General features: G+C 40.0%; 23 protein-coding genes across 35 annotated transcripts in view; 11 read left to right on the top strand and 12 right to left on the bottom strand.

Moving 5' to 3' along the window:
• The first annotated feature begins 24,739 nt into the window (after positions 1 to 24,739).
• znf536 (zinc finger protein 536) lies at positions 24,740 to 313,302 on the top strand. 3 transcript variants are annotated; one of them, XM_077520264.1, is made up of 9 exons: positions 24,740 to 24,789; positions 29,810 to 29,904; positions 96,022 to 96,081; positions 115,542 to 115,592; positions 152,920 to 153,002; positions 190,912 to 193,199; positions 244,782 to 244,952; positions 258,865 to 260,499; positions 312,264 to 313,302. In XM_077520264.1, the coding sequence occupies exons 6-9, from the start codon at positions 190,913 to 190,915 to the stop codon at positions 312,401 to 312,403; spliced, it is 4,233 nt and encodes a 1,410-aa protein (XP_077376390.1). In that variant the 5' UTR covers positions 24,740 to 24,789; positions 29,810 to 29,904; positions 96,022 to 96,081; positions 115,542 to 115,592; positions 152,920 to 153,002; position 190,912; the 3' UTR covers positions 312,404 to 313,302. The 3 variants fall into 3 exon arrangements, with proteins under 3 accessions (XP_077376390.1, XP_077376389.1, XP_077376388.1); XM_077520263.1 differs by lacking the exons at positions 24,740 to 24,789; positions 29,810 to 29,904 and adding an exon at positions 69,368 to 69,545; XM_077520262.1 differs by lacking the exons at positions 24,740 to 24,789; positions 29,810 to 29,904 and adding an exon at positions 69,956 to 70,080.
• Positions 313,303 to 319,504: 6,202 nt separating this feature from the next.
• On the bottom strand, positions 319,505 to 322,458 carry LOC144018111 (uncharacterized). The gene is made up of 4 exons (XM_077520261.1): positions 322,152 to 322,458; positions 321,174 to 321,304; positions 320,919 to 321,087; positions 319,505 to 319,946 (listed from the first exon to the last, which is right to left on the bottom strand). The coding sequence occupies exons 2-4, from the start codon at positions 321,289 to 321,291 to the stop codon at positions 319,697 to 319,699; spliced, it is 537 nt and encodes a 178-aa protein (XP_077376387.1). The 5' UTR covers positions 321,292 to 321,304; positions 322,152 to 322,458; the 3' UTR covers positions 319,505 to 319,696.
• Positions 322,459 to 322,581: 123 nt separating this feature from the next.
• On the top strand, positions 322,582 to 326,425 carry LOC144018110 (protein C19orf12 homolog). Its single transcript, XM_077520260.1, has 4 exons — positions 322,582 to 322,799; positions 322,915 to 323,034; positions 324,226 to 324,395; positions 326,058 to 326,425. Exons 1-4 carry the CDS (start codon positions 322,738 to 322,740, stop codon positions 326,321 to 326,323), a joined length of 618 nt encoding a protein of 205 aa, XP_077376386.1. The 5' UTR covers positions 322,582 to 322,737; the 3' UTR covers positions 326,324 to 326,425.
• Positions 326,426 to 327,152: 727 nt separating this feature from the next.
• Positions 327,153 to 345,283, bottom strand: LOC144018109 (AP-2 complex subunit alpha-2-like). 2 transcript variants are annotated; one of them, XM_077520259.1, is made up of 23 exons: positions 345,035 to 345,283; positions 344,016 to 344,084; positions 343,763 to 343,905; positions 342,452 to 342,645; positions 342,178 to 342,307; positions 341,048 to 341,149; positions 340,865 to 340,973; positions 339,676 to 339,826; positions 338,491 to 338,659; positions 338,086 to 338,223; positions 336,897 to 337,079; positions 336,734 to 336,831; positions 335,046 to 335,277; positions 333,920 to 334,105; positions 333,734 to 333,820; positions 331,376 to 331,539; positions 331,165 to 331,247; positions 330,983 to 331,071; positions 330,049 to 330,173; positions 328,922 to 329,038; positions 328,764 to 328,833; positions 328,280 to 328,414; positions 327,153 to 327,716 (listed from the first exon to the last, which is right to left on the bottom strand). In XM_077520259.1, exons 1-23 carry the CDS (start codon positions 345,099 to 345,101, stop codon positions 327,639 to 327,641), a joined length of 2,919 nt encoding a protein of 972 aa, XP_077376385.1. In that variant the 5' UTR covers positions 345,102 to 345,283; the 3' UTR covers positions 327,153 to 327,638. The 2 variants fall into 2 exon arrangements, with proteins under 2 accessions (XP_077376385.1, XP_077376384.1); XM_077520258.1 differs by lacking the exon at positions 333,734 to 333,820.
• Positions 345,284 to 345,906: 623 nt separating this feature from the next.
• Positions 345,907 to 349,190, bottom strand: LOC144018104 (uncharacterized). Of its 2 annotated transcripts, none has more exons than XM_077520251.1 (3): positions 349,178 to 349,190; positions 348,511 to 348,720; positions 345,907 to 347,797 (listed from the first exon to the last, which is right to left on the bottom strand). In XM_077520251.1, exons 2-3 carry the CDS (start codon positions 348,635 to 348,637, stop codon positions 346,326 to 346,328), a joined length of 1,599 nt encoding a protein of 532 aa, XP_077376377.1. In that variant the 5' UTR covers positions 348,638 to 348,720; positions 349,178 to 349,190; the 3' UTR covers positions 345,907 to 346,325. The 2 variants fall into 2 exon arrangements, with proteins under 2 accessions (XP_077376377.1, XP_077376376.1); XM_077520250.1 differs by lacking the exon at positions 349,178 to 349,190 and adding an exon at positions 349,064 to 349,067.
• A 563-nt stretch (positions 349,191 to 349,753) lies between these two features.
• LOC144018106 (uncharacterized) lies at positions 349,754 to 352,906 on the bottom strand. 4 transcript variants are annotated; one of them, XM_077520253.1, is made up of 3 exons: positions 352,528 to 352,906; positions 352,326 to 352,385; positions 349,754 to 352,003 (listed from the first exon to the last, which is right to left on the bottom strand). In XM_077520253.1, exons 1-3 carry the CDS (start codon positions 352,652 to 352,654, stop codon positions 350,631 to 350,633), a joined length of 1,560 nt encoding a protein of 519 aa, XP_077376379.1. In that variant the 5' UTR covers positions 352,655 to 352,906; the 3' UTR covers positions 349,754 to 350,630. The 4 variants fall into 4 exon arrangements, with proteins under 4 accessions (XP_077376379.1, XP_077376380.1, XP_077376381.1 ...); XM_077520254.1 differs by having other exon boundaries at positions 352,564 to 352,906; XM_077520255.1 differs by lacking the exon at positions 352,326 to 352,385.
• A 440-nt stretch (positions 352,907 to 353,346) lies between these two features.
• Positions 353,347 to 356,627, bottom strand: LOC144018105 (uncharacterized). The gene is made up of 3 exons (XM_077520252.1): positions 356,236 to 356,627; positions 356,011 to 356,079; positions 353,347 to 355,167 (listed from the first exon to the last, which is right to left on the bottom strand). The coding sequence occupies exons 1-3, from the start codon at positions 356,360 to 356,362 to the stop codon at positions 353,804 to 353,806; spliced, it is 1,560 nt and encodes a 519-aa protein (XP_077376378.1). The 5' UTR covers positions 356,363 to 356,627; the 3' UTR covers positions 353,347 to 353,803.
• A 291-nt stretch (positions 356,628 to 356,918) lies between these two features.
• LOC144018108 (uncharacterized) lies at positions 356,919 to 360,458 on the bottom strand. Its single transcript, XM_077520257.1, has 2 exons — positions 359,966 to 360,458; positions 356,919 to 359,358 (listed from the first exon to the last, which is right to left on the bottom strand). Exons 1-2 carry the CDS (start codon positions 360,099 to 360,101, stop codon positions 358,538 to 358,540), a joined length of 957 nt encoding a protein of 318 aa, XP_077376383.1. The 5' UTR covers positions 360,102 to 360,458; the 3' UTR covers positions 356,919 to 358,537.
• A 1,033-nt stretch (positions 360,459 to 361,491) lies between these two features.
• Positions 361,492 to 368,375, bottom strand: LOC144018103 (uncharacterized). 2 transcript variants are annotated; one of them, XM_077520249.1, is made up of 3 exons: positions 367,947 to 368,375; positions 367,050 to 367,370; positions 361,492 to 364,019 (listed from the first exon to the last, which is right to left on the bottom strand). In XM_077520249.1, the coding sequence occupies exons 1-3, from the start codon at positions 368,068 to 368,070 to the stop codon at positions 362,188 to 362,190; spliced, it is 2,277 nt and encodes a 758-aa protein (XP_077376375.1). In that variant the 5' UTR covers positions 368,071 to 368,375; the 3' UTR covers positions 361,492 to 362,187. The 2 variants fall into 2 exon arrangements, with proteins under 2 accessions (XP_077376375.1, XP_077376374.1); XM_077520248.1 differs by lacking the exons at positions 367,050 to 367,370; positions 367,947 to 368,375 and adding an exon at positions 364,585 to 364,955.
• A 598-nt stretch (positions 368,376 to 368,973) lies between these two features.
• LOC144017171 (uncharacterized) lies at positions 368,974 to 375,241 on the top strand. The gene is made up of 4 exons (XM_077518469.1): positions 368,974 to 369,378; positions 370,163 to 371,589; positions 372,908 to 373,127; positions 373,493 to 375,241. The coding sequence occupies exons 1-4, from the start codon at positions 369,255 to 369,257 to the stop codon at positions 374,479 to 374,481; spliced, it is 2,760 nt and encodes a 919-aa protein (XP_077374595.1). The 5' UTR covers positions 368,974 to 369,254; the 3' UTR covers positions 374,482 to 375,241.
• A 591-nt stretch (positions 375,242 to 375,832) lies between these two features.
• Positions 375,833 to 382,998, top strand: LOC144018097 (uncharacterized). Of its 2 annotated transcripts, XM_077520241.1 has the most exons (3): positions 375,833 to 376,271; positions 377,674 to 377,934; positions 381,299 to 382,998. In XM_077520241.1, the coding sequence occupies exons 1-3, from the start codon at positions 376,148 to 376,150 to the stop codon at positions 382,486 to 382,488; spliced, it is 1,575 nt and encodes a 524-aa protein (XP_077376367.1). In that variant the 5' UTR covers positions 375,833 to 376,147; the 3' UTR covers positions 382,489 to 382,998. The 2 variants fall into 2 exon arrangements, with proteins under 2 accessions (XP_077376367.1, XP_077376368.1); XM_077520242.1 differs by lacking the exons at positions 375,833 to 376,271; positions 377,674 to 377,934 and adding an exon at positions 379,701 to 380,499.
• Positions 382,999 to 383,377: 379 nt separating this feature from the next.
• LOC144018101 (uncharacterized) lies at positions 383,378 to 386,651 on the top strand. The gene is made up of 2 exons (XM_077520246.1): positions 383,378 to 383,825; positions 385,207 to 386,651. The coding sequence occupies exons 1-2, from the start codon at positions 383,702 to 383,704 to the stop codon at positions 386,442 to 386,444; spliced, it is 1,362 nt and encodes a 453-aa protein (XP_077376372.1). The 5' UTR covers positions 383,378 to 383,701; the 3' UTR covers positions 386,445 to 386,651.
• A 515-nt stretch (positions 386,652 to 387,166) lies between these two features.
• Positions 387,167 to 390,709, top strand: LOC144018098 (uncharacterized). The gene is made up of 2 exons (XM_077520243.1): positions 387,167 to 387,667; positions 388,808 to 390,709. Exons 1-2 carry the CDS (start codon positions 387,544 to 387,546, stop codon positions 390,232 to 390,234), a joined length of 1,551 nt encoding a protein of 516 aa, XP_077376369.1. The 5' UTR covers positions 387,167 to 387,543; the 3' UTR covers positions 390,235 to 390,709.
• A 709-nt stretch (positions 390,710 to 391,418) lies between these two features.
• On the top strand, positions 391,419 to 394,002 carry LOC144018095 (uncharacterized). Of its 2 annotated transcripts, none has more exons than XM_077520239.1 (2): positions 391,419 to 391,790; positions 392,196 to 394,002. In XM_077520239.1, exons 1-2 carry the CDS (start codon positions 391,700 to 391,702, stop codon positions 393,782 to 393,784), a joined length of 1,680 nt encoding a protein of 559 aa, XP_077376365.1. In that variant the 5' UTR covers positions 391,419 to 391,699; the 3' UTR covers positions 393,785 to 394,002. The 2 variants fall into 2 exon arrangements, with proteins under 2 accessions (XP_077376365.1, XP_077376364.1); XM_077520238.1 differs by having other exon boundaries at positions 391,419 to 391,823.
• Positions 394,003 to 395,434: 1,432 nt separating this feature from the next.
• LOC144018096 (uncharacterized) lies at positions 395,435 to 400,064 on the bottom strand. Its single transcript, XM_077520240.1, has 3 exons — positions 399,668 to 400,064; positions 398,328 to 398,435; positions 395,435 to 397,755 (listed from the first exon to the last, which is right to left on the bottom strand). The coding sequence occupies exons 1-3, from the start codon at positions 399,786 to 399,788 to the stop codon at positions 396,368 to 396,370; spliced, it is 1,617 nt and encodes a 538-aa protein (XP_077376366.1). The 5' UTR covers positions 399,789 to 400,064; the 3' UTR covers positions 395,435 to 396,367.
• Positions 400,065 to 400,206: 142 nt separating this feature from the next.
• On the bottom strand, positions 400,207 to 403,332 carry LOC144018102 (uncharacterized). Its single transcript, XM_077520247.1, has 2 exons — positions 402,870 to 403,332; positions 400,207 to 401,845 (listed from the first exon to the last, which is right to left on the bottom strand). The coding sequence occupies exons 1-2, from the start codon at positions 402,994 to 402,996 to the stop codon at positions 401,094 to 401,096; spliced, it is 879 nt and encodes a 292-aa protein (XP_077376373.1). The 5' UTR covers positions 402,997 to 403,332; the 3' UTR covers positions 400,207 to 401,093.
• Positions 403,333 to 403,608: 276 nt separating this feature from the next.
• On the top strand, positions 403,609 to 406,711 carry LOC144018094 (uncharacterized). The gene is made up of 3 exons (XM_077520237.1): positions 403,609 to 403,738; positions 404,324 to 404,536; positions 404,672 to 406,711. Exons 2-3 carry the CDS (start codon positions 404,410 to 404,412, stop codon positions 406,417 to 406,419), a joined length of 1,875 nt encoding a protein of 624 aa, XP_077376363.1. The 5' UTR covers positions 403,609 to 403,738; positions 404,324 to 404,409; the 3' UTR covers positions 406,420 to 406,711.
• A 699-nt stretch (positions 406,712 to 407,410) lies between these two features.
• LOC144017170 (uncharacterized) lies at positions 407,411 to 423,039 on the top strand. The gene is made up of 9 exons (XM_077518467.1): positions 407,411 to 407,826; positions 408,327 to 409,902; positions 409,976 to 409,997; positions 411,811 to 412,003; positions 412,923 to 413,705; positions 417,008 to 417,097; positions 418,650 to 418,814; positions 419,056 to 420,048; positions 422,009 to 423,039. The coding sequence occupies exons 1-9, from the start codon at positions 407,736 to 407,738 to the stop codon at positions 422,941 to 422,943; spliced, it is 4,848 nt and encodes a 1,615-aa protein (XP_077374593.1). The 5' UTR covers positions 407,411 to 407,735; the 3' UTR covers positions 422,944 to 423,039.
• Positions 414,854 to 419,475, bottom strand: LOC144018099 (uncharacterized). 2 transcript variants are annotated; one of them, XM_077520244.1, is made up of 4 exons: positions 419,031 to 419,475; positions 417,661 to 418,459; positions 416,916 to 417,062; positions 414,854 to 416,805 (listed from the first exon to the last, which is right to left on the bottom strand). In XM_077520244.1, the coding sequence occupies exons 2-4, from the start codon at positions 417,782 to 417,784 to the stop codon at positions 415,565 to 415,567; spliced, it is 1,512 nt and encodes a 503-aa protein (XP_077376370.1). In that variant the 5' UTR covers positions 417,785 to 418,459; positions 419,031 to 419,475; the 3' UTR covers positions 414,854 to 415,564. The 2 variants fall into 2 exon arrangements, with proteins under 2 accessions (XP_077376370.1, XP_077376371.1); XM_077520245.1 differs by lacking the exon at positions 419,031 to 419,475 and having other exon boundaries at positions 417,661 to 418,596.
• A 383-nt stretch (positions 423,040 to 423,422) lies between the features above and the next one.
• Positions 423,423 to 441,168, bottom strand: LOC144018093 (uncharacterized). Its single transcript, XM_077520236.1, has 5 exons — positions 440,814 to 441,168; positions 429,612 to 429,757; positions 429,445 to 429,493; positions 426,512 to 429,321; positions 423,423 to 426,348 (listed from the first exon to the last, which is right to left on the bottom strand). Exons 1-5 carry the CDS (start codon positions 441,061 to 441,063, stop codon positions 424,102 to 424,104), a joined length of 5,502 nt encoding a protein of 1,833 aa, XP_077376362.1. The 5' UTR covers positions 441,064 to 441,168; the 3' UTR covers positions 423,423 to 424,101.
• A 6,081-nt stretch (positions 441,169 to 447,249) lies between these two features.
• LOC144018092 (uncharacterized) lies at positions 447,250 to 456,214 on the bottom strand. Its single transcript, XM_077520235.1, has 5 exons — positions 456,115 to 456,214; positions 454,497 to 455,392; positions 450,865 to 451,039; positions 448,060 to 448,229; positions 447,250 to 447,847 (listed from the first exon to the last, which is right to left on the bottom strand). The coding sequence occupies exons 1-5, from the start codon at positions 456,212 to 456,214 to the stop codon at positions 447,701 to 447,703; spliced, it is 1,488 nt and encodes a 495-aa protein (XP_077376361.1). The 3' UTR covers positions 447,250 to 447,700.
• A 795-nt stretch (positions 456,215 to 457,009) lies between these two features.
• LOC144018090 (semaphorin-7A-like) lies at positions 457,010 to 476,762 on the top strand. Of its 2 annotated transcripts, none has more exons than XM_077520234.1 (14): positions 457,010 to 457,196; positions 459,267 to 459,397; positions 459,864 to 459,923; positions 460,002 to 460,100; positions 460,174 to 460,279; positions 463,022 to 463,135; positions 464,430 to 464,572; positions 465,303 to 465,481; positions 466,960 to 467,062; positions 468,491 to 468,677; positions 471,771 to 471,886; positions 471,951 to 472,096; positions 474,121 to 474,203; positions 475,824 to 476,762. In XM_077520234.1, exons 1-14 carry the CDS (start codon positions 457,016 to 457,018, stop codon positions 476,153 to 476,155), a joined length of 1,980 nt encoding a protein of 659 aa, XP_077376360.1. In that variant the 5' UTR covers positions 457,010 to 457,015; the 3' UTR covers positions 476,156 to 476,762. The 2 variants fall into 2 exon arrangements, with proteins under 2 accessions (XP_077376360.1, XP_077376359.1); XM_077520233.1 differs by having other exon boundaries at positions 457,011 to 457,196; positions 460,171 to 460,279.
• Positions 476,763 to 484,716: 7,954 nt separating this feature from the next.
• The window catches only part of LOC144017088 (prepronociceptin-like), a 12,071-nt gene continuing 6,558 nt past the window's right edge, over positions 484,717 to 490,229 (top strand). Inside the window, exon 1 of the mRNA XM_077518334.1 lies at positions 484,717 to 484,803. The gene's annotated coding sequence lies outside the window, so the exon portion shown is untranslated. The remainder of the gene's footprint in view (positions 484,804 to 490,229) is intronic.

The following is a 490,229-nucleotide window of genomic DNA, read 5'->3' as shown; positions in this document are numbered from 1 at the left end:
ACGTGACAGAACTGGACTCGACTTGACAGAACTGGACTCGACTTGACAGAACTGGACTCGACTCGAATTGACAGAAGAGGACTTGACATGGCAAAACTAGACTTGACATGACAGAACAGGACTCAACTTGACAGAACTGGACTCGACTTGACAGAACAGGACTTGACTCGACTTGACAGAACTGGACTTGACGAGACAGAACTGGACTCGATGTGATCGGACTGGACTTTCTCACTTGGGAGAAAAAGCCGAGCGTACCTGAATGCGACTCATTCGGGAGCCGAGCTAACTCGAATGCTTCCTCCGTAGCACATTCGTGTTCAAAGTTCGTTCGGAGCAGACCTGTTCATTGTTATTTACGCAAATCTGTTTGGTTTTTTTTAGTTTTGCATCGTGTATTAGCCCCTAATCATGGGTCCAAAGAAAGCAAGTGCATTTTGTTTTTGTTTTTTTCATCATTTTAGATATCTTCTATAAAAATAAAACAGTGTCTATTTCTACCCTGTTCTATTTATGGTAAACAGTATACAGTGCAGTTTAAGGTGTAAAATAGTAAAAAAAAAACAAAAAAAAAAAAAAAAAAAAACTTTTTTTTTTAGACTTGGAACGGATTAAATTTATTAATATTAATTAATTAATTAATTAATGCCGTTCATTTTAAAATATCTACTTGCATAGTTCCATATTTAAATGGTTGATGAGTATGTACATGATTTCTCGGCGTTTCTTCCCGCCATCTTGTCGTGGACGTGTTCCTGCGGCGAGTGAGAAAGATGGAGAATTAAACAAAACAAAAAAACAGAGCAAACAAAGGAACGATAAGACACAGCATATACGCGATAAACAGATTGACGAATGATAAATTAGCGAGAGCCGGCCTTGTTTACGGCGCTCATTTTCCCACCTGCACCTGCTCATATCCCGCTGGCCTGGAGCGCGGATCCCCCCTCGCTCGCAACCTTCCCTCCCTCCATTTCTCTCCTTGACGCACATTTCTTTCTCCTCCCTAATACCTCACAGTGTATACTGTACTGTAAAATAATACTGGTATCAATAGAAGAGCACACAATAGCGCTAGAGAGGTACTAGTTAGTCCAAGTGCAGTGAGTAGCAATAGCTATTACTGCTTTTTGTAATACTACTGTTTAGCAGTAGTCGTAGTAGAAGCACGAGTACTTATAGTACTATAGTACTTGTATTTGATTTAGTTTAAATATAGTGAGTGACGTTGTAGAGGTAAAAGTAGTAGTACTAGTGAGCAGAAGTATTTTATAGTACTGCTAGTTTAGTGAAGTTAGTTGTACTCATGAATAGGGATGTAACGATAACCAAACATCACAATACGATATTATCACGATATGATAATTATCACGATATTTAAAATAGATCACAATATTGTAAGAAAAAAAAAAAAAAAAAAGCACAATATTGTGCTTTTGTACATAACAGCAATGCATATAAACCACCGACAATCTCTAATAACAATATGGAGGCACCTACTTGCTAATGCAAGCACACATTGATCGCTTCACAAAAAAAGCAAATTCGGTTCCCCTTCATCTGAAAATTAGCATAGATTTAAAACATTGAAGACCAAAACATCCCTCATGAAAATTAAATTCCACTAATAAAATAGCCACTAGAGGGTGCTAGAACTGCACAAATGGAAATCAACCAGACTTTTTTTTTTTTAACAGATGTGTTCCTTTTAAATTTTGTGAGCATGACGACGACAATATTGTGGCAGTTTTAATGTCACGATATTGCCCTTATCGTCACGTCCCAACTCATGAAGAGTTGCATCATTAGTATTAATGTTATTAGTAATGTAGTAGTAATAGTACAAATGAGTAGAAGTAGCTCTATAGCAGTACAAGCTAGTAGCATTGCGTCTCGCTATTCGACATTCAACAAGGAAACGGTGAGTCATTCTGCGAGAACAGAATTTATTGCCGCGTCCATTCGTCCACGTTAGGTTCGTTTGTTAGCGGTCGGCGCGAGCTTCCTGGCTTTGTCACAGCTGCATACAATGTTGCTGCTGTGATTGGTCCGAACGAACGGCGGTCATCTGCGGGAGCGGTGTGTTTGTGAACTCACAAATACCGCCAGAATTCATCTTGCGAGAGCAAGATTAACAAATAGTACGAGAGAGCAAAAGTACTTGTAGTAGTAGTTAATTAGTAGAGTAATTAGTAAGTAGTGGCAATAGTAGTACATAGTGAGAAGTAGTAATACTCAGGAGATGGTATAGTAGTAGTAGTAGTAGTAGTAAGAGTAGCAGTGGTACAAAGTAGTTGTGATTATTGCAGTAGTAGTAGTAGGAGCACAAATGAGTAGAATAGTAGCAGCACTGCAGTCGTTCCAGTAGTACTAATAGTACGTGCATTTACTAGAGAGGAAATGTAGGAGTAAATGTTATTACATTAGTAGTAATAAATAATGCGTGGTACACCGTGGACTCCCGCGTACTCCTTTGGTAGATGTAATAGTCGGCGGTAGTTGTGATCGTTTAGCGTTACTCTTTATTTTCCCCACTGATCTGCTTTGTTTCTCCCGACCGTCCCCTCAACTGTCTCTTCCTCGTGTTCCCTCCAGCGACGTTGTGCTGTTCACGTGATCAGGACTCCCAATAAAAGAGCTCATTTGAATATTAATTGCAATCCCGGAAGTGATTGGACAATGGTCAAAGTGCTCTGAGGGTGCCGCCCATCAATACGTGACGACGTAGGGGGGGGGGACTTTGAAGGTGGTGGTGTGGGGGCCCTCGGGGGTCGCCTGCACTGTACGAGTGTTTACACGGCAAATGATACGAATATAGAGACAGCGTGTCTGCTTAATAAGTGCTAATCACTTGCTCGCATTTCATTGGGTTGCTCTGGTAAACAAGTGACACTTGAGGCTCAAGTGCACAAACACACACACACGACCGCTGCACACGCGTACACAAACACAAGTAACATTCACACACACACATAACCGAGCATATTTACATGTACATGTTCATTGATATACATCGTCCCATTTAGAACAAACGCATACAATTTAAACATATACGGTAAATAAATACTAAATGAACATAGTGCTCCATTGTGTGATCTGTTGTAATTTTTTCGAAACTCGCTGATCAGAAAGGTCCTGATTGTGCCTCACATGCACACGCAAACATCTCTTACATACACACGCACACACCCCTTGTCCCGGGGTAGGTTCCTAGTTCGGTTCCAAACTTCTTAGTTTCAGGGTAAAGTACCTCATTCATTGGTAAAGTAATCCAACTGAGTTGTTGTCGTGAGTATCAGCATTAGTGAAAGCACATCATCATAGCAGTAGCAACAGTCCTAATAGTAGTGTTAGAGTTATTGTGTATATATTATTCTATATTTTCTCTTATTACATAGTTAATTGCCAACTATGTATTCAGTATTTCACTATGGGTTTGGAGCTGCTGCATGTTTATTCAACCTGAGGACATCTGGAATGTGGGAATGAAGAACTACAGCCTTCAAGGATTAGTAGTCGTGACGATTTAAAGGATGTCCTCTGTATTTTACGACTGCTGGAGTTGCTTATCACATTGCTGCCAGTACTCCCATTTTCCTCAGAGGCAAGTGTGTAGCCTATTGTGTATGTTAGGGAATCCGAAATAAAAGAGGAGAAGTAGGGAGTTGTGTCAGAAGGGGCTGGGAGCTTGTGATCTGCGCACAACTCTCTGTCAGCTTCTCCTCGCGAGTAATCAAATCCTTGTGTCTTCTCATTCTTTCTTCTGTGTATTTTAAATGTTGCAGGTGTTGACTTGACATTAACTTGGTCCTTTCGAGCCGGATCCCAGGACGCCTAAAGGATTCCAGTTGCAGAGTCGACCTCCAGGAAGACCGTGGCCACGGCAAATACTACCCTTTTCTGGGACTGGATTTTCGTCTCTGTGACTGGGATCTGGAAGGCTGACGGGAATCCAAAGGACGAGAAGACATCTGGGTGAGAAAAAATTTACTTTCCGGGGGAAAGTGTGAAGTGAATGTCGACGTAAAATCTGCGCGAAGGTACTGTCGCAGCCTGCACGAAGGTACTGTGTGGGAGGAAAAACCTTGTGAATACTAGTCAATGGCAAGTAAAGGGAACGGAGCCCAGTAACGTCCGTGTAAAGAGACGATGCCGGAGTCGTGTACGTACTTAAATTCCGTGAAACGCAGAAAATAAAAGGGCCTTGTGTGAGTGTGTGAAGTGAATGGAAGTGTAGTGTCATTTGATACTTACTTCATTTTAAACAAACAGGATTGTAAGTGACAACTCATTGTGGAAGCAAAGGCAAGAATTCTCCGCCCTATTGGGTAGAAGCTTGAGAATTACCACAGTGAGAAATTTATTGTCACCCTGTTATTTGAACCTATCAGTCCCTAGGAAACTCTAGGTTCACGGACTGTACCAAATTCATATAAAATGGGGGAAAATAAACAGTAAAAGGTGAGCTATAAGATGAACTATCCAGTAAGGATTGGATGTTCATAGAAAAATTAGATCCATCTAAAATATAGCATTGAAATACGTGGATTACAAGATATACTTTTGCTGGCCAGCTTAATTTACAATAGTAAAAATAATAACAATAATAATGGTAATCCACTACAATATTAAATAAGGAATAAAATGAAATGGAAAGTTGGAGCTTTAACAGCCTAATGATATCGAGGCATAAGTGTATTGTCTGTAAAAGTGTATGTGTGTGGCTTCTCACTGTGTTTGTCTCTGTGAGCTCTTGTATGTGTCTGTGTGTCATATTGTCTAAAGACGACGGCTTAAAAGGGTTTAAATTGTGTATAAGGGGTTGTTAGATCGTGTCTAACATAACTATGTTAAAAACGGTGAAATTGAGAAATTTTGGTCTGTATCAAATATGAGGTGCGTGGACCAAAAAGTGGTCCCAGAAAGGGTCATCACCCGGTCCTCAGGTGAAAATTGTGTATTTTGTTTTTGGATGGTAAAGCTAATTGTTTGAGAGTGAGTTAAGTAGGTGATTGATGACAAGTTGTTGGACTTCTGACAAAAAAAAAAAAAAAAAAAAATCCTTTTTGTTGGACTGTTTTGAGCATGGGAAATGATAAAAGTAAGAGAGAAACGTGAAAGTAGAATTGATTATGGTAGAATTAGAACAACTGGATAAAGAGAAGATGAATTAGTGGATGATTTTAAAGTGGGATTTGTGAAGTGTTTAGAACAAGTTGTGGTGGTGTAGATGATGATAAGACAGGAAGGTGTAACGTTAGAGGACACTGAGTTAAGAAATTACCCTCAAAAGTATAAAATAGATAGTTTAAAATGATATAGATTATTTGATAAATAATGCTAATCTAGTCTACTAAATACTAGTTTAAAGAAATTTGAAACTTTGAATTAAGTAAGTAATGATGGTTTTCAGCTATGACTATATTGTAAAGTGTGTAATGGCACCATTTGTCAAATTGCCAAATGGGGAAGGCCTTGATATCACACTGATAGTAGAAGCTTCTATATGGAAATGCAATGATTTCATGACTTTTTAACAGGTAGTAATTTAAACCTTATTGACTGACTTGAAAATACTTACTAGGAGTTAAATGTTCTAAAAATTCATTACTGTGGTGTTTATATTTACTAATAGATTTGGTGTGACTCATGCAGATCCAGATTAGAGAACAACATAAAATTGTAAGAAAGAGCCTTTACAATGTCGTTTTGAATATAGTCCTGAAGTTTGTATAAAAGATTAGTTACACGGAGGAATGTTTTCCTAATTGAATTCTGATTTAGCTCCTGCTGTGATTGACTGTGGAATTTAACAAATTCTCCCTCACCAGAACCTGATAAGTAAAATAGGCATTGAAGGGAAAAGATTATTAAAATGGTTTAGAAGGCAAACCTTTTATTAGTGGTGAGTTATTTAAAATAAATAAATAGCTGAGATTTGAATTTGATGAAGAAGAAAAAAATGGCATTTATAATTGAATTTGAATGTTCTCAAAGGAGCACAATTATTAATAGTTGCTTTTCCACCAACAAGCCCAGGATCTTTGAGTTCTGGGTAAAGTGAGTTTTTGGTTGCAAAAGTTCAGCAGGGAATTTAGAATTGTGTTTTTACAGTGTCTTAGAGTTCTCTGTAATTAATTTAAATGAGTTTGATTGAGACGAGCTGCTGTAAAAATACTGACCCCTCAAAGTAACCACCTTAGGTTAGTGAGACCCTGCTGCCGAGATAGTACTTGGATGCCCCATGAGGAATTTTTATTGCCCTGGTAATTGTTGTTGGTGGAAAAACGGCCATTTATTTGAACAAGGTGAACATAAAAAACAAAGATGAAACGAAACCAGTAAGCAGAATTATATTACATTGGATTAGACCTAGTCTTGGTGTCTACATTAGATGGCAACATGGTAATAAAAAGATAAGCTGAGTAGAAAAAGGGATATCGCTATGTGAAAGGTGTAGGATCTTTGCATTTTTACGACGTAGTCTATATCCTAAATAAATTCTTAAATGGTAGCTGACGCCTTACTACAAAAAGTGAGGGAACTGATTGTAAAGAAGGGAGATGATAAGCTATGTCACTCTGAGCATAAATGTGAGAACGAAAACAATGCCACACCTACGAGTGTCACAGTTGACTGACTACCTGTAAACTGATGATGAGTTTGATACAGTGACACTGCATATAACAATTATGGCAGAACAAATGGAGATGACAGAACTTTTGTTTTTCTTTAAAACTAAATAGGAAGAACTGTTTAACCTGCTTCCTTATGAATTCATCATTCATTCATTCTGATGTTGGGTTTCTTGACAACATGTAAGTAAGTGGAAATCAGAGCAAACAGACCAGATATCATCTATGCTAAAGATGATTTATTTGAGTAAAATGCTGAATTGGAGATAAATTAGACTAGTGATTAAGGACTCGCAAAGGGCAGAAGTGCTGATTGAAAATACTAAACTTACTAACTGGAAATATATTATTAGATAATTTGGATTCTTGATGAAAATTTGAGGAATGAATAAGTACTATAACAGTACACCCAAATTGTATATTCTGGTCTAAATTTGCACTGGAAGGGAAATATACATACATATATATATTATTACTACAAGGATATTGTGAATGTCCCACAATACCCTCTCAAGCAATTCGAAATTGTTTGGGTACATTTGGGAAGTCAGATTTTGACTTGCATGGACAAAATTCTTCTATGGCATGAAAGAAAATTGAGCTGTGAAATGAAAACCAGCAACAACTTAAAAGAAAGAAGAAATTGGAGAATGATGTAAATAAAGGTGTATTACACTTTTGTGCAACAAGGGTGTAATATTGAGATTGTTTTGATTGTAAAGTGGTTATGATGGAGACCCAACGATAAAACGAAGTAATTTTGTCGGCCCTAAGATTTGAAACAAATTACAAAATGATATCTTAAATTCCTGAGTGAAATTGTGACCTGTTATGAACTTTTGATGTTTGTGATTATACATATATAATTATACATGAATTGGGTGGATAATTATGCTAACAATTCTACTACTGAAATTGAATTGAGATACTGATAACAACGACAATGTTTGACAAATTTTAATAGATAGATGAATGTGAAAAATGCAGTTTGTGATTTAAATTGAACAATGATAGTGGTGGCTTTACGAAGATATTGGAAGGCCATTTGAACAGACAATTGATTGCTGACATGGTTATGAGTTTTGTTTAGAATGCATGAAGTAGAATTTAAGCCAGTATTTTATATTAATTGTGTGCAAGATGATTGATATTCATGGTGGCTTTATTATTAACTACATATGGCTTTGGGAAAGATGTGTTACATTTAAACTTGATTATATGGTTGTAAACAATACAAGATGTAGTATGATACAATTAGTTTTGAAGAAATGCCAGACTACTACTATGCTATGGGTAGACTATAAAATTCTATCCGTCCAAGACATGTAAACTACAGTGTTCTTTCGCAAATTAGGGCCAGAGCGGTGAAGGCTACAGGGTCCCAATTGTTTTAAATTCCATAGTTGTTTAAAAAAAAAAAAGAAAAGAAAAAAAGTGCTGATTTTGTGGATTTTTGTACAGCTGTGTAATTTTTTGGAAGAGGAAAATGACTGTATGAAGGTTAACCCACTGATATACGAGGGAACACTGTAGTGGAAAAGAAAAAAAAGGAAAAATGAAAACCTTTTGTAAATATTGTGAAATTATTTTAAATTGCATGCAGCATAAGATTTATATGAAGTGGCTTGGATAATGATTTTGAGTTGTGAGCCATAAAAATGTCTCAAAAGGGGGGAGTTGGTAACAATACGGCAATACCGCATGTAAATTTTATATTTTTAATTTTTTAAGTTTTTATGTTTTTGGAATTTTGTTTTAGAATTTTGTTATACATGGAATTGATGTTTCTAATATTTTACAATTTTTGTTAGTGGCTATGGATTTTATGGAATTGAACAAAAAGTAAGACAATGTCAATATTAACAAGTACTGATTGATGGTCTTAAAAAATGTAACAATGAGTTGAAATTGTTCCAGAAAAACAACTGGATGTTATTATTATGGCAGAAGCATTGTGTGAACAGATCATGTCTCTATATGACGTACTAGTTATTTGGAGTAATGAATGAAAGTCACTTTATATGTTACATTGTTTAAGGGAAAAACAGAAAAGCGAGAAAAATACATGATCAAAGCATGGAGATAAGATAATTGATGATTAAGTGATTTGGGAAATTGTAAAAGGAACAAGACAGTTAAGCTCGTTTGAAATTTCGTGTGGTGGACCATTTAAATTTGCCTATTGTAATAACCTGTTAAGCCGTACAGATGAAAGAAATTTATTCAAGTGACTATATGAGAAGATTGTTTAAATGATAAGGAAGTGAAAATGTTTAATCAAATGCCAGATGACTCTCTATCTCAGCAGGAAGGCAAGCCTCCCATCAAGGGTAGTGACTGACTTTGATTAAAGGTCCAGCCTAAGGTGGGAAGGCCCTTGTAAGTGTTGTTGGCCCCGAAGGTTGTGAAGATCGCTGAACGACTCTCCTGGATTCACCTATCACATGGCACAAAACAGGTACCATTGACTAACAGCTTGCCAGGTTGCGGAACGAAGCCTGACTGAAGTGAGGTCAGAGGAGAAACAAGCAGCTTGACTCGCTGTGAAAAGTCTGACCAAGTAAGTCAGTGAAGACTTTGGGAGCACATTGTTTGCTACCCTCAAAGTTCCCCCAACCGCTGTGAAGTCCAGGACCTGTCTCACTGTGCAGGATGTGTCAGAAGGGACAACTCAAGGAGACGAGTCCCTTTCCTGAATCAAATGGAGCGTAAGATGCGATCAGACGCAGTTGGGGCTGTCTTTTTGATTTTGATTTTTGGGGCCATCATGAAGAGGAAGAGAGACAGCTGGTTGAATTATTAATGCTGAGAATTACATACAGAAACATTGGATAATGTACATTATGATATGCTTGAATTATTTTCAGATCCAGCCGACTATGACTAAAGATTAACATTGCCTGAGTGTAAATGTATTTGTTTTCGTAAATATGATCCTGCAGTTGAAAATCTAATTGAAGTAACTCATAGGTGATCTGAGACTTTGAGCAAATATATAATAAACAGGGGGGAATGTTAGAGTTATTGTGTATATATTATTCTATATTTTCTCTTATTACATAGTTAATTGCCAACTATGTATTCAGTATTTCACTATGGGTTTGGAGCTGCTGCATGTTTATTCAACCTGAGGACATCTGGAATGTGGGAATGAAGAACTACAGCCTTCAAGGATTAGTAGTCGTGACGATTTAAAGGATGTCCTCTGTATTTTACGACTGCTGGAGTTGCTTATCACATTGCTGCCAGTACTCCCATTTTCCTCAGAGGCAAGTGTGTAGCCTATTGTGTATGTTAGGGAATCCGAAATAAAAGAGGAGAAGTAGGGAGTTGTGTCAGAAGGGGCTGGGAGCTTGTGATCTGCGCACAACTCTCTGTCAGCTTCTCCTCGCGAGTAATCAAATCCTTGTGTCTTCTCATTCTTTCTTCTGTGTATTTTAAATGTTGCAGGTGTTGACTTGACAAGTAGTTGTACTACTCAATAGTTGTAGCTCGACAAAGTGAAATTTCTGCAGAAAGTCCGCGAGAATGCTGAAAGCTGAATGCTAATAAAATATTTCCCAAGCGAGATTTGAACCGACGCACGTGCATGTCTCCGTAACGCCAGGCAAGTATTTAACATGTGAGCCAACTTGGCTTGTTGAAAAAAATGTAAAAGTGTTATCTGAACGTACCCTCCATTCATTTAGATGGAAAAATGGAACTAATGATATCCAATGGAAAAACGCCAAAAAATAAATAAAATTCACGCAATAGCGCCCCCTAGACATGCAGTACCTGCCATTCATTTAGATGGAAAAGTGGAACTAAGATAGTTGGTATATTTTGTAATCACGTATCATAATTGCCATGGATACATTTGCAATGTACAGTCGGAGGTGGGATTCGAACCCGTGACCTCCTGTGCAATGCATTTTACCAGGTGCGCCAGTGAGCTGGTAATGATAAGAAGTTGTATGTATGGAAGTGGGCGTGGAAAGTGGAACCTTGAAAAAGTCCATTGCCAGTCCCATTGAAAAATAATGTGGAAAAGTTTATATTTAACATTCAATTGTGCAATTACTTTAAGTACTGTGAAATCATTCGATACATTCCCAAGATGGCGTGAATATTTTTAAGCAAGTTGAAATTTGAACGGTGTAAATCGGAAGTATCATGTGGGAGTTATTACACGGCAAATAAAAGTGTGGAGAATCAAAATACTTTCAGCATTCCCACAATGATATTAGTGATTAGCGGTGTTGTTAGCATTAGCATGAAACGAGTTGCCAATGTTTCTGTTTTGACTTGGGGAGCGTGTATTAATGACACCATTGAGAGACTTTGCATATTTCCAGCTGACACGGGAAAAAAAAGTCAATAAAAGACATTTCTGCGCTCATTTGCATATTGATAGAAGTCAATATTCTGTCGACGCCACATGACCCGGAAGCCCCACCCCCCACCCACAAATAAAAGCACCCCGTTCACAAAAAGAGCACGCGGTGATTGAGGTTAGCGTTAGCGCCGAAGGACACAAAGAGCGTTATACGGCTGCATTACCACTGCATTTGTGCGCTATATATAAAATATGTAAATGTGACAGTCACACGCCAGGATGGAAGATGACAGCTGAATTATAGCCGCCGCCGCCGCAATCCATCAGGCTCTTTTTTGTTTTTTACCGCCGCCGCCGCGTCTTTAAGAGGCGACAAAGGCCTTTAATCACAGTCTCAAGGTTGTTGGCGTTAGCATTGTATTCCTTTAATAGTTTCCGTGCCGCCATTAATGACACATTCCTATGTAAATACCCGCTCGTCCCCCTCCCGACCAACATTAAAATATTTTAGGGGCCAGTGGATACGCACACGCTTGGATTTGTTTTACTCGGTGGGCAAAGTTACTGTTTGAATTATTAGGTTAAGGCACAGTTCCTAGTCCCAAAGTTTCAAAATATCATTCCGCAATAAAGTTCCTCGACACAGTTCCGAGTTCTGGGGTAAAGTGGTAAAGTTACTAGTTCTTGGGTAAAATTAATAAAGGTAAAGGTCAGAGAAATAAAAAGTTGCTAGTTTCTTTTTTTCTTTTTTTTTTTTTTCTTTTTTTTTTTTTTTTTTTACTTTTTTTTTTGTTTTAATATTGCCATACTATACATGGTAATTTAAGAAAAACACCTTACGATACACAGCTACAAAAAAAAAAAAAAAAAAAAAAAAAAAAAAAAAAAAAAGTTGCTCGTTTCAACACAAAAGTTCAAGGTAAAGTTTGTTGGTAAAGATTGTAGTTCAAAGTCGAAGGTAATAGGTTGTAAATAAAGTTACGAGTTCTAAGATTAGGTTCCAAGATAAAGCTCCTACTTTAGGTATAGTTTCTCAACTCAACTTTACTTATTGAGAGCTTTTCCTCACATTTATTTTATACTTATTGGTACAACCTTATGCCACACTGTCAATTTTTGCCGTAGAGGAAGAAAATAACGTGAAAAGTACACAACAGAAAAGTCAACGTATTCAATTTACTGTCGGTGTGGCAGTGCAAGATGGCGCACGGACTTCCATACTTTATGCAAGTCAGTGGATGAGCGGCACTCGGCGGAAATTAGCTTTTTGGGATCAGAACATGCGTTGTCAAGTGTACCGGAACGCTTACAGTAAGTTCTTTGCACGTTGAGAAGTACCCGAAGGCTCAAGAGAGATTTTTAGAAGTGCCGGAGCTCCATCCCGGTGCGTTCCGGCCCACTTAAAAACACTGGTTCTTGGGAAAAGTTGCTAGTCCTGTGGTAAAGGGGTTAAAAGTTTAGTTTCCTGTAAAAGTTCAAATGTAAATGTACAGTTCCTATCCATCCATTTACTACCGCTTATCCGGGGCAGCGGCTTTAGGAGGGAAGCCCAGGACTTCCCTCTCCCCAGCCACTTCAACCAGCTCATCCGGAAGGATCCCCAACGCCTTCCCAGACCACCCGAGAGACATCCTGCCGGTGGAACACTTCCTAATTCCAGATAAAAGTTACTAATTCCACGGCGAAGTTTCTAGTTCTGGGTTTAAGTTCCCAGGTTCAGTTCTTACTTCTAGAGTAGAATTCCAATGTAGTAAGTGGTCCTGTTCCTAGTTCTCGGGTAAAGTTCCTGTTTCTGAGGTGAAAGTTACTGTCAACAGGATGAAGACACTTTGGCCCGATTCACACGGAATCAAAGCCGTTTTCGTTCCTCAAACAAATCTTGCACAGACCGAAACATTTCAAGACATGCGAGTGTCCAAAAAGAAGACGCTGAGGACGTTTAACGGCTGTAATATACATGCCAAGCCTGGAGTGGCGCTGTAGCGTAGCCGCAGGGCGTTAACGGGAAGTGTAGAAGAAGAATTAGCGAAAGAAGACGCACCACCGATCTGATCCAATAATTTGGGCCGGCATGTTACTCCTCCCAAAGAAACGATTCTCGGAATACGATCGGCAACATTTACAGTATCGAAATTGGAGAACATTTGAGACGGTACTTAGTAGTAAATTTATGATGTTTCCAAGAGGAATCTGGCTATATTTTTTTTAATTAAAGAATTCTAACTGTAATTCAACAAAAGATGACTCTGCCAAATCTAATATTGTGGTCTAGGAACTGCGCAATAAAAGAAAAAAGGGCTCTTCAAAGTAGTTTATACAGTCGTCTGCTCGCGAGATGGGAGGAGTAAGATGGCCGCCCTGCGGATACATTGAAACGGGCTTTCGTGTGGAGTCGTGAAGTATCTTCGTCCAGATTTTACTTCCTCCCTAATGTCGTCATTTGCATTTGTTCTAACATACAATCGAATTTCTTCTCTTTGAAGCGGTAAATAGTAAAAATTAGTCAGTGATTGTATGATTAGTAGTCGTCGTATCAACATTTTGAAGCTCCTTTATTCCTTTACTTGTCTGAATGGCACATTGGCATGTAAACACGACAGCGCTCCCTCCCTCCCTCCCGGCGGCCATCAAAACATTTTAAGGTCCAATGAATCCTCCACACACACACACACACACACGCACACACGTCTTTTTATTTTTTACTCGCGCTGATGCAATAAAAAGCGATTGATTAATGGAGACTTTAAGGAAGTGATGCGAGGCGCCGATACAAATAACTCACACGCACACACGAGCGGGCCTTTGGCATCCATTCATCAGATGCCATTTAAAGAAAATGAAAGTGCATATTTTCATCCGGCACGCGCTAGCACATTAGCATCGGAGGCCGGCGTATCTTTAAGTACACGCCGCCGCCGCCGCCAAATTGCTTCATCAACGAGAAATGTTGAAAATACAGCAAAAGTGCAAGATACCGCTTTTTTTTTTTTTTTTTGCGTATCGAGCATCGAATGTCATTGTAGCGTTGAAAATCAATTATGTTCTTATTTTGGAACGGGACATTCGTCTTTGATCAGAATCTGGAAGGTTAGCAAACAGTCCTACTTTTTGTGTACTGTTTGTTGACTATTCTCTTAACATTACCATTATAATGAAACAAATTTATTAACTTAACACGAAGACCATTTTGTATGAATTTTATGACCTTTGAGCAGGGCTGGACTGGCACCAAAAAAAAAAAATAGTCGTAGTAGTCACCTGTTTTCTGGGTTTGGTCAGTAAACTGAGCCGTGATTGGTCGCTGCCTACTTCCTGAGCACAGGTGATGTCATCATCAGTCGACAGCAAGTAGAAAAATGACTTTTTAAAGGTATTAATTGTACGTGAAAAATAATGAAGTTAGCACATTCGTTATAGACAAAATATTCACTTTTTACTGCTGAAAATGTCTCAATGAGTCAAGGATCCCTTTAAAATGTCTTGCGCGTTAAACCACAGTTACATATAGGTGTGTTATAATTTTCTGTATTAAAGTTGAAATGCATGCTGAAGGAAAATATCGATCAAACTGTCAATTTAGACGACTAAAATTGCTCCTTTTCGGCGAGTAAAATTTAAAAAAAATTCCATTAAAACTAAAATAACATCAGATGACTAAATTATGACTAAAACTTTCATTAATTTTAGTCAAAAGACTATAAAACTAAATTAAGAATTTCTTGTCAAAATTAACACCGTGTGCAGCAGTGGAAAAAACATTTTGAGTATGACAGTCATTCGACTTTTGTATGATTCCTCTCGAGGTGAAAAGGAAGTACATTGTATTGTTCTAAAATTTAAGAAAAAAAAATATAGTCAAATAAAAAAAATAAAAAAATCCTTCAAGTAAGCAAAATTACTGCCAACAGAACAAGAAAAAAATTACTTAAATGTACCTGTAAGATTTAAATAATATTATTCCCATATCATCTACTGAGGTCTTGAAAATAGTATTTTAATACAAAAAACAAGTTCTATTGACTTTTTCCAAGCTGTAATAAATAGAACTATTTTCTTAAAATACATTTTGTATTTTTTTTACCCTTGGATAACTTTGCCTGAGTGTCAAGCAGGGAAGTAACAGCTGACATTTTGAATTGTCTTTGGTGTGACCCAGGCCGGGATTGAACCCACAACCGTCAAGTGTGACGGTAGGCACTCGACCACTACACCACTGAATTTGCATATCGAAATATTGGAAAGTTGAAAAATTAGCTTAGTGAATAAAACGAAGCCACAAACGTGCACTTTTGTCCGATCGTTTTCATCCTTTTTCCATTTTTCTCATTTCTAGATTATGCAAAATCCTAAAATAAGAAAATTCATCCTATAAAACTGGATGTTAACAATTAATAAGATAATTAAGTCAAACGCATCTAAAAATAAGCACGGTAATCTCGTCTGACAATTTCATTTGAAGTAAAAATAACTTGTCAGGGTAAAATAAGCAAATTTAGGTTACATTTAGGAAATGATATCTTAGTGAATATTTCGATTTTTGTAGTGCGAGTGACTTTGCGAACTCTCGTTAAATAGTACTGAACAGCATGTAAGGCGACGACTAGAAAGCGTCGGGATTTGCGGCTGACATTTCGCCGCGAACGGAAGACGCTCAGCCGGGTGGCCTTTTTGTCGCTTCTTCTTTGCCGGCTTCAACTTTTGAAGTGGAAATCTTCCCGTCCGGTGGTCCCTTTGCGCGCGTCAAGCAGGCCGGCCCGGATGCAACGCCGTCCAACTTGGGCGGTGGCCCCGGGCCACATGGCGGAGGGGAGCGGCGCTCCTTTCCAACGCCGTCTCTTCTCTTATCGGCGCCGCCAGCCCCGGTAAGCTCGGATTAACATCTCCGCATCGGGCCGGACGCGCCGCCGCGATAGGGCGGATCCGCGGCGGACGTAACATTTACTTCCTGGGGAGCGGGGGGGAAAAAAAAAAAATTTTTGGTGGTCCGGTGAGGAGAACCTCAAGAAAGACGACGGCGTTTTTTTTTTGTTTTTTTTTTGGATCGGGTCGCTTTGCGATCGGACTTGCTCCTTTTGAAGGAAGCCAGGCGGTCCCGTCGGTGGCGGGATCAGATTCTATTGACGTTTCCGGCTGCCAGCGACACAGGCGACGCCGGCCAAGTGCACAAAAGAAGATCCACATTGGAAAATCCGGCTAATCCCTGATTGAAAGTTCATGCGTTGGCTCGGGTCTTTAAGCTTTGGCACGTTTTTTTTTTTTGTTTGTTTGTTTTTTTCCCCGGTCCAGGGGAAAAAAACGCAGGCGACGACCAGCGTCGGGATCTTTTTCCCGCCCCTATCGCCGACGTGCGTTCAGGTGAGCCGACGATCGCGATCCAAAGGTGGAGAAGAGCTCGTCCTCGTCTTCTGGGTTCCTCCTTCCTCGCGCTTGTACCAGGGGAGCGCCGTGGATGGCGGCGGCGGCGGCAGATGGCAGATGGCGGGCCAGCTTGCCTTCCGGGGGAAGAGCTCCTCCGCAGCTTAAAGTTCAGCTCCGCGCTCGCCGCCGTCCTCCCCGCTCAAACTTTTGGCCGCAACTTTTCCCGCCTGGCGAGCGGTTATCAGTCATGCAGCATGCGAGGGGCCTGGCGGGGGGAAGGGGAGGGAGGCTGGGAGGAGATCTTGGCGAACACGGGGGATGTCGGGCTAAGGTTAAAACGCCCGACCTGTCTTTCACCACTAGGGACCTTTGGTCGAAATATCAGTCCAGTATCGTCAGTGTCAGAACGAGAGCGTGTTTTGATTTGTGTCCACGAGTTACGTCCGAGTTCCGTTGCTACTAGACCAGGCGTGTCCAAACTACGGCCCGGGGGCCATTTGCGGCCCGCCATCCATTTTTTTTAGTAGCCCGCGACATATGCTAAATATTTGACTCGGTTCAAATCAAATAAAAACAAAAATGGTCAAAGTGTCAAAAACCAAGGGGCGCTATGAAAGTTTATTTTAGTTAACTAAAACTAACAAAAAAAACTACAATTCAAAGCGACAATTTCGTTAACGAAATAAGATTAAAACGAAGATGCTTTTTAAAAAAAGAAAATTAACTGAAACTACATTTTATGTTTACAAAACTAACTAAAAATAAAAAATGTCCTTCGTTTTAGTCTTTGGTAATTAATTTAATGCATGAGCCTTTGGGGATGATTTGAAATGTGATTTTTAGTAGATGTATTTAGATATAAACCAGAATAATAACGTTGCACCCATGGTGTTTTTGAAATATTGTGCACAAGTAATACACATTAAAAAAAATAAATAAACTAAAAACTAATACTAATAGTGAAACTAACTAAACTAAAACTAAGCATTTATTAAAGAACTAAAACTAATAAAAAAAACTAACAGAACCACCCTGAAAATTCAATAAAACTAAATTTAAAAACAAAACACAACTCAAAACAAAATAGAAACTAAAAAGAAAAATTCCAAAACTACAATAACGCTCTTGCCATATTACAAATAAATTGGTTTATATAATGTACCATTTTTATAAACATGCAAAAGCACAAATTAATTATTTGTACAATTTTTCGGACTAAACACATTTTCTCTTCATAACATGATGTGGCCCTTGCGTCCTTCTGATTTTCTGGATGTGGCCCTTAAATGAAAAAGTTTGGACACCCAAGACTCGACTAAAACCCTCATTTATAAACAATGTGACTAAATCAGGACGCATTTTTGTCGGCGAATGAAGATGAGTCAAAAATGTACTTCACTTAATAAAAACTGGACTAAAATTTATGGACATTTTAATTCATGAACAAAAGCGAGATGAATATGACGTGATTTTGGAAAGTTTTGTCTGCTAATCTGACTGTCATGTGACACACCCCCTTTCAAATCTGCAGCTAGCGAGTGCAACATGTACAAACTAGGGGTGTGGCAAAAAATCGATTCATAAAAGAATCGAGATTCTCATTTATTAATCGAATCGAATCAATATTAATATCCAAAAATCGATTTCATTTAAATTAGAAATGAAGAAGGGGGAAAAGCAGTTGGAGCCCATATGCTGTTTTTGTGGAAAAAAGGCACTTACAATACAAAATTAATAAAATATATATAATTTTTTTTTTAATATTTAAAAAAAAAAAAATTCTCCCAGAAAAATACATTTAAAAAAAACAAAACAAAATATGAAACAGAAATGTTTTTTCAGTCGTGTCTCATTATCATCAGCACTAAGTAGCGTACCATCAGCATCATCAAAATCCATAACGAGTCCTCCGTATTGGAGTATTTCAAGTATCTGTAAAATATTATCAATATCAATTGAGTGTTTTCTATATCAGCAAATATTGGTCAATTTTATCCGTATCAGAGCATTGTCAATATCAATAGAATACAAACTGGACCGAGTATTATTCTTGGTGTCAGTAGTTTGCCGAGCATGAGTGTCAAGTGTCATCTGTTTCACTTGAGTATCGTTTTCAGTATCAACACTATGTCAAGTGTAACTATAAAGTGTCATCGGCAATTCCGTATCAGGAGGTGATCGTCAGCATCCGTCGTATTGCTGAGTGCGATTGTGTTGGAGTCCACTTGAGTTTTGCAAAACGGCTCCTTCAATTCTCCAAAAAGTCCAAAGCAATTATTGGCACTTAGCCAGGGCGAATGTTTTGGATGGATGTCTTGCGGGGGGGGGACGACCCCGACGGCGGCCGAGTGGGCGTCAACAACGTGGCAGCTAATGGCCGCCGCCATCAGCGCCGCTCTTGTCGGAGACCTCTTCACGGGAGAACGGCCCCGCGCACTTGACCCACTTGAACCCTGGCGAGTCATCGCACGATCGCCGCGTTGCAGACGGCTCCCTTCTCCTTCCGCTCTCTTTTCCTGACATCACCGATGTAATTAGGCGCCAAGTTTTGCGTGAAGGTTTGTTTTACGGCCTGGCGACCAGTCAGTTGTTTGTCAGGTGACCAGTTGGGATGTAACAAAAAAGTCAATATCGTGATGTTGTGATATTAGAAAAAAAAAAAAAAATTGGTTTGTGCAGTTCTAGCACCCTCTGGTGGCTATATTTTGGAGTGCAATTTAATTTTCACACGGCTTGTTTTGGCCCTTCTAATATTTAAAATCCACGCAAATTGTCAGATGAAGGGGAGCATAATTTGCTTGTGAATATGTCAGTCAATATTGTCAATATTAGGAACTCAATGTGTGCTTGTGTATTATATTTATAGAATATTTATAATATATTTTTGTAATTGCTGTAATGTACAAGAGCACAATATTGTTTGTATTTTTTTAGTATGAGCTTATTCCACTATTGTGATTTTTTTTTTTTTTTTGTATCGCCATCCTCCCCACAATATCGTGATAATTATCATATCGTACCTTCATATGGTGATATCGTATCATGATATTTGGATATTGTTACATCCCTACTAGTGATGCAACTTTGTCAGGTAGGAAGTGTAACCAGCATTTTCTTCCACGTCTTTAAATGCGTGGATGTTTACACTGTATTCATGTAATTAATTACAGTGTTAGCATTTCTTATTGATAATTCCAGATATGTTGTATTAATTAACTCATTTGCTCCCAGCCATTTTCACTGAAACAACTCCCTTCATTCCCAGCTGTTTTACTGGATTTGACTGATTTTGAAAAAAAGTGCATTTCAATTTCTATCCGTTTTGCAGCAATTAGCGTTAGAATATAGCTAAGTTTCATCATTATTCACAAATCTGTTTAAAACAGTGTGGAAATTAGCTTGTTGCAACATGGCCATGGTTGATCTCTTATACTCTGCTGCCACCTGCTGGCCGTTTTTGTAATTACTAACATTGCGTCCACCGTTATCTTCTGTATGCTCTAGCATAAAAAAAAACCCAACACAAAACAAAAATACGTCTTCGGGACAGTAGTAATATATATATATATATATATATATATATATATATATATATATATATATATATATATATATCCATCCATCCATCCATTTTCTTGACCGCTTATTCCTCACAAGGGTCGCGGGGGCTGCTGGCGCCTATCTCAGCTGGCTCTGGGCAGTAGGCGGGGGACATATATATATAATATTTACTATATACGATTTTTGGAGCAAATGAGTTAATAAATAAATTAAAAAAAACAACACAAAACAAAAATATGTCTTCGGGACAGTAGTAATATTAAACAAAACAAAAAAATGTATTTACTATATATGATTTTAGGAGCAAATGAGTTAATGACCTGCATTTTGACAATCTCCAAATAAAAGTGACTATTACAACTATTACACTATTATTGTTTTTGTTTACATTACTTAATTCATAATTTAATAAAGTCCATCAACGCCTTTAACATACATTATTTTGTTCTTCACCGCAGGGTGAAAGTGGGGACAAAATCCCTTTAAGCAGATTGTGTTGCCTAAGTCTCTCTCTTTTTTTTTTTTTCCTGAATAATATGAATAATAATGATAATAAAAGTATATTTGAGCTGTTTTCCTGAATGCAAACGTTTGTCATTGTGGCGAGCAAGAGAATTAACACTCACCTTGACCTGCGCCTCACACTCTCAATTACGCATCAAATTCTAATTATATGGAGAGATTATAAGGTTTTTAAATATGATTGCAGCATTTAATACACTTTAAAAGTTGTACGCTAGACTACACTCGACGCGTGTGTGCGTGCGCGCGTTTTTTTTTTTTTTTTTTTAAATGGCGTTCCTAATTAAAGCTTAGGGAGGATTTGTCCTCATGTCCTCATACTCATTTTCATAAAACATGTGTGAAATATTCATACGTTTAACACGTGCTGTCACTTTTCTTTGACTGCTTTCAACTTCGTGTCAGACGCTCGCACAGTCAGGCGTCAATGATCAATCATGCGCAGACAATATGTAAAAAAAAAAGCAAAAAACAACTAATAAAGCGAAGGATGAGCGTAAAGTGTAAATTTCAAGATCACACCTGCTGTGTTATTTTTATTTTTATTTTCCTTTCCGCTAAATATTTTATGGGGCGTTTATTGTTAGACATTTTTTTTTAATTGTTTTTTTGTTTTTCCTCCCCCCCCAGTATTTGTAGATCATGAGAGTATCATCAATATCAGTAGTGCATCAAGAATATCAATAGGATATCATCCCTTTTAGCAGCGTATCAATCAGGGTTATTATTATAGTTTTGGAATTTTTCATTTTAGTTAGTTTTGATTTCTTTTTAAGTTTTTTTTTTTTTAATTTAGTTAGTTTTAATTAGTTTTCAGGGTGGTTCTGTTAGTTTTTATTTGTTTTAGTTCTTTAATAAATGCTTAGTTTTAGTTAGTTTCAGTATTAGTTTTAGTTTTTTTTTTAAAAATATGTGTATTACTTCTGCGCAATATTTTGAAAAAAAAAAAAAAAAAAAACACCATTAGAGCCTTCTGTATGACACACTTTCAAAAGTCATTATTCCGGTTTATATCAAAATAAATCTACTAAAAATCACATTTTAAAATCATCCCCAAAGGCATGAAAGTCACTCATTTACTCCCCAAAACGTATAAATACGTTCTATTTTAATAAATATTGCCATGCTCCCAAAGATGTATTTAAACGTTTTGGCTTTGATGCAACCTCTGAACTGAAGAGAATGCTTGAAGCAATGGTAGTGATTACAAAAACGGCCAGCAGATGGCAGCAGAGTGTAAGAGACCAAAACGCTCTATTCCCCACTATTTTTTTTTTTTTACATTTGTGAAAAATGATGAAACCTAGCCATAATCTAATGTTAATTGCTACAAAATGGAAACAAATAGAAATATACTTTTTTTTTCCTGATGAAAAAAGAGACCCTAATCTTTCTTTTGGTAGGTTCCATGTTTTTATAGCAATAGGACACAATATTCTATGGGCCTTGCAAAATCATTCAAAATCCAGTCAAACAGCGAAAATGTCCTGGGAGTGAATGAGTTAATTACCAAAGACTAAAACAAAGGACAATTTTGCTCTAATTATAGTTAGTTTTAGTTAGTTTTGTAAACATAAAATATAGTTTGTTAGTTTTTGTTTTTTAAAAAACATTTGTTTTTATTTTATTTTGTGAACGAAATTGTTTTTGGAATTTTAGTTTTTTTCCTTAGTTTTAATAACCTTGGTAACAATAGAGTATAACGAGCGCCTGTAGCATATCATCAGCATCAGTAATGTAACAATATAAGATGTGGCTCATCGGTAGAGCAATATCATCACTAGTTGAAGTATTAACCGAACATCACCGGTATCGCCAAATATCAAAGAAAAATCATCAGCATATACAGCGTATCGAAGAGTATCATCAGTTTCACAACGTTACATTTGAATTCAACTCAGATAAAAGATCCTCCTTGTTTGGTTGGTGCTGCTGTTTTGATTAGCACCCACGTTCAACCGAGATAAACAATTACCTCTTTTATCGTGCGGACATGAACAATAGCAGCCGTGAATTGACGTAATCGTGCGTGAGTTCATTTTTTCCCCCCCTTATGGCAAAGAGTGAGGCTTATTTGAGGGAGGCGCGCACACACGGGGAGTTAATTCCTGCCGTTTCTCCGTCGCCGATCATCTTTCGCTGCCATCAAAGGAAATGGCTTTGGCTGAATTTGACGCTGCTGCCTCTTTCTGGTGCCAAGCTGATTTGACCATAGCAGAAGAACAGGGCTGAACCCACAAATGCTCTTTTTGATGCACGTTGGCACATGGGCGCCAGGCACCGCCCTCACCCTCACCCTCGCCCTCGCCCTCGCCCTCGTCGTCCTCCTCTTCCTCATCCCGAGTATTGCCAGGCGTGGCGGCGGCAGGAGGAGAGGAACGCAGCTCAGAGGAGATCTTCTCCGCCGTAAATTCCGACGAGAAGGCTCTTGATGTGAACTTCTGCGTGTGTATGTGCCAGGAGGATGTGCGCCAACATACACAAAAACATCGTTCGCTTTCAACTTTGCCATCCTTCCATCTTGACAGACATCCACACACACACCGTTGGCACGTTTCTTTTTGAAGTACATTGTGTATTTTTGACCTCTAAATGTTTAGCAATAGAATATCTGTTGAAAGCGACCAATCGGATGTCATATTTTGGATTTGAGTCACATAGTCGTCATTGGTTCGAATCAAGTTGGCCATATCCTTTTTTATGTTCAGTACTTACATGAAGGAGTCTCTCCAATACCAGGTAAATTACAAGCTGATACCAAGACTGACAAAAAAATAACTGATTGACTGACTAACTTTTTAACCGACCGACTGGCTGAACCAAGCTAAAACTTACTGACATTGATTGAGTTTTTAGCTGGCTAGCTAACTGACTGACTGACTAACTGACTGACACGATAATTCATCAGCGAACAGACTGGATTACATACCAATTAAATAACTGACTGATTAAACAACAAATTAAATAATTAATGAACAGACTTATTGGCTAGCTAACTAGCAAACTGACTGACTGGTAAGCTAGCTAGCTTACCATACGCTAGCCAGCTAGCGTATGAAGCAACTAGCTAACTAAGTGGCTAAATGACTGACTGATGAACTAGAAAACTGACTGACACAATAACTAACGTACGAGCAAACCAACTAACTAAGTGACTGACTAGCTAACTACCTCTTAATCTACCTATTGGCTGTCTGACAAGCTGAATGCCAAACTAATCGACCAAATAACAAATGAGCTAAATGACTGAATACTAAACAATTAATGAACAGACTAACTAGCTAGCTAACTAGCAAACTGACTGACTGGTAAGATAGCTAGCTAGCTAGCTAGCTAGCATATGAAGCAACTTGGGATATATCGCAAAAATGTGGTATCCATCTGACACCAAGCAGATGCAGGGCCAGTATCGCTCATACCAATAAGATAATAAATAAGGTTGATGCTTTATCAAATTGTGAAATTTTTCTATCAGTAGGTTAGTATTGTCATTATTGATCCACCCGTCACCAGAAGTATCAGCAGGCTAGTTCACGTGAAGTTTTATAAAATATGCCAAGTGGGTGATCAAATAAATAAATTGGTTTATTATTATTATTATTATTTTGATATTGTGTTAATGGTGTAAAATGTCCTGCACGCTTGTCCTTGTGTCCCAAATGAATTCAATCATCAGTCAGAGGAAATCTCATGCAAAGATTCCCAAGTGCAAAGTGCATTCCTCTTCACTATCTGACCCCCCCAATACAACCTGCACGGCATGTGTCATAATCATATTGAAAATATGAAATATAATATAGGAGTAATTGTTTGAGGTCACTGTAGGGGAAGGCTGTTGTTTGAAAATCTCCCACTCACAGCTTTATAACACACAATTATGTCCCATTATGTCATTATGATATATTTGTATGGTTCAGATATGAGGCTCTGACAGTACAACTGTAGTTAGCTTTTCATTTGATATGACCACATGTTCAAATACTCAAAATTGACAATATAAATTTGTAAATGTAAAACAAACACAACTCAGTCCCAGCAATAATGCATTTTATGGTCAAAATTCAATGCAAAAGTTAAAAATGCCTTCTAACTGGTCAAACCTTAAACATGCTGCCAACGCGGAATTTTGATTTACATTGTACCACTGTAAATTAAACAAAGCATTTCTGTAAAAGCTGAAACGAGGTCTAATATTTTATTTTTGATGCTCAATGAGAAAGCTTTTATTTTGCAACGTAGTTATCCTCAGGCAGGAAGTGAGGGGGCGTGGCTACCAAGGTGCTAAATGGAGGTAATGTGAGACGGCAAGAAGTGGAGCTTTTGTCCTCTGCACAACAGTGAGACACAAACATAATGTTTTGGTGGAATATAGATTAAATATTGATTATACACCTGGTGAGTAAGATTTATTTATTTATTTATTTTTTCGTGTGGTTCTTTTTCCAACATATAAACAATATTCAGATGTCTTTGGGAGGATATGAGACCATGTTTGCCCCCCTTTTTTGTTGCCATCACGTGGAATTAAAGTATTTATCAATTGTTATTTAGTTTACAACCGACTATAAATTGATTGAATACCTTTAAGAAAGTAAAGAGAGAAAGTTTAGCAAGTTTGCTAGCTTACAGAAGCTAACAGGTGCCCTCCATTTTGTATTCCATGCCCCCAACAAACATACTGTATATAGATTTGGCAACTATATAGGCTATTGTAGTAGCCGAAGAGCAGAGTTGGTGAACTGGCAATAATATTTCCCAGGTAAAACAACATTTGGGGCTTCCCCCCCACCCCTAATTGTTCTGCCTTATCACACATTTAGCGCTAACTGAAAAGTCAATCTCAGGGAAATTGGTTGAAAAACAAGTAAGTACGTTTTAATTTAAATGTAATTTCTCGCCTCTGAAGTGAACGTTGTCCCCCCCAACATGGCCGCCACGTAGTCACGTTGGTTGGTGTATCAAGAGTTATTAATATATGTGCTTGTAGCATCCATCCATCTAGCTAGTTACACGAAGCCACGGTTGTTGGACTTGAAATGAGCACAATAAAGCTCAAATCACCTAAATACTTCAAAATAAACTCTTCAGTTCCATCTATGTATTATTCTAATGAGTCTATTTCAATCTGTCTAGCTTTCTAGATTGGTATTTAGATGGCTACGTGAAGCCATGATTGTTTGGGCCTTGGAATACAAAATGGAGGACATCTGTTAGCCAACAAGCTAACGCAATTACACACAAAATCTTGCTAGATAATTATCCAAATGTCTGCCTGTCTAGATAGATAGTTAAAAGAATCTTTAGGAAACGTGAGTAAATGTCATTTTGTCGTTTTGCGTATTTGTTTCAGCCCTAACTAGCTCAATACCTTATCTAGCTAAATATATTACAGTTCATATATTGTACATGTACAGCTTTCTAGCTACAGTTAGCTACATAGTAACTTGAGTGAATTGATTGAAAACATTGAAAAACTTGAATAAGGGTGATTGGCCCATCGCGAGATGCTGTGACTATCGCGTGACCGGTAGCGAGACTGGGAAAATCTAACATGGCGGCGCTCTGCTGCTAAAATAGAATTAGCTTTATATTTCTAATTAAACCCGAATTTAATGATTAGATAAATTCGATTTTTTTCTTTTCTAAGGGTGATTGTAGCTTGTTTGCTAATCTATTTGTGGTCATGTATCGCTAGATAGGTAGGCACAGTATCCAACTAGCTCGATGGATATCCATTTTACTGGCAAGCTAGTTAGGTGGCTATGTAATTAGAAGTGATGGGTTTGATTGGAAACCTTTACAAACTTTAGCGAGTGCGATCTTTGTTTTGTTTGCTAATTTGTTGGTGGTACGATCCAGCCGGAATGTAGCGAGCTCGCTAGGACAAAAGAGTGTTCATATAGCACATCGCGATGTCGACTTTCTAATGACTTGTTGATGAGTTGCTCATCAAGGCACATCAAGGACATTTTCTGAGAATTCAAAAGTGCACTTTGACAACTGCACAAGTGGAAAAAGTGATGTTTTTTTTTTTTCTTTTCTTTTCTTGCGTCCGACCTCAGGAAGAAGACTGACTGACGAGTGAACGCATGCGAGGAGGAGCTCTCATTAATATTACACAGACTCTTCTTTGACTTGATTTCCTTTCTCCGTCTGAGCGTCGCAGGCGGCGCGAATTAAGGTGTGCAAATCACATTTTAGGCTTCAGTGTACAAAGAAGCACAGAATTGTTTTAACCTTCCCTCCTCCTCCTCTCTCCTCGGCTGCATATGAATATGGGCGCGCATAAATATATGTATATGTACACAGGCCTTTTATCTGGATGAATTATTTCAGGAGTTGACGTTGTTTGTGCAAAAAAGATTCAGTTCAATAATTTAAAAGTTGATTCATTGCGTGCTGCCGCCACTTTTGCAATCGGTAAAAACTCACATATATTAGCATGTTAGCAACTTAGCTCACCTCTTCTTGAGGGACAGCACAGGCGTAATATGGTAGTTTTTATTCAGCATATCAAGTATTTTTGCATGTGAAATACTACTTTATCATGTGTTGCTGTTGTTGTAAATAATTATACTTTGCCATAAAATATTGAAATTTTGTTCTCATAAACCTACCAGAGCCCCCTTCTGTATTTATGGTTTTATTCTCAGAAAATTACAGATTTATTTCTGGTAAAATATGGCTCTTCTCATAAGATTTTGATTGGGGAAAATATTCAGATTTTATTCACAAATTATATTTTGGGAAAATTGTTGTGACTGTTGACATAAAACTAGAAAGTTTTTTTTTTCTTGTAAATTATTCTGACTATTCTGACAAAAAAAGAAAAAGTAAATGGACCAGTTTTTCTCTAATACAAATGTATTTTCATGACAATTATGATTAAAACAATTTATTATTATTAGGACTATTATTACTACTATTATTATTTTAAATATATATGTTTTATTTTATTTATTTTAAATATATATATATATATATATATTTTTAAATGGTATCATTTGATTTTCATGAAACTATGATCCATTTCTGGTAAAATATAACTATTAAGCTAAAAGCACAATTTTTGTCTCAAAAATTTTGTTTTCTGGTAGACTTTATTCAAATTTTTGCCCCCAAAAACTTTTTCATGTGAATATATATATATATATATATATATATATTTATTTTAATGGAAAAATACTGTCATGGCTTAAAATTCAATTTAGGAGTTAAACTTTGTCATAATTACCTTTTTAATATGGTAAAATATGAACTATTCCCCTTTTTTTTTCCCTGGTAAAATATGAATCAAAATCTGAATATTTAAAACATGTCCAAATGCGAGTTTACTTAATTATAATTTTCCCTGAATATAAATACTGTATTCCCATCTTTATTCTGTAAAACGACAGATTTATTCATAATGATTTTTTTCCCCCCTTTTGGTAAATGTGCAACTTTTTATTTATTTATTTATGTATTTATTAAGAGCCTAAGTTCGGCCACCTTTTTTCCAAAAAAGAATTACACACTATGTATTTATTAATGCTAACATACTATAGGAAATGTCATCCATTCATCTTTTTTTTTTTTTTTTTTCCCCCCCCGAACCGCTTATCATAAGAGTTGCAGGCATGCTGGACGTAATATTATGTTTGAAGCGACAGAAATGAAACCGCAAATGGTGCATCAACATTCAACACGTGCACAAACACTTACTGGCATATATTCTTTATCCTCTGTGAAGACAACTAACATTACAGGGGCTTACCAAGCAGTTGTGACCGTCTCCATGTTTTGTTTTGTTTTTTCTTCCCTTGATGGACTTGCGTGCAAGCGTGTAAAAGGTGTTTAAAGGCTTTTATTTATCGCAGGCTTTAATTTAGTCTTTAGAGGAGAGTGTGTATATCAGCAGCGTGGTCAGCGGCCCTTGCATGAAATATTCATGAAAGATATGCACAATTTATGAAAGCTTATTATTGTAAAATTGCTGATCCACTGCTGGGACGCAGCTACAGGCAAACAATGATGCTTTTTTTTTTTTTTTCTCCCTTCGTCTTATGATGATGATGATGATGATGATGATGATGATGATGATGCAGAGGGAAAACAGTAAGCTGGGTGTGTGTTGGGGGGGGGGATTCCTGCATATTTTAATGTTAATATCATAACGTGGAAGGTTATTATTATGTATGGAAAAAGAGCAACGCTTCAAATGGAAAATGGTAAATTTGAGGGATGCTTAAATGACCTGTAGAAATATAAAAGTATAATAATATTCGATATGACTATTATACATATACTGTATGTAAACAGTGTGTGTGTGTGTGTCATCTTTTAGTGCTTATGGAATGGATACATTTTCTCATAATATTCCCACTTTATATTGTCTTAATCTTAAAATGGTGTTGTTTTGTTTGTAATGCAAAACAATTTTTGATCGTTCAACATAATTAAGATTAAAATATTATTATTATTATTATTATTATTATTATTATTATTATATTATTGTATTATAAAACATTATATTAGAACAATTTTCACTGTATTTTTTAAAGATATTTTTTTTTCTCATTAGGATTGCCTTACATTATTGTTGACGAGGGTCGGGCCGACTTTTTATATATTTTTGTAATTTGTCAAATTTCTATGACTTAAAGCAGACAAAATAAAATAAAAGAAAATTAGATACCTTTATGTTTCCCATAATAAAAGACATGAGGATGGAAATCAAGCAGAATATGGATTTTGTTTTTTTTTGTCTTGACTTTTCATTTTTTTCTGATACAATGAAGACTTAATTCTCTTACAATTATGATTTTATTTCTCATATTACAACTGCATATTTTAATGTTAATGCCATAACATGGAAGTTGATTATTATGCATGGAAAAAAGAGCTTCAAATGGAGGGCAGAGTCAAATTTGAAGATGATGGTTAAATGGCCTGTAGAAATGTGTATATGTATTAATATCTAGAGCTGTATATTGATATATGTGTGTGTGCGTGCGTGCGAGGGAGCTCTTGGTGTTTATGGGATGGAACTAATGTCGTTGGGGGTGGGATATTCCGCCTTCTCCGCGGGAAATCTCCTTCCATCCCATCGGGGCCCGCGTGCGCGACGAGCTGGGTCGCTGATGGGGTTGGGGGTCAAGGGTTAAGAGCCGGTTATTTTTAAGACGGACACGACTGGGGTGTGGACACTGATTGCCTGGCCGAGCGGCGTAATTAGCAATTAGCGGCTAAATACGCCGTTCGGCGCGAGGCCCATTTAGCCGCTAATGCTCATCATTTAGGCCGAGGTGGCGGGAGAAGATGAAGATGGCTCCGTGTCACATTGTTTCCCCATCAAAGACACACGCGCACACATTACGCCGTTTCTTCTTAGGCCTACTTACTGCAACTTTCTTCTTTTTTTTTTCCCATTTAGGAAGAGATCGGCTTCCATGTGCTAGCTGCTTTGTAGGAAGCTAGCAACATGCTAACAGCAACAACCATGAGGGATGTTTGTGGCAACACTGTCAGGTAAGAGTTTGTCTTAATCATGAACACGCTTTCAAAACCTGACCCTGGCTTTCAACCCAACCCTTCAAAGGCCAAATCTTGTTGGGAAAAACTCTTAGCCTACTTTGAAACCCTGCTTTGAAATTCTAACGCCCAATTCACACTGACTGCGGAACGGACGCGGTGCGTTTTCCGCACGGCTTCCGCGTTTGTTGCGTGTCCGGAAAGCTGCACCCGTCAGACCGCAAGATCACGTAGGGGTTCACATTGGAGAGTTGAGTTCACGTGATATCAACCGTGTATATAGACTCGTATTTTGTAAACAATAGCCACGCTTGCCTGTTGTCACATCGATATGCTTTTTGTACATTATTTGGCTCTTCTACCATGGGTAAGTACGTTTTGTGTTTAAATATTATTTTGTCATGTTTAATTTATTCTGCGCTCATTCTTTGTCTTAAATGTCCAACAACTCATGTCATGCTATGTAGCTAGCTAGCTTGCCTCCCAAAAAACAAGTTTGCAAACAGTTTCATTTTGAAATATACCGGATTTACCTTGATGCGAGATGCCCAACTTCCTGTCTGGCTCGTTTAATTTCTTCAGCTTCATGAAATTCCGCATGCAGCGTCCGGAAAAATGTGAATTGAAAAATGCTAATTTGAAAAAGGCTAATTTACTAGCTCATAGCATGGAGCCATAGTAGCCACTTGTTGACATACTGTATTTGTGTGGGAAGTTGTTTTCATCAAAAAGATGAGAAAAAAAATCATGTGAAATAGTTCTAGATTCAAAATGTTCAACATTATCTGTTGACAAAAAAAAAAAAACAGGGGTAAAATGATTGCCCTGACTAAAACTCGACTAAAACATTGGCAGTTTTTGTGGACAAATACTAGACAAATAAAATGTTTTCTTGGACTAAATAAAAATGGGATGAGGTTGACTATAACTATGATTAAAAAATAACAAACGTGATTGTAACTGGACTACAACTAAGACTAAATTTAAAAATGGTGAATAAAATGAACACTATTGGAATGTCACAATGTGATCATTAACATCTGCTTCGCATCACTGGAGCAAAAGGTGGCTACCCTGACAGGTGTATGGTGTACGCAAAACAACAAGAAAAAAAAAATCAAAAATATAAATAAGAGCAAAAAGAAGAAAGAAGCCAGTAAACAGCGGGAATGTTTGTCCCGGCCGCGATTTCCTGACATGGAAGCGATTGGAACGCGCTGTGACAAGTCGTGAGTGGCCAGACGACATTCACCAAATGACACCGCGGCGCTCGCGTCTCATCAATAAGTCAGACACAAAAAACAAAACAAAAAGCAGTGTCACAAATATCATTCTGTGTCTGCATGTGTGTGCGTGCTTTTGTCTACTTTTGGGACTAATGAGTTGTCGTTTTGCTGCTTTTCGCCTTTCTTGCAATTTCTTTGCTCTTCAAACCTAACAAATAAATTCAGCCAGCATACAGAAAAGTATGCATGAATGGAGGAGCTGCTAACGCTAACTAAGTCTTCAGAAATGCTAATACGTCCTTACTAGTGTTAATTTTAGCCGCCAATTTTTTTTTTTTAATTTAGTCTGTTTTAGTACAGTTTCAATCACGCCTGTTCGTTTATATCATAGTTAGTCAACATCATCCCGTTTTTATTTAGTCCATTTTAGTCAACTATAAATCAAGCATTTTAGTCATTATTTAAGTCCAAGAAAACATCATTTTATTCGTCTAGTCTTAATCGACAAAAACTGCCAACGTTTTAGTCAGGACAATCATTTAACCACTCTTATTTCTTCTGTTTTTGTTTTTTTTTCAGAACATTATGTTGAACATTTTGAATCTCAAACTATTCACATAAAATTTTCTCTCATCTTTTTGATGAAAAACAACTTCATACAAAATTACAGTGGCTACTCTGGCTCCATGCTACAAGCTAGCAAGTTAGCCAGCATTAGTTAGCGGTCAGATTAATATTATTGTTGGATCGTTATAGCCATTGGATTAATGTTATGTTATAACTATAATTTACTTAATATAATATAATTAATAATAATACTTAATATAATAATATACTTTTTTGAAAAAAACTTTTTTAACCTCCTGTCTGTCCCATGTGTTAGCACGTTGCGCTCGCTAGCTGCAGATTTGAAAGGGGGCGTGTCACTGAGTGTCACATGACCGTGTCACCGTGACAGATTAGCAGAGACAAGATTTTACAAAATCGTATCATTTTGATTCAGATTTAGTCCCAATTATTGTTTATTAATGAAGGTTTTAGTCCAGTCTAGTTTTAGTCCAGTGAAAAATGTGTTGACATTTTTTGTTTAGTTTTTGTTGACGACATTAATAGTTCTAACTCCAATGATTCCTCAACGAAAAGAATCCCGCCTTCCATATATGCATTTGAGTCAGCAAACGTCCGTGAAAATCCAAACATAATTGTACGTATGAGCCGCGTGTTTGCAAAGTCATGTCCACGGCGTCCGCTTGAAAAGGATTAGCTTCGCGTCTCCCTCGCGGGAACACTTTGCTTAGCGCAAATCCTGGGAAGCCCTCGAGGGGGGGGGGGGATCCGTGTTGTAACGTTACTGATAGCTGGGGGTGATCCTCACCCAGAACCCCCCCTTGCCCCTTGCCGTGCGTCGGGATGCCAGGATATTTTCAAGCGTTTGACACTCGGCTTCCTGTCATCTCTCGCCAAAGCACTTTATGCGCGTTTGTGCTGGATTTTGGCTGCTTTTGGAATATTAAGCAGAGACAAAACGATAGCAATGAAATGATTTTGATGGGGGGGAACAATTGAGATGAAATGATAGGGGGGGGGGAAATAGTGAAGAATCAATCGATAGTGCTGGAACAATAGGTATGAAACGATATCGCCAAAAGCATAAGAAAATGATGGTGACAAAAGAATATTACGAAGTGTTGAATGGCCAATATGGAGTACGGGTACATTTGTTTTTATTGATTTGATTGGAACCTTGGTATAAAATCTGTCACAGGAATGTAAATGTCGTGTTTTTGACACGTTATTTACATAGCGCTGCGGTTGTCATTGATTTCAATTATTTACGATTTTGATTAGGTCATGTTAAAAAAACAAAAAAAACAACAACATATGATTCATGTCATTGTATTGGATTCAATTCTAAACGTAAAATTCCCATTTTTACGAATGCACCAAGTAAGAGAAAGAAGTTTCTGCTATTTTGTAGGGATGTAACGATATCCAAACATCACAATACGATATTATCACAATATGAAGGTCGCGATATGGTAATTATCACGATATTTGGCGATACAAAAAAAGGTCACAATATTGTAAAAAAAATGAGCTCATACTAAGAAAACAAAATAAAAAGAAAAAAACATATTGCTTATGTACAATACAGCAATGAAAAATATTATAAAATTCTAAATATTACGTATAAAAAATATATAAATACAATATATATATATATAAATATATACATATATATATATATATATATATATATATATATATATATATATAAATATATATATATATATATATATATATATATATATATATATATATATATATATATATATATATATATATATATATATTGAGGCACTTACTATTGTAAGCACACATTGCGTTCCTCCACATATTGACTCAGTTCACTTCATCAGACCAATAGCGTGGATTTTAAACATAGAAGGGCCAAAAGATGCCTTGTGAAAATTAAACTGCACTAAAAAAAACTAGCCACCAGAGGGTGCTAGAATGGCACAAATGGAAATCAACCCGACTTTTTTTTTTTTTTTTTAACATATGTGCTGCTTTTAATATCGTGACATGACGATGATGATATGTTGTGTGTTTTAATATCGCGATATCATGATGTTGCCGTTATTGTTACATCCCTACAATTTTTTTGTTTTGCAGCATTGGGACTTCTGAGAATGTCTTCCATGTAAAGGCAAAATTGGTGCTGCATGAAATCCTTGACTGAATTGACAATCAATGTGAATCGTGAATCGACTCAGGCCCTTCTAAATCGATTTGAAGCGATACCGGGCCCGAATCACGGACATAACGGGCCCGACGATATACGCCACAGCTGAATTAGCGCTAGGAAACGAAGGCGGCCAAAAGAATAGCGACGGCGCGACGGCATAGAGCTGGGGGTTCTCCCCCGGCAGCCTCGAGCGCGCGTGGGGTTGCCAGAACGTTTTTTTTTTGTGTTTTTTTCCAGCGTTTGTCTTTTCCCTCTCATCCGGCGCCAAAGCACTTTTAGCCGCCGCAGCATTGTGGCTCGTCTTCGTGGCCACGGGCTGCTACCCGCCCGCCTTTCTTTATGCACAAACAATACCTGCCTCGTCGCCTTCTCCCGCCGCAGCACTTTTTTGATTCTCTTTTTTTTTTTTTTTTGCCGTCTCTTTATTTCACGTCGGAGGCGTCATCACTTTTGTCGTCGCTGGTATTGAATAGTTAATGCCACCGCCGCCTTAACCCCCCCCGACTCTCCCGTGACTTTTTAGTAGTATTTTTACATCTGCACGATGCCTTGAACGCCACGTGACGTCGCCCCCTCGGGACCGGGGAACGACACTGCGGGGCGTCTTTGGCGTTTTTATAGCCGGATGCTTTGCTTTAAACGTTGCACTTTAATGTCTTTTTTTTTTTTTTTTTTTAATCTGTCTTTTATTGCAGCGAAGCGTCTCACGTGCAGCTCGATGAACAGTTTGCTTTAAGGAAGGACAATCAGAAAACAAAAACAAAGCTTTTATTAAGAGTCAACAATGGATAAGGGAGCTTCCATATTTGAGCTGTTTAAAATTCTTGACAAGGCTTTTTTTTCCCCTTCCTTGATTACGTTGTCAGCGCAGCTCACATTAAATGTTGTCCACTCCAGTAGTTTCACTCCTCAAAACATTTTTTTTTTTTTTTTTTTTTTTTTTTGCATTATGATTAATATAAATTTAAGAAAGATTTATAAGGCACCATGTTGCTGAAAAAGCTCGAAATGATATTCATGTGGAGAGAAATGTACTTTATCAAATGCACAATTCTGCCCAGCTTGATTAAAACAAGATTAGTTCATAACTAATTCATAATTATTCATTTTTGTGTGTGTTTGTTTTACTGGAATGTATATTTGGCTATGTCGGAGTGAATACCTTTTTAATGGGATCTTTTTAATAGTTATGTATTCATTTAAAAGGTAAATATTCACATGTATTTTAAATAAGTTTAAAATGGAGTTCTTGTTCACATCATTATAGTCAAATTTAAAGTATGAACATACATTTTTTAAAGTTTGTTTTATTTTTAATTGATATTTTTTATTACAATTATTGTTTTAAATACATTCTTTAAATCTAAGAATGTTTTGAATAAAATGTGTTTGTATAACTTAATAGCAAAAGTACAGTATAAAAAAAGCACAAACTTTTCAAAGGAATTGAAATTAAATGAAATTAAATATTTGGAATTTTTGGTTTGTTTAATTTTGCATTTTTGTCTTCTGATAAAATAATCTTTCAATTAATGTATGAATTAATGCAAAACAAGAATTAAATAGGAATTCATGTAAAATAAATTTAAAATATATAAAATCAATAAAAACTGAAATAATTTATTATATTTGAATTATGTTTTTGTTGTACTGTTTTTTTTGTTTTTTTTAAATAAATGAATAACCTTTAAATGTATACATTACAATATTGTAAAACAACACATATTAAATGATAAATTGTTATTTATGATGATTACATTTGATTGATACTATAAATTTGATTTTGATAAACTATATATAGCTGCCACGGACTAAGTACGAAACCATTATACAATTTGGTGCTGATCCATATAAATATGCAAATGTCCTTCTCTTCATTCTCAGTGAATAATGCATGAGTCATAGTCACAAGACACACGCACGCACACACAATAAACGTGTGTGTCAAACTCCAGCAAAAAAAATACTCTTTACCCTTTGAAGAAGCCCGAGAACTTCTTCCAGTGCTTGCGCTTGTCATTTTCACGCTAGCTCTTAGCCGCTACATGCTATTCATGTTAGCATCTTCTTTTGGAAAACGAAGTTGTCAACGAAATGGCGAACTCAGCAAAGAGCCGCACACGCACACGTTGAGGACGGACCAAAAACTGCCAAAATGCAAAAATAAATACATAAATCATTGACGAAAAGTGAAAATAAAAATGGGTATAAAAAAAATAACATTCGAAAATTATATCCAAAATATAAATGGTAATAAAAAGAGAGAGAGGGAGAGAGAGAAAAAATAATAATATATATATATATATATATATATATATATATATATATATATATATATATATATATATATATATATATATATATATATATATATATAATGAATACATTTGTATTTCAATTTTGAATCACATATTTTATGTTATTTTCATTTTCACAGTCAAAAACTGCCAAAATTCAAATTAAATGACTAAAAGTGAAAATAAAAATGGATATAAAAAAATCTAATTTGAAAATAAATATAAATGGTAATAAAAAGAGCAAAAAAAATGTGGGTGTATATATATATTTTTTTATATCTGCTTTTTTCCTTTTCAAAGTCAAAAACTGCCAAAATTCAAATTAAATAAATGACTAAATAAATAAATAAATGACTGAAAATAAGAATGGATATAAAAAAAAATATAATCCCCAAATTATATCCAAAAAATAAATATAAATGGTAATAAAAAGAGCAATAAAGAAATAAATACATAAATGACTAAATAAATAAGACTAAAAATTAAAATTAAAATGGCTAGAAAAAATCTAATTCAAAAATTCAAAAATTGTATGTGTATACATATATATATATATATATATATATATATATATATAAATTGAACTTTTTATTTCATTTCTATTTATTTTTTGGCTCTAATTTTTTAATTCTATATTTTTTATATCCATTTTTATTTTCACTTTTAGTTATGTATTTATTTAGTCATGTATTTATTTTGAATTTTGGCAATTTTGGTCCTCCATCCACGCGCACTCTTCTGCCAAGCGTCCAGAAGTTGGAGGCCGTCTGGATCGGAGCGCTCCAAGAGCTTAGCAGGGAGTCCGCAAACTGCTCAAAGCTGACATTTGCGCTTGCGGGAGGTACAAACGTGCATAGGCAGGCAGACAGACAGACAGACAGACAAGACAAGATTGGCCATTTCTTTAAGCCCTCACCCCCCAATAAACACTCATCTTCATCTCATTTAACTGTTTCCATCATCAGAGATGTTGTACATTGAAGACAGAGCTGACTCTACACATACACGCGTGTGCGTGCGTGCGTGTGATATTTAATGATCTCAGCTTGTTGTTAAATCACACACACTGATTGCTTTTATGTTCCAGCGCGCTGACTTTTATTTTTTTATTTTTATTTTTTTTCACCTAGGCTGCTGCAGCAGCCGTCGTCGTGGAAAGATTACAGGAATACGAGCGCGTGAATATTAAAAACATTGCGCTGGGTAAAATCTCATCAAGGCTTTACATTCTTCTCTTCCTTCCCTTTGAACGGCAAACAAGCGCAAAGGTGACAGCCACGTATAAAAGTCACTTGGAGAAGGATACTCAATTTAGTGCGAATAGCAAATCAATTTTCCTCATTGAAATGAATTGCGATGTTGAATCTTAATGAAAACGTTTTGGACGGCGGCTGTCGTCTTGTGTATGATGCGCCTTTAAAGGAACACAAGACTTATGAAAAACTAACCAGCTGTTCTGTGAAATTGTTATTTTCAACTCTTCCCTTAAAAGAAAATGCTAATTTATGTTGCGCAATTATGATTTTACAGCACTTTTTATGAATATTTTTGCATTAAGTACTGTGTCGGCCATTTTGGACAGGACACGCCAAAGATGAGTTTCCAACCGAAAGCCGCATGTAACTGGCAGACCCGGCGAGTCGAAACGGGTGGTAAACATCCGGGTGACTTGGACTCTGCGAGGCTAAGCTACATGTCGTGTGCTAAGCGCGCTTTAGCCCACATTAGGAGAGGCCACACCCACAAAGGGATGACATGAAACCGGACGTGCTGAGGATTTTACTCTGAACGGTATTTGGCGCAATATTTGGGATCGAAGACGGTCTTTTTTTGTGCCCATGACGTCAGGAAATTCCCATTGAAAACGTCATCACGATCACATGACCAGGTACATGGCGTTCACTTGGGGTGTGAATTTCCTAGTACCTGACGATTCGATTCGTATCACGATTCACAGGTCACGATTCGATTCGATACCGATTAATCCCGATACGAATTTATAAGTCGATTGTTGCGATTTTTTTTCATTCAAATTTAGAAAATACTAATCAGTAAGCTTGTAGAGTGTAAGATTTATATGAAAATGTATTATTTATTTATCTGAAATTTCAGTCTTATAGAGGTTGTAATCTGTTTCATGTTTGAACAGCATTAAAATAAAATATTAAGGCTTAATGTTCCGTTCATATAACATTCTTCCATGCTCAAGGTGTGAATCCTAACCCGAAGTCAGACGTTTTGTTGAATATTTTTCCATTAAAAATGGAAGTTTAAAAATCGATTCACACACACACAAAAAAAAAAAAAAAAGGCAATGATGATAAGACGTTGAATCGGTAAGACTACCGAATGAACAATTCTGAGCTCTTTAAAAAAAATAAAATAAAATAAAAAAATAAAAAAAATCGATTTTTTTTTTTATTGAATCGATTCGAGAATCGCGCGATGTAGTATCGCGATATATCGCCGAATCGATTTTTTTTAACACCCCTAGCGTTCACCATGGTATGTTCGAATTCTGATACTTAATCGGTTTCAAATAAAATTCAGGGAATAAGATGCCAAAGATATTTGCACTTTTATTCATTGTACAAAATGCATAATCCAATACTGGAAAATAACTAATAAGTTGTTAGGTTTACACACCAAATCATATAAGAACGACAACACAAGACTTATTTGTTTTTACAAGCAGCAAGGAGAGCAGAGTTGCCAGGTAGGGGTGTGCCAAAAAATCGAGATTCTCATTTATTAATCGAATAGAATCGATATTAATATCCAAAAATCGATTTTATTTAAATTAGAAATGAAGAAGTTGTAGCCCACATGCTGTTTTTGTGGAAAAAGGCACTTACAATACAAAATTAATAAATGTTTAAACAAAAAAAAAACAAAAAAAGACAGTATAATGTCTCTTTTTGTCATTTTGTCTTGCAAAGCAGACTGGAGTAGATCATGACAATGTTGTGCATATCTGTAAATTGAAGCAGAAATCATTTGTCAATCAAATAATTTTGAATTGAAAATCGTTTGAATCGAGAATCGATTCTGAATCGAATCGTAGACCTAAAAATCGTAATCAAATCGAATCGTGAGACTGTCAAAGATGCTCTGGCAAATCTCCGCTCTTTTTTATTGGGGATTATTTCCTGTCTGCTTATAAAAAAATAGCGTTGCACTGCTAAAGGGGTGTGGAAAGCGCATGAGACGACTTTTCTGCTGCCGAAGCGTCGCGCGTTTTGTAAACTGAGCAGCAGCTCCAAACAGATAGTGAAATACTGAATACATGCTTTACAATTAACAATCAAATATGAAACAATATATACAAAATAACTCTAACAGCATGTATCATTTTACTTTGCCTACACTTTAACATGTGTGAGTTTAGTGACTGAAATGACTTTTAATGTGTATACTGAATTCATTTATTTATTAAAAAAAAAAACAACAACAACCAGTGTTTACATGTCATGTTTCATGCAACATGAAAAGTTGGATATGTTGAGTGGTAAATTGTAACTAGTAGAAAAAAAAAAAAGATTTTAAAAGGCTTTATTTGCCTTTATCTTAAGATCCTGTAATATATGATAGCTATGAAATTGTTTATTATAATAAACTTTTTGTTGGGTAAAAAAATAAATAAATAAATAAATAAATAAATAATCGCACATGATATCGCAATCGCCATTTTTATGGGGGGGAAAAAAATCGCAATTAGATTATTTTCCATAATTGTTCAGCCCTAATAATAACCCTCGTCACACACAAGAATCACATACTCGGTAAATACAAGTCTTGTATGGACATTGTCATGCTAGGCGCCCGTTAGCTTAGCTTCACTGCAAACGTCAAAACAACAACAACAACAAAATGGAGAGAAACGTCAATCCAAATGCAAAGTTGTGTTAAAAGTGCTCACTGGAGCTCTCGCACAAAGCTCATTTACTTTACGAGTCGAGCGTGTTTTCTTTGAATATTTATCACGCCGCCGCCGTTTGATGATGCGCGTCGACGCCACGCCTGAAAGACGTTGGACGGGATAAAAATATCTGGGGTGTGCGCAAATTACCTGGGGAGCCGCGACGAGCCAAATATTCTCCTTTTTCCGCGCCGTGTTGTTTAAACAGTTCACGTCCAGATGTGGGACATGCTCGGGCGGGAAAAGCAGCAGCTAGCGACAGAGCAGGTTGGAAAGCAGAAAACGGCGAGATGAATAAAAAAAAAAAAAAAAAAAAAATGGCTGCAAAAGCTTTCGCGTGGCTGACGTGTTTACTTCTCGTCCTCGGCTTGTTTAAAGCTCGGCAAACAAAAATGTTTTGCACTCGGCGGTCATCTGCATTTTTTCATTGGACACCAAAAGTCTTTTGTCATCCACACAATCGGCAAGGGGATATTTTATACAGTATGACTTGACATGTGTGTTTTGTTTAACGGAAAAACATGGCAGACCCCGCCCCAATGCCAAACAATTGGAAATTGCATCACTTTCAACAATGCACTCATAATCTGTCTGAATTTTGCCCTAACCATAAATCTAACACAGCACTTTCCCTAACATTAACTCATTCGCTCGCCTCCATTTTCACATTTCGCAATCCCGTTCGCTCCCGACCGTTTTACTGACTGATTTTGCAAGGCCCACAGAATATTGTGTTCTATTACTATAAAAACCTATCAAAAGAAAGATTAAAGTCTCTTCTTTCATCAGGAAAAAAAAAAGTATGTTTCTATCTGTTTCCGTTTTGCAGCAATTAGCATTAGAAGTGAGCTAAGTTTCATCAGTTTTCACAAATCGATTTAAAATTGGAAGTAATTGAGATTTTTTTCTACATAGCCCTGGTTGATCTCCTTGAGCTCTGCTGCCACCTGCTGGCCGTTTGTGTAATTACTAGCATTTCTGCAACCGTTCTTTGCAGTTGAGAGGCTGCATCAAAGCCTTCTGTATGCTCTAGCATAAAAAAAAAAACGCATATAAATACGTCTTTGGGACACTTAGAACATTTAAAAAAAACGTATTTATACGTTATTGGGAGTAAATGAGTTAATGAATCGATTTTTTTGGCACACCCCTAAAAAACTGATCTATCTTTGTTGTGTACTGAGAGTTTTGGATCCCAAAGGCGCAGACATAAATAAGATTTTATCAATTTATTCGCATCGAGAAGCGGAAACTCAGAGACGCTGTACACAGGACAGGTGGACGAATAATCCGGCAAAGCACGCGCACGATTCTCAGACTGCACCTACAGACAGTGAATCGTAAAGGGTTGGGTTTAGGGTGGTTAGGATTCGCGAAGTTGCTTCATGATTGGGTTCGGTTAAGAGTCGTGTCGGAGTTCGGGTTTTAGTCTTTGGGTTCGTGTTGGGTCAATGTTTTACTTTTAATGAAAAGCACATGTGCACGAAAAAAACATGCGTCCGATAGTTCAAACAACAGTCAGTAAATGTGCGCCGCAATCAAATCAAAAGGCAGCTCACTTAAATATTTGTCAGGGCGAATGTTTGCACTATGAGAAATGTTTAAAAAACACACACACATGCACACAGCCAACATCGCTGTTGAACGCTCCTCATTGTTTATTATTGTAAAGAGTCGGCGGGTTAGCATGTTGAAAACGGTGTTTCTCTTTGCATTCCTCTGCTAATACTGCAGCTTATGTTTTTATCATCCCCGATTTGTTTTTCCTGGAGGGCGAATCAAATATAAAGTGTGCTTCTTTAATTCCCCCCTCTTAGGTGGAATGCGTGTGCGTCGCTTCCACTCAGGGCGCTTTGTGTTGATTGCTGGCTGTGAGCATGAGAAGCACGCGGCGCCGCAAATAATTGTTCTTTTCATGCTAAGAAAGGCCATATCAATTAAGGCTGAATAGTCTCCTTAGTTATTAGAGTACAGCTCAGTGGTTTGCCGTCGCTCTCTTCCCGCCGCGCGCGCGTGCGTGCGATGTCGTTACGGCGACATGAAAAATCCCCGCCGATATTTGTGAGTCAGCGAGTCGCGGCAAAAAAAAAAAAAAAAAAAGAAAAGAGAAAAAAAGACGGCAATTAAAGGAAGAGCTCAAAGACACGCTTCATGTCGGCCTTTAAAACAGCTCGTTGGTGGATGCTTTAAGCCGTTACACATGCTGCTCTTCTGCTTCTTCTCTTTTGCTGCTCGATTATGTAGCGCTGCCTCGGGACGAATCGGCTTTTATTGAAAATGAATAGTGCGTTTTTTGGAAGTTCTACAAGTAAGTGTCACAGTGGGTAGCGCTGTTGTTGAGCATATTAGTTAGTAGGGATTAGGGGTGTTAAAAAAAATCGATAATACATCGCGCGATTCTCGAATTTTTTTTTTTTTTTTTTTTTTTTTTTTTTTTTTTTTTTTTTTAGGATTCACACCTTAAGCATGGAAGAATGTTATATGAACGGAACATTAAGCCTTAATATTTTATTTTAATGCTGTTCAAACGTGAAACAGATTACAACCTCTATAAGACTGAAATTTCAGAGAAATAAATAATACATTTTCATATAAATCTTACACTCTACAAGCTTACTGATTAGTATTTTCTAAATTTGAATGAAAAAAAATCGCAACAATCGACTTATAAATTTGTATCGGGATTAATCGGTATCGAATCGAATCGTGACCTGTGAATCGGTATCGAATCGAATCGTCAGGTACTAGGCAATTCACACCCCTAGTAGGGATGAAACGATATCCAAACATCACAGTACGATATTATCACGATTATGAAGGTGTCGGAATAATTGCAAATAATAAGTTAGCACACATTTGCTGCAATGAAGAATGCTTTGCTCTGCTCCCACTCACATTCACATATCCTGGCTATTCCACAACATCTGACGAAGCCGAATGGTTCGAGCCAGTCTGCTGAGGTCGCCTGTTTTCTGTGAAGAAATGATTGCAAACTTGACCACACGTGTACTCGGCAATCTTCCGCTCACATGCACAACACGGACAAGCAAGTACACTGTGTTCCAACTATGTCTTGCGTTTGCCATTTTAGCGTCGGAACACCCGTGTAACTCGGGGCGTGGAAAACCAAATGAATAGAGAGGGTGAGGAGCGGAATCTTCAGAGAGTGCAGGAGTGAGTTGTGTCGGTCAGTTCCTCTCCTCGCTCCTCACGAGCCCTGACCTGAGCGCCGTCTCTCCTTTTTGTGTCGTGTTCAATAGATGTCAAACAGGGAACCCTTACAGAAGGTCACAATACGATAATTATCATAAATCTTGTGGGGAGGTTGGAGATATAAATTTATAGTAAAAAAAAAAAAAGACACACAATGTTTTGCTTTTGTATTACAGCAACGCATATGATCAACCTACAATCGCTAATAACGCTTAATAATGAGACATTTACTTGCTAATGCAAGCACACATTGAGCTCCTCCACATATTGGCTCGATTCACAAGCAAATTACGTGTCCCTTCATCGGACAACGAACGTGGATTCGAAACATATAAAGGTCAAAACATGCCTTGTGAAAATTAAACTGCACAAAAAAAACAAAAAAAACTATCCACCAGAGGGTGCTAAAACTGAACAAATGGAGATCAACCTGACATTTTTTTTTTTTTTTTTTTTTTTTTTTTACAGATGTGCTGTTTTAATATCGTGACATGATGACGACGATATATTGTGGCAGTTTTAATATCGGGATATCACGATATTGCAGCTGTCATTACATCCCTATTAGTTATAAGTCAAATAATAGTAATAACAATAATAATAATAATAATAAATTTACTTGTAATACACTTTTCAACAGCATGATCTCAAAGTGCTACAGGGAAAATAATAAAATAAAATAACATAAAAAGAAAATAAAAAATGAAATAGATAGTCAGGACATCACATACTGGTCACATACGGCTCAGTTACACGTTAGTGCAGAACAGCGTCAACAGATGCTGCATTTAACGGACCGTAATATTGGTTGCACCTTCAACCATAACTGCAATGTATTCTAGTAACTTTCAGAAAAAAGTACTGAACTATAGTGTCATATAGTGTCAAATTTCAAATAAATTGTCACATCTTCCAGACAACTTCCAAGTATTTTCAACAACATATTTTCCTTAATAACTCAACAGTAACGTGTTTACAAATATATTTTTTTTTACTGCATATTCAGTTCACCGAAACGATGTGTGTCTTTTCCCCGTCAATTGACTCGCTGTGTGTGCGTGCGTGTGCGTGCGTGTTATGGCGACATGCAAAATTCAGCCGATATTTGTGAGTCAGCGAGTCGCGGCGGCGTTCAAACTGCAATTAAAAGAAGAGTTAAAAGAGACGCCTCATGTCGGCCTTTAAAGCGGCTCACTGGTGGATGCTTTAAGTCATTATTATTATTATTATTATTATTATTATTATTATTATTATTATTATTATTATTATTCTTCTTCTTCTTCTTCTTCTTCTTCTTCTTCTTCTTCTTTTTCTTCTTCTTCTTCTTCTTTTTCTTCTTTTTCTTCTTCTTCTTCTTCTTCTTCTTCTTCTTCTTCTTTTTCTTCTTCTTCTTCTTCTTCTTCTTTTTCTTCTTCTTCTTCTTCTTCTTCTGCTTCTTCTTCTTCTTCTTCTTCTTTTTCTTTTTCTTCTTTTTCTTCTTTTTCTTCTTTTTCTTCTTCTTCTTCTTCTTCTTCTTCTTCTTCTTCTTCTTTTTCTTCTTCTTCTTCTTCTTCTTCTTCTTCTTCTGCTTTTTCTTCTTCTTCTTCTTCTTTTTCTTTTTCTTCTTTTTCTTCTTTTTCTTCTTTTTCTTCTTTTTCTTCTTCTTCTTCTTCTTCTTTTTCTTCTTCTTCTTCTTTTTCTTCTTCTTCTTCTTCTTCTTTTTCTTCTTCTTCTTCTTCTTCTTCTTCTTCTTTTTCTTCTTCTTTTTCTTCTTCTTCTTCTTCTTTTTCTTCTTCTTCTTCTTCTTCTTCTTCTTTTTCTTCTTCTTTTTCTTCTTCTTTTTCTTCTTCTTTTTCTTCTTCTTTTTCTTCTTTTTCTTCTTCTTCTTCTTCTTCTTTTTCTTCTTCTTCTTCTTCTTTTTCTTCTTCTTCTTCTTTTTCTTCTTCTTCTTCTTCTTCTTCTTTTTCTTCTTCTTCTTCTTCTTCTTCTTCTTCTTCTTTTTCTTCTTTTTCTTCTTTTTCTTCTTCTTCTTCTTCTTCTTCTTCTTCTTCTTCTTCTTCTTCGGCGCTCGATCATGTAGCGCTGCCTCGGGGCTCGGATTCCCAAGGCGCCGGTTTGTCTTTTATTGGAAAAAAACGGTGCCTTTGAAATATCCACAAGTACGTGTCAGAAATAGACTCCAGCGGAGTCGCGAGCAAAAAATAATAATAAAAAAAATAGATGCCGCGCGATACGCCGCTGTTCGTAGTGAGCGTGAAATTAAGCATACAATACGACACAACGCAGCAAATAATCCCGTTAAGGCATGTTAAGGTTTTCATGTTCACTGAAATGCTGTCAGCCAAATAAAAACACAAACCACAACCTACATTAGTTTAAGGCTCAACGTTGCTCCAATTTTCTCTGTCATGTGTGCTTAATTGTGGCACGAAATGATGTCACAGGATTGCAAATAATCCAAACAACTCAATCTTGGGTCGTCGTCGTATGCAGATTTGTGAAGATAAATCATATTTAAAAAAAATAATAATAAATAACATTGGCAGGCTAGCTAGTGCTGCGAACATAGCAAATAATTCAAAAATAACCATTTTAAAGTAAACATATAACAATAATTCAAAACCTAATCGGAAGGCAAAAGTTATGTTATTACAAATGCAAATAATACAAACTCCTGCAGATTAGCAGGCTAGCTAGTGCTGCGGAACCATGACAACAAATCATTTCCATGTATTTCATTTTGGAATGAATGAATGAATGAAACGGTGTGAAGAAAACTTTTCCTCCTTCCTTCATTTCCTTGGCAGAAATAAACATGATGACGATTTAATAATAATTTGTTTCTTATGATCTCATGTGCCATTGAGACAGTCGGCACTGATTTCATCTGGACTTGAAGAAGCAAAACATTTTATTATTGCGTTAAAATAGAACATTTAATCTTTTAACTGGCACCCTCTTTATGATCTTTTAACTGCTGCCGCTGTTTTACGCTTTGTGCGCTTTTATGACGCGCCTGCTTTATTTACTTTTATGTTCCCCTATGGCCATTTTAGTTGAAGATAAAATCAAATACATCACAGTGGAAACTGCAAAATGATTAACTTTTGCAATGTTTTTTTTTTTTTTTTTTTTTTTTTGGTCCCCCATTCCAAATTGGATATTCTACTAGTGCGCTGAACTAGTCTGCTACTAGTTCCACTTGTGATGTTATCAAATTCAATCATCCAGCGCATTACGTGCAGTATGAGTGGCTTTTTTTTGAAAAATGGAAAAGTAAATCTTTAACTCATTCACTCCCAGCCATTTTCACCGAAGCAACCACTTTCGCTCCCTTTCGTTTTCCTGGATTTTGACTGATTAAAACATGGACAAAAAAAATGTATATTTCTGTCTGTTTCCGTTTTGCAGCAATTAGCATTAGAATATAGCTAAGGTTCATCATTATTCACAAATCTGCTTAGAAATGTGAACTTGTTTTCATCATGGCACTGGTTGATCTCTTATACTCTGCTGCCACCTAATGGACGTTTATGTAATTACTAAAAAAAAACATTTTCACCCGTTCTCAGCAGTTGAGAGGCTGCATCAAAATCTTCTGTATGCTCTAGCGTACTTAAAAAAAAAAAAAAAAAAAAAAAAAAAAAAGTATAAATACGTCTTTGGGCAACACAGAGACCACACTAATCCATTATTTATATAACTAAAAAATCATGTTTAAAGCCCATCATGAAATTTGACCAGTTAATTTACAAATGAAATAAAAAAAGTTTATGTTTATGAAACAATCTGGATTGTAAAACAAAATCATCTCATTCCATCCGTATTTTTAAAAACTTGACAAAAGCTCAATTACTGGACATACATATACATATAGCAATACATATAGCATGAGGACATGCTGCTGAATTATTTTATAGGATTGTTATATTGAAAGCATCTTGACCGCTCGCTGTCATTTATTCTGTGTTGATTATTTGTTGTTGTTGTTGATCAGGGGCAGATTAGTTTTACTTCTTTATGTCAATTTTCATTTCTCTTTTTAATGGAATGAAATAAATTCACTTAAATTGAATTGAAAATGTCACGTTAAAATATGAAAGTTATCTAGCTAGAACGGGAAAAGTAGCACGTGAAATTTATTACATTTATGACGTGAAACTCGTTATAATGTCAAATGGAGCAATTTTTCCTTTTCTGGTATGGCAGCAATAAACTTCCACGTTTTAAAGTTCCGGAAGCAGAAAACGAGCCAAAGTAAACATTGGCAAAGGCTGACGACACGCACCGATTCCCAGCAGTGGCCGTCAGCGTCGGAAGACATCTTGTTTCCGTGTGACAACGCGGCCGCCATCAAAAGCGGCGTTAGCTACGGGAGGCGTGAATTAGGCGGCGTCTAATGAGACCATTTTTTTTTTACGTTTGTTGAGGTTTTCTCAGCTTTTTGCTCGCTTTTGTTGCTTTGTTTTTTGTTGTTGTTTTTTTTATGACAAATGTTGGTTTGATAGCGGGGCCTGTTGAATCTCCTCATCGTCAAACGCGTGTCAAGCTGAAATGAATATTCCTCACCTGTCGGCTGCTGTTGACTCGCCTTGTTTGGATTTCCCAGCGGGGGAGGGAAAACTAAAGGCGCGTATTTACTTTTAATTGAAAGGAAATTAAAGATGCATGTGACAAAGCCGAGCGGGCCATGATGGCTTTTGTTTAAGACGGCTCTCATAAAGAAACCCCCCTGCCGATAATGACGGCGTGGAAAAGAAAAAAAAGAAAAAAAAAGAAGAGAAAGAATCTTGGACATTTCTCCAAATACAATTACCTCGCCGTCACCTGATCCAATCAGCGGCATTTGCATTCTGTTTGCGCGCAGCCTTCCGTGAACCGGTAAACAAGGCGGGCGGCGAAGAAATCTGATGTGTTTTCATGCTTTACGCCGCCTCCTCTGTTTGCTACACTTTACTGGGGAATATTTGAATTCCTATGAATTGATAAGTCAACCGCTCGAGAAGGCGGCGAGACGGGAATATTAGCGTTATGTGTTTGGAGACAGCTGTTGTTTGAATATTTGACGGGCTGTGATGTGTACTTAAGGACGTATCAAAGAAGCGCCGGCACTTTAGGGGGGCCGCGGGGCGGGGGGGGGCGTCGTGGCTGGCGCCGTGACAACAAAGCATCAGACGAGCTCGGATAGTCGCCGGGAATGTTGCCTTCTAATCCCTGACCCTCTTTCTGCCGGCATGCTTGACACCGGACTCATGCGGCGTTGGCAGAGACTCGCTTATAAATGACACTTAGTACTGAAATGTGCTCCGTTTTTATGGCTAAATGAATAATATGGTGAGCAAAAGTGTAAACGCGACACTTTGTTTTGCTTCTGGAACTTGAATTGTGGGGATGCGGAATACCATTTTTTTGTTTTTTGTTTTGTTTCGGCAACTAACTACTGCCACATTTTTCATTCAGTTCAAACGGTTTCAACTGCAAAATATGTAAAAAATGTACAGCATCCAGGCTATCACTTTTCTCATGATTATTTTTACATTTCACACAAATTCCACATTTTTCACCCCTAAATCCTCATTCATTTCCAAAGAGACATTAAAAATAGTTTGTCATGGCCATTCCAAATATTTAGCTTGTTCAATTCACTTTGGGAACCCATCCATCCATTTTCTTAACTGCTTCTTCCTCACAAGGGTCGCGGGGGGTGCTGGAGCCTATCCCAGCTGGCTCCGGGTTTATTCTTTAATTTTAATTCAAATTATATGATTAAATATGAAATTAAGAATGTCCATATTTGGGTTGATAGTGCTTTAAAAAAACAAAAACATTTAATTAAGAATTTAAATAAATACCTTTACTCTGAATGTTTGAGCTGCGTGCTATTTAATTTTTTTTCAGCCATGAATATGAAAATTAAATTAAGCATTTGAATTAAAAATACTGCAAAATGTCTCATCAGATGTTGTTGTTCATACATGTATATAATTTTTTCATTTAAAGTAAACGTTAAAATATAAAATGTAAATTCTTGAGAGGATGGATGAATTATTAAATTTGACCAACAAATTTGATGAAACCGAACATTGGCGTGAATGTTGATAGTGTGCTTTAGTGCATTTCATTTTGGTAGTTTTTGATTAATTCATTTGAACGTGTGCGACGACGTTTTGTTTGATATTATGTTGTTTGTGAGGCATTTTGGAAGCGCTCCTCTAATTAGCATCTAATTAGCATCCGTCGTCACGCTCTTGGCGTGGACGCCGTTCGTCGGGATCCAAGTGCAGGCTGGACAGCTGAGGAGGGTTCAAAGTTCGCAACTATCGCCATCATGCCTCATCATCATCATCATCATCCTTTAGCCCAAGTAATAAAATAGTAACAATGAGTTTGAAGGATAAACAAATATGAAGAAGAAATCGAAGACATTTCATATGAGGATGATCAGATTAAAAGGCTTGTCAAAAGAATTTGCAATCACCATGTTGGCTCTATTTTGATCAAAACAAACTAGCAGCCAACTGTTTGGTTGTAGCCCCTTTCACGCTGCCCGTCAAAAAGTCCGATTTTCCTTGTGTGAATGTGTGAAAGGTCCAGTCAAGGTAGCAATTGTGTGAATGCATTCACAGCTCTTCTGCTTTTTGCGACAATCTCATGTTACGACTCTGATGCGGCAATTTTCCGGCAAACTCTTCAACTTTTGCACACATAACGTCGAAATGGGGTGAGGCCATCCCGAGTTCCGTCCGCGTTCGGTTTAGAAGAGGCCAAGCAAACTTTGATAATCACGAGAAGCAAGTCGGAGTCACGCGGACATGAGGCAGGAAATCTTCTAATTACTGTTTCCTGTCTTTAAAACTTGTCCTATGGCCAACGCCCCCCCCCCCCCCCACCCCTTCTTATTCCCGTGTGAGTGCATGTCCTGCTCTCATTGAGGCCAAATAACTGACGCATGTTGTGTAACGTGGAAGAAGCCTGTCAACCAATCAGTGGGCAGCAGTGTGTGTGTCAGCTCCACTAGCCACAAGACAACTCAAGTGGACCACTGTTAACCAGCAATCTTCAAAAGTAGAAAAATTTGGGTTTCGGGAGCTACGGCAGAAGAGTATCGAATCGTGGAAACAAACTACCGTATTTTCCGCACTATAAGGCGCACTACATTATAAGGCGCACCTTCAATGAATGACATATTTTAAAACTTTTTCCATATATACGGCTGGGGTTACGTTATGCATCCATTAGATGGTGTTGCGCTAAAGGGAATGTCAACAAAACAGTCAGATAGGTCAGTCAAACTTTAATAGATTACAAAGCAGCTTTCTGACAACTCCATTCACTCCCAAAATGAATTAAACAGCTGTTTTTATTATTTTCTCTGAGGTAAAGTATTAGTATTAGCTAGCGATCCAAGATGGCGGGTCACCGATAGCGTCTTGACAGCGAGACCTGTTGCGGCTCAATATTGATCCATATATAAGGCGCACTGGATTATAAGGCGCATGGTCAGCTTTTGAAAAAAAATGGAAGGCTTTTAGGTGCGCCTTATAGTGCGGAAAATACGGTAATTAACCAACTAATTAATGTATTTTGTAAAGAACTGTCTTCAATCAAAGCAATGCTCTCGCTTGGGCGTGATAGAACAAAGCAAACAAACCAACCAAAGCCAAGTCAAATCAACCTAAACCAAACTCACACCCCCCACACACACACACAAAAAGACCCAACCACCAACCAGACCAAACTAAACGATAAAAAAAAACAAATCCAACAAATCGACAACTGCAACCTCGATCAGACCAACCCAGAAACACCCCAAACTACACCACACCAAACCCAATGAAAACCAAACCAAATCAGCCCACACGAAAAAAGTAAACCCAAACTCGAATAAAGCAAGATCTAAGTCGAAGACATCAAATTAAACCGGAGAACATGAAACCAAAACCAAATCAGAGAAAACAACATAACAAATAAGGAGGTCTGATCCAAACCAAACCACCCAGGTTGGACTGCACCAAACCAAATCAAAGAAGGAATATAACCCAGACCAGACCAAAGCCAACAAAACCAACCATACAATCCAGAAACAGGTAAAACTACATCACCTCAAATCCTCCTCAAACCAACCCAGACCAGAAAAATCCTGAATCAGGCCAAACCAAGACAAAATGTAAACCCAACCAGAAGACACCAAATCCAAACAGAACACATCAAACCAAACCCAAAAAGGAAGATGACCGAGCAGACCGCATTCTGACCTAAACCAACCTGACCAAACCAGACGCAGGCCAAATTACGCCACACCAAAACCACCTCAAACCAAAAACAGCCAAGATCACTACAAAACCAGAACCAACCAAACCAACCCAAAGCCAACCAAATGAAATCAAACCAAACCAAACTAGACCAGACCAAAACAAACAAACAAACCAAAAACCAAAAAACCTGACCAGACCCATTTGGTGCAAACTAAACAGTCTGTCCCCATGTGTGATTAGAGGCAAAATTGTGCGTCCAATCAATGTCACTTCCCTCTTTTACTCTTTTTATTTATTTATTTATTTTTGCTCTGTGCTGTCTGTCTGTCTGTCTGTCTGTTGATGGGTTGTTGTAAAAATACGTATTGCCACTCGGGATAATGTTTTTTTTTTTTCCCTCCCCCACGGAGGTCTCATGCAAAATGAATACGGGTGGCACATTTTATTGAAGTATGATTTAAAGAAGGGGGGATGGGGGGGGGGGGGGTGAAAATGATGAAAATGCAGGACAGGCAGTGAAGAGGAGGAGGAGGAGGAGGAGGAAGAGGGCGTTTAGAGGAAGAGATCTTGTCATAAATTATTTTAGTCATACGCGGCCCTGCCGATGTATGTTGCGTGTGTGAATAATGCATCGGCCCGACGCATAATTAGGACAACAACGCTATTCTCTTCTTCCTCCTCCTCCTCCTCCTCCTCGTGTGCGTAATGGATGAAGAGGCCACCTGATTGATCTGTGAAGAAGCTCTCTAAATGGCCTTCAAGTGCGCCCGCTCTTCCCTCCTCCTCCTCCTCCTCTTCTTCTTTGTCATATCACGGCTAAATGATCGCGGCTATCATTCCGACAGCCGCGATCATTTAGACGGCAAATAAGCGGAAGGTAACGTGTGGCAGGAACCAAACCAGGACGTACCAACCCTCCCATACAAAAATAAACAAACCAAAATCAAGTCAAATCAGCTTAAAACCAGTCCAAACAACTGAAACGAAATGAACCGGGTCAAATCAAATCAGACTCAACCCAAAGACACCAAATCAACCGAAATCAGACCAATGCAAACCCACACAAAACCTGACAAAACAAACTAAACTAACCAAGCCAAAACCACCCAACGAGGTTGAACCAAATCAAACCCAAAGAAACCTAACCAACCTAAGATGCAACTAAACATACCGAACTGAACTAATTTCAACAAACCAAAGCTTAAAAAAAAAAAAAATCAAAAGTAAAGCAAGCCTTAATCAAAACAACCCAAGCTAAACCCAAAAAGCACACCAACTTAAACGGAACCAGACCAAACTATCCAACAAAATCAACCCAACCAAAACAAGACAAACCAAACTCAACCTAATTAATCCAAATAATAAATCCAAGCATACTAAACACAAACTAAGCGCAGCACAACCAAAGTTAAACAAATCAAATAAACCAAAAACACACCAAACTAATGAAAAAGAACCAAATGAAATACAATCAAATTAACCCACACAAACCCAACCCAAACTAGAGAAACCAAACCCAATGCAACCAAGGTCATAAAAAGCAAATCCAAGCAAACCACATGAATGCAAACAAATCAAACCAACCAACCAAACCACCCAAACTGAACCAAGCCAACTTAAAGCAGAAACATCCAACCCAACCAAACTCATTTATACAAACCAAACTAACCAAGTAAACCCAAACATACTAAACACAAACCAAGTGCAGCACAATCAAAGTAAAGCAAACCAGATAAACCAAAACAAACACAAAACCAAATCCAAACAAACCCATCAAAACTAACCCAAAATGACCAAATCAACTTCAACTCAAACTAACCCAAACAAACCCGACCCAAACTTGGCAAACCAAATCCAACCCAACCAAACTCAACCAGACTAACCAAGTAAACTCAAACATACTAAACACAAACCAAGTGCAGCATAATCAAAGTAAAGTAAACCAAAACAAACACAAACCAAACCCATCAAAACTACCGTAATCCAAACCCACCAAATCAACTTCAACTCAAACTAACCCAAACAAACCCAACCCAAACCAGACAAAGCAAATCCAACCCGTTTGGTGGGGTGCTTTGATTGGCCAACCCAACTTAAACCAGACAAAACACAAACTGAAACTTAACCCAACCAAACTAATTCAAACAAACTAAACTCAACCAAACAAACCAAGTAAACCCAAACATACTAAACACAGACCAAGTGCAGCATAATCAAAGTGAAGTAAACCAAAACAAAACCAAACCAAACCCATCAAAACTAATCCAAACGCACCAAATCAACTTCAACTCAAACCAACCCAAACAAACCCGACTCAAACCAGACCAACCAAATCCAACCCGTTTGGTCGGGTGCTTTGACTGGCCAACCAAAACTTAAACCAGACAAATGAAACTTAACCCAACCAAACTAATTCAAACAAAAATAACTCAACCAAACAAACCCAAGCAACCAATCCAGAGGAAATCAAGCCAGCCCATCTGAGCAAAACAAACCAAAGCAGAAAACCAAAACACTGACATCCTTCTCCTTTGTGTGTGATTCGATGAAGAAGATCTGTAAATGGCCTTCAAGTATTGCGCTCCTTCCTCCTCCTCCTCCTCTTCTTTGTCATACCGAAATGATCTTGGCCATCATTCCAGCGCTCATCATCATTTAGACGGCAAATAAGCAAAAGGTAATGTGCGGCAGAAAAGGCGGGAGGCTAATGCTAATGTGTGCTAGCGCCGCACATTCATTATGGGGCATTTTTTTTTCTTTTTCTCCCTGCTAGCTACCATCCATCCTAACGCAAAGTGACACCAAGACACAGCAAAGTAGAGGAGCTTATTATTTAATGTGTGTGTGTTTGCAGATAACACTTTTTCTTTTTTTTTTCTTTTTTTTTTCTTTTAAGGAGGAATTGCCTTGACGCATTATCCCCTCGACAGGCTACATGGCTAATCTAGCGCTTTGAGCCATTACACTACATTTATCTGTGACCCCTCTCCCGCTTCATCATTGCACTTTAAAGTCCATAAAAGTGTGTTTAGACAAAGATGAAGGCATTACCTGCTCGATACTTAGCCCGCACACACACACACACACACACACACACACCGGGATATTAAATATCCTTTATCTCAAACTGGGGGGGGTGTAAGCCGATATCTCCGCGGGCCCGCGGCTGATAGCGCACACTCAGGTGTCATAAATACACACTCTCAAAAAGCATGATCTTATTTATTTGCTAAGGACAGATAGAGTTACAAAGTCACAGCGGGCAAGAGCGAGCGGGGAGATTTAGCGGACAGACCTCACGCGGGAGCGAAAAACAAAAAAAAAGGATCCAAAGGGGCCATCTTAAAAATCCGACCGGAGCGATCCGAACCAGAAGCGAACTGACTCAAGCTAACCCATCCAAAACCAGACGGAACAAACCACAACAACTTAAGCTAACAAGATCAAATCAAACCAAACCAAAGCCAAGTTTAGCTAATTCAGTATCGGGTACTGACAGTATGCTAACTTTGAGCAAAAATGACACCATTTCATTGTATTGAATTACAGCTTCAGTGTATTGTGTCGATATGTTTGGGTATTTGAGATGCAGTACTACTGTATAGTTGGCGTCTGTATGATATCTATCCTTGGTGTCATTGGCACCATCTCTTGTTATCATGATTATCACCAAGATCGCTAGCAGAGTGAAAAGTCATCGTAGTTATCAGGATTATTATAGTTTCGGAAGGTTTCATTTTAGTTGAGTTTTGATTTCCTTTTGAGTTTTGTTTTTTTAAATTTGGTTAGTTTCTATTAGTTTTAGTTATTTAATAAATGCTTCGTATTAGTTAGTTTCAGTTTTAGTTTTAGTTTTTCAAAAATGTGTATGGTGCGCAATATTTAAAAAACAAAACAAAACACCATGACGTCATCTGAAGGTGCTTTTCTTTTTAAAAAAAAAAAAAAGAAAAGAAATTTAAAGAAAAAAAAAATGAAGGTGCTTTTCTATTGGCTGCTGCTAGATGATGTCACTTCTGTCACTTCATCGTCCATATTCCGGTTAATATCAAAATAAATCACATTTAAAATCGCCTCCAAAAGATCATGCATTAATTACCAAAGACTAAAACAAAAGACATTTTTGCGATGATTATAGTTATAGTTTTAGTTAGTTTGGTAAACATAACATGAAGTTTCAGTTTGTTTTCGTTATTTAAAAAGCATTTTCGTTTTTATTTTATTCCGTTAACGAAATTGTTTTTTGAATTTTAGTTCAATATTTTCGTTAGTTTTAGTTAACTAAAATAATGTTCATCGGGGTTAACCATATAATCAGTATCATCAGCATCCTCCTCATCGGTATCAAATAGTCCTTCAAATCACTAGTATCATCAATATCACCTCCATCCATATCAATGATATCATTGGTATCATCAGCAAAGTATCACCAGTGTCAGTAGTTGTCCTATCATGATCCGTATCAGCCCTATAGTCAGTGTCAAAATAGTATCATCAACGTGATTCCTGCCATCATTATCGTCGATATCATGAGTAACATTATCATCTGAATTGTTGGTATCAGTCCCATCTGCATCATTGCTTTTACAAGTTATCATTTGCAGAGTCTCGCGTATCATCAATATCAACAATTGAATCAGTATCAACAATGTCATAGATACCTTTCATGGGATATCAATCAGTATCATCCGTATCAGAGTCTGACTACTGTAAAAAAAAAAAATAAAAAAAAATAAAAATAAAAATGAGGTTAGCACAGGAGACCCACTTTTCTCCAGGTTCCCCGTCGCTCGTGGAAACCCCGCCTCCCCCCACACCACCACACCTCCCCGGCAATCGGTATCCGCCCCCTCCTGGGGTCGCCTCCCGTCACCTCCCCAGCTTTCATTACCTCTCGGAGGGCAGGCGGAGCTCGGCGGCTGGGGAAGACGGACGGGCTCGCGGCTCGGCGCCCGCCGTCCCCCGAGCGGCGCTGGGGTCAATCAGATTAACCTATGGCGCCTTTCTTCCTTCATTACGCTCTCCAAATTACACCTACTTTACACACACGGGGCCCCCCCCCCCCCACGCTTCATATATGGGCTGATATCTATTTAAAATCTAATCCCTTTGGGTGGATTTCCATTTCTCTTCCGTTGCTGCCTATTGCCTGGAGGAAGGTGCGACAACCTGTACAAATGAACTTGACGTTTTATCACTCCAGACGCTCGCTCGTCTGATGGAACACTCGAAGCGGAGGTGGAGGACTTCAGTCAAGTCGCATGACTGGAGTCAGATTTATGTTGGTCATTTTTAGGACTTGGGTAACTTGGGACTGGCTTGACTCAAACTTGTGGAAAAAGACTCGACATTGACTTGGTATTCATGAGACCTGACCAAGGTTATTTTCGTTCACTAAAACTAACCAAAAAACTGAAACTTAAATTCAATAAAAACTATTCAGTTAACGAAATGAAATAAAAAACGAAAATGCTTTTTAAAAAACGAAAAATAACTGAAACTAAGTTGTTTACCAAACTATAATTATTGCAAAAAAAATAAAAAAATGTCTTTGGTAATTAATTTAATGCATGCCTTTGGACCTGCAGATGACGTCACTCCCATGGTGTTTTTTTTTTTTTTTTTTTTTTTTGCAATATTGCACACATTAAAAAAAATAAAAATACTAAAACTAAGCATTTATTAAATAAAACTAAGAACAGAACTTCCCCGTAAACTAATTCAAACTAACTAAATTAAAAAAAAAAAAAAAGAAAAAAAGAAAAGAAAAGGAAAGAAAAGCTAACTAAAATTAACAATGCATGAACATTTGGAGGTGATTTTAAATGTGATTTTAAGTCAATTTATTTTGATATGAACCAGAATCAGAATCAGTTTGAAAGTGTGTCACACAGAAATGACGTCATCTAAAAAAAAAAAAAATGGTGTCCCATTTTTCTAAATATGCAAAAGCATAAATAAATTATTTAATACAATTTTTAGGACTAAACACAATTCCTATTCATAACTTCATGTGGCCCTTGCGTCCTTCTGATTTTCTGTATGTGGCCCTCAAATGAAAAAGTTTGGATACCCCCAGTCTAATGTATTGAGGGTGCAGCTACTTTGGGATTCATATTCTTCTATCTTTTAAGTGTGGAAACACTCAGTGGCACCTTCACATAGATTTTGTATTATTTATTTATTTTGCTTGTCTCCGCCAGGCTTCAATCTGCACTTTACACGCTGTAAGAAAAAAAATGATCGCTTTGCTATTATGAAAGTGCAAATACGGTATCCATGTTGTAAACAAATACTGAGTTTGACACTTTGAGATCAACAAACGATTGCTTGGAACAAGAGCAACTCTGTCCTCCAAGCGGGAAAACATTCCAGGGATCAAAAGTTGTTTAGAAAAAAAAAAAAAAAATCATTTGTCTTTTCCCCCAAAGTTTATATATTTTGAGATTTATGATTTTCCACGAGCCAGAATGTACTCATGCTGCCATTTTGTTTGCCGTTTGACATCAGAGTGAAGCGCGACCCTTTTCAATGCTAACATTAGCACGTGACGCTACACGGGCGGCATAGAGAGGCCACTTCCTGGTTATGAATAGCTCCCCCCGTTGAAAGGTCAGCGCCATGACAACCGCGTGATGGATGTCAGCCACGGCCAATTAAAGGACGGCGCTCGTTTGCACGCCCGCTCGGCCCACTTTTTTTTTTTCTTTCTTTTTTTCCCCTCAATTATTCACCTTTGCGATGAGGGCGCTCGTTAGCAAGACGGGCTAAGGTCAACGCGCACAAACGTGAGCGACTTTAGCGTGCTCACAACAACACAAACGACAACGCGCGCGCACACTCGACGACGCCTTGAAGAAAGTGGGACAGTCGGGGACATGAATTAGAGGAAGCACGTTTTTATTTGTGTATTATTTGACCCTTTGAAAGTTCCAGCACATGCGCACGCACACACATGCAGTCCGCTGAGTTTCCTTCCTGGCCCGCTCTCACTTTTTAAGGCCACCTTTGGTTGAACTTGCTTCTTTCTCTCTCTCTTTTTTTGTTCATCTTGTGTATCCAGTCCGGAATTATAGATGAGGATAATAATAATAATGTCATTTTGTAGCGGAATCCTAGTCATTACCTGCAGTTAAAGTGCTTCTAATTGATACCAGCAGAGAGATAATGATTACAATGCCCTCCAGGAACATATTATTGCAATATTAACCTTTGTATATACTTTTATGCAGAGGACTGGGGCACATTAAGGGGACGTGTAAATCTTACTTGCGCGGCGTAATGCCATTAGAAAGCGATGGAGACGGGGGAGGTGTGCCCTTTCCTTGATTAAGTGCGTCCGAGGCTCTGCGGCCATCTGCGGGAAAAATGGATGACGCGCGAGTGCAATTGCGCTCGTGCTCGCTCGTGCTCGCTTCCCTCCGCTCGCGTTTATGCCTTATGGACTTTTTTTGCGTGCGCGCTGCAAATGAACACTAATTAATTTCCAGTTAAAAAAAAAAATCAAGTGGTCCGCCGAAAGGGGCGGAGACATCAACATACCGAGAATGTTTGTAAGATACCGTTTCAACCCGGGCTGCGTCGATTATAGGCGATATTTTGAAGACTTTTCAAATGTGTTTTCGATATACATTTAACATGTTTGAAGATCAATGCTGGAAACATGCCAATAATTATGTCGGTGACGTTGGACAGATTTTCAACAGTTCAAAAATGTATTTGAGCACCTTCATTCATTATTTGTGTCATTTGTTTTCAAATTATTTCTGATATAGGATTTTTTTTTTTTCAGTTTTTGTGGTTATTATTTATTTTACTTTTTATTTATTTTCATTTTAGTATTTATTATTTATTTATTTATTTATTTATTTATTTTTTACTTAATGGTTGAATTGTACTTTCTGTTTTTCATTTTTAAATGTTATTGTTTAAAAATATTCATTTAATATTGGTTTTATTCATTCATATGTGTTTGTCATTTTTGTTTAAATTTTATTTATTTAATTACTTTAATTTGATCACTATTTTGTTTTTGTTTTTTCACTTATATTTAATCTGTTTATTCTTATTCTTAATGTTTTGTTACAGGTATATTGATTTTAAAATAATTCATATTAACTTTACTATGTTATTTTTTCAAAAATTGTAAAGTTTAGTTTGAGTTGATACTTTTCCTTTTTTTTTTTTTACTCTCGTGTTGCATATTTTTTCATTGGTTTTAGTTTTCACATTTGAACTTAGTATATTTTCTCTTTTTCGACTTTTCAACATTCATGTTTAAGTCTTCTCCTTTTCCCCGTTTAAAAAAATAAAATGCTTTTATTTACTTTTTTTACTCTAGTGTTGCATATTCTTTCATTGGTTTTAGATTTTTGAGTTTTAAATGTTATTTTTTTTAAATATTAATTTAATATTGCTTTGATTCATTCATATTTGTCATTTTTGTTTAAATTTTATTTGTTTAATTACTTTGATTTGATCGCTATTTTATTTTTGTTTTTCTTTTTTCACTTATTTAATCTGTTTATTGTTATTCTTAATGTTTTGTTACAGGTATATTGATTTTAAAATAACTAATATTAAATTGACTGTTATTTTTTCAAAAATGTTAACATTTAGTTTTAGTTGATACTTTTTTTTTTTTTTAACTCTCGTGTAGCATATTTTTTCATTGGTTTTAGTTTTCACATTTGAACTTAGTATATTTTCTCTTTTTCGACTTTTCAACATTCATGTTTAAGTCTTCTCCTTTTCCCCGTTTAAAAAAATAAAATGCTAATACAGTAAAAAAAATGACTGGGAATGTTTATGAAGTATGTGGCCGACGTGGCCAGTCGCAGCTGTAATCAAATTTTGTAAATGAATATCCTCCTTGCACTGAAGATTTTTAAATGTTTTATTTTGCACGCGTCCTCCATAAAGAGACGAATCTCAAAGTCGGTCTTCCCGGCAGGGAGTCGATGTAATCCCGCGGGAAGCGGCGAACGCGGCCACGCGGGAAGGCGCGGACGCAAGGAAGTGGCGCAGGAAGCAAGCCAGGAGCGATCGCGTGCGTCCGGCGGAGGTCGGCGCGGGTCTCCAGGTTGTAATTATGCGCTAATAGCCACCGAGGAGGTCATTTGCCGCCATTAGGCAGCGCCTGTAGGTCGTTAGCGGCCCACAGCATCAGCCGGCCTCCTTAATGCTCCCCGCGAGGCCGTTAGCGCGCTGTCGCCGGCCAGCTAGCTGCCTTGTTAGCGCCATTAGCAAGCAATTGATAGCTAATAGTAAAATATGATGGCAACGTGGACTCGGCTTGGAAAGAGGAGGAGGCGGCGGCACCCGGCTGGATCACCGCTGCGGATCTTGCCAGGAATAAACAGATCAAAAAGTCAACGTTTCGGGTGACATGGTCAGCTCGTAGGCTGGCGTCACCAGACTCCCATGTTGTCCTGTGAACAAAACAAATACTTTTATGTATTTTTTGTTGAAAATGAGGTTGAGACAAAATTTGACAACTAGTGGCCTGGCGCGCACACTAACTGATGAAGTCCAAATCGTACAAATTAGTCTTCAGAAGCTGACTGAATAACCTGATTTTCAAAAAAAAAAAAATGCTTTTGAAGACTTAAACCTCAAACATTTGAAAAGATGCTTGCACTGCAAAGTGTTGAATGCCGACTAGTTGCCTGGCATGAATATTAACTCATTTGCTCCCCAAAACGTATAAATACGTTCTATTTTAAATGTTTTAAGTGTCCCAAAGATGTATTTAGATTTTTTTATTTTTTTTGCTAGAGCATACAGAAGGCATACAGAAGGCTTTGATGCAGCCTCTCTACTGCAGTCAACAGTTGAATGGTAGTTATTACAAAAACGGCCAGCAGGTGGCAGCAGAGTATAAGAGATCAACCAGGGCCATGTTAAAAAAAAGCTGATTCCCACATGTTATTATTATTATTATTATTATTATTATTATTAATATATTTTTTCCTGATGAAAGAAGAAACTTTTTTTTTGGGGGGTCGGTTCCATGTTTTTACAGCAATAGAACACAATATTCTGTGGGCCTTGCAAAATCAGTCAAAATCTAGGAAAACTCTATGTTGCTCCAGTGAAAATGGCTGCTTTCAACTAAAACAACCCATCAAAAAAAAAAAAAAACTAAAAGTTTTATTTTGTTTATACAATAGCTTTACAATGAAAAACTTTTAAAACCTAAAAATATCAAACCTTTTTTTCTTCTTCTTTTTCTACAAATTGGCGCCGCCAACTAGTGGTGTAGTGTGAACATTACAGTGTTTTTTTTTTTGGGGGGGGGGGGGGTGGCAAAATTGTTTAATTTATTTAATTTTTAATTTTTTTGTTTATCTATCTATTTATTTATTTATTTATTTATTTATTTATTTATTCTTTTATTTTCAATGTTCAAAGGTTTTTATGCTCAGTCTGTGTCAAGTAATTTTTTATTTGATGATACAAATGTGCCTTGTTTGTTTGTGTATAATTGCTCAACAAAAAGAGAACAAAAAAACAAGTATTGTTCATCTTGATTTGCCTTGACGGGTGGAAAGAGTTTGGAATGTTCATTACTGCCTCCCTCAGGACTGGAGTGTAATCGCAATAATATGAGTTTGCGTTGACGTTGTCGGAGGAAATCAACTCGTATCATGTAAATTTTGGATTTTAAACCAACAAATAAAAAAAGATGCCGTGCATTCCCAGCAGAAGCGGATGACTTGCGACGTTTGTTTGCTTAGCAAAAAAAAGATGGAGCGCGCCGTCAAAGTGACTTTCCGCCCGACTTGATGCCAAACGCATGATTGACACGTCGACGTATAAAACACAAGAAACGAGCTCACTCGTACGTGTCATCCGGCTGAGTTCAAAGTTCAGCTTTGGGCAAACATTTTGACTTTGTTTCAAGTTACTTACCTCGCCTGAAGTTACACCAGCTCGGCTGCCGTGTTTATAATCATAAGCGCTCGCTCATGACCGGATCGTAAAAAAAAAATATACACAAGGAGTCTCTGCTGGAAACAGGAAATGAACAAGTTCTTCCCCTTTCTTCTAATGCCGCCTAATAATTGCGATGCTTCGAATAGCCACTAGGGCACAATCATCATATTATCTGAAAATTGAACAACTATGTTTTTATTTCTTTTCATTTTTTTTGCCTTAAAAGCAATGTAAGATCAGCACACAGCCTTGCAAAAATCCAAAAATAATTTGTAATTACCTATAGATGCCACAAAATGGCGACAAAGCTCTTAAACGCTTGTTTATTGTAAACAAATTGCCACTAGATGGCACCAAGGCAATATTTTTATTAGTGATAAAACCATTATCGACCGGGCATATTGTGGCATATGGTGGCGATATTTGTCAAAATGCCAAATATCGGCCATTTTGGGAATGTGAAGGCTCATAAAGCTCACTTAGCGGTGAATACTTGTAGCAAATTTGTGGTTTTGATCAGAAATTGTAAGACTTTTGACTTGTCGTAAACACATTTGGAACATATTCAGACAATTTTTCACTGCCAAGATCTTTTGAAACGTTTTGCGAAGCCGAACAAAAACCCCAAAATGAGCGACATTCGCATGCATTTGTCACTCAGTCAGATGCAGGAATTTTTTTTTATTTATGGATCTGTCACTGTTTTGCTCCGCCCACATGCAATGACAAAAAAAAATGGAACACCTTCACAATTTCGCGTCCTTGATCTGTTTTGTACGGTGTGCTTCCAATTTTCGTAGCCAAAATGTCAGACATGGCTTCTTGAGACTTTTTTTTTTTTTTTGTTGTTGGTCTACGTACGATAAATGTAACACCAAATTTCACGTGCCGAAGACAAACTGCAGTTCAGCGTCTGAATTTTTGGACGTTGAAAAGTTAAGCTTTCTTTGTGTGTGAGAAAGAGACACCATTGATGAATTTGGTGTGTGTGTGCGTGTGTGTGTGTGTGTGTGTGTGTGTGCAATGGCGTGGCCATTGATTTGATGTACAAATAAAAAAAAGTAATCCAATCATAATCCCAAAGCGGATCGTCTAGACCTCCCGTGCGCAACATTTGTTTCGACAATTGGAGTCATCTGTTTCCTTTTAGACTTTCTATCTTCTTCTTCTTCTTCTCTTTCTGGCCACATGGATGCGAATCCTTGTGATTCTTGTGATTTGTATTAAAAAGCTCTTATTATCGTGGGATACTTTTTTGTTACACCAGCTGTGTGTCCTTAGAAGAAGACGCTGAGAGTTGATGGGGCTGGGACGCAGTCGGTAGTCTGTCCTGAGAAGGGGAAAAAAAGAAAAAAAAAAAGTTTTTGAAAAGACTGGACAGGACATAAGAGAACTCGTCGCAAGAACTGACCGGGCAAAGGGGAAGCAGGTTGACATGATGGGACGGGATGAGAGAGGACTGGTCGCCACCACTGGACTGAGTGATAGAGGATTGGTCGCCATGACTGTGTGATAAACGACTGGTCGCCATGACTGGACTGAGTGATAGAGGATTTTGGTCGCCATGACTGTGTGATAAACGACTGGTCGCCATGACTGGACTGAGTGATAGAGGATTTTGGTCGCCATGACTGTGTGATAAACGACTGGTCGCCATGACTGGACCGATCGAGTGAGGATCGATCGACGTGACTGGACTGAGCACGAGATGATGATAAAAGGAACATGATTTAAAAATAAAAATAAAAAGTCAGGTTGATTTCCATTTGCGCAGTTCTAGCACCTTCTGGTGGCTATTTTGTTTAGTGCAATTTAATTTTCATTGGGGATGTTTTGGCCCTTCTATGTTTAAAATCTACACTAATTGTCAGATAAAGGGGAATATGCCTGTGAAGCAAGTCAATATGTGGAGGAACTCAATGTGAGTGTGCATTAACAACATAATAATAACAATAATAATAAAAACATAGCTGTTATGTTCATGTATGTTTTTTGCGTATGAGCTAATTTCTTTTATTGTTTTACAATATTGTGACCTTTTTTTAAATATCGCCAACCCTCGTGCTCGATATCGTGATAGTTATATCGTGATAATATCATATTCTGAGCATTGTTATCGCCCAGAGGTTCCCGCCCCTATTTGTGACGGAAAGACAATATATTCCGTAGCTCTTGGAACATCCGTCAAACATTCAACAGTAATGACATTGTGAGTCATTGCGTCTGTTTGTTGCGATCAGGTTTTTTTTTTGTTTTTTTTGTTTTTTTGTGTGTGTCACGTTTCCTTCTCGGACCTTGCATTCCTACGGAAGCGTAGAGCTGCCAATATGGAGTAAACATTTTTGGCTGGGGACTATGTTCGAACATACTCGCAAATATGTTCGAACATACTCGCAAATATGTTTGAACATACTCACAAATATGTTCGAACATACTCGCAAATACGTTCGAACATACTTGCAAATATATTCAAACATACTCGCAAATACGTTCAAACATACTCGCAAATACGTTCGAACATACTCGCAAATATGTTCGAACATACTCGCAAATATGTTTGAACATACTTGCAAATATGTTCGAACATACTCGCAAATACGTTCGAACATACTCGCAAATATGTTCGAACATACTCGCAAATATGTTTGACATACTCGCAAATATGTTTGAACTTACTCGCAAATATGTTTGAACATACTCGCAAATATGTTTGAACATACTCGCAAATACGTTCAAACATACTCGCAAATACGTTCGAACATACTTGCAAATATATTCAAACATACTCGCAAATACGTTCAAACATACTCGCAAATACGTTCAAACATACTTGCAAATACGTTCGAACATACTCGCAAATACGTTCGAACATACTTGCAAATACGTTCGAACATACTTGCAAATACGTTCAAACATACTCACAAATATGTTCGAACATACTCGCAAATATGTTCGAACATACTCGCAAATACGTTCGAACATACTCGCAAATATGTTCGAACATACTTGCAAATACGTTCGAACATACTCGCAAATATGTTCGAACATACTCGCAAATATGTTTGAACATACTCGCAAATATGTTTGAACATACTCACAAATATGTTCGAACATACTCGCAAATACGTTCGAACATACTTGCAAATATATTCAAACATACTCGCAAATACGTTCAAACATACTCGCAAATACGTTCAAACATACTCGCAAATATGTTCGAACATACTCGCAAATATGTTTGAACATACTTGCAAATATGTTCGAACATACTCGCAAATACGTTCGAACATACTCGCAAATATGTTCGAACATACTCGCAAATATGTTTGACATACTCGCAAATATGTTTGAACTTACTCGCAAATATGTTTGAACATACTCGCAAATATGTTTGAACATACTCGCAAATACGTTCAAACATACTCGCAAATACGTTCGAACATACTTGCAAATATATTCAAACATACTCGCAAATACGTTCAAACATACTCGCAAATACGTTCAAACATACTCGCAAATACGTTCAAACATACTTGCAAATACGTTCGAACATACTCGCAAATACGTTCGAACATACTTGCAAATACGTTCGAACATACTTGCAAATACGTTCAAACATACTCACAAATATGTTCGAACATACTCGCAAATACGTTCAAACATACTCACAAATATGTTCGAACATACTCGCAAATACGTTCGAACATACTCGCAAATATGTTCGAACATACTTGCAAATACGTTCGAACATACTCGCAAATATGTTCGAACATACTCGCAAATATGTTTGAACATACTCGCAAATATGTTTGAACATACTCACAAATATGTTCGAACATACTCGCAAATACGTTCGAACATACTTGCAAATATATTCAAACATACTCGCAAATACGTTCAAACATACTCGCAAATACGTTCGAACATACTCGCAAATATGTTCGAACATACTCGCAAATATGTTTGAACATACTTGCAAATATGTTCGAACATACTCGCAAATACGTTCGAACATACTCGCAAATATGTTCGAACATACTCGCAAATATGTTTGACATACTCGCAAATATGTTTGAACTTACTCGCAAATATGTTTGAACATACTCGCAAATATGTTTGAACATACTCGCAAATACGTTCAAACATACTCGCAAATACGTTCGAACATACTTGCAAATATATTCAAACATACTCGCAAATACGTTCAAACATACTCGCAAATACGTTCAAACATACTTGCAAATACGTTCGAATGTACATACAGGCTACATGCTCCAATGTTAGCATACTTAATGCTACAGGGTATTATTTGCGCATGCGTGAGTGAAAACAAAAAAAAACATTTTTTTGAGGCATTTGGCCCACATTACCAATTCATTAGAAAAATAAGTAGACAAAAAACAATTTGCAAAAAACATATTTGCGAGTATATTCGAACATATTTCAATACGTTGGAACATATTTGCGAGTATGTTCGAACATATTTCAATACATTGGAACATATTTGCGAGTATGTTCGAACATACTCGCCATACAAAAATGTTTACTCTACATTGGCAGCTCTGCGTACGTTCCTCATCGGCCGGCGCTTTTGTGCGACCTGTCATCCGCTCAAGCAAAATCTTTGGTGGGGCGCTTCAAAAGGAGGCGAGAAGGCGCCGCTCATCCATGGAGAATCGGCCAAAAGGGGAGCCCCCCCCCCCAACCACCTCACTATCGGCTCCATAGGCGTACTCCATTGCTGTTATTGATGCTCGCTCTTTCACACTCGCTCGCTCCACTGGGAGAAAAAAAAAAAAAAGGAAGTTCAGAGCCATCCCATGGAATTCACCGATCAGCCGTTTCAAAGCACAGCATGGAAGGTTTCTTTAGGTCGTTTGTCATGTTTGTCACACGCACACACAAAGTTTGCGCCACTTGCATTTTTGTCATTTTCTCAAAAAATGCGATTCGGGAAAAGTGCTTCTCCTTTTCAGAGGCGGCAAAAGTGCCCACTCAATATTTTAAGATTTCACTTATTTAGCCCGTTATAGCAATAAAAAGTGAATTTTTCGTCTGTGATTAATTTGATGCTTTCATTATTTTTTCATGTACAATTAGTACCTTTCAAAACACATTTTGCAACTTGCTGGCGACTGAAAATGACGTCACAAGGCGCTCAGGTAACCAATCACAGATCACCTGTTTTCTAGATTTGGTCACGTGACATTCACAAGCTGACCTGTGATTGGTTACCTGAGCCCTTGTGATGTCATTTTCAGTCGACAGCAAGTTGCAAAATGTGTTTTTAAAAGGTCATAATTGTACATGAAAAATAATGAAAATATCACTTTTTTTTTTTATAGGCAAAATATTCATGTTTGGCTGCCAAAAATTGCTAAATAAGTCAAGTATCCCTTTAAGTATAAAAACTCTGATAATTGGGTAAAAACAAAACCGAAACAAAAACGGAGTGATCAGCTCCTGTACTGCTTTGTAATTAAATAGAAAAAAACAAAACAGACGAGCCACACACTGGCCACTTTATTAGGTACACCGTCTCAACTCGTCAACATGAAAAGAACAAGAAAAGTTGACACGGATTTATTGATTGACACTTGTACAGCTGTTTCCAATCGGCTTGCTCGTTCCCCCGTTTGGCTCCCAACCCACGTGGTCAAAATATTAGGAACAGCTGCACGACACAATAACAAACTTTGAGGGCGGCAAAGAAACACAAAACAAAACAAAAATAATAAAAAGTTATTTGAAGTTCTTCTCAAATTACAATTTCACCCTCAAAGAAGGCACACACAAAAAAAGCAAAAAACACATAAAACCGATGATTGAGGGTTTGTCAAGTTAGCTAGATATATAATTATATTAATTTACTTGCACGAGTGAATATGCAATATCATAAAAAAAAATAAAAAAATAAAAATCACCAGTCTTTCATTACATGATTTGATCTCACTGATAATATAATAAAACACACATTGGTGTGGGAAAAAAACAACTTGAAAGCATCCGCTTCAAATATTTTTTTTTTTTTTATGATTTCATATTTGTAAGTTGCTTGTTAATAAGGAAAAACGATGCCACATATTGCGCAAAACATTTATCAGGGTCATAATAAGTCATTTCCATTTCCACTATTATATAAGTGTCATTGGCCATTCATATATAGTCATTGTTTGCCCCCCCCCCTCCCCCATTGTGGAGGGAGGGGGGGGGGGGGGCTTATGAATATGACCCCCCCCCCCCCCTTTTTTTTCCCCTCTCCTATTATGCGCGACCACTTCCGAGTGCAATCCGATCGACATTTTGACTCTTGTGCATGCGCGCGCAGCCGTGTGAACCCGGCGTGCACGCGCACCGGGGACCGTGCGTGCGTTTGATGAAAAATGATATTGTTGTGTGTGCGAAGACAGAGAGAGAGAGAGAGAGAGAGGTCGTCGTTATAGGCGCCCACCATCATCATCATCATCATCATCATCATCATCATCATGATATCATCCCTCCACAAAGCCCCCCATTCATCCATTCATTCATTCCCGGCCCGGCGCGTGCACGTCTGCATAATTGCATTATTCAGCTTGGAAGCTGCGCGCGTGCACGTGTAGTTTTTTTTTTTTTTCCTCTCTTTAATAAAACAAAAAAAAGTTGCTTCCAAAAAGTGTTGTTTAGAGATTAAAATCTCAATTTGACTTTTTAAAGTAGTGGAATAATTGTAAATATAGCCACGTCATATTCGACTTTAATTACGATGATTATTATGATTATTATTAATGTGCGAGAAGGTGGAGACGTCAGAGGGGAGGAGCGTGTGTTTGTGTGTGTGTGTGTGAGCGCGTGCACGTATCGGCGAGGGCGGCTTTATTGACATGAAATATATACGCCACAAGGTGATATACAGTCGCACACACGCACGCGCGCGCGCACGCACGCATACGTACGCTCGTCATCTGCGGAGCGCTCGGGACTTGTTTAAGTGCACGCTAAAAAAAAAACAAAAAAAACGCGCCGCGCGCACGCGTTCGACCTCCGGACTCTTCTTCTTTTTCTTCTTCAGGAGCGCCAAAGGTAAGAAATTCCACTTTTCCGTCATCTTGTTGTTGTTGTTGTTGTTGTTGTTGTTTTCGTCAAAAGGGAATTTTTGCTGTCTCGATCGCGTGCATGCGAACAAGCAGAACGCGAGAGGCGCGTGCACGAGCGCCTGCACACATTTGGAATTAGTGCTCAATTGTGACCAAAATAAAAAGAAAAAAAGAAAAGACAGCAGGAAGGTCAAAATAAAGAAAGTGGATTTGTTTCTGGTTTGGTGCACGCGGATGCTTTCCCGGCTGCCGACGGAGGATCCGCGGGACGCGCGCGCATGCATGCAGCGAGGAAGGAGAGAGAGAGAGAGAGAGAGAGAGAGAAAGAGAGGGAGGGACGGACGGAGGGAGTGGAGAGAGAGTGGAGGGGGGGTTCACAAGGACAAGATTCCCACGTCAGGTCGGGATGCGCGCGTGGAGCGTGGAAGCTCTTTAACAGGTCCCACGCGCACTTTTTTTTTTTATTCATCCGTCTGCGTGCACGCGGAAGGATTTTTTATAAAAAAAAAAAAAACAAACAGGTAAGTGAACACACTCTTTGGATTCTTTTTTTTGTTTTGTTTGTTTTTGTTTTGAAGCGTTCAGGTGAGCCTCGTGAAATGAAATCACCGCAGCAATTAGAGCGCAATATAACGCAAAGTGGATTTTGTCTTTCGCACGCGCACATTTAACGTGCGTGTGGACTCGTTCGCTTTTTCTTTTTTTCTTTTTTCTTTGCCAACTTGAGCGCGCGCGATCGTCTCAACGTTTTTGGTGCAAGAAAGTTGGGGGGGGAAAAAAAAAAAGATGACATGACAAGGATCGAGAAAAGCGCGTCGGAGAATTATTGGATGACAAGTCTGCCATTTTGTAGCGGCCGGGGGCTCGTTTGACATGTTCCGCGTTGAGGGTGGGGGGGGTCTTCCGCGGAGGTTTGAAAGTTATCCAAACGTGCGGAAGGGAGGACACCCCGCTCGAGTTTGCTTGTCTTCTGTCTCGTTTGTGCACTTTTTCGGATGACACTTGATGTGGGGAGGAAAAAAAAAAAAAGGGGAGCAACACGGCAGCTTTTGTAATCCCCGTTACACGTGAACCCCAGGTCATGTGACTTGAACCTGCCACTGAGGGGGTCTGTCAATTGTGTGTGTGGGGGGGGCTTCTAAATGATGATGATGATGATGATGATGATTGGCGGCCATGTTGTGTCAAATGCCTCCAGTGTGAATGTCAGCTCATCGATGAGGCCTCGCCGTCGCCATTTCATCAAATTAGGGTTGAAAAAGTAGATTGAGGGCGTCGTTATTTGTTGATTTGTAGCCCCCCACCCCCCCTCCCCCTCCCTCTCCCCAATTGGGATTACAGGAAGTGAGCTTTTGAGCCGCCTGTCAATCACCGGCGTGAGACGCCGCCGTTCGTTCGTTCGTCGTTCTGCTGCCGCACAAAGTGGCTCCCGCACGGCGAGTCGATTTGTTGTGACGTGGATAGAGTGACCCCCCCCCCCCCCCCAACCCCCCCCCCCCAAACCCGATCAATGGGGGAGGGGGCGTTAATTAACCGTCACAACAGCCTCGTACCTGCCCAACGTTGACAGCAGACAGTCAGTGAGCATGTGGCGTGTTACAGAACCCCCCCCCCCCCTTTCCATAACCCCCCCCCCCCCCCCCAACCTCTCCGTCAAACGGCAACCGTCGTACCCCAGCGGCAACTCTTAACGCTCCACCGTGACCTCAGCCGTGTGGCGGCCGTGACCTCAAACTCGCTCTCAATTTAGCACACACAATTAAGCAACTAAATGAAGTCCGAGTAACAAGAGTCGATATGTCGAATATTTAATAGTTTGTCGTCGGCACCCAAGTTCGACATGTAACACGCTCGAACCAAACACAATTCAACACACAATTGAACACCAAATTAGTCTTGCTGTGGTTAAGGTGGAATTGACTTTTTTTTTTTTTTTTTTTTTACCAAGCTCAACAAATACACAAAAAAATGAAAAATGCCAACTGACAATATTTGCTGATTTAGTTGCAGTTTCGTGTCATCTAGTTTGCAGTATTCAACACTTGAAAGAAACACAATGAAATGTAACAAGGAGTCACGATTTGATGTGATACTTGAAGCAAAATTTGTTTTCCACCAAGGTCAACGTGTCACGATTCCATTGGAACGAAAGAGTCCCGTGACGTCTCATTTTGCCGTTTTCCGTCACGCACACCCGAATGAAGCGCACCAAGAAAATCCAGCATCATTTCATCTTTTTTTTTTTTTTTTGCACCATGCTGGAGTTGAGCAGACGCGGACGGAGCTGCAATAAATAGGAAAGTAACAATTTGTCACGTCGTACAAACTGACAAATAAGAAGAAAGAGGACAGGTCGCCCGTATGTGTCATGCAACAAATTTGGAAATTATGTATGCGATCAACCAAGAGTGCAATTGATCATGTGCCGCCGTTGCTCATATATTCCTGTGAGGGGGAAAATAAACCTTCCGTGCAGTCAAAATTCGGGCCGGCTTGCTTCTGGATCGTCGTCGTCGTTGGTGCGTGTTGGCGTGTGTGTGTGTGTGTTTAACGAGTGAGTGTCACATTAATGACGATGATGATGATGATGAGGGTGATGAAGAGCAGCAGAATGCACGATGATGTCGTCATGTCTCCGAACGGTGTAAATGTGTCACTCTGGATTGTGTGTGTGTGTGTACATGTTGGGGCGTGATACTGGGTAGGGGGGGGGGGGGGGCTTGGGGGGGTCCTCAGGGAGCTGCTTCGGACAGCAAATTTGATGCCTGTGTGAAAAACGCAATTTATAGCGTATTTAGCATTTTTTAGCAGATGAGGATTGAGAGGCAGGAAGTGCAGTCGAAACCTGACTCAACTTCCAATAACAATTATATGATATGATATGATATGATATGATATGATATGATATTCGGTTTGCTGTTATGTTCCATTTTATGATATTCTGTAACATATTTTAGTATTGACGATTTTGTTGCTTGTGTGTCATATTCTGTTCGGCTACATCGTATTATAACGGCAGCAGATTTTGTCATGTCCAAGAAGTGTGTTGCGTAACGGGGGTCCTAATTTGGGGGTCAAATTGATGCCTGAATTAAAAAAAAGTGACTTGGCTCTTGTGCTGGGGATGAAAGTGGTTGTTTGGGGGGTCATTTTTAAGAAGGGGGTTCAGGATGAGTGGAGTACTTTTTACTTGTTTGTTTTTTGCTTTTTTTTTTTCTTGTGCACGTTTTTTGGGGGTGGTGTCAAGGAGGCAGATGGGGGTTCCTAATGTGTGTCTGAATGGTGCTCGTCAAAGTTGATGCCTGAATTAAAAGTGTGGAGAAAAAGCCGTGGAGAGGGTGCAGGCTTGTTGGGATGTCAAATCTGATTCCTAAATAAAAAAAAAAAAAAAGTGCGGGACAGAAACAGGCAAATTTGGAAGTGTGTGTGTGTGCGTGCCTTTGTCTTTGCTACATTGTGGGGCCCACACGCATGTGTTTTCCCAGGTTTAACTAACTTGATATTGTGTGGACATTTTGCTGGTCCCCACAAGTTCAGACCACTTTTTTTTTTTTTTTTTTTTTTTTTTTTTTTTTTTTTTTTGAGGGTCAAGACCTGGTTTTAGTGTCAATGAGAAGTCCCCACAATCATACAAAACAAACGTGTGTGTGTGTGTGTGTTAAGATAGGAGCGTGTTTGAGGGGCGTTCAAGTCACATTTGTTGACGAAATGACAAGAAAAAAACAATTGAAAGAAAGCGACTAGATTCTGTTGCTGAATGTTTATTGACGTGGGCGCAAGATGGTGGTGGTGGTGGTTGGAGGTGGGGGGGGGGGGGGGGGATTAAGGTTAACTCACATCACATTTTTGCTTCAATTAAAAATTTGCCAATACAGGATACACATTTGATCATGTTTTGAGTCTCGAATTAATATTATTATTATTATTAGGGATGTTCGATACCACTTTTTTTCAGACCGATGCCGATACCCAGACCCTCAATACTCACCGATACCAACTGCCGATACCAGTAGTACATTTTGACAAATTCAAAAAAAAAATCACAAAAAGACATTTTTAAACAAATATATTTCCTTTCATTTTGACAAAAAAACAAAACAAAACAGCACAGTCACTCTTCAATAGTCTGAACGCTCAAAATAAAACACAAAAATGCTCTTTTAGTTTGAGATTGACAATTTTGAAGTATTTCCAAACAGGTGACGTTTTGGTGAAAAACTGCTGCAAGCTATAGCGCCACTTACAGGCAAGGAGGACTCACTTATGCCGTCGCTCGCTTGTACTCGTCTGCGTCACGAGTACTCGAGTACTTGAAAAAGGGCTGGTATCGGCCTGATACCGATACCTGGTATCGGTACTCGCCCATCCCGAATTATTATTATTATTATTATTATTATTGTCATTCATCCATTTTGTATTGCGCTTTAAGCCACTCGCGTGTGTTCTGTGCGAGCGTGTGTTGTGTCTTTGATAAGGAGTGTTCAAAACTTTCTCGCGGCGTGCGGCAGGTGTGCGGGAGCGCGTGTGCCAAGTTGCGGCCTTGACACGAGCGTGACCGTGCGTGCGTGCGCTCAAGCGAGCATCCAGAAAAAGAGAGAATTGTTGTTCATCTTTTTTCTTCTCTCAGCTTCACTTCTCTTTTCCTTCTTCTCCTGTTTGTTGTTGTTCTTTTTTTTTTCTCCCCCCCAAAGTTCATTTGGGATTTCGGGATGTCAAGAACCCCCCTCGTACAACCCCCACCCCGCTAATACCCCCCCCTGCTTTGATGTGCCTGTTTTCCGCCATGTCATTCCCGGAGACAACAGCTTAGCGGCCGTCAATCATGGCAGCTCCTGTTTAGCATCCGCGCGCTCTCACCAGGAGCGAGTGTGCGTACGTGCGTGTGCGTACGTGCGTGCGCGTGTCAGGGTCGAGGGTCGTATCCATTACACAATTCACACGGCGTCGCCGAGCGGATCAGGAGACGCACGCACGCACGAACGCGCGAACGCGCGGTCCGCCGTCTGCCTGGCGACGTAACGCCAACGAGTGGCAGTCAAACAAGATGGAGGACGAGGAGGCGCATTCATAACGATAACGAGCGCCTCCTCCTCCACCTGCTGCTCGGCCTCTGAGGGGTGTTCGTCGTCGTCGTCGTCGTCGTCGTCGTCCTCAGAGGCTGAGGGAGGCGAGGAGCTCCGGTTTTGAATATGATGATGAGCACCTCCTCGTCTTCCTGCTCCTCATTCCCTCCTCCATTTTCCTGTTCCTGCTTATTCTACTCATCATCGTCTTTCCTCCTCCATCTTCCACTTGTTCTGCTTGCTTCACCTCATCTGTGTTCTCCTCCTCATTCCTCCTTCTCCTCCCTTCTTCCTCCTCCTTTTCCTCATCCTTGTCCCGAGGAAGAGGAGGCCCACCTTTAATGCCAACGAGTGGCCGTCAAACAAGATGAGGAGCATGCATAACGATCACGAGCACCTCCTCCTCAGAGGAGACGAGGGAGCTGCGGTTTTGAATATGATGATGAGCACCTCCTCGTCTTCCTCCTCCTCATTCCTCCTCCATTTTCCTTTACCTGCTTATTCTCGTCTTTCCTCCTCCATCTTCCACTTGTTCTTCTTGCTTCACTACGTCCGTCTCATCTGTGTTCTCCTCCTCATCCTCCTTCTCCTCCCTTCTTCCTCCTCCTTCCTTTTATTTTTCCTCCTCCTTTCCCTCATGGCCCTCATACTTGTCCTGAGGAAGAGGAGGCACACCTTTAAACTGTATGATGAAGAGCGTCAACTGTTCCTCCTCCTTCCACCTCCATCTCCGTTTTTCTCCTCCTCGTTCTTCTTCTCCTCCTTCCACCTCCATTGTCTCTTTCCTCCTCAGCCTCTACAACGGAGGACGTTGGAAAGACAAAATTTCTTTCCTGTCAGTCCACCTCCATCTTGCTCCCCTCCTCCTTGTTATTCGTCTCCTTCTCCTTCTTGTCTTCGTTTTTTTTTTCCACTCGTGTCAGCCTTGTCCTGTTCCTCCTTCTCTGTGTCTCCCTCATGGACACATTCCTCCTTCTTGCCCTCATCCTCTTCCACCTCGTCATCCTCATCCATGTCCTCCTCTTTCCTCTCTTGCTCCTCTACCTCTTTTGTGTGCTTGTTGTCCTCCTCCTCTGCCTTCTGCTTTCCCTTCTCCTCATGAACACTCACCTCCTCCTCCAATGTCATCCTCATTCTCCTCTTTCTCAGCCTCCTCATCCTCCTGTTGCTTCTCCTCATGAATACCATCGTCTCTTGCTCCTCTACTTCCTTTCCGTCCTCCTCCTGCTCCTCATCCCGCTCATTCATTTTCGCCACTTCCTTCTGCTCTCCCTTCTCCTCATGAACACTCACCTCCTCCTCCTTTGTCATTCTCATTCCTCCTCTTCCTTGTCTTGATGTATACCCAGCTTCTCTCGCTCCTCCCCAGAGGACGAGGAGGTTTTTTTTGTTTTTTGTTTTTACTGCACACCTCCACCTCCTCTCCCCTCATCGTGATCCTCCTCCTCCTCACTTTTCTCCTGAAACTCCGCATCCACCCCAACCCCTCCTCCTCTTCCTTTTCCTCTTGCACACCCACTCATCTCCTCTTCCTGCTCCTCTTTCTCAGCCTCCTCATCCTCCTGTTGCTTCTCCTCGTGAAAACCATCTTCTCTTGCTCCTCGTCAGAGACGGAGGAGGAGGAGGAGGGGCACTTTAAATGATGGTAAAGTAGCCGTTCACCTCCTCTCGCCTCCTTTTTTCCTCCTCCTCCTCGGCTCTCTGATCGCGCACGCGAGGGTACGGCGTCATTGTGCGTATTCAACGGCTCCTCATTTGCATAATTGGATCTTTAATGAAAGTTTGCCTGATGGAACGAGTACAACAAAAATAAATAAAAATAAAAGTGTGAAACTATGAATAAACGTTAAATCTCAATTTAAAAATAAAAATAAAAATATGCAGGCAGGAAAACACAAAAAGTGGTTCAGGCTTGAAACCCTACCATATCTTGACACCCAAAGTCAGGTTTAAAACCTTGACCCTGACCTGTAACCTTGTTTTGAAAGCGCCATTTGAACCCTGATTACTAGCCAGAGTCAGGTATTCAAAATGAAGATGTCCAGCCAGGGTTAGGGTCTCAAATAAGGGTTTCCTGTTAAGTGTTTCAAACAAATGTTGGGCTTTCAAAGCAGGATAGGCGCTTCAAATTAGGGTTTTTAAAATGTAGGTTTGTAGTCAGGGTTGGGGTTTCAAAGAAGGGTGTCCAACAGGGCTTTTAAATAATTCTTTCAACTCTTGATTGGGGTGTTAAATGAGGATTTGTAGGTTGGAGATATAATATGAAATCAGACCTTCAAGCCTTAATGAGGGTTACAGGCAACTTTTAAAACTTGTTAAAGTCAGGTTTCTAGCTTGTGTCAGGAATTTAGTAAGCGATCCCTTTTAATGGAGACCTCAACAAAGGCTTGAAACCCTAATTTTAACTCTAACCCTGCTTGAAAATCTTACTTGAACGTTGAAACTGTCATTTGAAAACGTCAGCATTCGTGGAAAGCCAAACCCTGATTTGAAACCTTAATTTGACTTAATTTGAAACCTTTTCCCTTAAAAAAATAAAAACTTCTTCAAAACCTTTAACAACTCCTGAATTCCTCATTTGAAACCCGAACCCTATCTTGAAACCTAATCCCGAGCTTGAAACCCTACCCTGCTACTACCCAAAGTCAAGCCCTTAATTGAGACCCTAATCAAGGCTTGAAAGTCCAAATTGAAAACTTTCTTTGAAACTATAAAAACCGGGTTCGCCAATTCCAGTCCTCGAGGTTCGGAGTCCTGCAGCTTTTAGATATTTCAGACCACCTGATTCATATAATCAGCTCATCAAGCATATACCTGATAACGATCCTGATCTTTAATTTCAGGTGTATTAGTAGGTGGAAACAATCTAAAACCTGCAGGATTCCGGACCTCGAAACCTTAATTTGAAACTGTAACACAAATGTCTGTTCAGTCTCGTCAACATGATCCATGTTTGAAACCCTTCTACAAACCCTAAACTCGGTTTCTAATACCTACTTTGAAACCCCAACCTGACCATTGAAACCTTAACCCTGCCTCAGAACCCAAACGCTCGATTGAAAGCTACACTTGGCTTCAAACTCTTTCTTGACACTCCCAATTGAAATCCTGTTTGTCCCACGCCTTTGCTTCAAACCTTACTTTTTGGAACCCTATTTTGAAAAGGTAAAAAAAAAAAAAAAAAAAAATCAAAGCCAGCGTCTGGCGCGCGCTCATCGGAGCTTACAAATGCGATGTGAAAGCGTTTACATTCCGCGGCAGGTCTGCCGGGTTAAAAGCACAATAGCGGGATATTCTCCCGCCCGGGGGTGCGCGCTCGTTTGTGTGCGACTCGTTACGGCGCTCATCCGGCACAAAATCTATTTGCTTGCGCGCTAGCCTTGATCGGAATTTTTCTCCGGCATTTTGGGGGTTTTGGGGAGGAGGGATTGTTGCTTCGTCTTCTTGTCTTTGCGCTCGCACTTTTCTCGTTCAGAGAGTTAAAAAAAAAGAAAAAAAAAAAGCTCCAGCCCAGCTAATTGATTGATTCAACTGCTCTGCATGAATGAAAGTGTTACGACACTAAAAGTATAGCATGAGCCCTTCGTCCCTGACAATGACACACGGAAAGTGGATTTTAATCGTTTACGATCAACAATTTTCTTAATTAATCCAAACCGTAGTAAATATTTGGAGCAGCGGTTAATGCGTCGTTAAAAAAAAAAAAAAAAGAGAGAGAGGCAAAAATGAGCTAAAAGGAGACCTCAGCCAAGGTTGAACCCTAAAAAAGGAAAAATGTGTGACGTCATGATCAAATATGAACTCATTCATCACCAGGAGTTCCGGCAGACAAAGGACTTTTTTTTTTTGTTTTTTTGTTTTTTTTTATGACCCCCCCCCCCCCCCGCCACATCTTACAATTTGGTGACAAAGAGTAGATTAGATGAAACCAGGTCTATATTGTGGCGCAGGTGGTGTAACGTAATTTTCAAGGATTTCATCGCAGACAGTTTGTGTGTGCCGCTGATATTATTTTTAGGGATGCTCGATATCACTTTTTTTTTTTTTTTTTTTTTTTTTCTGACCCCCCCGCCACATCTAACAATTTGGTGACAGAGAGTAGACTAGATGAAACTAGGTAATTTTTTTTTTTTTTATGACTCCCCGCCACATCTTACAATTTGGTGACAAAGAGTAGATTAGATGAAACCAGGTCTATATTGTGGCGCAGGTGGTGTAACGTAATTTTCAAGGATTTCATCGCAGACAGTTTGTGTGTGCCGCTGATATTATTTTTAGGGATGCTCGATATCACTTTTTTTTTTTTTTTTTTTTTTTTTCTTTTTTTTTTTTTTTTTAAAGGCCTGTAACTCTTAAATAGGCACCAATACCTGGTATCGGTACTCACCCATCCCTAATTATTTATTTCATTCGAGAATGTATGATTTAATAAAACGAGCATACATCAAACCATCGGAATCATTGTAGAAATTTGCGTCCAATTCCCTCGCCACTCTTATGAGGCGCTGCCCCCTAGTGGGCAGCCAAGTAATTGCTCAATAAGTCAGGAACAATGGAGCCGTTAACGTGGCTGTATATCAACTACAAATATCGCGATACTTGCGTCGGCGTATCACTATCACGATCGGGAGACAAAGTATCACGATTTATTGCGATATCGATATATATCGTCACACTCTTACCTCAAACTATTAAGACAACAAAAACAAGACTGCTTACGATGTGCAAAATCATCAACCGCCACCTTGTGCATATTCCACCACTTTTCATTTCACTTCAGCTCTTTGGCATTCCCATTCAATTTGCACGGAAAGTTAGCTTATTGTTGCCAATCGAAAAGGTGGAAAACCGTTAATCGCGCTGCGTTCGAGTGTGGCGCGTGCGTGAGAGCGTCACTTTGGCCGGGCGCGCGTGCGGGTCTGCGTGGGAGTGTATCGCGTGTCAGAGTGGATCTCAGGTGACGCTTAGCGGGTCAGCTCGGCTTCCAGAAGAGCTCAAGTGAGCGCCGGCCCCTCTTAGCCCCTCCCCCCACCCACACCAGTCTTGCTAAGAGGACCCTTGGCCAAGCGTAATCCTCATCCATCCATCCGCACGTCCTCCCGCCATCCAATGTAAAAAAAGAAAAAAGAAAAAAATAATTAGACATTAACGCAATCAATAGTAGAGTTGGACTTAAATGGAAAATATACCAACGGGGTAATTTTACAAATAAAACAATATTCAATCTCATATTTTCAATTCATTTTTTTTTTTATGATTAATTGACCAATTATTTCTTCAATAAAATGTAAATGTCAGAAAGTAATATTTGTGTGTAAAATATATAAAATAATTCATTCTAAATTAAAACAAATTCAAGTTTTAATCGTTTTGTCATTTGTTTGCTAATTAACCAGTAATTTGTATTTTTTTTTTTTAATTAACCAGTAATTTAATAAAATGAATAAACGTATATTTATAAAAAGTTAATTCAATAATAGAAATATTGTTATTGTATTATTTAAACTGATTTATTAAATATTTACGATGAAAAAAGTTTTAAATATAAATGCATTTCATTTTTAATTTTTTTATTCAAATTAATAGCAATTTAACGAGGAATGAAAAATGAATGCAAACATTTTAAAGGGAAGAAATGTCATAATATTGCAAACAAATATTGGTACTCTTGGTAATGTAAATGTGCTTTAGTGAGGTGAGATTATGGAATTTTTATTACATGACAAATAAAACATTAAATTAAATTAACGGATTATTTAATACAATGAATTAAAAAGTTTTCAATTTTGTACAATTAATTAATAAACAAATGAGTAAACCAATTTGTAATTAAAAAATTAAAATTTAATGAGATGAATGAATTTAAAAAAATAAAATATGTATTAATAACCAATTTTAGGGGGATAAAAACAAACGAAATCCAAATGAATTAGTGCTGTCAAAGTTAAAGCATTAACTAACTAATTAATTAATCACAAAAAAAAATCATTGCATGAATCGTGTATTACCACAGATTAATCACACGATTAGTTTTGACCGCAGATGATCCTTTACCTGACAGCGGATGGTTCCATTAAAGGTAGCACAGGTTTGTGTTTGAGCAATAAACATAACTACATGCATTAAAGTAAATAATTTCATAAATGTTTGTATATGACATTCAGAATAATTTTTTCATATCAAACTATCGAGGTCATTTTTTTTTTCTCCTCGTTTTAAATCCTGCAAGTAATTAACTGATTGGAAAAAGAGGAGGATGAAATGGATCAAAAGATGTTGACATCCTCATAACATTAAAATGACGAAACAATTAAAACACAGAACAGGTGCTCTTAAACTTGTTCCAACCCAAAAACGTGTAAATATGTTTTTGGGAGTGAAGGACAAAGCATTAAAAACGTATTTACACGTTTTTGGGTTGAAATGAGTTAAATTTGGCAGGCAAAAAAAAAATGATCAAAAAGTCTTTTTTTTTTTTATCAATCGTGATTCATCAAAATTCTAAGATGTGGTTAATTTGATTTAAAAGATGTAATCGTTTGACAGCTCGAAAATGAATGCAGCAAATGTTGCAGCACTTTTATTTTATTTTTTTACTTTAAAGAGTGACATAAAAATAAAATTGAAATTGAAAATGAAATTGAAATGCCCCACAAACTCAATTGCAGCCCCACCAAATGTGAAAATTTCACGAGATGAATGAATTTAAAAAATGGGGGGGAAAAAAAAAAAATAAATATGCACCAAATTTTCGCGGGTGAAAAACATCAAACTGAATGCAACAAATGTTGCCGGACTTTTGGTAATTTTTTTTTTTTCTTTTTTTTTTAGCGACTTTTGACTCGTAATTGCGAGGAGTTGACGCGTGAATAATGAAGACTTTTGAGCACACTTGAGGTGTTCCTCTTCTTCTTGTCGCACTAATTGTTGTCAAACATGGCCGCCGGCGAGCAGACGAATGCGCAATGACAGGAAGAAGAAGAAGAAGAATGCAGGCGGAATCGTCGAGGAGGGATGATGTACTTAACGCTATCTGGAGGTTTTGCCTCTCAACGAGCGTCTCGCGCAGATCGGCGGCGCCGTCGATAAATTGGCTTTGATAAAAAAGTGGTGCCAAATGCGCCTCTATTAAAGCGCCGCCGCATTTGTCGGCGCGCGGCGCGAGTCAAGCGAAGGGTTTTAATGTCACACGGGCGTGAATTAAAGACTCAATCCGAAGCGCTGGCAGCTTTTTTTTTTTTTTTTTTTTTTTGTATTATTCCTCTGAGCCAGCAGCAGCGGGAGGAAGTCGCGAGTCATTCAACTACAACAGAGCCACTATCGCAAACTTTTTTTTCCTGACACATGCCAAGTCATGTGACTTGAGCCACCTGCTGCTTTGGTGAACTGCCAACCATTCACACTATTTGCGTACTTCTTCCTGTAAAGTCAGAACGAGTCTTTGGTTGCAGGTGAGAGGGTTTGTTTGAAATTGATTATTTGTCAGTTGTAGTGTTAAATTTGTCTGCCATTTTGAAACAGAGTCTCAGTTTTAGTCCAATTTCAATCACGCTTGTGAGTCAAACTCATCCCGTTTTTATTTAGTCCATTTTAGTGGACTATAAATCTAGTATTTTATTTTAGTCTAAGAAAACGTCATTTTATTCGTCTCGTTTTAGTCAACAAAAACTGTCAGCGTTTTAGTCTAGTTTTAGTCAGGACAACCGTTTTGCTCGTGTATATTTTTTTTGTCAGCAGTTTATATTGGAACCTTTTTGGATCGAAAACTATTTCACATAATATTTTCTCATCTTTTTTGATGAAAAACAACTTCACACACAATTACATCATATCATTTTGGTCTCGTTTTTTTTTCATGAACTAAAATGTCCAGTTTTTATTAAGCGAAGGACGTTTTCGTCTCGTCTTCATTAGTCGACGAAAATGCAGACTGATTTAGTCCCACTTATTGTTTATTAATTAATGAGGGTTTTATTCTAGTCTAGTCTAGTTTTAGTCCGGTGAAAAATGTGTTGACGAAATTATTTTTGTTTAGTTTTCGAAATTATCACTCGTCAGTCGGTCAGTTAGAAAGTACAATTTCTACGATATATTTGCCTGGAAATGGTTCGAAAACGTGGCGTTGATTCAAAAATTCAGCCCGCGTAGCAATTTACTACCAGCAACATCAAATTTTGTAGCCATATCTATTATGAGGAGACCCACAAAAAAAGTCTCAAGAAGCTATACTTGAAAAGGTACAGAAAGTCGGCCATCTTGGTTTGAAGCAGACCATTTTCATGCAAGATGAAGTTTAACACAAAAAAAAAAAGATAACCCATTACCCAGTTTCAATAATCAAAATGATAATTTGTTTTGATGCAGACATCTTGGGCTCATTTTGTTCATTTTTTTTTTTGTGGCTAAATTGGCATTAAAAAAAAAATCATTAAAATGGTATTTTGGGGCAATATCTGAATTTTCACCAGCTAATCGATATTTTATTTATGTATTTATGTATTTTGCTGAGAACTTACTGCTACTCAAGTATCTCCTCTATTTGGAGGACTACTTTTTGCTTGAGTCACATTATTGTACAGTGACAGTACTCTTGAATATAATTTTTGGCAATTCTAAGCACCTCTGCTCCTTTTTTTGGGGGGGGGATCTTCAGCATGTGCAAGTCAGTGGCCTGAATGTCTAAAAACGAAGAAAGAAAGCAGTCGAAGGTCCCGGGAGAAGGCGCGCTTAGCTTAATTCCACATTAGCGTTGGACGTTTATGCAAAAGTCAACAAGAAAAGGTCCCGGAAGGCAAACGGAGCGAACACACGAGCGTCTGTGAACGCCTCGTGTCAAAAGCGCCACTTACACAGCTAGGAAAACTGTCTTGTTTATTTTTGGAGATATTTTTGTTTTATTCCAGGTAAATATGCGTTTGTTGATTTCTGACCACTTGGATGAGACTTCCGCAAATACGTCTGCTGCTTTTAACCCTAAAAAAAAAAACATCGTTTGTCCGGCTTTCCGTGCTCTTTCTTTAACATGTTGTTTACCAAATATATCATTTGAATATTATTTTTAAACTCATCGCACCAGCAGTGTTGCTACTGCTTAGCTTCATGTACTAATATTTCAGTTTGTGGTCCCAAATGATCAATTCTACAAAAAGCAACAAAGCAATATTAATATTAATACCAACAATATAGTATAGTTAGTTAGCTGCTATATATATAGCAAGTTAGCAACAAAAACACCGGTAACAAAACACTGCGAGGTAACATTAGCTCAAATGCTAACATATGTATATAGCAAGTTAGCAACGAAAACACCGGTAACAAAACACTGCAAACCAATATTTGTAAAACTTGCTAGTTTAGCTTTGATGCTAACATATCTGCTACACATTTAACGTAGCATAAATTGAGGTAATATTAGCTCAAATGCTAACATCGCTGCTGCTATGTATGTATCAAATGAGCAACGAAACCACCAGTAACAAAACAATGCCAACTAATATTTGTAAAACTTGCTAGTTTAGTTTTGATGCTAACATCTCTGCTATTCCATGTAACGTAGGGTAAATTGTGGTAACATTAGCTCAAATGCTAACATCGCTGCTGCTATATATGTATCAAATGAGCAACGAAACCACCAGTAACAAAACAATGCAAACCATATATTTGTAAAACTTGTTAGTTTAGCTTTGATGCTACATCTCGGCTATGCATGTAAGGTAGCATAATGATTACCAAAACACCGCATAAAAAAAAACAAAGAAAAAACTGCCAATAGATGAAACAGCGGGTACCATAACATCGTTGTTATGTGTCTAACATAAATTTTCATTCCAAACAATCAGCGAAGCCCTGCAACAAAGCTAGTTACAATGGCTAACGCTGGTTAGCTTAGCTTCCTGTGCTAGAACATCGAACAATCAACTCTGGGGAAAAAAAATGAAATCAATTATTTGCTGGGGAATAAATATTGCATCAGAATGGATGCTGAAATGATAAAAAAAAAAAAAGGTGAAAAAAAGAAAACTAGCTAGTTAGCTTAGCATCAGTGCACTGTTGTTGCCTTTGTGTTTTTTGGCGTTTCACAGTTTGTTTTCACTGTGGTTTACGCTGTGTGTGTATGTGTACTATGTGACCGCAGGGTGCTGTAGTGGGGTGGGGGGGGGGGTTGTTCTCTGGTTGTTGCGCTTCCCTGGCGGAGGTCACTCTCCTCCACGGCGTTGTCCTTTTTTCCTTCCAATTTTGGTGTCTGCAGGCGGCCGCTCGCACGCTTTTGTCGCCGGAGGTAATCTGCCAAGTGATCTTAATTATGGAGGTTCCGCACCCCCCCATCCCCTCCACCTCGGTAAACCGCAACCCCCCCCACCATCCCCCCCCATCCCCAGTCCCCATTTCCTCGCCTTGCTTTTTTTTTATACGTTGCACACAATTTTAATCAAACGCTGTCGCTATTTGGTAATGCGGGTAAAGACAGACGCCAGGACCTCCGCCAGGAAAATAAATAATAAAAAATGTCATCCTATTTTACTTAGCTTTTTTTTTTTTTTTTTTTTTTTTTTTTTTTACATTTTTAACTTAATTTTGGAACTTTAGGATGGTCAATTTGTAAAAAGAAAGTGTAACTGCAATCCCACTTGTGTCGCTGCTTTCAATATATTTCATTAAAAATAGGAAATAAGAAAAAAATTGTAATGTTAATCTATTAACAATATAGCGTCTGGAGGTCTAAACGACGAAAAAGAAAATAAATAAATCAAATAATGTCAGTCAAAGGGCAGAAATCTTTTAATAAAGTTTTTCTTTAAAAAAAAAAAAAAAGTCTTAGATTTTCTAAATTGAATTTTCCTTTTTTTTTTTGAAAAAAAAATGCTTGATGCTTAAACTTGCCGTTTAAAGGTCTTAAAAAGACACTTTGTTGTAAATAGAAACGTCAAAGGCAATATTTCATCTTGTTGCTTGCAAGATGAGGTCCATTCATGTGGATTGTGGGACAAAATGCTGCTAAACATGATTCAATTTTATATTTCACTCTCTTCTCTCTCTCTCTCTCTCTCTTCATACATATATATATATATATATATATATATATATATATAGAAAACAGAAATTTTTATCCGAAATATTTATAGAAAGTGTGATGATGTCATGTCAAGGCCACACAAGTGGTCATATTTAATGAAGGAGAGGCTGGAGTTTGTGCGCTTGCACATGTGTGTGTGTGTGTGTGTGTGTGTGTATGTGAGAACATAAGGGCGAAAGGGGGGCGGGGCGTGTCTTGTCCAAGATGGGCTCCATTACACAGAAAGAGGCGAGGCATTGACGAGATGATCCGATGAGGATTAGACTCACAATCCTGATGGACACTGAAAAGGTGACCACAGTGCGTGTGTGCGTGTCTGGGTGCAGTGTGTATTTCTCCTCTCATTAACCCCCCCCTCTCCCACCCTTCCAAAAGAGCCATTTCCGGGTCATACCGAGGTTAAACATGAAGGCAGCCCACCCCCTTAAAAAAACAAAAAACAAAAAACATCTATAATATATATAGCATTAACTGAAATGCTAACGTCACTGCTCTGTATGTAGCATCTGTTAGCAAAGTTCATGAGACGAAATCTAAACTTTACTTGGAAAAAAAATAGCAAATTTAACACTTGTACAGTGTTGAGCTTAGCATAAGATCAAATGCTAACCTCGCTGACGTGGATGTAGCACAAGTTAGCATTTTTTTTTTTTTTTACTAGATGAAATCTCCCGAAAAGGCAAACAGAACATCTCAAGTGACTGTAGCATTAGCTTGAAGGCTAATGTATCGGCTTTGTGGCTATCACTAGTTAGCATAGCAGCCTGTTTCTTAGTAGAATCTTTCGAAGTCGCTACACACAGCAGGCTAACTGCCGCGCCAGCATGACGGCCATATTGGCAGGGGAAACTTTCACGTTAAAGCGAATGCACGGACATTGAAAATAAGTTGATATTTTGTTTTCGGTTGTCTCGGCATCCACAAAAATGACGTTTGACGACTTTGCCCCTCCTAGCTTAGCGCCGCCGTAGGCATGCAGCTCAAAGGGGAGTGTTGTGTCTTTACGTCTATGTTGCTTGTCCATATTGAGGTTCTAATGCTGCATTCGAGAATGGTCGGAAGTCGGATATATCCCAGTTGGTTTTTCACAGTTCCGACCTGAAAGCATTCGAGGTGAAAGTAAACAACCAAAATGGCGCATATTTGGTTCTTATACTGATTTTTGACCTCCAGCAAAAACTTACATTCTCGCAATTTTGATTCATTTATTGTTTTTATCTTATTTAATAAGCATCTGATACAGTTTAGTAGTTGCACTGTATAATTTCAAGCAGGGAGATAGCGGCATATTGTCACGTATGTTGTGTTATGAGAAGTTATGTTTAATATTCATGAATGAAGAAAGCTATCTCGTTTTATACTCGAGTAAATTGTGTTTTACCACTCATGGTCTTTGTTTCCAAAGAGGAAACCATTTTAGAGTGACGTCACATTGTAGTCCGTCGGTGAAGTTGGGGTCCTTTTTTTCCGACTTCGTTCCCGTACACACTTCCTGGTTTGAACTCGGAAAAATCCCACTTCCGAACATCCTCGAATGCAGCATAAATTAAGAGCTTTAAAAAAAAAAAAAAAAAAAAATCAACAAAACAAAACGTGAATGAATTTAGCATTATCTCAAATGCTAACAGCTCTGCTATGCACGTTATGCTAGTAGGAGAGCCACATTGTGAACCAATGGATATGCTAAATGGTCACTGCTAGTTAGCTTAGCCTAGCTTAAGATTTAAGTTTTGTTTTGTTTTTCCCTCGACAATTGTTGTTATTGTTGTAGATTTGGTCCAAGGTAGCGCTTACCTTTTAGCTTAGCATCGCCGCTAGTGGTCCAAATGGGAATTTCTTGTGACATTTTGTGTGATAGGATGGGCCACCGCCACTGGGGTTAAACGGTGTGACTGGCATTTGGGGAAGTCTTTGGGGGGCGGGATTGTGTGTGTGCGTGTGCTTATATTATTAAAGGTTGCCTGGGTGCTGAAGTGCGACAAAGCAGATGGCCTTTACATAAAACATGCTAAGAAGATGATTAGCATCCTCCTCCTCCTTTTTCCTTCTTCGCTAACAGTAAAAGTAGCACACGTTGTTTCTATAACGACGCCACACAAGTCTTTTTTTTTTTTTTTTTTTAAACTAAATCCTTTACAGTCATAACATCAAACAAGTGGGAATTTAACACAAATACTCAGGGAACCAATTTTTAATTTGAACCATTGTCAAACGTGAGCACATCCGAGCTCGCTTCAAATGACGCTTTTTACGTCTTTTTAAAAACTTATGTCATTTAATGAAAATTTTATATATATATAAAGTCATAATATTTGGCCTAAATGTGTAAGCATGAAGTCATATTACAAGAAAAATACGAATAAATTTGATAATTAATTATTTAAGCTAATTTTATTTGTTATTAATTATCATGAAATTTTGTCAAAAACAATTACAATTTAATGGCATAAAGTATGAATGTTTTACTAATTTGATTAGAATAAAATATTATTTTACTAGGAAACAAGGTATTTTATAATGAAGTGTATATATATGGTGCCATATAAAATTTTTCTAATAGCAATTTTGGAATATCACTTAAAACATAAAAAATAATAACATAATATCACCTGAATAAACACACAATTTTATTATTTATATTCCAATTTAAAATGAAATTAAGCTAACTTCTAGATTTTTTTTTTATGAATAAGTTATCATATCTTACTGAAAACAATTTAGTTTGCCAAAATGAAGTCTCAATAATTTCCCCAAAAGAAAGCGATATTTATGAGTAAAAAGTCTTATTTTACTAGGAGATAAATTATTGTTCACTAGTCAAAAATGGCACTTTTTATGCAAAATATATAATGTTACCATATGAAAAAAAACATGGTAACTAATATAGTTTCCCATTAAAATGAAAATGTTATGAGGACAACCTCATAATATTCAGAAAAAAATAAAAATAAAAAAAAAACTAGCCTGAATATTTCCTGCTGGACTGTACATGACAACACTTGTTTTAAAATGGGAGCGCTTGATTTGTGCACCCTGTCACACCACACTTGCAGTCTCCTGGGTGAGTATTGAGTGAGTGCGCGTGTGTCGTGCTTACTCGCCTCCTCAAGTTTTTTTTTTTTTTTTTTATCAGCAATCTGTCATGCACGAGCACGGAGCACACTCCTTGTGCACCACCCAATTACGCGTGCGCGCGCGTCTTCAAATTCTTCTTCCTCCTCCTCCTCCTCATCCTCATCTCGTCTTCCTCGTCCGCCGCCTCTCACAACAAAGCGTGTTTGTTGTTGTGTGCCGCATGCTTTTGCACTCTCACAATTAACAAGAATTCAAATGAAGTCGCTTTTTGTTTGAAGAGACTTTTTTTTTGTTTGTTTGTTTGTTATAACGTTTAAAAAGTCTGGTCCGCGTTCGTTTGTTGTCGCCACCTCCTCCGGTTCAAGCACTTCCTGTTTAGCGTTTGGGCGACTGATGAAAGTTTGGCGCACCTCTCGCTGTTAAAACGCTCTTTAATTGGGCAGAAAAAAAAAACAAAAACAACAACAACACAAACGCTTTGTCGTCGCTTTAAAGAGCAAAATAACTTCACACGTGCGACTGAAAAACAACAACAAAAACACTTTTAATTCTGCTTTTTTTTTTTTTTTTTGGTACAAAATCATCTGTACAAAACAATAAAAAGCTTTAGATCCTCCTTGACGCGCACACACTAATGCTGCAAGCAAGATGAAAAGATTCAAAAAGGAAATGTGACATTCCTCGCTGGCCTCTTCAACTTGCGATATTGTTGTGTGACGCGCACGCGCACGCGCACGCGCACGCCTACGATGCGGCGCGCGTGTGTGTGCGCGTGCGCGTGCGCGGTGGTCTTTCGCGGCGAATAAAAACGCATCAGAACCCATCTGGCGCTGGCCTCGGCGCTCCGGCCGGCTTCTTAATGACCGGCACGTATTCTCAAATGGGTCTTGGCAGATTATTTGCAGGTACTTGACTTGCATCTGTTTGCAATTTTTGCAAACGCACACGCAACCACTTGAACCCGTCCAAAAAGGAGCGAGAAGAATAGGAAGGAGAAGAGAAAGTGAGAGAGGGGAAAAAAAAAAAAAGAGAGAAAGGGGAGGCTATTTTTAATCCCGGAGATGACGACAGCTGTCACAAAGACGGTCGACACTGGTGGTCCCCACCTGGACTCAAATTAACGCACTTTGCACACAATCAGGATTTGGGATTATTTTTTACCCCCTAAAGGAAATCCTGGAAATATGTTTTAACTCACATTTCAATATTCTTAACTCATTCACTCGCCGCCATTTTCACTGAAGCAACCCGCTTCACTCCCGGCTTTTTTACTGGATTTTGACAGATTTTGCAAGGCCCACAAAATATTGTGTTCTATTGCAATAAAAATATGGAACCTACCAAAAGAAAGATTAGATTCTCTTCTTTCATCAGGAAATAAAAAGTATGTTTGCATCTGATTCCATTTTGCAGCAATTAGCATTAGAATACAGATAAGTTTCATCATTATTCACAAACCTGTTGAAAACAGTGGGGAAAAGAGCTACTTGCAACATGGCTCTGGTTGATCTCTTATACTCTGCTGCCACCCTATGGCCGTGTTTGTAATAACTACCATTGCTTTCAGCCACCTCTTCATGTTTAAAATAGAACAGATTTATACGTTTTTGGGAACAAATGAGTTAAATGGGAAACCAAAATATTTTTGCTTGCAGTTATTATGCTGTCAGAATCACAACATTAAAGTGGCGGACATTTTGAAACATAATTTTCTATATTTGATTTATTTTTGTCTCAGTTTCGGCCAAAATTGCTGACCGACTTAAATCTCATTTTTGCAAGGTGGAACGTGGCGCCACAGCGCGTTCTTGTGGCTGGAGTGCGACCGATTGATAAGCCCCTCCCCCATGATGACCTCACCGTGACATCACATCTCCATGTTTCCGTGTGCATTTTCTTCCCAGCTCCAGTGTGACTTCACCGCTTGTTATTTCGAGCATGTGGCGAGCAGCTGACCGGCTTAAACCCCTCCCCCCAGCCCCCCCCCCATTGAATAATAAGGTGGCCTATTGTCCCAGCCGGCGAGCCCACCCTGGCTGCGGTAATTGCGGAGGAGGTGGTTACAATTACATTAATGACATATTTCATCAAGTGTGTTTATGCAGCGTCAAGAAGAGGCCCAACTTTTTGTTTTCGCATTTCCACCCTGCCCCCCCCCCCCCCCAGTGAGGAAACACCCCCCCCCCCCATCCCCTCAACCCCCCCTCCCCAAAACCCGCCTGTAACGCTCTTTGTGCTGCTTTTATTAGCGACGAGGGAAAAGGGGCGGTGCCCCGAGGAGGAATTATGGCCAAAGTGTGTGCCTTGCAACTTTTTTTTTTTTTACCCTCACCCCCACCGTAACCTCCCCCACCCCACCCCACCCCACCCCCTCCCTGCTGCAAATGTTTATTTGAACAGTAAGCTCGTGATTTGAATATTTGTAATCCGTGCTTAAATTTACAGGCCAGATGAACTTTTTGGCACCGAGTGGCAACCATAAGCGGGATTTTCTCGAAAAAAAAAAAAAAAAAAAAGCTCGACAAAATTTTAAGCCATGTGCCAGCCTTATATAATTTTACACCTCGCCACCAAGGGAGGTGGGGGGGGGGCAAACAAACTGACATCCTTCTTATTTACTTTAGCCGCCGTGCTAATGCTAGCACGTGCCAGGCGTCCCGAGCAGACATCTTGTTTGGCAGGCAGGAAGGACGGAAGGAAAGAGTGAAAGATGGTGGAAAGAAATTAGGAAGAAGCATGAAGGCGGGTTGAAAAAGAAAAGGGAAAATGAAGGACAGACGGAAGTAAAAAAAAAAAAAAAAAGTGGGGAAAGGAGGGGGCACAAACAAACTGACATCCTTCTGATTTACTTTAGCCGCCGTGCTAATGCTAGACGTCCCGAGCAGACATCTTGTTTGGCAGGCAGGAAGGACGGAAGGATTGAAAGAAGGTGGAGTAAGAAACATGAAGGCGGGTTGAAAAAGAAGCGGGAAAGATGGAGGACAGAAGGAAGTTTAAAAAAAAAAAAAAAAAAGGTGGTAAGGAGAAAGTCAAGAGGAAGAAAAAGATGAGCAAAGCAGGATGCACCAAATGAAGATGGAGTGAACGAAGGAAGGATGAAATTTGTACGGTAGGAAGGAATGAGGAAGGAAACTAATGAAGATGGCATGAAGTAACGGAAAGAAGGTAGTTCCGAAGGAAATAAGCAAGGAAGCGATGGAGGACAGAAGCCACAAATTGATTCTTTCAGGTGTCGGCTTCCTCACCGTGCGTGCGTGCGTGCGCGCGCGCTAACATATTGCGAGTGTGTCGGGGTGTGTGGAGGAGGTGTGCGTGTGCGTGCGGGTGTGTGTGTGCGTGCGTGTGTGGAAAGCAGTTGGGTGAACAGATGAATGAGTCGTTGGCCTCCGTCGCGGTTGGCACTTAGCGGCGTGAAAAAGCTTCTCTTGGAGGCCATTAAAATATACATTAACAAACACACAAACACGCGCACCAACAAACAAAGTGTTCACATGTCACTGTTCAGTGTGAAAGGTTCTGACACGGAAGGGGGGTGGACCAGTTTCGCACAAAGGTGATATATATATATATATATATATATATATATATATATATATATATATATATATATATATATATATATATATATATATATTAGGGTTGTACAATATAGGAATATCATGCGACATGCGATATAGTTGCTGAATATAGCGATATCGATATTATTGCGATATTTAAGGTGTACCAAAGGAAATGATATTTTTATTATCTAATGAAAGAATTACCTTTTTTCATGCATCAAAATGAGCAAACTAAATATAATATTAGTTAATTAATTGCAATTACCTCTCGATGACATTCAACTATAGGATGGCAGTGCGAACTTTAGTTAGCGGCTGACTGGTCAAATTCAGATAAAAGCATAAAATTCCATATGGAACTTATTGCATGGCTTTATATATATATATATATATATATATATATATATATATATATATATATTAGAGCTGTCAAACAATTGCATTTTAATTAATCAGATTAATCGTTTTTTTTCCCGCCTAATTTGAAGAGCACCAATAATGTGTTCATTCTTTCTACATTTCATCTTATGAGGATGTCTTCCACATTTTTTTGATTCATTGCATGCTCTCATCCTTTTCTAAGAAATGTACTTGCATAATTTAAAATGAAAAAAAATAATCTTTACTTGCTTTTTAATTTTTATTTATTTTATTTATTTTTTAATTTAGCCTAACACAATTTTTCTTATCAAATCTGTCAACAAAGTTTAAAAGAAAAAGTTTTTTTTTTTTTTTTTTTCTCCCCCCTATTTTGCTGCAAATGAATATCGGCTTGAAATATCGGTTATCGGCCTCCTTGACTATTAATAATCTGTATCGGTATCGGCCTTGAAAAAAATATATTGCTCTATCACTGATAGATGGACGGACGGACGGATGAACGGACGGACGGATGGATGGATGGATAGATAGATAGATTTATTAGGAGCACTTGGAATGGTAAATTTGAGTGAGTCGTGTACAAAACGAGTGTATTAAAGGTACACTAACACGTGCACACAAACACGCTCACACAAGTGTGCGGCAGGAAAGACGAACGTGAAGGCATCCGACTTTAAAGCAGTCAAGTAATAAGACGAGAGCAGTCAAGTGTTGTTGATTCTACAAAAGATGCGGGGGGGGGGGGGGGGCACACACACACACATCAAAAGAGAGAACACACACATTGAGAGCACAATACGCACACGCGCAAAGTGTATAATCCAGAGCGGGCTCGTGTGTCTGGCAAGCGGCTTTTTTTCGAGCTGGTGTGTGCGTGTGTTGCCGGGATGTAATTCATTTTCCATCTCTGTTCATTAATCATTGTTAAAATTAGTGATCCATTTCTTCCACTCTGCCATCTGCACTCAGCCTCCTCACAAACATGAACGCCGGCCTCCTAATCACAAGTGACAAGGCCTCCAAATAGCTTCTTTTTTTTTTTTTTTTTTTTCCTTTCCTTCCGTCACACTCGAGCCGACCGACCGACCGACCGACCGAGCGACGGCGCCGTCCAAAAAAAGACGGCAGATGTGCTACTCGAAAAGAACTCGTTTTTAACATTAACTGGTGCGCCGGACGCCAGATCTGCTTTTTGCCAGCAGAAAAAGCCAAAAAAAAAAAAAAAAAGGATCCAATATCTTGGTTTTGTTGATTTGCATGTCGACGATCCCTCCAAAAGTTTTGTCGCGCGCATTCAAATGTGCCTCGTTGTCTTGTTGTTGTTGTTGTTGTTGTTCCTCCGCTTGACGCAAAGATCAGCTGTCAATCAAGCGCTATCTCTTAAAAGTCGTCCCGCTAACGACTTCCTCGTGGGGGGGGGGGGGGCGATTGCGCAGATGTGGTGGGCGGTCTGCACGAGGGCCACCCGCATACCACGCACGTGTACAAAGCCATCATGTTGCCTTAAGTCACAATCTAAATTGGCTCCCAGGGGCCTCCGACTACCTTGTTCACCAAAGGCGTTGTGCGCGTTTCCTGAGTACTGAGCGCATATGCTACTGTAACCTGAGACCCCCCCCCCCCACCTAAATCCACACAAATACACAAGTAGAATGGCACACAATGCTATCGGGAGTTAGCGGCTGCTGTTTTTGCAAGTGTTCATCCGTCATTACCGTCAAAATAGTTTGCTTCTACCTTTATAAAACGACACAGACACACACATTCTCGTGAAATGAGCAATTTTATAAACGGAAATAAACCTCATAAACATTTGACTTAGCCCGCCAGCTGTTAGCATTTTACCACTTTTCATTTGAAATCGCACCGAAAAGTGAATACAATTTGGTTGGATTTGATGCACTAGCATCTTGTTTTAAAAGATGCTACTGCGTCAAATCTTTTTTTTTTTAACACCCCTAATACATAGTTTACGGCAAAAATAGAAATGTTATTTTACTCTTGTCGCACTTACAAACCCTAACCCTACCTTAGAAATTTTTGAGTGCAAAACGTGTTATGGAGCTATATGTTAGCTATATGTGACTGTTAGCATGTTAGCATTTGATCAGTTTTCATATGAAGTGGCACTGATCAGTAGTGATTTTTTTTTAACTTTTTGAAATCTTGTTTGTGCTTCATAAACTCAAAGGTTTCTAAGTTTTTATATGTCAGCTCATGAAATACTAGCATGTTAGCATTTCATTGATTTAAGCGCAAAATGTCGCCCGTTTAGCACTTTATGTTGTCAAGTTGCTACCTTGCTATATGTAAGCACGCCAACTGTTAGCATGTTAGCATTTTATCGATGTAAGCTCAAAATGTCGCCTGTTGTAGCACTTGATGTTGTCAAGTTGCTACCTTGCTATTTGTAATTAGCATGTTAGCATTTTATCGATGTAAGCGCAAATTGTCGCCTGTTTTAGCGCTTGATGTTCTCAAGTTGCTACCTTGCTAATGTAAGCACGCCAACTGCTAGCATGTTTGCATTTTATCGATTTAAGCACAAAATGTCGCCCGTTTAGCACTTTATGTTCTCAAGTTGCTACCTTGCTATATGTAAGCACGCCAACTGCTAGCATGTTAGCATTTTATCGATGTAAGCGCAAAATGTCGCCTGTTGTAGCACTTGATGTTGTCAAGTTGCTACCTTGCTATTTGTAATTAGCATGTTAGCATTTTATCGATGTAAGCGCAAATTGTCGCCTGTTTTAGCGCTTTATGTTCTCAAGTTGCTAGCTTGCTATATGTAAGCACGCCAACTGCTAGCATGTTAGCATTTTATCGATTTAAGCGCAAAATGTCGCCCGTTTAGCACTTTATGTTCTCAAGTTGCTGCTTTGCTATAAAAGGCACACCAACTGTTAGCATGTTAGCATTTTATTGATTTAAGCGCAAAATGTCGCCTGTTTAGCACTTGATGTTTTCAAGTTGCTGCCTTGCTATATATGTTAGCGCACCAACTGTTAGCATTTTATCGATTTAAGCGAAAAATGTTGCCTGTTTAGCACTTTGTTCTCAACTTACTACCTTGCTATATGTAAGCACAGCAACTGTTAGCATGTTAGCATTTTCACCCTTCTCCATTTCAAATATTACCTGACGACAGGGAAAAACATCAAATCATTTCTGATCGACACACTCCCTCTCGCCGGGATGCTATGCTGCTATAAGTTAGCATACCAACCAGCGAGAGTGCTGGCATTTAGCGCTGTAGCTAGCTTGTCAGGCTTTCAAATGAGTTGACTGTAAATCTACTTTGTTTTGCAGCCTGGTGTTGGCCGTCCGTCTCCTTCCTGCCACACGGCGATCGGTGTCCATCATCAACAGGTACGATGGAAAATGTCCGGCATCACGCAAATCGATTTTATTCATTTTGTGTTTGACCTGATAAGCTGGAGACAACAATGTTGTCAATATTAGATCAGTAAGTAACACTGTTGCTTTTAAATTCCGTTTGACGGATTGTTCCGGGACGATGAAATGAGAGCTCGACTGATTTGGAATGATTTCCGTATTTGACGAGTCACAATTTTCACGTTTCATGTTGGCTTTGGAGTCGTGTGACGACGACAGCTCCGTTGATTTTCACCCTTTGTCACAGTTCTCTGCCGATCTTATTGGAGTCTTCAGAGATGATGTGTTCTATGTTTGAGCAAGAATGGTTTTGAATTCATCTTGTTAGGGTTTGACGTCATTTCCTGTGTGGGGAAGACAATCTTTCAGTGCGATAAGTCGCACACAATTACTGCCGGACCCTCGCCACTGTTGGTGTGTGTGTGTGTGTGTGTGTGTGTGTGTGGGGGTGTGTGTGTGTGTGTGTGTGTGTGTGTGTGTGTGTAATCAATCTGCTATCATCATCATCGTCAGACGGCCATTTTCTTTTTATTTGATAGATGCATAAACAATTTGTCAAACACGCGGCGAAAACGTGGCTTCCGGTAACAGACGTTGCGTAGTAATATGAATATGAACATGTAAATATGAGGCCTACCAGTTGTCGATGAGTGAATGAGTGAGTGCGAAGATGCATTGCATTGTGGGATTGTTATTGTGCTTCTTTCATTGGCTCTTTGACAGAACAAAATGTTCCGCATTGTGGTGTGATTTTTGTATCATCAAGTTTAGCTTTTGGAAATTTACCACTACTTATTATGATTATTATTGCTATTATTATTATTATTATTATTATTATTATTATTATTATTGATCAATAATGTAAAATCTAATTCACAATATACACAATAGATTTACAGCAAACAATATTTTACTTCACTGCTGTTGAAGTAAAAATATATATCTGAGCATGTAAATTAAGACAGATTTGTTATTTATTCAGAAATTTGTTTTTGATTTAATCGTTGCGAGTGCATCAAACTGAATTGAATAATTGCACTTTAAAATATATGACACCCTATATATCAAATTTTGCTTTTTATTTACGGTATGCACAGTACGCATAATTTGAAACCCGATCCTAGTTTGGAACCCCACTTATCGATATTTTTCATATTCTAATAACACAACAATTTATAAATCACAACCCAAATGTATCTCAATTATCTTAATTGTCATGACTTTTCAACACTTTTTACATCTTATTTCTGTTTAATACTCATTTTTGCAAATTTCTTTCTTCATCTTACAGTATTTTTTGCTATTGCCATTGTTCTTGTTGAAAATATGTTGCGCCTGTGGCATTTTGGAATAGTAATTCATTTTGTTCTGTGACTCATCTCATATGTCCATGCTGGAATTTTGTATGAGTCATGTTACAAATATAAATATAATACGCATGATTGTAAAGAGAGAAAGGATGGGTTCATTGGGGGGGGGGGGGGGTATTCGCAAGAGGGGTGTGCGCGGTGGGTTCAAGGCAGTTTGTGAAAATTGATCTGCGCTAAATTCCAAATCAATGCAACCCTTTTTTTTTTCTCTGGGAAACTCATGATGGATCCTTCCTCATTGCAAAGCAGACAGACCGACCTTAAAACATGTTTAAAAACGTGTTTATTCAACTAAAACAACTACAAAAGAGAAAAAGAAATAAATTAACGAAAGAAAATAAACATTTGTAGCAGACCCTGCCCACTTCCGGTCCGCTCTCCAAATATGGTCAATGTTGTGAACAGAGCCCACACAGCGACCTTTTCATTTTGAACGTTCCCAAAAATGACATCATCGGGACGCCAATCTTAGTTGGGGCATGATGCCTGGTCCATTTTCTTTCTTTTTTTTTTTTTATTTCTATGCGTCCTTAGCATCTCGGGGGTTCAGTTAGCAGTTAGCGGTTCAGCTACTCGGTGGGTATAAATAAGACGTGATTGGCATCCCGGCGGAAGTCTCTTCAACGTCTTCATCTGACAGCCTTCATTTGCGGGACGAGTGTCACACTTGGCGGGAGTTAATGATGATAATTATTAGCCTTTTTTCTTTTTTTTTTTTTAACATGGCAGGATAATTATTTAAGAGCTTTTGTGCGTGTAGTCCTAATCAGTACACGCAGATTACGGCAAAGTAGCATGGCGACAGATGACACTCGGATGCTTCCTGCTGCAGCCACGTAGCAGATAACAATGTTGCAGATTGTGTCTTCCGGAGGCTAGCGGGCACCTTTGGTAGCTAAGCTAACTGATGTGTTTTGCTGGTCCAACAACGTCATCTGCAATGTGATTGGTTCAAGAAACATTGATAGCTTGATTTAAGGGTGCCCCAACTTAGTTTTTGGTCATTTTATTTGAATTGTGTTGCGATCCAAAAATGTTGTTACGAGCGATGTTCAGATATGTAAGCGAGGTGAAAAATTATGGGCACTTAACTCATTCACACGCCACCATTTTCACTGAAGCAACCCCATTAGCTCCCGGCTGTTTGACTGTATTTTGCAAGACCCACAGAATATTGTGTTCTATTGCTTTAAAAAAAACATTTGTATCTGTTTTTGTTTTTCAGCAATTAGTATTAGAGTATAGCTAAGTTTCATCATGATTCATAAACCTGTTGAAAACACTGGGACAAAGAGCTTGTTGCAACATGGCTATGGTTGATCTCTTATACTCTGCCTCCACCTGCTGGCCGTTTTTTTTTTTTTTTTTTTTTAAATATCTACCATTGCTTTAAGTGACCTTTCATGTCAGAAGCTGCATGAAAGCCTTCTGAATGCGCTAGCATAAAAAAAAAAAATCCATAAAAAAACCCCGTAGAAATACTTTTTGGGGACCGTTGTATTATATAAAATAGAACGTTTTTATACGTTTTTGGGAGCAAATGAGAAGTACTGCAATGCCCTGACTTGTGGGCAAGGAGAGCCACAGTAGCCGATGCACTTTTGGTGAACGCCACAACCAATGGAAGACACAAATGTAAAATGTAAACGCTCACAAGGCGCATGGAGCAGAGGCTAACGTGAACGGTGTGATTGCAGCTACTTACACACAACATGCTTATGTACTGTAAACTTTATGAATACAGTTCATTTCTTGACATTTTCTTTTCTGATGTTTGAAAGGTCAGTACATTGTCTGATGTTAGCATGTTTGCACAATGGCAGACTCTAGCATGCTATCAGTCATGTTGTTTCTCGAGCATATGTAGCTAGCTTGTATGTCTCAATGCAAACGGGTGTTTTGTCTTGCTAGTCGCTACACACTAAGTTTCAAAGTTAGCACGCTAATTGCGTAGCTAGCCGAGGTGATTAGTAGGCAACGTGCGTGCTGCGTATATCCGCCATGGCCTAGCACAGGGAACGTCTTAATTACAAAACAATTTGGCCTTCGTCATCAACCACTTTGCGTTAGCAAAACAAAGAGGGAAGAGACTGGGGGCAACATTGTTAATAGACTTTTGAGGCATGCTGGGAGAAAAGACCTAAGTGACCCGCCACGTCATCTATTAGAGCCGCCGCCGCGTAGCCTGAGGATGACGCACCTCCTGAGGGGGACGGGGCAGCGGGCGGAGGGGCGGCGGGGGGTGTGTGTGCCACTTTTGCTGTAAATGAATTGACTTCCTGTTTAGAGAAGCTAACTAGAAAGCGAGTGAGGGAACTTGTTATCCAGGGTCCGCTGGCCTACATTCCTGACTAATTGTATAATTGCTAAAGCTCTCCAAATGAGCAAAGCCCACCCGCCAAAAGCCCCCCCCCCCAGTCTCCTCGATCCCCCTTCACCCCTCCCTCCCCCTTCCCAAACCTCCAAAGCCCCCAACGCCGAGCATCCAAAACGCTCGCTCGCTTCAAAGCAAAAGCACTAAAGAGCATTTTGGGACCAATAATTATTTCAATAAATGGATATTGTTCACCGACTCTCGCTGGTTAGCAAGTCGCCGCTAGTCAGATTAGCATGCAGCAGCAAGTGAGTGAAAGGTTCATGTAACCTGAATGTTGAATCTTGCTCTTCACAGTGTAGTACGAATGTAGCCAGTCGTAGCTACACTCATTAGAACTCGAGTTAGTCTAAATCGTAAATAGCAGAAAACTAGTTGGCTGACAGTTGCTACAATTGCTAGCAACTAAACATATAGTAAATTCAATAATGAGCAAGAATATAAGCTTGTTTAGTTGGCTTACATCAATGGCAACCAACGTTAGCACGAAAGCACATCTAAATTAGCAACCAGAATTGGCTTATTCATTTAGCTGACATCAGTAGCTTGAATAGTTAGCAAGTGAGCATGTAACAAATAGAAACTTAGCTAAAACTAATCAGCAAATAGTAGCTAATTTAGTGAATTGACATCAGTGGCTAATAGTTTGGCACAAACGTAGCAGAGGTTTGAGTGCATCTAATTAGCAAATTAGCGCTAGCTGATATCATAACTGCAGAAGTTAGCATAAAAAGCGTGCTAGTAATAGCAGAATCTCACCTAGTTTGCTGGTATCATTAGCAAATAGAATAGATATTGAAGGACAATTGAAAGGAGGAATTAAGAAGAAGATTTAGTGTGGTTGTCTGTCATTTTGCTTTTATTGTTATTATTTTATATTATTTACAGCACTTTGGTACAGACCTTACCTAACCCCTAACTTTAATACACCTAATTAGCAGTTAGCATAAACACATCTCTGTTTCTCAGAAAGTAGCATTTAGCAATCGGAATAGTTAGCACAGAAGAGTCAACATCTACCGTGCTAATTAGCAAAATTAAAAAGCAGAAACTTGGTTTGTTAGCTGACAATAATACATACTGTACAATAGTTTGCGCATTCGAGCTGTGTGGAGATGGGTGATAGTGTACATTTGCAATAAAGTGTGTAGTCATAAATAAATATAGCGCGTGGGGGACGTTTTGCCGCTCATGTTTTACTGCTGGCTGGCTCAGGGTCAAATTGAATTCTAGGAATTTACGTGCGTGCTCGGCGCCATGGCGACGCACATCATCCGTGAGGTTAGCGGCGGCTAACGGGATAGCGGATGCGGGATAAAATGAAGCCGTTAATGAAGGTCATCGATCGGCAAAAATGTGATTTGCATACCGGCCCGGTGATCAATGCATTAACCGATTTCTTCAAGCCCCCCGTCGGCCCTCCGGACCCTCGCTTCCCCCCCCCCCCCCCCCGTTGAAATGTGATTTCCTGAGTTTCAAAGTGAGCAAGAGAGTTGAAGCTAATGCCCATCGATCCGGCTGCCTTCACACGCGAATACAAAGCGTTTGATTAGCCGATGATGCTGTGCGCATACGCGCTCGCACGTACACAACCACCCGCCCTAACTTTTTTTTTTTTTTTTTATCTTTTTTTTTTTGCTTTGTATGTTGCACTGGTTAATATTTGTATTTTTTTTTATTTCATTTTATTTTAAAATCATCAATATTATTATTATTATTGTTATTATTGTAGTTACACTTTCCATTTCCGATTGTTTTTGAAAGAATTCTGAGCGTTGAAGTGGCTATTTTTTTTTTTTCTTCCCTCAAAGTCTGTCGTGTGTTAGCGTGTTAAGTGTTAGCGCACGCGGTAAGCAAGGTGACATCTCTGCAGGGCCTCATTCCGAAACGGTTGGTGGAGAGAAAAGAAAAAAAAAAAAAAAAAAAAAAAAGGAAGACGGGAAAAAAAGCACCAGGCGAGATAAAAAACAACAAGAGGTGTTATAAAGAGCAATATGTTGTTGTTTTTTTTATCCACCTCCTCTCTTGTTGTGCGCTTCTTATTATAGCGTATTGATTCATCACCATCACACTGTCCAAGTCAAGGGCAGGATGGGAGGGGGCGGGTCCAAGGGTGCAGGAGTGGGGCACTGTGGTAGGTGGTCATGCTCTTTGAAATTGTATTTATTTATTCCCAAGTTGCCTGTTGTCTTCATTTCGTTTTTTTTTTTTTGTCCAATTAGATTTCAGCCTTCATGTGTTGCCTAATGTGCCTTCAAAATCAGATGTCCTGGCCCAGCAGTTGGATTTCAGCTTAGTCCTCAATGCCCCCGATGATGTCACAGTTTTCCCTTTCTCTGATTGGTTGGTCAGACAAAGTCATGTTTGATTCCAAATGTATGTAGCAATCTACAGATTACATTTTTATTTAATAATAATAATAATTTATTTAATATTTTATTTTATTTAATAACATTTTTACTTTTCATTTTATTATTATTATTATTATTATTAATTCAATCTCTGGTGTAATAACCTTATTTATTGATTGGTCTAATTATTTTTTATTTTATTATCTGTTCTCATTACTGCTGGACATGTAAATTTCCCAGAGGGATCAATAAAGTCAAATCTAAGTCTTAAGTCTAAAACAATTAAGTCATTCAGCTGCAGAAGTTTTCAAAACCGTTTCCAATATTACCCACTTTTTTTTTTTGCAAACTTCTACCAAAATATTGACCTGGCTTGACCTGCTCCAGATGATGTTTGTGGGCACAAGCGTTTTTCATCAATTTTTTTGACGAGCTAGTTATGGATTAAAGCCGCGTAAATCGGCGCAGGTACCAAAACGTACGCCGCCGTCCCAAACGGCATCCGGAGACGAGCGCAAAGTGGAGACGCGAGGCGGTACGGGCGGCGCTAACGGGCGGCGTGCTCCACAAAAGGCTAATTGTTTTAGCCCAGATGTTGCGGCGGCGGCGGTGGCGGCGGCACAACAAGCAGGATACAATGTTCCTACTGAGCTGATGAGCCCAATCAGTGAAATGATTAAAAATTGATTTTGTCCCTGTAATTACAGTATGTAAACTACTTAGCCGCCATTGCAAAGGAAGTGATTTTCTAATTACGTATATACTCTGGTGTCTAATGATTGCTTTTTTCAAGTAATGAAGAGAGGGTCCTAACGACTCCGCTGTGTTGTGTTGTTCAACGGAGAGGGAAGGGAGGAGGGAGGAAGGGAACGATGCGGGAGGGTATGGGAGGTGGGGGATACAGGGAGGGGGGCAGCATGGTTAGGGCATGAAGACAGCAGCAGAAACAGAAGTGGATACAAAAGACTCGGGTGGGAATTGAAGGTTTGCCGGCGACTGCTAACGCACTAAATGGGGGTCCGACACTCACCTAGTTAGCTGACATCAATAGCTCGGGTTCGAGTTCACCCATCTAAACCGGAAAATCCCCAAACTTAACCAAACCTAACACATGGAGGGCATATAAAAAGTCTATGCATCCCTGTTCAAGTGATTCCATTACAGAGACGTGCTAACACTGACTAGTACTGACAGATAAACCCAACATACTAACTTTAACAAGCCTAAAACCCCAATCCTAATCTGAAACCCGAACCAACTGCAAACCTGAGCAAACAATTACATGCAAAGACAAGCAGCCAGCGCCCATCGGGTCAGCTGACGTTAGTCTCAAACCCTAACAGCCCCTAAAACCTCAAAAACCTCAAACTGTAACCCCAATTAACTCATTTGTTCCCAAAAACGGATACATACGTTCTATTTTAAACGTTCTAAGCGTCCCAAAGACGTATTTATACGTCTTTTGTGTTTTTTGTTTTTTTGTTTTTTTTTATGCTAGAACATGCAGAAGGCTTTGAGTCAGCCTCTCAACTGCAAAGAACGACTGAAGAAATGGTAGTTATTACACAAACGGCCAGCAGGTGGCAACAGAGTATAAGAGATCAACAAGGGCCAGCCATGTTGAAAAAAAGCTCAATTAAATTACTCACAATTGAAAATAGATTTGTGAATAATGATGAAACTTAGCTATGTTCTAATGCCAATTGCTGCAAAACGGAAACAATTTTTTTTTCTTTCATGATGAAAGAAGAGACTTTAATCATTCTTTTGGGTATGTTCCATGTTTTTATGGCAATAGAACACAATATTCTTTGGGCCTTGCAAAATCAGTAAAAAATCCAGTAAAACAGCCGGGAGTGAAGGGGATTGTTTCTGTAAAAATGGGTGGGAGGAGTCAATGAGTTAACTCTCAACCCTAACTAACTGTAACCTGGCATGCTCAGACTGGGAGCCAGCCCCCAACTAGTTAGCCATAACCAGCATTTAGGGGTACCAGGCAAAGGACCTAACCCACGCACGAACATTGCTGAGCCCTTTGGAACTTCTGTTGCTAACCAAAACAGCAGTACAGAGGCACATAAGCAATCTCTTACATGAATGAACGTGAATCTTGTGGAGTACACGGCGGTCACCCTAAAACCTGACCTTGACCCCTAACCCACACAGACAACACATGATCCCATTTGAACTCTGTTGCTAACCAAAACAGCAGCACCTAGCGAGGCAGCTAAACAGCCTTTCACATAAGGGACGACGTGAAAGGGAGAAGCTGCAGCGTTGGTAGGGCAGCAGCAGGCGGGAATTAAAAAAAAAAAAAAAAAAAGACACGGATGGAAATTGAGCGTTTGCCAGACGCTGCTAGCACGCTAACACGCTAACAGGCGGGGACGGGGGTGGGCGGGGCGGGGGGTCGCTCGTTTGCACGGGATCAGGAAGCTAAATGGAGGCTGTGACTCCTCATGGGGGCTCGACCGGTTCTGACAGGCCCCGACCGGCCCCCGCAATCTGGTCCCTGCCAGGGAAGAGCCTCGCTCGGGATGTTACACATGTCGCACGCGCGCGCTCGCACGCGCTCGCACGCGCGCACGCACGCACGCACGCGCTCGCACGCGCTCGCACGCGGACACTGCAGGCAGCTCTCTGGGATTAAGACTTGTTTTTTGGATATCTTGTGTGTTTTTAACCCCCTAACTACTTTGGAATAGGAAGATAATCCTTTTACACGACATCTTATTTCGTCTTCCTTGGCGGAGGCCTTCCGAGGGGCATCGAATTGCTTCCCAAAATGGACGCTACATGCAAAAAGAACCACGTTGCAAACTCACAAGTACCATGAGGTGGTCTTATTGGGGGTATGGTCCGTAAAAAGGGTAAGAAAAAATATTTTCAAAAAAACATACTTTGATACGGAGGGGAATCACCAAATAAGAAGTTCTAGCTGAATCCAAATGACAAATTTCAAATTACTCCATTGAAGTCCTAGATAAGGAAAAAAAAAAAATATCAAGATAAGAAATTCTATTCATGAAACTTGAGACCAGTCCATGGTGTAAACGACCTGTCGCCTGCTCGCGACCCTGATAGGATTCAGCGGCATTCAAAACAAAAAAAAAAAAAAATCCAGATATAAAATTCTGAATGCAAAATTCAAGACAGACAGAAAATTGCAGACAATTTAAGGTACATTCTTCCAAATGCAAAATAATAAATAAATAAAAAAATAAATAAATTATTATTATTATTATTATTATTATTATTATTATTATTATTTTCAAGGTATGAAATTCCATATACAAAATTTCACGTATGACTGTTTTATGACCCTGGAACAGACTCTTCATATTTCCATTATGTTTTATTTTATTACATTTTTATTTCCTATAATTTTTGTTTTTATTATTCTATTTGGGAAAATTTGTTCCTTTAGATGTTCCAACTTAAATCCAAAATTTGTCCTATTGAATAAATCAATAAGCAAAATAAATTTTTGAAGTAATTTTCCAAATGGTGTTTAGACAATTAAATAATCGTTAAAATTCCATCAAATCCACCTAAAATGCAAAAAAATTCAACTGAATTTGACCTTTCGTCTCCATCATTTCTCATATGTTCCGTCAATCAAATATAAGAATAATTGATGAGGAATTCCAGATTCCAAACACAAAAATTCTAGATTCATTCCAAAATTCGCCTCTGAAGTCACACGACACGAAGAAGAAGAAGAAGAAGAAGAAGAAGAAGAAGAAGGTCGTCCCGAACGGCTCCCAGGACGAATTGTCAATTTGACAATCTTACAAAAAGATCATTAAAATTCCATCAAAACGACTTTGAAAAGCTAAATTAAAAATGAACTTCCTCTTCAATTTCCATCATTTCACATCCTTTGCCGTCAATCACTCTCCGATAACGCTCCACCTTTGACCTGCTGGAATAATTCCCGCCTGTGCAGCAGGTGCGGGTGTAGGTGGGGAGGTTTGGGGGGGCGTCGCTATCATGGCGGGCGCACGGCGATAACGCGTGGAGGTCAGAGTGCGCGTGGAGAGCACATGAATCACTCCTCACAAAAGCCTCCTCGCTCCTTATCTCGCCGCTTAATATTCACGCTTTGATTCCTCCGCTCACTCACTCGTTGTGTTCGTTTTTTTTTTTTTTTGGGGGGGGGGTCCCCCCCCACGCGTCCCCCTTCACACACACATTTCCCGCGGAACACGAGTAACTGACAGGCCGCCAGATTAGGAACGCCGGCGCGCAGCTGCGGAGGCTTTGAAAACGCCGCCAGCCCATCGGAGGAGACGTCCCCTTTTTTTTTTAAGGATTCATCACCGCTCGCCTGTGATCTTTTCGTTTTGTACCTTTTGACACGGAACGCCGCTTCAATGCCGCCTCTCTGATATGTGTATTTAAAAAGTGACACGTCGACGCGCGAGCGAGCGGGAGTGAGACGACGTTGCCGCCGCCGCCGCCGTCGCCGCCGCCGACATCGACACGGTTGGAATCCCGCGGGCGCTCGTGGATGGGAACCCCGCGCGCGCGATACAGCTGGCTGGGGGAGTAGATTAGACGTGGCAGAGGAAGGATTTCCCGGCAAGGCGGGAGAAGGCCGACACGTCCGCGCGGCACTTTTTGGAAGCTTTTCCAGCTGCTCGATGTTATTATTGTGGGAATGCGAGCATTCCCACATATCCATCCATCCATCCACGTCCGTCCGTCCATCCATCCATCCGTCCATCCACATCTATCTATCCGTCAATCCGTCCATTCATCCATCCATCCACATCCATCCATCCATCCACATCCATCCATCCATCCACATCTATCCATCCGTCCATCCGTCCATTCATCCATCCGTCCATCCGTCCGTCCGTCCATCTATCATCCGTCCATCCATCCATCCATCCATCCACATCCATCCGTCCGTCCGTCCATCCATCCATCCATCCATCCATCCATCCATCCATCCACATCTATCCATCCGTCCATCCGTCCATTCATCCATCCATCCATCCGTCCGTCCATCCGTCCGTCCGTCCATCTATCATCCATCCATCCATCCATCCACATCCATCCATCCATCCACATCCATCCATCCATCCATCCACATCCATCCATCCATCCATCCACATCCATCCATCCATCCATCCATCCATCCACATCCATCCATCCATCCACATCCATCCATCCATCCATCCATCCACAATTCACAAAATATTGCCTCTCACTGAGATGTGGATGGCAGTCAGATCTCTTTCCCACTAACGAAAAAGTCCTCCAGGCCACTTTTGTCCTGTCTGGAGGAAATCAAAGCCTGGTTGACACACAATTTCTTCCATTTCAGTGACAAGAAAGACCCTTGTACATCCCACCCGGTTGACTTGGGGGCCCCATGATGTCTTGTGTCCAACTTGGGTGTTAAATTGGACAGTGACTTGGCATTTTTTTGTGTTATGTTCTGAGGTTGGATCCCATAGCGCAGACACAAATAAGAGTTTTAACACTTTATTTGCATAACATCAAAAGACGTGAAACTAACTTGACTTGACCAGAATCAACGAGAATGCATCGAGAATCACGAGACGCCAAAGCCCCCATGGGCTGTGGAGATGCACAGAGGAACAGAGGCAATAATCCGACAAACACACACTTCTCGGTATGTCTTAAATAGACAGTGAATTGGTCGGATTGGCTGTGGCTAGACATGTGGGTAACAGGACTGACATGGAATGATCTTATTGGCTGTTGACCAAGTAAAGAGATTAAAGATTTTTGACATCACATCGCATTTTTCCAGTTGAAACCAGATGATGGTTACCTCAGGTCAAACCAGACACTTGACCTCACGATCATGACCCAAACATAACCCCTGCATGACTCAAATTTAACCCTGGCATGACCCAGTCATGACATTTTTTCGTGTTTTCATCGTATTTACTGGCTTAATATTCCTCATTTACGTTTTTTTGCCGTCTTTTTATATGTCTGATTTTTACTTTATGGATGTCAAAATCGATTTGATGTGCGCGCGCGTGTGTGTGTGGCCCCAGCAGCCATCTTGTGTCTGAAAGGCGAATGAAGTATTTTAAGGGGCCAATGAATTTGACTGCGGCGAATAGGATGTTGCCACATGTTTTACTAAAGGAAATATAATGGCGCACTATTATTAGATCACATTAATCACGCGCGTGCCAAAGGCAGTGACAGGCGCGCTGAAAAGGATTGAAAACGCTGGTAATGGATATAAATTACCCATTGTGTGATAAAAGGATTCCCCCCCTCCCTCGCTCCTCTATACACACACACACGCACGCACTCCCATAGCCCCCCCCCCCCCCCCCCAATTCTGAAAAGGTAAAGAGGAATAAAACACTAAACGTGAGCTGGACATGTTTTTATGTGTGTCTATGTAATAAAAAAAAAAAAAAGGTTATCAGCTCAGGATTAAAATTTGAAAGAAATCAGATAGTGACAGCGAGGAGGAGAGGAACGGATTAAAAACAGATTAAATTGGTTCGTCGTGATGGAGATGAAAGGTAGCGGAGGGAGGGGCTACGTAAAAGGGGGGGGCGGGGGGGTGATCATGTTTTGACGGAGGTCTGTCTTGTCTTTTCCGCCTCGAGTCCAATCAAGAGTTTCAGCTCAAGATTCTCATTCAGCCGCAATCGATCATCAGCGTCAATAGCTGATATCGATATTTGGTTTGCACACATGACGCGTTCGTTCGTGTTTCTTTATGTTTGGTAAAGGTACAATCTATACAATCAATATTCAGGTTTAAAAAAAAAAAAGAAACAAACCCTAATTTCTGCCTTGGTATCCTCGTCCAGTTGAATCAAACGCACTTGAAGATTCGGACTGTTTCGGATTAATTGTAAATATAAGTTATCATACATTTGCTGCAATGACGAAATGATAGACACACTTTCTAGACACACATAGACAAACAAGTACACTGTGTTCCCAACTATGTTTTTTGCATTTGCATTATTAGGGTTGGAACACTTATGGAACTAGGGGCGTGGAAATCAAATAAAAAGAGAGGGTGAGGAGGGGATTTTTTTTTTCAGAGAGTGAAGTAGTGAATTGTATCAATCAGTTCCTCTCCTCCCTCCTCGTGAGCTTTGAACTGAGCGTCTTCTCGTCAAACAGGTAAACCTGACAGAAACAAAACAAAAAACAGCTGTCACATAACCGGTATCAATATCAATATTATTGTGTTGCGTTTTGTATATCGAGCCTCATTTAACTCATTCACTCGCAGCCATTTTCACATTTCGCAATCCTGTTCGCTCCCGGCTGTTTTACTGGATTTTGACTGATTTTGCAAGGCCCACAGAATATTGTGTTCTATTGCTATAAAAACATGGAACTTACCAAAAGAAAGATTAAAGTCTCTTCTTTCATCAAGAAAAAAAAAGTATGTTTCTATCTGTTTCCATTTTGCAGCAATTAGCATTAGAAGAGAGCTACGTTTCATCAGTTTTCACAAATCTATTTAAAATTGTAAGTAATTGAGCTTTTTTCTACATGGCCCTGGTTGATCTCCTTTGCTTTGCTGCCACCTGCTGGCCGTTTGTGTAATATCTACCATTTCTGCAACCGTTGCCTTCTGTATGCTCTAGCATAAAAAAAACAAAAACGTATAAATATGTCTTTGGGACACTTAGAACATTAAAAAAAAAACGTATTTACACGTTATTGGGAGCAAATGAGTTAATTTTCGCGCCGTCAAAAAACTCCTGTTTCCGCCTTGGCGACATCATTTGTCATGGTGTCGATTGGAAATTTTATATGTAAAGTTGGAGTTTATGTATCAAACGTAGCTTGTGGTATTCGTACTCGCTATTGGTGCTTTTCAGGCCACCGTGTGCGTGCCAGGTGCGCTTCATTTATATAACCTCGATTTAGTTGGCCCCACGACAGAAACTCGTTTTCACATCTGCATCCGTCTCGAGTTGAAAATCAGGCGCACCTGAAGATTTTCTTCCCGCTTACGTTCATATTGATCAAACATTGACGTTATCGATTGTCTACATTGCACATTTGCGGCCGTTATGTTCCATCTTATAAAAAAACAAAACGTTTAAACAGCTTCTAAATTGCTTTGCAGTGATGGCGATGAAAAGAAGCTGCCGAGCGAGGGGAGGTGCGTCGAGGTACGAGGGTGGGGGCTGTTTTGACGGAGGTCTGTCGGGCTTTTTGGCACGGCGATAATGAGTCACATCTCCCGTGCGCCCGTTATTTATGGCCGACTTGGCTGGCAAACAAAAGATCAATAATTTTGAGCAAATCTAATGTTGTCCCCGCCGCTAATGCGCTCGTCCATCACGTCTGTCTGCCGCGCCAGGAGATGGACTCATTCCCTGTTTATTTGCACATCAAATGCAATTAGATCACATGGCTCTAATAAACGTGCGCGCCGGCGCCCGCGTCGGCCGCCGCCGCCGCCGCCGCGCACGTGCGACGTGCGGCCGCGCGCCGCTCGCGCATACGGACGCGCCCCAAATGATTATATATGGATCGGAAGGGCGTCGGCTTTTGCGCATCAATCTTCATTTCTTGCTCAGACCTCCTGTTTGAAATATGACGGGTGTCACCGGTGCGCCGCCCCCGCCGCACGGGAGACGCTCACACATCCGTCACAATGGCTGGCGACGTGTTGGCCTGCAGCGCGGCGGCGGCGGCGACAAGGCAAGACAGAAGATCCTTCACTGACAACTAGCCCTGGGTGAGACACTTCCTGCCACCTCGACTCAATCAGGCGCGCAACCCCCCCCCCCCCCCCCTTTGCAGCCGGCCAGGTGCGCTTGATTTATACTCACCTCGTTTAGACGCGAGCTGGATGGCAAAAGCGTTTGTATCCGTTTCCAGTTAGCTTCAAGCGCAAGGTCTCTCACCGGTGTCGATATTGACGTAAAAACCACCAAAAGTAGACTTACCCATCTCAGGACATTTTAGTATCCGGCACGTCTTCAAAAGCAGAACAGCCATGGACGATACGCCGAAGATTTGTTTCCAAACGAAAGCCGGATAAAAACTGGCAGATTCAGCCGCCGGCGAGTCGAAGTGGACGGTAAAACATCCGGGTGACTTGTGCTCTGCTAGGCTAAGCTACAATGTCGTGTGCTAAGCACGCTTTAGCCCACATTAGGAGCGGCTACCAAACACTGCCCCACCCCCACGTGGAATAACATGAAACCGGACGTATTGAGAACTTTACTCTGAACAGAATTGGGATCGAAGACGTCTTTTTCTTGCCCATTACGTCCGCAAATTCCCACTGAAATGAGCGAAGGCGGCTTCCGTTTTACGCACGTGATACCTCATCACGATCACGTGACCAGGAACATACTGTTCCATACGATATGTTTATATTTTGACACTTAATCGGTTTAAAATAAAATTCAGGGGCTTAGATGCCAGAGATATTTGCTTACTTTTATTCTTTGTACACAATGAATTTGACATAAATAAATCGCTTTACACCACTATCAATATTGCTGTTCGTATTTGGATCAGTCAGTCCCTTTTAGTGCACCGTGCAACAGGTGAGCTTGATTTTAGCTAGCTTGATATCAAGCTAGCCGGCCTTAAAAAAAAAGTTGCCATGACACTGCGAATCAAGCGCACCTTGACATTTTGACAAAAACGAAAGTATCTTAATGCATTGGTCATATTATCGAGGTGCGTTTGATTTATCTAACCTCATTCACGGACTTCAAAAACTCACGTTTTCACTTTAAGTCAAATCAAGCGCACCTTAAGATTTGATCTTGTTAATATCACTATATTTTATCGATATTTGGATCATTTAGATGCACCCGATTCATCTAACCTCGTTTTGAAGGCCTGATTTTGTTTCTGCCTTCGCATCCACCTCAAGTCAAATCAAGCTGTATTGATCGGTATTGATATTTGAACTTTCCACATCAAATGTCAGTCAAATTTTCCTCTTCTGACATTGTGACACATCGTACAGCTCACGATAACGCCACAGTCAGATACGGATAGCGCCACTGTCCGATTCAGCTGGGTGCACTTGATTTACCCGACCTCATCTCGCAGGCCCCGCATCGAAAAGTTCTCGTTTCCGCCTTCGCATGCGTCCCAAGTCCAATCAAGCTGCCCCCCCCCCCCCTCTCAAGCCAAGCTCCCCGCTCGGTGGCAGCTGTAAGGCGCTAAGCTCCTTCCCGTTCGCCCCGGGCGAGGTGTGAGGCGGCACAATGACACACAAAGGTCACCTGGCCGGACAACACTCCACCCGCCGGGGCCGTGCCCTGCCCAACGCACCCCCCCCTCAGGCTCCAGATTAGGAAGTTAGCGTGAAGTAAGTGGACGCCGTCCAAACAGATAAGAAAAGTGTGGCGGTGCGAAAGTACTTTGGGGCCAACAAAAGTCATCGGACACTTTGTAAACAAAAGACTTCCAAGTACGTTTGTCCACAAAAAAGAATGGGACACGATTCTGGCTGGTCCCCACAAATGAGAGAAGACAAAAATTGTGTGTGTGGCGATGGTGGGGGTGAGGGGGGGTCAAGCAGCAGGTTGTGCCCCCCCCTTCTCCCTCCAGCCTGTGCCAGTCTGCCACTCCTGGGGCACACTTCAGACGGGGCATACGCACGCACACACAATTCTGGCTCCCTCCTACAAAGTGTTAACCCTTTAGTGGGCTGCAAGTGGTTGTATCCAGGATGAACAGGTGGTCTGACAAAACATGGCCATCAATTTCCTTTTGACTTAACCCAGCGAGACTGTGTGTGTGTGTGTGTGTGTGCGTGTGTGCGTGCGCACGTGTCAGGAAAATGAGGCATAAAGAAGGGAGGGGCTAATCAATGCGCTGTTGAAGAAAGACGCACGCTATGCGCAGATCATTATTGATGATGTCATCACGAGGCCAGCTTCCGTTCGGCATCTTCACTTTTGTTTACAAAAAAAAAATGCTAGTACGTTTGTCAACAAGACTGCAGTGCTGTCCAAATATTTTTGTCCACCATATATATATATATATATATATTATTTTTTTTTTTGTACTTTTGTCCCCAAACGTTGCACTGAAAACTGGTGGTGTGTCAAAGTAGCTTTGTCCACAAAAAAAATCAATATGAAGAAGGCGTCCGTGCATCTTTGTTGACAAAAAAAGTAAGTCCGACAACTGGTGGTGGTGATTTCGTAGTAAACGCAAGAGAACGACTTTGGTGGTGTCGAGTACGTTTGACAACAAAATGCAAGCAGGCGATTGTGAAGAGTAATTTAGTCCACAAAAAGTCAAATGAGTAAGTTTTGTCCACAAAAAGCAAGCTGAAGATTGCAATAAATGTCATTGGGTTCCTTACAAGTACCTTTTTTTACCCCCTTGAAAGTAAATTGACACTTTGTAAACAAAATTCTGTCGTCGTGTCATTTTGTACATTTAACATAATCTGGGCCATTGTAAATAAAACAAAAAAAAAATGTTGCTCTACTACTACTACTACTACTAAACTACTAAACTACTACAACTACTTTTTAAGTGGGTAAAAAGACTCCAAAATGATTTTCTTCGCCAAATGGGCACTTTGTAAACAAAAAAAACAAAAAAATGTATTACACTCCAAGTACTTTTTAGTTTTCCCTGTTAAATGTAGATGAGCGCTTTGTAAACAACATTCTGTAGTCGTGTCATTTTGTACATTGAACGTAATCGGAGCCATTTAAAAAAAAAAAAAAAATAAATGTGGGTGTGCTCAGTCACATGTTGAGTCAAGATTGTCACGTTAGCTTCTGGTGCTAACTAGCCGCTAGCTTTTTGTGAGCCATCTGAATCAGCAAACCTTCCGGGAGATTCTTACGTGAGTCAGGTGAACCTTTCCAGACATTTTTTATTTATTTTTTTTGTCTGTGTAAGCAGCAATGTCTGATTAAACGAGGCTGGAAGTCGTAAAGAAAAAAAAAAAAAGAAGAAGAAAAGTGTCAAAATGTTGTTTAATGGCCGTGAGATGTACAGCATAAAACATGCACGCCGGGTCATGTGACTCGGATGCTGCAGGCGGCAATAAAAAACGACGCTGCTGCTGTCTGTTCTTTTTTTTTTTTTTTTCCTTTATTGCGACTCCGATTATGATTGACGCTCCAAATCAAAATGTCACTCAGCAGACTAAAAGGCGACATTTGCATTCGCTGGACACTTGATTAGGTGCACAATCAAAAATTACATCGAGAGATTTAGAGTTAGTAATATATCATTATTATTTTTTTTAAACAGTTTTTAATTTTATATGTTACATAAATTCAATTAAATTACAATTATAATTAGTTCACATTTTTGGTTGGCTGTATTTATTTTTGTAATTTTTAATTCTTAATTGTTCTTTTTTTTATTTTAGTTAACATCTGAATTATATATCCAGGATTGTCTTGAATATTGTGATATTATTTATTATTATTTATTATTTTCTGTAATGCAATTAAATAACATTCTGGATTCATTACAAATCAACTGAAATATTGCAAGCCTTTTATTGTTTTAATATTGCTGATTATGGCTTCTTTTTTTCTTTTTTTACTTGGTCTGAGGAAATATTCTAATATTTTCAGATAGGATATTTGAGTTTTCTTAAGCTGTAAGCCATAATCAGCAATATTAAAATAATAAAAGGCTTGTAATATTTCAGTTGATTTGTAATGAATGCAGAATTTCTGACATTTTTGCTTATTTAATTTGCATTATAAAAAATAATGGACTTTATCACAATATTCTAATTTTCTGAGACAGTCCTGTATTAACTTTGCAGTAGAAATTTTCAAGTTTATTAATACTTTTTTTATTGCGTTTACTTTATGCATTAAATTCTGTATTGTATAATACAAATTCAAATTATTTTAATCCTTTTTATTTAAAAAAAAAATGTTAGCATTTAAATGATTTTAATTTGAATTTGACTGTTCCTTAATTGTTTTTGATTTAATGTGTCCAGTTTCAAGTCAATATTTTATTTTTTTTTGTCATTTAATTTTTTTGAATGCACTTTGTATTGCTGATGTTATCATTTCTGATGAATCAATAACTTCAATGTGGCTGTGTCGAGCGAATCGGAAACGTTTCCATGCAGTCCATTGAGCCGCTGTACCTAATCGAGTGTCCCTTAAGGACGATTTCTCTGCTTGCGTCATCGAAAGGCGTTCGTTGGAAATGCTTCATATCGGAGGAGGAGAGGACGAGTGTTTTTCTCTCGAAAAGTAGGAAGGCCCTCTTGGCTGAGGAGTGTGTGGGTGCGGGTGGGGGCGGGGCTAAGTAGTGGGACGCAGGGGGGGAGCTGACGTCGACTGCGAAAGTTTCTCATCTTCTCTCGTTGCTTGTCTGTCGCAGGATTCAGCGGCGAGTACGAGAGGAGCTGACGCCGACCCCGGCTTAACCAGGGTAAGTCGGGTCATGTGACCGCAAAGTCCCCCCCACTCTCCTTCTTTGTAAGAGGTGACTCAAGGGATTCTCGGGAGCGAGGGAGGTCAGACCAGGTGAGGGAAATGAAGGAACAGGTGTGTGTGTGCGTGTGTCTGGACTGATCAAGATTTGTTTTTTGTTCTTTTTCCCCTCATAAACTAAAAGCTAAAGAAAAAGAAAAATGTTCTACTTCTAAAATAAAGTCAAACTAAGGGTAAAATAACAATCACTAGTAAATCTAGGATGTAATAAAAAAATAACTAAAGAAAATGTAAAAAAAAATAAAAATAAAGGGAATATACTGCAACAAAAAAAAGAAAAATTACTCCAAACTGAAGTTAACCCTAAAATGAAAAAAAAAACCAAACGAAAGTAAAATAAAGTACAACTACTACAGTAAAAAGAAAAAAAAACCACTACCAATATAAATTAAATACTAGTAAAATAAAGAAATCTGAAATAAAATAAAATGACTACAAAATAAGATGAAATTGCTAAAATATGTAAAATTAAACTAATTAAAACCACCACAAAATAACATAGACATTACTACTTAAGTAGAGTAAAAATAGTATAAATAAATAAATAAATAAATAAGGGCACATACTGCAACAGAAAAAAAAAGCAAAACTGCTTCAAAATGAAGTTAACCTATTACTAAAATGAAGTAAACAAAGGTCAAATAAAGTATGACCACTACAGTAAAAAAATAAATAAAATAAAATAAAAATAACCACTACTTACATGAAAAAAAATACTAGTAAAATAAATAAATCTGAAATAAAATAAAATGACGACAAAATAAAATAAAATTGCTGAAATGTGTAAAATTAAGCCAATTAAAACCACCACAAAATAAAGTTGAAACTTCTAATTATGTATAGTAAAAATAAATAAATAAATAAATAAATAAATAAATAAATACACAAAAATAAAGACAACTTCTTAACTAGAATGTAGTAAAACCACGTCTAAAATTATTCCTAAAATAAAGGAAACAATTATATACAAAAAAAAAGAGGGAGGACTACTCAAGTACCGTTAGGGGAAAAAAAAAAAAAAAGAGTAAAACTACTACTAAAATGAAGCAAATAAAGAAAAGTTCAATTAGTTGAAAAATCGGTTGAAACTACTACAAGATAAAGTAAAAGTACTCTGAAAATGTAATAAAAGTAGTTGAAAAGTAAAGCGAAAGTAATGAGGCTCCAAAGATGGAAAGGTGAAAGGTCGTGAACCATCCTGCTGCATTTCCAGCTGTGTCGTTGTCGTCGTCATGACGACTGGTTCCACTTTGGAGTTTGAAACGTATCGGTCGCTAATTCCCGGCTAATCTTGTTAGCTTGTTAGCTGCTGCTGCTGCAAGGGTTCAACCATCCGTCCGTCCGTCTGCCCGCCTGTAAGCCGTCCAGACACTTATGTAACGCAGGTGTGTGTGTGTGTTGGTTGTCCAGACATGCTAAGGAAAGAGATCGAGTGTGTGTGTGTGTGTGTGTGCGCGGTCATTCCGGAAAATTCTCACCGAGTTGCGGATGAGCAGCTCGCGTTCATGTGCGGAACGCCGTCACCTCCGCTACAATATTTACACAGCGAATATTAATTCTGTGTGCAACTTGAAATCTGAACGCAGACTTAGAAGTTGTGGAATCCATATTCCTGGCTTGAAACCCTACTTTTTGTTTTGTTTTTAGCCCTAACCCAATTTTGAAAGCAGGACCAAGTCATGCAACCCGAATCCTGATTTCAACTCTACAGTGAGACTCTAACCATGTACCCTGTCTTAAAAAAGGGAATTTGAAACCCTAATCCTAACTTTAACATCCTAATAGTTTTCATTTCGTCAAGGAAAACCGACCAGCCATCCATTTTCTGTACTGCATACTCCTCACAGGGGTCGCAGCGGTTGCTGGAGCCTATCCCAGCTGGCTTCAGTAGGCAGTAGGCGGGGTACACGCCAGCCAATCGCAGGGCACACAGAGACGAACAACCATCCACACTTACAAGCACACCTCGGGACAATTCCAGCACCCAATGAACCTGCCATGCAAGTCTTTGGAATGTGGGAGGAGCCCGGAGTACCCGCAGAAGAGCCACGCGGGCACGGGGAGAACATGCAAACTCCACCCAGGAAGGCCGGAGCCCGGACTCGAACCCGAGTCCTCAGAACTGGGAGGCGGACGTGCTAACCACTCGCCTCACCGTGTCGCCCCAAGGAAAAATAAACCAAAATATTTTCGTCAACGCACATTTTTCACAGGACTAAAAGTTGACTAAACTAGACTAAAACCGTCATTAATAAACAATATCTGGGACTTAATATGGATGCATTTTCTTCGACTAATGAAGATGAGATGAAAATGTTCACTTATAATAAAAACTGGACTAAAATCTTTGGACATTTTAGTTCATGAACACAAAGATATGATTTTGTCAAATATTGTCTCTATTGCTAATCTGTCACTGTGACACGGTCATGCTATCAAATCTGCAGCTAGCGAGTGCTAATGTACAAAAAATATGGGATACACAGGAGGTGGAATCGCGGTGAAAGGTTAAAAAAGGTCAATTATAGTTATAACGTAACGTTAAACCAACGGGTATAACATTCCAACAATAATATTAATCCGACCGCTAATTAATGCTGGCTAACTTACTAGCTCATTGCATGGAGCTATCGCCAAGTTGTTCTTCATCATAAAGATGAGAGCAAATTTTGTGTGAAATACTTTCAGATCCAAAATATTCTACATAATCTGCTGACAAAAAAAGAATTTTATTTTTTTTTAAATTAAGGGGTTAAATGGTTGTCCTGACGAAAACTAGATTAAACCATTGATAAAGTTTGTTGACCAAATGATGTTTTCTTGGACTAAAATAAAGACTAAAATGCGAGATTTACAGTCGACTAAATAAAAACGGGATGAGGTTGACAAACTATAATAAAAACGAACAAGCATGATTGAAACTGGACTTAAACTCAGATGAAATTTAAAAAACATCCTAACCCTAATTTGAAACCCCGCCCTTGAAACCCTATTTTGAAACCTCATTTGAAAGAAATCCGGTTTTGCAACCCTATCCATAATTTTCAACCCTACTTTTCCATCCCAGCGAGCGAGCGAGCGAGCGTCTGGACGTGTCGGTGCGACGTCGCCGCCGAGGACGTGAATCACAAACGCTTCATATTTTATTGACGTGTGAAAAGTGCGGCGGAGGAAGAAGGGGGTGGGGTGAGGTCGGGTATGGGAGGAGCTGTGATGGGGAGGGGAGAGGGATGGCCGCCATGTCACCTGATCCCTGGATGATGATGATGATGATGATGATGTCACTCTTCCACACGCTCCCCCGGGAAGGAGGCGGAAGGCGTTCCCATTGATTTGTCTAAGAAAGGAAACCATTTTGTTGTTTGTGAACGTCGGGCGTCGGCCAATCAGAGCGTGACTTTCCTTGACAGACATTTTCCCTGACAAGTTGAAACACTTTTTTTTTTTTTTAAGGAGAAACCCTAGACTGAAAACTGAATTGCAAAACATCTTTGAAACCCTAACTTCACATTTGCATATTGAAACCATCATGTGATTTGAAACCGTACCTGTGGCAGTAAATGCCACCATGAAGTCCTACTTTGAAACACGAAACTTGGTTTGAAGGATGAATTTGAAACCCTAACCCGATTTTGAAGTTATAATTTGAAGCCCTAACCATACTTCAAAGCCTTTTTTTTTTTTTTTTTTAAAGCTTAACCCTGACTTGAGACCCTATCTTGAAATGCTCACCATGGCTTGAAACCCTACTGTGAAACTCTGACATTGGCTTAACTCCCTAACCTTGGCTCGAAACATTAATTTGAAAACCTAACCCTAACCTTGAAACCCTAACTGTGGCACATAACTCCAACTCTGACTTGAAACCCTACTTGGAGACTCTAATCTTGACTTGAATCCTTACCCCAGACTCAAAACCCTAACTTCGAGACCCCAATTCTGGCTTGAATCCTTATCCCTGACTTGAAACCCTACTTTGAAATTCTAACCTTGAATTGAAACCCTACTTTGAGACCCTAATCATGGCTTGAATCTCAATCCTCGGCTTAAAACTTGACTATGAGACGCCAACCCTTATTTGAAACCTTAACCTTACTTTGACAAGCTAACTGTGGCATAAAATTCCAACTCTGTCTTGGAACCGTACTTTGCTTGTAACCTTTACTCGAAATCCTGACTTCGCAATCCTTCACCCTGCTTGGAAACCTTTCGTTGAAGCCTTAACATTAACTTGACTCGCTAACCTTAACCCTGACTTGAAACCCTACTTTAAAACCTACAACCTCCATCCTCTGTCATAAATGTGTTAACGTTAATAACCGTTAGCATCCGTTAGCGTTACCGTTAGCATGCGACCCCCTTCAGGGGCTCGGCGGACTTTCCCCCGCTTTGGTGTGGCGACAGCCAAATTAAAAAGCCGTTAAGGACGAGCGGGAGAGCGAAGGAAAAAAAAAGAAAAAAGAAAAGCATCCGTCAGCCGTAAAGGGAGCGTCGAAGCATCGATCGCGAGCGGCGCGACAAAATGGCAGCTGTAAATCAATTTGATCTGCTGTGTTTTGTAATGAGGTTAATGCCACGTAATGGCCGAATGCCTTCATGCTTAAACGTGCCCTCCAGGAGGAGGAGAAGAAGAGCGGGAGGAGGAGGAGGAGGAGGAGGAGCGTCTTGTCTTTTGTCTTCATTTGTCACCCGTTTTCATTCACGAGCTTCTCGGCGCCTCATTGAGCTTCACTCGACTGAAATGTCCGTTTTGCTGCTGTAAATGTATTTATTTTCACGTGATACGTTTTATCCTGATAGATGCTTCTTGACCCCCCCCCCCCATTATTTGTTTCATTCACTTGACCAAACTACACGTTAAGTGTATTGCTGCCACAACAGAAAAGACAAAAAGAGTTCACATTTTGACGTGATCGGTTTCATCTTTTGTAATTTTGTCGCGTTTTAGCGTCATCAGTTTCACACGTTGTGATCATTTTCACCTTTTAAGGATTTTCATCTTTTAACTTGACGACTTTCACATTTTACCATCATTATCGCCACGTTTTACTGTGGTGTCGCATTTCGGCGTCATTCTCACATCACGTGATCATCGCCATCTAGTGGAAGAAAAAGGACCTCAACACAAATCAACATCACACTCGTTTTTTTTTTTATTATTTTTATTTTAACTCAATTTTATGACTTGTTATGAAATTACTGTATCTGACTAAAAGATGCAGCCATATTTCTATTAACATTTTTTTTCTCCACTTTTACGTTAACAAGAGTGAAAATTTAGAAAAAAAATAGTTTCTTTTACATTTATAACAGATAACAGAGTTAACTATTGAAGTCATGCGATTAATTATGATTAAAAATTTGAAACGCCTGACACCCCTAATTTAAGTACATTGAAACGTACGTGTATATATATATATATATATATATATATATATATATATATATATATATATATGTATATATGTACATATGTATATGTATATATAATATTATTAATTAATATAATTAATTAATATTAATGTAACTAAATTTTATGAATTATTATGAAATTACTGTATCTGACTAAAAGATGCAGCCATATTTCTATTATTATTTTTTTTTAACAAGAGTATGAAAATTCAGTAGCAAATATTTTATAGTACATTGAGAACCGATATAAAATTTGCAATTAATTGTGAGTTAACTATTGAAGTCATGCAATTAATTACAATGAAAATTTTTAATCGCCTGACATATTATTTTACTCATGTAACCGCTGTCAGATCATACTGGCTGTGGTAAAAAAATAAATATAAAAAAAAAAAAAAAAAAAAAAAAGACCAAAAGTGTTTTACTTGGAAAATAGCAAACGGGTGCGTGCGTGTGTTTGTGTGTGTATTTACGGTTTAGTCAATCAGGCGGTTGTTGGCAGTCACATGGACGATGATGATGATGATGATGACGACGATGATGATGATGATGATGATGATGAAGGTATGATTTTTGCCTGCCTGACTTGTTGGACACAAAGAAGCGCGCGCACACGAGGGGTGTTTCTCAAGCAGGGATGTCAACACTTGAAAAATCAATCACCATCTGGGCTCATTTGCTACTCGGGGGTGAGGGTGCGCGGGGGGGGTGCGCTTATGCTTCAATACGTACGCGCACGTGCGTCTCTCCCCTCCTCAGCTTTTTTTTTTTTTTTCCTATTTTTAAGCTGGCAGCTCTTGGCCACCCTCGCCATCCAAGCAGGTGCGCCCTCCTGGCACGCTTGGCGAGGCCTAGCAGGGGGTACACGGGGAGGATTTTTGAATTCATTTTTTTGCCTGCTGCCTTTCACGCACAAGCCGGCGAAGCGGGATGTTGCCGCGATGGCTACGCGCTTTTACGCAGCGGCACGGCATCACGATTGATGCCGAGAGTGTAAAAGAAAAAGTCACGATCATGTTATGCCAATAAAAGTTTATTTTATTTATTTTTTATTTTTTTTGGCAGTGTAGGAAGAGCTTATGCCGATGATTCATGTTAACTCATTTGCTCCCAAAAACGTATAAATACATTCTATTTTTAATGTTTTAAGTGGACCAAAGACGTATTTATACGTTTTTTATGTTTTTTTTTTTCTTTTATGCTAGAGCATACAGAAGGCTTTGATGCAGCCTCTCACCTGAACAGTTGAAGCGATGGTAGTTGTTACAAAAACGGCCAGCAGGTGGCATCAGAGTATAAGAGATCAAGTAGGGCCATGTTGAATAAAGCTGTTTTCCCCACAATTTTAAACAGATTTGTGAATAATGATGAAACTTAGCTTGCAAAACGGAAACAGGTAGATAAATCCTTTTTTTTTCCTGATGAAAGAAGAGACTAATCTGTCTTTTGGTAGGTTCCATGTTTTTATAGCAATAGAACACAATATTCTGTGGGCCTTGCAAAATCCAGTCAAACAGCTGGGAGTGATTGTACATGAAAAATAATGACATTACCAAATTCATTCTGGACAAAATATTAACTTTTCACTGCTGAAAATTGTTCAATGTGTCAAGTATCCATTAAAACAAACAAACAAAAAACTTTGTGTTACAGTTTGTACATTGCATGCCAGTCCATGGTGTACCTAATAAAGTGTCCGAAGCATATATTTTAATTAAGTCGACTTGCTACTCGTTAGCCGAGCATTTGGAACTTTTTTTTTTGACGCTATTAGCCGCATTTATGTGACACCTAATTATAGCCTGTGAGATACGGCTTACTTAAGGCAAAAAAAAAACATCCACGTTCGTTAGCCGCCGCATTGCTCCACCGTGAAAGACTTTTTTTTTTTTTTTTTGTATTTGTTACAAAAAGTGAAGCTGATGCGTGCGCGTATGCCGAGTATGTAGGTCACATGGCAGCGCCGTGCGATGATTGGACGTGGGCTTAGCTCGCTGTTTGTCGACTATTAAGCCAAATGTGCCGACTCAGCGCTCCTTTTTTTCACACAGCTGTGCCACTGAAAGGAGTGGGGGGGTGGGGGGGGTCACCTCACACACGCACACTCATAGAGCAAACTCTTTCACACTATTTCACACATCTTCCTATGTCAACCTGTTAGCGTAAAACGTCCGCGTTTCCTGGATAGAGACGCCGGCTGCGTTCCGGACGTCAACTCGATGACCTGACCTGACCTGACCTGACCTGACCTGACCTGACCTGCGGCGAGTGACGACAAATTTGGGTTGATCAGTTATGATGTGGAAATAACTGAAAAATGAAATGAAAAAAAAAAAAATTGATGGTTTACCGTGTTTATAAAAAGTTGAATCATATACCGGCGCAAACACGCCCACAAAAACTGACAGCTTGGAGCAAACTTGCACCTGATTTACCACACGTGGCAAATGGATTTGCGCCAACAACATGGATGACATCATCAGAAAGCGACGTTGGGCCGAGAGTAAGCGTTTAGAGCGCCATTAAGCTGTACAGTGTAATCAATACGAGACGCTGACCAATCAGTCATCAACAAGTTTTACCCCAGCTTCGAATGCCAGAAGAATTTTGTGAGAAAATCAACAAAATTGCGCTTGAATGCCAAAAAAAAAAAAAAAAAAAAAAAACTCCCATGAATCGTTCCCGTATTTGCAAGTTAACAGCAATCGAGACGTGCGTGTGCGTGTGTTTAACTAAAGTTTTGCATTGATCGCTGGGGCCCTAAAGCTATTATCATGATCTAATTAGCTTGAACATACGTCTGTGTCACGGCCCGGTGCAAGGCTGACTCGTCCCCGATTCCACGCTGTCACTGCCTAAGTGCTAAAGATAGCGCACACGCGCACACACACACACAGCGTTTGGACATTCACATGTCGTGAAAAGAGAAGAAAGTGTGACGTTTGGTCATAAGTATTGGGACATCAATGGGAAAAATTGGGACACTTACAACCGCAGAGACGGCGAGGAAAAAAAAATAATGTGGAGTTTGGACAAAAGTATTGAGACATCAACAGCAAGTGAAAATTGAAGACAATTTGAAGGTTCGACAAAAGTATTGGGACACCTACCGTAAGGTATAAATATATATTTTATATTATGTTATATTTTAAATATTTTAAGTGTCCCAAAGACGTATTCATACTTTTTTTTTTAAATGTAGCATATTGCATTCACTTGAAAAAGAAGAAGAAGAAAAAAAACAAAAACTCTATTTTTTGGGGGGAGCTTTTTTGTTTTTGTTTTTTTTTTTCTGTTTTTTTTAATATATTTGTTTCTCCTGTTTTTCTGATTATTTTTTCTACCTGTTTTCTGAATATTTTTCCCCGTTTTTTTTTAATCATTTTTTTCTGACAGAAAAAAAATATTCAGTAAAACAGAAAAAAATTCAAAACAACATTTTTCTTATTTTTACCTATTTTTTATATATATATATATATATATATATTTGTTTTATGACAGAAAAAATCAGTAAAACAGAAAAAATATTACAAAAGAAAAAAAATACTTTTTTAAAAAATATTTTTTCTCCTGTTTTTCTGATTATTTTTTCTTCTTGTTTTCTGAATATTTTTCCCTGTATTTTTAATCATTTTTTTCTGACAGAAAAAAATATTCAGTAAAACAGAAAAAAATTCAAAAAAACATTTTTCTTATTTTTACCTATTTTTTTTTATATATTTGTTTTATGACAGAAAAAATCAGTAAAACAGAAAAAAATATTACAAAAGAAAAAAATACTAGTTTTTTTTTTTAAATATTTTTTCTCCTGTTTTTCTGATTATTTTTTCTTCCTGTTTTCTGAATATTTTTCCCTATTTTTTTAATCATTTTTTCTATGACAGAAAAAAATATTTAGTAAAACAAAACAAAATCCCAAAAACATTTTTCTTAATATTTTTACCTATCTTTTTAAGTTGTTTTATGACAGAAAACAAATCAGTAAAACAGAAAAAATATTATGAAAGAAAAAAAAATACTCAAAAAAAAACAAAAACAAAGCTCCCCCAAAAAATGACTCCGAAAAACAGGATTTTTTTGTTTTTTTTCCCTTCAAGTGAATGCAATGCGCTTCGGTAAAAGTCTAAGCTTAAAAAAAGACCTTCAGTGCGCGTCGTCCATTAGCATTGATGCTAAATTTAACACACCTCATTGATTACGTGCTCCTTATCTGGGCTGCCCGCTCGAGTCTGTATTATTTCCCAGCATGATTAGCGATGGCGTGCTAGGCCAGCACAGTGGGTGGCGCACACACCCCATCACGCACACACACACACACACACACATGCGCACGGGCTGATTAGAACTTCACCTGCACGCTTTCCGTATTTCCTTGTGTGGAAAAAGCGGGAAGGAAAGCACCGAGTTGGTTCCCTCGCTCGGCCCCGCCCACCCCGCTTTTGATTGATATGTGAAATCCGTCTCCCTCGGCGGTCGCTGTGTGTGCGTGTGAAAGGTGCTCATTGTGAAGTGGAGACCACTTTGTCAGGAAACAATCGTGGAAAGCCTTAAAAAAAAAAGATACAGCCTCTTCATTGTGCCGGAACTTTAATTTTGCGTGTGAGGTCATTTTAATCCTGATGAATTTTCATAGCGGCGGCGGCGGCGGCGGCTAAGAGTTCAATGGGCCGCCCCCACGAAAGGACGCGGAAGAATGGGGAAAGCCACCCACGGGCCCCGGCGACAAGGCCCGCCGCACTTAAGAGCGGAGGGCCGGGAAGCGACGTTCCTTTTGTCCCGCTTAAATGCGTCGCCACAAAAGACGATTCCTCCTCAATGAAGCCCCGAGTCGGCTTTTTTTCAAAACCGACCGCCGCCCGTCCACCAGATCGTCGGCCAGGATAAACATCATCCAAATCTCCAACACAACTTTTTTTTTTTTTTTTTCCATCCATATCGAGTTTATGATACGCAGCTTGTATCGAACTGTTGAATGTGGGAAGTGTAAAAAAATAAAAAAAAAAGAAATATTAAGCTTACCATAACATATGACCTGCGATTGACTGGCGAGCAGTTCAGGGTGTACCCCGCCTACTGGCCAAAGCCAGCTGGGATAGGCTCCAGCACCCCCCGTGTCACTTGTGAGGAGTAAGCGGTCAAGAAAATGGATGGATGGATAACGTGACATTATTCTTGTATCTACGGAATGCATTCATTTTATTGACAACAGAAAAGAAATATTTATTTTGTTTTTTAATCTTCACATCAACTCATTTGCTCCCAGAAACATTTAAATACGTTCTATTTTACATGTTTTAGGTGTCCAAAGACAACGGTTGAAAAAAAATAAAAAAAAATAAAAAGAGGTAGTTATTCCAAAAACGGCCAGCAGATGGCAGCTGAGTATAAGAGATCAACCAGGGCCATGTTGGGTAAAAAAAAAAAGCTAAAATACTCACAATTCTAATTAGATTTGTGAATAACGATGAATCTCAGCTATATTCGAATGCTAATTGCTGCAAAATAGAAATGTACTTTCTTTTTTTTCCCTGATGAAAGAAGAGACTTTAATCTTTATTTCGTAGGTGCCATGTTTTAATAGCAATAGAACACAATATTCTGTGGGCCTTGCGAAAATCAGTCAAAATCCAGTAAAACAGTCGGGAGTGAAGGTGATTTTCTTTTGTGAGTTCATTTAATTTTATATTTATAAATATAGTATGTTTATCGTGTCACTTTTTCAGACTATTTTCATATTATTTAGAACTTTATTCTCATGTAATCAGGGTTTGTAAATAACTAAATGTCTAATAGTTAAAAAAAAAATCATTAGCTTTACTTCAATTAATTTTGTTAGCTACACTAGCATAATAAGTTGATGCAACTTTTTAAACATGTTTTATAAGTAGTTGTTGTACTTGGCTATCAAAATGAAAGTAGTAGAACTGCTAACATAAGAATATTGAGTGAAGTCAACTTTAGCGCTAGCGGATCAGCTAACATAGCTTGTTTATTTGTCCCCAAATAGTGTCGAGTTGATTATTTGTTTTCCCCGCCGATTCCGCATATTCGAAACTTGAGCAAGTTTTCCAGATTGTTGGTCAGTTTTGGGGCAAACATGTTTTCTGGCGTCTCATTAGCATCGGGGGCTAAATGTGAAGCGCGTGGTCTCGTTTTGGGACCGCGGCGGGGTGCGAGCGTGATTGATAATGCTTATTTATGTAGCATGTAGCTGAGAGCAGCGGGGGGTCCTGGCTGGCTTGCCATCCTTCACGAGAGCGTCGTCGTTTTTTCTCATGAGGATTTTTCTCCCGCCCCTCTTTGCGCTTACGGTGAAAATAAACGTGTTGTTTTTGATCATGCCCCCAAAAAATAACGACGTCGGAGTCGGCGGCCACGAGATGGAGCGTGGCACTTTCTGGTTCGCCGGCCATTCTGCTCGCCAGCCAAACGATAAATAAAAACAAACCGTTTTCTTCATCCACTTCCTGTTTTTTTTCCTGCAAATGTAAGCGGTTTTAATCCTAACATGAAGATATTAAAAAATAATATTTAAGAGCTGTTTTGCCAAATAAAAAGAAAAAGTTTTTGCTATCATGATAATGTAGAATAAAATTAAAATAATGTGGATTTATCTTGAGTTAAAATATGAAACGGTACAAATATATTTTAAAGGTGATTTTTTTTTTTTCAAATTACTTTAGCAAAATATAGTAGTGAAAACTAAAAAAAAATGAATTTGTATTGTAAGTTATTCACTTATCTCTAGCTAGTTAGAAAAATGTGTTCATGTAAATTATAATAATCTGGATTTACTGTATCTTGTGAGTTAAAATTAAAATATAAAATAATCAAAGTACATTTTAAAATATTTTTTTTATCTAATTAATCAAATCCAGCAAACTGTAGTCATGAAACTAAAAGATGAATTTGTCTTCAGTTCTCGTCACTAATTAAAATGTTTTTTTTACTTCTTAATAAAATAATGAAAAATGCATTCTAAAATTAAAACAGAAAATTTGAATTGTAAAATGTAGACAGTAATACAAATAAAATAGATTTTCTTTGTCATGTAGTAGTTCAGTCTATCATGTATCTTGAGTAATAAAATCAATATTTAAAAAAGTTCCAAAACTTGTAAAAATAACTAAATAAAACCATTCATTACTTTTAAATTTGACGAAGTTATAATAAAAATGGAACCTTGTACATAATCTGAATGTATTGCTGCAGATACCTCAAGTGAGTTCAGGCTGTACATACATACATATTTATTTATGTTCATATGTTATGTTGACATGTTCAATAAACTTCAAACTACATACAGAACATGTCGTATCTCCATCATGTAATGCTTCATATCAGGATAAATAGTGTCAAATTGTCCTCAGTGTGTGAGTGCGATGTGTGTTAAATGAAGGCCGGCGGGGTGGGGGGGTTTCGGGGGCGTGTTCATCTTAAATTGACCTTGTGAACCGTGGAGGTCGACCGTAGCGACGGCGACGGCGGCTGGCGAACTGGCCGTGAGGCTCCACGTTTGCGTGACTAAAGACGCACAATTAAGGCGGGCGTCTCGCTCCACGCTTTGTTGTCGCCGCTTCGAGTGCGCCGCTAATAGCCGGCCGGGAGGGCGGGGGGGTTTGGGGAGGGGGGTGCCTGTTAGCGCTGGTGGCTAAAAAGCATCATTAGGATTCTCTTCCTCCTCTGTATGGAACTCTGGTATATTTAGTCGTTGTCCGTTTTCAATTCTGAATTTCAATTTAATCACGTTTCTTTTTAACCATTCAAATCCAGGGGAGCCCTTTAGTTAAAGACATACAATTATGAAATGTGACATTTTCCGTCCTCATAATCCATGTAACAAAACATCTTCCAACCCAAAAGCTGTGCTGATCTCAATAACAAAACGATGCAACACTGCCATCTACAGGGAACTATGAGCCAATGCAGCAGGTTTACAAACTTGAGTTAGCAAGGCGTACGAAGGTCGCATACAGCAAAACCTCACACACGGGCCTGTATATATGACTGGATAGCCGATAGGCGCCAGTTCAAGCCGTTGACGTCACAGGGCGGCCATCTTGCTACTCCCACCTCGCGAGCAGACTATTTTATAAACTGGTATACGGTATACGACGTACAGATGAGACATATACAGCTCGTAGGCAGTTAGTATAAGGCCGGGGACGGGGACGGGGACAGGGGGGATTGTGACGGTGGTCACTATTTTTAACAAATTAAAAAAAAATAAAAAATTAACAAGTGCACGGACAGTATGTGACCTGCTTTTTCTTTTATCGCTCAGTCTGAAGTCCTCTTGTTTATGTTTAATAAATTTAAAACACCATGAATCATGCTTTTTCTACTAAGTACTGTCCCAAATATTCTCCAATTTCGATACTGCAAATGTATGTATCGGATCGTATGCCGAGAAACGTTTCTTGCGAGGAGCAATATGGCGGCCTTGAGACCTCAAAAGTCCAGTCACGTATATCTCGAGATCAGTGACCTCACATCACCTTCCCTGCCTCTTCTTCTCGCCAATAATTCAGCTTCTTCTGCATCCGGTCAGCTCAGTGCTGCCAGACATGTTTGTGGCATAATGTGGTACTACACCCAAGTTGCGCAATTTGAAATTCGAACTTGTCTGTATACTACAAACTGCCACAGGATAATTGGTGATATCATGCAGGTTCACTGTAACTGGAACTGTTCATCCTCATTTCATTTTTTTTTTTTCTGATTATTTACGTATCGCGTGCAAACGTCGTCTTCTATCTTTTATTCTGCTGGGCGGGTGTCCCTCGCCAGCGCAATCAGCCGCTTTGTGGAGGATGACGCACACTTATTTTTTTATTTTTTTTTCACCATTGTGACCGGTTGTCAATGGGACCCTCTCTCTAAGCACCACCACCCGCCCTTACCCCCCTTTGCCGCACCGCTTAATGCTAGCGCTAAATGCATCATTAGACAGCTAGGCTGCTGTGAAAGTGGTGGGACAATGGTGGGGTAAACAAACCAACAGGAAGTAACACACACACACACTCAAAATGGCTTCGCCATGGCGTGTGGAGATCTTCCGTGCGGCGTGATGGCGTGGAAAAAAGTTTATTACCTCCCACAAGGACGCCGTTGTTGTTGTTGTTGTCGTCTATTTGCAGAAATCAAAGGTCTCTCTGTTAGCTCACCCCCCGTTGCCCCCCTTAACCGCCATCACCCCCACTCACCCTTTTGTTTGATTCCTTTCTCTCTTTTTTTTTCCGTTTTTGCATACGTGACACCGCCACACACGCAACCGCTTTGTCTTTCCACAAAGTGCACCAAAGGTTGATTATTTGTTTTAACCTTTCACAAGCAACAGTGGCGAACTTGTTTTTACGCTCGTCTGACAGCTAACAATGTTAGCATACGGACGCACCTTCACATGACCTCGAGACTGACTGTTTTTTTTAATTGTATACTATATTTGATTTGAACCGATGTTCGTCCCCAAATGACAATGACATCGTTATTTATTGATCCTCATGATCAAACAAAGTTTCAAACCATCAACCTCTATTAAAATAATACAATTATTTTTATTGACAGATATTGGGTAGATATCGATGGATGGGTGGATGGATGGATGGATGGTAGACAAACATGGATGGTTGGATGGAGGGATGGACGGACAGACAATCATGGATGGACAAGATGGATGGATGGACAGACAGACAATCATGGATGGACAAGATGGACGGAGGGCTAGACAAACATGGATAGATGGATGAACAGACAGACAATCGGATGGCTGGATGGACTGACAGATAATCATGGATGGATGGATGGATGGATGGATGGACAATCATGGATGGATGGACGGACAGAGGGCTAAACAAACATGGATGGATGGACGGACGGATAGACACTCATGGATGAATGGACAATCATGGATGGATGGACGGATGGACGGACGGACAATCATGGATGGATGGACGGATGGACGGACAGACAATCATGGATGGATGGATGGATGGATGGACTATCATGGATGGATGGATGGATGGATGGACGGGTGGACAATCATGGATGGATGGACGGACGGATAGACACTCATGGATGAAGGATGGATGAATGGACAATCATGGATGGATGGACGGACGGAGAGCTAAACAATCATGGATGGATGGATGGATGGACGAACAATTATGGAGGGATGGATGGACGGACGGACAGACACTCATGGATGGATGGATGGATGGATGGACGGACAATCATGGATGGATGGATGGATGGATGGACGGGTGGACAATCATGGATGGATGGACGGATGGACGGACGGACAATCATGGATGGATGGACGGACAGACAATCATGGATGGATGGATGGATGGATGGATGGATGGACTATCATGGATGGATGGATGGATGGATGGATGGATGGATGGATGGACTATCATGGATGGATGGACGGACAGAGGGCTAAACAAACATGGATGGATGGATGGATGGACGGACGGATAGACATTCATGGATGAAGGATGGATGAATGGACAATCATGGATGGATGGACGGACGGAGAGCTAAACAATCATGGATGGATGGACGAACAATTATGGATGGATGGATGGACGGACGGACATACACTCATGGATGGATGGATGGACGGACAATCATGGATGGATGGATGGATGGATGGAACATGCCCTGTGCATTTGGTTCCTATAGGTTTTCTGATGATGTCATTGTAATCCTCACCAGACTACAATACTTGCATTTGTTGTTATGGTACAGTGTGGTTGTTTTTTATTATTTATTTTAATGGGGGGGCCTGCAAGGTGGGTTGTGCCCCTAACAGCCGGGCTAAATGGATCTTATTTCGCCAGGCGTCAACACGCGTACGAGGCTGCACGCGTCATTACTTTGCACTCAAACGTGTTGATGGATGGCGAGTCCGGCGGAGGTGCGCGCGCGGACCCTCGCCGAACACGCCGCTTGAGTTACACCCAAAACCTCCTCGCAGACGTCCGCCCCAAACAACAAAACTAGCGCTTTGGTTCTGCAAATAATGGACAAAAAAACGTTCTATTTCACATTCTTTCCTCTACGAATTGACTGCGTTGAAATCTCGCAAGGTTCGATGAAGTCTCGCAAGATTTTTATTTTTTTTTTGGTCAACATCAAAGACAATTTTTGTCTTCAGTCAACCGAGTGTACAATTTTGTAAAAAAATCACAGACAATAGTGTCTTTCTTTGTTATTCAATCAATGGTTGAAGCAATGTAGGAGTTTTTGTGTAATGATTTATTTGTATCGTTATTTTTTTTATTCATTATAATTTGTTTTTTTCTACTGTGTATTTTCAGTGAATATTTTGTGTAATATTTTAATATTTTTGCCATTTTTTTTTAGCATATAATGTATGTTTTTGTCTGATTTTGTTTCTCCTATTTTTGTCTTTTTTTTTCCGGCCTAATGTATTTGTATTTTTGACCGATTTGTGTTTTTATATATATATTTTGTTAGACAAGTTTTGAATTATTGGAGTTTTGAACAACTGGGCCCTGTTTTTTTTGTTTTTTTTTGTTTTTTGATGTGGCAGCGCTATAACAAATATGAAATATGTAAATAACGGCGGCTGTAACCCGGCTTGTCAATGATCACACCTCGTAGCAGATCACATTACGGACGCCATTTTGTCACTCTTTGCTTTGGATCGCTCGTGATGGTGGCGGGCGTGTGCACACGTGCGCGCGCGCGCGTGCGTTAAATTGCGTTTGGACTCAGGTCTCCCTCCGCCGCCGCCGCCGCCGCCGCCGCCGTCGTGCGTTTTGGACAGGAAGGCGACGTTGATTGGCTTTGTTCAGTCTTCCTGGCAGCCGACAACCAGCTGACATCTGTTCCCTCCTAACCACTCAGACTTATCTCCATCGGGGAACGCGTGCGCGCACGCACGCACGCACATGCTGTCGCACACACAGTGGATATAAAGCATGACATTCGCATTGTTTTTTTTTTGGGGGGGGGGGCAGATTTTGTGTAGCTGGAAGGAAGCTTGGCGGCGTGATTGTGCCAAAAAGCTTATTGCATTGCTAATTAAAACATTACTATCACAATGATAAGAATAATAAGAATACTGATAATCACGATGATGACGATGATGATGATGATGATACAGTTGATGTTGATGAACTTGTACAGGCAACAACAACATTTCCGGTTCAAACAGACAGCTTGAATGGGCCAACTCCATTTTTGGTCATTTTGGAGGCGTGTCATTTCAAGTTTTCAGACCTGCAATAAAACCTGGTGGGATTTGTTTATTAGGGGTGTCACGATAACGGCAACATCGTGATTAGGACTGTGATGATACATCGATATCGCGATAAATCGTGATACTTTGTCTCCCGATAGATTATCGATACGCTTACGCAAGTATCGCGATATTTGATGTTAATGTACAGCCACTATAACGGCTCCACTTATTGAGCAATTACTTGGCGGGCCACTAGGGGGAGCGCCTCAGAAGAGTGGCAGGTAAATGGACAGAAGTCTTCAGGCAAAGAAGACTCAAGACTCAAGAGATTAGTTTTATATTAGCATATATACACACATATATATATATATATATATATATATATATATATATATATATATATATATATATATATATATTTTATTATTATTATTATTATCATTATCGTTGATTACCTGAGCAATATATTGCTAATCACGGTATCGTCATATCGCAAGCTAATTGTTATCGTGAGCAAATCGTATCGTATCGTGAGGTACCTCAGACGTTCCCGCCCCTAATCGTGATATCGCGATATTAAAACTGCCACAATATATCGTCTTCATCATTTCATGATAGTAAAAGCAGCACATCTGTTCAAAAAGTTGCGTTGATTTCCATTGGTGCAGTCTGCACCTCTGGTGGCTAGTTTTTTTGTTTTTGTTTTTTTTTTTGTTTTTTTTAGTGCAGTTTAATTTTCACAAGGCATGTTTTGGCCCTTCTATGTTTAAAATCCACGCTAAGTTCACGAGTTTTCATGCTTTTGTTAACATAAAAGTGGGAAAAAATGTTAAACGAAAAGAAAGATTGCTGCATCTATTAGTCATTGATGCAGTAATTTCAGAATTCATAAAATTGTGTTAAATTATGGTCTCAGTTTTGCACTAATGAACTCACCAAAGTGCTGAGTGGAGTAATGGACGGCCCTCTATAGGCAAAATTGGATTGAAAACTTTTTGCTGTAGGCAAGTAACTTCATTATTAATTTAAACATTTCTGCTCTTCTGATTGACATGTTTTTTTTTTTTGTTAAACCTTGCTTTTAATGGTATCACTTCTCCTTGCAAAGAGTGAACGCAACGTCAGGTATGACTTGACGACTTTGGACGCTTTTCACCAAAATTCAGACTTCAAGGGCATGGGAATTTTTGAGGTTCCACTGTATTAATAAGACTGCGTGTGCGTGCGTTTAGTGCAGACGTGTGGAATGTGAAGGGAGAGTGGCATCGACGCACGTGTTTTTTGCCTCACTTCAAAAATACTGGGCAAGAAGACAGTGGCAAAAAAAAAAAAAAAAGTTTAAATTGGCGCGAAATTAATAAAATGTCAAATTGAAATAAAAGGGAAATTGTAGTTCAAATTAATTAAATACAAATAATTATAAAAAACAAAAACAACATATGAATAAAATAGATTAAAATAACGTTTGAATGACAATAAATGGGAAAATATAAATTATGATAACCTGCAAAATAGACAAAATTATATTAAAAATATAAACACATGCATATACATAATATAAATACATAAAAAATGTAAACTACATGCAAATGATCCTAAGGATACAATAAAAATAAAGGTCAATTTTAAAAAATAAGATATTATTTACAACAATTTACAACAGAAATTAAAGTAATATTTAAATAAAGAAATAAATTACTGATGAAATAAAATAAATATAATAGTCAAATTTAAAAATAAAGTTAATAATAATAATAATTATTATAATAATTATATATATATATATATATATATATATATATATATATATATATATATATATATATATATATTAATATAAAATAGGTTACATATTCTGATATATATAAATTTAGATAACGAAATTGAATATCTAATCGTGTGTATGTAATGTAATTAATAACAATCTAAATAAAGTAATAAAAAGAAAAACTAAATAGAAATGAAATAACTAGATAGAAATGATATGAACATAATTGCAAAATAAAAACTAAAACGTGAATTAAAAACATTTAAATAACATTTAAATAAAAAACTAGACAATATAAAATAATTAAAATCTAAATAATAAATATTAAAGGAATACCCACAATCACGCATGAACGTATGTGAGAAACGCTTGTAAGAAATGAGCTTCGGCTGTGGTTGCTGAGAAATGAACATTTTTTTTGCTTGTCTTTTTTTTGTTGCAATTACCCACAAAACACCAGATTAAGTCTGTGTGTGTGTGCGCGCGCGCACATATGGGCACAAGCGTGCATGCGTGCGTGCACACGAGGCGAGCAGGTGGCGGCCATATTTGAAGACGACAGTAGGGGTCTGACCCATGCCAGGCCCAATAAAGCGGCCTTGTGATGGAGCTTATGTGACACACCGTCCCCGGGGCCGGCGGGTCCCTCGCTCCCCCGCGCGCGCACATGTCTCACACGCACACGTCACACATGACGCCGCCTCGGCGTTGGCGATCTCCGCCCACCTCTTTTGTCAAACGTCCGATGATGGCAGCGTACGTTTGTGTGTGCGCGCCACACTTGACAATGTTACTCAATGTGCTGAAAATTAATACATCCAACTTAATGAGCCAATGGAACAGGAAGTGAGCCTTACGTGAAAACAAACGCCGTTGTCGCGGAATGTGTAAAAAAAAATAAAAAAAAAATTAAAAAAAATGCCATTTTGTTCCCTCATTAGCAAATGAAGCGTGTGTGCTAGCCAATGTTAGCATTAGCTGTGTCTTAGCATTAGCGGCATTGTAGCCTGTTTTGTGTATGTATAGTGGATAGAAAATGTCTACATACATGTGAAAAGCACACTGGAACAATTTTGAGCATTTTAGGTTTGTTACCGGCTATACTGTCACCATATTTGGCCTGTGGTAGCCTCTATATGTATCAACACGGTAACTACTGTTCGAATGTTAGCTGTGATTTAGCCTCCATTATCTGTCCATTTCTGGTGCAGGAGGATGTTGACGTTTTAGCTTTCTTTTACGCTATGCTGTTGCTGTGTTAGCACTAGCAGTGCGGTAGCTTCTGTTGCGTATGTCCACAAGCAATGTGGGAGTCAGAGTTAGCTTGTTAGCCGCATTTTCGCCGCAACGGCTACATCGAGTAGAACGGCAGTTAGCGCAATGCAGCACTTGTGAACATTCCTCAAACAAAATCTGACTGACTCTCATCTTATTTTTATATATTATATAAATGTCATTGTTTATCTACATTTTCAACATTTATTAATAAATATAAATTATAGATATGTTAATTTTATTTTAGTAAATTGCTCGTGTTTTACTTAATATTTTGTGTATTTTACAATATTTATAATTATTTTATTTTATATTTTATATCCATATTCACATAAATTGGATATCTTAACATGTTAACAAATTTATTTATTCATCAAAATGTATGCATTTTTAAATGTATTATTACGCCGTCACGTGAAGTTCAATTAGTGATGAAACAAAAGAATGAATAAAAATGTTAAAAAACAACAACAAAAACACAAATGACCTTACTAACCAACAAACAAACAACTGTAAATAATGGCATGTTTATAACGTCCACTTGCTTACAACTATCGCGCGTGCGTGTTTGTCTTCACGAAACAAGAAGCAGCAAAGCAGAAAAAAAATAATAATAATGCAAATTCCAGCGTTCTTAGCGGCCCTCTCGCTTGCGAAAGAAGAGAAAGAACACCCACAGAGGAAAAAGATGCTTTATCTGCCTTGCCCCAATTTGATTACACATTGCATTTTTCCACCCCTCCTTATTTTTTTTTTATTTTACATTTGCATAAATGTCCTGCTCAGCATGTTTAAAGTTGTTTTATTAACGCCTCTTGAGACTTTTTTTTTTTTTTTTTTTTTTTTTTCTTCTGTTCCCCCGCCTTTACACGTCGGCCTCGCTAATTGCTCCGTGATCTTTCGCCGCTCAGCCTCGGCGCTGTGCAAACATCATAAAAATAACTTGCAAAGAAAAAAATAAAATAAAATGTGATCAAGTACAAACTTGCTCTGTAGTCATTATTTTATGTTTTATTTTTTTCATATGGTAGCCGCAGTTGTGTTATGTGGAAGTATTGTGGTTTAGCCTCTGCTATGCTAGCACTTTAGCTGCATCTTCTTTTTTTCTTTTTTCTTTTTTTTTTAAAAAGTGTGCAGGCCCTGTATTAGCATGTTGCGCTGTTTGCCTGTTTTTTTGTTTGTTTGTCAGCCATATTTTAGCCACTGCTATTTGTCCCTGAACATTGTTGCCGTCTCTATTAGCATGATAGCAGTGTTGTAACCACTCTTTGTTAGCATTTTTTCGTTGCGTTTTAACATCTGTCACGTAGCATTGTGGTTGCCCATGTTAGCTTTGTGTTAGCCTCTGTTATCTCATCTTAGCCATGTGGTAACCCTAAATCATTTTTAGCATCTGGTTGTGGGTTCCTTAGCAGTGTGGTCGTGCCTATAAGCATTTAAGTCGTGGTTTAGACGGGTATGTGTTTGTTAGCAAAGTGGTATGATTCCTGTCCCGTAGCAGTGTAATATGTTTGTTAGCAACATGGAGTCCTTTGCTAGCAATGTTTTAGATTCTGTGCCATAGCAGTGTGGTAGTTTGGCCTCTGTAATCCGGTTGTTAGTTCTTTGCTAGATCTGCTTTAGCGTTAGCTGTCTGTCCTTTAATACATTAGCTTTATTTTACCGTCTCTTTTTTTTTTTCCTGTATCTTAAATACATTAACTTTGTTTACTGTTTTTAGAAGTGTAGTAGCCAGACTTTCCATGTTCGATGCGTTTTAGCCCCTGTTACTTGTCTCGCTGTGTTGGGTTAGCGCGTGTTAGCGCATCTTCCTCGAGTTATTAGACTGTTAATTTAATCATTTCTTCTTTGTTCGTTGCCATGACAGTAGACAAACAGTGGCAGGGCATTTTCATTTTACATTTTCACTTGAAAAATTGAAAGAAAAGATGATAGTACGATGATAAACACAATATCGTGAGCTAGCGCATTAGCATGCTAGCGGACTACAAAGAAGAGGACTGTGTCCCTGTGATGAAATCCCCTCTCTACCCCCCCCCCCCCCTTTTCTTCTTCTCCTTCTTCTTCATAAACAATGAAAAGTTAATGAAGAGGTAACTTAATGATGTAATGAATATGGACGCTCAAGGTCGAAGCGGGCTGCAGTCTGGGCGCAAGACGGCCGCCACACGGCGTTTATGTGTCACACACGCACGCGCGCGCGCACGCGTACACACGAATAAGTGCCATCTGTAGTGAAAGTGTGTGTGCGCGTGTGTGTGCGTGCCTGCACGTGTGCGCGGTGATTAAATATTGAAAAGGTTCAAATGGTACAGTCGAGATTTGGGCCTTTGAGTCAAGTGGATCGATGGAGCTCGGCCGCTACTTGTTGAGTGTGTGCTTGTGTGTATGTGTGTGCGTGCTTAAAAATACACATAAAGTATAGATAGACATCGATGCGTATCTTATTGCACAATACGGCACCATATGTTTATCTTACGGTATGGTGTCATTTACAGTAGTAGCTTGTCATACTGCCGTTATTTGTTACGACCTGATATATCAAATTATACTGTACCATGCTATGTCGTGCCATAACGTTTCTTATTTTAACGTATTGTATTGTTAAACTGTATTACAATTTATTTTAGCTCATTTTGTCATACCTTGCAGTTTTTTTTTACCGTTTATTTTCGCCTGAGCTTGCGGTGTCATGTTGTCTTAACTTTAGCATGTTAGCTTAACTTAGCATGAAAATCAATGGTAAAATATGTGATTTTGATTTATCAGATCATATTGTACACCACCAATTTTATATTATCATTTCATACAGTACCACGCTGAAGGATTACTGTACTTGTACTGTACTGTACTTTATTTTGTCTTATTTTACAATGCAATACAATACGTGTATATTTGTTTATGTAAATATTTATGCGCTATATGATATATGTACATAATGATCACACCATGCTCGTTGTGCATCTTATTTTGCCGTGCTGAACCCTCCCGTATGTCATTGCATGTTAGAGGTTGAAATACAGTAACCGTAATGCTGTATTATACCTCGACTTATTTTGCCTTGCCTTTTCCTGACCGCACCTTCTCTCATCTTACAGTATCATATCTTATTCTATGACACCTTTTTTCTCACTTATTCTCACATGCAGTATCACATCTTGTCTTACCGTCTCTGATCTTACTTACTGTATGTTATCATGGTGCTATAATATCAGGGGTGCCCAAACTACGGCCCGGGGGCCGTTTGCGGCCCGCCGTCCATTTTTCACTGGCCCGCGACATATGCTAAAAATGGCATTTGACTCAGTTCAAATGTTTATAATACGTTTAATTTTAATACAAGTGCTATTAAAGGTTATTTTAGTTAACAAAAACTAACGAAATAACTAAAACTAAAATTCAAAACAACACCTTCCTTAATGAAATAAATAAACGAAAATGCTTTTTAAAAAATGAAAACGAACTGAAATTACATTTTATGTTTACAAAACTAACTCTAACTATAATTACAGCAAAAAATTCCTTCGTTTTAGTCTGTGGTAATTAATTTTGACTTTGCGGATGACTTTAAATGTAATTTTTAGTAGATTTATTTTTATCTAAACCAGAAAAATGACATTTGAAAGTATGTAACAAAGAAGTGACATCATCTAGTAGCAACTAATAGAAAAGCACCTTCAGATGACGTCGCTCCCATGGTGTTTTTTAAATATTGCGCACAAGTAATACGCATTCAAAAACAAACAAAACAAAAAAAACTAATACTAAAACTAAGCATGATTAAAGAACTAAAACTAATAAAAACTAACAGAACCACTCTGAAAACTAATTAAACCTAATTGAATTTAAAAAACAAAACTCAAAACAAAATAAAAACTAAAATAAAAAAATCCAAAACTATAATAACCCTACTGCCATATTACAAATAAATTAGTTTATGTACTGTAGCATTTTTTTAAATATGCAAAAGCACAAATGAACTATTTGTACAAGTTTTTGTTGTTGTTTTTTTTTAGGACTAAACACAATTTCTCTTCATAACATTATGTGGCCCTTGCATCATTCTGATTTTCTGTATGTGGCCCTCAAATGAAAAAAATTGGAAACCCCTGTACTATATGAAACAATATATCATACAGTATTATACCATACCTTAATGTACAGTATCTTATCATGCCATTCTGTGTTGAACCCTATTAACTAAACTTATTTTATTTATTTTAACTGTATCATATCATACTGTACAATGCTTTATCATATTTTTAACACATTTTATCTCATCTCATATATCTTATAGTTTTGTGCAGTATCTTTCTTTAGCTTACTACACTGTAATATTTATAACTTATTTCAATGCTAATGTGCTAGCGTGAGCACGTCGCATCTTCCTCAAAATGACGTTTTGGATGAGAGTCACGCTGTCCCACAATGCAACAGTTTGCGAGTAGCAGCTGCACGCGTTAGCCTTCAAAAGAGGCCCGTTTAGCTCGTCCATATTGCAAAGCGTCTCCCACCAAAAAAAAAAAATGCTAATCTGGAACATCGGGGGCTTGTGTAAACACCTTCAGACGTCCTCGCTGATCTATTTTAAAAAGACTCTCATTGTAATCAAAAACAATAAGCGCTCCAAAGTCCTCCCCAGCCCCGCTTTTTTTTTTTTTCTCCCGCCCTAGAGTATGAAATAATATTCCGTGTGTGGGCTCCTCGGCCTCGCCGCCGCCGCCGCTGGGAACGCAAACATTTCACAATAAACTTGTTTAACTCCAGGCCCTTGGCCAGATACAGGACATGCTGCGTTAATTAGCGCGGCCCGTTAAAATAAACCAGAATAAAATATGACCCTCTTTTTCTTCACCGCCGCCACAATCAGCCATTCCAAGGGATTTAAAGATGTTAAAAAAAAAATAAAAAGGCGTACACCTCACATGTGCTGTTTGGAGAGTAAACACAACAGCCGATCTGCATATAAACATGCCAGAAAAAAATACATTAGAGATAAATACACAGATTGAAATGCAATATGATAAGCTCTGATCTGAAAGGTAATATATATGTGTATATTTATATATACATATAAGTACTAGTCCTAAAGTAGGACACCGTATGGTGCGGTAAAGTTTTGTACGATGCTATAAAACTAGTCGGCAAGACATGGCTGACGTGATCCAACAGAAAACACAAGCCGTTATATGATGATGTGATTAATATCTATAAAAAAATCTAAGATAAGATACTATTCGACACAATACGATACGGTCGACATGACGATGCTGTATGGTAAGGTCTGATACGATACGGTGAGGTACGGTAAGATTTATACGTGTCATGATTGAATGTGCGTACAATATGCAAAAGTATAACATTGATGTGATGATTTAACTCATTTGCTCCCAATAACGTATAAATATGTTTTTTTAATGTTCTAAGTGTCCCAAAGACGTATTTATACGTTTTTTTTGTTTTTGTTTTGTTTTTTTATGCTAGAGCATACAGGAGGCTTTGATGCAGCCTCTCAACTGCAAAGAACGGTTGCAGAAATGGTAGTTATTACACAAACGGCCAGCAGGTGGCAGCAGAGCAAAGGAGATCAACCAGGGCCATGTAGAAAAAAAGCTCAATTACTAACAATTTTAAATAAATTTGTGAAAACTGATGAAACTTAGCGCTCTTCTAACGCTAATTGCTGCAAATCGGAAACAGATAGAAACATACTTTTTTTTTCGTGATGAAAGAAGAGACTTTAATCTTTCTTTTTATAGGTTCCATGCTTTTATAGCAATTGAACACAATATTCTGTGGGCCTTGCAAAATCAGTCAAAATCCAGTAAAACAGCCGGGAGCAAACGGGATTGCTTCTGTCAAAATGGCGGCGAGTGAATGAATGAGTTAATATTGTTATGGTATGATACAATGTGGTTAATTTGTGTAAGCCACAATATGATGATGCAATAGGAAAAGGTACAATATCATAAAACAAAGCTATATCCCAAGGTACGCAAATTGTAACCGAAATGTCGTTTTGTTTGGCCACCATTTTCACCCGAGGGGGGTGTGCTCACTTTTGTTGCCAGCGGTAAACACATTGCAACCGTAGTTCAACTTTAAAATAACAAAAATGAACACAAAATTCCGAAAAGTAGCGGTGCCGCGATATGCCGGGCGATTACTGTCCAAACATGGCCGAGATAAGGCAAAAAAAAAAAAAAAAAAAAAACAAACACCCCCAAAAAGTCAACACAGATGCCGTGTTTGCGTTTCACCCATATTTCCCGCCGCCGCTCCCGCTTCACGGCGAGAGAAGAGAGCCCCCGTTAAGCGGCGCGTTTATGATTCTTCAAAGTCTTGTCTGAAAGTAATATGCTTTAAAGGCACGCTGGTGACCTCGCTCACCCTCCGCTGTGTCTACTTCAGCTTCAGCCCTTCATGTGTGTGCGTGCGTGTGGATTCTTTGAGTTCAGTTGCTGCTGGGTGGCCCCCGCGCCGCTTTCACTCTGTTAACATAAGAATGGAGGCGGCAGAGGAGGAAGGACGGCAACGGGGGCGGGGGGTTGAAATAGTTTGAGCGTAGCGGGGGCCGCTGTTATCCACTTACCACATCAAGACCCTTTGTTAGCCTCGCTCTGTTTTGAACACCTGATGGCGCCGCAGCCGAACTGCACCTGGGGAAGAACTTCACAATCCCGTTGAATCGTCGTGGCTCCGTTTACTCGCGTTATAGGACGTTAATGTCGAGGGTAACGAAGCCGTTGGAATGTCTCGACGAGGACTTTTCGGGGGGCGTTTGTATACATCGGCGACGCGGCATGGGAACATCTGGATGCGATGAAGCGTCGTTTGTGTAAACGAGGAGGGTCTCGGCAAAACCACCCAACGAGACGGCGTTATTGACAAATATTTCGGCGCCTCCAGAGAGATGGACGCTCGCTCGTGTTAATACGCTGAAAGGGGAGGAACATGACTTGAGATGAATCTAACCAAGATGTGTTCCAGTTAACTATATACAGTGTGTATATATAATAAACAAATATATAATGGGATGTGATATGTGATGGTACATTTTAAAAATGGAAAGATTCCGTGTGATTACGATTCGGTTTCAAGCAGTACGGCTCAGTTCAAGAGATGGTATTTGTAGCTTTTGTAACAATATGAAGTAGCTCTCGAAAGCTCAAAGTCTTCAAGGTAATTATATTCAAATAAAGCGCATATCAGTAACATCAAACCGATTGAGACTACCGTATTTTCCACACTATAAGGTGCACCGCATTATAAGGCGCACCTTCAACGAATGACGTATTTTAAAGCTTTTTCCATATAAAGCGCAACAATTGAGGCTGGGGTTACGTTATGCATCCATTAGATGGTGCTGCGCTAAAGGGAATGTCAACAAAACAGTAAGATTGGTCAGTCAAACTTTATTAATAGATTACAAAGCAGCTTTCTGACAACTCCATTTGCTCCCAAAATGAATAAACAGCTGTTTGATTATTTTCTCTGAGGTAAAGTATTAGTATTAGCTAGCGATCCGAGATGGCGGGTCACCGCTAGCGTCTTGACAGCGAGACCTGTTGCGGCTCAATATTGATCCATATATAAGGCGCACCGGATTATAAGGCGCATGGTCAGCTTTTGAAAAAATTGAAGGCTTTTAGGTGCGCCGTGAAAATACGGTAATTTATAACTTAGTGATCGGGCTATCAGCTGGTCCAAGTGATATTGAGACGTATCGTGTCACATCGTTGTTGTGTCACGTGTTTATTGTGGCATGTCGGCCGTGTGTTTTGTTTTTACACCGTACTCTAATATCTTACTTGTACTTTACCCGTAAGGCACCTTACAGGTACCTTAACTTGTATCGCATCACATCACGTCGCATCTTACTGTGCCGTTATCGCAGAATTTGGAATCCTGTTGTATCTTATCTGAACATCTCACGTAAGCCACCCAACGTTATTGACAAATCTTTCATGGTGGCGTCCTCGAGAGATCGACTCTGATGTTTACACACTGGCGGCGGCGGCCCACTTGACGCCGCTTTTAAGAGATCTTCAGATGATAAATAAAAGCCAGGAAAAAAAAAAAATCATCTAAACACTCACATTTAACGCTCATTTGACTACTTTGGATGGATTCGACTTTGTAGCTCCCAAAAAAGAAATTCAGTTTATCCGCATAAAAGAGATTTAGGGGTTGTTTGCTCTGCTTAAGAGTACCCGAAATGCAGGTCTTGAACCTAAAAAGGCCAATAAATGCCAGGTTTGGTCATCATCCCGTCAAAGGTTAGGCCTTCAAAATAAAAGCATGCCATAACCAAACAGTTCCAGCATTTATTTATTGATTTTTTTAATGGCTATATGTTGAATTATTTACTTAGCACCCTAGCACAAACTATTGCCATTATGTGGCTCGAGAAAATGTGGTGGAACTGAATACCTTTATTTTGAAGGTCAAATTTTTGACAGGAAGTGAGATGTAAATGTCGCCTCCTCTTGTGACAGAGGAGAGCAAGAGAGTCATTGTGCCGATGCTGAAGCATTTTTATTCTCTACTCTTTTTTTGCTGCGTAACAACTCCCACATAATACTTCCAATTTACACTGTTCAAATTTCATCCAGCTTCAAAAATTCACGCCATCCATGGTATATATCGCCTGATTCCACATTACTTACAGTATTTGCACAATTTAACTTGTAATATCAACTTTGAACTACATTGAACATTTTCTAAGGATCACTTTCCACGCCCACTTCCATACATATAACTTATCATCATTACCAGGTGTTTGATACTGCTCGTTGGCACAGCTGGTAAAGTGCATTGCCCAGTAACCAGGACGTCATAATTTCATAATTTATCTCTCAATTTACTTATTTATTTTCATAAGCATTCCACATGCATTCAAATCTTAGCATTCAGCTTTCAGCATTCCCACGCAATTTATCCAGAAATTGCACTTAGTCTAGTTGCTTTAGTGCTTTAGCACATCCACTGCTGGGAAATTAATGGCAAAGTCATGTTTGTTTGTTTGTTTGTTTGTTTGTTTGTTTGTTTGTTTCAGCGGCTGTAAGAAAATTTTGACCAAGAAACATAAACAAAAATGAAACCATATGAAAATTAGGGCATATGAAAACAAGAGATACAGATAAGTCCAAAATGAGAGTTGCAGTACCATGTTGTGCCACAAGTAGCGCTGCTTTCTACTGGAAGGAATGTGGCATAGTAGAAGAAGAACAGCAAGCAAGAAGAAAGTCGTCTTTTTGAAGGTTTCGAAATAACATAACATTGAGGCTAATATATGTTAGCACATTTTTGAATCGCATGTTAGCATTGGGCTAACGGACTTTGATGAGACAAAATGATGTGCTTAGCTGGAGTATTTTGGAGTGTAAATATTCCGTGATCTTCTCCAGTCGATCTGGGCAGTATCCCCCCCCCCCCCATGATGAACAAGGGTTCCTTATAGCTCCGCCTCTTTTGGGGTATACCCAACAATGTGTTTACTAGCCCAACGCGTGAGTCACGGCAGCGCTGTTGGCACTTTTATAAGGTGGTTCGGTTCGGGTCAGTTGCGTGTCCTTGGGCGGGTGATTGTTACCATGGCAACAAAGGCCATGACGAGCGCGTGAATGACGTGTTGGAATGGACACGCGTTGGTGTGCTTTTTTTTTTTTTTTTTAAACCGTTTTGATTTTAACGACGCAACTGAAGGCGAGCTGTCTTTCCCGACGTGCTCGTAAACAAACGCCGGTGACCGTGTAATGGCGGCCGTGTGTGTGTGTGTGTGTGTGTGTGTGTTTGTGTGCGAGAGGGGCAGGCAGACATGAGCGGGATAATAAGCCTCATGGCATCTAATCAGATTTCTAAGAGGAATTGATTGTTGTGCGGCAGGCTGCGCTTGACAATAAGCCAGCATTTAAGTGTTAATTTTTATGCTAATGCAGGATGCGGCTCGGTCCCCGCAGCTCGCCCCCCAACCCCCCCCAACACCCGCCACCGATAGGAAGATTGTCCCGTACACAAAATCACAAAATGTCAGCTTGGGCAGCCGGTGTGAAGGCTTGTAATTTATGAGCTATGTTTCTATTAGTGTGTGTCACGCTTGTTAGCGAGCCGCATCGTGATGTCAACTTTTCACCACAGCTGACATTTTGCTTCATTTTCTAGCTATTAAGATTTTTTTTTAATTTTTTTTTTATTATGTGGATTTTTATTGTGAAATTTTCAGTATTTTTCTTCCTGTTTTTGCTATTTTTTTTCCCCCAATTTTTATTAATTTTCTATTTTTTTATTTAGAAATTTTATTGCAATAATTTTTTTTCCTTAAATCAATGAAATTTTCTGGGAAAATTAGTTAAAAATTGTAAAAACAAACAAGAACATAATAATAAATCAAATATTCTGCTAGTTTTTTCTCACATTTTTTCCCCCCTTAAATTTTCAGTCTATCTTTATTTTTGTTTTGTTTTGTTTCTTTAAAAAAATAAAATAAAATAACTTTTTTTATTTATTTTTTTATTATTATTATTATTATTATTTTTGTCCATTGGCACTGCCACTCATTTTGGTCAAATTTTCATGTGTTTCATCAAAATTTTCACCAGTTTTTTGTTTTTATTTTGCTGGGAATTTTGAACATGTATCATATTTCTTATTACAGTTTCATGACTTGATACTTTTTTTTGGACTATTTTCACTATTGTCATTTTCACAATTTGCTGGCAATTTTCTTCCTAATTATGCTCATTTATTTTCTTTCATTTTTTTTTTATATTTAAATAAATTTCCTACTAAATTATCAGTTTTTTTTGACAGATTATCACTCCGTTTTCACAATTCACATTACTTTTGAGTCCATTTCTCTTTCATTTTTTTTTTTCATTTGGTCATTTCCATGCAATTTTGTTCACTTTTTTTCCCTGCACTCATTTCGTCCCTTTCGCTTATTTAAAAGAAAAAAAAAGAAAAAATCATTTTACTCATTTCATTGCTAATTTGACTCATTTCTCCCCCCGTTTTGTCTCCTTATTTGACAGCATGTGGAAGCGGTTTTGCAGCAGGTATAAAATGTCATCTCGGCAGCCGGCTTGTGTCATTTCTGTTTCTATTCGTGTGTGTTCCACCGCGTGCGCTTCTACTGTGCCGCCTTTCGCCAGCTTCTTTCGCGAGCGTGCGCGTTGTCGGTCGGACGGTTTCAGATCAGTGGCTGCTACAACCGAGGCCTTCGTGTATTATCGTATATCGGGTGGTCCGTGCCCCCCCGGACAAAAGGCAATTTAATACGATTTAATGACAGTGCCAAGAAATGTGTATGTGTGTGTATGGGGGGGGGGGGGATACAGGCGAGGAAGAAGAGGAGGATGAATATAACGTCTGTGTCACCTTCGATCGGTCGCTTCCTACTCAAACAGATTGTGATGACGTTTATTATTTTCTATTTTTAGGAAAGTAGTCAACATTTCGACTCATTTTAGACTTTTTTTTTTTTTTTTTTGCCACATTTTCACTGATTTTTATTATTCGTTCGCAAGTTTTCAGATTGTTTTAATTATCATTTTCCCATCAAATTTCACTCATTTTCTTTTTTACGTTTCACAATTTTCAATCTTTTTTTTTTTTGGCTATTTATATTCATATAAAAACTCTTAACTAATGATTTTATACTTTGACAATTTTTCACATCTTTTAATAATTTCACTTTCAATTTCAAATAAAATTTTCACAGCGACAGAATGACAGATCATGATGACGTTTATTATGTTCTATTTTTAGGAAAGTAGTCAACATTTCGACTCATTTTGGACTTTTGCTGATTTTTATCGTTCGCAAGTTTTCAGATTGTTTTAATTATCATTTTCCCATTAAATTTCACTCATTTTTTTTTTAGTTTTTTTTTTTTTTGCCATTTCTCCTCCTTCTATAAAAACTGTTAACTGATTCATAATTTTCACCCTTTTTAAACAAATTTTACTTTCAATTTCAATTTCTAATCAAATTTTCGCAGCGACAGAACGACAGGTCATGATGACGTTTATTATGTTCTATTTTTAGGAAAGTAGTCAACATTTCGACTCATTTTGGCCATTTTTTTTTTCCACATTTGCGCTGATTTTTAACATTTTCTTGCAAGTTTTCAGATTGTTTTAATTATTTTCTTGTCAAATTTCACTTCTTTTTTTTTTAAGTTTCACAGTTTTCATTCTTTTTTTTTTCTTTTTTTTGGTTACTTTTAGTCCTATAAAAACCGTTAAATCATGATTCATTCTTTGACAATTTTTCACCCTTTTTAAACAAATTTCAATTTGAATTTCTAATCAAATTTTCACTGTGTTTTTGTGGCCATTTTCACTCAGCTTCTCATTTTTGGACACATTTTCCACTATTTTGATGAAGTTTTCACCTGTTTTGTGCAATTTTCACACATTTTGTGACCGACTTGCTCATTTGACTCATTTTTTTCCCCGCAAGTTTTTATTTATTTATTTTGCTAATTTCTGCCAATTTTCACTCATTCTTGACCTTTTTGTCACCATTTTTTGGGGGCAATATGTCCCATCTTGGAGCCCTTTCTTGACAACATAAAAATTGTTCGCCGTGACAGTTTTGCGCGTACCTCGCGTGTGCGTTTTTAACTGGCGGCGTGGCGTTGAAATGGCGCCGGCGCCGGCGTGCCACTAGAACGCCAAAGCGTCCAAAACTGCACTCGGCGGGCCCCGGCAAGCACACTGAAAGGTTTGGATCCAATTCACATATAGGTCAATTAAATGCACCAACATCTGCTCTCTCCCCACTATTTGCATATAGCATTCATATGTTAATCATGGCCCTTGTTTTTTTTTTTTTTCCCTCTCTCTCTCTCTTCCTGTGTGTGCGTGCGTTTCCTCCTCCTGTACTTCCTCCCCTCCTCCCAGCCTCTTTTGTATGGCCAAACAAAAAGAGATGCCGAACATTTTTGGATTCCCTTTTTCCCGTCCTATTTCCACTTCCTCCCTGCGTTAAAGGGGAGGTGATACGAACCCCCCCCCCCCCCCCCCCCCCAACCCTCCCCCAAGCCGACGGCGGCGAGGAGCCCCTTTAAAAAAAAAAAAAGAAAGCGGAACCCGGTCTCCTCCCCGAGCAGCTTAATGCCTTATAAATCAATGATGACACAGATGGACCAGCGATAATCTATTTAGAATGCCTCACAGCAAATATTGTTGTGCAGATGATTAGCCAGACACTCATTTTAACCCCCAAACGCCTTCCGACGCTCACACGTTTTTGCTTATTTCAAACACATTTAAGCGGGCGCAGAAGCGACGGCGCTTTCGGTTTTGTCGCCGTTTTTGCTTTTGAGGACTCGTCAAACGTGGCCTCAGATTTGATGTGGCGTTAAAAATAAAAGCCTGAAAACATTCCAGTCTCGTACACTGTACGTCAAGGGGTGTCAAACATAAGGCCCGGGGGCCGGGTCAGGCCCGCAAAGGGGTTTAATCTGGCCCGAAAAAAAAAAATAAAAATGTAATATTGGACCAATTAATCAGCCAGCCACAAACAAATATATAAATGTGTTATTTCACAAGCAGGAATAATTGTAAATATAAGTTATCAATCATTTGCTGCAATGAAGAGTTGCTTCTGCTTGCAATGAAGAATTCTTTGCTCTGCTCCACACTCACATTCACATAGCCTAGCTATATGTTATCTTACCAGAAGACGACTCAACAAGCACAAGAACCAGAACATCTAACGCAGCAGAATGGTTAGAGGCAGTCTGCTGAGGCCGCCGGTTTTCTGTTAAGAAATCGCTGCAAACTTGACTACAACATTTACTCTTCCACTCACATGCACACACACATAGACAAACAAGTACACCGTGTTCGAACTATGTTTTGCATTACTGGGATTGGAACCCCTGTGGAACTAGGGGCGTGGAAACCAAATAAAAAGAGAGGGTGAGGAGGGGATTTTTTTTTCAGAGAGTGCAGAGGGGAATTCTTCAGTAAGTTCATCTCCTCTCTCCACGCGAGCTTTGAAACTGAGTGTCTTCTCTCCTTTAGTTGCGTTTAATAAATGTCAAACCTGACATTTAATTGGTGCATTGGGCGGGAATTGAACCCGGTCCTCCCTCACGGCAGACAAAAATTCTACCACTGAACCACGATTGCAATGTAAACCCGGCAAACTGACAAACATACCACAAATGGTCACTTGCAATCAAATTTTTTTTTTGCAGCTCTAGTTATTATAGACATGCCTATCAAATATCATGTCGCTAACGGGACCTGGTTTTGGATCCTGTATTTTCAAAACACCTAGCATTGACAAAAATGATCCTAAAATGGTTGCTTAGAGCCAAAATGGCAGACCTGTGTCTTTTTGAGACTTTTTTTTTTTAAGGGTCTACTGATAGTAGACTACCAAATGACTCAAGTAGAAGTTTGTACAACTGTTTTTTGGTTTTGTTTTGGTTTTTGCAGCTCTAGTTATTATAGACATGCCTTTTAAATATCATGTTGCTAACGGGAACCTGGCTTTGGATCCTGTATTTTCAAAACACCTAGCATTGACAAAAATGATCCTAAAATGGCTGCTTAGAGCCAAAATGGCAGACCTGTGTCTTTTTTGAGACTTTTTTTTTTTAAGGGTCTACTGATAATAGACTACCAAATTACTCAAGTAGAAGTTTGTACAACTGGTTGGTTTTTTTTCGTTTTAGTTGTTTTTCCAATACCAAACTTACCATCAGGAAGAAGCCAACCGTAAACCGGAGTGTTTGAATGGTGGAGGTATTTGGTGGTGGGTTGTGGTCCATCCAGGTGGACGAGGCAGCGCGGAGGAATGGTAGGACGAGGACGGCGACGTTAAGGAGTGCGAGGATGAAGTGCAAGCTTGTCAGAGGTGGCAGCTGGCGCGAGCGCGAACCGCCGATAAATATAAGCTGCTATCGACCGCGTGAAAATGAAAGATCCCCGAGTGGCGTGCAGTATTTGGCTTCAGCGCGGTGGCCTCGCGTTTTTTTTTTGTTTTTTTTTGCCCGCCGGGGAGGGATGGATTTCCAAAACGTGCCTCCGGGCGCACGATTTGATTTCATCTGTACCGTCGGGGGGGTCAAATTTGACCCGTTTTGACATTTGACAGCAATAAAAAAAAACGCTAAATGTCATTGCTTCACCCTGAAATTTGATGACTGCGACAAGGTTTGAGTCAATGAATTGGACGGAATTGATTTTTACATTTACCAGTCGATGTTAAATTTAAGAAAGTGGTGAGCATGATATTCATCTTCAAAACTGTGATACATGCTACGAATGTGTATGTTGTTTCATGAGGGAAGGTATGGAGGACCAAAACTGCCAAAATTCATAATAAATAAATGACTAAATAAATAAATAAATAAATAAATGACTAAAAGTGAAAATAAAAGCAGATATAAAAGAATATAATTCAAAAATGATAACCCTAAAAAATAAATAAACTGGTCAAATTCAGATAAAACCATAAAATTCCATATGAAACTTATCTTAACTTGTCTTTGCGATATGCAAATTGCATAGACCAATATCGCGATATCAATATTTTTTCGGCCCTAATATATATATATACATAAATAACTGCAATTGGCTGGCAACCAGTTCATGGTGTACCCCGTCTACTAACCGAACCCAACTGGGATAGGCTCCAGCACCCCTCGCGAACCTTGTGAGGAGTAAGCGGTTAAGAAAATGGATGGATGGATATCCAATAAATATATACATTTGTATTTAATTTTCGAATTATCATTTTTTTATTTCCATTTTTATTTTCACTTTTAGTCATGTATTTATTTAGTCATGTATTTATTTAGTCATTTATTTATTTAATTATTTAGCCATTTATTTATTGATTGATTGATTTCGTCATTGATTTAGAATTTTGACCGTTTTGGTCAAGACAGCCGTCCATCGCCGGAGCTCCCCGTCGCAAGCCGGCGACACTTCCTCGTTCGCCGAGCTGCTCTCTCGACCAATCTCGACAGGCAGTTCGCAACGGGGCGGAGTCCAACCCAAGACACGCTTTAGGACCGCCCCCCCCTCATTTCAATAACATTTCCACTTTGCAGAATGGACCAAAACTGCCAAATTCAAAATATTCAAAATAATAAAAATTCAAAATAAATGACTAAATCAATAAATAAAGGGCTAAATAAATCAATCAATAAATAAATGACTAAATACGGAAACAACTGACTAAAAGTGAAAATAAAAATAGACATAATATATAATTCAAAATTAAATACAAATGTATTTATTTATGTTTATTTATATTTTTGTTCTTTTTATTTCCATTTATATTTATTTTTTTCATATAATTTTTGAATTATATATTTTTTTTATTTTCACAGTTATTTATTTATTTATTTATTGAGTCATTTATTTATTTTGAATTTTGGCAGTTGTATGTAATCCACCACGTTCTCACAGGTCATGCATCAATAGCACGTAATCCAAAGCAATATTTCCAAAATCAATCATGGAAAAATGGATGATGATCGTTTTTCGGGCACCGTGTTGCCAGGGGGAGTTGAAAACATCCCGCCGAAGCGCCGTTGGCTAATGATGACCTCCGCTGTGTGTTCAGGTGGCGTTCCCGCCAGCAGTGCCAGCCACAGGCGGCTCCATCCGACACCGAGGTTCACTCCAGTATGCTGTTGGTGTGCTAAGGTAAGCAAAGCTGCAATGTCGTTTTCGCCAAATGGGCTCAGTTGCCGTGGGAGTTTATTCATATGTTTTGTTTGCTTTTAATTGAACACAATTTGACACTTGAAGCTTCAACATGCATTGTTTTACTCAATTTTTTTTATTTTTTTTATTTTAAAAATAAATATTTGTAAAATTAAACACATCATTTTAATTATTTTTAAATCACGTTTTTAATATTTTCTTTTTCTTTTAAATTTAATTACATTTTTTAACAAATCATTTCATCCGTTTGTTTTGAAAATATTGCAAAGTTCAACAAATGATGAACGGCAACAGTCTAATTTTCTGCTTGTAATTCACATTATGGGACCAAAAAAAAAAAAGTTATATTATTCATTATGCATATATTTTTTAAATAATTGTCCGATTAATCGGTTATCAGATTTTGTTTGTTTTTAACACAATTTGACACTTGAAGTGTCAACATGCATTGTTTTACTCATTTTCTTCTTTTTTTTTATATTTTAAAAATAAATATTTGTAAAGTTAAACACATAATTTTAATTATTTTTAAACATGGTTTTGATATTATCTTTTTTGTTTTCAATTAAATTACATTTTGTATTAAATCTTTTTTTTTTACTATCCTGAACAGTATAATTTTCTGCTTGTAATTCACATTATGGGACCAAAATAAAAAAATAAAATAAAAAAATGAATAAAATTAAATAAAAATTAATAAATAATAAAAACATTGTAAATAATGGTCCGATTAATTGGTTATCAGATTTTATTCTACCAAATATTGTAATTTGCATTGACTTTTTAAAACATCCATATTAGTATGTAATATTTGTGTTCTTATTATTTGACCTTTGATCTTAAATGTGTCAACAAGCAGAAGAATAATTTTGCACTTTTAAATATAAGCTTTAGTTTTTTTTTTTTTTTTTTTCTTCCGGCATTTTATTAATTTTATTATTTAGTCATTTCATTCACTTTTGTGGCAAACTTTTTTTGCCTTTCTTACATATTCTTACATTTAATTTAATTGTATGTCGTGTACCTAAAGAAGTAGTCAAGTAATCGATTACGATTTTTTTTTTTTTCCCCGCTTTGCGCCCGCCATTAAACTTTTATCGCGCTCGCCGCGCGATGATAAAGAACATCTCGTGCGCGCGCGCCAACTGTTCATCGCTCGCTCGCCAGTTCGACTTATCCCCAAAGGCGTTGTGTCGTTTTAAGCGCAGACACGCGCGCAGACACGCGCGCACACACTCCACTTGTAACAATCTGGATTGTGATAATCTGCCATAATCATCCGCCACATGCCGCCTTAAAAACACACTCGGGTGGCATTCCGCCGCGCCGCCTCCGCGCGACAATGTCACTACCTTCGCCGTCAATGTCACAACAACCGTGCGTGTGCGCGTGCGTGTGCGTGTGCGTGTGTGGGGGCGAGAGGGAGGCGGGACTTGCTGAGCAATTTTATGTTTGGCATTAGTCTAATTGAATCGTAACTCGAAGGTGCTTGAAATGCCGAACCCAAACACGAAGAAATGTCGCAAATCGGTTTGACCGCAATTTGATAATTTGTGATACGATACGACATGCGACACAAGGCTCACGATAACGATTATCTCAAGATATGACAATACCGCGATTATCGGTATATTGCTCAGGTAATAAATCCACGATAATCTACGATAAAACTAATCCTAAAATAATAATAATAATGTGACTTCAAGCCATAGTTACAGTTTGAAATAAGAGTCAGGGTGTCAAATTAGGAGTTTAAACAAGGGTTAAAGTTTCAAAGTAGGGTTTCATAACAACGTTCAGGTTTTGAATTAGGGTGTTGAGCCTGGGTTCGGGTTTTAATGAAGGATTTCAAATTTGCGTTTAAACCAGTTAAGGTTAAATTCGGGTCTGAGCCTGGGTTGGGATTTAAAACACGGATTACGGTTTTAAAGTTGGGTTTCAAAGAAGGGTTAAAGTTTTATGACATTGCGGCAGGGTTAGGGTTTCAAGCAAACAAGAGTTGGGGTTTCAAAACAAGGCTTATGATTCCAAATGAGGTTTTCAAGACATAGTTAAGGTTTGAAATAAGGTCCAGGGTTTCAAATTCGGGTTTTAAAGCAAGAGTTGACAATGTTCAGGTTTTGAATTGGGGTGTTGAGCCTGGGTTTGTGTTTCAATGAAGCATTAAGGTTTCAAATTTGCATTGCAAACCAGTTAAGGTTAAATTAGGGTTCGAGCCTGGGTTGGGATTTAAAACAAGGATTATGGTTTTATAAACAAGGGTTAAAGTTTTACGACATTGCGACAGGGTTAGGGTTTCAAGCAAACAAGAGTTGGGGTTTCAAAACAAGGGTTATGATTCCAAAGTTAGGTTTTCAAGGCAGCGTTAACGTTTGAAATAAGGTTCAGGGTTTCAAATTCGGGTTTTAAAGCAAGAGTTGAAGTAGCGCTTCAATGTAAGGTTTAAAACAAGTTTGGGTTTCAAAAAATTAGGGTTTTAAACTGATTGGGGTTTCAAATTAGGGCTCTGATTTCAAATTTGGGTTTTATTAGAGTTTCAAGCCAGGATTTGGATTTGGAGTTAGGCTTTCAAATTAGGGTTTAAAGGTCTAAGGGGAATTTCAGATTATGGTTTCAAGATATCGTAGATTGAAATTAGCTTTTAAAGCTATCAAGCAAGAGTTAGGGCTTCAAATGAGATCTTTCTTTGGTCTAATTTTGCTTGAATGAAGTCGTATATTCCTTATGACATGATTTTTTTTTATTTTTTTTTGTAGTCCAGTTTTTGCAAAAAAAAAAAAAAGTGGCGTCTCCCTCCCTCCCTCCTTCCGCGGTTAACCGTGGCCGCGCCTCCGCCCGCCCGCCTCCGCCTCCTCCGGCGCGACGGATGATAAATTCCGGGCGGGCGTCGTCGGCAACAGCTGTCGGCAGACAGGCCTGATATGAGAATAGCAGCATAGGATGAGCGGGCATTAAAAATTAATATGCTATTTAGCCTCGGTGTATTTTAGGTATTTGACATTTTCATGTCCGGACAGCCGCAATTTATTCATAGTGCACCCGAGACGGACGAGGGAAAAAAAAAAAAAAAAAAAAAAACGGCGTAAAAAGGGCGATGGCCGGCTTGTTGGGTGGCGCCGCCTCACCTTGTGAGGTCACGCCGTCGCGGCCCGCTTTTAGGACGACCCCCAGTCAAGCGGGACTTTTCATTCATTTATGGCTCCTTTTCACAAATATGAGTTGATTTTGCGATGCTTTCGATTGCGCGTTGGATGTGAGCGCATCCGACGTTGACGGCGACATTTGACAAGGCGGCTGTCGTGCGCGCGTTTGCCGTTTTTTGGCTTCGGGGCCGTTTTGGAAATGTCGACACTCGCCACGTCCATGCTCGCGTTGAAAAAAATTAAAATAAAATAATCATAAAAATATTTCGCTTCAGCTTCACGTCCTGTCGCGTGTTACGTCCACGTTCGCTTCGACGTGGACGTTCGTACCCGCGAAGGCAAAAAAGAAAAAGTTAGTCGAGAGAGGACCTTGTCTGCTGTTTGGCTCAAATCTGCTTACAGTCAGGTTATAGCGCCACCTGTTGTTTTGCTGTGTACTTGACAGCCTGTGAATGGATCCTTGTCTCAGATTAAAAAAAAAAAAAGCCATTAACTCATTTGCTCCCAAAAACGTATAAATACGTTATATTTTAAATGTTTTTTTAAGTGTCCCAAAGACGTATTTATACATTTTTTTTGTTTTGGTTTTTATGTTGTTGTTTTTTTTATGCTAGAGCATACAAATGCTTTGATGCAGCCTCCATACTAAGAGAACAGTTGAAGCAATGGTACTTCTTCCAAAAACGGCCAGCAGGTGGCAGCAGAGTATAAGAGATCAACCAGGGTTACGGTTTCAAGACAGGGTAGATAGGGTTTCAAATGCATGTTATAGGGTTCAAATAGGTGTTTGAAGTCGGAGTTAGGGTTTTTAATGAGCCAGGGTTAATGCAGTGCCCTCCTTTGGACATTTTCACTTAGAAGTGGGCAGTGTTTCCTTGTTTATTTACGGGTGTTACGTTCCAAAAACCCTCCGCGAGAATGGACATCCACATTATTATTATTATTATGATTTTTATTTATTTATTTATTTTTTTGCCACGGAGTTTAGTAATAAACTCATGTGAATTACAAGGCTGAATGTTGTAACCTGTTTAGCGCCTTAACCCCGGTCACGGCGACGATGCAAATGCGAGCGCGGTCGGCGAGAGAAGGAAGAAGCGGGAAGGCGTCTCCGGCGCTTCCCACCTGTTAACGCGCGTTCGGCTGCGGCTTGCCGCGCTCGCTACAAAGCCGGCGACGAATCAAAGCCCCCCCGAGAGCCGCGCGCGCTATATGAAAGAAAAAAATGTCTTAACAAGCGTCGTCTTTTTCTCCTCTTAAGTGGAAAACGTTTGACTCGCTGCCTCCGTAAAGAAAAAAAAATCTTTCAACATCACACGAACATTACAAGTAAGAGTAAAAAACAAAAAAACAAAAAAACAAGCTTCGACGTCAAGTTGTATTTTTCCTGGCGGAGGCCAACGTGACTTTGAGTCGGCGGCCTCCTGTCGCTCGCCATCACTCAAGTGTCCTCATTAGCATATTGAAGACTTCCAATAGCGCCCCCTCCCTTTTGCTCGTTGACACTCGGGAGGGGGGGGGGGGCACCATCATCGGCATCCGCCAGCTGACGCCGTGTCACTCATTTTAACCACACTTGACTTCCGTAAGCTGCTGACGACGGAAGACACCTGTGCCGCTCTTGCACCAAAGGTTGTAAGTCAGGGTTAGGGTTTCAAATTGGGTTTTAGTCCAGGATGAAGCTTCTGATGTAGAGTTTGGGTGTCAATGTCAAGTTTTAAGTAGAGATAGTCGAGTATCGAGTTTAGGTATCAATACGCTGCATCTGTGAGTAAAAAAGTGGTTTTGGACATTCCTTTAAACCAGCTTTTGCGTTTTTTATTAGTGTTGTTCCGACACCGTTTTTTGGCCGCCGATACCGATTCCGATACCCAGCTTTGCAGTATCGGCCGATGCCGATACCATACCGATACCTAAGGTGTTTTGTTTTTTTCCTCAACATGAAAAAGCTGTCCTGCCATTGGTTCAGAGTAGGGATGTTCGATACCACTTTTTTCCAGACCGATACCGATACTCAGACCCTCAGTACTCACCAATACCGATACCAACTGCCGATACCAGTAGTAGCTGCCTCAATTCAAATTTTTTATTGACTTTGTGACAGTTTTTTTCAAAACTGACTTGGACAGTTATGCTACTATGCTAACGATATCCAAAGATGCAAAGAAACTAAAATAGCAACACATTTCTCCCCATTAAAGTGAATTAAGTTTTGTTTTTCTTTCCATTTTCTGATACTTTTTTTTAAAAACTCATTTGCTCCCCAAAACGTATAAACACGTTCTATTTTAAATGTTTTTTTCCATGTTTTTTTTTAATGCTAGAGCATACAGATGGCTTTGATACAGCCTCTGAACTGCAGAGAATGGTTGAAGCAATTGTAGTTCGTACAAAAACGGCCAGCAGGTAGCAGCAGAGTATAAGAGATCAACCAGGGCCATGTTGCAAACGAGCTCTTTTCCCCTGTGTTTGTGAATAATGATGAAATGTGCTTTTTTTCCTGATGAAAGAAGAGACTAAACCTTGGGTAAGTTCCATGTTTTTATAGCAATAGAACAGAATATTCTGTGGGCCTTGCAAAATCAGTCAAAATTCAGTAAAACAGTCGGGAGTGAAGAGGATTGCGAAATGTGAAAATGGTTGGGAGTGAATGAGTTAATGAATGATCCTAAAAAATGTCAGCTTCCTACAGATTTCAGAACAGGAAGTCAGCCATCTTGTTCCGAATTGAATGGGTTCCGGTCATCGAAACTCGATTATCATTCATCGCCGCTCACGGCATTCAATCAGTTTGAGCCGTTTTTGTCATGTTGTTTCCATTTTTGTTGATAATTGTCGTGAAAGTGTTGTGCCGCCATTGTCCAAACGCTTCCACGAGGGACCTCCCCGCCTGCCGATCCGGCTCACTCGCCTCTTTCTCTTTTCCTTTGTGGCGGCCGGGGCGCTCGTTGACTCGCCGCGTCGAGCTTCCTGAATGAAAGCGTCGGCTTCCTGTTCTTTTGATATGCACGGCCACATCTGGGGCCGCCGCTCGCCGGGCCGCGCCGCTTAATAACAATCACCTTCCCTTTCACTGGGCCCTGATTGTTTCTAATTGGCCCTGACAGATAGTAGCTGACAGGCCGCCGCCGCCGCCCCTCCCCGCGTGACCCGCGCTCGCTCGCCGCACTTATAAGGCCTGTCATTTTTAATATTTGATTTTCGCTTCGTAAAAAGTTATGTGTTTTAGAGCTGTCGCCCTCCCTTCCCCCTCAATCATGTGATGAAATCAGTTTTTAAGTGAGGCGGCGGCGGCGGCGGCGGACGTCCGTCCCTCGCCTGTTGGCCCTCGTCTGCCTTTTTAAAGCCCCCCTCCCGCAACACCCCCCCCCCCACCCTTTTGCTTAATTGTCCCGCCGCCTTCATCATTCCCGGCCCTCGCCGCTTCCTCCTGTCGCCTCCGTTCAGCCTCACGCCGATTGCGCGGCGGCGGGATCGGGCATCAAATATTCACGCGTGCGGCGGGAGCGCTTTGGACAAATGGCGTCCACATCTGAGCACGCCCGGAGTGTTATTTGCGTGCCATTGATTCCCGTTAAAGGTGCGCGGCGCGGCGCGTGAAGGCACATCAGGCCGGGGCCGGCGGATCATTAAATGAAAAGACGGATTCATCGACAGCTTGACGGATGACATTTTGCGGCGCGATCCATATTGGCCTTCAATAAAAACACAATTTGGAGCTTAAGACAAAGAGGATGGCGATGGGGGGGGGCGCTCGAAAGGAGAACACGGTATCGTCACCGCCTGATGTCCAGCACAAACGCAGGAAATGCCATCTTTTAAATATTTGCAAATCCGCACGTTGGTTTACGCTTGGAGGAGCGCGCGGCCGTTGATTGACAGGCTGAATTCGCGTGCAATCGTTAAGGGTCATCTGGAGCGGTTCTGCTTCTGGTTTCCTTTGTGTGTTTGCGCACAAGCGCGTGTTTAGATTACGACGGCGTGTCTGAGAAAGAGCACATTGTGTTGACGGGACACACGTGTGAGCAGGGTGGACAGGATGCTCTTTCCCGGTTTTTATTGTCAACCAAAGATGCAAACAGAGTCTTAAACAAGTCCTAAAAACTCAACTGCAAAACAAAGTCCTCTACCAGAGACTCAAGAGCCAAGAGATTCACTTGTAGATGACACGTGCCCCGAGGACAGTCCCAATCAGAGACTCAACAAGAGGACCAAAAAAACTAAACAGACTCTTCATTGAAGACAAAACTGACCAACCCAGCCGGGATCCCAATTAGAGATTCAATGAAATAATACAATACATAAATAGACGCAACTGTAGTCAAAATCGGTAACCCAAAAAGAGTCCTAAGCAGAGACTTGACAAGAGAGAGGCAGAAACCGGGTCCGGGCTCCGGCATTCCTGGGTGGAGTTTGCATGTTCTCCCCGTGCCCGCGTGGGTCTTCTCCGGGTACTCCGGTCTCCTCCCACATTCCAAAGACATGCATGGCAGGTTGATTGGGTGCTCCGAGTTGTTTGTGAGTGTGGATGGTTGTTCGTCTCTGTGTGCCCTGCGATTGGCTGGCGACCGGTCCGGGGTGTCCCCCGCCTACTGCCCAGAGCCAACTGAGATAGGCGCCAGCACCCTCCGCGACCCTTGTGAGGAATAAGCGGTCGAGAAAATGGATAGATGGATAAATTGATTTCGGGTAGAGTTTAGGGGGTTTGCAATGTGGTTTCTTAGGGTTCATATTAGGTTGCAAGTTAGTTGAAGGTGTCTGGGTTACCAAGATGACTTGACTTGACTTGACTTGACTTGACTTGACTTGACTTGACTTGACTTGACTTGACGTGACTTGATGTGACTTGACGTGACTTGACGTGACTTGACGTGACTTGACGTGACTTGACTACTCTTAGGTTGGGTTTCTGATCCACAAGTTTGATTAGAGTCAAGCTTAGCTCCAGAACTTTGGAGGCGGTGTTCAAGTTAAAGTAGTTTTAAGTTGGGAGCTAGAGTTCAATGGTTAGTTAGGATTAATTATTGTCAGTATTTGTTCGGATGGTCGATTCGGTGTTTAGACTGCAGCTTGGAGTCACTTTTGGCTTCTGTTAGTTACCGGCTGACAGAGAAGCAAAGCCTCCTCTTCAAGTGTTTAACCCCGCACACTTGCGCACCCCTAACGCCGCCAGTCCTCCATTCACTCACCCTCCGCCGCCGCACTCTTCTCCCATTTCCGGGACCCTCAGGTGCCCCCGGGCGCGCCCAGTACCCAACGCCACGCTGCGCCTTTCAGCCGACGACAACTAATTGGAGTCGGGCTGCGTGTTTTCACTAAAGGCGCTCTTTAATTACATGGGAGCCGGGAATGAGTATTTTGGGAACGCGTGTGTGCGTGTGTGTGTGGCTTCAAACAAATGGAGCGCACCAAAAGCAATATTTGTTTTGCCGTGATTAACAAACGGGCCGGGGCAATTTGTACGTTAAAAAAAAAAAAAAAAAAATGCGGACGATACTTCCGACCCTTAATGAACTTTTGCTCCCGGCCTAGACGGGGTTACACCCCCCCCCCCCCCCCCCCCCATTTTGCTTATCCCGTCTTGTGCCGGTCGTGCTCATAAGAGCTTTATTAATAAGCGCCTGAATAATGTAAAGAGTATTGTTTTCTCCCAGCTTTGTATTAATAAACATGAATGAATTTATTGGCTATTCGGCAAAGCGTGATTAACGCACATTAATGTCGGGATATTGCTCAGCGTGCCCTGCAACGCCGGGGCGCTCGTCCCGCCCCCGCCTCCGTAAAACAACCCACAACAACCACCACCAAAAAAAAAAAAAAAAAGCATGAAATATTTATTGCGGGATATGAATGCTTTTGTAAAAGAAAATAGCAAGTTATTAATCCTCTGATTAACAACTGATTAACCTTTTTTATTAAAGACGTGATCCGTGCACCATCGACTCCGGGATACGTCGTCTTGACTGCGCGGCGGAATAATTATTTTTGTGTCTTTTCTAATTGCAAAAAAAAAAACGCATGGCTGAACTATATGCGTGTGTGTGTGTCTTAAGGCAACACACACGCACACACGCACACGCGCGCATGAATAAGATGGAGGATAAAGCCCAAGTGCAAAACATAATGAAGAAAATTCCGGCGCGCTGGAGGAGAACAAGAGCCTAAATTTAGCCGGCGATCTGCTTAAAACAATGGCGTTTAATTCACATATCCGTTTATTCGGCGCGGGGCGGGAACGCGAGCGGCAAAGGCGGGATAAAAACAACACAAAAAAAAAGAAACAAGAGTATTGAAGGACAAAACATGCGCTGGCAAGGCTCATCTCGCCGCTATTGTCTGCGTATTTTTAGTCGCCGTCGAGCCCAAAGACAATTATGACTTCCGCACTCGGCAAATCCGCCCGCCCTTCTTTCTCATGTTTGGACTTAGTTATTTATTTGCCGCCATTGTTTGACACGAGCTCAAGTACACTGGAGTTGATCGCAATCGTCGACTTCAATTTGACTGCCACAAAAAAAGCAGCGGCAGAAATTAGGACGCGCTCTCGTCGTCCGGGTGTTCCGATATACACGGCGGGAAGAATGAGACTTTTGTGGACTCTAGACCAGGGGTGTACAAACCACGGCCCGGGGGCCATTTAGCGGCCCGCCGTCCATTTTTCAGTGGCCCGCGACATATGCTAAAAATGGCATTTGGCTTGGTTCAAATAAAATAAAAACAAAAAAAATGTTTGGAGATGGTCAAAGTAATTATTGCCGCGCGGAATAAATGAGCCATCTGCGTGGCTATATTTTTTTTGTCATTGAAGGAATTGTTTTTGGGGGCGCTGGGACGGATTAATGGCTTTTCCATTCATTTCAATGGGGGAAAAGGATTTAAGATAGTTACAAGTTACCTATGGGCATTTTTGACCGTGTGGATTATTTCTGGTGTTTCATTTCTATTGTGCAAGGATGATGGTCATGCTCCATTTTGTTTACACGAGCGTGCCAAACGTGTATTTAAACTACATGGGGAAGGCGGGGTCAACATCCTGACAATAATTATTAGACTTTGCACAAGTCGTCACTTGGACCCCTCGCATGCATTCCTTCACATGAAAATACATTTCCACGTTTTTCCCTTTCCCCATCTCCGTCCTCACAATTTTTTCCCCATTTTTTTTTTCTTACATGACATTTTTGCGCCATCATCACAATGAATTAGTCTGATCCGCAAATATGTCGAAGGACATATGCCTTGGCCCACTTTCTGGGAAGTGGCGGGTTCACATTCTGGTCATTTGCTGTGCGGACGCGCGTGTGCGCGCGGGCGCGCGCGCGCGTGTATTGTGTGATTTTGTGGGGGAGCCGTTTGGGACTTAGCAAGTATTTTTAGCAAGGTGGACTCTGCAGTAATTAAGAGAGGAGTAGAAAGGTGCTTAATTCCACTTTCCTGATCATTTTTTTGTCTTTTGTTTTAAGCATGCGATGTGGCACACGCACACGCACGCGCACGCAGGTTTGCTTGGCAGGCAGGTACATGAGCGCTAAGCTTCTTATTAGCGTCGGCGGTGCACATGGTTGCGTCAGGAGGTCCAGGTCCGCTTTCGGCCTTCCTTCAACGAGTCCTGATTAGACTTTTACCTGCTGGATGGGATTAGCCACAAAACGAGGACTCTAGCACACAAGTAAACACGTGATTCCTTCCATATTTTAAAACCCTATAAAGCCTGAACCATGAAATATAAGACAAAATTCTGCTTCTTTGTAAACAGAGTTGCTCCTTTTGAACAAACAATTTTTTTAAATCATCTTCCACATATGACTTTTGAATTGTGTCATATTTGATACATCCGGTCACAAAGCTTTAAATTCATACATTTATAATAGATATTGGAAAAACATGCGATATGCAATATAGTTGTTGAATATCGCGATATCGATATTGCGATATTTAACATGCACCTAAATAAATAAAATTTTTATGATCAAATGAAAGAATAACATTTTTTTCCATGTGGTAAAATAAGAAAGTTCGATCTTCGTTAATTAATTGTAATTACCCTCGATGATGTTCAACTATTGGATCGTGATGCACGTTTAAAGTTTGTGTCTGATTGGTCAAATTCAGGTAAAAGCAAAAAATTCCATATGAAAATTATTGCATATCTTTGCGATATACATATTGCATGGGCCAATATCGCGATATCGATTTTTTTTCCGACATATTGCCCAGCCCTACTTTATAACTGTCAAAAGTATAATAATATATGGACATATTTCAAACATATTAGTATTTCCAAAAATCCGAAAGAACATTTCCCACAATTAATAAGTGTAGCAGTCTCTCCTTTCTCGATTCTTGGCGATCTTGCACGGGCGCTGGAAAAGCCGTCAGCTGGGTGATACTGCCCTCTAATGGGTTATCTGCGCAATGCATGTGTCAGATCATATACGTCAGGATTCAAAATGTCTTGTATTTAATATGATACATTGGGTGTTACAGGGTTAAAAATATATGATTTATTATATTATATTTTTGTACAGTCTTACGAGCACCTAGCAAGGCTTTTTTTGTAATATGACTTTGTGGTACTAAGTTTGTGTTTTTCGAACCTTAATGCATACTTAAAAAAAAAGAAAAGAAAAAAAAGAAGGATATTTTGTGCTTCTTATATTGAGTGTTTGCACGTTTCAAACCAAGCCGTCAAAACGTTGACGTAAGTGGGAGGAAGTCGTTTTGTCGTCCCGGCAAGCTTCTTGGCTGGTCCCGTCGCCGCGCAGTCTCGGTGACAAGTCGCTGAAGGCGGCTTTTGTTTTCCCCCAAATCGTCTCACTCGCCTCTAATGAGCCATTACCGCGTCCTTTTGTTTTGTGTGTTTTTTTTTTTTTGCCGGGACGGCGGCGGCGCGTCTTCAAAGCTCCTCGCCATCAAAGCGTGTAATCGGAGAAGTTAACGTAAACTTTGATTCGATTTCTTTTGCCGCCGTTGGATGAGCCTGCCGCTGAGCTCGTTCGTCAAGTTCCTGTCAAGCGAAAATTATGTCGGAAATTTTGGGCGTCATCGTAACAACACCGACAAGTTTGAATGAGTCACTAAAAAAATTGTCAAATAATATCAAATGAGGCTTCAGAATTCTTGCGTCATGTTTTTCTGTTTCACTTTCTAGTTGTGATCGGAAATATTCTCTAGTTTGTTTGTTTTTGTTTGTTTTGTTTTGTCGCGGAATGGAAGTTTGATGACTTCCTGTTTGAGACGAGGAAAGGTGTCTCGTGATGACTTGACAAAAGACTCCGAGTAGACTTTTTCTTCTTCATCATCGCAAGGATTGTCGCCGCCACGGGGCCACTTTTTCGCCCTCCATATTCATCACACTCGGTCGACAGCGAGCGAAGGCCCGAGGGTGCGACGCGCTGTTACGCTGTGCGCGTTAAAGGAAATGTAACAACATTACGGAGCGTTGAGCATAGTCGGGCCTGGAGGTAGTCGGCGCAGGGACGGGGTCTCCGCTAATGCTAGTTAGCTCGCTTACTTCTTGGGCTTGACGTCAGAGGGCGCTTGGAAAGGGTGTTGGCATTATTCTTAAAAAAAGGAAAAAAAAAAAACAAGAAAAAAAAAACGATAACCCGCCCCACTACCTGACTAGTATTTTGGAAGATTTTCTTTTCATTTAATTAAATTGATTATTTATTTATTTTTCATTATGGGTTCATATTGATTTTTGTGTCTTTTTAAAAAGATTGAAATGTTACATGTTTTCTTGTAATATATTAACAAATATTAATGTATTCTGTTTAATAATTATTAATTGTATGTGTTAGAATCGCTAAACTTTATTTGGTTATTATATTTATCCTAATGTCCATCAACATTTTTAGGAGCTCATTAATTTTGTACATATATATATATATATACATAAAATGAGCGCATTTTTTGATCCAATTATAGTTCATTTAAGGTGATGATTTTTACTTGGATTTACAAGGTATTTTTTTATTATTTTTTTTTTTTACTCAGAAATGTGTATTAAATAGACATAAATCTATTTTATTTAATAGGTTTTAGATATTTATACAAATTATTTTTTTATGGAACATTTTCAGATATTTTGATGACTTTGTAACGTTAACATGTTTACATCAATTTACATAATCGTTATATCCAGGTGTATACACACATATAGAACGTATTTTTTTCATTGATTAGGCTAGCAAGTTTTGTTTCTCTAAACAGTACAAATTGAGTTTTAGTATATTTGTTGTTGTGGTAGAAAAGTTTCATTGACTGACTTGATCACGTTGCGCCACTTTTGTCGTCTTCCCATTGAGTCGAGCACAATACAAGTCGAGGAAATAGCGACTCCGCCGGACGTCTTCACGACTTGTTTGTCTTGTTTGTCTCGGTCGCTTTTTGGTTATTCCCGAAGGCGGCAGAGTTGGACGAGAAGTGTCGAGCGTGCGGACGGGCTTCCTTTTTTGTCCGCTACTCCACAGCGGCCTCGCTTGAGCATCGCCTCTTAGCATAAATCTCCATTTCAGAGCCTTTGTGCCGCTCTTTTACCTGTTCGAGCTGGAGAGTCACTTATCAAGTCATCGGCAAAGTAGTAACACTCCTCAAAGTGGTCTTTCATCGAAAAAAGCGACGTTTCATAGCCGCAATGGATATTTTAGTTAAGCGGTTGTAGCGGTCATAGCAAAAATCTTCTTGAAACGATTGAACGCACCTTGCGCCGATGCACATTTAAGCAGAAGTGTCAGTTACAACTACTGCTGCGTTTGCAAGAGAGGAAAACAACTTCATAGTATTAGAAGTAGTGGTGGTTAAACACATTTTTTTTTTTAAATTGGCATTTTACAGAGCCTAAAAAGCAACTTGTGTTGCTACCCGTCTAAGCGGCGCAGTCATTTGCAACTGTCACCTTAAATTTTCAGGAGAGAGGAAAAAAAAAAAAAAAAAAAAAGTAGTCGTGGTCATAAACTTCTTTTTCCCTCTCTGAGTGTCATTTATATATTTAATTTCACAGGAGTGGTATTAATTCTGAAAATCCACATTACATAGTTGCACCCCCACCTCCGCTACCCGTTTAAGCAGTCGTGTCGTCAAAAATTTATAGTGATCTTAATTTGGTTTTTAAAACGTCAGCATTTCACCAATACATTTAAAAAAAAAAATAAAAAAAACTTCACTTGCCTCACTTAGAGCCTTGCAACTCCGCTACCCGTCTAAGCGACGGATTGAGCTGCGCTTGGTTTTGTGGGGGGGGGAACTCAACTTTATTTATAAAGCACTTTAAAAGAAGCATTGCTGTAAACAAAGTGCTGTGCATGAAACAGAAATCGATCATGCAGTAAAGATTAAGATCAGAAAAACAAACATTTTAAGTGAGTATACATTTTTTTGTATACAAGTAAATACATTTTAAATCAGTAAATTAATGCCAAGAAGTATGTGAGTAACTAAATAAATAAATACATAGATAAATAAATAGAATAAACATCAGATTCACGGCACAAAACACCACAAACAATGTAAAGTCTCGTGGTGTGCCGAAAGCCAAAGAATACAGACGGGTTTTAAGACGGGTTTTAAAAGTAGATAAAGAGGAGGCTTGCCTAATATTTTGTGGAAGGTCGTTGCAAAGGGAGGGAGCGGCAACTGCAAACGCTCGATCTTTGCCCTCGGGAACCTCCAATTGAGTCCGGTCTGCTCACCTGAGGCACTGGGCAGGTGCGTAGAGGAGGGTGCAAGAGCTCAGCGAGGTAAGGTGGGGCAAGACCGCTTCGAGATTGAAAAACAAATAAATCAATAAAAAACATCTTAAAATGGACTCTAAATGTTACGGGCAGCCAATGAAGAGAGGCCAGGATAATGGGGTTACGTGCTCCCTCTTACGGGCACCAGTTAGGAGACGAGCAGCAGCATTTTGGACAAGCTGGAAACGAGGACTGGCTGATTCCAAAGTAAAGTGCGTTCCAGTAATCCAGCCGAGATGTAACAAAGGCATGGATTACCCTTTCTAAGTTCTGCTGAGATTTTTTTTTGTACCTAAGCCAGTTGCCCTCAGATGCAAAAAGCTGGATTTGACAACAGCAGCAATTTGCTGGTCCAGTTTATAATCACTGTCCGTCTTGACACCCAAGTTTGAGATTGCCGGCTTAAGATGGTGCGCCAGAGGACCCAAGTCGGCAGGATGAGAAGGGCCACTGGGACCAAAAACAAATACATTAGAAATAGAAACATTTATATAGTGGTCATAATTCGACAAAGTGATCCGCCTTCAAAGCATCACTTGTCTCGTCTAGCCTCCCACTTCCGCTACCCGTTTGAGCAGTGGAGTTATTCGCAACTGGTGGCCCCACATTAAAAAAACAAAAAAACACCTTAGCCACCTCGCATCTGTGGAGTCGGACGGCGGATTTAAGCGGAGATGCCGAAAAAACGGGAATGTTTTTTTTTTTTTTTTTTTTGCCGATGTATTATTCATGCAGGCTAATGCATTGTTTCTGTTTCTTTTTGTTGTCGGGCGGAAAGGTTGGCAGCTCGGCGTCGGCGCTTGAAATGAGAAGTTTGAAAGACGCGGCGCTATCTCTCTATTTTGTATTTATACGGCTTATATATGTGCGTGCGTGCGCGCGCGTGCGAGCGTGCGCGCGAGCGCTTTGAGAACGGCGCCTTAAATGTTAAATGGGGGTTGAAGCCTGCCTGAACTAATTTGTAGAGCTTTGCACCGTGTTGACATTTAAATGCGATAAGAATAGCAAAGTGTAGCAGTCGACCTATTTTGAAGATGCCTTCCCGACGCGTCGGCATCAGGCGCCGGCCTATAATTAATAAAAAAAGACAGGCCTCCCTCGCTGAAGATTTGATTATAATACCGGCTCATAAACAGGCCGAGGAAGAGGAGGATGGAGAGGAAGAAAAAGGGGGGGGTGAAGAAGAAGACGAGAAGGAGAGGAGGAATGACGAGGGAGGTGTGGGGGGGGTGCGCACCTGCTCTTTGAGGCACATTGTGTTGTGTTGGCTGGCTGCTGTGCGATCACATTACTCTGATCCTGCCTGGCTTGTTTGAGAGGAGGGCGGGGGTCTTGGGGGGGGGGGTCGTGGAGGCGGGAGGAAGGGCTGCGACGGGATCTGCGAAATCAGCATGCAAATAACAGCACATTGTTAACTTAATCAGATGCAGGGGGCGGCGGGGGGGTGAAGAAAAAGACTGTTTTCGGTGGCGTGATGAGGGCACAAGCAACATCGCCGATGGCGAGGGGGGGGGGGGGGGGGGGGCGGGGCAAGACGGCTATTTGGCGTGGCGCAAAATTTCATGACGGCACAAAACTGCAGTAATCATCGGCGTAGTGTTCATTTTGTCTGCCTTTTTTAAATTTAGTCTCAGTTTTAGTCCAATTGTTCATTTTTTAATCACAGTTAGTCAACCGCATCCCATTTTTATTTAGTCCATTTTTAGTCGACTATAAATTGAGCATTTCAGTCTTTATTTCAGTCCAAGAAAACGTCAGTTTATTGGTCTAGTTTTAGTCAACAAAAACTGTCAATGGGGTCATGCCAGGGTTAAATGTCACGGTTCCGGTGCGGGGTGGGGACCCAAATGCAGAAAAACAAAAGGAATGAGTTGGCAAAGTTTTATTGCAATAGTGGACGGCCAGAAAGTGGTTGCAGTCCGTTGGGTGCTGGGGGCTGGTTCTGGTAGGCGAGGCGTGTGTCAAGGTCAGGGTCTGCGGGCAGGACGACAGGCTGAAAAGGAGGACAGAAATGCGAGTCAGGAAAGGTAAGTAAAAGTTGATTTCAAGGTCTAGCTGGATGTACAAACTCGTTCAGGAGTTGTGACGATCTGGCGGTGTGGTGGAGTCAGAGGCTGGCTTAAGTAGGCTGCTGATTAACTGGACACACCTGCTGCTTTGACTCCAATGCACCACACCTGGAAGACACACGCACACTCAGCGGGCTGGGCCCGCAGGCCTGACAGTACCCCCTCCCCCACGAGCACCACCAGGTGCAGAACGGCCCAGGCGACCAGGATGGGCACGATGGAAGTCGCGGATCAGCGACTTGCACAGGACCTGGCGAGCAGGGATCCAGCTGCGCTCCTCTGGTCCGTAACCCTCCCAGTCTACTAAATACTGGAGGCCGCGACCGCGGCGACGAACGTCCAGGAGGCGGCGTACCGTGTAGGCGGGATGTCCATCAATCATGAGAGGAGCTGGCGGTGGCGGCACAGGTGGGGACAGAGGGCTAGATGAAACAGGTTTTATCTGAGAGACATGAAAAGTGGGGTGAACACGGAGAGAGGTTGGGATCTTGAGACGCACAGCACAGGGATTGATCACAGCCGCAATCTCAAAGGGGCCGATGAAACGAGGGGACAGCTTCTTGGATTCCGCCTTTAGCGGGAGGTTCCTCGTACTGAGCCACACCTTCTGGCCGACAGCATAGGAAGGTGCAGGAATGCGGCGACGGTTGGCGTGAACCTGTGTCCTGGCAGATGACCGGAGTAAGGTGAAGCGGGCTTGCCTCCAGACCCTGGAGCATAGGCGCATGTGGCTTTGCACAGATGGAACGGAGAGGTCAGGGACCTGAGAGGGAAACAGTGGTGGTTGGTAGCCCAGAGAACACTGAAAAGGGGACATACCTGAGGAGGCGTTGGGTAGGGAATTATGGGCGTACTCTACCCAAGCGAGCTGAGTGCTCCATGAAGCGGGATGGGACTGTGAGATGCAGCGGAGGGTGGTCTCCAGTTGCTGATTGGTACGTTCACATTGACCATTAGTTTGTGGATGGTAACCGGACGAGAGGCTCAGGCCAATGCCTAATGCAGCACAAAAGGCCCTCCAGACCTGTGAAGTGAACTGGGGCCCCCTGTCCGACACAATGTCAGAAGGGATGCCATGTAGACGGAAGACATGTTGGACTAACTGGTCAGCGGTTTCCTTGGCAGTTGGGAGCTTGGGAAGAGCAAGAAAGTGGGCTGCTTTGGAAAACCTGTCAACAATGGTGAGAACTACTGTGTTACCTCTTGACGGCGGAAGTCCGGTAACAAAGTCCAGGGCAATGTGGGACCACGGGCGTTTGGGAATAGGAAGCGGGTGGAGCAGGCCAGAGCTAGGTTTGGAGGAGGTTTTGTTCTGGGCACATACCGTGCATGCCGAGACGAACGAGCGGGTGTCCTCCTCCATCGTGGGCCACCAAAAATTTTGGCGGAGGAAGGTCAGCGTCCTGCGGATTCCCGGGTGGCAGGTAAGTCGCGAGGAGTGAGCCCACTGTAGAACCTGGGAACGGACAGGGTCAGGGACAAACAGGCGGTTCTGCGGAGCCCGGGGGGGTATAGTCAGTCCAACCTGGGCCCTCCTCACCAGGGCTTCAATTTCAAAAGTGACAGACCCAACAAAACAGGTGGAAGGCAGGATAGGGCCGGGATCTGACCTGGTGCCCTCTGCTGCAAACTGGCGGGATAGGGCATCCGGTTTTGTATTCTGAGACCCTGGGCGGTAGGACAGGGTGAATGCGAACCGATCAAAGAATAAGGCCCACCTGGCTTGACGTGAGCTTAGTCTCTTGGCAGAGCGGATGTACTCCAGGTTTTTGTGGTCTGTCCATACAACAAACGGCTGCTCGGCCCCTTCCAGGAGGTGTCTCCATTCCTCCAATGCCGCCTTCACCGCCAGGAGTTCCCGGTCACCAATTCCATAGTTCCTCTCGGCTGGAGAGAGCCTGCGGGAATAGAAGGCACACGGGTGGACCTTACCATCCTCCAGAGACCGCTGGGACAAAACCGCTCCGACCCCCACCTCCGAGGCATCCACCTCAACTATGAATTGCCTCTGCGGATCTGGATGGACAAGCACAGGAGCAGTGGTGAACATATGTTTGAGCCTGCTAAAGGCCAGGTCAGCCTCCTCAGACCACTTGAAGGGCACCACTGTGGACGTAAGGGCGGTAAGAGGAGCTGCGGCACGACTGTAGTCTTTGATGAATCGGCGATAGAAATTGGAAAAACCAAGGAAGCGTTGCAGCTCCTTCCTGGATGTGGGTCTGGGCCAATTGGTGACTGCAGTAGTTTTGGCAGGGTCCATTTGGAGCTGTCCCTCAGCAATTACGTAGCCCAAAAAGGTGGTTTTGGTTACATGGAACTCACACTTCTCAGCTTTCACAAAAAGCTTGTTTTCAAGGAGTCTCTGGAGTACATGGCGTACATGTCTTTTATGTTCAGAGTCCGAACTTGAGAAAATCAAGATGTCATCAAGGTACACAAAGACGAACTTCCCAATCATGTCACGCAAAACATCGTTGACCAGGGCCTGGAAGACAGCGGGGGCGTTCGTTAAGCCAAAAGGCATGACAAGATATTCGTAGTGCCCCCTATGTGTGTTGAATGCGGTCTTCCATTCATCACCCTGCCGAATTCGGACAAGATGGTAGGCCTGGCGCAAGTCCAACTTGGTAAAGATGGTGGCTCCATGAAGAGGTGAGAACGCTGAGTCCATCAGGGGTAGGGGATATTTGTTCTTTATGGTGATTTCATTCAGACCACGATAGTCAACACAAGGGCGGAGTGTCTTGTCCTTTTTGTCCACAAAGAAAAAACCAGCTCCCACTGGTGACGAGGAAGGCCGGATGATACCTGCTGCCAGTGATTCATTGATGTAAGAATCTGCTGCTTCTCTTTCCGGCCGTGAGATGTTGTAAAGCCGACTTCGTGGAAGTGGCGCTCCGGGCTGGAGGTCAATGGCGCAGTCGTATGGTCGGTGAGGGGGCAGAGAAGCAGCATGGTGTTTGCTGAACACCCGGGCAAGGTCATGGTACTCGGGAGGGACGCAGGACAGGTCGGGCAGTTCTTGTTTGTTTTGGCCACTGGGTGGCACAACGGCAGACAGTAAGCAATTCTTATGGCAATAATTGCTCCAGGAAATGATGTTGGGCACAGTCCAGTCAATGTGTGGGTTGTGCTGTTTGAGCCATGGCATGCCCAACACTATGGGAACTTGGAGGGAGTCAAATACATGTAGACTGATTACCTCTTGGTGATTACTCGAGAGCTTGAGTACAACTGGTACTGTTTGTTGTCTGACATGGGAGATCAGTGCACCGTTTAGGGCTGTGGCATCCAAAGGAGTGGTCAAGGTTTGCAGGTCTATAGCCATTTGTTCTACCAGTCGGTGATCAATTAGGTTCTCATCGGCTCCGGAGTCTACAAGGGCTGACACGGGCAGAGACATATTACCCCAGCAGAGGGTGGCAGAGAGCATAAAACGGTTAGAAGCAGGGGAACTCATAACGGGACTCACCAATACGTTCCCCATTACTGGTGAGTCAGTCCTTTTGGCCGGGAGGGGCACTGAGCGATGTAGTGGCCGCTGGCTCCACAGTACAGGCACAGGTTAGAGGAGCGTCTGCGCGCCCTCTCAAAGTCCGACAGACGAGCACGTCCCAGCTGCATAGGGACACTGCCAGTGTCTGGGGGCGGGTCAGAGGCGGAAACTGGAGCCAGTGGCATGGGAGATGGATCCGACAGTGATGGCCCAGCAGTGGGCGGAGTCTGCACTTTGGCACTGCGCTCTCTCTTGCGCTCCCGGAGGCGACAATCCAGCCTTATGGCCAAGTCAATGAGCAAGTCAAGACAGCTCGGATCATCCCTCGAGGCCAATTCATCCTTAATGTTTTCGTTTAATGCTGCCCGGAAGACCTCCTGGAGTGCCTCATCGTTAAAGTTGCTCTCAGCGGCGAGAGTCCTGAAAGACACCGAGAACTCTGCCACGCTACGAGCACCCTGTCGTAGCGACATGAGATGTCTTGCAGCCTCCCTCCCATGGACCGGGTGGTCGAAGACCTTCCTCATTTCCTGGGTAAAGCTGGAAAAGGAAGCGCAAGCAGGAGACTGTTTGTCCCACTCAGCAGTGGCCCATGCGAGAGCCGCGCCGCGGAGGCAGCCTATGAGGTAAGCAATTTTAGCGTGGTCAGAAGCATAGGACAGTGACTGCTGACTGAAGACTAGGGAACACTGGACTAGAAAAGGACGGCAAGCTCCTAAATCACCATCATAAGGGGCAGGCGTGGGCACGTACGGTTCTTTAACGATCTGGGGAGGAGGTGCAGTGGGCGGGGCAGGTGTAGCAGCGGATGATCCTTGTGTTTGAAAGGCCGCATGTTGCTGCTGGAGGGTCCTGAGGGCTTGCGAAAATTCACGTACCTGTCCAATCAAGAAGTTCAGGGCATTGTCATGTTGGTCCAAAAGCACACCTTGTCCGGTCAGGGTCTGACGAATGGAATTGTTCCCTGCTGGGTCCATAGCTGGCCAGATCGTGCTGTCACGGTTCCGGTGCGGGGTGGGGACCCAAATGCAGAAAAACAAAAGGAATGAGTTGGCAAAGTTTTATTGCAATAGTGGACGGCCAGAAAGTGGTTGCAGTCCGTTGGGTGCTGGGGGCTGGTTCTGGTAGGCGAGGCGTGTGTCAAGGTCAGGGTCTGCGGGCAGGACGACAGGCTGAAAAGGAGGACAGAAATGCGAGTCAGGAAAGGTAAGTAAAAGTTGATTTCAAGGTCTAGCTGGATGTACAAACTCGTTCAGGAGTTGTGACGATCTGGCGGTGTGGTGGAGTCAGAGGCTGGCTTAAGTAGGCTGCTGATTAACTGGACACACCTGCTGCTTTGACTCCAATGCACCACACCTGGAAGACACACGCACACTCAGCGGGCTGGGCCCGCAGGCCTGACATTAAATTTGTGTTCATGACCTTGAGTTCAAGTGTCTGTTATGTACTGATGTAACCAGAATCTAGTTTCGACTGGTTTTAGGCTATGTGATGTTATGTGATGCCAAGAATCTTTAATCCCTTTACCTGGTTAACAGCCAATCAGATAATCCCATGTCAGTCCTGTTACTCACATGCCTAGCCACAACCAATCAGATTAATTATTATTAATTATAATAATTATTATCAATTAATTATTGTTCCTGCTTGAGCGGAAGAGTGTGTGCGTGTGTGTCGCAAGCCTGCCCGTGGCCGGCGGTCACTCGCGCTCAGCAGTCGGCCAGACGGCCTTGCTTGTAAATGTCAAAACGTTCGAGCGGGCGTTTTCCCAGAAGGCCGCTGTGCCCAATTGAAATAAAACATTGCCACCGTTTAGTACCTCATCAGATGCAAAAAAAACAAAAAAATGCAGCCGCTCTTTCCCACTTTACACACGTGTTTGTTTTACATTTTTCATGCACTGAAGTCACATCGGGAGGCCGAGGGGGGGGGGGGACACGCTGGGGGGGGGGGGGGGGTCGTTCATTCTGTGTGTGTGCGTGTAGCCTTGGTGTCGGGAGATAAGTGTCAGATGATAGTGAAGGTCACTCAGGGTGGGAAAGAAATGCGAGATATGAAAAGCGTTGGATGCGCGGCGCTGGCGGAGCAGGAATGTCGGGATGCCGCGCACAAGTCGCCTTTTGTTAGCGTTTACAGATTAAAAAAAAAAGAAAAAAAAAAGCACAACTTCATTAGCTCCGTCCTGACCTCTGACAAGCACCAGCATAGGTTAACTTTTTCTTTTTTTAGGAGGGTTATAACAAACAAACAAAGTGCTGTTGCTCCAACCGTGGAAGACGTTTTGACATTTTGGCACAGTCCATTTGCATTGCTAGTTTGTTAGTAGCCATTTGTGGTCTAATGAGTCGGTTAGTGAGTCGGCTTGGTTAATAGCGGCCTAAGGGGGAAAAAAACAAAACATAAAATGGCAGCTTGAGTTGTCTTCTTCACATTTGGCCATTGAGCTATTGTTAGTCAGTTGATTAGTTCTTTTGTCACTTATTCAATTAGTTAGGCGGTGCATTTTACAGTTAGTTAGTTAGTTAGTTAGTTAGTTAGTTTGTTTGTTTGTTTGTTAGTTAGTAATCAGTTTAACTTGTCAGCTAGCATTTGTTAATTGTTTGCGTTTATCACTTATTCAATTAGCCAATACATTTTACAGTCAGTTAGTTAGTTAGTTAGTTAGTAAAGCAATTAGTTTAACTTGTCAGCTACAATTTGTTAATGGTTTGCGCTTGGCAGTTATTCAATTAGTCAATGCATTTAACAGTTAGTTAGTTAGTTAGTTAGTTAGTTAGTTAGTTAGTTAGTTAGTTAGTAAGCGATTATTTTAACTTGTCAGCTAGCTAGTGCATTTGTTAATTGTTTTCATTTGTCAATTATTCAATTGGTCAATGCATTTTACAGTTAGTTAGTTAGTTAGTTAATAAAGTGATTAGTATACCTTGTCAGCTAGCTAGTACATTTGATAATTGTTTAATTCATGACTTGGTTCTTTCTTTAATGGGTTGGTCAGCTTTTCAATTAGTTTTGTTGTTAGTTTGTCAGTTGTTAAGTTCATCAGGTATTTCATTAGTTCATTCCATCAGTCAACCAGTTTTTACATCACTTAGGTTTTCTTTTTTTTCCTTTTGTCAGTTTGTTAGTTCCTCGGTTTTGGTTTATCACTTCAGCTGTTAGTTTGTAAGTTGATTTGTCAATCCGTTAGTCAGTCAGTTAGCTCCAAGTCAGTGTTAGCATCTGCTTGCGTTTTGAGGCAGTGCCGCACCAGATTCACGCACATGCGGGCATGTCGCTCTGAAGTGGAGTCTGTGGAGTCTAGCATGCTAAGTTAACGTTAACATTGAAATATCTTCCTCATTTAACTTGGTTGGTTTGGTTGGTGCGCTGCCGTGGGTTTCATCCCACTTCTTTTATTTTTTTTCCACGCTTGCACGGCGCCAACGTTGGCACTACGGCAAGCGCGCCGCGCTGGCGCGTTTCTTCCCGCCGTGTGGTTTTATGTCCCCCGTGGAAACGTTTTCAATCAAGCGTCATCAAAGCGACGCGTGATCTTAAGAGCGGTCGCCAGCCATCCACTCTGATCAACTGCGATAGGACAACAGGCTCGCGCGTGTCCCCGCCGAGACCACGCCCCTCTCAAGCACTTCCTGCGCCCGAGCAGATAGTGCTCGCCGCATTAGTTGCTGGAGCATCTCACAGGACGCCGCCGCTGTGATTTTTATTGGATAAAAGGCGGCAAAGACGACTAAAGAGAAGCGCTTCCTGATGGATGACTCGATAAGAGGAAGATAAATGTGATTTCTTAAACAGGAAGTGTCTCACTTCTACACATTCCTACGGCAACTCTTCAGAGGAGACACAGGAAGTGGGGGCAGGGTTGGCTTTACGATCCTGATGGAAGATCGGAGAATAATAATTTCAGGTGTTACTGCCACCCACTGCACTGGAGGGGAACTGATACTCATCTTTTTTTTGTTGTTGTTGTTGTTGTCAGATTTTGTATGTTTGCATGTTCATCAGTTAATTACTTCATATAGTTTGTCAGTGGTTAAGTCTGCTCATTTATTAGCTAGCGAGTTGACTTTAGTTTGGCAGCTACTCGGTGTGTTTGGCCTTGCGTTTAGCCGTTACTTCACCTCTTAGCGCTAATCCAATTAGCTAGTTAGCTCGTTAGACAGACAGTACAACAGCTTGCAATTTCATCCGATAGTTTCTTGTCTTGCCAGTTAGTAAATGTGTTGGTCAATTACTGGTTCATCTGTTAGTTCCTTGGTGGTTAGTCAATTATTTAGTGAGTAAGTTCCTTTGTTTGTTTTGTCAGTTGGTTAGTTAGCCTGTCAGTCAGTACGTTAGTTACTCGCTATGCCATGTGCACATGTTTAGTTTGTCTGTCTCTTAATTCCTAATTTAGTTGTTTCGGCGGTTGGTTGGTTGTTTGGTTGGTTGGTCAGTTAGCCAGTCAGTAAGTAAGTTAGCTACTTTGCTAGGTCATGTATTAGATTAGTTCATCTGTTAAATTTCTTAGTTCCTATTTTTCTGGTTTTAGGCAGTGAGTCAAATAACGTTGAGGGATGTGTCGTGTGTTCATCCATATCTTAGTTCCTAATGTTTGTTTGTTTGTTTGTTTGTTTGTTGTTTGTTAAGTTAGCGGCTTAGTTAATCAGTTAACTAGCATGGTTGTCAGTGAAATTGTAGTGCTTCATTGTTAGTTGAACAATCTGTCAGTTCATCAGTTTGGTTGGTCAGTTACTATTAGTTTGTTTGTTAGTTCCTAACCTAGTTGTTTAATTAGTTATTTGGTTAGTAAGTATTTGCAGTTAGTTAGCTGTGAACAAGGACAAAGCCATTCCATCTTGGTGCCGATCCCGATAAAGCCGTCTTTTTACCGTTACAGTGGAGACGAGTTTGCTCTCTTAAAACAGGAAGTGTGGCAATTCTTGAGACTTCTATGGTAACTCCTCAGACGCAGGAAGTCGAGGTGAGCCTTATCAAAGACGTAAAGATTGAAGACGCCGGCATTAAAGACGGACTTTGGACGATTGAAGAATCGCGTTTGCTTTGTGGTTGAAGAGCATATGGAGCCTCCCGCTACCTGTGTCTTATCTACTCAAAGAGGAGGAAGAGGAGGAGGGAGACGCGGAGACATTGAAGAATCATTCAATTACCCCAAAATAATTACCTGACTGGCTTCCTGTAAGCGGCGCCGCTAATTAGCCGCTGACGTTTGTTTTAACGGATAAAAGCGGCGCGAGAGGAAGTCCCAAATCTCCCGGCGAGGACGACGACGAGGCGCCGCCGCCGCGACGGACGCGCTGACGGACACGCTGACGGACACGTTGCTCCCCGCCGCCGTGACGCTAATTAGTCGTGCCGCAATTTAAACGTCTCCTCTTAGCAAATTAAAACCTCCGCGTGGCGTGGAGGCACCTGTCACAACAACACCTCCCACTTTAACACCGGCGCCATTATGTGAAACACCGCCTGCCGTGAGCGGAAATGCAATTCGTTCTGACGTTTTCAAAATAATTCCCGCAGACCAAACGACAACAACGAAATGATTACACAAAAAGGACGCATGACATTACCGCCACCTACAGGACTGGAGGGGATCATTGTCACCTAAGTCAGTCCGATGGGCACCCATCACCTCACCGTCACAAGCCATCATCCAGAAATGTGTTTGGCTTTACTTAGTTAGTTAGTTAGTTGTCTAACTCATAGTTTGCCAGTTTTTTTTTTAGATATACCATTCAGTTCAATTAATTTCATTCCTTGAAAAAATTAGAAATTAAAATGGACAAAAAGAAGTAAAACTTATGTTATCTGCCCCTAATCAACAACAACAACAACAAAAAATAATCAACACAAAATAAATGACAGCGAGCGGTCAAGACACTTTCAATATGACAATTCTATATAATAATTAAGCAACGTGTCATTGTGCTATATGTATTTTTCCAGTAACTGAGCTTTTGTCAAGTTTTTGAAGTTACAGGCAGACTGAGATGATTTTGTTTTACAATCCAGATTGTTCCATAAACTGACACCCTGAGTTGAAATGCATCATTCTTTTTGTTTTGTTATATATTATTTTGTTTTGGAGAAAATATCTGTTCCTTATAATTCATAATCACTTTCCCTTTTTTTTTTTTTTTTTTTTTTTTAATTTGTATATTAACTGGTAAACTTTCATGATGGGCTTTAAACATCATTTTGAGACGGTTGAACTCCATCAATTCATTACATTTTAAAGTTTTTAGTTGTATAAATCATGAATTAGTGTGGTCTCTGTATCCGCAAGCGCAAACGACACAGATTGCACGTTACTGGAAAAATAAAAATGGCGCCCGGCGTGAGCAGACAACGCAATTATTTCTGATATTTGAAAGAAACCGAAGCGCCGTCGCCGTCGCTCGCCTCGGTTCACGTGACGTTTGTTTGTGCGTGTTAACTCGCTCGGCCTTCGCATGCGACACTGATGTCAGCGAGCGCGGACACACTGCGGCCATTGTCTCCTTAATGGCTGCCGTGTTTGTTGTGTGCTTGTTTTCTGAATGATTTGACAGGAAGAAGAGTGTCGCGCAAAAGCGCGCGCACACAATGGGAAGGCCGCACAAGAGCATCAGCTATTTTTTTATTTTTATTTTTTAATGTGCGCTGATGACCGACATCAAAATACACGTCTTTAAACGGCATCAACTGTAAAAACACAAAACTTAACATAAAATTCACTTTTTACTTTTAAAGATTTAAACTTACAATATAAGTGACATCAAAAACACATAACTTAAAGATTCAAACGGACAAGAGGATGAAGAGAGGAAGATCAATACATAAATACATGTGTGACTTAAACATACTATTCATGTTTTTTTTTGTGTATGTTTGTTTATTTTAAATTTTTAGACACTTATTTGAGACACTCACAAATTAAAGATGGCGATGTCATAGACACGACTTTTAAAGATTTGAACATCAAATGGCCGACGTCGACGATAATTGTGATTTTCAAAGATTTAAATTGACAAAGTCACACGTCAAAGACACTTTTGACTAACATTTTTGAAGGTTCAAGCATACTAGATAACCAGAAAAGAAAAAAAAAAACATCAAAGAGACTAATAAATCAAGATGCGGATTGTCAAAGACTCATCAGACTTTGAATTTAAAGCATCTAAGACACTTGTGAGAGTTTGTAAACATCTAAGGTGGCCGAGATTAAAGACACCTGTTGCATTTTAAGATTACAACGTACACGTTGGCTGACATGCAAGCGTGACTTTACATATCCGATGTCATACATCAAAGAGACTTGTCCAAAGACACTTGAACTTTTTAAAAAAATATAAGTTACATTTTTCGGCATCCACATGGTGAGGTGGAATTAAAAAAAAAAAAAAAAAAAAAAAGGAAATATGAAGAAAGCAAAAAGTCATGTTTCTCATTCTCCGACATTTGCTTTCAATTTCCTTATTGGAAATTATGATTTCCATCTGCGACTTCCTGGTAAGAAAAAAAAAAGTGACGACTAAAGACTTCAACACGCTCAACTTGTGGTGTTGCTACATGAAACATATTTCTCTTATTAATCACACGCCATTAAGTAGTTGTGTGTGATTTTTGTTTTTTTTCAAAATAGAATTAATTGTGTACACATTGTGTGGAAATATGTTTTTATTCGGGTCTTTATTCAAAAAGTGCACGATATGATCATTTAGGTTTACTATCAAAGTACTAATACTGTTTTTTGTTTTTTTTTTGCAATAAAATAGGACCAATTTGTTTGATTTTGACACGGCAAAATGTGGTTTCGTTTATGATTGAGTGTGCATGGTATGCCATGTGTTGACTATTTATTTCTTGTATCGCCCATATTTAATGTGAAAATGGATTTGGTTTATTTTGAGCCAAAAGTGTGTGTTGCAAATGCAAATATCACTTGTAAAGCGGCCAAAATGTGTCATGGTATGCGGTGCGTTGACAATTCTCAACTTGTGCACATATTACTAGTGAAGTTTCCTATTCTATTTATATTTATTCATTTATTTTAAATACATTTTCATTTACTCCCAAAAACGTATAAATACGTTCTATTTTAAATATTACCATGCTCCCAAAGATGTAATTATACGTTTTGGCTTTGATGCAACCTCTGAACTGAAGAGAATGCTTGAAGCAATGGTAGTTATTACAAAAGCGGCCAGAAGATGGCCACAGAGTATAAGAGATCAAAATGCTCTTTTCCCCACTATTTTAAACAGATTTGTGACTAATGATGAAACTTAGCCATGTTCTAATGCTAATTGATGCAAAATGGAAACAGCAAGAAATACACTTTATTTTCCTGATGAAAGAAGAGACTTTAATCTTTTTTTTGGTAGGTTCCATGTTTTTATAGCAATAGGACACAATATTCTGTGGGCCTTGCAAAATCAATCAAAATTCAGTAAAACAGTGAAAATGTCCTGGGAGTGAATGAGTTAAGATAAATTGTATTTATTTAAAGACAGACAAAAAAAAAAAAAAAAGTCTTCATTTTAAGAAGGTGCATGAGATGCTGCTTGCTTTTCTGGTTATAATTAACCTGCAATAATTGTACTATCAAATCGTATTCATTTTGTTTATTTTAACACACAACAAAAACAATATGTCTATAATAATTACAATATAATAAAAAAATATATATATATCAGGACCACTATGCTCTATTCAAGGCAGTGCATGATATGCTATTTGTCGAATGTATTATAAACCTATGTATACAGTGTTAATGTATTTTCTGCATCTATTTCTCTATTTCTCAGTATGAAATTACTTAGGGTTTTGTTTTTTTTTTTTTTTTTTTTTTTGTCTATAAAATGGTATTAGTTTTTGTTTATTTCAAGCCAAAATGTTGATTCAACATGTCGTCAAGGATGGTAGCGAGCTTGATGGCTATTCTACAGTTGTGCATTTTCTTCTTTACTACTTTGTGGAATTAATCATCATTTTAGCGGATGAAGTCACATCGGGTTCAAGGTTGTCGTTTATTTATTTACACTCGCCAAAGAAATGCTGCTTATTGTGGCTGTGTTTCGCTGACACGCACGCACGCACGCACGCACGCACGCACGCACGCGTACGTAGCAGCGATGCTTATCAAGAAGGGAAGCTTTGAGCTGGCGGCCGTCTTGGGAAGAGGATTTGGCCGGCGAGGAACAATGAACTGTGGGAATCCGTTTGTCCCGCATTGATCTTCCTCCTGTGGCGCCCCCCCAACAACTCCCCGCCCTCGACACGCACGCTCACGCACACGCACAGGTTTATCTGTTCTCCCCGCGGTGTGTATGTGAGCCAGGATGAGCTGAGAGTGGAAGTACCTGTTGACAAGTGCTCTCCGTCCGTCCTCAATGGTCCAGTGTGCTACAGCGGTGATGAATAGGAGGACGGTCGGGTGATGGCGGGGGGGGGGGGGGGGGGGGGGGGGGGGCTACTCTTCGTCATTGTACTTCTTCAACCTGCAAGAGCAACAGCATCTTCATGTCCTATTTTTGTTTAGGATGTTTGGGATAGCATAAAATCCAGCATTAGTGGTTTAAATTTTTTATTATTATTATTATTAGTTCATCTTTGAAGGACTCCTGTAAATGGACCAAAATGGCAGCTTTGTAGCAAAATGGCAGACTTATCAGATGATACCGTGTCGGGCATGTCTTCTTAAGACTTTGTTGTTTTGTGGATATACTCACGATGGAAATGCCTACGAATTTTACATTCAGTGAAATTCCTTTGGAGGCTGAATATTCAAAAATGCTGCCAAGCTCAGCCCACACTCATGGATGGAAACTCACTTTTCACTGTTGTTTGTTGAATCTGTCTAGTGTACGTGATTTAAAATCTGGTAGCAATCATAATAAATCACTGCCAGTCATTATAGAAATTTTTTACATTTCCAATATTCACGTGATATTACATTCAATAATTATATATGAACCAAATCTACCAAATAACAGAATAGACTCCCTACTTTTTGTCCCGTCCCGTTCTTTTATAATTGACAGCAGAAAAATGTAGGTTTGCCAAAATACAGCCATTTCTCCCATGGACTCTGAAACTGTGTTTATTTCCTATAAAATGGGGCAATGATGTCATCTACCGGTGGTTGGGCATCAGTAAAGTTGTTTCCAAGTTTGATATTTACAGTGGAGCATGCTCAGATTCGCCCCCATTTAGCACCGCTCTAAAAAATACAATTGACAAGTATACTTGTCAAAGGCAGTGAATGAGTTAAGAAGTTTGGAAGACACTTAAAAATGACCAAAATGACCCTAAAATGGCTGCTATAAACCAGAATGGCAGACTTCCTGTTCATTTTCTGGTTTGGATTCTTGAGACTTTTTTGTGAGTCTACTTATGATTGACATGTCTACCAAATTTCACGTTGCTAAGACAAACCAGTTTTGGGGGCTGAATTTTCAAAATGCCTGGAATTGACAACATGATGCTAAAATGCCTCCTGGACGCCTCCCTGGGGAGGTGTTCCGGGCATGTCCCACCGGTGGGAGGCCCCGGGGACGACCCAGGACACGCTGGAGAGACTATGTCTCTCGGCTGGCCTGGGAACGCCTTGGGATCCCACCGGAGGAGCTGGTTGAAGTGGCTGGGGAGAGGGAAGTCTGGGTTTCCCTCCTGAAGCTGCTGCCCCCGCGACCCGACCCCGGATAAGCGGAAGAAGATGGATGGATGGATGGATGGATGCTAAAATGGCTGCGACAAACCAGAATGGCAGACTTCCTGTTCATTTTCGGGTTTAGCTTCTTGAGAGTTTTTTGTGAGTCTACTTATGATGGACATGTCTACCAAATTTCACGTTGCTAAGTGAAACCGGTTTTGAGGGCTGAATTTTCAAAATGCCTGAAATTGACAACATGATGCTAAAATGGCCATTACAAACCAAAATGGCAGACTTCCTGTACATTTTCTGGTTTGGCTTCTTGAGACTTTTTTGTGAGTCTACTTATGATTGACATGTCTACCAAATTTCACGTTGCTAAGACAAACCGGTTTTGGGGGCTGAATTTTCAAAATGCCTGGAATTGACAACATGATGCTAAAATGGCTGCGACAAACCAGAATGGCAGACTTCCTGTTCATTTTCTGGTTTAGCTTCTTGAGAGTTTTTTGTGAGTCTACTTATGATGGACATGTCTACCAAATTTCACGTTGCTAAGTGAAACCGGTTTTGAGGGCTGAATTTTCAAAATGCCTTAACTTGACAACAGGATGCTAAAATGGCTGTTACAAACCAAAATGGCAGGCTTCCTGTACATTTTCTGGTTTTGCTTCTTGAGACTTTTTTGTGAGTCTACTTATGATGGACATGTCTGCCAAATTTCGGGTTGCTAAGTGAAACCGGTTTTGAGGGCTGAATTTTCAAAATGCCTGAACTTGACAACAGGATGCTAAAATGGCCATTACAAACCAAAATGGCAGAACTTTTTTCTCTTTTTAGACATGGATTCTTGACTCTTTTTTTTTTTTTTTTTTTTTTTTTTTTTAAATAAGTCCACTTATGATGATGGACATGTCTCCGAAATCTCATGTTGCAAAGTCAAGCTGTCTTTTAGTTTAGCGTTTAGCGTTGTTAGCTTACTAACACAGCCCATCTGCAACTCACATTATGTCAACATTTATTGTGGGATGGCATCAAACAGTACACGCATGAAGCATGTGCACATGTCCAAATATGACGGCCATATGCACATGGTGAATGAAAATTGATTAGTTTCCCAGCAGCAGCCTTGCATTAGGCTTGAACGATCTATCGCTTTGTGATCAGTCGATGGCCTCTCTTTGATGCATGACACAAAAATTCAAAGAAAAAAAAAAGAAAAAAAAATAGAAGCCACTAATAGCTTTTCCATCGACTCAACAACTCTCCAAAGTTTGACGCCGACACAGAAGCTTTATATTCCGAAACTGTTTATTTCCGTATGAATTTATAATGAGCCTTTCTAATAGCTATCCCCACTATTGCCTTTGCTTCAATAATTGATATGGTTACAATTAGAGTGAAGCACATATAAATCCCTCATGCATTTGTGATGCCTGCTAATATTGATAAGACCGAATTGAACTGTGAGACACACACACGCATGCAAAGTGCATGACGCGTGTGCGTGTCCCACCACCACCTGTCTGCACCTGAACATGATGGCGGTGTGTGTGTGTTTTTTGTGTTGTTGTTGTTTGTTTTTAATGAGCGTTTCACCAAAGTGCGTTCGGGTGTCCTGTTGTCAGGCCCGTTGCAGCGTTTTTGAGTCGCTAAACATGCGCCGTGTCTTTTTAGAGGACATCCGCATATTGATTTGTTGTGTGTGTGAGCAAAGGAGGAGGTGTGTGAGGGCTGGTGTGGGTTTGGGGGTTGTCACATAAGAAATGTCCTTTTTAATCAGGGGGAAAAATATAAAATGAGTCGGGAGCAAGGCGCGCATATGAATGCAGCTCATTTGCATACGCTCGTCAGCCAGGATGCGTTGGTTAAAAAAAAAAAAAAAAAAAAAAAAAACACACACACACACGCAGCCGCACGCACACACACACAAAAGTGGATTCGTCAGTTCATTTCACATGATTCCATTGTCTATGTGCCTTTTGTTGTATGTTGAGAGATAAAGGCGGGCATCAAATTGGAGAAAAGGGCACGGCTGCCGCTATCTCCGCAAATGAGCAACAGCTCATCAGGCGACTTGAAATCACAGATTTTGATTCCAAAAGGGTTTTTTTTGTGTGTGTGCCGTGCGTGTGCGTGTCATTCAAATCACTTCTCCTTCCGCGTGAGCACGCGCGCCGAATGATGGAGGCTGCCTGTCACATACACACGCACGCACGCACGGAAAAGTTATACGCATGCGCTCTACTAATAATAATAATGGAAGTAATAATATTCTCTCAGTAAATTGACTCGGGTGATACGTCAAATTGTTTCTGCTGCACTTTTAAACGGATCTGTCAGCACCCTGTGAGGATTGTAGGAACAAAAGATTGCTTTTTTTTTTTTGACTGCCTTTGTTTTGCTGTTTAGTGTTTTTAAATCATAGCGCATGAACGATGATGATTGTTTGTGAAAAGCAAACATGACAAAGGAAACTTCAGGAATCTTGCAACAAGATAGCAATTTTACTTACGGTATCTACAGAATAGCTTTGATTCCTTTTCTTGATATTTCATTCATTGTGGGAATGCTCAACTTTTTTTTTTGGGCCGAAAAACAACTCCCATTTCCGATTTACACCGTTCAAATTTCAACTTGCTTCAAAAAAATTCACGCATTCCGGGGTATACATCGTCTGAGTCCACGTTACTGACAGTATCTCACAATTTGATGTTAAACATCAACTTCTCCCCATTCATTTTCTATGGGACTGACATTGAACTTTTCCCAAATCTCACTTTCCACGCCCACGACGAGCTCTGTCATACCGCAAAGTTCTTTTTTTATTAACGCATCTTTCAAGTTCAATTAAAGCTTTGTAATGTTCACATAATTTATCTTTCAATTTACTTCATAAGCATTCAGTTATTGGCATTCAACTTTCAGCATTCCCACGCAATTTCTCCAGAAATTGCACTTAGATGAAGTTGTATTTCCTCTTTATTATTTATTCACTTAATTATTTTTGCATTTTTCTCATTTTAGCGCTCGCAAAGTGAGCTCAATTTTCTGCTTCTTTTCAACTCCAATGTCGCGCCAGTGTTACTCTTTTATTGAACGAAACTAATTATTTGAGTAACAAGTCTTTGAAAATAACAGGAGTGAGTTTTTCCACAAACATTTGAGAGAGGGTCACATAGCATTGAGCTAGTAGCATGTTGGCACTAACTACATGACAGAGAACCAAATGTGTTTTAAAAATAAACGAAAAAAATAAATAAGGCATCCATATTTTCTGCACCTCGTTAGTTGAAATGTCATCAAAAATGCTTGAGCGTCCCAACTTAGCTCAGGGAAGGATTTTGTGAGGAAAAAAAACAAAACAAAACATAAACTAACATTTTTAAAGGACTTCGTTTTATTTCATGGTAAAGTCTTAATTTTAGGAACCATAAAGTGGGCAAGCAATGTTTTTTTTTTATTTTTATTTTTTTATTTACTGTTATTGAAAATGAACAGTGGAGTTTTATTTCATTCCTTAAGAAAAAGAGAAATGAAAAGTAACAGAAAGAAGTAAAACTTGTGTTATCTGCCCCTTATCAAAAAAACAAAAAAAGACGCTTTCAATATAATAAATCTAGAAAATAATGAAGCAGTATGTCCTTGTTCTATATGTATTTATCCAGTAATTGAGCTTTTGTCAAGTTTTAAAAGATACAGATAGACTGAGATGATTTTGTTTTACAATCCGGATTGTTCCATAAGCTGACACCGTGAGTTGAAATACAGCGTTCTTTTGTTTTGTTCTATATTTTGTTTTGGAGGAAATATCGGTTCCTCTTAATTTATATTCACTTTCCTTTTTTTTTATTTTTTTTTTATTTAATTTGTATCTTAATTGGTAAACTTTCAAGATGGGCTTTAAACATTATTTTGAGACGGTTAAACTACATCAATTAATTAAATTTTAAAATTTCCAATTTCCAATTTAATGGATTAGTGTGGTCTCTGCATCCGCAGCTGCAAACGACACGAATTGCACGTTTCTGTGAAAGAAAGATGGAATCGATGTCGGTTTTGGCTGCACGTGCCCACACTTAAAGGATTTAAAGGATTATTTTCAGTTGTGTTTATTAGACACTTAACAGATTAACATGAATGATAAAATCATCAATTGCTTATAGTAAATGTTATTGTGCATTTCTACATTATATTTTCCCGGGACTTAAAAAATGGCCCCGATTTGATGGAATGTCCTATCAAGTATTGATTTCAAAAAGTAGTAAAGTTGCTGTTTTAGGTGGCTTTATCCCACTCGAAACAGAATCCAGTGACAATCTTGGAGAGGGCCAAAGTTGACAATGGAGCATTCGTCAGCTGACATGTTGGCGCTTGCGAGATCAAGTGGGGAGAATGTCGAGGAGGGTCGTGACATTCCTCCGAAAACAACAGAGCCAGATTCATGTTTGCGTCCTGGAAGGAAGAGCAACAAACGCTCGGCTCTGATGTCCGAGCAGCTCCCACTGACTCACCAACATCATTTGGCGTCCGCCGCCTCTTCCTCCTCCTCCTCCTCCTCCTTCTCCTCCTCCTCCTCCTGGACGCCGTCTTTTATTTTTTTTGATGATTGCGCCACTGTTACCAGGCAGCGCCGCTAATCAGCTTAATGAGACATTATACAATATTTTGTCGAGCAAAGCAAAAAGTGTGCTTATTGTTGGGCGGCTTTGACCCCGCCGGCAGCCGGGGGGGGGGCGCTCGCCGACGTGTTTATACCTCTCCATCTGGAGAGCAGATGGATGTGCATTTAAGGCTTTTATTTTTATTGTGTCAACAAATATTCTTCACTTTGATTATGACTCTCCCTTGCATCCGCATTTCTCAACCTTCAAACATCATTCCGGACATCCTGGCAACTCTTTCACCTTTCTCATATTTCCAGTTTTTCCGTGAAAATAATTTCCATTGAAATGAATGGAGCCACTTGTCAGATTGATCCCACCTTTCCACTTCCTACTACCTTCAAATCATTCTAACATCGGGTTCAGCTACTTTGGGGCATTTTAGACAATTCCCACATTTGTCACTATTCAACATTTTTCATGTCAATATTACTACAACCACATATGAACCGATTCCAAGCATTCGTACTTCCACATTTATCAAACGATACAAAACTTTTAACGCTGCTACGTATTCACATCATTCCAGACATCTTGGAAACAAATGAGCATTTTCCCAAAGTAGCGCAACAAAATTCTCAAGCTAGGCGATATTTTCCATATTTACCTCCTACTTTTGTATGTTTTAATTAGTGCTGTCAAAGTTAAAGCGTTAACTAATTAATTAATCACAAAAAATGATCGCATTAATCATGTATTAAGGCAGATTAATCGCACTATTAATTTTGACTGCAAATGATTTAGCTTGACAGCGGACGGCTACGTTAAAGGTAGCACAGGTTGTGTTTGAACAATAAACATAACATGCATTAAAGTGAAGCATTTAATAAATGTTTGCCTGTGACATTCAGAATATTTGTTCATGTCAAACTATCGGGGTCATTTTTTTTCCCCCTTTAAATTATGCAAGTAATTAACTGATTGGAAATAGAGGAGGATGAGACGTTCTCTTAACATTAAATGCCCAAAAAATTAACACATAAGAGGTGCATTTCAAATTTGGTGGGCAAAAAATTTTGATAAAAAGCCTTTTTAATGAAGCGATTAATCGTGATTAATCCAAATTTTAAGGCGTGATTAATCTGATTAAAAAAAGGTAATCGTTTGACAGCTCTAGTTTTAATGTTTCAAACCATTCTAACTTCAAACTGTTCAGCTCGTTCAGAACGCATGCGGAACTGTTCGTCACATTCCCCAAAATTGTGGCATGACATCACAAACTGCCAAATTTAGAGAGAGCCTGTTTGACACAATGACCTCGTCCATTGTTCCGCATTTCGGACCCAATTCCAACCATTCCGACTTCAGAGTGTTTCTCCGTTTACCGCATTTTCCGCCACATCAATTCACAAATAAATGCTGAATTCTTAACTGATTTGAAATCTTCCAAGTTTGACATTCACTTCAGCGTTTTAACATTTTGATGTTACTCGACAGAATTTCAATTCAGCATCAGTTAGTCATCATTCACACACACGCAGTTTCCACAGAAATTCCATTGTTTCTTTTCATTCTCGTCCCTGAATTACACAGAAAGAAAAATAGATATAGTGAGTCACACTGTTGTTGTCGGTTTAAAGCGCTATTTACTGCCGGCGTCCTAATTGTGGTCTCACAATGGCATCGCCGCGTTCCATTAGGGCGCGTAATTGGCGCAATTCCGATAGGATGGGCACAAGTAGCCTAATTAAGCGCCGCTAGCTCCGTGGCGACAAGACTAATTATTAGGGCCAAAATGGTGGCTCGCTCTCTCTTTTTTTTTTTTTTTTGAGAAGCGCAGCATTTCTGCAGTCCCTCGACGTCTTGGACACTTCATTAGGTACACATGCTCACTAGATCAGCACGACTATTTAAGATCATAATTTTCCTCTTTGTATTGTAAGAAAACAATTGTGAGGATTTAAACTTGAGGCAAAAATTAAAACTGATGGCAAGAAAAGTGAGACTAAACCAATAAGCAGAAAAAAAGGCAGGATACCAGACGTCGTGATCATATGTCAGATAATGCTAACGACAAAGTAGTAGTATATTTCTCTGGTGTATGCTAGTTTGAATTAAGCCAGTCAAAACAGCCGCGAAAGGATGCTACACAATTTCATCTGAATTACGCTAACCCCTTTGTTGTTGTTGTTGTTGTTGTTGTTCCAGGATGGAGGACTCGAGTTTGTGCCTTGGTATGTCATCAGCGGTGCCCGACACCGAAGCCCACCTGAGCAACGCGGTGCTCAACGGCCGCTACCCAATCAGCCAGAAGCTCCACCAGCTCACCGCCCAGCTGGGACACGCCTTCCCCGACCTGCACCGCCCGCCGCAGATCCCCGAGGAGAAAGCGGCGGCACCACTGGACGAGAAGAGCCACCATGCCGCCCTGGCCAGTCAACCCATCAGCAGCCAGATGGCGCTGTTGGCCAACCAGCTCAACCGCGACATCGACGCCGGCGCGCTGAGCGGCCTGAACGGACGCGTTGACTTGCAGCAGTTCCTCAACGGCCAGAACTTGGGCATCATCTCTCAGATGAACGACATCGAAGACGACGCCCGCAAGAACAGGAAGTACCCGTGCCCGCTGTGCGGCAAGCGCTTCCGCTTCAACAGTATCTTGTCGCTGCACATGCGCACCCACACGGGCGAGAAGCCCTTCAAATGTCCCTACTGTGACCACCGGGCGGCTCAGAAGGGCAACCTGAAGATCCACCTTCGCACCCACAAACTGGGCAACCTCGGCAAAGGTCGCGGCCGAGTCCGCGAGGAGAACCGGCTGCTCCACGAGCTGGAAGAGCGAGCCATCCTGAGGGACAAGCAGATGCGAGGCGGCGGCGGGCTCCTGCAGGCGGCCGCGCGCGAGCCCCACGTGGGTCTCAACAGCAGCGCCAACGCCCTCCAGCAGCAGCTGGGTTCGGCCTGCGGCCTGCCGCCTCCCCCGGGCCTCGCCACGACGGAAACGGCCTCCCAGCCGTCTTCCTCGCCCAAGCCGGCCGCTGCCCAGGACGAGCAGTCCCTCAACCCGGCTGCGGGGTTCCGTTGCACCTTCTGCAAAGGAAAATTTAAGAAGCGCGAGGAGCTGGACCGCCACATCCGCATCCTCCACAAGCCGTACAAATGTACGCTGTGTGAGTTCGCCGCCGCCCACGAGGAGGAGCTGATCAGCCACGTGGAGAAAGCCCACATAACTGCGGAGAACACGCAGGGTCAGGGTGGCGGCGCAGCAGGAGGCGTGCAAATGGCCACCGAATTCCGCTGCGACGTGTGCGGCCAGGTGTTCAGCCAAGCCTGGTTCCTCAAGGGCCACATGCGTAAACACAAGGACTCCTTTGAGCACTGCTGCCAAATATGTGGCCGCCGCTTCAAGGAACCCTGGTTCCTCAAGAACCACATGAAGGTCCATCTCAACAAGCTGGCCATCAAGAGCAAGCCGCCACAGCCTAGCGAGCAGGACATGGCGTCCGTCAACAGCATGAGCAGCCTGGCACAAGAAGCCCACGCCAGCCTGTACTCCCGTTACATCTCCTGCCTTCAGGGAGGCTTCCTATCCCCGGACAAGCAGGGTCTGAGCGAGCAGCACCAAATGCTGGCAAAGGCCGGGATCGCCATGAAGGAGAAAGAAATGCTCGGCAAGCTCCTGGGCCCGATGGCAGCGGGAATTGGCCACGGGCTGGGCGAGAACGAGAAGCGCTCCCTCTTAGGGTGCCTCAACCTTGTACCGCCGCTGAAGTCGAGCTGCATGGAGCGTCTGCAGGCTGCCGCCAAGGTGGCCGAGATGGATTCCCTCAACAGCTACCAAGCATGGCAGATCATGGCTCGTGGCATCGCTATGGACCGTGCCTTCATGCCCAAGGAGCAGCAGCAGCACCACCACCACCACCACACCACCCCCGGGAAGGAAGACGACATGGCGGGAGCCGGTGCCGTGGCGTCCTTCTCCAAGGAGAAACAAGACTTTGCCCTCTTGGCTTCCACGGAAGGCTCCAAGAAACAGCTCTCCGAGGCCTTGCAGGGCTCCAAGGCCGCGAGTGCCGCCATGATGTCCATGAAGGATGACGCAAGGGGCTTTGACTTGATGTCACACCACATCGGTGCCGAGACTCCTGGCAGTCTGTCCGGCTTGGGAAGCCCCAACATGGACTATGGTCTCTCGAACCTGAAAGACAAGCCTTCAGAATGTCCCGACTGCGGCCGGGTTTTCAGAACCTATCACCAGATGGTCGTGCACTCCCGCGTCCATGCCAAGGACCGGCGGGGCACGGAGGAAGCGCTCCAGCAGCAAGGCGTGACGGACGAACGCCGCGGCTCGGCCAGCGATCCTGAGTCCCAGTCCATCAGCCGCTCTACGACCCCCGGGTCCTCCAACGTAACCGAGGAGAGCGGAGCCGGAGGTGGACACTCACAGACTGGAAGTGTCCAGGATGACAGCCCTCATCCCTCGTCACCTTCCTCAGGTAAGACGCTCAACTTTTTTTCCGGAAGGATCTCTGACCTATCCCGTGAGATAGACAATGTGAAGCGCTCCATTTAAACTTTAAAGTTTCCGGTGACCGCAGAACATTTCCTTGCAATGAATGAACAGTGGCCTGGCGCACATATTACAGCTTTTGCATTGGTTTTCGCAAGTCTGTACGAGGGTCGATTTCTACAATGCAGCCAGAACGTTGATGCATATGGTGGTGCATTGCAGGTCTACCACTGGACCACCAATATCGTCTAGTTAAGAGTAGAAGCTTCGGCTAGTTTTAGGGTACAAACAAAACAAAACCATTCTAGCAGGGTTATCCTTACCATTCATGACGGTTACAATTACCATTAGGTTAACATTAACCTTTATCGTCAGGGTTGGATACAAGCGTGGGAGGCTAAGTGTTTATCCTTCATCTATTGTCTTCTGCGGTTTGATAATTGCTTCAGTGTGAGCACTTGTGCCTTTAACAGCGATGGAAAAACGGCAAAAGCCCCGTCAAAGCGGGCACATTCTTCTCATAGCTCAAATACTTAACACGGCGTAATGTGACGGCGTCCGTCTTAAGTGCACGTTTATCGGGATTAAGCGTAGCTCGGCGCGGGGCGATTACGCGACTTTTTAAAGGTAACTTTGCCGAGCTCCTCGGGGCAGCCGAGGAAACGCGAGCGCGGTAATTAGGTCACGACTGCACGATAATCAGTCAGTTTAAGCTAAACAAGACACTAATTAAAGATATACATATAAAGCAGGTCAAAAAAAAAAACAAACGTTGAAGTTAATTTGCCAAAGCCGGCATGTGCTTTTAAGTCTTTGGAGAGAAATATAAATATAAATATAAATGAGAGCGTCTTAGCTTAAGGCTGTAAGCAACTTAATTCCACCAGTGGAGATGAAATTGTTTATTTATTCACAGAGGCATGAAGTCCTTATCACACGCGTGTAGTGTGATGGGTTTGTACACGGGATGGGCGATGTTTATTTTAATCTAAGAAATAATAACACACACATCCCCTTACACCCCCCCCCCCCCACCACCACCCCAATTAGGAATTAATGAAAATGAGCACGAGATAAAAAGCTATTTTCTTTATAGAGACTATTAAACACAACACTTTCTCAACAGGCTGGGGGTGTCGCCGACGTAATTAGCTGCTGAATTTTAATGCGCTGGCTTTGACTCCTTTTCTCGTGTTGTGTTAGCTAGCGTCCGTCGCTAAAAAAAAATAAATAAAATAAAGCACTCGGCACAAAAGGAGCTTAGGTCTGCCCCTTCTGTGCCGCATTTGAATGTTGGATTAAAACACACGAGCGTAAATACATTGTCATCACTGGATCAAAAAAAAAAAAAAAAAAGAGTACGGCTTTGACAATGGCGTCGCATGCAAAAATGTGCGACTGTGGCTAACCATTTCGCTCGTAACGATAAAAACTTTGTCATTATTCAGCTTCTGACCTCTTAGTTGTGCATGAGCTAAAAATAGCCTTTTAAAATTTATTTGCATTACTGTTTCACGAATTGTGTCATTTATGTTAAAAAGTGCTAATGTTGCCAACCTAGCTGCTAACGAGCCAACAAACAGTAACAAATAGCATCATCGTATCCATCTGATGACTTGATAGTTTTGCTAGCATGAGCTAATTACTGCCCTTTACCAGTTTGACATTTACGTTAACTTGTCTAAAATGTTGTCCTTCATGTAAAACTTGCGAAATGTGCTAACTTTTCGGGTGCCGCGATCTTTCTGATGTGGTTTATATTTCATTTCGCTAAGTTTCAAGCTGCTAACAAAAACAAGAACCAAAACTGTGATGAGTTAATGCTAAGCTTTCTCCTATCGAGTGCTTGTGTGCTAGCTGTGCTAACATGAGCTAATGATGCCTTTCCACTAAGCATTGTCGAATGCAGTTTGTGACTTGACGCTTGTGCTAACATAAACGGTGAACTCACTCATGCTATGCTATCACATTCACATGAAATGTTGTTTGTTTTTCCAAATGCTGCTAACTGTTGTAAGCTGAGCTAACAAACACAAGAACGAAAAACTGATTGGTTAACGCTAAGTTTTGCAAATGCTGAAGACAGTCTTGCTGCTAATGAGCTCACAAACACCAAATTGAAGTCGCGGATTGGTTCAGATCAACATAGTCAGCAAGTGTTATTAGTGATTCAGTGCTAAATGCTATCTGTGCTAACATAAACTAATGATGCTGTTGCTAATGTTGAATTTAACCTATCTTTTAATAAAATGTGTCAATTATGCAAACAACAACAACAAAACAAACATAAAAACACGACTCTGATAGTTTGACAAGCCTCATTTTGCCTCGCTTTGCGTGCTAGCGTGCTAACATTGTACTCAATAATGCTGTATTCCGGATTTTGGGAACTAGCTCACTTGGAGTTCATCAGATCTGACATTGAAGTGTTCCAAAACAAAAATTTGTATCTGATGACCATGCTAAGCTATTGTTTTTTTAATATCAAGCAAATGATTTGTAAGATTACTTCCTGTTTCACAATTTAAAAGATGGAAAAAAAAAACGTGATTTGTAGCTGAAGGGACTCTCGATTTAGAAACGTCAGTATGTGAGAAGAAAACCTGGAAAGGTGTTGCTCCTCCTGTGTGTGCAAACGTGCACGCATGTGCGCGTGATTTCCCCTCAAACTCATCACTAATGGTTGAAAAGATGAATTACAGTAATCAACAATAACATGTCGAGTGTGAACGAAGGTCACGGCATTTAAAATGAAGGTTGGATGACCTCCGGCGCGCATTTCATTCAATAAAAGTTTTCTTTTGCAAGTTTTGCGCCGATCAAAGTTTTTGGTGAGCGCAAGATGGCGCAAGACAAACCCCCCAAAAAAAGTTCAATTGGTGGTCGGTATACGCGTCTGGCACATTATCCACCTTGTAGAACCGGTAACGTCTTGTCTACAAGCCCCTCCCACCCTGCCCGTGTCGCCCGCATTGAAAATAGCGGCGGTGGCGCGGCAAACATGGCGGCGGGCGCAGATTAACGGCGGCATCCCGCCGTCTTTAGCGCGGCTCAGACAAACAAGACGAGCGCTCGCAAATTGAAATGTGACTCGGCGCCCGAGGTTGTGAAGGCGGCAGAATATTCAGCGTTACACACTCGCGCGCACACTAAGTGTCGCCGTGTAATTAATACGTCATTAACAGGCCACTGGAGTGGATTGAGAGTACGTCATGACTATGCATGACGACTTCGCTCAAGAGAAAACACACCTCATGCAAACATGCGTGAATGGATAAAAAGACCAGTTAAAATTCAAAATGTGCCTCACATTAATCGATACGGATGAGTAAATTCTTTATGTTCTTTATGGAATATAATATAATATATATATATATATATATATATATATATATATATTAGGGGTGCACAATATATCGAAAAAATATCGATATCGCGATATTGGCCCTTGCAATATGCATATCGCAAAGGCACGCAATAAGTTTTATATGGAATTTTATGCTTTTTATATGAATTTGACCAGTCCGATGCTAACTAAAATGTGCATCGCCGATTCGCCATTCACAGTCATGGCTTGACTTTTTCGAACCGCTGAGGAGGGAGATGAGATTGGTGGAAAAGATCGGTTCATTTTTTTAAGGGATCGGCCGATCACCGATCTCCCAAAAATTAAGGAAATTGGGGCAGATAAATCGGCCGATCGATCCGTGCACCCCTAATATATATATATATAATTTTACATATGTTTGTGTATATGACTTTGCTTAAGAAAGAATATTTTGCTCTTTAAAGGGTTGATGTGACGGCGTGTGTATTCGTGCGTGTTTGTGAGTGTGCGCTGAAATGACTTTTTTCTTCTTTGTTGACTTGCTGCTGTGAAGTTGTCGAGTGTCAGCAGAGTGCATTGTGTCATTTTTTTTTATGTGTTTGAGTGTGCTCGTTTTGTATCATTTTATGTGCGCGACGAGGTCAGGACGCTGCTTGCGTCTCCGCCGGCTGATAATAAAGTTGTATTGAATCGTGTTAATTGTCACTTGTGTCGCTCTGATTGACGCCTGGCGGATAAAAAGCCGACTTGTCTTTTTTTTTTTCTTTTTTTTTTTTCGGTGTATTTTGGTATGAAAGGCGCATTTCTTCTTCAGTTCATTTGATTTCCCGCTTCTGTCTTTTCTCCGCTTTGCCTGCTCTCTCTTGTGCACTTTGTAAATGTTGCCCGTGCTGGGAATTAGGCCAGTCCTTTTTAGATCCTGTAAAATTCCGATTGTATTCCGACAGCGTGCGTTTGATGGAGGCCAAACGTTCCCGCCAGCAGCAGCCCGCGCTGGCCCGGTCGGTCGCTCGTCCTTATGAAACATTTATCAGCTCGTTTTATGTCCTAATGATGGCGTTAGCGGTCCCCGCTGGCTTGTGAAGCCGGGATGGGCCGGAATGGGATGAGGGGGTTGGGAATGGTGACACCGTGTCACGTGACACCAAAACATAGCTTCCTACTTTACTTTTGGAACAGCACACACACACACGCACACACCGCGGCTTCCATCTTAATGCTTTGTATGATTAAAAGAAAATATTTATCTCGGGGCCGAAAGAAAACAACACCATATATGATCAAATCTTGAAGGTTATATGAAAGAACTTGAGGTAGCTTATGAAGACATGAGAAAATGTCAATTAAAAACACCAAAAACTATGAGAAGAGAGAGAGAAGATTAGTTTTGTTTAGTTAAATGGGGATTTTGCACTTTTAAAACTGCAAGTAAAGTCGCGTGCCATGATTCTCAAACGTCGCCATTCATAATGGCGTCAGGTGATCAAGTGCATGATGAATAATCAGGTAAAAAAAAAAAGCAGTTAGCAATGCTGAGCTAGCAATAGCATTGTAAAGAAGTTGACATTAGCCACAGCTGCTAGATATATAGCATATATATGAAATTGGACTGTAATATGTATTTTATCTTAATTCATCTAATCATTTATTTCTTAAATGTTATTTTAATTTCTCTCATTTTAAATCAGGTTTTAATTTTTCAAATCGATTTTCATTTTATTGTAACTTTTGTTGCATTTTTTGTTTAGTTTACATTTTTATTTTAATATTTTATTATGTATATATATTATTGTGGTGTATATACATGTATTTATATTTTTAATATCACTTTGTCTATTTTTTTATTTTATCATAATTTGTATTTCTTTTTATTCAAATGTTATTTTAATTTTATTTTATTCATGTTTTAATTTTATTTTAACTTTTAGTTGTACTTAATTTGAACTACAATTTAAATTTTATTTCCATTTGACATTTTATTAATTTCCCAAAATATGTCAATTACAAATACAAAACAGATGATAAACTTACCTGTTTTTTTTTGTTTTTTTTGTTTTTTTTTTGTTTTTTGTTTTTTTTTTACTAATATGCTGCCACCAGGTTTATACTAAAAATCTTAACGACTCTGACATTTTTTTTTTTTAATCTGACAACTCCTTTAATATACGAAAAGGTGAAATGGAAAAAGTAAAATGAGAGCATGGAAGTTAATATGAGATATGTTGAGCATGGAAAAAAAAAAAAAGACAATATAGAATGTAAGAAGTGAATGAGAACTTCATTCGAAAATCAACATATTTTGTCGAATGGGAAAATCTCAAAGGCACTTTAGTATCTCAATTAATGGAATTTAAATTCAGTACAAAAAAAGGGGGCCAATTGATTTGAAATACATGAAAATTGAGTTCCCAGCTTGGTCACAGAATTTGACTGGTAACCGCTGTGCTTCTTCAGACCGCAGTTCATGTGGGGGGAAAAAAAAAAAAAAAAAAAAACATGCATTCACACGTCTGTTTTGTGTTTTTTATAATTAAAACACAATATTTATCTTGGGGCAGCAGCAGGCTAAGGTAGCCGCTTTGCATATTAATGTCGCTCACGCGGCGTCAACGGCGCTATCGCGACGCTTGACATTTGTGGAGCGAAGGTGACTCGGTGAAGACGCCGACGACGTTTGCGCGGGAAGTGGAGCCGCTTGGCGAGGGAAAAGTTGGGAAAAAAAAAACACACACACAAATGGGACACATAAATTAGCAACGCAGTCGCGCAAGTGTTGGAGAGCGTCGGCGCCACATGGACGCGCGCACATCGAGGAGTCATAATGTGCACTTAAAAAGTCCCGGCGTGGAATATTCTCGTCTTTGAGACCAATGAAAAGAAAATGAAAGAAAAAAAAAAGAAGCTAATCAACATATTTGATTTGCACCCATCTCATGTTGTCATGAGCTCAACTTTTCCTTTTTGCATGTGAAAATGAAAATCTTCCACAGAAGTTGGCATGGAAAAGCGCACATGAAAATGCAACGTACACCTGACAAAACAGTCGGTTGGACTCGAAACGAGGAGAAAAGTGCCCTCGCGTGTGTCACGTAGGACTTCTTGAATGGGAATCGTCTTCATCTTGTTGGAATGATGATGATGATGACCGAGATATGATTATAGAAAAGGCACAAGAATGAGATCGAAGATAAGACATACTGTAGTCATCTGCGATATGAGAACGATCAGTTTTGATGAGACGAGATGAGATGAACGATAAGAAAATATGCGATAATAACAAAAAGTATATACATCACAGGAGGAGCTGATGTGAAAATGTAAGCTGAGAAGAGATCAGATGAATAGAAGGTCACTGAGGAGACAGTTAGGCCCAAAAATATTTGGACAGTGATACAAGTTTTGTTATTTTAGCTGTTGACAAAAACTTATTAACTCATTCACTCGCCGCCATTTTCACATTGCGCAATCCCGTTCGCTCCCGGCTGTTTTACTGGATTTTGACTGAATTTGCAAGGCCCACAGAGAACCTATCAAAAGAAAGATTAAAGTCTCTTCTTTCATCAGGGAAAAAAAAAAGTATGTTTCTATCTGTTTCCGTTTTGCAGCAATTAGCATTAGAAGAGAGCTAAGTTTCAGCAGTTTCCACAAATCTATTTAAAATTCTAAGTAATTTAGCTGTTTTTCTACATGGCTCTGGTTGATCTCCTTTGTTCTGCTGCCACCTGCTGGCCGTCTGTGTAATAACTACCATTTCTGCTACCGTTCTTTGAAGTTGAGAGGCTGTATCAAAGCCTTCTGTATGCTCTAGCATTAAAAAAAAACAAAAAAAAAAAAAAAACGTATAAATACGTCTTTGGGACACTTACAACATTAAAAAAATATATATTTACACGTTATTGGGAGCCAATGAGTTAAAGATACAATCATATAATCAATATGGAATTAAAGTACAGACTCTCTGCTTTAATTTGAGAGTATTGAATTATTTAGGAATTACAGCTCTTTAAAAATGTAGCTTGTGTCTTTTTCAGGGCACCAAAAGTAATTGCAAAAAATAAAAAATACAAACATGGGCCCTTCACTCATTAACAAATCAAATACGCCATTAAAAGGTCTGGAGTTGACTCTCGGTGTGGCGTTTGCATTTGGAAGCTGTTGCTGTGAAGACAACAACATGCTGTCAAAAGAGCTCTCAATTGGGGTGAAACAGCCCATCCTGAGGCTGGCAAAAAAAAAAAAAAGACAAAAAACCATAAAAGAGAGAGCAGAAATGTTAAGCTCGCTCGCCCGTTCGTTCAAATTAGCGGTGAGAGGAAATTTGAAATTACACATTTTACTTTACTTTACTTGGGTAAACTAGTTCTGATTTCTCTTTGAAATATCACCAAACTTTTGGACATTTATTGCTATGTAGCCTGCAGAAACATGCGGGAAAAATGATCACCGCATGTTTTATGAGCCCCCACCAGTCTGAACACGTTTTTCAGATTCATATTTCGTTTGTGGTTATAAGAATGAAGCAGGCTAACCCATCCATTTTCATCCGTCCATCTCGTGGCGTCGCCATTTTGTCCTGTGCTCCACCTCGAGCTCGCGTTGCGAACGTCACAGTGTTCAACCTGTTTGGTCGTGTGACGTCCGCAATGCGAGCCCGAGGGACATATTTTTGGACGTCAACTTTATTTGACAACAGCAGCACAAAATGGTAGCGTCCTGAAACTAAACAAAAAAAATGGTGCTAACTGTGAGACGGCAAAAAAGGGAAGCGTGATACGAAGTTTGAAGTTTATTAAACATGTAAACATAACATATAAACATAAACAAATAGCAAGTAAAAATTAAGAGAAAAAAAAGAAAGAATAAAAAAAATAAAAAAAATAAAAAAATAATAATAATAATAACAAAAATAAAATAAAAATAAAATAAAATAAAAAATAAAAAATAAAATAATAATAATAATAATAAAATAATAATATAAATTAAATTAAATTAAATTAAATTAAAATAAAATAAAGTAAATTAATAATAATAATAAAAAATAAAAATAAAAAAAAGAAAAAGAAAAAAAAGAAAGAATAAAAATAAAAATAAAAAATCATAACAATCATTAGAAATTGTTTACATGTCCAAAAGATATGCTGAGGGATGAATGAATTGGGAATGTGTGTGTGTATTCTGGTGATTCCTGAACGATTTGAGGTCAGGCTAACTGGATGGTAGCCTGGTAGCGGGGGGGTTACGGTGGGGGTCTACGTTGGGCCCGGGTTTGTATGAACAAGTGAACTTGGGCGTGAGGCTGGTGAAGCAGTGGGAGCATATGTTGACCTTTCCCTCATTAAAAATGGAGAAGCTGACATGTGACACCGCCACTGAGGAATCTCTCGCTCGCTCTCTTTCTCGCTCTCTCTCCTTCGTCTTCCTCCTCCTCCTCCTCTTCCTCTTGAGGCCTTTGACAGGTCACATAAAAGTCTTTTGTGTCAACATCAGGGCGCTGACATGACAAATGTGACATGAGAAATGTGCTCGCTCGCCGCTATCTCCTCATCACAAAAAAAGACGAGAACGAAAGAGAAAGCGAGCGAGCGAGGGGGGGGGGAATTAAGTCCAGGGATTAAGATCTCGGAGCTTTCTTCACCCTCCCCCTCATCCAACCCCCCCCTCCTGCCACATTCCAATTGTTCTTAAAATATTTGGCAATGTCAATTAGTAAGTGAGCAGAGCCTCGCTGATGAACACAATTTTCCAGGCGGCTGAGCGCACTATTGTTGTGGAGCGAGCGCCACATTTCCGAGGTCATTATCATTCCCCGTTAGCCGTGCCCAGCTGCTCGCCCCGCGCTCCAGCCAAACGCTCCTCTTCCTCACCCCCCCCCCATCCCATCCATCCTCTTCACGCTCGCCGGTCCACCAGCCCGTTCACTGCTTTGCTCGACAGCAGGCGGCAACGGGGGAGCGAGGGAAGATGGAGGGAAGACGGGAAAGGTCCGAAAAGGTTGGAGGGCGGGTTCAACTCAAGTCAGCGAGTACGTTTGACTCCGATAAACACAAATTGCCGTCGAGTAGCTCGCAAAAGTGAGCACACGCTCACAATTTTGTATGATTTTTGCTGCAATGTAAAGTGCGTTTGAACGATTTGGGGAAATTTATCTATAATTGCATTTTTCACCCTCAATATTGCAATTGCAATTTTATGGGAAGTGTCGAAATGCCAAGGTGGACTAAACATTTTTTTTTTTTTTTTTTACTGGCAAATACGTACGAATCAAGGTTATTTTAGTTTAAAAAAAAAAACTATTTTGTGAACAAAACAAAATAAAAACAAAAATGCTTTTTAAAAAACGAAAACTAACTAAAACTAACTATAATTATAACAAAAATGTTCTTCGTTTTAGTCTTTATTAATTAATTTAATGCACGAGCTTTTGGGGATGATTTTAAATATGATTTTAAGTAGATTTATTTTGATATAAACCGGAACAAAATAATAACATTTGAAAGTATGCCACACAGAAGTGATGTCATCGAGCAGCAGCCAATAGAAAAGCATTTTCAGATGACGTCGCTCCCGTGGTGTTTGTTTTTTTTTAAATATTGCGCACAAGTAATTCACATTTAAAAACTTAAAATAAATAAATAAAACTAATACTGAAACTAAAACTAAACTAAAACAAAGCATTTATTAAATAATAAAAACTAGCAGAACCACCCTGAAAACGAATTAAAACAAACTACATTTAAAAAAAAAAAAAAACACGCATAGCAACAATTGAGTTCAAGTCTAAATGACCGACAACAACAAAAATGAGCACACCGCTTTGTGAAAATGTGCATATTGTGTGGCCCATAAGCACGTAGTTGACTCGTTTATTTTTGAGCTGCTGGACGTGACCTTGTGTTCGGACGTCTTCAGATTGGGTTCGGCCCGCAGATGCCTGATAGGGTTTCGGTCTGGAGACATGCAGGACATGGACAGAGTCATCCATCCATCTTTAGTCTGCTTGTCTTCAGCAAACTGTCGTGCGGACGTTCCTGTGACGAGGCCATCTTGATTTTCAGCAACAATTCGTCTCTTTTTTTTTTTTCAGTACTCAAAGAGTTCCTTGAACTTCCAGTGAGCAGTACGAGAGTCTGAGAGTGATAACACCAAATTTAACACTTACTGCTCCCCGTTCACACCTGAGAACTTGCAACACTAACGAGTCACGAATAATGACACTTATGGAGGGGAAACGGCTAATTGAGCACGATTTTCACATTATTTTGCAGAACAATATTTACTCGTATGAAACGTAATTTTGCATTTTGTGGAAACAAGCGACTCTTTCATGTACACGCAAAACCTTTTTCATGGCCACAATTTTTATAACTGCGGCTCTGAACGATCCAGTCCGGTTCTGTTCTAACGCCGACTTACAGCGGTGCGGGAAGGGTGCTCATGGGAAATGTAGTCCTCACGCCAATTAGGACGCTCCTCCTCCATTTTCGACAGCAACGAATGGAAACTTTTCACACGCTCGCTTGCTGCCCTTTTCGCCTCCTGCCCGACCCGAACAAAGTTCGGTCAATGTGTGTGCGGCTGCGTGTGCGCGCGCGTGTCCATGTGTGTGCACGTGTTCAGGGGTCCAAACTTTTTCATTTGAGGGCCACAAACAGAAAATCAGAAGGACGCAAGGGCCACATAATGTGATGAAGAGAAATTGTGTTTAGTCCTAAAAATTGTACAAATAATTTATTTGTGCTTTTGCATATTTCGAAAAATGCTACAGTATATAAACCAATTTATTTGTAATAATGCAGTAGGGTTATTATAGTTTTGGAATTTTTCATTTTAGTTAGTTTTTATTAATTTTCAGGGTAGTTAGTTTGTTAGTTTTTATTAGTTTAGTTATTGAAAAAATGCTTAGTTTTAGTTTATTTTGTTAGTTTTAGTATTAGTATTTTTTTATTTTTTATTTTTTTAAATGTGTATTACTTGTGCGCAATATTTAAAAAACAACATGGGAGCGACGTCATCTTTTGGTGCTTTTCTATTGGCTGCTGCTAGATGGCGTCACTTCTGTGTGACATACTTTCAAACATCATTATTCCGCTTTATATCAAAATAAATAAATCAATCAATCACATTTAAAATCATCCCCAAAGGCTCCTGCATTAAATTAATTACCAACGACTACAACGAAGGACATGTTTGCTATAATTATAGCTAGTTTTAGCTAGTTTTGTAAACACAAAATGTAGTTTCAGTTAGTTTTCGTTTTTATTTTATTTCGGTAACAATATTGTTTTTTGAATTTTAGTTGTAGTTTTTTTCATTAGTTTTAGTGGACTAAAATAACCTTTAATGGCAGCTGTTTTTCGACACCCTCCATTCTTATTTTGACCATCTCCAAACATGTTTATTTGATTTGAACCGAGTCAAATGTGTGCCACTGAAAAATGGACGGCGGGCCGCAAATGGCCCCCGGGGCCATAGTTTGGACTCCTCTGGTCTAGAGCGTCTGCGTGCGTGTCCGATTGTGTGTGTATATGTGCCTGTCCAATTTTGTGTATATTTGTGTGTTTGAGAGAGAGAGAGAGAGCGAGAAGGGCGAGCGGCATCAAAGCTCTCCAGCTGCCAAGCCTCCTCGTCCCCAGTTAGCAGGCATCCAGCTGTCGGAGGCGGCAAGGGGGGTGAAAATCTCCCGGCAGCCATATGGTGACGGCTGCTGCGTGAGACGCGGGCAAATGGCAAACTCGTATATCTCATCAACGGCGCTAATATGCAGACCTCCGACCTCAGACCGCATCGCCGCCTTTCCCGCCGCAAGATGCTGTTTTTTTTCCGGAAGCAACACCTCGCCCGTGACTTGATACCGGCAGCGAGCAGGACAAAAACGTTCGATTCAGCCAAGACATCCAGTCCAGTTCTACAATTGTTTGCATATTGTAGAATATAAAGCTCAATTTGGATTGAGACTGGAACGTTCCGCTGTTAAACCGGTTGTGGTGCTTCAGATCGTTCTTCGAGTCAGTTCTTGACTGGTTATTCAGCCAATACCTGGCTGGTTTTTGACTTGCGTATTACTGCGGTCCTTGATTTGGTTCTTTACCAGTTCTTAGATTGCTTATGGACTTGGATCTTGGCATTATACTAAAGTGGTTCTTGACTCACTTCTTTACTCGGTTCTTGGCATAATTTGTCAACTTGGTTTTGACTGGTTCTTGACTTGTTTCTTGACTAAGAATTAAGAAAATAAGCCCCCAAATTTTTTTGGACTGATTCTTGTTTCTCTACTTTATTCCTGTCGTGCAAATTTATACTCATTAATTCACCTAAAACCCAATAAAAATCCCCCATTACCCTTCACCTTAACCGGATGTCTCGCCAGAGTCGTGAAATTCAGAAGATCAGGAGACCAGAGGAAAGGTTAAAGGAAAGGAAGATGAAGCAAAGTGAAATCCAGCATCACCTAAAAAACACCCCCTGCCACCCACCTGGTTACAAAACCAGAATCTTACGCCAACCCCAGGAAACCTCTAAATTCCAACAGATTAGGGAGATCTCAAGAGACCAGAGGAAAAACTAAAGAGAGGAAGGCAGGAAGGCAAGATGACGGAGGTTGAGGTCCACTGACACTGTCTCCATTTTCAACTCATTGTTTGACCTGGTCTTGATTGTTTCTTGACACCATTTTTGTCTGAAGATTGACTAAGTCTAAAGTTGAGCAACAGTCAATAATCAATAATGTGATAAACCTGTGATAGTTTTTGACTGATTCGTGAGTGTTATTCAACATTATTCTTGACTTAACTTTTTTCGAGGCCTTGTTGGTTTATTGGTTCTTGACCCTTTTCTTGACTGATCTTTGACCGTTTTCAAGTTTGGTCCAAAGTCAAGAATCGGTCAAAAAACATGGCCTTTTTTTTTTTTTTTTTTTTTAAATGTTACTGATTCTGACTCTTTCACAACTTTATTCTCACTTTTTTTTGACTTGCCTCTAGATGTAGTGCAGTTTTTTTTTCTCCACTGACTGGAGAATTACATCTCGACTAGTCATAATAATAACATAGTAAATTGCGATATAATATCATAAAATGTATTTATTTTTCAATTGCAAATAGTAATCACAACAGATACTATGCACCGATCATCTGTATAGTTTCTTGCTGATTGTTATGGTATGAAACTATCGGCGGCGTTTGGGACAAATGTTGTACGACATGTTGTCAAAAAGTTTGTTTGTTGATCTCCTGGGGATGAAGACGATGAGTTTGATGCCCGATGACGATTGTGACGGCTCTCCAAGAAAAGTCCTTGGGCAAACAAAGGGAGGAAATGAGCAGAAGGAAAAGTAGTCGAGGGTTTTGCGACAGACATCCTCATTTGCAACTTCCCTGCGAATAAAAACGGAGGTTCTACGTTGTCATCCCCCCGCTGTTGAAATATGAGTTTGACCTGACAGAGGGAATTAAAAGTCTGCTAATGTCACGTCGTTTGATGCCTCATCTCAACATCGGCTGTCACGCTCGCTCTTTGCAGATTTTTATCAACTGGAAGGTTATTACATTTCAACAATGTGACAATTAAAAATCCCTCCGTCAACTTGAAAGATGAAAACACGTGCGGACCACCCGCGTGTGTTTCTGAAAAGGAAGTTTGGCGTAAGCCTCGCAAACATAATCAGCTTTCTCCCTGAAAGCCACTTTCTTCTCCTTGGGAAAAAAAAAAAAAAAGTGCTAACAGGAATAACTTATTCCAAGTGCAACTACAACCGAAGATCCTTAACCCCTTTCACACAGCCTTTCCGACAAATTTCCAACTCAGAAGATCCAGAAATAATTCAATTTTGTCTTTTGACACAACTCCGTAACGACACACAGCCTTCACTCAATCATAACCAGCGTGACATATTTAATAGGGATGTAACGATAATGGCAATATCGTGATATCGTGATATTAAAACTGCCACAATATCGTCGCCGTCATATTTAAAAGCTACACATCTGTTAAAAAAAAAAAAAAAGTCAGGTTGATTTCCATGTGTGCAGTTCTAGCACCCTCTGGTGGCTAGTTGTTGTTTTTTTAGTGCAGTTTAATTTTCATTATGGATGTTTTGGCCCTTCTATGTTTAAAATCACTAATTGTCAGATGAATGGGATTGTAACATGCTTGTGAAGTGAGTCAATATGTGGAGGAACTCAATGTGTGCTTGCATTAGGTGAGTAAGAATGTTAATATTAAACGTTATTAGCGATTGGAGGTTGTTTATATGTATTGCTGTTATGTGCAAAAGCACAATATTGTGTTTTTTTGTTGTTGTTTTTTTATTATGAGCTAATTTTTTTTACAATATTGTGACCTTTTTTAAATATCGCCAACCTCCCCACAATATCGTGATAATTATCGTATCGTGAGCTTCATATCGTGATAATATCGTATCGTGATATTTGGATATCGTTACATCCCTAATATTTAATACCTTTGTTGCTTTCAACACAACAGGGCGGCAGAAATGGATGTCAAGTGTTAAACTTAACACCTCACCCCAACATTACAGAATACCCTCACCTACTGTACGGTAATGTTAATTTCGTTAACAAAAACTAAGGAAAATTTATTTCGTCAACACACATTTTTCTAAAACTAGACTAGACTAAACTAAAGCCCACATTATTAAACAATAATGGGACTAAATCAGTATTGCATTTTCGTCAACTAATGAAGACGAGACGAAAATGTACTTCACTTGATAAAAACTGAACTAAAATCTAGACATATTTGTTCATGAACAAAAACCAGACGAAAATATGATTTTGTAAAATGTTTTCTTTGCTGATCTGTCATGTGACACTGTCATGTGACGCAAAGTGACACACCCCCTTTCAAATCGGGAGCTAACGAATGCAATAAAACGAGTGCAAAAAAAACAAAAACAATTATAGTTATAACGTAACATTAATACAACGGATATAACGTTCCAACAAAAATATTAATCTAACCGCTAACTAATTGTGGCTAACTTACTAGCTTGTAGCCATAGTAGCCACTTGGTGATATATTGCCATTGTGTGTCAAGTTGTGTTTTTATCAAAACGATGAGAGAAAATCTTATGTGAAATAATGTTTAACATTTCCGATCTAAAACTATCTTCTGACAAACGATGGGTGAAACGATTGTCCTGATTAAAACTAGACTAAAACGTTGACATTTTTTGTTGACTAAAATCAGATGAGTACATTTATGTTTTCTTCGACTAAAATAAAGACTAAAATGTCAGATTTATCGTCGACTAAAAACGGACTAAATAAAAACGGGATGAGGTTGACGAACAGGCGTGATTGAAACTGGCCTAAGCCTGAGTGTTCTGTTTGTGATTTAAAGTTAGTAATTAAGGTAGACTAAAATAACGTTACTAATTCTACAAATAGTTAAGTATGTTATTTTACTATAGAACGCTTTATTTCAGAAAAAAAAAAAAAAAAGAGAGACCGGTAGATCGAAACAGGAAGTGACATCATCAAACCGGAAACTCGTCGACGAAAACAGGAAGTATAGGCGCTAGATCGTCAGTGACAGAAACGTGACAAACAGTCCAATCCAGTACAATCCACACACATCTAACGCCTTTGGTAGCATCGTTGGTATGTACAACTTTGTAGTGTTGTTTATCCACATTTCTGTGGCATTATTATTTGAAAGGATGTTTATTTGATGACGTTTATGAATACGTTTTGCTAGCACTCCCTATTAGTGTTAGCCTAACACCATTATTGTAGTGATTGAGGTAATTTTTGTGTAGTGCATTTGTTTATAAGTAATTAATTTACAGTAGTCTGTACATTTAAGGTGTTTTTATTTTCACATCTACTTGGAAGTGAAAAGTGATATTGTTTTATACTGTTGTTACAGTTTCACCTTCTTTACCATCATTATACCTGTGGACCAGAGCAGCGTCTTCAGAGTTGTGATATTTAAAATGAGTTTAGCTGACTGTCCGAACAAGGCTGAGGCAGCACACTGAGACTAAATTTAAATATGGCTGATAAAATTAACACGGGTAGCGTATTAGCTCTGTTTTGCTTCCAGTACCACCTCGCCACAAAATCTCAGAATAATTAGAAAACGTCTGAGCCAGCGTCTGGCGTCACGTAAAAATATTTAAAAAAATATCCTGACATAGTGGAATAAACGTACACACAGAAAGCGTCCCGCCTCTATTTTGGCTGTGATGCCGCCAAAGCTAGAAAATAGTCAGTTTCCCTTCACCCCCTGTTCCGTTTTAGTGCCGTTTATGCATAGCAGCATCGCTTAAGAACGGCAGAAAGCAGTCAGCTTTGAGCGGTGCTGTGAAAGGTTCTGAAAGTCCAACCCTGCTGATAGTTTGCGGGCTCAGGAAGCGTAAAGATTCGAAACGTGTAAATCTAATTGTGCCAACGAGGCAAAGTGCTTCAATCGCTCTTAAATGCGTCACGAATCGACCCGAGCGGAGCATCTGACGGCCAAACTTTTGGTCCTGACGTTGATTGGCCGGGATAACTCGATCAGGATTAATTGATCAGTGGGCGGCGCTTTCCGGACGCTTCTGATCTGGTTTTAATCTGACGGGTTGCCGTGGCGACACGACGGAGCTGAAGTTGGTCCAAAAGTCAAAACCCGACCCCGCCACCCCCCCCCCCCGTTTCACCGGCTTCATGCTTCCCCGTCGCCTCCGAGGATCTACAGAGGAGAAAAAGATTTAAAAGGGCTGTGATGGGAGGGGTTTGTGGGGGGGAGCTCAATTGTTTATTGATTTTATAATAGGCTTAGTGCAAGGAATAAAGTGGGGGCTGACGGGGTTGGGGGGGGGGGGGGGGTGCGACGTTGTCGTGGCGAGGCAGCGGCGTGACAAACAACAGGTAACGGGCTCCGGCGCAAATGCCGGGTTATTGCCTTGAGCCCTGCTTGTGTTTCTGCGGGGGCATTGTTATCCCGCTCTTAAACCACTACCGACATAATCGCTGCGCTCGCAGGCGGGGCACGGCCTGGGAAAATGGCTCAGCCAGGGAGCGCGTTTATGTCGAGGAAGTTGTACAGCGAAGGACGAGACAATGATGTGCGGTCCGTATACGCGTGTACGGTGTGTTTTTGGGCATCCAAATATGGTCGAACTGTGGTAGTGGGCCACAAGCTAGAGCATGGGAGTCCACAAAAATGGTTTGCAATAAATTATTTTGGATTACATGAGCGTAGCATTCCACGTCATTTCTTGCCTTTTAATTAACTCATTTACTCCCAATAACGTATAAATATGTTTTTTTATGTTCTAAGTGTCCCAAAGACGTATTTATGTTTTTTTGTTTTGTTTTTTTGTTGTTGTTTTTATGCTAGAGCATACAGAAGGCTTTGATGCAGCCTCTCAACTGCAAAGAACGGTTGCAGAAATGGTAGTCATTACACAAATGCCCAACAGGTGGCAGCAGAGCAAAGGAGATCAACCAGGGCCATCTAGAAAAAAAGCTCAATTACTTTTTAAATCTGAATTTTAAATCGATTTGTGAAAACTGATGAAACTTAGCTCTCTTCTAATGCTAATTGCTGCAAAATGGAAACAGATAGAAACATACTTTTTTTTTCTGACGAAAGAAGAGACTTTAATCTTTCTTTTGATAGGTTCCATGCTTTTATAGCAATAGAACACAATATTCTGTGGGGCTTGCAAAATCAGTCAAGATCCAGTAAAACAGCCATGAGCGAACGGGATTGCGAAATGTGAAAATGGCTGAGTGAATGAGTTAACAACGTAGCTTCAGCTGAGTTGGTAGAGTGCTTTCATCAAGGGATTGGAGGTTAGATTCCCGGTTTATGGTGTCCGTTGTTGATATGTCTTTAGACAAAGAACAAAGTGCTGGACATTTTTACCAATATGATTATACATAACCTGCGATTGGCTGGCGTCCAGTTCAGGGTGGACACTGCGTACTGCCCGAAGACAGCTGGGATAGGCTCCAGCACCCCCGCGACCCTTGTGAGGAATAAGCGGTCAAGAAAATGGATGGATGGATGGATGGATGCACACTGTAAAAAACAAACAAACAAACCTGGAAAAGGTTCGCTTAAAAATCTGATAGAGCGTAGAAGCTAACCATGAACTGTGATAATGCCGTGTATATGATATCTACGGTGTTGGGTGTGATATATAGATGCTAACACTAATTAGCTCATTTTGTTTGGGGCACAGCGCTCATTAAAAAACCCAGTAGGGCCATTAAAGTTAGCGTCCCCTCCCCAAACCGCCGGCGCTGCCTCGCGTTTAATAGCCGCCGCTGCAGGTTGTTGATTTGTGAGACTTGTGTCACTCGCCGTCAACCGCCGCAATCCATCGCTCTTCCTCACATCGCCACTGACACGTTTGCCCGAAAGGAAGACGAGGAAGAGGAGGGGTAGGTGGGTGCTGAGCCCCCCCCCCCCCCCCCCCCCCCCCTTGCCCCCCTCCGCTTGTTCCTGAGCTTTGCACGCCGGCGTCGCCGTAATGCCGACAAACCCGCGATTGAGCGCGGCTCGCCGAGCCATAAGGCGGCGTCGGAGACGCCAGGCCTGCCAGGATTAGAAGAGCAGGTGTAGCCTGGGCGCTAACAGATAGAGCACAAAGCCGAGTTGTCTCGTTCTCTCTCGGGGGGGTGGCTAGCCGCGCAGAATCTTCCACTCTGCTAGCGCGGGAGCGTTCAAGTGTGCAAACAAGACGACTGTCATCATGTTTCAGTCTGCTGTCTGCCGCTAGCTTCTCGTGGGCCACGCGCAGCATGATAAATGCATCACAAGTACTCAGGTGCCACTTTGGAAAGAAATCAATTCAGGATCAATCTAATCAATCGTGGTATCATCTCACATGCCCCCAAATGTTGTTCCGATAGCAACCATCGTGGACTGTGTGGGAAAGAGAGTTTGTTTATATTTCTACATATCCTTCTAAACACAGTTGACTCGTCACAAACAAAAAAAACAAATGTTTTTTGGGGGTGAGGAGTGGGGTTATCCTTTCCCAGTTTTGCTATTTGAGACAAGACAAGACATCTAACCTGCTCAAATGTGTTATATTTTTTGTGATATGCTCCAGTGCGGCTCTTATTATTATATATAATGACAAGTTAGCCGATGGGGACATGATTCCTTTAAATCTGAATTTACACTGATTGCACTTTAACCGTATTCCCGATTCACCGCATTATGCACAGCGACGGGTATTCATGATGCACAGCGGGCGCTCCACGGTTCAAGTCCAATTGGCTTCTCCTGGAACATTCTGTGCCGCTAAAAGGGTTCAAGAACCTTCCCTTGAAGGACAGATGATCGGGAAGGTTCTGGCGTCATCCAGCATGCGACCGTTCGGCGACTGCAGCAGATTGCAGCAAGCTGTTGATTGTGTCATCTTGGACGTCCAGCCTGGTTCGCTATTGGCTGACCCGCCAGGTTAGCCCGAGCTTTGATTGGCTGGCCTCTTGATTGGATGACTTGAAGATCTCTGGAAAGCTTTCTTGAGGGTGGTCCGAGGTGTTGTTGGTTGGTTCCTCCCCCCCAGACCCCAACTTGGCTCCTGCGAGGGCGTTTGTGTGTCAGGTGGCTTGGTTGGTCATTCCACCAGACGGAGGCCTACATCATCCCCCGTCCAACTTGCCCTATTGACAGTCGCCATGGACCCGGCTTGAAAGGTCCACGTGCTGGATGCTGTCAAATACACCCCCCACCCACCCACCACAAAATGACTCTGTTGCCAAGCGACATGCTGAACATTCTGGCACTTGTTTTGTTGCAGGTTCACAAGTCCTCCTGGAATTCTGATTCTTTCCCTGTCTAATATGGGCTTCATATCCCCCGAGTGGGTACAAATCATCTTGCGTCTGAGCTTCCGCCCGCTTTCTTGGCATGTTTTCTGGCCGTTTGTGGACATTTCAAAACTTTTGGCAGGCTCCGATGCATAGGATTAGGTGTTAGGGGAAGGGATGGTTATGGTAGGGTGGAGTTAGTATTTGAGTGTTAGAGGTTCATGGGAGGCGTTCGTGCAAGGTTTTTAGGGTAGTTGTACGATACGGTAGCGTTAAGATTAGGGGATTGGAAAGATAAGGGTAGAGTTGTGTATGGTTAGGAAGTTCTGGTTAGGGTATTTTATTAACTCATCCACTCCCAGCCATTTTCACTGAAGCAACCACCGTCACTCCCGGTGGTTTTACTGGATTTTCACTGATTTTGCAAGGCTCACAGAATATTGTGTTCTACTGCTATAAAAACATGGAACCTACCAAAAGAAAGATTAGAGTCTCTTCTTTCATCAGTAAAAAAAAAAATTTGTATTTCCATCTGTTTTCATTTTGCAGCAATTAGCATGAGAATATAGCTAAGTTTCATCATTATTCATGAATCTGTGAACTGTGGGGAAATCAGCTGTTTGCAACATGGCCCTGATTGATCTCTTATACTCTGCTGCCACCTTTTGGCCGTTTTTGTAGTAACTAACATTGCTTCAACCGTTCTCTGCCGTTCAGAGGCTGCATCAAAGCCATCTGTATGCTCTAGCATAAAAAACAACAACATAAAAACGTATAAATACGTCTTTGTGGCATTTAAAACATCTAAAATAAACGTATTTTTACGTTTTGGGGAGCAAATGAGTTAAGGGATTAACAGGGTTAGAGCAGGTGAGAGTTAAAGTTGGGGTAGGAGATTGCCTTTTGGAGTTAGTAGGAGAGATTAGAGGAGTGTCAGGTTCGATTTATAGTGTAGAGGTTTATTTTAGCTTGTTGGTTATAAGGGGTTAGGGTACATCTAAAATAGCATTGGGGCAGAGAGGTTAAAGGGGCGTGTTAATCTTAAAGTTAGTAGGTTTAGGTTAGGTGGTTGGAGTTTAAGAGTGTTGGTGAGTTCCCAGGGACCATCGCACATCTCCTTGAGTGTTCAACCGGGTGTGACTTGCAGACCTTTTTCACCCACGTCGCTCAAAATGTCCGCGTGTCGGAGGCTGTCAGATGCTTCGCCCTGCTGACACTGTTGCCAAGCGACTGGGACGCATTCTGCTCAATGTCCGCGCGTCCTCCTGGAATTCTGATCCTTCCTTGTCAAATATGGACTCGATATTCCCCGTGCTGGCACCAGATCATCTCACGTCTGAGCTTGCTCCCGCTCTCCCGCCATGTTGTGCTCTTTATTTCCACCGGGAGCGACACTGACCTCATTTGTGAGGACAATGACCCCCTTGACTTTGGGGATTAAGACATGAAACCTTTGTGGATTAATTAGCTCCCGAACTGAATTCATTTGCAAGCGCCGGACGGAGGATGTGTCATTGTTTTCCCCAGATAGATGTATTAAATACAAATGTTAAAGCCGGCGTCGCGAGCGGCGCGGCGGCCAGCTTATCGCGACTTAAACACCAGCGCCGAGTCCAACGCGTGGCAGACGAGCGCCGGCTTAAAAGCGGCTGGCAAGGTGGCGCGTGCAGAATGTGCTTTTGCCGGACTATCTTCAATCCGCGACGGCTGCGGGGCTGAGTCTGCTCGTTCCCGCCTCCAGATCTGCTCTTAAGCCGCTCACGCACAGGATGGAGTCGGTCCAGACAGCGCGGCGCCAATCGCGTTGTCTCAGTTGACGCGGTGACAAAACTAAGTGTTTGTTTTGCACGATGCGCCGCAATTGCGATTTCGACGCTTTACACCTTTTGTGTGTGTTTCTATTTTTTTTTTTTTTTTATTTAATCTTTTGCCTTTATTTTGCATCGGGGGGAGCGTGCGGTGCTGCTGATTGGCCAACGAGGGCGGCGGATGTTTTTGTGCAAATTAGACAAGGTGTTTGCTTTCAGGAACGAAAAGATGTTTTAATGTACTCGTCATACTTTTGTTTTTGTCCTCTGTTGTAGCTGACAGTTTTCAAATAAGGATTATTATTAGGATAGGTACTTTGAGACGATCTTAAAATCAAAACGCCATTAGAAGTATTTTGATTCATTTTCATGTGTTGTGGTACAAATGTGTCTAATTAATGGGTTGCAGGGTGAATGTTGTCTTGAATCCGATCTTGGGAAACTAAAATGGTGCGGAACTTTCACATGATGTTTAAGCTGCTGATCAAGCCTCTCAGTCATCCTGGGCTAGGATTAGTCGTGACATTCCTGCACATACATGGACATCCTTCACCGGCCTTCCACTTTTAGACCAAGGGTCTGCTTTTCCATGAAAAAGACACCCCGTTGGCCTCAAAGAACTTCAAAGTCCATTTCTTTCCCCTCTTTCAGCCAGTTAGTAAGACAGAAACATTTGCTCTGGTGTCCTTGCTGGCTGTTTGCATGAAGGTGCTTCACTGATAAGCCAAAGCCTTTGTCCCTCTTCTCGGTTCAACCTTCCGGGCTTCCATCCAGCGATCTCCTTTTCCTCCTGAGGACTTGAGCTTTATCCCTAAGAGTCTCCACGCTCGTCCCTAGCGGTGCTCCTCATTCCTGCCTTCCTTCGTCTTAAGAAATAGGCTTGCGGTCGTCCAAATGCCACCTCCCCTGGCACGGCTTGCAGGTGAGGTGTAATCGGGCCGGTGCAGGGCCGTAAGCAGAAGGTATTCCCTATTGGACACAGGGATGAGGATGAGGATGAGGAGAGATGTCTTGGTCAATCCTCAAGTCCTGATCCTCAATCCCACCTGTTTTGCTGCGTCTTGACAACGCGGGATTTGTTGTCGTTGTTTTTTTCTTTGTCTTTTCTCCCGTTGGCTCCTTCCCTTTCCCTTGCTTGGAGAGAAGGGCAAAGAGAGGATGAGGGAAAGTTTTGCGTCGGGGAAGTTTTTGGAGGACGTTTCTGGATTACGTTCACCAGGCTGCAAGCTGCTCACAGTTGGGAACGTGGCAAGTTGTCAATGGGATCTATTTCCATGATCATTATTTTTGTACGAGGCGCAATAAGGCGGGAGGGAGAAAAAGTCCATCCATCCGTGTTCTGTACGTTTGTCTGTATGGAGCCTTGCCCAACTGACTTGGGGGCGAGAGGTGGGTTACACACTTGCCTGGTTGCCGCTTAACTCTTTCACCGCCAAAAACGTTGAATGACGTGTTCTGAAATCCGAATGAATGCTGCAAAAAACGTTAATTTACGTTTATTACGTTTTTTTTTTTTTTTTTGTTTTCCTCTCATTGGGCCGCGCAACGTCTTGTGCAGTGCTGCCTTGTCACAAAACAAAGAATATTAGTGTCAAAGTCACTGTTGTGCAAATAAATGTATCTTTTCACAAAAAGCTTGTTTTTCTCTGAATATTTTTGTATTTTCGCTTATGTCAATCAAATGGTGATTACTAAAGAACGGAATAAGGTAGAAACATACTTTTTTTTCTCATGAAAGAATGGAGTCCAATCTTTCATATGGTATCCACCATATTTATATCGTCATACCGTACAATATTCTGTTTGCTTTGAAAGATGAGTCAAAATGCTTCAAATCGGCTGACACCGTTGGGGTTCTTTGGATAACGTTTGGCAGTCAAAGAGTTAATCACAGGGCACATTCACACAATTTAGAGCTTTCAATGAATCTAAAATGCATGTTTTTGGAATGTGAAAGACGGAGAACCTGGAGAAAAACAGACATAAAACGCAAACTCCCCACGGAAAGGCCCGAACTGAGATTCAAATCCTCAACTCCGAATTGTTAGGTTGTAATCACCAACCTGCTGCCTTGTAGAGAAAAAAAAAAAAAAGTCCTCCTTGTAATTTGCGCCCTCTTAGAAGATGATGGCATGTAAACGGCGAGAATCTCACCTGTCACGCACGTCCGGCGTCAAACTCGGTCCTCGGCTCTCCTTGTTCAGCGTTGCGGCAAACGCGCCAGCTGATGCCTCGGCGAGACGCGGCATGTTGGACAGGTGAAGACGGAGACGGCGACGTGTCATCCTCCGCCGCCATCTGCAAACCTTCGTCTCGAGTCACTCAAGTTTCGGGGAGCGTGCCACAAAAGAACATTTGCCCAGATTTGGAATTCAACGCCATTATTCAGTGTCGGCGCTCGGGAACGCCGGCTGCTGATTGCAACTTCTTATCGCCTCTCATTCGTGGCTTCTGCTCGTCCTTTTAAAAACAAAACAATGGCCGTATTATATCTTATCTTAAGACTTCTTAACATATCTCATTGTCTTGTCTCATAGTGGATCGGATTGTATCTTCTTGCAGTGTTTCAACCTTTGTGGCTACGGCACATACTGCACAATAAAAAAATCTTACGGCAAACTAATAAACAAAATGTTCCAAAAAGTATCTAAACATAGAAACAATGATGACAAGTTTACTCAAAAACGGACTTAGTGTGAAATCTGGGCCTGTGCTGTCTCATATTTTACCGTACATTCGCTTCCAATTGTAACATAATTACGATACTTATTTATACTATCTGATTATACAGCTTAATGTTTGTTTTGGTACTGTCATGTACTTTTTGTACCTTATCATTTTGTCTCATATCATAGCTTACTTGTACATTTATCTTAACTTTACGATCAGTCTACGTTCAAAAAGTGAAACCGGCATTTCCATATAGCCAGTGTGACCCCCCACGTAAGCGCATCTCGTCATACAAGCCACTTTTCCTTCCATGGTGCCCGTCTTGTCTTCCCGCGCACTCAGCAGGCTCTTGGAGTGTTTTCCGAGAGACAGAAGGCCTCAGCGAGCGCCAGGCATCTTGATGATTTTCTTCTTCTTTTTTTTTTCCCCTCGTCTTTCCTTTTTTTTTTTTTTTTTTTTTTTTCTCGGGGTGCATGAGCATCTCTCGCCGAATGCCAAGCGTGCACCAAGGCCGTGCCTTTCGCCAGAGAGGTGCGAGGGGGTGCGTGGGATGGGCGGGCCAAGCCACCCGCTGCCACTTCGTGTTGCGGATAAAAGACGGGATGGCGGCAAGCAAGATGTTTTCGAATTAGGGATTAAAAAAAAAAAAAGGTTCATTAAATGTTCAGCTTTTTTTTTTTTTTTTTTTGAAACTAAGAAAACTTCATTGCCCAAAATACATGCTGCCAGTTATCTTCTACAAAATAAAATTGTATCTTATTGCCTTGTACTTTATAATAACATTACAAAGAAATGTGAGTATTGTGTTCTCTGATATATGCACCATACCTACCAAAAGAAAGAGAGGACTTCTTTAACACCAAAAAAAAAAACATTTTCTACTTTCTGTTCTTCGGTAATCAGCAGTAGTATATGTGTGCTGGTTTCACTAAAAAAACACTTCACAAAAAGTGAAGGCTTTTTTTTTTTTTTAACTTTAGATGTGACAAGCCGAGATTCACTGCCGAATCTTTTCCAAAACATACTTGACAAACATATATACTGTAAGTCGGTAGCAGTAAACGGTTGGATTCCGGCTGACGAATATAAACGTCCATGGCAGCGAATGAGTTCATTTATCTTCACATATCTTTTAACGTTTCTCATCATCGCACCTCATAATGTATTTGTGCTGTATCCTATCGTAGCGTACCGTATCTTATCGTCTTGTACATCTTCTTTTAATAATTGTATCTTAATGTCACATATGAAACATCATATCGTAATCTTCGGTGTCTACAATGGTTTATTCCCTGCCATATATGTTATCCATCCTGAGGGAAATTCAAGAAACCTTGTTTAATTCTGTGATCTAATTCCAATCCGAGAGGATGAATTTCAGTATTCCTGCTAATTGTTTTATTTAAGTCTGTGCCGGTGACGCCTCTGATTGGTCTGCGTGCTAATGTTCTTCCTTCGTGCCTCCATCACATCACATCACATGACTGTGTTTGTCTTCCAGGATGGAGGGAGGAGGGTGAAGGGGGGGGGGGGGGGGGGGGGTGATGATGGTGGTGGTGGTGGTGGGGGATTTGGACTGAATCCGAGGTATCACATATCTGACCATATTTCAATCCTAAATGAAGCATGTCACGCCACAAAAAAAAAAGAAAAAAAGAGCCAAACCCCTTTTCGCTTTAAAGGTCAGACATTAGTGCTGGTAAAAATTGATCTGTGGACTTATGAATTTAGCCCCGTTGCGCCGGCTCCTTTGTAACGGAAGATGCGGCGGCGGGGAAGCTTAACACGGCATTGTTTTGCTTTGACAGCGCCGCCACAAGAGCCCGTGCAGCTGTTCCCCTCGCGCACAATGGCAGATTAATTAACACAATCATGTGGCGCTGGCTGCGGCTCAACCGCCAGGTCTGCGGCGAGATAGATAGGTAAATCCCCATACGTGGCGCTCCAGAACGCCACGGCGACCGGCCGCGCCGAGATGCGAGATGCGCCCGGACCCTGGTCAGCTGGAGCCGTGAAATGAAGCTTGAATGAGGAGGGGGGGGGGGGGGGGGGCTCTAATTGCACTGATGTTGGAATGCCTGAGAATGTGCGCGCGTGTGCTCGGGATCAGAATATGAAGACGGATATAGAAAAGTGTGCAGCTGCAGTAACACAATAGTGCGAAAGGGTCCCGTAAACAAATTGTTTCATTTCATTTCATTGTTCCAACATGCTAACAACATTTAAAGCCTAAATTTGGTCAATAAAAACACTTTTCCTCTTCCCTAAAAAGTGCTTGCACTGAGGGAAGCCATTTTCTTTCTTGATGCAATCAAAGGTAGCAAAGCCCCACCCCTACATATTTGCTATCATTGGAAAGCTCCGAATGTTGTCTGTAGAGCACATAATGAGTTAATTCAATTGTATGCACTGGGCGGGAGATATTCATGTTTAAAAAGGTCCACTACAGAGGACAAATTTGAATTGCTGGTAGTCAGGAGGTTAAGAATGAATGAAAACACGATGACATCCACCACACACACAAGCGGAGCGCAGAATCTGTCTTGCCTGCGCCTTGAACAAATTCACCAAAATGGTGTGAAACCACCTGTGCCACAACTAAGCCCAGTTTTTCGCTGGTCTAAATTCTAGTCTACTTACTGTCGACAAATCGTCAGGCGCACCAGACGTGCGTTTAAGAAAATGCCCTCAATCCGCCCGGAACGCCCGGCATGGTGCAGCGCAGTCTGCCAAATTCCTTCAACCAGTCTTGCGCCGGCACGCCGATCAACCTGCAGCAGTTTTTCGGTCTACGAAAATAGAACGGAAAAAATATTTTCAGTCTGCAGCCAAAATAGAGAAAATGACCCACCTCGCTGTTCTGCTACTTAGGCAGGGGAGTGTGGATAATAATAGTGTTGCACAATATCCTCATGTGGAGTACATTTGTGTGTGCGTGCGTGCATGTGTGAGATTCGAGGAAAGCCATCAAATGCGCCGTTAAAAGACTTTCACCACCGGCGACGTGTCACCAAAATGTCCTCTTGTACATTTGCGAGCGCATTCAAATGAGCCCATTTGTGTGTGTGTGTGTGTGTGTGTTCATATCAGCCCGCCGCGTGCACACACAAGCATGCACGTCGGCGTGCACGTGCAGGTGCCAGACGGCGGTCCAGGAAGTCTAATTAAGATTCCGCCGGTCAAGCCGTCTCTCTTACTTACTCTGCGTGCTGACATTTGAAAGTGTCTATTATGCCGGGCCGCCTTTCAGGTGCAATGCTGTGTAAATGGCAAGTGGTGCCACATTATGTATCTTTGACACACTCGTGTCCATCATTGGACTAGGGAGGGGGAGGGGGGGGGGGTGAAATTATTAGCGGCGGTGACCATCTTTTCCCCATTGATCATATCGCCTTGCGTCCTCGCTGTCGCTCCATTAGCCTCCCCCTCTCCATCTCCTTGCTTTTATTTTGAGTGTTTCACCCCCCCCAACCACGCAAACGTGACCGCACTTTGTCAATACTTTACCCTTGCCCCCCTCCCCCGGTGTTGATATAATGATCACTTAACAGTCAAGAGTAAGGCGAGGAGGAAATTAGGGCGTCGGCGAGCGGTGGCGGAGAGGACAACAACAGCCAAGCAATTATGTTTTCTTTCAGGGCCCACCTTCTCACGTTAATGAAATCCCTTATCGGCGGGGCGGCGAGGAAGGGGTGCGACGAGTGTGGGGGTTGAGGGGGGTGTACAGGTGCAACAAACGTTCCTCCTTCATTTATCTTATTCTGGGAAAAAGAACAAAAGCAGCAGTGAGGGGAAAGGAAGGCAGAGATAATAAAAAAGGCGGGCAACAAGTGGGCAGTCGGCGCTAATAAGACACAAAAATACACAACAAAGGGAAGTCCGCCATTTGCATTTTTTGCAAAAAACATTTGGTCAGTTTCAGCAAATATCTTTGATGTTGACAAAAAGATGTTTGTTGATGCAGTTTGTCAAGTCAGTTTGTATATTAGGTCCTTTTAACTCGTCCAGAACATCCCAAACACTCCAAAATTGGTCTTTGATGTTTATGAAAATTTTACTGTTCATTAAAAAAAAAAAAAAAAAAAAAAAAAAGCTAACCTGGCAATAGATGGAGATGTATTACATTTCCATCTGGTACCTCTCCACAGTAATTTCGTTAGGAAAAGGCGGGACATTTTGGACAATAATTCGAGCTGATTGGACGAGGCGTCATTCTACATGTTTGTTTTAACCAATCACGGCCACGGGTGAAAATTTCGTCTTCGTTCTTGTCGAAGCGGAGTCGAAGCTTGTTGAAGAGCGCGAACATTTTACCAGCTAGAAATGCACCAAGCGCCTCTCGCTGTTCAACAAGGAAACGGTGAGTCATTCTGCGAGAACAAAGTTACCGTATTTTCCGCACGATAAGGCGCACCTAAAAGCCTTCAATTTTTTCAAAAGCTGACCTTATAATCCAGTGCGCCTTATATATGGATCAATATTGAGCCGCAACAGGTCTCGCTGTCAAGACGCTATCGGTGACCCTGCACGATCGGTGACGCGCGTGCGCAGAAGATCCCGCCATCTTGGATCGCTAATACTAGCTAATACTAATACTTTATCTCAGAGAAAATAATAAAACAGCTGTTTATTCATTTTGGGAGTGAATGGAGTTGTCAGAAAGCTGCTTTGTAATCTATTAATAAAGTTTGACTGACCTATCTGACTGTTTTGTTGACATTCCCTTTAGCGCAGCACCATCTAATGGTGTGTGAGTGTGCGCGTGCATGCGTATGTGTGCGTGTTCTTTCGCATCTGGCGAAAGGACAAATCGAAGATTGTGTGCAGCCTAACATTTGAATTATTTGCTTTTGTAGCAAACGTCTGCCCTTTTGTGGCTCAGTGGAAAAAAAGTCACAGAGACGAAGAAACCTCCCGAAACTCGTTGCCATCGTTTTGTCTGCACCGTTTGGTCAGCCCGAGACCACATTTTATATTGAAATATATTTCATATTCATCTTTTCTTTTGCTTAAGAAGTGTGCTTCTCATATGTTTAAGACTGTCAATAGAAGAAATCACAAGACAAACACAAGTGAATCAAAGATTCTGAATTGTCTGATGAGTTTACTGGTTGTTGAAAAACTCAAAATTCAGATAAGCTTCCAAAAAGATTGATGAACTTGACTCCAAATTTTCATCAATGTTTAAAAACACACGTCAGGTTCTTCAAAGACTCAAAACTTTGCGTTGAATTCTCAAATTTATCTTTTATGTTTACTACAAATGTACACATTACGTTTTTTGAAAGGCTCATGAATGGCCGCGATACTAAAAAAAAAAGTATGTTGAAAACGGAAAATCTGGAAAATTTTGTTTGTTGAAAACTTCGAAATTTACCCGAAACGTTCATTGAATTCTGAGAACTGGAATTGATTTATTAAAATCATATACTGCTTTAGGTGACATTTTAAATTACATTATTAAAATATTTACTAAAAAATTGCATGCTGGTTTTTCATTTTTTCTGAAATCTGAAAATTAGCTTTCCTAAAAAAACACAAAAAACAAAAAATATCCGTGAGGTTAACTGAATATTCTGGGTTTGAATGAAACTGAAGTTTACTCTAAACTTAAATATAAAATTGTCTATGATGTTTGCTAAAGTCGAATTAGCTCAATTGCAAATTGATCATCTTTAATATAAATTTGTAGGAAATTTCCTAATTCTCGTTGTTTTTCACAGACTTTTGTTGAAAACCGAACATTGTCTTAGATATTTTTTGTAAAAATCTACACTGGGTTCATTGAAATTTGAAACTGGCTTTGTAGCTGACAAAAAATATCTTCTTTTATGTGTTTCTCGACACATCTAAGACTTAACGTGCGTTTGTGATTTTGCTCTCGTATGTCATGGGACTGAAAGGTTGTCAAACGCCGGATGGAACAGGTGCTCGAACGATCCAGGGGGCGCCCTTTCGCAAAAATTAAAAGCAAGTCGTCGTCGTCATGTGGGGTTCCTTGTTAGCCGTCGCCGCCGCTATTGGACGCGCGATGCGGGAGCTGCGCTAATGTCCGTCGCTCATGTAAGAGAAGTCTGCGTCTGATTGGAAACACATCCACGCCACCGTGGGGAGGGTGGAGCGGGGGGCGTAAGGTGGGGGGGGGGGGGGGGGGGCGATGGTGAGGGGGGATGGGGGATTGGCTGGCCCCAGTTAGTGGTGTTTAATGACCCATTTCCTCTGCCGCCGCGTGCCACCGGCAGTTAAACCTCCGTCAAGGTGCCCAGAGGTGGAGTGGGGGGGGGGGGGGGTGTAAGTAGGAAAGGATAGGAGGGGTGCGCGCACACATCCTGTGCAGACACACTGAGTAATAGATAGCGACGTAGCTCGGCTAGCAGGCAGCAAATCAAAGCTGATTTTCCCAGCAGGAAGCTAAGCGGTGGTCCGAGAACACACACACACGCAAGAGACAGAAACCAGGTTAAAGTATCAATCGAGCAGGTGGATCAATTAGCTTTATAGGTCAAGTAACTGAAGTGGACCCTGAACGCCTCACCTGACAAGCATGTGATTGGCTTCTCCCGGCCAATCAGCAGTGACAAACAAACACAGTTCGGGTCATGAGAGCATTCATTCAACAACAACAGTAAAATGAATATTACATTTACAAAATTATGAAATGGTCATTAGTTCGTCTCAAAAACCATTGAAAAGTCAAAATTGTCTTGAAATCTTTTCCTGCCAAGAACGTTAATTCACGTTAACGGAAAGCCCAACGAGTACCGCCAATAACGTTCATTGACGTCAACTATGTTTTGTTTGTTTGTTTTTTCCCCCAATTGGCAGTGTGACATCTTGTGCATCTCTGTTTTCATGAATGATTTAGAAAAATAAATAAAAATAAACACCCAATATGGCGTGTAGATGGCAGCATTGTATCGCTTTTTAATGGGATCCTGTGGATCAAATTACATTAGTGCTGTCACTCACGACTTTTTAAAAAATCAACTTGCCTATCAATTATTCCAACGATTAATCGACTAATAAAAATAAATAAAAAAAAAAAAACATTTCCACAACAAAAACTTCTACATTTTTTTTTTTCCCTTTAAGTCCGCTATGGTTGAACCTGAGTTGAATGTAGTAGATATGAATACTCATTGTTCCTTATCTTCTCTGCACACATGCACATATTACAAAAACACCAACAAAATTAGCCTATGCTAAATGATTAACAATCACGATTAGCATTAGCCTTGAATAAACTCCAATCACTTACTTAGTGTACTTTTCCTGACAATCACTTCATTGCCCAACATAATGAAAAATCCAATTTGATCACAATATTAATGGCGCTTCATCTTCATCATATGTTGGCTAAGCCTGACGTATTCGCTTGTCTTGTGTTTTATTTTTAGCGTTAACACTATTGGAGAGTGACCATGCTGTTTTTTTTTGGTCAAAATTAAAGGAAGTATTTTTGTTAAAAATATTTTTAGTGATGTTTTTTTTTTTTTTTTTTTTATCAAATGTACTACTGGTACTGAGGGTCTGAGTATCGGTATCGTATCGGTCTGAAAAAAAAGTGGTATCGAACATCCCTAATAAAAAGTGCATCAAGGTTGAACGAGTCAAGAAAATTGGCAGTTGCAAACGTGCATTGTCGTTGATATTTACGGAAAATGTCCCGGCTAGAACGCTCCCTGAGCTCGAGGGTCAACGGCGCCCCCTGCAGGAGTGACCCAGAACGAGCGTCAAAGCGGCGGCTTTGAAAAAGTCAAGCGCCGTGGTCCGCGGTCGCTATCGGGGCCAACCGTCAATTATTCATCGGCGCAATCGGCCGTCGTGATGTCATCGCTCGGATCGGACGATCAGGCAATTACGGCCCGACGGCTCTTTCGGCTTTTGTGCGTGCGCGCGCGTGCGTCGTCTTTCCGCTCTCGCCGCAGATATCCGCGCGCAGATTAATTTGTAATTAGTCTTGAGTTGTTGAGCCTGGCGCAGATAAAGGCGTCCGACAAACGCTGACGATCACTTGAAAAAAAAAATAGAAAAGAACAAATGTGGGATAAAAATAAGAGCTTAAGCCCCGAGACTTGTTTGTTTGCTCGGGGTGACACTAAATGAGTTTCTTCGCCCATAAAAAGCTCGCCATTGTTGTTGTCTTTCTTGTTTTGTTTTGTTTTTTTACTACCAGCGGAAAAATGGGCTTCATCCGAATCAGTCAAAAGTGACAGACAAAACTAAACAAACGTGCACACGCACACCCCCTTCTGGTCATGTGGCTTAACTGCGCATGAAATAACAGCGACGAGATGGTTTCACATGAGATTGTTTTTATGTGCGCGTTTGTGAAACGAAAAAAAATTATTTTCTGTTGACTAAAAAAAAATAAAAACATTGTTTGTTTGGAAAACTTTAATTTATTTAATTCAGTCTCCAGTGTAATAACCTTATTTATTGATTGATTGAATTTTTTATTTTATTTTTCTTATTATTATTATTATTATTATTATTATTATTATTATTATTATTATTATTATTATTATTATTATTATTTCAATCTCTGGTGTAATACCCTTATTTATTGATTGATTGAATTCTTAATTTTTCATTTTATTGTTATTATTATTATTATTGTTATTATTAATTCAATCTCTGGTGTAATAACCTTATTGATTGATTGAATTTTTATTTTATTTTTCTTATTCTTATTATTATTATTATTAATTCAGTCTCTGGTGTAATAAGCTTATTTATTGATTGATTGAATTCTTAATTTTCATTTTATTATTATGATTATTATTATGATTATTATTGTTATTGTAAATTCAATCTCTGGTGTAATAACCTTATTTATTGATTGATTGAATTATTTTTTATTTTATTATCTGTTCTCATTGCTGCTGGACATGTAAATTTCCCAAAGGGATCAATAAAGTCTAAGTCTAAGTCTACAAAAAAAAATACTTTTTGTTGTTCTTGTTTATGCCAGTAGGGGAAAAAAAATTGGTAAATTCAATGAGGTGACAAACTAATAAACACACCCTGCAGGTCGTCTGGTTTAACTGCAGAAGAAGTAACCGCGTCACGATTATTTAAGATGTGAGCGTGCGTGCGCGCGCGTGCGTGGGTGGGAAAGAGGAAAAATAAGGTTAATGGTTTCTAATTATTTAAGAGGACAGCGTGTGTTGGGCGGGCAGCGGGTAAGGAAGGGGGCAGTCTATTAATAGTTGAGTCATCAGCGTCTCGCAATGTTCAGAAATGGCAAATTGTGAGATCCCCAATGGTGATTATTACTTGCTGTCAATGACCTTCATAACAAATTAAAATGATGCGAGTGGGACACGGCGTGCTCTTTAATGGGCACGCGTGTGCGTGTGTGTGCGTGTTGTGCATGCATGCATGCGTGTGCGTGTTGCACAATGGCCAGAGGCTGAAGACGGGCCTTGCGGGGTTCAACCATTTTCCTCAGCATCGCCAACAACACGTTTTTGTTTTTGTTTTGTTGTTGTTGATGGAATCAATTCATCAATTGTGGCTTTAAAAAAAAAAAAAAAAAAAAGTAGGTGGGGAGGGGGGGGTGGACTGATGGGAAAATGGCTGCTGTCCTTTGTTGCGTTAAGACAATGACGGCACACAAACGCATTGTAGGAAACGAGTGTCATTGTTGATTGTCTTTGTTGTTTTTACAAAAAACACATCATTATAAAACGTTATTAGTTAGTGGACGCTAAATTTTCTTCAGTGTTTACTAGGAATGTCATAATAAGGGCAATATCGTGATATCGTGATATTAAAACTGCCACAATATCGTCGTCGTCATGTTCACAATATTTAAAAGGAGCACACATGTTTAAAAAAAAAAAAAAGTCAGGTTGATTTCCATTTGTGCAGTTCTAGCACCCTCTAGTGGCTAGTTTATTAGTAATTTAATTTTCATTCAGGATGTTTTGGCCTTCTATGTTTAAAATCTATGATAATTGTCAGGTGAAGGGGAATCTAATTAGCTTTGTCGAAGAATAAATTATATTTGATATTTTCTAAATCTTCAATGAAGACTTGGAGTTGTCTTTGATGTTTCCAAAATCTTGTACAATTTTTTTGGTAAAGTTTGTTTATATTGTCTTTGAGGTTTTTTCGTGGAAAACCCACTTGTGCTTCCTCGAAAATGAAATCACATTTGATATTTTGTGTGTTAGGCTCTTTGAGGATTCTTGAATTGTCGTTTATTTGCACAAAAATACGATATTATCTTTGATATTCCCTACATCTTTAGCTATACGTTCACTGAAGATTGGAATGCGTCTTTGATGTTTGTCAAAACTCGGACAATAGCGCCATTTCTCAATCACCTTTGATATTTCTTAAATCTTACGCAGTATTCTTATTAAAGACTCTAAATGACATTAAACACTGGAAATCATTTTTTGATATTTCCAAAAATCAGGAAACTGACACATTTCGTTGCTGACCTTGCCTTGGCGGAGGTCGCAATGACTTTGCCCCTCGTCCTCCTCCTGCGTTCACGCACACGCACACACAAAACAACTGGCTCTATTTCTTGTTGTCTTGTCAACATGCGCACACACCCGAGGTGTCCATTTTGAGTGTGCCCGCGTGTCTGTTTGCTGTATAAATCTTTTGATTTCATTTTCCGAGACATTGGACAAGTTCATAGAAGCGACGCGTCCTTGCTCCTTGGATTTACTGCCTGGCTACGCGCACACGGTACACACGGTACACACGAGCCTCCCCCGTCGGCATGCGGCCATGTTGAAAGTGCACGTGACGTCTTGATCGATCCCTGCTCGTTATTAACGTGCGCTAACGATCGGGGGGGCTTAATTGTGTCACGCGGCGTGCGTACGGGCGTTGTGTAGCCGCGTTGTGTAGCCGCGTTTAGTGTTAGTGTAGCCGGGCCGTGCTGAGCGGCGCCGCTGGCTGATTGGCCCATTGTGCGCGCTGTTGATTTAACATCGAGCTGCCGTGAAGAGAAAATCAATGCGTTCTCATGGAGGACTTGTGATGACGTCATCCGGAATGGAACAACACCCATGTACATTGCGTGTCACGCGCGATGCGTTCGGCGTAACCTTGACGTGAACATGTGCGTCCGTGTATGTATTTGTTTACCTCTTACTTCTTATTAACCCATTCACTCGCCGCCATTTTCACATTGCGCAATCCCGTTCGCTCCCGACTGTTTTACTGGATTTTGACTGATTTTTGCACGGCCCACAGAATATTTTGTTCTAATGCTATGAAAACACGGAACCTATCAAAAGAAAGATTAAAGTCTCTTCTTTCATCAGGAAATAAAAGTATGTTTCTATCTGTTTCCGTTTTGCAGCAATTAGCATTAGAAGAGAGCCAAGTTTCATCAGTTTTCACAAATCTATTTAAAATTGTAAGTAATTCAGCTTTTTTTCTACATGGCCCTGGTTGATCTCCTTTGCTCTGCTGCCACCTGCTGGCCGTTTGTGTATAACTACCATTTCTGCAACCGTTCTTTGCAGTTTAGAGGCTGCATCAAAGCCTTCTGTATGCTCTAGCATAAAAAAACAAAAAAACAACAAAAAAGCGTATAAATGCGTCTTTGGGACACTTAGAACATTAAAAAAAACGTATTTATACGTTATTGGGAGCAAATGAGTTAATTTATTGATGTACATTTAATTTACTTGTATACTTAGAATGTCAAAATGTACTACTGGTATCGGCAGTTGGTGTCGGTATCGGTCTGAAAAAAAGTGGTATCGTACAGACTTACATAATTAGTATTTGCTTGCTCGTTGAAGACGTTTATTGGTACGTTTGCATTTGTACAGTCGTGGAACCAATTGAACTCGTATCTCAAGGCACTGCCGTCTTCGCCTTTCGTCCGTTTCCCGTTTTCTTGCCTCTTCCGTTCTGTCATCCTTTTTTTTTTTTTTCCCCCCCATTTCCCATCGCGTCGACTTCCTGTTCCTTTTCCTTCCTTTTCCTTCCTCGCATGCACATCGCAGCCAAAGGGAGACACCTAGTCATCCTTCACTAATGGTAACCACACAACTTGCTGCCAACACAGACCGAGAGGGCGGCGTGATGAATGCGCGCACGCACGCATGCATGCACGCGCCGAATAAAGTGTGTGTGTGTGTGTAGACAAACACATTAGCAATTGATCTTGCCTTGACGTCCTCAAAGAGACACACTTCTGTCCCCATCTGCCTCCGCACGCGTGCATGCATTGGTGGACACGCACACGCACGCCCCGGCACGCTCTCAAGCATCATCCGCAGCATCTCCACAGGGCCGCACATCATCCTGCTCCACTGATAAAGTTAGCGAGAAGTCAGGTTGGTGCGTGTGCGTGCGTGTATGTGTGTTCTTTGAAGCCTGAAACTGTGTATCGGCAAAAGGCTGTTGGAGGTGGGGGGGGAACAAAGGTGGGTCGGTGCCAGGGAGAAACTTATGGCAGCGTTCCTCTTCTTCCTCGCTGTCGCCGGTCCAGGCGGGCGGGCGGGTAGAGCCACCTTCTGTCGGGGAGGGGGGGTGCGAGGGGGTCCAAACTCATCCAATGGAAGGGAAGAGGAGGGGGAAATGTGAAATGAAATATGAGACTTGTTGTGATGATAATGATGATGATGATTTAGAATATTTGATGGACTTTGCAGATTTTTTTTTTTCCATGAGATTTACATTTGTTGCTTTTTTTTTAATGCATGTATTTCTTTTAGCAAATTTAAAATATTATGATATAATACTGCAGTTTTTTATGTGCCTTTCACTGATAAATACTGTGTAGTAATATTCAATTTTTTATGTAATGCATATATTACTATTTTTTAATTACTATTTGTAATACCTTTTATATTTTATAATTTTATTTGAATTAAATTTAATTCCTTAGTGTTATGATTAATTACTACATGAAAATATTGTTATATATTATTACCGGTACGTTAATGTCATTTTTAATTTATTTAGCTGTTATCATTTAATTCATGCTTTGTCTTTTAATTTAAAAAAAAAAATGTTGTTATATAATACTGCAGTTTTTTGTGTGCCTTTCACTGATAAATACTGTGTAATAATATTCAATGACATTTTACCTAATTGATATATTACTATTTTTTTAATTATTACTATTTAGAATACCTTTTATATTTTATAATTTCATTTGAATTAAATGTAATTCCTTAGTATTATCATTAATTACTACATGAAAATATTATATATTATTATGTTAATGTCATTTTTAATGTATTTAGCTGTTATAATTTAATTCATGCTTTTTCTTTTAATCAACAAATTTAAAATATATATGCTGCAGTTTTTTATGTGCCTTTATACACATAAATACATAAATACCGTATAGTAATATTTAATAATATTTTATGTAATTCAGTTATGACAAATTTTTAATTGCTATTTGTAAAATCTTTTATTTGAATTAAATTTAATTAATTAGTATTATCATTGATTACTATATGAAAATATTGTTAACTATATATTATTCTGCCAATGTCAATTTTAATGTATTTAGCTGTTATAATTTAATTCATGCGAGATATGTTGCTAATTATATAATATTTAACATACTACACATTTTCCTCTTAATATTAATTTTCTATATTTTTTTAGTGTTATTGATTTACTATTGAAAAAATGAATACACGTAATACTTTAAGTGAATGTATTTGTCATGAAATGACAAAACAAAAATTTGTGCCTCACACGTCCCACTTTCATGCCATAAGGATAAAAATAAGTGAACCTACACCTTCATTTAAAAAAATTCACAGACCACAAGTGTGTGTTTCATCAACCATTTTTTTCCCCCTACAAAAAAAAAAAAAAAAAAAAAAAGTCTTTAAATGTGCTTTTGTGCTCCCATTCTTCTTGTTGTGCTGTTGCGGCTGTTGGCTAATAAATATAAATGTTTGTGATTAGCATCTCGGCGGCACAGGTGCGCGTTTGTCGTCGGGCGAGGGCTCCTTCATTAATTTCCCGCCTTGGAAAAAGTGCCGGCGTGCCACGCAGGCCACAGTGTCCAAGTTGCTGACAAATGAACGCGCAGATTGTTAATGTACTTATGGGCACCACCGAGGTAGAAAAACACACTGGAAAGCCAAAAAAAAAAAAAAAAAGGGTGGGGGTTGGGGGTGGTTTTAGGATTTATGGTCATGAAGTGGCCCTTAAGAGCTCCTTTTCGTTTGTGGTGTTCAAGCAAAATTTTGCACAACTGACGCAGTAAACCGAAGTAAAACTATTATTATATCATTTTTATGAACAGTTCCAAAACAACCCACAGTATAAAAAAAAGAAAAAGAAAAAAAAGAAGAACCAAGTCAAGAAAGCCCACTAGAACAGCTGAACTTTATTTAGTGCTAATCAGATGCACTTTAACTCATTGACTGGCAGCCATTTTCACATTGCGCAACCCCCTTCACTCCCTTCACTGTTTTACTGGATTTTGACTGATTTTGCAAGGCCCACAGAATATTGTGATTGATTGCTATAAAAACATGGAACTTATCAAAAGAAAAATTAAAGTCTCTTCTTTCATCAGGAAGTATATTTCTATTTGTTTCTGTTTTGCAGCAAGTAGCAGTAGAACATAGCTAAGTTTGATTATTATTCACAAATCTGCTTAGAACTGTGGGAAAATCAAGTTTGTTTTAACATAGCCCTGGTTGATCTCTTATACTCTGTTTTTGTAATAACAACCGTTCTTCAACCGTTTTTTGTTCAAGCGTATAAAAAAGAAAAAAAAAACTCAAAATACGCATAAATACGTCTTTGGCACACCTAAAACGTTTAAAATAGAACGTATTTATATGTTTTTGGGAGCAAATGAGTTAACATGAGCATTCACAAGATTACTTAATTCTGAACGCATCCACATAGCCACTTTTCAGAGGGTGTGCACACTTATGCAACCACATTACGGCAGCCGTTTGTTTACCTTCCCACTTGAAAATCTTAAAACAAATTTGTGTTATACGGTTGTAGGTCGTATTAAAACAAACCAGGCATACGAACGGGGGTGTGTAGACTTATGTAAGAAGGAGTCGCTCCACTTTTTGAAGTGGCTATTTGCCGGAATGTGGCAATTTTTGGTTTTATACGTTTAAAATTGTCGCGTTGACGTCAAGGCGGCGCCGGTGGCGTTTGCGTGTTTGTAGATTGCGAGCGTGCGGCAGGCGACGGCGGGAAGAGCAAACAAAAGCGAGGCAAAAAAAAATAAATCAAATGCGCCTCAAAATGGGTCGTTTTTCACGAGCTGCAAAAATGTTTTATTAAGGGAAGGGGAGAAGGGGGGGGCAGAGAGGGGGAGGGTGGGGGGTGGGGGGGTGGTTGGGGGGTTGAACACCTGCCTTAAAATGTCGTCTCAACATCTCCCGAATGCCATTTTGCTTAATTGACTTGGAAATGGCCCAAATGTATTGCTGAGTGCGGTCTAATTAATATTAATAATAAATGCCATTATTAACATCAAAGAACATCTGGTGCCCCTGTTTACCGCCGCGCCAGCGTTCTGTTTTTCATCTCGCGCAAAACAACAACGTGCCTTTATTTCCATTTATTTGCTCACTTCTTTTTTTTTTTTTTGTTGTTGTTGTTTTGTTGGAAGCGCGTCTTGGCTGTCTTCCTGCGGCTCGCCGGGGTCAAACAGGAAGTGGCGGCGGCAGCGGCAAATGGGCGTCGCCGTGTGAAATTTGGAAGCCGTGCATCCCAACCCCCCCCGACTTCACTCCTTCCTTTCTTCTTGTCTGCCTTCTAGTTGTTGTGATACCTTTGAGACTTGTCACATTCCCCGCTAGGCCCCCTGTAGTGGCAAAATATAGATAAAAAAAAAAAAGATAAACATCTGCATCTTGACACCGACTACTTCTGTAACTTTTGACACTAATCGACATCGTCACTGCAGCGATAATTTATTAACGACACTGGAGAATTTGCCTTCGATGCATAAGGGGGGACATTATGTCCTAGATTAACGCAATCGAGAGCATGTTTTTACGATTTTATAAATATCATTCCGCGTTTTTAATATATCTGAGACTAAATTCAGAGTTGAATTTCATCTGGACAGAATCGTGTATATGTGTAAACGCCCTTTAGGATGTGCTCATATTAATAACATTAACCACAGAAACAGCATTCTAAAAATATTGAACGAATCTAATCTCAAATCAAATCTAGAACAAATATCAAATATGCGCTCAATTGTGGAATATTTACATGCATAATGGAGCATTATGTCCTAGTTCAACACGTTCTACAACATCCTCAGAGAAATTGTATGAATAGCATGTTTAATGGGTCATTTTCATACAATTTGGTCAATAATGGTGTTCTCTGGAAAAACTTGAAAAATGACTTGGGTGATTATTTTTAGGCGTGATCTTGCAATGGAGAGATACGGGACTCGATATCAAGCCAGGAACTCCAAATGAACGGCTTTCTGGTAACCAAAGCGTAGAACTGTCAATGTGGATAAACTTTTTTTTGTTTTGTTTATTTGGCAAACTCGTTCAAATATATGTGCAAATACGTTTAATGGTATTTTCATATACGTTTGCATACGTACAGCTTTTGTTGTTACTCGTTCAAAATGACAATGAAATTCTTATACATATATATATATATATATATATATATACACACACAACGTTTTTTCCGCACTATAAGGCGCACCGCATTATAAGGCGCACATTCAATGAATGACATATTTTAAAACTTTTTCCATATATAAGGCGCTACAGTAGAGGCTGGGGTTACGTTATGCATCCATTAGATGGTGCTGCGCTAAAGGGAATGTCAACAAAACAGTCAAATAGGTCAGTCAAACTTTATTAATAGATTACAAACCGGCTTTCTGACAACTCCATTTGCTCCCAAAATGAATAAACAGCTGTTTTATTATTTTCTCTGTGGTAAAGTTTTAGTATTAGCTAGCGATCCAAGATGGCGGGATCTTCTGTGCATGCGCGTCACCGATCGTGCAGGGTCACCGATAGTGTCTTGACAACGAGACCTGTTGTGGCTTGATACATATATAAGGCGCACGGGATTATAATGCGGAAAATACGGTATATATATATATATATATATATATAGATAGATAGATAGATAGATAGATATATAGATATATAAAAAATATTATAAAATTATCAAATTATCTGAGACGTTTTTGGTCATACTGTAAAGTCCGTGCGGGGAAAAGTCACAAAGGTGTGCTGCTGTGTGGAAGAGTTCCTCGTCAGGTAGTAAAAAGGCGCAACTAATGCGGCGGCGTTTAATGATAATTGTTGTTTGCTTAATAAATTCCGCGCGCGCGGATCGGCGGGAATGCCGGCGTCAGCAGTGTAACTAAACCTCAAATTGATTAACTCGCACCGACCGCACGCTCACAAAGATGGCAGCACTCCAATTCAAAAGAAGTGTGCGCGTGTGCGTGCGCGCGAGGCCGGATGGTGTTGTGTTGCTCCGGCGTAAGGAAATCAAGTCCCGGCGGGCGCGTTTTTAAAAGCCCTAATGCCTTTCAAATGATGACATCACATTTTAGCCACCCCCACACCCGCCTAATTTCTCCCCCCCCTCCTGTCCAATTTTGGGGCCGGTCACGTGACGCATTACAATAATGGACCAGCAAAGAGCACACAAACATTTGAGTCGTCTTTTTTTTTTTTTTTGATTTCCTGAAAGCGATTTGGCGGCCATCAAAAGGTTTCAGGGCGGGAGAGAAGAAAGGGCGGACGCCATTACGGGACAATCGTCGGCTCGTTTGCGTCTTCTGATGCTCGAATGTTGTCGCCGACGTTTCTCGACTTGATCCGCGACTGACGTCTCATCAGGAGCCAGAAAAAAAAAAGGACCTGTCACAAAACGCTTCATTAGTGACGACAAACAAAACATTTTTAAAAAAAAACACAAAAAATGTGACACTTTTTTTGGTGTCCGAATTATTCAACACAACTTTATTTATATTAGTGTTGTTCCGATACTGCATAAAAACAGTGGTATCGGTATCAGTGACTACTCACAAGTAACATGCCGATACCATTACTTCCAACGCTAATATAGGATTTTGGATGCAGCATCTTGTGTCTTGCTCGTGCACAAAATTCACTGATATGTGACATGTTCACTGCATGCCGATCTAAGATATCCTATTGGCCCTTGAATGCTCTGAACCAATGGCAGGACAGCTTTTTCATGTTGAGGGAAAAAAAAAACCTTAAGTATCGGTATGGTATCGGTATCGGCCGATACTGCAAAGCTGGGTATCGGTATTGGTATCGGGAGCCAAAAAGCGGTATCGGAACAACAGTAATTTATATAGCGCTTTCACAACAGCCCCTGGCGGCCGTTAGGAAAAATACATAAATTAGCCGCATCATTGTAAAAAAAAAAAAAAGGAAAGAAAAAAAGAAAAAAATGAAGCATCTCTTTCTTTCTTTTTTTTTTCTTTTTTTTTTTAAATGTTTTTAATCTGCTGTTGTTGGTGCTGTATATTTTCTCCTCTCCCTAAATGAGAGATGGGCGTGGTCGCTACACACAAACGCGCACGCGCGCACTCGCAGTGGCAGATCTTTATCAATTTATATATTTGTCAGTCAGTCATGGAGGATGCCCTGGTGTCCCTGTGGTGGCGGGGAGGCGGGGAGGAGGTGTCTCACGCGCACGCGCACTCACACGCACTCCACGCACGCACTCCGAGGGGAAGTGTGCGTCGAGTGCAGCCGACGACAGCCGGCGGAGTGACTGATACTCAGCCTTCCTCCCAGATGGCCCGTTCAACTCTGCTCCAATCTGATCCGGGAGCCTTTGTTCTGGCATGTTCCATTACGCCGCCGTGACACCAGTAAAGGCAGAGGGGAGAGGAGCTGCTCTCAGATCAGATACACTTGAATTAAACATGCCTTTTCTCTCCTCCTCGCCTTCTACACACACACACGCACACTCGCAGCTTTGGCGCCATCACAGATGATAAATTCATGCGAATTTTTTTTTTTTTTTAACATTGATGGAATAAAAGTGCTTTGACTGTGGCATTTAAAGATCCATTCATGTATTTGAAATCTTTTTTTTTTTTTTTTTTTTTTTTTTTTGGGTGCAAGCGTGCAGGGTACATGCGTCGGAATTAGGCCTGATTGAAAGAACAGATGTCAGATCAGTTGTCGACTGCTGCCATCAAATTTGCATGAACGTACATATTTTAAAGGCGCTAATATGAAATATGGACTCAAAATAAGTCAATCTTGCATTCAGCAGATTCCCCAAACGTGTTATTGCTCCGTACAGGTATGATGAGTGCATACGCATAGAGTACATTCACTAAGAAGAATATATATATATATATATATATATATATATATATATATATATATATATTAATTTTGAGTTAATTCAAAGGTCCTGTTCTTTTCTGTCTTGTTAATTTAAAGTTCCTTTAACACCATTATTATTTATTTATTGTTGTTATAATATGCAATTAATCACTGAGTCTTATTTGGAAAGCCTGTACTGGGAGAATTCCAGTGGCAACAATGCAGACACATCCACGACAAGAATTTAGCAGTTATAAATGTAATAATAATTCATATATTTGTGCAGACTGGGATCAGGTTGTATTTTACAATTTAAAAAATGTGTAGCATTTCGCAATTACGTCATGTTAACTCATTCACTGCCAGTCATTATAGAAAATTTTTACATTTCCAATACTCACGTGATATTCCATTCAATAATTATATATAAACCGAATCTACCAAATAACCGAATAGACTCCATACTTTTTGTCCCATCCCGTTCTTTTATAATTGACAGCAGAAAAATGTAGGTTTGCCAAAATACAGCCGTTTCTCCCATGGACTCTGAAACTGTGTTTATTTCCTATAAAATGGGGCAATGATGTCATCTACCGGTGGTTGGGCATCAGTAAAGTTGTTTCCAAGTTTGATATTTACAGTGGAGCATGCTCAGATTCGCCCCCATTTAGCACCGCTCTAAAAAATACAATTGACAAGTATACTTGTCAAAGGCAGTGAATTTAATGATGAGATAGCTCTCAATATGAAAAGAAACGTACTCCTGTCACCAATGTCTTACAGATGCAATTATGCCATCTCGTGGCAGAAAAATGGCCTCAACACAAATCAATACAGTACAGTACTTTTTTTTTTTTTTAATTCTAACTCAAATTTCTGAATTATTATGAAATGACTGTTTCAATAACTAAAATGTGCAGCCATGTTACCACTAGATTAACTTTTTCCCACTTTTTCCAAAATTTTCAGCCGTGACAAAAAAAGCTAATATTTTGTCCAGAATGAATTCGATAAAGCTTCTTGGCTAATGGGCAATGTTAGCTAGCAGCGTACCCTGATCAGTATTGTTTCCCAGCAAAATGAAAAGTTTTTTATTTTGTTTTTTTCGTTAACATTAGCAAATGTCAGTTTGACCCCTATCGCAACACGTCAGGTTCGACTGCTATTCGAAATCCATCGTCCAAACCCACGCGCGCGTTGCTCTTTGGCGTATTTACGCGGCCGCTAATCAGACGAGTCAGTCAACATTTCGAACGGGGCCGTCCAAACACGTCTTATCTGACGAGCGCGCGATTAAAGCGAGCCGCGCCAGACGTCGCTCGACCTTTAACGAGCCGCTCGCCGTATAAGCGCGCGCGTTAACGCCTCCGACAGCTCGCCGCGCTTTGCATAGACGAGAAAAAAGGGGCGGATCGATATCGCCGGAAGATTCCTCCGACCGAGTGTGAGCGATGAGGGCGAATATACGAGGTGACCTTCAAAATGTCATAAATGTGTTGTGCAATAAAGTGTCAATATTTGTGGTTATGTGCGGCGCCGTGACTTTTACTGTAATTGGAGCGGCCACATTAAAAGAGACGGATCAGTCGACTGATTAAAGACACGCACACACGCGTGTCTACCTATAGGCCAACACGCACACACACCTGTCCTTGCTATTGTGAGTGCGTTGGGATTCCTATTAAATCAGACAGCTTATGGAGAAGTGACTTTTTAATTGCGTTTTATACAAATAGTTGTGAGTCAAGAGTGTGAAATTAAACAGTGTAAATATTTTTTGTATTCTGCCCATTCATAATTGTGCAAAAAGGTCACCATTTGATAATTTTACATCATCCATATATAGTACTTATGTTCATTTAAGTTGGACATAAGATGCCAAAATACTATCAAAGTGCTGTCAAAGTTAAAGCATTAATAATTAATTTAATCATAAAAATTCTTGCATGAATCATTTATTAACACAGATTAATCGCACTTTTAATTTTGACTGCAGATAAACATAACATGCATTAAAGTGAAGCATTTAATAAATGTTTGCGTGTGACATTCAGAATATTTGTTCATGTCATTTTTTTTCCACTTTAAATTATGCAAGTAATTAACTGATTAGAAAAATAGGAGGATGAGCATGTGCAGTGGATCAAAACAATTTTGGCGACGTCGTCTTAACAATACATGCCGAAAAAATTAACACGTAACAGCGTAACAGGTTCATTTTAAAAAGCCTTTTTAATTCAGCGATTAATGGCGATTAATCAAAGTTCTAAGATGTGATTAATCTGATTAAAAAATGTAATCATTTGACAGCTCTACAAAATACATAATTTCCGCCCAAAGCATTGAGTTTCTTTGACCAGGCCATGCTAGCTAGGATGGATTTATATCGTGGTTCAAATCTGTTTGGATTTATCATTCTAGTTCGTTTTTAGTTTTGTATTTTACGGAAATGTAGAACTGCCAATGTGCCAGTCAACATTTTTTGAATGGCAATGTCCAAATCGAGCGATACAGTCAAACGTACTCGCAAATACGTTTGGACGTAGTCGTAGGCTAAATGCTACAAAATGTAGCATTTCGTTGCTGCTATGTGAAAAATACGTTGTTGTTTTTTTTTTTTTTTTTTAATAAAAATAAATAAATAAAAATAAATAAAAAATATGTAGTGAAGCTGAATGCAGACATCCCAGAAACATAAAAATCTAAAAAAAAAAAATAAAAAAAATAAAAAATGGGGAAAAAAAATCCATAATGTAATAAAATGCGTTCAAAAGTATTTGCGAGTACCTTCAAAAACAAATGTATTTAAACTATGTTCGAATGTACTCGCCAGTCAAAAATGTTTACTCTTCATTAGCAGTTCCACGCTGCCGTAGTTTTTTTTTTTTTTTTTTTTACCTAAAGGAAGACTTCACTTATTTAGCCCTTTATTAGCAATAAAAAGTTTGTCGATAATTAATTTGATACTTTCATTATTTTTCACGTACAATTAGTACCTTTAAAAAAACGCATTTTGCAACTTGCTGTCGACTGAAAATGACATCACAAAAAAGGGCTCAGGTAACCAATCACAGCTCTCCTGTTTTCTAGGTTTGGTCATGTGACATTCACAATCTGTGATTGGTTACCTGAGCCCTTGTGATGTCATTTTCAGTCGATAGCAAGATGCAAAATGTGTTTTTAAAGGTACTAATTGTACATGAAAAATAATGAAAATATCAAACTTATTATAAGCAAAATATTCATGTTTGACTGCCAAAAATGGCTAAAAAAAAATTAAAGTATCCCTTTAACTTTAGTTTGTTTTCACAAGTTTTTAGAGCAGATTTGTTTAGTCAATGCAAATGGGAAAATACATGGCAATATTTCTTAATTAATTAAAAAAGAGGCAACAATTTTTGGGTGGAGCTGATGAATGATTTCAATGGGGATTTTTATTTTTTTTTAAATACGAGTAAATTGAGTTACGAGCTCGGTCAAGGAACAAATGCAACTCTTAAGTCAAGGTACCACTGTGCCGTACGCGCTCTGCCCGCGCTCACACTCGAGCATGTGCGCCCGCGCGCGTGTGCCCGCGCGTATGCGGCGCGCAGCCTGGCTGGTGGCGTGTTTTGGATTTTTTAATTTGGCCTCCATCTGCGTGGGGCAGGTGGGCGAGTGTCTGCTACAACGGCGAGCGCCGCCTGCCAAAAAGGGGATGTGTGGATGTGTAAGCGGCGACCGCTGGAAATATGTTTTGCGAGGCGGCGCGCTCGGGCGACAGTATGGTGCCGAATCTCAGCGTCTTTATTTATTTACTGAGGCCGCATTTTCAATGTATTCGTTTCTCTTGAACAAACAAGGTTCGACTGATGATCTGTCCATCCATCCATCTGTCCTGTGTCATCTGGTCTCGTCTCTTGTCTCTCTTGCCTTCCCTGTCTTCTCTTTTCCAGTCTTCGTATCCTTGTTCTGTCTTTTCCGATCTTTTCTTTGACTGATTTGTCCTGCCTCGTTTTGTACATTCCTGACTTGTCTTGTTACTGTCCTCACCTGTCTTGTCCAGTCCTGTCCTGTCCAGGCATGATTTACCCTGTTGCCCTGTCCTGTCTTATCATGTTTTTTTCTGGTCATAACTTGTTAATTGCCAAGTCGTGAAGTTCAGAAGGTCGGGAGACCAGAGGAAAGATCAAAGGAAAGAAAAGATGAAGCAAAGTGAAATCTAGCACCAACCAGATACCAACTGCCACCCATGGGGTTACAAAACCAGAATTTTTCACCGCCGACCCCAGAAACATCTAAATTCCAAATGATTAGGGCAGGGGTGTCCAAACTACGGCCCGCCGTCCATTTTTTTTAGTGGCCCGCGACATATGCTAAAAATGGCATTTGTTCAAATCAAATAAAAACCAAAATGTTTGGAGATGGTCAAAGTAAGAAGGGAAGATGTCAAAAACACAGATGCTATAAAAGGTTATTAAACGTTTTTGTCAGTCAAAGAGTTAATAACAGTCGTTCATGTGCTGGGTTCTGTGTGAAAGGTAGACAGAGGCGTTGACTGTCTCTCATGCACCAATATTGCAGAATCTCCGCGTGAGACTTTGAAAGCTTTTTTTTTATTACTCGATTTTCCACTGGAGAGTTGAAAGCTAATTATACCCGTTAGCCTCATTTTGGAGAAGCTGGATGCACACTTTTTATTTCTTAAAAAGAAGAGAATTCCGTGCTCTTCTTTGCCGCTGTCGCAAATGCAGCCGAATTCCTCCACTTCCATTTGTGGTGAAATGTTTTTCACTGACTTTTGAATGGTCTCCCCGTCTTATTGTGCGTGACCTGCTGACTTGACTCTTTCCATTTTGTCGACCCGCGAGCGAGCGTGCGTGCGGCGCACACGCACGCGGAAAAAAAAAAGTCTTCTTATTGTGCGGCGGTAGTGGCAGCCATCTTTTATCAAATCATCGCAAACGTTTTTATTCATGACAGAATGTCGGTGAGTTCAAGTCCGCACAAACAACTCGAGATTCGGCAATTACAGACAAAAAGTAACCTGAACATTTTTCACTTAGTGAGTAATTTTTTGTATTTTTCTTAACTAGTTCTACCGCTCCCTCCAGGCGCCTTTCTCCCATATTGAATATCTGTTTACCTATACTCAATGAAATGACCGACTTCTTCTTCTATTTCTACTAATTCTACTTCTTCTTCTTCTACTACTTCTTCGATACTTCTTCTTCTTCTTCTACTTCTACTACTTCTTCCTCTTCTTCTTCTACTACTAATTCTTCTTCTACTACTACTTCTTCTTCGATACTTCTTCTTCTACTACTTCCTCTTCTTCTTCTTCGACTACTTCTTCTTCCATTACTACTTCCTTACTACTACTTCTTCTTCTACTACTTCTTTGATACTTCTTCTTCTTCTATTTCTACTACTTCTTCTACTTCTACTACTTCTTCTACTACTTGTTCGATACTTCTTTTTCTACTACTACTTCTTCTTCTTCTTCTTCTTCAATTTCTTGTTCTTCTACTTCCTCTTCTTCTTCTACTTCTAAGCAAGGAATTGCTTGCTTTTTTTTTTAATTAATAATGAAAATTTTAACAAACATTGAACATAAGTCAAAACAAAAAGTCAAACTGCAGTTTACAAGGCACTAAATAGGAATAACCATCACCACTACACAAACACACCCATACACCCACAAATCCAAATTCACAAGGCCGAATTTGTCGGCCGCATGACGTCACTCCCGGCGCGACTCGACAGCACGCATGGACTCACACATGAATGGACAGTCGGTCAATGCGTTACCGATAAGCAGCATTGACAATCCATTCATATGTAAGTCCGTGTGTGCAGTCGTGACGTCATGCGGCCGACAAATTCGCCTTTCAGAGGACCCGGCCTTCTGAATTTGGACACAACCACAGGGTCCTGAACCAGTGAACCTCAACCATACTAGCCGGACTGCCCTGGGATCGGCTGGCGACCTGTCCAGACCAGGTTTAACCGGACTCTCTCCAAAATCAAATCCTCACGTTTGATTTCATTAAGCATTGCACAAGTTCAAGAATTTGAAATTCCACCACATCATTTTTTTTCTTAATCAACTTACCTGCTGAAATGAAATTAAAAGGTCTGCAGCAATTAAATGTTTTTGGAAACCAATTATTGATTGTCCATTGATTCTAAAATTGATTTAGTACTATTAAATACAATAGCAGAGACAATACATTTTTCTTCAAATGGGATTGTCATCCTCACATTCTACTGTAGTATTTGTAACGTTTGAGTTTTTCTTTAGAAGCCTGGTGAGTGACGTGGGTGTCAGCGAATGAGAGTGTAGAGTTGGCTAACTCTCTCTAGCCAGTCTGCGTTGTTCCGCGTTTGCGATTGTGGACATGCTGTTGTGGTCCACGTGGCACGTCTGAAACGATAACAAACTTTATTGTATAGATCATTTGCTGCCATAGCTTACGTCTATGCAGAGTGGTGCGTACGACTGGACGTTTCAAGGCAGAGATCTTCTTTTGAACTTTTTTTTTAATCATGTTGTAATCATGTTTATTTGAGGTATTCGATTCATTGTAGCAGCTCCAATTGTGTCCGTTATTTGTATTAGGATGAAGTGGCCGTTAATTGTGATCAATTAGCCTCAGCTGTACAAAATGACGTTTTCGTCACCGACGCTTTTGATGCTCAACCCGTGCTCGGCATCCCATCCATCAAGCCCATTGTGGGTATTTTTAATTGAGCGACGCGTGTTGTCTGGGCCCCCCCCCCCCCCCTTTTTTTTTTTTTCCCTCCAACTGTCAGCACATCAGAGGCGGCCGGCGTAACGCCGCTCGCCCTCACCTCGCATTATGCCGCTGTCAACGGCGTCGTCGTCGGTGGTGATTGCGTTGATAACAGACGTGGCGTCGCACTAAAGCGCCGGCGTCATCGTTTTTTCGGCGGTGGGTGGCGGGGGGGGGTTGGCGGCGCACGGTCAAAAGCGTTATCACCCCGTCATATCTGTGACAGCGAGCTGTCACAATCAGCTGGCGGCGCAAGGGAGAAAAATCCCGTCGTGCTGACACAGGCGAATCTATTTCTGTTTGTCGCCATTGTTCCTTCGCCGCCGCCGTGAACGCCGTGAACGAGAAATAAAAATGGAAGGCGGCAGAAGGGGGAAACGTTCCATCAGCTATCTTAAAAAGTAGTAGACGTTAAATGAACATTTGTAACATGCTGTATGCATTTACTGAACTACCTTAGCACTGTTGTTGCTACATGCTAATGCTAGGTCTCTGGTACTTTCATTATTCATCATCCTGTGGCAAGTCCGCCATTTTGTTCACTGAGATTTTTTTTTTTATTTATTTTTTTATAACAACTAATCTGGTCTGGACTTGTTGACATTGAATTTTAATTGGGATTCAGTTTTATTCTATGGCAAATCATTAAATATGATCTAAATATAGCACATTACACCTTTTAAGACATCAATTATGGTATAAATATGGTATTAGATGTCCCTAAAGTACATGAAATGCCTTTTTCTTCTGGCTATAAATGCCAAGCGAGCTTTTTCTCAAAGTGTCTCCAGATGTGACAATGACGCTTATGATGATAGCGTGATGATGTTATGACATGATGATGATGATTCTATGATTATAGCTTGATGTGTTACCTTGCAACACCCTCCATTTTGTCTCCAGATGCCGGGGAGGAGGCGGCTTCGGCGGCGGCAAAGGCGGCCGTCGGCGTTCCGCCGTCGCTGTCGCAGCATCGCGAGCGCTCGCTGGGCTCGGCCTCCAAAGACTGTCCCTACTGCGGGAAGTCCTTCCGCACCTCGCATCACCTCAAGGTCCACCTGCGCATACACACAGGTCAGTAGAACGCCCTTAAAAGCGATACGACACTTATTAATCGTTTTCCAGTATTGGATTAGGCATTGTGTACAAAGACTAAAAGTGCAAAGTGCCAATTCTGTTCAGAGTCAAGTCCTCAACACGTCCGGTTTCATGTCATTCCATGTGGGCGTGGGGCGGTGGTCGCTCCTAATGTGGGCTAAAGCGTGCTTAGCACACGACATGTAGCTTAGCCTAGCAGAGTGTGAGTCACCCGGATGTTTACCGTCCACTTTGGACTCACCGGTGGCTGGATCTGTCAGTTTCATCCGGCTTTCGGTTGGAAACAAATCTTTGGCGTGTCCTCCATGGCTGTACTGCTTTTGAAGAAGCGCTTCTTTGTTGTAAGGCGTAATTCCACCTTTGATGTCCGCCGTGGGACGCCATAATTCATTCCATGTCATTCAATGTGTATTTTGCGCACACGATACGTCACGATGATCACGCGACTGTCCAAAATGGCCGACACGGTACTTAATACAAAAAATATTTATAAAAAGTAGGGATGTTCGATACCACTTTTTTTCAGACCGATACCGATACTCAGACCCTCAGTACTCACCAATACCGATACCAACTGCCGATACCAGTAGTATATTTTGACAAATAAGAAAAATCACTAAAAGATATTTTTAAACAAATATATATCCTTTAATTTTGACAAAAAAAAAAAAAAAAAAACAGCACAGTCACTCGTCAATAGTCTTAACGCTCAAAATAAAACACAAAAATGCTCTTTTAGTTTAAGATTCACAATTTTGAAGTATTTCCAAACCGGTGAAGTTTTGGTGAAAAACTGCTGCAAGCTAGCGCCACTTACAGGCAAGGAGGACTCACTTAACGTCTTCCCCCTCTGCCATCGCTCGCTTGTACTCGTCTGCGTCACGAGTACTCGAGTACTTGAAAAAAGGCTGGTATGGGTCCTCGCCCATCCCTACTTAATACATTAAAAATAGAACGTATTTATACGTTTTTGGGAGAAAAAGGAAGTACTAATAAAAAGTGTTAGAAAATCATAATTGCTGGACATAAATTGGCAATTTTTTCAGGGAAGAGTTGAAATTAACCATTTCACAGAATAGCTGGTTAATTAGTTTTGAGTCTTGTGTTCCTTTAAGCTAGTTAATCTAGACACTTTGGGCTCCGTATGTGTACTTGTTAGTTAACTGTATTAACATATTCACATTCATTATTTTTACCACCCTTATCTGCTATTCTGCGTTTACACCAACAAACATTTCATTAATAGTCATTTCGTTTGAGTTCCACTTTGGAGGTTTCCCGCACCGTTTGATTGACACGGTTCCGTCGTTGCCGTCAAGTTCCGAACGACAGGAAACGCGGCGGGTGACATGTCGAGCGCACAGATGGTCTCGGCTTCCGAGTCGCACGTTCCCCAAACGTGCGAGCGATGCCTCCGCGCACTCTCGTTAGTCCTCGTTAGTCCACCGCGACCTCATTAGCTAGTCCTCGCCTCGCCGTGTATATGTGTAAACGTGCGTGTGTGTGTGTGGGTGATGTTATCGTTTATTCTCGTCCTTTCCCTTCCAACAAGGCCTCCGTGTCCCGCCGTGGCATCGCCCGCTTTCGCGCTGGCTCGCTCTCAATAACTTCCGAGGCACAACAAAGGCGGCCTGTCCTCACTCTGGGGGTTATTTCTCACTCGGGGGGTCAGTCGTCACTCGTGCGACGACGGGCCTCGTTGATTTCACTTTACCCTCCAGTCGAGCGGGACGACCCCCCCCCCCACTTTTTGGTCTGGACACGCTCGGCCGTTCCTGGAGGAAGCCCGGAGATGCGTCAGGTTAAATCCCTCGGCGGGCTGACAAACGCACCAGCGACGATCCAGGTTAGAGTCGCAAGTAGATCACGCAAGGACGCTTGCTAGTGCAGTTCTCTCCAAACTGGGACGGTGGTACACTTTTTGCGGACGGCTAAAAGTTCGACTTGGTGGCATTATGAACCAGTTCATCTCTGAATCACATTTTTAACTCATTCACTGGCAGCCATTTTCACATTTCGCAATCCTGTTCGCTCCTGGCTGTTTTGCTGAATTTTGACTGATTTTGCAAGGCCCACAGAATATTGTGTTCTATTGCTATAAAAGCATGGAACCTATCGACAGAAAGATTAAAGTCTCTTCTTTCACCAGGAAAAAAAAGTATGTTTCTATCTGTTTCTGTTTTGCAGCAATTAGCATTAGAAGAGAGCTAAATTTCATCAGTTTTCACAAATCTATTCAAAATTGTAAGTAATTGAGCTTTTTTTTTCAACATGGCCCTGGTTGATCTCTTATACTCTGTTGCCACCTGCTGGCCGTTTCTTTTAATTACTAACATTTTTTCACCCATTCTGTGCAGTTGACATGGCCCTGGTTGATCTCTTATACTCTGTTGCCACCTGCTGGCCGTTTCTTTTAATTACTAACATTTTTTCACCCATTCTGTGCAGTTGACATAAATGCATCTTTGAGACACTTAATACATGAACTCATTTGCTCCCAATAACGTGTAAATACGTTTTTTAAAGTGTCCCAAAGACGTATTTATGTGTTTATTTGTTGTTGTTTTTTTTAATGCTAAAGCACACAGAAGGCTTTGATGCAGCCTCTCAACTGCAAAGAACGGTTGGAGAAATGGTAGTTATTACACAAACGGCCAGCAGGTGGCAGCAGAGCAAAGGAGATCAACCAGGGCCATGTAGAAAAAAAGCTCAATTACTTACAATTTTAAACAGATTTGTGAAAACTGATGAAACTTAGCTCTCTTCTCATGCTAATTGCTGCAAAATGGAAACAGATAGAAACATACTTTTTTTTCCTGGTGAAAGAAGAGACTTTAATCTTTCTGTCGATAGGTTCCATGCTTTTATAGCAATAGAACACAATATTCTGTGGGCCTTGCAAAATCAGTCAAAATTCAGTAAAACAGCTAGGAGCGAACGGGATTGCGAAATGTGAAAATGGCTGGGAGTGAATAAGTTAAAAATAGAACGTATTTATACGTTTTTGGGAGCAAAAGGAAGTACTCAATTGTACTCAATTTCAAATGTCCTACTTTTTTTAGGGGTGTGGCTAAAATGACGGCATGTGACACACTTTTGAATCTGCCATTGGTTGCCCTTTTCCCGCCATATAACAACTTGAGTGCCTTTGTTTACATCAGCAGTTGTCCGGCGCAATCGTGATGTGCAGTTTTGCTAGCAACCCAAAACTGGTGCGGTTCACTACCTTCCAACAAGAACCAATCAAATGACTTAATCAGTGTTGATCGATGATTTGAACAATCAAACGTCATGTCATTTATGGGCACATACTGTACATCGTGCATGTAATTGTCATAATCGGAAGGCAGTTACAGTCTCCAAAGTTCCAAATTCTCAACGCGCATACGGTGGAAGTCAGACGCAACAAAATGTTGCCGTCCCCACCAATAAACGCATGCTAACTGTGCCACATTAGCGCTCGTCTGTAAGTACAGTTAGAGTACGAGGCCAGCAGAAAAGTGAGGTGGGGGGGAGATGACGCCACCCGGGTGGTCTCTTCTTTAACTCGCCGCAAAATGACGAGCGAGGAAGGGAAAAGAATCCAGCGTTGATGTTTTTCAGCTGTTAAGGATTTCCACTCGGACTCTCCCGACGACGAGGATGCCGCCAAGACGAGGAAGTGACAATGAGGTCAGAACATGGAAGAGGCAGGGAAGAACATTCCTTCATGTGCTCAAAAGTTAACTGCCTTCTTGTTTTCTTGTTTTTCACCCTTATGACAATTGGGAAAGTTATGAAAAAAAAAAAAAGTTTTTGTATTGTGGCCTGCACCATTCTTAAAGTTTGAACTGAGGGCTTTTTATAGTTATTTTTCACTCATACGGTGATGGACATTTTCGCTATTTTACTGGTTTTTGACAGATTTTGCAAGGCCCATACAATATTGTGTCCTATTGCTATAAAAACATGGAATCTACCAAAAGAAAGACTAGAGCCTCTTCTTTCATCAGAAAAAAAATATATTTCTATCTTTTTCCATTTTGCATCAATTAGCATTAGAGTATGGTTAAGTTTCATCACTTAAAGACCACTAAAGAGCAAGTCCTGATAAACGGAGCAGTGTTGCTAGTTTTTTGCGTATACCTCAGTAAATGTTCTCATATTCCTGTAGTTCTTAATGAAAACAGACTGACTGTCATTGTGTTGAATCAAAATAAAACATTTGCAAACATCTGCTTTCACTTTGGAAAACAATGGTCAACATTTTTTCAACCAGGAACGGAATCATCATTAATTTGTGTGTTTTTTCCGCACTGTCCATGTGACGTAAAATCTGAAATTAAGACCTGTTTTTTTAAATATTATTCATTGATTAACTCATTTGCTCCCAATTACGTGTAAATACGTTTTTTTTTTAGGTTTTAAGTGTCCCAAAGACGTATTTATACGTTTTTTTGTTTTGTTTTGTTTTTTATACCAGAGCATACAGAAAGCTTTGATGCACCCTCTCAACTGCAAAGAACGGTTGCAGGAATGGTAGTTATTACACAAACGGCCAGCAGGTGGTAGCAGAGCAGAGGAGATCAACCAGGGCCATGTAGAAAAAAAAAAAAGCTCAATTACTTACAATTTTGAATAGATTTGTGAAAACTGATGAAATTTAGCTCTCTTCTAATGCTAATTGCTGCAAAACGGAAACAGATTGAAACATACTTTTTCTTCCTGATGAAAGAAGAGACTTTAATCTTTCTTTCGATAGGTTCCATTCTTTAATAGCAATAGAACACAATATTCTGTGGGCCTTGCAAAATCAGTCAAAATCCAGTAAAACAGCCGGGATTGCTTCTGTGAAAATGGCGGCGAGTGAACGAGTTAATCACCAAAAAACAATCAACAGGTTTTAATCAAACAAGTCATTAGTTGCAGCCCTTGTTTGAGTATTTTGTTGAGCCAAACCACTAAACTGATCCCTAAACGACCTAATCGCCTAACTCCGATATTTAGCCACAAGCCTAAATCTTGAAACTGACAAACTGCCGGACCACAAAACGACAATTCGTGACAAATTGAGCTGTTCGTATTTGCCGATGGCCCACTAAACCTAACCCTACCATCTGACCCGAATCCTACACTTGAACCGGTCCACAAAATCTGTGCTTTGTGTATTTTGTCGAACCTCCCTACTGATAAATTCAACCACGATCCTAATCCTAAGCACCACCTCTTGATCCTATTCGAGAAAGCAAACCCAGTTTATCTAACCCTGAACATAAACCCTAACAAGTCCACAAAACAAGTTCTGACAAACTGAGGTCACGTTTGGAACCGCAACCCTAATTCTAGTCCTAGTCCTTATCCCAACCCTGCTAATATCCCCACCGAGTCCGTCAACTGTGTTTTGGTTTGGAATCTTTGATGTTCCTCGCCCCGTGTTTGACTTCCCTCAGATCTCAATTTGTGTTTTACACATCATCCCCATTTTTGTCCACCATTAAAATTTAATGCGTGACAAGGCGACGAAGGCCCGGCCGTCCATGTTTATTTGGCTCGGCGCAGCTTTTCCGCACATGAGGAGCGCGCCGTGATGGATCGCCTTGAATCAGCGCTACAAGCTAATCAGCGGCCACGGCGATCCAGTCCAGGGGCGGATTCAGATCCAGACCCGCTCTCTGTTTTTTTTGTTTTTTTTTTCCTTCGCAGGCCTTTGAGCGGGAGATTAACGAGTCGCTAACAGCTGCTTGAAAGAAGTGAAGTGAGCTGAAATTTAGCGCTCGAGAGCTAACGTTAACGGCCGTCGTTTCATCTCGAACGGGGGGAGTGGGCAAATATATCCATTAGCGGGAATGGAGGCGAGTTTTGTTGGAGGTAGCTAACAGCGGCGAGCTAATGAACACACTGCGGAGGGTGATATTTCATTATACAAATTAATGCTCACATTTTAATGGGAAAGTCACATAATGAATCCCGGCTTCAGTGACAGCAATTAGAGGGCCAGATTGTCCCCTTCTGGACAAGGCGCTATTTAGCAGTAAGCAGCTGCGTGTGTGTGTGTGTGTGTGTGCGTGTGTGCGCGTGGGGAAAAAGAATAATAATTAAAAAAAAAAAAAAAGTCCTCTGCTGTGACAATAGTTTCTTGAGGCAGGGCGGCGTGAGAGCGTGTCACTTAACCTTACCTTAACCTTGTCATCAAGCCACACTGCAGGCCCCTCCCCCTTCTCCAACCCCGCCCTGCTACCTTAGCTTAGTATTTCTTTTTTTTTTTCTCACGCCAGACACAGTGTGCTTGCTATACTTTTTTTTTACGTAAAGAGTAAAACATTATGAAATCATGAATACATTAAATTGTTTTAAATTTTATCTGTTTTTTTTTTTTGCCTTAAATTGATTTGCTTTATGATTCAAAGAATTTTGCTGAAAATATTTTGTTCTGAAATATAAGCAGAGAACCTACCAGAAGAAAAACTAGATGATCCCCCCCAGCTTTTTCAGTTCTTGACTAACCAGCCGTAGAACGTGGGTTGGTTTCACCAAAAATACCAGTTTCTGACCAAAAAGCGGAGAAAATGTCAAGCGGAGCAGCCCTCTGTCATGGACTCAAAGTATCCTTTGGTTCTCATTGCAAATGTCACATAACCGAACCCAGAAAAAAAAGGGTGAGCCCACAATGCGAGCCCGAGGGCACTCTGACATCAGTTTTACTTGACAGCAGATGGCGGTGCCGGACAAAATGTTTGCACGGATTCATCTACTCAATTCTTATTCCACAAATGTATTAATGATTATGGCGTGCTCGGAACTTGTGGGAACACACAAATTCATTTTAGACCAATATGTCTTTTCCAGGGCCGATACTTTTTTTTTTTCGTTCTAGAGAGAGCTTAGTATTGTTCAGTATTCAGTATTGGGTTTTGTTGTTGTTGTTTTTTTATGTTTGTATGTGCGCATGCGAGCGTGTGTGTGAATTTGCGTAAATTTGTACTCATTACTTCACCTAAAACCTAAGAAAACTCCCATTACCGTTCACCTTCATCTAATACTTCAGAGTCTCGCCAGAGTCGTGAAGTTCAGAAGGTCAGGAGACCAGAGGAAGGTTCAAAGGAAAGAAAGATGAAGCGAAGTGAAATCCAGCACCAATTAAACCCCACCTGCCACCCACATGGTTACAAAACCAGAATCTTACGCCAACTCCAGAAACCTCTAAATTCCAACAGATTAGGGAGATCTCAAGAGACCAGAGGAAAAACTAAAGAGAGGAATGAGGGAAGGGTCGATACTGATGATTAGTAGTCAAGGAGGCCGACATTTATTTGCAGTAAAACAGAAAATGTGAAATAAAAACTGAACTTTGTTAAAAAGCCATTAAGTACAGCTGTTTAAAAATTCTAGCAAAAACATAGCTGGCACGTTAAAAATTGCATTTGTTTTTGTTTTATTTTCGAACAGTAACATTAAGTTGAATTTTAAATAAATAAATAAATAAATAAATAAAAAGTTCCGTGAAGTTAACCAAAATTTTAAATGGATCTCTTAAGCGGCGATATCACTGTGTAATAAATTTTGGTATTTTTCATTTCCAAGGACCGGTTTCGTGGAAACTGAAAAATTGTTGATGATGTTTGCTTTGCAAAAAGAAAAACTGTGACCAGGGAAAAACTGTTAACATCTTTGCAACCTTTTGCAACATTTTACAAATCCTGTCGAAAACCCCAAATTTGCTAAGTTTGCAAGGATTCGCTCAGTGAGATTTTTTTTTTTTTTTTTTTTTTTAAACGGCATTTTTTGGCAAAATGCCAAATATCGGTACAGAAAATCTGTCTGGCCAATAATCGTTCTATCCCTATTCACAAAATAAATTATTGCAAAGAAAATGTTTGTCTCGAGTTCCCCTTGAAGATGTTACAAATGGTTGCAAAGGTATACCGGGGCTTGGGGGCGGGGTTTCGGCCAAACGCAGGTTTGGCCTTGTTTGCGTGTTTGTGCGGCAGCAACAAAGCGAGAAGCAAAAACTGAAAAGGAGCACATTGAAGATGCTGATCAAGAGGAAGAAGGGGAGGATGTGTTTCCAAGATCGGCGATGTTTTCCAGGGCAAACAACCTCGCCGCCGCCGTCGGCTTTCATCTCGGAAACGCGTGACAAAAAGTTCTCCCGTCCTATTTTTAACTCCCCCAGCATCGATTTCCTGCTGGCTGGCTGGCGATGCGTCATGTGTCGGGCGGGGGCGGGGGGGGAGCTTGCGCTGTTTGCGCTGATATCAATTAAAAGTGGATTAACGGCTACATAATGACCTTTAGCTGTAAATTGTGTGTAATGTTGCAAGGCAGGATACAGTAGAGTCCCCAGATGTCACGACGGAAGACGTATGACGGCGCAGATGTCCTCGCAGCCACGCGTGCTCCTTCCAGACGCCATTTGCAAATGGCGAAAATCGAAACATAACCCTGAAGAACTCCTTTCTCCGATTATTTGATTTTAGAGTAATTAAGTTAGATTACAAGTGATTTAGATTACTTTATTTGTTACAATAGTAACTACCATCACACTAGTATGTTAGAAATAGTAACGTGTTACTTTGTTACTAGTTACTTGAAATAGCAGCCATTATTTAGTAACGCGTTACCTGCAATGCTAATTAAAACAATAAGTGAATAGCAACATAAACGCAGTAAACACAATAATTTGTGTTTCTTGTTGGTGGTGTTGTTTTTTTTGTGTACATAGCGCCATCTCAAGGCATTTGACATATGGAGAAGGTCTCGAATAGAAAGTCGAAAAAAAAATAATAAAACTTGTGACATTTCCATCTTGGAGACAAATTGAAATATTAAACAGCTACTTCACTTATTTCGCCCATTATAGTAATAAAAAGTTAATATTTTGTCTATAATTAATTTGATAGTTTCATTATTTTTTACGTACAATTAATACTAATACAATTAAAACACTCTTGCCACTTGTCGACTGAAAATGACATCACATCACAGCTCACCTGTTTGCTAGGTTTGGTCATGTGACATTTACAAGCTGAGCTGTGATTGGTTACCTGAGCCTTGAGCACATTGTGATGTCATTTTCAGTTGACTGCAAGTTGCAAAATGTGTTTTTAAAGGTACTAATTGAACATGAAAAATAATGAAAATATCAAATTTATTATAGACGAAAATTAATGTTTGACTGCCAAAAATGGCACATTTGGTAAAGTAGCTATCCCTTTAACAATTGTGATTTTTTTTAAATTTTGATGCATGTAATTCTTTTAAAAAAAAATGAGGCTAAATCTCTGTCTCAAAAATGTCCATTTAACAGCCTGCTCTCATTCGCTGACACCCACGTCATTCACCATGCCAGGCCCCGCCTTTTAAAGCCACACATATTCAAAGTCACAGATACTACGGCGTAGAATGTGAGAATGATGACCCCCAAGTGGACAAAATAATACCTGCACCTCTTATGCGTGTTTTGTATTGGTGTTGTCGTTTAACTCTTTGACCGCCAAAAACGTTTAATAACGTTTAGTAAAATCACTGTGTATGCCACCATAAACGTTACGTGACGTCAACTATTTTATTTTTTTATTTTTTTTGTGAATATATCAGTGGTCAGTGCAAAGTCCAAATGCAGCGCACGGGTCAATGAGTTGTGAAATCAAAAACACCCACTAACTATGGCCAGCAGATGGCAGCGGTAGCTGCTCGGGCCCTAACTAGAGCTGCGAATTACAATGAAACATGACGCAATCTAATGAAATAGAACGTTTTCAAGGCTGACGTGAATGATCACAGCCTTTGTAACATTAAACCTAATTTGACAGAGTGCCACTAAACAAAAAAATATTAGTATCGAAGTCACTGTTGTGGAGAAAATGTATCTTTTCTTTTCAATTTTCGCTCAATGTCACTCAAATGACCTATTTTCAAATGACGATTACTAAAGATCGGAATAAGGTAGAAACATACTGGAATGCGATCTTTCATGTGGTATCCATATTTGTTCATGTAGCAAAAGAACACAATATTCTGTTTGCTTCGAATAAATTTGTTATAATGCCCGAAATCCGCTGGCATTGGGTTTTTTGTTTTTTGTTTTTTAATAACGTGTGGCAGTAAAAGAGTTTATTATGCAAAATCAGTTTTGATCTGATTACTCGAAGAATTGACGGGATTATCGCTAAATAATACATTGTAAATAAAATTAAAAAAATAGATATCCCCAGATTGCATTCGAATAGTTTAAGATAAACCGTGTGATTAAATATTGGTCACGTGAATGGGACATCTTTGACACTTTTTGGGAGATGGCAATTGTGTTGTTTTTATTAATATCCTCCGGCAAATTGAGCCTCCATTCATTCAGCAAAGTCAAATGGCTCGGAAGTAAAAATGGCTTAGCGGAGGGTTAAAGCGTTCATCTTAAACAGACAGCTGGAGGACGCTCGGCGCTCCCATAAACGTAACGAATGTTTTCCCCTCTCCAGTCGGCGTATTTAGACGGCCGATACGCCGGCATTCGTCTTGATTTGCCCCCGCGCACATTAACGAGCTCTTAAGAGGAGAAGGAGGAGGAGGACGAAGAAAAAAAAAATCACATCAGTCTAATTTGCGTCTAATTTGGCCGGCGGAATATCATTTTGTCCAGTTAGAGGAATCGCGGCTGGTAATTTGCATGGGGGACGTTTCCTTATTCAATCAGCAGCGAGCCTGTAACCAGCGGCGGCACTTATTGGGTTAAAAGCTCATCTCTGCACGCTTGACTTTTTAAAATACACCCGGCCTTGGCTTGAGCTCGACGGCGTCAAAAAGAAAATGGATCAAATCAAACGTGCACGGCGCTATCTTGTATACAGTCGGAGGCGCGCTCCATTTCCCCTTTGTGCACGCTCCTATTCTCCGCCCGGCCCGTATCAATATTGTATTGAGTCGCTGTTTGTGGGCCCTTTATGCCACGGCTCGGCAGTAGGTCTGCAGATTGCGCAGTCTTTTTCTGGAATGGTGCCCTCTAAATAATGATAAACGACTTGAGCAGTATGCCATTTGCTAATTATATCCATGATTTACTACACAGCCCGACTTAAATCATTCAAAGCAGCCTGGCGTAACAATGCCTTTTTTTTTTCCTTCCTTTTTCTCCTCCCAGCCGCGCGCAAGCGTTTCCATGTGTCGACTCTAAACATTATATGATTGTATGTTTAGAAATGTGCACTTCACTCGCTTTTTATTCCCCATCAATCCAGCCGCGCGCGCGCGCACAAATCCCACTTTTGCAACTTTTTTTTTTTTCTTTTAAAAGGAGGAGGGGAGCTTTGCATTTTTTCCCCTCTGTGTTCATTGTTTAATGAAGCTAAATCTGGCGGTGACTCCAAGCCTCTTATAATTGCTTGCAGGATGTGTATCGCTGCGGTGGAACATCCACTCCTGGCAAGCCGCGCGAGCGCTCGTCTTCCAGCATTAACAACAAGAGCGTGCGACATGAATATGCATGTGCAGCATAAATAAATATACGGCATCACAATGGATTCACCCGACGTTTACCGCGGCTTTGATCCGGAAACGGCGGCGAAGGGTCCGAGAGAAGCGGCCCGGGGGGGAGCGTGCTGTTACGTGGCTGGCCCTTAACTCTTTTACTGCCACACGTTATCAAAAACAAGACGGGAAGAAGATACAATGCTTCCATCTGCTGGCCATAGTTAGTGATTTTGATTCCACAACTCATTGACCAGGCAGCGCTGCACTTAGATGTTGCACTGAGAACAAAAAATAAAATGAAAAAACTTAGTTGACGTCATTTAACATTTATGGCGGCATACGTGATTTTACTAATCGTGATTAAACATTTTTGGCGGTCAAAGAGTTGAAAATATGAAGCCGGTATGCACGTCATGACCTGAGTGATGGCTCAGACTGAAGAAAAGAAAAGAAAAAAAAAACACTGTCAAGATTATAGTTTTATCAGCTCCCAATGGCCACTTCAAAACCAAAATGGTTTTGGCTCGATCTTTGACACTTTTTTTGTGCATTCAAATACTGTGTCAATCGGTGAAAGTGGTTTCAGGGGACAATTGTTTGAAACTCTCAAAATTTGACACCAGTTCGGATGGCATCGTTAAAGATTTCTGTTGCCAAGCCGACGCTCGAGGAAGCCGAAGACAGCAGCCAACCACGAACGAGCATGAAAGCATTCCACCAATCAGGAATCAGGAGCGGGTTTCACCCAGTGATATTTACATATGCCACTCCGGCGGATATATACCTTTAAAAACAAACAAAAAAAAGCTTGGCAGTTCATTCAAAACTATTTTAATTTTTTTTTTATTATACTTGCGTCTAGTGCTCCACAATTAATCCAATTGTAATTGTGACATGATCGTCGAAAATTATTTACAAATAAATTGTGGCCTCTTCTACAACTTTCTCACCCATAAGTCCACCAACCAACAGGGGGCGACCACATACTTAAGGCTTCATTACAGGGGCTGAATTAAAAATGTATATTTTGTATTGCAGGCATTGTATTGTATTGTATTTGTATTGTAGGCATGACTGTTTTTAAGTTTTTGTTTTTCGTGGCATTATATATTCACATTACAATTAATCATCAAAATTTGACACCACGCTCGACCAGGTTTAACCATTTTTTTTTTTTGCCTGAACTTGATGACATTATTTAGAATTCTTTCTCTTTAATTCTTAGCGTTGACTGTTTACTGTTTTTGCTTAACATTCCATTTTTTTTTCATAACCTACGAACTTTATTCGGAAAACAATTTTCTTGCAGTTGCGGCGCCAAAAAACAACAACACACGACTGACTATCCGCAATTGCATCGCCGTTAATTACCCCTCGTTTACCATCCTTTGAACCGCAAAGGATCAGGTACGACCCGCGAGAGGTGCGCCCGAGCGTCGTGGCCGTCACTTGGAAATATAACGCTTTGCGGTGGGCCGAAAGCGCCATATGGCCACGTGTTATTTTTTATGACGCCTCCGACATGAGTGATGGCTGGCTCGGCGAGGCCGGATCGACCCAAATTCAGACGCCTTCAGCGCCCCCCTCCCTCCCTCCCCCCGATAGCGAGCAGTATAAGACACATGAAATGGAGCGGCGCTGACAAGGCAGTGGGTGGTTAGATGTTTATCTTTATGACTCTCGCTCTTGTCGACACTCGTATTAAACTCGCCTTCATCAGCTCTTCCGCCTCGCTTTTGCTTTTTTTGGAGCAGCCTTGTTCAAATGGGGGTTCAGAACGCCCAAAAATTAAATTAATTAAAAAAAAGAAAAAATACGGGTTTGCGATGAAAGGTAAGATAAGTTATTGTGATTATTATGACCAAATTATTTGGTTTCGGATTACCCTTTTGCTCAAATAAATGCTCACCAAAATGAAAGCTTTTCGATGGCAAATCCTCAAAATGTTGACCGTAAAGCTAATTATGTCAATGTGTGAAGCCGTAGTGGTTGTGTGAATGCACACGGCAGAAGTTAAATGCAAATGCTTGTGAAAGTTCAATCAACCACATTTTGTTGCTATTTACTACTGTTATCAATTTCACAAGGATGATGTCGTTATTTTTCCGCGCGCACATTTCGGTTTCAAGGACCGGGAAAGGAGAAAACAGCCAACAAAATATCAGTGAGAACATGTTTTAATGGGATTTTTTTTGGATGAGAAAATATTCCCAAGGGGTTACATGATTGAAAAAAGGTTTGCAAACCACTGTTGAACCGTCCTCTTTTGTTATCAGCGTTAATGAAATGCGTTTCATTTGCCGCTCTGACCTCCTTTTCCTCCTCCGGGGAGGTGACATGACCCTCGGGTCGGCGTTCCCGCTCCGGCAAATCGCTTTTGGATATCCAGCCGCTAATAATCAGGTTAATGATTCGCTCTTGCGCTCTTTTTTTTTTTTTCCCTCAGGAGAGAAGCCCTACCGCTGCCCTCATTGCGACTACGCCGGCACCCAGTCCGCCAGTCTCAAGTACCACCTGGAGCGCCACCACCGCGAGCGCCAAAACGGCTCGGCCGCCCCCGGACATGCCCCGTCATCGGACCACAAGGACGACCATGGGAAGGCGGCGGGCGGCGGCGGCGGCGGCGTCTTTGCCCGCCCCGATGTTCTGCGCAATGTCTTTAAAGGCCTCCCCCCCAACTTGGACTTCAGGGCGGGGCCCTTGCTGCCACATCAGTGGGCGTCGGCCGGCGCCATGGCGGCAAGCGAACGCGGCGATCGCCATTTCGATGCTATCGCTGAGAACATGAAGGCCGGCGATGGGCCTGCGTCGTTGATATCCGCAGACGGTCCCGCCAGCTTCTCTGATCTAAGCCGAGCCTACCAAAGCATGATGGGAAATGGAGTTCACTTCCAAGGCTCTCTGCAGGCCTTCATGGACAACTTTGTCCTCAGCTCCATGAAGAAAGATATGAAGGATAACCAGAGTCCGGTCCAGATCCAAGCCCCCCAGTCCTATCATGATAACGGTGAGCCGAGAACCAAGCGTGCCGCCTTGGCAGACCAGGACCGAGATGATAAACTTGAGAGCAAGCAGACTCCAGCACCTGGCAAACCCGGCTCCCAATTTGAGCCTCTGGACCTGTCGGTGTCAGTCCGGCCCGAGTCTGGGTCAGGTTCCCTCCCCGGCTCCTCGGTCACCATCCATGACAACGTGGCGTGGCACAGCTGCCTCTTCTGCTCCTTCTCCACTGCATCACTGGAACTCATGGCCCTTCACCTCCAGGCCAATCATCTGGGTCAGGCGCAGAGGGCCGAGATGGGTAAGGAAGCACACGGAGAAGCTTCCCCCGCCGCCCATCAATCTCCCAACATCAAGAGTTTGCTCTCAGACAAAGATGGAGATGGAGAGAGGAACCAGGTGGGCTGGAACAACCACATTGACCAGCCCTACAACCCCTTCCAGAGCGACTTCTACAGGCGCTTTGGTGGCTTGTACGACGGCTCCCCGCGGGGGGCGGCTCAGGGTCTCCAAGGCTACGTGCCTCCCACTGAGCAGGGACTGGAACATCCCGGCAAGGCCTTCAGATCTTCAGCCGGGGATGACCAAATCGGTGAGAGGAGCTCCTGCGGAGACGCCGACGAGGATCAAGTCGCTTCTGACGACGAGGTTGTCAAATCCGGGGTGCGCGTCACCAGAGACGCCCCGTCGGCCACGCCCAAGCAAGGCCAACACCATTCTGACGAGGAACGTGAGGAGAGGGAAGAACCCGAAGAGGATGAGGAGCGAGACGATGACGACGTGGACCAAGACGAAGAAGGAAGCCCGGCTCGGGACCACGTTCAGAACCACCACAAGCAGCTGCAAGATGGCTTGGTGGCCTCGTCCTCCGCCATGACGCCGCCGCCGCTTTACCAGCAAAACCAGAAGCAAGTCGCGTCCCTGGAGAAGCCGTGGCAGCAAGGCATGAACCTCCTGCCCCCAGCCGAAGCCCCACCGGGACTTCTGAAGGCCGAGCAGCAGATGAACATGATGTCCGTGCTCCGAGCGTACGGAGGCGACAACCTGCCGGCCTTCAACTTGAAGCGGCCCGACGCACCCGGTGAGTCTTGAACCACTTTGCGCACCCTCAGAAAAAAACAAACACTATTTACTCTGTAGTTCAATCCTCGATTTCAGTCATTTTTTTTTAAGTCTTAACACCGCTGAATTAGGCCACTTTAAGGTCTGAAACATGTAGTATAAATCCAGGCCAAGAAACCATGAAAAAAAAAAGTCTCACGATTTCTCACAATTTTTGTATGGAGAAAAAAGCTCAGAAACCAAGCACTGAAGTTCCTAAGATGGTAAATGCTTTCTTTGCCGTTGATTGCACTTCAATATTTGTGCAGTTTGTGTCGAACTTTTTGTGTACGTGTTACCAATCAGTCTATTCTGATGACATCAGGCTCGCATTCAATCAGCTGTAGATATCTGGTACTTATTTCCTTTTGATCTCAGCATATCTGGTTTCATACATTTTTCCTTTTTCCGTATGTCCAAATTGTGTCAGTTAGGAACCAAAAAAAAATCTGAATTTTAGTCACTTGCATATTGTGTAAATCTAATTAAAACACACTAAAGGTGCAGCTACAGTAGTTATCCCACAAATTTGTATTACATTTGGTGCTAAGCTCGTCCAAGCTTTCAAGTTTAGATTTGCCCGTGTTGTTGTTGATTTTTTTAAAATGTCCGCATTACATTATTTGCGCACCATTCTGATTTTGTGCAGACGCCTGTACAGGACATTGATCGTTGTATTCTGATGACGTCAGGCCGGCATCGACAGGGTAGATCCAATCTGTTTATGGAGCAGTCACGTTGGCAGATAGCCAATATGTATCGCATTCGGGATGAGTTTCTCTGATTCCAATCTCGGGCTAGCCCATTTCTTGCATTGTTTTGTCTCTTTGCACTACCCGAGACTCAATGTCCAAATTGTGCCAATGGGAGCAAAAAGAATTGAATGAATACAGCCGAAGAGGCACAAAGAGATCTGAATTTAAATGTAGTCAAGTCAACATCCGGTCAAAGTCCTGAGATGATTTATTCTTTAGTTAGAGTTTTTGGTTTAGCACTGCTGTTTTTTTTTTGTTTTTTTTTTAAGTGTACACTACATTATTTGTTGTTTGTGTATATCAGGGGTGTCCAAACTTTTTCATTTGAGGGCCACATACAGAAAATCAGAAGGACGTAAGGGCCACATAATGTTAAGAGGAGAAATTGTGTTTAGTCATAAAAATTGTACAAATAATTTATTTGTCCTTTTGCATATTTATAAAAATGGTACAGTATATAAACCAATTTATTTGTAATATGGCAATAGGGTTATTGTAGTTTTGGAATTTTTCATTTTGTTTTTTATTTTGTTTCGAGTTTTGTTTTTTTAAATTTAGTTAGTTTTAATTAGTTTTTAGGGTGGTTGTGTTTTTTTTTTTATTCTTTTAGTTCTTTAATAAATGCTTAGTTTTAGTTGAGTTAGTTTCAGTATTAGTTTTAGTTTTTAGTTGTTTTTTTTGTTGTTGTTGTTTTTCAATGTGTATTACTTGTGCACAATATTTAAAAAAAAAAACACCATGGTTGCAACGTCATTATTCCGGTTTATATCAAAATAAATCTACTAAAAATCACATTTAAAATCATCCCCAAAGGCTCATGCAATAAATTAATTACCAAAGACTAAAACAAAGGACATTTTTGCTATAATTATAGTTACTTTTATTTTTAGTTAGTTTTGTAAACATAAAATGTAGTTTCAGTTATATTTCTTTTTTTAAAAAGCATCTTTGTTTTTATTTTATTTCATTAACAAGTAGTTTTGAATTTTATTTTTTTCGTTAGTTTTAGTTAACTAAAATAAACTTAAATAGCACCTGTGTGTTTTTTTTTTTTTTTAACTGAGTCAAATGCCATTTTTAGCATATGTTGCGGGCCACTAGAAAAATAGATGGCGGGCCGCAAATGGCCCCCGGGCCGTAGTTTGGACACCTCTGGTGTATATGTATGTACGAAATTGATCAGCGCCAATTGATCACTGACGTCAGGTAAGGTAGATATGATTTTTCAGTTTAGGCCATAGTGGATGTCGGATTTATATCACAGTCGGATGTGCCGATCTTGTGTTGTTTTGTCTCTTGCCGCTGCCCTGATGTGCAGTATGTCCAAATTACGGGAGTGAAAAAAATGTGACTTGAATTGTGTGGTGTAAATCCAGTCAAAGAAGCACAAAGAAAGAGTCCTAAATCCTCACGTCTGACGGCTAAATTCAGTTTTCCAGGCGGCAAAGACACTCCGACACCCACCGAAGTTCCCCCGAAATGTCTCTGAAGTGATTTGAGTCTTATTTCAAGCAAGTTGAGGAGTAATCAGCGGGGCAACCAGTAACAGATTAATCTTTATTACACGTTGATATTACCGGGAGCAGCGCCTCCCTCGCACGCACGCCGCCGCCGCCGCCGCCAGGAGGGAATAACCCGGCGCAAGTCCGAGCAGGACCTGCAGCTTCCTCCGCATGTCTCCTAACTATCTTAGTGTTCATAAAGCCGCCTCCCAGAAGAAGCCCATTACTTTATAAGACTGGTCGATGTATGACCCTGTGAAAAATGAACTGCCAGCTTTCATGATTGTGCTCGGGTTACAGCCGCGCTTCCCCGAGACCCGGCGAGGAAATCGTTTTTCCTCTTTGTCTCTTTTTTTTACACTTTTTACTGGGCTCCGGTGCACTTTCGAGCCGCCGCCTTTTAAAAGTGTCTCCGGGAGGAAGGAAAAACATTGCAAACTTGTGTTGCTCTTTTAAATGAGTGGCAGGAAACAGAATGTGGATGTCTCGTCATGCGAGATACTTGATGAATACAGTACTTGTTCTTGCTCTCTGGTCTCTATGCTGCCCACCGAGCTGGCTTTTTCTGCAGTGTTTATGCAAATGTGGTGAAACTTCCAGAGGTTTTTATCTCAATTGTATCATTTCCAACTTCAAATCTTTAAAAAATGAGACAGTTTACATCAAATTAGGAAGTTTTGCCTGTGCTACATGCTGCGTTGTGGCAACACAGCATCAAAGTTTGATGATCAATTCGAGATTGGCTATGAAAAAGGTTTTTAAAAATATATATACAGTGGAACCTCTACTTACGAACATCTCTTCATATGAAATTTTCGAGTTACGAAACGCCTCAACGGGAAAATATTGCCTCTTGTTACGAAATAAATTTCTAGATACGAAAGGTAAAAATACATTACCAAACGCAACATACTTTCGGCTATGGCTATTTCCTACCATAGGTATCTATGAGCATAGATACTAGATCGGTGTCTATACAGCGTCCTCATCATTCATCCCGCGGCCCATGAAGTGTTCCGTTTTTCGTAAATGTATGAACTAACGGCCGACGAATTTGTACAAAAATTCAAACAATTGGTGATTGATGAAGGCACAGTAATTTTTTTAATTGCGATGAGACGGGCCTTTTTAAAAAAAAAAAAAAAGATGCCTCGCCATACCGGAAGTTTCCATGAAGTTTCAGAATTTGTTTAAAAGAATAGCCCAGAAAAAGTGTTCACCAGTCGGGCGTTTGCTCACTAAGATGATGTTTGCCTTGGACATTTTCAAAGGATTGTTTAAAAAAAAAAAAAAAAGCAAACATCCTTGGATCAGTTCTTTACAAAAAAACAGGCAAAAAATGACTTCTGAGAGAGGAGGACAGGAACCAAAGAGGGCAAAAAACGATGAGGACAGCAGTTAAAAAGTTAAATGAACATCATTTTTATTCTTTACTCTATTCTTTGTTTTTCACATTACACACAACTCTCATTTATTGTGCAATAATCCAATTGTAACATGTATTTGTTACATGTTTTGATGCATTTTTATGCTTTATAAAACATTTACGTCTGAATTTTGGGAGGCTTGGAACGGATTAGGGCATTTACATGGAAAATGTGTCTCTACTTAGAAAATGTTCTACTTAAGAACTTTCTTCCAGAACCAATTAATTTCCCAAGTAGAGGTACCACTGTATATATATCTTGAGCTCCGAGTGGGACATATGGATTTTTTTTTTGCCTTGATTGTAATAACAGATGGAATAATTGAATCCCACCACATGTGGTTTCATGTGGAAAATATACACTGTTATTCCAAAATTAACCGACGACATGACTACACAATTGTAATCATATGCCTAATTTCATATGCACATGTTCTAAATACAAATTTTATAAAAACATGCATTGCATTTACTCTCAGAATGTTGGTCATCCCTGGGAGGACTCTACTCCAAATCTTAATGATCATTAGCATCCTGTGACCTTTTCCACTCCAGCAGATGGTCTGTCGTCAAGGATCTCACTCTTCCAATGTAAACATGTACACGCATTCCTGCCGTTTCCATACAGTCAACATGTTTGTTGTATGTTCCAGCTCATCAAGCTTCTCCTTTTGTGTGCCATGATGAGCATGTAGGCGGAATGAGGAATGTTTGACCTTTTGTCGATAAAGCTTGCCGAACAAAGGCCTTTGTGGGTATCGTTGTATGTCCCGACATCAAGATATGACACTCTTGATTAAGAATTGTTCATCCTAACAAGACATGATGGGCATGATGATTGTAAAATGTGGAACAGGGAACGCTTCTTTTGTTGTTTCTAATGCATAAACAAGATTTGTAAAGGATGAGTTTTGGATTGGAAGAACCTGGCCTCGAGCCAGAGGTGACGAGAGAAGTTCTCAAACGTTTATTATGGAACTTCTTTCGGGGCATAGCAAGTAGGGGTGTGAATTGCCTAGTACCTGACGATTCGATTCGTATCACGATTCACAGGTCACGATTCGATTCGATACCGATTAATCCCGATACGAATTTATAAGTCGATTGTTGCGATTTTTTTTCATTCAAATTTAGAAAATACTAATCAGTAAGCTTGTAGAGTGTAAGATTTATATGAAAATGTATTTATTTATCTGAAATTTCAGTCTTATAGAGGTTGTAATCTGTTTCATGTTTGAACAGCATTAAAATAAAATATTATGGCTTAATGTTCCGTTCATATAACATTCTTCCATGCTCAAGGTGTGAATCCTAACCCGAAGTCAGACGTTTTGTTGAATATTTTTCCATTAAAAATGGAAGTTTAAAAATCGATTCTCACACACACAAAAAAAAAAAAAAAAAAAAAGGCAATGATGATAAGACGTTGAATCGAACCGAATGAACAATTCTGAGCTCGAAAAAATTCGATTTTTTTTTTATTGAATCGATTCGAGAATCGCGCGATGTAGTATCGCGATATATCGCCGAATCGATTTTTTTTAACACCCCTAATAGCAAGACAGTGTGACCAAGACCTTGTGCTTCTTGAGGTTCTCAGGGGTTGGAAATTGAGCGAAAAATTATTTGGTCGGATGGTATCTTTGTGAAAGGGAATAGCTTGAAGTGGGTATGGGGGTTGTGAAGTCAGTAAAAAATGTTTGGCTCCCGCTGTCGCATTCCTCTCTGTCATTCCTCTCAGTGTGGATGGACTCCTCCTGGGTGCCTTTCCCCACAGGGTTCTTCTGTGCCCCGCCATGTTGTTGGGGATATGAGGGTGAGGGGTGGCTTTTTCTTTTTATTGTATTATGGATGTTTTAATTGTTTGGCACTTTGAGTTGCATTTGAATGTATGAAAGGCGCTATATAAATAAAGTTTGACTTGATTTGATTTGTAGCAGTATCAAAGGACTAACATACAGTAGGTGGAATAGCATTTACGTCGAAAGGAATCGCGGGAAAACCAGAACAGAGGTCTGAAGTCGGCATGAAACATCTCATTTATATTGCACACCTTAAATCGTTCTGAGTGTAGGATTGTGTGTTGCCAGTCAGGAGCTTTTAGCTTTGCCGGGTTCTGTATCAACGGAAGGGTTAGAGTTGTGAAGTTTAACACCCGACACTCAGCAGTTGTCGCTGCTGACAACTATTTTATACATCAGAGCTTTTATTATCCGATTGTACGATGCCATGGCGGCTTTATGAACGTGCACAGTAGGTGCAAGATCACTGGGTTATGTGGAAAAGGCAGCGGCTGATAAATGTTCAGTCGGTAGTAGGGATGTCACGATAAGGGCAATATCGTGATATTGTGATATTAAAACTGCCACAATATCGTCGGCGTCGTGTTCACAATATTTAAAAGGAACACATCTGTTAAAAAAAAGTCAGGTTGATTTCCGTTTGTGCAGTTCTAGCACCCTCTAGTGGCTAGTTTATTAGTGCAATTTAATTTTCATTAGTGATGTTTTGGCCTTCTATGTTTATAATCTATGTTAATTGTCAGATTAGCAAGTAAGTGCCTCACTATTGTTATTAGAGATTGTAGGTGGTTTATATGCATTGCTGTTATGTACAAAAGCACAATATTGTGCTATTTTTTTATTTTTTTTATTTTTTGTGTGAGCTCTCTTTTTTTTTTTTTTTTTACAATATTGTGATCTTTTTTTAAATATCGCCAATGCCCCCACAATATCGTGATAATTATCGTATCGTGACCTTCATATTGTGATCAAATCTTATCGTGATTGTTACATCCCTAGTCGGTAAATGTCAATATTATTTTTGCATGCAGTCCATCATCAAGTCACGTGACCGTCCACGTAGGTGGTCGGCGTCTCTTGAAAGTGGAGGTTCTTACCTGCATTCACGCCGCCGCCGCTGCGCTAAACCATCCTGCGCCTTTGCCTAAGTGGCCCGGGAATTCCATTTATCAATACGAGTGATTAACGGCGAGCCCCGAGGTCTCCGACGCGCTCCCAGCTCGCCGGGGCTGCGGCTCGCATGCGGCGCTGCGATCGATAGCCGCTACCGAACGCGACGCGACGGCGTTCACGCGCCAAGCTGTGCGACTTGAAAGGACATCAATGATGTGCCGCAACTTCGACGCCCGTTACTGGACAGGAAGTCAAATGTCAACTCAAAATTGAAGAAAGGCATGTATTTAGGGTTGCCATAAAACATTTTTGTAGCTATACAGTTGCCGTACTTTCCGCACTATAAGACGCACCGCATTATAACGCGCACCTTCAATGAATGACATATTTTAAAACTTTTTCCATATATAAAGCGCTACAGTAGAGGCTGGGGTTACGTTATGCATCCATTAGATGGTGCTGGGCTAAATGGAATGTCAACAAAACAGTCCGATAAGTCAGTCAAACTTTATTAATCGATTACAAAGCAGCTTTCTGACAACTCCATTCACTCCCAAAATGAATAAACAGCTGTTTGATTATTTTCTCTGAGCTAAAGTATTAGTATTAGCTAGCGATCCAAGATGGCGGGATCTTCCGCGCATGCGCGTCACCCATCGTGCAGGGTCACCGATAGCGTCTTGACAGCGAGACCTGTTGCGGCTCATTATTGATCCATATATAAGGCGCACTGGATTATAAGGCGCAGGGTCAGCTTTTGAAAAAAATGAAGGCTTTTAGGTGCACCTTACAGTGCGGAAAATACGGTAACTGTTTTACATTACAATACAATTGTTAACAATAAATCCATTTGTCAAACTAAAATGCTGCAGCGGTGACGAGCGCTCGGCAAAAAACTTGTTGAACGTCGGAAGAACTCCCAGACTGAAGCAATCAATCTTGGCGTGTGCGATCAGTCAACTTGTGTGTGCACAGTTTGACTCCAATCACGCACCTCAACTCGTTTTTTCTTTTTTTTTATCACCGCTGTTGTCTTTGCACCTTAAGCGTGCACACCTGTGCGCCTTTATTCACACCTACGCACACACACACTTCAAACTTGTGATAAAGCAAAACCTGGTAATTGCCAATAATATCGTCCTCATCAGGTGGTTAATTACCGTGAATGCGCTTGCCGTCTCTGCAAATACACTAACACGCTCACTCACACACACACACGCAACGCATACGTACAAAATGCTCTGACGGGTTGAAGTGGGCGGGGTCTGGAGACCCCCGTGTGTTTCCTAATGAGCTCGACAGAGTTCTCACCTGCGCACTGCTGATTGTTTTCGACACGTTAAAGTACATCAGAAAGTTTATCACGATGGTCCACATTTAAAATTTGACGTCGGTGGAGTACACCGGAGGACATTTCTAATTAGGGATGTAACGATATCCAAACATCACGAAACGATATTATCACGATATGAAGGTCACGATACGATAATTATCACGATATTGTGGGGGCATTGGCGATATTTAAAAAAGATCACAATATTGTAAAAAAAGAGAGCTCATACTAAAAAAAAATTAAAAAAAAAGCACAATTTTGTGCTTTTGTCCATAACAGGAATGCATATAAACCACCCACAATCTCGAATAACAATATTGAGGCACTTAATTGGTAATGCAAGCACACAATGATGGCTTCACAAGCAAATTCGGTTCCCCTTCATCTGACAATTAGCATAGATTTTAAACATAGAAGGCCAAAACATCCTTAATGAAAAGTAAATTGCACTAATAAACTAGCCACTAGAGGGTGCTAGAACTGCACAAATGGAAATCAACTTGATTTTTTTTTAACAGATGTGTTCCTTTTAAATATTGTGAACATGACGACGACGATATTGTGGCAGTTTTAATATTGCAATATCACTATATTGCCCTTATTGTGACATCCCTATTTGGAATCTCCCACAAACGCCCAGAAAGTGGTCTGTCAGTAACACGAAAAACTGTCTAAAAAACTGTTTTAGGGGTCCGTTATGTATACGGGCTAAAACCACCACCGTTTTTTATTTAGTTGGTCTTTAGCCCACCGAGCTAGAACATTTCGTCGATGAACCCAACCATCCAGGTGGACTGTGGGGGGGTCATTTGCATCAAATAAGAGTTAGCTTTGCCTTTCCTCACTTCACTCTTCCTCACACTGAGTGAAAACTCGACAGTGTTACAAGTGCACGTAGAGTACGCGTATGATTATACGCCCGAGCGCCTTTGTTGCCAGAACCTTTGTTCCCTATTGTCAGCTCCGATGGCGCCAAGCTTCAGTCACTCCTCGCTCGTCTCATGATGACACGCTCACAAAGAGCAGCCAGCCGTCGCTCCGCTCGCGAAGTTTGACTTAAAGGGTAGTTGTCGCCGACTGGCTCGGCGCTCGGCGCCTTAAGTCGAAGTGAAAGGGTTGTTGATGTTCCTTACCTTCAAGTTTAAAGGCTAATGGGGCGTCTCTTAGCTCAGCGTTAAAACGGGTAGTTGATGTTAAAGGTAGCGTCGTCAGTAGAAGTGAAAAGGGGTCGTTGATGTTTCTGAGATTCGAGTTAATAGGCGAATAGGTTTCTCTTAGCGCTGACTTGGAGGATCGTTGAAGTGAAACGGTAGGATGTGTCTCCTTTGCCCCAAGTTAAAGGTGTTGTTGATGTCTCTTTGGTGTCTTAACTCCAAGTTCAAGGGTAGACGGTGTGAAAAAGTATTATGGTATCTTGAATTAAATTTCAAAGACATATTAGTTTGCATCTAAAGGTTGAACGTAGAGTAGTAAAGACCTGTATCTAAAAGTCACTTGTCTTATTAGATGGTAGGTGGTGGTCTTGAAATACAAGAGTAGTAGTCGTCGACTGGCTTGGTATATGGCTTCTTAAGTTGAAGTTATTGCGTAATTAACTCATTCACTCCCATTTTTATGTTTTGTAGCAATTAGCATTAGAATTAGCTAAGTTTCATCATTATTCACAAACCTGTTGAACATACTGGGAAAAAAAGATCTTGTTGCAACATGGACCTGGTTGATCTCTTATTTGCTGCCACCTGCTGGCCGTTTTTTTTTTCTTTTCTTTTTTTTTTTGTAATAAGTACCATCGCTTTAACCGACCACTTCAGGTCAGAAACTGCATCAAAGCCTTCATACAAAAACTCTTGCGGGAGTGAATGAGTTAATGTTTCTTATCTTGGTATTTCATGTTTTATTGTGAAGTTGAAGTGTAGTTGATGCCTCTTAGATCACTATTTAGTGTCTTAATGGATAATTGGTGTCTCGATTTGGATTCTGTTTGTTTGTTTTTTTGTAGATAGTTGCTTAGTGTTCATCATCGTAAGTTTGACTTAAAGTTTATCTGTAATCTCTTTGCTAGTCTGTCTGTTTGAGGATTTGTCATTGGCACTTTATTTGGCGACTCTGAACTCAGAAGGTGGTTTGTAAAGGCTTAAGGAAAGTTGATGGGTAGTTTTTGTGCCTCGTTTTTTTTTTTTTTTTTTTTTTTTAGTTAAAGGGTAGCATCCTAGCTCAGAGTTAATTGATTCTTATTTTCTCTTGCGTATTTGGCGTCTTGACTTCAGGTTGGAGGCTCACTGGCGTCTCATAGCTCAGAGTTGAATCAGAGTTGGCATCACTAAGCTCAGTGTTAAAGGTTTGTCGAAGTGAAAGGGTAATTGGCATGCTGTAGCGAGGAGTCAAAGGGTTGTTCAAAGTTCAAGGTATTTGAAATAACCTCTTAGCTCAGAGTTAAAGGCTGATTTCCGTCTACTATCGGTTTGATTTCACGTCCAGACCTGAATTGAAACGGTAGTTGCCGTCTCCACGCTTGGAGTTTAAAAGGGTAATGTGTGTCTGTGAGTTAAAGGCTAATTGGTGTTAAAAGGTAGCTGTAGTCTGAGCTCGGAGTTAAAAGTGCAGCTGGCACCTCTCGACTGACTGCTGAAGTGGAATTGTTGTCTTGGAGCTCGGAGTTAAAGGGCAATGGGATCTGGTTGAAGGGTAGTTGGCGTTAGAGGCTATTTTTGGTCTCCGCTTGGTATAAAATATGAAGTTTGGCGGTCAAAAAATTTAATTCTCCACTCTCTTCCCTTCTGAGGAGAAAATGAAAGATGGTACATTCCAAGTCTAGAGAGATTAACTCATTCACTCCCAGCCATTTTCACCGAAGCAGCATTTCGCATTAGAATATAGCCAAGTGTCATCATGATTCACATTTCTGTTGAAAACACTGTCAAAAATAGTTTGTTGCAACATGGCCCTGGCTGATCTCTTATACTCTGCTGCCACCTGTTGGTCTTTTTTTTTGTGTGTAATAACTACCATTGCTTTAAGCCACCTCTTCATGTCATAAACTACATCAAAGCCTACATCAAACTACATATACGCTTGCATTAACAAAAAACACAAAAAAAAACAAAAAAAAACGTAGAAATGTGTTTTTGGGAGTAAAGGGCAAAGCACAACTAAAACGTATTTACACGTCTTTGGGTTACAATGAGTTAACAAGAGTCAAAAGATGATCAAGTTTATTATGAGAAAACAAGCGTCTTAAGTCAAGCGTTGAGGTTTGTTGCTGTTGACATCGACTTTTTTTTTTTTTTTTTTTTTTCCTGGCCCTCGACTCGAACCGCTGGCCTCGCGTGCTCGCCGAGATGAAAGTGGTGACTCGCCACGGCGGCGAGAATGTCAAAGTCGCGTCCGCCCTCCGGAGCAGACCGCCGCCTTAAACCGTTTACTCCCTGCAAATTGAATTGGGGGCTGGCAAAGGGTCTTGTAAACAGCTTAACCCGATTACAACTTTCACCGGACTTTGACCGGCATCCGAGTGGAGCAGATCCGGAGCGCCAGTCAGATCTGCGGACCCTCCGTTCCCAGTTGGGAACTTCCCACACGCTTTTTTGCCTGGCGGGTTGAAAAAAAAAAAAAAAAGGGAGGGAGGTGATTAAGCCGTCTGGAGGCTGCGATGTGATCCGCCGCCTGGCCTGACATCAGCATAAAACCGTGCAGTCGCACCGGAGATTCCCTGCACCGATTCCGGCCTACCTGTTGCTGGCTGTCATCTCACAGTCGCCAAGGCCCATTTTCAAAAGCTCTGCAAGTGACACCGACCGCACGGCGTTACCTGGAAATCCCGGATCCAGTTACTTCGGCGAGGACAGCAAAGTTCCGTGACAATTATTCTATTCATTATTCCACAAGGGGGGAGAGATAGCGTGGGAGCTTCCCGAGAGCTGAAGATCAGATTGTGTACGTGCACATCTTTTATGTATACGTTCCCACGCGCGCACAATAACGCGGCGGAAGGCTTGGGATGCCGGCGAACCTGAAGAAACGGCTCATAAATTGGCCTTCCAACCCGATATATCTGACATGATCTCTGCTTGCCGTCTCGTTAGTTTGCTGTTTGTTTCGTTTCTTCGCCGACTCCCGGAGACTTTGTTCACTTTGACGCCATCCTCTTAAGGATGCCACCTTCCCCCCCCCCACCCGTCCCCAGGCGCCCCCCCCCGAGATGTGAGGGGGAAGGCGCCCCCGAGGAGTTGTACTCATAAAGCTCGGCTCGGCTCGCGGGGAGCGACGCTCGCGAGGCAGCCGCCGAGCGTCGGGCGTAATAACGACACTTACGCGTAATGAGACGCCGACGACGCCACTTCAAGGAAAAAAAAAAAAAAAAAAGCGCAGATATATAAAAAACTACACAGCGCACAGCAGAGGGAACAGGAGGTGGGGGGGTGAAAACGAAGAAACTATGTCAACTTTTATTTCCCGTGTTATTCCACATCAATGGCGGCGTGCGGCGACGCCGATATAAACAGAAAAACATGCGCAGGTATACACACACAAGCGCTCTTTGAAGCGCTCTGTGGCAATTAAGGACAAATAAGTCGACTTCGCCGAGCGTGATCCCGACCACTTGCTCAATCGGCACGTTTGATTCCGACATCAGACGCCGGCGAGGTGCAAATAAATAAGTCAAATAAACAAAGTTGCAGAGAAGAGCAGAAGGTTTGGGAAGTGGGGAAGGGGGCGGGGAGGGAGAAGGATTGTGGAAACCAGGAGGGAATAAAATAAGCATAGCGAGCATGCACACAAAGACGTTAATAATATCATTAGCACTGACAAAAAATGTAAACGCCAGTGCGCCGCAAATCCCAGCGACACAATCCAAACAACTGTTTTTTTAACCGCCTGCTTTCTCTTAAGGTAGCCGCACTGTGCCAATTGTACCCCATTTCGATTCTTCCATTTTATTCCATGCGATTTCAAACCTTGTCGTTAAGTTGTGATTTAGGTCGTTTGAGAAGTTTGGAAGCGACTTCACCCTCGAGTCAAAAATGTTTCTTATAATCGGTCAGGACCAAAAAGGGGACGTTCTCGTGTCCGTAATGTGTGTTCACGCAGCCAGTGCGGCTTGCCGCATTTAGATAATTAGATGTGTTACAACATATGAATGAATGAATGAATGAATGAATGAATGAATACCTTTATTGTCATTGTAAATAGATAAATACAACGAAATTAAAAACACCTCTCCAGTAAAGTGCTTCATCTTTAAAACCGCCATTAAAACCATACGCAAACACAAATTTAAGAAATAAATACTAAGAGCACCCATTAGTTAAAAATACTACTTATGGCTGTTTAAAAGAGTTACTACACTCGGGGGGGGGTACTGTCTCTGTACCTACTAGTCCTGGTTTTAAGGCACCGAAAACGTCTCCCTGAAGGCAGTAACTGAAAAAGTGCATTGGCAGGGTGAGAAAAGTCCTTTGCTATTTTTCCAGCTTTTGAGACCAGTCTAACAATTTGCAATTTCTTCTAATGAAGGAAGGGAGCAGCCAATGATTTTCTGTGCAGAACTGATGACTCACTGTAGACATTTTTTATCAGCTGCCGAGCATCCATTGTATCACACGATCATACAGTATGTCAGGACACTCTCTATTGTAGACCGATTAAAAACACACTAAAAGTTTCTCACAGACCTCGTTTTTTTTTTTTTTTTCAGCAGTCTAAAGAAAATGCAAACGCTGACGTGCCTTCTTCACTACTATACTGTTTAACATGCTTTGGACAACATGCTTTGGGGTTTCTGTCTTTGATACCATGTCAAACGTACATACAGCTCCTGCGAGTTCACACATTCAAATAATTCGTGATGACATAAAATGAACCCAAGTCCAGTCGAGATGCATTTAATCATGATTAACTTGTACGGTGTAAGCATTATTTGTGTCACTGTCACTTTGTTGTGAGAGTTTTGACCACCTACACCACGCTACCACCACCTATGGGACTAAAGTGGAACAGCAGTGAGAAAGGTTAACGTCATATTACACGCGATTAACTCTTACAGATTCATTTGGAATTTCAAACTAATACTAAAATGGATTGTCATATGTTTAGTTTAATTGGGGACATTTTTAATCGGGATTAGCGAGGTTACCTGGCCCCGAGCGCGTCCGGCAGGAAGGACAACGGCGGAAAAACTCATCTTTAAAAAATGACATAATGGACGCGGCTAAAACAATGGCTGCTTTTGACTTAATTTTTTTTTTTTTTTTTTTTTTTTAAGCCTGCAGCCTCGTTAAACAGCAGGCAGGCCCCGGCAATCCACTTTAATCAGATTAATAATCACATATAACCTCGTTTTCAGTGGGCACCAGACGACCTCCGCGCACAAAAGCTCGCATTGTGACGCTTTACATCATTAGCAAAAAAAAAAAAATTAATGTGGCTGTCGTTAGAAAGCGCACAAAAGGCCAGCAGATTGCCGGTCATTACGGGCGGGATTAGAGTTTCCCGGATGGGAAGGACCTCCGCGGCGCGTTCGCAGTAACATGAATCGTCCGTTTTAAGGGAGATATGCTTTCATGGGAATTATGAGAGGTACAGTAAGCGTCCGCACAACACTGCACCTCTTTGTTCCCACCGGAACAACTTTTTTTCTCCCAGCCCCGCTCCGACTGTCTCTTTGATTCCCTGAGCGTTGTCATCGCAGTGTCTGTCGGAAAAGAGATTCTGGAATGAATGTGCGCCTTTTTCACTGCGAATCAAATATTCATGAAGTGGGCCGCGGTGGTCGCACGGCCATATGCTTCCTCGCCCGAGCAGCTTGCAGCGGACGGCGGCGCGATTCCGGCTCCAGTGCCGCCGCCGTTGCCGCCATCAAACATGCTTTATCTTGCGGGGTTGGAAATTCTGGTCAAATGAAAACGGCACACACATAAGGATTTTTCCATTTTAAAAGATTTTTTATTTTTATTTTTTAGTCTGTGACCGACCCCACACATGAAGATAAAAAAAACAGGCAATGAACGGAAATTTTTTGTGTGGTCTGCTACGATTATATCAATAACAGCATACCACTCCAAAAAGGTTTCTGCTCCAACACCCGTTTAGAATCCAGTCCCCTCTCCAGGCAGAGTTCTCACGTGGTTTCACAAACGCAAAAACAGGGCAGAGACTTGTGGGTGACTCCAAAGAAGACTCGATGCGGGAGCGTTGTGAGATGGGAGATGTCAGACAAAAAAGAAGTCTTCCTTGAGAAAATACTGGTTGCCATCTGGGGAACCTTCATTGATTGAAAAAGCAACATCGGGTAGGACGTATTTTGTTTTATTTGCCGCCACCTCCTCGTCCGTCAGTCAGCTTGTTTCTTTGATTGGCTAAATTCCATCAATCTTGCTCTCGCAAGATGAATTTGTGAGTTCACAAACTCAGGAGAATACATCTTGTCATCGCTCCCGTTGATTTCCACCGTTCGTTCGGACCAATCACAGAGCGACGTTGTGTTTGGGGGCGGGATATGCAACTGTGACGAAACCAGGAAGCCGGCGCCGACGCCGGTGCTAATAAACAAACCTAACATGGACGAATGGACGCTGCAATTAATTCTGTTCTCGCAGAATGACTCACCGTTTCCTTGTTGAACAGCGAGAGGCGCTTCGTGCGTTTCTAGCTGGTAAGATGTTCGTGCTCCCCCCCCTTCGGCAAGAACGAAGACGAAATTTTCACCCATGGCCGTGATTGGTCAAAACAAACGTGTGCAATGCCGCATTTTGTTGACTAAAACTAGATGAATAAAATGATGTTTTATTGGACTAAAATAAAGACTAAAATGCTCAATTTATTAAAATGGACTAAATAAAAACGGGATGCGATTGACTCACTGTGATTAAAAACTAACAAGCGTGACTGAAATTGGAGTAAAACTGAGACAAAATTTTAAAATGGCGGATAAAATGAACACTATTTCACATCAGCAGAAGTTTCCTGGTGGCGCCTTGACCCAAAGAAGGCAGCGCCAGAATGTCACACCCCTCTTGTGGACTTGGGAATCCTCGTCTAATCTTAATTTCCGTCAATTAGTGGAAGTCTCCTTGCGAGGTCTCGGCCGGAAAAGCTCCGCCCCCGCGTAACCGCCGCCAAGTATCGCCACCAACACACATGCCCGTCTCTGTGGGTCGGGAATTCTGGTAAAATGGGAGCGTGGCGCGTTTAGCGGAATCTTCCTCACGAGGCCCTGCGCTGGAATGGCGCCGCATCCGTGAGAGGAGGGAGGGTTGGCTGCGATGTTCCAGCTGCATTGACGGCGAGGTTCCGACTACGCCGCGTCGCAAAGAGGAGGGGAGGGTGTCAGGATTAAAAGCGTGGGGATTAGCAGCATACTTTAAGATAAATCTGCTTTAATGTGAAACCTCATCCGCCGCTCATTCCCAAAAAGGAAGGGTTCCCCGTCAAATTATTATTTTTTTTCCTCATAATTCGGGTTTGTTGGGGGTGAGGTGGGGTTGGCTAACAAACAAGCTAACTGTGCTAACCTGCTCCATGACACATCACACCTTCATCAGCTCTCATCACTCCATTTTGGACCATCCATATCTCTCCATCTTCTATCATTCAAGTTTGTTGGGGGTGGCTAATGCTAACAAACAAGCTAACTAAGCTAGCCTGCTCCGCCTCCATCACACATCACACCATTCATCACCATCTATCAGTTCATCGGCTCTCGTCGCTCCATTTTGTACCATCCATATCTCTCCGTCTTCTATCACTCAAGTTCGTTGGGGGTGGCTAATGCTAACAAACAAGCTAACTGTGCTAACCTGCTCCCTGACACATCACACCATTCATCACCATCTATCAGTTCATCAACTCATCACTCCATTTTGTACCATCCATATCTCTCCGTCTTCTATCACTCCATCAGGCACACCATCCATTCCCATTCTCTATCACTTCATCAGCTATCATCTTTCATCACTCCATCCATTACTCCATTGCTTATGTCGCTTTATGACCATCGCGCCGTCACTTTGTCTCTCCTTTCACAATCGCTACGTCTCGCCATCTCTTATTGCTTCATCGGCTGCCATCTTACATCTGTCACTACTTTGCACTATTTTCACTTTATCCAATCACTCCATCTTGTCATCTCCCACTCTTCCAACTCTTCACCACATCTTGACATCTTCTATCACTTCATCGCATCTTCCATCACTTCATCGGATGCCATCTTTCATCACTCCATTTTCTCCATCCTTCACTACTTCTCACTATTTTCTATCACTTCATCACATCACTCCATCACTTAATTTCTATTTCTACCACTTTGTCACTCACTTGCTTCGACGCTTGTATGACTAATTTTCTTCCCACCCGTCATCGCTCCATCCCTCCATCCTCTCTCTTCGCCGTCCGTCGCTGCATCTGTCCGTCTTGTCAGGCCCTGATCCGTCACTCATTCTTCTTTCACTGCATCAGACATCACTCCATCTTGAGCCACTTCACCTTCTATCACTTCACCATCCATCACTCCATTGTTGCCGCCGTCCGCCCGTCGCCACTCCATCTGTCATTTTCGCCACTTTATCGTCACCAATCCGTTTTCATTCGTCCCTCCATCTTCTGTTGCCTCGTTTTCCGTCTCACTTCTTCCGCTGTCACGTCAATAGCCTTCCTTCCATCATCCGTCCATCCTTCGTTCATCACGCCATCTCTCTCTCTCTCTCCTTTCGCTCTCTTCCACAACCTTGCTTATAGCAGCGCTCCCTCACTTCTTTCCTAATCACTCCATCTTTCACATTAATTACTCCCTCCCTTCATCACTTCTGTCACCCCTCTTTTCCCATCCCTCCATCATGCATCTCTCTGTCGTCATATTCCAGTCCTCTATCACTTTCTGTTCTCCATCTGTCCATCTTCCATCACCGTCTTTGGCCTCGTCTCATCCGCCATCTTTCGCCACTCAATCCTTCTGATCACGTCGCTGCTTCTCTTGTTGTCAGTTCACTCGTTCATCCGCCGGCGTCAAGCGCGCAGACGTGACACGGTTCCGCTCCGGCGGACTCGACATGGATCATTCACGCAATTCTGTGATGCCATTCACATTCATGTTGTAAAAAACAAACAAACAACAACAAGAACACTCTCCTCCTCTTCCCTGTCCTCCTCCTCCTTCATCATAAAAGATGATATCAGCGCACGGGGCGGCGTTTGTTGCAAGGTCAACACGGACCGACACATGACAAACGATCTCAAGATGGCCGCATCATCTGTCCTCTAATTGTTGGCCGCATCCTTTCTTTTTTTTTCCCCCTCTCCGCCCTCCCCTCTCGCTCTCTCGTTCCCTCCCTGTCTTTATTCACTTCCAGCTCTGTAATGTAATGTCACTTTTGAGCATGTGTGCGTGTGAACACATGAACAAGAAGCAAATGTTGTCCAGGAACGTGTGCATGCTGTTTCTGTATCAGGCAGCAGACTTGGCAGCAGATGCACGACGAGTATTATGGACAAGCTGCTCATCAGATGGGGAGATGCTTTATTTCTCGCACCCCCCCCCCCCCCCCCTCCTTCCTTCTCCTCCTCCTCCTCCTCGGCACCCCCCACCCTTCCCTTTCTCCCTGCCTCCCCCAAACTCACCCCTCCCTCCCTCTTCTAGCCTTCCTCTTGTTTGTCCAAGATTTCCTCGTAGTGCATCACACGGTCACATCATGTTCAAATCGTAACATTTGTCTAAATAAATCAAATAAATAAACAAGGAATGGTGAGCACATCCAGTTTTGAGTTGGGGTGGGGGTGGGGGGTTCAAATCGAGGCTCGTGCAAAAAACGGACTTGGGCGCCATTATCATTATGTTTGCTTACTAAATGTCTCATTACTTTTGGTTAGATGAAAATAATGGGAAACTGTCGCATTTTTTTTTCTACTAAGAATGTTCATTTTTCATCCCGTTACTTTTGGCAAACAAAAGCACTTTGACACTACCACAATTATTAACTCATTCACTCCCAGTCATTTTCACTGAAGCCCTTCGTTCCCGACTGTTTTACTCAATTTTGACTGATTTTGCAAGGCCCACAGAATATTGTGTTCTATTGCTATAAAAACATGGAACCTACCAAAAGAAAGATTAAAGTCTCTTCTTTCATCAGGAAATAAAAAAGTATATTTCTATCTGTTTCCGTTTTGCAGCAATTAGCATTAGAATGTAGCTAAGTTTCATCATAATTCAGAAATCTGCTAAGAACTGTGGACAAACAGCTTGTTTTCATCATGGCCCTGGTTAATCTATTTTACTCTGCTGCCACCTGCTGGCCGTTGTTGTAATTACTATAATTTTTTTCACCCATTCTCTGCAGTTGAGAGGCTGCATCAAAACCTTCTGTATGCTCTAGTAGTACAAACAAACGTATAAATATGTCTTTGGGACACTTAATCCATTTAAAATAGAATATATTCACATCATATGTTTTTGGGAGCAAATGAGTTAAATATTACATACAATGATTATTTTCTAATACTTTTTGTGGACAAAAGAAACGAGTAACCAAAGCCGTCTTTTTGCTTAAAAATCGTCCAATTGCTTTTTTACGGACAAAAGTAGACTCATTGGGCACCATATCACCATATCATCTTTTCTTAAAATGTGTCCCATTACTTTTGGAGGTCCTATCACTGTTGGTCGACAAAAGTACTTGAACACCGCAGCATTCTTTCTGCTTATAAAGTGTCCACTTACTTTTGGTGGTCCCATTTTTTTAAAGAGAAAAGTACTTTGATATTGCCAAAGTCTGCTAATGTCCCATTACTTTTGGCAGTCCAATTATTTTTGGTGGATAAGAGTAATTGGACACCAGTGCATTCTCATCTTCCTGGTAGGTGTCCCATTACTTTTTTTTACTTGGCTTTTCTACTTTCAAATCGTCCCATTACTTTTGCTGGTCCCATTACTTTTGATCAAACAAAATACTCGGACACCACAGCAGTAATTTTTGCTTCCACGTCGTCCGCTTGCCTCCACAAGGTCCAAAAAAAACAAAAAAAAAACACCCATGACGATTGCGCTGTAATTAAATTGCTTTTCAAACACTTGATGGTTTTGCCAGTTATGTGCTTTTGAAAAAAAACAATTCCACTTAATTATGTTATCGTGATTTGCGCCATCTCGCCGTGCTTTGATATTGTCGTTAGCATCTCGGCGCGGTGGCGTTTCCTCGGCGGGTAGTCGCCAGGCCATCACGCCGCGGGAGGCCATTTTCTAACGAGGGCGCGTCAGGTTAGAAAGCGTCGGCCCATCACTCAGCGCGCGCGCGCACAAGCGCACGTACGCCGGGGAATGAAAGAGGCGTGTTTATTCGACAGAAGGTTTGTTGCAAAGTGCCGCCAGCTCACCTGGAGACTCAACAGCAGCGAGCCGAACTTGCTTGCAGGCTGCTAAATGAACACGTTTCTTCTTTTTTGAAGGGAGGGGAAGGGCTTGTTTTCAGTTGTTTTGCGTCATTATGAGTGAAACTGCCAAAGTTGACAAAGGTGCTGCAGCAGGAAGTCAAACTTTCAGTTTGGTTTTACTTTCAGCCAAATGGGTCAGAGGTTTTGTATTTGTATTCCGGCCGTTTTACTGGATTTTGACTAATTTTGCAAGGCCCACACAATATTGTGTTCTACTGCTATAAAAACATGGAACCTACCAAAAGAAATATTAAAGTCTCTTCTTTCAGCAGGAACAAAAAATATATTTGTATCTCTTTCTGTTTTGCAGCAATCAGCATTAAAATATAGCCAAGTTTCATCATTATTCACAAATTTGTTTAAATCAATGGAGAAAAGAACTTGCTGCAACATGGCCCCTGATTGATCTCTTATACTCTGCTGCCGCCGTTTTTGCCGTTTTTGTAATAACTACCATTGCTTTAAGACACTTCTTCAGGTCATAGGCTGCATCAAAACCTTCTGTATGCTCTAGCATAAAAAAAATCACGTTTTTGGGACCATGGCAATATTTTAAATAAAACGGTTTTATACGTTTTTGGGAGCAAATGAGTTTACATCTCATACGAATCAAAATGGGCATTATTTTTTACATTTTACCACAACCTAGCAATTATTTTTACAGCGTTACCATTTTTTTAAAATTATTTTAATCTGCAATTCTGCATGATTTCTTGGTATTTATAATTCTCTGATAGGAATGAGAGTACATGAATCTGTGCCTGGATGGATAGACAGACAGACAAATAGATGGTAGGATTCTCAGATGGACTGAGAGATTAAAAAAAAAAAAACAGACGGGTGGATGATGGATCGATAGAGGGACGGTAGACAGATACTGTAGATAGATTAATGGACGGACAGATGGATGGACAACCAGTTGGACACTTTTTGATGTTGAATTAGAGAATAACTGACTTGTTTTTAACACCTTGCAGTTATTTGTAGCCGAGTGTGCTTGTTTTTTTGCATTTAAAAAATGAAATATCTGACTTTATAGATCCTCTTGCAGCACAAAAAAAAAAAAAAAAAAGTTATTGGGTTGGAATGCCGAGGTTGCAGTATCGGACGTGGCCGCTTTTTTTTTTTTTTTTCCTCTTTTACAAAGTGTGCTTTAGCGTGTGCAGAGTAATGATCATATCCAAATATCAATATGAGAAAGAGTGCCTTCTAAAGAAGATGAATGGCTATTGACGTTTAAATAACTGTAGCGTAAGAGAGATGGAGCGAGCGGGGGGGGAAGGCGAGGGAGAGAAAATCATATTTTCCATCCATGTTTTCTCGTCTTCAAGGAGCTGGAAATGGAACACAAGTCGGCGAGGTGGGAAACAAGCAGATTATGGAAGTGCTAAAAAATGTGAGCTGATGCCGCTCGTCGGCTTTTTTTTTTGTCCTCCCGAACGTCGTCTTCACTTACGGGATCTTTTTACTCGATCCGGGCGAATGTTTACACGGGGTAAACAAATATTGACACTTGCGTGTTTGTTTAAAGAAGAGAACACGTGACTGAGTTTAATAAGAATCGTAACAACGTGAATATGGAAATCCAATGTCGTGTGTCTATATGTGCTCAGCTGAGAGTGGACGGGACGGATTTCAGCCGTGTTGACTTAACATGAAAGACGGCACACATAATGAGCCCGAGACGGAGAATAAAGGCACAAAGCGGAGTTTTTTTTTTGTCATGTTTCACGCCTTGCTGTAATCCAAATGAAAATGAGACAAACAGATGAATAAATTAAAGCTTCAAGCGCAACCCCATGCCCGTGGGACACACGGAGTTTGGGAGGTGTGCCAAATGGAGAATTCCCGTACGAGTGCGCGGAGATTGAAGGAGGCGTCAGAAGTGGCGTTATTGCATCTACATATTTGCCAGTAGGGGGCGCCTGTCCCTTGGTAGCAATCGGACAAAATGTCTTAGACGAATTTGAAGGGAACCAGGAAATTAATGTGACATTATCAGACTTTTTTTTGTGGGTCTCCTCTTGATAACTCATTTGCTCCCAATAATGTATAAATGTTTTTTTTAATGGTCTAAGTGTCCCAAAGACGTATTTATATGTTGTTGTTTTTTTGTTTTTTATGCTAGAACATACAGAAGGCTTTGATGCAGCCTCTCAACAGCAAAGAACGGTTGCAGAAATGGTAGTTATTACACAAACGGCCAGCAGGTGGCAGCAGAGCAAAGGAGATCAACCAGGGCCATCTAGAAAAAAAAAGCTCAATTTCTTACAATTTTAAATAGATTTGTGAAAACTGACGAAACTTAGCTCTCTTCTTATGCTAATTGCTGCAAAACGGAAACAGACAGAAACATACTTTTTTTTCCTGATGAAAGAAGAGACTTTAATCTTTCTTTTGATAGGTTCCATGCTTTTATAGCAATAGAACACAATATTTCATTTTCATGAGCGACTTTGTCTTTGTGGGATGAATTTCCAAAACATTTGACAGACCCCGTAGCCCGTAGAGGCAGTGTCTTATTTTGAAATGACTTGGTCAGAACCACCAAAAAGCCCAGAACGGGTCACAATACTGCCTACAGGCCCAAATAAATCTAAAATGTCCGCTTCGAACCAAAATGGCAGACTTACTGTGTCTTTTCGGGCATCGTTCATTGACACTTTTTTGTGGGTCTTCCCGTGGTAGACATGCCTACCAAATTTCATTTTCCTACGCAACTTTATCTTTGTGGGCTGAATTTTCAAAACATTTGACAGAACCATGGAAGTGGCCTAAATAAAATCTAAAATGTCTGCCTCGAAACAAAATGGCTGACTTACTGTTGTTCATTTCGTTTTCCTAAGTGACTTTGTCTTTGGGGGGGCTTAATATTTTCCAAACATTTGGCGTGGCTCGACGGTGCCAAATGAACACACCTGCACTATGTGGATATTTTTTGAGTCGCGGGCAAGCCGTCAAAATGTTGATTCGTTTGGCCTAAGAATAATAACAAAGAAAGGAAGCGCTTTCAAGGGGGCCTTTTTTGCACCCTAATGAAACAAACAGCTGAATAAATAATTTGCTCTCGCTCCGTCCGGCAGCTGTATTTGCATTTCAAATATATTTGAGCGCGGCGCCTTTTTAAATGCCAAAACGCAAACCGATGCCAATCACCTTCGTCTGGCAGGCAAGCTGACATTAAAAGGCAAACCTGCGGCCTCGGCGCGCGCGCAAATAATTGCATTTATCTCCTGCGCCTCCGTCAGCTCGTTACTTTAATATCACTTTACATTTGAATATCACCTCCACGCAACGCCGCGCCAAAATAAGAGAACAGTCGGCGGGCGGGCGGGCGGGCGAGTGGCGGGAAGTCACACGTGCACACACAAACACACACGCCCATCCTGCCCCCCCACCCCTCACTTCCCCATCACTTCCCCATATTCCTTTTTGTAATTTACACCAAATCCAATCGCTGCCACTCATGCAGAGTCAAAGAAAAATAAAAAAAAAATAAAAAAAAGCTGTAAATTTACAGCATGCGGGGGAAACAGCTGCTGCCATATTTACAGCAAAGACCACTCTAAAATATTAAAGATCACGGGCGGCGTGCGGCAACGCGTCGGAAGCCATCTGCTTTCTATTAAAACATCACAGGCAAAAATAAGGCAGCGCTATCGCTCGCTCGCTCGCATCGCTGCCTCTCTTTTTTTCTTTTTTTTTTTCCCCTTTTTTAGAAGGATCCACCTGAGGGAAGATTGCATTGAGTCCTATTGGACATTTCACATAAGCAAAGTGACACATTCAAGGGCAATTTGGAAACCCCAGTACAAGGTTTACTGTGATTTACAAAACGACTGTTAGATGTGTCAATATCAATATTTTAATCACACACACACGAAGGCCAAAAAAATGTCAGCAACTTGATCATTTTTTTCAGAATCATCTTGATTGGCCAGTTGTGTCAAAACACACAAGGAATTTGTTTCTGGAAATGTGACATACACTTGTACTGAATTAAGAAACAACTAGACTAAATGCAATTTCTGGAGAAATTGCGCAGGAATGCTGAAAGCTGAATGCTAAGATTTGAATGCATGTGGAATGCTCATGAAGTAAATTGAGAGAGAAATTGTGAAATTATGACCTCCTGGTTTACTGGACAATGCACTTTACCAACTGTGCCAACGAGCAGTGTACGACACCTGGTAATGATGATAAGTATGGAAGTGGGCGTGGACAGTGACACTTAGAAAATGTTCAATGTATGTCCCATTGCAAATGAATGGGGAAAATGAATGCTTCAGCATTCCCACAATAATCGTCACACTGAAGTGTGAAAATAAGTGAGCAGTAGTGCCATAATGACACTACAATGACAGCCGTGCAAATGATGTGGAGAATCGTCGCACAATTTAAAGTGACCAGCGGTGCAGTAATTATGATATAATGACAAATGTGCAACGATGCATAAGTCCTTGATTGATTAAAATGTCCACTGTTGTGGAATATTCATCAACAATAGCTACGCTATACAAATATGTAGAGAGCTGAAGCTCTACAGTAATCAATATTGCAATACTGTCACACAATGATTTGCAAAATCTGCAACCCTTCGCAAAACGCCACCATGAAATTGTGAAGCAACTCTTTAGCTCATTTGCTCCCAATAACGTGTAAATACGTTTTTGTTTTTTTGTTTTTTAAATGTTTCAAGTGTCCCTGTTTTTAATGGATTTTGACCGATTTTGCAAGGCCAACAAAATATTGTGTTCCATTGCTATAAAAACATGAAACTTACCAAAATAAAAGATGAAAGTCTCTTCTTTCATCAGGAAAAAAAGTATATTTCTATTTGTTTCCATTTTGTAGCAATTAACATTAGAATATAGCTAAGTTTCATCATTATTCACAAATCTAGTTCGAATTCAGATTAATAGAGCTCTTTTTTCTACATGGCCCTGGTTGATCTCCTTTGCTCTGCTGCCACCTGCTGGCCGTTTGTGTAATAACTACCATTTCTTCAACCGTTTGTTCAGTTGAGTGGCTGCATCAAAGCCTTCTGTATGCTGTAGTATAAAAAATAATAATAATTAAAAAAAAACGTATAAACACGTCTTTGGGACACTTAAAACATTTAAAATAGAACGTGTTTATACGTTTTTTTGGTGCAAATTAGTTAATTTGGTTATTGCAGATTACAGGTTGATAACAAGAGCTAACGTGGATGGACTTCACTTGAGAACTTTAGAAATTACAACCACTTCCGAGGTTTCGGGTTCCTACACAGGATTGACTTCTTAAATATTTAAAAAAAAAAAAAAAAAAAATCAGCGTATGTGTCAAACAGATGAGCCGTGCGTTTGATTCATCTCTTCCCACCACCTCTCCACGTGTCCTTGAGCAGCGTGTCGGCACATCCGCTAAATGTCGCACATGATGCCAAATGCGGTCTCCTCCTCGCCTCTGCTCGCCGTCCTCGCGGATGCGTACGCTGACTCAGAATGTTTGGGCCCGGCGATCTGTCCTGATAAGCGAGCTAGCGGCGATCTCATCTTACTACGCAAACTTTAAGACGCTTTGTAAGGTAAACAATGACGACACGGTTTGTGTGAGGCTCCACACTGAAAAACTCACGAAACGTTTTCAGCACGCAATTGACACGAAAAATATGCAAGGGAATTGTCTCAACAAGTCTTGATTAAAAATAGAAATGTCTCATTTTGACCTCTCATTTATACTAGTGTTTTTTTTTAACTCTTTTACTGCCACACGTTATCAAAACGTTATCATTCATGTCATCCTTGAAAACATTCTATTTCATCAGATTTCGTCATGTTTCGTTGTAATTTGGCAGCCTATTGAAGACATACAATGCTGCCATCTGGTGGCCATAGTGAGTGTTTTTGATTCTACAACCCATTGACCAGGCAGCGCTGCACTTAGATGTTGCACTGCCCATTGATTTACAAAAAAAAAACAACGAAAATTAGTTGACGTCATTTAACATTTATGGTGGCATACATCGTGATTTTGTTAATCGTGATTCAATGTTTTTGGCGGTCAAAGAGTTAATTTACGGTAATCAGTCAATCAAACTTATTTACGTAGCACCTTTCATACATTCAAATGCAACACAAAGTTTTGCACAATTAAAATATCCATAACACAATAAAAAGAGGAAGACAATCCCCCCCATCCCCATGATCGTACCCGCAGACACACACGCAAACCACAACATGGGAGCGCACAGAAGAACCCTGTAAGGAAAGGCACCTAGGTGGAGTTGATCCACACTGTGTGGGATGACGGCCAACCACCACAGGGAGGGAGGAATGCCATCCCAGAGACCGCCGGCCCACAGTGATTGACCAGTCGCAATTGCAGTAAAAAATTAAATGCATATCATTATTGCCAATTTAGCTTTTCTTTCTGTCTGTGTAGCTTGTTTGCTCGTCTGGGTCATAGAAATCTGTAAAAAAAGGTTGAATCTCCAGCCAGTGACATGTTTTTTTTTTTTGTCGGGTCTTTATGATGGCATGAATGGTGGTAATGGCTTAGCGTGTGATGTCATCACGTGGGCGTGAATGATGAGGTCGGCGCTGACAGAAAGCGTCTGATTAACAAGCGCTCTTGTTTTCCTCCCTCGTTCCCGAAACGAGGACTCCTGCTGCTCCCGAAGACAGCCCCCCCCCACCCCCTCCCTCCCCACTCATCATCATCATCATCATCATGCCCCCCCACCACCTTCCCCACGCACCCATCATCCCTCCTCATCACGGCTGCCGTGGTTGGCGGGGAGTCACAGGTGTGTGGCAATAATTACACGTACACTCTAGGAAAAAAAAAAAAAGAAATAATGTGCTTTCCCGCATTTAATAAGTTTGCGGTAAAAGAGGCGGCGTAACTGGATCAGGGGGCTCTTAAGAGCACGCCGCCGCCAGCTGGGGCTCCCCCGTAATGTGCCACGCGCGATATGTGCGTGTAAAGCGATACGGCGTAATTCCGGGGCCCACTATAGGCAAAAGCGTTTGTGTGAGAGACACTTGCGCGCTGATCGGGTTAACTGGGCTAAGCGACAAAAAAAAAAAAGCCATCTGTCCACCGACGATATCATTTGACGGAGACGTCCGTGTCACACGCTTGTTTTGTTTTTTTAGATTATTTCTCAGCCTTGTCATCTTAATAATGAGAATAATAATGCATTTTATTTATAATGCCCTTTACATCGCAACAAAGGGCAAGAAACCAAGAAACGGCGTACATGTTTATTTATTAAAAACAAATAAATACATTTTTAAAAAATCAATCAAATAAAAAAATCTTAAATCGGTGGTTCTTAACTCATTTGCTCCCAAAAACGTATAAACACGTTATATTTTAAATGTTTTAAGTGTCCCATAGACATATTTATACGTTTTTTTGTGTGTTTTTTTATGCTAGCGCACACAGAAGGCTTTGATGTAGCCTCTCAACTGCAAAGAACGGTTGCAGAAATGGTAGTTATTACCAGAGCAAAGGAGATCAACCAGAGCCATGTTGAAAAAAAAAAGCTCAAATACTCACAATTCTACATAGATTTGTGAATAATGATGAAACTTAGCTATAGTCTAATGCTATTTGCTGCAAAACGGAAACGGATAGAAATGTACTTTTTTTTTTTTTTTCCTGCGAAAGAAGAGACTTTAATCTTTCTTTGTGTAGTTTCCATGTTTTTATAGCAATAGAACACAATATTCTGTGGGCCTTGCCAAATCAGTCAAAATCCAGTAAAACAGCCGGGAGCGAACGGGATCGCTTCTGTGAAAATGGCTGCCAGTCAATGAGTTAACTTGGGTTCGATGCAACCCCCAGGGGGTTCGGTGAGTTCGTCTCAGGGGTTCAGCGGAGAAAAGAAAATGGTCATGTGCAATATGAATTCACATGTATAAGAGAACCTATGGTGTTCCGCAGGGTTCAAATCTGGGGCCTCAGCTGTTTTCATTGTTTCCGCTACCCCTGGGTTCCATCTTAAGAAAACAGCACTGGTTGTTTTAAAGTGCTCTATAAAATATTGAGTTGAACTGCATGATTTGCAAGGCAATTCTAGTCTAGCACAAGAACACAGTGGAATACAAAAACACAACACTTTCTGAATTCAAGCTGAAGATAGCCACATTTGATGAAAAGACTTCTCTCCATGTTCATTTTGTTTGATAGTAAACCTTTTAGCTATGTCTTGAATTTGGGGGCAAAAAAAAAGTCATAGTTTCTTTTTGAATAAAGAAGGGTCAATTGTGAATGTGGTGAATGTGTGAATTTGGTGAATGTGCATATGTGAATGGGGTTCATTGCCTTCAACAAGGTTAACAGCCAATGTCTTGAATTGTGTGTGCCTCTTAAACTGGCCTCCCGAGACGTCTGCTATCTCTAGCTTAAGTATCCAGAACATGATCTGTAAAAATGTGTCAAAAAAAAAAAGTGGATGCCTCCTGTACTTAAGCCTAATACTCAATTGACTCTCCCTACCTTTGTGAAGTATCATCAAATAAATCTGACATTGCTGTACAAGTAGTCTTTTATCTTTCTTTAAAAAAATAAAACAAAAAAAAGGCATATTATTACAGCAATAAAGTCCCTTTTTTGAGACACAGAGTCAAGGGCACATTTTATCAAAAATATAGACCTATTTTTTTCCCGACGATAAAGGTGTCATTTCCAGAACAAAATGTGCAATATCACAACAATAAAATTGTAAATCCTCTTTTTAAAATATGACTCGACTCATTTCACAACAGACAGCAGTTTTCCACGTAGCGCAAGAAAAGTTTATTTAAAAAAAAAACGCACACTCCAAGTTTGATGTTTATTATATGTATGTATTTTATGTCTATGTTTATGTAAATAACCAAACAGCAAGGTGTGAATTCCATGTTGTGTATTTGAAGCAGGCACGTAGCTTCCGCTAGCTTAATGCTAACACATAATAGGAAACGGCTTACACACTGCGGGGGATGGAAGCAGGAAACAGGAAGTAGAAGTGACACTTGCTCTGGGAAGTTGGAGGAAGACGTTGGTGAGGCGTTTAAGGACACGGAAGCGGGTGAAAAGTGCTTGTGGGGGGTTTGTTGCTGTGGCATGAAGAGAAGGGGGAAAGTGGGGGCGTTTGTGTCAACTTCAAACAAAGTCCGCCGCCAGTCCTGACTTGGCGTGCGGATGCTTTTTGTCGGTGGCGTCTCTCCTTAAAGTTGCGCCGCGTTGGCCCCGCTGATCGGCTTATCAAAGCCACTTCAAAAAGCGACGCCCCCCCCTCCGTCCGTCCGTCAGACCCAATCATGGCGTCAGCCGGCCCCAGCGGAAAGCCTCGCGCGCTGGAGGAGAAATATTGAGAAATATTTGATCTGTCCTCTTCGCCCCGCATCAATGCCAACGACAGAAGATAGCGGGGGGGTGATGATGATGATATTGATGATGATGATGATGATGATGATGATAATGGCAGGGATGAAGGAGTAAAGAATACTCGACGTTGGAAAGTTGACCTCGCTTAATCGTGACTGACACGTTGTCGCGGATTCTCAGGAGAGCTGCTAGCAAGTTTGGTTAGCATGGAGAGTACTAACTCGATCTTAGCCAGACATTAGATCATCGTGATTACATCATCATATTTATATCGAAAGGTTTATCCTCATGTTTACATCATTTTCATTTAAAATTTCATTAGGTATGCACCCTCATGAACAAAACCGTTTTTTATGGTACATGCTAGCTCGGCGATGTGTCAACTACAGGCAACGATGTCATTTTTTTTTTGCCCTTAAAAGGATACTTGACTCATTGAACAATTTTCAACAGGGAAAAGTTCATATTTCGTCCAGAATTAATTTGATAACTTCATTATTTTTCACGTACAATTAGTACCTTTAAAAAGTGAATTTTCTCTTTGCTGTCGACTGATGATGACATCACCCGTGCTGAGGAAGTAGGTAACGGACAATCATGGCTCACCTGTTTTCTGGGGTTGGTCAGCAAACTGAGCCATGATTGGTGTTAACAGGTGATGTCATCATCAGTCGACAGCAAGACGAAAAATTACTTTTTAAAAGGTATTAATTGTACATGAAAAACAATGATGTTACCGTATTAATTATAGACAAAATATTAACTTTTTACTGCTGAAAATGGCTCAATGAGTCAAGTATCCTTTTAAGTATTGGTGGCTGGTATCCACATCCTTTGCAAGTACCAGATCCTGTCAAAAGTCAGACCTTCAAAATAAGAGCATGCACTATAATAACCCAAATATGGTTTCAATAATAAAACAGCAGAAAGTGAGTGTAACTGCTATAGAAGCCACCATGGCGCTAAAGAAATTGTGCTTTTATTTTGAAGGTCTGACTTTGGACAGGATGTGTTGTGCCAATGTTGTGTGGCTGGGCAGATTTTATTGCCTTGAGTTGTTCATGACAACTTGCATTGTGTAATTACAACAACAACAACAAAAAAATGCCTTGCAGTCGATTTGAAGTCTTTTTACACAATTTGACAAAACGTTGCATGACTTTGAAATGCACGTTTTATTGAGTAGCATAAACACGTTTCATGTAGCCGCGTAGCATGCTGCAATCGTGATCGGGAAAATCATAACAGACATTTCGCTAGGATTGATGACACTTTATCACGTAATTTAGATTTCCATAATGCCATAATTGTCCTCAACATCTATAAAAGTCGGCGGCATGTAAATTGTTAGGAGGCGGTTTATTTTTCCGGAGATTGTGAAGTAAATTCCGTGCGGTCATGATAACATTTCTACAACAACAACTCTCAGGGTGGTCTGAGACTTTAACGCACATGTGCGCTCATCTTTTGTTATTATTCAAATATGTATGTGAATGTGTGGCCTGTGATGTTTAAAAAAAAAAAAGTACAAGCGGAAAGAGAGAGTTAAAAAAAAACAAAAAAAAAACACACAAGCGCTGCTGGAAATGATTTTGACACGTAAGAAATAATTGAAAGCATTTATCAAGCATAAATCCCAAACATGTGCCGCGCAAAGCTGCTAAAATGTGGCACTTTTTTTTTTTTTTATTATTCTCTTTTAATCAGTGAATGTAATCTGAAGCAGGAAGTGCACGCACACACACAGAAAAGAAGAATGAAGTCATTCATGTTAAATGTTTACTGGCACAACATGGCCTCCCATTAACCTCCAGTCAGCACTTGAAGGTTTCCAGCAAGTTTGTCAGTGAAGATGAAAAAAATAAATAAATTACAAACGTTTCCGACAAAGAGATTTAAACATTTTTTTGAATTGTCAAAAAAATAAAAAAATAAATAAAATGTAGCTGTCTGTCAATCTGAAATGATTGACAGCTCAGTCCACTTGTGTGTTGTCATATTGTTTAGATTTAATTTTTGCGATTTAGAAACCTGGCAACAGGTCATAATAATTGCTTACGATTTGATCAAGACAAAAAGTCAGTATTGGATGAAAAATATGGTGGTGTATTATTAGCATTATTTTAGAAGATTAAAAAGTAAACAAACAAGTTTTAAAAAAAATATTTTAAAATACACTTCAAGTAAATAAAAACTAATAGTTGCATTTTTAATCAAGTAATTTTGTCATTACAAATATTCAAATGATGGTTTTTGTAAAAAGTTGCAATGTTACGGTGTGTTGAGATTATTTATTAAATATAATAAAACCAAAGTTTTACTTGACATATTTATTTAAAATGTTTTACATTAATTATCTTGTGATTTAATACAATTATTTTCTGTTTTTTTGTTTTTTTTTTGTTTTTTGTTTTTAGGAGTATTCCAACTAATGTTGAGAACAAAAATTGACAAACAAAAAAACTGTATGAAAACAGACGGAATTAAATTAATTATAAAAATCTTTGTATTGCATTTAAATTTCCAGTTATTTTTGCACCCTTCATCCATATAAATTAATATTGGTTTCACTTTTTAAGCTTACAATTTATTTGTTCAATCATATTTGTATATCAATTATATAATAATACTATTTTAGAAATGCATTTTTTTATATAAATGTATATTTATATTATTTGTTATGATTTCTTCTTCTATGTATTAAATTTTTATTTATTTATTTATTTTTTTAAATAATCATTCTGAATAGCACACACGTAACCAAGTGAACGCATTCATGCGCATATTGTTTGGATGTATTAAAAATGCGTGCGCGTGCGTATCTTGCGTTATTTGTGGCCGCGTGCGCGTCAGTCACCTCGTCGACATGTGAGCTCAGACTCCATAATTACCTTTCGCGTCAATCCCTTTACGTCTGCCACATGTATTGTATATCATATATAAAACGAAACCACGCCCTCTTCTTCTTCACTGGCACGCACGCACGCATGCACACAGTGATGGAGGAACAGCTGGTAGCATTATTGACACACAGTGTGCTCGGGGGGGCAGGAAGGGGGGGACAAGTGGGAGAATCAAATGGGGGCGACGAATATGTGATTGGAAAGTGTGTGCATGTGTTGTATTAGTACACACACACTCCGAGTGTGAGTACACCCCTTTTGGCGTGAATGCTGTTCGGCAACGCGGGCTTGTCTCATGTCAGCCCGTCACTTCCGAAGGAGCACGTAAACGCACACGCGCGCGCGAACATGCTTGCACGGCGTGCTCGTGCAAGCCGGGTTGAAAAAAGGTGGAATGTTTCCTGCGTGAATCGGTCTTGCAGGACTGCAGCTAATCTCTGCGCTCGTGCGTGTACAAATTGTTCGTGTGAACAAAAAAACAAAAAAAAACACTTATTGGTACATGTTATGTAGAAAGTAACATTATATTCATTTACCGGAATAAGTTGACAATAATAAATTGGTACACCTGGAAAATTGCTGTCTTCAAAATTAATCATTTGGGTTATTTTGAAGCCAACAATTTTATAGGTGAAGTCATAGAAAAAGGCATGTTTTTTTTGTTTTGTTTTTTTAAATATCCAATGAAGTTGAAGGTCACTTCTAATTATCATGTTTTTAAAAATCGAGGAGGCTTTTTTTATTCATGTATGTTTTTCAATCAAACAAAAAAAAGAACAATTACCAGTATTTAGATACAAAGAGCTATTTTTGTGCAAAACTATTTTTTTCTCTAAATAATATACATTTAATCATGTTTTTTAAATGCCTTCCTCATTAATTAACATGATTAAAATAATATTAATAATTTAGAAAAATATTATAAATACTATAAATACTACATATATATACATGATACATGTTACTGGTTGTGCTCCAATATCAGTTTCTTAAAGTAGCACTAAGGAACTTTTCAACCTTAATCAAATAGTTTCATAACGCCTCTGATGAAACATGGACTTCAAACTGGTTGAATGGTACCTGAGGGGGGGTCGTGATCATTTTTTTTTTTTTTTTTTTTTACTGGCACAGCAAAGCTACATGGTTGTTGTGAATACACAGTGAGTAAGTTGTCTTTGCGGAAGAATTGTTCGCTCTCTGCCAATCCGCTACTTGTGGTCAAGTGATTCGGCTTGAGAATCACAAATGAAAAACTCTGCAACAAAAACACCTTGAACACTCCTGAATGTGTTGCCAAATTATTGACGTAGTTTCCAAAAGGAAAAGGCACAAACTAGTAGGCGGGCTCGTGCTGCTGATGAGGCGCCGCCAATTTGTCCCGCAGCAGCGGCGGCGGCGGCGGCGGCGGCGGCGGCGGCGGCTAAGTGAGCCTCAACTGACCAGAAAGGATCGTCCGCTGTCTGTTAGCCGCGTAATGGACTCGTCCGACTCGTCCAATTAGGAGGCGGCGAGATGGCGCACGCTTCATTACGGCCCCCGAGACCCGCGCCGCCACGTCACAAATGATTTCGGGCCAAATGAACGTTTTTATTGTCTCGCGCGCGCGCATGTAACAGCTGAGCGCCATCAAGAGGCGCCGGCGCATCGCGCCGCTCCGCATCGAGTCCTCGGGTTGGCTTTCTGAATTTTGGATTGACAGGAGACGGGAATTCTTTGGAGGCGGGACAACAGAGAGCCGCTGTGATTGGTTGTGAGTGACAGTAATGGTGACAGGAAAAAAAATTAATAAAATGCAAACATTGGAGAAGGATTAAAGCTGAAGTGTGTGTAATTATTGAGCTTGGCACATATTTTACATGAGAACAATTCTTGCGTCGCACCACCAAGCAAAAAGGTCACAAAAATTGTAAAATAAATGAAGGAAATCTCATTTTATTTTCCTTCCCAATGTCTTATAAGTGAACAGCAAATCTTCCATCTAGTAGGAATGTAACAATAACGACAATATCGTGATATCGCAATATTAAAACAATATCGTCGTTGTTATGTCACGATATTAAAAGCAGCACATCTGTTCAAAAAAAGTCAGGTTGATCTCCATTTGTGCAGTTCTAGCTTTGGTGGCTAGTGTTTTAGTGCAGTTTAATTTTTACAAGGCATGTTTTGGCCCTCTAAGTTTAAAATCCACACTAATGGTCAGATGAAGATGAACGTAAACAACGTTAACATAAACAAACTCCATTTGTGGAGGAACTCGATGTGTGCTTGCATTAGCAAGTAAGTGCCTCAATATGAATTGTTTTTGGAGATTGGAGGTTGTTTATATGCGCAGCTGTCACATACAAAAGCGCAATATTTTTTAGTATGAGCTCATTTTTTCAGGATGTAACGATATCCAAACATCACGATACGATATCACGATTTGAAGGTCACAATACGATAATTATGACGATATTGTGGGGAGATTGATGATACAAAAAAAGGTCATTAAAAAAAATCATCAAATCAAAATGAGCTCACACAAAAAAAAAAAAAAAACAATATTTGTGCTTTTGTACATAATAGCATATAAACAATCTACAATCGCTAATGAAACTTAATGAATAAAGTATATTATTATTATTAATATTGAGGCACTTGCTAATGCACGCACAAATTGAGTTCCTCCACATATTGAGTTTGTTCACAAGCATATTACGATCCCATTAGGGATTTTAAACATAGAAGGGCCAAAACATGCCTTGTGAAAATTAAACTGCACTAAAAAAAACTAGCCACCAGAGGGTGCTAGAACTGCACGAATTGAAATCAACCTGACTTTTTAAAAGATGTGCTACTTTTAATATCGTGACATGGCGACGACGATATAATGTGGCAGTTTTAATATCGTGATATCACGATATTGGGCGGCACGGTGTCTGAGTGGTACGTCCGCCTCCCAGTTTTGAGGACTCGGGTTCGAGTCCAGGCTCCGGCCTTCCTGGGTGGAGTTTGCGTGTTCTCCCCGTGCCCGCGTGGGTCTTCTCCGGGTGCTCCGGTCTCCTCCCACATTCCAAAGACATGCATTGCAGGTTAATTGGGCGATCCGCCTACTGCCCAGAGCCAGCTGAGATAGGCTCCAGCACCCCCCACAACTCTTGTAAGGAATAAACGGTCATGAAAATGGATGGATGGGCCAAAACATGCCTCGTGAAAATTAAACTTCACTAAAAAAAAAAAAAATAGCCACCAGGGGGTGCTCGGACTGCAAAAAATGGAAATCAACCTGACTTTTTTTTTTTTTTTAACAGATGTGCTGCTTTTAATATCGTGACATGGCAACGACGATATATCGTGGCAGTTTTAATATCTCAATATCACGATATTGCCGTTATCGTTACGTCGCTAATTTTCTTACAATATTGTGACCTTTTTTTTTGTATCGCCAACAATAATGTGATACTTATCGTATTGTGACCTTCATATCGTGATAACATCGTATCGTGATGCTTGGATATCGTGACCCAAACGATCGTTTTGACACCAAAGACGTCAAATTGGATTGTTGATGGTTGAGAATACGTCCACAATGCCAAACATTCCTTGTCATTGAAAATGTTGCCAACATATCAAAGTGCTGAGATGTTTTGCCAATAACATTCCAGAAGATAATGTTTGAATTTTTGGTGTCTCTCGCTGATTTTTTTTTTTTTTTTTTTTTCTCCCCAACAAAGCATCCTTGTTGGCTTGTTGGCCGCCGCGTACTCGTCTTGTTTTCTTTTTTTCTTCTTCTTCTTTTAAAGCAGCGCCAGGCGGTGTAATTGATTTGAAGCGAGCGTTCACATGACACGGGAGCGCCGCCGCTATTGGGGAATCTCTCAATAAATCAATGCGACTTGAAACGCATTTCCCCGACCGCCGATAACGAGTCGGACTAATCTCTTCGGAGAAGCTTTTGAAGCCCGGCGAGCCGGCGTCCATCACCAAGGTTATTTTGTCAATGGCCGCTAATCCAGGTGCGCTTTTCCCGCCGTTTACCGCTCGCCGTTCTCATGACTCGAGTCGAACGGCCTTGGGAAGAAACAAAAAAAAACACACAAAAAGTAAGATGGGAACAAAAGCAAAAAAGGTTATGGATCGGTGAGGCTAAAACGGGAGTTCAGGAAAAGGTTGCTCTTACTTAAGCTCCTCAAAAGTCCAATCAGAGGATTTTTTTTTCTTTTGTTTTTTTTCCCGCAAGCTGATGTCACAATCGATTTCGTACTTAAGCTCTTTCCTTTTTTTTTTTCCATTTTATTAATGATTTTTGTTTTAACATCTTCCATGGTCACACGAAAAAAAAGTAGTCGTGAAACTAAAAGAAAGCAAAAATACTCAACTTCAGCCGATTGTACAGTGTAATAAGACGTTTAAAACCAAAGTAATGCAAATTAATAATAGTGATTTTTTTTTTTTTTTTTTTTTTTTTTTTTTTTTTTTTCCCAAGGCTGATACCGATTATTAGCAGTCAAAGGGATGATAAGTGATATTTCAAGCCGGTATTCATTTGCAGTAAAAGACAAACTATTAGCGTAAAAAAAAATGTAAAAATTACTTTTCTTTTAATTTTAAATTTTTTTTTTTTTTTTAAATGATAGAAATTTTAACAAAAATTGCGGTGAGCTTCCACCATCATCAGAATGCGTTAAGTTAAATTAAAAAACAAGAAAGTTAATACTTCCCTAAAATTTTCTACTGTAAAAAAGCTTGCCAGAATTTTTTTTTTTATTAAAAAAAATAAATAAATAAATTGAAGGGGAGTTCCCAATGGCATCATCATTTTTTTTATGAAGTAGAAATTTAATAAATCCATAAATTCTATGTCCAAAAAAAGATCCCCCAAAAAGTTCCCTGTATCTCACTGAGCAAAAAATGATAAATGCATAGAATGTTAGAGCTGTCAAACGATTACATTTTTTAATCGTGATTAATCACTGACTTAAAAAGGCTTTTTTTTTCCCCCCAACATATTTTGCCAGATAAATTTGAAGCGCACCAGTTATGTGTTAATTTTTTCGACATTTAATGTTATCTTATGTCTTCAAAAATTTATATCTACTGCACACGCTCGTCCTGCTTTTTCTAGTCAATTAATAATTTAAAATGGGAAAAAATGAACTACGGCATATGTAAACATTTATTAAAATTATTTTTTTTTTTTATTAATTATTTTACAACTTTTTTTTTCTTGTAAACAATTCTTACCTTTTGAATGATAGTCGTATCAGTAGAATTAATTGATTTTCAAAATGTTGTTATTAAATACTGTTATTGATCAAATCATATGTAAATTCCTATTCATTTTTTATTTTTTCAGTTCGGTTCAGTTGAGAATTTCCGGCCCCACTTAGGATTAGACAATGCGAGCACGAAGGCGCGTTTTCGACGGGCAAAGGAAGCCTCGCACGAGGGACGGACGGGGAGGGCTCGTACGATCTTGGAAAGGTTTGCTATATCCTAATTATCCCGTTAAGTAAGAGCAGCGCAACCCTCCCCCGGCCCCCCGCCCACCCGCGGGGGATTGCTCTTAAACGGAAGATTTGCGAGGAGAAACGGGTCAGAGCGGCAACTGCGGGAAATCCTGTTTACATTTACATAATCATATCTTTTGCTTGTTGCGAGCAGGAAGGAGCTCATGATGAAGGGGCTTGGCGATGGGGGGGAGGGGGGTGGGGGGTCTAGGATGGGCGGGGGGTCTTCTTGTGTTCTCCTTCTTCTTCTTCTTGTCTTTAAAAGTGATGCCAGCCTTGGCATCGCTAGCTGCTTGCGCTTCTTTTGAAAGGGTTTGCCAGAACCTCCCAGCACCTCTTTAACGTCTTCCCGCCTTGTCGTGTAGCTCGACTGGCTCAGACCTGCAAAACCCCGGAAACGCGCCCCCACCACACAAAATGAAATTAAATTTCAGAATTTTAACGTGAAATCTGGATCAGATCTGTGAAGCTTGATTACGCCATGTAATATTTTGTGCAACCTTTGCCAAAAATGTGATTTGTGAAATGACTTTTATTTAGTGGACGCAAGATCCCAAGCCGAGAGTTCTGAGAGTGATGCAATTTCCTATAGATGCCTCAAGTTGGGAGCAAAGTAGTTCTGTAATTGACTTGAAGATCCTCAACTCACTTCAACAAAGTTTTTTTGTGACCAAGATGGCAGCAAAGCAACATTAGCGTTGCTTATGACCTGAGTCCAAAAGAGTTTTGCAACAACAACAAAAGTGAATTTCACTGTAATATTGCTTACATTATATAACATCCTAAAGTACACATTAAAAAAACGAAACAAAAAAAAACATATGTATGTGTATGTGTTACTGTTAACTCATTTACTCCCAATAACGTATAAATATGTTTTTTTTTAAATGTTCTAAGTGTTTTTACATTTGCAGAGGCAAACCCTAAATATGGCATTTCTGGTCATTAAAATGTGGACACGAACCACCTCAAATTTTAATCGCAGTTTATCAATAAAGCGTTTCATTCCTGATCAAAAAAGTGTCAGCTGGAAGTTGTACTTGAAACAGGTGAGGGCAAAAAAAATTCCTTGGTGGAGGTATCAAGTATATTTGTTATTGCTGGCCCCACTTAATTAAATACGAAACGTGTGGTCGGCTTTACGGCGGATGATTGATGGCTCCCGTGAAAATAAAAGCGTGAGAAGAATGTTCTGGAAGCTGAAAAAAAACACCAAGAAAAGAAGAAAAGAAAAGAATTAAACAAAAAAAAAAAAGAAACGAATCAGGTGTGAAGGAGATGAGAAGGTTTATTTGCCGCAGAGTTCGTCTGGAGGTCACAGACGGCAGAGTCTGGAATCTTTTTTTGTGTGTCTTTTCCTTTTATTGGGGAGAGCAGGAAGAAGTCGACATTTTTGGACTTTGTTTCCTCTCTCGCGACTTCCTTCAAACTGGATTGTTTAGGGCGGCAACGTCCCGCCACGAGGATCACGTGAGCATGAAACGCTAAACAATCGTTCAACAAGAATGCTTTGTTATTGTTCTATAATTCATTGATTGTTCCATACCTGACCTATTGCGTTGAAGTGTGGGGGCGTGCAGCCAAAACCTACACCGATTCCATCTTTCTTTTACAGAAAAGTGCAATTCGTGTTATTTGCGGATGCGGATACAGAGACCACGCTAATCCATTACTTAACTTAAAACTTGTAAACTTATAAAACTGTACAATTTAAGGAATTTATGGAGTTTCACCGTCTCAAAATAATATTTTACTGCCACAACTTATCAAAAAAAACTTTAATATGACAAAGGTTTTGGTCATTTAGGTCAACCTTGAAAACTATTTCATCAGATTTTGTCATGTTTCATTGTAATTTCATACACCGGCAGACCATTGAAAAGAGGTACAAAGCTGCCATCTGCTGGCCATAGTTAGTGAGTGTTTTTGATTCCACAACCCATTGACCAGGCAGCGGTTAGCACTGCCCATTGATTAACTCTTTGACCGCCAAAAACGTTTAATAACGATAAGTAAAATCACGATGTATGCCGCCATAAACGTTAAACGACGTCAACTACTTATTTTTTTTTTTTTTTTTTTTTTTTTTTTTTTTTTTTTTTTTTTTAAATCAATGGGTAGTGCAACGTCTAAGTGCACCGCTGCCTGGTCAATGGGTTGCGGAATCAAAAACACTCCCTAACTATGGCCAGCAGATGGCAGCATTCTATTTTCAATGGGCTGCCGGTGAATGACATTACAAAGAAACATGACAAAATCTGAGGAAATAGAACGTTTTCAAGGATGATGTAAATAATCAAAGCCTTTGTCATATTAGTTTTTTTTGTGGCAGTAAAAGAGTTAAAAATAATAATAATAATAAAAAAATACGTAAATGACGTCATTTAACATTTATGGCGGCATACATCGTGATTTTACGTCCTGCCGTCGACACGCGAACAGCAAAACGTTTCCAATCAAAACTCACAAACGCTGCAATGATTGTGACTCCCTGAAAGTTTTTCCCCTCTTGCAACCAACTTCGGAAGTCAAAAACTTTTGAGTTTCGGTGCGCACACGAGACCAAAAAAGTTCATTCTCAGACGTAAGCAAGTGTAAGAAAGCCTGATTGAGTAATTTGTAAGCGCTGGCGGGCGTGTCGTTCATTAGCGCGTCCAAACTTCTGCCCGAGCCTCCTCGCGGGTCATCCTCGCCGCTGGAGGTGAAGGAGCCGGCGCCTCCTGCCAAAACTCTCCTTCTTCGCCTTGCCCTTGCGCAAGCTCGCGGCCTTTTTATTCAAATCCTTCCTGTCGGAAGTCAACATGCGGTGATATTCGCGAATGTTGACGCCGGGCCTTGAGCGACGCGTCGTTCGAAAGGTTTTTGGTGGTGTTAAAGCAGGCCAAGGTAGGCTTGTCCCATATAATATGCATGCGTGCTGGCCTATATAAGTGTTGGCCCATTTGCTGCTCGGCTCCACGTTCTGATCCACATTATGTACGTCCGCCATAAGATGTTCACGCCTTGCAAGTCAATACAGTTTGCCCACGCGACAATTCAGCATCTTCATAACAAAACGTGGAACAATTACAACAAAAAAATTGTCATGTCAAACAAAGTTTTGAGTTTTCAGAGAATCAAATACGATTTAGTCTATCTGTCTACAGTGAACACAATTTGGACTTTTGACACATTTTCGTTAACATCAAAGACAAGTCTTTGATTGAACATTTTCTCTCGAGTGAACATAACTTTTGATTGAAGTGAATTTATCGTATATGTCTGTAAACTTTGAAGACAATTTACTATTTGATAAATGTGGACAAAATCCAGAATACATTAAAACACCAAAGACAATGTAGTCATCCATAAACTGAGCTTGATTTTTTTGCAAACATTAAAGACAATTACGTAACTCTTTTACTGCCACACGTTATTTAAAAAAAAAAACAACCCCCAATGCCAGCGGATTTCGAGCATTTTAACAAATTTTTCAGAGCAAACAGAATATTGTGTTCTTTAGCTACATAAACAACATGGCTACCACATGAACGATCGCATTCCATTCTTTTATTAAAAAAAAAGTATGTTTCTACCTTATTCCGATCTTTAGTAATCGTCATTTGAAAATAGGTCATTGAGTGACATTGAGCGAAAATTGAAAAGAAAAGATACATTTTCTCCACAACAGTGACTTCGATACTAATATTTTTTTGTTTAGTGGCACTCTGTCAAATTAGGTTTAATGTTACAAAGGCTTTGATCATTCACGTCAGCCTTGAAAACGTTCTATTTCATCAGATTGCGTCATGTTTCATTGTAATTCGCAGCTCCAGTTAGGGCCCGAGCAGCTACCGCTGCCATCTACTGGCCATAGTAAGTGGGTGTTTTTGATTTCACAACTCATTGACCCGGCTGCGCTGCACTTGGACGTTGCACTGACCACTGATATATTCACCAAAAAAAAAAGTAGTTGACGTCACTCAACGTTTGTGGCGGCATACATCGTGATTTTACTAAACGTGATTAAACGTTTTTGGCGGTCAAAGAGTTAAGACAATGTTATTGTGCACAAATGCACTTTTGTCTTTGACTAACGTAACATCACACAGTTTTAAAGGTAACATAATCATTACCGACAAGTCTTAAATCAACTGTTGTTTATTTTCTTAAACACCAAAGACAATCTAGTGTCTTTGATGAATATATTTTTTTTTTCCACACTGAAGCCAATTTAGTTTTTAACGAAACCTAGATTACATTTTCGTAAACTAGCTAGCTAGCTAGTTAGCTAGCTAACTAGCGTTGACATCAAAGACCCTTTAACATCTAAACAAATCTACTTACGTATCTGTTGTCATAAAAAGTCGATTTAGTCTTTCACTTTAAGAAAAAATATGTTTTTGTGAAGTTTATTTTTTTAAGAGCTTTTTTGGTTAACTTCAATGTTAATTTTAAACTTGCGTTCAAGTAACAACTTTTCTTAAGAATCCCAAAATAAATTTTACGCTCGCCACCTTTGAACTTCACTTGTGTCTTTGACAATGCCACAGATGTTGTTTTGTATTTTTATTGTATTTTATTTATTTATTTTTATTTTTTGTCAAGCTTGCCAAATCACAGTAAGATGACAATCGTCCACTTCCTGTCCCGCTGGACACAAAACATTTGACTTCCTGCCTGGAAAAAAGAAAAAGAAAAATGAGGTCGGATACTCAATTTATTTGAGGGTGAAAACGAGGTTGATGTCAAAGAAAATAAGTTTGCAACCTTCTTAGCTCGTAGCAGCGGGGGGGGTTTAGGGGGGTAGGGTTCGGGCTCGTCCTTAATGAGCTCGTTCTCCTCTTTTTTTTTTTTTTTCTTTTTTTTTCCACCAGCGCACAGTGTCGCCGCCTTTTAAAGTCGTGGCCTTTCTGCCTGCACATTCCTGCGCCATTATGTGACATTGGTGATGAATAAAAGGCCGTATTATGTTACGCCCCCCCCCCCCCCCCCCCCCCCAGCGCACCCCCACCCAGTAAAAGGGCAAAAGTGGACCACTTTTTATCTGCTGAACGAATCAATCAGGATTATGTCAGCGCAAAAGAATCACAGACAGTGTGCGTTGTGTGTGCGTGTGCGCGCTTATTGTGAGTATGAGAAGCAATAGAAAAAAGCGCTTACTGGTGACCACGATGTCATTCTTGATGCATTTATTGTTTTGTTTTAAATTTGGACAACATATAAAGGTGGTGGTTTGTGCGACTGCCTGACGTGTGTGTGTGTGTGTGTGTGTGTGTGTGTGTGTGTGTGTGTGTGTGTGTAGGTGTGTGTGTGTGTGTGTGTGTGTGTGTGTGTGTGCGTGTGTGTGTGTGTGTGTGTGTGTGTGTGTGTGTGTGTTTCCTCCCAAATTACATAAATTTGTTAGCATGTTAACTTCACTGAAGACACAAAATTTGAATTAGTTAGTTTGTTTGTTTGCTTGTTTGTGTCCGGTTATAATCATTTTGTATTTTTCATCATACTGTTTTGACTCTTTTTTTTAAATTTTAATTCATTTTTAAGAGCAGGTTTTTTCAAATGTATTTTATTTTTTATTTTTTAAATGCTATATTTTAGTTTTTTATAGTGTTGTTATTATTAGTTTTAGATATTTTTTTAATGTATGGAATATTTGCTGACTGATGGGAAAAAAGTCACTTAGTTTTGTGTAATTAAAGAAACTACAAGCAATCTCGAAATAATAATAATAAAACATACATAATACATTCAACTCATTTGCTCCCAAAAACGTATATATACGTTCTATTTTAAATATTACCATGCTCCCAAAAACGCATTTATACGTCTTTTTGTTTTCCTTATGCTAGAGCATACAGAAGGCTTTGACGCAGCCTCTGAACTGAAGAGAATCCTTGAAGTAATGGTAAGTTATGACAAAAATGGCCAGCGGGTGGCAGCAGAGTATAAGAGATCAACCAGGGCCATGTTGCAAACAAGCTGATTTCCAACAGATTTGTGAATAATGATGAAACTTAGCTATATTCTAATGCTAACAGAAACAGATAGAATTTTTTTTTTTTTCCTGATGCAAGAAGAGACTGTAATCTTTCTGTTGGTAGGTTCCATGTTTTTTATAGCAATAGAACACATTATTATGTGGGCCTTGCAAAATCCGTTAAAATCCAGTAAATTCCATTCATTTTTTTCAATCTTACATGTAGTTTTAGTGAAGTTACTTTTTGTTAACTGTTGTGTTAACCTTGGTGTCGACATTGTCCAGCCTGTAAGCCGCCTCTGGAAAATGGTTGGCAGGATGTTTCTATATGTGACTACTAGGTCTGCTCTCCTCAACCCCCCCCTACGTTGTCTGTTGGAGGATTGCGAGGGCACTAATTATCATTTGAGCGCCGATGATTAGGAGATCAAACAGAGATCGAATGCCATTTCCGTCCATTAATGCTCCGGCTTTAGAGTGGCTGTCATGGCCGTGACGCATCCCCACTCTCGGGAGGAGATGACAGGGGGAGGGAGGGGGGTTTACAGCGGGGGGCGAGGGTGGGGGGGTCGAAGTAGGGAAGAGGGACGGGACTGTAAGCGTCATTTGGGATGCAAAAGATGAACAGTTTGGTGTCATCTTGTGTTCAGTTTCAGTTTGGTTGGAAATGAAGTTCAGTCTGGCTGCACCAGATTTAGCACCATGCTACTTTTTCTATCTGTAAAGAATAAAATGACACAACAAATATCAAATTACAGACAAGCAGCATACAAATACAAAGCAGGGATGTAATAATAACGGCAATATCGTCATCACGATATTAAAACTGCCACAATATATCGTCGTGGTCAAAATGTCAGGTTGCTTTCCTTTTGTGCAGTTCTAGTTCTGGCTACTTTTTTTTATTTTATTTTTATTTTTTTATTTATTTTTTTTAGTGCTGTTTAATTTTCACAAGGCATGTTTTGGCCCTTTTATCTTTAAAATCCATGCTAATGGTCAGATGAAGGTTAGTGTAATGTGCAATATGTGGAGGAACTCAATGTGTGCTTGCATTAGCAAGTGCCTCAATACATTTTATATTTATATATTTTTATATCAAATATTTATATTTTTTTTAAATATTTGTCATTGATGTAATGTACAAAAGCACAATATTGCGTTTTTTTGTTGTTTTTACTTTAATTACTTGTCTTGATGTTCTGAATTGTAAAATACAACAGTTTTTAAAAATATAAAACACATAAAAATGCACATAAATTCTAAAACAGTTTTATCATGTATTTTTATGATTTTAAATCAAAATAACTTAAAAAACTGCTCTCACTATCTTAATGCTAGCAGATAATGGAAAAATACACATGCTAATGAATAGCATCAATGGTGGCGTTGTTTTAACCCTTCAATCAACTTCAACACAAACATTGACGATATCACAAGCATCGGTAAGTACTCGAGTAAATACTCGTCAAAAAATGTGGTATCCTACAACCCTTCGTTAATATGCAAGCGTGTCAAATTGATAATTCATATTTTTGTTTTCCCCCACGTTTATTTCTGAACACGCTTTTCAAAGTGTTTCTCCTTTGGTCTCGTCAGACCGCCAGGCGGCATCCAGCCGTCAGCGGCGCGTGAGCGATGACCTCGCCGCCCGTCGCCATTAACGACCTCGCCGCTCCCAGCTCCATTTTCCGCTCTCATCAAAAACATTAAGAAGGAAGAAGAAAGGGGAAAAAAAACAAAAAAAAAACATTTCTTCCCGTCTGCGGCAGTCATTTCCAGCCGCATTGTATTTATGCACTGCAGGAGGAAAAAAAAAAAAAAAAAAAAAGGTAATAGATCAAGCACATTCCATTATTCTCTTATAAGATCATTAGCAAATATAATTAGATATGAAAGAAAGTAATTTGGAGAGGCGAGCGGAGGAAAGCGCTATCAGGCACACAAGACAGATTGTAGCATCGCAGTGTTTGGGCTTAAATTGCTCAGCGGAGCTTTTATCTGCACGCCAATCTTTCAGCCTCAGAAATAGTTTGAGAGGCGCCGCGCACCAGCGACCAGAACAAACGTGCGCTTCACTCGCTCGCTTATTTTATTTAAGGAAGGGGAAAAAAAAAAAAAAGGACTCTCATTAAAGGCTTGACATTGCTTCCTTGTTATTCTCCTTTTAGGCCAAAATACAATTTGGAGGGCTTTCCCACACTCGCAAATTTGCCAAATTTGGACCCGTCCCGTTTCACTTTTGGGGTGCAAAAATGATGGAGACGTGTTGATCATTCAAAGGGCCACGCAAAGGTCTCAAGAGGCCACGCCCCAAAAAGATGAAGAACGTCAAAGCCGCCGTTTTCAAGATTTCGCTGACAAAGTTCAATGTCGCATACCAAATGGATTAATTTGATGAAATCCTCACATTACAGAGCTACAACTTATTACAAAATGATTTTCGTCATCTATTCATTATTTTGTTTTGAGTCAAGTTCCATCCCCTAATACAAAAACTGGACATAACTTCAAATTGACAGCGCACAAATTAATCTATCTAAAAATTACTTATTTAGACATTTTTGGCAGTCAAACATAAATATTTTGCCAATAATAAATTTGATATTTTCGTTATTTTTCACGTACAATTAGTACCTTTAAAAACACATGTTGCAACTTGCTGTCGACTGAAAATGACATCACAAGGGCTCAGGGCACCAATCACAGCTCAGCTTGTGAATGTCACATGACCAAACCTAGAAAACAGGTGAGCTGTGATTGGTTACCTGAGCCCTTGTGATGTCATTTTCAGTCGACAGCAAGTTTAAAAAATTTATTTTTAACGGTACTAATTGTACGTGAAAAATAATGAAAATATCAAATTTATTAGAGGCAAAATATTAATGTCTGACTGCCAAATATGGCTAAATAAGTAAAATATCTCTTTAAGTATTTGTCGGATTTTGTCCCGAAGAGATTAGTGGCGCCATCTCCTGTCAGAAACGTGCCACCAAAATGTGATCTTGTCGTGCACTCAGTTTAAAAAAAAAAATAAAAAAAAATAGAAATCACTCCAACAAGTTTTGTTTCGCCTTTTTTTGGTTATTTTCTGCCACTTTACTAAACACAACAAGCACCCAAATGGACTTTTGATGTGTGCGCACCCCCTCCACTGCGGGGTGTGTTTGTCTAATAGGACGTGAGCCCAAAAGGAGAGTCAACAATCCCGCCCGCCGCCGCCGCAAATTCTCTTTTCCCCGCCGCTTGTTCTTCCTCCTCGGAGCGCTTTGAGGGATGGGGAGGCAGAATGTGGATTTTTTTTTATTTATTTTTTTTCCCTCCTCTTTTGTGCAAATCACAGAGAGCGGCGGGCCCGTCTATAAACATCCTGTATTCATTAAAACCATCTAAAAATACGGCTGTTTTTTTTTGTGTGTGTGTGTGTGTAGGGTGCGCTCACTTCCTCGATTCTCCTCGTTGCGCTCGTATTTGCATATTTATGTTTGTTATATCAAGTGGCTTGAGCTTGAACCTCTGACAGGAACAAAAAGTCTTTGCTTTGCTTTCACTGCGACTGCTGAGCAAACCACTTTTAGTCCAAACTGTGACCAAATTATTTTCAACAGTTTTGCACACTTTTCTGAATTTTATATGTGGGGGGCTTTAATGTAGGCTGGTTAAAAATATTTTTTGAAATTTCAGCCATTTTGATTTAACCACGTGAACTTTGGTAGGCTTATCTGATATGAAAGGAACCACCCAAAAAAAGTTCCAAAGAAGCCGTGTCTCAAAAAAACAAAGCGAGTCAGCCATTTTGGTTTAAAGCAGCCATTTTGTTTTCAATTTTTTTTTTTTGTCCTTCAAAGACAAACTTGGAACCTCGTACACGGAACAGATGGATGACGTGAAATTGCGAAAATCTTGAGTACAGCAAAAAAAATTGGACATTTTGAAAAATTAACACTTGCCCCGCATTCCTGGAATTTTTCAAAATTTAGCCCCTGTGAAGCCAGTTTCACTTGGAAACACGACATTTGCTAGACGTGTCCATCATGAATAGACTCACAAAAAAAAAAAGTCTCAAGAAGCCAAGACTGGAAATGAATGGACAGCTATTTGAGTGTTTTTTTGTTTTTTTTATTTTGGGCATTTGGAAAATTCTGCACCCAAAAACAAGTTTTACTTAGCAACGTGAAAGTGTTGCCATTTTATGGTCATTTCAGCTGTTTTGAAAATTCACCTCCAAACCAGTTTGCCTTAGCAACATAAAAATCTGTTAGAAGTGTCCTTCAATGAGGAGGCTCACCAAAAAAAAAAAAAAAAAGAAAGAAAAAGTCTCAAGAAGCCAAGACTGGAAATGTAAAGGAAGTCCGCCATTTTGGTTTGAAGCTGCCATTTTAGGGTCATTTTGTCCATCTCAGCCATTTTGAAAATGTAGCCCTCAGAACCAAAACATTTTTGGTGTGAAGCAAATATTTTCGGGTACTTTTGTTCGTTTGTCGCAGTCTTTCAAAGACAAACTCCTTTGAAGAGATTTTTGTCTGATTGCAACTGCATTTGAACCAAATGGACTCTACTAAGACAGACGGACGACTTGAAATTGTGACAAATTTTGTGTGCAGAAGAGCAAGGCAGTAAAATTTGATGACACGCCATAAAACACAAAACTCTAACTCATAACTCTTTGAAAATTAATCCACCAAAGCTGAAGTGACTTAGCAACTTTGCTCGACTTGTCTTACATGACTAGACCCACCAAAAAAAAAAAAAAAAAAAGTCTCAAGAAGCCATGTCTCAAAAGACACCACAGGAAGTCGGCCATTTTGTTTGCCCATTTTGCAGGCCTCAGCCAAAGATGAACTTTTTTTTTTTTTTTTGGTCTTATTGTAACCCGATTGGAAGAACATACACGAGACAAAAAAGCAGGACGGAATTGTGGCTCACTTGAGTTCCTGTCGCAAAGTTTGATGATTTGCTGCAAAAGACAAAATGGATGCACAAGAGCTCATTTTATTTCTTGGATTGTTGCATCATATTTTTCCATACGTTTCGTCCCCTTGGTGGACTTCATAAACAAAATTTTAAAAAAAACTGAAACAGTTCCTCATGTAAACCACTGAAACTATTTTCGTAGCAGCAGAGGGGAAAGAAATTAACGAAAGCATACATTAATGTGCAAATGTATGCACATAAATTTGGACTGAATCACCTGGAAAATGTTTTGAATGGTGCCGTCAAATTACACGTGAATACCGTATGTGTCATTAGGACTGTCAGCTGCAAACGTTTGGCTGTTTTCATGAAAGTGAACGTGAGACGGCGGTTGTGTTTGGCAAAAAACGTTGTGCTGTTTGCGGCATCAGCCAGCGAGGCCTCGTACAACCGCCGCCGTCCTTCCCGTTTATCCGTCCTGTTAAGCGTGACGCTCGCATTACGGCAGGATGCGAAGCGGCAGCCGTGCGGCCTCGGCCAGATGCTGCTGCCTTTTTTTTCTTTCGTTCCTTCTTCTGCTTCTTGTTCCGAGGCCTGCTTCTCTCAAGGAAAAGGCCCTTGCTGTACCGTCAACCACCACAGGGGGGTGCACTAGGGACACAACTGGGAGATATTTTGTAAACATCAGTTGATATTGATCTTTAATTTATTGTCTTCCCAATAACAAAAAATAACATGACGTTCTTCTTTTATAAACACTTATTTTTGTGTGGGAAACTAGCAAGCATTGTCAAGCTATTTAAAAAAAAAAAACAAATAACATGATGTTCTTTTTTATAAACACTTATTTTGAGTGGCAAACTAGCAAGCATTGTCAAGCTATTTAAAAAAAATAAAAATAAAAAAAACAATCACAAGAGAATATTTAGTGAGGGGGGAAAAAATCAGGAATGTTCATCTTGTTCTTCAAGGAATAAGTCAAATTCTCCCAAACCAAAACAAATGTTGACAATGCAGCTATGAACATGTAGTTCAAATTGTGTCTTTTGAGTCAAGTACGAAAAATTACCAACTTAACCCTCAGGCTTGTTAGATTTTATCGTCTTCAGGAACCCCCCACACCCTCCGCCCTTTTTTCTATTTTCTCCATAAAATAACATTTAAAAATATATTAATTCTTGGCATTGTCAGTCATACTTTGTTATATTATTATTTCTATAATATTATTTCTGCGATTGGCTGGCAACCAGTCCAGGGTGTCCCCCGCCTACTGCCCAGAGCCAGCTGAGATAGGCGCCAGCAACCCCCGCGACCCTTGTGAGGAATTAAGAACATGGATGGATGGATGGATGGATGGATGGATGGATGGTTGGATGGAAATGTGACGACGACAACAAAAGTCTCGTTAAATGAATATTAGTGTCGCATTATGCGGAACCTAAACAGTGACACTGTGCTTGAATATTGATGTAATAAGTTCAAAAAAAATGTTGCGGAGGAAAGTTGTCGTCTGACAGAAAGCTTGCGTGCGTGTTCCTGTCGAGTTGTTGTGGGAGAAGTTTAAATAAGGTTCCAGGTGGCCCACTTAATGGAGAGTGAAAAGCAAATATGGAGGCGAATCTGGAGCTCGTTAACGGCACTTTCACGTGCATGGCCAAATCCAAATCAAGACCTTTTTTTTTTTTTTTTAGGTGGCGGCAGCTTCTGCCTTTTCCAACTGTGTCTTGGGGGATTTATAGTATACTATATTATTCTATATTATTTGTAGCGTTCTATGTCACTGTGGTTTGAATTTTCCTGGTTGAGGTTGAGCCCGGTCGAGTTGGCTTCATTTGCTGTGTTGCGCTGCCATCTTCTGGTCACATTGCTCATTGCAAGTAAATGCAAACAAACAAACAAAAAAAACTCCCATTTCAATTCAAAGATGCACGACACATAACATATTTTATATATATGACATAAATGTCAAGGTGCATACATTTAATTTATATAACACATATCACAATTTTCAGTTAATACAAGAAAACAATAAATAAAAAAATGAAAATGACTAAACTTACTTGGAACCCTAACCCTGACCTAACTTGAAAGCCTAAGTTTAGCTTGAAACCCTAATTTTTAAACCCAAAACCATGTTTGAAAACCAAAACCCTGACTTGAAACCTTACTTTCATACCATACTTTCTGGCTTTACATTGAAACCCTAACTTTAACGCCATTGAAATTGTACTTTCAAACCCTAGCTTGAAACCCGAAGTTTGGCTTGAAATCCAAAGTTTATAATCAAAAGCCTAAGCCTAACTTTCAAGCCATACATCTGGCTTGAAGCCTTACTTTGAAATCCTAACCGTTGTGCGAAACCATAACTGCCCTGAAACTCTACTTTCAAACCCTACCCCGACCCCTAACTGTGGCTTGGAACCGTAACCCTGATATAACGTGGAATTTTTGGCTTAAAACCCTCATTTTAAAACCAAGGCATTGTTTTCAAACCATAACCGTAACTTGAAACCCTACTTTTAAACCCCAACCCTAGTTTAAAAGCAGCGACTTCAGCTTTGGAACCTTATCCCTGGCCTAAGTTGAAGCCTGGCTTGAAACCTTCATTTGAAAGCCAAACCCTAACTAAAAACCCTATCTTGACACCCGAGCACTTATTTGAAACCCTAACCTGAAGGTGAACATGAGTCTGATTTGAAACCGTAATCTGAACGCGAGCCTTGTTTGAAAGCTGTCCTGACCGTCCTTGTATTTCTGTTGGGTCCTAGTGCCTGCGTGGATGACGGAGGAGGAGGAGGAGGAGGAGGAGCAGCCGGTGACCCTTGACCCCGCTCTGACCCTGGACCCGGACCACCTCAACAGCGACCTCGACGAGCTGGGCGACCTCGGCCAAGACGAGGACGACTAACACAATGAAGAGGGAAAACTTTATTTAAACAACTCGAGCGTCAAGGGACTCTCTGGAAGGCGGACCTAAAAAAAAAAAAAACTTTTGTTTTGAAACTACCTGTGACGACAACGAGCACTTCCTGTCATCTTTCAGGCCTCCCCAGCCAGACAGAAAACTTTTTTCTTTCCTTCCTTCCTGTATTCCGCCACCAAGACTTGCTCTTCGTATAAATATATCGTACCCGGAATGTATTCTTCTGTAGAATAGCCACGTTAGCGCACCGGCTAACTGTTAGCGACGTAGCGACGTTTCCAGGCTGTCGTTTAACAAAAAACAACAACAAAAAAACAAGCAGACGACGACTTTTAATCCGTGTGTCGTTGCTTCTTTCCATTTTCAACTAATGACCGAAAAATGGCTGATTATTTTGTTACTGGGGTTTTTTTTTCTGACAGCAAAAAATGACAAATTGCTACATTTTCCAGATTAAATGTTTTGGCTCAGCAATTTCAAAAACACGTTGGAAAATGTATACAGAATTAAGAAGAAGAATTAGCCCCCTTTTTCCATTCATCTCGGCCGGCGACCATTTTGTCTGCTGTGAAACAATGCGAAAAAATTGGTTTTTGGTATAAAGAAAAAATTGGCACCAAAACAGAACCTTTTTGTCAGGATAAAAAAATTTCAGTGTTATGACAATAGTTGTATTTTCACAACATAAGCTTGTAATATTACAGTACAGTATTAAAGTTTAACTCGTCACATTCGTCATATTTCTTTTTTCTTTGGCGCCCTCTTGTGGCACTTGCCAACAAGCCACTGTACATTGAAGTAAGTTGAGGGACTTGTTTTTCCCTTTTTTGATCTGAGCAACCAAAAATAAAAAATATGCAGCTTTTTTTTTTTTTTTTTTTTTTTTAAAGAAAGGAAAATAATCAGCCAATAATAAAACAATCAGTCACATGTTTTTTTTTGGTATCATTTTGTGAAAGAAGCAACGACGCTCATCTGACTTTGAACGGTGTTATTGATGATTGTGAACAAGGAGCACTTGAACTGCCCCAAGGTGTACTTTCACCCGCCCCCCCCCCCCCCCCCCCCCCACCACCACCACCACCACCCCCACATAGCGGGATCCATTATGCCCCACCCCCTTTTTTTTGGGTCTTTTCTCTGTGTACATAAAGACATTTAGGAAGACGTTCCCAAGGAGCGTCGTAAAAGAAAAGGAAAAAAAAAAGGCGTTTATTAAGCCTTCGTTCTTCTTGGGAAGAATTAAAAAAAAATAAAAATAAATAATTTTTTTGTAAAATACTGCCAGCCGTCGTTGTTGCACAGTGTTGCTAAATACTACTGAGGAGGAGGAGGAGGAGGATGAGATGAAGATGATGATGTATTTACTATGTGAGAAAAAAAAACTGGAAAAAGCAGACATGTTGTGTATAGCCTTAGCTTTGGCTAAGCTGCGTAGCCGTGCTAGACTTCAGGACGTACGCTTTGATTTCTTTTCTCTTCATTTTTGCTTCACACTGCTCAAAAAAAAAAAAAAAAAAAAACATTTCCAGATGCACCCAAAATGGCCTGTAACCTTTTTTTACAGGTGAACTTAATTTGACCCCAGTGATGAGTTGCAGATGCGGAAGACTGGAAGAGTCACTGAAAGGCATAGAAGCGGATGAAGCGAGTATCGGTTGCGCACTTCCTTGTTCTGGAAATTGTGCAAAAAAAAAATCACGGTAACATTTAAAAGTTGGACCATCAAAACTTAACAGAAGTTCAAATGAAGGTCAAAGGTCAAAGGTGAGAGTCACCACAAAAGTCCAACGTGAGGATTGACGGCCTTGTCCATCGAGAAAGGAAAAAAAAAAAAAATGACAATCGTCTCCTGTGCTGCAAAATGATGATGAAGATGATGACATAGCGGGACTTCTCTCCTCTCTCGTTCCGGTTTGGACTTTTTTTCTTTTGACTCTTAAAACTGTTTTGGGTTCTCGCAAGTATTTTTGCACTGTGATCGTATTCGGATGATGAAGATGATGACGATGATTCCAAACGCGACACTTGCTAACTAACGAAACGGAAAATTGTGTGTTTGTGCGTCCCCCTTTGGCATCGTGAAATGTTTCTACGTCTTTTTTTTTCTCTCGTTTTTACGTGAAGACGATTCTAACGTGCTGATTGTACAGACCCCGAATATGATCATCGTAATATAATGATAATAATCACCCCCCCCCCCCCCCCCAAAAAAAAAAAATCCTTTTTTTCTTCCAACCACCCAAGACTTTAGTTGGATCTATACTCGATGTGGCTTTGACTTTTTTTTTTTTTTTTTTTTGGACTTCCCGGCGACCTGATCGCGGGTGGCGACGGGTCGCCGGATGGGGCGGCGAGCGAGCGGTCGCATTCCACGTCCTCTCCTGGTGTCTTGTGTTTGGCTGTTTCCTCATGGCAGATGCTTCGTTTTGTAACTACTGAACTGTACTTATAAGAAAAATAAAATGTATTCCAACTAAAAAAAAAAAAAAAAAAAATCTGCTGCATTCTTCTTCTTCTTCACAACAGTTTACGAGAGGAAAAACACAACACGAGCGAATGAAACTGACATTAACATATTAAAAAAAAAAAAAAGTGCATAAAAGTTCAGGCCAACCCACTTGGTCATTACAAAAAAAAAAAAAAAAAGCCTGACTATACATGGTCGTTACATAAAAAAAAATAAAATAAGCCTGACTATACATGGTCGTTACATAAAAAAAAATAAAATAAGCCTGACTATACATGGTCGCTACAAAAAAAAAAGCCTGACTATACATGGTCGTTACAAAAAAAAAAAGCCTGACTATACCTGGTCATTACCAAAAAAAAAAAGCCTGACTACATGGTCGTTACAAAAAAAAAAAAAAAAAAAAAAAAAGCCTGACTACACATGGTCGGTACAAAAAAATAATAATAATAATAATAATAATAAAAAAAAATAAGCCTGACTATACATGGTCGCTACAAAAAAATAAAAAATAAAAAAATTAATAAAAATTTAAAAAAAAGCCTGACTATACATGGTCGCTCAAAAAAAAAAAGAAGCCTGACTATACATGGTCGCTCCAAAAAAAAAGCCTGACTATACATGGTTGCTACAAAAAAAAAAATTAAAAAAAAAAAAAAAAAAAGCCTGACTATACATGGTCGGTACAAAAAAAAAAAAAAAGCCTGACTATACATGGTCGGTAAAAAAAAATAATAATAATAAAATTAAAAAAAATAAATAAAACCTGACTATACACGGTCATTACAAAAAAAAAGAAAAAGCCTGACTATACATGGTCGTTACAAAAAAAAAAAGCCTGACTATACATGGTCGCTCCAAAAAAAGCCTGACTACATGGTTGTTCCAAAAAAAAAAAAAAAAAAAAAAAAGCCTGACTACACATGGTCGGTACAAAAAAATAATAATAATAATAATAATAATAAAAAAAAATAAGCCTGACTATACATGGTCGGTCAAAAAAAAAAAGAAAAAAAAAAGAAAAACCTGACTATACATGATCGGTACAAAAAAAAAAAAAAAAAAAAAAGCCTGACTATACATGGTCGTTAAAAAAAAAAAAAAAAAAAAAAAAAAAGCCTGACTATACATGGTCGTTACAAAAAAAAAAAAAAAAAAAAAAGCCTGACTATACATGGTTGCTACAAAAAAAAAAAAAAAAAAAAAAAGCCTGACTATACATGGTCGTTACAAAAAAACCCGCCTGACTATCATGGACGTTACAAAAAATAAAAAAATTTAAAAAAAGACTGGTCGTTAAAAAAAAAAAAAAAAGCCTGACTATACATGGTCGTTCCAAAAAAAAAAAAGCCTGACTATACATGGTCGTTACAAAAAAAAAAAAAGCCTGACTATACATGGTCGTTACAAAAACAAAACAAAAAAAAAGCCTGACTATACATGGTCGCTCCAAAAAAAAAAAAAAAAAGCCTGACTATACATGGTCGTTACAAAAAAAAAACGCCTGACTATACATGGACGTTACAAAAAATAAAAAAATTTAAAAAAAGCCTGACTATACATGGTCGTTAAAAAAAAAAAAAAAAAAAAAAAAGCCTGACTATACATGGACGTTACAAAAAATAAAAAAATAATAAAAAAGACTGACTATACATGGTTGTTTAAAAAAAAAAAAAAAAAAAAAAGCCTGACTATACATGGTCGCTACAAAAAAATAAAAAATAAAAAAATAAATAAAAATTTAAAAAAAAGCCTGACTATACATGGTCGCTCAAAAAAAAAAAGAAGCCTGACTATACATGGTCGCTCCAAAAAAAAAGCCTGACTATACATGGTTGCTACAAAAAAAAAAATTAAAAAAAAAAAAAAAAAAAGCCTGACTATACATGGTCGGTACAAAAAAAAAAAAAAAGCCTGACTATACATGGTCGGTAAAAAAAAATAATAATAATAAAATTAAAAAAAAATAAATAAAACCTGACTATACACGGTCATTACAAAAAAAAAGAAAAAGCCTGACTATACATGGTCGTTACAAAAAAAAAAAGCCTGACTATACATGGTCGCTCCAAAAAAAGCCTGACTACATGGTTGTTCCAAAAAAAAAAAAAAAAAAAAAAAAGCCTGACTACACATGGTCGGTACAAAAAAAAAATAATAATAATAATAATAATAAAAAAAATAAGCCTGACTATACATGGTCGGTCAAAAAAAAAAAGAAAAAAAAAAGAAAAACCTGACTATACATGATCGGTACAAAAAAAAAAAAAAAAAAAAAAGCCTGACTATACATGGTCGTTAAAAAAAAAAAAAAAAAAAAAAAAAAGCCTGACTATACATGGTCGTTACAAAAAAAAAAAAAAAAAAAAAAGCCTGACTATACATGGTTGCTACAAAAAAAAAAAAAAAAAAAAAAAGCCTGACTATACATGGTCGTTACAAAAAAACCCGCCTGACTATCATGGACGTTACAAAAAATAAAAAAATTTAAAAAAAGACTGGTCGTTAAAAAAAAAAAAAAAAGCCTGACTATACATGGTCGTTCCAAAAAAAAAAAAGCCTGACTATACATGGTCGTTACAAAAAAAAAAAAAGCCTGACTATACATGGTCGTTACAAAAACAAAAAAAAAAAAAAGCCTGACTATACATGGTCGCTCCAAAAAAAAAAAAAAAAAGCCTGACTATACATGGTCGTTACAAAAAAAAAACGCCTGACTATACATGGACGTTACAAAAAATAAAAAAAATTAAAAAAAGCCTGACTATACATGGTCGTTAAAAAAAAAAAAAAAAAAAAAAAAGCCTGACTATACATGGACGTTACAAAAAATAAAAAAATAATAAAAAAGACTGACTATACATGGTTGTTTAAAAAAAAAAAAAAAAAAAAAGCCTGACTATACATGGTCGCTACAAAAAAATAAAAAATAAAAAAATAAATAAAAATTTAAAAAAAAGCCTGACTATACATGGTCGCTCAAAAAAAAAAAGAAGCCTGACTATACATGGTCGCTCCAAAAAAAAAGCCTGACTATACATGGTTGCTACAAAAAAAAAACGCCTGACTATACATGGACGTTACAAAAAATAAAAAAAATTAAAAAAAGCCTGACTATACATGGTCGTTAAAAAAAAAAAAAAAAAAAAAAAAGCCTGACTATACATGGACGTTACAAAAAATAAAAAAATAATAAAAAAGACTGACTATACATGGTTGTTTAAAAAAAAAAAAAAAAAAAAAGCCTGACTATACATGGTCGCTACAAAAAAATAAAAAATAAAAAAATAAATAAAAATTTAAAAAAAAGCCTGACTATACATGGTCGCTCAAAAAAAAAAAAGAAGCCTGACTATACATGGTCGCTCCAAAAAAAAAGCCTGACTATACATGGTTGCTACAAAAAAAAAAATTAAAAAAAAAAAAAAAAAAGCCTGACTATACATGGTCGGTACAAAAAAAAAAAAAAAGCCTGACTATACATGGTCGGTAAAAAAAAATAATAATAATAAAATTAAAAAAAAATAAATAAAACCTGACTATACACGGTCATTACAAAAAAAAAAAGCCTGACTATACATGGTCGCTCCAAAAAAAGCCTGACTACATGGTTGTTCCAAAAAAAAAAAAAAAAAAAAAAAGCCTGACTACACATGGTCGCTCCAAAAAAAGCCTGACTACATGGTTGTTCCAAAAAAAAAAAAAAAAAAAAAAAGCCTGACTACACATGGTCGGTACAAAAAAATAATAATAATAATAATAATAATAATAAAAAAAATAAGCCTGACTATACATGGTCGGTCAAAAAAAAAAAGAAAAAAAAAAGAAAAACCTGACTATACATGATCGGTACAAAAAAAAAAAAAAAAAAAAAGCCTGACTATACATGGTCGTTAAAAAAAAAAAAAAAAAAAAAAAGCCTGACTATACATGGTCGTTACAAAAAAAAAAAAAAAAAAAAAAAGCCTGACTATACATGGTTGCTACAAAAAAAAAAAGCCTGACTATACATGGTTGTTCCAAAAAAAAAAAAAAAAAAAAAAAAAAAAGCCTGACTATACATGGTCGGTAAAAAAAAAAAAAAAAAAAGCCCGACTATACATGGTCGGTAAAAAAAATAAATAAATAAATAAATAAAGAAAAAAAGCCTGACTATACATGGTCGCTCCAAAAAAAAAAGCCTGACTATACATGGTCGCTCCAAAAAAAAAAGCCTGACTATACATGGTCGCTCCAAAAAAAAAAAGCCTGACTATACATGGTCGTTACAAAAAAAAAAAAAAAAAAAGCCTGACTATACATGGTCGTTACAAAAAAAAAAAGCCTGACTATACATGGTCGCTCCAAAAAAAAAAAGCCTGACTATACATGGTCGCTCCAAAAAAAAAAAGCCTGACTATACATGGTCGTTACAAAAAAAAAAAAAAAAAGCCTGACTATACATGGTCATTACAAAAAAAAAGAAAAAGCCTGACTATATATGGTTACAAAAAAAAAAAAAAAAAAGCCAAAAAAAGACCCAAATTGATTTTCATGAGACACCTATCAGAGTGAAAAGCAAATCAAATTTACATATATTTATGAAATATTTATTTGAAAAAAAAAGATGGCCAAGCTAAGAAATCAGATTTATTTGCATTTTTTGTACATTTTATAAATAAAAACAAGAAGCACGTATTTAACTTCAAACGTGTGCGTAACATCAAAAAGTCATGCCAAACATTTTTTTTTTCCTCCTTTTTTGGCAAAGTGCACAAAACGAGCCGCTGACGACGAAGGCACCTTCGTGGCGGTCGTGCGGGTCCGCTTCAGTAGTTGTACGGCCGCGGGCCGGGCTGCTTGACGTGCGCGAAGACGCGGCGCTCGCGCAGCTTGACCGTGCTCAGGTTTTGCCTGAGGAGGGCGCCGCGGCTCAGCTTCTTCCGCTCGGCCGCCGCTGCCGCCACAGCGCCCCTGCCGGACGCCAGCGAGAGGGCATCGAGCGGAAGGGGGACGCCCCACGCCGCCAGGCGCCACGACACGCGACCGCGACGTAACGACAAGGACGACGCGGCGGGCCTGGAAGGACACATGCACACACATGCGAAGGTTCGATCAGAAAACTAACAAAATAACCAAAACTAAAACTGACAAAACATTTTAGATAATGAATAAGATAAAAACAAAATGTTTATTTTTGTATATATATATATATATATTTGTGTGTATATAGTGAAAATGTCCTTCAAATTAGTTTCTGTCAATTAATTAAAACTACAAGCCTTTGCCCTAGATTTTTCATGCATTCATTTTAGTATTATAGCATGGAAAAAGATGTTTTTTTTTTATCTGATTAAAAACAAAAAAATAAAAAATTTTCATGTCTTAATTTTTTTTTCTCTGATTTACAAAAAATATATATTTTTTATGTGTTAATTTTAGTATTATAGCATGTAAATGATGTTAATTTTTTTTCTCGAATTCAAAACAAAAAAAAGATTTTCATGTATTAATTTTAGTATTATAGCATGGAAAAATATGTTTTTTTTTATCTGATTAAAAACAAAACAAAAATTATTTCATGTCTTAATTTTAGTATTAAAGCATGGAAAAATATTATTTTTCTCTGATTAAAAACAAAAAAAATAGATTTATCATGTATTAACTTTAGTATTATAACATGAAATTGTTTTTTTCTCTGATTATAAAAAAAAGCTTTATCATGTATTAATTTTAATTTTAAAGCATGTAAAAAGATCTTTTTTTTTTCTCTGATTAAAAACAAAAATATATATATTTTTCATGTATTAATTTTAGTATTATAGCATGGAAAAAGATGATTTTTTTTCCCTGATTAAAAACAACAAAAGGATAAAATATTCCTATTTTTTTCATATTTGTAAGGGTTTTTTTTTGTTTTGTTTTCAAGTCAGTTGCATATTTTTGATAACAAATAATTTCTTCCACTTTTTCACTATTTTGTTCCTCCAAAAAAAAAGTGATTTTTTTTATTTCATTTTATTTTATTTTAAGTAGTCGAGCGCAAGTCACCTGGAAAAACGGTTTTCCTCGTCTTCGCTGGAGCTTTCTTCTTCTTCTTCTTCTTCATCGTTTTCGTGGTCAGCTGCGTGTCTCATCTGGTAGACGGACATGCTGGGGTGCTCCAGCAGGAGGTTCTCCAGCGGTGCGGACCCACCAGGGGACAAAAGGGGCCCCGCCTCTGACACACGCACACGCGGCATAAATAAATCAATAAAAGCGCCCTTTTATCGCGTGTGACCGTTGCCGTGTGCGCGCGCGTGTCACCTGGCAGATTGACGATGACCCAACCTCCCTCTTCAAACTCCAGCAGTTCATCTCCTCTGTCTTCGCTTTCGCCGCCACCGCCGCCGCCGAGCAGCTGAGAAAGGAACTTGCCTATCATCGTTTACGGCAACCTGCATGACACACGTACACATTAGCTGCCATAATAATATGTAATATCTGAATAATTCTGCTTTATTTTCCTTCCTTGTTCAAAGCTGGGTTATGTCGAGGCTCATGTGACGCCTGTACAACAATTTAACTCCAGATAGAATACGGAACAAGCGTGAATGCCAGTCATGTAACGTTACCTAAGTTCTGTCGCCCTCGTGTGGCCACTTGCGCACATCACGCCCGTGAAGGCGTTTTAAGTGAAAAGGAACAAACTTTATCTTACGTCAAGAACGACGTCGTCATACTCCTTTTACCTAAAAATCGCCTTCAAATGACGTCACGACAAGCTCTTCATGTTTCATTACGTCATCATTTCAACGCTTTCTGGGACGAAAAACGCGATGGCGTCATTTAAAAGGGACACAACGGTTTCCCCTTACAAATAAATTTCTGAGTCAGGTATTGTTTCGTTTTCATTTAAAACTGCCTTGAGGGTTGTTGTTTTTTTGCTTCTTATCACAATTTACTTCAACTGGTCAAATTATTCAATAAAAAAAAAAATGTAATTGCATGACTGAGCAAGACTGAGAGACTGAAATGTTGGGACCGCACTTGACTTGCTTGCTTTTCGCTATCATAACTGGACTTACTTGAAACTTAAAAGTGAATATTTGATTTGATTACTTGATGTAACTTTCACATATTTGTATTTGTGCGTCATTTGTGAGCCCCCTGAATGACTTGTTTGGCCAACCACAGCTGTGACGTCACGCAGAGGGGGAAAAAAAAAGACAAAGAACGCTCAAGGCGGGTGTGTAAAAAGATGGCATAGTTCTCCTAGAAGATGAGAAGAGTGTTTGAACTCACCTGAGGGAGTAAGAAAAATCTTGTATTGTTCTTTGTTTAGGGCACCGTCGTCGAGCTGAGTTGATGCTGCAGATTTGTTTTGATCGCGAGCTCGTTGTTTATCCAAAGAGTCCGTCCTCCCTCCCAGCGTCGTCTACGTCATCAAGAACCGCCCCAAAAGAGGCAGGAGGCGTCACCGCGACGTCAGACGTCCTCGAGTAGAACGACAATAGCGAATAGTTCCCGCACTTTCTATACGTTTTTGACAAAATGTGTATAATTAAAATAAATTCCTGATATTAGTATTTTGTTTGTTTTGTTGTTGCTGTTTATCGGTTCCTGCCCAGCATTCACTTGCGTCATCGAGAACCGCCCAAAAAGAGGCGGGACGCCGAGCCATCCCTACAGGAGTCATCACACTTCATCAAAGTCGACCAAATTGCGTTTTTTTTTTTTTTTTCTCCCCCAGCGAAAGTGCAGAAACTGCGATTAACAATATATGTATATTCATTCAATTCCTTTTAACAGTTTTGATTTGGTTAATATATTTTCTCAATTTATACCGACTAAATCCTTTCCCTAGTGGTAAGGATCCATCTTATCTCGAATGTTTAAGGTCCAAGAGTCCAACAACAATACCAAACTTTTATTCCTACAACACCAGAACCGGTATTGATGAAAATACACACTACACTCAAGTTATAGTCTGAATTAGCCGGATTGATATAGTTTCTCAATTTATTGAATTTAATACAGACTAAATCCTTTCCTTCCTCCTGGTAAGGAACCATCTTATCTCGACTATTTACTCTTCGACCCCAAACCGGAAGTCGATAACAAGAGTCAGACAAGAGTCCAACAACAGGACCAAACTTTTTTTTTTATTCCTACAACACCTGAATCGGTAAGAAAAGTATTTTAAACGACAGTTTTAACGAATTCAAGTCAAATTAAGCCATTGTTCGTAAGTTCTTTAGGGAAAACGAGAGGCGGCTAACGTTACATTAGTAACGGAAGCAACTTCGAAGATGATTTAGTCAGCATAAAGTGAAAACAAAAACGAAATCATTGTACGTTGTTACTCATGTATTTATCTTTTCATTATTTAGCTTCATTATTTATCTACTTATCTGTCCATTTTCAGGCACAAAAATAGTCTGGCCCTTTATGATGGTTAAACTGTCAAAACGAAACTAAGTAATTCGGGTAAACACTTATTTGTTCGAGAGTTAGATCACTGGGTCACAGTTTTATTGTTCGTTGATTTTAAATGCTAATTAAACAACAAGCATTTCGACATTATAAATACAAAGTAATATAATTCTTGAACGCATTTAAAATGTCTTCATCCTTTATGATTTGTTAAGTTTCTTTGTGCCAAGATTACAATCCTGCCAGGGACCAATGTACACTTAAAACCTCAAAACAGTGTCTTTTCACTTAGAAACACACAACATGAAATGGATATTTTGTGACCAGCAACTCTCCTGCTTGTGCTATTTTGCCATAAAACGCACCGAGAACTGCAAATACTGTGGTTGTGAATGTGTACCAGCCCATGACCCCAAAAGCGCAGGGTCACGGGATCGAATCCTGCTCTGTACATTTTTTATTTTTTTTTTGTAAATACAATTTCTTGCATGCTTGATAACCCTGCTGTGAGGTTTAGGTCAGGGTTAGGCCGGTAATGCCGATAACAGTCTTGGCAAAACCAAATGGAAAACTTTGTGAGAAGCATGAATCGGTCCAACCATTGTCCAATCAGAGCCATTCACAGCAAAATAACGCTCGCAGGAGTGTTGCTGGACACGACAAAATATCCACTGCCAAAAATAAATAAATATATAAATCCATGTTGTTTTGAAGAACTGCTGGAAATGTCTATAATTTCACCAAATTGCCAGATTTCCTGTGTCTTGTTGGACTTGAGACCATTTTGTGGGTCTACTCATGATAGACACAGGAACATAACATTTGGTAGACAAGTGAAACTGAATTTGCAGAGCAAATTTTTCAAAATGTGAGTTTCTGAGAGTTTGTGTGTTTTCTGGCCATGCTTGTCAAATTTCCACACACTGTACTGCGTTTCCCGCAGCGTTAGTAAGATGGCGTCCAGGGTGGACGACATCATGCGACTGTGCTGCGACATCTCGGCTCACGAGCAAATCAAGGTGGCGGTCAAAGGCTCGGCCAAGGGAGCGTTGATGGCGGGGGGCGGCGCCTTTGTGGGAGGCCTGGTGGGCGGACCGCCCGGCCTCGCTGTTGGTAAGAACAACTACAACATTTGATGGCCAGTAATCAACAAGGAAAAGCAAAGAATTGTGGGAGGTTTTGATCTTTTGTAAACAAGGTGTACCAGTCCGAAAGCTAACAATGCTAACGAGGACGGCGGAAAGTGAGACGTGGTCGGCGCACGCCTGCTGTTTGTCGGGACTATTTTCGGCCTGCTGGTGCTGCGAGACTGTTATTTGCAGGAGTTATTTGTGGAAGTTATTTGTGGCTGGCGGGACCGTCTGAACACACAAATCACAAATAAACGCGCCGGCCATGACAGCAAACTGTTTGCTAACGGCTACGAGGTCGAATGAAGTGAAGCTATACATGGCAAGGACGAAATTGATTTTTAAAATGTATTATGATACGGGGGAGAAAAGTAGCTTTACTGTATGTATGCAAGGATTCAAAGGCAGCAAAGCATTATTAAGCAAAGGAAGGAAGGATGGATGGTAAAATTGGTTCTGAGAGGGGACAAAGGGGCATTGAAACAATGAAAGAAAAAGCAAGTCTGAGTTGGAAGTCAGGCTGGGCGGTATGGCCAAAAAATAAAATCTCAATTTTTGCAGTCATTCAGGACGATTACGATTTTAATAATAAATCCAACAATCGTTGAGTTAAAGGTTTCATTTATTAAAATTACAAATTAATTTCATTTATTATAACGTAATTTGTGTGCAAAATGTTCAGACACCAGTAACGTATCCTGATTCTAGATCAGTTTGAACACAAAATGACATCACATAAAAGCATTTGGATGTAACAGAACATGAACAACAGCTTTTAATCATCCAGAAGACAAAATTCGATTTCACGATTGAGCAAATTTTCAACGATTCGATTTTTTAGAATGACGATGTATCGAATTAATTCGATTTATTGCCCAGCCCTAGTTGGAAGGATGTATTGATGCATGATTTAAAAAAAAAAAAAAAAACAGGTGTGATGAAGGAAAGAAATGGGATGGTCAGAGAGAAACGGTGGATTTGACAGAAAGCAACCGAGGAAGTAAGGAAAGAGGGGAAAATGGGTACAAGGTGGAAGGAAGGAAGGCTCTGAAAGAATATACTAGGAGGACTTGATGGCAGAAGAGTGAAGGAAGGAAAGAAGTAAGGAAGGAAGGAAGAATGAAAGGAAGGGAAAAAGTGGAAGGCAGGCAGCAAAGCAGGTTTAAGTGAAGGAAGGAGTGATTTGATGGGGGAAAAAAACAGGTGTAACAGAAGGAAGGAGTAAGGAAGCAAACTATGCCAGGGGACAGTGGCTATGAAAGAATATACTAGAATATACGAGGAGGACTTGACGGCGCGGAAGGCAGAAGAGCAAAGGAAGAAAGGCGAAAACTGGATCGGGGAGGGAGAATGGCATGGAAGGCAGGCAGCAAAGCAGGTTTAAGTGGAGGAAGGAGTGATTTGATTTAAAAAAAAAAAAAGACAAAATAAACAGGTGTAACAGAAGGAAAGAGTAAGAAACTATCCCAGGGGACGGCGGCTCGGAAAGAATATACTAGGAGGACTTGATGGCGCGGAAGGCAAAACAGTATAGTTTAAGTAAGGAAGGAAGGAAATGCAAGTTTGAGGCGCAAGGAAGGTAGAGAATGACAGAAGGGAGGGAGGGAAGGCCGCATGTTTATCCATTCCGCTTTTTGTCCACCAGGCGGCGTGGTGGGCAGCCTGCTCGCAGGCTGGCTATCGAGCGGCCACTTCCGCCCGCTGACGCAGATCCTGGCCGAACTTCCGCCGGCGCAGCGCAACCAACTGTACGAGGACGTGAGCGCCGTCCTGTCCGGCTTGAACTGGACGGACGCGGCGCAGCTGGTCGCCATGGTGACGGGCAACGCCACCTTGCAGCAGCAGGTGCTGGCCGCGCTGCTCAACTACGTCACCAAGGAGCTGCGAGCTGAGGTGCGCTACAGGGACTGACGGACGCGTCATCAAATTGGACTTTCGTATGATTTGTGCCTGTTTGTTTTTACGTGATGTCAATTGAATAAAATGCACAACTTTGTGTTTTGTTTTGGAAAAGTAGGAGCTGTTTAGTTGAACTGTGAAGTCTGGTTTAAAAGATCATATGGCCCCATTGACTGCTATTAATGTCAAAGATCATTTTTTACTGCGCTGGCAGTGAATAAGTTCAAAAGAAAATAACACTTTGTAGTAATAAAATGTTGGATTCGTAAAGCGTTTTTGCCCATTAACTTATTCATCAATTTTCTTAACCGCTTATTCCTCAAGGGTCGCAGGAGTGCTGGAGCCTATCCCAGCCGGCTTCGGGCAGTAGGCAAGGTACACCCTGAACTGGTTGCCAGCCAATTGCAGTCATTCAAACCAAAAAACGTATAAATATATATTTTTTAATACTTTGTCCCGCACTCCCAAAAACATATGTATGTTTTTTATATATATTTTTTTTAATGCTAGTGTATACAGAAGGCTTTGATACAGTTTCTGACATGAAGAGGCCATTTAAAGCAATGGTAGTTATTACAAAAAACGGCCAGCAGGGGGAAGCAGAGTGTAAGAGATCAGCCAGGGCCATGTCGCAACAAGCTTTTTTTTCCCCCAGTGTTTTCAACAGGTTTGTGAATAATGATGAAACTTACCTATATGCTAATGCTAATTGCTGCAAAATGCAAATGGATACAAATGTATTTTTTTTCCAGATGAAAGAAGATAATCTTTCTTTTGGTAGGTTCCATGTTTATATAGCACATTACAACTTTGCTCTAAAAATGATTTTTCGCACCTTACGCCATCTTCTCAATGACATTTTTATTAGTTGCATAGACGGATTATGAGTGGCTCTTTCTGAGGAGAAAGCTTTTATTCCCAAACAAAACAATTCTTAAGGCAGTGGAGGAACATTAGAAAATAGAGTGTGTGAAATGCATTCAGGTGGAAGTAGTGAAGGCAGTGTGCTAGTGTTTCACGTAAAAAAAAGGCACCATTGGGAGCTCCGGTACAAATTGTGCGTGTGCGTGTGTTGCTTTAAAAAGCCGGCGAACAACATACAGTGTTAAAGCGGCCTCTACGTGGTGATGTCATACTCACATGCAAAATAGTGACAAGATGGCACCATCCTTCTTTAAAAAAAACAACAACTCTGTAACAGTGTGCTCAGCCACAGGTCAGCACGCTGGGGGCGGTGCCAGTCAAAGGCCGTAAAGCTATGTGCCAAAAAATACGTTGGGACAAAAAAAAAAAAAAACAACAACTCACAAACTGTACAAAGAAGCTTCTAGAACTGATCTGAGAGCAGATCACAAAGTCTCTGAGACACGGTGTCACGGCTGGTCCGCAGAGTCAGACGATACATCTGACGAGAAGAGACACAAACACAGGCGCACGTTAAAATTCAAATTTTACTTATCTTAGTTTTAATTTCAAGGACAGAAGTAACCAGGGTCAGAAGCAGCTATGAAAATTTAAATAATTAGTTCCCTGAGTACCCCCCCCCCCCTTTTGAAAACTTTGTTAAATGGATCTATTATCAGCCATGTAATTTTTCAAAATGGCCGATGCCGATATTCGTCAGAATGCTGAATATCGGCGCATCTCTAGTCTAGTAATCACTAATTATCTTACATAGACCAGGCCGCACCTTACAGGAGGCTGTCATGTTTGCCGCCATCTTTCTGCTATGGATTCCCAAAGGTAAAGGACTTAGCCAACGTTGTAATTGGTTGGGAGGCTTACGAAGTGTTGTCTCTCTGAGGCATCATTTGTTGCATTCTATTAGTTCACCACTGGATGGTATTAAATTCTACACACTGACCCTTTAAGGAACTAAAATCAAACTCAAAGTCAACGTCTTCTTGCACGTGCATTTGTTTTTTAATGCGATGGGATGATGTAAAATTGTGTGTTTTTGATGTTTACCTGCGCCTGCGTATTGGGCTCCAGCCGGAGAAGACATCCCACCTGAGAAGTTTTGCTGTGAATGACGCCGGCGCCGACAAAGTTTGCCGGGTTGGGATCCACGCCCTCCAGCAGAGCCACGCCAAATCCTAAAATCTAACAAGTGACAAGTTGAGTGTTAACAACAAAACAAAATATGTTCATGTCAACAACCATCTCCACCAAAATATATAGTAATGGCTTGTCAACAAGTTAGCATGCTAATGCTAACTTAGCATGGTAATGCTAATGCTAAGTTAGCATGATAATGCTAAGTTTGCAAGCTAATGCTAATGATAGCTTAGCAAGCTAATGCTAAGTTAGCATGCTAATGCTAAGTTAGCATGCTAACTTATCATGTTAATGCTAGCTTAGCATGTTAATAATGTTAAGTTAGCATGCTAATGCTACCTTAGCATGCTTAGCAACAGGCTCAATTTTTCCCCAAAACGTGGCGAAAGCCGACCTTGGCCTTGGTGACCTCGATGTCCATCGGGTGTTTGGACTGGAAGATCTTCTGGACTTCCTGCTGCGGACTGGAAGAGAGGAAAATGGCTGAAGTGGCTTACAGCCGCCGGGTGGCTATTTTTGAGGCGTCTGTGTGCGTGCGCGTGAGACGCTCACAGGCCAAGCTGCTTCCAGCGCTGGAAGAAATCTTGCGACGTCATCTCAGTGGGCTGGAAGAACTTGTTGAGCATGACGGGGAGTTTGACGGAGATGCTTTGTGGGGCGCCGCCGTACCTGCGCACACACATCCGCCACTCTCTTTGTTATGAGAAAGTTGAAATTTTAGTCAGTTGCGCACCTTCGGTGTAGTACTACAGAAGCGATCCCACCAAAATTTGAAAGTATACAAAATCATTATTACAAGAAACATGTTGTCGTATTATGTAATATTTGTTAAGAAAATAAAATGTTACTTTCTATTTTAGGAGAATAAAATTGCAATGTGAGAAAATTAATAGATAAAATATAAATTTATGAGAATAACTTGAATAGTTTGAGAAAAAAAAGTTGTAATATGTGAAAAAAATCGTTTTATGAGGGGCAAAAATGTGAATTTATAGGAAAAGTCAAAGTTTTATGAGAAAACTAATAATTTCAGGAGATTCATTATGAAAAAAGTTGTCAAAGTTTTTTAAGTTTTTGTTTCGGGACAATAAAGCTAGAATATAAAAAAAAACAAGTCATAGTTTTACAACAACAGAAATTTGTAAAAGGAATTGTTAAATGAAGAAAAGGTCATTTTGGGAGGAAAAAAATACGGTAAAAACAATTTCAGAAGAGTAAAGTTAAAATATAGTTTTAAAGTAATACTGTTTCACAAGAGAAAAATGTAATTTCAGGAGAATCAACATGAGGAAAAAGTCTGCATTTTATGAGGAAAAAATGCTAACTTGTTATCAATAAGGTTAACATCGGAAAACAAGTCATGATTTATTTTTATTTTTTTTTGAAAAAAAATGTTGTTGCAGAAGAATGATGTAATATGAGAAAGTATTATTATATGCAGAAAAAAAAAAATCAGGTAGAAGCACAATTTCAATGGAAAAAAAGTTTAAATGTGACAAAAAAAAAGTCATTAACAAGTAAAACTTTTTCATAAATTTGCAAAAATCTGCAAAAATAGTTGCTATTTTGAGGGGAAAATGTTATTTCGTATTAAATATGGATGTAGCAAATACAATGTTTTAATTAAAAAGCAGCCACTTAGGGATGCAGCGAACATGAGCGAGCGTGGGACGACGTACCGGAAGTGGATGTCGAGCAGAGGGGCGTCGCTGAACTCCGACACGCACTCGATGTTGAGGATCTGCTGGACCTGAGCGCCGCCCTCGATTACGGGATCCACCGCCTTGGCGTGGACGTTCACTTGTGGATTCATTGTTAAAGAACAAACGGACAGGGAGGGGCCCCAAAATTGAACCCTGTGGAACACCACACGAGAGTGGAGCAGAGCGGGACGAAAAGCAACCACAAACAATTAATTGCTTGCAGCTACCACGAAAAAAAAAAAAAAAAACACATCTTAAGAAATTTGAATATGATCAAAATGATTTTAACTCATTCACTCCCAGCCATTTTCGCAGAAGAAATCCCCTTCACTCTCGGCCGTTTTACTGGATTTTGACATAAAGATGATTTGACTTGATTTTGCAAGGCTCTATTGCTATAAAAACATGGAAGTACCTACCAAAAGAAAGATTAAAGTCTCTTGTTTCATCAGGAAAAAAAAAGTATATTTCTATTTATTTCCGTTTTGCAGCAATTAGCATTAGAATATAGCTAAGTTTCATCATTATTCACAAATGTAATTAGAATTGTGAGTATTTGAGCTTTTTTTCCAACATGGACCTGGTTGATCTCATTTGTTCTGCTGCCACCTGCTGGCCGTTTGTGTAATAACTAACTACTATTTCTTCAACCGTTCTTTGCAGTTGAAAGGCTACATCAAAGCCTTCTGTATGCGCTAGCATAAAAAACAAAAAAAAAACAAAAAAAACGTATAAATACGTCTTTGGGACACTTAAAACATTTACAATTGAACATATTTATACATCTTTGGGAGAAAATGAGTAAAATATAGTAATTAGGTAGGAATTAGCCTTCTGAAATCAATTGACGAATGAAAAACAAAAACAAAAAAAAGAAAAAAGAAAAGAAAGTAGCATTAGAAAGGATATGAGCTTTGAGTGCGTCCTGGCTGGTCACCGACGAGGAGAAGCCGACAAACTGGCTGGACGTCTTGTTGCCAAAAAACACGTACATGCGACCTGGAGGACGAGTTTCATTGACCAATTTTAAGTGAACAAAACCAGAAAGTGTCCTTTTGGTAAGATTCCCAAAGAGGAATGAAAGCCGCTCACCCAAGTTCTGCCGGTACTCGGACTTCAGGCCAATCTGCAAAAGTTGATCCTCATAGAGAACACCGTTGTTCTTACACACAAACCTGCAGAAATAAATATCAGTTGAACTTATTGTTACACTTAAAAAAAAAAAAAAATTAAGAATCCTCATCGTGATTAAAAATTTCATGAATTCTGAGATTTATTGTGGCAGTTTTTGTCGGTTCCAAACCTGCTGAAACTCTCGTCGGACACGCCGGGGTCGGGGTTGGAGGCGAAGGCCGAGACGGGCTCCGGCGTGACGTCCGAGAAGACGTCCACCAGCAGACTGGAGCCGCCGGTGGTGGCGGGCGGCGAGTTCAGGTTGAGCAGGTCGTTGAAGGGATGCGCCAAGTTCTGCGTGGCGGGTGGGGCGACGCGTCAGTCCAAATTCATTTCCGCACAAACGTTCCCGGCAAAGTTTGAAGTTGCGTAGCGCAGAGCCAAAAATTACGCTGGAAAACTTGACAATGACCCAAACAATGAGAAGCAATGCTAGCTTTGGGGATAAGCAGTTTACACACAATTAGTTCTCAAACATTCTTACCTGGTTAAATAAAGGTTGAAAAAAAAAAAACGTGCCAGTTTTTAGGTCATTCACTGCTAAGTAGCGTTAGTTTTGTCTGTCTCAGTTTTAGTCCAATTTCAGTGACGCTTGTTAGCTTTTATTAGGGATGTAACGATATCCAAACGTCACGATACGATATTATGACGATACGAAGCTCACGATACGATAATTATCACGATATTGTGATGACGTCGTTATGTTTCATTATTTGTATGTTCTTATTATTATGTTATGTTGTTTTCCTCCACATATTGACTCGGTTCACTATTACCTGTCCATTCCTTTGACAATTAGCATGGATTTTAAACATAGAAGGGCCAAAACATCCCTAATGAAAATTAAATTGCACTAAAAAACTAGCCACCAGAGGGTGCTACAACTGCACAAAATGTAAATCCGATGTGTTGCATTTAAATATCGTGAACATGACGACGACGATATCGCGCTTATCGTTACATCCCTAGTTTTTATCACAGTTAGTCAACCTCATCGCATTTTTATTTAGTCCGTTTTTTGTCGACTATGAATCGAGCATTTTACTCTTTATTGGTAGTCCAAGAAAACGTAATTTTATTCATCTAGTTTTAGTCAACAAAAACTGTCAACGTCTTAGTCTAGTTTGAGTTCGTCAGGACAACCATTTTACCCCTGTATATTTTTCTTGTCAGCAAATTTATTGAACCTTTCCGGATTTAAAACTATTTCACGTCAAATTTTTCTCATCTTTTTGATGAAAAACAACTTGACACACAATTACAGTGGCTACTATGGCTCCATGCTATCAGCTAGTAAGTTAGCTAGCATTAGTTAGCAGTCGCATTAAACATTATTGTTGGAACGTGATAGCCGTTATTCATGCTACGTTAAAATGTTTCCTTTGACTGTGTCACACGAGTGTCAGACGTGACAGATTAGCAGAGACAAAATTTTACAAAATCATATTTTCGTCTCGTTTTTGTTCATGAACTAAGTGAAGTACATGTTCGTCTTGTCTTCATTCGTCAACGAAAATGCAGACTGATTTAGTCCCGGTTTTTGTTTATTAATGAGGGTTGTAGTCTAGTCTAGTCTAATTTGAGTCTGGTGAAAAATGTGTCTTGACAAAATTGACACTACTGCCAAGGACCTTCTTCGTCAACTGGACAAATCTAATCAAAATCAAATTTACGTGTTAATTTGTCAAAAGTTGCCACGTCGAAATAAAAACAACAACAACAACAACAACAACAACAACATTGCTATGCTAATGCCTTAGCCACGGGGAATAGAAATACAGGAAGAGGTAGTTGCGTTACATAAAATGCGCAATTACTTTAGTAAGTATTAAAGAAAAAAAAAAAAGGCGGGTTAACTCATTCACTCCCAGTCATTTTCGCTGAAGCAACAAGCCCATTCGCTCCAGGCTGTTTTACTGGATTCTGACTGATTTTGCAAGGCCCAGAACCTACCAAAAGAAAGATTAGAGTCTCTTCTTTCATCAGGAAAAAAAATGTATATTTCTATCTGTTTCAGTTTTGAAGCAATTAGCATTAGAATATAGCTCACTTTCATCATTAATCACAAATCTGTTTAAAACACTGGGGAACAGAGCCTTTTGCAACATGGCCCTGGTTGATCTCTTATACTCTGCTGCCACCTGATGGCCGTTTTTGTCATAACTACCATTGATTTAAGCGTTCTCTTTAGTTTAGAGGTTGCATCAAAGCCTTCTGTATGCTCTTACATGAAAAATAAAAATAAAACATAAAAAAACAATATGTTTTTGGGACTATGGCAATATTTAAAATAAAACGTATTTATACGTTTTTGGGAGCAAATGGGTTAATGTGATCATTTTAGCAAGTCACAGCACTGCAAACGTCATGACGCAATCATCGGCCACAATATTAGGTACACCGTCATTCTTGCGTGTGATTTGTGCAGCTGTATCTAATGTCGTGGCCGATGATACGAGAGGCCCGATGCCGGATTGCCGGATTGTACCAGCGTGCCGGCAGAGAGCATGATGGGAATAGAGTGGGCGGGACGCGGCCTATTGGCGAGAGGCGCCATCGTCACTGAAGGAGAGGACTGATGGCGGGAGGACATAAAAAAAGGAGGAAAAAGGAGAAGAAGTGCAAGTCAGCATGAAGACAAAAAAGAAAAGCGAGCGTGCGACTTTGCCGTTACCGCGGTGGCGTCGGTGTCGCCGCCGCCGCCGCCGTTCTCGCCGTTGTTGTGTTCCGTAGCGCCGTTCACGTTGCGCTTCGTGTCGTTGATGCCGGGCACGTTACCGGGTCCTTTCTTCTTCTTCAACTTGGCCAGGATGGAAGACTCCCTCTCTGGGAAAGGAGGCATTTCCTCCAAGACGGTGGCCTGTGAAGGCAAAAAAAAAAAAAAAAAAAAAAAGTAACAAAATAGTGCGGATACATCAAATACGTTCATTTATCTTTAAAAGGCTGTAATTGCATTATGATACCATTATCCTTGTATTAGTTGTAAAATGATGTGAAAATTGCAATTTTATCCTTATTGTCAAGCAAAATTTCTTATTGTGAGAGGCTTATTTGCGAGAATTGTTCAATTATCTGCGTGCTGCTTCAAGTATCCTTTCATTGCCTCTAAAACCCCAACTATCGATGTTGCTAGCGTCGCATTGTTTTTTTAATACAAAATGTGTCATTTTCTTTGTATTATATTTCGTTGGCGTGTAAACTTGAAGCCTCTTCCTTGATTAATTGTTCCCTCTTTGCCAAACCGCTGCTCATTTTTGAAAAGCTCTTAAAGGGATACTTGACACATTGAGCCATTTTCAGCAGTGAAAAGTTAATATTTTGTCGATAATTAATGTGGCAACGTCATTATTTTTCACGTACAATTAGTACCTTTTAAAAAGTCATTTTTTCTACTTGCTGTCGACTGATGATGACATCACCTGTGCTGAGGAAGTAGGTCACGACCAATCATGGCTCAGTTTACTGACCAAACCCAGAAAACAGGTGAGCCATGATTGGGCGTCACCTACTTCCTCAGCACAGGTGATGTCATCATCAGTCGACAGCAAGTAGAAAATTTACTTTTTAAAGGTACTAATTGTACATGAAAAATAATGAGGTTATCAAATTCATTCTGGACAAAATATTAACTTTTCACTGCTGAAAATTGTTCAACGAGTCAAGCATCCCTTCAATTGGGGTCACTCATATGTCAAAGCACGCATCTCAGATCCTCTCAAAAAGATGATGATGTATCACGAGGAAAAAAAAACGCGCAACCAGAGCAGCAGTTGAAGATTGGAAAGCGTGTCGTCACGCACCAGGATGTCGGTGGTGGCGATGCAGCTGAGCCTCAGGTACTCCACGGCTCTCTGCTGCAGCTCCACGTCGGCGTTGCGGAGCTGGCTGTCCGAGCGCAGGACCTCCTGGATGGTGCCCTTCACCTCCGGGAACAGGTTGATGAACTTGATGTAGGCAGACAGCAGCAGCGCCCGCGTGGGCACCGAGCACAGGTGGAACTTGGAGTGCAGCAGGTTGAACTGGACCAGAGGGCTGACGGACGACAACAAGCACCACATGGGAAGACTTAGCAATATTTGCCGATATTTGGTATTTTGACAAATATCGGCATCGGCCTTTTTTACGAATCTGAAGGCCGATGAAGCGGGCGTCTCATTGAGCGGTGAATGTTTGCGAACGTAACAAATTTTGTGTGCTGACAATTTTTACTTGTTGCAAAGACATTTCGAACATATTGAGAGAATTTTTTACTGCCTGTGAAGATCTTTTGAAACCTTTTACGAACCCTGACGAAAACCCAAAATTAGATACAGGGAACTTTTCACTGGGAAGTCTCAACACTTTAATTTATATAAAAAATAAATAAATAAATAAATAAAAAATAGAAATAAAAAAACTAAATTAACTCATTCACTCCCAAAAACGTATTTATACGTTGTTGTTTTTTTGTTTTTTTTGTTTTGTTTTTTAAATTAAGTTTTTGTATGCTAGAGCATTATGAAGGCTTTGATGCAGTTTCTGACCTGAAGAGGTCGCTTAAAGCAATGGTAGTTATACAAATAAAAAAAAAAAAATGGCCAGTAGGTGGCAGCAAAGTATAATAGATCAGCCAGGGCCATGTTACAACGAGCTCTTTTTCCCAGTATTTTCAACAGGTTTGTGAATGATGATGAAACTTTGCTAATTCTAATGCTAATTGCTGCAAAATGTAAAAACAGATACAAATATACTTTTTTTTTCTGATGAAAGGTTCCATTATAAAATTATATATAGTTATATAGAACATGAAAATAGCTGGGAGTGAATGAGTTAAGAAATTATGTTGAAATTTTGGAAAACTATTTACAGTAGAACACTTTAGAAAACTATTTATTTACTTGCTTAGTTTTTTATTTAGCTTAATGATAGCCAATGATCCTGGAAACTCCCTACAATTTCTACTTCTGTTAACATTTTTTTTAAACAGAACTATCTATTATTTATATGTTTAAAATGAAAATAAAAAGTGTTTTTTTATTATTCTTTTTTTTACGCTATTATTTTCTCTTTTATTGCAAATGAATATCGGCTTGAAATATCGGTTATCGGCCTCCTTGACTACTAATAATCGGTATCGGCCCTGAAAAAAAAACACTTCGGTTTATCACTAATAAAGTTCCAGATATGGGGGTTACTAATTAACACATCTTGTTTGTAATCAATGGCCCACAGAGAGCATTTTGTAGTATAGTATTTTGTAGTAAAGATGTTCTTACATACCTGTTGGGGTGCACTCATTTATGCTGAGCACTGTATATGGTATCACAATGATAATGGGCCTCCAAAGAGAAAAAAAATAAAAATTGCTAACAAAACCCCCATTTCAAGACATTGTCATGCCAATAAAGGATTCAATGATTTTGTGCCTTTAAAGACTTTGGTTTGGTTTGGTTTATTCATTTTTTCCTTTCGGACAAACGCTAAATGTGGATGATTTTGGAGTCGGTACCTGGAGCGCGGATCTCCAGCAATCAAGTTGCCAAACTCGCCCAGGATGTAGCCTCCCACTTTCACCAAGTTCTCGTGGCAGGCGGGCGCCTGAAGAGCCTAGCGGGAAATCACAAACCGTGACCGACATCCAAGTCCAGGACGGCGCGTCTGGATGGTCTCACCTCGAAGACGGTCTTGGCGGCGTAGCCCTGCACGTCGTCTCGGTTGATGACGATCTGGATGACGCGATACCACACTTCCTCGCTCACGTGGTCCCCGGCCATGCGAATCAGGTTGAGGATGGTGTCCACGTACCAGGTGTAGTCCACTGCATACTTCTCGGCCAGGATGGCCACCTTGAGCACCTGGCGGAAGACATAAGAGAGGAAACTATCAAATATGATATGCCGTGGTTATAGAAAGTGTACACACCCCTGTTCAAATGCCTGGATGTTGTGATGTGAAGTTAAATCATTTCAAAACTTTTTTTTTTTCACCATTTGCAAGATAACCTGTACATTTTTTAAAGCCTTGAAAGGGACTTGCAAAAGTGTGCACACCCACTCTAGTAAATAAAAATGTAGCTGTGTTCAGAATTCAAACTAAGCACACATCTATAACTAAATAACTAATTTGCTCCCAAAAATGTATGAATAAATATTAAATGTTTTAAGTGTCCCAAAGACGTATTTATACGTTTTTTTATGCTAGCACATACAGAAGGCTTTGATGCAGCCTAAAATGGTAGTTATTACACAAACGGCCGGCAGGTGGCAGCAGAGCAAAGGCGATCAAGCAGGGCCATGTTGAAAAAAGTTCAAATACTCACAATTCGAATTAGATTTGTGAAAAATTATGAAACTTAGCTATATTCTATCGCTATTTGCTGCAAAACGGAAAAAGATAGAAATATTTTTTTTCCCTTGATGAAAAAAATAGATTTTAAATCTTTCTTTTGGTACGTTCCATGTTTTTATAGCAATAGTGGGCCTCGCAAAATCAGTCAAAATCCAGTAAAACAGCCAGGAGTGAGGGGGGTTGCTTCTGTGAAAATGGCTGCCAGTCACTTAGTTAAAGCCCCTGGAAATAATGGCAACTAAAGTTCATAAGTTCAAGTAGGCCTTTCCTGACATGTTTCCTGACTGGTATTTTGAACTGTTCGTAATTCCCTGCAACTTGACGAAGTCCAATTGAGTTGTCAGGTATTAGTTTACATTAATGGATGTTTTGAAATTATTCATTTTGCTCTTATTTATGTTTTTGTTTTTTTGTTTTTTTTGTTTAAGGCAGTTGAACAAAGACCTGTAGACTTTTCATATCTACTTTAGTATGACTCATTTCTGAACAAGTAATTTTTTTGCCGTGACATACTATCTCCTCTCTGATGGAGTAGTCGGCGTTCTCCAGGTAGCTCAGCATCTCCGCCACGATCTGCTTGGCGTTGCTGCGGTCGCACATGGCGTAGAGAAGGTCCACCGCACGCTGCCGAACGCTCACGTCTCGCTCCGTCTGCCACAAAACAAGCACAGAAATGTTCCAAACTAAAAAAATTCTCCAAAAAACACGCATAAACTATATTTACTATAGTCACACATAAAACGGGAAAAAACATTTATTTATTTATTTATTTATTTTAATCCACAATTCAAACTGGCAGGCGCCGAACTACGGGTATAGTGTTGTCTGTAATTTTGATGTTGATGCTTGCACATAATCTCTTTAAAATATGCATGCACAACATTTTCAGTTGTATTTCTGCAATGAGCCATGGCTGACCTTGAGAGCGTTGATGACCGTGTCGATGTGCGTCTTGACGGCCTCGTGGGAGAACTCGGAGCTGGCCAGCGTGCACATGCTCTCCAAGGCCAAGTAGCGCAGGTTGGTCTCGCGGTGCTGCAAGAACTGACCCAATTGGTTGCACGCTCGCACCAGCAAGGTGGGCTCACTGTTTGGACAACAACACAGGAAGAAATTGTAAATCCTTTCAAGGGCGCATTTGATCAAGTCAGAGCGATTCAGAAAACAGGGCAAAAAAAAGCTTGAATGACGACTTCAGCCTTCTTCTCAAATGCATTACCGTTGTTTGTACGGAAGCGTATTGCATTCAGTTGGGGAAAAAAAAAAACTCCTGTTTTTCTGACTAATTCTTTGGGGGGAGTTTTGAGTATTTTTTTCCTGTTCTTTTTTTTTTCAATATTTTTTTCTGTTTTATTGAGTATTTTTTTTCTGTCAAAAAAATTACTCAGAAAAACAGGAGAAAAAAATATTCAGAAAACAGGGGGGAAACCATTATTTAAAAAAAAAAAAAAAACAGAAAAAAATTATGCCAAAAAACACAGCACAAACTTCTGTTTTTCAGAGTATTTTATTTATTTATTTATTTTTTATTTTTTTTTTACCTCTGAACTCCAAGTGTATGGGCTATCGGCTATCCAGTCATATACACAGATCAGTGGTCTGCAACAGGTCACTTGGGAGTTCAAAGGTTAAAAAAAAATAAAATAAAAATACTCTGAAAAACAGAAGTTGGTGCTGTTTTTTGGAATATATATTTTTTCCTTTTTTTTTTCTTTTTTTTTTTAATGTTTCCCCCCTGTTTTTCTGAGTAATTGTTCCTCATGTTTTTAAAACAGAAAAAAATACTCAAAAAAACAAAAAACAAAGCTCCACCCCAAAAAAATGTGTCAGAAAAACAGGAGTTTTTTTTTTCTTCCCAAGTGAATGCAATAAAAAAAATAAAAAAAATAAAAAAAATAAAAAAAATAAAAAATACGTGAGGCCAAAAATCTAATTCTACACTTGAATTTTTCGGGCAACTCCAAACACGAGTTTTTAATCATGTTTTCAGTTCAAGTAAGCCTCAAAAGTTAATCGAGTTGCCCGGAAATACGCTGAAGCATTTACCGTGGTTTAACCAATATTGTTGACATTGTCTATTTAGTGTTTGCTGAAGTTTTGGACCTGTCGTGGTGGATGATGAGCGAAATAGCTTCAAAGAGAACGGCGTTCTTGGCGTTGGAGTGCTGAACCTTCTTGGACTTGGGAGGCTCCTGGGCTTTGTTCAAGATGGTCTCCAGACATTCGGTCAAGCGACTTCGCAGCGCCGCGTCCTCTGTGGATGACAACAGAAAGATAACTCAACTACTTCACTTTATGGTATCAACAAGTTGGGAGTTTGATTAAAAACGATAAACAACTTGATTTTAAAATAGAAGAACCAAGTCATTTATAGATGAGATACAAAAAAAGGGTTGTAATGTCTACCAGTATGTAATATATAAAATTATAAACAATGCTCGCTCTTTTTTCACTCTTTTTTATTATTTAATCATAATGAATTGTCCATTTATTTATGAAACAAAAAACTGTTTTTACTTGCTTTTTTTATTTTCCTAATTTTACATGTGAAATCATATTCCTGCTAAATTTTGATGTGATTAAAATTTACTTGATTATAATTATTCAACCAATTATTTAATTAAATACATTTGTAATATGTTCTAATAAAAGTGTTTCGATTTAGTTTATTTTAACCATAAAGTTGGAAATACCCAAGTTGAATTCTATGTAAATTTAATTTAATGAATTAACAACATACGGGGTGATTCAAAAATAATGACCCCATTTCATGATCAAATATTCTATGAAGGAAATATAGCAAAAAAAAAAACAAAAAAAAGATTAAAAACCGTATAAATACGTCTTTGGGGGCATAGTAATATTTAAAATAGAACGTATTTATACGTTTTGGAGAGCAAATAAGGGAACAATTTTTGGCATGGAAGAATTGAATTAACTACAAATCTACTTTAAGTTCATTTTAAATATTGACTGAAATGGTAAGTTATGTATGATTATATGAACACTGTTTTGTGGTTGTTTCAGATGCTTTCAGAATATAAACATGACAACATCATTGCCTTTTTCGAGTAAACATAAAAGGATGCTAACAGATTCCAAATGTGTATCGACAGGCGCAATAATTGAAATTTACTCTAATTAACCGCATCTATACGTCCTATTGAGCTTCGGTGTTTACAACTGACCGTGGAATTTAATTAACTTGGAAATCCACTGGACCTAAATGAAATATTAATGTTACTAATCACATCGCATCACGCACATGTGCAAAGACGTAAAGAATAAATACCAGGCGGAGGGTAGCACTGCAGCAATCTCAGCAGTTTCACGGAGAGCCACGGCGCCGCCACAAAGTAGTACGTGTAGTCTTGAAGGTCGATGGAGGCCGACGTCACAATCTGTGCAAAACATTTTTAAAATTTCATTAAAAGCAGATCTCGCCCCCCCCCCCTAGCTGCCGAGTGACACCCACCCTGCTGAGCCGGGCCACCGCCAGCGACACGGACGTTTTGAAATCATCCGGACTCTTTTGGGCCAGCCTGCTGATGAGGCTGGTGGCCGCCGTCACCACGCCCTGAAAAAAAAACTAAACGTGATTGTTGGGTCTTGGAAAGAACCAAAATAAACCGAAAAATTCTGAAGCCATGTTAGCATTGTAAATGACAATCTCTTCTTGATTGCCTTACCTGGATAAATAAAGGTTAAATGAAAAAAAAATGCCTGCTTCAAAACAAAATGACAAAACTCTTTTCAAGCATGGCGTCGTCAGATTAGATTAGAATAAGTAATTGGTAAAAATACTATACTTGTATTAGGTCTGTGCAATTAATCCAAAGTCAATTACAATTTCAATGATTACACTACACAATTACAAATTAAACAATCGTAAAACGTAAAAAAAAAGAAAAGAAGAAGTAGTAGTAGAAGTAGAAGAAGAAGAATTCAAGATTCAGTGACAGCAGCCTCAATTTGATATGGCAGACAAGAAGCCGGAGAACCTGCCAGCCTTTCAAGAGAAAGAAAAAAAAACAACCTAATCTGATCTCTAGGGATGTCACGATAAGGGCAATATCGTGATATTAAAACTGCCACAATATCGTCGTCGTCATGTTCACAATATTTAAAAGGGACACATCTGTTAAAAAAAAAAAAAAAAAAAAAGTCAGGTTGATTTTCATTTGTGCAGTTCTAGCACCCTCTAGTGGCTAGTTTATTAGTGCAATTAAATTTTCATTAGGGATGTTTTGGCCTTCTATGGTTAAAATATATGCTAATTGTCAGGTGAGGGGGAACCGAATTTGCTTGTGAAGCAATAAAAATGCAAATAAGTGCCTCAATATTGCTATTAGAGATTGTAGGTGGTTTATATGTATTGCTGTTATGTACAAAAAAGCACAATATGGTGCTTTTTTTAGGATGAGCTCTTTTTCTTTTCTTTTCTTACAATATTGGGATCTTTTTTATTAAATATCGCCATCTCCCCCACAATATCGTGATAATTATCGTATCGTGACGTTCATATCATGATATTCGGATATCGTTACATCCTTACTGATGATCTCTGGCCCCTTCAGGTTTTGTCGTGGGTGTAAGAAGTGTTACCAGATGCTGGTCGTTGAGCAGGTGGACCACCCTGGACGTCCACTCGCCCATGGACACCAGGTCAGGTGACGTCTTGTTGAGGCGAAGGAGGCAAAGCGCCGCGCTCTGCTTCACGCTGTCCATCGTGTCCCTGAATTGCACAAAAAAAAACAAAAAAAAAAACAAGCAGCTCAGTCTCTGTAAGAAGGCCTCTCAAACTTTAGGCGAGACATTTGTTCTTCATCAAGCGACATCATTTGCTGTATATCTTGCGCGGCACGGAGACGACACGCACCCGGCCACGAGGATGCGCGGGATGTCGGTGGCGAAGGCCTCGGCCATCTCGCGGCTGCCCACGTTGGCGATGCAGTGCAGCGCCAGGTTCATGAAGGTGGGGTTGCGGCTGCTCAGGTCGTTCTTGATGGCGTTGTTGATCAGGCGGATCAGGTCGCTGTTGGAGTTGACCAGCACCGAGATGAACAGGTAACCCTGAAGGCAACGCGGGGGCAAAATGAAACATTAACGGACAATTCTGTCAGATTTTTTTATATATATATATATATATATATATATATATATATATATATATATATATATATATATATACACACAACGTGCTTCGGGCTAGTGTTCATTTTGTCTGCAATTTTTAAATTTAGTCCAACTTCATTTTTATTTCGTCCATTTTTAGTCAACTAAAAATCCGACATTTTAGTCGAAAACAAAATGGCATTTTATTCGTCTAGTTTTACTCAACAAAAAACTGTCAACATTTTAGTCTAGTTTTAGTCAGGACAACCATTTTAACCCTGTACATTTTTTGCCAGCAGATTATATTGAATCCTTTCAGATCTAAAACTATTTCACATAACTTTTTCTCATCTTTTTGATGAAAAAATACTTCACATTCACTTCAATTACAGTGGCTACTATGGCTCATGCAATTAGCTAGTAAGTTAGCTAGCATTAGTTAGCAGTCGCATTAACATTATTGCTGGAACGTTATAGCTGTTGAATTAATAAGTTATAACTATATATATATAAATAAAAAAATTTAACCTTTCACCGTGAATCCACTTCCTGTCTGTCCCATTTGTTGTGTGTCACAGACGTGACAGATTATCAAAGACAAGATTTTACAAAATCATATAATATCCGTCTCGTTTTTGTTCATGAACTAAAATGTCCATAGATTTCAGTCCAGTTTTTATTAAGGGAAGGACATTTCCGTCCCGTCTTCATTAGTCGACAAAAATGGAAACTGATTTAGTCCCAGTTGTTTATTAAAGGGGGTTTTAGTCTACATGTTCAAAAAGTCTGGTTGATTTCCATTTGTGCAGTTCTAGCACCCTCTGGTGGCTAGTTTTTTAGTGCAATTGAATTTTCATTAGGGATGTTTTGGCCCTCCTATGTTCAAATTCTACACCAATTGTCAGATGAAGGGGAGCGTAATATGCCAACCTTTTTTAAAATATCGCCAACCTCCCCACAATATCATCATAATTATCGTGCTCGTAAGCTTCATATTATGATAATATCTTTTTGTGGTGTTTAGATATCATTACATCCCTCATAATAACATCATTTTTACCAGTTTGAGGCTTACAATTTGTTTCTCTGTGTACTTGTTTGAGCTGAGCAGGTTGACGGCCTCCATGTGTCCGAAGTCAATATCGTGGCCCAGGAGGAAGATGAAGAGCAGCTTGCACACGTACTTTTTCTTGCTGTAGCCGTCCAGAGCCTTGTCGCCTGCACACGCATGAATTCTCTTTAATGTGCCCGGTTCGGAGGACATTTCAACCGGAGAGGGACAAATGAATATAGCTATGTTCAAGCAAGCACTCGTTGCCTCAAGTTACCTTTGAATTTTGATCGGATGTTGGCCAGTTCCTTGTTGATCCTTTTGATTTCTGCCTCTTTACTTTTACCTGAAAGCAAACCCCAAAATTTCAAGTTACAATATCAAAGATGATCAAATTCCTCTTGGATCAATTCATGTTTGGCGCAGATGATTGACAGGTAAAAGTATATTTTCAAGATAGCTATCTCACATTTGCTTACAATTTCAAGACTGTTGCCAGGAGTTGCCATTGTGATGTTAATATGATATTTCAAATATCAAAGTCATTCAATATACCCTAAAGAAAGTTCAGTCATCGTCATGTCGAGTGAATTTTCCGTATTGTTTATGGAATGGGTTAAGTTATATAGAGAAAAGTAAGTACAATTAATGCTCGGCCACTTTGTGAAATGTTAATTTGATGATGATGTTTACGAAGGGGTTGATTATTACATCAGATATTTTCAGTTTATTAGACATAATGATTCTTTTCAATCAAATATCCCTTGTTTTGTTAAAGGGGACCTTTATGTCACTTATTTCCACATTATCAGCAAAGGGAAAAAAAACAAACAGACCGCATCACATTTCCTGTTAATTTGTAATATGATACCCAAACAATACTGTGTGACTCAAACTTGTCACAAAAGCTATTATCTCTCAGTCAAGTATGAATTTATGCATTAAATCGAGTAAAACAGTGACAGGTGAGTACATTTCGAATGGGTCACTATTTTCAAATATTCTTGAAAGGACTTGTGTAATTTTCAAAGTGTGACTTTTGCTTGCCAAAAGTGGCGATCACGCCCTTCGACGTGAAAATAGCAGCTTGCAGCTAGCAGCTAATTAGCTCGCCGGCTAGCTGTCAAAAAGTCTGGGATTTATTTGAACTTCACATTTACGATTTATAAGCGTGTGAAGACCCGGAGACATCCGGATTCACTCCATCATGTCCACAAACGACTCCTCGCTTGCAGTTGAACACGTCATAAAGTCTGCTTTTATGTTATCTGGGCGGCTAAAGTAAGACAAACTTACAGTTCCTGATGTCGGAGATGAACACGGCCAGGCCGCGCATTCCGTCCCCTTTCGACACCGCCGGCATGTCGTTGTTTCCTCCGCTAAGGCCACACGTCCCGTCCCGTCCCCTCGTCCACACTCGCTCCCCACCGAGCAGCAGACGGCGACTTTCCGCGCTGTAGTGTAGCCGGCCAGCAAGCGACGACGGGCGGCTTGAGCGACTTCAGCGTCCCCGCAAGGACCCAGACACAGGAAGCACATGGGCCGCGATCCGTATCAAGAGAGATGTGACCTCCCGCATGGGCCGCGCACGATTTTGTTCACCACAAACTGCCTTGGCATATGGGAATCCGTGTTCGATTCGATTCGATTCGAAACCAAAAATAATTCAATTCAATTCAATTAAAAAAAATATTTCATTCTTTACAAAAGAAATGAAAAGGGAAAGAAAGAATTAAAACTTGTGGTATTTGCCCCTGATCAGAAAATAAAATAAAAATGGGGAAAAAAAATAAATAAATAAAAAAAACATTAAAAGGAACCCCGGCTGCCATGACAGTTTGCTCTATATTATTTATTTGGTTGTCCAGGCTCCGGCCTTCCTGGGTGGAGTTTGCATGTTCTCCCCGTCCCTGCGTGGGTCTTCTCCGGGTACTCCGGTCTCCTCCCACATTCCAAAGACATGCATGGCAGGTTCATTGGGTGCTCCGAATTGTCCCTCGGTGTGCTTTTGTGTGTGGATGGTTGTTCGTCTCTGTGTGCCCTGCGATTGGCTGGCGACCAGTCCAGGGTGTCCCCCGCCTACTGCACAAAGCCGGCTGGGATAGGCTCCAGCACCCCCACGACCCTTGTGAGGACTAAGTGGTTAAGAAAATTGATGGATGTTTTTAGGTAAGGTAACTTTATTTACATAGCACATTTCATATACAGCTACAAGGCAACTCAGTGTGCTCACACAAACAAAAGCATTCACAACACAGTTCAAGACATTGAAAAGCAACATAAAGAAATAAAGAGCAGTTCTCTAAAATTACAAAAAGAACATACGTACAGTGACATAAAATAGAACAATTTCAAACAATTCAGATTATAGCCACACAAGTGCAAAGTGTTTCTAAAACGATGCAAAATATAAAATAAAAAAAAATAAAAAAAGCTTTTGGTATTGCCCATTCTCCAACAATATTATAGAAGGAAGTTCACAATTTAATTTCTGAGCCACAGCTTTCCTTTTGCTTTGAACATATTGCTGCCAAGGGCTGGACTGGACTTATCAAATGTTCCCCTTGAATGAATCTCTTACCACAAACTAAGCAGGCAACCGTTTTTCACCAGTGTGTGTTTTTGCATGAGATGTTAAATTTGACTTTATAGAGAATCTTTTATGGCAAACTGAGCAGGCAAAAGGTTTTTCCCCAGTGTGCGTTCTCGTGTGCCGAATTAGACTTTGCTTGACAGAAAACGTTTGACCGCAAACCGAGCAGGGAAAAGGTTTCTCACCGGTGTGCGTTGCCGTGTGCAGTTTTAAGTTGGCCTTTGCGGCAAACGTTCGACCGCAAACCGAGCAGTCAAAAGGCTTTTCGCCAGTGTGCGTTCTCGCGTGCGTCGTTAAGTTTTGCTTTACGGTGAACGTTTTACCGCAAACTGAGCAGGCGAAAGGTCTCTCACCAGTGTGCTTTTTGACATGTGTTGTTAACTGTACCTTGGCAAAGAATCTTTCATCACAAACGGAGCAGGCGAAAGGTTTTTCTCCAGAGTGTCTTTTTGCGTGCCTTTTTAAAGCTTCCTTTGCCGTAAAGGTTTTACCACAAACCGAGCAGGCAAACGGCTTTTCTCTCGTGTGTACTCTCGTGTGCCTATTTAACTCTTCCTTTGTATTAAAGGTTTTACCGCAAAGCGAGCAAAGAAAAGGTTTGATTCCGGTATGTGTCCTTGTGTGTACCATTAAAGTATTTTTATTCGTGAATGTTTTTTGACAAACTGAGCAGGAATACGGTTTTTCTCCAGTGTGTGTTCTTGTGTGCCTTGTTAATTGTCCATTCCCACTGAATCGTTTACCACATACGGAACAGGCATAAGGTTTCTCTCCAGTGTGTGTTCTTGAGTGCCTTCGCAATTCTATACTACTGGCAAATGTTTTGTCACAAACTGAGCAGGCAAAGGGCTTTTCCCCAGTGTGTGTTCTGGTGTGTGTCGTTAGGTTATCTTTCCTCGAAAACTCTTTACCGCATACCGAACAGACAAAAGGTTTTTCCCCAGTGTGTGTTCTTATGTGCATTCTTAAATGCGTCTTTCTGGAGAATCTTTTCCCGCAAACTGAGCAGACGATACGTTTTTCTCCAGCGTGTGTTGTCCTGTGCTTCTTCAGGGATAACTTGTCGGCAAACGTTTTGTCACAGCGAGAACATTTCACTCGTCTCTTGCCAGCGTGACGCGTCGTCTCACTTTTCCAGTCATCGGCCTCGTCAGAATCGTCATCATCGTCGTCACATTTGGACGAGTGCGACGTCATGTCGTCGCCTGAAAGTGGAGCTAGGAGGCCGTCTGACTGCGAGCCTCCATCATCATCATCATCATCATCACTCTTCACACTGACAACAGTCAATGGAAACTTGGTGATTTCATCCTCCTGCTCTTCTTCTTTAATGTGAGGAGGTTCCAGGTCCTCCTCCTCTTCGTCCTGAAAGAGATCCAGCTCTTCTTCTTTAATGTGGGGTGTCTCCTTCCCTTGAATTTGTGGGGACTCCTGCTCCTCAGGACCGAGATCTTCTTCACTGAGGTCTGACACAAGAAAAAAAAAAAAAAGTCAAAGCTTTGCTCCGTCAAGTCTTATGTTGCGACTCTGACGTTGCATTTTATCATTGCTAAAATGTCGAGCCAATGTTTAACGGGATATCAGATAAACTGAAGAAGCTGGTTGGATAAAAGGTGAAATGTCTTCAACAAATAAGTGTAGTCCACTTGGCTTGACTGAAGAGATGAGCAAAAGAGTTAAACCGACTACGGCACTTTCCAAACAGATGTTTGACGTCTTCTCTGAGAGCTGGAAAAAGAAGACAGCGAGGACAGCAAGAATAAAATGGCCTCGAGCACTCACTACTTACAAAGTGTCCCACAGAAGGACCCCAAGAAAAAGTTAGTTTATCTGATGACTTTACAACTCATAGTAACTGAGTACATAGTAACTGAGTACTAACACTGTAACATCACAGTACTGTCCATAAATAAGTAAACTGATAATTAAAGGGCTAAATGTGTGCCCACCCAGGCTCTGCCTTGTTTGGCTTCTATAAGTCTGCACACAGAAGCTGGTGTTGTGCCACTTCCTACGAGTCAAGCAGCATCTCTTTCAGGAGCTCCTCACGCATGCGCAGATGCGTTGTGCACCTTAGCACCCGCGCATATGTGACGTAAGCAAATTGTAAACAAATATATAAATAAAAAAACATATTCTACGTAGTTAAAGAACAAGTGAGATGACGAAGTGAACAAACCTGCTCTGCGTAAGTCAACTGGAGGATCCGACTTGCGAAGCACTTCCAGTAGGCCACTTTGTGGTTTGACGTCCTCTTCTGTTGCACAAACTTCCTCCTTGTACTCTACTGTCTTCCTTGCACACATTTTCACGCCACAATCGCAACACTTTGCACTCAGTGGATCTCCTCTTGGCGATGTATCGCTCACGCGCGTCTCTTTGTTAGCGCCTAGCAAGCACAGCAAAGTTAGCCAGAGAAGCGTTAACGTGCAATCAGGCGAGCTTATCCGGACACTAAGATGTAATTTCTCCTGGTTTAGTCCAGTAAAGTAATAATGAATTTACTGTGTCGTGGATCTTGTCTGTTTATAGTGGTAATTCGCGAGGACTGGTTGTTGAGCGAGTCCAAGTCCACAAACTGTGGGGCCTACACATCCGCAGTGCGCATGCGCACGAGGTCGGCCATTTTGATGACATTGTACGGCTAAACCACTAGGACAAAATACGTAAATAGTACTTGCACAATGCACATGTATTAGAAAATAATAATATATCATAAGTATAAGACAGACCTGGTACGACTTTTTTTTTACATGTCCAGAATAACATTACTCAAGTAAATATAAATAATAAAATATGAGTAAGAGTATATATGAATTCAGCGAGAAGACTACTCAAGTACTAACTGCTGGTGTTGATGTTTACATTTTCCCCATCAGAGCAAAAACAAAGTAACGTGCAAATTCAGCCATTGTCCAACAATATCTCTGTTGACTTCATTTATAGATCATCATAAAGTAAATGATGTTTGGTAGCAACGTTTATGATAGTTGAAACTTGCATTACAACCATCATTTGTGTTTGTATACTTGTCTGCAGAATGTAAGCCAAAAGATGCACACTCGGGTATTGAGTTACATACGACCACGAAACTGCACAGACAAAACAAATAAATAACAATATCTGCAACGTTCTTAAGTTGGATGTCGAGCTTTTGCTGAAGTTTCCACATTGAGGCAGACACAGATCACAGCTTGTTATTTAACAGTTTTCGTTCACGTCTGAACATGGGCTTAATGCAGTGTTATTTGTTGTTATTCCACCTGCAACCCCGGGAAGAAGAACATATTTTGCTCACCCATCCAGATGAAGTTAGGATTTTGAGAAAGAGTCTCACGTTTTCAATGGATCCAAATTACTGTTTTGAAAATGTTGAAGATGATTCTAGAGATGTAAGAAAGCCACTGGAAGGAAACTGGAACTTTGACTTTTGTTTTATTAGCCTCAGGTAAAATTAAAATAATAAAATATTAATAGTCAATTGTACAGGAAAAGAAAACAAACCAAAAAGGTACAGGGTGAAGTCGCAGCTTATCAAGCTGATGTCCTTTTTTTACAAGACAAATTTCTACAAGACAAATCCAAGTGCCAGTACAAATTTCATCAACTCAGAGTGAATTTAAGTTGCGGGGAAAAAAAACAAAACAAAAAACATTCCACCCAGTCAAGCCACAAAACAATTCCTCTGTTTAAAAAGGATGCTGAGTGATCATTACATTCGCACACCTACAAACCTTGTTGGCAAAATGGCAAGTACAGTACACAAATTTTGATATACTGATGGAGAAAGCACTCATTTGCATTTTGAAAAAGAAGCTGCGCTTGCTCACTTTTTCTCTCACGCAAATGATATCCCTCTCATACACATTTGGGTATTTCAGATTTTATATTTGCAGCTTTTTTTCTGTATAAATCCATTTTTTTTTTTTTATGTTCAGCTACTGTTTACTAAGATTGTACTGTATTTGTGATGCACCTTTTTTTTTAAATATACTACATTGTACTTTTTTTTTTTTTTCAATTAGAATCATCCATCCATTTTCTTGACCACTCACTCCTCACAAGGGTCGCGGGGGGTGCTGGAGCCTATCCCAGCTGGCTTCAGGCAGTAGGCGGGGCATCTACGGCATCTATGATGCCGTAAAGTATTGTGGGTAATATAAAACAAAAGAGGCCGATGATCACTTAATCTATTACAACAAATTGAGCAAGGAAAAAAAAACAAACGTGTTTTCAGTGTGTTTTATCAAAAGTTCCTCTCGAATGAATCTTATCACAAACTGAGCTGGCACAAGGTTTTTAGCCAGTGTGCGTTCTTGTGTGCATTGTTAAGGTTGCCTTTACGGAAAACGTTTCACCACAAACTACGCAGGCAAAAGCTTTCTCCCCAGTGTGTATTCTTGTGTGTTTCTTTAAATCACTTTTGAAATAGAAGCGTTTATCGCAAATGGAGCATGCAAAAGGTTTTTCCCCAGTGTGTCTTGTTGTGTGATTTGTTAACAGTTTCTTTGTGCAGAATGTTTTACCACAAACCGAACAGGCAAAAGGTTTTTCTCCACTGTGTGTTTTTGCGTGCCGGACTAAACTATGCTTGAAAGTAAAAGTTAAACCACACACGGAGCAGACAAATGGTTTTTCTCCTGTGTGAATTCTCGAGTGCATGATTAAATCTTTATTTGTATACCACGTTTTACCACAAACTGAGCAAAGAAAAGGTTTTTCCCCGGTGTGTGTTTTTACGTGTTTTTTTAATCCACTTTGGTAAACAAACTGTTTATCGCAAACTGAGCAGACAAATGTTTTTTCCCTGGTGTGCGATCTTGTGTGAATTTGTAAAGCTTCCTTTGTATAATATGCACGACCGCAAAACGAGCAGACAAAAGGTTTCTCACCAGGGTGTATTCTTGTGTGCATTGCCAATTTTTTCTTGACAGAAAATTTTAGACCACAAACTAAGCATGCATGAGGTTTTTCCCGAGCGTGTATTTTTCTGTGCCCTTTCAAATAGGCCTTTGTCGAAAACGTTTTACCACAAACGGAGCATACAAAAGGTTTCTCACCAGTGTGTGTTCTTGTGTGTATCTTTAAATGTGTCTTTCTAGAGAAACTTTTGTCACAAACTGAGCAGGCAAACGGTTTTTCTCCAGTGTGCGTTTTTATGTGGCTGTTTGCATGTGACTTTCTAGCAAAGGTTCTACCACAAACTGAGCAAGCATAAGGTTTCATTCCAGTGTGTATTATTGTGTGCTTGGTTAAACCATCTTTCATAGCAAACCGTTTACCACAAACCGAGCAAGCGAAAGGTTTTTCTCCACTGTGTATACTCGCATGTCTTTTCAAGGTTGACTTGTCGAAAAAAGTTTTGTCACACTGAGAACATTTCGCTCGTCTGCTGTCATCATGAGGCGTCACATCACCTTTTGTGGGTTGATCATCATCATCATCATAGTCGGAAGAGTGTGAGGATCCGTCGTCACCATCTGAAAGTGGAGCTACGAGGCCAGCGTCATCTTCACTCTTCACACAGACACCAGTCAATGGAAACGTGGTGACGTCATCCTCCTGCTGATCTTCTTCTTTAATGCGAGGAGGCTGCGGGTCCTCCTCCTCCTGTTTAATTCGTGGGCAGTCTGACTCTCGCCGCTCAGGACGGAAATGTTCTTCATTGACATCTGCAGAACACAGAGATGAGACAAACTACAGTCCAGTTGCCTTCATTCAACCGTTGCACATTACCATGACAACTGACAATCTCGGAAAGACAGAAAAAAAAAGATTTGCAAATGGACTAGACTTAGAAACTAGACCTCCTTTTAGGCCGTCTAGAATTTAGTCTCCGTTTTGTGACCAAATTGGCAAATCAAACAGTTCCAGCAAAAATGTAATTATTCTCAGTTTGGCTATTCAATCAATGTATTTTAATGGGGTGCAAAACATCAATTTTGATTCTCAGCATTCCTTGTGACCCCTGAGACCCCCCCCCCCCAGTCATACCCAAACTTCTGTAATGGAGAGTTTCACCACATAATGATGAGGGGACACCATCAGCTCCACCTAGTACACACATTATTGAATGTTAATGTCAAATTAAATTTAACCTAAAACGCTAATAAGGATTTCATTTTTTTTTTTAAACCCGCAGGAATATTTTTAAGTACTTTTTTTGTGAGCAAATGAGAGGAAGAAATGAACACACCTGCTCTGTGCAAGGCAACTCGAGGTTCCAACTTACAAAGCGTGACCAGTTGGTTCAATTGGGGCTTGACGTCCTCTTCTGTTCCACAAAGTTCCTCCTTGTAGTCTGTGGTCTTTCTCGCACACATTTTTTACACCATAATCACCAACACGCGTCTCTTTGTTAGCGGCTAGCAAGCTAAGCTAATTTTAGCCAGAGAAGCTTCAACGTGCACCCAGACGAGTTTGAGTTTGCCTGGACACGAAGTTTGAATTAATTCTGCTTTAGTCCAGTAAAATTGTGACGCACGTAATGTGTTGTGGTTTCAAGTCTGTTTCGGAGCCGTTTGAGTGAAGCGCGTGTCCGAGCAACGATAAACATAATGCACAGTGCGCATGCGCAACACATTTGCCATATCGATGACATGCTACGGCAAAAACAGTAGGACCAAATTGTCATACAGTAAATCTTACTGTTCAATACCTTATTGCTAATAAAGAGTTTAAAAAAAAACTACAGTAGGACTAATATGTAATCATTGTTTATCACTTTCATATCGTCATAGATAGAAAGCTAGACATGACTCGCTCACTGTCTGGCTTTGACAGCGATCCATGATACTTTGCAACAAACACTTTTGAGAAATGCACTTATCTTGTAAATGGAAGACGATTCGAGAGATGTTTTGAAAACCACAGATTTTTATTTTTTTTTTTTTTTTGTATTTGTCAACTGTGGACATGTGAAGCCCTTTTGAGACTTTTGTGTGAAAAGGGCTGTACAAATAAACTTGACTTGGTAAAAAAAAAACAAATAAAAAAAACTTGCCCAATGTCAGCATCTTTGTGATTTATTTTTATTTCATTAGCATCAGTTATATAACAAACAAGCAAACAAAGTTGTCAATACAAATAAGGCAAATACAGACTTGTACAGCAAAATAAAGCTTTTTTTTTTTTTTTTAAACAAGAAAATCTTAATTCAAAGAATATCAACCGAACGCCAATACAAATTTCATCACATCACATAGTGAAACATTTTAAAAATAAGCTTGTTACACACACCAAAAAAATAAAATAAAAATAAAATAAAAAAAGTAAAAAAACAAAACAAAAACTACACGTTTGTGCTGAGTTCTCCCCGTGCCCGCGTGGGTCTTCTCCGGGCACTCCAGTCTCCTCCCACATTCCAAAGACATGCATGGCAGGTTAATTGAGTGCTCCGAATCCTTGGATCTATGTGCTCCATTATGTGTGTGTGTATACACATATATAATGAATGATAAGGCAAAAGGTTTTTAGCCAGTGTGTGTTCTTGTGTGCGTTGTTAAGGTTGCCTTCATGGAAAATGTTTCACCACAAACTGAGCAAACAAAAGCTTTCTCCCCAGTGTGTGTTCTTGAGTGTTTTTTTAAATCGCTTTTGAAAGAAAACCGTTTAGCGCAAACCGAGCATGCAAAAGGTTTTTCCCCAGTGTGTCTTGTTGTGTGATTTTTTAAGCGCATCTTTGTACAAAATGTTTTGCCACAAACCGAACAGGCAAACGGCTTTTCTCCACTGTGTGTGATTGAATGTCGAAATAAACTTTGCTTGAAAGTAAACGTTAGACCACACACTGAGCAGATAAATGCTTTCTCTCCAGTGTGAATTCTCGAGTGCATGATTAAATCTTTATTTGTATGCCACGATTTACCACAAACTGAGCAGAGAAAAGGTTTCTCCCCACTGTGTGCGATTGTGTGTTTTTTCAATTCACTTTGGTTAAAAAAGCGTTTATCACAAACGGAGCAGGCGAGAGGTTTTTCCCTTGTGTGAGATTTTGAGTGCCTTTTTAAATCTTGATCTGCGTAAAATTTACGCCCGCAAACTGAGCAGCCAAAAGGCTTCTGGTCAGCATGTATTCTCGTGTGCGTTGTTAAATTTTTTTGTTGAGAAAATTTCAGACCACAAACTAAGCACGCGTGACGTTTTTCTTTCGTGTGTACTAGAGTGTGCTGTTTCAAACAGTCCTTCGTAATGAATTTCTTCCCGCAAACTGAGCAGACAAAAGGTTTCTCGCCGGTGTGTCTTATTGTGTGTATCTTTAAATGTGTCTTTCTATAGAAACTTTTGTCACAAACTGAGCAGGCAAAAGGTTTTTCACCAGTGTGCGTTTTGGTGTGGCTGTTTACATGTGACTTTTTCGTAAAGGTTTTACCACAAACTGAGCAAGCATAAGGTTTTATTCCAGAGTGTATTATCGTGTGCCTGTTCAAATCACCTTTTATAGCAAACTGTTTGCCGCAAACTGAGCAAGCAAAAGGTTTTACATCACTGTGTAATCTTTCGTGTCTTCTCAAGGTGGACTTGTCGAAATAAGTTTTGTCACACTGAGAGCATTTCACTCGTTTACTGCCGGCGTGCGACGTCACATCACCTTTTGTGGGTTGATCACCGTCATTGTCGGAAGAGTGTGAGGCTCTGCCGTCACCATCTGAAAGTGGAGCTACGAGGCCACCGGCATCTTCACTCTTCACACTGATGCCAGTCAATGGAAACGTGGTGACGTCATCCTCCTGCTGATCTTCTTCTTTAATGTGAAGAGGCTGCGGCTCCTCCTCCTCTTTAATTCGTGGGGAGTCGAGCTCTTGCTGCTCAGGGTAGAAATTTTCTTCGTTGACATCTGCAGAACACATAGATGAGACAAACTCCAGTCCAGTTGCCTTCATTCAACCCTTGCACCGTTACCATGACAACAACTGACAAGCGCAAATCTAGCACAAAGCGCCATCCAACTGTGCGCATGAGTGGCGTTTTCTTTCTTTTGGTATTTTTGTAGATCGATCTGGGCGTAATGGCCGTTTGCGCCATTGCACGCTTTTGTGGAATGGAACAAAAAGCGTTTTTATGGCCAATCGTAGCAGCCTCCTTCATTTGCAGAGGGAGGAGACCTCAGAGCGGCAGATAAACTTCAAGATCTCGCTTTGCTGATGTGGGCAATTTGAAATAATCTTGCATCCACGACGTTTTGTGGAGAACCACCCCACCAAGCGCCTATCAATTTTCCATCGATCGAGTAAAGGTGAGAATGATACTTGTCAGCTTATTCACTGCCACGGAGGCAATGGTTCATGGCTTGGGAATGACGCCACAAATTATTAAAGGCATTGTGGAGTTTAACGTGTTAATATTAAAGATTTTTCTACATCATGCATGCTCCACCAATGCCCATATGAGTACAAAGACTCAGAGCACTGACTTTTTCACTGAAAATGCGCCTACCAGCTTTTATCTTCCTTTCAGTGTTGAGTGAACTCCCCAAACAATCTACACTAAAGTGTGGACGAACTTTGTACAGAGGCTGCAGCTATGCTTTAAGCCAGAGTTGACAGTAGCGAGTAAAAAAAAAAAAAAAAGAAGAAGTGCATCCACATGTAGGTGACGGAAAGCGCATTGTGTGCCCATCAACTTGTGTGCACTCTTCCAGGCAGTCAATCTCCACGTTTACATTACTGGAAAATCCTACCAAAACCTCTGCAATGGCGAGCTTCATCCTTGGGTCCACAGAATGATGAGGGGACACCATCAGATCCACCTAGTACACACATCATTGGACGTTAATCATGTCAAAATTAAATTTAACATAAAAAGCTAACAAGCATTTTGTTAAGAAATAATAATAAGCGCAGGAATATTTTTAAGCAGTTAGTAAGCAAATGAGGGGCAGAAAACGCAGCAGAAGTGAACAAACCTGCTCTGTGCAAGACAACTCGAGGTTCCACCTTACAAAGTTCGTCCAGTTCGTCACGTTGTGGCTTGATGTCCTCTTCTGTTCCACAAAATTCCTCCTTGTACTCTGCTGTTTTTGTAGTACACATATTCACGCCACAATCACAACACTTTGATCTCTTCTTAGCGATGTGTTACTAACACGTGTCTCTTTGTTAGCGGCTAACAGGCTAAGCTACTTTAGCCATGACACGAAGTTCGAATTTATTCCGTTTTTAGTCCAGGGAAATAGTGACGCGCGTACTATGTCCAGGTTTTAGTCTATTCAGTAGTAATTCTAGTAGAATTATGACGCGCACGACCAAGCCGCGATCTGCGAGGTCTACATAATCAACAGTGCGCATGCGCAACTGAGCGGCCATTTTGATAACATGCTACGGCTACTACACTAGGACAAAATACTTTTCACAAACTGCGGTGGGAAACATATACTGTACTGTATGTGGGAAAAAAATGATATCGTCATAGATTAGATAGATAGATAGATAGATAGATAGATAGATAGATAGATAGATAGATAGATAGATAGATAGATAGATAGATAGATAGATAGATAGATAGATAGATAGATAGATTCAACTCTCCCACGTTCTCCATTTATTTTCATTTTTTTATCTTAGGTATGACACAATAGATGACAAACAATTACGCAGTGTTTTTTTTAATGTAAGAAATCTGCCAGAATCATAGCCATGTTGATAAGATTACAATAAACCAATTCATTTTTAAATCCATCATGAACTATAGAGTTATACATATCTAACGGCACAAATCATCTACCTTTGCCTATCCTAAAATGACCAACGATGACGCTGCCTTGAGCCATCGAGTGTTCAAAGACATCTATGATCAAGCCTATGCCTTTTTGAATAAGACAACTATAATTCAAAGAAAACTGTCAACTCGCCAACACAAATGTCATCATTTGTCATCACAAATGAAGCCGTGAAAAGAAAACCAAATACAAGCTTGTTTCAGAAATAAAATTCCACCCAGCAAAGTCAAAACAAATTATTTTTTTTACATCGTTTAAAATGAGTGCCGAGTGAGCAGTAGAATTGCAAACCTACAAAACTTTTTACTGCACAAAATCATTGCTGACAATTACATGTTGTTAGAACAAAACAAAACAAAACAAAACAAAACAAAACAAAACAAAACAAAACAAAACAAAACAAAACAAAACAAAACAAAACAAAACAAAACAAAACAAAACAAAACAAAACAAAACAAAACAGTGATTTTCAACTGATGGGTCAGGACCCAAAAGTGGATGGCAGATGGAAGTAGAAAATCACAGGGGGTCCTTTTTATATCCTAATCCTGCTTTAAACCTCTCCACAACTTTATCCCGGACTTGCTTGGTGTCTCGCTTGGTCTTCACGATATTGTTTGCGCCCCAACATTGGTTCAGACCATCACAGCAAGTGTATTTACACTGAGACGAGCTTAAACACAGATGCACTTTATCATCACCAGTCGTTTAATTAACATTAGATCATTCGGAAATCATCGGGGAACTTCTGGAGTCAATTGGCTGCACGGGGTGAATAACTTCACATGCCCTACTTTTCAGCTATATATTTTTAAAATAAATAAATAAAAATCAATCATATCAATTTCATTTGACATCATGTTTGTGCCCAGTTGGTGATGATTCGTTACAAAAAAAAAATAAAAATCCTATTTTATATATTTTGTGTTTGAAGCATGATATGTGGCAAAGGGTCAAAAAGTTCAAAAGGAGGACTAATACTTCCGCAAGATATTGTATAATTTATAACTTGTATAGTCTGAATACAGCCATGCTTCTTACTTTTTTTCCCCTGCTGACAGAGAGCATTGTTCTTTTTTAACCACTGGGTTGCATTGCCTGCTGCCATTTTAATTTGGGCCGCGCCCGCCATTTTAGAATCATTAGCTGTGGGACAATAAAAAAAAAAAAAATGCACTTCCTTGTATTTGTATTTCAGATTTTATACTTCACTTTACCAATTTATAGACATATTTTAATCTTTTTTTTTTTTTTTTAATATCCACCTTAATACAAATACCAATCCTTGAGAATCTACCAATAGTAAAATTCTGACGGATTTATTTTTGGATCCGGATGCGCCGGATCTTGGGAATGCAAACTTTTTGGGGTCAGATGTTTCTAGTTAGAATTAACTTTTCCCACGATAGGAAAAGAAAGGAAGGTTCATGTGCATCAGAAGAGGCTCAGTTTTTTTTAACTACAAACTGAGCAAATAAACGATTTTTCTTCAGTGTGTTTTCTTGTGTTTATTCAAATGTTCCTTTTGACCGAATCTTTTATCACAAACCGCGCAGGCAAAAGGTTTTTCCCCGGTGTGTGTTCTTGTGTGCTTTGTCAAATTGTCCTTCCGAGAAAACGTTTGCCCACAAATGGAGCAATCATAAGGTTTCTCCCCAGTGTGCGTTCTTGTGTGAAGTGTTAAAGTGCGCCGTGCGTTGAAACTTTTCCCGCATTCTAAGCATGCAAAAGGTTTTTCCCCAGTGTGCGTTCTGGTGTGCCTCGTTAAATCTCCCCTCTGAATGAATCTTCTCCCACAAATGGAGCAGGCAAGAGGTTTTTCTCCAGTGTGTATTCTCGTGTGCCTCGTTAAATCTCCCGACACAACAAATCCTTTCCCGCAAAACGCGCATTCGTAAGGTTTTTCTCCAGTGTGTCTTCTTGAGTGCTTGGTCAAGCTCGACTTGCTGAAAAAAACTTTGTCACAATAAGAACATTTCAGTTGTCTCTTGTTATTATGAAACATCATATCACCTTCCCGGCGTTCTTCATCATCATCGTCATCATCATCATCGTCCTCGTCAGAATACCGCGACATCAGGCCGTCACCATCTGAAAGTGGCGGTATGCGGTCGTCGTCTGTTTGTGATCCGCCGCAGTGCTCTCCATCATCTTCTTCACCCTTCACATTGACAGTGATCCATGGCAACTCGGCGATAGCAACCTCTTGCTCTTCTTCTTTAATCGGAGGAGGTTCTGGCTCCTCCTCCTCTTGAACTTGTAGAGACTCTGTGTCCTGCCACTCAGGATGGAGATCTTCTTCACTGACGTCTACAAGGACACAAAAAGACAAACTCACAGATTACTAAAGTCTAACCTCAAGCAGAGTGACATAAAAAAAAAACTACAAAACTACATACCGGTAATAAGGTTTTATTTATTAAGAATATCTCTTCACACTATTCTATGAAAAAGTAAGAGATATTTATTGATGATGATCAGTATATGTGAAACTAATACAGGGGATCACAGTCTAATCCGACCCCAAAGTGGGATTAATCTAATGCTATTTTCAGGATCAAACTGATCCAGATTTGGGATTTAGATTTTGGAATACGCAATTTGAGCTCAAATCTGGATTAAAAGCAGGACTGGATTTCTAAATCTGGTTTTGAACTTTTAAGATTAATTGTGGTTTGAATTACCGAATTTAGAGCAGATCGGGGTTTAATTTAATCCACCAGGTTTAATCCCGATGTATTATGTTGGAAATACTGGGCCCATCAGATCCACCGAGTACTGTAAAATTGGATGTTGTCATGTATGTCTAATTAAATGTAACCTAAAATGCTAACTATGATTACCGTAAATAAACACAGGAATATTTTTAAGAATATTACGTAGATGGTAAACGAGTGAGAGGAAGAAGTGAACCAACCTGTTCTGTGTAATAAAGCAACTCGTGGTGGTGGCTCCAATTTGCAAAGAGGGTCCAACCGATGACGCTGTGGCCTGATGTCGTCTTTTGTTCCACAAAGTTCCTCCTTGGACTCCGGTATCTTTCTTGGATACATTTTCACGCGACAATCACAACACTTTAAGGTCGCTCGATCTCTTCTTAGCTTCTTATCTTAGCTTCTTCTTTGATGTGTTGCTGGAAAAACTCGTTTTCTTGTTAGTGGCTAGCAAGCTAACTAGCTCGAATAAATTAGCCAAAACAGTCAGCGTGCTCTCTGACGAGTTTATCCGCACACGAAGATGTAATTTGTTCTGTTTCAGTCCATTACGTAGTCACATACGAACTGTGTCGAGGTTTAGTTCGATCAGTAGAAATTCGAGAAAAAAAATATTTCGTGGAAAATATGCGGCGTCTACACAATGTGCATACGTATTTCGAGAAAGAGCTAGCGCATTTAGCGGCAGCGGCATGTGTCGCGGAACCAGTGACGTCACTTCCGCTTATGCCACGGCATCGGTAACTGCGGTTGCCTTTTTTCTTTCCCTCGGGATATGTAGCGACTCCATTCGACTTGGTGCCGCTGCCATTACTCAATACTCCATCCATCCATTCTCTTGACCGCTTATTCCTCACAAGGGTCGCGGGGGGTGCTGGAGCCCATCTCAGCTGGCTTTGGGCAGTAGGAGGGGGACACCCTGGAATGGTTGCCAGCCAATCGCAGGGCACACAGAGACGAACAACCATCCACACTCACAAGCATATAACTCAATACTGTACTCATTGTATGCATTTAGAAATTTATTATTTTTTTTGTTTCTGTGTGTGTATATATATGACCAACATTTACATTTATGTATGATGTATGTAAAACGTTGCTAATAATAGTAGCAAATTTAAATGTAACTCAACTTTATTTCGAGAGCACTTTAAAAAAAAAATCGCTGCATGAAAACTGCTGTTGCTTACAGGGAGTAAAAATCAACCATGCAAAAACAATGAAAACATGAAATTAATAACGTACCAAAAGTTCACATTCCAGCGCAATGTCGACACTCGCGTCAGCAGATGTCGCTGTTCCACTTGCTGCCCGCGCCACTGCAGTTTCCAGGCATCATAAACAAAGACTTCTTAAATCACCACGCATCCATCTATAATATTTTCTTCTAATAAAATTTTAGATATAAATACCCTAAATGTATCAAGTCTGAGCGGTATGAAAGCATTTCTGACCGTCAACTCTTGGATCACCCAAATAAAATGAAATAAAATAATAATAAATGTGTTGCAAAGTGTAAACCAGAACATTTGCTAACTATGTTGTGTTATGTTTTACACAATGCCCCAATATCATATTGGAGTTTGTAGACGTCTAATTCATTTTCCATTTATTTCAGGAAACAGCATCGAATAATAAAACACACATACATACAGATTTGATTTTATATCCTAACAAATGAGTGTTTCACACATAAACAGAAAGGAAACGTTTCGAACTGTGTCTGAAAATGAGCCGGAAGAAGAAAAGTCTGTTTGAGTTCCGCCCGCTTTCTCATCAATATGCGTACAGCAAGCTTCTTTGGTGACATACCGGCAAAGGTGAGAAGAAAACTGAATAAATAAATAAAAAAACATATACACAAAAGGTGACATTGTCAGAAACAGATTTTATTTCTGAAAAAAAAAGAAAAGAAAAAAGAGAGTCCACACTTTCTCTCCCGTCATCTCAAAGCTGCTATACATGTTTTCCCGTGGAGGTTCTAATTATTGAATATTTAAGCTGTTCTGTGGCGGAACCTTGGTATGAGAAAACCATCATCTTGGTGGTTTTTCAAACAATGCTGGATAGCATTGAAAGCAGCTTGTAAAAACTCAAATGGCAAAATAACTGAGTTTGAACAGCAACAAATGATGTCGTCATCTGCATAAAAATGATACACTGATAAATTATTACAGCAACTTCTAATAGAATTTGACGGAAAAAAATGGTTCCGAAAGTGTTTTTCTTTTTTTTCCTTTTTTTAATCCTGTAACAACTGAGCAGTGGTGAGTGTGGAACGTGAGGAAATGCAACCAAAATGAGCATATCGGGTGTTGAAGTTGTGGACGTCACGAGTTGTGGCTCGTCGTTTGCCGCACAAAATCTGTCGGGCCGATACTTGACAGGGCCGATTCCATATTATTCAGACGGACAGGAACGATTTTCAACTGCTCTTTCCACTCGCACACTTGTGTATCTTGACCTGGTCCTTACGAGTGAATCTTTTATCACATAAACTGCAACTGAATGCTTTTTCCCCGCCGTGTGTTTTTGTGTGCCTCGTTAAATCCGAGTTGCGGCTGAATCTTTTAGCACAGAGTGAACAGGGAAAAGGTTTTTCCCCAGTGTGTGTTTTTCTGTGTGCTATTAAATGTCCCTTCTGTCTGAATTGTGTGCTACAAACTGAACAAGCAAATGGTTTTTCCCCAGTGTGTGTTCTCGTATGTGTTGTTAAATGTCCCCGATCATCGAATCTCTGACTACAAACTGGGCAGGAAAAAGATTTTTCTCCAGTGTGTTTTCTTGTGTGTTTTGTTAAATGTTCTTCTTCAGTGAATCTTTTATGGCAAACTAAGCAGGCAAAAGGAAATTCTCCGGTGTGCGTCCTTGTGTGCATTGTTAAACTTTTCTTGACGGTGAACGTTTTACTACAAACTAAGCAGGCAAAAGGTTTTTCTCCCGAGTGCGTTTTTGTGTGCTTACTTAAATTGCCTTTCGCAGAAAATGTTTTAGCGCAAACCAAACAGGCAAAAGGTTTTTCTCCAGAATGCGTTCGCGAGTGCCTTGTTAAATCTTCCTTTGTAGAGAAAGTTTTATCACAAACTGAGCAGGCAAAAGGTTTTTCTCCCGAGTGCGTTTTTGTGTGCCTTGTCAATCTATCCTTTCTCGCGAACGTTTTACCACAAACTGAACACGCAAAAGGTTTTTCTCCAGAGTGTGTTCTCGTGTGCCTCGTTAAATCTTCCTTTCGAGTAAAACTTTTACTACAAAGTGAACAGGCGAAAGGATTCTCTCCAGTGTGAATTCGTCTGTGTGCTATTAAAAGCCTCTTTTGGGAGAATCTTTTTTCACATCCCGAGCAAGCAAAAGGATTTTCACCGGTGTGCATTCTTGTGTGCACTATTAAAAGTCTCTTTTGAGTGAATCTTTTCCCACAAGCTGAGCAGGGAAAAGGTTTTTCTCCAGTGTGTGTTCTTCTGTGTGCTTTTAAATGTCCCTTCTGTCTGAATTTTGTACCGCAAACTGCGCAGGGAAAGGGTTTCTCCCCAGTGTGTGTTCGCGTGTGTATTTTTAATTCTCCTTTTATAGAAAACCCTTTACCACATACCGAACAGGCAAAGGGTTTTTCTTCCGTATGTGTTCTTGTGTGCGTTGTTAAATGTCCCTTATCGATGAATCGTTTACCGCAAGCTAAGCAGACAAAAGGTTTCTCCCCGGTGTGTGTTCTCGTGTGCAGCGTTAAACTTGTCTTTACAGAAAATGCTTTACCACAATCTGAGCAGACAAAAGGTTTTTCCCCAGTGTGCGTTCTCGTGTGAATTTTTAAATGTCCCTTATGGGTGAAGCTTTTACCACAAACTGAGCACTCAAAAGGTTTTTCTCCGGTGTGTGTTCTTGTGTGTATTATGAGGGATGACTTGCTGGCAAAAGTTTTGTCACAATGACAACATTTCACTCGTTTGTTGCTGTTGTCGATGTGACGCGTCATATCACCAGAAGAGTGTTCGTCACCATCCTCATCGTCATCGTCAGCAGAGCGTGACGACATGTCGTCACCTTCGGAAAGGGGAGCCAAGAGGCTGTCTGATTGCGACCCTCCGTCGCGCTCACCATCACTTTCTTCACTCTTCACACTGACAATAGTCAATGGAGACTTGGTGACGGCGTCCTCCTGCTCTTCTTCTTTTATGTGAGGAGACTCTTGGTCCTCCTCTTCTTTAATTTGGGCAGACTCCGACTCCTGCTGCTCAGGACCAAGATCGTCTTCATTGAGGTCTGTAGCTCACAAGGAAACAAACGCAGATAATTAAAGTCAAACGTTGCTCTTTTGCTCATGACTTGTGTTTAGGCTTTTTTTTTTTTTTTTTTAAGATAATGGAAGATGAACCGAAAAAAAGCCTATAATATTAAAGGGAACATCAACCCCCCCAAAATTCTTGGTGTATTAGTGTTACATGCATTCCATTTTCAAAACACGTGGCCTCACTAACAATAAATTTATTTGTATGACCCTAAGGTGGTCTCATACCAAAGAGGACACTTTGCATCACGACTTGAAGTCAAAGGCCAATTTGGTGTGCTTAACCTCACAACTATGACTTCGATGGCTGAGAATCGACACACACATAATTGCATGCAGTCCAAAAAACAAGAATTGGAATAAAAATGTTCAATGAAAATAAAGAGATTTTTTTTCTGACATGACGCAAGATAATCATGAGAGGGCACCATCAGATCCACCTGGTACACTATAATGGATGTTAATGTTTTCGTAAATGTAATGCAAGTCCACTAAACAGTATTATAACGCAGCCACTAACAAGTGAGAAAGAGAACAAACCTGCGCTGTCGAACGCAACTTGTGGCTTGACGTCCTCTGTTCCACAAAGTTCCTCTTTGTACTCTGCTGTCTTTCTTGCACACATTTTCAGGTAACAATCACAATTTTGCACTCGCTCGATCTATTCCAAGTGCAGTGTTGCTGACTACGTTCTCTCTTAGTGGCGATCAGGTAGCTTGGCTTAGTCTGAAAAGCTTCAACGTGCACCCAGACGAGTTTATCTGGGCACATTCTTTATGATGTTGATATTATGATACGAAAAAAAAATGGACGTACGGTATCGAGGCTTTAGTACGCTCAGTATTAATTTAGGAAAACTTATGAAGTGAGCGCGTGTCCAAGCTAGGACTCCACGTTTTGCAGTGCGCATGCGCGACATGTCGACCATTTTAGATAGCAAACTACGGCAACAACACTTGGACAATATATTTAAGTGCCACATTTACAAGACATTTGCTAATTTTGTCTTCGGTTCTTGGAGCACCGCGTGACTAAATCGGAACACGTGATCGTTAATTTCTGTGTAGTCCAAAAAAGTGCTTTGTCTTAGGATGGTTCATGCCTGAAGGCAAAGCAAAGCAGGAATCTTTATTTAAAAAGCGCATTTCATACACAAGTTGACTCGAAGTGCTTCCCATAATTAAAGTACAACATTTAAAGAAACTAAAGACATATCAAAACAAAGCAACGAAAGAAATGGTAGATTACTAAAATTACTGAAGGTGTACAGTGAGTGAAAAATTGCTTTGGAAAACAGATTCTACAAAGTCATTAAAAGACCTCAATCACAGGCATTGGGGGGAGAAAGTGTAGTTTTTCATGTTGAGATCACTTTGTCGATTGCTTTATATAACTTTTGAGGGTTTCTGGTCAGAATCCAAGCTGCAGCATTTAGAGCTGCAGCTGTTTGATATTCTTTTGAAGACGTCAAGTCAGAAGAAGAAGTGTTACAATAATCAAGTCTGCTAGATATAAAAGCATGAATGAGCTTCTTCCTGGTATGCGTTGAGCATGCAAACTTCCGAGTTTTAGTAATTGATTTGATATGACGGATGAAAGACATATCTAAATCGAATTTGTAAAGACATTGACTCCAAGGTTTTACTAAAAATCCTATTTTCCTTATTGCCAAAAATTCATTTTTTTTTCTTTTCATTCTTTTTCCACCCATCGAGTATTTAGTTCCTGTGAAAGTAGGGAAGGAGTCAAGTGATTCTCAACACAGCTGCAGTTTATTCCGTTTATTTTGACACTACAGTGATCACAGTGGTTCTTACAAGTACTCTCAACGTGAGCCATACCAGAACATTTCTGATCACACACTCTGCAACTGAACAAATTCTCTCTATAGCGTGGGTTGGTGTTTTTTTTGTTGTTGTTTTTTTTTTTTAACTTGACTTCGCAGAAACGCTTTGGCCGCAAATCGAGCAGGCAAAACGCTTTTTCTTCAGCATGTGTTCTCATGTGTCTTGTTCAATCTTCCTTGATTGAGGAAGTTTGAGCAAAAACTGAGCAGGCAAAAGGTTTGTCTCCAGTGTGTCTTCTTCTGTGTGCTTTCAAATGTTGCTTTTGTCTGAATCTTGTCCCACAAAAGGAACATTCAAACGGTTTCTCACCAGTGTGTGTTCTTGTGTGTATTTTTAACTCTTCCTTTGTCGAAAACCCTTTACCACAAACTGAACAGGTAAATGGTTTTTCCCCAGTGTGTGTTTTTCTGTGCCTTGTTAAACCTCCCTTTATAGAAAATCTTTTACCGCAATCTGAGCAGGCAAACGGTTTCTCACCAGTGTGCGTTCTTGTGTGCATCGTTAAACTTGCCTTGACAGAAAATGTAGTGCCACAAACTGAGCAAACAAAAGGTTTTTCTCCAGTGTGTCTTCTTGTGTGTCGTTTCAAATCTGTCTTTGAAGAGAATCTTTTGACACAAATTAAGCAGGAAAAAGGTTTTACCCCACTGTGTGTTTTGAAGTGATCTCTTAAATGCCCCTTTCGAGAGAAACATTTCCCACAAACTGAGCAAGCAAAAGGTTTTTCCCCAGTGTGCGTTCTTGCGTGTCTTATTAAGCTTTCTTTCAGTGAAAATGTTTTATCACAAACGGAACATGCAAAAGGTTTTTCTCCAGTGTGGGTTCTTGTGTGAACGGTTAACTCGCCCTTTGTCGAAAATCCTTTACCACAATCCGAGCAGGCAAAAGGCTTTTCCCGAGTGTGTGTTCTTGCGTGACTTATTAAGCTGTCCTTTAGAGAATATCTTTTCCCACAAACTGAACAGGCAAATGGTTTTTCCCCAGTGTGTTTCCTTGTGTGGCTCGTCAAATTGACCTTCCTGGAGAATCGTTTACCACAGTCCGAGCAGGCAAAAGGTTTTTCTCCAGTGTGTGTTCTTGTGTGTCTTTTTAAGGATGACCTGTTGACGAATGTTTTGTCACACAGAGAACATTTCACACGTGTGTTGTCAGTGTGACTTTTCAAGTGCTCATCATCATCATCATCACTATTATCATCGTCGTCGTCGCTGTCAGAAAGTTGTGATGTCACGTCATCACCATCTGAAAGCGGCGGTATGAGGTCGTCTGTTTGTGACCCTCCATCACTTTCTTCACTCTTCACAGTGACAACCATCAATGGAAACTTGGTGATGTCATCCTCCTGCGCTTCTTCTTTAATATGAGGAGGCATTTCTTCCTCCTCCTCTTTAACTTGAACAGACTCTGGCTCCTCCTCCTCTTTAATTAGTGTGCACCCTGGCTCCTGATCCTCAGGACAAAGGTCATCTTCATTTGGGTCTGCAGGACAGACGAAAACAAGTCAAGCTTTTCTCAGTCAAGTCTCATGTTGTGACTTTGACGTTGTGTATTTATTGCTTTTAAAATGTTTTGACATTATTGGCAATATTTAAAAGATAACAGAAGATGAACTGGATTAAATTGGATTAAAAGTGAAATATCTTCAACCAAGATAAAAACTGGTGACAAGCAAGAAGGCATCAGAAAACTCACGCTGCACATCACAAGGATGCTGCAATGTCAAATGTTGGCAAGCGTAACCTACTACCTGCTCCACTGCTCTTCGGAATTTGGTCTTTAGATTTATGTGTAGGCCTTCATCAATGTTTTGATTAATCTTGTGCGCAGTTCTGTCTGTTTGTGGTCCAGGCAGCGGAACCATTGTTGACGTTGATCACTATGGAGGGCTTGCTATTATGTTTTGTTGCTATTTTATTTCTATTGTTATTATTTTTTGGCCTTCTATTGTTACTTGCTTTCGTGCATAAATCTAACATCATAACGAAACGGTCATAAATACTCCATTACAAAAATAAACGTAGGATTTTTTTTTTTTTTTAATAACAGTCAACAGACCTGCTCTGAGTAACACAACTCGAGGCTGCTTGCAAACCGCGTCCGGGGGTTGACGTTGTGGCTCGAGGTCCTCTTTTGCTCCACAAAGTTCCTCCTTGTACTCTGCTGTCTTTCTTGCACACATTTTCACGCCACAATCGCAAATCTTCAACTTGATCTCTTCTGTTCTTAGCAGCGTGTTGCTAACGTGTCCTCTTTGTTAGCGGCTAGCAAGCTAAGCTAAGTTAGCTTTGACGTGCACCCACATACGTTTTTCCAGACACGAAGATTTGAACTGTTCTGTTTTAGTCCGTTAAAATGGAGACGCACATTGTGTGTCGTAGCTTTAGTTCGTTCAGTCGTAATTCGAGAAGATTTTAGTGACGCGCATGTCAAAGACAACCACGATATCGTCGCCGCCACACTATTGGCTGCGCATGCGCAGCATGTCAACCATCTTTTGCTTGCAACTTTTTTTTTTTTTTAAACAGCTTTAAATAATAGTAATTTCAATAATTAAAGAGAATCACACTAAAATCACAATAAAATATATTCATACAAAAACATTGGACTCAACACTAGCAGAAATTACTACAATTATTTTTTGTTTCAACGAATATTTGATGTGATGAAAAAAGAAATGCTTGAACTCGTTAGTTGGGGCAACATGCAACAAAACATGGTCAAAAAGTTATAGCAGATCAAATCCACACACTGTTGACAACAACAGCAGTGGCATAAGCTACTTTGAAGAAGATATCAGCTTTTTGTTTTAATTTTAATTATAATTTGGGGAATTGGGTTGATAAATTTAACTTGTTATTGAACTTGTTTGCACTATATACCAGACCAGTAGATGGCAGTGATGCACGTAAATGTTTACAACCCGCCATAAAACTCGACAAAAAGAAGACGAAGAAGAAGAAGAAGAAGAAGAAGAAGAAGAAGAAGAAGAAGAAGAAGAAGAAGAAGAAGAAGAAGAAGAAGAAGAAGAAGAAGAAGAAGAAGAAGAAGAAGAAGAAGAAGAAGAAGAAGAAGAAGAAGAAGGGGCATGCGCAGTTTGCGCACTGCAGATTTGGTCGAGGTCGCCGATCATAGCTTGGACACGCGTTTCACTAAATAATTCCTCCTGAAATTGTGCTGTACGCACTAAAGCTTCGACACAGTACGTACATTTCTATTTAACTGGAGTAGAACATCATAAATGAATTTATTGCGTCCTGCTGCACGTTGAAGCTTCTCTGGCTAACTTAGCTTAACTTGGTCGCAGCTAACAAAGAGACGACGTGTGTTAGCAACACATCACTAAGAAGCGACCATCGCGTGAAAATGTTAGCAAGGAAGACAGCAGATCACAAGGAGGAACTTTGTGGAACAAAAGAGGACGTCAAGCCACAACGTCACCTACTGGACGCGCTTTGCAAGCAGCCTCGAGTTGTGTTACACAGAGCAGGTTTGTTTCCTTCACTTTGAAGTGGTTATTTTACCGTGACCGGCAACGTGCCAGCTCGCGTTGTTTTGCCGGAAATCGCGAGAGAACTACAAGTATAAATTTTGCGCCGGTGAATGTGTCTGGTACACAGTGAATGTAGCAAAACAATTGCGAACGATTCTAGAATCACTGAAAAGGAGCCAAAATGCCACACGGCGCGGCTTTGGGATGTCAAAGGATATAAAACAAATAATGTACAAAGTTTAGTTTAGTTTAGTTACACAACAATCTACCCTGCCACAGTACTCAGACGTTGTTTGAAATTAGACGGCGTCTTTATGAGATAAGGGGTACAAAGTGTCTACAAAAAAAAAAAAAAGAACAAATATTAAGCAAAGGTGTGTTTGTTTGTATGTTTATATGTTTAATAAACCAAATCAAAATCAAATCAAACAGTGGTGTCCAAACTCAGTCTTGGAGGGCCTGCGTCCTGCGGGTTTTGGATGTGTCCTTGCTCCAAAACACCTGGGCCTCATCAGCAAGCTCTGCATAAGCCGGATAATGATCCTGTTGATTGGAGACAGGTGCGTTGGAGCAAGGACACATCCAAAACCTGCAGGACGCCGGCCCTCGAGGACTGAGTTTGGACCCCACTGGTATAAAATGACGTGAGGAAGATAAGCTTCCACAGCTTTCCTGAACAAATAAAGTTAAGAAAACTGTGGGAGGATTCATCACCCTCAGTTCATGAGAATATTACACATATATATATAAAAAAAAACTTTTGTTTTCTTGTGTCCTGCAGTCCTCAATGACGATAATCTTGGTCCTGAGCAGCAGGAGCCAGATTGTGCCCAAATTAAAGAGGAGGATCCAGAATCCGCCCAAATTAAAGAGGAGGAGGACCCAGAGCCTCCTCACATTAAAGAAGCGCAAGAGGATGACATCAAGTTTGCATTGACTGGTGCCAGTGTGAAGAGTGAAGAAAGTGATGGAGAGCACGATGGAGGATCACAATCAGACGGCCTCATACCGCCACTTTCAGATGGTGACGACATCACATCACAGTCTTCTGACGATGATGAAGAACACTCTGAAGGTGATATGACATGTCACACTGACGACAAACGTGTGAAATGTTCTCAGTGTGGCAAAACTTTTGCCAACAAGTACTCCTGGAAGAGACACACAAGAACACACACTGGGGAAAAACCTTTTGCCTGCTCAGTTTGTGGGGGAAGATTCGCTCAAAAATACACTTTAATGGCTCACACAAGAACACACACTGGAGAAAAACTTTTTGCCTGCTCAGTTTGTGGGAAAAGGTTCTCAAAAATGTCGTATTTAAGAGCTCACTTAAACATGCACACTATAGTGGAAACAAATTCTGGCTTAGTTTGTGGTAACATATTCTCCAGGAAGGGACAGTCCACAAGGAACACAAGATTAGACACTGGGGAAAAACCATTTGCCTGCTCAGATTGTGATAAAAGATTCCATGACAAGAGGGACCTAAGACGGCACACACAAACACACACTGGAGAAAAACCCTTTGCCTGCTCAGATTGTGATAAAAGATTCCATGACAAGAGGAACCTAAAACGGCACACAAAAACACACACTGGAGAAAAATCTTTTGCCTGCTCAGATTGTGATAAAAGATTCCATGATAAGAGGAACCTAAGCTGGCACACACAAACACACACTAGAGACAAACCTTTTGCCTGTTCAGATTGTGATAAAAGATTCCATTACAAGAGGGCTCTAACACGGCACACACTCACACACACTGGAGAAAAACCTTTTGCCTGCTCAGTCTGTGGGAGAAGATTCGCTCAAAAAGTCACTTTAACGTCTCACACAAGAACACACACTGGAGAAAAACCTTTTGCCTGCTTAGTTTGTGGGAGAAGATTCACTCAGAAAGTCACTTTAACGGTTCACACAAGAACCCACGCAGTAGAAAAACCTTTTGCCTGCTCAGTTTGTGGGAGAAGATTCACTCAAAAAGCAGGTTTAACGGTTCACACAAGAACACACACTGGAGAAAAACCTTTTGCCTGCTCAACTTGTGGGAAAAGGTTCTCAAGAACGGGGGATTTAACAGTTCACTTAGCAATACACACCGGAGAAAGACCTTTTACCTGCAATGATTGTGGAAAAGGGTTTCCAATCAAGAGAATGTTAACGAAGCACCGAAGAATACACACTAGGGGAAAACCTACCTCCTCTGTTTGTTAGAGAACATTTACTACAAAGGGGCAATTAAGATCTCCCTTAACACATTCATTGCCAGACCAGCAAAAAAATTGCATCATTTGACACCTTTTTCCGTCAATGGCAGTGAATGAGTTAAAAACACACCAGATTAGCGGAGTATGCAAACGGCAGGTGATCGTCGGTCGTGTCACATGTAAACAGTTGACCAGAGATATGCAATCAGAATTATTTCACATTGAAGAACTTATGATTGAGTATGGATTCTCTTTGTATGACTGCTTTTGTAAATGTTCTCTTTTATGGATTGTGTTTGTATTTTCTATTAATTTTGGCACATTAATAAAAATAAATGTTCTTTTATTGAATGCCATTGTATGTCTGTATTTGTAAATGTTCTCTTTTATTGATTGTCTTTATATAACTGCTTTTGTAAATGTTCGATTTTATTGATTGATTTTCTCTTATGGATTGCATTTGTATTTCCTAATTTTGGCACTCCTGTGACTGTATAGAGTCAACGGTTAAAAAAAACAAAAACTATGAAAAGTGCTATAAAAATAAAGCTTCCTTTGCTTGCCTTACTGTCATGTCAAGTTTAACAAAACACCCCAACACACACTGGAGATAATTCTGTTAAGGCAGGAAGATTTGCACCAGCACGTCTTCGTCCCATTTGGTTGGTATATCCGTGCACAGTAAGCGTGTGCTAATCATAGTCTGAAAACAGTAGAACAAAGCTTGCAATAGTTTGGATTATATTAACGTTGCAAGCATTGATGCATATACGCTTAGCACATAAATATTATCAGATATATTGCGAGTTACATTCTATTTTCAGTCTGATTAGCACATTCATACACACATTCACATCATGCGTTCCTTTCATTTTCAAAAAACGTGATCCATCGGCAACAGAATTCATGTACTCGCTTCTACTCCTTTTACAGTAGTGGCCTAAGTTACTTCGAAAAAGATCGAAGTTTTTGTTTTAATTATCACTTGGGGAATTGGGTTGTTGGGCATAACTTGGGCACTTTATACCAGTAGGTGGCGGTAATGGACGTAATTGTTTGGCAAACTGTTATAAAAACGCTTTTAAAAAAAGGACGCATGCGCACTACACATTTTTGTAGGCGCCGCCTGTAGTAGTTTGGATACGTCGCGGGCGTCACGAAATATATTCCTTATGAAATAGTACTGAACGTATTAAAGCTCCGGCGCAGTACGTCCGTTTCTATTTAACTGGCCGAGAACCTCATAAATGACATCTTCGTGTCCGGGTGAACTCGTCTGGGTGGACGTTGAAGCTTCCCTGGCTAACTTAGCTTAGCTTGCTCGCCTCACTGCTAACAAAGAGAAACGTGAGATCGAAACACATCGCAGAAGCGACCAAGTGAGTCCAAAGTGTTGTGATCGTCGCGTGAAAATGTTTGCAAGGAAGACGGCAGAGTACAAGGAGGAGCTTTGTGGAACAAAAGAGGACGTCAAGCCACAACGCCACCTACTGGACGCGCTTTGCAAGCAGCCTCGAGTTGTGTTACACAGAGCAGGTTTGTTTGTTCCCTTCTCGTTCTCACGTTGAAGTGGTTATTTTGTCGTGACCGACAACTCGCCACCGCTCGTTTTGCCGGGAATAGCGCGAGAAATACAAGTACAAATTCTGCGCCAGTGACTGTCCAGACATGGCCGATACTGTACTTTATGGAAAAATATTCATAAAAAAAAGTACGAAAATACTGAAATGGGAATGATAATCAGATGTTAGTCCCAATTCCAATCTATGCTCAACAACTCCAACGGGATTTTTCGGATTGGGGGCGACCCCTAGTGGCCATGAGGCTCTAAGCAACTGCTTAGTCTCCTTATAGGCTGGTGACTGAACAAAACTTGACTTTCCGTTTCTTGTATCCTGCAGACCTCAAACATGATGCTCTTGGTCCAGAGCAGCAGGAGCCATTTTGTGCCCAAATTAAAGAGGAGGAGGACCCAGAGCCTTCGCACATTAAAGAAGAAGAGCAGGAGGATGCAATCACCAAGTTTGCATGGACTGGTGTCGGTGTAAAGAGGGAAGAAGGTGATGGAGAGCACGATGGAGGATCACAATCAGACGGCCTCATACCGCCACTTTCAGGTGGTGACATCACATCACAGTCTTCTGACGATGACGAAGAACACTCAAAAGGTGATGTGACATGTCACACTGACAACAAACGTGTGAAATGTTCTCAGTGTGACAAAACCTTTTACAATAATTACTCCTTGAAGAGACACACAAAAACGCATACTGGGGAAAAACCTTTTGCCTGCTCAGTTTGTGGGAGAAGATTCATTCAAAAAGTCACTTTAACGGTTCACACAAGAACACACACGGGAGAAAAACCTTTTGCCTGCTCAGATTGTGATAAAAGATTCTCTGACAAGACGGACCTAAGACGGCACACACGAAGACACACTGGAGAAAAACCTATTGCCTGCTCAGATTGTGATAAAAGATTCCATTGCAAGAGGGCTCTAAGACAGCACACACTAACACACACGGGAGAGAAACGATTTGCCTGCTCAGTTTGTGGGAGCAGATTTGCTCAAAAAGCAGGTTTAATGGTTCACACAAGAACACATACTGGAGAAAAACCTTTTGCCTGCTCAATTTGTGGGAGCAGATTTGCTCAAAAATCTGGTTTAATGGTTCACACAAGAACACATACTGGAGAAAAACCTTTTGCCTGCTCAATTTGTGGGGAAAAGTTCTCAAGAATGCGGGGTTTAAGAATTCACTTAAGAAGACACACTGGAGAAAAACCTTTTACCTGCTCTGATTGTGGCAAAGGGTTTACAATCAAGAGAAGGTTAACAAAGCACAGAATAACACACACGAAGGGAAAACCTACCTCCTCAGTTTGTTAGAAAACATTTACTAGGAAGGGGTAATTGAGATCTCACTTAAAAACACATCAGATTAGTGGAGTATGTAAACGGCAGGTGATCGTCGGTCGTGTCACATGTAAACAGTTGACCAGAGATACGCAATCAGAATTATTTCACATTGAATGATGATTTAATACAAACGCAGAAGAATTTCGAGGACTGCACTGTCGGGTCAACGGGGTACCGCAAGATATACGTCACCAGAATTAATATTCATCAGGCTAGCAGGGGGTCAAAAAAGCAATACCAGCATGCCTCGTCTATGAGCGTGCTTGTATTTTGACTCCCTTCCGGTTCAAGCTGCTGAAGTCACGTGTCCTTGCGGTCTAAAAATAGCATTTGTGCGGTACCCCATTAGTGGAGTCCAGAGTTCAAACCAAACATGGTGAAGCAGCATTTATCTGTAAAGCTGCACGCAAACGGAATAAACTACCAACAGAAGTCAAGTCAGCCTCAACTGTGAATATTAACACACACCTATGATTAATTTAAGGGTTTTAAAACTTTATTTAAAATGTATTTTTCATAGTAGTCTTTTTCGTAATCTTTTTTTACACTTTACTTTTAAATGATTTCGTTTTTCATGTTGCCAGTGTACATTTTTGTTCTCCTTTGCTTAGTGTCGTTAGCTGGTGAGTTTTGAAATGCTTTTGTGTGTTGTGTTTTTGTTTGTTTGAAGCACATCGAGTTGCCTTGTGTATGAAAAGTGCTATAAAAATAAAGCTGCCTATTTGCTTGCCTTACTGTCATGTCAAGTTGAACAAAACACCCCAACACACACTGGAGATCATTCTGTTAAGGCAGGAATCCCCTGCGTGCAACGGAGCACAAGATTTGCACCAGCACGTCTTCGTCTCGTTTGGTTGGTATATCTGTGCACAGTAAGCGTGTGCTAATCATAGTCTGAAAACAGCAGAACAAAGCTTGCATGCAATAGTTTGGAATATATTAACGTCGTAAGCATATATGCGTTGCCTCATTGATGCATATACGCTTAGGACGTAAATATTATCAAATATATTGCGAGTTACATTCTATTTTCAGTCTGATTAGCACATGCATACACATTCACATCATGCGTTCCTTTCATTTTCGAAAACCGTGATCGTTCGGCAGCAGAATTCATGTACACGCTTCTACTTTTTTTTTTTTTTTTTTTTTACAGCAGTGTTAGTGTAAGTTACTGAGAAAAAGATTTAAGTTTTTGTTTTAATTATCATTTGGGGAATTGGGTTGTTCGGCAAAACTTGGGCACTTTATACCAGTAGGTGGCGGTAATGGACGTAATTGTTTTGCAAACGGCCATAAAAACGCAAAAAAAGATGACGCATGCGCACTGCAGATTTTTGAAGCCGCCGCTCGTTGTTAATGATTCGGCGCGCGCGCTCCACTAAATATATTCCTTATGAAATAGTACTGAACGTATTAAAGCTCCGACACAGTACGTCCATTTCTATTTAAATGGACGAGAACCTCATAAATGACATCTTCGTGTCCGGGTGAACTCGTCTGGGCGGACGTTGAAGCTTCCCTGGCTAACTTAGCTTAGCTTGCTAGCCTCACTGCTAACAAAGAGAAACGTGAGATCGAAACACATCGCAGAAGCGACCAAGTGAGTCCAAAGTGTTGTGATCGTCGCGTGAAAATGTTGGCAAGAAAGACGGCAGAGGACAAGGAGGAACTTTGTGGAACAAAAGAGGACGTCAAGCCACAACGCCACCTACTGGACGCGCTTTGCAAGCAGCCTCGAGTTGTGTTACACAGAGCAGGTTTGTTTGTTCCCTTCTCGTTCTCACCTGGAATTGGTTATTTTTGCCGTGACCGACAACTTGCCACCGCTCGTTGTTTTGCCGTGAATAACGCGAGAACTACAAGTACAAATCCTGCGCCAGTGGCTGTCCAAACATGGCCGTTACTGTACTTAATTGAAAAATATTCCTAAAAAAAAAAAAGTACTATAAAATCACAATTGCTCAACATAATTGATTAACTAGTTTAATTTAACCATTTTACAGAATAGCTGGTTTGTTTTTTTTAATAAATCTTGTGTTCCTTTAATATGTTTCACGTTTCTTAAAATTTCGAATCGTCTCCATTTTGTTTAAAAATAAAATAGATTTTGTCCAATGGGAAAAAGCTGTTTTTATTGCCACACATATTCCAAAAAAACCCAAAAACGTTTATTTTAATTCTTCAATAATTTGGTCACAGTTATCAAATCATCAGAATTTAATTTCCGCCATCACCTGTCAGGAGATAAGATGTGACTAACCCGAATCGAAATAATGGCATGGGGCCCATATGTGCGCCATTTATTCACAGTGTACTGTGTAACCCATACAATCATATTTCATATGTTATCTGGAATCAGGAAAAATGTCCAAAAACTTTGGTTTTGCCGACAATCGGTTGAAGTGAGTGAGGCGACTCTTGTCTTTTCCTGACTACTGCAGCAGCAGACGGCGATGCGTATTTCCTCTTGGGTGATTCCGTAAATTAGCTGCCCGGCAACATTACCTAACTTTATTATGCGGGACAGACGCTAACGTTACTTCGCCAAGCAGCTTATTTAGTGTGGTGTCATCATCATACTAACGTTATTAGTTTAGATATGGGCAACAATGATAACACGGGAATTCAAATGCAGTCACCCTGAATTCGTTGTACAAGCCCGGATGTCGGTGTTTCGCCAAGTTGGATGTGTTCCCCCCTTTCGTCTGGAAACGGTTTCTGCATGTTTTGCATACAGTTATTTGAGGATCGATTATTAATCCCTGCTCATCAACCTCAAATCCAAAGTACTTCCATACACAACTTTTGGCGCTTTTCTTTTCAACTAATTGAGGGGCAGTTGCGGATACTGCCATGTTGCACGCATTGACTGTTCTTCCTTATTGTCACAGAGGCGGGGTAGTCACGTGACGTCATTAGACGTTGCGTCAACTTGCGTAGGTTGCCACATAACCGCTCATTTACACCCCCCAAAACAACACAAAAGACGCGGCCAGATCTGCTGCCTCGGTACCAACGGTACTTCGGGTATTGTAGAAAAGTCAGTACGGTCACATTTTCTGAATCTTGGCATCGACTTGGTACCGAAGTATCGGTTCCCGTGACAACCCTACTGGTGAGGTGACTGAGCAAAATCTTTCGGTTTCTTGTTTACTGCAGACCTCAACGATCTTGGTCCTGAGCAGCAGGAGCCATTTTGTGCCCAAATTAAAGAGGAGGAGGACCCAGAGCCTTCGCACATTAAAGAAGAAGAGCAGGAGGATGCAATCACCAAGTTTGCATGGACTGGTGTCGGTGTAAAGAGGGAAGAAGGTGATGGAGAGCACGATGGAGGATCACAATCAGACGGCCTCATACCGCCACTTTCAGATGGTGACATCACATCACAGTCTTCTGACGATGACGAAGAACACTCAAAAGGTGATGTGACATGTCACACTGACAACAAACGTGTGAAATGTTCTCAGTGTGACAAAGCCTTTTACAATAATTACTCCTTGAAGAGACACACAAAAACGCATACTGGGGAAAAACCTTTTGCCTGCTCAGTTTGTGGGAGAAGATTCATTCAAAAAGTCACTTTAACGGTTCACACAAGAACACACACGGGAGAAAAACCTTTTGCCTGTTCAGTTTGTGGGAAAAGGTTCTCAAGAATGTCGTATTTAAAAGCTCACTTATACACACATACGGAAGTGGAAAGAAATTCTGTCTTAGTTTGTGGTAATATATTGTCCAGGAAGGGACAGTCAACAAAGAAGACAAGATTTCACATTGGGGAAAAACCTTTTGCCTGCTCAGGTTGTGATAAAAGATTCCGTTACAAGAAGGCTCTAACACGGCACACACGAACACACACTGGAGAAAAACCTTTTGCCTGCTCAGATTGTGATAAAAGATTCTCTGACAAGACGGACCTAAGACGGCACACACGAAGACACACTGGAGAAAAACCTTTTGCCTGCTCAGATTGTGATAAAAGATTCCATTACAAGAGGGCTCTAAGACAGCACACACTAACACACACGGGAGAAAAACGATTTGCCTGCTCAGTTTGTGGGAGAAGATTCGCTCAAAAACTCACGTTAACGATTCACACAAGAACACACACTGGAGAAAAACCTTTTGCCTGCTCAATTTGTGGGAACAGATTTGCTCAAAAAGCAGGTTTAACGGTTCACACAAGAACACATACTGGAGAAAAACCTTTTGCCTGCTCAATTTGTGGGGAAAGGTTCTCAAGAATGTGGGGTTTAAGAGGTCACTTAAGAAGACACACTGGAGAAAAACCTTTTACCTGCTCTGATTGTGGCAAAGGGTTTACAATCAAGAGAAGGTTAACAAAGCACAGAATAACACACACGAAGGGAAAACCTACCTCCTCAGTTTGTTAGAAAACATTTACTAGAAAGGGGCAATTGAGATCTCACTTAAAAACACATCAGATTAGTGGAGTATGTAAACGGCAGGTGATCGTCGGTCGTGTCACATGTAAACAGTTGACCAGAGATACGCAATCAGAATTATTTCACATTGAATGAGGATTTAATACAAACGCAGAAGAATTTCGAGGACTGCACTGTTGGGTCAATGGGGTACCGCAAGATATACGTCACCAGAATTAATATTCATCAGGCTAGCAGGGGATCAAAAAGCAATACCAGCATGCCTTGTCTATGAGCGTGCTTGTATTTTGACTCCTTTCCGGTTCAAGCTGCTGAAGTCACGTGTCCTTGCGGTCTAAAAATAGCATTTGTGCGGTACCCCATTAGTGGAGTTCAGAGTTCAAACCAAACATGGTAAAGCAGCATTTATCTGTAAAGCTGCACGCAAATGGAATAAACTACCAACAGAAGTCAAGTCAGCCTCAACTGTAAATATTAATTTAAGGGTTTCAAAACTTTATTTAAAAATGTATTTTTCATAGTCGTCTTTTTAGTAATCTTTTTTACACTTTACTTTTAAATCATTTCGTTTTTCATGTTGTCAGTGTACATATTTGTTCTCCTTTGCTTAGTGTCGTTAGCTGGTGAGTTTTGAAATGCTTTTGTTTGTTTGAAGCACATCGAGTTGCCTTGTGTATGAAAAGTGCTATAAAAATAAAGCTGCCTTTGCTTGCCTTACTGTCATGTCAAGTTTAACAAAACACCCCAACACACACTGGAGATAATTATGTTAAGCACGTCTTCGTCCCATTTGGTTGGTATATCCGTGCACAGTAAGCGTGTGCTAATTATAGTCTGAAAACAGTAGAACAAAGCTTGCAATAGTTTGGATTATATTAACGTTGTATATGCATTGATGCATATACGCTTAGCACATAAATATTATCAGATATATTGCGAGTTACATTCTATTTTCAGTCTGATTAGCACATGCATACACACAGTGTAAATTACTGAGAAAAAGATTTAAGTTTTTGTTTTAATTATCATTTGGGGAATTGGGTTGTTCGGCAAAACTTGGGCACTTTATACCAGTAGGTGGCGGTAACTGACGTAATTGTTTTGCAAACGGCCATAAAAACGCAAATTAAAAAAAGATGACGCATGCGCACTGCAGATTTTGAAGGCGCCGCTCGTTGTAATGATTCGGCGCGCGCTCCACTAAATATATTCCTTCTGAAATAGTACTGAACGCATTAAAGCTCCGACACAGTACGTCCATTTCTATTTAAATGGACGAGAACCTCATAAATGACATCTACGTGTCCGGATGAACTCGTCTGGGTGGACGTTGAAGCTTCCCTGGCTAACTTAGCTTAGCTTGCTCGCCTCACTGCTAACAAAGAGAAACGTGAGATCGAAACACATCGCAGAAGCGACCAAGTGAGTACAAAGTGTTATGATCGTCGCGTGAAAATGTTTGCAAGGAAGACGGCAGAGTACAAGGAGGAGCTTTGTGGAACAAAAGAGGACGTCAAGCCACAACGCCACCTACTGGACGCGCTTTGCAAGCAGCCTCGAGTTGTGTTACACAGAGCAGGTTTGTTCCCTTCTCGTTCTCACGTTTAAGTGGTTATTTTTGCCGTGACCGACAACTTGCCACCGCTCGTTGTTTTGCCGTGAATAACGCGAGAACTACAAGTACAAATTCTGCGCCAGTGACTGTCCAAATATGGCCGATACTGTACATAATATAATAATACTGTACTTCATATAATAATACTATAATATTAATATATTTATATAATAATATTCATAAAAAAAGTACTATAAAATCCTAATTGCTCAACATAAATTATTTTTTCCCCCAGGAAATAGTTGAAATTAACAATTTTCCAGAATAGCTGGTTAGTTTTTAATAAATCTTATGTTTCTTAAAATTCCAAATGTCTCAATTTTGTTTAAAATTAAGATTGTGTTCAATGGAATTTTTTTTAAATTTACCCATATATTACAGAAAATGACTTTTTAGAGCTTTTATTGTAATTCTGCAATAATTTGCTCACGGTTATCAAATCACCAGAATTTCATTTCGGCCATCACTCGTCAGGACATGAGACGTGACTGACAGGTCACAGCAAGTCGTTCCTCCGGCCGGTGGACAAGGCTCTAAGGCAGCATAAAAAAAAAATGAAGTAAAATGAGAACAATAATCAGAATGTTAGTCCCAATTCCAATCGATTCTCAACAACAACACCAACAACTGTTTGCCCCAAAACTGCTTGACCTATCAAATGTCCATGGGGTCGCTCGGTGGGGGTCGGTGAAGTCATGTGAATACCATCTATTGCCAAGGGGCCCGAAGCAAAACTTGACTTTCGCTTTCTTGTTTCCTGCAGACCTCAAAGATGGTGACCTTGGTCCTGAGCTACAGGAGCCACACACTCCCCAAATTAAAGAGGAGGAGGAGCCAGAGCCTTCTAACGTGAAAGAAGAAGAGCAGGAGGATGAAATCACCAAGTTTACATGGACTGGTGCCAGTGTGAAGAGTGAAGAAGGTGATGGAGAGCACGATGGAGGATCACAATCAGACGGCCTCATACCGCCACTTTCAGATGGTGACAACATCACGTCACAGTCTTCCGGCGATGACGAAGAACACGCTGAAGGTGATGTGACATGTCACACTGACAACAAACGTGTGAAATGTTCTCAGTGCGGCAAAACTTTTTCCAACAAGTACTCCTGGAAGAGACACACAACAACACACGCTAAAAAAACTCATTCTTGCTCCGTTTGTGGGCAAACATTTGCCAGACGGGACTATTTAACAAATCACACAAGAACACACACTGGAGAAAAACCTTTTGCCTGCTCAGATTGTGATAAAAGATTCTATGACAAGAGGGATCTAAGACGGCACGCAGTAACACACACTGGAGAAAAACCTTTTGCCTGCACAGATTGTGGTAAAAGATTCCATTATAAGAAGGATCTAAGACGGCACACACTAACACACGCTGGAGAAAAACCTTTTGCCTGCTCAGTTTGTGAGAAAAAGTTCTCAACAATTTGGTGTTTAAGAGTTCACTTAAAAAGACACACTGTAGTGGAAACAAATTCTGGCTTCGTTTGTGGTCAAATATTCTCTGGGAAGGGAGAGTTCACAAGGAAGACAAGATTACACACTGGAGAAAAACCTTTTCCCTGCTCAGATTGTGATAAAAGATTCTATGACAAGAGGGATCTAAGACGGCACACGCGAACACACACCGGAGAAAAACCTTTTGCCTGCTCAGTTTGTGGGAGAAGGTTCGCTCAAAAAGGGACTTTAACGGCTCACACAAGATCACATAATGGAGAAAAACACTTTGCCTGCTCAATTTGTGAGAAAAAGTTCTCGAGAATGTGGTGTTTAAGAGTTCACTTAAAAAGACACGCTGGCGAAAAACCTTTTACCTGCTCTGATTGTGGAAAAGCGTTTCCAGTCAAGGGCTGCTTAACAAGGCACAGAAGAACACACACGGGGGGAAAACCTACCTCCTCAGTTTGTGAGAAAACGTTCACGAGAACGGGGCAATTAGAGTAGGGGCGTATCTAAACGGCAGTTGATTGTCGGCCGTGTCACTTGTAAACAGTTGATATGCAATCAGAATTATTTCACATTGAAGAAATGCACATTGAATATAAACGCAGAAGAATTTCGAGGTCTGCACTGTCAGGTCGATGGGGTACCGCACGATATACGTCACCACAATTAAGATTTATGAGGTTACAGGAGGTCAAACTCGGCGGGACAGTCATGCTCGACGCATGTAAACAGTCGACTAGCTAGATGTCTACTGCGCTAAATCTAATTCTGTCTGAGAATGATATATGATATAATTTTTTTTAAATCTATTTCATAGTACATTCTTAGTATTTTTCTTTACTTTATACTTTTTTACTTTTAAATTATGTAAATGTTTTTCATGTTGTCAATGTACATTTCTGTTCTCCTTTGCTTCTGAATGTCTTTACCTGTTGAAATGCTTTTGTGTGTTGTGTTTTTGTTTGTTTGAAGCACATCAAGTTACTTTGTGTATGAAAACTGCTATAAAAAAAATTAAGCTGCCTTTGCGTGCCTTACTGTCATGTCAAGTTTTACAAAAAACCCCAACACACACTGGAGATAATTCTGTTTAGGCAGCCATTTGCTTGGTCTATCCGTGCACAGTAGGCTTATGTTAATCATAGTCTGAAAACTGTAGAATGGAACTTGTAATAGTTTGGATTATATTAAAACCATATTTGTGTTGCATCATTGATACATATACGCTTACGACGCCAATATTATCAACGAGCGTTCACATCACGTGTTCCTTTCATTTTCGAAAACCGTGAACGTTCGGCAACGGAATTCGTTTACACGTTTCCAGTAGGTGGCGGTAATGCACCTAATTGTTTGGCAAACGGCCGTAGAAACGCTACAAGAAGAAGATGACGCATGCGCACTGCACTGCAGATTTTGGAGGCGCCGCCTGTCATTTGGATACGTCGCGTGCGACACTAAATAATTCCTTCTGAAATAGTACTGAACGTATTAAAGCTCCGATACTGTACGTCCGTTTCTATTTAACTGGACGAGAACCTCATAAATGACATCTTCGTGTCCGGGTGAACTCGTCTGGGTGCACGTTGAAGCTTCCCTGGCTAACTTAGCTTAGCTTGCTCGCCTCACAGCTAACAAAGAGAAACGTGAGATCGAAACACATCGCAGAAGCGACCAAGTGAGTCCAAAGTGTTGTGATCGTCGCGTGAAAATGTTTGCAAGGAAGTCGGCAGAGTACAAGGAGGAACTTTGTGGAACAAAAGAGGACGTCAAGCCACAACGCCACCTACTGGACGCGCTTTGCAAGCAGCCTCGAGTTGTGTTACACAGAGCAGGTTTGTTTGTTCCCTTCTCGTTCTCACGTTTAAGTGGTTATTTTGCCGTGACCGACAACTTGCCACCGCTCGTCGTTTTGCCGTGAATAACGCGAGAACTACAAGTACAAATTCTGCGCCAGTGACTGTCCAAACATGGCCGTTACTGTACTAAATTGAAAAATATTCCTAAAAAAAAAGTACTATAAAATCACAATTGCTCAACATAATTGACTAACTAGTTTAATTTAACCATTTTACAGAATAGCTGGTTTGTTTTTTAATAAATCTTGTGTTCCTTTAATATGTTTCACGTTTCTTAACATTTCGAATAGTCTCCATTTTGTTTAAAAATAAAATAGATTTTGTCCAATGGGAAAAAGCTGTTTTTATTGACTCACGTATTACAAAAAACAAACAAACGTTTATTTTAATTTTTCAATAATTTTGTCACAGTTATCAAATCATCAGAATTTAATTTCGGCCATCACCTGTCAGGACATAAGATGTGACTAACCCGAATCGAAATAATGGCATGGGGCCCATATGTGCGCCATTTATTCACAGTGTACTGTGTAACCCATACATTCATATTTCATATGTTATCTGTAATCAGGAATAATGTTTTGCCGACAATCGGTTGAAGTGAGTGAGGCGACTCTTGTCTTTTCCTGACTACTGCAGCAGAAGACGGCGATGCGTATTTCCTCTTGGGTGATTCCGTAAATTAGCTGCCCGGCAACATTACCTAACTTTATTATGCGGGACAGACGCTAACGTTACTTCGCCAAGCAGCTTATTTAGTGTGGTGTCATCATCATACTAACGTTATTAGTTTAGATATGGGCAACAATGATAACACGGGAATTCAAATGCAGTCACCCTGAATTTGTTGTACAAGCCCGGATGTCGATGTTTCGCTAAGTTGGATGTGTTCCCCCCTTTCGTCTGGAAACGGTTTATGCATGTTTTGCATACAGTTATTTGAGGATCGATTATTAATCCCTGCTCATCAACATCAAATCCAAAGTACTTCCATACACAACTTTTGGCGCTTTTCTTTTCAACTAATTGAGGGGCAGTTGCGGATACTGCCATGTTGCACGCATTGACTGTTCTTCCTTATTGTCACAGAGGCGGGGTAGTCACGTGACGTCATTAGACGTTGCGTCAACTTGCGTAGGTTGCCACATAACCGCTCATTTACACCCCCCAAAACAACACAAAAGACGCGGCCAGATCTGCTGCCTCGGTACCAACGGTACTTCGGGTATTGTAGAAAAGTCAGTACGGTCACATTTTCAGAATCTTGGCATCGACTTGGTACCAAAGTATCGGTTCTCGTGACAACCATACTGGTGAGGTGACTGAGCAAAATCTTTCGGTTTCTTGTTTACTGCAGACCTCAACGATCTTGGTCCTGAGCAGCAGGAGCCATTTTGTGCCCAAATTAAAGAGGAGGAGGACCCAGAGCCTTCGCACATTAAAGAAGAAGAGCAGGAGGATGCAATCACCAAGTTTGTATGGATTGGTGTCGGTGTAAAGAGGGAAGAAGGTGATGGAGAGCACGATGGAGGATCACAATCAGACGGCCTCATACCGCCACTTTCAGATGGTGACGACATCACGTCACAGTCTTCTGACGATGACGAAGAACACTCAAAAGGTGATATGACATGTCACACTGACAACCAACGTGTGAAATGCTCTCAGTGTGACAAAACATTTTCCAACAAGTCCTCCTTGAAGAGACACACAAGAACACACACTGGGGAAAAACCTTTTGCCTGCTCAGATTGTGATAAAAGATTCCATTACACCAAGTATCTAAGACGGCACACACTAACACACACTGGGGAAAAACCTTTTGCCTGCTCAGATTGTGAGAAAAGATTCCATTGCAACAAGGATCTACGACGGCACACACGAACACACACTGGGGAAAAACCTTTTGCCTGCTCAGTTTGTGGGAGGAAATTCGCTCAAAAAGACACTTTAACGGCTCACACAAGAACACATACTGGAGAAAAACCCTTTGCCTGCTCAATTTGTGAGAAAAGGTTCTCAAGAATGTGGCATTTAAGAGCTCACTTAAACACACATACTGTCGTGGAAACGAATTCTGGCTCAGTTTGTGGTAACATATTCTCCAGGAAGGGACAGTCAACAAGGAACACAAGATTACACGCTGGGGAAAAACCTTTTGCCTGCTCAGATTGTGATAAAAGATTCCTTTCCAAGAAGGATCTAAAACGGCACACACAAACACACACTGGAGAAAAACCTTTTTCCTGCTCAGATTGTGATAAAAGATTCAATGACAAGAGGGACTTAAGACGGCACACACGAACACACACCGGAGAAAAACCTTTTGCCTGCCCGGATTGTGGGAGAAGATTCGCTCAAAACGGAGCGTTAACGGCTCACACAAGAACACATACTGGAGAAAAACCTTTTGCCTGCTCAATTTGTGAGAAAAGGTTCTCAAGAATGTCGTATTTAAAAGTTCACTTAAAAAGACACACTGGAGAAAAACCTTTTACCTGCTCTGATTGTGGAAAAGGGTTTACAATGAAGTGGGGCTTGACAAAGCACAGAAGAACACACACTAGGGGAAAACCTACCTCCTCAGTTTGTTAGAAAACATTTACTACAAAGGGGCAATTAAGATCTCACGTAATTGTAAACGGCAGGTGATCGTCAGTTGTGTCACATGTAAACAGTCGACCACAGATATGCAATCAGAATCATTTCACATTGATTGATGATTGAATATAAACGCAGAAGAATTTTGAGATCTGAACTGTCGGGTCAATGGGGTACCGCACGATATTTTATCTTCTTCATACTTTGAGCCTGACGGCTGTTGAATGAAGACATGCTTTGTTGTGCTCCGCAATAAATACGCCATACTTGGCTAAAGGAACTTCATCTTTCCGTCATCCATTCATCCGAATGCATCGTTAAGATGCCAAAACTTAACAGTTCTACTCTGATATTCGTGGGCACAACCAACAACACTCGCTTTTGCTCAATTCTTTCAATTATTTTATTCTTTGCGCTTGATGCGGCTCTTAGAAAAGGTCCTACAGATAAATTTTCATACGTCACAGCATGCCACGATTATATGAAAGAAGGGTTTTAAAACAAAAAACAAAAAAAAAACGTTTTTCATAGTCGTCTTTTAGTAATTGTCTACACTTGTAGTTCTTTTCTTTTAAATGATTTTGATGATGAGGACATATACGCTTACGACGCCAATATTATCAACGCACGTTCACATCACGTGTTCCTTTCATTTTCGAAAACCGTGAACGTTCGGCAACGGAATTCATGTACACGTTTCCAGTAGGTGGCGGTAATGCACATAATTGGCAAACGGCCATAAAAAAAAACTCTACAAGAAGAAGATGACGCATGCGCAGTTGCACACGGCAGCTTTTGTCAGCTCCGCTTGTCGTAGTTTGGATACGGCGCGTGCTCCACTAAATAATTTCTTCTGAAATAGTACTGAACGTATTAAAGCTCCGACACAGTACGTCCGTTTCTATTTAACTGGACTAGAACCTCATAAATGACATCTTCGTGTCCGGGTGAACTCGTCTGGGTGGACGTTGAAGCTTCCCTGGCTAACTTAGCTTAGCTTGCTCGCCTCCCAGCTAACAAAGACAAACGTGAGATCGAAACACATCGCAGAAGCGACCAAGTGAGTACAAAGTGTTGTGATCGTCGCGTGAAAATGTTTGCAAGGAAGACGGCAGAGTACAAGGAGGAACTTTGTGGAACAAAAGAGGACGTCAAGCCACAACGTCACCTACTGGACGCGCTTTGCAAGCAGCCTCGAGTTGTGTTACACAGAGCAGGTTTGTTTGTTTGTTCCCTTCTCTTCTCACGTGGATTGTCCTGGAAGTTTTTTTTTTTTTTTTTTTTTTGCCACGACTCGTTGTTTTGCCGTGAATAGCGCGAGAATTGCAAGTACAAATTCTGCGTCAGTCACTGTCCAAACATGGCCGATACTGTACTTCATGGAAAAATATTCATAAATAAGTACTATAAAATCATAATTGCTCAACCTAAATTGACATTTCTTTTCAGGAAATAGTTAAAATTAACCATTTTAAGGAATAGCTTGTGTTCCTTTCATATGCTTCATGTTTCTTAAAATTACAAATTGTCAACATTTTGTTTAAAAATAAAATTGTCATGTGGCCAATGGGAAAAGGCTGTTTTTAGTGGCCCAAATATTACAAAAAAAAAGGACATTTTAGGATTTTTATTTTATTTCTGCAATAATTTGCTCACAGTTAATCAAATCACCAGAATCTAATTTCAGCCATCACTCGTCAGAACATGAGGGCCCTTTGGGGACCCGAATCGAAATAATGGCACAGGGCTCATATGTGTAACCCGTACATCCATATTTCATATGTTATAAGCATATATTTCAGATTTTGTTGCAATGCAGAAGGTAATTCAATCTTCTCACCCCAACTGACTTACTTATACAAGCCCTCGCAAAAAGTATGACATCACCAGTCTTGGGCGAGCACTCACTCAGATGTTTCATTCTGTAGATCAAACTCGGATAAAAAGCATGAAACAGTCGTAAGGTCATTCCAAAGTGCAACATCTTGGCTTTCAGAAACACTAAAAGAAATGAAAAACATTGTGCTAGTCAGTAAATGTTACTTTTATAGAGCAAGTGCAGGGAAACAATATGGAATCACTCCATTTTGAGCAGAAAATAAGGACACACCCAGTCAATTTCCTTTCCTTAATTTGGCACCTGCCTCAAATTACATCTGCTCGTTAGTCAGCAGTTAAAAACAGTGCAGTTATCACACCTTGGAGGTCTGCTCGGACCACGGTCAAGCACCATTAAAAAATAAATAAATAAATAAAAATAACATCTGAACGATAATCCGAACGTTAGCTCCAATTGCAATCAATTCTGGGCTGGCCCTCCTGATCAAAACTGACTTTTAGTTTCTTGTTTCCTGCAGATCTCAAAGATGATGACCTTGGTCCTGGGCAGCAGAAGCAAGATTGCGCTCAAATAAAAGAAGAGGAGGAGCCAGAGCCTCCTCATGTTAAAGAAGAGGAAGAAGAGCCGGAGGATGAGATCACCAAGTTTGTATGGACTGGTGCCAATGTGAAGAGTGAAGATGCTGATGGGGGAACACAATCAGACGGCTTCATACCGCCACTTTCAGATGGTGACGACATAACGTCACAGTCTCCTGATGATGATGAAGAACACTCTGAAGGCGGCATGACATGTCACACTGACAACAAACGTGTGAAATATTCTCAGTGTGACAAAACGTTTTTCAACTACGACTCCTTGAAAAGACACACAAGAACAGATAGTGGGGGAAAACCCCTTGCCTGCTCAGATTGTGGTAAAAGATTCCATTACAAGTCTGAGTTAAGACGGCACACACTAACGCACACTGGAGAAAAACCTTTTCCCTGCTCAGTTTGTGGCAAACGGTTCCCAAGAATGTGGAATTTAAGAGCTCACTTAAAAACACACACTGGAGAAAAACCTTTTGCCTGCTCCGATTGTGGGAAAAGGTTCCCAATCAAGGGCAGCTTAACAAAGCACAGAAAAACACACATTGGAGAAAAGTCGTTTGTTTGCTCAGTTTGTGGGAAAAGGTTCTCTCGAAAGTGGGATTTAAGAGCTCACTTCATCACACACAAGGGAGTGAAAACATATTCGGACTTTGCTAGGAAGGGACTGTTTATAAGGAACACAAGATTACCCACTGGGGAAAAGCCTTTAGCCTGCTCTGATTGTGGTAAAAGATTCCAATACAAGTCTGAGCTAAGACGGCACACACTAACACACACTGGAGAAAAACCTTTTGCCTGCTTAGTTTGTGGGAGAAGATTCCCAAGAATGTGGAATTTAAGAGCTCACTTAAAAACACACACTGGAGAAAAACCTTTTACCTGCTCTGATTGTGGAAAGGGGTTCCCAATCAAGGGCAGCTTAACAAAGCACAGAAAAACACACATTGGAGAAAAATCTTTGGTTTGCTCAGTTTGTGGGAAAAGGTTCTCTCGAAAGTGGGATTTAAGAGCTCACTTCATCACACACAATACAAGGAACACAAGATTACACACTGGGGAAAAACCTTTAGCCTGCTCTGATTGTAGTAAAAGATTCCATTACAAGTCTGAGCTAAGACGGCACACGCTAACGCACACTGGAGAAAAACCTTTTGCCTGCTCAGTTTGTGGGAAACGCTTCCCAAGAATGTGGAATTTAAAAGCTCACTTAAAAACACACACTGGAGAAAAACCTTTTACCTGCTCTGATTGTGGAAAGGGGTTCCCAATCAAGGGCAGCTTAACAAAGCACCAAAGAACACACACTAGGGAAAAACCGACCTCCTCAGTTTGTGACAAAATGTTCACGTGAAAGGGCCCATTAACGGCTCACTTCAAAACACACACACACACACACCAGATTAGTAACGTATGTAAACGGCAGTTGATCGTCGGTTGAGATATGCAATCAAAATTATTTCACATTGAACAAATGCTGGTTGAATATAAACGCAGAACAATTCTGAGGTCTGCACTGTCGGGTCAATTAGTGGAGTCCAGATTTCCAAGCAAACATGGTGAAGCAGCATTTATCTGTAAATCTGCATGCAAATGAAATAAACCACCTGCAGAGTTGAAGTCAGCCTGAAGTGTGAATGCCCCCCACCACACACACACACACGCACACACACTTTGATTGAGGGTAAAGTTTTAATGATGTCGATTTTTGCTTCTGAATGTCATTAGCTATTGTGTTTTGAAATTCATTTGTGGTTTTGTTTGTTTGAAGCACATTGACTTTTCTTGTGTATGAAAAGTGCTCTAGAAATAAAGGTGCCTTGCTTGCCTTACTGTCATTTCAAGTTTAACAAAACATCAACACACACACTGGAGATAATTAGGTTGAATCAACAATCCCCCGCAAGGGAGCACAAGATTTGCACCACCACGTCTTTATCTCACTTGGTTGGCCTTTCGGTGCACAGTAGGCGTTAATCATAGTCTGAAAACAGTAGAAAGAAAATTGCAATATTTTGAATTATATTAACATTGTCAGCACATACGTGTTGCCTTTTGATGCACGCTTAAAACATCAATACAAAAAAAAAAAATACTGCCAATGACGTTCTAATTTATCCAGACTATGACTTGCACATGCCTACTCACATCCACATCGTGTATTTAATTATTTTTAATTATCGAAAACTGCGATCAATCGGCACGAGAATTCATGTATACACTTCTACTCATTTTACAGCAGAAGCATAAGTTACTTAGAGTACAATTTCATCATTTCAGGAGTTAGGTTGATACGCATAACTTGTTTGCACTCTATAAATGTTCCAAATTCCCCTTCATCAGAGTTATAATAAACGCAGCAAATTTGCTCTACATAAAAAAAATCTGTCTTATAAAGTCTCCACGAGGATAGACATCATTCAGCTGCTTATGTATTTAATTTTTCTTACGCGCACACTTTTTCCGGCACAATCTCTACATTTTGTCCTAGTTGAGTTGCTGTAGCTTGCTATCAAAACGGCCAGCCGATTGGTTGCGCATGCGTACTGCAGATTATGTTGGCCCCGCTGTCTGTGACTTGGACACGCGTTTCATAAAATCATTTTTGATCGAATTACGATTAACCGGACAATAGCCTCGACACAATACGTACTTCACTACTTTACCGGACGAATTAAAGTGCATCTTCGTGTCCGGATGAACTCGTCCCGGTGCAAGTTTAAACGTCTCTGGCTAACTTAGCTTCGCTTGCTAGCCGCTAACAAAGAGACGCGTGTTAGCAACACCTCCCGAGCAAGAGATTGTGGTTTCCGCGTAAAATGTGTTCAAGGAAAACAGCGGATTACAAGGAGGAACTTTGTGGAACTAAAGAGGACATCAAGCCACAACGTGGCCTCCTGAACACGCTTGGTAAGATGGAACCACGAGCTGTACACGGAGCAGGTTGGTTGACATTTTCGGCCGATAACCCTCACCATAAACACCGGTATTAGGAATTTCATTAAACTTGCTCTAACTTGTGTTTTTATTTCATTCGGTGGACGACTTTGGGAGCCACAGCCTGCCAAATGACATTTTTAGCAAAAAGGGTTCTATTATATTGGGTCAATCTTCAACAAATCTGCAAAAAGTATCCATACCTTAATGTACCATACTGCAAATTAGGAATTTCACCTTCAATTCAATCAGTTTTCTTCAGTTCAGCTTCTCTTACCTTGAACGTTGCCAAAACGTTTTATAAACGATAATACAAAGCATCAAAGTGACAACATGAGTCCGAGCAAAGGTTGACTTTTGTCTTCTTGTTTCCTGCAGACCTCAATGAAGATGATTTTGGTCTTGAGCAGCGGGAGCCAGTGACCCCACAAATTGAAGAGGAAGAGGACTCAGAGACTCAAAACATGAAAGAAGAAGAGGAGGAGGATGAAATCACCAAGTTTCCATTGACTGATGTTTGCGTGAAAGTTGAAGAAGATGATGAGGATGATGATGATGGAGGCTCACGATCAGACGTCCTCTCAGCTCCACTTTCAGTTGGTGACAACATGACGTCACACTCTTCTGACTATGATGATGATGATGAAGAACACTCGAAAGCTGATACAAGTCACACTGACAACAAACAACAACGCTGGAAATGTTCTCAGTGTGGAAAAACTTTTTTCAAAAAGTCAAACTTGAAAAGACACACAAGAACACACACCGGGGAAAAACCTTTTGTCTGCTCAGTTTGTGGGAAAACGTTCACCACGAAGCAACAGTTAACGAGCCACACACGATCACACACTGGGGAAAAACCTTTTGTCTGCTCAGTTTGCGGAAAAACCTTTTCTGACACGTCAAGTTTAAGAATGCACACAAGAACGCACACTGGAGAAAAACCTTTTGCTTGCTCAGATTGTGGTAAAACATTTTCTGTTAAGACAAGTTTAACAATGCACACAAGAACGCACACTGGTGAAAAGCCTTGTGTTTGCTCGGTTTGTGGTAAAAGATTCACCACCAAGGGACATTTAGCAAAGCACACAAGAACACACACGGGGGAAAAACCTTTTGACTGCTCGGTTTGTGGGAAACGATTTAGCACAAAGGGAAATTTAACTAGCCACACTAGAATACACACGGGGGAAAAACCTTTTGCTTGCTCAATTTGTAGTAAAACGTTTTATAAAAATCCAGATTTAACAAGACACTTAAGAACGCATACTGGGGAGAAACCCTTTGCTTGCTCATTTTGTGACACACAATTCAGACAGAAGGAACAATTAAAATTACATGAACGAACGCACACTGGAGAAAAACCATTTGCATGTACGGTATGTAATAAAGGGTTTTCTACAAAATGGTACTTTAAAAAACACACAACAGTACACACTGGGGAGAAACCCTTTGCCCGTTCTGTTCGTCGTAAAACATTCACTCACAAGGGACATTTAATAGCACACACGAGAACGCACAGTGCGGAACTACCCTGCTTTGGCTGCTCAGTTTGTGGTGACGCATTTTCGCAAAATCTCGATTTAATCAGTAGTCACCTAAGGACACACACCGGAGAGAAACCTTTTGTTTGCTCAGTTTGTGATAAAAAATTCACCGCGAAGGGACATTTAACTAACCATACACACACGCGCACGAGGGGGAAAACGTTTGCCTGCTCGGCTTGTGCTAAAACTTTTTCAACAAATCAAGATTTAACAAGGCACTTGAGAACACACACCAGGGAGAAACCTTTTGCCTGTTCAGTTTGCGGCACACAGTTCAGACAGAAGGCACATTTAAAAGTACATGGAAGAACACACACTGGAGAGAAACCTTTTGCCTGTACTGTATGTGATAAAGGGTTTTCGACACAAAGTAACTTAAAAAAGCACACAAGAAGACACACTGGGGGGGAAAAGTTTTGACTGCTCACCTTGTCGTTAACTGTTCCTTAAAAAGAAGGGAAAAAAAAGATTCATAACAACTAGCAGGTTAGCTGATCTTTTCGCTGCATGTGCTGACAATCAGACATACTTTCATGTACATACTTGTACTCTGCCAAATGTTATGGCGTGAGTGACTGTTTATTGTTTCGAAATGACCTTATGTTGTGTTTATGTAAATAAAATAACGTTGAGTGCCATTATTAGTAGTATTATTAACCTATCAATCAATTAATTCAATTTATTTCACTCTTTAAAGTAAAAGAAACGAAAGGGGACGGAAAGAAGTAAAAGTAAAAAAGAAGTAAATCTTATTATTATTTTACAGTATTATCATTGACTTGACTAGTATTTTGAGTTTATAATTTCAAATGAGCCAATGATACAATGAGATGAAGACATTTGGACCAACAAGTTGGAGCGAAGCAACCGCATGTTGGCACCGAAATGAAAGCAAAAAAAAAAAAAAAAAGTGGCAGCAGGTGTGACGTCACTCCTGTCAACGGAGGCGCATGTTTGCCTAGCCAGGAGAGCTTGCATGCATGCCCCATTTTTAATTTTTTTTGGACGCGCTTATAATAAAGTGTAATCGCACATCCACTACAGTAGGTGGGTTACCCTAAAGAGACACCATAGGGAAATATTTAACAGAGATGCAAAGAAAGGCTGAGAGAGACTAAAAACCTGCTTTATTCTTTGTAAAAAATGTAAATTTCAAATTTTAACAAGGACACATTGGTTGAGAAACATCGACGTAGGTGATTGTAAGCTGCAAAGTTGATTTAAGGCATCTGGACGAGTGTTGACCTAAAATGGCTGCTCCCTCTCGACAAAATGGCGTACTTTCCGTAACGCCTCGATGGCGACACCATGTGCCCACATGTGAAACTGCATGAAGAGCAAGGAGACTTGCAGCGTACCAACATCGCCCACTTATCAGACGAATTTGGGGAAAATGTGTCCTCAGCCGATCGGAAACCCAAACCGTAATTTGAAACTCGTCGTTTTAAAACCCGAGCCCTAATTTTAACACCAACCATTTGGCTTCAACAGTTAACGCAACTCTACTCGAGCGCTTTCTACTGGCACCCATATTTTGATGGGCGTTGTCTCCCTCTGCTGGTTATTGTTTTTTATGTTTCCGGTAGGTTGCTTTTCTGATGGTGCGGATTTTAGTCAGTCATTTACTAATTTCTCCAAAACATTCATCTGTTTTCTGAATTGTTTCTCCTCACTAGGATCGAGGGACAAATAGATTAAATTGAAAAAGGCATGATAACATAATTTTCCTGATTAAAAAACATAAAATAAAATAAAATACACGAGATCTTGAGTGACTAAATGATCCATTTCAGTCAATTTCTTTGCGCTGTACTTGTGTCCGTGCGCGATAATAAAGATCCATCTCATTCCACGTCTTCCTATGATTGATAAATAGAATTGAGGAGCACTGCTAATTGCACTGATTTGAACACATTTTTGTTTAAAGGGAACAAAGTGCTCTCACAGACACCATCTTTTAACATTTTTTTTTATTTTTTTCCCCCAGAGGTCACAAAATGTGGTTACGGCATCTTGTGATTTCCTAGTTATGCTGTAGAAATGATCACTTGAAAATGACGCCTGCAGAGATTTGTAGAGATTGTCAGGGCAGCTTTATTTGCACATTTTTAAACGGATGTAATTTTACACAGTGGTGCTTCACACAGTCCAAAGCACAGCACCTAAAAACATTACAAACAATAAAAAAAATTAAAAAAAAGCTTACAAAAATTACTAAAAGAACATAAACTGCCAACATTTAAAAACACTTAGGTTTCCAGGCATTTAAAGCTAAAGTAAAGAAATAAAAATTAGTTAACTAAAATGACTAAAATACCATAGAGTGAAATAAATTTAAAACGCTTAAAAAAAAAAAAAAAAAATGGTTACAAGAAAAAAAGCTAAAGTTTTGAACCTGGGTTTAAAAACGCTCGAGGCTGACTTCACTTCTGTTGCCAGCTTATTCTATTTGTGTGCAGCACGACATCCAAATGCCTCTTCACCGTGTTTGCTTTGAACTCTGGACCCCAAATAATTGACTGCTGGGCCCAGAGCTGCACTTTCTTATTATTTTTCTTATTTTGCAGCTTCAACTGCTCACTGTTCTTCTCGTGAACAGAGTTGTCTCTTAAAAAGGAACACCGACTGGAACGTTCTTGCATAAAAAAATTGGTGCTGGTTTACAAAATAATTTGATACCCAGCGTTTTCACGTCAGAAAATGATCAACTCGAGTTTCATCACCTCCGTGATACTATTTTCATTCCGGACTACTTTGTCACTTTCTGCATGTCTTGGTCCTTTGCTCGTTGCTTTGACTGCTGTAAATAACAGAGAGCAACCTTATGTCACTATGCAGAATGCATTGTCAGGTAGACAACAATGGTGACACAAATGAAAATCAAGCTATTTAAAAAAAACAAAAAACAAAAAAACGCTAACTTGTGTTTCTACCGACCCAGAAAAAAAAAAAAAATCATATAGAGCAAAAGATGTGTCATTCCAGTCGGTGCTCCTTTAAGGCTTACCAGAAAATCTTTGACCGCGCACACGGCAACTGAACAAATTTTCTCCAGTGTGCGTCGAGATGTTTTGTTAAACTTGACTTGGCAGAAAGCCTTTGGCCACAAATCGAGCAGCAAAAATTATTTTCCACAGTGTGCGTTTTTTTGTGCGCTTTCAAATTTCGCATTTTTCTGAATCTTTTACCACAAAATGAGCATTCAAACGGTTTCTCAGCAGTGTGCGTTTTTGTGTGTGTTTTTAATTCTTCCTTTGTCGAGAACTCTTTATCACACGCCAAACAGCAAAAAGGTTTTTCCGCGGCGTGTTCTCTTTTGTGTCTTTTTAAGTGTTTCTTGAGTGAAAATCTTTCCCCACAAACTGAGCAGCGAAAAGGTTTTTCTCCGGTGTGTCGTCTTGCGTGTTTTTTTAAGGCTTTCTTTAGGGAAAATCTTTTATCACAAACCGAGCAGGCAAATGGTTTTTCCTCAATGTGCACTTTTGCGTGCGTGTTCAAACGGGTCTTTGAAGAAAATCTCTCGTCACAAACCGAGCAGGCAAAAGGTTTTTCTCCAGTGTGTGTTCTTTTGTGTACTTTTAACCTCGACTTTCGTGTGAATATTTTAGCACAAACTGAACAGGAGAACTTTTTTCCTGGCATGTGTATTCTTATGTGTCGATTTAAATTAAACTTTGAAGAGAATCTTTCAACACAAACAACGCAGGAAAAGGGTTTTGGTATGCTGTGTGCTTCCGAGTGTCCTCTTAAACACTCCTGACGAGAGAATATTTTCTCACAAAGACCGCGAGTAAATTGTCTTCCTCCCATGTGTATATTTACGTGTTCTCTTAAACGCACATCTCTGGAGAATCTTTTGTCACAAACAAGGCAGGCAAACGGTTTTTTTTCAACGTGTGTTTGAAAGTGTTCCGCTAAACTCGACTTACTCGGGAATCTTTTTACACAAACGAAGCAGGCAAAAGGTTTTTCTCCGGTGTGCGTTCTTCTGTGTCTCTTTAACTGTAATTTTCTCAAAAATGTTTTCTCACAAACTGAGCAGGCAAATGTTTTTTCTCCAATGTGCGTTCGTGTGCGTTTTTTCAAGGATAACTCGCTAACAAAAGTTTTGTCACACCGATCAGCGCGATACGTCACGTCACCTGTAGAGCGTTCATCATCTTTCTCGTCGGCGGTGTCCATTTCAGAAGAGAGTGACCTCATGTCGTCTGAAAGTGGAGACCAAAGGTCGTCTGATGGCGACCCGCCATCATCATGGTCACGCGTCAAAGCGACACTGATTTCATCATCGCACACTTCTTCTTCATTATGAGGAGGCTTTGATTCCGTTTGGGTAAAATTTGACCGCTGCTGCTGCTGCTGCTCAGGACCAAGATCGCCACCATTCGGGTCTGCAGGACACAAGAAGACCAAAGTCAAGTTTGCTCAGTCACATCACATGCTGTGGCCTTGACGTTGTGTATTATTGTTTCTGAATGTTATGGCAACGTTTAAGTTCATATAATATGAACTGAAAAACCACCATGACCTCTCCATTGGAAACATGCACCATTTTTTGTTTTTGCCATAAACTGATACTAATGGCCTTGTCACCACTTGGTCTGTTATTTTTAAGCCTGGTTCACACATAGAGAATCGGGCTGTTTTTGTCCCGATTTTGCCCCTTCCCAAACCAAGGACGTCAAGCGCCCGACAATCTTTTTTTGTCTTTCAAGTTTATCTTATAAGATTATTGTGAAATATGTTATGAGTGGATTTGTCCCGATAATTGGGTCCAAAACCAGTCGGGGGCCGACAATGTTAAATAATGAACATGTTCAATATTTACGACAAAAATCTCAACGTCGGCGGGGACGCCGAGTTGCGCCTGCGCCACCAACTGCGACGTCAAACGGAGGCGCCCTAACTGACAAAGACGGAAGTGAGCGTGTACCGACCAGAACCACAGTCAGTGAAAACTTGCCGATTTCAACCTCCCGCTGCTCTTCTTTAGCGTGAGGGGGATCCGGGTCCTCTTCCTTTTTAATTTGTCGGGAGTCCCGCCAAGGACGGAGATCTTCTTCCTTAATGACTACAACACACAAGAGGACAAATCAGAATGTAAAGGGGATTTTTTTCATTATTTTATTATTATTATTTGCTACTGTAAGAGATATCTCGAAAGCTGCTCTCCTTTTCTCTAAACGGTTCTTAATCTGGGCTCCATCGAACCCCAGAGGTTCCGTGAGTCCGACAGTTGTGATGGTACGTCGTCGTGTGATTTCTTTTTTATTGTAATCCCTTCATACTTTGCCACTACATTCGTGGACATTTTCCCCTCAGTTGCATACAGGCTTTAGGATTAATTTGTAATAAGTGGAAAATAAAACTGTCCACCATGCATGTGTAGCGGCAACAAACTGTGATTTAATGGCAGATCTGCAAAATGTATTGATGTGGGCACCACTGTTTAGGGATAGACCGATAATCGGCCGGGACGATTATCGGTGCCGATATTTGGCATTTTGACAAATATCGGCATCGGCCATTTTTTGAATCTGAAGGCCGATAAAGCTCACTGAGCAGGGAATACTTGCGAACGTAGCGAATTTGGGGTTTTCATCAGGATTTGTAAGATGTTCGCAGTCAGTTTTTATTTGTCGTAAACACATTTGGAACATATTCACACCATTTTTCACCGCGAAAATCTTTTTGAAACGTTTTTACGAACCCTAACAAAAACCCCAAATGAGCTACATTCGCATGAATTTGTTACTCAGTGAGAAATTATATATAGTTTAACCCCCCCCCCCCCCCCCCCCATTTTACTGCAAATGAATATCGGCTTGAAATATCGGTTATCGGCCTACTTGACGACAAATAATCTGTATCGGTATCGGCCTTGAAAAAACCATATCGGTCTATCACTAGTAATAATCTTTTCCTGCCTCATATCATGACACAAACAGGAGTATCAGGCAAGCATAACATTTGTCTAAAAACAACAAAACATGTAAAACATGAACTTTTAACATTTTTACAGTGCAAATGTGACAGTTGCCTAACACATTTGAATTGCAACAAAAATACACAATGTAAAGTCAGGTGACTAATAAACGCCCTTCCCCGTGCAGTTACAAGAAACATGCCTGCTGTTGGTTTTTAACAGGTACAGATCAGAATACTATATGACTGGTCATGATTTGGCATATCTAACCCTAACCCCCCGACAGATTTGGGACGTTAATATATTTGATTAAATGTACCGAACAACTGAAATAAGGAGGATTTCATTTTTGTTTTTTAAAAAGTATGTGAACCAACCTGCTCTGTGTAAGACAACTCGAGGTACCAACTCGAAAAACTGACGTTGTATTTGTAGCTGGCTGTCCTCTTCAGTTCCACAAAGTTCCTCCTTGTACTCTGCGGTCTCTATTGCACACATTTTCACGACACGTCCCGAACATTTGACATTCACTTACTCTCGTTTCTTCTTAGCGGCGTGTCGCCCTTTGTTAGCGGCTAGCAAACTAGGCTAAAAGTTAGCCAAAGAAGCTTCAATGTGCATCCAAAAAAAAAATCTTCCAGACACGAAGAGTTCATTGATGATGTTCTAGTTCAGTTAAATCGAAATTGACGTACTGTGTTGAGGCTTTAGTATATTTCAGTATGAATTCGCGAAGAATTGCACGTGTACAAGGAACACGTGTCCAAGCCACGAGCTGCTGTACCAGTAGTAAGCAGTGCGCATGCGTAGCAGTTTGAAAACCGCTACAGCGAGCTACGGCATCTGCACTAGGACGAAATACCTAAGTCGTTTTTTTTAAAAGTTTATTTTCCCTTTTTATTTCGTAATTTACAACAGCATTATAATACCGGGGCTACCCAAAGGCAGCTTATCAAAATTGATGACGTGTTTTTGAGCAGCGAGTTATTTAGCCCAGTTCTTTTTTTTTTTTTTTTTACAATTGTAAACAGATTACACAAACAAATTTTAAACATTACACAAATACACTATTAATACAGACAAAAACAAAAGAAAATAAAGAAGCTAGCTAAACATAAAGCCATAGTTGCCACTGTTGCTAGTGACAACTTATGTTATTTGTGGATTGAAAACACTGACTGTTATCAATGCGTGTTTTCTACCAGGATCCCTGTTTAGCAATCAGAATGAAAGACAGTCCTGAACAGATGGTAGAGAAATACAGCTATTAGCAGTTACATTTGGGGAACAACAAATGCAGCCGCCATCTTTTGAGGTGTGATACAGTCGCTAACATAGCCATGATGTGAAGTACGAGCGAGTAAACAATGTTAAATGAATGAGTGAGTGTGTTTAAGCTTTATCTTTCGAATGGTTCTTTGTGGAAGAGAAGTGCTGGCAAATTGCTCTTCAGAGTCGTGAAGATTTACTTAACACTTCCTTGCAGCACTAACAAAATAAAAGTCTCTACACATTCCAGCTGTCAAGACACCTTTATTATGACTAGAGCTACAACGACAGTGCATTTAACTGCGCAAATTACATTTTCACCAAAATGAAAGGAACAGCTTCTCTCTGTACAAGCACACAAGGCAAATGCCCAACCCCCCCCACCCAAGAAAATGAATGGATATGAATATCCAATGAATTAATCCAAAAAATAATTGGCAGATTAATCAATAATAGTTGTTTGCTGCCCATACATTGTGTCACATTCTAAATGTTGAATTTGAATCTCTGACCACAAAGTGAGCGGGCAAATTGTTATTCTCCAGCGTGTCTTCTTGTGTGTTCTATTAAATGCATCTTCTGATTGAATGATTTGCCACAAAGTGAGCAGACAAAAGGTTTTTCCCCAGTGTGTATTCTTGAGTGCCTTGTCAAAACTGAATTTAGAGAAAATGTTTTACCACAAACGTAGCAGACAAACGGTTTTTCCCCAGTGTGTCTTCTTGTGTGCGCTGTTAACTGAACCTTCTGAATGAATGCGTCGCCACAAACCGAGCAGACGAATGGTTTTTCACCAGTGTGTCGTCTTGTGTGTGATATTAAATGAGCCTTCTGGATGAACGCTTCGCCACAAAGTGAGCAAGCAAAAGGTTTTTCCCCAGTGTGTATTCTCAAGTGCTTTTTCAAGGATGACTTGTTGGCAAAGGTTTTGTCACAGTGAGAACATTCCACTCGTCTACTGTCATTGTGACTCGTCACATCACCTTTAGAGTGTTCATCATCATCATCATCATCATCATCATCATCATCATCGTCGTCGTCGTCGTCTGTGTCAGAAGACGTTACATCATGGTCAGCGTCCGAAAGTGGCGGTATGAGGCCGTCGCCTGTCTGTGATCCTCCGCAGTGGTCTCCATCACCTTCGTCACTTACAGTGACAACAGTCAATGGGAACTTGGTGATGTCGTCCTCTTGCTCCTCTTCTTTAATGTGTGAGGTCTCCGGCTCCTCTTCTTTCATTTTTGGGGACTCTTGCCCCTCGGGATGGAAATTTTCCTCACTGGGGTCTGCAGGACACAAAAAGACAAAAGCACGCGAGACGCTTAAGTCAAGCCTCATGTGAATTTGATGCTGCATATTACTGCATCTAAAATATTTAAGGTGATGAAAGACGAACTGAAGAAAGTGAATTGCCTTCAACTCGCAAGAATAGTCCAGTTGGCTTTACTCACTCCTCGCAAATTAACTTGGATGACTTACACACTACACCAGCATACAAAAAGGATATTAGAGATGCACAATCGATTTTTTTTCATCAAAACTGTCTGGCTATAAAGCATTTTGAAAAGATAGGCAGGGCTCAAAGGGTGGGGGAAGTTCTGATTACATGTGGCACATGATAATTAACTACAATTTATTGCTTTTAATTTAACATTGTCACAGCAAATGTCTTTTACTCTTGTAACTGTCGATAGACCCCCTTCTTCAAATTTAGATTTTTATGAAAATTTTGAAAACGTAGTGAAACAATTCCATTTGACCAAAAAGGTGATTATGTGTGATTTAAATGTAAATTGGGAGGTTAAACAAAACAGAAACCATCTGAAAAGGGACAGCGGATAATTTTGATATGACTCAGCCTCAGGTTATTAATGGCCCCACATGAACTCAAGTTGTACAAGTAGATGGATAAATCTAGCCTTCACTAACAGACCAGAGAGGATACTAAATTCATTTAAAATGCTGACTGCGTTGTCAGATCACAATCTGATAATGATCAATACAAAACTAAATATTAAGTGATTTAAGCAGAAGGATTCCAAAACATGACCACAACAAATTCCAAAACTCAGTAGAATTGACTGTTTTCAGGAATTGATGTAGATCATTACTGTTCTTTGTTAACAAGTAAATTAAAAGAAATTATTTTACAATTCAGATAGAATATTAAACACAGAGCTAAGAAGAACAACATTTCCTGGTTAAATGAATCATGAAATTCTAACATTGGTTCTATTAAAAATGAACAGTGGAATAGTTTTGGGAAAACAATGCAGTTATTAAACAAGTGAGAGTAAAAAGTGACCAAACCTGTTCTCTGTAAGACAACTCGAGGTTCCAAATTGCAAAGCTCGTCAAGTAAGTGACGTTGTGGCTTGATGTCTTCTTCAACTCCACAAAGTTCCTCTTCGTACTCTGATGTCTTTCTTGCACACATTTTCACGCCTTACAATCACAACACTTAAGCACGAAGTTGATATCTTTTGAGCAATGCTATGCTAACAAATGTTAGCCTTTGTTTGCGGTTCGCAAGCGAGCCTACGTGAGCAAGAAAAGCTTCAACGTGAACCCAGACAGGTTTATATGGACACGAATATTACATTTATTCCGTTTTGGTCCAGTAAAATTGTGATACACGTACTGAATGGATGCTTTAGTCCGGTCAGTGATAAATCGAGAAGATTGATCTAGTGAAGCGCGTGATCGAGCCAAGATCAGAGCACCATTCAGAGGCCTCGCCAGTCTACGCATTACGCAATCAACGATGCACATTGCGCATGTGCAGCAGAGCGGCCATTTTGATAGCGTGCTACGGCTACTACACTGGGACAAAATATTTTGTGACGAACAAACAACGAAAGTTGTAAAAAAAAAATAATAATAAAATAAATTCCGTTAATTGAACCAAATATATTACAATTGCATACAAAACACTGTGTGTCTACACGTAGATTACGTCAATTCTACGAAACCGATATCATCCATTTTAAAAGAAACGGGTTTTATATATTATTGTCGTGTTCTAGTGTAGTTGCCGTAGCTTGCTATCAAAATGCTCGCCCGGATGCGCATGGCGCATGCGCACTGTGTAGTCGCTAAATGTCGCCGACCGTGGTCAGAATACGGCCGCGAAATAATTATTCCTGAATTAATTCTGAACGAACCCAAGCATCGACACAGTGCGTCCATTACTATTTTACCGGGTTGAAACAGAATAAATCAAATCTTGGCGTTCAGATAAACTCGTCTGGATGCACTTTGTAGCTAGCTTAGCTTGATAAACCGCTAACAAAGAGACGCGTGTGTGTAGGAGATCGAAAAACGACTGTTGAAAACTATTGTAATTCTGTTTATTTATTTCCCCCAAATTATTGAATTGTTTTACTTTATATTTCGAGTAGTTTATTATTGAACAGCCTGGGCTTTACTTTGTTTACTTCCGTTTTTTTTTTTTTTTTTTTTTTTTTTTTTTTAAGTTAGAGCTTTTATTTGGAAAGAATAAGGGATATACTCTGGTTGCTCCCCTCACGTTTTCAGATGATAAAAAGTTTATTTTGTTTATGTTTAAGTTTAAAGATAAAGCATTTACCACAGGGGGGCTGTGGTATTATTTGAAAGAATATTCGACAATTGTTGTACTGTAGTGTGATTGAGGGGTTTTGGGCTGTGGGAGAATAAGCTTTTTGCTTAAGTGGTTCTTCCTATATGTGTGTGCGTGTTAATTTGTCGTCAGTATTCTAACACGCTGTTTTTGTGCAACGCAGTGTGGTCCGACATGAGAACCGACATGTATTAGAAATAACAGAAGAGACCAAGTGACTGCTCAAAGTGTTGTGATTGTCGCCCGAAAATGTGTGCAAGTAAGACAGCAGAGTTCAGAGAGGAACTTTGTGGAGCAGAAGACGACATCAAGCCACAACCTCAACAACTGGACGTGCTTTGCAAGTTGGAACCTGGAGTTGTCTTCCACAGAGCAGGTTCGTACTCACTACGTTCTATTCCTAAAAAAAACAACAACAAAAAAACTTCTGGTTTTATTTCGGCAGTGGATGCAGCATTGCAAGCATATGAGGCTTAAGCAACCTGTGCGTTGGTCTTTTTGTGTCCTGCAGACCCCAATAAAGAATATTTCCTTCCTGAGAGGCAAGAGCCCCCACAAAATAAAGAGGACGAGGAGGGGGAGACCCCACACATTAAGGAAGAAGAGCAGGAGGATGAAATCACCAAGTTTCCATTGACTGGTGACTTTGTGACAAGTGAAGAAGGTGATGGAGAGCAATGTAGGGGATCACAAACAGACGACCTCATCCCACCACTTTCAGATGGTGAAAACGTAATGTCACACTCTTCTGACACTGAAGATGGCGATGATAAGGATGATGAGGATGAGGATGAACACTCTAAAGGTGATATATGTCACAATAACAATAGACAAATGAAATGTTCCCATTGTGATAAAACTTTTGCCAACAAGTCATCCTTGGAAAGACACACGAGAAAACACACTGGAGAAAAAGCTTTTGCCTGTACACTATGTGATAAAATGTTTTCTACAAAGGGTTACTTAGAAAAACACACAAGAAGACACACTGGGGAGAAGCCTTTTGCCTGCTCAGTTTGTGGTAAAACATTTTCTGAAAATTCAGATTTAACGAGGCACTCAAGAACACACACTGGGGAAAAACCATTTGTCTGCTCAGTTTGCGGTAAAACATTTTCTAAAAATTCAGATTTAACGAGGCACTCAAGAACACACACTGGAGAAAAACCTTTTGCTTGCTCAGTCTGTGGTAAAACATTTTCTTTAAAGACACATTTAACCAGCCACACAAGGACACACACTGGGGAAAAACCTTTTGCCTGTTCATTTTGCGATAAGAGTTTTTCTGTTAAGAAACATTTAACAAGCCACGCAAGAACACACACTGGGGAAAGACCTTTTGCCTGCTTACTCTGTGTTAAAACATTCACTCAGAAGGTACATTTAATAGCGCACACAAGAACACATACTGCAGAAAAACCATTTGCCTGCTCAGTTTGCGATAAAACATTTTTTAAAAACGAACATCTAACAAGGCACACGAGAACGCACAGTGGGGAAAAACCTTTTGCATGCTCAGTTTGTGGTCAGACATTTTCTGTCAAGTCAACTTTAACAACCCACACAAGAACGCACACTGGGGAGAAACCCTTTGCCTGCTCAGTTTGTGGTAAAACATTTTCTGAAAATTCAGATTTAACGAGGCACTCAAGAACACACACTGGGGAAAAACCATTTGTCTGCTCAGTTTGCGGTAAAACATTTTCTAAAAATTCAGATTTAACGAGGCACTCAAGAACACACACTGGAGAAAAACCTTTTGCTTGCTCAGTCTGTGGTAAAACATTTTCTTTAAAGACACATTTAACCAGCCACACAAGGACACACACTGGGGAAAAACCTTTTGCCTGTTCATTTTGCGATAAGAGTTTTTCTGTTAAGAAACATTTAACAAGTCACGCAAGAACACACACTGGGGAAAGACCTTTTGCCTGCTTACTCTGTGTTAAAACATTCACTCAGAAGGTACATTTAATAGCGCACACAAGAACACATACTGCAGAAAAACCATTTGCCTGCTCAGTTTGCGATAAAACATTTTTTAAAAACGAACATCTAACAAGGCACACGAGAACGCACAGTGGGGAAAAACCTTTTGCATGCTCAGTTTGTGGTCAGACATTTTCTGTCAAGTCAACTTTAACAGCCCACACAAGAACGCACACTGGGGAGAAACCCTTTGCCTGCTCGGTTTGTGGTCAACGATTCGCTCGGAACGCCTACTTAACAAAACACACAAAACACACACACCGACGATAAATCTGAATGAGAATCTTTAATGGCCAATTATGTATAAATAATTGATTAATTTGTAGCTTTTTTTTATTATTTATAACTCAATTATTTGGATACATTTACTTTCCATCCCTTTATTTAAAAAATCTCAAATTGACAAGGAACAGAAGTGCACAAACAGGAGGATGCATGAACATCCTTGTGATCTTCAATAATTCATAAATTAATACTTTAAAAAAAAAAATATATATATATATGTCGACATCAAACATATCCTCACCTCTTCAGCGATGTGTACTTAATGTGGGGTGTGCGGTACAGCGGTTGGGGAGGTTGAGCGGGTGGGAAGGAGGAGGGAGTGGGTGGTTGGCTAAGACGGTTTTATCAGTTGATTTTAAATTATTACACTTTGTTTTTATTTTATTGTAAAGCACTTTGAGTGGCAGTTGCATAAATAAAGTTGATTTGACTTGATCATATATTTAATTACATATTTTATAGATTTATGCTAGCCAATGTAATGAGGTATTTAGTTTATTTTATTCTATTTATGTAACTTTTTTCTTTTTTTTAAAATCTTTTACCTAAATGTTGTGTTGTCATTTTGATGCTTGTCTGTCTCATGTATGCACCAGTTACCGACATAAGGGTTTTAATATCAATATTAACCACTAGTTCAAACATCCATCTATCAGAATATTTGACTAAAAATAGATTTATTTGAATTCGCTATAGAAGGAAACAAAGTCCGGCTTTCTTCCATGGAATTTACAACAAAAAATAAATGTGATGTTTTGAAATTAATGACAAAAATTGTATTAAGATAATATTTTTTTCCCCAATTCCACCTTTAAAAAAAAAATAAAAAATAGCCCAAGAATATATTCTTCCAAGCGATCTCGAAAAACCTTCGATTTGATTGCTATAAACTCACACAAATTACCAAAACAAACAAACGGACCGACACATGTCTGGATGCCGTCACCGTAGCTTGCTGCCAAAATGGCCGACCTGATGCGCATGCGCACTACAGATTGAGTCGGCGCTTCACGCTGATCAGTGGCGCTTCACCAAATCATTCTTCCCGATAAATAATTCGATCAGAATTAGTACTGGCCGGACTAAAGCCTCGAAGTGATTTGTCCGTCACTATTTTACTCGACTCAAACATTCTAAATTGAATATTCTTGTTGGGATAAACTCGTTTGGGTGCATGATGGAGCTTCTCGAGCTAACTTTAGCAAAGCTTGCTAGCCGCTAACAAAGAGAGGCGATGTGTTTGCAACACATCCCTGAGAAGAAATCAAGTGAGCGCGAAGTATTGTAATTGTGGCGTGAAAATGTGTGCAAGAAAGACAGCAGAGTACAAGAAGGAACTTTGCGGAACGGAAGAGGAAAACGAGCCACAACCTCAACTACTGGACACGCTTTGTAAGTTGGAACAACAATCTGTCTTAAACGGACCCTCTCACTTGTTTACTAACTACGTCATAATCTTAAAAAAAAAATAAAATAAAAGCGTGTTTATTTTTAATTAAATCCCTGCTAGTTTTTCACGCTACATTTAAATATGTCATTGAGAGGAGAGCTGTTAGTAGATTGCATCGTAGCGTTGGCTAACATTAGCATGACTTGTTTTTTTATTAGCACTACTGTACACTGCTGCGCCTCATTAATGAATGGACAATTCTTGTTTGTTGAAGACATTTACCCTTTAATCAAATTGGCTTCTTAACCCCTGGGCATTATCTTATTTTGAAATGACTTGGTCAGAACCATCAAAAGCCCAAAACGGGTCACAATAACGCCTACGGGTTTTAAGTTGAATTTATATTACCTTAAACATTGCCAAAACATTGTCGAGTCAATAATCCAAAACATCAGTCGCAGCATGCAATGTAACTGACTTTTTGTTTTCTTGTGTCCTGCAGACCTCCCTGAAGACGATCTTGGTCCTGAGCGGCAGAAGCCGGAGTTCGCCCAAATTAAAGAGGAAGAAAAGCCAGAGCCTCCTCACATAAAAGAAGAAGAGTTAGAGGATGACGTCACCAAGTTTCCATTGATTATTGTCACTGTGAAGAGTGAAGAAAGTGATGGAGAGCATCGTGAAGGATCACAATCGGGCAGCCTCATGCCGCCACTTTCAGATGGCGACAACACGTCACGCTCTTCTCACACTGACCCTGACGACGACGACGATGATGATGATGATGATGATGATTTGACATGTAACAGTGGCAACAAACGCATGAAATGTTGTCAGTGTGACAAAACCTTTGTCAGCAAGTCATCCTTGAACAGACACACGAGAACACACAACGGAGAAAAACCTTTTGTCTGCTCCGTTTGCGGCAAAAGCTTCTCCAGGAACGTGCATTTAACAAGCCACACAAGAAAGCACACTGAGGAAAGACCTTTCGCCTGCTCGGTTTGCGGGAAAACATTTTCTGTAAAGACGAGTTTAACAACACACGCAAGGACGCACACTGGGGAGAAACCCTTTCGCTGTTCAGTTTGTGGCAAACCGTTCAGAGAGAAGGGACATTTAAAAGTACACCGAAGAACACACACTGGAGAAAAACCTTTTCCTTGCTCAGTTTGTGGGAAAAGATTCACTCAAAATGACGCTTTAGCGGTTCACACGAGGACACACACTGGAGAAAAACCTTTTGTCTGCTCAATTTGTGGGAAAAGATTCTCGATAAAGGGAAATTTAACAACTCACACAAGAACACATACCGGGGAAAAACCTTTTTCCTGTTCAGTATGTGGTAAAGGCTTTTCTATTAAATGTGATTTTAAAAAACACTCAAGAACGCACACTAGAGAGAGACCCTTTTCCTGCTCCGTTTGTGGTAAAACATTTTATCGAAATGAACATTTAACAATACACTCAAGAACGCACACTGGGGAAAAACCTTTTGCTTGCTCAGTTTGTGGCAAAACATTTTCTGTCAAGACATCTTTAACATTGCATACAAGAACACACACTGGTGAGAAAACTTTTTCCTGCTCAGTTTGTGGTAAAACATTTTATAGGAATCAAGACCTAAAAAGGCACTCAAGAACACACACGGGAGAAAATCCTTTTGCATGCTCGGTTTGTGGTAAAACATTTTCTGTAAAGACAAGCCTAACCAAGCACACAAGAACACACACTGGGGAAAAACCTTTTGCTTGCTCCGTTTGTGGTAAAACATTTTCTGTTAAGACAAATTTAACAATGCACACAAGAACACACACTGGGGAAAAACCTTTCGCCTGCTCAGTTTGTGGCAAAACATTTTCTGTCAAGGCCAGTTTAACAATGCACACGAGAACACACAGTGGGGAAAAACCTTTCGCCTGCTCAGTTTGTGGAAAAACATTTTCTCGAAATCCAGATTTAACTCGGCACACAAAAACACACGCCGGCGATAAAGTATTTAGTTGCAACGTATGTGATAAAAGATTCTCTGGTCAGGATCAGGTCAAGATGCACGAGTGCAGTGAGAAGAGCAATGATGAGTGAAGCTGCAAAATAAATGGAAGAAAGTGCAACAGTGTTGGAAAACACAGACTCCTTCCATACTTCCTTTAGAGTAGTGATTCTCAACTGTGGGGTTCGGGACCCAGAAATGGGTCGCGGGTTCATTATGGGTGCTGCGATGCACCTATAAGGGAAAAAATAGGTCGGGAAAAAATAGGACATTATTACTGCTAGTATGTGTTTGAAAGAATTACTTTCAAAAGATTGTTTTCCCCACAATGTATTGTTCTTGTTTTTGACTTGTATAAGTTAGTGACAATAGGAAAATGTGTGTGCGGTGGTTGAGCAGTACCGCTCTCAGTGGTTGAAAGCTATTGATTGTTTTAATTATACTTGTCTAAAATTGTGCATCAATACTAAGCTAATGGTCATTTGAAATGATCACAGCTGTAATAATATTCTTGACTGTTCTTGCCCCTCCTCCTCAGGCCATTTACTCATTTAGGCCAATGCGGAGATTTTCTGTGTTGTCAACCACGTTTCTGTTTTTGTAAATAAACCCTTCGTTGAACTTGGAATTCTTCCGGCGAGTTATTTAGTGAGATGCAAACCTCATTCCGTCTTAACACAAATTGACAGATAGCGAACAATCTTGAAGAGAATTGAAGATGCTGGAGTAAAAGCTAAATTGTTTAATGTTCTCTTCAATCCCTAGTTGTTGTTACATTTTGTGAAATTGAAATGATAAAGAATCAATACATGAAATGACAACACAGGTAGAACGCAGGAATACAGGTCGAAATTAACAGAAATTTTAATTACACAAACACGCCTGCAGAGGGAGGCAAATCAACATCATTACAAGCTAGCTCTTAAATAATAATAATAATAATAATAATAAAATATCATGGTACTCAAAAGCTGCTTTCTGCCTTTTTTTTTTTTTTTTTACACGGAAGAGTAAACATAACATGGTGTTGGCGGTGGTTTCAACTTACACCTGTCAAGATGTCTGCATGTACTTTGACTTTTACTTTGATTATTATTATTATTATTATTTTTATTTTAAATGTATATTTAGTTAGCCCCTAGCGGATGAGCGCACCCAAACTTCCGGTGCAGGGAGACTTCAGCGGAACGCGCTGCTAATGTGATGTAAAACTCCAATTCTAAATCCTTAACCCACTCAAAAAGAACAGGGGACGCCATTTACCGGAAGTAAATCAAAGTTGACGTTCTTGGTGCCAAATCAAAATACATCGCTTGGTTGTCTTCAAACGCTTGTTGGATGCTTTTTTGCAATGACGTTAAACGCGCGTTTCTTCATGACGAATGTTTTTTTTTTTTTGACGAGGATGGAACGTTTGTAAACATGAAACAAAATAGTGGGAAAGCTTTCCCAAAGCGACTAGGATGGAGCATGTATTTTTCCCACTGCTTTGTTTACACGTCGCTTTTGGTAACATGGAAGATAACCCGGAAGTGTTTACGGCGCAGCTAAGGTGACATAGTAGGCGAAAAACTTTGCGTTCTCTCGCAAAGATTGCAAGAGAACGCAAGTTTTTTCGCGAGGGCACGCAATCTTTGCGAAAATGTTTTGCGAGGGAACGCAAAGTATTTATTTATTTTTTCTACCATGTCACCTTAGGGACTCCATTCTGAAAATGCGGGTGGTTTTATCATCGCAGACGTAATTTGTCCAAATGGAGTTGCCGTACAAATTCTGCTGAAACGCTTCCGTGTACTGTTGAGTGAGTGTAACAAAACGCGCTTTATTAAATAATCCTCCCGATATGATACCGAGCGTAGATGATACTTGACAGATGATCTCTATTTTTATTGGCAAAAGGTATGAACCAACTTGTATAAAATCGTCTCGCCGAGGCGTCTTCAGATGGTTTAGCTTAGCTTGCTAGCCGCAAACAAAGAGACACGTCATTCGTTAGCAGCACGTCTCTGAGTTGAGTGAGTGCGCTGTAAAGTGGGCTTATTATTATTATTATTATCATGTGAAAATGTCCACAAAACGTGTGAAAGAAGAAGAGTGCGATGAGAATCTCTCTCTGACAAAAGAGGAGGAGAAGGAGCAAGTCCTGGAAGCTGATTTGGAGAAGCATCAAGATGTGATTCTCAAAGCAGGTTTGTTTTACTTACTCTCACTTTATCAGCAACTAACTACTTTCTAGTGTTAGAGGGCCAAGAAATACCACGTGACAGATTTTTCAAAGGTTTTATCGACTGATGAAATGAGTGGGACTCTTTACAGACCACTTTGCCTTGCTGGAACAGACTAATAATGGCCACAAAACTTCCACTTCCATTCAGATGCCTTCGAGGTGGTGGCTGGGTTCCAGGTTGGACTGACAAATTACGATAGAAACTTGGTCTACAGTCGAGATTTGGTTTTTATCGACCAATCATAGTAGCGTCTAAGATGTCATCAACGTACCTGCCTAAAGTGTGACGACGACTTTGAATGGAAAGTCCTCTTTTTACATTTGCAGTAACAGCTAGACTGGATGTGTGTTGCAGATATCTGAAATTCACTTTTGCCTACTCAAAAGGAACATTTCAGATAGCTACATTCTTCTTATCCACACCATTTTGTCTAAAGTAAAGTTGTGACTTGTGTGACTCATCTTGTGCTAATGTACTGTAATTTTACTTTATGATTTTTTTTCTTACAGTCTTATTCTTTTATATTTTTGTGAATACAGTGCTACTTGTCTTTATTAAAATAACATTTAAATGTTTCCAGGGTGGTGGTGGAATGGATTAATGGCATTTGACTTAATTTCGGTGGAGAATATTGAATCGGTATCCAAGTAAAATCAGTTACTAGCTTGGTCATGAAAGGGGGGGGAAAAAAACATGTAGGTCAAGGTACCATAATGCATTTGACCTTATTTGTCGTCTCTCTTTATAAAGACTGCTGGTAAGACTGCATGCATAAGGTGACTCGACTTGTCACATAAATGGACTCACCTTGAGTCAAACTTGGTGTAAACTTGACTGAAGCAAATCATTTGGTTTTATCTTCTTGTCTCCTGTCATGCAGATGTGACTGAACAAGCGTCGGAGCGCCCTCATGTTAAAGGCCAACAGGCGTCCTGTCACATTAAAGAAGAAGAACAAGAGGCTGATATCGCAGACTTTCCGTTGACTGTCATTGTGAAGAGTGAAGATGATGATGATGAAGAAGAAGAGGATGACGGAGACCACCGTGGACCCTTACAAGAAGACGACGGCCTCTTCGCGCCGCTATTAGAAGGCGACGACGTGACGTCGCACTCGTCTGACGAAGACGATGGACACGCCAAAGACGATGCGACATGTGACGCTGACAACAAACGCGTGAAATGTTCCCAGTGCGACAAAACATTTTTCTACAGTTCGTCGCTGAAAAGGCACACAAGAACGCACACTGGAGAAAAACCTTTTGCCTGCTCGGTTTGTCATAAAAGATTCTCCATCAAAAGGCATTTAATAGTACACACAAGAACACACACCGGAGAGAAACCTTATTCCTGTTCAGTCTGCGGTAAAAAATTCAGTCAAAAGGCACACGTAAAAGCGCACACAAGAACGCACACTGGGGAAAAACCGTTTGCCTGCTCAGTTTGCGAGAAGCGATTCTCCGCGCAGGGACATTTGATAACACACAAAAGGACGCACACCGGAGAGAAACCTTTTGCCTGCTCGTTTTGTGGGAAAGGATTCACCCAAAGGTGCACTTTGATAACACACACAAGAACGCACACTGGTGAGAAACCATTCAGTTGCAGCGTGTGCGATAAAAGATTCTACGTCAAGCGTGAGGTGAAGAGACACAAGTGCGCTGGTGGGAAGAGTGGCGTCGACTGACGCTGCAAAAACATCTGGGAAGAAACTGGCCGTCAACGGCGCAGTCACGACTCCCTAATCACCATTTTGGGATTTGTATATAGTGGACTCATCAAATGAAAAACGGGAACATGTATTGATAGTGTGTCCTGTGATTTTTTTTCTTTTTTTTTATGTAAGTTGTGAACTATACAAGTTAAAGGGGGAAGCTCAGTTTTGTGTAGATACGTTTTTTGCTGTTGTGCGTTTGTACTATGGCATTTTTTTTTTTCATTAAATGCAAGCATGAAGCTAGCTGGCTGAACATTTTCTGAATTGTTGAAGTACAAAAAGTTGAATTCTCTTTTGTTTTACGTGTCAAATTTACAATCAACTTCTACTGTGAGCGACCAATAAACTCCTTGAAGGAAGCACGCTTTGGCTTTGCCTCTAATTTCAAAAACTATGCGAGCTGTGAGGACAGACAGAAGCTAAGGAATAGTGTAAAATGTCTTCTAATTACTTTCAAATGTGAGACAGGTATGAGTTCGACTTTCACACTGAAGCCGAGAAGCAAGAAGCGTCCTTTGGGCTGCTAAACAACATCTGGAGCTTAAATGTGGACTTGGACGTGAGAAGAACTAGTATAGATCAACAGTGACATCTATTGGTAGAATGACTGTACAGCAACATAGTTAGGCCGCTAATTTTTTTAATGTTTGGGTTATTTATGCTGACTGTAAATTTAAAAAAAAATATGTGAGGAAGTAATATTTTAATGAATGATAACGATTTGTTTTTGTATGTTGCAGTTTATAAGGTATAATATACAAACTTGAATGGCGTAACTCCATCAAGATGGCGTTTTTGTTTTTGTCCATTACTATTTAGGGTTGCCAACTTTCGCCAACGAGTAATCTCGACCACTATATCAGTGACGAGTAAATCAGCAACCCATAGACATGTGTAAGTATTTACCTCACTGAGTTGGTTTAGTTGTACTGCGTCGGTGCGTCCGCCATATTGGATGTGGAAGATCTTCCTTGTGAACTACCACAAATACGACTCAACTTCATATTGCGGCAACCTACAAAAGTCAACAAATATTTGCAAGCACACGCACCAGGCACTCAAAACTGCATACAACTTTGAATCTGATCACACAAGCTTGTTGAACAGACAACTTTATTTACAGCAAGCAAGTATCAGATGGATGTTTTTTTTTTTTTTTTTTAAAGCCTGCTCAAGTGCAGCTCATTTGGGGGAACTTTCCTTTTCCATATTAGGCCTTTCTTATGTCAGTTTGCATACAACGCTCATTGTTTGAACATATATCGGGAATATAAGGGCGAATATCGCTCAGTTCCCTGTGGAGGGTTGGGCTCGTCTGTTTAACACAAATTTTATGAAGGCATGCAATAATCATTAGATCATCCGAGTTCATCATGCGCAAGGTCTACTGTACAAAGTAGCCGGTGTACAATTTAAAAAAAAAAAAAAAAAAAAAAGCTCGATTACACATGAAAAATATGCTCACGTTTGTTTGACAAGCATCCAAATTACAAATTACATAAAACTTCATTTGTTTATGATGTATGAAAATTAAGTCATTATAGGTTACATATAAATATGTGAATGGTCACCATAGATATACGTGGAATACCATTACCAATTCATCATTTAGTAAGAAGACTAACTAATAATGAGCACAAACTAAATATAATGCAATGTCAAGAAAATAGAAATAAGTATTTTTTTTAAATTGTTAATTCATTAATCTTCGAAAATAGGAGTGCCATCAAAATAATTTCTGTTTTTCATTTAAGGAGTGCTGTAGTTGACATTTAAAAAAAATAAAATAAAATACGGCTAAAGTGATTAGGCAGTTGGCATCTCACTGTCGAAAGTTGTTTCTACAGATTCACTGACCACCTTCACACCAGAACACTTGTGTCGCTTCACCTGACGCTTAACATGAAATCTTTTCTCGCACACGCTGCAGCTGAACGGTTTCTCACCCGTGTGCGTTCTTACGTGCGATATCAAATGTTCCTTCTGAGCGAATCTTTTGTCACAATCCGAGCAGGCAAACGTCTTCTCCCCTGTGTGCGTTCTTGTGTGCGCAATTAAATGGCCCTTCTGCGTGAATCCTTTCCCACAAAGTAAACAGGCAAAAGGTTTCTCTCCGGCATGTGTTCTTGTGTGCGCTGTTAAATTTGTCTTTTTGGAGAAACTTTTACTACAAACTGTACAGGAAAAGGGTTTCTCACCGGTGTGTGTTCTCATGTGTTGAATCAATGTCGAACGCACACTAAAACTTAAGCTGCAAACTGAGCAGGTAAAAGGTTTCTCCCCAGTGTGCGTTCTTATGTGTATTCTTAAATCCCCTTTCTGAGTAAATCTTGTCCCACAAAATGAGCAGGCAAAAGTTTTCTCCCCGGTATGTGTTCTTGTGTGCGCTATTAAATGTCCCTTCTGGGTGAATCTTGTGCCGCAAACCGAGCAGGCAAAAGGTTTCTCCCCAGTGTGGGTTCTTGTGTGTGCAATTAAATCTCCCTTCTGTCGGAATCTTGTACCGCAAAATGAGCATGCAAAGGGTTTCTCCCCAGTGTGTGTTCTTGAGTGTATTGTCAAATCTCCCTTTCTGGAAAAGCCTTTGCCACAAACCGAACAGGCGAAAGGTTTCTCCCCAGTGTGCGTTCTTGTGTGTGCTATTAAATGTCCCTTCTGAGTGAATCTTTTATCACAGACTGAGCAGGCAAATGGCTTTTCTCCAGTGTGCGTTCGTACGTGCCGTTGCAACGTTGACTTGTTGTAAAACGTTTTGTCACACTGAGGACATGCTAAGTGTTTGTTGTCAGTGCGACATGTCATATCACCTCTGGAGTATTCATCATCAGCATCAGTGTCGGGAGAGTGCGCCGTCATGTCGTCAACATCTGCGAGCGGAGCAAAGCGGCTTTGTGATTGGAAGCCTTCGTACGCGTCTCCGTCACCTTCTTCGCTCTTTACAATAACAGTCAAGGGAAACTCCGCCAAATCATCATCTTGCTCCTCCTCCTTAATGCGATGGGGCTCTGGCTGCTGCGGCTCAAGATGAAGATCTTCTTCACTGACGTCTGCGGGACATAAGAAGACAAACGTGCGAGGTTTGTTCAAGTCAAGTTTCATGTTGGGTCTTTTTGATGCTGCTCCTCACTTTGACTGGAATGAAACCGCGACCACTGACCTTGCTCTTCATCATCTTCACCCTTCACAATCACACCCAGAATTTGAAACTCGGCGATTTCAGCTTCCTGCTCCTCCTCTTTAATGTTTGAGTGCTCCGGCTCCTGCCGGTCCTGCCGCTCAAGTCCAAGATCATCTTCTGGGACGTCTGCAGGAAGCAAGAAGACAAACACACATGGTTTGGTAAAGTCATACGATACGGCTGCCATCTTGGCACCCGACACCGTATCCCAAACATATGACTATGATAACAGAATTTTGTCACATAGCCAGAAATACATGCAGCTCCTTCAATTTTGCTGTCTGCCCCCTCTTTTTCTTTACATCCATTTAGAATGAGGATCTTTACTGACAATACACAGTACATACAAATCAAGGCCACTGTCCCACATTGGTGAAAAAGACATTAAAGACTGTAAAACAAAAAGAAATAAGGCTTAAGTACTATGAAGTAAAAGCAGTACACAGACTCGAATTTTGTTTGAAGTTCCTAAATCGATTGTTTGTTGTTTTCTAAAAGCAGTTGACATGTTTGAAGATAATTGCTGAAATCACGTGCAAAAACCGAGAAGTAGTCATACTGAAAAGAACGTATTTTTACATCGTTACTTCTTAGCAATGCAATTTCGTGTTACGGTTTTAGATGCAATGAAGTCGACCGGCCTTGGTGCTCCCCACGCATTCAGACGACGCTCAACCACCCACGACTTACTTACTTATAAGTTTTAGTTGACAAATCTACATACCTGCTCGGCGGAACACAACTTGAGGCCTCAAAACAGCGTCCAGTAGTTGACGTCCTCGCTCCTTCTGATCTTTTGCTCCACCGACTTCCCCCTCGTGCTTTTCTTTCACAACTTTAGCACACATTTTTTAAAACGATAATAGCAACACTTTACACTGACATTTGATCCGTGTTTAGCGCTGTGCTACGAACAAAGGCGTCTCTTTGTTAGCGGCTAGCAAGCTAAACTAAGCTAGCTAGAGAAGCTTCGACGTGCACCGAGACGAGTTGAAGCTGACAAGAAGAGTTCATGAATAACGTACAATGCCGAGGCTTCATTGCGTTCAGAATTAATTTGGAAGAATCTTTTGATGGCAAACTAAAAGAAGAAGAAAAAAACTGCACAGAAGTAGCGCTTTAGCACGGGTAGTACGGCAAGACCATTTGGACAAACTACGAATGCGACTCATTTCAGTGTCTAAACCGAAATTAATTTATAATACCTAGGATTACTGTTTTTTTGTTGCACTTATCAATAAAGCATGGACTTGAACATTTATAGCGGCTTCAACTAACTTTGTCTTTGTTTTTGTATCGTGCATTACGTCACAAATAACGGGCTTATGACAGTTAAAAAAAAAAAAATGTTTTTATTAGAATTGTTTTATTTTTTATTCTATTTTTTACTAACGGGATGGGCTTCCATATTTCTGTTTACTAGAGTCATGAATGCAGACAACATATTTCACATCTCTCCTCCTTCTTCCTCTCGCCGCAGAACGTCACCCGGAAGTCGTTCTCTCGCCGTCCTTTATCAGGTGCTAAAAGGTTTACAAAACGGACTTTCATATACACGCGTCGTCTCCGCACGTAATGAAGCCAGAACAAATGACGTGCATTATTACTTTAACATTACAGGGCTCAGACATCATTCATTAAATCTTCGTATCGGGATAAACTCGTCTGGGTGCACGAAGCCTTCTTTGAGCTAGCTCAGCTTAGCCGGCTAAGCGCTAACAGAGGGAAGCTCATCAAATGGAAGAAAGTGTTGCGATTGTCTTGCAATAATGTGCGCGCTGTACGCAAAGGAACTTTGCGGAACAATAGAGGAGAATGAGCGACAACGTCAACGCGTGGACGCTGTTTTCAGGCCGGAAGTTGTGTACCACGCAGCGGGTTTGTACATTTCTGTCGGCTCACTTATTGCTACTTTTTATGATAAATATTCTCATTTTTAATGGACACCACCTGACATTATTAAAATCAGATAATTAAATAATAATAATAATAATAATAAAATGAACTAGCTGATTTTATGCATCTTATCACTTGGACTGCTGAAGCGACGCCAAAGTCGCAACATTAGAGTTGAGCAAAACTTGACCATCTTACAGTCTGTGTGCTTTGTGTCCTGCAGATGTCAGCGAAGATCTTCATTCTGAGCAGCAGGAGCCGGAGCGCCACGACATAAAAGAGGGAGAGGAGGCAAACCCCTCTCGTGTTCAAGGAGAGGCGCTGGATCCCACTTTCGTGAAAGAGGCAGAGGAGCAAGACACGCCACACATTAAAGAGGAAGAGCAGGAAGCTGACATCACCAACTTTCCATTGACTGTCATTGTGAAGAGTGAAGATGATGATGATGAGGAGGAGGAAGACGAAGGTGATGGAGACCACTGTGGAGGAACACAATCAGACAGGGTCTTAGCGCCGCTAACAGATAGTGACGACATAACGTCACACGCTCCTGACACTGACGACGATGATGATGATGATGAACACTCAAAAGGTGATATGACATGTCACGCTGTCACAGAACGTGTGAAATGTTCTCAGTGTGACAAAACATTTTACAATAAGTCAACGCTGAAAAGACACACAAGGACACACACAGGAGAAAAACCTTTTGCCTGCTCACTTTGTGGTAAAGGTTTTTCGATAAAGACCAATTTAACGAGGCACATAAGAAGACATGATGGAGAAAAACCTTTTGCCTGCTTAGTTTGCGATAAAAGATTCTCCATAAAAGAAGATTTGAAAATACACGCGAGAACGCACACTGGGGTGAAACCTTTTGCTTGCTCAGTTTGTGGTCAACGGTTCTCTAGAAATACAATTTTAACAACACACAAAAGAACACACACTGGAGAAAAACCTTTCGCCTGCTCGGTATGTGGCCTTCGGTTCACCCAAAAGACAAATTTAACGAGACACACGAGAACGCACACCGGCGAGAAACCTTTTGCTTGTTCCGTCTGTGGGAAAACATTTAACCGAAAAACAAATTTAGCGGCGCACACAAAGACGCATGCTGGAGAGAAACAATTCAGTTGCGGTGTGTGTGAGAAAAGATTTCATGTCAAGCGTGACATTAAAAGACATAAATGTGCTGGTGAGAAGAGCAGCCGTCAATGAAGCTGGTGGGGGAAAAAAAATTTAAAAAACAAACCTGAGGCCCGTTTTTAGCTCACGTCAGCGAAAAAAGTGAGAGTCACAAGCTATTGCATGTTTGCTGTGCTTGGGTTTGTTTGTTTTTTCTTTTTGTTTTGTTTTTGTTTTTCAATTAGTTTTGGATTAGGGGTCTATTTCACAAAGAAGATTTAGTGAGGACCCTGCGTCAAGAAACCCTGAAATGTGGGAAACCTAAACCAGAGGGGAAAAAAAGTTAACGCTAGCCTGTTTCATAAAATGAGGTAATTTAAGCTCTCAGTCAGTTACCGTGGTAACATAGTCCCAGAACCTGACCTAGTTGGTAGCCGGTTTTGTCACAATGAACCTCGAGGTTTTCTCTGTCCCCGCCCCCTTTCAGCCACACACGACATTTCATTTCCTCACTCATAAAGTCCGCTCCGGCGACTTTTTGTGTAAATATTAGGGATGCACGATAATATCCGTGGCCGATAATTATCGGCAATAAGCGACCAATTATTATTTTTTTTTTTAGTTTTTCTTGTTAGTACGAACACCATACAAGTCAATAAAACGTTATCTTAAGCCAACTGACTCGGGTCCATTTCTTGACTTCTGGGTTTTTCTTGTAATGTACACGCACGCGCGCGAATGCGGAAACAAGTCATTACGAGAAAAACCTGCGCCTAAAGCCAAACTCTGGTAGGTTTTTACTCTCTTGACCGGGTTTTCCCCATCTCTGCTGCACTAGTACACAAGTGTAACCGGTCAGTTTTCATAAAAATATTAAACAAATAGAAGGTTGAGTGTTAATATCACAGCGCAACTAATTTTGTCCAAGTAGAGCTGCCTTACTTCTTCCATCCGCGTACTTGGTATTACTCAACCACACTCGCTTTCACTAACGATTCGTTCTGAATTATTATTGGACACACCGAACACTGTTCGTCCATCATCGCCATACAGGACTTGAAACCCGAATGAACGAAATTTTCGTGTCCGGATGAAAATCATCCCAGCGCACGATGAAGCTTCTCGAGCTAGCCTAGCTTAGCTTATTTTAGCTTACCTTGCTAGCTTCAAACAAAGAGACGCATCGCGACGCAGAGAGCAAGTAAGCGGCAAGTGTTATGATTATCGTGTGAATTGTGAGTATGGAACCTGTGAAAGAAGAAGAAGAACACGCGGAAGAAGTTTCTCGACCAAATGTGGAGACCGACTGTCAACGTCAACTACTGGACGCTGTTTGCAATCAGCCTCGAGTTGAGTTACCTTTGGCAGGTTTGTCCACGTACTCTCATTCATTTGGTGACAACTTTATGTGAGAAGGAATGCAAGATTTTCGACACTGTATGTGCCAAGAGAATAATTTCATATGACAGAGTTGAGTAAAATTTGAAAGCTAAAAATTAATATGCAGGTGGTATTTAAAAAAAAAAGTTAATTCCCACCCTTCAATTTATTATTTTTTTTTAAAGTTGTTCCACCTTGTTTATTTTGACAATTAAGTATGTTCAATACCACTTTTCCAGGCCGATACCAGTACCAGTATTCAGTCTGAGTACTCACCGATATTGAGTACAGATACAGTTATTCCTTTTATGTGTTAAATTTAACACACAAAAAAAAAGGGAAGAAAGACCTTTCTTTTGGACGCAGAGGATGATTAACAGATGTGTCTGACTGCTGCGGACTTGGAGGAGGACTTGCTCTATGTCAGATTATTATTTTTCCCTGGTAGCCTCCACAAGTACCTGGCACCTTAAAATAATTCCAGTATCGGACTAAAAACCTAGTCCTGGTATCAGTACTCACCCATCCCTACTGATAATATGTGTCCTTTTCATAATAGAACCTGGTAAAAGGAAAATCTTAAAAATTTGTATAAACAATAATACAACATAAAGTCCAAAACAGGAGACTGGGCTGATCACAGCTTACGCAAACCATGTTTTTGTCGTCAGATGTCAGTGGAGAAGATCTTCATCTTGTTAAAGAGGAGGAGCAAGAGTCGGATATCACCAGGTTTCCAGTGATGGTCGTCACCGTGAAGGATGAAGAAGATGATGGCGATCGCTGTGCAAGATCCCAATCAGACGACGTCATGGCTCCGCTCTCACATAATGATGACGCAACATCACAGTCTTCTGAAGATGATGATGACTCTAGAGGTGACGTGACATGCCACACTGACAAGAACTCTGTCCAGTGTTCTCATTGTGGCAAAACATTTCACAGGAAGTCATTGTTGAAAGCACACACAAGAACACACACCGGAGAACAACCTTTTGCCTGCTCAGTTTGCGGGAAAAGATTCTCTGTCAAAGGAAATCTAACCAAACATGCAAGAACGCACACGGGAGAGAAACCGTTTGCATGCTTAATTTGTGGCAAAAGATTCACTCAGAAAGGCGGTTTAACAAGACACACAAGAGCACACACTGGGGAGAAACCGTTTGCATGCTCACTTTGTGGGCAAAGATTTTCCGCGCAGGGAACTTTAATAACCCACAAACGGACGCACACCGGAGACAAACCTTTTGTTTGCTCAGTTTGCGGTCAAAGATTTTCTTCGAAGACGCATTTAACAAGGCACACAAGAGCGCACACTGGAGAGAAACCACTGGCCTGCTCAGTTTGCAGTAAAAGATTCTCCCGAAAGGAACATTTATCAGAACACGCGAGGACACACACTGGCGATAAGCCATTTTCCTGCTCAGTTTGCGGCCAAAAATTCACTCAGAAGGGAGATTTGAAAAGACACACGAGGACGCATACTGGGGAAACACCTTTTGCTTGCTCACTTTGTGGCAAAGGATTCACTCGAAAGGGGTATTTAAAAGAGCACACGAGAATACACACAGGTGAGAAGGCATTCAGTGGCAGTGTGTCTGCGTAACAGAAGATTCGTGTCACGTCACAAGTACGCCACGAGCGTATGTTGATGAGAAGAGTAGCAGTCAACGAAGCTGCAGAAATAAATTGAAGAAACGGAGGATGTGTTTGTACTTATTGACTCATTTCCTGCTCTCTAATCACCATAATGTGAAACATCGGTTCACAAATGACCTGTTTTCCAAACAATGTGGTCTCTTTACTTTATTTGACGAAAACTCCTACTTCCACTATTTCACATTTGCCAAAAAAGAAAAACAAATAATTTTACCACAGATTTGGAAAGATGACTTGTGCTTTGTCTGTACTTTGTAAACATCATTGCATTTCCGTCTTTCAAAAATGTATCATCTGGACTAATTTAACGAGAATAACAAATCAATTTATACTGCAATTGTTAAACAAGAGGTGCCACGTTGTTGCGATGAGGAATGAGGACAGCGGCGAGAAGTGAAGCTTCATCTTTGAGACAACTTTTGTAGGCTCAATCAATCCAAATTTATTTACACAGAATTATTATTTTTTTCATACATAAAATTCATTTCAAAGCCATTTACAAGGTTTAAAGTCAACTCCTTGGACACATAAGGTTAAAAATAATCAACGCTGGGCACTCCTGTTAATCGTCAATTCCCGTCAAGAACCCAAGACTGACCAATACATTTCAATGGCCGTCAATAATATGCCGATTTTTTTTGCTATTCATGGGCCAGGTCCTTTCCTCCACGAATAGCAGGGGTCCACTGCAGTCATTAAAATTAAAGGAGTGTTAGTTGGAGGAAAGGATAACACCTGTCAAGTGTGACCAAAAAACGGCAAAACTGAAGTCGCACAAGCGTCGCGGGAAGGATGTTCGTCAATATTGGCGCAGCGTTAATACTGGTGTAGGTGGAAAGACCGAAGAAGACCAAACTGGACCCACAGCTTGCTTTCTTCTTGCTAAAAAGGTAAGACCGGGTCAGGAAAATGCGAGGGGTCGCAAATCTGCAAAAACTCGGTCACTTGCGTTCACGCGCCTTTAACTAGCAAATACAGAAAAATACATAACCATTAAATTTCATTTCACACACCTACATTAAATATTGTTATGATACAAAACATGTCACGAGAGACGTTTGTAATGAAAGAAATACTGTCGAACAAAACTTTGCAATTCTTTCTCTCACTCAATCTTATGGACATTTTTAACATGCTTTTTCAGATGTCCGGACTGTGTAAAATGTTTCGGGCAATGTGGGCAAGAATGTGGTTTCTCTCCCGTATGGATGTACTTGTGTCTTTTCAGGTTGTTCTGGTCTAAAAATCCTTTGCCGCAATACGGGCACCAGTGTCTTTTCTCCCCGCGATGCCACCTCAGATGCGCGTTGAGTTCCATGCGCCTGACGAACTTCCTTTCGCATAAATGGCAGTGGAAGGGTCTCTCCCCCGTGTGCGTCCGTATGTGGGTCTCCACGTCTCGCTGCGTGAAGAACGCCTTGCCGCAGATCTGGCAGACAAAAGGCTTGATCTTTCCGTGGACCATCTGGACATGTTTGTTGAGGCCAAAACCGTAGACGAAACCCTTCCCGCACTGCTGGCAAATGTGCATCCTGCCGTTGCGGTGCACTCGGGTGTGACGTTTCAGACCCCTGGCGTCGGGGAAGCTCTTTGAACACACTGTGCACGAGAACGGTCTGTGTCCGGTATGCAGACTGACGTGACTCTCCAGGGCCGTGCTGCTGCTCAGAACACGGCCGCAATCCCCACATTGGTTCTTGATCAGCAGCTGTCCACCAGCGGCGGTTCGAGGCTGCTGGGACGCTTCGACCTCTTTCGCTTCTCCCGCTTGCGCTTCAGGAGGACTGCTCACGCTTCCAGAAGTGCATTTGTTCCCCATTTTAGTGCCTTGATGGCGGTTCATTGCCTGCTTAGCTTTGTTTGATTTAGTTTGTTTAATTTTGGCTACAGGGGGAGCTTCTGCCGTGTTGGCTAATTCATTTACATTTTCTTCAACGGTACACTTTCGATTTAATTTAGATTTTTTAGCAATACTGTCTCCAGTCTTACTGGAACTGGCCCCATTTTTTGCATTCTGTACCGTAACATTTTCTGTCAGGGTATATTTTTCATTGAATCTTGATTTCTTCGCAGTCTGAATTGAACTGGCACAATTTTTAGCCAATTTTGGTGAGCGAGCAGCTGAGGGACCAGTTCCCCCCGCTATCGATTTCCGTTTTGAGGTTGTCTCTTTCGAAATGTTGCAAGTCTTGAGAGATTCACAGTTGGAATTTTTATTTTTGCTAACATTTTTAACGACCCTGGACTCGTTCTGAGCGACGGGAGGCAACGGAGACCTTTTGGGGCTGCTGCAATCTTGAGTTAATTTTGTCCCTGGAGGAGTAGGAGACGTCTTGAAACCGGTAGCCTGGTCTTGAGGACTATTCAACGGGGTCTTTTTAACACGAGCAACTTTCTTTGGAGAGAGACAGCTCTTAGAACTTGTCGGCGAAAATGTCGTCTCTACAGCACTAGCGTCACCCGTAAATGTCCATAGACACAAATTAGCGGCTTTCAACTTGTTTACGATCTCCCGAGCTTCGTTTGCGCTTGGCATTGCAGTTATCACAGCAGCGTGTGTCGTTTTTGTAACAGCGGGTTTGGGTTTAGTAAAACCCGACCTACGACTCGATTTAGAATTGACGGATTTTTCAGAGACAGCATTACTGGCACGCGTGTTGGACATACGTCGACTCAGCGGGGATAATTTTGTCTTTGACACGCGAGTAACTGCGCTTGAGGTCGACCTTGGACAGATGGTAGATGCAAACGGTTTGCTTGCGCCATCTTTCGCTACGACAAACTTTTCAGAGTTGATTGAAACGCGTTCAATAGCATCTCCCATTTTTAGACCGCCAGACTTCAACGCACGTCTTGTTGGCCTTACACGGGTGACGTTTTTTGCAAGAATTGAAGCGCTGCCCGGGGTGTCTTTGAGAGATAACCTACGCAAGCTTACAACTGGTTTTCGGGGATTAACAGGAGGCGGCTCAAATGCAGTCTTACTTTCAGTAATATTTGTACTCATCTGTTGTTTCCTGAGAGTCAGTGGGGAACGCGCAGTTTCTTTTCGTGGCTCTGCGGGACTCAAGGGAAGATTTACACTTGTGGAAGCAGGAAGAAGCTTCTCGGTAGAATCTTGTTCAACAGTACTAACATTGTCTAATCTGAGTTTCTTGCGGCTTCCGGGGACGCTTGGCTCCTCTGCAAGTGGCTCCGCATTTGGTTTTCTTCTTTTATTCCGCGAGTACGTTTTGAGGTGAATTCCAAGACGGGCAATGATGGATTTTTTGTGCGACTTTCTCCTCCCATCAGAACCGGTCCTTTCATCACCACATGAACTTTGGCCATCCGCAGACACATTTGTCAACATCTACAAAAACGAAATGATAGCATTTTATTCAGGTTTTGTATTGTGAAGAAACACAAGCAATCAATGTTAGTCTTATCAATAATGTGTTACTTATAACATTGCATTTGTATGAGCTACTGAATATATTTTTTAAGACGCAAAAGGGTCGCAACTTCTACGTTACCTTTTCAGCATCTTGAATTCCAGGTGCCACTGCACGCCCTGCAAGGATCTGAATTTTGGGCGATTGTAAACGAGGTTCTGGTAAGTCCTCGGTGATGGCGATTAACTGAACAGGAGTAGTAGAACTGCCATTTGGTGAAACAAAACCTCGATTCAGAGTGCACTGGTCAGTTTTAAGAGCTTCTTGGTCAGATATGGATGAAATCTTGGCCTTGTCAAACTCCATTGTTGTTGTTTTCTCTGAGACTGGTTCAGACACATTAGAAGGTGTACAAGGAGATGAACCAGTGGCCAGTGCCTCTCCCAGGGTGGGGCAGGCCGATTCCTTATCTGATAATGTAGAGACGGTTAAAGTTTGAGCTAAAGAAATTTCTTTTGAACCGGGACGCAAGCTGATTGATGGTGCAGCCACTCCCGACGGACAGTCTGTCGACTTGAATGCCTCATCGCTGGTCAAAGATGAAGCGCTGTCTGGTGGGACAATTCCAGATTGGCTTTCATGGCAAAACAGTTGCGAAACCGAGAAGGATCCAGTGGACGATGCCAGATTTGGAAGCCTTTTCAGTCTGATGACGGGGACTAGTGGAAAAGAGTTTATCGGTACACTCTCAGTTGGCGACGCTCTTTTTTGTTCCGTCGGAGTTACTCCAAAACTTTCGCAACTGCTCGTTTGCTGTGGCGGATGTTCCCGTTCTGGGGATGACAATGGGCAGTTATTTGGTAAACTGTCACTTTTCAACGATGTGGTTTCATCCCCAGAAGCTAATGCTAAACTTTCACATGTGTTCGTCTCCTGTGATGGACATTCCAGTTGCAGGGAAAATGGGCAAGTTATTGGTACGCTCTCAGATGACAATGCTGTTCCTTGTTCCAAGGGAGTTACTTTGAAACTTTCACAAATGCTCGTTTGCTGTGGCGGACGTTCCAGTTCTGGGGATGACAATGAACAGCTGATTGGTAAATTCTCAGTTGACAGTGATGTTCCTTGTTCCCCGGGAGTTACTTCTAAGCTTTCACAAATGTTGGTCTCCGGCGATGGAGGCTCCAATTTGGGTGATGACGGTCGTAAACTCTCAGTTGACAAGGATGTTGCTTGTTGCCCAGGAGTTCCGTCTAAACTTTCACAAATGCTCATTTGCTGTGGTGGATGTTCCAGTTCTGGGAATGCCAATGTGCTGTTAATTGGTAAATTCTCAATTGGCGATGATGTGGCTTCATCACCAGACGTTCTTTCTAAACTTTCACAAATGTTCGTCTCCTGTGATGGACGGTCCAGTTGCGGGGACGTCAGTGGCCATTTTACTGGTACACTCTCAGTTGACGATGATGCGGCTTGTTTCCCAGGAGTAACTTCAACACTTTCACAAATGCTTGTTTGCTGTGGCGTACGTTCCAGTTCTGGGGATGACAATGGGCTGCTAATTGGTAAATTCTCAGTTGACAATGATGCTGCTCGTTCCCCAGAAGTTACTTCTAAACTTCCAACAATGTCCGTCTCCGGTGATGGAGATTCCAATTGCTGTGTTGACAGTGGTAAACTCTCCGTTGACAATGTCGCGGCTGGTTCCCCAAGAGATATTTCTAAACTTTCACAAAAATATGTCTTTTGTGATGAACATTCAAGTTGTGGGGATGAAAATGGGGATAAACCGAATGGAGTCGGTACAATCGGCAATGGCGTTTCCTTTCCACTTGCGTTTGGCCTATGTGATGATATGGTGACTGTTGATCCAACTGAACTCTGGTCGCTGGATGCAACCTGCGTCTCAGACGGTTGTGGTTGGCTTTCCCCGTCTGGAGCTTTCCGAATGATTATTTTGATTTTTTTGCACAGCATAGAGCCTGCCTTTTGTTCTGCTGAACCGATTGCCGTGTCAAGGGGAGCAGCTGTTGTGGTGGAAGCATCTTTTTTCCCCTGAGAAGGTACTGAACATGAAGATGACTGAGGCGTGCCGTTATTCTGGGCAGCGGCCACTGTTGACGTGACAGGTAAGATCTGGTTTTGGGACAGTGGAGCGATCATACGTTGTGGATGAGCGGATGTTGATTTAGAAAACACAGAGACTATTTGGGGCATGGGGTCCAATGGTACGTCTAATTTTCTCTCCTCAAGCGATTTGCTTATTGTATCCGTCAATGATAATGTAGATGCAACGTCAGAAGAAGCCACACCGTGTTTTCTATGGGGCTCTGTTGGAACTCCAATGTGGGACTTAGAATTGCTGGATTCAGTTGCATTAGTAACAAAAAGTGTCCTATTTGTTGACACGTTTTCTGAGGCTTTACGACTTCCGTTGCTGGTTGGTGGTGACTGTGAGGGAAATGCTTGAGTAGGTACCGGAGACTTGACCACAGATGGTGAAATAACAACAGAGCGAGTGTACAAGTCTTGGGCTGTTGGCTTTTCTTGTGGGGCGGTATGAGGCTTTGACTGATTCATTGCTTCAATGAGTAGCATTGCATCCTGCACCATTGCAGACCTGCTACGAATTCCAAGCGGGTGTGTCAGCGCTTGTGGTAATGAAGCCGTTAGGCTGGCTGGTGAATTCTTCATATGATCATGAGATGCTAATATTTGACCGGCATTGGATGCCACTTCCGTGTTAGCACTAATTGTAGGAAGTGAGGTCAGATCATTTATTGGCCCTGTTGACTGATTATGTGCCTCATTTAAATTGCGAACCTCTTCCAAACTGGGGTGAACTGCGGTCACTTGAGCGTCGCGGCGTTGTCTGCGCTCTTCTTTTGAATATTGGTGGTCAATCACGAGGCATTTGGTTTCATTTCCAAAAGCGGAGGTTGGTGGCGGATCTAGCAAAGGTCAGGAGGAAATAAAAGAGACTGAATGGACTGACACAACATTTAAAGTCTGTAAACCTTTTCAAGTGCAATTTCAAAATGTGTGGTAATATTTTCAGTCTGCTCACTTCTCACCTTCAACTGCACACAATTTGTTTTCGCCGACTACATCGAGTTCAGAAACCTTTGAAATAAAAAGACAAATTTTGCTCAACAAATAAACAAACCTGGCCTATTGTAAAGAGGTGCGCTAATGGCTTGTGAGGTAGACAGATCAATCCAACATATGAACAAATACACACCTCATTCATTGGAAGTTTTTCAACATCTCCGTCATGGTCATTGAGCAGGATGTACACCATTTCACCTTCATTACTTTGCCTGCCTTTCTCATCTATGTGGTGCACCACTGCTTGCTCTATCAGCAAAAGATGGCAAGGAAGAAGGTCTGCAAACATTTGCACAAAGTCAAATTAGCATCCTAAAATGAATGCATTATATGAGCACTATGCAGCCATCCATCACCGAGACGAGGGCTGCCGGCACCATAGAATATTTTGGTATTCGGATATCCTACTAAAAATTGTATATTAGGGCTGCACGATATTGGAAAAACATGCGATATGCGATATACTTGCTGAACATAGCGATATCGATATTATTGCGATATTTAACATGTACCTAAAGAAATTACATTTTTATTACCTAATGGCAGAAAAACATTTTTCATGGGGCAAAATAAGCAACCTTCATGTAATCTTAGTTAATTAATTAGGGCCCGAGCAGCGGCGGCGGCGGTGCCGCTGCGAGGCCCTATTGTTTTTGTAGGAATTCTTCTTATTAGGGCCCGAGCAGCGGCGGCGGCGGTGCCGCTGCGAGGCCCTATTGTTTTTGTAGGAATTCTTATTATTATTATTCTTATTATTATTCTTCTCCGCAAACAATCGCATTTTTGAGACACTAAACGTGACCAAAAACTCACCAAACTTTACACGCACATCAGGCCTGGCGAAAAATTTGATATTTTAAAGTCGCCATACATGATAACAGAAAAATGGTTCCTTAGCGCCCCCTACATAGGTTAAACGGATCCCTGTCCCGCTACGATTGTCCGACGGCTATGAAAATTGTGTGGCACCTGTAGCACATCCCAATGAACAAAAACCTCTTTGAAGTGTGTACCCTAAAATAGACAGAAAGTGAGGTATGAGTATTTAAATGTCCAATTTTTGCCAATTTTTGCACATTTACAGGGGTCATACTTTTGCCCGCTTCTCCTACACGGTTAACCCGATTGACTTCAAACTTGGGATGTACCATCTCAACACCTGGGACAACATCATTGTGAAAAATGAAAAGTTTTTGATATACTATATGACGGCGGCGGCGCATCAAATTTAGAGTTTAAAAATTCTTACTTCACGAAGCATTGCCGGTTGTACGTTTAATCTAGAGCTACAAAAATTGGTACACATATGTAACAGGCTATGACCTACAAAAAACTCTTTTTGAACCATATGCTAAACCTAACAGGAAGTCCACCATTTTGATTTATTTTGGAACGTGTTGCCATTTTTTTGGCCATTTCATTGGGGTCTTATTTTAACGAACTCCTCCTACAGTGTTTATCCGATCATCTTCAAACTTGGTGTGATTCATCTTAAGATGTTGAAGATGAAAAGTTATTGAAAGCTTTGTATTTCGTCGCACGCTGTTGTCATGGCATGCACTGTTTTTAAAGGAAAAAAATATATCCTTCAAGAAGCATTCCCATTTGTACGAAGCAGCTAGAGCTATGAAAATTTGTAGACATATGTAACAGCCCAAGATGTACAAAAAAGTCTCTTGGTGCCCTGTGCTAAACCCAACAGGAAGTCCCCCAGGGGCCGGGCATCACATTTTGAGCTAAAAAACTCCTCTTTAACAAAGCATACCCGGCTGTACGTTTCACATAGAGTTACCAACATTTGTAGAGGTGTATAACAGCCCTCGAGGTACAAAAAACTCTTTTTGAACCATATGCTAAACCTAACATGACGTCCGCTATTTTGATTTACTTTGGAATGTGTTGCCATTTTTTTTGGCCATTTCATAGGGGTCATATTTTAACAAACTCCTCCTACAGAGTTTATCCGATCATCTTCAAACTTGGTGTGATTCATCTTAAGATGTTGAAAATGAAAAGTTATTGAAAGTTTTTTATTTCGTCACACGCTGTTGTCGTGGCATGCACTTTTTGCAAAGGAAAAAAAATCCTTCTTAATGAAGCATTCCCAGTTGTACGAAGCAGCTAGAGCGACGAAAAATTGTAGACATATGTAACAGCCCAGGATGTACAAAAAAGTCTCTTGGTGCCATGTGCTAAACCCAACAGGAAGTCCCCCAGGGGCCGGGCATCACATTTTGAGCTAAAAAACTCCTCTTTAACGAAGCATTCCCGGTTGTACGTTTCACCTAGCGCTATGATAATTTGCAGGCATACATAAGAGCCCGTGATGTACAAAAAAAGTCTCTTGGAACCATGTGCTAAACAAAACAGGAAGTCTGCCATTTTGATTTATGATGGGATTTGTTGCCATTTTTTGTGGCCTTTTTCAGGGGTCATATTTTAACGAACCCCTCCTACAAAATTTATCCGACTGTCTTCAAACTTGGTGTGTTTCATCTTAAGATGTTTAAGATGCAAAGTAATCGAAAGTTTTTTATTTTGTAACACGCTGTTGCCATAGCAATGCATTGTTTGTCAAGTGCTGCTTTTTTTTTTTTTTATACACATGAAAACTCATGAAACTTTGCAAACACATCAGACTTGTCATGAACATGAATTTTCAGAGATTTATTGTGCAATTTGCAATAAATAGCGCCCTCTAGACATTTTTATGAAGCATTTCCGATTGTATGATTATGCTAGACCTACAAAAAAGTATTATGTAGCCATTTGCCAAACCAAAGAGGAAGTCCGCTATTTTGATTTTATTTTGGGAAATATACATCATTTTTGGCCTTTTTCATTCAACTTTGCACAGAAAAGGCATGGAAAAAACTAACATTTTAAATGGTCCTTGTTCCATGTAACAGTTGTCAAGTGCTGCTTTTTTTTTTTTTTTATACACATGAAAACTCATGAAACTTTGCAAACACATCAGACTTGTCATGAACATGAATTTTCAGAGATTTATTGTGCAATTTGCAATAAATAGCGCCCTCTAGGCATTTTTATGAAGCATTTCCGATTGTATGATTATGCTAGACCTACAAAAAAGTATTATGTAGCCATTTGCCAAACCAAAGAGGAAGTCCGCTATTTTGATTTTATTTTGGGAACTATACATCATTTTTGGCCTTTTTCATTAAACTTTGCACAGACAAGGCATGGAAAAAACTAACATTTTAAATGGTCCTTGTTCCATGTAACAGTACCCCAACGTGCCAGTACCCTGACGTGCAAGTAACCCAACGTTGTGCTCAATAGCGCCCTCTATGCATTTTTATGGAGCATTTCCAATTGTATGATTCAAGCGATACACAACTAAAGATGACTTGACCTAGATTTGTGAAAACTGGGAGGCATACCTATTAGCTTAAGACCTACAAAAAGTATTCTGTAGCCGTATGCTAAACCTAAAAGGAAGTCCGCCATTTTGAATTTATTTTGGGAATTGCGCACCATATTTTGCGTTTTGATTAAACTTTGCACACACAAGGCTTGTCAAAAACATTTTAGATGGTCCTTGTCCTATTTTACAGTACCCCAACGTGCCAGTACCCCGACGTGCAAGTACCCCAACGTGGCCCGGGTTGCGAGGGCCCTTTATAGCTGCTCGCAGCTCTAGTTATTCTTCTTTTTCTTCTCCGCAAACAATCACATTTTTGAGACACTAAACGTGAACGAAAACTCACCAAACTTTACACGCACATCAGGCCTGGCGAAAAATTTGATATTTTAAAGTCGCCATACATGATAATAGAAAAATGGCTCCTTAGCGCCCCCTACATAGGTTAAACGGATCCCTGTCCCGCTACGATTGTCCGACGGCTATGAAAATTGTGTGGCACCTGTAGCACATCCCAATGAACAAAAACCTCTTTGAAGTGTGTACCCTAAAATAGACAGAAAGTGAGGTATGAGTATTTAAATGTCCAATTTTTGCCAATTTTTGCACATTTACAGGGGTCATACTTTTGCCCACTTCTCCTACACGGTAAACCCGATTGACTTCAAACTTGGGATGTACCATCTCAACACCTGGGACAACATCATTGTGAAAAATGAAAAGTTTTTGATATACTATATGACGGCGGCGGCGCATCAAATTTAGAGTTTAAAAATTCTTACTTCACGAAGCATTGCCGGTTGTACGTTTAATCTAGAGCTACGAAAATTGGTACACATATGTAACAGGCTATGACCTACAAAAAACTCTTTTTGAACCATGTGCTAAACCTAACGGGAAGTCCACCATTTTGATTTATTTTGGAACGTGTTGCCATTTTTTTGGCCATTTCATTGGGGTCTTATTTTAACGAACTCCTCCTACAGTGTTTATCCGATCATCTTCAAACTTGGTGTGATTCATCTTAAGATGTTGAAGATGAAAAGTTATTGAAAGCTTTGTATTTCGTCGCACGCTGTTGTCATGGCATGCACTGTTTGCAAAGGAAAAAAAATATCCTTAAAGAAGCATTGCCAGTTGTACGAAGCAGCTAGAGCTACGAAAATTTGTAGACATATGTAACAGCCCAAGATGTACAAAAAAGTCTCTTGGTGCCCTGTGCTAAACCCAACAGGAAGTCCCCCAGGGGCCGGGCATCACATTTTGAGCTAAAAAAAACTCCTCTTTAACAAAGCATACCCTGTACGTTTCACCTAGAGTTACCAAAATTTGTAGAGGTATATAACAGCCCTCGAGGTACAAAAAACTCTTTTTGAACCATATGATAAACCTAACAGGACGTCCGCCATTTTGATTTACTTTGGAATGTGTTGCCATTTTTTTTGGCCATTTCATAGGGGTCATATTTTAACAAACTCCTCCTACAGAGTTTATCCGATCATCTTCAAACTTGGTGTGATTCATCTTAAGATGTTGAAAATGAAAAGTTATTGAAAGTTTTTTATTTCGTCACACGCTGTTATCGTGGCATGCACTTTTTGCGAAGGAAAAAAATCCTTCTTAATGAAGCATTCCCAGTTGTACGAAGCAGCTAGAGCGACGAAAAATTGTAGACATATGTAACAGCCCAGGATGTACAAAAATGTCTCTTGGTGCCATGTGCTAAACGCAACAGGAAGTCCCCCAGGGGCCGGGCATCACATTTTGAGCTAAAAAACTCCTCTTTAACGAAGCATTCCCGGTTGTACGTTTCACCTAGCGCTATGATAATTTGCAGGCATACATAAGAGCCCACGATGTACAAAAAAAGTCTCTTGGAACCATGTGCTAAACCAAACAGGAAGTCCGCCATTTTGATTTATGATGGGATTTGTTGCCATTTTTTGTGGCCTTTTTCAGGGGTCATATTTTAACGAACCCCTCCTACAAAATTTATCCGACTGTCTTCAAACTTGGTATGTTTCATCTTAAGATGTTTAAGATGCAAAGTAAGCGAAAGTTTTTTATTTTGTCACACGCTGTTGCCATAGCAATGCATCGAATTGCACACCATATTTTGCGTTTTGATTAAACAGACAAAGCATTCCCGGTTGTACGTTTCACCTAAAGCTATGATAATTTGCAGGCAAACATAAGAGCTCAGGATGTACAAAAAAGTCTCTTGGAGCCAAATGCTAAACCAATCAGGAAGTCCACCATTTTGATTTACGTTGGGATTTGTAGCCATTTTTGGGGCCTTTTTTAGGGGTCATATTTTAACGAACTCCTCCTACAAAATTTATCCGACTGTCTTTAAACTTGGTGTGCTTCATCTTAAGATGTTTAAGATGCAAAGTTATCGAAAGTTATTTATTTTGTCGCACGCCGTTGTCATGGCGATGCATTGTTTGCCAAGTAAAATGCTGCTTTTTTGGGGGGGTCTAAACATGTGCAAAAACTCATGAAACTTTACACACACATCAGGCTTGTCATCAGCATGAATATTTTAGAGATTTCTTATTCAATTTGCAATAAATGGTTCAATATCGCCCTCTAGACATTTTTATGAAGCTTTTGCAAATGTTTTGTGTTCTATGATTCAGCTAGATTTGTAAAAATTGGGATACCTATCAGCCAAAGACTTACAAAAAGGTTTCTAAAGCCATATGCTGAATCAAAAAGGAAGTCTGCCATTTTGATTTACTTTGGTATTTGTAGCCATTTTTTGGGGCCTTTTATAGGGGTCATATTTTCAACAGAACTTATCAGATCGTCTTCATTCTTTGGCGTGTTTCATCTTAAGATATTTAAGATGAAAAGTTATTGAATTTTTTTATTTTGTCACACGCCTTTGCTGTAGCCATGCATTGTTTGTGAAGAAAAATGCTTTTTTGAGAGTCTAAATATGGGTGAAAACTCACAAAACTTTGCACACACACCAGACCTGTCTGGAACATGAATATTTTATTTAGAGATTTGTTGTGCAATTTGTAATAAATGGCTCAATAGCGCCCTCTAGACATTTTTATGAAGTCTTTCCGATTATATGATTCAGCTAGATGTGTGAATATTGGCAGGCATGCCGAATATATTCAAAAAGTATTCTATATAGCCATGTGCCAATCCATTTTGATTTTATTTTGTTAATTGTGCATCGTTTTTGGCCTTTCCATGAAACTTTAAAAACACAAAGCATGGCAAAAACGTTTACAATTTAGATGGTTTCCTATTTGACAGTACCCCAACATGCCAGTACCCCGACGTGCAAATACCCCAACGTGGCCCGGGTTGCGAGGGCCCTTTATAGCTGCTCGCAGCTCTAGTTATTATTCTTCTTCTTCTTTTTCTTTGTTATTATTCTTTTCCGCAAACAACCACATTTTTGAGGCACTAAACATGAACGAAAACTCACCAAACTTTACACGGAGATCGGGCCTGGCGAAAAATTTGATATTTTAAAGTCGCCATACATGATACATGAAAAATGGCTCTGTAGCGCCACCTACATAGGTTTAACGGATCCCTGTCCCGCTACGATTGTCCTATGGCTACGAAAATTGTGTGGCACCTGTAGCACATCCAGATGAACAAAAACCTCTTTGATATGTGTACCCTAAAATAGACAGGAAGTGAGGTATGAGTATTTGAATGTCCAATTTTGGCCCATTTTTGCACATTTACAGGGGTCATACTTTTGCCCGCTTCTCCTGCACGGTTAACCCGATTGACTTCAAACTTGGGCTGTACCATCTCAACACCTGGGACAACATCATGGTAAAAAATCTAAAGTTTTTGACATACTATATGACGGTGGCGGGGCATCAAATTTACAGTTTCAAAATTCTTACTTAACAAAGCATTGCCGTGGTACGTTTAATTGAGAGCCACGAAAATTGGTACACATATGTAACAGACTATGATCTACAAAAAACTCTTTTTGAACCATATGCTAAACCTAACAGGAAGTCCGCCAGAGGCGAGGCATCAAATTTTGTGTTTCAAAATTCTTATTTAATGAAGCATTCCCGGCTGTACATTTCACCTAGAGTTACCAACATTTGAAGACATATGTAACAGCCCTCAAGGTACAAAAAACTCTTTTTGAACCATATGCTAAACCGAACAGGAAGTCCGCCATTTTGATTTACTTTGGAACGTGTTGCCATTTTTTGGGCCATTTCATAGGGGTCTTATTTTAACGAACTCCTCCTACAGAGTTTATCCGATCATCTCCAAACTTGGTGTGATTCATCTTAAAATGTTGAAGATGAAAAGTTATTGAAAGCTTTTTATTTCGTCGCACGCTATTGCCGTGGCATGCACAGTTTGCAATGGAAAAAATTCCCTCTTAATGAAGCATTCACAGTTATACGAAGCAGCTCGAGCTACGAAAATTTGGAGACAAATTTAACAGCCCACAATGTACAAAAAAGTCTATTGGTGCCATGTGCTAAACCCAACAGGAAGTCCCGTAAGGGCCGGTCATCACATTTTGAGGTAAAAAACTCCTCTTTAACGAAGCATTCCCGGTTGTACGTTTCACCTAGCGCTATGATAATTTAGAGGCATACATAAGAGCCCACGATGTACAAAATAGTCTCTTGGAACCATCTTCCAAAACAAACAGGAAGTCCGCCATTTTGATTTACGTTGGGATTTGTAGCCATTTTTTGTGGCCTTTTTTAGGGGTCATATTTTAACGAATTCCTCCTACAAAATTTATCCGACTGTCTTCAAACTTGGTGTGCTTCATCTTAAGATGTTTAAGATACAAAGTTATCGAAAGTTATTTATTTTGTCCCACACCGTTTCATGGCGATGCATTGTTTGCCAAGTAAAATGCTGGTTTTTTTTTGGTCTAAACATGTGCAAAAACTCATGAAACTTTACACACACATCAGGCTTGTCATAAGCATGAATATTTTAGAGATTTCTTATTAAATTTGCAATAAATGCTTCAATAGCGCCCTCTAGACATTTTTATGAAGTCTTTCCGATTATATGATTCAGCTAGATGTGTGAATATTGGCAGGCATGCCTAATATTAGGGGTGTGAATTGCCTAGTACCTGACGATTCGATTCGTATCACGATTCACAGGTCACGATTCGATTCGATACCGATTAATCCCGATACGAATTTATAAGTCGATTGTTGCGATTTTTTTTCATTCAAATTTAGAAAATACTAATCAGTAAGCTTGTAGAGTGTAAGATTTATATGAAAATGTATTATTTATTTATCTGAAATTTCAGTCTTATAGAGGTTGTAATCTGTTTCATGTTTGAACAGCATTAAAATAAAATATTAAGGCTTAATGTTCCGTTCATATAACATTCTTCCATGCTCACGGTGTGAATCCTAACCCGAAGTCAGACGTTTTGTTGAATATTTTTCCATTAAAAATGGAAGTTTAAAAATTGATTCACACACACACACACAAAAAAAAAGGCAATGATGATAAGACGTTGAATCGGTAAGACTACCGAATGAACAATTCTGAGCTCTTAAAAAAAAAAAAAAAAAAAAAAAAAAAAAAAAAAAAATCGATTTTTTTTAATTGAATCGATTCGAGAATCGCGCGATGTAGTATCGCGATATATCGCCGAATCGATTTTTTTTTAACACCCCTACCTAATATATTCAAAAAGTATTCTATATAGCCATGTGCCAATCCATTTTGATTTTATTTTGTTAATTGTGCATCATTTTTGGCCTTTCCATGAAACTTTACAAACACAAAGCATGGCAAAAACGTTTAAAATTTAGATGGTTTCCTATTTGACAGTACCCCAGCATGCCAGTACCCCGACGTGCAAATACCCCAACGTGGCCCGGGTTGCGAGGGCCCTTTATAGCTGCTCGCAGCTCTAGTTGTAATTATGTCTTGATAATTTTCAACTATTGAATGGCGATGCACATTTTAGTTAGCATCTGACTGGTCAAATTCATATAAAAAGCATAAAATTCCATATAAAACTTATTGCCTTTGCGATATGCATATTGCAAGGGCCAATATCCCGATATCGATATTTTTTCGATATATTGTGCAGCCCTATTGTATATATATATATAAATATTCTGAACATCATACGCAAACATTTATTAAATATGTTTATTGCTCAAACCCAACCTGTGCTACCTTTAACGTAACCATCCGCTGTCATCTAAAGAATTGTCGGTGGTCAAAGTTAATAGTGTGCTGAATCTGTGTTAATACATGATTGTGATAATTTGTTGTGATTAATTAATTTGTTAACACTAACTTTGACAGGACTAATATATATGTGTATATATTTTTGCTTGGTTAAAGAACAATTATGAATACAAATGGCAAAAAACACATTCCCACTTAATAATGTGCAACCAACTGGTTTTCATTTTTCGGAGTGGTTCCCGTACGGCATCCGTACGGACTGCACTTCACACGCGGGTGCGTTGTGTGAGCTGTGCGTGTCCGGAAATATGCACCCGCGAGACCACAAGATCACGGGGGTTCATGTCGGAAATTTCAGTTCACACGATAACCGTGTATATAACGCGCTACTTGTAAATAATAGCCACGCTTGCCTGTTGTTCACATCGATATGCTTTTTGGACATTATTTCTGGGACTTCTACCATCGCTCTTCTACCATGGGTAAGTACGTTTGGTTTTTAAATTGTGTAATTTTGTCATGTCCTAGAATTCAAATTCTTTATTTGGGACTTTTAGCAGATATGTGATTAAAATTGATTAATTAGATTAACTCAGTGGTTCCCAAAAACGTATAACTATGTTCTATTTTAAATGTTGTAAGTGTCCCAAAGACGTATTTATACGTTATTTATGTTTTGTTTTTATGCTAGAGCATACAGATGGCTTTGACGCAGCCTCTTTGCTGCAGAGAACACTTGAAGAAATGGTAGTTATAAAAACGGCCAGCATGTGGCAGCAGATTATAAGACATCAACCAGGGCCATATTAAAACAAGCTGAATTCCCCACAGTTGTAAACGGATTTGTGAATGATGAAACTTAAAAATTCTAATTCTAATTGCTGCAAAATGGAAACAGATACAGCACTAATTTTTCGGTAAATTCAAACTAGCAGCACAATATTTTCCTTTCGAGAAACATCAGTGAGATTTTAGTGAGTTAGGCTGGCAACAGCCAAGTTTCTGTGTCAAAACAAAATGAAGTCTTTGTGAAAAGAGACGGAAGTAGGGGAAGCGAGGCTGTGCATGACTCACGGCAAAATAACCGATTCCCAGAAGCCTACAACACCATGTTTCCTATCTTACGTCACAATTATGTCACGAGTCAAAATGGCGGCCTTTACTCGGTAAATGAAAACTCTGCGCTCACTGAAACACATTGGACCTTTATTTTGATATCAAAAATGTGATTAAAAGTCGTTTAAATACTATTAACAATCACCACAACCAACCTACTGTAATCGCAGTAATACAGCTTTGCAAAATAACCGCTCCCCCCATCTTTGTAATCAAAATGTAGTTCTTTTTTTTTTTTAAGTTCCCGAATCTCTTTCTACAACGAATCCGTTATTCATATTAATCCAAAACTATTTTCAAGCACTGTCCCAGAAATCAGGTTGTGGTTATAGAGCTGTCATTTGACGAGAGAAGAGTGTGGGAAACGTGACGGTGAAATGCGGTCGTTTCAAAAGAACCCGAACGGCTCATTCTTGGCTGGTTTTACTATCGAAACTACGGCTGCCGTAATTCGCCAAACGGGAAAGACGGTAAACCGACAAGTAATACAACGAACGTCACTGCTCTTTATCAAAAGGGTCCATACGGTTACACATGGGTGTGGAGTTAAATTTGCTACGATCGTCGAACAAAATGCGTGTTCACATAATACTAAGATGATCCGATAGCAATTTGGAGACGAACAAAAGTCACACTCACCGCATTGCACGGCTGTATCCTGGACATTCGGGCGGCCGCTTTGACCGGCCACGCTGTTCACAAAGGATTTCGTCTCCGCTATTTGTCTGCATGTTGTTTTCAGGGCCTCGTTCTCCGTCTTTACCTTTGATAATTCCGCCTTGAGTTCGTCGACCAGCGTTTCGAAAAGTTTGGTCGTTTCCTCGACTGTACTTTTCACCACACCGTCCATAAAACAGGCGTATTTGGTCTGAAAGTCGTCCGTTGACATGGCGCCACGTTTATCTTGTAGCTGAAGTTAACGACGACGAGAACCACTTGGAGCAGTTAGCTTGGTCGAAATATGGCTGACAATCGTGTTCAAAATGGAGGCCAGTTACGTCATCGAGAGGCGCGCGGAACCTGTTACGTCACATAGGCGCTTTTGTTTATTGGCCGGTAGATGGCGCATTACCGCCATCACCAAAACTGAAATGGGGGTCATCATTTGTTGCATTTAAAACCCGAAAGTTTTAAAACATTTTTTTTTTTTTGCAGTATTTGTACTTCATCAAATATTTTTCTTCTTCTTTCAAAAAGATGAGACATTAATGTTTATATTATAGCGTATCTATTTTTAAAGAATGAAATAAAAAAGATATATTAAAATTAAAATTGTATATAATTGCGTAACAAGTTCACATAACTTGTTTTCATGAAAATTAATTTCAATCGGAGTCTCTATCGATGTTCAAATATATTTAAGTACATATTAAGCACAGGGGGAGATTTTTGCACATAATGTGCCGTTTATTAAGAATGTATAAAATGTACAAAAAATAATAATTCAGCACTGTTTAACTTGAATGAACTTGCACGCACACGCAGATACTGTATTCATGCAATTACAGTACTTTTATCAACATAACATTATAATATGAACATAATGCAAATTTGTATTACAGTATGACTAAAGATCCTGTCCAAGTGCCAAACTCTCCTTGTCGTTTCATTTTCCACACACACACGATGAAAAATAAATTTATTAGTCCAACTACTACTTCATATACAACCACATAATTTATTAATGTGATTAATTAATAATTATGTTAACAAATCCTCCACTTCTACCTGTAAACGCAAACGTCAGTTAGTGTCTGTTTGAACTTTCAACCATTGGAGGGTGCTATTGTATTGCATAACAACAACAACATACTTATTTTTAGCTTGCACAAAACTACATTGCTTATTGATGTCCGTCCAAAACAATCTATCTGAACTAGAGGTGTCAGTGGATTAAAATTTGTAATCATAATTAATCGCATAACTTCAATAATTAACTGACTATTAATCACACATTAATTGCACATTTTATATCTCAATTTATACCTACATTTACAATAAAATGTACAATTTCAATATAGTTTTTTTTTAAGTCATTGATAGAGTAATTTCATAACAATTCAATTAAAAAAAATTAAAAAAATCATTGATAGAGTAATTTCATAACAATTCAAGAAAAAAAGTTTTAAAATATAAAAATAAAATATGTGCTGTACTGTAAAACCAAACCAAAGCATGACTGATTTGTTTTGGTCATTTTTCTATCACTACAACATGGTATAATTGCATTTGTAAGATAGTGAAAGCTCAATGCATTTCTCTTTTCATATTAGGAGCTGCCTAATTTTTAACATGAAGTAACTTGTGAAATTATGCACATTTTTAAAACTGTAAAATACAACAGTCCCCCCAAATATATGCATTCGCGCTTGGCTTTTATTTTGTTAAGTGAAATAGGATGTGCATTGTAAAATGACGAATTTTTACTGCATCGGAACCAGAAACGACCGATGTGTTCTTTTCACATTAATAGCTCTGTAATTTTAAACAATAAGTAACTTGCGAGTTTCTGCACATTTTAAAATTGTAAAATACAACTTGACGCCAATCCCCACACATTAGGCAGTATCATTTAATTTATTACTGCTAAATTGTGTTATAGTGACTCCTTTTTATGACGTCTGACGCTTTTATTTTGTTAAGTTCTCGGATGCGAGACGCAGCTGAGGCCGCTCTACTGTTACAGCGAACACATCGGTAGTTTCACTTTCACCTTGATGAGATATTTTGTGGAGATGCTGAATAAAATACGCCTCACATTTAAAGATAAATAGGCATGTGCTCACTCCAACTGTCAAGACGGCGTCCATTCGGCTCTTTACTCTCACAGGGGTTTCAGAGTGCCCATGGACGCCCCTTGGTGCTCGGTGCTAACGGCTAACGGCTAACGGCTAACGGCTAACCGAGTGCGTTCTTTCAAAGCAAGGCACGGGTGGTAGTGGTGAGACACAGTCCAAATGGCTCCTCCACCTATATTCTGCCCCTTAAACACTGTATTTTAGCTCCAGTGCATTTCTATTGGGTAGTTTTGACGTGGACGTTTCTACTGCGTGGTGACTAGAATTCCCTGAGTAGAGGCTTTCCAAATAAGGAGCGGTCGTTCATCGAGCGTTAAAAAAAATAATAGTGCCGTTAAAGGCACTTTAAGTTAACGAGATAATAACGCGACAATTTTGACACCCATAATCTGAACATAAAAGTTATTTTAAACAGTCACTCACGTCTCACAGGCAAACAAACATGATATAGCCAAACGCCAACATGCATTCTTGATGTGCCGGTACTCAGGAGACTGCTCCTTAAAACAGATGATTCTCCTTCTCCAGACTCCTAGTGAGGTGGATTATAATGCTTTGTCGTAAGTAGCACCAGCCACTGTTCAGGAGGGGCATAACGATTAGTAGGCGTCTGCTTGAAAAAAATGCTGGCAGGCTGCATCGGCCAGGCGTGCGACGTCACTGCGCCGGTGCCGTGATATGTCAATCATTTGCCGTCTGCTGGGTCCAATCACATTTCAGCAGGGGCACGTGCCACCCCGGCCCCCCCTCTGGCTCCGCCATTGCTTGTGTGTTGGACGCACCTGACCAAAGGTGGGTCGTCACAGTCGTCCATTGAAGAAGCAAGATCAGGTTTCACAAGGAACATGGCGGAAAAGGTTAAGGACAATGTGGAATGTCCGACCTGTTTGGAGATATTTAAAGATCCGGTATGCTGCCGTGCAGTCACAACGTGTGTCGATCGTGTTTTCAGCAATGGTGGCAAGAGAGAGGCGATCGATCGTGTCCGTTCCGTGGGGGGAAAAAATGCAGTGCGTAGATTTAGACCAGGCATGCCGCTTTGTGGTAAACCAGAAGAGCTACTAACAAAAATATTTTCGTCATCCAGCATAATAAACATTTCCTTTAGGTATACACGTGACTGTTATTATAAAATGTAAGTAAATTAATGTAAAATATCGGAATACGTATTGCCTTGAAGATCAACTGTATCGCGATACGTATCGTCACGTGACCCCTGTATCGTGATACGTATCGTATCGTGAAGTTGGCGGCAATACCCAGCCCTACAAATCAGTATGAACATTCTTCCCTTCTTTTGTAAATGTTTTATTAACAATCCACATCTCAAGAGGAGTCTTTGCAGAAGAAGAAGATGATGATGATGATGATGATGATGGTGACCAGTGTAAAGATAATAAGGCTAACAAAAACTGGAAATGTCATTGTTACAAAACACTTGACTACAAGTCCTTTTTTTAAAAAAAGCACACGATGATCCACACTGGTGAGAAACCTTTTGCTTGCTTACTTTGCGGTTAAACGTTTACTCGGAATGGACATTTGAGAACGCACACTAAAATACACACTGGAGAGAAACCTTTTTCTGCTTAGTTTGTGGTAAAAAATAAAAAAAAAAATTGCTCAGCAGGGACACTTGGGAGCACATGCAAGAAAGCACACTAGTGAGAAACCTTTTGCCTGCTCAGTTTGTGGTAAAAGGTTATGTGTGAAGGTACTTTTGGAAGAACATACAAAAACACACACTGGAGAGAGAAACCTTTTGACTGCCAGGTTTTGGGTAAAAAAAAAAAAAAAATTCTACAAAGGCAAATTTTACGAGACATGCAAGAATGCACAGTGGAGAGAAACCTTTCTCCTGCTCAGTTTGTGGTCAAATTTTCTCTAAGTGGGTGGGCTGGAGGAACTTCAATAGAGAGTTATGAATTTGGTGCTCCTCACCTGTGCATGTGTTGCCAGAGATCACCACAAAGGGGCAGAGCTTGAGTACTTTCCCAGTGAAGCATTGCAGAGATGTTACAACTTACAAGTTATGCAAAATGGCTAATTGATGTACAGTGCAAATACTGAAGTAATATCACGACATGATATAAAAAGTTTACAAGCATATGTTTACAAGAATACAAGCAGGGAGCAACATAAAAAATAATCAAAGACATATTCTTTGTTCTCTTTGAAAAGCGACTGACATGACTGCAAACTTATTGCATCACTTACAGTAGTTGTGAAATTCTTCTTTGTGTGCGTCTACATGACTACATTATTCTGCCCCCTGCTGGCCACGCCAGAATGAGCTGCAACAACAAATAACTCATATGATGCACAAACTGTTAAATTATTTACGTTCTATTTAGTTATGTCATCACTATATGCACTAAGTGCAATTTCTGGATAAATTGCGTGGGAATGCTGAAAGATAAATGCTAAGATTTGAATGCATGTGGAATGCTTATGAAGTAAATTGAGAGATGAATTATGGAATGATGACATCCTGGTTACTGGACAATGCACTTTACCAACTGTGCCAACGAGCAGTATCAAACACCTGGTAACGATGATACGTTCTATGTATGGAAGTGGGCGTGGAAAGTGACACTTAGAAATAGTTCATTGTTTATCCCATTAAAAATGAATGGGGAAAAGTTGATATTTAACGTTAAATTGTGCGGATACTGTAAGTAATGCGGAATCAGACGATATTTACCCCGGGAGGCGTGATTTTTTTGAAGCAAGTTGAAATTTGAACAGTGTAAATATGAAATATTATGTGGGATTTGTTACATGGCAAAAAAAAAAAAAAAAAAAAAAATGGGGAGAATAAAAATCACAATAATGTATGTGGAAATGCTTCGGCATTCCCACAATAAAAGTTGCATTTCAATGCACCACTGCAGATAACATAATATGAAAGTTAAAGCATATCATAGGCAGATAAATAAAAAAATATTTTCCATATGAAAGGTGTGCATTATTTAAAGATTAAACTTCAAATGAACTATGCAATAGTTGAAGTTAGAAAGCCAAATATTGGTTAACTGTCAACTCACATCTTACCTTCTAGGTTTTTATTTTGTGAGTTCTCCACTACGGAGGCAGGTAAAACCAAATACAAAAAAAAAATAAAAAATACTTTAAGCTTCAACCCGGATTGCAAGTGATACATGGACGAGAAAGCAGGATGTGATCAATAAGAAAAGGTTGGAGTTATTTGCGGAATATGACTCAGAGATCACTGGACCCACTGACTGATCATTTTTTATATGCGGCAAGTTCAGGAAATAGTCACAAGGGACTAAAGCAACGATTATACTTTGCATCTGTAAAATCACTTTTTATATATACTTAAGGAAGGCATTCAGGGAACATTTACTGAAATGTCACAAAGGAAAATGCTTATTGGTTACACATGATTAAAATGTAGTCAATTGAAGTAATTTCTCCTCTTCTCAAAAATAATTCAATGTCAATTTCCGATCTCACTGTTGGAATGAAACAAGTTTAAATCACGTACTTTCAGCCGTGCTGGATTTAAATGACATGACATATTACACATCAGACGTAAATGTCGCCGTTACACGTGCTGGCTGATGTGTGATGACGTCATACGGCCCCCAGGATGGAGATTACGTCACTGCTGCGTTCTTCTTTTAAAAACACAGTCGACAATGTGTAACTGCAAACATGGCAGAAATAATATAGGGACAGAAAAGATCATTTTAAACAGAAGGACGTTGTTAATTTTCAATTCTGTAGAAAAATATTATTATAATGTAAAATAATTAGATTCATGTGCTTTGTGTAGTGCAAAAAAATGACTCATTGTAAGTGAAAAAAACTCAATTTCAAGCCAAAAATGTCAAAATGTATTTATTTCATCTATCAGTAGTCCTTCTCAAAAACAAAGCATATGTGGTACATATTGTATACAAACCCAAAATTTCACAAGCAAAATGCTCTCTTGATCTTATATTCACATTATTCAAATGATATCCACCACATTTTAAAATTGACGCATACAAAGGCTTTGGGAAAATATCATGTATAATCATATTACATTTTCATTGGGTCCAAATATAATTTAGATATTTTTTTTTCCCCAGGCAAATTATCATTAAAGTACATTTTACCATGCAACATTGCATTTTTAACATTTTCTATTTTTTTTTTTCACTGTGTAAAGAAACTTCTAGCCACAGCTCGCAAATGTGGAAATTTTTTTTTTTAGTATTTAGTATGCAGATTTTTTTTACCCCCCCCCCCCCCCCCCCCCCCCCCCCCACAAACGTACTTGATACACTGCTGCTGCTATACCAATTTAATAACACTAAAAGTAGCTTATAATCACCTATTATTCATGTCGATGCCTAGTAGTTAACTAGTGACCAGCATTCATATGCAATTTTATCACTTGAAATGCGCATTTTATTTTTAGGTCCTTCACCAAATTACATCTTGAAGAAAAAGTACCCACACTGTAGTAAAACATCACTAATGGTGTTATACAGAATGTAAGACAATAGTTACAGCATATTAAAAGACATATTTGGAACAGGAAAATGCCCAAAAAAAAAATTAGCCAGCGAAGCTAACAAGGCTAGCGACATGCTTCAGGTTTTTTTTTTCTTTTGGAATGATTTGTAACAGACAAAAAGATACATGGACAGTTTACAATGAAATAAAGAAAACTAAAACAAATCAATCAAATTCTCTTATCGACCACTAGTCCTCCTACACGTCTGATTGGATGGCGTGCCAACGAGCGGTCTCCCCGGGTGCCCGGTTGCACATTTCCTTCCAGTGTTCTCGCCCCGCCTCCGAAACTTGGCAACCAATCAGCACGCGGCCCAGAACGCTGCTCTTGGTGTAGACACGACCCTGCGGAAAGGAGGAGTAAATCGGAATCAATTTCATAATTGGGGTGTATCGATTTACGTTGTAATTGGAGTGTTACATCGCAATCGGAGTAAAGCTCATCATCAATCGAGGGGAATCGAATCCTATTTGGTGTGTTTCACATCATTTGAGTAATAGGAATTGCAAATGGAGTGAATTGCATCATTGATTGTAAGCAATCGTATTTGTGGCACCTGCATGACGATGAACTCGAAGAGCAACGGCAGACGAGCGACGTCGCCGGGCGGCAAGTCGAATAAGAAGGGCGCGTTCCAAACGGGACTCGAACCGCCGCCGGCTGCTTTGGTCTCCTTGCCGCTGATCACTTTGCCGTCATGATGCAAGTTGATGATGATGTAGTGGACTGAGTAGGAAAACATGGCGCCGGCGTTTAGCATCAGCGTTGTCACTGGTCCAAAGCAAATGCGGCTTCCCTTTTTCTTTTTTCTTTTTTAATCCACTCAAGCGTTTTAATTGGATTGCATAATAATTCAAAAGCGATGTGTGGTTTATGGTGGTGACGCATTCCTGGCAGCGTGGGGGGGGGGGGGGGGGGGGGGGGGGGGGGTGTTCTCTCTGGGGCAACAAAGTGGAATGAACTTTTTGGAAAACGTCAACGCTGGTTTTGCTGTCTCGTTTCATGCGCCAGCGAAGCCAGGCTGGAAATGAGAAGCCAAGCAGACGCGATGGAAGCGACATGACTTCCTTATTCCTAACACAACAAGATGACAGTTATTACGGTTTAGATTCTCCCTCATACTATTAATAGGAGAACCGAAATCCCCCGCACACTCATATATCACTAGTCACTTTTTTGTTTGGTTTTTTGTCTTTGGAGTAAAGTGATTTTGTATGACATCATAATATGTTAATTGGAGTGTAGATCTTATTGTGTCAACAAAAACTAAGCAACAATAATTCTGTCAACAAATGTTTCGCCAGACTAAAATTAGGCTAGACTACTAAAACCATGCCATCCAACCCATCCGTCATACATTCATCCATCCATCCATCCATCCATCCATCCATCCATTCATCCATCTATCCATCTATCCATCCATCCATCCGTCATACATCTGTTATTCATCCATCCATCCATCCATCCATCCATCCATCCATCCATCCATCCATTGTCCATCCGTCCATCCATCCATCCATCCATCCATCCATCCATCCATCCATCCATTGTCCATCCGTCCGTCATCCATCCATCCATCCATCCATCCATCCATCTATTCATCCATCCATCCATCCGTTATACATCTGTTATTCATCCATCCATCCATCCATCCATCTATTGTCCATCCGTCCGTCCATCCATCCATCCATCCATCCATCTATTCATCCATCCATCCATCCGTTATACATCTGTTATTCATTCATCCATCCATCCATCCATCTATTGTCCATCCGTCCGTCCATCCATCCATCCATCCATCCGTCCATCTGTCCATTCATCTATTATCCATCCATCCATCCATCCATCCATCCGTCCATTCATCTATTATCCATCCATCCATCCATCCATCCGTCCATTCATCCATCCGTCCATCCGTCCATTCATCTATTATCCATCCATCCATCCATCCATCCATCTATCCATCCATCCATCCGTCATACATCTGTTATCCATCCATCCATCCATCCATCCATCCATCCGTTATACATCTGTTATTCATTCATCCATCCATCCATCCATCCATCCATCCATCCATCCATCCATCTATTGTCCATCCATCCATCCATCCATCCATCCATCCATTGTCCATCCGTCCATCCGTCCATCCATCCATCCATCCATCCATCCATTGTCCATCCGTCCATCCATCCATCCATCTATTCATCCATCCATCCATCCGTTATACATCTGTTATTCATTCATCCATCCATCCATCCATCTATTGTCCATCCGTCCGTCCATCCATCCATCCATCCATCCATCCATCCATCCGTCCATCTGTCCATTCATCTATTATCCATCCATCCATCCATCCATCCATCCATCCATCCGTCCATTCATCCATCCGTCCATCCGTCCATTCATCTATTATCCATCCATCCATCCATCCATCCATCCATCCATCCGTCCATTCATCTATTATCCATCCATCCATCCATCCATCCATCCATCCATCCGTCCATCCGTCCATTCATCTATTATCCATCCATCCATCCATCCATCCATCCATCCATCCATCCAAAAAAACAATAACTGGGACTAAGTATGCATTTTTGTCGACTAATGAAGACAAGACGAAAATGTATTTCACTGGTCTAAAATGTATGGAAATTTTAGTTCGTGAACAAAAACGAGGCGAAATTTACATGGCGTTGTAACATCTTGTTTCTGCTAATCTGTCACTGTGACACTGTCATGTGACACACAATGACACACCCCTTTTCAAATCTGCAGCTAACGAGTGCAACATGCACAAACATGAAACAGACAGGAGGTGGATTCACGGTGAAAGGTAAAAAAAAAAAAAAAAGTTATTATGCAACATTAATCAACGGCTATAATGTTCCAACAATTATGTTAATCCAACCGATGCAATAACTAATGCTGGCTAATTTACTAGCTCTTAGCATGGAGCCACTTGTTGATGTACTGTAATTGTGTGTCAAGTTGTTTTTTATCAAAAAGATGAGAGAAAAAAAATTCAATGAAATAGTTTTAGATCTGAAATGTTCAACATTATCTGCTAATCAAAAACAAACAAAAAAAAAAACAAGGTAAAATGTGGACAGTTTTTGTTGTCTAAAACTTGACAAATAAAATTATGTTTTCTGGGACTAAAATAAAGACTAAAATGCTAGATTTATAGTAGACAAAAAATGCACTACCGGAAAATAAAAAGGTGATGAGATTGACTGTTAAAAACTAACAAGCGTGATTGAAAGTGGACTAAAATTGAGACCGAATTTTAAAACGGCTGATCAAATGAACAGCAAGCCTGAAATATCGCCGATCATCCACCTGCTGTGATTTGTGACGTCACCTGGTGCTCCGGGGATGCGCGTGAGCTTGGCCAGCTGCTCGGCTTTGCGCACCATCACCTTGATGCGGCGGGCCGGCACCTGGTACTGGAGCAGCACAAAAAGCTGGCCCGGCGAGCGCGGCGGCGCACACAGCGAGCTCTTCCTGCCACACCACGTGTCCTGGGAGCTCACACTCTGAAGGAACAGCAAGCACAGGAACAGGATTTGTACGGTCCAAGTCTCCCTTTTTAAAAGCGCTCTTTTGCGTCTGCACATGTTCCCTTCATGATCTGTGACGGAAAACATACAAGCAAGAATGGATCCCATTCACTTTGCTTTTTGGCTTCTTGTGTGTGACGTTTGGCTCCATCAGGGGTTGTGATGCAGCAAAAAGGACCTTTCAGGCGGGATGTGACATCACTTCCTGTCGACTCGTCATACGGTGAATTCGAGTTGTGTGATGGCTTCGCCTCGTTGGCTATGTGGCGACTCGTTGTAGGAATAATTGTAAATATAAGTTAGCATACATTTGCTTGTAATGAAGAATGTTTTTCTCTGCTCCACACTCACATTCACATCGTACGTGTATTGCTGGAACAATCTGCGCAAAAACTAATTCCAGTTTTTAGTCGGCGAAGGCCACTATTAAATTTATGATTGGGGGCTTTTAACAATACTTCCTCCTGTGATGTATCTGCTAACTCAAAATAACACAACAACAAATGAATATAATAGCACAGGGGTGTCCAAACTACAGCCCGGGGGCCATTTGCGGCCCGCCGTCCATTTTTCAGTGGCCCGCGGCATATGCTATGAATGGCATTTTGACTCAGTTAAAAGAAATGAACAAAAACAAAAATGTTTGGAGATGGTCAAAATAAGAAGGGAGTGTTTTGAAAAACAGGTGCCATTAAAGGTTATTTTCGTTCACTAAAACTAATGAAAAAAACTAAAATTCAAAAAACAATATCCATCCATTTTCTTGACTGCTTATTCCTCACAGGGGTCACGGGGAGTGCTGGAGCCTATCTCAGCTGGCTTTGGGCAGGATACATCCTGGACTGATTGCCAGCCAATCGCAGCAAAAAGCAATATTGTTACCGAAATAAAATCAAAACAAAAATGCTTTTTAAAAAAACAAAAACTAACTGAAACGACATTTTATGTTTACAAAAACTAACTAAATCTAACTATAATTGTAGCAAACATGTCCTTCGTTTTAGTCTTTGGTAATTAATTTAATGCACGAGCCTTTTGGGATGATATTAAATGTGATTTTTAGTCATTTATTTTGATATAAACCGGAATAATGACGTTTGAAAGTATTTCACACAGAGGTGACATCATCTAGCAGCAGCCAATAGAAAAGCTCCTTCAGATGACATTGCTCCCATGTTGAATATTGCATACAAGTAATACACATTTCTTAAAAAAAAACAAAAAACTAATACTAATACTGAACCTAACAAACTAAACCTAAACATTTTTTAAAAGAACGAAACTAATAAAAAACGCATGGATGAATGGAAAGGCTGCGTTGTTCTATTGTGTTTGCATTTCTGCAGATGAAACCATCGCGTGTTTCGCGTCGCTCGAACGCTGCATCAAATCCACCGCGTGCGCCCGAGTCGAAAAGATCGACTTTTGGTCGTAAAACGGAGTGTGTGGCTTCCCGGCGTTACGTCAACCGCCGCTGCAACTCCCGCACACGTCCAAACGCATCCGTCAACTCAGATCGAGAAGGGGGGGGGGGGGTTGAGCAGGATGGGCTTTCACAAAAATTAGACTTGGCTGGCGTCACAATCTCCATCCTGAGTTATATTCATGTCCGCCTTGGCAGACTTCCGGCATGGGCACAGTGTCAATTAGTTAGCTCATTTTGACCATTGAATTGAATCGAATCGAATCGAATCGAATCGAAGCTAGCTAATGTCACAGCTGAGTGGCTGCTGTCCAGCGACATGCATGGAACATGCTTGGGTGGATTAATCCCTCTGGACAAAAGTATTGGGACTTGGAGCTGGCTGCTGTGAAGTGAAAACAGCTTCCGCACCCAATGGCTTCCTCTCTTCCTCTCTTCCAAGCATGTGTCTACTGAGTGCAAGCTGGAAAGCAAAAATGGACTTAATTAAAATGTCAATCGCAATCGTGGTGATCTGCTGCACATCTGTGTTGCATTTCTCTTCACAAATGGAAGAATTTTCCGAAGCGGAAGATTTTGCTTTTCTGCGAATCAATTGTGTCGTATCAATTATTGATCTTTCTGACAACTGGCTTTGCATCTGTGTTGCATTTTTCTTGACAGAGTCAACATTTATCATATAAATTGAAAAACGGTTATTGACTAATATGTGGGATCATTGTTTCTTAGGACTGTTTCACATCCTTGGTGCATTTATTTTTGACATACTTGAAAATTGATTGCATAAATCTCAAAAATGTTTGTTTAATCCTAAAACCCTTTTCAGATAACTGTCTTCTCTAACTCAAATATTTATGTTTCTTTTAAGAGGAGGATTTCTGTAAATCATTGAATTCCTATTTAATAATAATAATAATAATTGTTTCTTAGAAATGCTTCACATCTTTCGTTATAAATGGCAAACATTCATCGCTTAAACTCGACAATGTTGCTTTTCTGTGACTCACGGAAAAGCAACATTTGTGAGAATTGCTTCGTATCTGTGTTGCATTTTCTTGACACACTCAAACATTTTTACTGTTTTGCTTTGCTGTGAATAACTACACAGTAAATTCTGTAGAGTAAATTTGACTCTATTTAGAGTGGGACCAAATAGAGTCAGTTTTAGAGTGGGGTAATATTTATACTTGGAAGAGAGTAAAGTAAAAAAATGAAAACAAATCAATAAAAGTTACTCAAGGGTTGAGGAACCAAGCACTGAGGAACAAACTCACAACCTTCAATTTGGGAGACTGCCACACTGCCACCTGAGCTTTGCCCCTCCTACTCTTTGCTTATATCCAAGACCAAAATTTTTGGTCTCTTGGAGGAAGATTCCAGCTGACACGAGCGATATAATAACTCACAGCAGGAACTGCATGGCAAGTAGATCGGCTGTCTCCCAAGATGAAGGTCATGAGTTCGTTCCTCAATCCTTGAGTGACTTTTATTGATTTTTTCTATAACCAAGTCTATTTGGTCCTACTCTAAATAGTGTCAAATTTACTCTACAGAATTTACTGTGTACTCTAGGGCTGCACAATATATCGAAAAAATATCGATATCGCGATATTGGCCCTTGCAAAATGCATTTCGCAAAGGCCCGCAATACGTTTTATATGGAATTTTATGCTTTTTATATGAATTTGACCAGTCAGATGCTAACTAAAATGTGCATCGCCGTTCAAGAGTTGAAAATTATCAAGACATAATAATAATTCATTAACTAAGAGAAAAATGTTTTTCTTTCATTAGGTCATAAAAATGTAATTTCTTTGGGTACATGTTAAATATCGCAATAATATCGATATTGTTATGTTCAGCAAGTATATCGCATGTTTTTCCAATATCGTGCAGCCCGAGTGTACTCTCATTTAGCCTTAAAAAACAAAAACAAAAAAGGCACTGTTTCTGAAAACTGCTGCATCCTGACAAACATTCCCCGTACGAACTGAGAAATGCTTCGAGTACCTTCTTGAGTTTACTTTTGGCGGGGCTGAGGTGCCGAGCGCAGGTCGCCGTCGTGTCGGGCTCCCAGTCCAGGCGCCGGCAGGGCAGCTCCACCGCGCCCAGCGCCACCTCGCGCAGGCCCGAGAAGTCGCGACCGTAGACCTCCAGCCTCAGCGTGCACGCCCGCAGCCGCTCCAGGGAGCCCGCTCGAAGCGCCACGCTTTGGCTTTGCGGCTCCGGGCTGAAACTGCCGCGCCGGGATGCCACCTGGCACGCCGCCGGGCACAGCGGAGGGAGGCTCGCCCGCACCACAACCCGATTACCGCGCCTCCTACCAGACACCCCCAGGATGGTGACCACCAGGGTGCCGCTTGAGGAGTAGAGCAGGGAGAAGTGGAGCAAGGGGCGTGTCTTGGCGGGGACGGGGGACGCGATGGAACCGTACTGCGACGGAGCGAGCAAACTTTCCCCACTCACGGTGCTGCGCCGCCCCTTCGCCCAGCCAGATTTGGGAAGCAGTTTGGTGAGCGAGGGCAAGGACGCCCGACCGTGTCCCGAATTCTTCCGGGAGGCCAAAGGAACGAGAGGCGAGCTGAGGCGGCGCGGCGGCGGAGACGAGCACGTGGGATCGAACGGGAGGTCGCCGAGGTCGTCCTCGGACGGGGAGGAGCTGCTTTTCCACGACGTCGAGTCCAGCGCGTCGCCGTCCACTTCTTCGTACTGTTGCCGGACGGGCAGCGTGCACATCGCCGGCGGCAGCGTCACGGTGACCCGCTGGTTGGGGTGAGGGCAGGAAATGGCCGCCTCCTTGTCCTCGGAGGCCACGCCCTTCTTCGGCCTGCGGCAGAGGATGACGGCGAGCACCACGCAGTAGCAGAAGACGGCCAGGAGCACGGCCAGCAGGACCTGCAGATGAACTACAGCCAACGTCGGGTTTTTTTATTTTTATTTTTGGGAGAACTGCTTCGAGTCTGTCTTGCATTTTTCTTGGCAAGCTCAGACATTTACGATATAAACGAGTGCTGTCGATAGTTGTTGATTAATTTGATAATCGATTACTTGTCGATTGCTCTTACTATAAATTGAAGCATGCCTGCAGGACTTGGTGGACTCTTGACGGCGAGGACCAAACCAAACCACATGATGGGGACCAGATTGAAATATCAGGAGGTCTAAGCGAGTTCCAGTCATCTTAATGAGATCAATGAGGAAATGTCCCCCCATTCGTAACAATCACTAATGACAGTATCTCTGTCAAAAAGCCAGATGGAGACCATGTTAAATTTCCTGGCAGCCAAACTGCAAGTGTCCTCATATGATATTATAATGACAGGATTTCATTTCAGCAATACGACCACAAATCTCATAAACAACAATGGAGACACAATTTTGTAGAAGATCTGCATTAAAGGGGCTCGAGAGAGAAATGATTTAACCTTTTACACTTTTTTAGAAGAATTCTGCATTTTTATATGATATTTTTTTGTTCAGTTGTAATATATATATATAGAGAGATTTTTTTTTTTTTACTTGATCAATTCTGCAGCTCCAAAGTGATATTTTAAGGACACAGGAAATGGTTAAAAATCAAACAAGCAAGCAAACGAACAAAAACGAAACAGAAAATGCTTCTTCTTACCTGGCAGGATGTCGTGCGACATGATTGCGTCCGCCACTCCGCAGCGTGTGGAGTCAAGTGTGACCCCCCCCACCACTATAATCAACATCATCATCGTCATGCCCACTTACACACACACACACACACACACTGGCTGACTAAGCTTGGCTTTTTTTTTTTTTTTTTCCTTGACTGACTGCTCAGAATCCGCACTTCCTGTGTGTCTCCTCATTTATTTTATTTTATTTTTTTAACTTTATTCATTTCTACCGCAGTGCACCCTTTGGATTGTGAATGTCAATAACGAGTTAAAGTCTCTCCTGGGATCAATTAATAATCAATAGATAATTGATGCACCCGGTTTTGTTTTGAAGTTTCGATGCTAACTCTCTTAAATAGAGGAGATTGCTAGTGCACAAGCTTGATGACATTTTTGTATATGAACGATGATCAAAATGAAACGTTCCTACAGTGCCACCTGCTGGGAGTTAGAGGACAATATTTACACACTGAACGGCCAAGTTATAAAAAATAAATGTGTACGTAATTTTTTTTTTTTAAATAATGGTATCGTGATAGTTATTTTTAAATTAAAGTTAATTAATTAGTTTATCACTTATTTAATTTTTAACGAATAAACCTGTCAAAAATATTATTTGCTATTTATTTTATTTTATTTTTTAATGTTTTAATTTTTTTTTCTATTTTCTATTTCTTTTAAAGTTTTTATTTATTAGTATTTAAAAAGAAATGAATCAATTTACAAATGATTCAATGAGAAAAAATAAATAAATTGAAAATAAAAAACATATATAAAAAAAAAAAATCACCGTGTTTTAGGCACCAAACACTGAGGCAGCTTGTAACCATCTTATTGGTCAATTGCGCGCTAGCGTGCCAGCCAATCGGATTCTTTTCTCTTATGAGCTGGGACAGTCACGAACTTTTGGACTCCACTCACGAACGTGCTCTTGTCAGTCGCAGAAGAATGACGAACGTTCCATCGGCGCCGTGTTTTCATTATGTTGTCGTTTTATGGCTCTCTTGTGTCAACTCACTCGACCCGACGTCGCTTTTACCGAGGTTGATGTTCACCCGGGAAGGTAGGCGATCACGTCACTTGTTTTGAAAGTTGTTTCAACGTTTAAAAGCAAGGCAGAGACGATAAAATGAGGTTCGGCGGATAAAAAAAAAAAAAAAAGTCTTATTAGACTCGACTCTATATAACTGTGGCCAGTATCTTTCGTGAGCCAACTTTTCATCACTTTTTCTTACTCGACGTGACGCCAGCTGCTAAAAATGGATAACTTGAGCTTCACTGGAAGATGAAGCTTCCGGAGCTCTGTCTCACTCTCTCGCTCTGACATACAGTCACAATTTCAGCATGTTAAAATAAATAAATAAATACAATACAATACCCAAATTAAAAGTACACAAAATAAATATTACCCAATTGATTGTAAATAAATAAAAATAGAAATACAAATTAGCAACTAAAACCTGTTATAATAATAATAATAATAATAATAATAATAATAATAATGATGATGATGATAGCGGCATGGTGGCCGAGTGGTTAGCACGTCCGCCTCCCAGTTCTGAGGACTCGGGTTCGAGTCCAGGCTCCGGCCTTCCTGGGTGGAGTTTGCATGTTCTCCCCGTGCCCGCGTGGGTCTTCTCCGGGTACTCCGGTCTCCTCCCACATTCCAAAGACATGCATGGCAGGTTCATTGGGCGCTCCGAATTGTCCCGTCGGTGTGCTTGTGAGTGTGGATGGTTGTTTGTCTCTGTGTGCCCTGCGATTGGCTGGCGACCAGTCCAGGGTGTCCCCCGCCTACTGCCCCAAGCCAGCTGAGATAGGCTCCAGCAGCCCCCCGCGACCCTTGTGAGGAATAAGCGGTCAAGAAAATGGATGGATGGATGATGATGATGATAATAACAATAACTAGACAAAGTGAAATATCTGCAGAAATTCCGTGGGAATGCTTAAAGCTGAATGCTAATAAAATATTTCCCAAGCGAGATTTGAACCAACGCGCTTGCATGTCTCTGTAACGCCAGGCGAGTATTTTTAAACTTGTGAGCCAACTTGGCTTGTTGAAAATCATAGCTAATGACCTGTTATTTATATGGAAAAGTGTGATCATTTCGATTGAAAAAAAATGGAACTAATGATATCCAATGGAAAAATGCAAAAAAATAAAATCGATACATTTGCAATGTATTGTCGGAGGTGGGATTTGAACCCGCAACCTCCTGATTAACTCATTCACTCCCAGCAGCCATTTTTACTGAGGAAACCCCCTTCGCTCCCAGCTGCTTTCCTGAATTTTGACTGATTTTGCAAGGTCAACAGAATATTGTGTTCGAGTGCTATAAAAACATGGAACCTACTAAAAGAAAGATTGGAGTCTTTTCTGTCATCAGGAAAAAAAACACACTGGGGAAAAAGAGCTTGTTGCAGTATAGCCCTGGCTGATCTCTTATACTCTTCTGCCAACATGGCCATTTTTTAGTAATAACTACCATTGCTTTAAGCGACCTCTTCAGGTCAGAAGCTGAATCAAAGCCTTCTGTTTGCGAGTGATGGATAACGTATTAAAAACGTATTTATACGTTTTGGGGATTGAATGAGTTAATGGACAATGCATTTTCACCAAGTGCGCCACTGAGCAATATCACAGAGCTGATAATGATGAGAAGTTGTATGTATGGAAGTGGGCGTGGAAAGTGGGACTTAGAACAAGTTCTATGTCAGTCCCATTGAAAATGGGACATCTTTAGCTTCCGTTGGTGGGTTGGTTCTCTAATTCTCTAATTCTCTAGAACTGTTTTTTACTTTCGATGTAAACAGGAAGTTCAGCGATCGAAACGAGAAGGAACAACTATTAACTGTCTGGCTGAGTGAACCGAATGACAGAAAATTAAAGTCCTTACAAGCAAAAAGTGGATTTGTCCATTTAAGTTCTAATGTTGCAGAAAATTGTTTATGACGGGGTTCTGTTCCATTTTCTTTTGGACATGGGTTGCTGCATAGCAAAAAAAAAAAAAAATCAACAAGCCCACAAAGATGAAGCATGCAGGTCTTTCTGGTTTGGTGCAAAGTTCATGCAGCAAATTTGCCTTCATTTAATTTACATGTCATCTAACTGGTCCTTTGATGTTAATGGCAGAGATCACACTTCGAAGTGTGACGTTACCTGAGGAAATCTGCACGCTGCTTCTTCCAGAAAGAGATCAAAACAATCTCGTGGCTGTCGGAAAAAGACATCTGATCTCTCTCAGCTTACAGGATCCTCCTAAGGTAACCAACAACAACAACAACAACACCTGAAAATGATGAAATAATTGATATTAAAAAAAAAAAAGTGTGTCAAAAATATGGCTAAAATGACATCTGGTTATCGCTCAAAATGGATAGACTTCATCACTATGTTAAATATGCCTTGAAGATTGAATAATTAAGTTAAAAAAAAAGACATTTTAGTGGTATGACATGGAGTGAGGTATAATTAACTCATTTGTTCCCAAAGACATATAAATACGTTCTATTTTAAATGTATTAAGTGTCCCAAAAACGTATTTATACATTTTTTTTTAATGCTGCTCGAGCATGCAGAAGGCTTTGATGCAGCCTCTGAATGGTAGTTATGACAAAAACGGCCAGCAGTTGGCAGCAGAGTATAAGAGATCAACCAGGGCCATTTTGCAACAAGCTCTTTTGAGCTTGAGAGTTTTCACGAGTAATACATATCATATTTCCATTTCAGTTTCCCGTGGAGAGAAAGTTGCTGTGGTCCGAGTGCACCGACGCCGGCGCTTCACCAAGCGTAAGATAAAGACGCGGACACAAACGCAGCTCTCCGATTGGCTGCCGCTCGCGCCTCACTTCTGAAAACGTCGTTTAGGGTTGCAGCTACGACGTGGTCTTGGCCCACGGGAGGGAGGACGCCGGCCGGGTGTTTCTTTGCGGGACGGACGGAGCAGAAACGCTTTGCTGCGACACGGTGAGACACTTCAAACGATTCGGAGACCGCGCATGGCGACTCCTCGCTGACTTCCTGTGTTTCTTCGTAGAAGCCAGCGGAGGATCCTCCCACCTGCGCGCCAGCTGACGACCTGCAGAGCATGCGCGGGAGCATCAGGAATTTTATCTTGCGGGATGCCGAACATTCTGCTTTCGTTGGTGAGTTTTGGCCTCATAAATTGGCATTTTAAAACAGCTATTTAGCCATTTTCGGCAGTCAAACATGAATATTTTCCCTGTAATAAATGTGATATTTTCATTATTTTTCATGTACAATTAAGTACCCTTAAAAAGACATTTTGCATCTTGCTGTCGACTGAAAATGACATCACAAGGGCTCAGGTAACCAATCACAGCTCAGCTTGTGAATGTCACATGACCAAACCGAGAAAACAGGTGAGCGGTGATTGGTTACCTGAGCCCTTGTGATGTCATTTTTAGTCGACAGCAAGTTGCAAAATGTGTTTTGAAAGGTACTAATTGTACGTGAAAAATAATGAAAGTATCAAATTAATTATACACAAAATATTCACTTTTGATTGCTATAATGGGCTAAATAAGTGAAGTATCCCTTTAAGTTAGATTTTTTTATTTATTTTTTTTATTCAAATTCAGCCACATAGCTAGTAGTTTCACTAACGTTAAATATGGTTGCCATGTCTCGCCAGGTATCGAAGTTAGGTCAAAAAAAGACACAGGAAGTCAGCCATTTTGGTTTCAAGTGGCCATTAGATCACTTTATTTTTTCCCTTTTTATTATTATCATTATTTTTATATATATTTTATCTGGTTTTATTTTCCTGTTTTTATGTGCAGCACTTTGGTTGTGGATTTTTAAATGTGCTATACAACTAAAGGTGATTGATTGATTGATTGATTGATTGATTGATTGATTGATTGATAAGCAAAAAAAAAAAAAAAAAAAAAGAGTTTTTCTGCGATTGGCTGGCAAGCAGTTCAGGGTGTACCCCGCCTAATGCCCGAAACCAGATGGGATAGGCTCCAGCACCACCCGCGACCCTTGTGAGAGGAACAAGCGGTTAAGAAAATGGATGGATGGATGGACGGACGGACGGATGGAAAAAGAGTTTTTATGATCAGAACGGTGCAGTTGTGATCGATTAATTGCATTGAGAATGAAATGAAGGAGGAACGAGAATATTGACAGTGCCTTTGCTGCTTCCATTTTGCCCTGGAATGTCTTCAATGACACTTTACGATACATTGTTTCTACTTTCTAAGTAGCTACAAGTATCATATACTATCTTTTTTTTTTTTTTTTTAAACGACACCTGACAAATATGGCACACAACAACATTGCCGAGCTATTTAACTCATTCACTCCCAAAAACGTATTTATACGTTTTTTAGTTTTTTTGTATGCTAGAGTTTTTGTCTGAAGGCTTTGATGATGCAGTTTCTGACCTGAAGTGGTCGCTTAAAGCGATGGTACTTATTACAAAAAAAAAGAAAAAAAAAAAAGAAAAAAAAATGGCCAGCAGGTGGCAAGTATAAGAGATCAACCAGGTCCATGTTGCAACAAGCTCTTTTTCCCAGTATTTTCAACATTTTTGTGAATAATGATGAAACTTAGCTAATTGCTACAAAACATAAAAACAGCTAAAAAATATACCGTCTTTTTTTTTTTTTTTTTTTTTTTTTTTTCCTGATGAAAGAAGAGACACATTTTTCTTTTGGTAGGTTCCATGTTTTGATAGCAATAGATCATGAAAATGGCTGGGAGTGAATGAGTTAAGAGTCAGTGTAGCTTCACCATGTTGACTGAAAATTAGGGTGAATTTAACTGAAATAGAAAGGGTGTATGAAAATAAATTCCTTGGAGTAGTTATTGATGATAAATTATGTTGGAAACCACACATAGAAAATGTTAAAAGGAAAATGTCAAAAATCATAGGGATACTCTATAAAACCAAGGAGGTCCTGAACATGAATTCACTATATACATTATATAATACATTATTATTACCATATTTGACCTATTGTGTGGAAATTTGGGGAAACACATATAAAACAAATACTGACACTGTTTTTAAATTGCAAAAAAGAGCCATAAGGATTATTAATAGATCAAAATATACAGAATCAACACATCCACTATTTATTAAATTAAATACAATGAAATTTTATGACTTGGTTGAGTTTAAAATAGCACAAATAATGCATAAAGTATACAATAATCTACTCTGCCACAGTACTCAAAAGTTGTTTGAAATTAGAAACTGTCCTTATGAGATAAGGGGTACAAGTGTATACAAAAAACCCAAAACAAGAACAAATATTAAGCAAAGGTGTGTCTCCGTTAAAGGAGTTAATTTGTGGAATAACTTGGGAACCGAACTGAAAAGATGTAATTCACTTGTTGAATTTAAAAGAATGTTTAAAAGTAAAATTCAATATTATTATTTAAATCAGATATGAGTTAAGAAGATTGTAGAAATAATTTATTCATTTACTTATTTTTCTTTGATGTATTAATATGAGTGTAATGAAATTTGTATATATGTGTGTTACTAGTGTATTTTTATTTTTATTTTTAATTTATTTTTTTATACGAGTAGCATTATATTTTCTTTTATTAAAAATGTAATATATTATAAATAAGTGATAGGATATGAAGAATAAGGGGTAGGACTGGATAAGTTTTCAACTTCTTCCTACTCCCTTGAACATATACATAGATATTTATTGGATGTTTCTTTTATTTTATTTTATTTTTTTACTTTTAACTTTGTGTTTATATAATTATACGTGTATATGTGCATATGTTCAATAAACTTCAAACTTCAAACTTCAAAGCAGACAATTGTGAGGGCCAGTGTCTTCCATACAGCACCATTGTTGATTCTATTTTTTTTTTTTTTAATTCTTTTAACATTCCAGAGTCTGCCGAAGCTTCCTCGCTGTACGTAACGTACTCGGGCTCGCAGCAGTACGTGGGCGTGGGTGTCCATAAATTTGGGAAGAACAGAGTGGGACCAGCCAACCACGATAAAGGTAACGTGTGTGATATCCAAAACAAAGACGGCCCCGTGTAGATTCTCAGTCATCAGCAAGAGTCGAGTCGTTTGCAGCGAGACTGTTCTCGGTTGTTTAAAAAACGCTTCACCCGTAACTGGAAAGACTTCTTCTTGATTAAATCTTGGTGTGGATGTTTCTATAGGACTTCTCACAAAGAAAGTTTTTGTTATCGTCGCGTCACTCTGGTCACAAGAGTCCAATTGCCCCACTCTTGCCGTTTAGCAATGCAAAAGGGCTGTAAACATCCTGAAAGATCATAGTCAGATTTAACATTTTTAAGCGAATACCTCCCTTTAACTCTTTTACTGCCACACGTTAGGGGAAAAAAACAAAAAAACAAAAACAGTGCCATTTAGCCGATTTCGAGCATTAATCAGATTCCGTCACATTTCATTTGTAATTCCATACACCAACAGCCCCTTGAAAAGAGACACAATGCTGCCATCTGCTGGCCATAGTTAGGTGGTGTTTTTGATTCCACAACCCATTGACCAGGCAGCGCTGCACTTAGACGTTGCTCCGTCCATTTTAGAAAAGAAAAAAAACGTAGATGACGTCATTTCACGTTTATAGCAACATACATCGTGATTTTACTAATTGTTATTAAACGTTTTTGGTAGTTAAAGAGTTTTAAAAAAAAACAAAAAAAAACTTAGATGACGTCGTTTAAAGTTTATGCCGACATAGATCGTAATTTTACGAATCGTTATTAAACGTTGTTGGCGGTCAAAGTGTAAATAGTATTATCTTTTGATCTTAAAGCGCTTTATAAATAAAGTTGAGTTGAGTTGAGTTAAAGCGGAAGTCAACCTTTAACATTTCTTGACAATAATAATGTCATATGTGACCTCACTAGTCTAAACATGACACTTGTGGAATGCGAGTTATGCAGCAAAATCCGTCCGTTTTTTTTTTACCCATCTCACGGAGCGGCCATTTTGCCATTTGCTGTCGACTGAAGATGACATCACAGTCGCTCAGGACTCGGGCAACGACCAATCACAGCTCACCTGTTTTCTGAAGGTTGAGCTGGGATTGGTTGTTTCCCGAGACCCGAGCAACTGTGATGTCATTTTTCACTCGACAGCAGGTGGCAAAATGGCCGCCCCCCTGAAATGGATAAAAACCTGCTGGATTTTGCTGCTTAACTCGTATTCCACTAATGCAATATTAACCAGAATATTGTATTTAGAATAGTGGGGCTGCATAGATCATAATGTTGTCAAGAAGATTTTATTATTATTATTTTTGTCTGTGTTTTTGCCTGTAGAACAGCACTACTTGGGTTTGGTGATGAGCAGACGCAGGGACGAGCCTTTGCAGGACAAAGTTTACGCATTCTACAAGGAGAGGAACAAAGATTTGAACATGTGGAGCAGCACGTGGCTTCCGTATGTCTCTCAGTTCTGCTTGGTGAGCGTTTCCTCCGCCGGCACAATGCGCGACATGTTTAACTCATTCACTCGCCGCCATTTTCACATTGCGCAATCCCGTTGGCTCCCGGCTGTTTTACTGAATTTTGACTGATTTTGCAAGGCCCACAGAATATTGTGTTCAATTGCTATGAAAGCATGCAACCTACCAAAAGAGAGATTAAAGTCTCTTCTTTCATCAGGAAAAAAAAGTATGTTTCTATCTGTTTCCGTTTTGCAGCAATTAGCATTAGAAGAGAGCTAAGTTTCATCAGTTTTCACAAATCTATTTCAAATTGTAAGTAATTGAGCTTTTTTTTTCTCGCTGGCCCGGGTTGATCTCATTTGGTCTGCTGCCACCTGCTGGCCGTTTGTGTAATAACTACCATTTCTCCAACCGTTCTTTGCAGTTGTGCGGCTGCATCAAAGCCTTCTGTATGCTTTAGCATAAAAAAAAAAAACGAAACAAAAAAACGTATAAATACGTCTTTGGGACACTTAAAACATAAAAAAAAACGGATTTACACGTTATTGGGAGCAAATGAGTTAACTTAATTCTGAATTAAGTTCAGCATTCCAAAAAATGTCCTATAGTTTGTAGTTCTTAAAAAAAAAAAACACTTAATACTGCAAGCTATTACCCTAAAACTACTCTAAATCTCGTGAGGAAAAAGTGAACGTCGCCCCCTTCTCAAAATCTGCGTAACGCTCGCGACGTTGCTTCCCTTCAGGCGGACATGGGCGGGCCCAAGAACAACCTGCAGTTCACCTGGACCTCCCAGATGAGCGCCAGGCTCTTCTGCGGTGACCCAGAGAGCAAAAAACACTTCTTCGAGATGGCGGACGTTGCCGCCGTGCACGCCGAGCGATGGCAGGACACCCGAGTTTACGCGCTCTTCAGGAATGAATGGTGAGACTTTGAATGTCCGTCAAGACGATGATCAATATGGTCAATCAACGGTGAAGGAAAGGTTCACCGACGGGCGACTTTGTGTGGTTTAGATTGTAATTTTGTTTACATCAAAACACATTAATAAGTTGGTTCATGGTTCAAAATAGTCTTCAGTGTTGACAACTGGCTTGTTGACATTTTTAAATTGGTTTTAATTCAATTCAATTTTATTTTATTTCATTCCATTAAAAAACAGAAATGAAAATGGAAATAAACTGACACGGTGAGTTGAAATATTTGTTTTGTTCTATATTTTGTTTTGGAGAAAATATCTGTTCCTCTTAATTTATACTCACTTTCATTTTTTATTTTTTTTTTGTAATTTAATTGGTATATTAACGGGTAAAATTTCATGACGGACTTTAAACATTTTTTTGAGACGGTTAAACTCCATCAATTCATTAAATTTGAAAGTTTTTAGTTGTATAAATTAACGAATTGCACGTTTCTGTAAAAGAAGGTTTTGACGGATGAAGAAAAAAATGATATATATCTACTATTTAGTAGGGCTGGGAATCTTTGACTGTCTCACGATTCGATTCAATTACGATTTTTGGGTCTACGATTCGATTCAGAATCGATTTTCGATTCGAAATGATTTGATTGACAAATGATTTCCGCTTCAATTTACAGATATGCACAACATTGTCATGATCGACTCCGGTCTGCTTTGCAAGACAAAATGACAAAAAGAGACATTCAAGTGTTTTTTTTTTTAAACATTTATTAATTTTGTCTTGTAAGTGCCTTTTTTTTTCACAAAAACAGCATGTGGGCTACAACTGCCTTTTCCCCTTCTTCTTCATTTCTAATTTAAATAAAATTGATTTTTGGATATTAATATCGATTCGATTCGATTAATAAATGAGAATCTCGATTCTTTTATGAATCAATTTTTTGGCACACCCCTACTATTTAGTGTTTTACAACACCAAATACTGTACACCAAGTTCAATTGTTGATATGTTGATGGTGTTGCTGAATGTTCTATTTTCTGAAAACTACATATTTCTTTACTAGTCTTGTACAAAATGTTATAAAAGTACAAAATTAATGTTAGGGTTGTTTCAAAATATATTTGATTAATTAAAAAAAAACAAACCTACGTTTGGTTCTCTAGGTTATCTAATAACTGCCATGTCAACAAACAGCATTGTTGGTTAAAAACTTTAATATGTTGAGCGGTATACTTTTAGTAAATTTGTTCTGTTCAGGATTTGTTCTGGCCTACGTGAACGTTTTTGTGTGCTCTGCGTCATTGTTGACTTGTTGGTCACCTTCTCTGCTGTTTGCTGACAAGTGACAAGAGTGTTCGTCTCTGGTGTAAACATAGATCATAGATCATAGATCATAGATCATCTCTGCATGAGATGCAAATGTGTTGCTGAGGAGAACAGGAACAGGTTTCAAAGCAGTATCGCCACTTCTGGTTGCAGGAACATGAGCGCCGTATGCGTTTACACCATGCGGGACATCCACGACGTCTTCACCAACTCGCCGTTTCGAGGCTCAGACCATCAGAGGGGCCGGTCGAGGGAGGTACGAGAACGAGTGTGAAAAAGAATACAGTCCATCTTTCATTGTGACTTTTGAGGAGACAACAAGAGCATTTGATTGATTTTTTATTGATTTTTTTAATTCCCTTTTATTTATTTAACTATTTTAATCTATATTGTTTTGTAGCTTTGTTTTTATTTATTTATTTATTTTTAACTGTTTTCTTTTAGTGTTTAAATGTTTTTATTTGGTTTTTATTACATTTTTGGCTCCAGTGTTTCCTCATTGGGGAGCCTCCACAGTGAGAGGGATGCTTGGTCTTCATCCATCTCACTGCGGATGAACTCCTCCTGGGTGCCTTTCCTTACAGGGTACTTCTGTGCCCCGCCATGTTGTGTGGTTTTCATGTGTTTGTTGGGTGGCTTTTTTTCTTTTCTTTTTTTTTTTAATTGTATTATGTAGGGGTGCGAATTGCCTAGTACCTGACGACTCGATTCGCATCACGATTCATAGGTCACGATTCGATTCGATACCGATGAATCCCGATATGAATTCACAAGTCGTTTGTTTGCGTTTTTTTTTTTTTATTCAAATTTAGAAAATACTAATCAGTAAACTTGACAGCATAAGAGTTGTATGAAAACGTATTATTTATTTACCTGAAACTTCAGTCTTATACGGGTTGTAATCTGTTTCATGTTTGACCAGCATTGGAATAAAATATTAAGGCTTAATGTTCCATTAACTCATTCACTGGCAGCCATTTTCACATTGCGCAATCCCGTTCGCTCCCGGCTGTTTTACTGGATTTTGACGGATTTCGCAAGGCCCACAGAATATTGTGTTCTATTGCTATAAAAACGTGGGAACCTACCAAAAGAAAGATTCAAGTCTCTTCTTTCATCAGGAAAAAAAAAAAAGTATGTTTCTATCTGTTTCCGTTTTGCAGCAATTAGCATTAGAAAAGACCTAAGTTTAATCAGTTTTCACAAATCTATTTAAAATTCAAAATAATTGAGCTTTTTTTCTAGATGGCCCTGGTTGATCTCCTTTGCTCTGCTGCCACCTGCTGGCCGTTTGTGTAATAACTACCATTTCTGCAACCGTTCTTTGCTGTTGAGAGGCAGCATAAAAAAAACAAAAAAAAACTTATAAATACGTCTTTGGGACACTTAGAACATAAAAAAACGTATTTATACGTTATTGGGAGTAAATGAGTTAATATAACATTCTTCCATGTTTTTTTTCCATCAAATATGGATGTTTAAAAATCGATTCGGCCGCCTATTGAATCGATTCGAGAATTGCGCGATGTAATATCGCGATATATTGCCGAATCGATTTTTTTTTTAACACCCCTAGTAATATGGATGTCCAGCACTTTGACTTGCATTTTGAATGTATGAAAGGTGCTATGTAAATAAAGTTGCTTGATTGATTGATTGAACAAACGGAAATCTTGTTGGTCAGTGCGTTTCAGACAGCACGCGCATCGCCATGGACGTCCTGAAGATGACCCAGGCAAACTCGGAGATGGAGCAGATGGTGAGACCGGCGAAGAAGTCGGGCCCGCTTCTGGTCAGCCGCTACGCGTACACTCGCATCCACGCCGGCGCAGCCCCCGCCAAAGGACACGCGCTGCTCTTTTTGTCGCGAAGTGAGTATCGTGAAACCGAGAGCGATTCGCTGGTTTCGGGGAGGAACGCGCACCTAACCGACACCTCTGCGGTGACGATTTGAGACAGTTTTACCTCACGAATTTCAGTGCTGGACGTTCAGTTACTGTGAGAATTTGTAAACCCCGCCGCCAATAACTGTTCATGGGCAAAGGGGAATCCCCTCAAACTTGCTACACTTGCTGAAAATGACCCCGAGAACGAATAGGAAAAAAAGTCACGTGATGGCCCACCAAAGACTCATTGCGATACGTCTTCTTCCTGTTTTCCAAACCAGCCCACTGGGGCTGTAAAATGGACCGCCTTGACTCTCTTCTGTAATAAGCAGTGTTGCCACGGTTACCTTGAAAAAGTAACTCAGTTACTTTACTGATTACTTGGTTTTAAAAGTAACTAGATTGCATTACTGATGACTTGGTTTTAAAAGTAACTAAATTACATTACTGATTACTTGATTTTAAAAGTAACTAAGTTAGATTAAAAGTTACTTTTTTTTAGTTACTTTCGGCAGCTGCCGATAACACCATCTCAACATAAAAACAATGCGGTAGAAACGGAGTTCCAAATACTTTATTGAAAGTGCATTTTTTTTTTAATGAAAAACAAAATAGGCAACATAAATACTTTTTATAAAACAAAAAAATACAAATCTATCCAGGTTGAATATGAAAATCCCTGTTTTGTTTTTTAAATTTGACCTTTTTTTAATTTTTTTTATTTTTATTTTTTACTTGAGTCGACTCGCGCATGCTGAAAACGTGACTTGTCTGACGTCACTCCCCCCTGGCGAGAGGGCGGAGACGACCTCATCCCATAGTAGTAATAAAAGTATCATCACTTTTGTTTTGAATGTGCAAACCATTCACGAGCAGACCGTGGCTGAATTCAGTGTGGTGATAAACGACTTCCGCCTCATCTTCGTAGTTGGCGGCAGTTTGTTTGTGACTGTTGACAGCAGTGAGATATTTTGCCTTCTTCTTGAAAATGTGGAGTAACGCATTGAATCTCTGGACAGTAACTTTAATCAGACGACTTTGTAGAATAAAGTAACGCGTTAGACTACTAGTTCCTTTGAAAAGCAAATTTTTCGAGTTAGTAACGCGTTTACCGGCAACACTGGTAATAAACCATAAAATGCAGTTCTCCCGTTTCATGGCTCACCCACTATAAGATTACCACATAGATATGAACTCATTCTCAAGAAACGTCAAGCTCTGGTTTGGTCGGTTAAGCGCTAGTAGGAAAAACAATGGAGGATGAGTCAAGTTGGTTGGAGTTTCTGTCATGTTGAAGTCATACCTTTGTGCAACATCATCACAAACGGGTTTGCACAGTACAACCCGGTCCCGGGTACTTTCAAAATGGACGTTCGTGCTCAGGTATTAAGGTGTAAGTTAGCACCAAACATCGCCTTTTTTTGCCGTAACGGAGGATCCGGCATGTATGCAACTTTTCCTTTCACACAGTGGCACAAGCATCTCGGAATAATACTTTTGTATGTTTGTTTGAAGTAATCAGAATCAAATCCATCCATCTTCATATTGCTTACCCTGTTAAGGGTCATGGGGAGCTTGAGTCTGTACCGGATAACTTTGGCGAACTCAGTCGAACTCGACTTGTTGCCATCATATCGCACGACATTCACGCTATCACTGAGGAAGCGAACCCACGAACGGCTGCGCGGAAGTTAGGCAAGTGAAGCGTTGCACCATCGGTGACTTCCTGAAGAAAGTCATTTCGAGAAAAAAGCTTTATCACGTCAATAAGTGATTTGGAGCAAATGTGCATTTGTGGTCACATGATTAAGTTACTTCTCTAAGTCTATTTTAGACTATATAACATAGACAAGAATAAGTCAATTTTAGGCAATCAGAAGCCTGAAGAAAGTCACTTCTAGAAAAAGCACTTATGCTGCATTCGAGGATGGTCGGAAGTGAAGTAAATGAAGTCCCTCAACTGACTTCAACATAGTTCCTTGGCACCAAGATGGTGTCTAAGCCCTACCTTTGTCTAATTGAAGCCGCTCAACTCAATTACAGTAGGGCCTTGGCACCAAAGCACTACTTTTTTTTTTTTTTTCCTAAATGAAGTCCCTCAACTGACTTCAACATAGTTCCTTGGCACCAAGATGGTGTCTAAGCCCTACCTTTGTCTAATTGAAGCCGCTCAACTCAATTACAGTAGGTCCTTGGCACCAAAGCACTACTTTTGTCTAAATGAAGTCCCTCAACTGACTTCAACATAGTTTATTGGGAACAAGATGACGCCCAATTGATACATAATCGCTTTGGCCTGAACACAAATGGTAAATTAGTAGGGCTGGGAATCTTTGACTGTCTCACGATTCGATTCGATTACGATTTTTGGGTCTCCGATTCGATTCAGAATCGATTTTTGATGCTCGATTCAAACGATTTTCGATTCAAAATGATTTGATTGACAAATGATTTCTGCTTCAATTTACAGATATGCAAAAAAAATTGTCATGATCGACTCCAGTCTGCTTGGCAAGACAAAATGACAAAAAGAGACATTCACATGTCTTTTTTTTTTATTTTATTTTTTAATTTTTTAATTTTGTATTGTAAGTGCCTCTTTCCACAAAAACAGCATGTGGGCTTCAACTGCCTTTTCCCCTTCTTCTTCATTTCTAATTTAAATAAAATCGATTTTTGGATATTAATATCGATTCGATTCGATTAATAAATGAGAATCTCGATTCTTTTATGAATCCATTTTTTTGGCACACCCGTAGTAAATAGGTGTTTTTTGTTTTTTTTTGTTTTTGTTTTTGTTTTGTTTTTAGTGGAACAAAAAACCTGCTGCCATTGAAAGTGCCTCGCATTATACCCAAATAATGTTCAGCTGTTCTAGTGGGCTGTTCTTTTTCTATCCTCAGTCAAAAAAAAAAAAAAAGCCCACTGGAGCGTCTGAACTTTGTTTTTAAGTTAACCTGAAGCACTTTAAATGGTAGCAGGTGTGTACAAAGCGCATTGGTTGTTTTTAGCTGGTTGGACTTTCTGGTGTTATTTTATTCTGCTTCTGACTTGCTGTTTTTCCCCCCCCACCCTCAGATTGCGGAGGAGTGGACAAAGTGTTGGAGTACGACAACACGGCCTTCATCATGGCAGAATACAGACCTTTTAGCCACAGGGCTCATATCGACAGCATCGTCCTCCATCCTTCCTCCGTGAGTCGCCGAAAGGTCGCATCCTCCCAACTAGCGCGTAAGCTAACATTGAAGCGTTTCACAGAAAAAACTCTACGTCAGATCTCACGGCCGGCTCGTCCAGATGGACGCGGCCGACTGCGGCCGCTACGGAGACACCTGCGAGGCGTGCGTGATGGCGCGGGACCCGTACTGCGGCTGGGATGGCACCAGATGCGCTGACGTCACCAGGTCAGGACTTGACATATACACAGCGTGCATGCGTTACACACAAGCACCAAAGTGTGACCCAGAATGTGGTGCGACACGTCAGGCCTTGCCAGGAAATACTCAGCCGCAACTAGAATAGATGCGGTTGAGTAAGATTCATATCTCGAAGTTCTCTCTTTAGCAGAAGTTTGACATTTTTACGATAAAAAAAAATTGTGCTGTCAAAGTTAAAGCGGTAACTAATTAATTAATCACAAAAAATTCATCGCATTCATCATTGCATTACCACAAATTAATCACACTATTAATTTTGATCCTTTTTAGTCGACAGCGGATGGTTACGTTAAAGATCGCTGTTGGAGTTTGAGCACTAAACATAACTACATGCATTCAAGTAAAGCATTTAATAAATGTTTACATATGCCGTAGGTCATTTTTTTTCCCCCCATTTTAAATTATGCAAATAATTAATTGATTAGAAAAAGCAGGATGAGCGTGTGCAGTGGATGTCAATTTTTTAAGATGTCCTCATAACGTTAAACGTCGAAAAAATGAACACATAACAGGTGCGCTTCAAATTTAGCGGGCAAAATATGTTGAGGTGGGGGGAAAAAAAAGCCTTTTTAAGTCAGTGATTAATCATGATTATTCAAATTTTTATGATGTGATTAATCTGATTAAAAAATTGTATCGTTTGACAGCTCTAAAAAAAAAAAAAATGTAAGAAATAAATAAATAAAACCTAAAGGTGAAAATAAATAATCTTTTGCCACCATAAAACTATAAAGATATTTTAGATTAATATTTTAACTCTTTGACTGCCAAAAACGTTTAATAACGATTAGTAATATCACAATGTATGCCGCCATAAATGTTAAATGATGTCAACTATGTTTTTTTTGTTGTTGTTGTTTTGTTTTTTAATCAATGGGCAGTTCACCGTCAAAGTGCAGCACGCGCTGCCTTGTCAATGAGTTGTGGAATCAAAAACACTATGGCCAGCAGATGGCAGCATTGTATCTCTTTTAATTGGGCTAACTGCGTATGAAATTACAAAGAAACATGATGAAATCTGATGAAATTGAACGTTTTCAAGGATGATGTAAATGATCAAAGCCTTTGTCACGTAAAAGTTTGCTTTTTTTTTTGATAATGTGTGGCAGTAAAAGAGTTAGCATCATTTACTGTCATACAAGGGTGAAATTAAATCAACGATTGTATACAAGTAAAACCTACAATGCACACCAAATGAGGACAACACAGTAGTGACTCACGTGACTCATTCATCATCATCATCATCATCATCATCATCATCATCACCTGATGTCTTTTCTCCATTTTATTAAAATGACTAATTGACTGATTTGAATTGGTACATATTGAATGGTGACTCGTGCTCATTAGTTTCAGTATTACGTAGCAGTATCAAGCTGTAACATTTTAATTGGAAAGTAGGATATTACTATTAACTCATTCATTTCCAGCCATTTTCACAGAAGCAGTTTTGTTCGCTCCCGGCTGTTTTACTGGATTTTGACTGATTTTGCAAGGCCCACAGAATATTGTGTTCTATTGCTATAAAAGCATGGAACCTATCAAAAGAAAGATTAAAGTCTCTTCTTTCATCAGGAAAAAAAAGTCTTGTTTCTATCTGTTTCCGTTTTGCAGCAATTAGCATTAGAAGAGAGCTAAGTTTCATCAGTTTTCACAAATCTGTTTAAAATTGTAAGTAATTGAGCTTTTTTTCTACATGGCCCTGGTTGATCTCCTTTGCTCTGCTGCCACCTGCTGGCTGTTTGTGTAATAACTACCATTTCTGCAACCCTTCTTTGCAGTTGAGAGGCTGCATTAAAGCTCTAGCATAAAAAACAACAACAAAAAACCGTATAAATACGTCTTTGGGACACTTAGAACATTAAAAAAACGTATTTATACGTTATTGGGAGTAAATGAGTTAAATGTTTTTAAAATCAATTATTTTATCGAAAATGTCAAACATCTCGAGCTAAGCGCTAGTAACACGTGTATGTTTTTCTTTTTGACAGTGGTGTCAAAATGGTTCAGGATGTGAATTCTGGAAATTACCACTTGTGCTCATCCGCCGTTCATCATCGTCACACCACAAAAGGTTTGTAACGATGGCATCTTCGTCTTAAAACTCAATATTTAATACAAAGTGTTTGATGGTGATGAAAGCGCTGACGGGTCACACACCAATACACAAAGTCGACACACATCTATGAGTCAAATGCAAATGACCAGTAACAATAATAGAAACATTTGCAATCATGTTTGGTTTGCACAGCAGCTCCCTCATATTTTCATATTTGGAGGAAATCGTGCTCACGTTCCAAATATGAAACACGTCACATCAACGCAAAACAGCTGCTTTCTTATCAGCTGCCGATGACATGAGCTCCTGCTGTGCGCGTTCGTGCGCGCATGTTTTATCCAAAACTGTCAGCACGTTGATTATTAAAACAAACACTGTTTCTCGTCACTCATATTTTGGAAACCAAAGCACTCGAGCACATTTGTCGAATGATATAACGAGTATAAGAAACTAGAACCAACATTAGAAAGCCTTACAGTGAGCGTGTGATTCAATGCTAACAGGGCTTAGCATTAGCATACATTTCGTAGAAGTCACAGGCTAAATGCTAACATAACATAACTTAGTGGTACAAATTAAATGCTTTTGATAAGTGTTAAAGACATGACCAAAAGCTTAAGAAGTTTGGTTAATGAATGAATATGCTAAATGCTAACACATACTTAGCGTTACAGTGCATTTCTTGAGTTATAATGGTCAGAACCACCCATGTCAAGCTAATGCTATGTTAACAGAACATAACATGTAGGCTATTAGTCAAATGTTAACAGGCCAGTAGAATTACTTGTGTGCTAATTGCTAAAAGAAGTTAGCCTTAGCATGTGGTGGGAAAACCTTCCTTTCTTGATGTGTTTGGATAAAGTTTTCTGAATCAGAAGGTAAATAAACGACTATATGCAGAATTTAGGGGTTAAATATTAACAGACTGTAGCATTAGCATGCTGGTTGTTCACTCGTAAATATGGTTTGATTATTACACTATTTATATGACACATTTCTGAACAGTTAGCAACCAAAGCTAATGGCTAGTGGTGTCCTGGCTGAAACAAGGTAATTGGTGGTAGTTCTTCGTGTTTTGTTGTGTGTATTAGTTTGATGTTTAGTCTACTTATTTATGTATTTATTTATCTGTATTCGCACTTCAAAATGTTTGCTTTGTTCTTGTTTACTGCAAAACTGATGTTTATGTTTATGTACAGCACTTTGTATACAGCAATGCCTGCTCATAAAGCGCTTTATAAATAAAGTTGAGTTGAGAACCACCCATGTCAAGCTAACGCTATGTTAACAGTACATAGCATGTAGGCTATTAGTCAAATGTTAACAGGCCATTAGAATTAACTTGTGTGCTAATTGCTAACGGAAGTTAGCCTTAGCGTGTGGTGGGATAAAGTTTTCTGAATCAGAAGCTAAATAAATGACTATATGCAGAATTTAGGGGTTAAATATTAACAGACTGTAGCGTTAGCATGCTGGTTGTTCACTCGTAAATATGGTTTGATTATTACACTATTTATATGACACATTTCTGAAGAGTTAGCGCCAAAGCTAATGGCGAGTGGTGTCCTGGTTGCCTCCACACATTTTGTATTAATTGGGCGATGATGATTTTTTTTTTTTTTTTTTTTAATACAGTGGTCAATCGCCCAAGCATGCCCGAGGTGTCGGTGGCGCTTCCTCAGGGGTCCCAGCGCTTCCTGTTTTGCCCCGTGGAGTCCCGCCACGCCAATTACAGCTGGCGTGACGGTGGCGGGGGATCGACGCCGTGCGTTTGGAGCCCGTACGGGTGCCTGCTCCTGATCGACGGCAAGCACGAGGGGGCGTACACGTGCGTGTCGGAGGAGAGGGGCTTCAGCCGCGTGCTCGCCCGCTACGCCGTGCGCGTCGCCGGCGGCGCCGCGTCAACGGGACCCTCCATCGGCCTGCTGTTTTGTCTGCTGGCTGCTCTCATCTGCACCGTAACGTAAAAAAAAAAAAAAAATGGACCACAATTGCATTTTTTTGTCTTTGTGCTATTTATTAGATTGTCCGTGTACAACAAAGAGCATCGCTTTTCCTTTAAATGATTTTCCTTTAAACTTTTGCAAATTAATTAAAAAGACGTATTTATACTTTTTTTTCTATTTATTTTTTATTAATGCTAGAGCATACAGCAGGCTTTGATGCAGCCTCTGAACTGAAAAGAACCATTGAAGCAATAGAAGTTAGTTTGCACTCTATATTTCAAATGGACGAATGGGCTGCTACTTCTAAATTGTGGGCCGGTCTCTTGGGGTAAAATGGAGGAAAATAATAATTTGAATAACACCACATCGGCCCCAAAAGACACCGGCCCACCGGGCATCTGCCCTGTATACCAGATGGCCAGTCCGGCCCTGAATGCTATTAAATAATTCAAGATTCATAAAGCACTTGTGAAATCAATTAAGTAACTTAAATGCTAATATTGTAAAAAAAAATAAAATAAATGCTGTAATTGCATGTAATGCTATTAAGAATAAAATTAATTGCATTTGTGTACACGGATGATTTTTTTTTTTAATGCTGTTAAAAAATAAAATTAAAGCTAAAACATTTTGTGAGAAAAGGATTTTTTTTTAATGAATATTATGCTACAAATGGTATATCATGCTGTTTAAAACACTGAAATAGAGTATGTAAATAAAAAAAACACAATGTGATAAAAAAAAACTCTTTCTATAAATAAATATGAATTGCTATTTGTCAAACTTAATTTAAAAGTAATGTGTGCGCGCATGCGCCTGTAAAAATAATAAAATGCACAAGTTGAGGAAAGCACGCGAGTCTGCTGTGTCTGAGTGGAGCAATTTCAACTTGAGTACGAAAACGTTTGATGACAAAGCAGCGATGTCGTTTCGCATCGATAATCGTTGACCTTTGACCAGAATGAGTGTGCGTGGCTTCCCAATTTTCCCCACACTTGTTGCACCAGATTGCTTTCATAATGATATTGTCTCGAGTTGTGTGTCAAATGTTCCTCATGCGCAAAGTTGCCCAACAGTCAAGAAGCTGTGTTGCAACTATACTGTTTTTTTTTTTTTTCATCCTCACGTTCACTGCAAGACAATGACTCGGCCCTTCGCCGACTTCCTGCGGCGCCCGAGGCCCAAAAAAAAAAAAAAAGAGACGTATCATGTCTCGACAACTAACGCATGTCTGTCGACTCAGCGCAGTTGCCTTTGTTTACTATTAGAGGGACGCAACATGCAGTAATACTGTACAAATATGAATATGAAAACAGCGTTACATATTCACCAGATCTCGTGTGACTTGTCACCTAATGAATAAACTGCTATTGCAAAAAAAAAAAAGCTAAAACAATTCTGCTACTAGAAATAAAAGTAAAAATCATACATTGCTAATATTATTTATACTAAAAAGGCCATGAAAAATAATACACAATTGAAATACATTTGTTCATAAACATATGTAATGCCATTAGAAAGAACATTTAAATACTCAAATGTGCTATAAAACAAGATAAATATTCATAATTTGAAAACTACATAAAATAACTGCAATAAATACAAACAGATGATTGCAAATAATTAAAACAAATATAGAATACTAAAAAAACTAAAACAATATGTAATGCTATTGGAAAAATAGTACAAAGTGCTACTAATTATGCTAGTAGAAACACTAGTACAAATATAAACAAAAAAAGAACAAATACTAATAAATACTGCTAATACTATTCAATTACAAATAATTAAAAACAAAATAGAAAATAAAAATACTCTGTAATATTGCTAAAAATTCTGTAATTCCATTTGGGGAAAAAAAATGCAATATTAATATTAATACTGTAAATGATATTATAATGCGATTCCAAATAATGAAATATAAACCACCACAATGACTCACTGAGTCAGCTGCCCGTCACGTTAAGTCAACATGAGAGAGACAACGGTAAGGAAGTTAAGATACAAAGTAAAACTTTGTCATAACAAAAGTTCAAAGCTTGAGAAACAACATGAATTTGTGAAAACCCCTTTGCCAAAAGGAAACTGGCATTGCTCTAAAGGTTACTTAGATGTGATCCATCAGTAGAAAAAATAAATAAATAAATCAAGGCAATAAAATATACCGTAGGTAAATGAATGTGACGTCAACATGATGTTCGCTTGAAAATAAGTAAATGCTGCCCTCTGCAGGGCACACTTGGACATTACAAAGGTTAAAACGAGACGTGTGGTCCCCCATTTTTTTCCTTTTGTTCATACAACAGGCTTTTCGTTAACCGGCAACCGGAAGTGTGTCGAGCTTTCAAATTTCTATCAAATTATGTTATCCAAGTGTCAGCGAAGCGATCAAAGCAACCTTTGTCCATTCAAATTGTTTCATAAAAGAAACCACGGGAGCCACAAACAAACCTTTTGGACTTCTAGCTGCAGACACCGCCATGAGCCGAGTGACGCGGTCTTTATGACGTGTCAACGTGTCGGCCATATTGGATGTGGCCATTAAGTGTATGGGCAAATTCTAGTGACATCATACAATCGAAAGTAATGGGTCAACATTAATCTCATACGTTTCCACTTTTCTACTGGAAATGCTTAATGTGTTGCCGTGCATATCGTCTATTACGTTGATATGGCCATAAAAAGGATGCATATGTGTGTGTGCGTGTTGATAGGAATTATATGAGTGGGGGTGGGAGCGTGAAGGGGCATAGGAAGGGGCGGTCTGAGGTCTGCCTCTTTATCTGCCCCTAGTTAAGATGGCACGATAGCACTAATTGTTCCGGACGACTCATCAGCAAATCTTGTGCGTGTGTGTGCTATCGGGGGTGCATTTGTTGGGGCGTGTGTGTGCGCAAGCATGTTTATGTATTTGCTTGCATCGTGCGTGTAAATGTTTGTGTCTCCTCAGCAAATTTTGTGTGTGTGTATGTTTTTTTTCTTCTTAACAACGGCTAACATTTTATTAATACTTGTATGATAGTAAGAGTGTGACGATATATTGATATCGCGATAAATCGTGATACTGTGTCTCCCGATAGATTATCGATACGTCTGCGCAGGTATCGCGATATTTGTAGTTAATTTAATATATAGCCACTATAACGGCTCTATGGTTCATGACTTATTGAGCAATTATTTGGCGAAGAAGGCGTATGAGCTTAATATTTATATTGTTATTATTATATAATTTATTTTTATGTATTTTATGTATTATTATTATTATTATTATTGTATATATATTTATATATATATATATATCATATTATGCAGTTATATTATATTTATTTAGATTATTTTATTATATTATTTTGAATTATTATTTTGTTATTTTTCAATTTGTGTTATTGTTATTTATTTATTATTTATTATTAGTTCTTTTTTTATTATTGGTATTTATTTATTTATTTTTAATTTATTATTATTATTATTATTATTATTATTATATGATTAATTTTATCGTAGCTTATCGTGGATTTATTACCTGAGCAATATATCGATCATCGTGGTATCGTCATATCGTGAGATAATCGTTATCGTGAGCCTTGTATCGCATCTTGTAGCGTACCGCGAGGTAGCCAGAGGTTCCCACTGCTATATGACAGTGAAAAATATTCATGTTATCGCATTCTCTTGTACTGTCATCAAATTTATAAATTACGTCACAGCTTGATTCTTGTATAGATGATCGGTAGTGTTGATGGTGGTCTTAAAAAAAACACAAGATGGCCTCTGACCACGTCCATTACCGCCCAGACCTTGATTAGCTGAATGGTTTTCGAGGCTTTATAGCTGTGAGCTGGTGGTAGCGACAGTCTCATCTTATTAGCCGCTTGATCGGTGGGGGGGGGCGGGGCCTGTAGACCTGACCTGACATCCTGCCCAGCCGAGCGCATTCGTTGCGTTTTTTCTCACTTGTGCTTTCATGTCGTTAGCTTTCCAATGTTATTTAAGAAATAGCTTCGTTACGGAAACTCTCTCCATTGACCGGACCCCTGCTGCGAATTATACGGCCGTCAACCGATTGAGGGATACGGTTATTCAATCAGGACGTTGAGACGTCGCCGATGCGGCCGTCGCCCGCCCATCAATCACCCTGGAAAGAGTCTCCTTGGCTCCATGCTCAACATGGACAAAAAAATCGCTTTCACTGTCGCTGCATGTGCTTCAAGTCATATTTTTCAAAGGAAAAAAAAAGTTATTTTTTTTCCAAGATAAAAAAAAAAAGCTGTAATCTTGTAAGTAATAAAAAAATAAATCTTTTTTTTTTCCAAGAAAAAAAGCTTTAATTTCAGATATTTTTGTGTTGTTTTTTTTTTCCAAGAACAACATGGATAACTTAAAAATAAATAAATAAATAAATAAATAAAAACTAACCTTGGGGGAGGAAAAGTACCGTAATTATAAAGAGGAGTGATGTCATAAGAAACTCATACTATTTTAAAGAAACATTTTGCAATCTAAAGTCATGGGGAAAAAAAAAACAAAAAAACACACCAAGTTTTATTGAGGAAAACCACAATCTTACAGATGGTTTGTTTTCAATTTAAAAAGAAAAAAAAAAAGTTTTTAGAACGTGTAATCTTGCAAGAAAAAATATAATTAAACAATACATAATCTTGGTATATATTTATATATATATATATATATATATATATTTATGAGATAATGAGAATTAAAAAAAAAAAGTCTTTCATCCTTTTTATTGTTTTTCAAGAACAACCACAATTATTTTATTTTTTTTAGGGAGGAAAAAAGTAATATTTTCTAAGAAAAAAAAAGTCATATTTATAGAACGGAAAAAAATCATTTTTTTTTAAAGACAAAAAGTATTTATTTTTTTTTATTAGAAAACTTGTTTTGACACTTTGCATGATAGCCATAAGTTGATGTTAATAACGACGCCGGAAAAGATGATTTCGATTTCTATGATTTCCTATGGGGGCACATTTGCAAAAGAAAAAGCAAGTGGATGTGCTGTGCTGTGCTGAGGTATGTCAGCAAAGTACGTCATCCGATCTTTTTTGACGTCAGCGCCTTCCTCTTCATCTCCCCCCTTTTTTTGTCTTCCCTCTTGCACCTCAATGCACTCGTTGGAGGTCTTCGGGTGAAATAAGTCAATGAATTGTTTCGAGCGGGCGCAGGATTGGACGGGGGGCCGCCGCGTCTGGCACGGACCAGATAAGACCGCTTATCTATCTCTCCTGTCTGTCTGACAAACCTGCAAAGCCGCCCACCCTCCTCTCCATCATCATGAGCACCGCGGACGGACGGCATCCCCTAACCGAAAGACACAAAAGCTTCTGCTCACGGATCGTAAACACAAAGCGACACGGAGCTCCCTTATGTTGACGTTGTACAAAAGGAACTCCGGCTGACTTTGAAGTTTGAGCTCAAAGTTTGAAAATGAAAAATAAAGCAACACATCATCACCGCAGTTGAATTGTTTTCGCCTTCACCGCCACTTTTGATCCGATGAGTTGACTGGTTATTGAAGCATTTAAAAAAAAAAAAAAAGAGGGAGGGAGCCCAACGTGCTATTTAGCGAGGATGACACGGCGCTGTCACTCCTCCGCCATCTTGTTGGGGAGTGACAGTCGTCCCCTTCCTCGTCCTCGTCCTCTTCGTCGCCTTCGACGCTGGCAGCGCTTCATTACTGTCAGCGTTTTAACGCGAAGAAATGACGACAGGCAATTACGTGTTTGTCAGGACGCGTCCCGGAATAAATGTTTAGCGTGAAATGTTACCAAGTTTAGAGGGTTTTGTGATATTTGGATTTCATGTAATCATGAACTCTTTGACCGCCAAAAACGTTTAATAACGATCAGTAAAATCACGACGTATATTGCCGTAAACGTAAAATAATGTCAACAATTTGTTTTTTAATTTTTTCTTAGTGCAACGTCTAAGTGCAGCGCTGCCTGGTCAATGGGTTGTGGAATCTAAAACACTCTAAACTATGGCCAGCAGATGGAAGTATTGGATCTCTTTTCGTCAATGATCAAAGCCTCTGACATATCAGTTTTTCTTTGATAACGTGTGGCAGTAAAAGAGTCAAGTGTGTTTGAGAACTGTGCTGCGATACATTTTTATTTGAGTTTTCAAAATTATGCTGTTAATACCGGAAAATATTGTTCATTAAATCAGGTGGTACAGTAGACATGCTCACTTTGGAGTATACTCACTAACTAATTAATTGCTGAATTTAGTTATTTGAGTTGTTTTGAGGGAACCATACATTGAGACTGTTTTATAATCTGCATATTGACTACTTTTTATTGTTTCAAATTGTCATTTATATCTAATATCTGAAGAAATATGAGGGGTGTACTCACTTTTGTATATTTTAAAAATGTAATGGTTGAGTTTCATTAGCGATGTCACGATACGATATTATCAGGATATGAAGCTCGCGATACGATAAATATCACTGATGATGACGTCACCTGTCACCTGTGCTGAGGAAGTAACGACCAATCATGGCTCAGTTTACTAACCAAACCCAGAAAACAGGTGAGTCATGATTGGCCGTTCCTCAACACAGGTGATGTCATCATCAGTCGACAGCAAGCAGAAAAAAAAAATACTTTTTAAAGGTATTAATTGTAAACGAAAAATAATGAAGTTAGCACATTAATTATAGACAAAATATGAACATTTTACTGCTGAAAATGGCTAAATGAGTCAAGTATGCGTCTCAATGAATAATTAGCTAGCCTTGTTGTATCTTATACCAGTTAGCTTATTTGCTAAATAAGAAAATTGACGCCAGCAACGAAGACGTGACAAACTGTTTTGTCAAGGACAAGAAAAGACGGCACATCCAAGTGAAAGTCTGCATCCAGCTTGTCTCCGATCCGGTGAATAGAATCGGCTTCTCATAAATGATGCAATGTCATTAATTAAATACTCGTTAAGATTTCCCCCCCAGGGGAAATGGCTGATATCGCTAAACAGTAAATGACCGCAATTACCACTCATCATTGGAGACTCATTTTAGCTGTCGTCACAAACAACAATATTCATGTATTCACTGTGGACCCAAATTCACGTCTGGAGCTAACAGTCGAACATGGGGAAGTCATCGGACAGCGATTCCTCCGCACGTGCGTGCGTTCAAAAATTTTGGCTAACAACAATGAATTCAGGGGCTATATATATATATATATATATATATATATATATATATATATATATATATATATATATATATATATATATATATATATATATATATTAGGGGTGTCAGGCGATTAAATTTTTTAATCGTTTAAATGTACAATAAAATGTACAATAAAATATTTTTTTTCATACTCTTGTTAAAATAAAAGTGTGGCAAAAATGTTAAACTCATAGAAATATGGCTGCATCTTTTAACGTTAATACAGTAATTTCCTAATAATCATAAAATTGAGTTAAAATTAAAAAGATGTACTGTAAAAATAAAAAGACGAATGAGCTATCTAATCTTTAAAATTTGTGAAATTCTGCACATTTTTAAAATTGTAAAATATAACTTGACCCCAGTCTCCACAAATACATGCATATTATTATTATTTTTTTTCTCGATTTTGACGTGGACTTGTCTGCTATGTTGCATTTGGAATTTCCCCAGTACAGGCTTTCCAAATAAGTAAGTTAAAATTAATCGCACGTTAAAAAAAATAGTGGCGTTAAAAGAACTTTAAATTAACTCAAAATTAACGCACTAATTTTGACACCCCTAACATACATGTATATATATATATATATATATATATATATATATATATATATATATATATATATATAGTGTTCGAGGTTTGATGCAGCATCTGCCCTGATGAGGTCGCTTAAAGCAATAGTAGTTATTGCAAAAAAAAAACGGCCCGCAGGTGGCAGCAGAGTATAAGAGATCAACCATGTTGCAACAAGCTCTTTTCCCCCGGTGTTTTGACCTGATTTGTGACTAATGATAAAACGCATACAAATACACTTTTTTTTTTCGTGATGAAAGAAGAGACTCTAATCTTTCTTTTAGTAGGTTCCATGTTTTTATAGCAATAGAACACAATATTCTGTGGGCCTTGCAAAACCAGTCCAAATCCAGTAAAACAGCCGGGAGGGAAGGGGGGGGGGGGACATTGCTTCAGTGAAAACGCCTGCGAGTGAATGAGTTAAAAACAGTGCCGTACTATTCTATGCATTTCGAGCTTTTTGCAACACTGCAATTATTTATTATTATTTTATTTATTTTATTTATTTTATTTATTTTATGTATTTTATGTATTTTATGTATTTTATGTATTTTATTTCTATTTATTTTATATTTTATTTTATTTATTATTATTATTATTATTATTATCATTTGTTATTTATTCTTGCATGTGTCTTGCATTCTCCCTTTCCTTCCCTCCATGCGGACTTTGGAGGAGGCGAGAGAGTGAACCGGCAGAGGAGGAGATTGGTGATTGGTGGCAAGTGATGGCGATGGGTAGAGGGGGGTGGGGGGTGGGGGGACCTATCCCTATAAGAGCGCTCGCCCGCATCCTCCACGTAGCCACAAACGTCGCCGCTTTACTGAGGAAACTTAACTTCTTCCAGCCTGCACCTGAGGGACCCCCACCTTGAGGATTGTCACCAGAACACGGGTAAGGAGTGCACGCGGGTCAGGGCGGGGGGCTTTCATACACTTTTGAAAAAAAATCTTTGGAAATTGTCGTAGTGTCATATCAAACTGGATTGCTTCATTCATTTAACCAATTAAGTCTGACAAATAAATACGCTTAATTTATTTGTCCGTCACCAGCAAGGCATGATGGTAAATGAGAACGGTTTGAACTTTGAACTCCGTTCGAGCTCCGCTGATGTGGATGGACCGATTTCGACTTAATTTATCGTTAGGGATTTTCCCCATTTCAGCCAATGCGCTCATAGATCAGCCTTAAGGTCCCATTATGTTATTAAAGGAAATCTGTTATCTAAAATATATTAATAACATTCATAATAGGATCTAATAGATGTTATTTAATCATTTGAAACATGTAGAATGTAAAACAACTTTATTCATTTATTTTTTTATATTAATTTAATAAATACACTCTTAAAACAGTTAAAATTAACCCAAATTAGATCAAAAAGGGACTAAATCAACTTTTTGGGTTATTCAGTTAAAAAAGTTGGGTCAAATGAATAACCCATAAAACAACCCAAAAATTGGGTTGCTTTGTGGGATATTATAATTATGTATTTATTTATTTATGTATTTATTTATTTATTTAATTTTTTACCAACTTTTTAGGTTAAATGATTTAAAAAGTTAGGTCGGTTCATTCTATAAAAAATAGAAACAAAATAGAAACACATAACATACATATATATATATATATATATATATATATATATATATATATTTATTTTTTATTTGTATTATTATTATTTATTTATTATTTATTTGTATTATTATTCATTGAGATTTATGTATTGTATCATTATTATTATTATTATTATCATTATTTGATGATTAGTTTTATTGTAGAATATCGTGGATTTATTACCTGAGCAATATATTGATAATCGCGTTGTCATCATATCGTGAGATAATCGTTCTCGTGAGCCTTGTGTCGCATATCGCATCGTATCGTGGGGTTCCCCACCCCTAAACCCCAGTGGGCATCCACGGCAATCACGACCTGTCATGTTGACCCATCCTGTGTGAAAGATGCACGCAGATCTTCTGTTATCGCTGTTGCAATTGTGCAGAGTCTCTGCATGAAAGGGGGATTACGTAGCCCACATGAGAAAGACAAACATGGGGAAAATATCAAAGACCCCTTCAGAGACCAGTAAAGACTGTAAAGACAGGATGAAAAGGGGGATTAAAATAGTGCGCATGCAGTCACGAGTCACACGCCAGGATGCCGGCGTGAAAGCGGCGCTGATTTAATGTTCATCCAAAGAGGAAATGTTCCCAAAACAACGGGGCACTCCTTTGTGGAGGGCAGCGGGGTGGACCGACCGCGTTTATCCCTCCCCGTTGCTTTCGTTTTCTCACACCGGCTCACAAAAGACGTGTTGCTAAACGCGCGTTTATGTCACAAGGTGACGGGATTGAGGCCTGCACGAGCTTTTTCTTTGGCTTTTACTTCTCTCAAAAGGAGGAGCAGCCTTGACAAAGGCGAAGAGGAGAAGAAGAAGATTGTTAGTGGACTCTTCTATGTGTTTAGTTGTTGATCACATCTTTTAATCGAGCGAGGCATCGAGCAGTAACGCTTTCAATGCTCAAGTGTCGCCGATACCGCTCGTTAGGTTTTTCTTAGACCAGTCCCGTCTAAATAAAAATTACACGTTCACAACGTCTCACCTTGGAGAGCCGAACAAAAAGAAGATCAATAAACTGTCGGACGTGACCCCATATTTGTGCGCGTGAACTCGCCGCCAAGACACATTGAACAGGGGAGAATTGGATTTAGCTTACAGTGTCTGCCTGTCATAACCCCGCCATAGGAAGAATTCAAACAATTTTAAATATAAAACCTGATTACATACAAAAAAAAAAATCACATTTATATTGGAGATGTTTTTACCTCCACTAGTTTTTGGAATGTTGCAATTCAAAATATAATGTCCATCCATCCATTTTCTGTACCGCTTACTCCTCACAAGCGTCGCAGGGGTGCTGGAGCCTATCCCTGTTTCCACCAAAAGGCTGGAATTCTGAACATTTATCTTCCAACTGTCTTCAGTGTACAACAAAAACAAAAACAAAGGAACACGACCTTGCCATTACAATACATTTGGAGGGGACTGTATTTATTAGGGGTGTAAAAAAATAAATAAAATCAATTCGGCAATATATCGCACGCAATTCTCGAATCGATTCTACAGGCACCCGAATCGATTTTTTTAATATCCATTTTTGATGGAAATATATTCAACAAAACGTCTAAATTTCACACCTTAAGAATGTTATATTCATGGAACATTAAGCCTTAATATTTTATTTCAACGCTGTTCAAACATGAAAAATGTTACAACCTGTTTGTTAAATACTGTTTCAGATCAATAAATAATACATTTTCATACAAATCTTACAGTGTACATGTACAAGTTTACTGAATCGTATTTTCTAAATTTGAGTAAAAAAAAAATCGATTTGTAAATTAATATCGATATCGAATCGAATCGTGACCTATGAATCGTGATACGGATCGAATCGCCAGGTACGAGGCAATTCACACCTCTAGTATTTATATAAATGAATATATCTATAAAATAACAGGAGTAAGGTTATAAAAACATATTCTGCACCCTGCATGCAAATGTGTGGTCAATTATTCCTTAAAAAAAAAAAAAAAAAAAAAGAAACACGATGAGGAAAACCACCACAAAGTTGAGCAACCAGTTGGAGTTTGGTAATAAGAATGTGCAGTGAGTTCAATCGTCCATGAATAATCCGGCTTTAGGTCGCCGGAAGTCATTTTCATGTTCTCGATGGGAGGAAAGCAATCATAGAGAAAAAAAGAAACGACTCGTTTCCACATGCTGGACCACATTTTCTTTTTTTTTTTTTTCACGCTTGACTCCACCCCCCTCCCGTTTTCGTCAAGTTCAAGAGGACTTCGACCTTTCTGTGGATTTGGGTGCTGAGCGGAAGGTTGGAGGTAATCGTAGCAGAACCTCCACCAGTGCAGACAGTTAATGGGCTTAATTAGCTGGTTTACTCGGCAGTTAATCGGTTCATTAAAAACAAATGAATTGCTTTCAGGGAGCTCCCAGGTGAACCTGACAGTCGACGGGATGTCTTAGCTCAAATTCAGTCAGTGTATATAGTTGCTTATTTGCAATGGGAAAAAAACAATATGGCACTCAATGATTGGGGATATAAAAAAAAATAATCAATAAGAAGGTCAATGACAGTAAGCAGTTTTGGCCTCCATCACCTCTAACCAAGGCTATTTTAGTTAACTAAAACTAAAGTAAAAAAACAAAACAAAAAAACAATTTCGTTAACGATCATGTCTGGGGTCATGCCAGGGTTAAGTTTGAGTTCATGACCTGTTAAGTTGGGTTCATGACCTTGAGGTCAAGTGTCTGTTATGTACTGATGTAACAAGTGTCAATTAACATCTACTTTCAACTGGTTTTAGGCTATGTGATGTTATGTGATGTCAGGAATCTTTAATCCCTTTACCTGGTCAACAGCCAATCAGATCATTCCATGTCAGTCCTGTGACCCACATGTCTAGCCACAACCAATCCGATCGATTCCTTGTCTATATAAGCCTCCCGAGAAGCGTGTGTCTTTGTTATTACCTCTGTTATCACTGTGCAACTCTTTGTTTCTCGTCGAGTCGAGTTTGTTCCATGCCTCTCGATGTGAATAAATCGTTCAAATCTTATTTGTGTCTGCGCTTTGGGATCCGACCTCCAGTTCATGACAGAAAAAAATAAAATAAAAACGAAAATGCTTTTTTAAAAAAAAGAAAAAAAAATGAAAACAAACTGAAACTACATTTTATGTTGACAAAATGAACTAAAACTAACTATAATAAGAAAAAACGTCCTCTCGTTTCCGTCTTTGGTAATTAATTTAATGCATGATCCGTTGGGGATGATTTGAAGGAGATTTATTTTGATATTAACCGGAATGAGGAGGTTTGAAAGTGTGTCACACAGAAGTGACGTCATCTAGCAGCAGCCAATAGAAAACCAACAAAAGATGACGTCGCTCCCATGCTGTTTTTTTTTTTAATATTATCCACAAGTAATACACATTTAAAAAAACAAAACGAAAAAAAAACCTAAACAAAAAAAACAACAACTAAAACTAATGCTAAAACTAGAACTAAACTAAAACAAAGCATTTATTAAATAACTAAAACTAATAACAACTAACAGAACCACCCTGAAAACTAATTAAAACTAACTAAAAAAAAAAAAAAAAAAAAAACTCAAAACAAAATCAAAACTACCTAAAATGAAAAATTCCAAAAAACAAGAAGTCTGCCATTTTGCTTCGAGGGAACCATTTTAGAGCCAGTTTGTCCATTTCTAGGGATCCTTTCAAGGCGAACTCGTCATCAACATTTTGCGCAGTTACTATACCACATTGCAATAAATAAATACATAAATAAATAAATAAATACATACATAAATAAATAAATAAAATAAAATAAAATAAAATAAAAAATCCTCATAAGATTGCTTCAGTCACGTCAGAAAGTAGAAGTAGATTTGAAGATGGAAGATTTGTTTTTAATATCGATAATGCCGATATCGTGCACGCACATCACTGTCTTTGTGTGTGGGAATTTTCATGTGAAAAATTAATTGACCGTACGTATAAGCGTTTGTACACGAGTTTAGTGAATCTTTGTGAGTGAAGCAATGAGTCAGTGTTGTTGCCAGGGGCATTCATTTAAGGGAGGCGTCAATAAAAGGAGCTAATGAGTTTGTTAAACGAGTGGAAAATGCACTTTTTTTTTCCTCGTGCGCTCCTGAAATGAGGTCAAAAAGCTTTCTTCGTCTCGTTTTGCGTCAGTAAATGTCATCTTTCATGTCTCGCCCTTGAAAACGCTCATTCGCCTTCTTTGAAGCGTCTCAGTGAAGACACGATAGTTATTATTATTATTATTATCATGGTGACGCTCAGCTTTTCCGTCACTTGTCATTTAGCAGCACTTGTGTTTTTTTTTCTTCTTCTTCTGGCGGAGACCAGTCAAGATGTCTGACTCTAATAAGGTCTATTGTTCAATGCATGTATTCTTTTTAAAGGGTGCTCATCATTGTGAGATACGTAAAGTGGTCCTGTTTTTGTTTTTTTTTGTTTTTTTGAGTCATTGCCATTCACCATCACACTCTGCACAAACACACATAATGACGAAAACGCAAATGTTTAAAAAGTTAGCGTCACCACTTTGTCAAGCATAGCTCAAATTGGGTAACAATCAGACAAAATCTCGAGTTCAAGGGGTTAATGGACCCTGGAAATAACCAATATGACACCAAAATGGCCACTATACCAAAGCAGAAGACTTGGGCTACCAAGTTTCTGTTTTGTTTTTGTTTTTGTTTT

The sequence above is a fragment of the Festucalex cinctus genome, chromosome 4 (genome assembly GCF_051991245.1).
Source record: "Festucalex cinctus isolate MCC-2025b chromosome 4, RoL_Fcin_1.0, whole genome shotgun sequence".
NCBI classification, from domain to species: Eukaryota; Metazoa; Chordata; class Actinopteri; order Syngnathiformes; family Syngnathidae; genus Festucalex; species Festucalex cinctus.
The sequence above is the reverse complement of the archived record's forward strand: the minus strand, read 5'-3'. Positions and strand labels throughout refer to the sequence as shown.

Coding starts and splice junctions, on each gene's coding strand:
- znf536 (XM_077520264.1), top strand. CDS start 190,913: ATGGAGGACTCGAGTTTGTGCCTTGGTATGTCATCAGCGGTGCCCGAC. Junction 193,200..244,781: donor TCCCTCGTCACCTTCCTCAG/GTAAGACGCTCA, acceptor TTTTGTCTCCAG/ATGCCGGGGAGGAGGCGGCT. Junction 244,953..258,864: donor CCACCTGCGCATACACACAG/GTCAGTAGAACG, acceptor TTTTTCCCTCAG/GAGAGAAGCCCTACCGCTGC.
- LOC144018111 (XM_077520261.1), bottom strand. CDS start 321,291: ATGATAGGCAAGTTCCTTTCTCAGCTGCTCGGCGGCGGCGGTGGCGGC. Junction 321,088..321,173: donor GGTCATCGTCAATCTGCCAG/GTGACACGCGCG, acceptor TGCGTGTGTCAG/AGGCGGGGCCCCTTTTGTCC. Junction 319,947..320,918: donor GAGGAAAACCGTTTTTCCAG/GTGACTTGCGCT, acceptor GTGTCCTTCCAG/GCCCGCCGCGTCGTCCTTGT.
- LOC144018110 (XM_077520260.1), top strand. CDS start 322,738: ATGTTTAAGGTCCAAGAGTCCAACAACAATACCAAACTTTTATTCCTA. Junction 322,800..322,914: donor TTCCTACAACACCAGAACCG/GTATTGATGAAA, acceptor CCTCCTGGTAAG/GAACCATCTTATCTCGACTA. Junction 324,396..326,057: donor ACCGCCCGGCCTCGCTGTTG/GTAAGAACAACT, acceptor TTTGTCCACCAG/GCGGCGTGGTGGGCAGCCTG.
- LOC144018109 (XM_077520259.1), bottom strand. CDS start 345,101: ATGCCGGCGGTGTCGAAAGGGGACGGAATGCGCGGCCTGGCCGTGTTC. Junction 335,278..336,733: donor GCTGGAGATCCGCGCTCCAG/GTACCGACTCCA, acceptor GTCGTCCGTCAG/CCCTCTGGTCCAGTTCAACC. Junction 328,415..328,763: donor TCGAGGTCACCAAGGCCAAG/GTCGGCTTTCGC, acceptor GTCACTTGTTAG/ATTTTAGGATTTGGCGTGGC.
- LOC144018104 (XM_077520251.1), bottom strand. CDS start 348,637: ATGTGTGCAAGGAAGACAGTAGAGTACAAGGAGGAAGTTTGTGCAACA. Junction 347,798..348,510: donor AGTTGACTTACGCAGAGCAG/GTTTGTTCACTT, acceptor TTCTTGTGTCAG/ACCTCAGTGAAGAAGATCTC.
- LOC144018106 (XM_077520253.1), bottom strand. CDS start 352,654: ATGTGTGCGAGAAAGACCACAGACTACAAGGAGGAACTTTGTGGAACA. Junction 352,386..352,527: donor AGTTGCCTTGCACAGAGCAG/GTGTGTTCATTT, acceptor TGTGTGTACTAG/GTGGAGCTGATGGTGTCCCC. Junction 352,004..352,325: donor TCTCCATTACAGAAGTTTGG/GTATGACTGGGG, acceptor TGTGTTCTGCAG/ATGTCAATGAAGAACATTTC.
- LOC144018105 (XM_077520252.1), bottom strand. CDS start 356,362: ATGTGTACTACAAAAACAGCAGAGTACAAGGAGGAATTTTGTGGAACA. Junction 356,080..356,235: donor AGTTGTCTTGCACAGAGCAG/GTTTGTTCACTT, acceptor TGTGTGTACTAG/GTGGATCTGATGGTGTCCCC. Junction 355,168..356,010: donor TCGCCATTGCAGAGGTTTTG/GTAGGATTTTCC, acceptor TGTGTTCTGCAG/ATGTCAACGAAGAAAATTTC.
- LOC144018108 (XM_077520257.1), bottom strand. CDS start 360,101: ATGTATCCAAGAAAGATACCGGAGTCCAAGGAGGAACTTTGTGGAACA. Junction 359,359..359,965: donor TGCTTTATTACACAGAACAG/GTTGGTTCACTT, acceptor GTGTCCTTGTAG/ACGTCAGTGAAGAAGATCTC.
- LOC144018103 (XM_077520249.1), bottom strand. CDS start 368,070: ATGTGTGCAAGAAAGACAGCAGAGTACAAGGAGGAACTTTGTGGAGCA. Junction 367,371..367,946: donor AGTTGTGTTACTCAGAGCAG/GTCTGTTGACTG, acceptor TCTGTCCTGCAG/ACCCAAATGAAGATGACCTT. Junction 364,020..367,049: donor TGATGATGAGCACTTGAAAA/GTCACACTGACA, acceptor TGTGAGCTACAG/ACCTCAATGAAGACGATCTT.
- LOC144017171 (XM_077518469.1), top strand. CDS start 369,255: ATGTTAGCAAGGAAGACAGCAGATCACAAGGAGGAACTTTGTGGAACA. Junction 369,379..370,162: donor AGTTGTGTTACACAGAGCAG/GTTTGTTTCCTT, acceptor TGTGTCCTGCAG/TCCTCAATGACGATAATCTT. Junction 371,590..372,907: donor GGGGAAAACCTACCTCCTCT/GTTTGTTAGAGA, acceptor AACTTAGCTTAG/CTTGCTCGCCTCACTGCTAA.
- LOC144018097 (XM_077520241.1), top strand. CDS start 376,148: ATGTTGGCAAGAAAGACGGCAGAGGACAAGGAGGAACTTTGTGGAACA. Junction 376,272..377,673: donor AGTTGTGTTACACAGAGCAG/GTTTGTTTGTTC, acceptor TGTTTACTGCAG/ACCTCAACGATCTTGGTCCT. Junction 377,935..381,298: donor TGACGAAGAACACTCAAAAG/GTGATGTGACAT, acceptor TGTTTCCTGCAG/ACCTCAAAGATGGTGACCTT.
- LOC144018101 (XM_077520246.1), top strand. CDS start 383,702: ATGTTTGCAAGGAAGTCGGCAGAGTACAAGGAGGAACTTTGTGGAACA. Junction 383,826..385,206: donor AGTTGTGTTACACAGAGCAG/GTTTGTTTGTTC, acceptor TGTTTACTGCAG/ACCTCAACGATCTTGGTCCT.
- LOC144018098 (XM_077520243.1), top strand. CDS start 387,544: ATGTTTGCAAGGAAGACGGCAGAGTACAAGGAGGAACTTTGTGGAACA. Junction 387,668..388,807: donor AGTTGTGTTACACAGAGCAG/GTTTGTTTGTTT, acceptor TGTTTCCTGCAG/ATCTCAAAGATGATGACCTT.
- LOC144018095 (XM_077520238.1), top strand. CDS start 391,700: ATGTGTTCAAGGAAAACAGCGGATTACAAGGAGGAACTTTGTGGAACT. Junction 391,824..392,195: donor ACGAGCTGTACACGGAGCAG/GTTGGTTGACAT, acceptor TGTTTCCTGCAG/ACCTCAATGAAGATGATTTT.
- LOC144018096 (XM_077520240.1), bottom strand. CDS start 399,788: ATGTGTGCAATAGAGACCGCAGAGTACAAGGAGGAACTTTGTGGAACT. Junction 398,436..399,667: donor AGTTGTCTTACACAGAGCAG/GTTGGTTCACAT, acceptor TGTGTGTTGTAG/TCATTAAGGAAGAAGATCTC. Junction 397,756..398,327: donor GCAGCGGGAGGTTGAAATCG/GCAAGTTTTCAC, acceptor TGTGTCCTGCAG/ACCCGAATGGTGGCGATCTT.
- LOC144018102 (XM_077520247.1), bottom strand. CDS start 402,996: ATGTGTGCAAGAAAGACATCAGAGTACGAAGAGGAACTTTGTGGAGTT. Junction 401,846..402,869: donor AGTTGTCTTACAGAGAACAG/GTTTGGTCACTT, acceptor TGTGTCCTGCAG/ACCCCAGTGAGGAAAATTTC.
- LOC144018094 (XM_077520237.1), top strand. CDS start 404,410: ATGTGTGCAAGTAAGACAGCAGAGTTCAGAGAGGAACTTTGTGGAGCA. Junction 404,537..404,671: donor AGTTGTCTTCCACAGAGCAG/GTTCGTACTCAC, acceptor TGTGTCCTGCAG/ACCCCAATAAAGAATATTTC.
- LOC144017170 (XM_077518467.1), top strand. CDS start 407,736: ATGTGTGCAAGAAAGACAGCAGAGTACAAGAAGGAACTTTGCGGAACG. Junction 409,903..409,975: donor AGTGAGAAGAGCAATGATGA/GTGAAGCTGCAA, acceptor TACTTCCTTTAG/AGTAGTGATTCTCAACTGTG. Junction 420,049..422,008: donor TGAGAAGAGCAGCCGTCAAT/GAAGCTGGTGGG, acceptor TTTTGTCGTCAG/ATGTCAGTGGAGAAGATCTT.
- LOC144018099 (XM_077520244.1), bottom strand. CDS start 417,784: ATGTGTGCTAAAGTTGTGAAAGAAAAGCACGAGGGGGAAGTCGGTGGA. Junction 417,063..417,660: donor AGTTGTGTTCCGCCGAGCAG/GTATGTAGATTT, acceptor TGCTTCCTGCAG/ACGTCCCAGAAGATGATCTT. Junction 416,806..416,915: donor TGAAGATGATGAAGAGCAAG/GTCAGTGGTCGC, acceptor TATGTCCCGCAG/ACGTCAGTGAAGAAGATCTT.
- LOC144018093 (XM_077520236.1), bottom strand. CDS start 441,063: ATGTCAACGGACGACTTTCAGACCAAATACGCCTGTTTTATGGACGGT. Junction 429,758..440,813: donor GGATACAGCCGTGCAATGCG/GTGAGTGTGACT, acceptor AAATGTTTGCAG/ACCTTCTTCCTTGCCATCTT. Junction 426,349..426,511: donor GAATTCAAGATGCTGAAAAG/GTAACGTAGAAG, acceptor TCGTTTTTGTAG/ATGTTGACAAATGTGTCTGC.
- LOC144018092 (XM_077520235.1), bottom strand. CDS start 456,214: ATGACGATGATGATGTTGATTATAGTGGTGGGGGGGGTCACACTTGAC. Junction 455,393..456,114: donor GTCGCACGACATCCTGCCAG/GTAAGAAGAAGC, acceptor CGTTGGCTGTAG/TTCATCTGCAGGTCCTGCTG. Junction 451,040..454,496: donor CCAAAAGTAAACTCAAGAAG/GTACTCGAAGCA, acceptor CTGTTCCTTCAG/AGTGTGAGCTCCCAGGACAC.
- LOC144018090 (XM_077520233.1), top strand. CDS start 457,016: ATGAGCTGGGACAGTCACGAACTTTTGGACTCCACTCACGAACGTGCT. Junction 459,398..459,863: donor GCTTACAGGATCCTCCTAAG/GTAACCAACAAC, acceptor TTTCCATTTCAG/TTTCCCGTGGAGAGAAAGTT. Junction 472,097..474,120: donor AGATGCGCTGACGTCACCAG/GTCAGGACTTGA, acceptor TCTTTTTGACAG/TGGTGTCAAAATGGTTCAGG.